This window comes from Centruroides vittatus, unplaced genomic scaffold, assembly GCF_030686945.1.
Source record: "Centruroides vittatus isolate TY-2023 unplaced genomic scaffold, ASM3068694v2 contig_361, whole genome shotgun sequence".
Taxonomy (NCBI): Eukaryota; Metazoa; Arthropoda; class Arachnida; order Scorpiones; family Buthidae; genus Centruroides; species Centruroides vittatus.
Genome location: NW_027122185.1, coordinates 2,065,229 through 2,629,826, shown reverse-complemented (window position 1 = coordinate 2,629,826; position 564,598 = coordinate 2,065,229). Strand labels below are relative to the sequence as shown.

Sequence of the window (564,598 nt, the reverse complement as noted above, 5' to 3'; positions counted from 1 at the left end):
AATAATAATAATTGATATGATAACAATGTATCAATATACAAAGATATGTTAAGTTGTCCAGTATTCCAGACCCATCCGCAAGGTGGAGTTCATCGACTGTAAGTTGGGTTATTTTCAGCTCATGTTTTGCGCGTAATTTCTCTTTGGGTTTAACTGGTTTTGTGGGGTGAGTTGCATCTTTCGCTTCGGGTTGTCCTAAGGATCACTTTGGTGTCACTTTTGTGGGGTGGACCAATTCTTTCGGTGGCTACGGGCACTTGGAGACTTGGGCTTCGGGACCGGCAACCGGACCGTCAGACTTGATTATCTGAGGTTTCTACCGGTTCTAAGTCGGGCTTTGGCGGGCTCTATCGGGCCGCTGGTTTTCCATCCGCCAACTAAAGTGGTGTCGTTGGAAAGCAGACGGCTTCAGCAATCTTGGCTGCAAAATTGGCTACTGGAACCATAATACTTTTTAAATTAGGCCAAGTTGGAAACTTTGGCAAATTTGCTGCTTCTTTCCACTTAACGGACATTCGCTCGGCCGTTACAACGGTTCCAACGGTTTTCGTTTAATTAGTCATCGGATTTAAAATTGGTTTTATTATTTGCTCTGAATTATATTATTTACTGGTGGGGTCAAATGGAAGTCCCAGGAGGCATACAGCCTATGGTGGTCTCAACTCCACTGAAGGTAACACATAAGGAATCACACAAGGAAATGCCTAGGCCAAAAGAAATGGGTTCCTCAATCGAAAATCAGATTATCGTAGAAGCAGCATCTCTGCTTGATAGAATTATGAAGTTATGTCCTCCGCTCAAGTCGGGTCCGAACACCCTTCAAAGGGCTGAAATTAGGGAGAGGGTTACGCAGCTACACGGGTGTGTCCACCAGTTAGTTGGAGTCCTTAAAGAAATAAGGGGGAAGACCCAAGTCACTGACACTGGCATGCAGAAAAGCTTCGCCGATGTTGTAAAGGCTAACATAAACCACAGTGTTACCACAAAAAACAATAAGTAAGGCTATTACCGGGAAGATTAATAGGGAGGGCCCAGGAGGGGGAGTGGCACTACTCTTGTACCCCAAACCGGGCGAAGAAGGCGACGGACAAAATTCGCAAGAGATTTCTAAAACTCTGAGGACCAAGATAGAGCCTCAGAAACTGGGAGTGAACATTAAATCAATCAGAAATGTCAGGGGAAATGGAGTTTGTGTAAGGGTTGGCTCGGATAGAGATGGGGCCAAGCTTCTGAAAGCAGTCCAGGAAGTCCCGGAACTTTCAAATAAACTGAACACCAAACTCTCTCAGAGACGGCAACCTAAATTAATTATGCTAAATGTACCTGAATACATTGGAGACAATGAAGTCCTTCCTACTCTCTACAGCCAAAATAAAATATGGGGGAACTTGGCACAGGAAAACTTTCTAGAGCAGTGCAAAATAACATCCTTCCTAAAGAGAGGAAACGTTAAGGAGAAGTGCAGGCATATTATTGTAACGACCACACCAGAAATTAGGAAAATAATGATCAACGAAAAATATGTCGCGTTATCATGGAGCAACATAAGGGTAGATGATTTCGTGTATATATTGAGGTGCTTCAGATGCTGCGGCTACGGCCACTATGCCAGAGAGTGTGACCAGCTGGTGACTTGCAGTCACTGTGGGGAGGAACATAGGTTCCACGAATGCCCTCACAGGGAGGAGGCGCCCAGGTGTATAAACTGCAACGAAGCTAACGACATGGTTAATAAGGGGAAAAAGATTAACACAGCACACAATGCATTTGACCAGAAATGCCCAACACTGCAGAAAATGAAATCAAGGGCCATCATGCAAACCAACTATGGACAATAATATCATTACAACAGCAAGTACAGCTAGCAATCCTATAACTGCAAACACCTGTATCACCCCTCCCCAGCACAATCTTCACATCCTCCAGGCCAATTTACAGAAAAGTAAGGCCGCAACTTCCCAGCTTGCCTTGGATGTCACTACCCTAAATATTGATGTCGCCCTTCTCCAGGAACCCTACACTTTTAAAAACAGGGTTGCCCTCTTGGGTAAATGCAGGGTTTTCGAGGCCATTTCTCAAGGACCTACCTTGGCTGCGGTGGCTGTTTACAACCCCCACTTAATTGTTCAGTTCCATCCGCAATTAAGCGGTACTTACCATGCCACGATTAGTATTCAGCAAAGCAACCTCAACTGCTACATCATCTCAGCATACTTTCCTCCCTCTGTCCCCATCCTCGGACCCCTTCAGGAAGTCCGAGACACTATACGAGCCTTAGGGACTGACCAGATCCTTTTGGCAGGCGATCTCAACTCTAAATCCCCTCTGTGGTTCGCTAAAAAGGAAGACCCACGGGGGACAATCGTCAGGGAATTTCTGGAGGAGAACCACTTCCACTCTCTCAACACCTCCCCCCTTCCTACTTTCTCTTCGGCCCAGGGTGAGAGTTGGATAGATGTCTGCATAGGGAACAATAGGATACTGGGGTCTGTTCACTCCTGCAAGACTCTGGACTACATGGTCCCTAGTGACCACAACTACATCCTCACAATACTTGCCTGCACCATTCCTCCTGCCATCTGCACCATCAGTAAGCACACAAACTGGGACCTCTACGAAGACTTGGTCAAAACTCTCTGGAAGCCTGACCCTCTTATCAACATCCAAACCACTGGGGAGCTGGACCACGCTATTGAAGAATTAACCCATACCTTACACATGGCATATCGGCTAGCCACTAAGGAGAGACTTCATACCACAAAAACAGCCTGGTGGAACTCGCACCTCCAGGATCTGAGGAAGAAAACAAGAAAAGCAAAAAGAGGCTACAGGAAGGCTAACGGAAACAGTAAGGAGGACCTACGTCAGGAATACTTAAAAATCAAAAAAGTGTACAAACAGGCCATAAATGAGGCGAGAACACAATCTTGGAAACAGTTTTGCAACAGGGTGGGTGAGAAAGGGCCATGGACTATACCGTACTATATAGCCTTTAACAAAACAAAAGCTGCACACACTCCCTGCTCGGTCAAAAAGGAAGACGGGAATTATACCAAAAGCATCGAGGAAACTTACAGTTATGTTCTTAATGCTCTCTTTCCTGACGATAACCCCAGCGAAGACACTCAGTACCACGATCACATCAGGACGTGCAGCATGACAGAGGATAAACAAATCACTGACAAAAATTTTTCAATGACAGAAATTGCCACCCTTTTCAGGAAAATAAACAACAGGAAGGCGCCGGGTCCAGACGAAATTACCGGACAAATGGCGAAAGGGGCTCTTAGGGCAATCCCAGCCCACCTCCTGGTAATTTATAACAAATGCCTACAAATGAAACACTTCCCGGACAGGTGGAAGGTGGCAAAAATTAGGCTGATACCGAAATGCGACAAGCCAAACACCCCGAATGACTACCGACCCATTTCGCTTTTATCGATAATGGGGAAAATTTTGGATTCCCTTATGGCTAGGAGGCTCCAACATCATTCAGAACTCAACAACACCCTTCACCCTCTGCAGTATGGGTTTAGAAAAAAGAAAGGTACAAATTTGGCCCTCCAGGAACTAATCAACAGCATAAAGGAGGCTAAGAAGAAAGACCAACATACTCTGGCTGTAGCCATAGACTTTAAGGGGGCATTTAACCATGCCTGGTGGCCGGCCATCATTCTGGCCTTGAAAAACATAAATTGCCCTTCTAACATCCTTGGGCTTTATAGAAGCTTTCTCACGCACCGGCAAGCACAGTTGGGCCCAACTGGCAAGATGGTCATCAAGCAGATTACTAGGGGATGCCCCCAAGGGTCGAGTTCGGGCCCCCTACTTTGGATAATACTATACAATGGTCTTCTTCACATCCAGGATAAGGCTCACTCCAACTTGAAAGCCAAAATCATAGGGTTTGCAGATGATACCCTTATCCTGATGAACCACAGGAATCAAGAAGTTATTCAAAGCGGAATGAATTCCCTGCTGGACAACATCCAGGACTGGACTGTCAAAAACAAATTAATCATCAACACCAATAAGTGTGCTTGTATCGTATTCCCAAGGAAGAAACCGCTCAATAAAAAGCCATCAATAAAAATTCGGAATGAGAGAATCAGGTGTACAGACATAATCAAATATCTTGGAATACAAGTCGACAGCCAATTGACCTGGTCGCCCCACATGGACTATGTAAAGCAAAAAGCGGTGACCATGTCGCACGCTCTTAGGTCCATTAGCAGGAACCTTTGGGGCCTCAGCCACAAAAGTTCTTCTCTTATTTACCATTGTGCGATCGAGCCGGCTGTCTTGTATGGCGCCGAGGTTTGGGGATATGCTACCCGTAGGCAACAAATCAGTAAAAAACTCCAAACAATTCAACGCTGCTGTCTCATTACTGTGTGTCGGGCCTATCGGACGGCCCCGACCAGTGGGCTGCAAGTGATAGCCAACACCATCCCTCTCGACCTCAAGGCGGCTGGTAGATACTGGTTATTCCAACTCAAGCACTTCCCTTCTCACCTGGTCACCTGCAATACTACTCCGCCTCAGATTAAAACCATAGCTGAAAACATTCTCAAAAATGGTATCGATAAATATAATGATTACAGTCTAGTGCACCCCGCCACCGTGCCCCCAGTGGTGGACATTAACTCTGGGATTCGTGAGAAGACTTGCACCACTATCTACACGGATGGGTCGAAAGGCCCAATGGGTGTAGGGGCTGCCTTTGTGCACCTCAACAACAACAGTAGGGTGATCCATCAGGCGTATTTCAAATTAAGTCCATTCTGTACGATCAATCAAGCCGAGAGCCTGGCAATCTCCAACGCATTGAAATACGTCCAGAGGACAGTTAAACAAGGAGCCAAGGAAAAGATAGCCTTGGTTAGCGACAGTAAGGTGGCGCTCCATCAGATCCAGGCACTAAACACAAATCTAAAACTTATTAAGGACATCACGCTTATGACCAACTTGCTGGAAAAGAAAAACATTAACATCTCTTTCCATTGGACCAAGGGACATTCCGGAGTACTAGGAAACGACAAAGCGGACTTCTTAGCAAAGAAGGCCATCTGTAATATAGCGGAACCTACCTTCTCCTTCGTCCCACTCAGCTGGGTCAAAGCTCAGCTCCACGAATTCACTATCAGTAGGTGGCAAGAAAGGTGGGCCACTGGTTCTACGGGAAGGAGCACTTTTGACTTTTTCCCAACCATCGAAGAGAGGAACAAAGCGAACCACTACACTCCTGACTTCCATACAACGCAGTTCATCACTGGGCATGGCGGCTTTAAACACTACCTTAAACGTTTCTTGAACAAAGGCAACGGAATGTGTGATTGCAAGAAGGGGAAAGAAACACCAGAACATATACTGTTCCACTGCCCAGTGTACTCTACCCACCGTGTCCAGCTGAAAAGTGTCATGTACTCCCAAGGGTTCCATTGGCCCTGTCAGAATAAGGACTTTCTCTTCAACAAGAAAACAACAACTGCCTTCAAGACCTTCATCTACAACACAGGGATCACATCTCCGAACTTTCATCCTAGTACTAACCAGCGCTCCAGTAGGCGTCCCTCCTCTGATCCTGCCACATAGATCTACACGCGGCTTTTTGTAATCCTGTGCCGGTTGTAAGTCCGATATGGCACCCAGGACCTTCCCAAGATGGGAACTTGTCAGCAAAGGTTGTCGCGAATGCTTGCTTTTCGTGTATTGTCGTGGTATTGTTCTGTTATGTCGAGCCCTGGGGCTCTCACCGGGTGTTCGTCTTTGCACCCACGTTCGGCTTCTTAAAGGCTATCTCATTGTGTTCGGTTTATCGGGACCGAGTGTTCTGTCGGGCGCCTCTTCACTATCGGGCTCTGTTCTCCCACTTTGGGGATGTTATGTTCTCATCTGGGGAATGTTCATCACGCGACCTTTCTTGTACCCCTGAACCTGTAGTAAGTCCTACATAGTACTCAGGGTCCCCCAAGACAGTGGTTCGTCAGTTTATGTTCATCTGCCACCTGTGCTTTACTCGGAATTCCATGTAACGGCGTTTGCTTCGTGGTGTTTTTCGTCCATTCCGAGTTGGTGTTTGTGTGCTACCTCTCCTTCGAAGGAGCATTTTGTTCTTGTTTTAGTTAAGTGTACTGTAATTGTCGGGTTTCATCTGTCACCTCCAATTTGGAGCACCCACACTGTTCTCTGTGGGCCTAGGCCCACATTTTGTAAAAGCTTATCTTGGCATTCTTATCTCTGCCCGGTACTTACCGCTCACGGCCCTCTCTTCACACTTTTCTATCGTCCTTGCCCCATCTTCCCCCCCCCTCTTCCTCTTCTCACTTCTCTTCTAAGGCTAAGCCATAGGTACGGCCTTCTAAACTTTTATAGTAGTAGTAGTATTCCAGACCAACAATATGAATGTTCTGCATTATCCTACAAAAACTCCAGAACTAAATATCATGCAAAAGAAGTTACATGTGTGTTATGGTTATAACACACATGTAACTTCTGCCATACAGGTAATATTGTGTTCATTATAACTTTATGCATATTTTTAACTATAACTTAAATTTTGTAATGGTTTAATAACCAGACTGATGACAAAGACATATTGTCTGAAATGCAAAACCTCCAGATTTAATAAAGCATGTATCTTTGTTGTGTGCTCCTATGTAATTCATTCTCTCAAGCAATCTTATACTTACTCCTAAAGAAAGCCAAATATAACTCCTATGGTTCTAGACTGATGGGTCATCTTGTATAATGGTAGCAAAAAATATTATTATGAACAAAAAATAAAAACCATATGACTACTATTTTTAATGTAATTAAAAAAAATAAATAAATGAGAACAAAGATTTGCATATGTTAATTCTAACACTGCAAAATTACTGACATGTAATAACTAGGTAAGATCCAAGAAGTTTAAGAAGTAAGCATAATGAAAGCTAATTTCCTAGACATAAGTTTCTGTATAATGGAGCAGAATATATTACTCAAGAATCTAGTGATCCATTGACATATTTCTGTTTTGTTTAGATACTTGGATATATATAACAACTGCTTCTGTATGACATTTGTTCTTTGTTCACAAATCTGATGACTATAATCATGGAGTAAGTACATATGTAATCAAACGAGTGCACAAAATGAGAATATGCACAATTATGTTTATGTAATGTAGTATAAATGGGTAAACTATTTTAAATTTACATAAAAGTGGTATGCAACCACACACATATGAATTCATGTAAACGTTTGGGAAAACATTGTAGATGACATCAGTCTTCATTTCTTTCCCCTCATATTTGTCACTTTGTCACTATCTATGTAGATTTCTTTAAAAATTAATTGTTTTCTGTCTGTAAGAAAATATGTCAATAAACATTCACCACTAGTTACTATATTAATATAATGATGCACGTTCTCATGCTTTTTCTACAAATGGCACACGGAAAGCATATTCAAGTTTGTACCACTTTCTCGAGAAAATACAGGTACAAATAAGTATCACCTATAAGCCTTTAGATTTTCGGTACAGTTCGAATATAATAGATGAACAAACATTTTCGATTCTTCCTCCAGAATCTGCTTCAGGTTCAAAATCATTCCAAATGTGGAATGTCAAGAATTTCAAACGTTTTTGAATGAAAATTGCTTGAACCAGTAATGAATTGATAATAAAGATTTGAATGAATTTGAAGATTTCATTAAAGGTGATACATATTCAAGTTTGCATTTGTATGAGCATAGATAATCAAACTGCTGATTAACTGTTCAAAGATATATTATGGTTACCTCATTAATCAGCAAAGCACATTATAGCAATTCTTCAGTTTTGGAAATGAAATAAAATGTATTTTGCTCACTATCATGTCCTTGACAACAAACAATCTAATTGCAAGAATTAAGGAACTAAATAGCTTTAGAAGCTATACTTGACTTCCCAACACACTGGGTTGAATATATATCGACTTACTTTAACCAAATAACCAGAGTGTAATGTGCATTTGGTGTCTCGAATCGAATACCTTTCAAATAAAGTTTGAAATTTAACGGCCAGCTTGTAACAAATATACATAGAAGCCTAAGGAAAAGCCCAGAAGGAGCGTCAAAACATTTGCAATAATAGAACATAAACACTCCAGTTATTTGGTTAAAGTAAGTCAATATATATTTAGAAGCTATTTTTCCATATCACATTTCTCATCTTCAATTAGACTGGTTTAACTTATTCCAGATTATATTTAATTTCATCTAAAATCATTTCTGCTATTTTATAAAAAATATAGATATTTGATGAGAAAATTTTATTAAACAGATTCTTCTTTCCATAATTACTATTGAATTTGCGAAAGCAATCTTGAATCTGGTTACATCAGTTTGAATAATCTTACAAGAAGTTCAACATATTTTCAAGTTTTTAAGATATATAATTTTCAAAAACAAATAAAAAAAATACTTTCAATTAGTTGGATATGTCTTACTTTAATGTTGTATAAATATTTTTGAAACTTTTTAGTGTTATACTCAAATGTAACATTCAAGCTTTGAATGAAAACAGTTCTATCAATTTAGGACTGTTTGAATAAAGGTCAAATGATGCAATGGAGACAAAACTAAAAATCTAAAATCTTTACATAATGTGAAATTAAGACAGCTTTAGTTCATTCAGTATTTTTATTTGATTTCAAAAATCAATTAGAAGAAAAATTTTTACACATTACTTCTCCTTTATCAGTATGTAAAATCTTGTTGTCTATGGTTTATTGTCATTTACTGTTACATAACAGAAATTAACAAAAAATTAAAAGTTATTTCAATAAATCAATTCATGTTCCTCAGATAAAAATGAAACAAAACAAGTGTTTTAAAAATTCTTATAAAATTAAAAATTATTGAAGAAATCTTCTGTAACTGTAATTTGTAAGACTTTCTATTATTATATTTGTGCATGCTATTAAATTTAATACAAAAATAATAATTTTTTTAAAATTTTATTTCCAAGATTTTGTATGCATTAATTATTTTTGTTTTTCTTTTTAAAGTTTAAATGGCCAATCTGGAAATAGAGTACAGTATGTTAAAGAACTGATCCTAATTTACCAGGTTGCCCTTAACATCCATATCTGAATGAAATTTGAATGAGTTTGGTATTTGGGTACATATGAGTACTAGTGTCATTTTAGTGTATATCAGTGTTTCCCAATTGGGATATGTATTACTGAATATTTTATGGACCTGTGAAATATTTATAAGATACTCAGTAATGCTAGAAATAAAATATAATGATAGAATTGCAATTTTGTTACAGAACATTATTTTCAGTACAATTAGTATTATATAAATTACTTCCATCAAAGAATTAGCTTCAACACAAATATATATGCAAATATGTATATACAGGGGTGATAATTTAACACTTAAAAATAACATAGTATTTCTTTATTATAAACCTTAATTAATGTGACTATTAAAAGAAAATTCTATCAAAAAAAAGAAAAGTTTCCAGAACTAAGCAGTTATTTATTTGCATGTCATTAAGGTGCAATTTTGTTAATTAAAAAAAAAAAAAGAGTATCATTAGAACAGTAAACATACCACCATTTTCATGTATTTCATATAATGCATATTCAGGAACAGATAACATTCTAATGTCAGGCCTAAATTTTTCAATTAATGTTCCGATGCAATCTTGAGTTGATGCTGAACTGGCAACACGTATACACTTTGTAGCCACTTTTTGCCCAGCATCTTGAAAGTAGAAACGCATAACTCCATGAAATTCTAATTCCTATTTAAAGAAAAAGTTAAAATTTAATTATGGTGTTAAAATATATTAAATTCAAAAAGAACTAAATTAATTTTTCTAATTTTTTTTCTTTGAAGAACAAAAAAAAATCTTGAAAGTTTATCATTAATGTATATTTTCCTTCAAAACTCAATGTCAAGATTTGAGTTTTTGAAGGACACAAGTTCTTATAAACTATAACCAGTTTATAAGAACTTATGAAGTAATAAGTTAAAGAAATAAACAAATAAGAAAAATTATAAATAATAATGCAACTTTATTAACTGGTTAACTGGTAACAATTTTATTAACTTTATCAACTGGTTATTATTTAACTACACTCTTATTTCCATCACATCTCACCAGACACCATTAGAACTGCTGAGGCTATACAGAAGAAACTGCACTCTGATATGTACATTTTTAAAATTTTGGAATTTTTTTTAAGCAAATCATAATTAGCAAAGATTTTTGATTTTTCCTCATACAATACAATGTAATATCTTTAAAACTAAAATAGTTATGTTCCAACTAAAAGTACCTAAAAAAGTCCCTTAAATTAATCAAGATCATTGGAATATGCTGTAGGAATTGCAAGATACAAGCTTTTAACTCAAACTCAAACCACTAGCAAAGCTTCTTTCCATTTAACTCTGATATCCTTATTTCACACTGTCTCCAAAATCAAAATGCTATTCAAGTTTTTATTCTTCTTCTTAGTCTTAGCTTTTTCCCATGTTTATATGGGATCAGCATTCCCATCCTTCTCTCTATGCAGAGCAGCCTCTCTCATCTATCCCCTCTCTCCTAAATCCTCTGCCACCTTGTGTCTCTATCTCACTCTCTTCAGTCTCATGCTTCTTCCACCCTATCACTTCTAACTTTCCAATTCTCTTTCCAATATAGTCTTCACTTCTCTCCACATGTCCAAACCATCTTAAACTTTCTTTCCTGCATCTTATTATTATTATTATTATTACGTTGGGTTAAGCGAGATATACTCGGTTAACACCGGTGGCTGTGTACTATGCCAGACCAAAGTCAAAGCATAGTAACCAAAACAGAAATTAAAGAAGTGTATCAGTGTGTGTGTCTGTATTCAAGAATTTTCTCACAATATGACATGTATTCAATATAGTGGCCTTCTGTAGTGTGATGTATGTGTTTCTATTCAATTGTAATGTGCCCAGGCTTTTGTGTAGTGTGTGTGGTATGACACCTGTAGAGGAGAGAACAACAGGTACAATAAGCACCCTATCCATCCTCCACAGATGCCTTATTTCCTAGACGAGTTCTGTGTACTTGCTAATTTTTTCAGTGCATGCGTTTTGTATATTGTGAGTGTTTGGAATGGATATGTCTATAATGTATGTGATTTTATTGTGTTTGTCAATGAGTGTGATGTCTGGTCTGTTGTGGTAAATTGTTTTATCTGTGATTATGGCTCTGTCGTAGTACATTTTGTGCGTGTTGTTTTCCAATACTGTCTGTGGAATGTATTTGTAATATGGTTCGTGGATGTCTACTAATTTGTGTTTCCTTGCAAGCTCTTGGTGTATTATATTTGCTACTTGATTATGTCTGTGTAAATAATCTGTCTGTGCCAAGAGCTTGCAACCAGAGGTGATGTGTTGTATAGTTCCTGGCATGATGTGACATTTTCTGCATGTGTCATCTCTGAGTGTTGCATCTTTGAGTATGTGTTTTCTGTAGTGGCAATCATACATCCTTCCGTCTTATTATTATTATTATTATCAAAGTTTTAAAAAACTTGAAAAATTAGGTAAATTTTTCAAATTAAAGAAAATAAAGTAAATTTTAAACAAAATAATAGTTGTAAGTAAGAAATAATTAAAGTGACATTAGCAAAAATATTTTTAAAAATCTACACTGTTTAAAACATTTTTGTAAAATATCATGCCATATATAAACAGCTATTTTAATTCAAAATAAATTAATTTGTCAAGAATCATAAATGTCCACTTTCATATTAAAAATGTTATAAACTTCAAGTTGTTATAGGGATTTAAAGTGTTAACATTCTCCAACCACCACATACATATAAGAAACTTGAGATCATATAAACATTACACGTCATCTCATCTCTGCATTTATCAATACAGGTACTCCTCACTTTACAACCAATCTGCTTAACGACCAATCAAGTTTCGACCTGCAATTCGGGAAATCTCCTTTTTCAGCTTGAGTGTCGGTCAGTGGGGAATGGTGACATGTGCACTAAGCGTACTATAATAGTCTTTTTATGAATAAATTTGAACTTTGTTGCATAATTTGTATAATTTTACAACGATCCTATATTCCCGGTGTAAGCTCCTCGCTTATCGACAAATTCGCTTAACGATGTAGTCGTCGGAACGGAACTCGGTCGTAAAGTGAGAGAGTACCCATATCTCTAAAACTTGACTTATTAGTTAAACTAAACAAAGTGCCAAATTATTGGACAATTATGTCTAAGTTAATGTAATTAAACCAACAATAACTTCATCACATAACAGCACAATATTTTGGAACTTTGTTTAGTTCATCTCTGCATTTTATTTATTCCGCCATAAAAGGATGCAAAAAGTATCTTTTAGAAAACCAAGTCCAAATTATATATATTAATAAATAAAACAATAAAGCCAGATTCATTATTTTGATTATTTACAAAGTATCTTTTATTGACAAATTTATTATTATTAAATGTAAAAGAGAAAGCTCTTAAAAACATAAACAAATCATTATTTCAATGAATAGAACAAATTACAAAAAATTATTTAAAAATTAAACAATTTACAAAAATTTAAAAAACTTAAAGTAATATTTTTCAAGTCTGAATAGAATGAAATGAAATGGAAATGGAGTTGTTTAATTATTTAAAAAGCAAGCTAAATAAAAAGCATCATGAAATCATAACAAAACTTAAATTTAATATTAGGATTTGCTTTAATTTTAATCTTCCCCATGTTTAATAAAGTTGAAAAATTATATAATCATTTGTATAGGTAAATCTCATATATTTACAGATAATTTAATTAATTATAATAAATTTGAAAAAATTAATGATTATAAACTTTTATTTATTTACAGTATTTTAAATATTTAAAAATTTTATAAGTTCAGACAAAATTAAAAAAAAGTACCTCAAATATTTTAAAGTAATGAATGTTAAAAAAATACAAAAGAAACCTCTTATCTTATCCATTAAGAGAAATGATCAAATATTACATTTAGCAATCTATATGAATACTAATCAATTATTGCTGATATAATAAATGCAAAAAGCACACACACAGGGATGTCCAATACAAAAAATTCTTTAATTGTATAAATAATGAAATACTGAGCAGTAAATAATAAGTAATTGGCAATCAATATTTTAAAAAATATTGATTATTAATCGGTAAAATTCTACATCAATGACAATTATATCAATTTATTTAAACAGCTTTATTTTATATTGCAATCAGAATTATTTTAATTCCCACTATGTTATAGAGTTGCCAACTTTCAGAGTAACAAATTCTGAACAGAATGTGAAAAAAAAATACCAACGTAAAATATGACGAGCAAAAGAAAACCTACAAACAAACTTGGAAACATTTATTTTTTTCTTTCCTTAATGATTATCATAATGATCGTAATTAGACAGCTGAGGTGGTTAAGGCATTAGCCTACCACTTTGGAAGACCCAACATCCAATCTGGGTGAGCACCCCTAAAATTTTCCACAAGTGGTTTGTCCTAGATAAGTTAGGCTGCATCTCTCACCACCTGGCCACTCCATTGTGAGCTTGGTTGAATGTTTGGAAAAAAGTCCCTCTTACTGTCACAAAGTGGAAAGAGCAGAAAAAAAAACAATGCAAATCAGCAGGGAAAAAATAATTTGGATTACTATTAGAGTTGCCAACTTCTCATGAGGAAGAAGAGATGACTTAAAAAAAAAAAAAAAAAAGAAGAAGAAGAAAAGAAACTCCTAATTTATTTTTCAGAACATTTCCAAACAGTTTTAAAAAAATTTGAATTCTGTATTGTCTGGAAAAATCCAAACAGTTGACGATCCTACTAGGCTGCATTTTTTTCCCATTTTTGTCTCATTCTGGCCTTGTGGTATAAAAAGACCTGTTTTAACCATAGTCATCACAGGTTTAGCCAGATCAAGAAATATAGGGAGTTTTACTAGAAAGAATATTAAAAATAATCGAAATCAAAAATGAAAAATTTTGGGGAGGAGCTGCACGGTGGTGAGGGACAGCGTTAAACATAACCAGAATGAAAACTTCCTGGAAATGCTTGACCAGATTTGATCACAAGTCCCCAGGATAGGTTAGATTATGTTGAGGGAATTAGACAACATGACACATATCAGTCTGCCAAGGAGAGTACCTCCCATAAGACTATTACGGAAAACTTGTCCTTATTTAGGTGTTAGATACATGAAGATACATGAAGAAAACCCAATAAACTCCATAAGGCAAACTCACTGATGAGACAAATTTGCAACTATCAGCATTCAGCTGTGTTACCTACTGTCTTCATCATCATCATGAAACAGAAAAAGAAAAACTGTTCCTAAGTTTGTTTGTAAAGGGGAGATTTTCTTTTCTCTAATCACTTTTTTCAAGTTGATGTTTTTTCTATTCTCTGTTTAGAATTTGTTACTCTAAAAGTTAGCAACCCTATTTTAAATAGTTTATAATTATTAGTTTCAAATATACATTCAAACTGCCATATTATAAACTTCTATATAGCAATGTCTCCATATAACAAATTTTGTTTTGTACACTGCTCTTTCAGCCAAAAATATATGTAAAATGTCTTCTAAATAACAAAGTTAAACTTCTCCATAAAGAATTTTTTTTTAATTTGTAAGGACCATCAATCATTAAAAGTCAATTACTTTATCTAGATCGAGTTCGAATTTAGGTTCGATTTCAGGTATAAATCTGTAAACTCTTTGCAAACCACAGCCCAGGTATGAGAAATACTGGTCATTACCTTTTAAAACCATCATGTAATATCTTCACTTAGCATCATTGAAGATATTTTTGGCTTCTTCTTGACTGAACAAAGTACATTTCTCTCTTCTCTGGGAGTAAGCTTCCATAGGCGATCACATTTTGGTTTATTTTCCAAGCTGTGAGTCAATTTAAAATGCTTAATTACATTTCTTACAGTAAATCTATTCTTTTTAACTATTTCCCCAATTTCTGAATATGATTTCTTAAGACTACACAAATGTGAGATGACTTTTCTTTCTTTTATTGTTGTTTTAGTACCTTTGCTATTTATTTTGGTAATATCAACAACTAGATTGAAATAACAATAATTTTTGTATCTAATTATGTTAAAAGAGACATTGGATTTCACATATCCACTATACTGGACATGGATAAGACTAATTTGCTTAAATATCATCGCCATGCCAATACTTTTATCTGTTCAAATACGTAGATATACTTTCTAAGTTTTCAAATCCAAAAATACATAAATAATATTTTTATTTAGTGTTATTATGTGATGAATAGCATCTAATTATATGAAAATTTCACAGAGCTACAAGTGTTTTTTACTATTAAATTTATACAAGAAAATTTAAGAAGTGGCTATATGCCAATACTATTGTCTGTCACTGTAGATGAAGCAGTTTTAATGCTCTTAATAAGTGTGAAGCATACTACGAAGAAGGAACATTTTTTTTACGAAAATATAGTTAATTTAAGTTATATAGAAGTTTGACTGTAGTTAAATTGTGATGTAAAATAATACGGAATTTCCATAATCGCGGGCTATCTGCAACATCGAACGTCGAAAATTATATTAAACGCTATTAATTTTTTTTCCGATTTCGATATTAGAAAATATCGCATCGATAGTCGATTATTCGATAAGTTCAAAATCAATGTCAACATAAAATTGTCTATATATTTCATTTACACGAAGAAACAAGTTAATTAAAATTATTAATTCGGTGGAATTTCGTTCATACAATGTAAGAATTTAATTCAGACGAAAATGTTTTATTAGTATGAGAATGCGTCATAGTTCTTGATTGCAATAGTAGGGATTGAGAATGACATTTTCCAACAGATTTTTAGACGTCTTTATAAGTAAGAAAAGGTTGAGGTATTCTGCCTATCAAAGTTGCGATTTTGTGAGTCATCGAAGCGACGGGATACAATGTCGGGAATTGTTGCTTCTCCCCGTACATGGCTGCAGTAAGCAGTCGGCTTATCAGAGAGTTACTAAACTAAGCTATTTATTTCCGAATGTGCTACAGATATTTGACTTTTAAACTTCCAATATTTGATTAGTACAAACTTCAAATTTCTACGCAAGCGGCAAATAACAGTTCGACTAGGAGGAAATCATTACATAGTCTGAAGAAAAATTATTATAGATTAATGTAGGGATTTTTGGTTTTTTCCGCGTCAAATCAAATCAAATCTCTACGCGGAAAAAACCAAAAATCCCTACATTTGTAAAATTTTGTCTATTCTATCGACCATGAAAATATATAAAAGAAAAGGAAAACGAGATAAGATTTCAGATCCTAATCAAATCAATCCAACATAATAAAGAACCACTGCACTGATCGATTTATTTCGACGTGTCTTAAATTATATACAAGCTAGCGATATATAACCTACAAATATATCTATCGTTGTCAAATAATTCTAAATTAATTTCTAATTAAGAATTATTTTGTAATAAATGATTATTTTACTACCTAATTAGTTGGTTCGTTGAATGAGACAAGTAAAAACAATTTTCTTAAATCTATTTCAATGTAATCTAATCTAAAAATAAAAATTTTCAAACTAAAATTAATTAATTAATAAAATTAAAACCAAGAGTCATAATGTAGCAATTATAAAATCAAACTGTAAAGTACAAAACTTAAAATCATCATTAAAACACAATGTTTATCGTTATCATCTACTACTATGTATATACATTATATCAGACATGGGCAAGTGAGGCTCTTTTTCAGTTACATGCGGCTCTTGCTGAAAGTGTTAATTTCTGTTTTTTATTATTATTTTTACAATTTTATTTTTATAATTTTGTGAAAATATGTTTATTAAAAAAATTCAATATTTGTTTTATATTATATTTATATTATATACATCTTATCCTTCCCTGACTTACCATACTATCCGCCACGACAGTACAGAACTGCGGCTCCCATGCATTTTGCAAAACCTACATTTCGGCTTCCACTGAACTCTTGCTTGCCCACCCCCTGCATTATATATATTTTTTTCTTTAACAAAATCCTACACAAATATTTCAACTTAAGTTTTATATATATATTAAATCAAGCAATGCTTAGAGTTATGGCTAACTATCAGGAGAAAACACGATCTATTGTTTTTTTTTTTTTTTTAAATTCTTCGCTAATGGTTATTTTTCATTATTATAAACATGTGATAAAATCAATACAATTGTAAGTTAAATATATAAAATATATATTTTTTTTATTAAACATCTCTCTCAGTTTGTAAACGTTTCCTTTATATTAATGATTAAACTTCCGAATGCGGTGATTAAATTTACGATAAAAATTATCCTTATTTTACATCCGTTTTCGTTTATGAATGAAGTTTTAATAAGGATATTATGATTTTGAAAATTTTAAATATTGAAAATTATACATGGCATGACATGATTTCATGGAATTTCTAAATTTTATGAATTCCAAAATAATATAATAAATATAATTACAGTATACGTATATATTTTATTATTATTATTACTATTATTATGACACAAAGTCCAACTAACAATAGAGTTTTGTTAGAAAGACAGCAACCAATCAGAAAATCGTTAACGTAGCAATACAAAATTTACTGGTATTATCATAATTATTTGTATAGCATAGGAAATAAAAAATATTTAATTTAATAAAATAATTTTTCAAACACCTAATTTATCATATAAATTTGAATATTTTTTATTTTCAGAAGAGGAAAAAAAAATGTGTAGAAAATTTTTATTAAATATTATTATTATAATTACTTTATTGTAATAAAGACAAGCCTTATTTTTATTAAATATTATGTAAACAAATATCTACAGCATACTTATTACCTGGCAAAAACAATTATTAAAAAAGCTTCTTAATAAGTTCAGATTTTCCAAGAAAACTTTTCTTCGTTTTCAGAAGCATCTGTCAAATTTGTATTTGAAATATGTTTGAAATGATGAAAAAACATTAAAACTACTCATTTAATGCGTTTTTAATTTCTTCGTTCAACCATGTTTTACAATAAGATTTCATAACAGAACTATATAAAAGGAAAACCAAACAAGAATAAAGTTTCATATACATTTCCTTTTTGTCTATCATGAATGTATTGTGCTATAAAAAGAAATATGTAACGTGTATATGTTAATTTTTAAAAATCTGTAAAATTGATTAAATAACAAAACCTATAATTTGTTATCTAACATTTAATGAAAACTAAATTTAAATTCTAATTTATTGAAAAGACTACCAATTTCTTCCTTAGTTGTGATCATCTTAACACCTAACTATACTTTTTTTTTTAAACCGTACAGGAAACAAATCTAATAGTGTTTCCTAACTGGAAGTGTGCGAAAAAAAATTTTTGTAATTTTGCAATATTTTTTTCAATTTAAAAGAAGTTTATACCTAAGCGATTCAGTTTTCAAGGATATATTAAGTTATTTAGAATGCAGTGCTAATGATATCTGCGGATAAGTATTGTAAACATTTGTCATCATCATAGTTGCATTATTTCTTATAAATCAACTTTTCATTAATTTATCTTAAAAACTTGATTAAGTGTTGGCACCTATTTGAAAACATTCTTTAACTATTCTAAATTTACGAATGTTTAGAACACGAAATTTTTACTTTCTTGAAAGGGGTGGGTGAATTTGAAACGATTAAAATCGCAGATCTATCGTATATGGTAATAGAATATTTAATGTTCATATTACGATCTAATTGATGCAAGTTTTTATTAATATATACCATTTAAAAAAAATTTTGTTGTGAATTTTATCATAGGTGATTTATTTGTTCATTATTGCGACTTAGAAAAGTAAATTCGCGTGCGTTAACAGCGTTATTCTTCAGTATCATGCAATTCTTCAATAATGTATAAAGCATAAGCACGTTATGCATTAAACATTACTGAAGAATTGAACGATTGTACAAACACGTCATTTTTACTCTAAGTTTAGGTGTGTTTTTCACAGAAATTTTTGCTCAAATATAAACATTCAAAATAATTTTCATATTGCACGAGATCAAATTAACTAGCAAGATTGGACAGGGCATGAAATCCAAAAATATTTGATCAAAATCATCAAAAAGACTGATTCATATCTGATTCTTTTAAACATTATATATATATACTAGCTGACCCGGCCACGCGTTGTTGTGGCTCAAAATGTATCTATTATAAATGTGTAACACTTCCCCCGTGGGGGAAATTTCAAAAAATTCCTTCTTAGTGTATATTCTCTTGACGTACCCTATTAAAACGCAATCAAAAACGCATCTAAAATAGTATAATAAAAGCCGAGTTCTTCACAGTAAGCCTTAATCCCGTCACTTTTCCCGCTGGGGAATATCGAAAAATCCCTTTTAAGTGTATATTCTGTTGACGTAACCTATTAAAACGCAATTAAAAACGCAAAAAACGCATGTAAAATAGTATAATAGAAGCCGAGTTCTTCACGGTAAGCCTTAATCCCGTCCATCTCCCCCCACTGGGGGGAATTTCGACATGTATATTATATAAAAACACGTGCGTATTCGAATGCAACGTTGTGTCAAAATTTCAAAGGAATCGGTAGGAACAAACGAACGTTATATTTTATTTATATTAATATTTATATTAAGTAATAATTTTAATAAAATAGGAATAATTAATAGTTATTCTCCTAACCTCACTCAGACTCTATTACACTGTAAGACAACAACACCTTGATGCTGAGAACCTTTAACTTTAATCATAAACAAACGTTTTCGGCCCATTCCATGGCCATCGTCAGGCTAACAACATTCGAATACTGTTCCGAATAACCAATTCCAAATTTAAATAAAATACAAAAGAACTCACGCGCGATGCTAAACAACGTAAACTAAAACTAATATAAACAACATAGAAAAGAACAAACGAACGTTATATATTATTTATATAGATAGATAGAAAATGATCTGCTTCAGTCCATTCTCACAGAAAAGCATAATGCCTGACAGAAAAGCAAACTTAGTTTGTCGGAAGGTAGCGCCATCTGTTGGACATAAAAGCCTTAATTTATATATAAATATATTTTTGAAAGGGGGGAGATGGTGTAGGGGTATGAAAAATAGATAGTAGCCGATTCTCAGACCTACTGAATATGCATATCAAATTTGGTAAAAATCGGTAAAGCCGTTTCGGAGGAGTACGGTAACTAACATTGTGACACGAGAATTTTATATATAAGATATATATATATAGAATATTTTTTGTCAGTATATTATTTTAGATGCTTTCAAATTCAAGTCACGAATATTGACAGAAACTAAATATAAAACTTAAATTCCTGGATTCGTTCCAATATAAAAAATAAAATCTTAAAAAATTCAATATTTGAAATTCTTAGTAGCATTAATTCAGAAGATAAAATGGTTATTATAGATAAATGTATGAATAATACATGATTATCGATCAATCAAAAAAAAATATTTTAAAAAATTTATTGGTATTTCCCTACCGTTCACATACTGCAGCAAATTAAACATTAATAATAAAAAGATAGGATTTATTATTATTAAAATATACAATTTAATCATAATTACTTCTTTATATAAATCAATAAAAAAAAATCCGTCAAACTGTGTTCTCCATGAGGTCTTAAAATTCTGCATAAACATCTTATTTACATATTCAATAAACAAACGTAAAAAATAACGATACGTATGTAAATCTACTTAAATGAATTATTATAGAACTTAGAATGCTTGAACAAATTTAAATTTTGCCTATACCACAGAACAAATATAAAATCTATGGGATGAAAGAAATTTAAGGGATCCAGAAAACTCCCCCCCCCCAAAAAAAAAGATCCTTGCATTATTCAAGTTTTAAAAACATTGCATTAATGAATAATTGAGCTTTTTTGTTTATAATTTAACTCAAACAGTATAAAGTTGTGTCGTATATTCCATACATTTATTAAAAAGAAATGAACCGAATTGAATTTGTAGTTGCTTATATTAAAAAAGAATTTCCTTTTGGAAACTGCATTTTATGCATAAACACGAGCATTATTAAAAATATTTTCTATCGCGGAAGATGTTATAATCTTAATTAATATATGTAAGAACGTTTATCATCATCAATAACTGTTATTTCATATTTTTATCCTATTAAACTCGATTATTGTTGCAATTGTAAGAGTGAGAACTTAGAAACGAAGAAATGACGTTGACACTAAATTTGAGAGAATTTTTAAAATTTAGGATAATCTTTAATTAAATAGAGACGGAAAAGATGTATACGAAGTTAAAATTTATTACGAAACATTTTATCTTTCTTATAATTATAAAAAGTTAGGGATTTGGAAATTGTCATTCTAAACTTCAAAATAGGATTTACTTATTTACTTATTTAAAGCAAAAAATAATCAGATTATTATAAATTCGTTCTGTAAAGAATAAGACATCAACAGTAAAACGATAGTTGAAGGGCCAAAGGGCTATCATAACCGTTTTGTTTACACATTCTTCGTGACTTTGAATTCCAATCTGTCATCGATAATTTTAAAGCAAATATAGTACTTTTTTTTATCGTTATAGAAAATTTGGTTATATATACAAATAAATTATGTATTATAATTTGGTTAAGAAATCCAATAGATACATAAGATACTCAAAACAACGATTAACCCACTGATAAAATATTTCAAATTAAACCCCTATTCCTTTGAAATTATTAAACTTCCAGCTCGTTAGGTAATCTTATTTAAGAATAAAATAATTTTTCTAAAATATTAATTTTGTAGTTAATGATTATAATCATGCAACTGCACTAAAATAGTTGGCTTAATGAGATTGTGCTTCAGTAAGTTCTGAAAAAGAAAAAAAAAACTGAATCTGTCATGCCCCACTGCTTGTTTTTAAATTACGGCCACGCGAAGACAACAGTATTAAATAGTACTTCAACATAAAACAAAATTTCTTGAAAAACTGTTTTGATTGCAGTGAAGTGGTGAATTCAATAGAAATGGTTGATATGTAGGATAAAAGTTATCCATTAGTTCGGAAAGGAATAAACGGCAGACAAAACAAAAGAGCTGTTGTCTTAAGTGCAAGCATTCATAGTTTACCCTACATTATCGTCATGTTCAATAAACTTCTTTCGACGTCCTATAACTAACTTCTCTGAAAATGTTCCATTAAATTTTTCTCAACATTCAGTTCAATCATTTGCTGTTGAATGTATTTATTAATCAAATAATTAAATATTCTTATCCATTAAAATAGGACATATTTAACTATTAATAAAAACAATCTTTTAAAATATAACTATTTATTCAAATAAAACGATTCAACAAAAATAACCTTGTTACATCAATTTTCTTGTTTAACTATCCAGAAACATGAACAAATTTATGATAATCAGCATCCATGTAAATCCAGTTTCCCAGAGATTCTGAAAAACGCATAAATGAACCCTACATCTAAGAGCCATGTGCCAAGTAAAAGTAAAAGTTAGTAATCCAATTAAAGAAATTTCTGCATATAACAATTTTATCATAATACTGTTGGGTCTTCATTCATGTTTTGAAAATCAATAATGTTCACAGAAAGGCTTCTCGTGGTAATTTATCTGGCCTCTCGACCAATGACAGAGATTAAAATTTGAAACTCGAACCGGCGTGTCAAACAATAAGATGATAATTCTAAGCTAATGAATCACTTTCACGAATTTCTCATCACAGAATTATAAACACTACACTACAAAAATTACAGAGAAAAAGTTTCATATTATACGCTGCTTCAGCCAGTATAAACAAATTCATTTCTGATAAATAACCACAAATTTAGCGGCAACTCTCATTGTAACGTTTGATTAAAACCATTGCTATCCTACTTTAACCCCGAACCATTAATCACGACGAAAGAGGATACATATAACAAAAATCGAACGTTATGCTATTAATAGAGATGTGTAGATCGAGTAGGTGGAGATTATTATTAACAAGACCGAAGAGTTTTTACTGTATGCGAAACAATGCACTTTTTAAATTATTCTCTGAAATCAATGTTTACAAAAGTAGTTGACATTTCTCGGGAAACTATATCTGACTCATTCAATAACAGAAACTTGTTCAATGTTAAGAAAAGCAATTAAAAAACTGTCTAGACAGGTATGTGAAGCACTTGGAGTACTTCTTTTCCCCGTCCCGTGGTATGCGGCACCATCCGGACACGTGGCCCAGATACGACGGAAATGCCCTCACCCCCGTTTAGGAGGGTACTTATCTCTCCTCCTACACGACATTCCAAGATCTTTCTCGGGTCACTCAAACAGAGATTACACAAGAAATCATCCAGTTCATAACAATTTTTCTTTTTCTTTCAATCTTTCTTAATTATCGAGAAAGATTTTTCCTAACTTTTACCCCGTTCTACTGAATAAAACTAAAAAAACATTTGCCTCTACCAATTAAATTGAATTCCCATACGACAGACAAATGCTGGCTTGATATCCCCATTGTGACATCGATAATAAGCACTAATAGACAATCAAGTGGAGAAAAAGAGGATGTGTTAGGGACCTCGGTCAAACTCTGGGAGGTGACGTCACGTCCCTGAGTTGTTTAATGTGTCACTTCCTCCGATTGGCAGGGGGCGTTTGGGGGAATAAGAACCAGTCGAGTCGGCGATGGTGCATTACGTTCATATATCGCAGTTTCAAGGTCACTAATTATATTTATTATTTCCAGAAATTAAACTTTCGTAAGCATAAATATCTTATTCAAGATAAAAATATCCTATATTTTCTAATTACATGACATCGCTAAAGCAATTTAAAATAAGTATTTAATTGTTTATAAAAATTACATGCTGTTTTATCATACTGTTAATGAATTTTTTTATACTGAAGTTGCAGAATCAATTCATTTAGAATATACAAAAATAAAATAACAACTTAATTTATCTTTACTGAACTAAAATAACTTATATGTTATACACGAAACCAGTCAACAATTTAGGCAATTTTAAAATGAACTATTTATATTTAAGGAAAATTCGAAAGGATAACTAACCCATTCTGTTGCATAGTTAATTGGAAAGGCGTGTAGAAATTGTTGACGTTTAGAATAACGGATTAAACAATGACGGAATAATGAAGTTACTGTTCCGTGGATAATATCATGTTCTTACTATAAATATCGTCTTGCTAATGAATGTACTCCTGTGTTCTTTCCGATTCAAAGAAAATAGCATTTTGTGTTATATTCAAAGATAAATTAATATGTAATAATAAAACAAATAATTTAATAAATCCTTAATGCTTATCTGTAGTTATATTTTGTGCGCTAAATTTAGAAAATCAAAGTCTAATATCCCATTATATCTTATTTAAACAAACTTATGATCTCTTATTCGTTTAACAGTTTGGCAACATTGTCAGGATATAAAATGGTGAAATATATAAAATAAATGAACACTATTCTTTTCAACAAACATATTTGCAAACTTTATGTTTTACCAATGGTAGACTTAATTTCATATAGTTTATGCTTATATGTATAAAGTATATGAAATTCCACACTAATGAACTTTTCAATTTTCTTTTAATTATTTATTTTGTACCATGTGAAATTATCCACAATCAACTTTACTTCGTTAAATTAAAAGCAAAGCTATAATATATGACAAGAAGGGCCTCAAATGGAATCAACATGACTACAAATAGTTCAACTTTTGATGACTAATTGTACAATTTGTACAAATTCCAGATGATAATTTTAGAAGTAAATAAAAGCAGACTGATAATACTTATAAAAGATACACTTTTAAAATATGGAGATAATTTTTTTCATAAGCATAATAAGTTGTTACATTTTATTTCTTTCAATAGTAATAATGTTAACTCTGACCTCATTCAATACATTCTTCTGCATATCTTATTAAAATCAGTAATATATTTAAATAGTATTTCAATAGTAATCTTTGACCTTGACAATCACTATCAGGATATCAAATGGTGCAGGAAATTGAAAATTTTTTAATACGATTAAAATTAACTTTATAATATCCTTAATCTACATTCTATATATCAAAAATTCTGAATTCTTATGATTATTTTAACAACATTCAGAAACACATTAAGAAATAAAATAAAAAAGCTAAATTTACATAAATTATGTTTCAATCATAATAATTGCATGCTACAATCTTTCGTTAAATTTGTTATAATATTAAACATCACGATGCATCAGCAAATAATTTTTTCTGAACTGTTCAAGCATATACGAAACTCAGGTCAAGAGTAAATTATTAAATATGTACAGTACATTAATTTAAAAAATTAGTTCAATTCCACAGATTCAAATTTTAAGTTAACTAAAAATTATAGCTATGTACGTTTATAATTTTAATAATAGAATTCTTAGCCTATGCATATCTATAATTATTTAACCTAATTTAGCTTCGGAATTTTAATGTTAATATTCTGAAATTAAACTTGGAAAAACTTTAATTATAAATAAAATTATGCTTTGTTTAATTTTTAGTTTTCTTCAATTCATTACCATAATTTGATGTAGTAAAGTCAAAACACTTATATGTTTTCACACATATCTTAATTAATATCTTCAAATTTTTAAAATTACAATCCATTCATGTAAAAATATTTAACATTTGTGAATAAAAAAAAAAATGTAACTTAAAAATATATAAAAAGAAGAAACATTATTCATTTAAGAAATTTGTTTTTACAGCCAATGTTCTAAAATAAGAAGCATAAAAACAATTTTTTCAATTTTCTTTAATATATTTTCTGAATAAAAATTAAACTTTAATTTGTACATTAATATAATAAGTAATTAAAAATGCCTTACTGTTCTTATTTCTAATTTTATCTTTAACTGTCTACTTGGACATTGCTTATTAGTAGGACATTACACTGGTGTTTAATATTTGATACAAAATTGACAGTTAGATCAGAAAAACAAAACTTTTATTAAAATTCACCTGTAGTAGTAATTTTTTCTGTACACATACATATATGTGTTTCAGGTTAACATACCCCTTATCAGCAGTATTACCAAAAACAGCTAAAAATAATTAAATAAACAAATAAGACAATGTGTATAAAAAATTCACAACAATAAGATCATTAAGTAAGTTATATTTCCAAATTTAACAATTGCCAATTCACTTAAATGTATCAACTTGTACCAAATATTAAACACCAGTGTAATGCCCTACTAATAAGCAATGTCCAAGTAAACAGTTAAAGATAAAAATATAATAAATTTAGTAAAAATCTTTTTGTCACAATATATACCGTATTTTACGGACTATAAGACACACCTTAATTTTTAAGCAATTTTTTTAAAAAATACCTATAAGATGCTATGGACTGTAAGACGCACCTGAATTTTGGAGGCAATTTTTCGAAGAAAAAAGTGCGTCTTATAGTCCATAAAATACGGTAATAATATAGTGCTGGAAAATGGTTAAAATATATATATATTTTTTAACCATTTTCCAGCAGTAGAATAATTGCATAAAGTTTATTTTTAATAAATTCTTACATAAACACAAATTCCATAATTTGAGAGCAATCATTTAAATGTTTACAAAATGATGTGTATTATTTTATCATAATTTCATCAAAAAATCACGTCCGTAATAGTAATTTTAAACTTTTAAAAACTCTTTTGTTTATTAAAATGTGGTAAAAGTTTAATTATGCATTATCAATAACACACTTTACACTTCAATTATATTGTGTGGCAAACAAACAAAAACAAGACAAACACACACACACACACACACACACACAATAGTTTCAAATTACAGCAATTATTTTAAAAATAGAAAAATAGAATGTAACAAATTGCATAAATATTTCACCGAATGTCTGCGAAAAACGTGTGGGAAATTGACATAATTTTATGTAATTGACATTGTTTACGTGTGTGACGTTACAACTTATTGACGAATATTATAAAATATAGTAAATTCGCCTTGATTATCTACCTGTTTGTTTTTTTTATTTTTTATTTTTTTTTTATTGGACTCACCTGAGACGCCATGTTGAAATCACCGAAGTTAAGCCTAAGGTTAGTCCTAACTTTAATACAATTTTATAAATATACGACTAGTTCGTACCCCGATTTTAATAACCGTAAACCATATTAAAATAAGTATTTAATATTTTGGTTATTTAAACTTACTTCGTTAGGATCACTGAGAGCAAACAAATCCAAACGATTGGCATTCCATTGGGTTATAATGCTTTTCAGTTTTTCTCTTTCCTGTACTTTCCGATCGCATTCCGTTGTCATCTTTACACGTTTTTTAATCCAAGGGCACAAATTAATAACGAATTCACCACACAAATAAGGCCTATTTAACGAAAGACGCACGAACAGGTTGCTGTATAACCGATCGGACGTACGCCATGTCGACTTGTACTCGACACTTAACGCGCATGCGTAATGCATATTACATCTGTAAAATCCCATTGGACAATTAAGTTCTAGAGTTGTAGAGAATAAGCAAAAATGTAATTCATTCTAGAAGATTTTGTCATTTTGTTAAAAAAGATTTAAAAAATTAAATAAAATAAACTTTCTATTATATCTCAGTTATAAAATTATTACTATTATTACATAAATTTCAAATATTTAAACTTCTTTTACTTGTGTTTACTTAAATCAATTATATTACAATGTTTAATTATTTGTATTTATTGTTTTAAATATATATGTGTGTGTATTTATAGAGTTTTAGCTCATAAAAATGCACATTTTACTATTGAAAGTAATAATACGCAATGGCCTTGTACAGAAAGGTGTTACTGCTTTGCTGTTTTCTTTATACTGTATTTTATTTTCTTGTATGTATGTATGGGTATAGAATATACATGTAGTACATAATCAAAGCATGATATAAATTTTCTTTATTTTCTGCATATACATTAGTAAAAGCTATATTTTTTAAACAAAAATGAATTATTTTTTTTCATTCTGCTTAATATAAACTCGAATAAATTGCCTAAAATTTTAAAAAGTTAATTCGTGAATTTTTTTACAAGAAAAAAAAACAAATAAGAAGTTTCCACGCCTCCAAGAATTCATAATTAAATTATTTTCACGGTTGTATAGACAAAGATTTCGTTTTATTTTTATTCTTTTTAGCCAGAATAATTTTCTCTTTTCTTCAAATTCTTCGCTTAATTTGAGCACTTAAAGTTTCCGAGTCGAGAGACTGTAACTGTAGAAAATTTATAATAATTAAAGAAATAAACATACTTAAAGATCATTAACATCACTATCCTACTTTAACAACTACCATTAAAACAATATTTTAAAAATATACAGTATATCATTCGAGAATTTTGTTAAAACAATAAATTAAGAATTTTATAAAGTTTATAAATAGTAAAGTTATTAATAGTATATTTATAAATAAAGAAAACTTTGTAATTAAAATTAATTATAGTATAAATTTTCATTCTTATAATATATAAATACGGAAACAGATATGTTTATTTTATCATATGTTCAAGGACGATGATTCAGCATCGGATAGAATATGACACGGAGAAAAAAACTGTTCGTCGGTTTGTCTGTACAAAATTATAAACGGAAGTTTATAATTTTGTAAAGAACAAAAGAAACCAAAAAAGAATATATAAATGTATTCATTTATCATTTTATTCTTGTAATTTTCTACCTTTAAAAAAAAATTAAAAAAAAAATATTTTCTATTGTTTAACGTTAAGAAAATGAATAAAATGAATAATTTATTATATACAATTCTATATTTTTACATATTGTAAATGGGAAGTTATAAAAAGAAAACAGCTAATTTTATTATTTTTAAGTTTCATATTATGTAAATACAAAGTTTTAAAACATTTAAATTTACAATACTTGAAACCACATTTAGTGTTTTAACATTTATAAAAAAAAATCATAAAAAAAGTACAAAGTAAGTTAATTTATATAACGAATAACTCATGACATTACAAAATTTTTAAAATATTTATGAATTGCCTTCAATTGAGAAACATATACCTGTAATATAATACCTGATAAAATTCCAGGCATTCTTTTGCGTTATTTTATCTAAAACTTATCTAAACACCATATAAAGTAGCGCTGTATTTTTAAAAAATAATTTAATATTTTGATATTTATAACATTTGATATAAGTTTAAAGCGTAAAATTATATTTTAAACTATGAAATTTGGCATTTTTAAGTACTTAAATGGGCACTCTTCATAAAAAAAAAATAAAGTTAAATATTTCAATAATGAATATGTCAATAATTTTTATACGAAGGAAGATATTTTACATTTTATTTCTTTCAAATTTATAACGGCTACAGAAGCATTACTTCCTGAATTGTTGTAACAATAGGTCGTTCGGCTGTGACGTCCGACACATTCCAGAATATCTCGCCTAAATGATTTCATCGTGATATCACTGTAACGTGACGTCACTTATGATGATAGGTATCAAATTTCGCCATTACAATATGAAAAAAATAATATAGATTTGGAGCGACAGATATAATTTATATCGAAGACATTCAGGTTATGTGGGAAAAAAATAATAATAATCTTTTTAGTTAATAAAATAAAAAGAATTATTTTTATTTTTGGATTTATATCGACAAAATGTATGGTATTCCGTTGCTTATTTATTAACTTAATTTTTTTTTCTGTAACAATTTTATTGTGTAACTTTAATGGTTTCCTAGAATCAATCATTTCAGGAATTATAGTTTTTAAGGTTTCCATTTTAGTTATAGTAACGCCATCTGGTTTCTGTACTGTTTAATATATAATTTTAAACAGAATATAAAAATTAATATATATATATATATGTATAATTTTATTTTTTAATTAGCGAATGAAACAGAAATTTTTCCGTATTTGAAAGGCGTATGGTTATGCACTAATTAATGTTTTTTTGTTTATTTTCATACAGATAAAGAGGGCCGAGGGGATCATTTAACACAGACCACAGCGGTCTTATGGTCACACAAGTCTTATATGTAAAAAACAAAAAAAAAAAAAGAATACGAAAAGTAATATAAACAAAAATCCCTTTTTATTTGTTTTATTGATTTTATCCCAAAGAGGACCGATAGTTGTCAATGTCAAATGCCTCTTGTCGAATCACTAGTATACCTGAAAGAACACAACGGGGTTGTTATAAATTTTAAATATTTCTCGCTGTAGTTGTAAGAATGTATATATGTTAAACTTAATAGATTGTCTGTCTGTCTGTCATTTGTTTTCGGACCAGGTGTCCACAGGAACTTCCAAAATTTACAACTTTTCGGTCCTTGGAAAAATTTCTCTCTTTATTACATTTAATATTACCAAGAAATCGGTCCCTACTGTTTACTCGACTAGGAATTAGTTTAGTTAAGTCTTTGTTGTTTAAGTAAAATTCCGACTCTTACAGAAAGGTTTTATTTATGTCCCTAACTCCCTAATCTCTTAATTATTTAACTACTTCTTAAGTAGAAATAAGTTGAAACAGATCACTTTGTACTTGAATATTTGTAGTCTTGGGAAAGAAGTGGAAAGACAAACTTTTATAACAAAGGGTGCAGAAATCGTAAATGCAACCTAAGAAATCGTGTGAGATTAGAACTTTTGCTGATAAAGAATAAACGAAATGCACTGTTTTCACTTTTTGCTTATTGGGCTGTAATTTGAAAAAATTGCAGATCTATAAATTCCCACTGTCGTCCATCTGTCAGTCTGTTCTTCCTTAATTCTCGAGAACGGAGTTAGATACGTGAAAGTTAAACCATATATATAGAAATCTTAGGGACGGGAGGCTACGATTAACTATATATGAATTTCGGTTTGTACCGAAAATTACGCTATTTCAATTCAAAAGCTTTTCCCCGAAAGGAGTTGATAGATGACAGGCACGACTGTACTGTACATCGCACTTTTCCGTTAGGAAAAGAGTGATGTACAGGGTGACATTACAGTACTAATTTGAAGTGTAGAGCATATATTTTAAGTTAAATAAAAATTGCAGCCCGGCATTGTGACAATGTCACAATAAATAATTGCTTATTTGTTTTAATTTATTGTAAATGAACCTTCGGTATCTACGTTTTAGTCAGGTTTGGATCGTTACAAGAGTTACATATTCGAAAAGTAAAAGAAAAAAAATTGTTTATGTAAGCAAAGTATTATAAGGGCGTTCAGATATGTCAGACAGGAGAATAAAAGGTCTGATGCATTTTATCGCAAGCGGAAGAATGAACATAAGGTAATAATTGTTAAATTGACGGCCGAATGTGGTGTAGATATAGGGAATACTTTTAATTGGACACCAATTATTAACAATCGGTTATTAGATTGGATCTCATCCCTTATCTTAGGCTGTATACACTAATTGTCAAATATAGAAAATATAAATATAATTCGGAATCGCGAAACACTTGCATATTCAGGTGTAATAATAATTTCAGGCACGTAGATAATCTAGACCGGGAGTCTCTAAAGTTTTTATCGACCTCCCTCTTTTTTTCTGCTAATACATTTAATAAAAAAAAATGAATAAATAAATCCGGTAAGCCAGTAGTAAGCCACACGTCACTTTCGCAGAAAATATCTCACAGTGTGCAAATTTACAACATCCTGAACTGCCATATACATAATCTATGGCTATGGAACTAATGATTTTTAACGAACCATATTCAATCGACTCCGGAAAATGCCTTATTGACCACGTTGGAGACATCTGATCTAGACTATTATGCTATTGCCATGCAGACGCGATATGATACACAAACGAAAAATGGCTTCCTCATCAAAAGACGTGTCGCTGTTGCTTTTTGATTGGCAACCGACGACGAAGAAAGATGAAAGGAATAAGATAAGGGATGTCGCTACTCTCTTTACTCATAAATTTGCGCCAGTGTCATCCGAGACGTTCGCCGATTGGTTGTCGGTAGCGACAAGTTGTCGTGTTTTCCAAACTTTCAAACAACCAACGTTGACTAATTTCCTTGTCGAGTGCCACGTTTTGTGACGTCAAAATCAGCCAACACATCACAAAATCGTGTTGTATTCTCCTCGCTTTAGTGAGTCAGCGAATATGATATTGTCGATTACATTCCATTGTTTCTTTTTCGACACTCGAACGAAAGGAAAAAATTTATGCTATTGCGTGGTAATGTTAGCGAATGCAAGAAATGCCATAATCTGAGGTCATCGAATTTGCTCGCTCACGTCTGCAAGGCCGCATGGCTGCGAGTCAATATTTGAAAAATGAAAGTAATTTTTTTATTTATTTATTTTCTAAAATTGCGATATTTCCATATTTCGAATGAAACTTATTCCAGACACGTAATTGGTTTTAAATCAAAAGCATGTTTTTCTTAATAATTATAATATTTTCAGATCTTTTTTACCTGAAAGTGCCAAATGATTGCTCGCATTCACTCGGAGTTTAACTACAGCCACGTCCGAATACACTCGAATTTTAGATTTTGAAACGTAAAATGCTACCTGACAAGTTTTGCAGGAAAATATCAATACTCATGCCATTAAATTTTGCTAAAAATTGTCATTTACGATTTTTATTTTATTTTAAATTAGAATTATAAAACTTCCGCATGAAGACGTGTATTCCTATTTTTGGTCTAGAAGATTTATTTCTGAGTTGGTAAAAGTTTTATTATTATGGTTTTATTAAAGTATAACGAATTTTTAATTATTAGCAATTTTTATGACCCTTCAAAAATGCAGGTTGTCATAATATTTCTTTATTGCGTACAGTTTGTTTGCATTGACCAAAATATGCCTAATTCATTTATTTTATTAAAATAATTATAACCGCTTGGTTTTTTTTACTTTACCCATCCCTCACCTATTTTATGGTCTTTCTTTTCTCCTCTCTCCCCTAAACTTGGACACATGGTTCATAGAGGAATCTTGAAAAGATTCGGACTCGACTGTTTTAATTTACTGATTTGTATTGTATTTCTAATTCGGGCTTTTTCGACGGAATTACTTAATCACCCAAAGAAAAAGATAAAAATGACGATTAAAAGTAAAATTTAAGAGTTTATACAGTTATAAAATTAATTAAAAAATCAAGAAAACGGGAAAAAAAAACTTTAAAAAATCACAATTCTATGATTCTAGATTTTAACTAAATTTGAATTTTTCTTCGAAAGTTGAATCTTCAAGTCGGGGTCATTTCCTCTTGCAGCCTCCATACGTTCATCTATTTGTGACTAATGATTTCAAAAATTGCTGCGAAATTTACGTATTTATCAATATGATAAAATAGTGTCTCGGAAATTCTAATATAATTATTTTCTGTGGCTTGCTTTGTTCTTTACCTTAGGCATATCACCACATTGTGTGGAGATCATGGTGTTTCTGCTTCTTGTCTGCGCTCCAGTACGAATCAGATAGACAGTATTCCTTTCGCTGGGATGACTTCGGTGACATGATTCTATAAACTTGATATTCTAAATGTTTAATAAAGAAATAAAATGTTTTTCTAGATTTTTAAAACTTTATACAATTAACTAAACTAATGGGTAATTAACTAGCGACTTGTTTAAAGGGTACATTTAGAGTTCGGTAAGAAATAGCTTATTTATGTGAAGAGTACATCATTATTTATAACTTTAATTATTTATAAAGACAACCAAGACACTAATCGTTATATATTTTCCCCTCTAATTGCAAAATGAATTGAAAGCAATCAAATCATCACATTAGCCTATATATAACACAATCCTTTTGAATATCAAATCTTGTGTCATTTAAAACCTTTTAAATGGTTTAACGATGAATGTCACAATGCAGTTTGCTGGTATAGTATTGAAGCCTTTTTAATACAATTTAAACAGACCAAACAAATATTTTCAAGTAGCACGCAAACGTATATTTTTTCTATTGTATTTTTACTATTTAAACTTTTTTTTAAAATTTATTACTGTCAGAAGAATGGTAATAAAAAGAAAAAACTGGCCACATACTCCATAAAGCAGATACCAACGCCCCACTTTCACGTAAAATCGTGGAAAATCGAGTCTTTACTCACATTTTCCTCTTTCCCTACCACAAAGCGAAAATATTTTGCATGGTTATCGCCTGGTCGCATTCCAGGATGCTGCTAAGATGGTAATGGTTGATAGAAGGATGTCATTGTAGTCGACATTCTGATCCATGCAGAACAACGTGTGGTCCTCGTTTTTAATTCGTTATGAGCTTCAAATTATAACGAGAAATAAAATCGTTTCTATTAATACAAATGCTCCAATCTGATATACTTTGCCACACAATTTATACAAATGAACTATATACTAAATTTCACTTTTTATTAAACAAATCAATTAAAATTTTAAAACAATTATAGTCATTCAATCAAATCCCTCTGATAAATTTTTACTAATCTTTCTTTTTTAAATTTGTGTAAATTATTTTCAGAATTTTCATTTTTAGAAATATTTTAAATTTTAATCTTATCGCGTTATCCTAACAGGAAAACTGCCATATAATACAATTACGAAAAAACCAGGAAAGGTGAATTATCAGTCAGAGTTTATTCTTCAAAATAATAAATATTGTCGTGGAAAACATTTTTTTCTTCTTTCGTTTTTATTAATATTCTATTTAAAACGCTAGGAATTCATTTACTGGAGTCTAACTCAATTTTTTTCAAGCATTCACACTCACATTTTTAAATAGAAAAAAATAATGACATTCTTAAGTTTTTCATTTGAATTTTTTATAAAAATTCTTTTTAAAAGTCTTGCAAAAAAATAAAAATAAAAAAAATACGCATTTCATTCTCACGCCCTAAAAAATCGTCTTAAGTTTCCTTCAACAAGTATCTGACAAAAAAGCCCCAAATGCCTATTGAATGTAATTTAACATAAACCCACTTTATTATTAATTTTCTAGAAAAACAATATAACATATTGTAGAATGTGGTACACGTTTGCTTAATAAATATATTATTTATTAAAACAATAAAACATAATGGGATATTTATGCACTTTGATCAGCACTTAAGTAAAGAATCGGTTGTTATAAAAATTCATAATATATAGAGAACAGTAAGCAACTAACACATTTATTCTTATTATTAGTTTGTACATAACAGTATTAGCTCTATAATATTTTTATAATTTACATTGAAAATATATTTTGGAATTACAAAAGTACAAACAAATTATGAAATCTGTCTTCTTAACCTAATACTGTTTTTTTATAAGAACTTCTAGTAATGGAAATGATAATTATAAAAAAAAGCTACTCAGTCCAAAATTTAAATTACTTTAAATATATATTAATGTTGTTCATAAGAATTCAAATGCTATAAAATAAAATGTATTTAAGCCATATGTATAAATCTAGATACATTTTTATTCAAAAATAAATATAACAGACAAAAAACACATACTTCTTCAAAAGAAGCTTTCCAAATATAAATTTTAGTTTTAGTTATTAATCATCTGAATCAAATGAGTCCAAATCTGGTATTTGAGATAAAATTGGTGGAGGAGCTTTAATTTTACACGAATTCTTTTGAATTTTTTTCGGTGGTGAAGCGGGAATTTCTTCATTAAATGGAAAAATTTCCTAAGAAAAATAGAAAAATAAATTTAGAAATAAAAAAGAGATAATATACATATACAATCATTTTTTATTTGTTAATTATCACTGAAGTGCTTTTAAACATGAAAGCATTTCAATTCCAGTTTATCAAAATAAATTTTAATTTAAGTACTAGCAGGTATTTTACAATTTTTACATGTAATAATTAAATAACAGGATCTAGCATTACTAAATATGTATTTCAAAAGAAAAATAATTATACTGTGTAAGCATTTCTTTTAAATATATTTATCACATTTTTCATATTTACCATAAACTAGAAGTTTAATATTGATGTTAAAGTTTTTAATTTAAATATCATTAAACAATAATTTAAAACATCCAGCAACCAGCTGGTTAACTTTCTGGGTAACATTTGGTGACGCCATCCGTTATGATATTTTATTTAAAAACATTTTATATTTTTAATTATTATAAAATGGCAAACAGCTTAATTTTGAGGGTAGGGATGGGTTTTATAAAAAATTGTAAATGCTAATAACGAGTGAAACGTCATTAAATCCGACCTTATTTGAGTTATGACACACGACCATCCTTTATCGCCCCACCTGTTTGACCTGTAATCACAAAAACTTAATAGCATCAACCCTCTAATACTGACACACGACTACCCTTTATCTTCCCACCCCCTCAACCTGTAATCACAAAAATTTAATACCATGATCCCCTAATACACAAACCTATTATTTATTCTTCCATGCTATTCTTATCTTTGGACTGAATATTTCCACTTTATAGTTTCAAATAAATAAATAAGATTAATTTTATCTATTTTATTTACTTTTACAAATGAAAGGAAAAGTCCTAAAGGACACTTGATATCTTCTCACTCAAATATTAACAAATGTACATAAAAACAAAGACAAAAATGTACATAATATTAAAAAGATTACGTGATGTTTTTACATTTTAATTTAAAACTGGAAAAATTAAGAAATAATAAATCGTCAAAATTACTTAAATTTCAAAAAATATAATAGAAATGAATCTTTGGGAAACACTGACAAAAATATGGAGTGAATGCACAATATGATAGACATAGGTTGCTCGGTAGTATTTGTAATAAGAGCCAAATTAGAATAACTAAAGCCATTAAAAAATTTAAAATAAAGTAAGCAATCAAAATATTTGATACACTCAAAAAATGAAGGAAAACCCAATCTAATTCTAGCAATGCTAGGATTTTGAATGTAAGGTAAGCTGCATAATTTATTAAAAGATGAATAAATTATCATCAAGAATTCTAGCAATCTTCACCAAAAGGGAAGGCACTACCATTGTCCGAATGAGTAATCCGTAATTAATGCAAGACTGAAAATTAGTAAAAAAATAGTTTTTAATATAATTTTAGATAAGACAACTTTACAAAAATTTCATAGTATTCCACATCTGATAGCCAGAGATTTAACTATTTTACCAATATGATTTTTAAAAGTAGCTAATTATCAAAGATTATTCCCAAATCATTATGGTGTAACATAATTAATAAAAGTAGAATCAATATAAAAAGTAGTAAGGGAGGATTGTGAATTAAAGCAAAACACATAGCCACAGTTTTTTTGTTCATTAATCCTGAGGGTCAGCAGATTTAATCAAATTTTTCAATCCAAAGATCCTACAATCTGATGTTAACTAGATTGTAAGATCTTTGGATTGGAACATATCAATTTAATATCAGCAGCATATGTTACATGGGATTTAAGATGGCAAAGAAGTGTGTTAATATATAATGATGAAAAAAGGTAACTGAGAATAGATCCTTGTTGAACACTGACTGTATAAAGGAATAAAATTGAGAAAATCATTTGTAGAAATCATGAAAATTCATAATCAACTATTTTACTTTTGTATTTTCGTAACAAAAAGCCGAGAAAGGATTGCTGAGTTGAGATCATATTTGTAAAGAAAGTATCTGTTTTATATCTACAATCAAAGATATATTTACTAATTAGGAATTAAAAAGGACTATATTGGAGTCACAAGAAGGAATCTAGCTATTAGACTTAAGGAACACAAATATGACATTAATAAAGGGCATTGCAACACAGTTTTGTCAAGTATGGCACAAGCAGAAGACTCTGTAGTTAAATGGAGTGAAGCAACTATCCTCAAGACCACGCGGTCCCCATCATTAGCTTTGCAAGAAAATAAGATTGAAATCTATAAACGTAAATTAAGAGATGGTTGTGTTAATACAAGGGATGCAGATGGATTAGCTTCTGCGTGGAAATTCTACATAAAAGAAAAATTAAAATATAAAAATTCTTAGTCTGTATCTGCCCTTATATTGTGATGCCTTTTTATTTATTAAGTAATATATTTACTGTTCAATTTTTCTATAAAAAAAAGTCATTTTTTTCTTAAATGTATCTAGCAATTATTTATTGTGACATTGTCACAATGCTGGGCTGCAATTTTTAATTTAAAATATATGCTCTCCACCTCAAATTAGTAGTGGATTGCTCCCATACATCATACTTTTCCTTTAACAACAGAGTCATACGAGTCATCTATCTATCTTTCAGGGGAAAATTTTTGAATTGAAATAATGTCACTTATGGTTTTCATTGGAAGTTCACATATATAGTTAAATGGGGCCTTCTGCCCCTAAGGTTTCCATATCTAGTCTCATCTGTCATCTAACTCTGTTCTTGAGATTAAGGAAAGACAGATAGACAGGCAACAGTGTGAATTTAGATGTGTACAATTTTTTCAAATTGCAGCCCAATAAACATTTTCAGAATCATTATCACACACTTTTTTCTATTATTTTGTCAGCGTAAGTAACTTTAGTTGGCTAAATTTCACCATAAAAAATTTAAGTTCTGAAGAATGCTAAAAATGTTCAAATACTTTTATATTTCTGCTTCAAGAAGTAGAGCTATATGGTTAATCAATTACTGTATATCATTACCATGTACATTATGAATACAGAATAGAATATCACTATTCAGTATATCAATACTGATATTTGATATTTCAGTATTTCATATTTGTTTTTTCAGTATATATTTCAAAATAATCTTGATATCAAGCCTATCATCAATATTGACATCGAAATTTTGGTTTAGCACAGTTCTAGTTCTTAAACTGTGCTCCATTAACCCCAGAGTATTCAAGAACACATTTTCAAAATCATTTTTTTAATATCAACAATAAATAAGTTCATGAAAAAGAAATACACACCTAAGAATTAAAAACACTATGCTTGTTCATGTTAAATAATTTTTTGTTCACTTTGTACTAAATAAAATATATTTATTAGAAAAAATTTTAATGATCACAAGTAGATAAGGTATCATCAATTGGAAATCAGTAAATATAATCAAATGTAATTAAGTTAATTTTGTTTAAAGACCAATCTACCTAGATCAAAACAGCATATGATGATAAAATAAGTCAATATTGTTTAAACTTTCTTAACAATGACTTCATTTAAATATCTGCTAACTGACATTCCAACTGATCTTATTGTACCTGAAGAAGGCCATTCAAAATGGCTGAAAATGTTTGTACTTAGTGATTAAACTGCTAGAAACAAAGTGTGAAAGGTTTTTGTCTTACTTATTTTAAGTAGTTCTAGTTTTGAGTGCAGAGAAGCATATGATGAATAATTAATTTATCTTAATGTACGATTATTCTAATATTCATAAAAGAAAAAAAACGTACACATTAATAATATAGCAGTCTATATGAAATAATAAATATTAGTGTTGAATTTTATACAATTTAGTTATATTTAAAAGTTAACAGAAAAATTCTGTTTATATCTTTGCTACATTTCAAAATATTATTAATATTACAGTGGTGCCTCGAATAACGGACACTGCGAACAACAGACTTTCTGTTTGGCCGTTACGTGACTCGAGCAACGGACTGGCTGCGAACAACGGACTTTCCAGCATAATTGGTGACTGTTTCATCGGTGCGTTATTTAATAGCAGTCGCTTTGCGTCTCCGCTACTACAGGAGTGCGCTGCTGTTTGTAGGCATTTAGGAACGACAGTGAAAGAAAGAAAGATGGTGGCGCCCACACTATTTATAGTATTGTGATGGAGGAATCTATAATTCTAAAATATGAGCTTTAAAAGGCAAAAGAAGAGTCCCAATTATAAAATTCAATCATAAAATGAATTATTTGTTGAAAAAGCATTCAAAATAGCCTCGAAAGAAAAATTCGTAAAGACACTTACATCACTGCGTGCGCTAACTCGCGCTTTCACAATTTCTAAATTCTCATTCATAAAACCACATAATGGACCCAGAAAGGAAACTATCTGAGCCATGGAGGATGCCATGTTGCTTTCCACCGTAAACTACTGCTACAAGGGGCCGTTTTTGCCGTTCGACGGCGTGCACTCCCACCGGAATTTAGGAACGCGTTTCGCAGGAATTTTTAAACTGATGTCGCTCGCACAGAGTTACACAAAGGAATAAAAGAATGCACCCCATGTTCATTTTTTTATGATACAGTACGGATATTTTATGCTGCAGAACGAATTAGATGTTTTAACATGTATTTCTATGGGAAAATGCGTTTCGTATAACAGACGTTTCACTTAACAGACGTGCACCTGGAACGAATTAAGTACGTTATATGAGGCACCACTGTACATACATTCAAACTAACAAAACATATTTATAAAAAATATTTATATTTTTCATTAGTAGATCTGTTTTTTGTTTTAGTATACCTATTCATTTATAGCACCATACTAAATAACTAACAAAAACAGTTATCATTATTAAAAATAAACATGGAAGATAAATCCATTTTAAATTAACAAATAGAAAAAACACAAGTTCATCACATTTATTATTCTAGCACTATAGAATAATAGATGTCACATAAAACTTTTATTTTGAGACTTTCCTGCTTCTAAATGAAAAAATTGTCTAAAATATTCTTATGGTGGCAGTACAGTTTAAAAATTAAATCATTAAGATAAACCTGAATAATATTCATTTAAAATGTGTCATCATTGTGAAGATCTTGTGTTTTTACTTGTAAATTTTAAATACTTTTTAACTTATTACAATATTTTGCACTTCACTGTTCTATTGTAAATTATTTAATACCAAGCAAATCAATTCCAGTTAAACAGGAATTTTTCTTAGTATATATGTTACAGTAAAAACCCGTTTTTAGTTAAAACACATTTTAACTAGTTGAAACTAGTTTTTACTGGATGTCATTGTTATAACTAGAATTTACTGCTAGTCAAAAATGAATTTGAGTTAAAACTAGTTTTAACTAGACAAAACAGGTAACAAAGACATTCAGTAAAAACTAGTTTCAACTAGTTAAAACGGGTTTTTACTGTAACATGTACATACACAAGATGGGGCATAAAGATCTCCCACATTTGGAGTGGGCACCATATGGGCTGTAGTGGTAATAGAAAGGTGGGAAAGGTTTCATTCAGTAGGCTATGCTCTACCATTTTCATTTGGCTGACTTTAGTGTCATCAGCCCGTACAATTTTGAAGAAGGTAACTGTTACCTCTGGCCAGTATGTTGAAATGTTGGAGAAGTTTCTGTGCCCTAAACTGTACGACTTGAATACAGAACATGTATGGTTTCAACAGGATGAGACCACCAGCTCACACAGCACAATGCTCACTTCAAGTGTTGAGGAAAACATTTCTTGGGCATTTGATCTCTTTCAGGGGAGATGTGGGGTGGCTGGCAAGGTCACCAGATTTAAACCCTTGTAACTTTTTCCTTAGGGGATACCTAAAGGAAAAGGTTTACCGACATTGTCCCCAAACTCTTGAGAATTTGAAGGAAAGGATCGAGAGTTTAGAGCACAGAAACCTAACATTTCAACATACTGGCCAGAGCTAACAGTTACTGTTTCATCACCTTCTTCAAAAATATATGGACCGATGATACCATAAAGTTGGCAAAATAAAAATGGTAGCACCTAGCCTACTGAATGAAACCTGTCCCACCTCTCTACTGCCACTACAGTCCATATGGTGCCCACTCCAAATGTAGGAGATCTTTATGTCCCACCCTGTATATATGGATTCGTGCATGCATGCATACTTGTGTGCATTTATATGTAAAAAAATTTCTTAGAGTCAAAGTAAAAACATACACTATAATTTTAATATATTAATATAAAGAGCATTCATAATTAAAGTTCTCATTTAAAAATGATGTAATTCAGAAACTAATCAGCAAAATGATATCATATTCTACATAAAAGACTTCTGTAGTGTTGGAATTTAATTTGAAACAAACAAGAATATTAGTTATAAAAATGTTCACTACAACAGTAAATGTGCTGCTCACTTGCCAAATTGATTAACTCCATAAAACAAAAAGTGTCAAAGTAATATACATTCTTTTTTAAAATATAAATTCAAATAAACATTGTACTGTACAATGTATTATTGTAGATGCAGCTTTTATTTAACGACATAAAATGTATAAGATAGCATAGATATGCTATAATAATAATATTATTATTATTATGATTTTGGTGTGATCGATGGAGTTAATTTGGTAAGTGAAAATGTAGTAACATTCAGTTTGGTCAGATTCAGTCAGTTTTCACATACTTTTTTATTATTGAGAAATGTCGTCATCATACATTTTTTATTAAAGATTTTTTGCAAAAATGAATAATAACTGTTCTGTTACTGTTACAATGGTTGTTGTTATTTTTTTTGTTTAAATTGATTATTCAGCAACATAAATTATGTCTTCTTATCAGTTGTATTTGAGGTCCCATCATGTCGATTTGTTCTTAAATTTTTATACAAATCGTATATAACAGGAGGAATGAAAAGAATTGTTTTTAGTTTCATTCATCTTGATATAATGATATAAGTTTTTTTTTTCTAAAAACAATTGTTTAATATTCCACAAGTATACTTCTGCAGCAGTTGGACTGTAACTAACTAATTTCTTTTACTTACTTTTGTGATGAGATAACATTAAATAATTTACCATTATCCACGAGGTGCACACCATCAGCGCACACTGTGATTGCAATGAGGCAGTGTGTGCTGGAGGATTTATGTTATAGTATGGAGTTAATTAGATTGGCTTCTGAAAAAAATAAAATTTTTTCAATGGCCAATAAAATTTTGTCATTAAGTAGTATTAATTCTTATTATTAGGAAAATTTATTATAAATATAAAAAGTTACAAGTATATCAAGTGCTTTGACACTAAAATTTAAAAAAATTCAAAATGAGGAGTTAATTGATTTGGTTTGTGAATGGCTCAAATGGCACTGCAATACCACAGAGGATAACTTGAAATGTCTCAAAAGTTACACCATGTATGGTACACTGTGTGATTATGCAATGGCATGCTTGATAATGGCCTGCTTGATATGCAGGGTTCATTTTTGACAACTTGATGAAATCACTGACATATGAAACTTGTGTAAACAATTACATTTTCATGTTTTGGAGGCCAGCATATCAAGCATGCTGTCGCGTAACCACACAGTGTGTCATATGTATTGTAACTTTTAAGTTATCCACTATGGTACATCATTTACTGCCTTAGTAGACATATTTATGACTAGTATTCTTTTTTATTTCAAATAAAATTCTATCACTTCAGATTCTAGCCATCATATTCTATATCTCCATATAGAATATGATGTCATTTTGCTGATTAGTTCCGAAGTTATATCATTTTTAATTAAATGTGAACTTTAATTATAAACATCCTACATATTAACTATATACAATAGAATATCCTTGATTTGTCTCTATAGAATTAAGGAAGTTAATTTGATACAATTAAAAACATTAATTATCTATATAAAACAAAATTTGTTTAATTTTAATTAAATCAATTTATATATGTAATTTACCTTATTACAGCTTTCTTTAACTAATTGATCCAACTGATCATAATCTATATTCATCATAAATTCATCATCATCATCATCATATTCAAGTGCTTCTGATACATTTACAATGTTACTACTTTCAGGTTCATTTTCATCAGTTAAATCTATTACAACAAAATTATCACTGTTATAATTAGTGGAAATATTAGATGAGCTAACAGTGTTGACTTGTCTTTCTATCCTTTGAGTAAGTGCTCTACTGTTATTGCTATTTTGATTTTGTTCTGTTAACACATTACTTTCAGTTATAACAATTCCAGAATCGATACTTTGTGTATTAGAATTTTCTTCTCTATTTAATTCATTTACATAACTAGTTTCATCTTGTCCCCTTAAAAAAAATTATTATTATTAAATAACAACAATCATCAATATTAAAAGAAATTAAAATGAAATCAAATATCTAGATATTAATTAATATGAGCAGTCCTTGACTTCTGAGCAACTTAGTCTTTCATATACAATACTTTGATACATTGAATTTAGCACATTAAAAGTAATTTAAACTTTCAAACATTTCCAGCTGTAAATAAAAAAATGAGCTATTTGTCTGGTGCTTTCTACTTGGTTTAGTTTCAGTAATAAAAAATAAAGTCATTTGTCATCAAAAAATTCATTTTTATTGTCTGTTTAATCTTCAGTTTCAACATTTTAAATAATGTTTTATGCACTGAAAAAACAAACTTTTCGATTTTAATAAGGAAATTTTATAATCTTTTTTAGTTTTCTGAGAAAAATCTTTTATAACTTACAACTTTATTGCTGAAGCTTTTAGGTGTCTGACTTTTAATACACATTTTTAGGAACAGATTGCATGTGAAAGTTAAGGACTGCCTGTAATTTATAAAATATATTCTAACATCAATATTAATATTCATAAAATAAATTGCACATAAGTATCTTCAATTATAGTGAATTTCTGTTAGCCCAGCAACCAGTATGTCCGCAAATCTGATAAGCCAGCACATTTAGCTTGTTGTTGGAGTTATCGGTGCATTGCTCTTTATCATTGTCATAGACAACTTCCAATGTAAACGTCATGGAAACAGAGGAAGACAAAGAGGAAATAATAATGTGTTAGGTAAAACCAGTTAGCTTATGAATAATTTTTCCAAAGACTTTTTCAAAGAAATTAGTGCATGGGTTTAATATGAGAAGCAGAAATTTTTAGGAATCAATAATTATCATGAAAACAGCTACAGTCCATTACTGTTCCTATATTCTGATAATTAGAATACATCCATATTTAAATGCAATTTGCAATAAAAGTATACAAAGTACAAAGAATAAAGTGTTCTTGTTTCAAGCCAACTAAGGGTAGAAATAACCTGGAAAAATTAAAATGGCTTGTTAAACAATCATAAAAGGCAGATTTATACAGTTTCACACGTGAAGACGTAAAATTGTGTCCAGAGAATCAAGAAAACCAGAAAAACTTTCACTATCTGATAAAGCATTATATTCAATAAACTGGTACCATGTTGGTCTTGATGATGCCATGTTAACAGAATTTCACTGTGCTCTCAAACTGGTTATGAATAGAAAGTTAAAAATATATATATTCATCAGCAATTAATTTATTATAAAAACAAATGCTTTTGATCATTTAAATTATCATTTTCAGGTTTATATATTGTTTCATTTATGGAATGTATAAAATAGCCATCTTCAGATTTTACAATTAATTGCTGGTGAATGTAGGTTTGTTTTAAAATTTGCTTGTAAATATCTCCAAACAAGGAACATCATTCTTGCTTGTAAATATCAGATTATAAAAATTCCAATTTTGGCACAAAAAAAAAAAATCAAAACATTGTACAGAAATTCACAAAAGAAAAAAAAACATTTCATCTTTATTTATTTATGAATAGAATTTACACCACCAAAAGATATTTTATAAAATCTACTAAAGTTTTTAATTCTTAGTATACAGTGTAGTGCATGCTTACAAGTCTTAGCTAATTATTGTACAGGATTACATATAATTAGTGAGAAAAACCACTAAATTGAGATTCACATCACCTATGCCAGCTGCTTGCACATAAATCTCCGTGGCAGTATATACTTTAGACTGTTCAATTTGATCTAGGGTTAAGAATTTATATTTGTCATTACATGTATGACTTGTTGCACCACTATCTAAATACCACTTTTTCGATCCGTTTGTAAATTCCATGTTGCAAGCAATTGTAGTAAGGGCATTGCTAATAACTTTTTTGTCTGTGCATTTCATTTTCGATTTACAGTTTCCAAAGAGTAATAAGTTCCGTAAAGAGAAAAACCATATTAGCAGAGTTATACATATGTTATATATATATATATATATGTATGTATGTATAAATGTATGTACCATATATATAAAAAATTCAAAAAAGACTTCAAACAAACACATATACAGGGTGGGAAAGAAAGTCACTGAACACCCCTGCTATAGAATATAGAATGTACTCAAAGTTAGTTTGCTCATGTCAGGAACACATTGTTCCTGATATGAGCAACAGACTGATGTGTGTTACACCCATGGACAGCATTGTGATGGCAGCTATATTGAATACATCTCCAAAACCATAAATGGGAAGGGGGTCATGTGACACATCATTTAGGGCAAGAATTTCACAAGGAATTGATTGCTGAAAGATTTTAGTGACCTATCTTGAATGGTTACAGAATTATGCATGTTACATGGTGTGTTAAATGTACATTCTTTTGGTACATTCTATATTCTGTAGCAGGGGTATTAAGTTGACTTTCTTTCCCACCCTGTATTTCAAAAAACTTTTATGCTGTATTTAGTAAATATACTTATATTAAACTTTATAGTACTGTATATATTATTTTTGCAAATTCATCATGCTTTTAAAAAATAATCTATGATTTATTTTATGTCCTTTACAGGTATAAAATAAATCATAGATTATTTTATATGTTAAGGATCATCCTTAATCATATGTTAAGGAAATCCTTTGAGGAATAACTGTGCAGATCTGGCCTTGAGGAATTCTTGTTAGTGTGTGAGGGAAAACAGCACAGTTTCAGCAAACTGTACAGTCTGCCAAAGTAGAAACGAAAAACCATTTGATTTTCCTGCACAGTTTTGGATTGCACAGGCCAACCATAATGTGTGTGTCGTTGTTTCCGTTCAGTTGTGAGACCACTGAGTGAGAACAATGTCCCGTGAATGTTTAGAAGAATTTTTAAAGTAAACCATGCCTTTGGCATGTTAAAAATAAAGATCATCATGACAAAAGCAAAAAAGAAGTTGCCTATTTACGTTTAATTAAAAAATTGAAAGACATTGAGCCAAATGCTAACAAAGAAAGTGTTGTAAAAAAATAACATCGTCAGAAGTGCATATAGGAAGGAAATTAAGAAAATCAAAGCATCAGTGAAGTCAGGATCAGGAACTGATGAAGTATATTAACCAAAGTTGTGGTATTTCAAATTATTAAATTCTGCCTGTTGCCAAATACCTTAAGGTCACCGTGAGCCTCTCATGGGGTGAAATTGCTGCTTGCATTACAGTATTTTGGTTTTTATGATTGGTGTAACCAATGATAACAGATTTAAATACGTTTCTTCATCCATTCTCAAATAGTTGTGCCAATCTTTAGGTACTAACTTCAATTCTGAGATCAGGTATATCAGGTTCACATGGGAATACAATCCTCTTTTTTTTTTTTTAGCCACTGTTTATACCATAGACTTCTACACACGTTTTTTCCTGTAAGTTTTAATGCAATTTATTGCCAATAAAAACATCCAAGAACAGCCAGTATGTCACCATCAGATACCATGGCCAACTGATTGACTGAGAGATTTTCCTCCTTGTGTGTAGGCAATAGGAAATTCTGAATTTCCTCAAGGCCAGGACTGCACAGTTATTCCTCAAAGGATTTCCTTAACGTGTGTAGGCCCCTTAACATTTAGAAGATGAGCAAATTGTTTTGGGTTAAGTGGAATTTGGATTAGCAATAATGCTTGTACTTCTTATTAACATAACTTTATTTATATTAAATAACACATTTTGGAATTTTTGCTTTAAATCAGTGGTTCTGAACCGGTGGTCCATGGACCACTGGTGGTCCCTAAAGCACCCGAAGTGGTCCGTGAAGTCATCCTAAAATTATTAAATAAATGACAACGAGTTGACGACGATGCGCGGTACGTCAAGGTTAGAGCCGATAGCGGACTGGGCCAGGGTTTGGTGTGCAAGTACAGGGATGTGCAGCGAGTGTCTAGCTCGGATCGTTACGTTCGCCTTTGTTTTAGTCTCTAATACGATTACGTGTGCATTGTAATGTAAGTTTTATGATTGTTTATAATCTTCAATTTATCAACTTTTATTTATACGAAAAATTGTTATTTTTATAAATACAGATAATAAAAGTGTGTTGCAAAACATTTAGTATAACAAAAGATATGTTAAGTCGGTTCAACTCAAAAAAGTATACAAGTTATAATGCTGCAACTGTATGTGATAATACTGAGTTTTCTCCCAGCGATGATCTAGACCACGAAGACTACATGAAGTTTATCGAAATCAATGAAGAAAATGAACATTGCCCTGTAATTTCTATTCCAGAAAATACTACAAATTAAAAAAACTCAACAACAATTAATTGTGTATTATATGTAAAAATATTTTTAATAATTTACGATAAATGAAACATTGTAAAGACTTAATAAATAAAAACTTATGTTTAAAAAAAACTATGTTTTTATTGTAAAAATTTATTAAAGAAGCTGAGGGAAAGTTATTGATTTTTAAATTTGGCGGATTTTTGGGAGATTTTTGCTATTCGTCGTGTGGATTTGGGCTGTTTCAACGACCTCAAGCGGCGGAGTGGGTTAAAAGGGATCAGGCAACCCTACAGCCGAGCGGTAGGTCCGCAGCTTATAGCGTGTTTAGTCCAGAAGCTCACACTGTTAAGTGAGCTGCACTACAAAATTTTTCCAGTGTATGTTCGTTGTTAAGAGTGCTTGCTTATTCTCGCTTTGAAAGTTTTACAGCAAAATTTGGGCAAAAATCTTTGGTGACTATACTGACAATACTATATACTGGTATGTAAAGTAACTGTTCCTGATTTTAATACGTAAGTAATATAAAACGTTTTTTGTTTGTTATGTCACACATTAAATCTGTGCTAAGTAGATATTGTAATACCATATTAAACCACGTCAGATGTTACTTTGTCGAACCTGATAGGTTTGCTTTAATTGCACTTTGTACCCAGTTCCAGGGGTTTGTCATTAAAATGCTTGTGTCATCAATTTTATTTATTTTTTATTCAGTTTTATAATTACAGATTTTTTTATGTGACCACTGTCAGAGTTAAAATTATTGTATTAATATTATTATATAAATATTATAAAATTATTCAATTAATATGTAGGTAACTAAGTAGATAGGATATACTATAATAGACTTATTTTAATTTCAGAAAAATGCCACCAAAACAAAAGTATGACGACGATTATATTAAATTGGGTTTTACTTCAATAGAAATAAATGGGGAAATCAGACCTCAATGCGTAATATGCGCAACTGTTCTTGCCAATGATGCTTTGAAGCCGGCAAAGTTGGAACGTCATTTAAAATCCGTACATCCAAATAATTGTGACCGTCCACAAGAATTCTTCGAGGGCAAACTAATAAATCTAAAAAAAAAAATGAAACTTGGACCCAGTGGAACACGTTATGCAATATCTGAAAAAACATTGGTTGCATCGTTTGAAATTTCAAAATTGATTGCCAAATCCAAAAAACCACACACAATCGGCGAATCTCTAATAAAGCCTTGTATACTTAAAGCTGCCGAAGAGCTTTTAGGGGAGGAAGCTCAAAAGAAAATTCATGAAATTCCACTATCAAATGACACAGTGAAGTCGCATATTCAAAAAATGTCAATTGACATTGAAGAACAAATTATTGACAAGATAAAATGTAGTCCATATTTTGTGCTACAATGTGATAAATCTACTGACGTTTCACAATGTTGTCAATTACTTGTATTTGTCCGATTTTTGAATGACAATAAAACGTTTAAATAGGAGTTACTATTTTCTCAAAAACTGGAAACAACGTTGCAAGGTGCAGACGTTATGGACGTAATAAGTCTATATTTGGAGAAACATGGGCTTTTGTGGTAAAAGCTTGCTGGGTTTTGTACAGACGGTGCTCCTGCTATGCTCGGTTCCAACTCTGGTCTTGCAGCTTTGATTAAAAAAAGAATCCATCTGCAATAACGACACACTACATTATTCATCGTCAGGCATTGGCTGCTAAAATGCTCCCGGAATGCTTTGCTATTACGATGAAAACAGCTGTAAAAGTAGTCAACTTTATTAAAAGGAGTGCACTTAATACTCGTCTCTTCAAAAAATTATGCTGTGATATGAACTCTGAACATGAAACGCTGCTTTTTCACACCGAAGTGCGATGGCTTTCCAAAGGAAATATGCCGTCAAGGTTGTACGAACTGAGAGAAGAAGTAAAATTATTCTTAACTAATAAGGAAAACAAAGAGTTGCTGTCTGAGTTCTGCCAGTTCAAATTTCAAATACATTTTGCTTATTTAGTGGATTTTTTTGCACAAGTAAATAAATTGTACCTTCAACTGCAAGGGTCAGGAAATATGAAATTGGAAGGCACTAGCAATATATTTGCATTTGAAGATAAAATCAGTGCATTAATCGCTAAAATCGACCTATGGATCAGCAAAGTCGAAAGAGAGAATTTTTCTGCGTTTGATACATTGAACCCAATTATTGACGGACAGTGTGCTGAAATTAAAGGACAAATACAAAAGAACATTATATTCCATTTGCAAAACATGAAAAATGAATTCAATCGGTATTTTCCTGACTGCAAGGACAAAGGTATTCGGAAACTGATCCGCAATCCTTTCATAGTCAACATTTCTGAGGTGCCGGATGAAATACGAGAAGAGTTAATTGAACTGCAACACGGTAGTAACTGCAAGAATACATTTGAGACAGGAATTAATTTTGAAGATTTTTGGAGCCAAAAAGCTATTGCTTTCCCTAAAATTCGAGAAATTGCTTTACAGTACCTAACTTTATTTTCAACCATATATTTATGCAAGCAAGGATTCTTAGTGCTTTTGATAATTAAAAATAAGCATCGAAATCGGTTGGATGCCAGTGCCAACATGCGTTTGGCTTTGAGTAGCATTGAACCAAGAATCCAGCAGTTGGTAAACAGTACACAGTCACAAAAATCGCACTAAAATAATGTAATTAATGTAACATTTTCGCAAATAATATAATACTCTTGGTTCCGAATAATTTTATATGTGTTTAATTTATAGAACAACCTTATAAGAACTTATATTACTGCCAAACAGCTTGTAGTCCATGGCAAGAGAAAAATTTTGATAAATGGTCCCTCATCACTAAAAGGTTAAGAATCACTGCTTTAAATAAAATGCACAAATTATGGTATATTAACATTTTAATAGTTATAAAAAAAATAATGAATAAAAGTTTATTTTTTTTACCTTAATTATAATTCAAACTTTAGTCAAAAGAAAGAGACCTATGCAACAAAGATCAAGAAATGGTCAAAAGGGTGATAAAACAAGTATTATTAAATAACTTTCCAAGATATAAATAACTCTAATTCTCACTCAGGTACTTTCCCTTAAACTGACTTAAGTGAGAATTAAACTTATTTGTATCTTGAAAATTTTATCACCCTGCCATTATTTTCCAAAAATAAACTTAAGTAATAAATGACAATAAGTAAATTTTTTGTATCAATTTTGATTATATTTCAAAAAAATCAAAAAACTGTAAGAAATCACAGTAGAATCCATTTACTTTATCACTTTGATACTCAGACTGCATTGATAACAGTAACCTATTGATGACATCCTTACCACTTGTCTTACTGATGGTTAATGACGTACAACAATAATCACAATTACAGTAATGGATTCTATTGTATTTATTTCATTTGAAATTTTTTTAACATAAACAGCTACTAAAATATATTCATAAATTAAAAGATTAATTACTTGAAATGATTTATTACTAATATTTTCACGAGTTATTTTAAAATCTTTCAAAACTATCATCATCAGAATATTTATTGGAAGACGATTATTTAGGTTAAAAAGAAAAAGACACTACAGGTAAATTTTAGTGATTTAGACTATAGTAGGAGTAAAAATTAAATTATAAATTTATAATATTTTCTTTCATTTTGCATATATTTCACTTATTATTAGTTTTAAATATTAAGCACTATTCTTATTCTGTATTATTATAATTTAATAATAAATAAGCAGTAATCAAAATAATAATTATTAATTAATTTAATTTTTCTACTAACAATGCTCCCAATAATATTTTTCTTTGGTTATTCTCTTCAATTAACGATTCAACTGCACCTCCAAGAATCTTTATTTTTTCAGCTGATAATATTAAAACACCTAATCTACATTCAATTGGACCAAAGACTGAAATCTGTAAAAATTATATTAAAAAATGCAATAAATAAAAAGATTATCATCTTCACTTTTAAAAGATACACACAAATTTCTAACATCTAATTTAAATCTTTTATCATCTAAATAACATTTTATAAATATAAGTAAAAGTGAAAATTAACTAAGAACAATTTACTGTTTAAACAAAATCTTGATTTATATGTGGAATGTCACAAATAATTTCGATAAAATACAAATTCATAAATAATGTATGTCCGTATAGTAAAATCGATGTAAAAATCCAATTACGACTACCTGGAATCATTTTAAAATAATTTTTTGGAACTCTTAAAGAATTCACTATTTCTTTCATCATTAAAGAAGAGAAAATTTAAAATCCAAGTTAAAAATTACAATAGTTATGCATAAAACAATTTATTTTAAACTTATAAATGTGAAAATATGAATATATGTCTGTCTGTTTTTAACCATCATATTAAAGTGGATGATCTGTCAAGCACATTATTTCTAAATTTATAACTCAAACAGAAATATATTAAATAAAACAAACTTTAATAAAATTATATAAAAACTAATTTGAATATAGTAATCCTATAATAAGTGGTTAATATGCTAACTCACTTACCTTTTTTTCTGATTCAAACCAATATTGTAGCTTTACTTCATAATATACCATTTATTTTTTATATGTATTTTGAGTACTTTTTATTTGTACATCTCTTCAGTCTTACAACTTTTGTATTCACAAACTAAATCAATAATATAAACAAGTTGGTGTCAATCATAATCCCAAAAGACACAATCCTAAACGTTGAAATCCTTAAAAATCACAACCCCAAAAGATTATGAAGAAAATAATATCAACACACAAAAAGCATATTACATGGAGATAATGGACAATTGCACGAAGAGCTGGCCGACTTTTACGATCAACAACTAAACAGTGGGTGATTGGTTAACGAACATAATCCGTTACAAGACTGTTCACTTTCCGAATTGTTCTTTAACCGATTATTGATTTACCATAGGTTTTTATAGAAATCTGATTAATTCGTTCTGGAGACCCCCTAAAAATAAAAAATATATACTTTCTTACTAGGTTTATTTATATCTAATAATAAAAATACATACCATATTTACTTGAATATAAGACGAGGTGTGACTTTAAAGATCAAAATAAAGAAAATTAGATTTATTATCACAATTCTAATTTTATTTTGTTTAATCACAAGTAAAATATCAAACAAACATAAATGCACACATTGTCCTGCAAAAATTACTAGCATTTTAAACTTTAAGGAAAAATCTTGTAAAATTGGTAACATAATTTGTTCATGTAAAGCTGTACAATCAGAAACCTTTTTTTTTTTTGCCAATTCTTAACAGTCGAATCCACTCTCCGTTGATTACATTTAGTTTCTCCGGAATTCTGATTTCTGAATAATCATCTGTTTTCACATGGGAATGGATTAAAACTTATATCGTGCTCCTGTGTGATTTTGGAATTTCAAGCTGGAATTCAATTCAAAAGCTTTGCTTTTGCTATTCATCTTTACTCCTGACAATATACAAGAATGATTCATATGACTCAGATAAAATACTTCTGTTTTTAAATACAAGAGGGTGAGCATCTGATAAAAAATGCAGATTCACAAAAATTATTTGCAAAAACACAAAGAATCTTTTGCTTGTGCGTATAAGATGACCTAGGAATTTGTAGCTGTGATAAATGAATGAAAACCTCATCTTTTATATTCAGTCTTGCATTTTTATTAGTCATTTTTTTTTCTGTTTGTGGGAGTTAAAGAATCTGTCTAATGTCAATTGATTTTCTCTCTTCTTCAGGGTTTTTCAGAAATAATTAATAGCATTGTAATTGTAGAGATTCCTAAGCCTATTAACCTCAACCTGGTTTCGATGCCATTCTAAGACTATTGTTCTGACATCCTCCCACTTCTTCAAAAGAGCTTTAATAGCAGATATCGGCATTAATTCTCTTTTTTCAGAAGAAAACATATCTCGCCGAGTTTCTTGGTGTTCTTCTGTCATCAGATCAGTTTTGTCTCCATTATGAGCTCTTCAATGTTCTTTATTTCTCAGATGTAATTTTTTACTTTAGTACTCCTTTAGCTGCTCAAGTTAGGGATTGCAATTGCTGGATCCCTCATCCAGCAATCCAGCTGGATCCAGCGCATTCTTCGGCCTGCTGGATCCAGCACCCAAGTGCTGGATCCAGCGCTGCGGATCCGCAAATACTCAATTAACTTTCTAAATAATTGCGCAAAAGTCTACGTCGTTGCGTTGCCGCTTTGCTAACTACTAGACTGCTACTAATTACTTACTCACTACTTTACTAACACTAATAATTAAATTACTTATAAATACAGTAAACTATACCTTAATCAATCCAACAAAATTTAATAAAATAATAACGTATTCAATCGCTTTTAACGATCTTCCTCAGTTACAAAAAAATACAACATTAACTATAGAACATAAAATGTGTTTCGAATAAATGTAAAAAGAATAGTGCTTAATTACATTCCATTTTTAAACAAGATACATAGATGTACTGCCAGGTCTGATAATTTTCGTATTGTATACCGACGTAATCCCACTGTTTTCAAACTTTTAAGAAACGATAAAAAGAAAGAGGATTGGAATTCAACAACGAGTATATATTCGGTGCCTTTACACAACCAACGTTTCAATTCCAAGCTTGTTTATGTGGGTGCAACGATGCGCAGTTTAAAACAAAGGCTCGAGAGCACAAATATACAATCAGTAAGAACCTTGACAACACTGCGCTGGCATCATACGCAAGACAGAAGGATGTTAACGTCCAATGGGATCAAGTGGCAATTATAAAAACGACGACGAATAGGCAAACGGTCAAACATCTTGAGAGATTGGAAATCTGCAAGGCGCACATGACAACTGGTTGTATAAACCAGGGGTGGCCAACTTTTGTGTACATAAGATCTACTTTTTATCTTAAAAATGTGTCGCAATTGATTTGTTGTCGTAGGCATAGTCTAAGTGGCAAGGGGGGTGTGAAATACATACTATGTTTATACACTGTGCTTCAGTATGAGGTGCACTCCCGCGAGCTATGGGTAGATAAGGAAAATATATGTTCAAAACTATTTTTTATTTTTTAAATCACTTATTAAATTTTCAAGATATAAGCTCATAAAGAAAATAAATTTCCAGACCCAACTTTTGATATTTGCAGTTACGAGTTCATTCCGTACAGGCGGCACCTAAAAAAAATCGATTTTTCCACACTTTTAAGATAGATTTTTATTAACTTAAAATATAATTTAATTTTTTTTATCAATTACAATGTATAAATTGTGGTACTATTTGTTCGTAAACTTGAAAAAGTTGTTATAAAACTGCACAGTATGGCTGATAATTTGATTATAAGATTTTACTTCCGCGATTTGCTTTTGGGCGAGGAAAATTTATCATGGAAGAATGATATAAGATTTTTAGACTTATTTTTTGCTAATCTACCAATAGCATGCGGGAGTGCTCTTTGTACTGAAACACCCTGTATATCTACCTACGTAAAAAACAACGTAATTATTTAACGGGCCAAAAAACTCACGTCCACGGGAATTAAAACAACACGAGTAATTATTAACAATATTTATTAATTCAAATTAGCTACTGATAAAGACAGATTTAGAATTTATTTTATTACATTACATTAATGGGAGGACTGAGTTTTCACGTCTCTTACCAAGGAAACATAATTAGGTGTATATCCTGACAAAGATAATAATAATGATTCTTCAGTATGGGAATCAGTCAGGACAGAATGTTTAGTCTTCGTTAACTTTAAGTATGAAAATGCCAATTCACACAGGTATGTAGTTCCGAAACAGGAATAAATATATTTGCTACATTTGGTGATACTGAAATATTTTTCTCAATTGACGTATTTCCAAAAATCCAAAAATATAGAGGTCTGTTGCCGAAAACGCTCACTTATCAAGTAAATAGATAGGTAAGAAAAGCCATAATTTAATTTAAAACATAAAGAACAGGTACTTACATTTTAAACAAATGAAAAATTGAAACTCAACGTTGTCACTGTGGATAAATAATATTGATTAATAATAATAATATTGTTAATACTAAAGAAAAGAAGCTACCGCATGACAGTATCAAATATTCAAGCTAAATAGCTGTGTTTTTCTACGAGTCCAGTGATAACTGCATGCATATTGTTGCTTTTGCGCGTTACATTCACAAGTTGCGTTCAGTTACAAGTGTAACACATTAAGTCAAGACATCGCGAGCAATCGACCAAAATTGGCATCGCGATCGACCGGTCGATCGCGATCGACTTGTTGGCCACCCCTGGTATAAACCATAGAGATGCGGACTCATTGTCTACCATGTGGAGATCCTTTTACATTAATTAATGTTATTAACGAACAATGCTGGTTTCGTTGGATCTTACGTACAGGGTGTTTTTTTTTAAACTGACGGTACTCAGAGACATCTGTAGAGCAATCTAACAGCCGAACTGTCGCCAAATTTGGAAGAGTGACTAAGGACAACATGGGAAAGAGATTCCGCAAAGAAAAAAGTAGTACCCAAATTTTCCGGTAGGGGTGGATTTGGCGCTGTTGTAGCAAAACAGCTAAAAATCTGCATAAAATCCAGCTGCAATTAACAAACACACGAATGAATAATCAGACAGAGGTTTCAGTGTAATAACAAAAGTTTAATTAATCAGCAAATAACTTTCTTCTTCAATGTGATCACCATCCTGCTGAAAAAGGCATTGCATCCTGAACACCGTGTTCTCTATGGCCGAACGTAACATGTCCGCAGTAATGTTCATCACAGTTCGAGAAATGTTGTCCTTCAAAGTCATCAAGTTTGGGACAGTACTAAGATAGACCTTGGACTGTAAAGTAGGATGACTTTTTTTTCTAATAACTTATAAATTCTGATCGAAACGCACCTTTATCGCTTAACCAGGATTTTCGCTGCTGGATAACCGGATTTAGTGTTGGCACTAAATGTGGATCGTAATTGTAAATATCATCCCCAAAATTCGCCGAGTTTGGACCATTTTTAACCGAGATATCGCTGCTTATTGGGGCTACTTCCGGTCGGCCATGGAACGCGGTTTTCTCGCTCCCTGCTAAATATTTTTAAATCATACTTGGGTATTTCTTTCTACACCCTTTATGCACCCTCCCTGTAAATCTTCATTAATTTCCACCCATTAGAATTTAAATTATGGCCGTTCTTAAATCGTGTTCTATTTCAACATCTCTGCTGAACTTGGTCGTCATGGCAACGGTCATTGACCTTCTCTTCGCCCATAAATTATTAAACGGCATATATTAGCTTTAGTTTTTAATTAACATTATACATATTATATATCTTTGGAATCGGGAGGACCCAAGGATTCCATTTAGCTGGATTACAATAATATTGGATAATTATATAACCCGTTAATTATAATTAATTGATTATTTTTAGGCGCCTGGAATATTATATTCATACGTACGCATTTTAAATAGTTGAAAGGCCTATTTCTTTTTTTTTTTTTTTTTTTTTTTTTAAATTTATTTAATAATTGTGTATAGTATAATCTATTCATAATTTTGACTTTGTAATATTACTATTGTAATACTAAAGTATATTACTGGTTTACATGGAAACTATGGAATCTGCCAGAGATACATTCCGTGCAAATGCTAAAGAGATTTTAAATAAAATAAAGGCATATGCTACTGCCAACCCAAATGGGACATTCCATGTGACAAAGCACATGAATTTCATACTTGATCAATTTAATACAATAATTGATTCTGCTGAAACTGCCTTTGACACTCTGTGCCATTCAGCGCATTTGAATGCATCCATACTTGGAAAAACGGATATGCAAGACCCTACAATAAGCATTGGGGCTGGTGATTCTGATAACACACAATGTGTTATTCTGAACAGAATTGACAGGGCACAACATGCTATCCAGGACAGGCTGGACAAAATGGAAGGGAATCTTATTCGAATTGCCTCCGATGGAAATCCAGCTGAAATGCATAGGGATATTTCGAAAACACTTAGTGAAATTGGAAATAAATTGAACACAACCATAAACGGACATAATGCAGTGATGAAAAAGTTAACAGAGATGGAGGTTAGGGTAAATACCAGAATTGATGATGGGATCACTCGGATAGCAAGTGACTCGCACATTGACATTGTCCAAGGGGTCACGGACAAAGTTTCAACAAGCTTGGAACATTTACTGACTGCTGGGCCAATGACGGAAATTGTTAACAATCAAAGAAATATACTGAACACAATTGACAAACTGGGCATGCATGCTCACAACACTCCACCTAAAACATATAGTGAAGCACTCCTGACAGGGCTACATAACACTACTAATAAACGCCGTAAAGATAATGGCGCGAACACTGAAGTTCTGCTCTTATACAGCACTGATGAGGAAAGAAGCTGTAACAAACTGCGCCAAACTCTTTATGAAAGAGTTAAACCTGTCCAACTTGGAATAGGAATTGACAAAATCAGAAACATCAGTGGTGGAGGTGTTGCTATCGAGATGAGTAACTCAGAGGAAGTTCATAAGCTAGAGCAGTGCATACGTAAGGAAGTTCCTGAACTATTGCTTAGAAAACCCAAAAAGAGACTCCCACATCTCGCAATCTTTTCCGTCCCTGCTCAGATTACCCGGGAGGAGCTACTTACATTCTTGTACCGGCAAAATGACTACATAAGTGACAATTACAGTATTGAGGAATTTCATGCGTCCTGCACTATTAAGTTTCAAATGGGCAGGAAAAATAAGCACTTTTACAACTGGGTCATACAGGTTGCGCCCGGCCTGCGGAAACTTCTCTTAAGCATGGAAAAGGTCTCGTTGCAATGGTCTAAATGCAAAGTAGCGGACTTTTGTCCCGTATTGCAATGCTTCCGGTGCTGTCGATTTGGACACTCCACGAGATCGTGTAGCCAGGAGATATCTACTTGTAGCCATTGTTCGGGTCAGCATACCTTTAAGGAGTGCAGTCACATAGATAAACTTGCAATTTGTTGCAACTGTAAACATGAAGGATATACATCTACAGCGCACAATGCAAGAGATAACCAATGCCCTGTATTTCTAAGGATTAAGACCAATTTGATTAAGAGAACTGACTATGGCACATAACATTCACGAAATAAGTATTCTGCAATATAACACGGACGAAGAATAGCTGCAACCTCCTTGTTAGCCTCTGTCGTTAATGATCATGACTTTGTTCTTCTTCAAGAACCATATTGTATCAAATTTAAACTAGCCTGTCTTCCCTCCTCATGTGTAATGCTGACTGGTACTGAGGAATACCCTTGGGCTGCCTCTGTTGCCCCACACACAGACCTTTCAATGCTACACCACAGTAATATCAGTAACGAACACGTCTGTTGTACTGAAATTCTTGTTGATGGACACCGGTATATTATTATAAATATATACTGCCCAAATGATAGTGATCTTGACGAATATTTACATAATCTACAGAATATTATGGACGTTTTCTCTAATGTTTTCTTCATATTGGCAGGGGATGTTAACGCACACTCTCCATGTTGGGGTGGTGACCGACTTGATCCTCGTGGGAGATGTTGGGAGGAATTTTTTGCCCGGAATGACATACAAATAATTAACGATCCGTCCTCCCCTCCTACATTTGTGTCCAGCCGCGGGGAAAGCTGGGTTGACATCACTGCATGCTCATTGGGATGTCTCTCGTTTGTGGGCGATTGGAGGATTCTGGACGATTCTCTGGATGATCATGCTATGATCTCGTTTAAGATCAAACACCATAATGCAACTAACTTACGGCAACCCCGCCTCAAATACAACTTAAAAAGAGCAGATTGGGACGGTTTGAAAACACATCTAGATTTACATCTTCAGCTGGGTGATCATACTGACACTGAGATGACTAGACAACAACTGGATAACTCTATTAGGGTTATCGAAGAGGCCTGCAGGAAATTTATCCCTAAATATAGGAATAACAAAACTTCTGTTCCATGGTGGAATAGCGATCTGACATCTTTGAGAGCTACTAATGTTCGGTTAAGGAAAAATTTTCAGAATTGTCATACAGAGCCACTCCGCACTAATCTAAAGAAACAATTTGTAGATCATCTTCAGAAATATAAATTGGCAATAAAACAGGCTAAGCTACGCTCTTGGGACGAGTTTTGTGCTGCAGCAAATTCCAATCCATGGGGATTTATTACACGCTATTGCACTAATAAATTAAAACATCGACAAATCTTACATTCGACACATGCTGGTCAAAATTTTACCGAGGCTGCCAACAAAAAGATGGACACCTTCTGCATCCCGGATCCCGAGTCGCAGGACACTGACAATCAACGGGAAACTAGGGCAAATATTCACAATGAAATACATACACCAAATACTCCTCAGTTTACAACGGAGGAAATTGCCTGGGCTTTTGCTAATCTTAACATCAGGAAAGCAGCAGGACATGATGATATCTCGCCGGAACTGGCTAAATACTTATGGCTAATTATACCACAAAAACTGACAGACATTTATAATAAATGTCTCGATCAAGGTATATTCCCTGACTCTTGGAAACACGCGCGCATTGTGCCTGTACCTAAACCTGCAACTACAGACGAATGCCGGCCAATTTCACTTTTACCGGTACTTGGTAAAATATTAGAACGATTAATAGCCAACAGACTACATTGGCACCTCGAGACCAATCAATACTTACATAGTTGTCAGTTTGGGTTCCGACCACAACGCTCGGCCCCAGCTGCTATTGAGAGTGTAATCAAATGTATTAACTCATTACTTGAAGATAACCGATACGTTTTAGCAATTAGCCTTGATATTGCCAAGGCCTTTGACAGCGCTTGGTGGCCGTCGATACTGAATAGCCTAAGGAGCCGACAATGCCCTAGAAACTTATATCGTTTATTAACTGACTACTTAGATCACAGATACGCAGATCTTTGTTGCGGGGCACACACCATTCAAAGGAAAGTCGAACGTGGATGCCCGCAAGGGTCGGTTTGCGGCCCAATCTTATGGAATGTAGTGTTTGATAACTTTCTGAGACAAGACTTTGGACAACATCATATTATTGCTTATGCGGATGACGCGCTTGTTTTGTATGGGGGACGCTCAAGATCTGCACTTGAACAAAATGGCAATCATATCTTACAAAACATTTTACTCTGGGGGAAAGAGTATAAACTCAGTTTTAACGCCAAGAAAACTAAATGCATAATTTTCAATAAGCCACGACACCAGCACCTATATAGGAGGGTTCCGACTATAAAAATGGGCGGAAACACTGTGAAGGTTGAAAAAACCATCAGATACCTTGGGGTAATACTTGAACACCGACTGCTCTGGCAGGAACATGTGTCATATCTCAATGAACGCACTGGCAGAATCTTCAATACCTTCGCTAGCATGGCGAAAAGAAGATGGGGCTTAGCCTCAGAGGCAGTCAGTACTATATATAAACAGATTTTCATACCTATCGTCACCTACGCATGTGGTAGCTGGGGTCACGACATTCACAAGGTACACATTTACAAAAAACTTATTGCTGCTCAACGGAGAGCTCTTATTCAAATTACAAAAGCGTATCGCACTTCACCGAATGCCTCCATTCAGGTCTTGGCTAGAACACCTCCGATAACGAATGTGGTAGAATATTATACAAAACTTTGGTACATCAGATGGGGACGGAATATTAACATCAACGACCAAATCGTATATGCAGCAGATTTTGAAAGACCCGTTCTGTTCTCTCGCTCTAGTCACCCTGCTATGATAAACAACATCCAATTTGATTCTAACGATAATATGGATATTGAAATATTTACTGATGGATCTAAGTCAGAAGCATTGGTAGGATGCAGCTTCGTGGCTTTCCGGGAAGGCACGGAAATTGAACATCAACAATTCAGATTAGGTGAGAGTTGCTCAAGCTTTCAGGCTGAGCTATATGCAATACGCATGGCTGCATCCTGGTGTAGAGATCATTATTCGCAGCAAAAAATTAACATTATAACTGACTGTGCCTCTGCTATAGCTTCTCTTAAGACAAGAAGCTTTCATCCACTTGTAAATGAAATCCAAAATATCATGAATTCTTCGACCTGCCAATACTTCATAAATTGGATTAGAAGCCATCAGGGTCATTTTGGTAATGAGCGGGCTGATAATCTTGCACGTCTGGCTTCGACTATCACTGATCTTCCAATTGCGTACAAAAACATTAGCATACAAACAATCAAATCTAGTTTATGGATGGAAGTGATCGACAAGTGGCAATTAAAATGGGAGGATAATAATTCAATTACCAATCACTTTATTCCTGATATTCCAAAATTTCTCGCTATTAAATGGTATTACCCAAATCACAATCTGACACAAATGTTAACTAACCATGGTAGATTTTTTACATACCAATCTCGATTTATGGGCACCACCACTACCATGTGCACTATTTGCGAGTGCCTGGATGGAAGCAAACACTACATTCTACAATGCCCCATGCTTGAGCCTGAGAGATTTGTGCTTAAAACTCTTGCTGCAGCGCATAACCTTGTTTGGCCACCCCCTAACTTGGAAAGTTTATTTATCTTTAAAGACACATACGACGCATTTATCCGGCTTGTCAACATGTACTTCAAAAGAACTACTGTCCCAGCCTACATCAGCAGATAACTCAGGAATACACAATTGGATCGTTTTACGATGATTCTTCAATTATTGTTCGATGTATATTCTCAACGATGACCACCTAATTCAGAATACAAGCAAGAAGAAGAAGAAATTTTGGCTTCGCACCTCGTCTGTACCGATCATCTTTGCAAACTCTGCAAGGCAACATCAAGGGACCGAGCTGGCTTGTCTGCACATTAGTGCTGATTCCAACTTCAATACCGCCTCATTGACAGCACTGCAGATTGGTTTGAGTGAACAAGATACACGCTTTACTTTGTTCACGGACTGTACAGATTTCTTGTACAAAGATATTTTTTTTTTTTTTTAACTACTTGGACTGCACAGATTGACATGTGCTGACTCACTCATACAGGAACTCTTCAGACTCCGACAGATGATGATCCATCATTATGCAACTTTAGAACTGTTCAGATCTACGTGAACACAGAACCTACTACTCAATTTGGACGGCGCAGTTGCACACTGGCTGTTCTTTTCTGCTTTACAACCTTCCACAGAATTCTACCTGTGCCGACCCATCTTTACAGAAGAGTGATGGACTGTACAGCTTAACTTGTACAAAAAGTTGTTCACTTGTTACATTTAGGTGTTATTTTAAGTTTTGTTATTTAAATTCAGGTTACTATATTATATATATATGTGTTATTATTTGCTGTTAATATTTTATTTGATGATAGTTAATATGTTTGTTGTTACTTATACATGATATTTATTTTCTCATGCTATATATAATACTTTATATGGTTCATAAATTATTCTATGTGATATATTCACATAGATGACGCTTGCACAAAGATATTACCATATTTGTTAACTTCAATTAATATTTTATTTCTTTATGTTATGATGTTCGATGTCATGAATGTGCTGTTGCTCTAAATGTCTATATAATGCCGAATTGTTAATTTTAAATTGAATAATAAGATATGTGCTGACGATATGCTTCGATATACTGGCACTGGTTGGTATTTTATATTGGCTCATAAGATGTAAATCAATTGCTATATATGTAATAACTCAAATGTACACTACGTGTAATTATGTCGCATACGCGTGTGTTAATGACATCTATGTATGACATTCTACAAAACATTAATCCTTTGTTACCATCTTCTGCAATGCATTATCGAAATATGTTAAACGCGAGCCTTTATTGTCTCGTCCTCAATCTGTGCACCATGTCTTGTGATACTGCTTCATCTTCTTGATGAAGCGTTTTACAATTGTCTTTATTCTTGATGTATTTTATGTATTTTATAATATTTAAACCTATTAATACCACTATAGATAATTCTTGTTCTTCAGAAAACTGCTTAATGTATCTCATGTTCTCACCCGGTTTTGTACTTAATGGCACCGGGCATGTACCTTATGTATATTCATCAACAAATAAATAATAATAATAATAATAATAATAAATAGACCTTGGACCTTGGTCCACAGGAAAAAGTAACACGGGGTTAGATCCGGGGAGCGAGGCGGCCATGCAAGTGGAAAAAAGCGACTGATGACCCTTTCTTCAGTGAAGTGCTGGTAGCTTTTTCGCTACAACAGCGCCAAATCCTCCTCTACCAGCGAATTTAGGTACTACTTTTTTCTTTGCGGAATCTCTTTTCCATGTCATCCTTAGTCACTCTCCCAAATTTGGCGACAGTCCGGCTGCTAGATTGCTCTACAGATGTTTCTGAGTACCGTCAGTTAAAAAAACATCCTGTATATATTTTTTCCGCTATTTATTTTGTTTATTTATCTATATTTTGTCCATTTGGGCGTTTTCCGTTCATTTTCATATTCATTCCGAACACATTTTATGTTCTATATTTAATGTTCTATTTTTTTGTAACCAAGGAAGATCGTTAAAAACGATTAAAAACGTTATTATTTTATTAAATTTTGCTGGATTGATAAAGGTGTAGTTTATTTAACTTATTCCACTTCCAGTACATAGTTTTACATACCTATAAATAACTACAGACTAATATGTAGAGCCTATATATATAAAAACTGGTAAGACTGATAGCCACTTAGCCACTGATTATCCGTCCTTACATTATTATAATATATTAATATAAATTAATCAGTAGAATTATTTTTGCTATTATTTAACTTAAAGATTACATTATAATTATAATCTAACTAAACGTTTAAAGTTAATTATCTCTATCTCAAATGTTAAACCGAACCAAAGTTAATTTTACTACCTAAATGTGTAAGAAGTTTTACTGATTTATAGTGACCAGTCTAAATAATAAAAGCTTTTAAAGTATTTTTTTAAATGTTTTATTTCATTAAAAAAACATAAATTGCAGGATAGATAGATAGATAGATAGATAACACTTTATTGCACCAAAAATACACCCACGCTGGATCCAGCTGGAATGATTTCAATCCAGCAAAAATCCAGCTGGATTCAAAACACTGCTGGATTGCAATCCCTAGCTCGAGTCTTCTTGATTATACTGTATCTTTCTTAGATAAGATGGAACTGCAGCCTACAGCAGACTTGTTCAAGTCATACTGCCCAGCAACATGAGACATCTTCTGCCCACTTTTGCAATTATACTCTCACCTTTCGAAAATAAAGACCGACACAAAACTTAATGAGTGCCTGCTCAACAGTCTCGCAAATACTAGAAAAGAATTGTTTCTGTCAGAAAATAAAAGGCTGGAATTACAAGGGAGAGTTTCAAAGTTTAGAGGAATACTATCCGATTGGTATATACCGGGTTGAGCGTCGATGTCGACATCTCCCACGCTCCAAAAAAATTCGAATTGTTGCCTGAAGACAAGGGAAGACCAATCAGTGTTCATTATTTTATGTCGCTTCTTCTTGTGTTTGTTCTGTGAGGTATTCATAGTCCGATCATAAAATCTTTTGTGAAAGTGTTCGTTATCCGATTTGTTCATTAACCAATCACCCACTGTATTTTGAAGTCTTGTTTTGCAATGATTATCTGCTTTTTTTCTTTTTAAGGCATAGTTTTCTTTGGAGAATACACTCATATTCACTTTCTATGTGATATTGCAAGTTTTGAAATTCTTCAATGATTCAATATATACCAAAGTAAACATTCCCCATTAAATTTTTCCATCTTCTGTGTCATGCTTCTATGTTGTTTTGGGTAGTAGAAATCCATTCTGCATGCACTTATATACAGATTACAAATTCTTCATTAGGAACTGAGGTTTTAGGCATTTTGGGATTTCAACATTTGGGATTATGGCATTTGGAGTTGTGTCTTTCAGGATTATGATCCAAACCAATTTTATAGATTATTTACATAATTAAAAAATAAATTTACATATTAAAATTATTTTATTTATTTATTTTTTTGCATTAAATTTTGATACAATTAAATTTAATTCAAAACATATCTAAAACATCTTAAACAGCATTTGTATATTAAAATTATTTTCTTTTCTTACGTTAAAAAAAAATTTGATGCCATTATATTTATATTAAAAATAATTTTTTTTAAAGAAATAAAATCAATTATAATTGCACTTGCTGTTAAACTTTTTATATTTTTTCAAAATTTAAATATAATGGTATCAAAGTTTAATGTAAGAAAAGAAAATAACTTTAATACACAAATGTTGTTTAAGATGTTTTAGTAAAAGAATGTTTTGAATTAAATTTAAGTGTGTGACCGGAGGGTCGGCACCTCTTTAGTGCCTCATCAGGACTGACACAGAAACCGAGACGGCGTGTTGATTCGGTATTAGAACGTAGGTCATGCGAGTGACTGTTTGTGCGGGCGATCGAATTCGGGATGGAAGAGGGTTGAGAGATAGTGTTCTGGAAGTAAATCACTAGAATGCCAGATTAACTAAACAACAGTTTATTTGTAAAGGAAAATACACTGTATACAATTTATATCATTTACGAGTTGTAATAAATCAAACTAAAATAGGTCTAGATATTTCCATGGTTCAAGAGAGAGTTTACAGATTTTCACAAGTCAATAAATACCTAGAGTAGAAAATGTCCACAAAGTGATGATAGATTTCGTTGAGATTTTTGTTGAGACTATGGAGTTTGTTATTGTTCTCGAAAAGTTCTGGATTGGGAAAGTCTCGGTCAAGATCGTCGGGAAGGTTCATCCTCACTAGCACTGTTGGTTGAGGGTAAAATCGATAGAGTAAAATTTTGTGAAATCCGTGAAATTTTGAGAGAAAAAGATAATGCAAATTTTTTTTGAAAGATTGTAAACATCTGCTGATAGAAAAACTATTGAATAGTTTTGGCTCCCCGATTGTCAGCAATCAGATGAGAAAGTTGACACTTAGGTGTCAGAAAATGCACCGTCATCCTCAACATGGACGATCATGTGACCCCTTTCCCACAACAATTGAATAAAAGTTCAAGCCCCCAGAAGCTCAGGGCAAACCAAAAGAAGTTATACTTGTCAATGTGATACATTTGTCTCCCAGCTCAACAAAAGGGGAAGACTCCGATAGAAGACAGATCACAGCTTTGAACTTCCATACAGCTTGGCATATCGACTAGGACTACGATTCCTACAAACTTATCAAATGCATACCGTTTGTTTCTTCACAGAGGTATTTTTTGTTAGTGATTTGTGAACTCTCTCTCTCTCTAGCAATGGGAATAGGCTTAGCTAAGAGCTGCCCTTTTGTATATATTTAGTATTTAATTGCATTTAACTGAGTTTAGCCTTATAGACCTCCTGCATATTAACTTTAGATATTAATAAATGCTTCGTTTATTTGTTAAACCTGTCTCCTGTCACTCCAAACCATCTGTTGACTTGCTCAACCTCTTCACCACTCGATAAAAAGCCATCCAAAACAACAAAGTGGGCAAGTTTTACCAACTCAATGTGTAAGTGGCAATTAGGGTATTGATCCTGTGCCCTCGTATTCCCACAATTTTGCACAGGAACAAAAATTTTTTTTTGAAGACTTTAGTCCAAGAGGAACGGGCAATGACTGACTCTTTGGCCATCAATTTCAATATCAGCCCGATATCACCTGGCTAAGAGGCCAGCAGATCACGAGAATGCATTGTTTTCGCCGTTGAGAAAGTGTATGTGGAGATTTTCTCGGCTAGTAGATTCGACAACAATTATTGAATAAGTATGATGATATCGACAATATATTGGATTCTCACAAGTGTATCATATTTTAAAGGGAAAAAAATAATTTTAATATGTAAATTTCTTTTGTAATTACGTAAATATGCTGTAAAATTCATTTGTATTATTCATTTAGTTTATAGATATAAAAGTTATAAGACTGAAGAGTGGTACAAATAAAAAAAATTTACCTGAAATGGATATTGAAAATAAAAGTTATATTATGAAGTAAAGCTGTCATCACTTTACAAGATTGGTTTGATAAGTCTGGAAGAAAGGCAAATCAGTTACCAATTATTAACTAATAATATGAAAGCCCAGATAAGAAATGACAATCCTAAAATAGTATTCCTAGACACTTTTATTTAAAATTTTTCAATTTAGGTATGGACTACTTTAGATATCATGTGATAATAGCTTAATTATACAAATAATACAATATGTGTATTAACTTTAATTGATCTATATAGATTATTACAGGGATAGGGATTCTTTTTACTATGGAAGGCCATATGCTGTTTTAGTGATAAATCACAAGGTTGTATAATTTATTACAAGCAGCAAATTTTTTTTTATTACAGTAATAGAGATAGACATTAAGAGATGGCACCTAATGTTTACCTCTATTACCAAATTACTTAATATCTAATTATTATTAAGCAAAATAATAGCCCGATTAATTACGGTGATTGTTTGGTTTAGTATGATATATTATTACTGCATAATCAGCACCAAATTTCTTTTAACATTTAATGAACATATATGCATTTCGTTTAAGTAATAAAAATGATATAAAATGATAAATTTAAAAATGCAATGAAAATTTTGTGCCAATAACTCTTTTGGGATTGAATATCACAAGATAAAAACTGTATATTTGGTTCAAAAATAAAATTGTATGTAGCTTAAGCTAATCCTCCAGGTGAACATCACTCATCTAAGCCCTCATATTTATTTAATAAATAAATTTTAAAAGAAAATAAAATAGGCAAAATATACCATATATAGTGTCTCTTTTAAATAATCAATATATTATTACTACTGGTATAAGAAAAGTAATACTCATTATAACGATATCAGTTGCATTTCAAATTTATTTGCTTTAAAAATCAAACTTTCATAAATAAATATTTAAATATTTTTATTAATAATGGACATCAAATAGGTATGGCATTTGCACAAATAAAATAATGAGTACTCTCAAACAGAGAAAATACAGTCTGAAATAATAGCTATGGCTATTATTCAAATAGGGTCTAGGTCAGGCTAGGTATAATAGTTCTTTCTTAAGCAAATCAATAAATCCTTCATGTTTACTTTGCATCTATACACGTGCTACCAAATTAACAAGATTCGGTCTTGCTTCACAACATTTCATTTATCTTTCTATAGATGTTGATTCTGTCCCCTACTTGTAAAAATGGCAGTTTCTCATAATAAGGGAATTTTTTGGTTACAGCATGAAAAAAATATAAACTGAGTCTGTATTATCAGTGGATTTATCTAAAGCAATTGAAGAATGTAGAATAATATTTTTAGTTTTAATTATTGAATAAAGTTGCTATATCACATTGCAGTATAATTTATACTGCCAATCAGTTCTGGTCTTTTTTAACAGAGACAGTTATTTATACTTGTTTACTTTTCCTGGATCTAAACATGCTATAACCATCCATTCTTTAATGATTTCTATATCACGTAATGCTTTACCTCTTTTATATATGCTACTTTGTAAGTTGTTTCAGTTCTATGATTTAATAGTTTTAAAAATTTCTTGTTAGTGTTACTTTTCATTTTCTGAAAAAAAAACTTTTCTGCAATTCTCCTCTTAGTATGACATATTTTGTGATCTTTGAGTTTCTTAATGCTTATATGTATTGTGTATTGTATGTTTTCATTGTCTGTTGTGCAATACTGTAGTATCACACAGCAAACAAGCGATTTTCTTTCTCACACACAAAATACTGCTGCAGTTTCCAATTATCATTAACTCCTCTATTTTTCATCCTTCAGTGCTCTTTTCAATTTTTTTGGACACAATGAATTAAATTTAAAAAATAAAGCTAGATGCATTCACTGAAAAAAAAACATGTATGCATGTAGCATTCAAACTATCACAGGCTATTATCAAACCCTTAGACCAGTGGTTCCCAACCGATGTTCCGCGGAACACTGGTGTTCTGTAAGCATCTCCCAAGTGTTCCGCAGATTTAGTCGCAAATCGGAAAGTGTACAATCGTATTCGAGCCGCCGAATATCAAAAAATTAAAATCATAAAATTTTCATAAACTTAAATATATATGTACGACTCGTACTTATGGAGTGTACTACTGTTTCGAATAAGATAAAGGCAATGATAAAAACTGAATGAAATATGTAAAAAACATCAGGCACAAGTTTCCCATTAAAGTTATTTAGGTATATTTTTTCCTGTCTTAGAATTGGCGTTAATAATATGAGTAGAGATTTTGAATTATAACTGCTCAATTCTAATAAAATAACTGATGACAAGCTTATGTATTTCATATTAACTTAAGTAAGTGTTCCGCTAAAGAAAATTGCTCACAAAAGTGTTCCGCATCCTAGAAAAGGTTGGGAACCACTGCCTTAGACTAATAATACAGTTTTGTGTTGCTATAATAATCGATATGAAAAATAAATTCAAATCTGGTAGAGCAGCCAGCTACTAAATTTTCTATTTCTAAGTTAAAATTTAATGCACTTTTACTTACAACATTATGAAGACTGACTCAAAGTTTCAATAAAATCTTATCATTGCTACTCACAAGTTCTATTTTTGTATAATCTGGTATGTACATTTACAGAGAATCCCCATTAAGCTATGCAGTAAAAATGGTTAAAGTTGATATTTCTAATCATACATATCTATAGAATTCAGGAAATAGTTATTTTTCTGTAAGGAAGGAAACATTTTCCAAGCAAACATATATGCTTTCAATATTTTCATGTATTCATAGAATATTAAATACCTATCTCACAACAAGTTTAATTGCTCTAAAATAGATATTGAATTAGAAAGGAAAACTTGAAAGCATTAAAGGAGTCAAAATGTTTAATTTGATTAAGCGCTTTTGCTTAATATACTTATTCTGATATACACTCATGAAATCATTGTCCCTATTTCATGTGTTTGAGATATTGAATATTATAGTTGATCTCAAAAGATGAAAATGCTGACAATATCTATTACTGCATGGAAAAATTTTCCCCCTTATGGAATGTTTTATGATTTAACTGTGGAACATTACAGGCATATGCAAATAAATCTTTTGGATTATAACTCTCTGTGATATATAACTTAATAAATACAATATATTTGATAATTTTAAAATAAACATAAATACAGTAGTTAAAATAAATTAACTAAAAAACTATGTAATACTGGATTATGAGCTAACAGAAATAAACTTGCAAATATTAAAAAGTTGTAAATTGCCCTTTGTCACATCCTTAATTATAAGAATTTAAGTAACTTTAAACAACAAATTTACATTTTTATAAAAATGTTCTGAAACTGACAAAAGTTCATAGCAAATCTTTTCTTATAAGCTATTATTAAAGCTTTTAAGAAAAGATGAGCGACGAGCTTATTAAAGGGAGGATTAAAACTTCCTTTAGTTATCTTTTTCTGTCAGAATTTCCATCGTAATCACATTTACACAACAGTAAAAAAACAGAAAGTTGGTCTTTGTCATAACCTAATGAAGGCCAACTTTCTCAAAAAGAAACTTCGTTTAAAGCTAATAGAGAATAAATTATAAAATTAATTTTCAAATTATTTTAAAATGAAAATAAAACCTTTGTTCCTAAAGGTAATTTGGTATGAAGAAATGGTATAGGTTTATATTCCATGCCTTTTAATATTTGTACACCATCTGTTAATGTTAGCATAAGCATACGAGTTGGTTTAATTTCCCGCTGAAAAAATAAAATTAATTATATATAATATATACATATATTTATTCTTAATCTTTCTATTGCAGTATATTGTAGGAATAATATAAATATTCCTACAATATGTTTTATTGTATGAAATATAAAATTATCATCAAAAATTATGACTGAAAGAATATCAAATATTTTAAATAGACATAAAACTTACCTTTTAGTAATAGAATATTTACTTAGTATGTTTAGTTTTTGTATTGTTTATACAAAAGCTAGCATAGCTGATCAAGGTTGATCCCTAAGTACTTAATTAAGACTACATAAATTCAAAACTTAAATTTAACTTAATCATTTTTAACCTTAAATAAATTTTTATAACTAAGCTAATAAATTGTTCTGAATGTATTTAAATTTATTGTTAATTAATTATTAGCAAATTAAAATTATAAAAGAAAAAAATATTTGTTTCAAATTTTATTTAATTCAAAAGTATTACACATTCATGTAATTTTCTCAAACAAAAATACATGAATTTTTTCTGAAGATAGTAAGTTTATAATGAAAGTATTTGAATCATTAGAATTTGTTTAAAATATCTGAACTTCTTATACTATAAATTAAGTTTTGTATATATTTGATAATACAGTGGATGATCAGTTAACAGTTTGGTTAACAAACAAATCGGATAACAAACACTTTTGCGAAAGAATTTTATGTTCGGACAATGAACACCTCACAGAACAAACACAAGAAGTGACGTAAAATAATGAATACTGATTGGTCTTCCCTTGTCTTCAGGCAACAATTTGAAACTTTTCGGAGCGCGGGAGATGTCGACATTGACGCTCAACCCGGTATATACCGATTGGATAGTATTCCTCTAAACTTTGAAACTCTCCCTTGTAATTCCAGCCTTCTATTTTCTGACAGAAACAATTCTTTTCTAGTATTTGCGAGACTGTTGAGCAGGCACTCATTAAGTTTTGTGTCGGTCTTTATTTTCGAAAGGTGAGAGTATAATAGCAAAGGTAGAGAGTGGGCAGAAGATGTCTCATGTTGCTGGGCAGTATGACTTGAACAAGTCTGCAGTAGGCTGCAGTTCAATCTTATCTAAGAAAGACACAGTATAATCAAGAAGACTCAAGCAGTTAAAGGAGTAACAAAAATTACATCTGAGAAATAAAGAACATTGAAAAGCTCATAATGGAGCCCAAAACTGATCTGATGACAGAACAACACCAAGAAACTCAGCGAGATATGTTTTCTTCTGAAAAAAGAGAATTAATGCCGATATCTGCTATTAAAGCTCTTTTGAAGAAGTGGGAGGATGTCAGAACAATAGGCTTAGAATGGCATCGAAACCAGGTTGAAGTTAATAGGCTTAGGAATCTCTACAATTACAATGCTATTAATTATTTCTGAAAAACCCTGAAGAAGAGAGAAAAGCAATTGACATTAGACAGATTCTTTAACTCCCACAAACAGAAAAAAAATGACTAATAAAAATGCAAAACTGTGTATATATGTATTTTTATTATTACATATAAATAAACTTAGTAAGAAAGTATATATTTTTTATTTTGGGGGGTCTCCAGAACAAATTAATCAAATTCCCATAAAAACCTATGGTAAATCAATAATCGGTTAATGAACAATTCAGATGGCAAACAAAATCTTGGAACAGATTATGTTCGTTAACCAATCACCCACTGTACTCATATCTTAAACTATTTAATTGTTTGTTTAATTTATAAAATCAGTAAATAGTTTCAGATATAATTGTTATTAACATATAAATAGACAGATTAATATTAAATGCAATTTCAAAAATGACAATCTGTTCCATTTGCTGCTTGAGTCTCATATACAAAAAGTTCAAAACTGAAGTAGTTTATGAAATCAAAACTGATTTGTACTTGCTATAGCTACTGCTATCACTGCTAAATATATGAAAAGAACTTCAATTGACATTTATATATTAAATATTTTGAGATCTTAATCCAAATTCCTGATGCTATAAATTTAAAATGATATCAATGACAATTATTATCTATATTATCAAAATTTAATTTTTTAAAATCAGTGACATAAAATGTATATATAACAATGTACAGTATATGTTGAAATCATAAATAAATGCAAATGTATAACTTTGTTGTTAATGCCATAAAAAAAAAAAAGAAAATCATGATTGTGTCATATTAACAGATAATTATAAAATAAAACTTTGATTAGTGTCCCTATTTGTTCACCTGTAAAAAATGGCACTAAATTAAACAAAGTGCTAAACTGAAATATATCAAACAATGAGAATTATACATAGTAATAAAAACTAAATGCAAATTTAAGTTTGAAAGTCATATGATTTAAACAGATTGTGTGATATTCATTTAGTAATTCACAGTTATTGAAGTGTTTTCTATTTAACAACTTAGTTACAGTGAAAATCCATTCACAAGTATTTATCTATCTTCTTTACAAATGGAAATGTCATGTATACGACAAAAGATTTCCACCCTCCAATTAACAGTATCACCCAGATACATAAAATATAATATGTAAAAATACAAGTGTAAATAGAAAAGAAAGAAAACATAAAAAAAGTAATGATAAGATAACAATAGGACGAAATTATTAAACTGTAAGTATTATGAAGTATTTGTTTACAAATGCATTTAAAATGACAAATCTTCATACAGTAAATTTTCAAAATCTATCAAATTCAGGGTTCCTACTCAAATTTTTATTTTAAATTCCACAACTTTCCCTGACCAACACTACAAACTCCCTGACCCTTACAGTACAGCACACTGACAAAATAAAACAGCACATGATTTACTATGCAAATATGCTATTGTATCTTTAACTTTTTAATTAGTTATTTTTTTCTAATTAACAGTTACATAATTTTTATAATTACTGAATAAGTATAACTAAAAATAAAATGTTTTATTAAATTAAAATAGTTTATTCTGTTATTAATCCCCAACCATAAATCTATGTGGTCTTGAAAAAAAATAAAAAAATAATTATTTATTACTCACTAACAAATCCTGTATAATACACATACAAAAGTACAGGTAACCCCCATATAACACGGGAGTTACATTCCAAAAAATTGCCGTGTTATGCAAATCCATGTTATACGAAACAAAGAACTAGTGCGAAAAGGGAGGTTAGGTTCCAAGAATTAAAAAACATGCTGTTAAATCGTTCTTTAAATCAGATTTATTATTCACAAGTTGAAAGGCAAATACAAAATTACAAATAAAAATAACAATGTACTGAATATTATACTATAAAAATATAAAATAATTTATATTGTTAATTTAAATTAATTTAAATACGTGCTAGGGGCGTCCCTAGTGGCCATTTTTGGCATACATTGATAGAATCCGGTTTTTCAGCTTTATATAGTAGATTTTTTTCATGGGTAAAATACTTATTTATTATTTTACCAGAGGATTATTCATCCTATATGATGATCTCAGCATGAGTATCATCAACTAGTAACAGTTTTTATTACATTTCATGTTGTACGAGGGTTTTATTCAATTCCCAAAACAGTGTTAGAGCGAATATGTGCTATAGAAATCCCATGTTATATGGGGGTTACCTGTATATATTTATTAAATTTATTTCTTAATAAATTTCCTAAACTTTAGAAAATATTAATAAACTGGGAAAAAAAATTAAATTATTTTGTTACATGATCAAAATTATTAAAATAAAACATGATAAATAATACCATTTAAATTAAAATTATTTATCTTTTTTAACTTTGTGTAATTTTTTTTTTATCAGTTCATTAACATCCACTCTCAAACTGCTATCTGAATTCTCAACCAGGAAAATTTCTATTGTTCAGCACTACATGCTGTGCAAAAATTTTTAGTGTTTTCAGATGATGCGAAATAAAGAAAGCAATTAAGTATTTCAGAACGGATAGATATACAGGAGAAGGCAATGGAACACTTGGAAATCTTGCAAGGAGGGATGCCTCCCAGGAAGACTTTCTATAGAAAACTGACTCTATATAGGTGTTAGATTTGTGGAGAAAACCTGAAAAACTTCATGTGGCCAGCCTATTGGTGAGATGCAAATCTGCAACCAACTATCAGTGTTTTATCCACTAAGACATGATGGGGCTAATCACATAAAGAAGCCAGTATTAATTACCATGGCCCAGATCCAACTTGTGTTATTTTAAAATTTCAAGTAATTTCAAAAAATTATAATGTTTTAATAAAATTATTTAAATTGTAAAGGTATGTAATTTTTCCTATTAACTTTAGTTAAAATAATTTAACTTAAATAATGTAAAAAAGTGTTTTAGAAGTTAGAAAAAATGGCTATTTTGGGAAAATAATTTCAATAATATGAAAATTTTCTTTTTTACAATATTTTTTAGTGTTCATTACTTGAAGTTCATCCTTAACTGAAATTTTTGAGCCTTATAAAAATTCATTCTGTGGTCGTCGTCATAAATAAATTTTGTATTTTTGGATGTCAAAAGATCCATAATTACAGTCTGTGCTAAAAATGAAAATAATCTTTTATGGCACCTTCATTTCTCTCATAAAGTTCAAAATCGTTTTTGAATATAAGTTGTCATGCTCTGTGATAACTTATTCTTAGAGATGATTTTACTTATTTGTCTACAAGTGGAATCTTAATTTTATGTTTTATAAAGGTGAAGTTACATTCTTCATAACCAAAAACCTCTTCCAATTCAGTGTTGGGCAGGTTTCCATCTTATAGTAAGATTTAATATAGAAAAATCACTGCATTCTGAAGAATTTTTCCATTTAGGCAGATTTCCATTGTAGGCAATGTTACTGTATTTCTACAATCATCATCATATAAAGCCATTTATGTTTTGTCGTTTATTGTGTTGTGTTTTGCATTTGTCATACATTTTTTGTGTTTGTCTTACACATTTTCCATTCCATGTGATTCTCTAACAATCATAAACTGCCAATAATTTGTCAACATTGAACTCCATATCATGATTATCTGATTGTGTACAATAATCTTAACAATCTTTTGTCATTGGTTTGTATGATCTTTCTAAAAAGATGTACATTTAGAGTTTGATACAGTATAGAACACTTAAAGGTATTTAATGATTATAATAAAAAATAATTACTGTATATTCTTTACTAAGAGAATCTTGATATTTTATTTAACTTATATGATACTGGTTATTTAATTATTGATTTTTTTCTCATATATTTGTTTTACATAAATAAATATTAACTTCATATATTCTTTACAATAATCATAAAATTTTTTATTTGTAACTTTTAATTAAAAAAAAATTTAAATTATTTTGATACTCACAGTATTCAACGTTGACATTGGAGTTGCTGAGACTGCTATATTTTCATTTTCCTTACCATCAAGTTTAATTAACTGACTGTAGAAAGATTGACTAATATCTTGTATAGTTAAAATCTAAAATAAATTTGTTATATAATAATTTCTTTTACATATAAAAGTTATTAAAAACTGAAATTTTAATTCTACTATAAGTAAAACTTTATGATTGTATCACTTAATTTCTTTGGAGATATCTCCATATTCAGAGATTATTAAATTTCTTCACTAAATAGTTATTTAATCTAACAGATAATGAATGCAATAATTTTTTACTATAGTTAAATATATTCAATTTCTTTTTTAATCAAGACAATAACAATTTTTATAGAAATTAATATAACTTGTCTACTTGCATTTTCTTTTTAACTAGATCTTGTTATATTGAAGGGTGTGAATCTATACAAATTTGTATTTTATTGTATTGTAACTTTGACCTGTAGGTTAAGCTTACAATAAATTTTTTGATACAAATTTGTGTGGATTCACTTCCTTCAAAATAACAAGTCCTAGTTAAAAAGAAAATCCAAGTAGATAAGTTATACTCAACATATAAAATACAGGACAAGAAGCATGTATCTTAACATAAATATAATTTGATGTTTACAGTATTTTCATGCATATAACCCAGAGGTTATGTGTTTAAGACAATTTAAAAAGATTACAGGTTAAACAATGGAGTGAATTATATGTTGATTTTAAATTGTAATCATGAACTTGTGCCTATGGACATGGAGAAATGATGCTCCCATAAGCACGGGGTATATAGTGGGATGAGTTATGAGAAGGTTTTATTTTTGTTCTAGCACTTTTCTGCAAGGTATGTATCATTACAGGTTATGTGCATGAAAATACAGTATATAAATATATTTAAAGACAATCAACAGCATAAAATGATTTTATTAGCAAACTTAAAACTGGAAAAATTAATTTTCATCAGAATTTTACACAAAAACATATACCCCATATTTCTGCACATGCATGCTTTTATATGTAAAAAAAAATCACTTATTTTTACACTTTTGAATTATTCTTGCTTCTTATAAGAGCATATCTTGCATCTAAGAGCATGTTTTATATGTGTCAACCTGTTTTGGCTTATAAGAGCACTGCACTGCTATGACAATGTAAATGTAGTAGAGTAACTATTCAATGACATCTCTGTGGTAACCATTATCAAAAAAGAAATACTTTCAGAGTTCCAATACTATAAAAGTTTTTTAAGAATAGCAAATTCTTTTTATGTACTTTGTGGAATATAATGCTAATTTTGCTCCATCTATAAGAGCATGCTCTTATATGTGCAGAAATACTGTATATTGTCTTAAAATAGCTAAGATGTTTAAGATAAATATTTTTGAATCTATTCTAATCATCACTATTGCAGTACAAAACAGTTAAGTAAAATACCTTAAAGAAAAATCTTTTGACGAGTCTTCTAATTGATACTAAATATTTTAATTTTTATATTTAGTGTCTTAATGTCCAAACGGAAGTCAAAAAGTTTCCATATGAAAGATTTTGGTGATTATAACGAAAAGATTCAGTTATAGTTTAAAGATTCAATTATGATTTTAAATTACCTGAAAGACATAATTTCCTTGAAGAATGTTTTTTTGAATAGAATAAATATTTTGTGGTAATCGTGAACAACCAATATCTCGCAAATCTGCAATTAACCACTGTTTATAAACATTATCTTTTATTTGATCCAAAGTTAATTCTCCTTCCTAAAAATTAGATTAAATTTAATTAATAAGATTAACTTTTTAACATTTAAATTTTATATAAAATTTTAGCAATTAAAATTATGAAATTTAGTTATTAAATATATGTTAAAAATTTTTTTTATAATTCATATATATAAAATACAGGTAGCCCTCAGTTTATGCCGCAGTTCCGTTCCTACAAAAGCCGGCACAAATCAAATTGACGTAAAATGAACCCATATTTACAGTGAGGTATAGGGTTAGGTTCTACATAAGTGAAAAATAAGCAAATAATTTTGTTTATTAATACAATATAATACAAAATACATATATTATAAATTTAATTTTTAAAATGTATTTTATGATAAAATAAAGTAAAATGTTTTTATTACAATATTTTAAGAAAAACAAATGATATTTCAAAGTTTCAAATCTCTTACATTTTTTGGAAAAAAGAATCCATCTTTAATTGTTTAGATTTTTGTTTTCTTTCATTAAGAATTTCGGAACATGGTCAAATGGATGCAATGATGCTCCTTTTTCCATTTGTACTTCGCTCTCAATCATTGTCTAACTCACAAAGTTCATCCGTCAAACCTTCTATAGTTGAAAAGATATGCTAACCCAACATAAAGCTACAGACGAGCAGAGACACTGACTGGTCAACCGCAGGCCGCCATAGCGCATATATACGGTCAGTTTGGGCAGGAAAATTAAAGTTGGTTTCGTCTCGCTAAGGAGAGTTAGATATCATCTGGCTAATAAGAAGGTATCGTATGGCCAATGAGAAGTAGATTTCATCTCACTAACGACAGTTTGTGATTGCCAGAAGTGCTACTGCATCATAACGTGTTTTCCTAAATGAACTAATATAGGATACGAACTATTTGCATTCATTGGTGCTCTGGATTCAAACACCATTTATTGGATCGTTAAGTTTAATAACTTGACTCGTGGGTACCTAAACATTTAGTATTTTAATATTAATTTAATGCAAATGTATACATACCCAATATTATTAAACAGGAAAAAAAATATATTCAATAAAACTTTGTTTTAACAAATATACAATGTCGTGGCTCAGTAAATATGTCAACACTGAAACGAAGATCAGTCTAGAATAGGAAAAGCAGGGGAATTACACAGCAAAACAGGGATTGCGCAGCAGCATTATTGTGAATCAGCGAAAAATTGAGCCGGCGTAAACCAAGGGCTAGGGTAGATGTACCATTTTTGGCCATAAAACAAATTTAACTTAAAAATTTAATCACAAATGAAACAAACTTTTATTATTAACTGTATGAACAGTTAACAATAAAAGTTTGTTTCATTGGACAGATTTGAATATGTGGTGATTATATTTTTAAGTTAAATTTGTTTTCTGGCCAAAACTGGTACATCTACCCTACCTGTATATATTTTTATAAAAACTTTTCAATTAATAATTAATAATATAATTAATTCTTATTACCCATTAGAAAAATCAAAAAATTCAAAAAAATAACAATTAGAATTATTTTTTACATAAATTCCATTCTTTCTCTCTATTATTTCTTAAGAGAAATAACTATTTTAAAAAATTAACACAAAAAGCAATGCACTTAATGAATCTCAAGATTTTTTGATTGAATTAACTGTAATTTTAATAATTAATTCCAAAATTTTCTCAAAATCATTTCTCCATTTATGAAATTAACAAGAAATGAAATAGTTGCAGCATTTATTAACTTATAGTTTGCATACAACCTATTATTACAATATATATATATAATCCTTAGAAAATCTAATGTTTCTATCTACAAAATTTAAAAAAACTTTTTATAATCATCAAAATAAATAAAATACAACACCATTGCCTTATTTAAGACAACTATGAATGGCATTAAGGTGAAGCAAGGTTGGGCTGTTGCCCAATCTTCCACCCATTCTAAAATAATTTATTCAAGTCTATCTATAGTGACTATTATTTAGGGTTTCATTAAATATGAACTGATTGTTTGCCAAGTAATTACATGTAAGTGGAAAAAGTGTAATCAGGATGTCTTACTTAAAATTGATCACTAAATTTTAAAAATTAGTTAGTTTGATGGTAAAATCTGCAGATAACACCCACCCTACCTCCACTCTTCCAAATGAAAATCCTAGTAGCATTACTAATTAGACAACAACCAAAGTTAATCAAAGAAAGGTTTTCAGCTTTTCTGCTGCCATCACTGGCTTTGATCAATGTATGAAGAATAATATTTATAGATATCAATTCTATAAAAAAAAAAATATTCTGTTGATTTACATTTGTTACATACTTTTGTTTACTCTATTTTTCTTTAGACAGATTCAATTCCATATCATTCAAATTTAGAATCAAACATTCACTCATTCACTTTATTAAAAAAAGTGTGACTTCTGTAAATGTAAGTGGATGCTTTGAATATTTTTCAATTTGATTAATGTTGAAATTCCATATTTTCGAAATCCCATTCTGTAAAATACTTTTCTTTATATAGACTGACTGCAAAGGTCTTTGACAAACTTTAAAAATAGGTCAAGAATACAAAAAAAAAAAACCATTTTTACCTAGGAACATACAGGCATAAATGCTACCAGTGTTCTAATAAACATGTATACATTATGTGTATTCTTTTCTAGATGGTAGGTTGAGGACTATATCTCACAAATGTTCACATGTACTTACATTTTATTATAGCATATACCGTATTTACTCATGTATAAGGTTTTCATTTATTTTTCACTGCTTCAAAAACCTAGGTTGTCCTATATGTACAAACAAAGGATTCTTTGCAATTTTTGTGAACCGTGTATTCACATTTTTTACTGGATGCTCACTTCTGGCATTTAAAACAAAACTATTTTATCTGGGTTGTTTGAATCAGGAGTAAAGAGGAATAGAAACAGAAAACACAAAGCTTTTGAATCGAATTCCAAAATCACACAGGAGCCCAATATAAGTTTTAATCCATTCCCACGAAAACAGATGATTATTTGGAAATCAGAATTCAGAGAAACTGCTAAGTGTAATCGACAGAGAGTGGATTCGACCATTAAGAATTGGCAAAAAAGGTTTGCCATCGTCCGGCTTTACACGACCAAATTATGTTGGCGATTTTACAAGACGGGGATACTATAGATTACCACTTATGGAATTTCAAGACCGAGTATATATCTGAACTGAGGGGACAGAGATGAGTTCAACGATACCCTACTTTTGGACCGGAGATGAAAAATAAGAAAGTTATCATAGTTTTTAAGTTATACTTTTTTAATGCTTTCATGCAGATGACACCGTAGTTGCTAGTGCTGCCATCTCGTGGTAAAGTCTGCAAACAAATTTAAAAAAAAGCACTCTGAAAGGCAAAACATTGCACGAACAGTCGAATGCCAGTTTCTTTTTTCTTTTGTTCAAGAACTACTGTGAATCAATAACTAGTGACATTAAACAATTGGCAGCCTGCCGGCGGCTCCCCCCAGGAGGAGTCCATTGGGAGCACGAACAGTCGAACGCCAGTTCCTTTTTTCCTTTTGTTCAAGCATCACGACTCCTGATTGCGATAGCGTGGTCGGCTCATAGTACTAGCCAACCGCAAGCGATAGCGAGACTGAGGAGCTGTAGCCCCCGAGGTCGACGAGCATGAGGGTGTGCAAAAAGGACTTAACTCAAACTGTAGATGATCAGTGTGCTCGTGGATCAACATCTGCCTTTATTGAAGGTATATATAGCCGACTTGCCGATTGCCTGTTAAACACGCGATAGGCTTAGCAGAGAGAGTGATGTGACTCCTAATCATTGCACGATCGCCGAAAAAAGTATAACTTTATTTTTTGCCTCCGGCCCAAAAGTAGGATACCGTTGAACTCATCTCGGTCCTCTGAGTTCAAATATATACTCAAAGTCTTGAAATTCCATAGGTGGTAATCTATAGTACACCCTACAAGACTTTTCCAGAAAGTTTAAAATGCCAGTAATTTTTGCAAGACATTGTGTGCATTTAATAATATTTTATTTGTGATTATATGAAATAAAATTAAAACTGTATTAATAAATCTAATTTTCTTTATTTTGATCTTTAAAGTCACACTTCGTCCTATATACGAAATCGTTTTATATGAGAATAAATACGGTATTATATATACAGTAGCACGTTATAACTTCACAGCGTCCAGGAAAACTTGAATTAAGGGATCACACATACAGTGTTGACTTCAGACATATTTCTTTGGGGGAATGTTTGTGTTGGGTCCCAGGCAATAGTTTTTTTTTGTCCATAGAATAACACACCACTGTATATTATATCACATCCTTTGACTTTTGACTCCTATGGATACAGTCTGTAATTGTAATAAGATCACAGCCACTTCATTTAGAGCTGCAATTTTACCCTAGAAAGTACCTTTTTTAACAAATAATGATAATAATATAAAATTAAAGAAATGTTTTGCTTATTAGTTTCATATTAAGAAAATAATAATGAAAATTCATACTCCATTTAAAATCCATTCTACACAAGCCTGCAACCAATCATCCTCTATTAAAATAGACTGGTTTTTTAGCCAGTTCTTAACTTCTAAAATATCTGTCATCCTCCGAACACATTTCCCGCTCTTTTACAAGTACAGTACGTTCTTACAAAAACATAAAGTGCCCTCTGGAGGACAAAAACTTTGTAAATCAATTTTAACGATTTCCAAAATATTATAATTATTATATTTTTATTAAATTATTAATTTCATCTTAATATAATTAAATATAATAATTAAAGTTTTCTCAACTTTTTAAAATTTAAATCTTTCCGCACCGAAAACCCATTTTGATTTCGGCCAGACCACTCTGGGACCGAACTTATGATGGGCCAGATTAAAGTCTCAAAAATAAAAATAAAAAAAAGAAAAGAAATTTAAATCTTATGCTTTATATTTTACACGTATCGCATCCGCAGAATTAGCATTTATTCCGGCCTTAGTTAATGTCGAAGCAAAGATGTACGCGTGCCATTGCATTAAGCGTTTATCTTTGTTTATTTTTAAATTTTCATTCATTCGCAATAATTTTTGAAACAGAATTTTAACACTTTTATCTGTGAATCTCTTAATGTATAAATGTATAGTCTTTTCTTTACATACTGTATATAGAAACTTATATAACTAAGCTTCCAAATGTCCAGCAGCTGTTTATTTCACTATGAATAGGTTTACCGCAATCTGCCTTGTGGTATAATAAAAATTATTCTGAATTAATATCAAAATTTTATCATCAGCTTTTGTCATATTTTCCGGATTTCAAGGGATTTTGCAAAGAATATCTTTAGTACAATTTAGCAAAGTACTTTTGAAATTGTACTAACATCGACAGCGATCATCTTGTAGAAATCATCTTGTAAAAATAATTTTTGAGTAATTGTTGTATTTTTTGCCCTTCCTAAAGTAAAATAACTCATGACAACAAAACGTATCTCATTGTTTTCCATTTTCTAAAATAAATTACGCGATGATAATGTAAATTAATCAGTTATAACTCTATTGGCCGGATGGCCGAGCGGTCAAGATTACAGTCTACCCGCTCTGGGGAACCCAGGATCGAATCCCTATTCCCAAGAAGATTTTAGGGAATGGTTCGCCCTGATATGTCGGGGTCCGGCCGAACCCATAATTGGCTTGCTAGAAAGAGGCCCTCTTAGTGCCCACAGGGCGGAAAGAGTTAACACACCCAACATTTTAATACAGTTCTTTGAAAATAACTCGAAATTAATTAAAATACTGAATAATAACTAAGTGTATTTCATTTTAAATTAAATAATATAAAAACGAAGAAAAGATTATTATTTATTCATTATTGAATAACAATTATTTATCATATTAATCATTTAGAGTGTTAAATAGGAGCCATAGTTTGTTTTTAAACTACATTTAGAATTGATCATCAATTTTGAATTTGGCTCTTTGGTTTCAATTTAAATTTCTTGTTTACTTTCTTTTAAAATTTAAAAATATACATCTTCAAAATGAATAACAGTGAAGAGAATTTGGTCGATGATTTATTAGTAGAACAATCAAAGAATGAAAGCGAAACTAATTTAATTTCATCATCTGGTCAAATGGTAGAAACGGAACCTTCGAAGGATTATTCATTTACTCCACCAAATTCAATAATAGAAGAAGCGAATACAGAAGCAATATTGGATGAAATAGCATTTCAGGAAGAAGACAATGAAGATGCAATGATTAAGTATGAAGAAATTGACGTGAAAGCCTCCAGTGGTCAAGAACCAGTTGAATCAAAAGATAAATGTAACTTAGAAGAAGAACTAAATGAATTTTTAGCTGAAGAAATTGCTCAAAATATACAAGATGAAATTTGTACGGAAGAAATTGCTCAAAGTATACGAGATGAAATTTGTACGGAAGAAATTGCTCAAAGTATACAAGATGAAATTTGTACGGAAGAAATTGCTCAAAGTATACCAGATGAAATTTGTACGAAAGAAATTGCTCAAAGTGTACAAGATGAAATTTGTACGAAAGAAATTGCTCAAAGTATACGAGATGAAATTTGTACGGAAGAAAAACAGTTGGAAATATCAAAAAGTATTATTACCCCAGAAGAAAGTAAACAAGTTTCATTCGACCAGTCTGAAGAGCAGGAAATAATTGGAGCAGTGGATTTAACAAATGTGTCCATAGTTCAAAAAACTCAAGGGATCGTTCTTAGAAAAGATAGCGTGGTAATGTAATATGATTTTATTTCTTCAATTAAATTAATGATTTTTGCATTGGATTTCTTAACGGGAGATAACAACACGGCATGACAATTTTTCGGAGGGGTCCATTCTGATATTTCAGGCCCCGTCTCTCACCACCGGCCATTCCATTTTGAGCTTAATGGGCATGTTTAAAACTCCTCTTAATGTTTGCAGAGCGAAAAGAGAATGGCATGACATGATACGATATCGAAAATGAATTTTATTGTTGACTACAGACAGTTAACTAATACAGTATAAAATTATATAAATTCTTTACATTCTTTTAGGACTTTATGAATGAATCTTATTGGGTTCCTAAAGAAAGGGATAGAACAACTTTTAGTGAAAAATGTCAGAGAGGAGATTTCCCATTTCAGTTGTCGCACAAACCTGAAGGGTTAACTCTTCAATGGACGGTAAGAAATTCTAAATCAATAAATAATAACATTTATCTTATTTTTTGTAAAATAAAACCATTATTATTTCAGCTTCCAGCAAAAGATTTAGATTTTCGTTATTATCTTCCGGAATTTATTAAAGGTTTAACGGAACCTGATGATCGTTACACCATTGTCGCCAATCTATGTGTCCATGATTTAATAGATTCGGACAAAAATAAAGTTAAAATGACTTTGCCATACTTTATGAATGACTTATACGGTAAAATATAAAATTTTTTAATTTTATGTTTAATTTGTCTGTTGCTTATTATTGGAATTTTTTTTAACGAAGATTTTAATTGCTACTTTAAAAAATGAAATTTAGGATTACAGTTGCCCCTTGATAATCCGATAGATATGAGACCGAAGGGGTGTCGGATTACCAAAAGTGTCCGGATTACCGAAAGTGATTACATATTTGGCATTGTTCTGCTAGCAGTAGCCTACAATATTCCTATATTTTATAAGTAAAATGTTGCATAGGTTAATATGGAAATAAAACACTCATTTCGGTTAACTAAAACATGTTTATTAAAAAAAATATGGAAGCCAATAAATGTACTGTACAAATAGTATGTATAGGCATAAATAATACAGTACGTACAGAACTGCTCACGGAAAACACAAGAATCACGTGCAAGCAAACACGTAACGGGAACGGGGACTACGGTGACCTTGACGGGAGGTGCGTCGGACTACTCAGCATGTCGGATTACAAAACGTCGGACTATCAAGGGACAACTGTATTGTGAATTAAAATTTATAAAATGTTGATCAACTTTTCAGATAGAGGGACTAGTTTGTTTTTATTAAGAGCCATTAAACTTGGGGTTTCTTTAACGGTAGTCACGATCAATTGAATGAAATCTTTGTTTTTGGATTTTTTTATCTCTTAAAGACAATGCTCTCAATTCCTTCATAACATATCATAAAATGTTAATTTGACAATACCAGCAACATTTCACACGTAACTCTGTAAATTACGATGGACAATATTGTTTTTTGATTGCAGAATATTGTTAACAAGAATGAACACAACATTGGCCATATTCTTTCCCTAGACTTTTAGCAGCAATTTAAATTTTACTGAAGTAATAATAAAACTAATAAAAATACCTTCGAAAATAGTTTAAAATAATTGAGGTCGATTATTCTAATGTAAAATGCTCCATTTTTCACTTTACAGCAATTTGTATAATTCTTTTATTTATAAATCTCTTCTCTATCACCTCCTTTTAAAAATTTATTTAATATGAAAGCTTTAAATAATTTTCATTGCAGAAGAATTAAAATTTTATTACATTAAGATTATCGTATACGAGTACATTCATGCTTTTATAATAAAGATATGAAAGCGGGTTGCTTTGACTGTGAAATAATAAAATAAAATCACGAAATTTTCTTCTATTATACATAATGTTTTTAAATTTATAGATAAAATTTATTATCTTGAATACGAAGAAAATTATATGAAATTTTTTTATTTAAGTTAATTTTAATTTTAAAGCGTATTCTTATTTTATAATTAATTTTTATAAATGTCTTCAATCCAGCTGCTCTGTCCAGTCGATATCCCGCAGTTTGCATGAATGCGTGTAAAATTCTGCAAAAATTAGCAAGAACTGTGGGAAAACATCTTGGTTATTACTTCGATCGTCTTTTTGGTGTACTCAATATGATGAGATTGAAAATAGGTTGCAGCAGTTTAATTTTCCATTTTTATTATAAATACATTCATTTGAAGTAATTTAAAATGTTCTCCCCTTTTTCTAGAGTACACTGAAGGGCAGAAGACATTCATCAGAAATAAAGATTTTTCTTTACATCCACTTTATGAAGAGATCCTTAAAACTTGGTGCATATTGCAAGACATATTGATCCAAATTTCAGAAAAACAACTTAAAATAATGATGCGGTGCTGGGTCAGACCTTTGCCTTGGTTGACTTTTTAAATCACTCTGAAAATATCTTAAAGATTAATTATAATAATATTTTAATAAATACCGTTTAAAATTTAATAAAGATATAAAGGAAATAAATTATTTTATTTTATATTTGTAGTCGTTGTTTCAAAGCCTGAAAACTGAGCTGCACTAGATTTATGCTTAATTCTAGAGCTTATTTAGTATATTTCTAAACAATAGCAATGATATCTGTTTTAGTGGCTGATTTTAGAAATTCCAATGTCTTTCAAACTTTGCTTCCGAACGATTTAATTCGTTTGAGTGACTTGTATTTATTTACAAAACCGAACTGCTTTGCGCGCTTTGTAAACATCATAAATCCCAGCTTATTTAAGTTTGTGCCAGAGTTAACCCGTGATATTACTCAAAGACACGATCTAATTAGGATTCCAAATAGCATACGGCATTATCCGACCCGGACTTGATGTCCGTATCAAGTTTGGTCGAGGTCGGGCCAGCGGTTTCGGAGTTTATTTAAATTCAATGATATTTGAGTGTGAAGAATTAGCTTCGTTTGCTCAACTCAAAAATTAATAATTGTAAATATTAGCGGCTTTAAGATTGGTTTACATTTAGTTCCTTCTTTTTCTTTCCAATCAGAACTAATTGAGAATTTTTTCTGTAATTCAAGCCTATAGGTTTCATCATATTTTTAATTTTTTTTTTTTTTGTGTGTTCTGTGTGCTTGCATTGTTTATTACTGGTTCGGCCGGGTGTTGTGGAAAGATCCAACATATCTGGATCAGATTGCCCATGAAAAATTACTGAAGGCACGATCCAAATTTGGACCTAAACTCCAGAGCGCAAAGTCGGCACCTTTACTACCTATGACCGTCTCTAAACCAGCTTTATTTTTGGTGTGCACAACGTAAGAAATCGCTTCTAAATTTTCGAAAGTCTCTAAGTCATTGAAGAAAAAAATTAGTTATTCATAATAAATATGAATTAACATTATTTAATAATGAATATAAGATTCCTCTCTACTCTGAAAACATAGAAAGCACAGTTTCATTTTCAGATTTTATGACTTATTTGAAAAATGTTTTATAAAACTGATCAAAACCGTCTCAACAGAAATATTTAAGTTTATCTTGAATAATTTATAATTTAATTCAACTATTATAAGTTATCAGTTATTGGGCTGCAATTTAAAAAAATTGTAGACCTATAAATTCTCACTGTCGTCCGTCCGTCCGTCTTTCCTTAATATTGAGAACGGAGTTAGATAGATATAAACGGATACCAAATACGGAAATATTAGAAGTAGCAGGCCCCGATTAACTATATACGAACTTCAAATCAAATTTAAACTGGATGTCACGTTATTTCAATTTAAAAATTTTACCCCAAAAGCTGTTAGATAGATGATGGCACGACTCCTTTGTTAAAGGAAAAGTATGATGTACAGGGGCAAGTCACTACAGTACTGATTTGAGGTAGAGAGCATATATTTAAAATTAATACTATAAGCAAAAGTCAACATGCAAAAGCAATTTTTAAAACAACATTGATATGATTTTTAATTTAGTTTGATTTAGTTTTAAACGACTTATAAATATCAAAGTTACCTTATTTGCCAGTGTATAAAACGCATCCCATTTTCAAACAATATTTTTGTAGAAAAAAGTCTGTTTTATACGATTAAAAAAATCATTTTTGAGAAATCAATACACTTATTTGTATTCCAATAAAAAAAATATATAATAAGTTACTGTACACATAAGCACGGCCGGCTCGATAGAAGAGATGATGAAGTGGTTGCCTCAAGCGGCAAAACGAGCGGTTAAAATGTTCAAAAGGAGAATAAAATAAATAAAAATTAAAATTATGAAGCAAATACATTAAATCTACATTAAAGTTGTTTATAAATAGTCCAAACAAGACGTCAGCGCTCGAAATGCAACCGTTCTAGAAGCAGGAACGGTAAAAATCGGTTTTGGTTCAGAAGCAATTGACACTGCATAAGTATTATTTTATAGTTTTCAAAATTTTATTTTTAATTTTTTCAAGAAAGTATTTGATAAAAATTAGTATGAAAGAATATTAAAAAAAATTCTTTATTCATTTCATGAACCAAAGAGATGGGAAAAATTATTTTTTGAAACGAAAAGAAAACTGGTCGATTATGACAAAAATTGGAAAAACTATTTTAAACCAACTCCTTAAAATCGCTTTATGGATATAAAAAAATTATATATATATATATATATATATATAATCTTCACAATTTAAATACAAAAAATCAATTAAATATTTGTATAAGTTGCATAAGTTAAAGTGTACTTGTTCTCATTTGTAGAAGTTATGTATAATCAATAGGACATAATAATTTTTTTCTCCTAGTAGATTCTGCATCTATTAAAAAATTATTTACCGGTAAATGTAATAATTTTTCAAAATTAAAATGTATAGTAAGTTCAAATAAATGAAATAAGATCGAAGTATGTAACTTAACGATTGAATCTCTAAGCTATAAGTTGGATCAGTCAAGTATTACGGAACTATGTAAAAAGAATCCCGATTATCCGAAATTTTCCGACCACACGAACATTAATCTATTGACCGACAAAGTATTTCAAATTTTCTCTTCACGGTTCACGATTTCCAATTATTTCACATTATTTATTTATACCTTTAATAGTATTTGTAGCCATTCAAATAACCAAAAGAACAGACATATAGTAAGAGCCACATTAAGATGAAGCATTATAGATTGAACATTTTCCATTTAAATGTTAAAGAATTATTAATTAAATCAAAATTATTAGAAAAATTTTTATTAAAAATTATAGAATTTGTAAACATTAATATTATAATTAATATTAAGAAACACTATATATGCATACATATTTATATGTGTTGGGCGAGTAGCCTATCCGGCTCGACATTTGGAATATTAATACAACATTAAACTCGAGCACTGTTTAATATTAATTATATTAATGTTTAGAACTTATAACACACCCAAATATCAAAAAATAAGAAATATAACCTTCGCTTTTCCATTTAATCCATTTATATAAAGTAGCATCAGTGTTTATAATAGGGATCTTATCTGATCCCATACATCACCCGTGTCATATGGAGAAATTTTTTACTACCTTCTACTTTATAATTTTGTATTAAATTCAAAAACAGAAACTTTATTAAATTATGTGACGAGAAATTTTCAACTTTTAGTAGTTGCCGAGTAATCTTTCGCATTAACACGTCATTTGAAGCGGCGTATCTATTGTTCGTACGCATATTAAACAAAAGAAAACTTCAAATCACCCACATCATAAAAGTAACTACGATTTCCTCGATGATTGTTTCCTGCCATTGTGTTTTCGAAGGTCGTGAACTTACTTTGACTTCGGGTCATGTTAACATAACCTAACATTTGAATTATTAATATGAAAGAATTTAGAAATTTTAGAGCTAATTTCTATAAAATTACTCGGGTGTGTGAACAGTTTTGGAACAAAGGTATGAATTTCCGTTCCACACACCCAGAGAAACAGGATGTCTTTAACGTACACCTCAGTGCATCGAGAGGACAAAGAAACATTCTTGCGGTTAATAAGGTTATCACTTTGTATAACTTCCTTCCTGCATGACTTGTTTAGTGTCGCCATCTAGAGCCAAAAAATAAAATAAAAATTAAGAGTTTTTTCCCTTGTATTGATAAATATCACTTTCTAACTTTTCAAACGAACTTATACGAAAACGAATTGTTAAAACAAATCATATGTCTATTGCGTCTCGCGTTAAAAAAATAATTTAAAACTTGTTGGACGAAGCTATAAATAGATATATATCAATATTTATTATGCATTAATGATGTTATTGCATGTTCTTTATTTAACCTTAAGTATAGCCAATACATAATAAACCCAAACTTTAATTTGCATTTGAAGTTATTCATACGCTACCGCAGTCAAGCATGGATCTAACAGAAAAGATGGAATAATTTTGCAGGCTATAGCATTCTCATACAGTACAAACACCTTATTTGATATTTTGAATACTCAGTTTACAACTTTTATACTTTCAAGGCTAACTTGTAGATTTATAACCCGCATTTATTACATTTATAATTAATTTCTTTTATTAGAGCCCTTATTAGAATTATATAAGACTAATAATTTTTTTCACCAACAATTGTTTAGAATGAATACAATGAACTGTGAATGAACTTAATTATGCGAAGTATATTAAATCTGTAAAGTCCTAGATCTGTTTTACCTCAATTTTCTTCAATACGTTTTAAAGGTTTTCAAAATATTTTTTTAAATTCATATAGAAAAGTTTCCTTTTGCTTTTCATCTTATTACAGACAATTTCAGACAAGGTTACCTCTTCTAAACACTAAAGACACCGTTACATTTCCATCTATTCAATGATCTCAGCCAGCATGTGTCATAAAAGAGTATTGTGATAGGAAAGGAAGTCCTTGAGGGCAGGAAAAGGGGAAGTTTCAGACTCGTGAAAAAACAACGATTCGGGAGCCAACATATCAGAGCAACTGCCGATTATATAGATAACCAGTTTTTAAAAAAATTGTAATTGTTTTACCACATTTCTTAGCCCGTAATTAATGTGGTTTTCAAGTAATTTCAAATTGTCCGCTGTCAGATATTCTTATTATAGACAAAATTATTCATACAATAGATCCTTTAGTGTACTTTATACGCTTGGTTGTACAATGAACAATTGTAAAAAATTCAATGTAGTCCAACAACTGTTTTCCTGTAACCCACGGTGTTTAATAAGAAAGAATATCATTAGTCGTTTAACTATCTAATGCATTAGACCTCAGAATAAACTGGGGGAAAAAAATCATCCTAGAAATGAATAGAAACAAAACAAAAAAGTTATCGACTCGAAAGTATATTGTGCCAATTTTAAAATAATATATTCTATAAAATTAGAATATCTTTCATTAGATAATTTAGAAAATAAATATGTCTATTAATTTCAGCAATTATTTTAATTGTGAAAGGCGTTTATCTGATCCTGCGTATCACGTTCGTTATCTCGAGAAATATAATTTAGTATAAATTAAAAACACTTTCAAATAGATTGGATAATAAAGATAATACTTATTTAATTTTTATGAATATATAATTTTTCTTCTTTAATCCGTTAATTATTATCTCAATTATTTTCCATGTATAGAGTAATTTATAGACATATTTTTGTTCATTTTACTAATTGAACTTTTTAAAATTACTTACAAAACCGTATAGTTAATTCTTTTATGCTTAAATGTACCCTTATTTATTTCGTATACTGTAAAAAAGGGTGGCAATTGAAACAATCAGTTGCTAAAGTTTTCAATTAGTCTTTCTTCGTTAAACTTTTTAAAAGTAGCGCATACTTCAGAATCTAAAAAAAATCTTTTATAAACTAATCAGATAAGGAGTATCTACTTGAGAAACTCAAGGCCCACTTAACATTTCAAACAACAATTTAAATACAAAGCTTACACTGATGCGAAAAAATTGGTTTAAAAATACTGCTAATCTTATAGTACAGAACACAAAGTTTTATTTTCTAACTTTTAAGATCGAAAGCATTATATAAGCTTGTAAATAAATAATTAAAATTTTCATTTGTTTTCAATTATATATTAAATATAATATATATATATATATATTATATATATATATATATATATTTATTTATTATGAACGACGCTACCTCAAAGGCTAGTATAAAAATAAAAACAATTGTTCGTATATAATAATCGAGCGTGATTATTTCTCCTTACGCCGAACGATGGATATAACTATGGCGTTCTGAACTACTTCATTAACATAATATTGTTTCCGTATTGAACAAATAGACAATTAACGCTTTAGGGTTTAAATGGTTATTTTGCACGCTCGTAGCGCTCGTTACACGAAAATAATTGTTTTTGTAACCAGAGGCTATAACGTACTTGGAGAGAAAATTCTAAGCCATTTTTGTAACTTGCGTGTTAAAAAAATAAAGAATATCTATTTTCTTTTTCGTTTCCCCCTCTTTTTCTTGTGCAAAGAGACGAGATAAAACGATAAAATTAATATTAATTTTCCTATTAAATTTGTTCGAGTGTAACTGAATTCTTGAAGAAGATTATCTGGTACTCAATATTGTTTGGCGATGCTAAGTAGAATCGTGCGAAAATATGCGGAGCATTACAACCATTTACGTATAATAACAATGGCATTTATTTCTTATCTATAGAACAGTCAATATCGCACGCAAAAAATGATAAAAAAAAGAATCTTTTGTAGTGGACATTGACATCATCTCGGTACTCATTAAACTTGTCATTACTACACGGGCACCTGTATGGCTTTTATCTCTACTACTACCTTTTCCTGACAGGAAATACGTCGTAAACAGGTTAACCCACGCGATGTAGAGTGGAGACAGACTCGAGTTCCTTAAGAATGAATGAAATGATAGATAACGACTGTGAAGTACAGTCGGCAGAGTCGGAAAATCATCCTCTTTTTTTATACATCAACCGCCATTCGCCGGTTTGACCTTGGCGAGTGAGAAAAGTCTCTTGCCTTGACTCGGAACCGGTGGAGGGTCCCACTTGGTTCGATGCTACTTCGTGTGTTAGGGAGTAGACGAGAGTTGTGGATTCTACGTAACAGTGTTGGACTCATTATACGACCAACCAAGCAAATCTACAACTAAGTAAGGGAACTATGGCACTTTGCACAGCAACACTTGACACTTAGGAGAACTTTAAGCAACAAGTGGTTCCTTCGTTGGCGGTGCTAAAGGTGGCAAAATGCGAGCATGGCTTATGTCAATGTTGCAGAATGGTCCCCCAGACATGTTGCCGAGTGGCTTCGAGGTAAATTTAATTTATTTTAATTCTTAAAAGTACTCCGATACAATATATGTATAGCCACGAAAGCGTCGGCCCGATGTGTATTGGAATTTGTTTTTTCTTTGTCGGTGCGGTATGCGTTCTTTTCCATTGTCAAAAATTGATCAGTTTCGTTAAAAGTTGTTTATTATTTGTTTAATAGATATAAAGTAGTTTATACTATTAAACTATAATAATTGTCCATATTCGGACGTGAAATAATTTTTTTTCCTTTCCGACCAACTTTCTATTGTTTATTCTTAGAAAACTTTTTTCCTTGTCCGATGTAGTTTCGCATGAGTAACTTCGAAAAATATTTTTCCGTTTGAAATATTGAAATTATAAATTTCCTTGTGTTTTACTCGAAACTGACACAAAATATTCAATCTTTATCAGTTCCTTTAATAAAGCTACTTTTCTTTTTGTCGCTAACAATATATTCCATGCTATAACTAATCATCTTCAGATTTACAATTTATCAGTGCATATTATATTATTGTTCTAACTTAAAAATTACTTTAACCTTTTCAAGTATTATATCCATAAATTATTTTTTTCTACACACTGAAAACTAATTTATATTGAATATATAAATTATTATCATTATCATTTATGCAACTTTTTTATTTTATATGTAATTAAATATATTGTAAATATGTTTAATTATGTAGAACAATATATAACTGCAATATGATAATAAGTAAATATCTGTATATATCTTATTTCAATTAAAACAATGCTATAAAGTATATTTTTCTATGATCCTTTTGAAAATAATTTATATTTATCTATATAAAAACTTTTTATTCTTATTTTCCTGTATGAACAAATATAAATTCTTCTATATCTTTTGACAATGGAGGAAAACTAATATAATTGCCACTGTCATTGAGAACAGCTCAAATTAGCTATGATTTTTTTTTTTAATTTCTTGAGTTTGAAGCAATAATTTGTAAATCTCTGTGTAGATGTTGAGATCTGTTGTAATATTTTCTTGTCATGGAATTAAATACAAATATAAATGAATAAAATTTTAGATAAAAATTTAAATTAATTAAAATATTTATCATTAATCTGTAGCTTGTTCTATGTCTAGTACTATTTTTAAGCTATTAAATACGGGTTAATAACGGTTGTAAATATTATTCACTTATTGACGATACAGAATGTAATCTTTGCACAATATCCTGCATTTGGATGCAGAAATGTTACATAAATGCATGTGTGGAGGCAAGTAGTGATTATGCAGATACAGATATGCAAGCAAATGAAGATCGCGTATATATGAATATTGATAAAGATTGTACGAATGCAGATACTAATTTATTAATTTTTACGGGATTCTAATTATGCCCTCGAACTTCTAGAATTTATCTGTACTGTCGGAATGTTTCACCAATGCTTTTTAAAATTTAGCAATGCAATCTTTTACAAAATTTTCTTAGATGATTTTGTTTTATTTTGAAAATAATGATTATAATGTGAAAATATTTTAAAATATTTCATAATTTCTATGAATTGCCTAGGAAAGATTATTTATTGATAAAAAAGTAAATCAAATAGTTTATGCAATTTTATATTTTTTGTGTTAGTATAGGAGAATATCTACAATTTTAATTTACTTACAGTATATCTTAAGTTAATTTTTATCATATTTTTTTGAATAAATAGTTTTAAATTCAAAGATCTTTTCAATTTTATAATGTTATTCAATTAAATTTATTGATAATAGTATAATTTTATACCATAAAAATTTCACTGATTTGAATGATCAAAATGTATATATGCTTACATTTCAATAAAAATATGAATAAAACCACATTAAAGAATTTAAAAGTAAATTTTTAATGCAAAACATCAGCTTCAATTACAAAAAATACATTTACATTCTATTCTAAAGATTTTTTTGATGTAGTAATGAACAAAAATAATTTTTGATCATAGACAGATTAAAAAAACAATGACAATGTTGTGTAAAATACATTAAGCAACCACTATTCTAACCACTAATAGTTTTTGAATTCATATAAAACTTAATAAAGTAAAACAATGTAAGAAACATTTGAGTAAATAAAATTCAAAGATAACTTAATGATATATTATTGTGTAAAACAATAACTAAAGTCTAGATTAGTCAATAATAAGTGTAAACTGTTGAATTTTAAGATAACATTTACATTAACTTTTAATATGGCAGTTTAGATTAATCATTATTGTATAATAAATAAAATTATTAAATGTTATAGTTTATGTAGATTTAATACATTTTACGGGTATTAATTGATGAAATTCGTTGTATGAAAATAGTAATATATTCTTATCGGTAATGTAATATTGAGACATACCACAACTGCTTGATACAAATATGTTCAATACTAAAACATGTAATACAGTAAAAAATTTTATTTAATTTGCATTAAAGATTTTATTTATTTAACATACCATTTTATAAAATAGAAAATATATTTATAACTTTTATTTCAAATAAATTTAATATTGATATTTTTATAAATTTATTTGATGGTTATAAATCTTTTTTCTATTATAAATGAAGCTTTTTAATTAGATAGAAAATGTAAATTTATATTAAATAGATTTATTAATTCCAATAACTTTATTTAAAGACATAAATAAAAGGAAAATGTATGTTATATCTATCTAATAAACTGAACAGTTGAGTAATTTTTTTTTATCTTGTAATTTTTATCATAAACAGAAATATAAAAGAGATGCTTTGCATTTCTGTTTATGTTAAAAAATTTTTATATATAAGTCATCTACTATATATATTCTTTATTTACTGTAATTTGACCTTTCTCAATGGTATATTTTAATATAATTTTAATTCTTATCAATGCTTTTTAAAAATTTAAAATATATAACTCTATTTTAAATTTATTTAATTTTATTAAATTTCACAATGTTGTATTCAATAGTATTGTTTTACTGTCTATTCATCATTTTAAATTAAATCAAACTTTTGAACACTTGTACATTCTTGTTTTCTTAAGTTTCCTGATAGAATTATTAGCGAGGTTGAGACCGAAGTTTTAAACACGAAAACGTGTACATGGGACGTTCGGCGCCCTTTCCTGTAAGCCTAGAAGTTTGACAGTGGTGTTTGGAAAGTCAATGGAATCATGCTCGACATTCCAAACGCCATTCTCGAACTTCTAGGCTTACAGGAAAGCAGCACTGAACGTCCGACGTACACGTTTTTGCATTTAAAACTTTGGCCTCAACCTCGCTATTATTATAATGTACTGAAAATATTTTGAAACAAAAGCCCTCTGAATCTATTGTTGAAATTAATAATTAAAGTATCAAAATTTGAACTAAAATTAAAAAAGTCTTAAGTTATTTATTAATCTAAAATATTTTCTAAGAGTATTTAATTCTTTGTAAATTTCTGTGTTATAAATAGTTTCCAGATTAAAAAATAAATTACAACTTTTGTAATTTTAGTTGAGTTTTGGCATTTTTGTTAATTTATATGTATCTGTATATATTTAATTATATTTACCTCTAGTTTTGTGCCAAAAATGATTCCATAAGGGCATTATTAATTACAGATAATAATTTTTTTTTTAACTAATTCAGTTGACAAGCAATAATGTATTACCAAATATGATATTTAAATAATAAATAATTTATTATTTTAAATATAATAAATTTACCTCTGTTATATGATCATTATTTTCAATGTAAAAGTATTAAACATATCCTGCTTTACTTCTTGAAGTTTATGTATGTTGAAAGTTATCAAATTATAGGCTTATATTATAGTTTGATAATATAATTTAGACAGTGACTATTTAATGACACAAGTTTACTAAACTGAGAAAATCAAATAGTAATTATTAAAATGTAATTAAAATAAAAGAGTGATATGTTTTTATATTAATTGAGATAATTATTAACAAATGGCAAATAAATAAAGGAACAGTTAAATTTAAATGTTTTATTATTCTTAAATATTTTAGTTTGTTTGTTTACATTAAGGCATTAATTTTATCATATTGGTAATTTTGATATTTCTTTTTGTCTTTTCTTGTTATATCTTCTGAAGAAAAGAAAGAAATGAGGAAAAGTTCATTTATTTTAAAATTTTCTTTAGATAATATTCTATCATAGATTATATTTTATTTTTTAGTAGTTTGTGTAAATGTAAATGTTTGTGTAGTTTTTATAATTTGTGTAAATACTAGATGTTAAATGTTTGATGATTTCTATTAATTAAATTCATAAGTAACTTTTAAATTATTACTTATAACAAATAATTTAAAATTTATACGAGGGCAGTTTTTTTCAAGTTTCAATGGTCCATAAAACAAAGACAAGTGTAAATAACAAAATGAATTTATTACCAAAAGTTAGGTACAAACATGGTTACTTTTTGACATAATTACCATGAAGATTGAAGCATTCGTCATATCTGTGGACGAGCTTTTCCGTCCCCTTGTCATAGAATGTTGCTGCCAATGATTTGAGATGGGCCCTAACATTGTTTTGAAGATTGTCGTTAGTCTCAAACCTCTGCCCTGCTAGCCATGTTTTCAGTTCAGGAAAGAGATGGAAGACTTCACACATTAAAAAGTTCCAAGCTGGGTGGAAGTCTTCACCACCTTTGTATAGCCGAGATTTAGCACCGAGCGACTTCTACCTTTTTCCCGAACAGAAAAAGTGGCAAGAAGGGCAGAGGTTCGAGACTAATGACGATCTTCAAAACAATGTTAGGGCCCATTGGAGGCAACATTCTATGACAAGGGAATAGAAAAGCTCGACCACAGATATGACAAATAACCATGTTTGAGTAGTTGAAAAGTTGAAAAGTAACCATGTTTGTACCTAACTTTTGGTAATAAATTCATTTTGTTATTTACACTTGTCTTTGTTTTATGGACCATCGAAGCTTAAAAAAAAAAAAAAAGAGTCTACATATAAAATATATTCATACCCAAAACCTGTAAAATGATTTAATGATATGAACATTTTTATCTATTTCCCTTGAACATCATCAGGTATATCTTAACGAATATCAAAGTTCTGTTGGTATTTGTTAAGATAAGTTATACCTGATAAGTTATACCTGTTTATGGGAAATGAATGAAAATTTTTATGTCGTTAAATAATTTTATTAGTTTTGGGTATATTTTTTGTATGTTTTTCATTACGTACAATCAGTTTTTGGAGAAGTGAAAGTGTAAAATACATTTATTGTACTTTTTTAGTATTCAAATAATATATAATATGATATATCATGGTCTAATTCTATTGTGAAAATATTAACAATCACTGAGAAATGATCAGCAGAAATTTGTTTAATGTTTTAAATTTATGTTTAATATGATATCAGTCAGACAAAATAATTTAAAAAGCTGCTTAATTTTGGAAATCAAATAAAGTTTATTGAATAAAATTGTCAACCGTATTTCAAGCTCTAGATTTTTGTGGATGGTTTGAAATAGAGCCAAAAATACTACTCAATAAACTTCATTTGATTTTCAGAATTAATTGTTTTTAGTTATTTACTGTAATATGTTGGTGTTGAGTTTTGGCTTTACATGAGATTTAATTCTCTAAAAGTTGCTTCCTGCAGTATTGAATAATTTGAAAAATTGATGAAAATTTAAAATAAAAAAAGTAGAACAGTAATTATCTTGATGACATCAGTTTCACTAAGAAATAACATTGATTCAGTTTCAATTTTTTCTCTACCTTTAAGCATTTCTTAGAAGATTAAAATTAATCTAATGAATTCAGAAATACAATACTGGACAAAATGTCAATTTTTTATATTAATTTTGAAGAAGAATGTAATGTACTAGAATTACTCTTTGCATACACTATATTAGGTAATGATAACAAGAATTAAAAGACTAAATATGAATGTAGAACTTGTGATAATCCATTGCTAGTTTTTAGTTAGCTTTTTATTTGGCTGCTATCTATAATGAGGTTAGCAAGCAGAAAACGTTAATTATTTTCATTTGACACAAGATATAACAGTGTTTTTTATGCTACATATTTTCTGTTATCTGTGTTATGTATAATATACTTCCATATTGCACACATTGTTTCATCGTGGATAAATAATATAAGAATTTTTGTTCAACTGTTTCTGAATAGTTGCCAATAGTTACTGTTCTAATAAAAACTAAGAATGTAGATGAATAAGTTCTTGCTATATCTAATGTAACAAATATACTAATTGTTGAATATTTATATATGATCAAAAATAAGAATGAAAATACTTGTAAGTATTTTGTTTAGAATGTGACATGTTACAGATTTACCAGTTTGAATTTGAAATGTTTCAGAATGATTAATAAAACTATTTATGTTTGTGATTATTAATTAATGGATTATAAATTAGAAGAAGATTAAAAGAAAATTAAAAGAATTAAAAAATAACAAATTAAAAGAAAATAAATAAATCATAAATATAACTATGTAATAGTTTTTAAGAGTTTAGAAATATTACATTTTTCTCTGTCTAACATATATATAATATGATTGATTGCAATGAAGTTTAATGTTCAAAAATACAACTGTAAGGAAACATTTTATTTGATATTATATGTTAGTAATGGGTCATATGTTAAAATTTAAGATATAGCACATTTTCAGAAATACAAGAATTATCTATATTAGCTGAATATAACTTAGTTTCCTGATGATGATAACCTTATAAGCTCTATTTTATCATCATATAAATTTTAAAATCACAATTCTCAGTCTAGATAATATTTATAATAAACATGATGATAAATGCAATACATAGTTTCATTTGCTCATGATTATATTACTATCTTAAAAAACATTACAGTTATAAAATTACAGTCATTTCTATTATAAGGAAATAATGCAAAGTTCAAATCAAGAGAACATAGTTTGTATTTCAAGGTTGAAAAGCTGTAACTTTGATAATGATATGAAAACTACTGTTCTGAGAATTATTTAAGTGGAATATTTTATGGAAAATTAAATGAAATTGTGTTTCATATTTATATTTTAAATAATTCTGAAAATATAAATGGCTTTGTTGAATATTTTTAAAAATTAAATTATAAAGTAAAAAGAAAATTTAGAATTTGTATGGTTACTATGTTATTAAATTAATTATAATTTTTTATTAATTTACAGCTAAAATTTATTAACATAATCACTGTTCAAATGATTTATAATATAGTTTTGATCTTGAATTTGAAATTATTCACTCATACAAAGAATATTGCTCTAGCTCAGGGATGGCAAACCTTTTTGAGTTTGCATGCTATACAGTAAGCATACTTAGCTTTAAAGATGTTTATGCGTGCCAAAGTTTTAGACTTCAAATAACAATATTTAAAGAAATTAAACAAATATGCTTTAATTGGAATAAATGTAAAATAGCTGATTGAAAAAGGATGATCAGGTGATAAACCAAAAGGATGATTGAAAAAGACAGATGATAAATCAAAATCATATGATACATTATGTGCCAGTTTGGGCACACGTGCCATATGTTTGCTACTTGATATAGCTATATAAAAATCTATTGATTATATTTTTTTTGTAAAGGAAACCTGATAATTTAAAAGTTTTTCCTATTTAGTGTTAAGACTGAAATGATTGTCATTCTAAAAAGAATGAGTCATTTCTTGAATTTCATGGCTCTATTAGAATTTTATTAAATTAATATAATTACAATATATGTTTTATATGGCAGTAATGTTCTGCTAATATATTTTAATTTACAGGATGTATATAAAATGTATAGTCAATGTTGGCAGACATACTCTATGCATAAAGGTAAAAGAAAAATGTCTAGTCAATGTGGATTCAAAAATCTCTCATTTGCAAAAAAAAGTCCCTGAACATTGTAGCAAGGTTCTCTTAGAGTCCAAGTATGTTAATTGCATGTTTCCTGGATAATAGGTCTAGTAAGACCAGTTGCATGGTCTCCGTGTTTCCATGCTTAAGTCCTTTAGATTTTTAGATCTAGTATATCAAGTGGTAAATGTTTGAGTAACTACAAGTGTGGGTTGTAGATCATCAGAAACACTTCTGGCATTTTTAATGCATGAGACAGTTTATGCTGCAGTGTTTAAACAGTTGTTTGAGTAGATCACTTCTAACACCTCTTATGAGACAGCTGGTGTTGTAACAGCATGCTGTTTCATAGGATCAACATGCATTTTGTTTTGCTTCTGCTTTTTAAATAGGACAACTTTAACGTACTTTTATCTCAAATAAAATATTTTCAGATCCACATAGACTATAAATTTTATCTTTGTTTTTAAGTGTAGAATATGTTTGTCAACTTTGGCTACTCATTTTACATACATCCTGTAGGCAACTATGAGCTTTCTTATTTTTCAAACAGAGGACAAGTAACAGGTGCATTAAAACCTACTTCATACACATCAGAAGAATTTTTACAGATGGCATGAATGTTTTGTCTACTCTCTAAATACTAATTAGCATTACTGATCAATTTTAAACGGACATAACAAATGAAGACTTGATCTTCAGTTTCCTGGGTCAAAGCTAAAGCTTTAGGCATTGTACCTTCTGAGTTTGTTCCTTTGCACCTATATTATCATTCACTTTCTTTATACTCATTGTTCTTTTCAGCATCAATAGAATCTAAAATATCTTTCAATTCTTCATTTGTGACATTCAAAACTTCTTGTGGCAAAGATGAAAGGTTCAAACCAACCGAAAAATAGCACCTCATATGGAAATCTTTTGATACCTGAATGATAGGTCCTGTTCTTCATTTAATGGAACTGAATAAGTTATATGTTTGATTCTGTTAAATCATTTAAGTTCTCAAATTATTTCCATTTGTAACTGAGTCTAATCTACAAAATGGAGGCTTAAATGTTATTAATTCATTAAATTCATTTGCTGGATACAAAAGTGTGTTTCTGTTTTCCTTTTCTATATCTTGGTTTGCTCTTTTAATGCTTTCTTGGCCTTGACTGTGCACAATTTCCCTGCACAATTTTCAGCTGAGGCCAGTAATCCTTCAAACTTCAGAATATTTTGTTTCCAAACCCTCATTTGTTATCTGACTGAAATATTGACGGCAACCTATGAAGAGTAAATGTAGTAAGTAAATGAAGTGCTACTTCCTCAGTTCTCTTGGATTTAAGAGCTCTCAACACCACAAACTTTGTTAGATAGTGAGTGATTAGATCATAAACTAAGATACACTTAAATTCACTATAAGGATGAACTTGAAAATCTATCAGGTTCACTTGATAATGAGAACTGATTTTATCAGAATTAAGTCATTTCATTACAATACCTTGCAACCTTTTGTCTTCTGTTGACAGGATTCAGCTTCAGAGTTAAGAAAAGTTCTAAATCATGCTGAGTAATATTATCATGCTTAGTAGATAGATCTTTCAGCATCCTATCTTGCCCACCATGACCACTACAAGCATGAATCTCGAAAACTGTATTGAATAACTTACTATCTAAAAAGTAGAATTTGACTAACATTGATACATTGATGTAATCATTTTTTTTTGTTTTTCTTGCACCATCATTATACCATAGTTATTTAATAACCAATAAAGACAAGAGTCTTTTGTTTTTTGTTGTTTTTTTTTTTGCTTAATTTTAGTGTTATTCACTTCTCTTACTAGTTCTTTCTACTTGTCATCTGTTAGACAAGTGTTGTTTTTTGCAGAGATTTTGTATCAGAGCATCCAGCATTTTATAGAATGTCTAAGCAAAGTATATAATTATATTTATTTCATACTTTGCCGACTGCTTTTGGGTGTTTTATAAATTTCTCAGGTATTCTAAACAATGCCTGAATTTCATACTTTTCTGGTAACATATAATGTATATGCCAGACAGGCAAAAATAAATTATCATCAATGGTAGTTCATCAGATTTTCTTGTGTGGAGAGATAGAATAGAATTGTTGTATAATTAATTGAAAGAACTTTATTTAATTTTACATCTTATTTTTTTTTAAGCTTTTAATATAAAACATTGCAAATTTTTATAATTTCTGTAAAACTATGCATAAAAAAATACATGTTTATTTTACTTTAATAAAACAAATTATAAAGATATAATTCAAATCAATTAATATTTTACTTCTTTTACTATTTTATTTGTATATAAAGTCCATTCTCTTTTCTTTAAGAGAGGCAAATTTATCAATTACTTTATCATTGAAGTCAATAATACTGCTTATCATTATTTTTCCAACATTTAGCATGATCAAAACAGAAAGGTAATTTTTATAACATTGCACTCCTCAAAAATGTCTTTTTATTTTTTTCAAAGTACAAAAGCTCCTTTCAGACTCATATATACATTGCTATAATCTTGGAATAGTAATTTAGAATATAGTGTAATTTTTGTATAGGATTCACTAATATATTCAACATCATTTATACATTTTTGTCCTGAGATTCTGAAGAATTGTTAACTTTTGTATAAAATGGTGATCAGTTGTACTTTGGAGAAAAAATGATAATGCTTCAATAATTTCATCAATGTAACAATGTTTACTATCCCTAACATAACTATATCAGTTATGTTCTTTAGGTGCTTTGCAGAATTTTTGTGCTTTTTAACTTTTTCTCCTAAATGTTTATAATCCGTCACTTCAATACTTGTTAAAGCTGAATTGCCTCCAAAGAAAAAAATGTGGAAAGCAAAATAATGCATTTCTTTTACACAACCACTCAGTTGAGAAAATTTAACCTTGCTATATGCTAATTTTTATTTTCTGTTCAAAGATTGTTTTCTGCTTGATGATGACTAAGAAATAATTAAGTCAGGTGTTGCGTGACCTAAATTCTTGATCTCGTTCTTCTTAGCAAAAATTTATTTCAAAACATTGATGTCCTGTAAATACCTCATATTGTTGTTGATTATATTTATCTTAAAACTGCAGATAATAAAAGTTAAACATTTTACAAAGGCTTTTAAAAAGTTAAATAAAATGATTATCAAAATGTCAGCATTTGAAATGTTATAAAATGTAAACAGATGTATATGGAAACTCACTGAAACACACTGGAATGCATTGATTGCAGCTGGCCAGAGACAATCCACTGTCAAACTAAATCCACTCATTATCAATGAAAAGTTATAAATTAAAACAAACATTTTGAATTTGCTTTATGGATCATCCTCAGACTATAATTCGAAATTTTATTTGAAATATGTCATAAAAATTCAAATATATGCATGTATACTAAAATTCTGCACAAATTTCATTAGCATTTTCTGGTAATTTTGAATAATTGCACATGCATATGAAACAGCATACATTCTTTCTAGAATGTTCTTGATTCCATTTATCCAAAAAGTTTATATAAATAATGCTCCATTTTAAAAATGGGAAGATTAAATGAATTTGATCAAAGAAATGTAATTGGCAGATTTTATACTGAAAATCGTGAAAATGAGAAATTTTATACAGTTAAACATATCTCCGCAATGGGAGTTTCATGGTTTACAGTATACAGTACAGTAGTATCATTTAAAAAATAGAGCAAGGGGAACCTGCAGAAAGAATTGGTTGAAAGAGTAGGAAGAAGCCTTGGGAAAAATTGGACAGATATTTATAAAATTGGAAATAAAATTTCACGTGGACATATTTGACAGATTCTAAAAGAATATCAAGTGACTCTCAAGAAACAAAAGTCTGTTTCAAAATACACGACGAAGCAACTTCCTACTCAAAAACACCTTTCTGCAGAAGTTGTATGATGTAGTCTCAAAGGTATCAAACTATCTTGATGTAGTTATGAATGACAAGTCCTATTTCACTTTTGATGAAAGTGAATGTGCTGGTAACAATCACTAATTCACCAAAGAAAAGCTAGGTGTGAATCCTGAAGTCAAATACAAATGACACTCAAAGTTTTCACCGAAACTTCTGGTTTGGCTGGAATCAGTCTAAAGTGCTGATTGCCAGTCAGGTCTTAATTTCTTTGTCACAGCTTTCCATCACCAAAGAAGTGTACCAGAAGCAATCTACATTGCAACAGTGATTGAAGAAAGTTGAAAGAAATAATGAACTTATTCAAAGACTCATTTCAATGTAGAAAAGAAAATCCATTTTGCTACACCTCCTCTGTTTCTAATATACTTGTACCTGATGAGCATAGAGACCCTGATGACCCTGAATACCTTGAAGACACTGCTGACCCTGCTGACTTCTGACATAATCTGAGCTATAGGAACTAAAAAGTATTTTTGGTTTTAGTCTTTATATTACACAAAACAAAGAAATTTTGTTTGGAAGCATTACTAGTTGTATTATTTCTTGAGCTTGGTTCAATCTTTGATATGTCTATAGAATAAGCACATGGTTTATAGCTGGATTTCTTAGGGGTTTTAAAGGTCAATTTCTGTAATCCAACATTTTCTATAGTCCAACAATGGTTAGATCCCAAGGTTGCCAGATTATGGAGATTTAACCTATATTGAAAACACTAAATTAAATGAAACAATAACTTTGAAATCTTTTGTCAAGACATCAAATGCCTTTTTTTAATTCAAACATGAGGGATGTTTGTCTGAAAAATATTTTAATTCAAAGGTTTTCAGCTTGACAAAAGTATGAAAGTTGTTTAATTGAAATATGAAACTATTCTTTCTTCATTTAACATTTAAAATTAAATTGTTTAAATGAACTATTTAAAATTTATTTTTCATATATTGATGGAAAATAACAGTTTCATACAGTCTGTCATATACAGACAACAAATATAAGTCTAGTAAATAAACCAGAATAATACTCAGAACAGTTATTATTTATGCAATTTATCATAATACAGATTTTTAATTGATTGAATTAATATTTTAAAAAAATAACATTATTGAGACAGTTATTTCTTAACAGAAATATGCAGCTAAAATGAGTTAAAAAATCATCAGATATGCAGATTTACATATACGAATTAGATATTAATGCAGTTGAACAGGTTTATTATGTAACTATCTTTTGTTATTAGCATTATTATTAGACACTTAAATATGGTGGAAAAGTTGTATATAATTTATTTTAATATTAATGTGAAATATTTCTGTTATTCACAGAAATTTAAAATTATATTTTTGAGGAAGCTAAAAATTCTATATATTTTAATATTTAAATATACAACTTTTAGCAGTTATTTCTCTGAAATAGAAGAATAAATATTCCTGTTTTTCGAAATAAGTTATAGAATAAAAATGATTATATATATAAATTGTTAAAATTAAAATTGTTCTTTCTAGTTCATTAGAAACTTTGAACATTAAAAAATTAAAAAATTTTTATAAGCCATTTAAAAAATTGTTACTCGTTCTCTGTAAATAGAAAGTATTCATAAAAGATAAATTTTATAGAATCATTTCTACAATTAAATATAATTACATTTGTTTTTTAAATTTAAAGTAAAATATTTGTATTATTTATTATCTTTTCATCAATAATTATTTATTTAAAATATCCATTTTATTTTTACTATGCTGTATGCTTATAGGATTATCATGTGTTATATTCATATTGTCTATGAAATATTCATATTGTCTATGAAAATTAACATGTGTTTTACAATAAATTATATTATGAACCATATAAATGACTTTTTAAATATAAAATTGTTGCTTAAATAATTATTGTGTTTAACATCTGAAAAATTTTAATGATATGCTTGAGTAAATTAGCAGTTATGTAGTGAATGATGCTTTGCAATTAATAGACAAATACAGTATGTTCTATTTAATTTCTGATTAAAAAAAAAATAAATTTTCTTTTAATATAACTCTTTTCTTTCTTTATTTATTTCGGAGATTTTAATGTTACCTTTTGTTATGGATTTTTTCAGATAATATATAATAGATCATTTATTTAGGCTATAATTAATATTTAAATATTTGCATTGGATTTTTAAATTGCAAAGTAAGTCATTTATCATTAAAGTGAAAGTTCAATGCATCAAAAAAATTAATAGATTATTTTTATAATTTGTTATGATGTATTGTTTTTTACAATATAATAATTAAAATATTAGCATTTATAATCATTTGGAAAATAAATTATAGAAATTAAAATAATCTTATTCTTATTAAGTTTTATATGAAAGTACAATTTGGAATTTCTGTTACACTCCATTAGATAATCAAGGTCTTCCTTTTATCCAAGGATATAGTTAATAATTATTATATAATAGAGTAAATAAAATTACAATTTATTACCATAAATAACCATAAATTGACTCTGATATTTTAAAATATGAATAACATCATTTTAAATCTTTTTTTTTTTAATTAATCATAGGTATATGTGGAACGTAAACATCTTCAGAATAAAATTATTGGTTGATTTTTATTTTATACCATTAAAATTAAACTTTTTAAATAAATTTGTCCTTTACTTTAGTTGAAATATAATATTTAAAGCCAGAAAATCACATTTAATAAAATAAATCATTAGAATCATTAAAATTTTATTATTTTAACAATTTATTTTAAATTTCTGTAATATATACAATCTGAAACCAAGGTTTTAGAATGATAGTGTCAACCAAATCTATAATCTATTATAATTAATTAATAAATATTATGTGTTATATAATTTTCAGTTAAAATATTATTAAAAATAAAAATACAAAATCTGTCGGTGTGATTTTTTATTTATATTTTTTTTACATAAATGAAATACACAAATAAACGTAATTAGTAAAATTAAATTATTTAAAATATAAATATTTCAATGCAGAAAAGGTAAAATATTTTAAGAAGGATGAAAAATCAGGAAAAGCTGAGAATCAGACAAATGTTTTAGATATGTAATTGTAAGATTTATAATAGTAATTGATAATATAATATTTTATTTAAATTTTAATATTGTTCAGATATAATAATTTGTTGTTTATTAATTATACAGGATTAGATGATGTAGTTCAGCCATATGTCCAGTTTTTTCTAAACAACAATATAAATGGTTGTCATCTCTTAACACTTGTGTCAGATGATCTGACTCATTTGAATGTTATTAAAATTGGACACCAAGAAACTATCTTGGAAGCTGTGGAATTATTAAGACAATTGGTATGATTATTTTCTTTTTATTTGTGTGGGCTGACATTGTTATGAATTGTTACGAAGTTTAGTTAAGTACATTCACGATCAATTAAAATGAGTCAACAAAGACGATGATTCATTTTTTTATTACCTAATTAACAATTTTTTTATTTTTTGTTTTGAATTTTTTTTAATTATGCTAAAGAAATTACAATGGTAAACAGATATCAAAAACATCTTAGATTAGACCTATTTTTTAAAAATAATTTTTACTTGTAAAATTCCTTTCTCGAAATATATTTACAGTAGATGTATAATGTAAAAAATGTTTAAATATTTTCTAAGAAATTTTCTTTACAATAATCTGTTTTAGCTTAAGTGCTTTTGAAAGAAGTTGATTGGTCAAGTGGAAGCAGAAATATTTTCTTTTTATTTCTTTGTAGATTGCATTCCAAGTTTTTCTGTCTATATATATATATATTATTCTCAGAAATCATTGATATTTTTCAGCTTGGTTGGTGATAATGCATCAAAAATACAATTTTTTTTTATTTTAAAAGTTTATTAACTTTAAAAAAACTTTTTTCTAGAATTTGATTACATTTTTTTGCAATATTCAACATTTTAAAGATTTTTTGTAAGCAGGTTCTGTGAATTATTTTGAAAGTCTTAATTGATGAAATTATTTTTTTTCTTTTTTCTTTTGAATGTACTTTTCATTGCACAGTAAGATTTTTAAGACATTTCTATCTGAACAAATTTATTTTTCATAAGGAATTGAACTGATTATTCTGTTGTGTTACAGCATAATTTTAAATTAGGTTTTTATTACGTAATAATTTAAAAATAAGTTTTTAATGTATAAATAATCATTCAAAACTTAACTATTAAAAATTTGATATTTCATGACATTAATTTTTTTTATGATTTAGCACTAATTATATTGTTTTTTTTTCCTTAAGCACTATAATTTAACTTCAGAAAATCTACAGTCTTTGGCTTTGAAACTTGGATGTAAAGCAAGAAGTTTATGCAATAGTTTGAAACATTTGAATTCAATATTAGCAGAAAAAACCAAACAAGAACTTCTTTCAACAGAAACATTATCTGCAGTTTCTGATATTTTAGGTTTTGTTAAAATTCTCATTTCTTGGTTGGATAGGTGAGATTATTTTATGTATTTTTTTAAGCTTTATTTAATTTCTTAACTTAAAATTAAATCTTTTTCCTATTTAAATAATGCACTTTAAATAAAATCTGAATTTTTTTTTCTCTTAAAGTTAAATTTCACTTAAGTAGAAATTGTCTTTAACAGAGTATGGAAAAAGAAAGTAAAAACTAAATTATCAAATATTAACCAAAATTCTATCACTTTCAAGCTCTAATGCTCATCTTTAGCAACTCATTTGAAAATTATGTTTGTCATGGAAACAAAAAAGTAAAATATCTCCAAGGAAATGTCAACATTGTTGTTTACATTAGACTTGATATTAAAAGAAAATATTTATGTTTTTTCATTCTGCATTAAAAGCAATTTCTACTTTTCCATATTTAGGAGTTATTTCGCATTTTTAAATTTTATTAAATTTTACGTTAAATTAATATTAATTAAAATAATGTCTTTTGAGGCAACATTGAATAGAAGCACTTCAAGTACAATCATTCAATATTTGTTAAATTTATAATTTTTTGTATTCTTTTGTGCATTAAAAAATAATATTTTGATCTTATCAACAAAAACAATTATAACAAAAATCTAATGTTATATTTAATAGCTATATAACACAGAATTCAAACTTTTCTTAGAACAATCCATTAATTACATTTTTCTCTAGTTTTTAACATTGTCATTTGGTAAAGTCAAAAATATTTTTACAAAGTCGTAAGAAAAATAATTGTTTTTACTCATAGTTATCATTTGATAAATTTTAACAGTGTATTGCATTTTGCCATGTATTGAGTGATTGTAATTTAAGTATTCCTATTTAATGCTGTCTAGGAAGATAGATAGCAGTGTAAATGTAACTAAATTTGGTATGATGACTTTTCAGAACATGCAAAAGACATTTCCATTAAAAAAAAATTTACTAAACTGTACCACTGTGGTACTTTGGATTTAGTCCATGTGTTTTTGGTTGTGGAAGCATTTAAAAAGTGTGGTTTATCAAGAGTATGTTGCAAATTTGGCAGCCTTAAAAGACATTATTACACTGTATATGAGAAGCATCACAGAAGATCAATTACAGTTGGCTGTTGAACATACTGTTCTTTTAGAAGGGGACCACATTGAATAGTATCCTATACATTACTGAGATCATGTAGAGTATTAATATCTTGTACAAATAAAATGTTTGTTACTTATAGTGCTAACGATGCCATGGAGATGAGTTCTGTAAAAAAAAATTAGTACCAAAACTGTCTTCATCATTTCCTGAAATGTCACCATACCAAGTTTGGTTGCATTTGGATTGCTAAATAATTCTATAAATAGCTTAGAATAGGAGTATTTTAATTATAATCATCTAGTATTTTAGTTAATTTTAAGCAGAGCCATAGTATCAGAAGTAATTGATTTTCTTTGAATAGGGTGAATTGAAATTTAAAACATATTATATTATTATATATTATAAACTTATATCTTGAATATAACATGGACAAAATTCATCGGCTAATGTGGTGGATAGTATATTTCATGATAAGTTAAATATTCCAATTTTGCCGGTTGGTACACATCCAAATTCAAAGATCAATAAAATTTGAGTAAGTCAGGATTACATTACTGCAACAGAACTTCAGATTTATATATTTCAAACTTTAAACAATAGATCAAATTACTAGGAGACAACATAATCTTAATGAAAATATTGCAATAAAAGAAATTTTGTAATTTGATAAAATATATATTGCTTTAAGTAAAAATTAATTTTTTCATTTCTACTCCCATCATTTTTGATGAAATTTTTCTCATCATTATGTTTTGTAAAAAATCACTGATTTTACCAAATGGCTGACTGGTTATATTTCTTTTCTTGTCATTTTTCATGGGTAGCAACTTTTAAATACAGAAAAAATATATCTATTGCCTTTCTAATCCATAAAATAAACAAAAACTTGTTCTTCCTTTCTTCAAAAAACATACTTATATATAGGGAATTTTCACTTCAATAGAAGTTTTTAAAAACTTCAACATAAAGCAAATAACTAATGTAATAATTTAAAATATTTAAATTCAGCAATAACAGAAGGAAACTTTCAATAGAAATATAATGACCTTTCATTTTATTAAAACTATTTTATGCACTTGTTTTTTATTAAATGATTTTTAATATTAAAGTAAATAATTGATCTTAATTGCTTATTTTAAAATTGGAATTGCTCATAACTTATTTCCAATAATTAAAGCTAAATTTGGTCCTCAGACAATACACTCATTTTAACCTAAGAGGATATGATTCATTTAAAATATTGGAAAAATATATCCTAATTAACCATTATAGTTTATATGTTAATTAACTGTTTATTCAATTAATCATGATTGTGTATATGTTAATTAGCAATTTATTCATTTATTTTGAAATTATCTATAATATATTATGAACTATTTACTAAAAAAGTTTTTGCAGTTGTTTTAAAGAATGTTTCTTTTCTATATTATAAATTATTAAATGAATAAATTAATATTGCCAGAGTAAATAGGAAGAAATATATAGCTTTATGTAGAAACATTTGGTTGGCATTTATCAAATAATCAGGTTATTGATTGTTTATATTTGTATTATGTAGAAACTGAAAATTAGCATTAGTAATTTAGTTATGTAATGTTATTTAAATAACTAAATATTAATATTACAAATTGCTACTATCAGAATTATTTTATTTCTTTGATTATTATAAATTTGCAATTGTAATGCAAACAATTTTTGATGAAGGGTATTTCATAATAAGTCATCTGAACTAAAATAAAAGTTATTTTTCATAAGCACACTTTATTATCATATTTATAAGTAAAAGAAAACTTTATTAGAAAACAAGTTACTATTTGAATTATATTTAAAAAGACAAATAAATAGTGTATATATATATTTGAACTATAATATATGATCATTAATAAATGTAACTAAAGAATATATTTCCTGTTCCACTTTCTGTAGTGTTTTATTTTATATTATGTCTTAAAGAATTCCATTTTATTCTCTTATTACCTTTTTGAACTTTTCCATTGAAACCATATTTAGAGTCTATTAATGAATCTCTTTTAAATAAATTCAATTCAGAATAAATTTAGAACACCATATTTGATTTCAAATTTTTATTAACAATTTAATACAGTAAAATAAAGATTATCATTCTTTTTTATTTATAGTTTTTATTATTTATTTAATTTTTTAAATTAAAACACTATATAAAATTCATTTGATTATAATAATATGAAATAAATGTCTAGTTCAAAAAGCATTATATTTTATTTATATTTTCATATTTATCAGTCATTTTCTGGAATAAAAAAAAATTTTCCAAACCCAAAACTGAATTGTATGTGGCAGACATTTTTATGAATTGTACACATTGGTGCAACAGGAGAACACTGGTCACTTCTTGTAGCAGGAACTTCCAACTGCATTGCTTTCTGAGCATTTAAACATATACAAAATGTTCTTAACTTTAGTCATTGATCAAATGATCAAAAAAGTTGTGAAATTATGTAATAAGATAGAAATTTCAGTTAGTTTAAATAAGATTAAATGAAATGTAAATCTTCTCTTATTTTTAGGTATAAGTTGTAATAATTGAGAAATAAAAATTATTAACAACAAAATGAAAGTACAGTAAGATCCCGCTTAATGTGGGGGATATGTTCCTAGACGACAGAGCACTAAGCGAAACAGTGTTAAACGAGGTCATTTTAACATAGAGTATATAGGGAAAGGGGAACATGCGACCACAAATAAACAAATTTTACTATAATTTTAAATTATTTTTATATTAATTTGCATAATAATATATGTTAAATAACACATAAACATATGCACACAGAAATGTAAAGTTCATTTTTTGTGATGAAAAGCCTTGTTCTTCTGAAAATCTTGGTTTTTGTGATAAAGTCATGTAGTTTCATTTTTTTCTTTCCTTAAGCAAATGTCGGTAGCAAAAGATTGCATCCAAAATGCCTAGTTTTGCTTTTGTACTCCTTTCAAAATCTGGATCATTCATTACAATTTTATCAACGATTTCGGTTATCGTTACCAAATTTTTACTAAGGAAATCTGTATAGAAATTCTTTGGGTTCTTTGTTTTCACAATCTATTTTCCAGTTCTATATGAATTCCTTGTTCTGCCAGTTTTTGAAGGTCATTGTTGGTAAGGCTTTCACCAGAAACCTGCAGTTACTCCTCAATATCCTGCTTGTCTACATCTCTTAGTCCTTCTGAGCAATAGGCTCATCTCGTCGAGAATCCTTGGATACCTCCAACCATAACTTCTTCCATACTTCGTTCATGCATTTATCAGTTAATTCTTGCTAAGCGAAGTCGATATTTCCTATGGCATCCTTGATGTTATATTTTTTCCAAAATTGCACAAAACAAACATAGATTTAAGGGAAGTACAGCACTACAATAAATTGCTGCCTTTTGTTGATTGGTTTATGTTCGTAAATAATCATATTATATATGAATCAATGAAATGACATGATAATTTCAATCGGCGTAAATTTTGATTGTTTTTTTAGGCTCTGAGCAGGCCACATTATATCGAATCAGCATTAATCGAGGCAGCGTTAATGCTGATTCGATATAATGTGTACACTATGTATTTTTTAATTTATAGCTTATTTGTTTTGTGTGTGTGTGTTTTGCATATTATTTCACATTAACACTAAAAACCAGCACTTCATTATTATTAATAGTTAACAATAGTTACAATAAATTCTTTAAGATTTAATCTTCTTCAGAAGGAAACTACATATTTTCATTTATCATAAAATCCATAAAGAGATAATACAGAAAAGATAGAAAATTTGCCAATATTTGAGATTACATACGGGTTTTATATACAACTTTGTGTGCCAAGTGTAGTCTCCTGGAATTGACAGACCCAAAATTCAAAATCCTAACATATATATATATAAATTATATGAAAATGATAATATTATATGATATATTATCATATAATATTAATGAAAATGATTATATTATATGATATGATAATATGATAATATTTAAAAGAAACTGAAATAAATTGTTTTACTTGGTTGTTCTGTTTGATCATATTATATAAAAGTTAAATGGAATGATTTATAACACATTTAAAAAGTAAACAAAATTGTAATTAAGTTATTTATTCAAATAAGTAAATTTTATTTAATATCAATAGAAGTATTTATTTTTTTAATGTTTTTATAAATTATTTCATTTTATTATTTAAATTTAAATTTTAAATTTATTAATTATCTTTATTCTTATAAATTCTTTATTGACTTTGCAGTGATTAATTTCTTCAATATAATTTTTAAAATTTCTGTTCATAAAATATATCATGATTATTAAATTACAGATATCCATTTGAGGGACAAGATCAGTACAAAGCTGTTCGAAAGTCAATTCTCAGGTATAGCATTGAACTTGCATCTACTGCACAAAGAGATCAGTTTGCAGAAAAACCAACTGAAATAATTCAAAACAGTGTATGTTATAATTATATGATTTTTAAAATATTATTTTTATAAAATATACCTTAGGGTTTATAAAATATTACATTAGAGATAAAAATTTTATTATTGTTAGTCTTTTTGTTCATTGTATTTTATATTATTATTATTATTAATGCTATTCTAGCTAATAAATATGATATCAAAAATATCTTAATTTTCTTTTGTGTTTTTATAATCATGTAGAACTTCAACAATATAGTAATAAAGTATACATTTTATCTTTTGTAAAGTTAAAGCTTCCTCAATATAAATACAGACTCAAATTTTTTATTTTTTCAAATAGCACATAAGAATACATCTGTACTCTGTTTAAAGACTGAGGAAGACTATTAAAGATCAACAAGAGAAATATATATAATATACAGTTAAAGCCCATAAAGTGAATAAAGCTAGGATTAACTGGTTAATACTAACTTTATCCAAATCTTTTGGTTAAAGCAAGTAACAATCTATTAATTCTCAATTTTATCCATATAAAACACACTTCATCCAAGTCACATGCAAATAAAGTTGACATCATTTAAAAACAGATGGACAAACCTGGTTAATCCTAGCTTTTATATAAACAACAATCAACTTGATACATTAAAGTCTTCAAATTACCAAATTATTATTGGGCTATTATAGGCATAATTCCTTGCTTCTAGTCTGATTTTATATCTAATTATTAATTAGCTTTATAATTGTCCAATAATAATTTGGCAGTTTGTTTGGAGAGACTAATCCTAGCTTTATTTAATTCGTGGGCTTTAGCTGTAAAATGTATATGTATATGTAAATTTTAGTTTTATATTCTTATTTATTTATTCAAATTTATATTTTTAGTGTTACAATATTGCTGAACAATGTGATACTATTGTACAGAAATTTAATGATTCTTTAATTATTCAACCTGCATCATTAAATGTTGCTACTGTGAAAAAAAGAGCTGATGAAGATTTAGTGAGTATTTCTAGTGATATTTGAATTTTTTTAAATAAAAATAATATAAATAAATAGTTTAATATTATCAAATGTTTACTATTACTATATTTTAAAATAAAATATGATATAATATTTTAAAAAAATTTTTTCAGAAATATTTTTTTTGTGTTATAAGATCAATTGATTTTAATCTGTTTCATTAATATTAAAATTGTAAATTGAACTTTTGAATAAATGAATTTAATTTGATTACAAAACGTGTGAAAAGAAATAAAGTATTAAGTTCTAATTTTTTTAAATCTTATTGTTATTAATTTTTTTCTATTTTATATCACATATTTAAAATATGTGAATATAACGATGATAAAATACAACCTAAAATTTCTATAGGATTACTAATTTTTTAACAAATAATCATCTTATATAAATTTGTTTAGAAAATTATTTACAATAGAAATATTTTTAATATAAAACTTTATTAATGTAATTTTGTAGAAGAGACTTTATAGTCTCTTTTATTTATGTATTATTAATTCATTTATTTATATTTACTGTGTACAAAGAGCATGAACATTGTACTAAATAAAATATAAATAAATGTAAAATTTGCATGCATATTTTTATATGTAACTATGTAATTTAATATATGTCTAATAATTTATTATAATGTAATGATAAAATATTATACTCTAGTTTATATTATTATTGTTATCTGATGACATTCTATCCAAGAAATTCTGTAGAATTAACATTTTTTTATTGTTGATGAAAATCACATCAATTCACGAGTATCAAATATGCAACTGACATCAGTACTGGTTAGAAATTTAAGTAATGTGATATCAAAGATATTAAATTCTTAGCTTTTTCTCCTTGTTTTCATCTGATTTGTCTATAATTATTTATTTAAACTGTGATTTCTCAGCAGAATCATAATGAAAAGATAGCTTAATACATGTTATGCTTAGAGAATTAAAAGCTTGCTAATATAATAAAAAATGTTTTTTTTTGTACAGAATGACTTCATAATACCAATTTAGTTTTTAAAATTTAAATTTACTTTTTAATCAAGACAGCAAATCTACTTGAACTTGTGATTCAGTTTTAGCTGTTATGAATATGCAGTTGATTACATTAAAATAGTTGACTCGTTTAGAATGAATAAGAACAGGCTAAGATTTTTTCTTGTATTTTATATTTTTAAAATTAAAGTAATTTCTGACCCCATTGAATCATTTTTAAACTTTTTTTATTCCATATTCTTTGATCATAACACTTTTTTTCTTTACTTTCTTTTCCATTCCTTTATTCATTTCAGTTGTTCAAGCTGAAGATAAACTTCTGTATGTTTCATGCTTAACTATTATAAAATTTTTTATTGCTATTGCTAAATAAACCTGCTGTTTAGATTCAAACATTATTAAAATTGTGAAACATATGACAATTTCTCTTGAAAGTAACTGGCAATGCAGCTCCTACAGGAGAACTACAAATCCTAACCTACTAAATCTATCCTAATGAGAGAGAGTTTACATAACAAAATTATATTAACTGTGGAAGAAAAGAATTTTCTAAATTAATTATTAAAATATTAATTTAATTATAATTATTTGGCAAGAGATGGAATCTAATGCCTATCTCTAGTTTGGTACTAGAGGTAGACAAGCATCATTTAGCATTTAATTATTAATAGTAGTAGTAATATAGCTGGATATAATCTGGTAGTCATTTGACTTTTCTATAGATAAATACTTTGATTGCTCAAATTTATATTTTATTGCATTCAATCACTTCACAGAATTGCAATTAACAGATGAGATTTAACAAATGAATCTCCATACATGCTAGAAACAGTTTAAGAAGTCAAATTTATTCTGAATAAAATGTTTTATGAGATAGCAACATCTCAGTGTCCTTACAGATCAAGTTGGATTTGATGATGAGATGTTGCTGTTTCAAAAAATGTTTCATCCCAAATAAATCTGACTCCTTGAACTGTTTTTAGTATGTACAGCAATCTGTTTGTTTATCCATGAGATGAGATTTATTTTACCATGTGTTATTTTTAAACAAAATAAATAACACCTTTAACCATTCGGCAATGGAAAATGTTTAACAAGATAAAAAACGTTTTCGACCGTTTTTTAACGGCCATCTTCAGTTGAACCAATATTAAAAAAAACATTAAAATGGAATGTATGAAATACAAATTAAACAGAAACCAAAAACGTGCTTGCTCAGTTCATTCAACTTGCGCCTTCAGATTATCTATAAATAACTTACAAATAATGTAAAAAATAAATAAAGCCGCCACTGGGGGAACAAATGTTGATTACATTGTATTAAACTGCATTATTATAAAAAGATTTCCAGGCATAGGATAGCCCATCTGCATCCCTATGATTAATGCATCCTTTGCTTATGTGAGCCTTGTGTATCTCTATCTTTTCAAGATGCTTTACTGCTTGTTTGGAATTCGTGGTTCTAATAATTGAGACTTGATCCCAATATACCTTGACTTTCTGGTGTTTGGCGAAAGCTGCGAGCACTGTATTATCTATGTTCTTACTCACAGAGTATTTATGTTCATTGAGTCTTTGTTTTAACTGCTGCGTAGTTGCACTAACGTAAACAAGGTCAGAGTTGAAACGCTGATCTTTTATAGGTATAGAATATGCCCCTGGTAAATTATTTCACTTTTCTTTTCCTTATTGTTTCTTAGCATCCTATAGATCATTGGATTACATCGATATACTATTCGTAGATTATCTCTGTTAGCAACTCTCTTAATTATTTTGTTTAAAAAAGGGAAATAATTAAGAACTACTCTTCTTTCCTGGATCATTTTGGGAGGAAGTCGATTCTGATTCTGAAACTTCATAATAAGCTCGTCTACCTCTCTTATTTGGTAACCCTGCTGCATTGCTGTCTTCCTAATGTAATCTAACTCTTTATACGTATCATACACACTCATGCAGTGGGTATATGCCCATTTAATCCATGCATGAAATGCTGCATATTTAATGTGCTTAGGATCGATGGAATTTCTCGGAATAATAATGGGTTTATAAATAGGTTTGCAATAAATATCCATATTTATCCATATTCTCCATATTTCTCCTTCTTTGCACGTGATAGATAGACTGAGGAAGTTAATATTATCAGCACTCTCTTACTCTAAACCCAATGTCAGACCATATGGGTTATTGTTGACTGTGTTTAGAAAACATTGCGCGATGTTATCATTTCTTCACAGAATGAAAATATCATCCACGTATCTGGAGTATAATATTATGTCGTTATGAAAAATGGGTAGGATGCTGCTTTCTAGCCGCCGCAAGACTATTTTGCATAGGACAGCAGACGTCGGGCTACCCATTGGCACCCCTCTTCCTTGTAGGTATGTCCTTCCTTCAAACTCGAAAAATGATGTATAGCAAAACCAAGTCGGCCAGCTCTAAAATGTTTTTGTGGTATTTTCTTGCATTTTTGATGTTATTAAAAAGGAAGTTTCTTAATGCACAAAAACACAGCAGTAATTTTATTGAAGGGTATAATGCCTTATAATCCATCACAGTCATATATTCTTTATCTTTAAGAGAAATGCTACTCAGCTTCTCTACCAATTGTATCGAGCTTTTAATGGAAAAGGGAGATTCCTGCATCTTAGAGCTTATAAACTTGACAAGATGTTTTTCAATGCAGAAAGTAGGAGAATTGCATTTTTCAATAACCGGGCATAACTGGTAGCATGGCTTGTGCATTTTTCCAAAAGCAAAAATTCTGGGGCTCTTGGAGCCTGAATAGTTGCATTCTGCATTCGTAAGAGATGAGCCAATGGGGTTAAGGTGAATTTCTTTACCCTATGCTGCAAAGAATCCAAGTAGTTATTAGGTGCTGTACTACATTCCATGTTTCTGATGTGTTCTTGTAGCTTCCAGTTGTAGGAATCCCGTTTGATAAGTACCACACCTTTGGATTTATCTGCTCTCGTAAGTACTACATCGTTCTCCTGTAGCCACTGCCGTGATTCCCTAATGTAGCTTTGAAACCGTCTTGCATCCAAATTAACTTTTCTTTCACATGCCGTACGGAATCTTGTTTCCCATCATATGTATTTCTGATTAGTGGGGTTAATATCTTTAATAACTAGCTCAATATTAGGAATAATGCTCTCCGGTTTTGCAGCAGGAGCAGGAGCAAAGAGTGGGCCAAATTTTAATGCCTCTACAATACATTGTGGTGGGGTAACATTATCCCATGCTGTTATAAACAAGCCTTCTATTATGCACAGCTTAATGTTCTGGCATTGGAATATCCATTTGAGCTTAACGTATGTACGTTTTAAAGTTCTTTCATACGAGCATGATAAACTAATAACCCTATCGTTGATCTCCCTTAGAAGTGCCGGGCCTCTTTCATAAAGCTCATCCTCAATTTTTATGAGTTTGTGCAATAACTTGTTAAACATTTTTCATTGCTGGATAGTTAAAGGTGTTATTTATTTTGTTTAGATAATTCCAGTATAAGTTCTTGTTTTATTTAGTTATTTTTAAATTTTGGGTTTTATTTGAGCCCTGCTATTCAAATGCTATGAAAGGATGTATTTTCATACTATCAGTGTATTAGTATTTCATCATAAAACTGTTAAAAATGAATGAAATAAAACTAAAAATATACAGATTAAATTTATTTAAAACTTACAGATTATTCTAATAAAATCAGTAATAAAGAACTTTTGAAATAATTTATTATTAATGAAATTATGTATTTTTGTAGGGCATCCATATTCATTCTTCTTATTCTGGAATTCATATTATTGGTGCTATCAAATTTCAGGTAATACTTCTGTTTGTTTATCAGTATTTTCAAAGTACACAATAAGTTAAACAAAACATTCTTAATTTTACAAAAATAATACTTAAAATTATAATTTTATTTTACATTCCTAGAGATTCAATTAAAAATATATTCATAATAGATTTTATTATTTTAAAACTTTCTGAAAATAATTTTTTAGCTTGAAAAAGTCAAAATGATTGAAACTTCCAGTTCTAATAGAATAAGAGAAACCAGAAACACTCAAAAATACCTGTTTTGAATATTTAAGCATTAACTTCAATAAAGCATAGTTTTCATATAGTAAAAAACACTTCAGTCAGAAATAATGATTTTTTCACATTTAAAAACAGAAAATTGTTATCATTTATAGTGAATGTTATTCTAAGTAATGCTTTTTATTATTTTAAAATAAACATATTTTATCAAAAATAACAATTTATTCTTCAAATTTTTCTAGAGTCCAGCATATCGATGTGGAAAAATTTCAGAAGGTGATGAAATTATTCAAGTGAATTACCAAACTGTGGTAAGAATATTGCTTAATTTTAACCATATACAAGCCTAATCAATATAATTTTAAAATAAATCATTAAATTTTAGGTTGGATGGCAATTGAAAAATTTGGTATGTGCAACAAGGGAACACCCGAGTGAAATACATTTGACCATAAAGAAACGACCTCATCATTCTAGTGTCTTAGAGGAAGTAAGTTTATATGTTGTTCAAAATTTTTAAATATTTTTATCATTATTTTTATTTTTACAAAATATTTATAAAACAAGGCATAAGGAAGAATATGTGAAATGCTGTGATATGATGATAACAGAAGAATGACACATATTACACTACTCACAATAAACACAAATTAAGATGAACAAAAACTATCAGTTGAATACAGGTGGCCAGCATTTATACAATTCAGGAATGAAAAATCATACAGATAGAATAATTTACATAGATTTATTAATGCAGAAAAAAAGATGCTTTTTATTTTCAGCAATCAGATGTCCAGAGTCCAACATTCAATGCATCTTGTTTTCTGACACTACAATAAATTTAAGTCTAAAATCTATTCTAACAATAAATAATTGAAAACTGTATGATAAATGTTTTCAATACAGAATACAAAATACCTCATTTTGAGATTGTTTTAAATGCTTTCAAGATGAGATCTGATCTCAAAACATTTATTATGTGATTTTCAACAGACTTATTTATTATAAGAAGATAGAATATCAGATGTTAGAATATCAGTTTGCTATAATATATGTATTTGCAGAATGTTTTATAGTTAACATGATAAAAAATCAAAATATTATTTAAGTTTAAATGTTAAACTTAATGTACACTTTACATAAATCTATTGTTGTCTTCAAAACTACATTACTTAATATAATTATTTTCAGTTTTTATTAGGAAAAATTTTAAAAAGTAATACATGAATATATATATATATATATATATATATATATCTAGTTACTTATTATTCTTCTTATTATTATAACATTTTAGATTAAAACAATATGGCCATGTCGAATTCCTTCAAAGAGAACTGCATTTCGCAGAATGAACAAATGGTCAAAGTTTACTTCTACACAAATACCAATTTCAGAAGTCTATCCTTCTAATCCATCTTCCAAGGAAACGTAAGCTATTACGGAATTATTCGTTTCTTAATTATATACTGTCTGCATAAGCAAAACTATAATTATTTTATTACTAAAAGAGTAATAAAACAATTTTTTTTATAGAGAGATTTTGCAAGAAACAAATACTGATACTTTATATCCACTGGACGGAATAAGTCAGTCCATTGTTCAACATAAAAATTTCAATAGTGCATTTAAACATAGAGTACGAATTAATCGAAGAGCAACTATTGATAGTATACCTTATATCCCTAAACATTCTTCTATTAGTAATATTGAAACAGAAGAAAGTACCAAGACTGAAAAAAATAATCTTAAAGAAAAATATGCAACCTGTAATACAAAAAAGAATGGAACATCAACTAATTCTTTGTGTAATACCCTATTACAATCAGTTGACTGTAAGTTTGGTAGTACAGATAGCGATAAATGGAATAGAAAAAATGATAAAGAATTAATACCTATTAAGACTGACAATAAATCACCAGCAATGAAGTACATAGAAACACATCTTCATCAAAATCCTACAGTGCTCAATTCAGAGAATGGTTATAGTAGTGATAGTAGTAGTTCTGAAGTTTCTTTAGAAACTCAGAATGTGCATAATTCAAAAGCAAATCATCTTTCTTCATTGGAAAATGCACAGAATTCATCAACATCCCAATTTCAATTAAAAGGGCAGCAAAACATTCATAACTGTATTTCCAAAGATCTGGATTTTAAAAATGATGTTTTAATGTCAACTGTAAGAAGTAAGTTGAATTTATTTTTATTCCAATGAAATTTTTAGAATATTTAGGAACATGTATTTCTACAATTGTATATTTTTAGGTTTATTTCATTCTTATATTAAAATAATCTTTAATTAATTTAGAAGCAATAATTAAATTTTTATTTAGAAACTAATATACTGTATACTGCAACAATAAATAACTCTAACGTATTGTCTCGTTTGATAAATTGTTTGAAGATTATTAAAATCAAAATAATTTGTTTAAATCTTGATTGGAAAGTTTGAAATTAACTGGTGATTGCAATTAAAAATTAATTTATCCGATGTCTGCTTATATTAGGGATTTTTAATTGTTTTGCAGAGAATTAAGTTAATATTAGGTAACAGTTTTTATTTTTCATAGTATATTAATATTTTTATTTAATATTGTTATATTTTGATGATCTGGTAAAAAAATTAAAATTTTATCTCTTTAGGAATGTAAATTCATAATCTCGAAGTTATGATTGTCGACAACATAAATATTCAGTAATTATTCCTAAATCATTTTAATATCCATATCTGAAACAACTCTTTGATTTATAAATGAAATTAACCAATACCATTTATAAATCAAGAAGTTGTTTCTGAAAACTGATTTTGCTATATAGTTTAATGGCTACTTTGAATTTCAAAGATTGATTTCTCGATTTCGGAATTACATGAGAAATTTGATTTATATTCAATAGAATGAATTGTAAATGTTTTGTGGATAAGTTAGCATTTATTTTATTATTTTTATTTATTTATTTTTTGTTTTAGAAAACAGTTTTTGTTATATTCAAACAATATTATAGATATAAGCGGTGCTCTTGTTTCTAAAAAAAAAAAATTACTGCTAGTAAATTACTGAGCAACTTCCAGTTCTACATATCAGCTATTAGTTCTTTTCCATGCTATCTGCCAGTATATCATACTGGTGCATTCTGGCTGAAAAATAGCCTTGGATATAAGAGAAAAATGGTTTTTATGTATTATTTAAAATTTTAAACTTTAGTTTATGTTCTTTATTCTGTTTGTGTAAACCACTTAACTTTTTCATTTAATATTAAAAAAATTAGAGGAAAAATTGTATCTTTAAAAATTTTTTCTATGATAAATTTCTGAACTTTCATTATAATAAGACAATTTTATACTTTTTTTAAATTAAAAAGTGATTTTTTTTTTTGAGGTTTTTAAATTATAGACATTTTACTTGTTTATTTGGCTCCACATAAAAGTGAATTAGACTATAAGTTCATTACTATATATCAGGGGTGGGCAAGCAAGAGTTCAGTGGGAGCCAAAATGTAGGTTTTTGCAAAATGCATGGGAGTCACAGTTCTGTACCGCCGTGGTGGATAGTATAGTAACACGTGGGATTTTATTATATAATATAAATATAATATAAAACAAATATTGAATTTTTTTAATAAACATATTTTCACAAAATTATAATAATAAAATTGTAAAAATAATAATAAAAAAACAGAAATTTCACCTTTCAGCAAGAGCCGCACATATCTCAAAAAGAGCCACATTTGTCCGTGTCTGCTATATATATACGTACGTGCATGTTATTTTAAATTTACTTAAAACATTTGATTTTCAGTTAAATTTAAAAGTTCTTTACATTTTAACCATTGGATTTTGAAGCTAATGATGATCCAATTTGGAATAAGTTTATCAAGCATATAACATACTAATTATTTTGATTTGTATGTTTTTACAAATATAAAATGACTCAGTGCCAACAATAGACATTGGAATCAAACTTTAAGCTATCCCAATGTATTAATATATTATCTTTGTTAATTCCTTTTTGAGTTTTAACAGTTTAATATATTTGTTAGATTCTTTTATAGTTGATTAGACATTGTTTCTTCATTATTTGAACAAATTACAAAAATGAAATGTGTTTTTGTAAAGTTCAATTTATTGTAATTATTATATTATTAATTCTATCTTTCTCCTGTTAAGAAGTGATTTATATTCTTCATTTTTCTATTTTTCATTTTCATGAGATTTCTATCAAGTTTCCTATCTAATTGGACATCTATCTTGGTTATCAATGTCCAAATTTTAATTTTAAATAGAATGAATTATTTTGAATTATAAAACTTATTTTAATAATTTTAGTAACAAACTATGATTAATTATTGTGATATTGTTTCATATAAAATAATTATATTAGCAATTGAATTTGATTTTAGCTCACTGGTTGTTAAAATCAGAATTATGGCATTTTAAATTTTTTAAATGCAGTATTTTATTGTTTTAAAAGTGATGAAATAAGTATACTTGTGTTTGTTTGAAAATTTTAACATCTTTTGTATAATAAAAATAAATACAGATCAATTATGAGTAGATCTTATTTTCTCTCTTCTCACAGAATGTATTTATTTAATAGAAATTTTTTAATTCTGTAGATGAAGAAAATAACAAAAATACTGTTGAATTACTTGAGAGTGAAATAAAATCTACTTATCCTGCACCTGTTAAGCAAAATATTAGCAACTCAAATTGTACTGTGGATATACAAGAAGTAAGTATCATTTTAAGTAAAATTTTATTTTAACATTTCTTGAATATTAATAAATAAATAAATGTAAAAAATGGAATGAAATTTGTAATTTGAGTAACTAAAAATATAAAGTTACCTAAGGAAAGTAAAAAATTAATAACTTTATTCAGCAATACTAAAAAATAAACAAATTTTATTTATTTATTTTGGTTACAATGGGATGGCATGATGTTGGGGTCACTGAGTTTGATCAAACTTGTTGAGAATATAGTTCATCCCCAACGACTGACGTGTCAAGCAGTAAGGTGCAATACTCAGAATTAAACAAGAAAATTGAGGGTTGAAAATTGCAAATCATTTAAAACTATTAGAATTTTCAACATTTATAGAGCAACTGATGGCTAGGTGGGGGTGTGCGAGTTTCATAATGATGAGGTTGGTGTTTTAAATCTCATTGGTATCAATTTACTTTTTTTTCCCTAAAACTATAATTTTTATTTTATTCTTGGAATTTTTTAATTTATTATATTTATTTTTGAATATTCATGTACACATGACTATACATCATACTAGCATTTATTTATAATTTATCTGGGAAGACAATAAAATATAAAGATTATCATTATCCAAAGCCAATTTTGTTAATAAAAAAGACATTTTTATTAACATTATTCAATCTGTTTGCTTTCCGGTAGCACAGTTTTGTGGATGACAATTGTTATAGAAGCTTGTGAAACAAACATCTCTGCAGTGTGCACATTGATTAAATTCAGATTTTTCCAAAAAGATTTACATGTCACTGAAAAAACCAACTTGATTAATGTTTAAAATCACTTCTCCATTATGAACTAATTTGGAGGAGAATCATACCATATTACATTTGAAAATATCAGAGTGCTTAATATTTTTTTCTATTGCATTTGCAACTTCCAAAATTGATGATGAACTCTTAGTTGTTATTTAGAAGGATGCTTCCACAATATGTAATTTTTGTAATAGTGTCGTGTAATGATTCTTCTGCAGAATACATTTCTATGCTATTGATGTTTGCATGAGATATCATCTTTTCATTCTTTAGCAAACAAAGATATAATTATAGGCACATTTAGGTTAAACAATAACTTTGTTGCCAGAGTAAGTAGTGTGAGGACCACCATTTCCTCCCTCCAGAAATACCTCAATGTTAACATTTGTAATATATTATTCTATTTCAAATTATTCTATTTAATATTTCTTTTTAAAATTATTCTGTTTCAAAATTATCCATGTCAACATTTGTAATATAATAATACTCACGTAATCATTTATTTTTACCTTTTTTTTATATTCATGTGAATTTTGATTGTATTTCAAACAACAACCGAAGTTGTAAGAGGAAATTCGCCTATTTTACCAATCTAGGGACTCCCCTTTTCTAAATTTTAATATTTAAAACGATTAGAATAAAAAGTTTATTATCCAAATCTCACAACATGCCAAGGGAAGAATGAGAAGCAATCAATGAGTAATGATGAGGACTGCCCCAAAAACAAGATGAGTCACATCGACTCAATGATGACTCTGCAAGGACTAAATGTCATTACCAAAGAAAAACAACAGAAGACAATCATCTCAGAAGACAATCATGCAATGACAAAACCGCAAATATATCGTCACCTGATGATGACACCAGAAATGAATCATCACTGATGACAATTTTTTTCCATGCTGAAAATATTTAAAAGGAGAACTCCAGCCCGACAAAATTCAGAGAGAGAGAGTGTGTAATTCCCATACTCAAGAAGCAGTATAATTCCCATACTCAACACGGGAGTATCACCTTCATTGTCAGAGAGACAGAGATTCTCACCAGTATAGTTTTCGTGCTCAAGACAGAGTATAAGTGAGAGCAGACCCAGGACAACAAAACAGAGAAAATAGACCAAAGACGGTCAAACCGACACAGGACTTAAGCAGCCCAAAAGTTCAGTCCCATCCAGGCAGTAGCAGAACAGTACAAGCAAGAAAGAGCAAGAGAGAAACAGGATCAAGAGATTGACCAACTGTCGAAATAGACGAAAAAGAAGACATCTTGTTTAAATGGTATGTTATGAGTCGCGTAGTTCGAATACCCCCCGTTAGGTACCCCCCTCGTTGTATAGTTAAAGATAGGCGGATTTCCAAAGATAGGATTTGATAACTCTGTTCTGAACTTTCAGTTTTTTTTTGATAATAAATTCCTTTTAATTATTTATATCTGACTCTGTATTCTCCCTCCTGAGAGGCTCATTCCTGGACTCCAGAGTGACTCTTACCCTCGCGCCTTAGTCATTTACTTTATCCCAATCGGTGGTGTGTCCGATAAAACACACCTGGTGGCAGGACCCTATCAAAAATGTACGTAAGAAAACATCTTGACGGCCCGAACCCCACAGTAGGTACTGTATATGAAAATACAGAAAATGTTTTGTTTTTAAATAAATATTGTTAGATAGCATTTGTAAATTGCTTTTGACATCACTTTGTTACTTAAAACAGATTGATTTTATTGTTTTATTACCCTGTTTATTGTACATTTGTAATTTTCTAAAAATTATTTATGTCAGTATGTTTCACTGTGTTTTCTTACTAGATAAATAAAATAATTAATACTGTACTTAATTTTCATATTGGGCAACATCACTTCAATATCACGCAACATCAATTCATAAAACGTCTCTTAAAATGCTGTAGCACTTGGAAAATTTTAAAGTATTTTATAATAACTACGAGGGTCATTCTAAAAGTAAAGAACGTTTGTTTCTCTAGATATTTTTATTTAAGATAATGAAACAATACTTATTTTACAACACATATGATAACTTAGCTATTTTTCTACATAGTCACCATACAAATTTAAACATTTGTCTTAGCGTATCACCAGCTTTTCTATGCCTTCTGCACACTCAGTTACCACCAAGTTCTTGAACCAGTCATTAACGGCCTCTTTCAGTTCGTTGCCACATCCATAGTGATTCCCGGCCAAAAAATCCTTTAATTTTGGAAAAAAGAGGTAATTACTCAGAGCCAAGTCCAGGCTATAAGGAGAAAACTTCCCACTTAAACTGCTGAAACAAGTTTTTCGTCAATGCAACAGCATGCAGACATTCGTTATCTTGAAGAAGCACAATGTCTCTGGACAACAATCCCCACCATTTGCTTTGAATGGTGCGGCGTAGCCGGTGAAAATTTACGGACAGAAAACCTCGGTCATCTGTCTGTAAATTTTGATAGGGCGGTCTTTTTTCGCATTCAAAAAGCGTATTACGCTACGAACCTCACACTTAGCGGAATCTTTAATTTTGTCACACATTTCAAAGTCACACTATAAACAGTAAATGATCATTGCAGCTAGCTGTTAGTGTCAAATTGGTGCGAAAAAATGGAAAGGTCCATGACGCAACAGTGAGGGGGTGATGAGAGAACTGCGCAGCTCGTCAGATCAAAACGTTCTTTTCTTTTAGAATGACCCTCGTATTTATTTTATAAATTTTCCTATTTATAGTGTTTTTAAAATATATGATAAATTTACTTCTGATTATTGTTTTTATTTACTATTACAATTTTTTCAGAACTTTATAATCTGCCCAGAATTGGATGATAAAAGTAATAATGCAAAGTATGTATTGTCTTGAAATATAAAAATGTATTCTAGTTTATTTGTGGTAATATTGCCAACTTCATATTTTTAATATTTTTGTTTTTTGTGTTTTTTGTTATATTTTTTCATTATTTTATTCATTTTCATAAAAAATTTATTTTTCATAAAGTTTACATATCATAATTTTAACAAAATAAAACACTTATTAAATTAATTAAATTTTAAATTGTTTAAATCCATTTTTAAAGCTTCCATATTGAAATATTAAATTCATGAGAGTGAGCAAAAAGTATTTGCACACAGGCATTATTTTGCATAAGTAAACTTGCAAAGCAGCTATAACAAAATAAATTTAACCATTGAATTACTTTTATAATTAATATCCACATACATGTTTTATTTTTGACTTTATCTGAGGAAATATATCTGTAAAAGTAAAATAGCATTTTCCTCATGCCAAAAAAGTATTTGCACACAGAGCTATTTTTACAACAGTTAAATATATTACAATATGCAGATTACCAGCACATAATATGCCTATATGCCCATACTATTTAAGAGATGCGTCCTACAACTGTTGGAGCAGGAATTTGGCTAGTTTCAGTTGTCATTGTGACTGAATTTTCTGTCAGTATGAGAGAGGATTATGGTCCAACTGGATTACAATTTAAGTTATTGGAGAAATGTTAAAATGTTAAAGAAAACAGAATGTGATAGCATAGAAAATAAAGCAGGAGCTGGACATCCCAGGAAGCTATAATAAATGCAAGGCAGGAGGCATGTATTAGGCATGTATCTAGATGTCACTTTTACATCAGGGATCATAGCCAAAACATATATCAACAAAACAGCTAACTTCTGGGAAAATGTTTTATTTTTTGACAAAATCAAGTTTAGTATTTTTGGTTCAGATAGGAAAAAACTAGTGGAAAAAGTCCATGGAAGCTGTGGAGGCACCACTTCCCTTGTATTTTCTAAAATATAAATACATATTGTGCAATTATTTTCATATTCTAATGTACTTTGAATTAATTAAAATTAATATTTTATTATAACTGCATTATGTATTTTATTACAAATTTCTATATGTGTGAAAAACAATGATAAGATTGCTATTGTATACTCTAATATAAATTCATATATGCATATTCCCAATTAAAGCACTGTATTGTTGAATATGGGACAGCTTCTACAGAGAAAATATCTGAATCATGTAAAGCAGCCAGATTACACACATTCGTGCATGCTCTTTACAGAGCATTAACCTCTCGCAGTTTAACTCATGAATGATACATATCAAAATATCGTATAATGCTTCCAATGATTCCATTCATTAGCCACTGGTAGGGAGCTATTTGACTAAGTGGACTGTTCTAAGATTTTGTTATTTTTATGTTTGTTTCTTTACAAAGCTATATTTAATTATAATTATATTATCTTTACAAAGCTATATTTAATTATAATTATATTGACATAAAATATTTAGAATTTTTATCACTTTTATATGTTAATAATTTTAAATATTATGAAAAACAATTTTCCAAATTTCCAATGAGGTTATGATTGCCTTATAACAAAAAACATACTCAGAACTCCCTCAATCATTTGACTTAAACCTTATAGAAAATTTGTGGATTTATCTAAATTACTTAGTGAATTGCAATATTTATATTCATGTCCAGATTACATTGCCAAGTCACTCTTAGACATAAAAAATAATATACCAGTAATTAATGACGATCTGAACAATGATGTATTAAAAAATTTATATTATTTAATATCATTAATTTTCATGGTGCCATCAATGAGTGTGTCTGTTGAGTACAGTTTTTCAACCATGAATTGAAATGATACATTTGAAAGGAACACTCAGTCAGAGGAAAGATTGTTGTCACTAGTGTTTCCTTCAATAGAAAAAGAACTTTTAAATACTTTGGTGGAATCGACAACAAGCAATTTTTATGATAAAGTAATTAACGACTTTGCAGAAAAAAATTTCCAAATAGTTAGTTTACAAAAAACAATAAAAACAAGTTCTTATATGTTTATTTTGTGTCAATTTTGTATTTTAGAATTAAAATAAATGAACTGTTTATATTTGTCATTTCCAATATTTGTTTAAAATTTTTATGGAAACACAACTTTCCTATCATCAAATGTCACGGCACGCCACTGGAAAAAGCACGTATGGCAAAAACCAAACATTTCCCTACAGACAAAAACTTTACAGCCAACTATGAAACATGGATGTGGTCTTGGAATGGTTTGGGGATGCATAGCATCTAATGGAGTTGAAAATTTGGTATTTATTGAAGCTAATATGAATGCTAGACAATACATTGACATATTGCAAGGTGACTTACTGCCCAGTCTGTCAAATTGGGAATTAGAGTCATACTATTTCCAGCAGGACAATGACCCTAAGCATAAGGCTAACATAATGAGGTTGTGGTTGCCTAATAACAAAAAACATATACTCAGAACTCCCCCAATCACTTGACTTAAACCTTATAGAGAATTTGTGGCATTTATTAGACTTGCAAGTGAGGAAAGTTCCTAACAAGTCAGAACTGAATTCAGCAAGGAATGGTTGAAAATCAGTCCAAAAACAATAAAAACATTAGTGCAATCAATTTTCAGGTGATTACAAGCTGTAATCAATGCAAGGGGCACACATATTCAGTACTAGTAAGAATTTTTCTTTGAGGGATTACTGTTACTTATTGATATTATTATTGTTATTTATTTATAAATAAATGTTAAAATTTTTGTGCCAGTGTATTGATATTCTTCACTTATAATGTATTTTGCATTCATTTATAATAAGTTTGAGCAAAAATAACAAGGTGTGCGATTTTTTGATTGTTTTTAAATATTATTTGAGAAATGCAAATTTTCTTTACTTCTCAAATAAATATTACTCACTTATGAAAAACATATACAGATATATCCTGTAGCAGTCCTGTAGTCAGGAATAAATCATTGAGGGGGCTAGACTGGCAAGCTGAAAAAATTATGAATGGTATCTTTTTTCTCATTACTAACCAGCATGTTACAAGACATTATTTTAAAAAATGGGCTATTGGGCCCACTAAAAAGTAAATTTCTTTGTAAGGACATATCATTCTGATGTGTGGAGAAAAAAATTTAGACTGGTGTATTTCTATAGGGCAGAGCTATAGAAATGGAGCTATGGAGGGGCTATAAGGTGGCTAAGCTCCATCACCTTAGTCAGTGGTGCCTGTAGTATATAATATATGTTGAACTGAGTTTTTCAATGAAAACAGTTTTAACCTCTACTAGCAGAAATTTTTGCATTTGAATTAAGTATAGAAAACATAAGTACATACCATATTTTGCAGATTGACCGGTATGACAGTTAAACAGTGACTAAAAAATAAAATTAATCAGATCTAACAATTAGTTGTTAATTAAATGTTAAAGAAAACATTCTTCCAAGTACAGTAAAATAACTACATTGTAATTTGACTGACTTAAAACCAGGAAGAGAGTTTTCATTTACAAGTTCCTGACAGTTTCACAGTTTTAGAATAAAACCTCTGTTTTTACGTGATGTAACTGGTTTGTTTTTTTAATGTGCCTTCTAAAGAGGGATGTATAATCTCACTTAAACCAGTATGCTGGCATTCCCCAGGATAAACCGGCATGCTGGTTTTTACCATATAGAAATACAGTAGAGCATCGATTATCTGACTTAATTGGGGACTGGGGTTGGTCGGATAACCGAAAAGTATGAAAAAATACATTATTAGTATAGTTTATTAGTATATCGCTATTAACCTACCCCATGTTGAAAGTTTTCTCCGTTGTGCGTCGCTTTGCGTTGAATTTTTAACGATGTTAAGCCTAACAAAAAGTTTTTATAAAAATAATAATCGTTGCTATTGTATTGTGAAAAATTATTTCTTTATTTTCCACAAAATAAAAAATTAAGCATGGTTTAAATACTGGCCTCCCTTTCATGGTCGAGCCAGTGCTGCCAGCTAAAACATGCAAAAATTTAACAAAAATAATATTAAAGTAGCCAAGACATAACCAAATATTGTAGCGCCACATCACTAGTGGACATTTGAATTTGCCGACTAGAACGCGGTTGGCTAATCCGGGGTCGGATAATCGATGCTCTACTGTATCTGATTTCGTAGTCTTTCTCGGATAGACCGTATCAGACAATTCACAAAAATATGGTAAAAGTGTCAGATATATGCACTGCAATTTGTAAGTTTAAGTCTGTACATACTTTACTTCTGTTTACTAGCAATTCTTACATCTATTACTTCATACCTTGTGGATGGGAGGCAATAAATGTGTAATAATAGGTAAAATAAGTGACACAACAGATTTGGAAATCATGTCATAAAACATGTATTGCAATTTAGTCAATTACAAAAACTTACATGTTCAATAAAATTTTATAATTTTCTATGCTATTTAACCAATCATTATTGAATTTTTATTTCTATATATACAATTGTTTTACAGGATATTTGAGGATGACTTAGTTAACCTGATTTCTCTGATCCTAAATTTTGTCATTGGTTTAAAAGTGGTTGTGTATTTTCATTTATAGCCCTGTACAAATGATATAAAATGAGTAAATAAGTTAATTAATTAATTATAGATTTAGTGTTGAAGTTGATAATAATGTTTCAACACTTGAAACTGCCTTTTTATCAGGAAATTATTGTAATGTATGCCACTAATCAAGAATGTTTCCATATTTTAAATATCTAGGATCTAAACTCCTGTACATATTTTTTTAGAAATTCAGCATTAGTTTTTTGCTTGTTTATCCATATTGCTGATTGAACCAAGCTCAATTCTATTATATTGAATAATAGAATCTTTTCTGCACTTGCTCCATAAACAGAAGTTTGACTGTTTTACTCATAGGAAATTCTCTCTTACATTTAATTAAACATTGTATTTGCACAGTTTTTTGAAAGATTTTAAAATTGACATTATTGTAAAGGTTATATTTATTAATTTTAATCTAATTAAAGAATTTTGAGAAGCTGAAATATGAGAGATGCCTATGGAAATTCAAAACGTATTTATTTGTGGGATTTTAAAAGAATGAACCATTTAACTCAAAGTAATTCACAAATTTAAAACATTAAAATTTAGTCAGTAAGGCCTTTTTTTTTTACTGTCTTTGGTTTAAAATGTACTTCTAGGCTATAGAAAGGTACAGGAAGAATTTGTGTGTAAACCACAAATTCTTCCTGGTATGCTTGTATATATTGTTAGCTTTTAATACTTAGTAGCTGGATCCCTGGCAATCTTTAGAAGTTTTGCATTATCAATGTGAAAATATTTTCAGATACATGTATATGATGGCTAAGGCAGTTTATGAGAAATATTGGAAAATGTTTCAATTAAATATTTAGTACATCATCATGCTTTCATATATTTTAGATTTGCATTATATGTTATCTTAATGTAAAGAATTTTATCTTAACTATTTATGCTTATATTTTATTTAACTTTATCACTTCTATTCTGAGAACAGTTAATAATCACGTGCAGATGAAAAGCGATTGAATTATTATTTAATATAATCTTCTGACAAATCAAGCTAAAATATGTACTTTGAGCATTGAAAACATCTAAAAATTTTTAATTCCTCTTTTTTAATATGTAAACAGATACTTATTAATGTTATGAGAAAATATTAATGAATTTGAATGTGTTATAATGTGCATACAAAAAGTATAAAAGTAAAATTTATTATAAATTTTTTTCCAGATTTCAAGTTGTCTCTCTTCCTTCTCCAGGTGCCAATACAAGAACATTCACAAGACAGGTTTGATTATTATTATTATCATTATTTTAATCTATTTTTTAAATGTAAAAAAATTTATTATCTAAAACTTGTTAATATTAGAGTTTTGTAAAAAATATTTTTTGTGTGTAATTGAAAGGCAATCTAGAGACCAACTTTTGATGGGGAAAAACTTCCATTGAATCTAAAAGCAAAAAACAGTAATAAAGATGGTAGTTTTTTACATAAAGCCAAATAAAATTTCTATAAAAACTATATGGTATGTTTTACTCATGAGGAATAGCTTCATTTGCCTTTATAGGCAATTGCCTAATTTATGTAAATAAGGATTAATTTAACTCAATACTACAAATAGTAAAAAAAATTGCAATACTAATCTTTTCTACTTGACCTTTCTACTTGAAACAAATGTCATGCAATATGGAATAATTATGTTAAAACAAATCAGTATGGTTTGCAATATTGAAGAATTGGATGGAATAACTTAAGTTATAAATTTTCAGTCCTTATGCCAGGTCACTTTTTCCCTTCAAAGTCATCTTTTTAGATAAACCAACCAACGCCTAAATAATTGGTCTAATAAATGGCTATAATTAAATAATAAATATAAACGAATTTGGTATAGAGGTAAGCGTTAGGCACCATCTCATATCTAAATTAATAATTATAATTTTAATAATTTAATAAATAATTTAGAACATTCTGGAAGAAAATAACTGACCCGGGGCGGGGATTGAACCCGCAGCCTCCGCTTGCCATGCAGTGCGCTACCAATTGCGCCACCTGGACCCCAAGTCAGTCCGGGTGGCACAATTGGTAGCTCATCCAGATCATACTGAAGGGCAGATAATACTGTTCAATTTATTTGTTGAAGTTTTAGGACAAACTTACTAAATAAGTATTTTAGTAAATACATAACTATAAACATTTGTATATTTAATTTTTGTGCCTTTCAAATATTAGTTGGTGCCTCAGTTTTGATTTAACCAGTATTTGCTAATAAAATTATTTTTGGTTAGAATTCACATAATTTCATGGAAGAAATGAAATTAATTAATTTTGACAGGTCAGTTTATTCCTAATAATTGCAAGTGTTCTTATTCTAATAGTAACATTTATTGTTTTCCACTTTTTCTTACAATTTAGAAATATTCAAGAAATAAATAAATTTTATTAACTATGATATAAATTAAATGTGAAAGTTTATTTATTCTCTTTAAAAACAAAGACACACACTTGTGATAGAATTATTTTTAAAAATCATTTATTATTAAAAACTTCTGCAAACCAGAGAAAAACTATTTTAAAAGTTTACATGTTAAATAAGAAGGTAAAACTTTAGAAATGTAACAATGTAATTAATTTTCTGAGCTTTATAGGACTTCACACTATTGAGAAATCACTTACAGACTGATGGTTAATGCTTATATAGATTAAACAGCATAAATTTAAAATTCTTTACATTTTGTGTAACCAAATGGTTAATGAGAAGCTGTTGGCAGAAGATGAAATGGCTGAAGAGGGAAAGTTTGTCTGCCTGAAATGCATACTGTGGTTACAAATAAATAAATAAATAATGTTCTGTGAGGTTTGCCGAACGACTGCGTTAGTCAGAATGTCGCGCGGTCAAGATCCACGTGTGGGAGTGAAAGAAACTCTCAAGAGACAGGTTTTCATTCGTAACCCGTTTATATAACAAAAGGTGCTTACAACTACAATATACTTTTATCAGCGGCGGCGTTCGAGTCTTCTGGGCCTTCTCTCGGAATCGAAAGTCCACAAGAAAAGTCCTCCGATGTTTCGCAGGAGTATGATGGCCTCGGGGCGCACTGTTCAGTTTCTCGAGGGAGAGTTCCGGAAGCAGGGACGATTCAAATTACAGGTGACAAATCCAAGGGAGTGGGTGACCTTCCAAAAGAGATGTAATCCAACTGCCGAAGATCACGGGAAAAAAATCCCGTCGTACAATCGCGAGACAAAGCTCTAAGAGCCAAGAACCGAGAGGACTAATAACCGAGAACGTCACATCCCATTTTCTCAGGGTTTTTATAACTTTCTTTTGAGTCCCAGATCGAACATTCCGATAGGTCGATGTCGATTTGCCTCCGCTCTCTAATTGGTCCCCCCCCTCGTTACGCATCGTAACGAGATCGGAACCCCGGTCGTCGGATGAGTCAACATCGACTGACAATTCGATTCCTACCGAAGATGTTCGATCTAAGTACTCAAATTCATCTATTGTTTCAACCTGAGAAGAATAACTTTCTCAGAAATTTCTACAGACATGTCCTTTTATGGACATGTAATATTCACTTTTCGTTTAACTATTTTTTTCTTGTCTGACGGTTTCTTTTTACAACGTTAATCTATAATAACAACAATTATTATTTGCTTCTATACAAAAATTAGAAAAAAAGATTTTCTTATTTGCACAAATAGTAGGCCCACTTCCGAAGCTTCACAGTTCATCAATGAAATTTGTAGACGGTCTACAAATTTCAATGGAGATTGAGTTGTGCACATTTTTTAAAATCATCTATTATTTTTATATAGTAGTAATGCTGGGGGAAAAAAATTATTCTCATACATTTACTTACTAAATTTATACATGATTAACATTGATAATTTTAAATCTTACTTAATGGATAATCATTTTTCAAACTACCATGTAAGTAAATGACTGATTTTATTGTTTCATAAAGTATTAAGCTTGAAAAATAACATTTGTAATTTCTTTCTGTCCCTTACCACTCTTAAGACATTTTTCTCTAGGTCTATCTATTGTATTCTGGTCACACATTAGTCTTTTGATTGACCCAGGAACCATTGAAGAACTGCACTGATTACCTCATTATCATCTACAAACTATTTTTGGCTGAGATATTCTTTAAAGGTAGTATCAAACAAATGATAATCACTTAGTACTTGATTGCTTGCTATTCTCTCAATTAGTTGTCCTTCAGAACATAGTCCCAGAAAATGTCCTTCAGAACATAGGATAAAGTTGCTATTGAGAACAAATCGCACAGGAACACTCCTTTTGATAGAAAAAGTAGATTTATTTTCTATAATTTAGAACAGATATGCATTTCAGGCTCTATCCCCCTCTTCAGTTCTTATTTTATTATGTATATCGGTGAAAACTAAAATAATTATAGTGACAGCTGGAATAACTAATTATTAAAACTGTGGGGTAAAATAAGTGAAACTGTAAAAATAAATATATTTTGCTTAAAATATATAAAAAATCTGACTAATAAAAATAGTAAAAACATAACATCCTTGTATTATAAGAAACGTCATCCCAAATCAGTATTCTTCAGCAGGTATTAAAGATTCTGATGCAATCTTTAATTACAAGATAAAAGTAAATCAGGAAGTTCATACTTTGTCCAGTTTGTGGCATGAGGCATGCAGGGCATTAGGTTTGATTGAGATACATTGCTGCTTTTATTTAAAATGAAATTACTGTAGCCACCATATTTACTGTACAACCCATGTATTATTTAGTTTTAAATTTAAATTATTTTATTAAACATTCTGAAACAATTACAGCAGAACCCATTCATTATAATCACTTTAGGACTCGGCTATACTAATGATGATGATAAACTTATCAGTTTGTCGTCGTCATCATCATCATCATCAGTATAGCTGCAGTTATTAGTATATCAGTTAACATTAAGCAGGATAATTAAACTAAAATTAGTGTTAAAAGGATCTGTTAATACAATTAAAAATGTATAACTTGAATTTTTTGATTCTGAAGAATTATTATTAGTTAATAGTAATTCATCTAGTTTATTAATCAATGCAAGAAATGCATTGATTAATAAACTAGATGAATTACTGCCCAAGTTAAAGACATAATAATTGTATGTTTTCAATCACAACTTGAGGCTGATAGTGCGAACAAGCTTTAGCTGAAGATAATGATTATTAGGGTCATCACTTCTATGCAAATAACTAAAAAATTGTGAACTTTTTTTTGTTATTCATAACTTAGAAATTATTATTTGTAAATATATTATTAGGGAAACATTATAATTCTGTCAATATTTATTATTGTAAATAAGTTTCTGTAAAAGAATAATCTAGTTTGTTTTCTAATACAATTTCTTATCAGTATGAATATTTGTTATTTGTCTAATATGGCCACCTAAATTTTCTTCTGTGATATTATTTTCTATTGGGTTTTAATATGTTTTTCACAATTGAAATACTTCTTTCAACGTCAATCAGCACCAGAAGACGGCATTGACAATGCCTTTAATGCTGCTTTTTTTCCAACATTTATTCTCTTACTTTTTCAAAAATCTTTAGGATTTTTATCCACTGCTCTTTCTGAAACTGCAGCTTTATATTGTGCTGGCTTCCCAAGTGGAATATCTCTTCAGTAAAATTGAAATGTTTAAGCAATTCAGAATTTTTAATATGTGAAATACATAAAGGCTGTCAAACTAAATTTACTGATTATTTTATATAACTGTAGTAATGTTTATATTTTATTGTATTTTTTTTATCTTACTTTTTTGTTGCTTTTATAACAGTTTTGCTGTTTTGTGGGAGTAATCGTCAGCCATTATGACTTTGCCTTTGTAATATGCACCTGCCCTGAAATGTGGATTTGATGTCTGGTCTAGCTTGTTGTGAAGTGTGAAAGTTTTCATTCGTGTTTTTCCCCCAGGCATCTGATCTAAATAATAAGACTGTACTCCTTTCCAGTTATTAAAAAAAATTGGTTTATAGGTTTAAGAAAAACTCATGTATTTTATGCAAAATAGCATTCCTATTGATTATAATAACTAATAACTGAACTCAAAAGCTGGTCAGCATTTATATTCATTCAAATGATTTGAAACATGTTGATTTTGATAAAAATATCTGATTACAATAAACAGATTCTACTGTATGTTTAAAATAGACAAATATTTATTAAATAGAATAAGTGTTATATTAAATATTATATTATTTTACAGATCACAAATGATAAAAAGTTACATCAAAATTCTACTGGTAAGTGTAAAATTTTATAAAATGTTTTAAATTGATATTTTTATTTTTTATAATGAAGTGACAGAGACTTTTTAATTTTATCCTTGTATATTTTTAATTTAAAATTTGTGACAAATTGTTTTAAATAAATACACTCTCTTTTCAGATTTAATTCCAGAAGAGATGTCAAATGATCAAAATATTAAAAGCCAACATAGCAACAGTACAACTGATATTTCGGGTCAGTCGGATTCATCATTGGATGAGGTAAATGAGCATAATTCCTTACAACAAAGAAATGAAATTACAAACAAATCTCAAAATTCTAAAGTAGAAATAACATTGAAGTATCAAAAAATAAAGCCATTAGAACATACCAATTATAAAAGAGCCAAAAACATACAATTAAGAACTCCAAGAAGATTTACTACAGATCAAGCAATTCTTCCAAAAGATTGGGAAAAGATTGCAAATCCAGAAAGAACATCAGCTTTTAAACCAATATCAGGAAGATCAGTAAGCTGCATTGATGTTTCTGAAACAGTAAACAAATCTCATATTAGTAACATTAACCATATAAAACAAATGTCAAATATTTCTTCTTGTGAAACAAAATTCGTAAAGAAAGAAGTAACAAAGATTGCAGGTTCTGTCCCTCATGTTCAAAATGAACCTAGTAAGGATATTTATTTAAATAAGCCTAATTTGCAATCAGTTAATTATGCTAATTCGCTAGATAGAAAATTCAATCTTCCAAGATATCCAGATAGTTCTAAACTGTATGAAACAGTTCAGAAGAACCAATTGATAAATTCATGCAGAAATAAAGATTTAAAATCACCTGGATATGTAGCAAAAATTGCAGAATCATTTAATGTAATGTCAAAACAGGAACCTTCACATTTTCCTTCGGTTTCTCAAATATATCAACCTGTTTCCTCGTATGCTACTATTACCAAACCAAAGCCTCTTCGAGGTGATCAGATAGCAACTTTTCATAAAGGAGTTGTAAACTCTCATAATAATAATTGTTTTAATCAAATGTTTAACTATTCGTCTTATTCTTCTCACTTAGAAAATAGTCAGACAAAATCTCAAATTTTAATAAATGAAAGAAAAGTAACTCAAGATGGCAAAAAAGATTATGTTGATAATAAACAGATGAATAAGTTTTTAAGAACAGCTACAAGTGAAGAAATACAAAACATGTATACATCTTATGGAAATTCGGGAAGAGGATTTGAATCAAGTCAAAATAATTTTCAACAAAATACAACTACTAAAGAAGAAATTGTTTCTGGTATTAAGGAAGTTGTTTCTAAAAAAGATTATATTCAACCACCAAAAGACATAATGTTGAAAAAAGAAACTCTAGAACGACTTTCACATAAATTGAAATCTATAAAATTAAACAAAATTGAAGACAAACCAAATGTTAACTTGGTAACACCATTTTTTTCTCCAGTTGCCAGATCTAGAATATCTGCAGCTGTACAGACTGATAATAATGACGATATCAGTCTGTGCGATGACGAATTATGTTTAAACACATCGCTTACTTCTCAAGAATCCGATTCTAAAAGTTACGAAGTTTTTTATAACAAACCGTGTCAGAATATGTCCGACGAAAGTATTTTATACAGTAGTAATAGTAGTCTAAATAGTAGTACTTCCTCGGGAAGCCATTATTATTACGTCGAAACACAAATCAGGCCCGAGCTTACAATTAGTTTACCATTGGTTACACAAACACTAACGGAAGAATCTATCGATAATTGTCGTAATTCACACTTGCCAAGAATGGGAGTAGCAGCCATGTTAGGAAAGAAACGAAGTGTTAGCTATGGCAGCAGTGATTCAGGATCTGGAGAAACTAGCAAAAGACTTGAACAAAGTAAAGAATATGTCTTAAAACCAAAAGCATTTTTAGGCCATACAAGTTTGCCAATAGATGTTTAAATAACAAGTGTAATAGGTGAATCTACTTAACTACATTGATATTTTGTTAGAAAATGACACAAAACTATTAAATTTCTTCATTTTTATTTGAAAAAGTTTAATAGTTTTCTTGACTTATATACTTACTATCTTTATAAGTGTAAATATAATTTGTACATTATTGTTATATTAATCATTTTTAATGAGAGTATTATAGGATGATTATTTCTGAAATTTTCTTGATAAATGCTTGAATACGAAATCTTGTTTGTTTGCTTCAACTATATTTAACTATTTACGTCAGAAATATATCATCAAAATTGTAAATAAATATGCCAAATATATTATTTGTAAAATTAATATACATTAATATCTATACGTTATTGTTAATAATTCAAACATTCCATTATTTTTCGAAATGATATATTCTGAAAAATTATATTTCATATATTTTATCCATTTAAAAGCTGTATAATAAAAATATTTTATAAAATCTTTTAGTAAATTTTATTTTTTGCATAATGTTTGCTATATATAGAGAATTGTTCCAAGGGAAAAATTGATGAAACTTTTGAACTTGCATCACTTCTGATGTGTTGTCTCAAAATTAAAGTCTAATTAGCTTTGAGGTGGTATTATTTTAGCCTTATAAAAAAAATAGATATCAGTATCAAGGGATTAGTAGATGTTATAACAAATTTTATACCAAATTCTATCTGCTATTATAACAAAGATTTTAAAAACATTAAGATTATTTAAAAGATTTTGCAAGAAAACTACATTACTCACAAAAAGTATATAATGGGTGTTCAACCCACAGTCCCAGGCCGCATGCTGCCCACATTAGTCTTTTGTGCAGCCCACGTTGCAGAAAATATTTTTAAAAAATATACAATCTGTATGAAACTACCGATATAAATTAATATAAATAACCTCAACTACACATAAATACCAATTAACCAGCAAAAATAAAAGAAATAAAACATAAACAAATGTGTTTCTAATGCTTTAAACGGCCATCCTCGGGTTTGAAGAATGCAGAATTTATTTCGTTTATTTTTGCCGGTTTATTGGTATTTATGTCTGTCTGAGGTTATATATGAAATAAAATTTTTGAAAGTGGTCTCTCTTGGATGTTTTGAGCCTGTTTCTTGTTACTTTACCATCCCCATTGTGGGCATGATTAAAGACTTTCTTAGTGCTCACAGGACAGTCAACTTAATTTTCCTTTTTTTAAATAAAACAGTAGTGGTGGTATGAGTCATACTGATCACAAATCTTAAGTACAGTAGAGCGTCGATAAGTGGAACCAATTGGGGACTGGGGTCCTTCCAGTTAATGATTTGTTCCAGTTTCCGACTTTGTACGAAAAAATACATTAACCTGTCCGATGTTCAAATTTTTCTCCGTCGCGTATCGCTTCCTGTTGAATTTTTCTCCGTTGCGTGTCGCTTCGTGTTGAATTTTCGTCGATTTTAAGCCTAACGAAAATTTTTATAATAATCATCGAGGCTATCGTATCGTTAAAAATTATTTCTGCATTTTGTACAAACAAAATAAATATATTAAAGAATATAAAAAACATAAAAATTATACTTTAGAAGTAAATTTAGTATCAAAAACATTCGATTCAGCACGACACAGTTCGACTGAAAATCGTTTCACTTTCCGGCCATTCCACTTATCGACGTTCCACTTATCGACGCTCTACTGTAAATTATTTTAACAATAAGCCAATTTAGTATATTCTGTTTAATTATCAAATGTGTTTTAAACGAATTATCTTCTCAACGCAGTATCATACATGTCACCAATTATACAATATAAAAAACAGTGATTGTCTGAACATTGTATATTTTACAAACAACGTTTATTAACTAGATATTTTGGAAGAATAATGTTACCACATCCTCCAATTTAATTTTTGTATATTCCCATATGAATTTTTATAAATATAATTTCTGTAAGTATCCACCCAAATCCATATTTTATAAACTCATATATAGTTTAAAATTGTATCAAAGGTATTCATTAATCATATAGGACAAAACATTCAACATCAAAAATTATTATTGAAAATTAGCACAATGTAGATTTATAATAATAAATATGTTAATTAAAAGTAGTATATTAAACTTATTGTTAAAATAAAATTAATATAATTAAAATTTGTGATCGGAAAATTAATTTAGATTTGTGATCAGTATGGCCCATACCGTTACTACTAACAGTAGGCTACATTAAATCTAACTTATTTTATACTCATTCAGTTCCTCCTTAGTCTACTGTATTGTGTTACCTTGTATACATATATTGTAAAAATAAACTACAAGAATTTATTTTGCTCCATGCTTTTAAAAACCTGCACATGAATTAATTATCCTGAAAATCAGCGCTGGCTGATTTTCAGGATTATAATCTGAACATCGCATCTTATTAAAATAAAAATAAGATGAGTTAATCATTGATTTTCTGTAAGTATTACAACCAGTGGCCGTGCGGTTTCGTTCCCCGAACACTAGGAGTTCGGACGGACTGGCCACGTGGAGTTTTCCGGGTTTTCTCCACGTGAATAGGGGCCAGTTTCCATTAAAAGCATTATTTTCCTCGAGTAACACCAATATCTAGAGCAGGCAACGGCAACCACTCTGGTACTAACTTCTCCAAGACACACCATGGCGCAACACTAATCACTAATTAACCTGTGCCAAGTGATCACGACATTTATTTTACAACAATAATACTGTATATTTTTAAAAACGTTTTTCCATTCATTTAAACTGGAACGGTAACGACAAGAAACAATTTTATTGTTTATATACGATTTATTTCATAATATTCGACCAATATTCCGAATAAAATATTGTGTATTATGTTATTCCATCTCTTATTATAATAGTTATAATTTTTGTTATTTCAATATTTTAAATTATTTAAAGCGAGCTATAAAATATTTATTAAAAAATTAATATTTGGTGTTTATTAACCGGCGCCGGTGACATTGTCGTGTTCATATGCAAATCGGTTATCTTACGACAAATGAATACTTGTGAGAAATTATGCAAATTTGTTTGGTGCGGGTGGTAGGTGCGCGAGTCGATAATTCTACTGTTGAGTTTAGTTATTAATTTGTTTTTTTGATAATGGAATTTAAGAATTGGACCATTGTGGATTTTCCGAATTATGTCTCGATGTAAGAATTCCATCAGACGTAAAATTCGCAATTAAACTAGGCCTTCAAACTGCCGAAACTGTGTGTTAAATATAATGGCAAGTGTAAAATTTGTTTCGGAACTGATGCAAATTGTGTTATTTTTCCGTGTCGGAAATGTAACTTTAAAATGTCTGCTTATCAGGGGACATTTAAAGGAAAATGTGGCAATTTCTCTTGGTCAAGTATTCTTTCGTTTATATGGCATTTAATCTGTATCGACTGTTCGTTGAAATCCGCTCGTTTGGCCGTAGGTATAAGTAAAAGAACGGCCGTCGATTGGGCAAATTACATCAGACACGTAATGATGGTTTCGTTGAGGAATTTAAGTAATACGAAAATTGGAGTACCGAGACAGACCGTGGTAAGCAAAAAGGAAATATGAGAAAGGTGCGAAATTGGTTGTAGGTGGTATTTGTAGGGAGGACAAGAAATGTTTCGTGTGTTATGTTAATGATAGATCAGAGGAGAGCTTCAATTGGGTTGTGAGTAGATTTGTACATTCAGCAAATATTATATATACAGACCAGTGGGAGAGGTATAACCACATCGATGATTTGGAAGGAATTGAAATACAACACGAAACAGTGAAACATGCTGAAAAATTTTGTAAATCCTGTTACTGGTGTTCGTACCCAAACTATTGAAAGATTGTGGCGATGTTTGAAAAACAGGAAAAAAAAACCTGTCATTTCATTACACAGAGCAATTGTGCGATTCTTATTTGTACGCTTTTATGTATAAAAAGTTAATGAAGTGGGAACAACTGCGGCCAGGAGAACGATTTGAGATATTTACACAACACGTAAGCAGAATCTATCCAGATACAGGACGTTTGCGATATGGAAGGAACCTGCAACTGTTCCTGCTGCTCCAGAAGCGAAAATCAAGAACAAAGGTTGTAAAAGGAAGAAAGGTGACAATTGCACTGAAGAAAAATTAAAGAAGCAGAACGTCGTAACCAACGTTCGTGAATCTGAAAGTTGTAAAAAGCGGATTACAGTTGATGAATGAAGGATAATAATAGTGAGTAATGTTTAATTGATTCATTTTTATTTATAGGTAGTTCGATTGGTTAGCAGGACACCAGTTAAAAATTACAACTTTTTTCGATTATTGCAAATTTTTATTTCTAGTCTTAATTCTGTAGTTGCACTTGATAGTATATTAGAATGAGTTAGGGGCAAGATTCTAGATGTTTATGAGGGGGTCGGGACCTTGACAAGGGCGTTAGAGCATATTAATAGGAACAAAAAAAGTCTAATAAACCATGGGTGTACGGGCGACCCTTCGCGAGATATAGGCCCCCAAAATGACTATCGACGTCGCAACTGACGCCGCTTTCTCCGCTAAGCCTATCGCGCGTTTAACAGGCAGCAAGCCCTATTGGGTGTACATAGATTACTCCCTATGGAATTTCAGGACTTTGATTATATATTTGAACTCAGGGGACCGAGACGAGTTCAACGGTACCCTATTTTTGGACCGGAGACGAAAAATAAATGTTACTTATGGCAGCGAACATGGCGGCCCGACTGACCTCTCGTACGGGCGCCACTACACGCCGCCATGTGCTAAACTAGTGATCGATTCACGGTAGTTCTTGAACGAAGTAAAAAAAAGGGGGGAAACGTTTTCTAAAGGCAATTTTAACGGCAAGCGACGCGACTCCCGATCGCGATAGCGAGGCCGGAACTGACGTAGGCGCATCTTTCGAGGGCTATATCTCGCGAAGGGTCGCCGAGTTGGGTTAGTTTATCACGTGAACGCGTTAGGCTAGGTAGGCACGTGATCGCGTCTCGCTTCCGACGGACGTAGTTGGGAGCGAGAGTACTCTCAACTGGAAGGGCGGCCATGATGGTCCTAGATAGTAAACTTCAATCGTAAAATGTTTAAGTTTATAATAAATGACTTTTTCTCATAATGATTTCATTATTGTCTCGCGACTCCCAGGTTGAGAAACGCTGCTGTAGAGGCTACGCCTCTGCAAAAAAAAAAAAAAAAAAGCAAAATAGTCTTGGACATGACGAAAAAGCGACGACATTTTTAGTCTGTCACGTTTTATTAAATTCTAAATTCGTCAGCCCTTTTTTACAAAAGAAATTTTATATTTTTAATTGTGTTGGGATTGTCTCCTGCGAACTTTTAGACTTTTGCATATTTTTGCAGAGGCGTAGCCTCTAAAAAATGGTTGCCTCTGCAGTGTGAGATAGTTGTTCCTGGCGATTAAAAATGCCTTCTCTTTTCCGTCATGTCCAGTCTCTGTCACGTTTTCCTTTAATTATATTCGACACTGATTGTTAATGAATATCCACTGTTCATTTGCAAAAGATGTGAAACCACGTCCGTCGAAGGCTTACTATTAACACGTTATTGAGAAATAGTCTAGATTCTCTTATAACAACACAATATGCGATTGATAGGAGGACTAGAATTAAAACAACAGCTGGGATTGTCAGAAACTAAATTGAAAAGACATTCAACTCTAAATTATTTATTTTTGAGAGTTAGGCTATATGATTTTAAAAATGCATTTGATATAAAATCTTGTCAAAAATTTTCATGTATCTCTGTCGAGCACCATTTGCATCTTGCCAAAATTGTTGGTCATCCAAACACGAATATAAACATGTAAAGGATTGCTCCTGGACCTATGGCAAAAACACTCAAAAACTTGCTTCCTGCAATATCGAATGATTAGGACGCTTAAATTTTATCAATGTTTATTAGAAAAACACTAATTTTAAATACTTTATTTCCATAAAAGGGACTAAAAACACACGATGTGAAGTACAGTTTCGAGTTATTCTCTTGTCTGCCTTAACTGAAGTTTTCTGGGCAACCCGAGGGCTTTAGTTAATTCGAATGTTTAGAAGCACTCGAACGAATCATTTTGCATAATGCTGAATCGAATGCGCAACGTATTCACTTGGTTCGTAACAAGTTTTGATCAATAAGATTCGAGTATATCGGTCCTATTCTAGAACCTGAACTCGCTCATTTTTACCACATATCGTTGGTTGACACACTGCCAGTTAACTTTTCTCTTCTCTATTTCTTTTATAAACACCCGCACGTATAACAAATGCAAGTAAGTTATTTTCGATATTATTCGTATTGATAGTTCTCACTTGTCCGATCTCTCTCTTCATTATCAAAATTCGCCAGAGTAGGAATAATCGTTCTTGGAAACTTCTAATCACAGGACAGTTTCTTTTAATGCTGACGTGGTTATTGCTCCAGTGGTAAACTTGAAACACGAAGCGCAAACTACGGGTTACATTTTTTTTGCTTCCTTGAGTTTATACATGAATTTTCCGTGAATTTATACAGTAATTTATAATGGCGATTTAAAAACTTTAGTTAAACAGAAAATGTGTCTATTATTAATAAGGGAAATAATTGTCGAGACAAAGAAATTTATTTAAAAAAAGTCAGTTACAGATTTTTAAAAAAATCAAGAATATGGAAAAATTATTAGTTTTAGAATGACTCTATAGTCTTTTAACGGCTTTCAATATAATTTTTAATTAAATGAGATGATGGTTTTGAGTTGAAAATTTTCATTATTCTCCTTCAAAATGCATACTTTATTTGCTGCAAATAGTTAAGAATTCGTAAATTTAATTATAACAAAATAAAATAGAATTATTTTCTTCTGAATTAAACATTAAAAAGTGATAAGCGAGAAATTCCGCAAATTTGACGAACTCTGGTTGTTCATTCGTCAAATTTGAAGGTTACAGACACCCGATCCGTCATTCCGGTCGAAAAAATTATTTTATGCGTAGTATTTAAAACTCATCACCTAATTAATAATCCCTAATAGAGAAATTATAGTTTTTACTTACATGGCATGCCAGTATCATTTTGATAAGTATAAGCTTCCCACGCTCTATTATATTAAAACTTAGAACTTTATAAATGAAATTTTAAATTTTATTAAAAATATATTTGAAACGTGTAAAAAACAGATTACCTTCTTCGTGGGTCATTAAAGGATTTCGCATGAGGATTGTGTTTAATTTTTAAATTTTTAACCTGTAAGCAAAAAATTATATATAGACCTATATATATATAGTGAATTTTAAAATAGTTTTAATATACGAAGGCTCGGAGTGAAAATCTATATAGACACAATTTGGAGCTGGCAGTAAAGTACATTTTTACTTAATTACTGAAATAAAGATGTGTTTTAATAGTCTCCTCTTCATGTTTTCATCAGTAACACTGAAGCTTATGCATAACCAATGGCGAATTTACGGGGGTATACAAGCTTCACACCTCTTCCCCCGTGCAAAGTTAAATACCTCAGGTAATAAAAAAATAACGTTACTGTGTTCCTTCATGAGTATACTTCAATAAGTATACTGTGTTCTTTCATGCACCCTCCTCTAAAGATATTTCTGGATCCGCCATTGCACACGATAAAGGAGTAAATACTTACGGATTAAGCGACCGTTGAAAAGAAAAGCTTTTCTTCCGTCTCAGTATATTCTTAATTAAATAAACATTTCATTTAATAAATTACAAGCAATAGGCCGAATATGGGAAAACCGGGTGATGAGGAACGGGGTCCAACATATACGGAGGATCTCATTCCTGAGAAAATGTGAAAGCTGTGGCCGTAAGAGCCAAGAGGAGAAACTTACTGACGGGAAGATCAATCAACCTGTTACTTAAGTCCATATACTGTATTTACTTATCAAACACTCTTTATGACAAAATACTTTAATTTCTACAATCGAAATTTTTTCCGATTATAAATCGCTGCAATTGTTTATCATCTCGAAATGTGTCTATTTAGATTTTCACCGATTAGTTTTTTACCTCATCGCTTTGGTATGCAGTAACAGCATAAAATGCAGTAATGGGAAAATCGATAGTAGCTACTGTTCTGTTAGCGCATCCCGGTCGTATTTGGTCTATGACGATTCTTGTCTGATATCGATGAAGGGAATTAAGGACCACTTGAAAATTATAAGACTTTAATAACAATTGCGAATAATTAAGATTTTACGATCGAATAAACGAATAAGATAAATTTCATGTTTGTATAAATTATTAAATGGCAGTAACAATACATGATTTATGTTATCATTCTACAATCATAAATAAAGTGACCAGATCCTGAAATGTTAGAAGTGGGACGCTTCGACGTAACGTCAGACGAGTCACACGATCGATTCCAGTGGACGATCGTCAGTTGTTCTTTCTTTCTACGGTTTTGGCCGTAAGCGGCTTTTCCTCCGACGTGCCGCCTGGTGGCTAGGTGAAGCGGCCGGTTCTGTGGATGTACCGTTCTAAGGATAAAATGTGGTGGCGAGGGTTAATGCCCGCGTTTGGCCAGTAGAGTTGGTCTAGATGTCTGATCAATTGTAGGTCCAAAGAGAGAGCTTGGCCCAATTCTCCACGGGCCTCTTCGTATGCCGGGCATACCAGCCAAAAGTGTTCGGGGGATTCCTCCGAGCCGCAGTGCTGGCAGTCCGGTGACAGGCTTAATTTCCTTGAGTGGAGAAAAGATTGTAATGGCGCCGTGTTCGTCCGCAACCTTGCCAGAAGCGTCTCCGCTCTTAGCGAGGAGGCAAGATGGTAAGGCCAAGGGGAAAACGGGCGGAGATGGTCCCTCCCCTTGAGCCGGAGGGCTGCCGACCAAGTGTCCGTGAGAGTGAGCACTATATCGTCCCGATTGAGCCGTCGTATCTCCGTCGGGGTTAAAGAGTGGCGCCAGGAGCCTGTAAGATGGGCGTGGCTCGCTGCCTTATCGGCCTCATTCATTTATCGGGATGCCCGAATGACCTGGTGTCTAGACGAGGTCCAGGGGGGGCGAGGAACCTACTAACAGCGGACGCGATGTCCGAGATGATAGCCGCAGAGAAGAAAGATACGTTGGCAATGGCCTGTAAAACTGCGCGGCTGTCCGAGAAAATTACAGTCGGACGATTTTGTGGGGAGGCGAGCATTATCGCTCGCTGGATGCCAATCGCTTCGGCCGTGAAAACACTGCAGGCTTCGTGAAGCCGCCAAGTCTCCCGAATGCCTTCGTTTGGGATGGCGATGCCAATCTGAGTCCTGAGGTTAGTTTTAGACGCATCAGTACCGATGCAGAGCCTGTCGTGCCAATGAAAGGCCGTAAGCTCAGAGTAGCGGCTTTTTAACCCCTTGACGTGGGCAGCACCAGCCGTGCCCCACTCGCTTAGGCGAACCTTGGGCCGGACCTGGTCCGCACACGGGGGGTGTAGACGTTGATCGTAAAGGTGGGCAAGAGGAAGACTCCCATTAGCTATGTGGGAGAGGACCAGACTGACGTAGGGGGCCTGGAAACGGCGCCAGTGGTAGAAGGCCAAGCTGGGTGCCGCCTGGAAAATTTGGTAAAGAGAGCTAAATGGGCCCTGAGAGAGGTGGGTCACCGCATGAGCGATCGCCCTGTGGCAAAGGCGGAGCTGGAGTGGAATGTACCCGGTTTCCGTGTATAGAGATAACAGGGGGGTCGATTTAGGCACCCCTAGCGCAGTTCTGAGGGCTTCGTTTAGTGGTCGCTCCATGCGGTGGATGCTAGTGGGCGGGGCCCCCTCGAGGAGCGGGGCACCAAATTCCGCCATTGGATGTAACACAGTGTTGATGAGGCGCAGAAGGGCGGCGGTTCGGGCACCGTTCCGGCGAGACGCAAAGTACTTGAGGTAGGAGCCAGTCCTCGTTAGCTTGGCCCGCAGGAACTGGGCATGGCTATCCCAATTAAACGTGTGTGAGAACTGGAGACCCAAGACGCGAACTGTCCTACACTGTAGCATAGTCCCTGAGCTGAGAGCAAAGGACAGTGGTTTGCGGTGGGTTTTAGCAGAGAAATCAATTGATGCACTCTTATTGGCCGATATGGACATACTCCACACCGACGCCCAGTGCTCTAGGTGGTCCAAAGCACGTTGGGTGCGGGCATAAGCCCTGGTAGGGCTAGAACTTGAGGAGATTAGGTAAATGTCGTCTGCATATACAATCGTTGTGATGTCTGGTGGAAGGGCCTTCCAGATGTCTGCCATGTACAAAGTGAACAAGAGGGGAGCCAGCACACTCCCCTGAGGAATCCCTTGCCGGAAGGGGTGGGGGCGGGAGAGCACGACTCGCCGGCGGATCTGGAATTGACGGCCAAGTAAGAACGCCTTGAGCCAGGAGAGGTACCTGCCCCCGATGTCATATGACTGAATCTTGGCCAGAAGGCCCTGCTGGCAGACCAAGTCATAGGCCCCTTCTAAGTCTAGGGCCAACATAAAAACCCACTTCCGTTGGGCCCGTGCCACAGCGATCTGGTGGTGAAGGAGTAGCAACGCTTCTTCGGCGCCCCTATAGGGCAATAACCCAAAGTGGTGAGGGTGAAAGAAGGTAGAGCTGGTCGCGAAGAGGTGAAAGCGGTACAGGACCATCTGCTCGAAAAGCTTGGCCATATGAGACGTTAAAGAGATTGGCCGATAAGAGGCGCAAGTAGTTGCTGGGCGGCCGGTTTGCGGATTGGAACTATGTGCGCTCATCAGTAGTTTTCTGACATCATCCATTATATGTTACAAACAACCAATGAAACTTACTCTCTTATTTATAGAATAACGACCTATAGTGATAGCCACAATGAACAGTTATACCTAATTGTTTCTTTTAACTGGCTATTTTTAACCCAGATAATTAACAAAATACACCAACTCTCTTTTATAAGTGACCGGCGCAATCACTAACTATACTTGCACGGGTTATACAGGGCCGGTGGAACATGCAAAACATAAGAGCCCTTGATGCCAAGAGCGCACAAGAAACATGAACATTTTTTAATTTTTACAATGTGGTTCTTTTATTTCTACCTTTCTGCGTGTTTCAATTATACCTATTTTTTAATTACAGTTACAAATAATCAATGCTTAAACATTAAAATAATAATTGTATAGTACCATATACTGTCTAGCATATGGTGCCAACATCCTTGTGGTATTCATCAAGATAAACATTTACTGTTCTCCAACTGACGTGTTGAACCATACATGGCCTAAAATTTTAATATACAATTTATAAAAACAGAAGCTCAAATGGCATAAATTGAATATTAAAAACCCGGACTGCCTACCTTTTCGGAAGGTCTGGTCACTTTATTCAGAAGTAAATAAATGATAGAATATAGAAAAATGTAATTAGTACATATGCAAAGTTTATATTTCATTTCCTGGAAATGAACTCCACCCATATTGGTTGATATTTTCTAAACACGCTTTCAAGAAGCCATTGTTCTTACTCGGATGTAAGTTATTCGTTTAAAACAGGAATTGCCAAGATGGATCACTCGATTTATCTCGGGATTAGTGGACAAATGTGTTTATTTTATTTAAAAATTTAGTAAACAAAAGAATTGACATCTAAGTTTTAGTAAACTAACACAATTTCGATTTGTTCAATAAGAAGAATATTAGGTCTACTATTAATTCCTATTTGTAATTTATTCTAGTTCTTATCAGTCTAGTAAGGAGCAGCGAATTAAATTTAATTTTATGGAGGAATTGAAAAGTAAAAATATTGAATAAACCCTGTTTAAAACGGGTGACGTAAATACTTCCTTACGCCATTGGTCTTGTTGCATTTATTCGTTAATTTAACTTTTGCAAAGGAAATATCCTTTGACATCCAATGACTTCCGAAGTTTGGAGATTCTGAATGAATGTACGTCCTCGGGTCGTTCTGCGATGGTTGCGATTCTGCGGATCCCGAAATGAACCAAAATCCGTTCATGAATCTCCATTTGTATTCGTCTATCGGAACAAACACCAATGCTACGTTGTACATGGAATTCGGATGGAGACGCTTAATTTTCAGTCGAACGACCGGAAACATTCTCCTAGGAAGCGAAAAGAAAATAAACAATTAAAATTAGCTTAAAAAGGTTTTTCTGTAGTTCTTTTAAAGTAAAACTTTTCCGATGTGTAAAAACAGTATTTACTTTCTTATTCAATAAACGTTTATTTGTATTTGAATAATCTACCCACTTAATTACATAAATGTTTCATAGGAGAAAACTATTAAAAGCGATAAGTAAACTGTTTTATTTCCGAAGAATAAATTTTTTGGTTTTTTAGAGGGTGAGAAAAGAGATTTTATTGCAAAACGTGCCAAATCCAAAAGGAAGGGGAGAAAATTGAATAATAATAAACTTCATAACTTCCTTGATAAAATGTTCTGTAAAAATCTACATAGCATATAATGTAATTAATGTATTTTATATCTGGTACATTATATATAGCCTATTGTATGCCTTTTATTTGGGGATCATTCAGAACGAATTATTTTTATGTCAAATAAAATAACAACAATAATACAAAATAAATATCAGAGATGAAATTTATCCTTAGAGTGAGCATAACAATTTTCAGAATATTTTAAGTTCAGCAGAACAGAATAATATAAAATCAAAATAATATAAAAATTTTTATAACAAAATCTCATAACAGATAGCGCCACACAATTTTTAAGTTTAGTTTTAGTATTCTTTAAATTTAAATATTCCTTAAAAATAAAGAAATTTCTCATAATTTAACAAATTTACTCCTTTCTGGTTCCTTAGTTTGAAGTATTTTCGAGATAATTGGATTCGGCATCCATTATTCAAATTTCAGTATCGGGCGATTTGATCATGAAACTTAATCTTTCTATTATTATTAAATACCAAACCTACGATAGTTATTATCGATGGTTAAACGCAGGCATATGGCATTGGTCTATTACATAATTGTACTGCGAGTGAGTACACGAAAATTCGAATTTTCCTTTTCTGACTTACGGAAGCCTAAAAACTTCTGAACTCAAGCCATTTACTAAATGAAATAGAATTAGAATTAAAGGTTAAAAAACATACCAGTTTTTCTTATAGAGAAACCTTTTTTTTATTTATTCATATTTATCCCTAAATGCATTTCGCCAGTACACTGGCCTTTTCGGTAGGGCTCCAAAATACACAATATAATTCAATTTGCCAATCACAATAACTATCCATTACAATCTCTTACTCCGTGTTTACAGTTTATATATCCGACAAGGTTTACCCAGCATTCCGCTAGCACCACACCATTATTTAAATTTACGGAGTTACTTTGCGTAACAATTGCAAAATGTTCTTTAAATTTTCGTTTTACAGTATTTATTTCTTTATACGCAATTTTTACTTCATTAACATTAATTTGACAATTATGAATATTACAATGGAAAAATACCGGGGAAGTATTGACCTCTAAATGTACTCCGGCGAGATGTTCCGATAGTCTGACCTTCGACTTCCGTTTAGTCTCTCCAACGTAAAAATTTCGGACTCCGCACGTGCATTGTAATCTGTACACCACTCCTTCCTCCTCCAACGGATCCTTTTTTTTGATGTATCCAATTCTCATCAGTTCAGATAGCCTGTTTTTTTTATTGGAGCTAATTTTATTAAAGTTTCACTAAAAATTTTTTGACATTTCTTGTATAAACCTTTAATATATGGAACGATACGTACTTTTTAATTTCTTGTTTTGTCTTTACTTTATATCTATTTAACACGAAGTCGTCATACCATTTTTTAAACAGATTTCTTGGGTATCCATTTAACAAAAACTTATTATTTGCTGTCTTGACTTTTTTCTTACATTAGATTTTGTTGTTCTGGAAAGAATCTTACTAATTTCCATCAAATATATATTCCGCTTTTGATTTACTGGACAATATGATTTAAAATTTATAACTTTCTTAGCATTACACGTCTTTTCGTACTTACTATATTCAAGATGATTATTAAAACGTCCAGTTGTTATATCTAGATAATTTATTCTATATAATTATTCACAGTTCTTTTGAGACTTTCATTAGACACTAGAGTTTTATATAAACACAGGGGCTTAAGTTATCTACAGACAGAGATTCGGTGTATTTAAAGTAGGAGATCGTCTGTGCCCTCGATTTTGTTATATTCAATATCGATGACTCGTGCTATACTGCAATGATATTCAAACATTTTAACAGTGCTACCCCAAGGTAATTTTCCACGACTCCAAATGGGGTCGCGACCCATAGATTGAATACCACTGCTTTACTGTATTTGATAGAGAACGTTTTCTATTCTACATCAACTATTCAGCCATTTTATATGTTGTTAATCCTATCGGTTACTTCAGTCATTTGTCTCTCAAAGTATTTTTTGAAACGTTGCAATCGAATTTCCCTTAAGTAAAGATCTAATCCTTTTTAACTCGCAAATCAGTTATTAAAAATTTCTAATTGAAAAACAACGTTACTACAAACATTTTGACATTAGAATCCGGTTTTTGTTTTGTTTTATGCTTCAGAAAACAAACAAAAACATTGTCGAACCGCGTATTTTATTAGAACCATAATTTTTCACGAATTTTTAATTTTGAGTGGCAGCTGTTGGTCGGATGAATGGTGGTTAATCCGGTAAGCTTTCAAGGTGCCGAAAGTTGACCTGTACCATAAAATGTTATTCGTTTGACTGATTACAGAAATGAGAAAGGGTTAAAATGTTCTTATCAGGAATTGATAGAACTTGTAAGCAAGCGCAGTTAACTCTTCAGATACTCGAAGAACAAAATTTGAAACTTCAACAGATGACAAATTAGAATATTAGCTAAATGTGAGTTAAATATAGGAAATACAACAAAATAAACTTAATATTTTGTGGCGTCGTTGTTTGTCATAATTAGTGTTAGCAATCTGTCGGGCATGGCGCGGATTAACTCTCTCAAAGCGGACAATCCTTCTCAAGTTTCTCTCATCCCTCGCAGTCATTGCTCATTTACGTCCACATTTCTGGTGTTTATTAGTTAAAACTTGAACACGGTTTTGGTGACTGCCAGCATTTTACATAATTCGCAATTTCTTTTTGTGTTCTTTCTACTTTGCACAAGGCTATGATGATAGTTCTGTCACTGACGCGCCATGTGCTGTTATACTGCTCTGCTCAACAATATGGAAATTTGCATTACAATTTAGTTATTTATAGCTGTTTGTTTAGTTGTTTTTGCTAATAATCTAATTTTTGTCACGGTCAAACTGTTGTTCTAGTTTTTTGTCGTTTCATTTCCATTTGTAACAAAATAACCGTTGAGTTAATTTGTCTGATTAATGGGTATAATAAATATACATAGACATTGTCTATGTTGGATCGAAAAAAGTTTCGTTCTCTGTGTTGTTCATGAGAAAATGTACACTAAACTTTCAGTTGGGTGAATCTTCTAATTTTTTGTCTAGGAGTTGTACTCTCTTCGACATTTTGTAATGAAGTAAATTATAAAATTTAATGAAAAATTTTGAATTAGTATGGACATAACTGAGGTAATTATTTTGATTGTACTGCATGTTTATACTTAATGTTATCATCTTAACACGTCCATGTTTAAATAATCGTAAAATATTTGTTGACTTCTGTAATTAATAACGGATTTGTAAAATTTTCTACTGGGCAGAAATGCGAAATGCCTTTTTTTCATCAAATACATGTATAGGCTATTGTTCTTGTAAATCGTTAACATTCTAACTATTGTTATAGCAAATACCTGTAAATTAATAATTATCATCCGTATTTATCAATCGTCACCATTTCTGTGCTTCTCGTAACCGCGTAAGTTAAAATTTTTTTTACAAATTTTGTAACGGTGCAAACATTTTATGTTAACTTGTATGCATTATTTCCTGAACAGTTACGTGACAAAGAGTTAAGGGACTCGAAGTCCGAAATGCATAATCTAGGAAATAAAAATGTGATTTTCTAAAGATTGTCCTGTTTCTAATTGATGGTGTAATGTCTAGCGCAGTGCTTCTTAAACTTTTTTCATTCATGACCCCATTTTATTATAGGAATTTTTTCACGACCCCCTGATGGGTATTAAATATAAGGCAAAGCAGTGGCGTGCCGTCATTGGAAGCGGTGGAAGCGCTTCCACCTTCCAATGACCTTCCCTTGTATTTTATAAAATATAAATTTTCATATTTTAACGTACTTTGAATTAATTAATGCAGTTATAATAAAATATTAATTTTATGTATCTTATTTCAAATTTCTATACTACGTGTGAAAAAAACGATAAGATTGCTATTGTATATTCGAATATCATTGGCGGAATGGAAGCGCTTAAGAGACAGCTTCCGCTGCGAGAATAACTGAATGGTGTAAAGCAGTCAGAGGGCATTGGCGCATGCGCTTTACAGAGCACCAACCTCACCCGGTTTAGCCGGTGGAAGCTACACACCAAAATATCGTATAACGCTTCCAACGATTCTATCCCTTAGCCACTGGTAGGGAGCTATCTGACCTGGGAAATTCACTTTGGGATGAGACTTGGTATATAGGTAGTACTCCTTTAGGATGTTCAATCCTCAAAACAAGAAAGCGCAATGGCCAGCCAATTTTAAGAAAAAGGCCTTTAAAAATTCGAGCTCAGCTTATGTACTAATAAGTTTCGCTAGGTCAGCAGCTGCTGAGCAGCTCAGTTGACATCGTTCTTGGCTACCGCCAAGTCGTTCAGGGTTCAAATCTCGGTCTCGATTAGTATTTTTTTTTTCTTTCTAAAAATTTTTTAAAATAAGTATTTTGAATATATATAAATATTAAAATTTTATTATAATAAATAATTTCATTTAAAAAAATGTTTAACACATATTACATGTCATTTTAATTATAATAATACAAAATAATTAATAAGTGTATTAATAATCATCATCATCAACTGTTGGTAAACTGATAGTATCTTCATTCACAGACATTTTACTGTAAAATATTGAAACTATTTGTATTATGGTGTGATATATTACGGAACACTATGATCTCTTCGAAATCCAAAAGTAAACTGACACTCCAAATATCAGGTCAGTCCATAAGTCCATGTGCATTTTTATGACCTTGAGAAAAATCTTGTTTTGCTGTTGAAAATGTCAGTCTAATGTGATACTTTTCACACTGAAGTGTTAAATTGGATCTCATTTATATAATACTGTTGGAATTGGAAACATTTTAGTTGTTTATTTTTGTTAAAATGGAAGTAAAGGATGAATATAAAAGACATGTTTTATACTTTTTATTTTTAAGTGGTGAGAATTAATAAGAGTAGTAACCTTCGAAAAATTTGATACAATAGAATAATAAATGAAAACTGTTGTTCCATAACTAATTATTTATAACTATATTATAATTATTTTGTATTATTATAATTAAAATGACATGTAATATGTGTTAAACATTTTTTTAAATGAAATTATTTATTATAATAAAATTTTAATATTTATATATATTCAAAATACTTATTTTAAAAAATTTTTAGAAAGAAAAAAAAAAATACTAATTGAGACCGAGATTTGAACCCTGAACGACTTGGCGGTAGCCAAGAACGATGTCAACTGAGCTGCTCAGCAGCTGCTGACCTAGCGAAACTTATTAGTACATAAGCTGAGCTCGAATTTTTAAAGGCCTTTTTCTTAAAATTGGCTGGCCATTGCGCTTTCTTGTTTTGAGGATTGAACATCCTAAAGGAGTACTACCTATATACCAAGTCTCATCCCAAAGTGAATTTCCCAGGTCGTGCCCTCTCCTTGTAAGTGAATTGTTTAAGATTTAAAAAGTAAAGAGTATTCAATGTTATTTTTATGTACGTTTTTTTGCAAAGTTATATTTAATTATAATTTTCTTTTAATTATACTTTAATTATATTGACAGATTTTCAGACAAAATCTTTACAATTTTTATCACTTTTAGATGTTAATAATTTTAATATTATGAAAAACAATTTTTCCAAGCATATTTTAATTCTTTAAATTAAAAAATTTCTCATAAAATTTACTTGATTTATCTAAATTACGTAGTGAATCGCAATATTTATATTCGTGTCCGGACTATATTGACAAGTAACTCTTAAACATAAAAAGTATCGTAATTAATGACGATCCGAACAAAGACGTACTAAAAGAATTATATAATTTAATATATTAATTTTTACGGTACCATCTACCAGTGGGTCTGTTGAGCGCAGTTTTTCGACCACGAAGCGAATTCATACATTGGCCAGGAACACTCACTCGGTCGGAGGAAAACTTCTGGTCGCTAGCGTGGCTTTCGATAAAAAAAAGCGCTTTTAATAATTAAATACGTTGGAGTCGACGACCGGCGACTTTTATGATAAAGTAATTAACGACTTGGCGGAAAAAATCGGCGAATAGGGTTAGTTTATAAAAAATTAAAAAAAACAAGTTTTTCTATCGTTGTTTGTATCGTATCAATTTGTATTATGCAGTACTGTATCATTTGTATTTTAGAACTAAAATACATAAATTGTTTATTTTTGTCATTTCCAGTATTTGTTTAAAACTTTTATGGAAATGTCATGTGCCGGACGGGTCTGACCCGTCACGAAAGACGCGAAAAACGGTTAATTTAGAGAAAAATTTATTATCACACATTGTCTTATAATTCAAACAGCGAGGCAGAAACCATAAATCGCGGAAGGAAGTCGTCCACTGATCGGTGGAAGATCGAATTCATCTTCGATTTTGTCTTTTCTCGCGCTCCAGGCAAGAGTCTCGTAAATTATAATGTTAGTTTTAAACCTGGAGAATTAGATTATTCGAGATATTATTCAGATTTCTTAGCGGCAGGATTAAATACTAATAGCGCATTCTGGTTGTTTAGTAAGTTATACAAACTATGAAAGACTTTATCCTATAATTCGTTTCGATGTTTCTAATCATCCCTCTTATAATAATGTTGATAATCTGAAAGTTGAATTCTTTTGGCAATTGAAAGAAACACCCACTAAACTGTATAGATTTTATTTCGTTTTAGTTGATAAAAGAAAAGGATCTATGAACATGTGTAATAAGACTTTTGAAACCATTAAAACTTTAAAGTAAATAAATGGCATGGTTTCCTTTTAGTCAATATTACAATGAAGTAAAAGAAGGTCCTCCTGGTCCTCCGGGTAATGGTTTCAAATTAACGTATGATGGAAATTATGATATGCAAAATAAGATCTTAAAATATTGCGGGAATCCAATAAATGAAAATGATACCGCAACTAAGGAATATATGGATAATAAATTAGAAATAATCGGTGAATTACATAAAGGTTTTCAATGCTAATAAATTAAAAGTATTAGAAGATGATCATATAACTGATAAATCTAAATCATTAATATTTTTTTTGTAAACAGTTTTAAGTGTTATTAATTTCGTAACAGAAACTTCAGGAATTAGATAGTAAATGTCTGAAATTATATAATGGTGCTTTCAATGCAAGAAACAAAAGAATTGGTAATGTTGATGATCTAACGGAAGATAAAAATGTTGTGAATAAACGATATTTAGAGAATAATGCTTTAACTATAAAAGACGATGTGTTTGATGCAAAAAATAAAAAATAATAATAAACTTATCAACAACCCTCATCTAACTTTGATGCTGCTACAAATTTTATGTAGATGCTTCGCGTAACTTTTCATTCATGTTAAAGGGTTTTTTTGTATTTGAGTGAAGTTAGAATTTCTCCTTATGGTACAAAGTTTTATTTAACTTTAGGTTATTTTCCTATTAATGATAGTGATAGAATAAATTACATGTTTGAATCTAATGGATTTATTCGTAAAATTTATTTTGCAAGCGATTATGTATTATCTAGTATATCTGCGGGTATATTTATATTATTTACCAATGATAAATTATTATTTTCTTTTATAAAACAGAAAGGAGAAACTTATATAGTCATAAATGAAACTATTTCATTCAATGTAAGAGATAAACAGTAGAGAGTCGTTAATCGAAATCAATTGGGGACTGGGGCTGTTCAGAATTAGTGATTTGTTCCGATTACCGATTATGTACGAAAAAATATATTAATCTGTCCGATGTTCAAATTTTTCTCCGTTGCGTGTCGCTTCGTGTTGAATTTTCGTCGATTTTAAGCCTAACGAAAAATTTTTATAATAATAATCGAGGCTATCGTATCGTTAAAAATTATTTCTGCATTTTGTACAAACAAAATAAATATATTGAAGAATTGAAGAATATAAAAACATGAAAATTATACTTTAGAAGTAAATCTAGTATCAAAAACGTTCGATTCGCACGACACAGTCCGACTGAAAATCGTTCCGATTACCGGCAATTCCGATTAACGACTCTCTACTGTAATTACAATTAAAAATACAGAAAAAAAATCTGTATTACGAGGAAGCAGACGACAATAAAATCTTTAGATATGATATTTCATTATTTATAAATTACAGTATATTGAACAAATAAACTAAAAATGCTATTGGTGTTCCAACTAGACGAAACTGTATACTCTCGAAATCGGATCACTGATATTTTTGTCGTAGTCAATAAACTGAATAAACTAAATGCTATTGATAAACTTCAAAATACTCCCACAAGAAAGTTAAATGAACTTAAAAATTGATAATGATTTCAAATGAAGAATTGAATATTCATAATCTACTGACGATGGCGATAAAATTTTAGTAGTTCTAATGGATTATGATCAAAAAGAATTTCAAGTTTTTCCGCCACAAAGATTCAATAAACAAATAACAGATAAAGTATTAAAGCTTTAAGCAAATTAAAATAATTAAAATTTACATATAGAGGTATGAAAGATTGTGGGAATTCTAATAAAGCACATATTGTTGAATTTGTTAATTCTTTTATTTTTACATGATTTTGATGAAATTTTATTGAATAAAAATGATTCCAACTTTGAGTTTAGAAAATTATTTTTTATTAAATATTCATTTTTTTAAAAGACTGTGTAGAAGAGTCAGAGATTATTTCGCTGTTACGACATTTACGTTCTCCGACTTTAATCATAGGAGCGTTAACAACAATAGAAGAATATTTCCACTATAAAATTCTTCCTTTATAAAAAGTATTTTTCTTTGTTTTTTAAAGTCGGGATGAATTATTTTGACACGTCTCGTGGAAGATTTTTACGTATTGATAGATAATTTTTTTTATTTTTGTTTTTGGGTGGCCCTCCCAAGATATTCATATAATTTTTTTTATTTTTACACGTTTTCTAATTTTGAGTTATAAGCATTTTGAGCATGCGAATGATTTTGAGTTAGAACGTTTTGTGCACGTGAACAATTTTGCAATTGTTTGATTTAAAAATTTTCTGATTTTATGGTGTAAAGTCATTCATATTTTGAGTCGTTCAAACTCGTTCGTATTTAGGTGAGCTAGAATTGGTACATTATCACTAATTTCGTTAATTTTTGACTACAACTAAACTCTATTGCACTTCAGAATAAAATAAAATAAAAACATTTATCTTACAGGATGTGTCAATAAAATTAAAATTACATTTAATATATTAAACGCGGGAGTTATTACATTTAAATCACTTTTAATTTTTTATTGATAATATTAAATATTAATATTAATTTAAGAAGTAATTGTGATCTATTTTATATACTTGAATATATAAGAGTATACATATGAATATTCCCTATCCTAATACAAAGAAAACTACAAACATTATTCGTAGTTCATTAATTAGTGTTATATTCCATGGACACTGTCCATTACATGTATTACAACACTGATTTGAAGTTTTCTCCTAGTTAATAGCGAGGTTGAGGCAGAAGTTTTAAACGCGAAAACGTGTACGTCGGACGTTCAGCGCCGCTTTCCTGTAAGCCTAGAAGTTTGGAAATGCTCGGAAGCACGATTTCACTGACTTTCAAAACGCAATTGTCCAAACTTCTAGGCTTACAGGAAAGCGGCGCCGAACGTCCGACGTACACGTTTTCGCGTTTAAAACTTCGGCCTCAACCTCACTAATAATATATTCAGAATTCTTTATTTTCTGCTGTAAAATGACACCAGCAAGCATGCTGGAAAATTAATCTCGCGCCGCCAGGAGCTCTGTTGACGATAACAATTCGAATAAATTTTCATTATTATAAATTAAAGTAACAAGCTTAAATTCAGTTTGTTTTAATGAATAATTTTAACATTATATAGCAAATCAGGTTGAGCATTTCAGCTACATTACGTTACATTGCGCAAAAAGTCTGTAGCCGGATTGACGAAAGTGTCGTTAGTAACAACGTCGTATTTTCGCGAAGTAGTTAAATACGACAAATTTTGAACAAATCGTATCGGCAATTGACAAAGCTGGTATTGACTATTTAGGACAAAATATCAGTGATCCGATTTCGAGAGTGTGCAGTTTCGTGTAATAGGAATATAATTCGGGAACTTTCAAACGGTGCGAGTTGTCTCAGACTTAAGTCTCCTCGATGAAATGGGTGAGAAATAGAAGGCGTTTTACTTTTTCCGAAATACAGACGTTCATAAATTTAAGTTGTAAACAGAAAAAATAATAATGGATGAAAGAATAGATCCAATTTACTTCTCGTGGAAAAGGTAATTATTGGGGATTAGGTCTAATTTGGCCCACCAGTGGCCGAGCGGTTCCGTCGCTAAACACGGAGAGTTCGGTTGCGGGTTTGCGCCACGCTCGGATGGGCTGGCCACTTGGAATTTTCCTGGTTTTCTCCACGTTTGTAACACCTGAATAGCGGCCAGTTTCCCTTAAAAGTCCTCCCAGAAGGCATTCTTTCCCCTCGCGTAACATCGCGCCCGGAGAAGGCAACGGAAAACCACTCTGGGTTTAACCTTCCCCAGGGTACGCCTGGCTACTACTAACCGCCTTACTAACATTACCTGACGTCGGCGACACCCGGCGTATCTGATATGACACTTTTTTTCTTTTTTTTGTTTATTTTTTTTTAAGCTCTGTTCCGCCCGTGCTGGGCACTAAGAGGGCCTCTTTTTAGTAGGCCCATTATGGGTTCGGCCAGGCCCACAATGGGGCGACCGGGTGGTGAGGGACGGGGCCCGACATATCCGAACGGACCACCCCCCGAAAAATTCCTGGGGATTATTCGACCCGTTCGGATTCGATCCCGGGTCCCCCAGAGCGGTAGGCTGCCACCTTTACCGCTCGGCCATCCGGCCTTCTGATATGACACTGTGAAGAAGAAGGCCTTAATTTACAATGGAGTGAATAATGATAGTAATGTACTGTAGAAACATAGATGAAATTAAATGAGAAATTGAGAGAAATTACAAAAGCATTTCAAAAAGAAAACATTAGTAAATTTTCTATAATTTGTTATAACAATTCTGTTTATAATTTTAACGTAATTACGAAGATAGTACGCCTTTCCAAAGGAGGTTTCAGTTCCTCAATTAAACTAAAAATTGTTTCCCTCGACATTCGATAGGATTAGATTAAGGCCGAGACACTTAGCATAAAAATCTTCGTCATAATTTAGTTCAATCACGTGACCATGATATCTTACGCCGGAGCAGGGCGTCAAACGAGCTTAAAGCGGGTTGAGCAGTGTTCAACTTAATTCCGTTAGCAAAATGTCTTCGATCGACAAACGAAATAAACGATGAGTTTTTCATGAACTGCATAATTCGTCGATCGAAAAAGCTAAATCGGCCGGCTCGATTGCCTCGAGTTACCACAACCCATTCCATGTCGTAATATAACGACGCCTATTTACGATATTTTCGGTTACGACAAGTTTTCCGAATACCAAATTTGAGATACGACGCTTTCGCGAATCCGGCCCTATAATTTTAAGTAGCCAGATTAGACGAAATGTCCACACAGGAAAAAATCAGCAGATATACATTTGAAATATGCATTCATATTGATAACTCAGAATAAAAGTTAAGATTAACATCGAATATTTAGTACTGGTTATTGACAATACGTTGGATAATACACTTATCGAATGAAGATACAATATCTGTATATAATTCTAATTTATTCTACGGAACTGAATTATGGGACTCCACTTCAAAAATGTGAGGATAATAGAAATGTGGAGATAATCCCGTATGAAGTTAAATTTGCCATTCGATTCATCTGCTAATGCCTCCTATATTATACGTACAATTAATACGACAATAACAATATCTAAAAAGTTTTGTTAATTTATTTTTATAAACATTGTCGCCACACAATTTTTTTGTAAGAAATTATATTTATACTATGTTACGAAAATAAAAATATAAAACATCCTTTCGAAGTGTGTACTTTTTCTATTGGCCGCCGAACTGTAATATACCGATCGATTGCTTATTGGAATTTTTGAAATATAAGCGATAAAGCGAAAACATTAAGTTAAAATCTTTAAAGTGAAACAGAAAAATATACGATCTGAATGTGTTATTTCCACAAATTCCTATGGGATTTTATAATTATAATTTTTAGTGTTTAATTGTTAATTGTATCGTTTTATGCACGACTAAAATAAGAAAAACAAATTACTTTGTTTTTTCCCTTTTTCGTTTTCGTTTTTCCGGAGAGTCGTGGAAACAGTGATTCTCATTACCGTCTTATCAGTTGATATAACACTAATATAGCTTTATTTAATAACGTATCATATATAATGTACAATAAGTGCTAAGTTCAGTTAATTGAGTCGTAAATTGTAAGTTTGCTTACGTTTTCACGTAAAGGTCGTGTAATATTTTACGCTTCTAATTCCTCTTAAGACGAGCTCTTGACTACTTTTTGCTTCGATAAAATACTGATTTATCGATAATATTAAACCGCTTTTAATATTTTATTTCAAATGCATTTCATACATACTTTAATAATGCCATTTTTTCATCAATTTTCAATTATATTTTTAATATATAAATTTTTTCATTTTTCACAACTCCTAATCAGACACACATTTCATTTCTCGATGACGGGAATTTTTACTTTATTGGTGTAATGCATACGATTGTTATTAAGGAGGACCTTTTTTTTTAATAACTCTTTCCGCGCCTGCTGGGCACTAAGAGGGCCTCTTTTAGTAGGCCCATTATGGGTTCGGCCAGGCCCACAATGGGGCGACCGGGTGGTGAGGGACGGGGCCCGACATATCCGAACGGACCACCCCCCCGAAAAATTCCTGGGGATTTTTCGACCCGCTCTCGGATTCAGACACAAATTTCATTTCTCGATGACGGGAATTTTTACTTTATTGATGTAATGCATACGATTGTTATTAAGGAGGACCTAAAAAGCAATCTAGATTCTTCCAAACACAAGGTGATTTCCTTCAAAAACTTGCGTTATTAGCATATTTATTTTTAAAATATTTAAATATAATTAAAGTTATGCTTACCATATTGTACGTTCGACGGATTCTTTCGAGCATTTAGAAAATTTATTCTCGTTACCATTTCTTCGACCTCCCATAATGTATCCGTCTGATGATGGACAAGCTTCGTTGTCATTTTCCCCGTCGTGCGGACTTCCGAGTCTAAAATTTCGTTTCAAATTTAAAATATTTCTACATTTAATGTAATGTTTTAAATTACTTACAGATGTCCCGATTCGTGTGCTATTACAAAAGCTCTATCGGGATGATTGATTGGATCGATACTAACGACGCCAACTTTATTACATTCGCAAACACCGGATACGTACGCAATGCCTATAAAACAATTTACTTGAAATTCAAGTACGTAGAAACAATTTTAGGTTAACGTAGAAGTAAGCAGAAAAATATTTACCTAGTGTATTCAAACTAACTGTGTTATCATCATTTAGAAAGCCCATTTTACGACTAACAATAAATATTGAAATTACTCCAACTGTCATTTACAAATATAGATAATATAATACTTACTTGACAATTAGCATAATAATATCAGCATCTATTTCCAAACCAGTAGAATGTAGACAGTAATAGCTTCTCATATTAGAAACTATCTCTGAATCGCCAAGATGCTGTTCGTATCCCGGAATTGCACTCTCTTTTATATAAGATGGATCCGTTTCTGACTGTAATTAAAAACGAAATTAAATAAAGAAATCTAATTGATGGATAAATCACTCGTTTTCCTCAATTACCGTGAATTTTTTAACTCCGAGCACGGAAAGTTTTATTCCCAATTCTAACGTATCAATCATGTTTTGTACCTAAATAATAAAAACATCACAAAAGTATAAATTGTAATCTAATATTTTTTTATTTAATACTATTATTACATTTAAATAAATGTAACAAATGATATCCTACCTCAATAAACTGGCGAGCTATGTATTTTACTAAACTAGCCTCTTTTCTGTAAAATCCGGCAAACCTACTTTCAGCTAAGATCAGATATTCCACCTCTATGCATTGATCGTCTATGGCTATTCTCTCCATTTTCTCTACTGTTTCCTTAACACCCGTAGGCATGACTGGAAAGCAAAGTTAATACGTTACCAAAACGTAAGCTGCGAAGTGTTAAAAATTAAAAATGTTTCTGTGTATAGGCCTCGATACCTCCGTCATGGCCAAAAGAGTTTTTGTCACTTATAACTTCCATAATTTGATGAGGTATTCTTCCATCTTTATTCGTTCTTCCCGATTCGTACGGTTCGATTTTCAAGTTTGAGTTCACAATTCCATGCTAAAAATATGCACAAAAGTACTATAATCTCCTCGATAATATGTAAAATTATTAACAATAATAATAATTACAATTGTGACAGGTCCAGGTCCTTTTTCATCGATCAACAAAGCTGCTCCATTAGTGCTGTTTCTGTACATTTTTCTTTTCAAGTCTTGCACATCGATCTTAAAACATTTAAGTATTTATGTAAACTTTTTATTTTGATCAAAAAATATAATCCTAATACTAATATACAGCCTGTAAATTTAGTAACATTGTGATTAACGAATGTAATAACAACAATCCGAATTGTTTTGTGTAAATGAAATCTATTACTTCTTTAATATAAGACAATTAGTTGCTTTTCGAACACGTGGTAATTCTTTTCTTAACATCATAATTTTGTCTGAATATGTATACAACAGATAATTCTATCACGAAATTTAAGCCTGACCATTTTTGAATTGCCCATCTCCAATTTGGTATAAAATTTAATTGAAAGGAAGTATCTAAAAAGTTGTGTTTCGCAGATTTGCCTTTTACGATATTCCTTTTATCTCTTTACAATAGAAATATAATTTAATTAACTTAGTCTTATCCTAATAGTTACAAAGTTTTAAAATACGAAACAAATACATTGTTGTCGCAAATAATCAATTACTGTCACACTATGCAAACTCAGAAATTCTACGAGCCGTCACTGGAACGAACGGAAGAACACTAGCCATTAAAGTTTTTACGAAGTATCAACAGTGTATTCGATTATGTACACATTGTTGTCAATAATTACGCTTTTGAAATATCCTGCCAAGTTTTACAAATCGAAGTATTCAAAATATCCAAAAATCAGCTATGGATTTCTGGCATAGCTGACTTTTGGAAAATCAACTATGCCAAAAATTTCATGTGTTTAAGAAATACTGTAAAATCAATAATGCGAAAATTTCATTTGATATATTTCTAGTTTTTGCTATTAATTGTGATGCTATGTATGTTTTTGGCTTTCTATGAGACTTGGTGGTAATGAAGGTCTCCAGCAACATTTCGAAAACGGTTTCCTCGTGCGGCTTTCTATAGCTTTTTTCGCGACACAGCGTAATATATATAAAACTGTAAAGTAATAAGTAACTTATGTAGTTTAAAAATAGTTATATTAAAAATAGCAAACTCATTGGTACACAATAGGCCTACTCGCTTTGTGATAAACATTGATTGACTAAAATTTTCTTTCTGGATTTAACTGCAACAAATATATTCAATTTAATAAAGTTCATTTCCTCACTTTGAAATTTCGATATTTCCGCTTGGCCTCTTTTCGTTCATTGAATTCCCGAAATACTTCTCTATAATTTTTACTATTGCAGCTATTGTGAAAAGCCTATTACACCCGTTACTTTGTACCATTGTGATGTTTCACACAGCACAAATGGTAATTAGGCCAATATGGTAAGAACACTAGTTAAATGTTGTAAATAACGCTACTGTATAACCTGATGAATAATAATAATAATTTAGAAAATGACTTACCGAGTGAAGTATTCGATTGTTCTCATCAAGAAGCGCGAAATTTTCCGCCAATATTTCGCCAGCAGGTTCTAATTTCACTTCTATTTCTTCGTTTAGAGCTCGGAATTTGATCGTCTTCACTCCAGATCTCGATGTTTCCACCGACGGAAACACCAGGAGGTCAACTCGACCTGTTTATTTATTTATTTCAGAAAATTAAGAAAATCCCCTCAAAACTGTATATTAAAAACTCTCGATTATTATTATTAATATAATAAAAATATTGTCTTACCAGTTGAAATGGCCGAAACGCCTACAAATAGGAAACAAATCGCAAAATAGAAGATCATGACTAGTTATAGCAATTGCAATGCTTCCACCCTATTTATTGTCGTTTAAATAGTGTGGAAAATGTTGATTAGTATAGTTAACTGCTCATTTATCCTCCGTTAATTGCTATTTGGCATCTGCTCGAAATATTAAAAAAGTTATTAATTGTTGAAGAATCATTAATTTTTTATTATTATTTTTAATATATACATTTTGGCCGTGTAAAAATAATTCAAAGTACCATAAAATATATTTAGTGTTTCTTCACATAAAATAATATAATTTCGCAATTTTTTACTTTACAGCAGTTAGTAAGAAGTTCAACTTTTGATTATTGTAAAATATTATGAATTTTCGCAGTTCCATTTCTAACGTTATTTGAACCTATATGTCGATTTACCGATTAGTAGAATTTTCGTAGTAAAATAAAATTTAAAATATTCGTAATTCAAGTTTATTAAATAAGAAAAATTGATTCAAATACTTCAAAATTTCAATAGCGGTTTCGAAAATGATGGTAAATCTATTCAAACTATTTCTTACCGTACAACTGCAACTCCCGACGGTTGCATTTCGAGTCACGAAAGTGACTCACCGTCAAGTAAAAAAGTCTATGTATATATATATACAGGAACCGGAATTGCCGATATTTGGGGGTGATTTCTCAGTCCCCTAAACACCTATAGTAATTTCCAATATCTCGATTGAAGGAGAATTATTTTCCTACGTAGTGTGCAAAATTTCAAAATTTCGTATAAAGCGGTTGCCGAAATATAAGCAAATTGAAAAGTGCAAAAATCATCAAAAAAAGCTGTATTTTCTTCTCATTTTTCTTTATCTGGCACTGCAAAAATCTTCTAGAATCTAGAAATATAAAATTGTAAATTTAAGCGTTTGGGTCGATAAGGACAGAAATGCGCGCAACACTATTCAGCACTTTTCTGCCTTGTCAGAAGTAAATAAAATACACAAAAAATAATAATGCAAAACAAAGATTAATTAAATATTAAACATTTAAATTATCTGAGATAATAATTTAAATATTTAATATTAATGTTGCCCTGTTATTAAAATACCGGTAATTCGTAAGTCACAGAAGAAATTACATCGTAGAAAGGTCCTATACGATATTTATAATCACAAAACATTTTCAAATTTATAAACTGTAATTAGACGAAAGGGTACAATCAACAAATACGGTTATCGTAAACAATAAATATATAAAGATATTTCTCACACGAAATAGAGAAGTTTTGATTATTATTTTTATTAGGCAAAAACTTTACATATTATAAACGAATATAACTGATGTTTAGCTAGTGTATGCGAAGCTGTCGTATTGATGTGAAAATTATTTGCCGCAATGCACCGATATATCTGATAGAATCATTCACAATGGTAATCAGATAATTATTTTATATTTTAATTAATTTTCCTCTTTTTTTTCTATCGAAAATTTAAAACACTAGAAGTATACATCCGGTAAAACGAACTCGTAATAATCGACATTTATTCATTTCATATCAATTTTGGATAATTCATATTAAATTAACTTTTATTAAAGAAATATTTAAATCATTTTATTATTATTATTTCTCGAAAAGTTGTTAAAATGGTTTGTGCTGTTGTCGTTAATTCGTTTTATATATATGTAATTAGCACGACTCATGACTAAGTTATCCACAATTGTTTTATATTCAAGTAATTTTTTCATTTCTCTTGTACGTTTTTATTTTTATTGATTATACTAAAAAGTAGAAACAATTACCGCAACTGGCTACATGGTGCAAAGTGAATTATGAAGATTAATTGCATCTATTTCGTGTGAGATTTTCCGTGGAACACACAGTTTTATGTGAAATATTTATTGTTTATATTAATTAAAATAATTTTTAAATATATTATTATTTTTTATAAATAAATAAATAAATATAAAAAATAAATAAATTAAATAATATAAAGATAAAAATAAGTTTATGTAAATATATATATTTATTTAATTAATTAAATACTTAAATAGTTATATTTTATTCTATATTACAAAACATCGAATTGGCTCTATAATTATGATAATTATATTATCGTTTTACATTTCTCGCGTGTATGTATAAACCGTTAAATAGGTTAGTAAATTCAACACCAAAAACTCTACTTTGAGGAAAAAAATTTATTTACTGAAATTTTTGTACAAAAATTATCAATTCTTTTCTTTAAAAAGTATATATATATATATATATATATATATATATAGAACTTTAACCTTAAAAGGGATCACGGGACGAGAGAACTTCGAATCGCTCTCTTTATTTGGAAGTAAGACAGTTTTCCATGTTTCAGCAATATTTCATCTAATTTTACGTCCGCTACAAAGTTTCTACAAAATGAGTATTATTGTGAACTTTTACATTACCTTTTAGGTGAAGATATTATGGTATTCGAAATAACCTTTAAGACCGAAATTGTTTGCAGTCAGTATGAAATAAAGTTGACCCGTGTTTGCAGTCAGTATGAAAGTGCACGTTGGGTCAAGATGGGGTACCCCATCTTGCCCAAGGTTGGCCACGAATTCTGCTGCTGGCTAGAGGCACTGCAATATAGTGCAGCGAACTAGTTTTAAATTCGTTGTCATTGATAATTCTATATCACCTTTTCGAATATATAAAATAATAATTTAAAAAATGATCTTTTTATAGAAAATGCAATATTCCACTTTTAAATCATATCTAACCGTAATACATTTATACAGTATATACTGTACTACTTTATTATTTGTTTTTACGTTTTATTTTATTTATGAAAACATCGTTTTAATTTAAATACTATCTTAACAAGAAATAAAATGTGAGATAACGATCGAAATAAAAATTTTTTTCCACGAAAAAAATCTCGTCTGCTTACAAATAGCGAAACTGAGCATGCGCGAAAGTGACAGTATCGTCTGGTAAAGTAAATACGAGTAAGTTCGAACTTTTATATTTATTTATTCGGAAAATAATAATAAATGTAGCCGTTGCGATAAATGTGCGCACTGTTCTTGTGCTAATATTGAAGAAAACCACAGTTTAACCATTTTAGTTTGTCCTTCTTGTATATAAAAATAATATCCCTATCTTACCCCATGTATGGGGCAAGATGGTGCATTTGCATATAATTTTAAAATATTAAATTTTCTTGTTTTTAAAAACGTTTTTCAAAAATTAAATTTTGTATTATATATTACCGAGTGTTGTAGTTACTGAGAATAAAAAAAATTATTGTTCTCATTAAAGTGATTGCCATCTTATGACTTTTCAAACCTTAACGTCCTCATCCTGCTCTACATTCCCCTATATTGTTGTAATATTGTTGTAATATGAAAAAGTTATCATACTTTTCCACTTACCATACTTTTTTAATGCTCTCATGCAGACGGCACCGTAGTTGCTAGTATTGCCATCTTGCGGTAAAGTCTGCAAACCATGACGTCGGACTACGGTCATCTTCCGGAGGGTAAACACGCGATACGAGAGCGGAGAGAGCGACGCGACTTCCGATCATCGCGCGATCGCGAACATGGCGACCGTTCCCACTTGACTTGAAGATAGAGTAAGAAGGCTGTCTGCAGACTTTGCCTTGAATGGAAGAGGAGGGGTTACGAAGTAAGGATTGGGGTGAGGGGAAGAGGTGGGAGGATAGTTGATAGGGATAGAGTGTGAAGGGAAGATAGTGTAGTGGGAACACATTGGCGTCTTGCACCGCAATTATTAAGTAATAAAAACAAATAGAAGATAATACAGCATGCCAATTTGGCGACGATGAGTACAATATACAAGGTGAAAATATACATGAAAGGCAGTGAAATGGAAATACAATAAGCAGTTTACAATAAATAATAACAGAAGCAGAACCCGTGGTTCTGGAGCCTTACGTTGTAAGGCTATTCTTGAGGATGTCACAATTGGACGCAAAAGTCATTAGGTGTTTAAAGCAGTCCTTATTGGAGCAGAACACCTTCCAGTCAGGTGGCCAAGCATGTCCATTAGATAGACAGTAGAGGATCAGTTGCCTGCGTTCTATGTCATAGGTCTTGCAATCCAGTAGAATATGCTGGGCGTTGCCTATAGCAGCGCCATCGCAGTTGCACACATCGTCATTTCGCTTTTTTATTCTGTTCAGGTAACTAGGGAAATTCCCATGGCCGGTGAGCAGTTGCGTAAGATTGAATGAAGGAGTAAGGTAGTTCATTTTTTGGCGTTCGACTATGGATGGTAAGAAAAGGTACGTGAGTCTGCCCGTGGTGGACGAAGACCATTCGGTCTGCCACAGGTTAGTTGCCATGACGTAGGTGAGATTGTGGATGTAGGTGAAGGGAAGTGAGTTGAAAGCCGTTTCAAGATTACTGCCGGCAGCACGTTTGGCTAATTCGTCCGCTCTCTCGTTTCCGCCGACTCCCTGATGACCTGGCACCCAGCAAAACGAGACGGCCTTTCTTTTGCTAAGACTGTTGGCCAGATGAACAACTTTTACACCTGTGGCGGTGCTCTTTCTGCTGCCGCTGATGATCCGGAGAACGTAGCGGCTATCCGTGAAGAAGGTAGCTGACCCTTTGAGTTTCTGATTGTTAGTTGTAAAGTAAACAAGGGCCTTATACATGGCCCATAATTCAGCCTGGTTATTAGTACATTTGGAATTAAGTTTATAGTACTCTTCGTGTACCACAGAATTATCGACACCGTTGTAGACCACCAGGGCCGCACCAGTTCCCTTCTCATTTCTGGCACCATCAGTGTAAATATGCCAGTTTGTGCTTGGATTAGTAGTATCTCTCTCAAATTTGATCAAGACATTGTTCCTTTCAGCTGGGTGGAAGTCCTTAGTCGGGTCATTGTAGTAATTGTCTATATCATAGGATTTGATTTGCTTTAGCGTTTGGATTCCATCTGGAGGATATTTGTTTTCTGCAGCTATAGTCTTCAAATCGTCCTCACTACAGTTTTGCAGGTCGGTTGTTGTAAGATTCCAAGTCCAGACCAGATTTTTAATTTTGATGTGAATAGGCATTAGATTAGCGACTGTCAGAAGAGCATCTGTAGGGGCCGTGCGGTGTTCGTGCTCCCGACTGACCTCTCGTATGAGAGCCACCACACGCCGCCATGTGCTAAACTAGTGATCGATTCACGGTAGTTCTTGAACAAAGTAAAAAAGGGGGAAACGTCTACTAAAGGCAATTTTAACGGCAAGCACGCGATTCCCGATCGCGATAGCGAGGCCACTTAGCGGAGAGCGACGCGACTCCCTATCATCGCGCGATCGCCGGGAAAAAGTATGATAACTTTTTTATTTTTCGTCTCCGGTCCAAAAATAGGGTACCGTTGAACTCGTTTCGGTCCCCTGAGTTCAAATATATAATCAAAGTCCTGAAATTCCATAGGGAGTAATCTATAGTACACCCTATAATGTTATACATATAATACAAATATAGGCCTGTATTTGTATTATTACATCAACTTGATAACTCACTTTTATTAATTAATTTAAAATATTTAAATAGTGATATACAGTGTATATTAGAAGAATATATCACGATATAATAAGCTCTTATTATAATATTATAATAGTTATATATATATATATATATGAGATGGAATATATATAATATTTTTGATCTGAGCTATCAAGTTGATGTAATAATTAATATATAATATTTTTAGATATTTGTGAAAATCATTTAATAGTAAATTTATAATGATATTAATTTTTTAATAAATATTTTATATATTTGGTGTTTATTAAACTATCCAATAAGATTTGATTTTTAATTTTTTAGAGTTATAATTAAGATCTCATTTTGACTTTTTCTTTAATGTTTCTTTGCCATTGTAAAATATTTAAAAAATAGTCAAAGTTAATGTAGTGTTTTAAGTGTATTTTCAGTGTTGATTTCCATAATAATAAGTTTGTGACATTAAATCCGAATCATATGATTTTAAAAATAACTGAAAATAGGCGTATTTTATCACTCTGTTCCCTCTTCCTTACGTAATAGATAATTGTTACAATAATTACCTTTATTTTACATGGAAATTATCCACTAGCAAAGAAATTAAACCCTTTCTTCATAGGAATTCCAATGGTTAACATAATTTATTAGTTTAGAACGAGTTCTTAATGTGTTAATTAAATTACCTGAACGTTGGACCTAGTGACTTTTATGGCTTCCAATTTTCCATCTAATTTTCTCAATATATTAATACAACAAAATTTTCAAATTTCTATACAGCAATAAAACAATTAACACTATACAAATTATGTTTAAATAAATATATCGAGTTTCAAGCTTTACCTCATAAGAGGCTAGAAAAGACTCATGGAACTCGCGATTTCTTTAAATCAAAAACGTATCTATAATTGTCCATATTTCGTTCAAATTACTTTAACTTAGAAACAGCGGGACATAGAGCAGGTTTCTAAAGGCAATGATCGTGTCACTTTTAAATTATCGTGCACTATTTTCATACGGAGTTGCCGTGTTCCCACACACAGGACGGCGCAAAGTGAGAACAGTTGGAAAAATTGACGTCATACAGATTCGCGGTCTATCCGAAAGAGAGAGAAAGAGAGAATCTGCTTGATTTGACCTTGAATTCGGTGTTTTTATAGAATTTCGCGGCACATTGTCGTTTTCTGATTTGTTCTAAATTTCCTATGACACTCCCCGATTGGTCCTTTCACCGTCTCCAGGTGAAAACCGAGACCATTTCGGGTCTCGGGAAAGGTCCGTTTCAGAAAGTTTACCCGATACTATCCTCCGACTCCAACAGGGAGATGTTGACAGAGCTATGAAACCTGCGCTCGTATTTAACCCTTTATTTCCTTCTTTTGATACCTTAGAATTCTAACAATCGTATGCAATGTCAATCCAACCGTCAAACCTCCCCCTTTTGTTCGATTTACCCTAATTTCGGTCTGCTGTTTACGATTCGCCGGTGTCAAGGCTCGATCTTTCGGTTGATGGCGTATCGTCTAACACCTATAAGAGTCGTCCCGGGATGGCCTTTCTCACCTTCGCGTCACATTACTTGGATAGCTACCTCTATAGCTTACACGACTTTGTTCTAACCGTAACAATTGTCTTCTTTTATATAATATACAACTAATTTGATTTCGAATCTTGTCTGGAGCCTCACACACAAAAATCTGTTTTAAACTACATTTGGTGGTATTCATTTCCGAGGCATTTTCTACGCTTCTAAAGTTCGGTTGCTGGGAATCGTCCTTAAAAGCATTTACGACCCTTGCCGGCTCCATCCGGATATGTCGGGTTCCGTCTCTCACCACCCGGCCGCCCCATTGTGTGCCTGGCCGAACCCATAAGGGGCTTGCTAAAAAAGAGGACCTCTTAGTGCCCACAAGGCGGAGAGTCACAAGGTCACCCTAGCTGGCTGCTGGCCTTTACAGCCGGAAACTGGGTACCACATGATCCGATGCTTACGCAAACTTAATCATTTGCATATCTCTGTCACCTCTACCGGCCCTACAATTTGCATGTGGCTACGCGCATTCCTTCGTGGTATTGCGATTTCACTTCTGTCTATATTAATTCGGAGGAAATTATATAACGAATGTCACAAAGATATATTTATAAATAATATGACAAGTAAAATTTTTTGAACAACTTTATTTTGTAAATTCAATCCACAAAAAAAAAAATTTAAATTATAAGTTAATTACAAATACGCATTCACATTTCATATATAATTATAAGGCTAGATATACAATAGTTTTATATAAAAGTTAATTGGGAATCTAACTTCAATGCCATTGACAAGATATTCAAGAACACATTTTTAAAAACAATATAATGTGCATTTAAAGTTAATATTAATACATTAAATTCATATTTTTCTAACTGTTATAAAGATAAATGACAACATTTATGAAGATAAATCAATAGCAAATAAAACAAAAAAATATATGGTATTGGTATATTTGGTAAAATTCCATTAATTTTATTATTCAAAATCATCTTGATGTAAAGGTTTCATCATCCAAACTCCTAAACCTGCATTTTTAAATGCTTCTTTCAAGGTGGTTTTAGCTGGTTGATAATTCAGGGCAAATTGTTTTGCTTCCGAATACAACTTTGGTCTTCTATTCAACTGTCGTTCAGCGGCAATTGCAATGTTGTTGTATAATTTATTAAATCGACGAAAAGATGCTTTCTTGCTTAAACTCGAAATCTTTCCATTTTCTAATTTTCCCGTTGTTGAATTAATAATTTCAGGGCCTTTAAATCCGATCGACCAAGTGACACTGAAATCCGGATGTTCTACAGACTCGCAGTTTTCTTCGGGTTTTCTTACACAGCGTATTTTAGGTTTATTTAAATGATAAGGTTCCGGCGACGTTTGAAGCGATTTTTCAAAACGACCCCACAGAGCTCTAAAGATATATCCAGGATAAACATCCCTTCCAACAACAATACTTTCCAGGTATATTGGTTGTATGAAATAATTAAGAAGCGAACCTTGAATTCCTAAAAGGTTCCACGAGGCAATTTTATCAGAACATGACATTGTCTGCTGTTTTATTGTCGGCCCTATTTTTTGAATTCCATCAATACCTTTAATAAGAAAAGATTCGTTTCTGGATTTATTTTTCGACCTCAAAACTCCACAAGCAGTACGATGTAAAGATTTGCGACTAAATTTTTCGGGCAAATATATTCTTGAATCGCCACAAGGTGGGTCACTAACGTAAAGATGAAATTTTACGTTGGGCTTCAGTTGGTAACCACCCATTTCTTTACATTCGGTAAAGATTGAATCGTTTTTCCGTCCAGTGGCTATCAATTTTAAATGACCATACAGAAAAAGTTTCAAACATCTTCGTACAAGCACTTCGGCATGACAATCGTTTAAAGATGTACCATCCATACTTATATTTTTTCCAACAATACATTTTGTGCCGGTGCTTAAGGCAATAATTTCTATTTTATGCATTTCTGCATCACGTGTCATGGCAATTCCGGCTAGTACTTTCCATTTTCTGTAATCACCATAGCCGACCATTACTTTTTGAAACGTCTCGTGAATACCACTACATATTCCATTCGCTATTGATCGAGGGAGTAAATATTTTTCAGGTAAAGGTACCCGATTCACATTATTTTTCAAAACATTAATACCATACAAAGTGTGCAAAGCCGATCTCGCAGCCGCAGCTTTGGCTAATTTTTTGGTTCGATCACAACCTTCGAATGTAATATCATAAACTTCAACACTCATTGTGAACCTGGCCAAAGGAACTGATTTATCTTCTTTTATTAAATTAAATTTCAAATCCGAATGAAGTTCGTTTAGTAGCATAACGGGGTGTTTTCCTTCTACATCAGTATTCATTAAGTCGTCGTCGTGTATTTTCTCGGAATATTTCATTGCAGCTAATGCATTCTCTGCTGCAATACGTTTCGCCATTTGCTTAGTACGTCCTCGGCCAGTAAATGTTTGATTATCGATTTCAAGAGATACGGTAAATATGGGACAATGCGCTGGTCCTTCACTTATCACTGCACATTGTACATCAATGTTTAATTGGTTTAATATTATTAATGCATTTTTTCCATGGCCGCTCTTCAACATCTTTAACCGTCGATCTGACGAAAAAACGCTTTTTCTCTTTAAAGGTTCGGTTGAATTAATACTTAAACAATCTCCAACTTTCATTTTGTTGTTGACTGTAATTGAAAATCGTGCAAGAAATTGAATTATTTTTATGTTATAAAAATTCTAAAAATGTCGGTTACATACTCACGTTTTCAAAAGAGTTTATCGTGTTGCCAACCAAAAATAAAAATAGTAATTTGCTTGTTTTATTTGCTTTTTGACTTTTTATGATATATTAATATTTAAAATCTATAAAATTATATTTATATAAATAAAATCGCTTAAATATCAATATAGTTTAATTTAAATAGATTGGATTTATATAGCGCATTCACACTGTACAATCGACATCAAGCAGTTTTTTAAGAATAACGGTTTTTTGGATATTTTAAAATTTGATTTGATTTTTTTAATATTCCGTATTTACTATTATTACAAAACCGAGAAATAATTACTTAAGTATCATTATGCTAGTAGCAGGTAATCGTTACTTAAGTATCATTATGCTAGTAGCAGGTAATCGTTACTTAAGTAACGATTACCTGCTACTAGCATAATGATTTCTTGAGAAACTAAGGCCCGGATTCACGAAAGAGTCGTATAATACGACAAAGTTTAGTATTCATAAATTGACCTAACCGAAATACGGTGACAACCTAACGCTCTGGGGGAGCCGGGATCAAAAAATTACCAGGAATATTTCGCAGGAATGGTCCGTCCGGATATGTCGGACCCTGTTCTTCACCATCCGGCCGCATCATTGTGGACCTGGCCGAACCCGTAATGGCCTTGCTAAAAGAGGTCCTCTTAGTGCCCACAGGGCGGAAAGAGTTAAAACAAAAGAAACCGAAATAGTCGTAAATGTCGTTATATACGACATAGAGTCGGTTGTCGTAAGAGAAGATAATTCAAGGTGGTCGATAGTATATAGCTTTCTCGATCGGCCAGTGGCGTGCAAACTGTGGAAGCGACGCTTCTTTTGTATTTTCTAAAATACAAATGCACACTGTGGGATTATTTTCATCGACAATTTCTTCTATCTTTGTCAATATATCTATTTTAAAATTAAAACAAATAAACTGTTTATTTTTGTCATTTCCAGTATTCGTTTATAATTTTTAAGGAAACACAGCTTGCCTATTATCAAATGTCACCGCACGCCACTGCTGTTTGTACAATAATTTTTTGAAGTTAATATTTGATATCATCCTTTTTATTGTTGTAATGGCAGAATCAGTTAAAGTTCAACAGTCTTTGTGGCAAAAGTGGACCTCAAAGGATTATTTACATCATTTAGAATCGGAATTTCCCGAAATTGTTGTCGACAAGAGAATTTCATCAATGTTAAGTTTTCCATACAGATTGGTTTGCAACCTGCAGATTGTTCGAATTGTTATGGTTTTCGTAAGTTAATTTATCGAAAGAATCGTGATTCTGTTTCTTTTCGATGTCATAGACGCAAAGTGAATAATTCGTTATTTGAAGGAAGATTTGAACGTAAATTCGAATTTTTTTTCGTTTATTTAGCATCTAATTTGCATAGAATGTGCGTTGAGCGTAACCTGTTTTTCGGGGGGCGTGAGTAGTCGAACAGCTGTTAAATGGGCAAAATACATACGACACATTATCATGGTTTCATAGTCTAATTTGACCCGAATTTGTGGATTTAAAAAGTATTGTCGACATCGACGAGATTGATGAGAGCAGAAAGAAAACACCAGAAGATTTCGATCGGTTTGTTTAGCAAACGAGTAAGGTTTATCCAGGAGCGGGTCGTGTTTCAATTCGGAAAGAGTCAGAAATCGTACCTTCAGCCCTGAAAGTAAGGACCAATAAATCCGAAAATCTCAAGAAAAAAAATGTAAACGTGTGTTAATAATGCGGAAAAGTTTCTACGGTGGAAAAGGATGAATTTACGAAGAATCATCCGAACCGTGTCAACGGTAAGTGAAAAATTTTATTTAAATGCCGGTGTAGTTAGCAGTTGCACCTGTCGCCATGGGGTTTACCTAGCTACACTTTTACCGTAATGACTTCACTGATTTGAACGAAATTTTAAACGTTAGTAAAACTAATAATGTGACGGAGAATAGGACAAAAATATTTGAGGTGAAAGGTCATCCCATATTAAGTCAATGGGAACATTTTGCATTGTAAAACGTAAACAAACCAGCGCACATTACCTATCGGACATTCGAAATACGCGAAGCTCTTGCCAACAATTTTTTTTAATATCGATCTTTTCTTTTCCCCAATTTTCTCGAAAACTTGTCTATATATATATATATCTTAAACTATAGCCGATAGTTAATAGGGTAAATTCCTTTAAGATGTGATGTCTTAGAAAAGTAAAAAAAATTAGTTGGATAGATAGAAATACCAATGAGGAGGTTATGAATAGATTTGGAATGGAAAAAAACCTGATGATCAGCATCCAGAGAAAAAAACAGCATATGCTGGACCTATAATAAGAGGATCCTCGGGGGAACTGATGAAAATTGCAGTTCAAGGAATGGGGGAGGCCAGACGGCGAAAAGGAAGACCTAGAAAAAATGACAACAAAAAAATGGACTGGCTCAAGCTTGAGAAAAGCCAACAATCGTGAAGAGTGGAGAACTGTCCATCAACTGCAACCCTGTAAAGAGGAATGAATGAATTGAATTGAGCTGGAAACCTCTTCCTGTCCAGAATGCTCATAATCACGATTTTTTAAAATCTGTACTAAGCATTATAAATTTTACATTGTGATTATCAGGCGTGCCTTGTTCAGCAACACTCTAAATATTATTTTTAAAACATAAGTCAATTCTGTTTAATATACAGTTAATTGCCGTTACATTTAGTAGACAATAAATAACAATACCAAAATCATTAGTCATCATGTAAACTAATATTGCAAAGCTAATATCGTAATGATCTCACATTGTTCAAGGTATGATTTTTTTTATTTTGCAAAATTAACATAGGCTATATCAGCAATATCCATTTTTTCCAATTAATATTAATCTTCTCTTGGGCACCTCCATGTTCGTTCAGTTGCCAGAAATTGAGAGTTTAATAGTAAAAAACAATAATCTTTAAAAAATTGTAAATTTTCTAAAAATAAACAAGTTTTAAAAAACAACTCTTTTTTTATCCGATTTCGAAATGAGCGAAGGACTGAGATGGACACTTTAAAAATTAACAAATATTTCTTACTTTATTGTTCATTATCCATACGTTATTATCCAAATGCATTTCACAAAATCGTTTGCCTCTTCAGTGGATATTACACCTTCACAACACTGTTACATTTATATTCTATCAGACTATCCCAGCATGCATCTACAGATAAACCAGTATTCAAATTGATGACATTTGCATAACTTTTGATGCAATAATGTTCAACGATGCGTCTCGTTACAATATTTTCTATTTTATACAATATTTTAATATTATTTCTATTTATGATACAATTCTTATTTTTACAATGTTGATGCCACGGAGATTCGGTTCTTTTTAGTCGAATTGCCGCTTCATGCTCTTTAATACGTTGTTCAAGTTGTCTTCCTGTTTCGCCGACATAGATTTTACCTTCTGGACATGTACATATTAATTTGTAGACGACTCCCGCTATTTTCAAAGGGTCCCTTGAATGTCCTACCATTCCTCTATTCACCACATAAATACTTTTGCTTAGTCTATTTTTCTGTTCACCCACTAAGTTGACAGAACAATTTTTAAAGTTATTTTTATATTTTTCAAAAAATTTTTTAATATATGGAATTTTAATGTATAGATTATTACTTTTCTCTTTTTTTACATTATATCTACTGATGGTATAATAATTGTACCACTTACGTATTAATTGTTGCGGATAATCGTTAAGCAAATATTTTTTAAACAGGTTTTCAGTTTCAAGTTCTATATGCTTCTGCAATGTTGTTCTATTAAGAATTTTTCTTAGTTCCATCAGAAAAACGTTTCTTTTTATACCTAAAGAACAGTACGATTTATAGTTGATTACTTTATCATTATTACAACTCTTTGTATACTTACGAAATAGTAGTGTTTTTTCCTGTCGTGTGATTGTAACATCTAAATAGTTAATTTCATTATTTCTCTCTTCTTCGTAGGTGAATCTAATATCATTGTTTAAACTGTTTGCATAAGTTTCAATGTTTTTGGCTGTAGTAATGTAGGGATCGCAAAAACGCGTAAAAATGGTGAATAATTATAAAGTTCCGAAGTCGGAAAGTTTCGAGAGTCAAATCGTGTCAGGAACATGTGTTGGTGATGTAAACCAGACACGAAAGAAACTCTCCCAAACTTATCCTAAAACAAACGCGACACGATAATGAACGACCGAGGGGATGTCAACCGAGAGAGAGGGAGCTTTGTCCAGGTGCTCGTGTACGAGTGTCGGAAACGGGAAACAGAGGGGGGTAAATGGCCACCGAAGCATCTGGCGGACCGCGTGAGGTCAAAAACGTCAAAGAGAGGGCCATAACGGCCGGAATATACGAGCACGAAACAAAGACTCCGTCAACACCTCTCGGAACTCTCCCGACCCAGATCGGTCTCCAGTTTCGCCTAGAAACAAAAGAAATGACCAATCGGGGTAAGGGAGAGGAAGAATAGAACCAATCAAAACGGTGAAATTCAGGGGGGAAACTCCTATAAAACTCCCGAGTCGCAAGGTCAAGGTGTGGACCCTCCTTCCGTCGTTCTTGGAAAAAGTGCGGCAGTTCTCCTCTGGACCAGTGTTACCTCATAGACGCCAGAACCTACGTCCGCCAGCTGGTGACCCCCGTCCAAGCCACACGTCCAGTGCAATAGACAGTTCGTCATCCCAGCCCCGGGCACGCATCTTCGGAAGACGGACCGCATCCGACTACCGACAACTGGAGATCTCTATCACCACAAGAGTCGATCTAGATCGCAATTTGTACCAATAATATGTAAGTTAACTTAGTAGTTAGAATAAACGGTTTTGTGTAAGACACTTGTCATCTTTGTCTCCTACCGCCACCACCCACATACGTTTTCGATCCTAGGTTTTCCTGACGCGGGATTAACTGTTTTCCCCTGGAAGTCGGCGGCCTTACAGTAATATTGGAATCATACAGGATCAATATGTCGTCTACATACCTGGCATAAAAGGAAATACCATGGGACTGGAAAATCTTTTGATCTAGTGATGTCATGCATATATCTGCAATCTTCGGGCCTATAACGGACCCCATTGCTATCCCATCTTTTTGTTGATAAAAGTCTGTAGAAACTGAAAAATAGTTGTTTTTAAAAGCAAATTGTATAAATTCTAAAATGTAATTAGGTAAACAATAATTACTTAAACATTCTGAAACAAAATTCCACTTAATTGATGGGTACATTGATTTCACATCCAGACTCATAAGTCTAAAGGATTCCTTACTTTGACCATATAACAGATGCGAGATTAGCTGATCTGTATTTTTTATACTGTATCTAGAATCTGGTATACACTGTAAATAATTTTTTATATAATGTTCTAAATTATACAATATAGAATATTTAAAATCCACAAGAGGTCTATAAACATTTCCTACTTTATGAGTTTTAAGTCTAATATTAAGTTGCGGTATACGTATCTTGTTAAAATCCATTATCTTTTTATAATCTTGGCTTGTAAATTCTTTTTTATACGTCTTCATCAACTTTATTAATCCTTTTTTAATATCTTCGGTTGGATTGTTATGTAGCTGTTCATATTCATCAGTAGATACTATTTCTTTTTTCTTTAATTGTAAATCTGAATTCGTAATAATTATGAGTGCGTGAGATTTATCTGCTTTAATGATAGATAATTGTTTATATTTAAAATATTTCATTAATCTATTCATCTTACTAGTTATATTAATTGCTTTTTTGTCTACTATATATTGTCCATACGCACCTTCACCCTTAAACTTATGAAGATCTTTACTTAAGTGTATTCTCAACTGTTTTTTATCTTCTGATTTTCCTGGGATTCGTCGAATAGCACTCTCTATTTCGGCTATAACTTCAATTGACTTTGAAAAAATGGGGAAGTTCATATTATCTCCATACGACAATAACCGTAAGTAATCATTCGGGACATCAACGCTTGTTAAATTTATAATTAATTTATTTAACCATTCTTCTTTATCTGCTATTGAAGGGTAATCAAATTTTTTCGTTAATTTAATACTCTTCTTTACATTATACTGATCATTAGTATTCATATTATTACTATTTTTGTTATTACTATTTCTACTGTTATCAGTTTTCTGCATTAATTTAATTTTTTTAGATAATAATAGTCTGATAGAATATAAATGTAACAGTGTTGTAAAGGTGTAATATCCACTGAAGAGGCAAACGATTTTGTGAAATTAATTTGGATAATAACGTATGGATAATGAACAATAAAGTAAGAAATATTTGTTAATTTTTAAAGTGTCCATCTCAGTCCTTCGCTCATTTCGAAATCGGATAAAAAAGAGTTGTTTTTTAAAACTCGTTTATTTTTAGAAAATTTACAATTTTTTAAAGATTATTGTTTTTAACGTATACAATAACCGATCCCATTGCTTGATATTTGTTTATTATTTAATAAGTTTAATAGTAATACTAAAATTTAATAGTATTAGACTACCATTTATAAGTAGTAAAGAATTATTTAATATATTTAAATAGGAGAATATGAAAATGAATTTTTTCTATTTCTAAGTTTCCTTGAATATGCTGCTTGCTAAATGAGTGAATCGCCTCTTATTACAGTTGTTTAGTCTCTGATGACAACATACCAAGATACAGTATGTTAATTAATTAACGAGTTTAGTTCCCGTTGTCTAATTAATTTCCGCTCGGGAAATTTCTTAATTTATTGGTTTTTTATGTTAAATAATTACTTCCATTTAAAAGCGAATCTGACAAAAAAATTGCCGAGAAATAATTTCTGCGAAATAAATACCCCCAAAACGTATTTTGATAGAAAAACTATATAAAAGTTTAAAATAACCAATAAAAACGCTTTTATTTGATAACTATAGCAGCAGGAATTGTTATTCTTTCATTTGACAACGGGCCAAAATTCATACTTGCAGTCTACATTGTTTACAAACTCGTTGACCTTGAGAACAGCTGGTGACTGCTTTCCCGGGATATTTACGTGTACACCTCAGAAGAAGGGTTTAAGGCAGGAGGAGCACTAATTTACCGCGTACATTCAAATATAACACAAAATTATTGATTTTTATGTTATTAAAATACGGGGGACGTACTGTCCCATACATTTTTTGAAAAGTTATTTCGCCTTACCCGAGATAACTCGGGCGAAGTACTTAAGGGTTTTCTCTAAATTACAGAAAATTTTGTATTCGCTAATATTCATGTGTTTGATTATAATCGTTCCATGATTACGTCTTGAGTAATAGTAAAACTTATAAATACATTTTTAAACCAGACATACGATAGAGCAGAATTTCCAACTGGGGATACGCGTATCCCCAGTGGTATGCGGTTGGTAATTTAGGGGTTCCCAAGAAAAAATTAATAATTGCGGATGTACTATGAGAATATTCGGATTCTGCGTTGAGGCCTTTGACAACGACACTGTACTCGATGCTTACCTTTAAATTAAAATGTAATTATAATTATCTGTGTCCTTCCTCTAACGCTTTTCGATTTAAAAACAAAACTCTTTTACATGTAATTGTACAGTGCTGTATAATTGTATGCGAAATAAAACTCTGAAAAATGGGATGTAAGGGTTACACAAGTCTAAAAGGATTGGGAATCGCTGGTGTAGAGTATCTTTTTGTAGCTAAGAAGATGATGGTGTTTCAGCTATATTGGACTCAGGAGACCTTGAAACGTCGAGAAATGCAAAAAAGGGGTTTTTTTACAGTATGTGTGGGTGTTAGTGTGTGTGAGCAGAATTTTATTCATCCACTTTCAAGCTTAATAACTCATATGCTTTTTGTCGAAAATTTCTGAAATTTTGCAGGGAGGTTTTTGTATTAGAAATTTTGATTCTATTAAATTTTCTATTAAATTCTATTAAATTGGTGAAAGGTCGAGGGGTGGCCACGTTCATATCTCGAGTGGGGTCAGACTTCGTGAAGATTTTACTAACTGTTAACATTTACAGTGTTTTTCTTTTTCCGATAAAACTCATCTCTACTATCAAAATTAAGCATTTTATCATTTTATAATAATGAAAAATATAAAGTTCTTACAAGAAAATCTCATAACAGATGACGCTATGTGATGATAAAATCTCATAATACAATTTTATTTACGATTGTATTTAAAATATAACTTTTATATTATTTGATAACAGCCGAGAAAATTTATGCAACTGGTTGCTAGATATTTTAAATCTATATATAGGCCTATAAACGACTAGCAGATGAGCCCAACGTTGCCCGGGAAAAACACAACAACAAAGATTAAGATTATTTCGTAGTTCTAATCCTTATATTATATTAATCTACTGTTAGTTTTGATTACACTTAAATTGTAGCTGATAGGCCTAGTGCTGGCAGCCATTGGAGAGACAGCATTGGCCCCTGTAAAATCTCTGAGCTTCTTGGCTCCTTCCCTAATGATATTTACACATCTGCCCTGTACCAACAACCCAAGCAGAAGCAACCAATCAAATCCTTTGATTTGGGGGATATAGATAGACAGATGACAGAGGAGACCAGATGTGGAAACCTTTAAGGCAGGAAGCCCCAATTGTAACAAATATGAACTATATACAAACATACGATGCAAACTGGAAGTCATGTTATTTCAATTCAAAAATTTTGCCTTTATGGTGTTAGATGACCGGTACGACTCTATTGTTAAAGGAAAAGTATGATGTACAGGGGCAAGCCGTTACTAATTTGAGGTTGAAATCATATATTTAAGTTAAATAAATTAAAAAACATGATTAAAAATTGCTGTCAATGTCAATAAATAATTGTTCATTCATTATGTATCAGTTCTAATTTTTACATCTTGATTATTATAACAAAACATTTAATTGTGAAGAATTTTCAACACAAGATTTCATTGTGTGTTGATCTTTTTAACATGTTTAATTACATTTAAGTTTTATTTTCTAATTCAAACATTTCTATTGGAGCTAATGTAAAAGTTCATAAAACGAATACATATGAATGAACAAATATTTCTGTTATAATAATAATGAAAAGCTTAAAGCTTGAAAATTTTTGTCATTATTATGGGAAATATTTTCTAATTAATTTAAAATTTTTTTATCGATGTAATTAAAGAAATAATTTCATTGGGCAACTGGTATTTTCATTAATTAATTTCTGTCCTTTTTCTTTTAAATTTCAATTAATAAATCAACTCAACTGATATTTTAAATTATTTCAATTTATCATTTTCACTTTTATCTGCCATACTTGAACTGAGTTTTTCAATGAAAACAGTTTTAACCTCTAGAAGCAGAAATTTTTTCATTTGAATTAAGTATAGAAAACAAGTACATACCATATTTTGTGGATTGACCAGTATGACAGTTAAACTGTGACTAAAAAATAAAATTAATCAGATCTAACAATTAGTTGTTAATTAAATGTTAAAGAAAACATTCTTCCAAGTACAATAAAATAACTACATTGTAATTTGACTGACTTAAAACTAGGAAGACAGTTTTCATTTACAAGTTCCTGACAGTTTCACAGATTTAGAATAAAAACTCCATTTTTACATGATGTAACTGGTTTCTTTTTTTAATGTACTTTTTAGAGAGGGGTGTATAACCTCACTTAAACCAGTATGCTGACATTCCCCAAGGATAAACCGGCATGCTGGTTTTTACCATATAGAAATATCAGATTTTGTGGTCTCCCTCGGATAGACCGACGTGCCGGACAGTTTTCAAAAATATGGTAAAAATGTCAGATATATGCATTGCAATTTGTAAGTTTAAGTCTGTACATACTTTACTTTTGTCTACTAGCAATTCTTACATCTATTACTTCATACCTTGTGGATGGGAGGCAATAAATGTGTAATAAAATAAGCGACACAACAGATTTGGAAATCATGTCATAAAACATGTATTGCAATTTAGTCAATTACAAAAACTTACATGTTCAATTAAATTTTATAATTTTCTATACTATTTAATCAATCATTATTGAATTTTTATTTTTATACATACAATTGTTTTAGTAGAATTTCTTTAGCACAATTTCTTCTTTAGTAGTAGTATTTTGTTGAAAATTATTTGTTTGTAACTTCATTTCTTTGTTGTAAAAAATTATGCTTATTTACCTCATCCAATGATGAATCCGACTGACCTGAAATATCGGTTGTACTGTTGCTATGTTGGCTCTTAATATTTTGGTCATTTGACATCTCTTCTGGAATTAAATCTGAAAAGAGAGTGTATTTATTTAAAACAATTTGTCGAGGGTTTTAAATTAAAAATATACAAGGATAAAATTAAAAATTCTCCATCACTTCATAAAAAGTAGAAATATCAATTTAAAACACTTTAAAATTTTACACTTACCAGTAGAATTCTGCTGTAACTTTTTGTCATTTGTGATCTGTAAAATAATATAATATTTAATATAACACTTATTCTATTTAATAAATATTTGTCTATTTTAAACATACAGTAGAATCTGTTTATTGTAATCAGATATTTTTATCAAAATCAACATGTTTCAAATCATCTGAATTAATATAAATGCTGACCAGCTTTTGAGTTCAGTTATTAGTTATTATAATCAATAGGGATGCTATTTTCCATAAAATGCATAATCACTTTGTGGCTGTTGGTGTGCTATATTAATTGATGATTTATGCTGAGATTATTCAGAAATCAAGAAAAATTAACAATATTAAAATGCATGATTTTTTCTTAAACCTATAAATCATTGTTTTTTAATAACTGGAAAGGAGTACAGTCTTATTATTTAGATCAGATGCCTGGGGGAAAAACACAAATGAAAACTTTGATGCTTTACAACAAGTTAGATCAAACATCAAATCTACATTTCAGGGCAGGTGCATATTACAAAGGCAAAGTCATAATGGCTGACGATTACTCCCACAAAACAGCAAAACTGTTATAAAAGCAACAAAAAAGTAAGATAAAAAAAATACAATAAAATATAAACATTACTACAGTTATATAAAATAATCAGTAAATTTAGTTTGACAGCTTTTGTGTATTTCACATATTAAAAATTCTGAACTGCTTAAACATTTCAATTTTACTGAAGAGATATTCCACTTGGGAATCCAGCATAATATAAGTTGCAGTTTCAGAAATAGCAGTGGATAAAAATCCTAAAGATTTTTGAAAAAGTAAGAAAATAACTGCCGGAAAAAAAGAGCATTAAAGGCATTGTCAATGCTGTCTTCTGGTGCTGATTGACGTTGAAAGAAGTATTTCAATTGTGAAAAACATATTAAGACCCAATAAAAAATAATATCACAGAAGAAAATTTAGATGGCCATATAAGACAAGTAACGGTTAATTTGCACTGAGGTCACCTCGGTGCAAATTAACCTTCATATTTGTTTTGCATAACAGAAATGACAATAAAGTTTTTAGTTTTGAAAGAAAAAAAATGAGTGTTGTGTACACTTGTACAACTTTGTACAAATATTAAAAGCAATTAATTATTAATTAAAAGCAACATATTTCTTTTAAAAATTGCATTAGAATTAAATTCAAAATTTTTATGAAATTTTTTACGTTCTCGTTACGTCAACGAATGACGTAACTTATGTTTTGCAATGGAGCGTTATCACGTTTGACTTGTTTCGCTATTACGAAGGCTCTGAGAGAAATCTGTATAGACACAATTTGGAGCTGACAGTAAAGTACATTTCTACTTAATTACTGAAATAAAGATGCGTTCTAATAGAGTCTTCTATTCGTGTTTTCAACAGTAACACTAAAGCTTATGCATAACCAATGGCGAATTTACGGGGTATACAAGGCACACACCTCTTCCCCTCAGCATAGTCAAATACCTCAGGTAATAAAAATTACATGAAGTATACTGTGTTCCTTCATGCACCCTCCTCTAAAGAGATTTCCGGATCCGCCATTGCGCAAGATAAAAGAGTAAATTCTTACGGTTATTCTTATTAAAGTTTTTTCGATCTCACCTTTCGTTCTTGTAATGTGTTCGGCGTCCATAACGCTGGTTGAGGTACGCTAATTTCTTTTTCCTATTTTCGGTGGTGTCTTGCCGTTTCTAACAGTAGTTTATTGTCAGTCGTAGAGAAACCGTGTTGTGCAATCTAGCACAACACGGTTTCTCTACAACTGACAAATACTTACGGATTAAGCGACCGTTGAAAAAGAAAACTTTTTTTCCGTCACAGTATATTCTTAATTAAATAAACATTTCAATTAGTAAATTAAAAGCAATAGGACGAATATGGGAAAACCGGGTGATGAGAAACGGGGTCCAACATATACAGAGGATCTCATTCCTGAGAAAATGTGAAAGCTGTGGCTGTAAGAGCCGAGAGGAGAAACTTACTGACGGGGAGATCAATCAACCTGTTACTTAAGTCCATATACTGTATTTACTTATCAAACACTCTTTATGACAAAATACTTTAATTTCTACAATCGAAATTCTTTTCGATTATAAATCGCTGCAATTGTTTATCATCTCGAAATGTGTCTATTTAGATTTTCACCGATTAGTTTTTTACCTCATCGCTTTGGTATGCAGTAACAGCATAAAATGCAGTAATGGGAAAATCGATAGTAGCTACTGTTCTGCTAGCGCATTCCGGTCGTATTTCGTCTACGATTCTTGTCTGATATCGATGAAGGGAATTAAGGACCACCTGAAAATTATATAAGACTTTATTAACAATTGCGAATAATTAAACTTTTACGACCGAATAAACGAATCACATAAATTTCATGTTTGTATAAATTATTAAATGGCAGTAACAATACATGATTTATGTTATCATTCTACAATCATAAATAAAGTGACCAGATCCTGAAATGTTAGAAGTGGGACGCTTCGACGTGACGTCAGACGAGTCACACGATCGATTCCAGTGGACGATCTTCAGTAGCTTTCTGACATCATCCATGATATGTTACAAACAACCAATGAAACTTACTCTCCTATTTACAGAATAACGACGTATAGTGATAGCCACAATGAACAGTGACAGTAGACCTAATTGTTTCTTTTAACTGGCTATTTTTAACTCAGATAATTAACAAAATACACCAACTCTCTTTTATAACTGACCGGCACAACCACTAACTATACTTGCACGGGTTATACAGGGCCAGCTGAACGTGCAAAGCATAAGAGCCCTTGATGCCAAGAGCGCACAAGAAACATGAAAATTTTTTAATTTTCACAAAGTGGTTCTTTTATTTCTACCTTTCTGCGTGTTTCAATTATACCTATTTTTAATTACAGTTACAAATAACCGATTCTAAACATAATAATAATAATAATAATAATACAGTTTACATACGGGTGCTAAGCATCCTTGTGGTATTCATCAAGATAAACATTCACTATTCTCCAACTGAACCATACATGGCCAAAAATTTTAGTATACAATTTATAAAAACAGAAGCTGAAATGGCATAAATTGGATATTAAAAAGCCGGACTGTCTGCCTTTTCGGAAGGTCTGGTCACTTTATTCAGAAGTAAATAAATAACTGATAGAATAAAAAGAATATAGAAAATGTAATTAGTAAATATGCAGAGTTTATATTTCATTTCTAGGAAATGAACTCCACCCATATTTGTTGATATTTTCTAAACACGCTTTCAAGAAGCCATTGTTCTTACTCGGATGTAAGTTATTCGTTTAAAACAGGAATTACTGAGATGGATCACTCGATTTATCTCGGGATTAGTGGACAAATGTATTTATTTTATTTAAAAATTTGGTAAACAAAAGAATTGACATATCTAAGTTTTAGTAAAATAACACAATTTCGATTTGTTCAATAAAGAAGAATATTAGGTCTACTATTAATTCCTATTTGTAATTTATTCTAGTTCTTATCAGTCTAGTAAGGAGCAGCGAATTAAATTTAATTTTTGGGAGGAATTGAAAAGTAAAAATATTCGGGAAAAACCCAGTTTAAAACGATAACATTACGTAATTTTTTAAAGTTGCCTTAATGGCGAAGAAATAAAAAATTAAAGTTAAGCTATAACTCATATGTAAAATTATGAAGAAACTGTTAACCGAGTGACGTAAATACTTCCTTACGCCATTGGTCTTGTTGCATTTATTCGTTAATTTAACTCTTGCAAAGGAAATCTCCTTTGACATCCAATGACTTCCGAAGTTTGGAGATTCTGAATGAATGTACGTCCTCGGGTCGTTCTGCGATGGTTGCGATTCTGCGGATCCCGAAATGAACCAAAATCCGTTCATGAATCTCCATTGTATTCCGAATCTCCATTCGTCTATCGGAACAAACACCAATGCTACGTTGTACATGGAATTCGGATGGAGACCCTTAATTTTCAGTCGAACGACCGGAAACATTCTCCTAGGAAGCGAAAAGAAAATAAACAATTAAAATTAGCTTGAAAGGTTTTTCTGTAGTTCTTTTAAAGTAAAACTTTTACGATGTGTAAAAACAGTATTTACTTTCTTATTCGATAAACGTCTATTTGCATTTGAACGATATTTGATTATGTAATTAAGTAGGTAGATTATTTGACAGGAAAAACTATTAAAAGCGATAAATAAACTGTTTTATTTCCGAAAAATAAATTTTTTAATGTCGTTTAGAGGCTGAGAAAACAGATATTTTAATACAAAACGTGCCAAATCCAAAAAGAAGGGGAGAAAATTGAATAATAATAAACTTCATAACTTCCTTGATAAAATATTCTATAAAAATCAACATAGCATATAACGTAATTAATGTACTTTAGACTATATATAATGTACCAGATATATTGTATGCCTTTTATTTTGGGATCATTAAGAACGAATTATTTTTATGTCAAATATGATAGTCTATATAAGTGAAAATGTAAATGTTGGTTTGTTCAAAATGTTAAATCTCGGAAAGTTCTTAACCGATTGCTTTGAAATTTTGACACAACGTTGCATTCGAATACGCGTGTGTTTTTATATTATATAGATGTGGCAATTCATCCTCCGCGGGGGAGAGGGACAGGATTAAGTCTTACTGTGAAGAACTCGGCTTCTATTATACAATTTAGATGCGTTTTTTTTTGCGTTTTTGATTGCGTTTTACTAGGGTACGTCAAGAGAATATACACTAAAAAGGGATTTTTCGAAATCCCCCCACGGGGATTGTTATATATTTATAACAGATACATTTTGAGCCACAGCAAAGCGTGGCCGGTTACAGCTAGTAATAATAATAATACAAAATAAATATCTGAGATGAAATTTATCTTTAGAGTAAGCATAAGAATCTTCAGAATATTTTAAGTTTAGCGGAACTTATGATAATATTGTTATTATAACTAAAAAATAAATAATTTTAATATACTTTAAAAAATTTAAAAACGTTTTTATTGATCAGGTTTTTCGTCAGTGAGAGGCAGGAACAGTCTCGTGTTATTAGGCATAAACATAAACACAAAATGATTAAATCCTATATTTGGAGTTATGTTTATCAAGTTTAGAGATGGGAAGAATGGTAGGGTGCTCCCTAAAACAGCATTAAAATGTACTGTCATCGAACTAAGATGTGTTCTCGAAGTTTCAGCCTTCTATCTTAACCAAAATTGGAGCCTTTCTTCTCTGACGACGATTTCAACGATAAAAAGTTAAAGTCAATTCTAAAAATCCCGAAAAAAGAAAACAAAAGCCTTGATAGAAAAAAGGTTGTCTTCTGGAAAATTATACAGTGTTTCTCAAGCTGGAAGAACGTCTTGAGTCACTTTAAGTGATCATATTGTACAGAAATGCTTTTAATCTGGTGTTATGTTGTCAGAAATTTCACCACAAAAGTGCATAATCTTAACGTTGTACTTAAAATGCTTGCAGTTAAAGTAAACGCGTTTTACTAACCACGTGTGTTAGGTATGAACTGCGGGTGTAAAATTTTGATTCTTTCTGTAAGATTTCACACGATATTAATTTTTGAATTAAGATTATCGATCTTTGATAACTGCATTACTACATCGTATAAAAAATAAAATTAATTAATCAGATCTGACAAGCCTAGTTGTTAAACGTTTGAAGACAACCTTCTTCCGACTACAACGAAACAATATCATCGTAATTTAATGGCCACCCAAGCGGGAAGGAAACATCACAGAACAATAAAACAATTATCGCTGTTTATTTGATGATAGCAGCGTGGATTCCACTAATGGATCTCCTAATCTTCAAATGATCCGCGTCTATTTTAAAAGTGGATAAGTCCAATTTATGTTATTGCTAGATATTTAATGGTTGCACGCACATAATTATATTTCTTAGTTCAGATTTTAAAAGTATTCATGATGCATGGGTGGTACCGAACGCACCTCAACCAATTATACAGTTGGTTACAGTAAAATATAGATAAAATAATTCATAACAAATTAAAATTTAATATCATTATTAAAATTAAAAAGTTTTAAATTAAAATGTAAATTTTATTTCTTATTTTAATCCAGTGTATCCTTAAGTATTCGTCTTTCCACTGAATAATCGGTGGATTGGTATTATAATAATTAAAAAAAAAAAAAAAAAAAAAAAAAAAGGAAATAGTCCTTAGGCAAAGAATAAATACTATTTTAAAATTATATAAAATGTAGTCTTTAGTGAATTCACGTCTATGTAAATTACAAAAATTATGTTTAAATTAGTGGTGGGAGGGCACACGTTCCTCATCCCAAACTAGTATCATACATTAACATAATTTAACAGATTAACCAGCAGATAATAATATTCACATACATTTAACACTGTTTTTTTTTTTTTGGTGAGCTGTACAGAGAACATTGTGTCTATGTTCTCTATTTTTATTTTTATTGCTTGCATTAAATTAAAAATATAAAAATTTTTTATAACAATCTCATAACAGATGGTGCCAAACAATTTTTTTTTTAAAGTTTTATTTTAGTATTTTTCTAAATTTAAATATTCTTCAACAGTTATTATCGATGTTTAAAACGCAGGCATATGATCTTGGTCTGTTTAAGCTTTAGAAAACAAACAGTAACATTGTCAAACCGCGTATTTTATTAGAACCATATGCCCAATTTATTTCAGATATAAACTAATTTAAACTATTCCAATGAAACATATGATATGTTTCATTGAAATAGTTTGAAATTAGAGTTCTAAAAAACTTAAATTAATATTTATTCAATTTAGAAATTCATTAGACACTGGGGAAAGGCATATATACTGGTACAGATATGTTGATGAATTTTTAATTATGAGTGACAGCTGGCGTTTGGTTAATCCGGTAAACTTTCAGGAACAAAGAGTGCCGAATGTCAATTGTGTTCTGTACCGTAAAATGTTATTCGTTTGACTGATTACACGAATTAAGAGGGCTGAAATGTTCTTATAGGATTTGTAATGGAGCACAGTTAAATTCGTCAGCTCTTTCTTACAAAAGAAATTTTACATTTTTAATTGTGCTGGGATTGTCACCCGTGCACTTTTAGACTGTTTTGCATATATCTGGAGAGGCATAATCCCTAAACAACGGTCGCCTCTGCAGTGGAAGATAGTTGTTCCTGGTGACTGGATGTGACGGAAAAGCGAAGACATTTTTAGTCTATCACGTTTTCCTTTAATTATATTCATTACTGATTGCTAATGAATATCCACTGTTCATTTGCAAAAGATGTGAAACCACGTCCGTGGAAGACTTACTATTAACACGTTATTGAGAAATAGTCTAGATTCTCTTATAACAACACAGTATGCGATTGATAGGAAACAACAGCTGGGATTGTCAGAAACTAAATTAAAAAGACATTTAACTCTAAATTATTTATTTTCGAGAGTTAGGCTATATGATTTTAAAAATGCATTTGATATAAAATCTTGTCAAAATTTTCATTTATCTCTATCAAGCACCATTTGTATCTTTCCAAAATTGTTGGTCATCCAAACATATTAAACCTGTGAAGAAATGCTCTTGGATCTACAGCAAGGCACTCAAAAACGTGCTTCCTGCAATACTGAATGATTAGGACGCTTAAATTTTATCAATGTTTGTAAAAAAGTATTTAAAATTAGTGTTTTTCTATTTCCATAAAGGGACTAAAAATAGATGATGTGAAGTACATTGCTGACCTATTATGATGCTGAATTCTAACACAAATACTATTTAATAAATCTACTGTATAGATTATTATCCAGACTATAAAATTTCTCCTAGCAGTTTATCAAAATCTGACAACATAATCAAATTTAGAGCAGTTATCTTGTAAAGTATCAATTCCCGCATGAGTTTTATTTTGTTTTTTGTAAAGGAATGGCCTACAATCCTCTTCAGATGCAATAGTGTCCAACAAAGATTAAATCTTTTCCAAACTTTAAAGATAAAATTCTGATTTTATTACTTAAAATTAAATACATTAAATTAAATAAATATACATAGCAAAATAAAAATAAATAGCATAGTATGCTGAATACAAAAACTTGGTAATTTTCAACAAATGTGTTTTAAAATATATATTTAAAAAAATGAACATTATTTCCAGTATTCTTGAGAATTACTACACGAGTTTTCATATCTCCACATCTCTAACTGATATGGTGTTTGATGTGTCATCTGATAGGTTTCATTTGACCATTGATGTGGTGTTTCATGTGATGTCATATAAGAGGATTGAGTCCCATAACAATAACTTTCATCCGAATTAAATGTGTCTGTAAAGAAATAAATTATTTTATTTTATTAATTTGATAACTGACAAAAGATCTTACTAATGATTTATCGAATTAATAAAATAAAGCAATGCGTCTCTTAAACTACCAATTGATAACCCTGAGAGCAAAATAAGAAAACATCAAGCTATTATACCGACTTCTGTAGGGGTGTATGTAAATAAGGTTACTGCTCATTTTAAATTTCCATACTTTAAATAAATGTGTGAGGTTTTCATGATTTTACTAGTAGACAGGCTCCTCCAGCCTGAGCAGTGTGGCATAGAAATGTTGGTTTTCATTTCCAATACACCTTGAGGTAAGGTTGATGTTGTGAATTCTGATGGACAATAACGTCACTGAAATTTACTTCAACAAGATTTCCATTTATTAAGATCTACCTCATTAATAGATACAAATTTCAGAGTTACCAAATGTTTATGAGTCAGCCAAAGCTGCCAGAATGGAACCACTGAACCAGCCTAGCTTCACATTTGTTTGCATAACAGAAATGACAATAAAGTTTTTAGTTTTGAAAGAAAAAAAATGAGTGTTGTGTACACTTGTACAACTTTGTACAAATATTAAAAGCAATTAATTATTAATTAAAAGCAACATATTTCTTTTAAAAATTGCATTAGAATTAAATTCAAAATTTTTATGAAATTTGTTTAAAAAATGTCAGTTACAGATTAAAAAATCAAGAATATGGAAAAATGATTAGTTTCAGAATTACTCTATAGGCTTTTAACGCCGCTCAATATAATTTTTAATTAAATGAGATGGTGATTTTGAATTGAGCATCCTAGTTGAAAATTTTCATTATTCGTTACATACGTTATTGGCTATAAATAGTTAAGTATTCGTAAATTAAAGTATAAACAAAATAAATTAGAATTATTTTCTTCTGAATTAAACATTAAAAAGTGATAAGCAAGAAATTCCGCAGTTAGTAAAAAACACTTTCTTACAATCAACAAAGCACGAAGTCTTTTTAAATGGAATTAAAACATGGTAAATATATGAAAATATTATTCTAATTATTATAAACTAATAACGGCCCACCACTGGCCAAGCGGTTCCGTTCGCTGAACACTGGAAGTTCGGTCGTGGGTCTGCCCCTGGTCAGGACGGGCTGGCCACGTGGAGTATTCCGGGTTTTCTCCACGTCTGTTACGCCTGAATAGGGGCCGGTTACCCTTAAAAGGCCTCCCGGAAGGCGTTTCTCTTCCGCGTAACATCGCGTATCGAAAGAAGGCAACGGGCAACCAACTGGGACTTACTTCCTCCAGGACATCACTTGGCGCGCAATCTAATCCGTACTAACCTGCGCCGAGTGTTCGCCGACATCAGGCTGACCTGATAAGGCGCATAAGGAAGGGAGGACCCTTAACCCCCATAAAGCAGTAAACTAATAATATTTAAATATCATACCGTTTGAGCATTCGTAATTATTTAAACATGGAGTTTGTCCAAATATATAACTTGGACGAACTTCCGGTTCTTCGTTCGTCAAATTTGAAGGTGAACGCTGGTTACAGACACCCGATCTGTCACTTCGGTCGAAAAAACCTATTTTATGCATAGAATTTAAAACTCATTACTTAATTAATAATCTTTAATATAGAAATTATAGACTTTACTTACATGGCATATCGGTATCATTTTCATGAGTGTAAGCGTCCCATGCTCTATTATATTAAAAATTAGAACTTTATAAATGAAATTTTAAATTTTATTAAAAATATATTTGAAACGTGTAAAAAACAGATTACCTTCTTCGTGGGTCATTAAAGGATTTCGCATGAGGATTGTGTTTAATTTTTAAATTTTTAACCTGTAAGCAAAAAAATTATATATAGGCCTATGTATATCGTGAATTTTAAAATAGTTTTAATATACGAAGGCTCGGAGTGAAAATCTATATAGACACAATTTGGAGCTGGCAGTAAAGTACATTTTTACTTAATTACTGAAATAAAGATGTGTTTTAATAGTCTCCTCTTCATGTTTTCATCAGTAACACTGAAGCTTATGCATAACCAATGGCGAATTTACGGGGGTATACAAGCCACACACCTCTTCCCCCTGTGTAAAGTTAAATACCTCAGGTAATAAAAAAATAACGTTACTGTGTTCCTTCATGAGTATACTTCAATAAGTATACTGTGTTCTTTCATGCACCCTCCTCTAAAGATATTTCTGGATCCGCCATTGCACACGATAAAGGAGTAAATACTTAGGGATTAAGCGACCGTTGAAAAGAAAAGCTTTCTTCCGTCTCAGTATATTCTTAATTAAATAAACATTTCATTTAATAAATTAAAAGCAATAGGATGAATATGGGAAAACCGGGTGATGAGGAACGGGGTCCAACATATACGGAGGATCTCATTCCTGAGAAAATGTGAAAGCTGTGGCCGTAAGAGCCGAGAGGAGAAACTTACTGACGGGGAGATCAATCAACCTGTTACTTAAGTCCATATACTGTATTTACTTATCAAACACTCTTTATGACAAAATACTTTAATTTCTACAATCGAAATTCTTTCCGATTATAAATCGCTGCAATTGTTTATCATCTCGAAATGTGTCTATTTAGATTTTCACCGATTAGTTTTTTACCTCATCGCTTTGGTATGCAGTAACAGCATAAAATGCAGTAACGGGGAAGTCAATAGTAGCTACTGTTCTGTTAGCGCATCCCGGTCGTATTTCGTCTACGACGATTCTTGTCTGATATCGATGAAGGGAATTAAGGACCACCTGAAAATTATAAGACTTTAATAACAATTGCGAATAATTAAAATTTTACGATCGAATAAACGAATAACATAAATTTCATGTTTGTATAAATTATTAAATGGCAGTAACAATACATGACTTATGTTATCATTCTACAATCATAAATAAAGTGAGCAGATCCTGAAATGTTAGAAGTGGGACGCTTCGACGTAACGTCAGACTAGTCACACGATCGATTCCAGTGGATGATCTTCAGTAGCTTTCTGACATCATCCATGATATGTTACAAACAACCAATGAAACTTACTCTCCTATTTACAGAATAACGACGTATATTAATAGCCACAATAAACAGTTACAGTAGACCTAATTGTTTCTTTTAACTGGCTATTTTTAACCCAGATAATTAACAAAATACACCAACTCTCTTTTATAAGTAACCGACACAACCACTAACTATACTTGTACGGGTTATACAGGGCCGGCGGAACATGCAAAGCATAAGAGCCCTTGATGCCAAGAGCGCACAAGAAACATGAAAATTTTTTAATTTTCACAAAGTGGTTCTTTTATTTCTACCTTTCTGCGTGTTTAAATTATACCTATTTTTTAATTACAGTTACAAATAATCAATGCTTAAACATTAAAATAATAATTGTATAGTACCATATACTGTCTAGCATACGGATGCCAATCATCCTTGTGGTATTTATCAAGATAAACATTCGCTATTCTCCAACTGACGAGTTGAACCATACATGGCCTAAAATTTTAGTATACAATTTATAAAAACAGAAGCTGAAATGGCATAAATTGGATATTAAAAAGCCGGACTGTCTACCTTTTCGGAAGGTCTGGTCACTTTTTTCAGAAGTAAATAAATGACAGAATATAGAAAATGTAATTAGTAAATATGCAAAGTTTATATTTCATTTCTAGGAAATGAACTCCACCCATATTTGTTGATATTTTCTAAACACGCTTTCAAGAAGCCGTTGTCCTTACTCGGATGTAAGTTATAAACAGAAGGTCGGTTTAAAACAGGAATTACTGAGATGAATCACTCGATTTATCTCGGGATTAGTGGACAAATGTGTTTATTTTATTTAAAAATTTGGTAAACAAAAGAATTGACATATCTAAGTTTTAGTAAAATAACACAATTTCGATTTGTTCAATAAAAAGAATATTAGGTCTACTATTAATTCCTATTTGTAATTTATTCTAGTTCTTATCAGTCTAGTAAGGAGCAGCGAATTAAATTTAATTTTTGGGAGGAATTGAAAAGTAAAAATATTCGGGAAAAACCCAGTTTAAAACGATAACATTACGTAATTTTTTAAAGTTGCCTTAATGGCGAAGAAATAAAAAATTAAAGTTAAGCTATAACTCATATGTAAAATTATGAAGAAACTGTTAACCGAGTGACGTAAATACTTCCTTACGCCATTGGTCTTGTTGCATTTATTCGTTAATTTAACTTTTGCAAAGGAAATATCCTTTGACATCCAATGACTTCCGAAGTTTGGAGATTCTGAATGAATGTACGTCCTCTGGTCGTCCTGCGATGGTTGCGATTCTGCGGATCCCGAAATGAACCAAAATCCGTTCATGAATCTCCATTTGTATTCGTCTATAGGAACAAACACCAATGCTACGTTGTACATGGAATTGGGATCCAAACCCTTCATTTTCAGTCGAACGACCGGAAACATTCTCCTAGGAAGCGAAAAGAAAATAAACAATTAAAATTAGCTTAAAAGGTTATTCTGTAGTTCTTTTAAAGTAAAACTTTTACGATGTGTAAAAACAGTATTTACTTTCTTATTCAATAAACGTCTATTTGCATTTGAATAATATTTATGTAATTAAGTGGGTAGATTATTTATCGCTTTTAATAGTTTTTCCTATCAAATAAACTGTTTTATTTCCGAAAAATAAATTTTCTATGTTTTTTAGAGGCTGAGAAAAGAGATATTTTAATACAAAACGTGCCAAATCCAAAAAGAAGGGAAGAAAATTGAATAATAATAAACTTCATAACTTCCTAGGTAAAATGTTCTATAAAAATCAACATAACATATAATGTAATTAATGCATTTTTATATCTGGTACATTATATATAGCCTATTGTATGCCTTTTATTTTGGAATCATTATTTCACGTAATGAATACTTTTTCATTCATTCCTCTTCACCGTAAACAGAGTCGAATTGACATTTATTAGAAAATTCTTGGGAAGTTTCTAATTGGAATATACATAAGAATCTTCAAAATATTTTAAGTTTATCAGAACCTAATGATAATGTTGATATTTTAACAAAAAATAAATAATTTTAATATACGTTTTTATTGATCAGTTTTTTCGTGAGTGAGAAGTAGGAGCGGTCTCGTGTTAAAGTGAAGGCGTTTTACTAACCACGTGTGTTAGGTAATGAACTGCGAGTGTAAAATTTTGATTCTTTCTATAAACTTTTGTACGTTACAGTATTAATTTTTGAATTAATATTATCGATTTTTGATAACTGCATTACTACATCGTATAAAAAATAAAATTAATCAGATCTGAGAAGCCTAGTTGTTAAACGTTAAAGACAACCTCCTTCCGACTACAACGAAACAATAGCATTGTAATTTAATGGCCATCAAACCGGGAATGAAACCTCACAGAAGAATAAAACAATTAGCGCTTTTTCTTAACAACATTGTTGACTATAGCAATGTGGGTTCGACTGATAATCTTCTGATCTTCAAATGAGCCGCGCTGATTTTGAAATGGGGGAAATCCTATTTATGTTATTGCTAGATATTTAATGGTTGCATGCACATAATTATATTTCTTAGTTCAGATGGTGCAGATTTTAAAAGTACTCGTGTGTAATAAATCTATCATATCTTTATATTTTTCTTGAGATTGAACTTGCCCCACATACAAAATCAACGGCTCAAATGTTCACTCTTTAACTTTTGTTTTGATTTTAAATGAAATAAAATTAACCCTGCAAACCTATTAATTTATAATAAAAAATAACAATTCATAACAAGTTAAACTTTCAAATCATTTTTAAAATTAAAAAGTTTAAATTAAAATGTAAATTTTATTTCTTATTTTAATCCAGTGTATACTTAAGTATTCTTTCTTCCTACGTGGATTATTATAATACCAATCAGTGGATTGGTATTATAATAATTAAATAAAATAAACAAAGAAAGTAGTCCTTAGGCAAAGAATAAATACTATTCTTAAATTATATAAAATGTATTATTAAAAATGAGAAAAGGAAAATAAAAAAGAATGAAGAATTCACTTAATAGCCAGCAACGAATAGCCAGAACGAAGCTTACAAATTCCTGAAAAGTAATGAATCGGTAACAAGAGCCAGTTACAAAATAAGCCATTTATTAACAAAACATTCAGTCATTCATCGATGGTTGTTTAATCAAGGGGTGTATGATAAAAGGTGCCGAATTCGTCTGTACAGGCATTTCGAGATCTCTCATTATCAAGAAATACGGCGGCAGACAGAATTAAGGAAATGGCAATGACGTCAGTTCACAATTACAAGAAATATCTACCAAACAGTACTTAAAACAAAGACAGTCAGCTTTATTCGATCGAGAGCTTTTAACCATGGCCAATTTACTTGGTTCCTTAAAGATTTAGAATCAGAATTCGAAGATCTTCCTTATTACACAGAAGTTCGTCCTGTCACAAAGTCCCGAAGAGCTTCTATCTGCTTTTGTTGGAAATAATATTTCTTAAAATGAAAGATGAAAACAACCAAATTATATCGTTTATAAAAGATCCATTGTGGATAAAGGATCCCTAACATTTTAAACAGATATTAGACCATCTGAATGATCTTCATATTACATTGCAAGCAAAGATCTATTAATAATCAACATGTACGATGCAATTGCAAGTTTTGTAAAAAAACTGACTTTGTTTAACAGATAAACATCTATCTGCCACAATGCGGATTGTTTGTTCTCGGTCTTTGAATCCAGATATTAGAAAACTGGTAGGAGGAAGAAAGCCCTGGCAAGTTTCCGGTAAAAACAACTAATTTTAATATACATAAATATGTATATTAAATAAAATAAATGTTTAAATAAAACCAATACTATAGCAATTATATATTACTAGCAGATGAGCCCGGCCTTGCTCGGGCAAAAAGTAACAATAGCAAAGATTAAGATTATAGCCGATCTTACTCGTTTTCAACGGGTGCAAGCATTAGCTTCCCCCCTTCCGAGACTAATTAGAGAAACTTTAGATATCTGCTTACCACACCGGGATAATTTAAAAATCTAATTTTATTAAATTAAATTTTTAACAGTTCTTACTAATTTCTCAATATAAATACATGCGTGTCAGATGTTTAAATTAAGTAACTGTAATACATATACTGGAGTTCATTTTATACGTGAAGTTTTTTATATATTATTTAGATAACAAATATAAACATTTCAGATCGAAAAGATCAAGAAGAAAACGTTAAAATTAACGCAAAAAATTCATTTATAACGCATGGTAAATGGTAAACACGACGACATTTTGCAATTTATAAGTAATAATTTTATATTAAACACTTAAAAAGTGCGTTTAATGGTAAACAAAGTGGGAGGGTTGTGTACGGGACACACGCTATAAAGTAGGCAAATCTTTAATTTAAAAACATATTCCACGCTATCAAATATTAATAATTATTAAATTTTAGAATAAATGTAAAATATTAAAATTCAGATAGAAAGATTCCGACTTTTTAAACTATGTATTAATTGTATATCCAGACATGGGCAAGTGAGGCTCTTTTTCAGTTACATGCGGCTATTGCTGAAAGTGTTAATTTCTGTTTTTTATTATTGTTTTTACAATTTTATTTTTATAATTTTTTGAAAATATGTTTATTAAAAAAATTCAATATTTGTTTTATATTATATTATATAATAAAATCGCGCGCCTTACCATACTATCCGCCACGACAGTACGGAACTGCGGCTCCCATGCACTTTGCAAAACCTACATTTCGGCTCCCACTGAACTCATGTATTATTAAGTGCGACGTAAATAAAACGCCCATAGAATTAATATTTATACGAAAGCAAAAGATATATAGGCCTATATTCTATATTAATCATTTCAAAAACTAACGGATCTAAGTTATTCTACCATAATTATACCCTTTTTTTAAAGCTACTATTTTATATTATTATATATTACATTGGCCTTTAATTACAATTAAGAAATCCCTTACCTTCCAGCTTTTGTTACAACCATCTCATTCTTTTCGTAGAAAAATTTTTGCCATAATTCGTAGTCTTGTAATTGAATTTCTATCGAATTATTTTCAATATTCGAGCGGTTCATATTGAATAGTGAACTACAGTTGACATTCAAACCACTCGAGGCCATATTCGAACTGTTTAAAATACAAAACTTAAGACAAATAACTCCTATTTTGTCTTTCTTAAATACCGCTCCAATGGCTTTCGAGCAGAGCCACTTCCTCCAATTCGCGATTGGTCAGTTACCAAAGGGTTTTTCCACAATTATTCAAATTAAGCTTCTCGAGAAGGTGGTTCCCGGATGAATAAGATGAAAAGTTTATTATATTTGATGAAGAATCCTTATCAATTATCAACAGATGGCTTTTATTTTCTCATTTATTTTACTAGTATTCTTCGTATTTAAACATGAAATGGGGTCAGAAAAATAAGACTTATATTATTAATTATTTATAAAAATAAAAGTTTTTATAACAAAATCTCCTAACAGGTTTCTCACGCACGATTTTTATTATAAGTTTAGTTTTAGTATTCTTTAAATTTAAATATTCTTCATTAAAAATAGAGAAATGTCTCATAATTTAAACTAATTTACTCCTAGATTTAATTTTTTTTCGAGATAATTGGATTGGGCATCCATTATTCAGATTTTAGTCTCAGGCGTTGACATATACCATCATGAAAATTAACCTTTCCGTTATTATTAAATATCAAACCTTCGATAGTTATTATCGATGGTTAAAGGCATATGATCTTGGTCTGTTTAAGCTTCAGAAAACAAGTAATAATATTGTCAAACCGCGTATTTTATTAGAACCATATGCCCAATTTATTTCAAATATAAACTAATTTCAAACTATTCCAATGAAACATATCATTAAATAATGATATGTTTCATTGGAATAGCAAGAATGGCAGAACATATAAGACGTATCAAAGATAAAGAAACAAAAGATCATTATTTAGGTTGGAAAATTCGAAATGAGATAATTAATCTGTTGGCAAACAAACTTAAAAATGAAATAATAAAAAAAGTAAATATTATGCAGTACAGTGTAACTGTACTGCATAATATTTACTGTACCGATATGTACCATAATATGTACTGTACCGATAAAAGTCGTATTGAACAATTGACTCTCATTGTTCGAAATGGCTTCCTTGGTTCCTATGGCTATTATATTTTTTAGAACACTTTCAAGACTGTATACACTATTTTCCACGTCTGCTCACAGGCGGGCTATTTTAATGAAACATTTAACAAGTTCGACTCTAAACCATTATCAGATACACGTTGGGAATGCCGAATCAATTCTGCGAAGACAGTTAGATTTGATTTAGACAAAATTATAACGGCATTAGAAAGATTAAATGACGTGACAGAGGATTCTAGTGTGAAAAGTGAAACACATTCTTTACTCGAGCATGCAATTAATTTTGAATTTGTTTTATCTACAGTTATTTGGTAGGAATTATTATTGACGGTCAATACAGTAAGTAAAACTGTAGAAAAACCTTTTCAAATTTTTTGTTCGATCTGTACTAATGATGAAAGTACAGTGCTTGAATATGCTGAGAAATATGCATACTCTAGGAAATAAAAATGTGTGTGTTTCTAAAGATTGTCCTGTTTCTAATTGACGGTGTAATAAGTCTAGCGGAAAAGAAAAGCCGTCTTAGAGCTGGTAAAATTGAATATACAAAAAGGTATACTATTTATAAGTTGTTTATTCTAATAAATATCGATATTTTCGGGGAACATCTTAAAATTTATTCATCTGTCTGATTTCTAGGAACTGGACGAAACTCATTTCTGAAACACGATACGAAATATAAAAGAGCCACAGCTAAACAGGAAAACACCCTGGGCTGTATTCTCTTATAATCTGAATTACTGTTTACTAAATATCACGACATTTATTTTACCAACAATAATATATTTTTAAAACAGTTCTTCCATTCGTTTAAACCGAAACGGTAACAAGAAACAATTTTATTGTTTATATACAATTTATTTCATAATATTCGACCAATATTCCGAATAAAATATCGTGTATTATGTTTCCAACTATGTAGAGTATATATACAGGGTGTCCCAAAAAGATGTACTCACTCTTTGATTGCCAAATATATAAATATTTTTTTTATAAATAGCAGGGCCGGATCATCGCATAGACAAATGAGACAAATGTGTAGGGCCCGGTTTTTTGAAGGGCCCGGTCAAACTGTCTATTTTGAAAAAAATTGTAAATAAGATAGTTTACTTTTCTGTTGGACAACTGTGTATAATAAACAAATAAACAAAAACATATTGCTTTTTATATGGTTATTGTGAATTCTAAAATCGAAAGAAAATGTGTTCTTATGTTTTTTCTTGTGGAAGAGGGAGGGGGCCCGGTAAGAAGAAAATGTCTATGGCCCCCAAAGTGGGTTAATCCGGCCCTGGTAAATAGACGTGTCTTGACAAACACACAGTCCTAAGAAGTTAAATCAAGAAACAAATAAATAAATACACTAATTTAAAACCTATTACTAAATTTTAAAAAACATATTATTAATCGTCTATCAAAGAGTGAGTACTGTACATCTTTTTGGGACACCCTGTATATTGTACATATTTGGAAACATAATATTATATATGTATATTGTTATAATATATTATTATATTGTAATATATAATATATATAATAATATATTATATATATATTTGTATTATTACATCAACTTGATAGCTCAAGTTATTAGTTTAGAGCGAGTTCTTAATTTAATGTGTTAATTAAATTACTTGAACGTTGGACCTAGTGACTTTTATGGCTTCCAATTTTCCATCTAATTTTCTCAATTTATCTTAATACAACAAAATTTTCAAATTTCTATACAGCAATAAAACAATTAACACTATACAAATTCTGTTCATTTAAATATATCGAGTTTCAAGCTTTATTTCATAAGAGGCTAGAAAAGCCTCATGGAACTCGCGATTTTCTTTAAATGAAAAACGTATCTATAATTGTCCATATTTAGTTCAAATTACTTTAACTTAGCAAGATGTATAGAGCAGATTTCTAAAGGCAATTATCGTGCCACTTTTAAATACAAATTAATACTTAATCTCTTAAATGTCTAGAGATTTTCAATTATATTGCATTAAATTAAGATCATTTATTTAATAGTAACGATAATTTTTTTATAAAAATGTGCTGCATTAATGATGAAATAATTATTCGCCATCACAAAGTGGCTGCCTTCTGTATTAAATTTTGGGAATTAAGATCGTCAGATGCGGTCTGAAGTTCTTAATTTCCGAAATATAATGTGAAAAAACAAACGAATTTTTACTTTTCTGGTTGTTTATATATATATTAATTATATAAAAATTAATTATATATATACACAATACTCCGATACCCCTAAATTATTTTTTGTACGCCAAATGCGGACTTTCCTATATTTTCAGCCGACAGACACCAGTACAGTTTATTGGATGTTATCGAAACCAAAACCCTCTGTCAGATTTCGTTTCGGTTGCATAGAAATCGATTTAAAAATCAATTAGTGTTAGTTTTTTTATTTAATTTATAATTTTGACGTTTTAAATAATGGATTATACTTTGGAATATATTCACTACCCTATAAAAAAGAAAACATTCCTATTTCGACTTTTTAACTCTTTGGGGAGGGAATTTCCTTTAAAACATTCAACTCTTTACACACCCGAGAGGCGGCAAATGGCTGTAATTAAATTTTTACACAGATTTCGACTATAGAAATTGCGGTAGTTAAACGCAATTAGGTTCAATAACGTCCGACGCCAGTAAAACAATATTTGTTTTTAGAGGACTTACTATTTTTATGTAAAAGAACACCTGCATGTTGTTTACCAGAAGTCCAATGCAATAAATTAAATAAAAGTCATAAATCGACTGTCTTTTAACATAGTGATGCTAATATCACAGCTGTCACTTAGAAGAACAACGCGGTTTCTATTTAGAAAAATCAGGTGTTCTGACAATTTGGCTACCGCTAATAAAATATACAATAAAAGTTTGTGTGTAGAGAATAACAACGGCGATGTATGGAGGGGTGATCGCGCCATCGCCCATAGCCCCCTTGTTCACTTCTATTACTAAAAATCATTTAATATAAAAAAATTTTTCTACAATTGTTTGAAGTAAAAACGTTCATTACAGTGTGTGTTACTAGATCTAAAAATTTTCTTTATCTTGCTCCTTTATTTGTAAATTATTAGTTAGGCCCATATTAGTTAATCATTTTAATGGTGGTTATTATAATATGATATAATAAAATAACGAATCGTTGAAGTCGTTTGACGATATAAATTTAATTAATTTACTTATATATAAATCACCTAGGTAGAATTTACCAAAATTAATGTTTTAAGAAACTATTGTTGTTATAATATCATAAAACAGATAAAATCGATTTCATTTACAGAGTAGAAAAGCGCATTTTAATTTCAACTTTACGCGTAGAAATTACGAAGATTTGCTCAATATTCCGGATTTTTCTTATTTATAATCCATTTTTATTTATATTTAATTAAGTAAGAATCGTAATTAATAAAATATTAGCGTGTAATTAAAGCTACCAACCTCTGATCGGTAATGTTTTTAGCATAAGAACGTAGTAAGATGTTTCGTTTTCGACTATGAAAGCAACCAATGAGAAACGTTTCTTCTCTGCGAGGCAACCTTATAATATAATAGAGGGTCCATTTATATTTTTGAATTCCTCATCGCAATTAATGGAAAATGGCAGATTATACAACCTTTCAGTTTTCAACAGAAGTCAGGTCATTTCAATTCAAAACTTTTCCCCTGAAAGCAGTTAATAGATGACAGGCACGACTCTATTGTTACGAGAAAAAGTGTGATGTGTAGGGACAAGCCGTTACTAATTTGAGGTGTAGAGCATGCATTTTAAATTAAATAAATTAAAGATACGATTAAAAATTGCAGCCCGGCATTGTGACGATGCCACAATAAATAGCCTAATTGTTCGTTAGCATTCTGCATTACTGAAGACGGCTCTGGTAATGGTTGACGCCACACTAACGGACTGGCCACGTTTCCGGGTATTCGTCTTGTCACCTAATACCTACATAGAGGCTAGTTACTCGTCGTGTATATTACTGTAGACTGTATTTTGTCATTGCGCTGTCAATTTGCATTTAATTAATGTATTATCTGTTTTGTTGATGCATTCCTCACTATCGTCGTACCTTCTTCACCTTGTTTTTTGTAGTCTTATAATACCATTGGCCTTAATTTACGCATTGCACTAGTTAGCATACCTTAAGTTACGCACCATGTAGTCTGATGTTAATTTCTCCTCTACTCCGTTCTGCACCATTCGCCTGTATGTCTCACTGTTTCATACTTATGTCACAATAATTGCTCTGTTTACTCAACTTGTACGTATTACTGTACACTTTCGACTGTTTATATTTATCGCTTTATGTTCATTTTGTGTTAATTTTTATATCTTCTGTAATTACATGTATTAATAGCCTGTATGTGCTTATGCGGAGCCAGGATGCACATTGTGCTAATAAATAATAATAATAAATAAATAAGTCCCACCCTCCTCAGATTGTTGAAATGTTGCTTTGTTTTATTCCATCAACCCAATATTACTCGACATGTCCGAAACAACACCTTTTTCTATAGCACACAGCAATGTGCCAATAGGGAATTTTAGTTATCTCAGCCACCGAATCATTGTAAAAGCCTTCAAAGGTGCGCTATCCTCGTGTTGTACTATTGATTCGAAGTAATGGACAAATCGAACCCCAACCATTTCTGTAAATGCTAGTTCAAGTTAGCCGACAAGCGGTGCAATTATTCCTGGTGGCTACCGGCTAATTCTGTTAATGGTTTTAAGTTTTAATTACAGGTAATAAAATCTTAGAACTATTGCTCTCAGCGAGTGGCATCGCGTCTTCGGGGGGGGGTGTTGCCTATGCCTCTACCTATACGATTAAATACTGTTTTGAATTTATTTTCTTTAGTATGAAACCTGAAAACCGATATAATAGAAAACAAAACTTCTGTAGGAATCACCAATACCCATAGAAGTTTTTTTTATAATAGACACTTTTAAACACAAATAGTTGTAAGTTAATTAATAACTTAATTAATATTTTGAAAATTTTATCATAGTTATTACCATTATTATTATTATTATTATTTAAATATTCTTCTTACAGCGTTATTGATGATTGAGTACTCTTAGGACACGATAAAGTAAAATAATATAACGTGTTTCTTTCCTTTTTTCTTTGGAGGATGATAATGCTTCTCGGCCCTCTCTGGGTGTCCCATTGGTGGACACATACTGGGAGCTGGAAACAAATTTACTCGGAAGCCGAGGAGGCGGTCTTCTGGAAAGGTTTAGTAACAATGAATTTTGGGAACCAATACAAGTGTAAACAACCGGAAACTCTCATTCATCGGTGACCAGCCAGCCACGTAGCATTAGAAAGCGATTTTCTGACCGTTTTTAAGTTGCTATTAATTATATGTACTAAATTAAACTAAAACGTCTCGTTACTGTGCATATAGATAATCAAATTTTACATTAATACTATTGGTATTTACTAGTTCGATTTCATTACATATTTATTTAAAAATAACAATAAATAAATAAATATTTTCATAACTAATAGGCTTAATTTTGCTGTCAGGAATTTTGTAATTTTATACTTTATCAGGCCACAGGTTCTCCACTCCTGTTATAGGTGATAAGATGCACAATGTGTGCAGAAATGAAGTTTTGTCACGATACGTGTTCGGTAGTCTGTGGGAGGAGAAACAAGTGGAATTAAACAATTATTAGTAGCGAAAACGAGGAATATTCCCAGAACTTTTACAAAAAATAATCGAGATTATTTTAGAATGTTCAAAATGGCGAATATTTAATTGCCCGTTTTATAATGTAATGACAGTTAAAGTATAGTTAGGTAAACCTAATGGCGGCACTTCCGGAATCTCGACAACAGCCACAAATCCAGTTAAACATATTGTAACGAACGTCTAGTAATAAATGACATCACACCATCCGATTGAGTGACCTTAAGCTTTGCTCCTACAAAAGAATACAGAGAATATCTTGTCTTATGATATGAATAATAAATATTGTAGGTTTTATACACTGTGTCAAAACCATAAATCAATTTGGAGTGAAGCGTTGTTATACAGTATCTAAAAAGAAATATAGCCAATCAAATTGGCACTATTTTCAATTCTTAAAAATCTCAATTAAAAATAGTATCATCTACTTCAACTGTAAAATTTTTAGTGTTTTACAATTTAAAAATGCTTTATTTATACGTAGTTTTCAGAATTTTATTGACGGTATCAATATAATTATTTTCAGCAAGCATAATTTCAATAACTTCTCCGAGGATCACCTTGTCAAATTAACCTCTCAACGGTAGGCTTATTGTTTGTAGAAAATAATAACATTCTTATTTTGATATTTCGATTCAAAAATTTTCCCCTGAAAGGTGTTAGATAGATGACCGGCACGACTCTATTGTTAAAGGAAAAGTATGATGTACAGGGGCAAGCCACCACTAATATGAAGTGGATAGAATATATTTTAAATTAAATAAATTAAAATTGCAGCCAGGCATTGTGACAATGTCACAATAAATAATTACTCGTTTAAATTAATGTTTGTTACGTGTTATTATGTTGTTTTTTCTTTTTTATCTGATGGAATGGCATTAAGCTGTCATCTTTTCTAGAGCAGTTACATAGTTAGCAATGGTGTGAATTTAATGTTTGATTACAGTGAAGACTTGTTTTCACTGTAACTATTTGCCATTTCTAGAAAATATCATATAGACTGTATTTATTTCAGGAAAATCCACAAAAAGTAATTAGTATTAGAAACATTTAATTCAGAATTATGTACATTAAAAATTACATAATTTATTTTATTTACACATTCAAATGGAATGTTTACATTATTTAATTTTCAGTACATATTCATAAATATAAATTAGCAATAAAGTCCTATTAAAAACTAATTTAATGTTCTGTGGAAGTGACCATTTCAAACCACTGACGTAGAGCTTCGCCTAAAACCACTGGCATTGAATTGATTTCTTGTAAAATTATATAAAACGGAAAAGGAAACATTTCCATGTATGAGAGTATTTCAATCTGAAATGAGAATGGATATATTAATATTTTGAATTAATTTTCTAAATAACCTTAAGATATTTAATGAAGACAATGATTACCTTTTCTGCTTTAAAAATAGGAACTTTAATGTCAAGGATAGAATTCTGAAATTAAAATTATTATATTCAATTAATTATCTACTAAGAAAAGATTATTAAAAACATAATAATTACTATATCTTACTTTATTTGCTGGATTATCTAATATAATAAATACTAAAAATATGTTGTTGTTTCTTGCAAAACGCACAGCTTGTCTGACACATCCTTCTCCCTCGCTAAAAATACCTCGACCGTCAGAAAGAATTATAAGAAGCTGAGCAATTTCTTTTGACATTAATCTGGAGATAGGTCCATGTCGTGAATCTATCATCAAACTGGTTGCATAATTCAAAAGTTCTGCTATTCTTGTTTTGTTCTGTTCAAAAGTAAACCTCTGAAATACTTTAATTCCTGCCTGATCTGTAAAAGGTTCTCCAAATGGATGTAGGAGTTGAACATCTTCACCAAATTTTACTACAGATAACTGACCAACTTCAAGTAAAGAGAGTGATTTTCCTAATAAAGTAACAGATTCCATAGCTAGTTGTCTTGATTTATTATCATCCATACTCGAAGAATCATCTACTGCGAGCATTATCTGATATTCCCTCTTGCTGGGCTTAGTTCGTCTTAACCATATTTTATCTTTCCTAAATTGACTTGCAATGTATGGAATTATCTGCAATAAAATATATATAAATAAACAATTACAAAATTCTACTGTATATGTGCAAAATGTTAAAATAAAATAAAATAGTCCAAGCATCCCTTGATTAATGTGGTTAATTAATTCCTCAATGCTACAGTGTATATCAAAATTGCATTAATCAAATATGATATCTATATTAAGTGTAAAGCTGCATTAACTAAAACTTCTGCTGCGTATGTAAAAGATTGCCACAATTAATTTCACACATTAAGGGATACCTGTAATATAATATATATCATGTTATGAAATTCTAAGTCATCAATCATTTAATCTTCAGAGCTTGAAAATTTCATATAATTCATTAGTCAATGATTTAGTAAATTCAGCTAATTAGATAATTATTCCACATAAACTAAGGGTAAACTAAACCAACCTTTATAATTTTTATAAAGGTTGGTTTCATCAACCTTTATAAAAATAGCACTTAATGCATTTAATTTTTGAATAACTTAGAATTAATGTTTCATTAGTAGATTCCAACATTTCATAAACATTCTTTAACTCAATTTAATGAGCTGTTTCTTAAAATGTTTGACAGCTTTAACTTCAAATATCTTGTGTGAGTAGTTTCACATGTGCAGTGTGACAACTGAAATGTATAATTTAAAGTTCTTAATTTCAAATTGTAGAGAAGAATGCTTTAATTGATTTAACTCAAAATAATTAACATATAATTATATATTGAGTTAAATCAATCAAATGAATCAAAAAATATATGAAATGAGTATTGCAATCAAATATGTGTGTTGTTAAAAGAAACATGAAGCAATCATCATCCAAAAGTTTAAAGCTGCCTTGTCTGAATGCTGAATAGTTTTTATATAATCCTTATTTTTCCAGTCTACTTAATATAAAACAGCTCTATGTTAAACTTATTATAATCTGTCATCTTGATTTTAATTTGAAGAGCTGTCAGAAACCTTTACATTCTAAATTTGGATCTTTAAAATAAGGATAAGTTTAATGTTTATTAGCACTAACAATTGTGTTAAACAGGAAACTGGTCACAAATCTAGTTCAAATTGCATTTCTTTTACAAATCTTTTTCTAAAAATTCACTCAAAGTTTTGAGAAAACCACTTTAAACTAAATATATACTTAAGAACTAGTATTATTTATTTTTCATTTACTTTAATTCATGATGTAAGTTATATTAAAAAAAAAATCATTAACATGTAACTAGTTACTAATTGGATGTTTTTATTAACATCATATCATTCTACTAAAAACAGAAACTATTACTTTATTTAATGGTGTTTATATCTAAAGTTTATATAATAAAAAGTAGAGTTTAATTTTAAGTTTTACAGAATATTAAATTACTCAAACAATATTTTTATAATAATTTTTCATATTTTTTAATTTTAAAACAAATGTCTTAAGACCTAATGTTTAAGCGTAGGATACAATTATAATTGCGTTAAAATATAAAGCCATTAATTGTTAAATATTAATAATTTTAATTAAAAAATTATAATAATAATATGTTACCTTTCTCATATTTAATCTTTTACCAGTTCTGTAATCACCCTTTAACTTTGAAACTTTAGTTGGTTCTAGAACAAGCCTTAACTGTTCACAAAGTTCTTGCACAAAAGGTGAAATAACTTTTATATTCTGTTGCCATAGTTCTTTTGATAAATTATTCTTCTGAATTTCACTATCAGGTATTTCAATCCAAGAACCTATTTTATGTTCTAACTGTAATCTTAATTCTTCTAATTTTCTTTTCTCAGATAAAGAAATCCATAAATCATACTGCGTGTGAAGAGATGAATTTGGACCTCTCGCTACACTGCTAGTTGCAATAATGTCTGTTGATTTCTCTACAGGTAATTCATCCACTTCCATATTGTTATCACTTTTTTGACTCATAATGTTTTGTTTTTCAGACGTAGATGAAATACTTTTTCCATAGATATTTTCTTCTGCATCAATTTTAGTTTCATTTTCATTCTCTTCTAAATTAGTTTCCATTTCTTCTGATGTGTTTATGTCATCGTTATTAATTAGATTTTCTTTATTAATTTGTTGTTCTGAAGCAGTATCAATAACGTCAATATTATGGCCAGAATTGGGATCTTGAATATGCTCATACAGATCTGACTTATAACATTCTTCTAAATCTTCAGCTTCTTGTGATTGAGAACATTCTATTGTTTCGACTTCTAAAAGATTTTCTTTTAGTTGGCCCAAAGTACGTGGATTTTGACTCGGTTTTTTCTTTCTTTTTGAAGACAATTGAATATCTTTTTCCATATTGCTATCTGATGAGATGTTTTTGGTTTCATGACCTAAAGCTAAATAAATAGAATAAATAAATAAATGAATAGCCCTTAAGACAAAAAAATTTATGATATATAAAGAAGGAATACAAAGTGCAAAAAATATATTTTTATATGGAAGAGGGTGATATTTTTTTTTTATATATAAGGATTGTCAATTAAGTCATGGTAACAAAATTTTTTCAGAAAATAGAATTTTATTATACAAATTAGCTACGCATGAATTCCTTCTATGTAGTCTCTTTATTATTTAAACTTTTTGCCAAACACTCTGAAATTACCTTAGCCTAATGGCAGAATTATTTTTCTAGACATATTGTTCTGACTGCTTCATCTCTCTGTAAAAGCAATTCCAAAATAACAATTTATGACTTACTCCATTGATCTTCCAGATTAGCAGTCGAAAATCTTTCTGACCCGCTAAACTCGCAATTTTGAATCCTGCAGACTACTGTATCGTTTAAAAAAATTTATGATAAACATCTATAGAATAATAATCACAAAAGTTCCATTTCACTTTATTAATATGAAATTCACTTGTTTAATTATAATAAATTAGTGCAAAGTTTGCTGCTGCTTGTTTGAAATAAGTTTATGGATTCTTGGCTCTTTCCCACAAAGGATGACAATTGCACTCACATTATTTATTGCTACTTTTTTATTGATTTATGGACATTATTATTTATTGATAACAATCATTTTGAGGTTGGTTTTAGATTCGAATAAAAAACCCTCAATGAGTGAGAAAAAGCAACCTAGCATTTTGCATTTCTTTTGTTATATGTAACCTCGAGTTGATCGATGTCCAAATTACACCACAAACCACCAATTGTGACCGTTGTTCCAGATCACAGTCAATCAGATATGCTATTGTGGGCATTTTGAAACTGTTCCACTTATCTTGCAACAGTTCTGTAAGGCAGTATCTGGTTTCTACATGCCTCCAGCAGTTCCTCAAAACAACTATTGGCATATTTACTATGGGAAACCTGGGCTGTTCTTAGGCTTCTTTGTAAGCATTTTCTTACAGTAAAGAAAAGTCAAGTTTGTTTTCATTGTTTGGAAATATAAAAATTAATAGACATCATTCTTCTAATAACTAGGGTTACAAAGAGTTTGTAATTCTCAATAAAATAATAATGTTGCTATGACTTAATTGACAGTTCTTGTATTTATATATGCTGCTTCTGATGTAACATTATCATTATATTTGGAGGAACGTTTTTATCTGTTTTACTCTATATCTAGAAGTATTTTTAAACAGGTACTGAAAATAATTATTTTGACAACTTTTTACATTTATTGTTTTAATCATTAAATTAATTTAAAAAATGAGTATACTAATTATTGATTTAAGTTTTAATAAAAGTAAAAAGACTGTCAAGTCATTAAATAATGTTGGGACTAGAATATTACATAATACTGATTTAAACGTAAGAAACGTTGACAAAATTCTAAATGTCATCGGTTCTAATATATTTTGAAATTTAATAATAGCTTCAAATTAAAAAATAATTAAAATATTTTAGCAAAATTGAAATATTCTCGCACAAAACTCTCTATTCGTGATTCCTTATTAGATTAGAGATACTTGATCTTTTCGATATCAAATATCTGTATATTTTAAAATATAGAAAGAATGAGACTATGAATTTAGTCAATGAAAATTAAAACACATGCCAGAAATTTTTCAATAATTCATACACTAAATTTTAACAAAATCTATTCTGTAATTATCTTTGTTACCATTTTTTTTTTCATCTATTTACACAGACATTTTTAGCTTACACCTTAAAGTGTATTAAATTGGTTTAAAAATCTAACATTTAGTTTAAATTGTATTTTGGCAAATTAATTTACTTCATGAGAACTACCAATTTATATAATTTTAAAATAAATAAAATATTCCTAACCTTTACTATATTTATCAATATCTGCAAATCCTGCACCGTGTTGTTCTTGTTCGGATACATTTTGATTTCCTTCATTATAGTCACCTCTTGATTCTGGAACTGTTGTAACATTATCACACGAAGTACCTTTATTAATATTTTCAGATGGCAAAGCGGTTTCTGTTGTTGGGTCAGTTTTTGATGGTAATGATTTTTCTTTAAAAAAAAAAAAAATTATTAAATTTAAATTCTATATATTATTTATTACAAAGAAAATTTATAAAATTACCAGACTCTTCGATTTCTTTATCTGGACATTCTTGATCATATTCTATATTTTCTTTATTATCTTCTACAGTTTCAGATTCCATATTTTCTTTATTATCTTCTACAGCTTCAGATTCCATATTTTCTGCTTCACTTTCATTTGTGTTATCATTCTCTTCTTCAATGTTATCTATATTATCTACAAATATTGAAAAGTCACAAGTAATTTTTTAAATATAATATTCTATAAAGACATTAAATAGAATAATCATCATTATTATTTTTTGGATTAAAAATTGGTTTTAATATTACTATAGGATTCTGATGTATAGGTCTATTATTCAAATAATAGTAAAACAAAGAATTTATGGTTTAAATATATTTAATATTTAAAACGTTACATAAATAGAATAAATAGTACTGTATTTTATTTTATGACAGTTTGTTTCACATGATGTTTCTCTGTAATGATGCTTTCTTCATATATGAACAAGATATTAAATATTTACTTCATCAGATTAAAGTTTATATGTCTATTTTTCTGTAGGATTTAAAAGAGCACTGTTTTATAAGATAAAATATGATTTTCTCTGATTAATTCTCAGGATCATTTTCTTGAGATTTATAAATATTACCTATCTAATCTAATGTTAAACCTGTATATTAATGCTAAAAATTTTCTCTGAATTCTTTTTATTTTCATTATAATTTTTCTTTATTTCAAGGTCTTTTAAAATTCTTGGTTAAATACGCATAAAGTGAAAACATCAAACATTTTTATCAAGTTTTATACAATATTTAGTTTTATAGATCTATTTTTATATTTGCTTCAAAAAAGCCCTAGCAGCCAATTTTTTATGTTTCAGCCAATCAGTTGCTACATAATCAAAAAATGATATTTATGCTCAAATCTGGGTATACTTAATAAACATAAAATGACTGAAACCAATTTCCAGCACAAATTTATCAGAAAGCTGCTTTCTGATAAATTTGTGCTGGAAATTGGTTTTAGACATTTTGTGTTTATTAAGTATACCCAGATTTGTGTTTAAAAATGATAACTTCTAAATATATTTAAATATTATATCATAAACAAATCTTTTATACAAAGAAATTACCTATTTCCATTGCTGATTCTTCTTCTTCAATTTCTATATCATCATCAATACGTAAATCATCAGGAATATCAAAGCTTTCTGGAACCTGATAATAAAACTTATTTATAAATAATCTTTTTATTAATAATATCAGCTATTCACAAATAATCAATTCTAATTACAATAGAATTAACTAAATTGTATTGATAATTCAGTAAATCCTATAATTACATTTACCATATATCTCGGTAGATAAGACGAGGAATAAATTTTTGTTAAAGTTCCATAGTTTTAGCTTATATCTGTCCTATAAGACGACCCCCTAACTATCAACGGCCTAGGTCGGCGATCGTCATCTGAATAATAATACTGTATAGCATATACGGAATTATGTCCTATTTGTAATTTTTCAAATGAACAAATTTATTTTCTTGCATCTGTCAGCACTTCCTTGCAATTGTTGCAAGCATTCGCACAGATTCGGCATTCGGGTAATGACCTTGACTATTCACAAAAACGTCGTATGGGCTATTCTATTTTGTGCACATTCCCGACTCTCTACCAGTAAATAATTATGATTTGTCCATATTTTTATAATGGTTTTATTTTATATAAATTTCAATCTAATTTTTTGTATCTGTCATATAAGACGACCTTGGATTTTGGGAGCCTTTTTTTTATGATTCAACTATCATCTTATCTGTCGAGATATATGGTAACTTTTTAAACTACAAAAATATCTATTCTGCATAACAGAGAAAGTGTTTGTTTATATTTGACTGATAAATACTTGATTATTGTATAATTACAAAGTTAGAAAATTATAAAATTATTACTGAATGCAGAGAAAAATGTTCATGACTATGAAAAAGAAAAATAGCATTTTCATTATTGGTACAATTCTATATTTATGTCACCTCGAGATATTACAGGAACAATTCTGATTGTTCCAAACCTTTAGAAATATGTTTTCTTGTTTATTTTTAAGAAAAAAAAAAAACTATTTTTTCTCTTAATGTTGATAATTGCTTTGGAAGAATTTAATACTATGCAACAAACTGCTAATTTTGACATTTCAGTTTTTCCCACAATTTCTGAAGCATAATACCAGAAACAAATTAAAATTAATGATCTTCTGGAAGAAAACTCACTGTGTTCAGCGTTAATAAAGTTCCTTTGGTATTAGCACAAGCACTTCCAACGAATGTATAATCATCGTCGTCAGGTGAAAAGAACGATTTTAACGAAACTAACGTGCAGAATGTTCCAAACAAAGAACAGAATTTTTAAATTCAAACCAGGTGTCCAGTAATTCTGTTAAGAATGTACGAATAATTTTTATCACGTTTGAATCCTTGAAATTATGGAGCAAGCAGCGCATGTGTGGAATTGACATTGTGTTGGCGATGTGATGTTAAGCACGTTTTGTTGTTTAAATGCTGGTACAAAGCTACCCACACCCCGGGTAGATCGAGGGTGAGAACATTTGCATGCTTCTGTAGTAGCTGTGATAAGCACTTCCCTGATGAATACAAGCCCTCGATTGTTACAGCATTTTAGTATTTCCGTTCCAGACCACAGCGGGTTGTAGCCTTGCTCAAGAACTTTTTTAGCGAGCTCTGCAGTATATCTACCCTTGGCTACATTGTCTTGATGCTCTGCTAGGCAGGTGGCAAGCATTCTTGCCATTGCTCCTATATATCTTGTACTAGCTTCCGTTGTTGGATTTTCTAGGTGTATTGCATAATTGATCTACCCAGGGTGTGGGTAGCTTCGTATCAGCATTTAAACAACAAAGCACACCTAACATTGCATCTCCAACGCGGTGTCAATTCCTCACATGCGCCACTCGCTCCGTAATTTCAAGGATTCAAACACTGTAAAGTACTATTTTTAGTATCTTAGGAAACCGACAAATAATTGCGGTCAGCAAAACTTCCGTTAACCTAACGGGTACTTTACGCGGATTCGAGATTAATTTGCCAGGCCTGGGCTTTTAAGCGTGCACCGAAAAATTAGTAATAATAACGATAAATATCAAGTCAGATCAAAAGTTCAAATATATTTAATTAGCAACTAGAATGTACTACGTACAAATGTCAATAATCCAAACAAAATTTATTAACGAAAATCAACAAGTCAACCCGACAATAAACTCAGCTACTTAGCTTAACTTAATAGTAATTCCCCTTTGAAAATTCGACAAATCAAATACTTAGAAACTATGAACAAAATCTCTTACTAATTAAACGTCTATCCGTCACCTCACTATACGAAGAAACTATTTCCTCAATCCTTTCGATATCGTCAAATCGTCAATTGAACTCCTCTTTAACACCTTGGATCGTCCAATTATCAATCTGGACTTCTATCAGAAAATACTTCGCTTTCGAATTTACCTCGCTCTCAAAGTCGCCTCGATTTGGAATTCACCTCTCTCTCCTTCGGTTAACGTACGGGATTTATACTGTGAAGTGACGTCACACTTGAGCTGAGTTACTCCCCTTATTTACATACTTGCTAACATTAATTTTCTTTTCTGGCAGCTTTAAGTTTCCGACAAGGCTTATAAACCGTTTACAAAGTATTTATCATAATTTTCTGGGATGTTAAGACGGTTTATCAAGTATTTCTTTACTAGTGAGTGAGGGGACTCCCCCCTCCATTTTTTTTCTGTGGACTGTTACTTCCGCCGGGCAGCGCAAGTGCGCAAGATTTTCCTACGGCGCTTATTTTTTCTCGTGAGTTGTTTTTTCTTCATTTTTCATTACTAACAAGAGAGTGGTGGGGAACCTTCGTCCTAAATAAACCCCAAACAAAAGATAATAAAACGGAAAAATAATAATAAAATAAAAATAACGCTCGGACTCAGTTCCTTACAACACGATAAAAATTATTCGCACGTTCTTAACAGAATTACTGGACACCTGGTTTGAATTTAAAAATTCTGTTCTTTGTTTGGAACATTCTGCATGTTAGTTTCGTTAAAATCGTTCTTTTCACCTGACAACAATGATTATACATTCGTCGGAAGTGCTTGTGCTAATACCAAAGAAACTTTATTAATGCTGAACACAGTGAGTTTTCTTCCAGAAGATATATAAACCTTGGCGTGAGTCTTTAATTTTATTTTTGCTTAAAAATTAATGATGTAATAATAATATATGAGTATGACAAGATAACAATGCATTAATCAAATAATAGATGAAACTATTACAGTTGTTCTACTAATCATAGCTAATTTCATTTAACAATAACTAAATGTTTTATTAGCACAAAACACTTAAAAAATTGCTTCTATCTGAATAGATGACAGAAAGTTATGTAACTATCTGCTGATATTACAAATAATCTAAAATAGCTATAAATATATTGGTTTAAATTATGTTCTGCTATATCAAACTGTCTTACAATGACTCATGAAACTAAATTTCACCAGCAATAGCTACTGACATTATTGTTAGTAAAACAATGAAATAGTGAAACCAGAGATTTAGTTACAGTTAAACCAAAAGAGCTATTCAAATATTGATGAAATTTATTTGATTTTTAATTATCATTTTTATGCAAAATGTTTCATTGAAATAAAAAGTTTTAATATTTGTTTCAGGTTTTTATTGTTTTATTGTTAATGTGAGGGGGAAATCAATTGTTATAGACATTTCCTATTGCAACTGAAATAAATAAATAAATTTATACCTGTTTTGTTTCTTCATTAACTTCTTTGGCATGTTCACCATCATATTCGTCATCATGATGATCTGTTACTTCAGAATGAGGTTGATTTTCTTTGCTTCCATCATCATTCCTTTCTTCTATATTATCATCTTTTGCAACAATATTTTCTTCTGGAAGAGCTTTTCCTTTTCCACTGTTATCATCCTTTAATTCATCATCTTCATTTTCATTGTCACTTCCCCAAATCTGTTGAAATATTCAGTAAAAGTACACAATTATTATTGTAATAAAAACTTTTACACATTTAATATAGTATTTTATACTTAATTTTAATAAATAAAATTATTACAATTGAAGCAATACATATGACTTTTATAAATGAAATAGTAATCAATATTTGAAAAACATATAGATAGAGTAACATTTTATAGTCAATAATTATGCATTAATCACTGTATCAACCTACATTACATTTCAAGCTATTTGAAATGTAAATTATAAATCTGATAAAAAAAATTTTATTCCCTAGATATTTATTATTCTATAACTTTATGTAAAATAAGATGATATATTAAAACAATTGACTAACATGGTATTTTCTCAACAGAGAGAATTTTTCTTAAACACAATGAAAGAAAATTCAAGATTATGTCAAAATTTCTCACATCTTACTTTTTTACTTTCAATTAGAATTTTACTTAAGATATAAACTATTTTTTGTATAAATGATGATTAATTTACATTGACTTTAAATACAGTGGAACATCGGTAAGTGGAATGGCCGGAAAGTGGAACGATTTTCAGTCGGACTGTGTCGTGCTGAATCGAATGTTTTTGATACTAAATTTACTTCTAAAGTATAATTTTCATGTTTTTTATATTCTTTAATATATTTATTTTGTTTGTACAAAATGCAGAAATAATTTTTAACGATACGATAGCCTCGATGATTATTATAAAAATTTTCGTTAGGCTTAAAATCGACGAAAATTCAACACGAAGCGACACGCAACGGAGAAAAATTTGAACATCGAACAGGTTAATGTATTTTTTCGTACAAAGTCGGAAACTGGAACAAATCATTAACTGGAAGGACCCCAGTCCCCAATTGTGACTGGGGTCCCCAACATCATTCTCACTCTCATTCACAAACGGACTTTATTTAAAAAATAGCCCTCGTATACTTATAATGACAAATAATGTTAAAACAATGCCCCACAAAACTGATAATATGACACTACAATAAAATTTAATAAACTACTTCTGCTTTTTCAAATATCAAGAGCTTCTTTAGTAAATGAAATACTACATTGAAAATTATTTTGAAGACATCTGCATTTTAAGCAAATTTAACTCTTTATATCAAAGTGAAACTAAAAGTATTTTATTGGGCTGCAATTTTCAAAAATTGTAGACCCTTAAATTTCCACTGACATCCATCTGTCAGTCTGTCCTTTCTTAATCTTGAGAACAGAGTTAGATACATAAAAGTTAAACCTTATATAGAAATCTTAGGGGGCAGGAGGCTCGATACATACAATTATATACAAAATTCCGGTTTGGACTGGAAATCGCATTATTTCAATTCAAAAATTTTCTCCCGAATGAAGATAGATAGATGACTGGCATGACTTCATTGCTAACAAGAGAAGTATGATGTTCAGGGGCAAAACACTACTAAAATTCAGAGCATTGTGATGAAAAATTGCAACCAGGCATTGTGACAATGTCATAATAAATAAATCGTTTTATTTCTTATTAATTTTTATAAAGGTTAAAACAAAACAATTTTGAATTTATTAAGTTGCCTGAATTAAAGCTAGTGGAATTTAGTGAACATTTGTTCTAAAAAATAATTTTTGATGACATCAGCATAAAAATTAAGAATAAAAAGCATGCATGCATATAATGACAATTTCAATGTACTATTTAGATCCTTCACATAGCAAAGGAATAAATAAAAAGTTTCATGCAAAAATAAGACAAATAAAACAAATTTATTTTCTATATTAATTTGTATGTGATTAAATGTCATTTCTGTGTGAAATTTTTTTAATTTATAAATAATTTCACAATTTTTGCAGCCATGAAATATTTAGTTAGTTCATATGAACTATGAACAAGTTTCACAACTGCTGATTAATTCTTTTATCCTTAAATTGTTCCTATGATCAACTTTTAACAATTTAAAATTTCTACCTAATGATATGGTCAAAAACACTACTATATCATTTTATAATTTAGGATTTTTATAACACAATAAAAAAAATTATCATCTAAATTTTTTATTGAAGTTATTCAAAATGTTAGAGTCTATCTTTGAATTACATTAGGAGATAGAAAAGAACAGAAGTATAAAATACAATTTTATTAATATGTTATAAATATTTGATATAATTTTATTATTCAAAATATGGCATTTTTTTCTAAACTGATATCAAATGTTGGCAATCTTGTTATGAAAAGAACTGCAATAATAATTTTAAATAAATTCTGATACTGTATTTTATTATACAGATCCATAATAAAACAGAACTAAACCAAAATTTTTTATTATTAGAAATAAATAAACAGATTATATATATTGCATGCTTATCAAAAATTTCATTTAACACCTCACTATAACTGGATGTAGTAATAATATATTATATACCCAAACTTCAGCAAATATCTGTTAGTTTGTATAGAGAGCAAATGATTTCAGTGGTCTAAGTCACCATCATTAGGTTATCATCAGGAGAGCACTGTTAGAAATCCAGCATACAGAAGTTCTATGGCCACAACTGACCGATCAGTAAGCGACATCTAATATGTTGGCATTTCCAATGCACATGATGTTCCAAATTTTGAAAGAAAGAAAACATTCAATCTGAAAAATTGTTCAGAAAGCAAATATAACCCGATGATGGTGGGTTAGACAACAAAAAACATTTGCTCTCTATACAAACTAATACATATTTGCTGGAGTTTAAATATGTAATATATAATTTCAAAAATATTAAAAAAATTAAAATCTGTTTACTGACTTATAATGAGAAAAAGAATGATGTTTAGTCTTATTTATTTCCTTACTAATTTCATAAAATGTAATATAAATTGCAATTCCATATTTTTAATGACACACTGTCAGAATATCAATTTTATGTTAAGTTACTGTAGTATAGATGATGTAATAAAGCTACTATTTTAGAAAAACATAAACATTTTAAAAATTTGATTTGCAATATTGGCACTAAAAATATGATTAATGAAATAAGGTCGCTAAAATATCATATATATTTTTTATAAATTTACCTCATTGTCCAATTTTTCAATGTTTTCCTCTTCGTTAATATCACCCATTTTCTTTTCTAAGTTATCGTCATCATCATTGTCGTCTTCACTATTATTAGAAGTATTTTCAGTTTTACTTGGATCATGGAGTTTACCTTCAAAATCCTCTGACATTTCTATACCATGTTCCTCCTCCTAACAATAAGTTTTAAAAACTGATTTAAATGCTTATCATTTAAAGATAAATTGTAATAAGCCTATTTATATAATTTAATTTCAAGTATATTTGCAAAATAAGATAAATTTAAATACTTTTTGTTAAACTAAAAATATTCAATTTTAAAAAATGAAGAACTTAGATTATGTTTCTCTTGCAAAAAACTTTAATGTATCACTTTAATTTAAGAAACATTTATAAAATTGATGAACTTCCAAAATAAAATAAATCTGTAATCATAGCAGCTTTTCATTGTAATTTCCATGAATTTTTCATGTCATCAAAAAATTAACAGTGCCCTAACAATGTTAGATTCAAACTTGTTCTGTACTTGTGACAAAATTATAAACTTAATAGTGTTTCATAACATAGCAATGATACACAATTCTTTGTACAGTTGATGACAAAAGTATCTCAAATCACCTCAACAAACAAAAATCACTATCTCATGCCAATTGTTGTAAAGATGTCATGCAGTCAAATTTGATGTAATGCATAATCAAGACTACACTCAAACCTGTTTTTGTGCGGTCTATTTTTGTGCGATTTTTTATTTGTGCGATTTTTTGTGTGCAGTATATGAATTTCAATCAAATTGGTATACTGCACAAAACACATTGCATGTATAAAAAATCGCACAAAAAAGACCGCACAAAAACAGGTTTGAGTGTATATAAATATGCTTCAAGTAACTTTAGACCCAATCTACCAATTGTTCATGATCTGGTCATGATCTGCTCACAATCTGGTCAAATATTTATCAATTTACACTGTAAGTAATGCTCAAGTCTTTGTTGGGAACACTGGACATAATTGATAAATATTTCACAGACTGTAAACAGCTTGATAGTGAGGACTGGCCTTAATGGCAAGTGTCAATAGTGAGAGAGTTGACCACCCATGAGACAAAGATAACAAAACACCACCATTAGGACAATCAACAGAAAATAAACCTATCTAACTCTAACTAGAAATGTGCAAACAGATGGATAGAAACCTGAAACATTAATTTCTGTTTAATCTCAATTAAATTTACATATTAGGGAGCATGTGTTCATCTGCAATAGCACACATTATCAAAAATACGTAGTACATAAGTCTGTAAAATAGGAATTATTTTTTAATGGATGTCCACTGAGCCAAAAAATCCATTTGAATAGTGAGCACTCATTTTCCAATAAAACTTGTTTCCAACTCTCCTTTAATTCAATAAAGTTAGATGCCTCAGAAAATTCCTACACATTACACTTAAATGAAAACTTTGCACATCTACTGCATCAATTAATCAATTATTTTAGATAAGAGTATAACATTAATACAGAGCAGCAATTTTTAGGAAAATTCCATGTTAAGGCCAAACAATCTGTTGGATTATATTGGCAATAATATGACTACTATAGTAGTCTATTATAGTCTGATTAAAGCCAAACAATCTGCATATTTTATCAAAAAATTGGGAAAATGGATGTTTATATTTGTATAATTTCATGTTTTCTAAGTGATCCATGAGTGCTGTGAATCCCGATAATTTTCTTATAGAAAGGAAATTAGCCCTAATTTCAAATGAATGCAAACTTTCAAAACATTCTTTTCACATACAGTGAAAATTTCTAGGTTTGAACATTTGATTACTTAATATTAAGCTTTATTAACAATTAAAAAGATACTGACTTCACATTCAGGTTGATCCAATTCATCTTGTTTCTTTTCTCCAGGTTTGTGAGCATCTTCGAGTTGATCTTCACTTTCCAAATTTTCACTCACATCTTTCATTCCTTCACCATCTCCAAAACCACCATCTTCTATTTCCTTAAATTTATCACCTTTTTTTTGAACATTTTCTTCTAATAATTCAGGTGGTAAACAAAATCCCTGGATAAAACAATATATTTTGATTAATTTTAATTTAACTGTCATTATAATTTATATAATAATAATAATAATAATAATAATAATAATAATAATAATACCTGTTTAGCCAAGTCATTAAATATTCCAAGCAAAACATATAAAAGTTTGCATAAAACAGAATGAGATGATGTTTGTTCCACAATGAAAAACTGTGCCAAATTAACATACTGATCCAGAAATGGAAGAAATGCAAATATAACTTTATTGGCTTCTTCGATGTTTACTTCGGAAGAGTCAATCAATTTTAAATGTTTTCCAATTTTTCTAGATAATTTTTTAATTTTTAAAAAATTTAAAATGTTCATAATATCTTTTATTTCCTTTATAACACCATTGGTCAAAACTTTTTCATCTTTTTTGCTATCTTCATCGGTTTTTGAATGATACTGAAATATATTTTGCACGGCAAGCAAAATGTGGTGATTAATTTGTTTTACTGAACTAATTAATTCATCTATTGCTGAAACATTGCCATTGCAAAAATTTGAACATTTCTGCCTGAATTGAAAAATACATTTCTCATAATCTAATTCTAACCTTTTGATTTCATCCAAAATAAAATTTAAACTGGAACTAAAATTGTTTATTTTATCATCAGCCTCAATGTATTTTTTTAAGAGTTTAAAGTTTAAAGAGAGTTCTATAAAGACTTTAAATGCATTAGAAATAAACTCATAATCTTTAAATGTATACAGAGAATTAAGTGATTTATTTGGAAACTGGTTAATAAGATTCTGGATTGTTTTCAAACTTTCATTAGCTTTATCATATATTTGAGTCCAAATATCATCATTTTTATTTGCTAATATCAATGATGGAAGACTATCAGAATTGGAAAGAATATAAGAGTTTTCCACTTTATCGGGACAACATTCTAAAATAATTATAAACTGTCGAAGACTCGTCGTCGTTCGATAAGCAAGATTTTTCATATTTATCTAAAAAGAAACAAAAATATCATTTAATTAGTTTTAAATAATTAAAGCACATTCATATTATTTAAAAATAATCTGATAATTTCATTTATGAACAATAAAAGTAATAGCGTATGTTTCTAAATCAGATAGATACCAAAGAAAATTTTTGCTAGGTTTACTGCAAGATCTGCAACATTATGACTGAAATCACTGTGATATTGTATATGTAACTGTTAATGATTCAATGATCATTATCACTGTGATAATAAATGAGATAACTGCAACAATATTCTGGAAATTGTATGTAAAAATCTTGTAATAATAGATTTTAATCTATAAAATACACTTTATAGTCTTTCAAAAATATGAAATGTAATTTTGGTGATTTTGGCTTGATATGAAATGAAATTTTCATACCATGGAAAACAAATACACAAATATTTACTATGTGTAATTATAATATACATATGCATGTATGCATATTACAAAGTAAAAAAAAAAAAATTCAGATTAAAATTGTTAATATATATATATTACCATCCATTTTTCTAAAATATCTTGGGAAGGAAATAACATTTCATGTACATCTTGAAAATTTTCAGCTTGATTCTTGAGATTATTTAATAAATTTCTAAAAATAAAAAAAAAAGTGTTAAAATTAAAAATTTCTAAAGTTGAAAGAAATTATGCAAAATAAATTTTACCTTATATTAAGAAAAGATTCAACATTTTCTTTAATTTGTTGTTGCTGATTACAGATAAGATATATCAAATGTCCTATAAATCCTTTGCATCTTTCAATATTATCTGGACTCAAATCCTATTAGAAAAAATTTCATTAAATCTCTTTTTAAATAAATTAGAAAGATAAATTAAATATTACTATATTTTTCTAAGATTGTTTCATAATATTAAGTTTTTACAAAATTATTATCTTTTTAAATGAAGTACTGTAATATAACTACAAATGTCATCTTACATAAGGCTTGGTCTCCACTTGCAATTTCTAGTTGTGCAATTTTTCAGTTGCAGAAATAAAACTCGTTGTTTCCAATACGAGTGCATACACTTGCAACTAAACAATTGCAACTGGTCCTATTTTTGCTGCAATGCGACTGTCGCTCTACCCAATGAATCACATAGACAGGCATAGACATTTTTGAAGCAGTCTACAGTCTTGATCTGGTCTGTTTAAAACACTGCTAATACTTGTTTAAAATGTCTGAGAATGAATCTACTGGAGGGGATGATGGACGAGTATTAGCAGTAATTGATACTAAGTTACGTATTAAAGAAATTGAAAACAGACCAGTTCTTTTTTAATAAACAATTAAAGAAATATAGTGACTGTAATTTACAAGTAGTTAGAGTGAACACACAAGTAGTTTCAATGACATCCATTGGAAAACTGTTCTAATTCAATGATTTATCTATCGCAGAGTGCACTTTGTAGATTTTCTGCGGCAGCAATTCATTGGTTGCTGTGACTAGAAATTGCAAATGGAGGCCTAGCCTAAGGGTATCACACCAAGTGACCAATCTAATGCATTTTAAAAATTCTTTAAATTGTATACAGTAGAGGAAGAAAATTTTTTAAATGTGTTAGATTGGTCACTCAGTGTGATAAATCCTTACATAAGATAACCTTCATAGTTGTATAAATCAAATACTATAGTATAACAAATATTAAAACAAAAACCATATAAAGACTTTGGTTAATTCAACCAAATATTGTCATGTTTATCTCAATACTCGAATTGTATGGACTGGAACAATTTCATTGGTCAAATAGACACCAATTGAAAATGTAATATCTTATAAAATTTAGGATATCATATTTTTTCTAATGTTAACTCTAAGAAACTATACCATTCACAGCCGAATATCAAACGGTAATCTGCCAACGATTCAAATTTTGCAAAAAATAGACCGATTATTTAAACTCGGCACCCTTGAACATAACTTAAATCATATTTTGTGCAGGCTGGTAACTGTACAATGCAATTTTCCTATTTGAACACCACCATACCAGTGGGCCCGATAGGAAGAAAGCTGTTGCAGATGGAGGTTGAAGTTAATTTGACCAAAAGTAGTAGTCGTCCTCCTCCTGGTAGAGAAGATGGTCAACGACTACTACTTAGTACTGATCTATTAATATTTGAAAAGTGTGATCCCCGTCGAATAGGTTGTGATAACCCTACACATGTTCAAAGTTGCTAACCTTAATGTCCAAAAGACTTGATATAAGATTTGTTTAAATAAAAAAAATCAATGTAAAAATGTGAGAATAATAGCTTTATCTGATCCTTTAAAGGCAAAACCAGGTTGAAAAAGTAAAGCTTAGCAAAAACATCTGAGTAAAGAAAACTTTTGGCATAAGTATACTGGAAGTAGATTTGACAGTAAGACTCAACATGTGAATAAAGTGTATATTATACAGACTACAACTACAGGAAATTTTGAATGAAGCAATTTTGCCATGATAATAAATGGGAAAAATAAACATTGGCACAGAAAAAGACTTTAAGCTCTAATTTGTGCCTTAATATCATTGCACGTACTGTACAGTACATTAATTTGGCTGAACATTAGAATATCTTAAACAGTATCAGTGAAAGAAATTTGGTGCAACGAGTTTGAGTTACTAAGGGGAAATGAAATCAGGGGAGGGGGTGGGATGTCCGGATGGCATGTCCTCGTAAATATTGCATTTATAGAAAAATGATTAGAATTGGTTTGGTTTATTTGGTTATGGCAACGTGACATGTGAGTAATCTGCCAAGGAGGATGCATCCCGGAAAAACTTTTATGTAAAGCTGGCCTCAATTTAAGTGTTACTAATGCAAAGAAAACTCAGAAAACTCTACATGACCAATCTGTTGACCATGTGCAAATGCACGACTGACTACCAATGTTAAATGGATTCATCCACTTGGTTACTGGAAGGTACTTATTGGGCTGCAATTTGAACTATAAATTTTCACTGTCTGTCTTGTTCTTCTTTAATCTTGATAATAGTGCTAGATAGATAAAAGTTGAGACTAGATATGGAAAGTTTAGAGGCAGGAAGCCCTAATTAACTATATATTATGAATTTCTGGTTAGACTGGATGTCATGTGACTTTAATTCAAAACTTTCCCCAGAACAGAGTTATGAAGTTGATCGGAAAACATTTGAACAGAAACAGTACTAATTTGCATATATTTTAAATTAACTAAATTGAAAATATAATTAAAAATTGCAGCCTGGCATTATGACAATGTCACAATAAATAATTGCTTGCAAATAAACAATATTTTAATATTGTTCCGTAATGTTTTATTGAACTATGTAACTTATTTAATAGAAAATTATGATTTTCTTATTGAAAAATAATACATATCGAATCAAACATGTTTATGTAAACCTTTCTAATTGACTTCATTTATTTACAACCCATAATTTTATCATAAAAGTTAAATAAAAAATATAATAAATATTTGATCATAATTTCATAATAATCAAATTAATTTTGTTTCCATAAAAATAAATTTTTGAGATACAAATTTAAATCAAAATATAAAACTAACTAAAACTTTTTCATTTTGAAAATTTTGTTACATCATCACAATTAATTAATTAATACTGAAAAGTATTTATACTACTCAGAAAATTTCTAGTAAACATTTAAAGTAATGAAATTTATAACTGCTTTATTTCTGTAGATAATTTTTTTTTTTAAATTACTCAAAAATTTAAAAATGAAAATGATAGTGATAAGATGGAATTTACTGCATCTTACTTTGTTTGGTGATTCCAATGCTGTTGATAAGGAGAAAAATTTAAAAATTGATCTATAAAAGTATTTGTGGATTCTTTTTGAATTATGTTTCCAAATCTTGTCTCCTTTCCTATAAACATAAAAATTAAAAAAAATATATCAACATAGAATAATTATCAATCAAATTCATTTAAAAATAAACTATTTATTACTACTATATTTACACTACCTTTCATAAACCTTTGAATTTAATGCTGTTTCAATATCAAAAAATGAAAGTGATAACAAATTTTTTATATTAATTTCCTTCCAGTATACTGTTCCTAATTTGAATGACAATCCTGAAAATGGATTATTTTATTAATTTACATAATTTTAGTCAATTTTAATGCTTACTTAATTTTAAAAAAATAAACTTTTTCATCTTCTACACAGATTACTCTCCACAAACAGTATATACTTTACTAGCTGAATAATAAAGTATATTTACAATTAATTAAGTCATCAATTTTTTTCATAATATTTATACTTATTTTTTCAAATATACTGAGTCATTTTCTAGTTTAATGATTATTGATTTACTAAACACATATTTCTTGTTGAAAAACTTTGTTGTTGTGTGTGAGACTGTTTGTTTATTTAATTTCATATATTATAAATAATACACAACTTTTAGGCACAATATATTATACAAAATAAATACAACAAATTTAGTTTGAAATTATAATGTTCTAATACACAGATATCAAACCTTTTTGAATTGTGTACCATATAGTAAGCATAATTATCTTTAAAAATGTTTATTCATGCCGAAGTTGTATTTAGAATAAATGTAAATATGATTAAGTAAAGCATTATTATATAAACTGTAAATGAAAAACTGAAATGAAGATAAATTGAAATTTAACAGTAAAAAATAAACCAAAACACATACGTTGCATGTCAGATAATTTCTCCCAACTGATGGCAAACATGCCCAAACTGGCATGTTTGCCATCTCCGTTCTAATACGTACCAACTGATGTTAAAGCTTTAAATAAATCAGAAAGTCCTTTCTGTTTTTGAAGACGAATACTACGAACTTCTTTTTTTCTACGTTCTTCATCAGCATCCTAAAATATAAATCAAATTTGTAACTGACATTAAAAACAAGTTTTTATTAATAAAATTCTTTAGTTTAATATCTGGTGCAATGATGAAAAATATTTCATACAAGCTTGCAAATGTAGGTAGTATAGCAAAATATCAGTTTAACAAAATAGTGGGATCCCCAAAACATATTTGCATTCATAACTTTTTTATTTTTTCTTCTCTCCACTCTGTAGACATGAAAAAAGCCTTTTAAATTAATCATACCCATCATGGTTTTGACCAAAACAAGGTGAGCAGCTTATAAGCATGTGGCCTTAAATATAAGGATCAACTTATTCCTGAAAAATGAGCCAACTCAGACTTGGATCTGTTCTTTGAAAATGGCAGGCTTATCTTTAATATTTAATGAAAATAAACTTTTAATTACAAACATAGACTGGTTGTCTATGTTTGTAATTAAAAGTTTATTTTCATTACTGTCTTAAGCTAATAGCTGATGCATAAAATAGCAGCAACACATGATAACCACGTGTTCCTCTCTACAATAACTATAGTATGTTGTTAAAAGAAGTTTGTAATTTTCAATTGTATGATATGTGTAATCAAACTTTCTAATAAATTCATAAACTGGTCACAGTATTCCAATATGCTATCTAGTATATCTTTCTGTTTTACCAGAAAACGGCACATGCTTTGCATCGTGCCGATTACATTCAAAATACACCTTCGTCAGAAAAGTTCTAGGACAAAGCTTGTAAAAAATAGAAAATTGCAATTACCAAGTAATGATCCCAGCTCCTGCTAAAGTAGTCCCTTCGGCTATCTATACACAATTGCCTACATTTTTGGAAGTCTTAGTAGAGAAAGCAAGTAGAGAAAGCCTCAAGTGTGATGCTTGTTAGCTCATTTGTCACAGCCCATTGGATGAATGTCTGCGATATCTTGACAAAATGTCCCTTTCAGTTGCTTTTTCACTCACAGAAACAAGAAAAAATCACACTTTTCTTACAAAGGGTTGCAACCGAAAGGGACATTTCATCACGATATCATAGACATCTAACGAGCTGTGACAAACGAGCTAACAAGCATCACACTCGAAGCTTTCTCCGCTTGCTTCCAAGATCTCGAGAGATGTCGACAATTGCGTATAGATAGTCGAGGGGACTACTTTGACAGGAGCTAGGATCATTACTTGGTAATTGCAATTTTCTATCTTTTATGAGTTTTGTCCTGTGATAATTATGATTAAATTTCATATTACCAGATAAATGTCAAATCAGTACCCATTGACAGCAAAAGAAAACTAATTTATAAATTTCTGTAAAATGATTGAATTGGTATTAACATTGAAATTTGCACTAGAGTTATATACTCATTAAACTAGAATATTTTTAACATTAAAATAAATTTGTTATACCAGTATTCATTATAACAACATTTTACTGTACAGGGTTTATAACTCGAGAAATATTTTCATGTCACGAGAAATATGATACTTAATGACAAAAAATGTTTTCAATTATTACACAAAACTAAGGTATGTTAACCAATATTTAATGTTAATTGTTTATAACAGATAATTTATATGGTATAATTAGTAACATTTACTAATATAGAAATTTATTTTATTATATTGAATGGGTTTGACTAAATGATTTCAGTCCAGACTATGAGTAATTTCATTTTTTATGTGCTGTCTTCTATTATGTTAACTCAAGAATTTTTTCCTATTAGTATAAATTTAAATCTTAAAGTGTAATAAATTGTATGTAATAATATGTAAATAAGTATGAAAAAATAAATAAAACTGGATTTTATTGCTTATTAAGATAATTAAATATAATTTTAAAAACTTTTATGAATTAATATACTTTTTTGATATAAATGATAAATTTTCATCATCAACAATAACATAAAGAAAAAAAAAATGGGGGATTAAAATTAGATAGGTATATTATTCCCAAACATGATGAAATTATGTTTGGGAATAATATATCTATCTAAATTTAAGATGAAATTTATAATTAAAAATCTATATTATAATTCTTTTTATTTGTTTTCCTTTACAATATTAGAAGGACAATTCTGGAGGTGATGGCTCTGTATGGATAAATTGATTAGTTAAATAAACATTTTCTGGCTTTTTGAGAAGTTGAATATCCTTTTTATTAAACAGAAATGACCTTTCATTTAATAAAAGATAAGTTCTTGAGAAGCCAGAAAATATAAATGTTAGTTTAACAAATCAATATTAGAATTTTGTTAAATTGTACATTTTTCATTTTTAAAGTTTTAAGAAATTTTTTTTTTATATAATATATATATATAAAAATAATATAAAACAATAATATATATAAATAAAAATGGCATAGACTTTTTTTTTTACTAAATTCATTAAAATAAAAAAACAATTAGTACCTTTGATACATTCAATAACTGCAAGTCATGAGCAGATGTTATTATTTCTCCTGAAATTAAATAAATTAAAAATTCAAATTAGAATTAATGAAAAGTTTTAAGTTAATACACTTAAAATTTTATTAGTTTATGTGACTTATTTTAACAATATTTTATTACTAAAATGTATTATAATAAAAAAGAAGCATTTAGATACATAAAACTAACCTTCGTTAAATACATAATTGATATTTTACACACATTTAATAATTCATAAATTTTTAAAATTAGAAAAATTAAGATTTTTTTAAATATGCGATAGATATTATTATACACAATTACTACATGTTTGAATAATTTAATACAATTAATACGTTCTCACAAATGTATAATGAGATGCAAATTAGATATAAATGATCAGATCCAATGGTATCTTTATGATAAAAATTTTGAGAAATGTAAACTTGTATTATTTTTTATGTTTATGGATTATTATTATTATTTTCTAATATTTTTAATGATCTATTTTATTATTTTAAACTTCTGAGATATATTTTCCATTAACGTTATTTTAAAAATCAATTATATAAATAACATTCAAACATATCAATAGTTTTTTTCTTATTTCTTACATAATATGTACAAAGTAGAGCAAAAAATAAACTTTTAGTGTAGGTTTTATTCCATAACAAAGAGAAACTTTTATATCACACCACCTTCAAGGTAAGCTACTTCTGTGGTTACATACTTCTGCCAGCACCAATGCCATTTGTCAAAATAGTTCTAGAAACCATTTTTGTGAAATTTTTAAGGGCTCTCATTACTGTAATTTTATATTTCCATTACTGATTGAAAACTGCAATTCTTCAGCTCCCCTTTCATTTTAGGGAAAAGATAAGTCTATGGAGATATCACCAGGAGAGTTCGGAAGTATGATTTTTTGTTTTGAACATTTTCTGTCCTAATAAAAGAGCATTTTTCACATCTATTCTGGGTTTGACAAACCCAGAATGGAACCAAACATATCCAGATCATCTTAGATGATCTAGGATGGAACAGGCTAACAATTTTACTGCCTTGGTCAACCATCTGTTTCAGTAAGAAGGTTAGAGAAATACTGCTATGTCCTTCTTTGTTAGCTATTTGTTAACCAAAAATGACAAATGCATGGGAGCATTATCAAGGCGAAGGATCCAGTTCTCTTCTTTCCACAAACTGGGTTGATTTTGTGTATAATTTCACAAAAGTTGAGAATTTCAACATGCCTTCTCTTCTTCTGGTCTTTAGGAATAAAAATGATACTTTTTAAAATTTTATTCATAAATGTCACTTCTTAAGACTTTTGGACTATCTTGTATTTATAATCATGTACGATAATAGTGTTTTATATCAGTTTTATAAATTCTTTATATTAATTAACCAGTTAAATGTCTAAATTACTCTTTTCAATCATAATGTTTTTGTCTAATATAACATCTATATTTCAATATTTTAATATCACAAACTAAAGAATTGTGAACAACAGTATATTTTACCTGCAAAGTCTTCTAGAAAATTGACGTTCTCAAATATTTTTGATGCTTGATATATTTTTTTACAGAGATTTCTCATTTTTTTATAATAATTTTGACAAAATTCGATTTGAGATGAACTATTTCCAAGGTATTGCTAAAATTAAAATGAACAAAAAAAAAAAAAAAAAAAAAAAAGAAAAAAGTAAATATTATATTAATATATATATATAAGCAAAAATTTAGAAATATAGGTTAAATATAAACTATCGGAAAAGTTTTGGATTCTTGAGAAAGAATATAGTAATTGACAATATATAAAGAAAATCAGTAAATGAGAGTTACACACCTACAGTTTAATGATTTTTTTTACTTTAATTTATATTAAATCTTATTTGTAATAAAATATTATCATTTCTTTAATTGAATGACAAATAAAATATTAAAGAAAAATTTTTCTAAAATATATTTTCAAGTATTATCTTATAACTGTTTTAACTTAAAATAATCATATAAATGAACTGTAAAATTAATAAAGTAAATAAAAAGATGATGATAAAAGTTAATTAAGAAACTTACTTGTAGTGTTAAAGCAGATATAAAATCAGAGCAATTAAGCTCAGACCTTTCCATCTTTATCTCTTCTTCCAAATCAACATTTTTACATAATTCAAAATGCAGTTGTGCAGATTGATTTAAAACTTTCTGCAATAGAAATTATCCCACATATAATAAAAACAGATACAGGAAGTCCTCATTAGTTTGAAATTCCATTAGTTCGTAACTGTACTTTTGTCCTGGCTAAGGATATAGAGATTTACATGTTAAGGAATTTGATTAGTTTGGAATACAGCTACTTTGAAATTCAAAGTGAAAATTCTGTCCAAACTGTCATATGCATATGTTAACTCATTCATTTAGATTGAAGTGTCTCCATATACTATACGAGAACAATAGAACAAGAACAACTCTAATCTGGTCAATATGGTTTTGCTTTCAAAAGAAACATTTTCAAGTGTTACCTTACCCCTTTTTTCTCATATTTCATAAAATATGGTTGGGTTTCAGGATTGCGAGATTGGGTTACAAGTAGTAGCAGATTGAAATATTTGTAGGCTCTAGGCTACTACTTTCTGGGCAACTTTAAAAATAATTTTGACTGCATTTCGAGAAATTCTGCTTTACTTTTTATAAAATCTATCTAGTGACCTGTGAGGTTCTCACCGGACACATGCTGTTTACCTGCAGTTTATTATTATTAATTAACAAAAATAGTGTTCTGTATATGTAGCCATATTCCATTTGCTTAACAAATTACATCAGTTACTGGCATTTGGCATAATGTACAAAAATATGTAAATCTCGGATAATTTGAAGTCGCAAATATTTCATTCCCCGAATTTCAAACTAACAAGGATTTCCTATATATAGAAGTTAATTTTCTAAAAACTTACTTCATATTGTTTCATATGCTTATGAAGTGTCTGATGAGATTTTTCTATTTGTTGTTTCACTGCCCAAAAGTTAATATCACTCCATCTAATTATTTTTATAAACTCCTATATGTTTTAACAAAATAAAATATTTTACTGTTAAGATTATAACATAAATGAAAAGCTATATATATATATATATATTTTTTTTCATATGTGTATGTGTGTATATATATATATATATTATATATACATACACATATGAAAATAATAATGTATATTTTATAGAAGAATTATGTATTGATAATTATTAATACAAAATATTACATAAATGAAGAAAATATATGTAGGAAAAAGAACAATTCAATTCTTTAAAATTTAACTAAAATGAGTTCAATTCCAATATGAACACTTATACACTTTTTATTAATTCAAAGGTATGGAAACTTATTACATATCAAATTGTTTTTCTGTTATATAATATAGCAGTTATATTATATACACATATATACTGGGTGAGTCAAAAGTTCCTTGTATCCTTTTCATTCCAAAAGTAGTGAAGAGATATTAATTTTGTTTTACCTTCTGTCTATAAATTTTCGACTGATGGAGATTATTTTTTTTAATAAAATTGAAAACAAAGTCTGCTCAAAAGGGACCACCATTTATTTTTTCTGTGTTCCAGACAATACACATTCTTGGCGACTGACCTTCCTTTGTAGACTACTTGTCGGCAGAAGTTAAAAAAGTCCTTTTAAAAAACACAAAATTACAAGTAATTTCTAAAAAAGGAACTGGTGACATACAGACGTCTTGCTTGCATCTATCATACTTTCATTGGGGGTATTACTGCTTTTATCTACTAAAAACAGCTTTCTTCAAATCTACATTCCAGTGCTTGTTTTTAGTAGATAAAGGCAGTAATACCCCCAATGAAAGTATGATGGATGCAAGCAAGATGTCTGTATGTCACCAGTTCCTTTTTTAGATATTACTTGTAATTTTAATTGGATATATTTTGTGTTTTTTAAAAGGACTTTTTTAACTTCTGGCGACAAGTAGCCTACAAAGAAAGGTCAGTCGCCAAGAATGTGTATTGTCTGGAACACAGAAAAAATAAATGGTGGGCCCTTTTGGGCAGACTTTGTCTTCAATTTTATTAATCAAAATTACCTTTTGATTCCAACTCCTTAAAACTGAAGTTTAACATAAAATCAAGAAATGCTAAAGTGAAGCCTAAATTGTTTTTATAGATAGTCTAGATGAGACTATTAAACATGAATGTATAGACAAGATAAACAATCAACCAAGAAATGTTAAAATAAAATTTCACTGTATATTAAAATGATACTAATAAACTCAGCAAATTTTCTGCTTTTATTAGAGCTAAATTTATATACAAAATCAAAGTAGTGCAAATAAAAGTAGATAATTTACTGAATATATTGGTCCTAGAGCAAATGTTGTTAATTGAATATCAGTAAAAATTCTTCTAATTTAATGGAAAATTGGTAAAACAGTTTAGAAATGCCTAAAACAAAAATTCAAATGTTTGTCTATAAATCAATTTATAATTCTAAACATTTATATTTATATTTATTCTTATTATTCATATTCAAATATTGATGATTTTCATTGGAATTTGATCAAATACTAGAACTACTGTTTAAATTTTTTATCTATAAATTTCAAGTTTACCTTTCAGTGGTTTACAAGATTTTGGATCACATATACAAATATAGGAAAGAATAGCAGTGCCAAGAATAAACATTACATATCACTTGGAAAAAACAATTGGTCCTGTATTACCATTTGTCAAAAAGCAGGACAATTTCTTAAAAAGCACAGTATTTCCCACTCTTCTACTAAAAGATATGAAAAGTAGAACGTATATGAGGCCTGTACATTTAAAACTTAATTTTACCAAATTATCACCAAATGTCTTAAAATGTACAAAAACCTTTTATTCCCTTTAATGTTTGAAAGTCTACTTTTTTTTGTTTATCTTAAAACATTTCATTAAAAGAATTTTAAAAATGAAATAAAGTAATAAAAGTTTGAACAGTACAAATTTTTGAATTTTAAAACTTCATATCAGCAACTTGGAAGTTACATTTATTTAATGTTAAACACTAAATTAATTTTTTTTTTAAATTAAAATGTAATAAAAACATTATTATCCACGATATTACAATATTGTTTATATTTACCTTAATTTCTTTTTCAATAACTTTTCTATCTGTAGATATCTTCTCGTGAACAGAAATCACAAACTGATGGTAATAATAATAGATATTGGACAAAATATTGCATAAATCATCTAAAAAAAAAATAATTATAATTTTCTTTATTTACTTAAAAGAAATTCTTGCAAGTCAAAAGTTATAAACAACTAAAATATAAAACTGTTAATTATTGAAATAACATTTCTATTAAAAATTCAAATGTTTGTCTATAAATCAATTTATAATTCTAAACATTTATATTTATATTTATTCATATTCAAATATTACTATTTGAAAGTGAGTCCTTCAAAAGTTGAAAACATTATTTTTGAAATAAAACCAACTGTTTACTTTAATAACTAGGATTAACTATCTGATATTATCTATACTAATAAAGAGGAAATGTTTGTAAGTTTGTATGTAACAGGTAATCTCCAAACTACTCGTCCGATTTCAAAAATTCTTTCACCAATATTTAGAATGGACCTTCGGGGTGGACATAGGCTGTACATTATTCCGTTAAACATTCGTATAAATTATATAAATTAAAAGATATCATCTAGAATTAAGGCTTTTATGTCCAACAGATGGCACTAACTCCGACGACCTAAGTTTGCTTTACTGTGAGGATGAACTAAAGCAGATCATCTATCTACCTATATAAATACAAATGTAATGTTCATTTGTTCCTACCGATTCCTTTGAAATTTTGATACAACGTTGCATTCGAATACGCACGTGTTTTTATATAATATAGGTGTTGAAATTCTCCCCACTGGGGGAGATGGATGGAATTAAGGCTTACCGTGAAGAACTCGGTTTCTATTGAACTATTTTAGATGCAGTTTTTTGCGTTTTTGATTGCGTTTTAATAGGGTATGTCAAGATAATGTATACTAAGAAGGGATTTTTTGAAATTCCCCTTCACGGGGGAAGTGTTATACATTTATATTAGTTACACTTTGAGCCACAACAACGCGTGGCTGGGTCTGCTAGTATTATATAAAGGATATTCATGTTGAAAAATTTTCTTGCTTTTAGAAATGAATTATACAAAATATGTGAATCCTGAACACACAAATCGACCAGATAATTTCAGGAAAGTAATAATGATATCTAGTGACAATAATAAAAATGAGGGCAACTGAAGGACATAACAGAAAACAGTGAATTTAACTTGGCTGTAATACAGCAATAAAGTTGTTGAATAATCTGTGTGCAGATAGTCATAAACACTCATTATTGATCTTTTTAACTTTACTTATTTCTATTTAACATGGGGTATTTAAATCTAAAGTTTGATACTTAAAGTCTATTTATCTTAACTTGGCACCAACTGTAAACAAACTAAGACACACCTCCTTAGTTTATTGATTTAAACCCACATCCATCAATTAGTTGCATCTCATTCGTCCACAGAAAATAGTTCTTCCTTATTTATAAAATCATTAATGAAATACTAGTCATTTAGCAATGATTATAAATGTAATTATTTCATATTTGTTAAATTGTTATTTTAATGAATATTTGCACATTCCGAACCACTAAAAATAAACTTTTCCAAAAAGGGAAAACGAATAGTTCTTGTTCATATAGGCAGCAATACAGGTTTTCTTAATGGTGGTCTATATGAATTTGAATCAAAGTCAACAAAAGATTACTATGAAGAAATGGATGGCAATAATTTCAAAAAATGGTTTGAAAAAAATATTATCAAAATTAGAAAGTAATGCTGTTGCTGTCATGGACAATGCTCCATATCACTCAGCTAAAATTGAGAACGTTCCTAATTGTAGTCGGAAAAAAGCTGACATAATTTCTCGGTTGGAAAAAAATAGGGTTTGTCATAACGACAAAATGTTAAAAATAAAACTTTTGGATATTGTTAAAAAAGTTAAACATAAATACATTATTGACGAAATGGCCAAAGAAATAGGTGTTGAGTGTTAAGTTTACCTCCGTATCATTGTACTTTAAATCCTATTGAATTGAAAGGTTACATTATACGTCACAATACAACATTCAAACTGTCGGATGTGCGAATTTTAATGAATAAAGCTATCGAACAAATAACTGAAGAAAGATGGACAAAATGTATTGAACGTACAGAAAAAGAAGAACAACGAATGTGGGAACTTGATGAGATTTCGGAAACTGCCATAGTAAAACTGATTATTCGGTTGAACACAAGTAGTGACGAAAGTGATATAAATGATTACTTTGAGCAACTATCTTCTGATACAGATAATTACAGTGTAAACTTACCTTATTAATCATTTAAAAAAATTTTTAATTATATAAATATCACATAGATAAATTCATACATTACAGTAACGTTTTCCTTTAGAGGTTTGAGTATGATTTTTAAGGATTGCCGGATAATTTGTTTTGTTTTATATCTATTTAATAAAATAGTTGTGTAGATAAAAATTCTGAAGTATGTTCAACTATACAATTATATTTATGTTTTGTGTAAGTCTTAATAATAATTTTTGACAAACTATATTTAAATGATGGAAGTAATTTAAACAGCTACGTAAAAATGTTAAAGTAGGCTATAATAAGTTTTCTAAGTATTATCTCGGTAATTTTTAAATTGTTGTCACCAATCTGGCCTACTTTAACAAGAGCAGAGAAAAGGGCTTAACTGGTCAACACGTGTCTAGCCACTTCCGATTGGGATCTGACCAATGAAAATCTCTGGCAGATTAATATGACAAAATCTTTGTTTACAATAGGTGCCAAGTTACGATAAATAGACTATAGTAGTATAAAAACAAATCTAAAACTTTTCAGCACTGTCAACCACAAATATCACAATTTCCTCATTACTGTCTTTTAGAAATTATTTTGTACCATTTTTCTAAGCTTAGAGTGACTAGCAGTTTAATTTTATTTGTGAAATTCAATAATTAGTAAACATTGCTCCAAGGAAGCATTCAGTTAAACCAATAGTTTTTACCATAGAACCTGCACTAATGAAAATGAAGTCAAGAGAAGTGATGTTTTTGTCACTTTTATGAAAGCTGCACATCATAAATACAACTATAATATCACAAGAAATTGCACATTGAATAATTAATTAATAAAATTGTATTATTATTTTATAAAATTTATTAGAAAAAAAATACCATGCGAATGAGATGGCAAATAATGTTTAACGTGTTCCATAAATGTATATAACAAATCTATCCGTGCTTGAAACTCGCCTACTGTTGAATGTTCCACAAATTGCTGCAGAGTACCAATAAAATTATCTCTTGTCTCAACTGACCATTTTTCTCCATTTAAATTCTGTGTGGAAAATAGAAAATAATAGAATATGAAGAAAATTAGACAAACTTTTAATTTTCTTAAACTTTATGTTCTAATTTAAATATTTTATCAAAAAATGTGTATAGTTGTAACAATTACCAAAAATTCGTTGCAAGAATATTATTTTGATTTTGTAGCAAATTAAACAATATGAAATATAATCTGGAATTCTAAAATTTTAATTCTTTTCATGTCATATTACAATGAAAAGAAAATTTTTCAGTCTATAAAAGATAATTAGAATTTTAGTTAAACCCACAAAGAAATGGCTTTTATATTTTGGAAGCTGAGTTTTATTTAGTATTGATATGTTTTCAGATTTCTCCATTTTGAAATACACCAAACTCCTGATTATCCACGTGCAAATTATACATGCATCGTCAAAATATTATAATTACTGTAAAATGACAAATCGTTGTAAACAACATTCGATTTTTCGCTTCTTTCCTCAACTGTCAATTCTAAGGGATGAAATTGACAGGACAGAAAGTGAGATGAGTCATTAGCCTTGCAATATTATTTTGCAAGGCAAAGTTGGTGCTGTAAACAGCAAATTTGAAAAAATATCCTCTAGTCTTAAAAGCAAAATACATTAATTTGGAAAAATATAATAATTATCCAAAGACACGTAAAATATAAATTTCTACATGATATTTTTAAAAATAAAAGAAATTACATTTCACGTTTATTGACTAAATATACATTTCAGCTTATGAAACTTTGGACTGACAGTTGCATTGCATTGTAATGGAGTTGAACTGTATGTATCAGGGGTGGACAAGCAAGAGTTCAGTGGGAGCCGAAATGTAGGTTTTGCAAAATGCATGGGAGCCGAAATGTAGGTTTTGCAAAATGCATGGGAGCCGCAGTTCTGTACTGTCGTGGCAGATAGTATGGTAAGGCGTGCGATTTTATTATATAATATAAAACAAATATTGAATTTTTTAAATAAACGTATTTTCACAAAATTATAAAAATAAAAATAAAAACCAGAAATTAACACTTTCAGCAAGAGCCGCACGTAACTAAAAAAAGATGCATGCGGCTCTCGGAGCCACATTTGCCCATGTCTGGTATATATACTGAAGTTCATTTAATACAGGTGTTGCCAATCTTTTTCTTCCACTGACCCCATATAAGAAATATTCTTTTCAATTGACCACCTTAAAATTTATATTATGCAAAATCATGGGAAATAAATCAGGTAAATTATTAAATCATTTAATGAATTTTCCACATCACTATTGTTATTAGTTGAAAATTATCTGAATGTAGTGATATCGGACCTCCTTGTCCTCCCTCACTTGCGGTTTTGTCGGAACGGGTGCAACCACCTACATGCGGTAATAAAGGGTTGTAAAAAGGAATAATAAATATAGACAAAGAACCATAAAAAGAAGGGAGAAAAAGGCAGGAAGAGGAATGGAGAGAGAAGTTCGGGACACGGGAGAGAGAGGAAGGGCAAAGTGGTGGTCCCTGAGTGTAGAATAAAGTTTTTTGTGTAGAAGTATTTGACTGTTTTAGTTTTGTGTGACGAACTGACGGGGCAGAATCTACTGATTCAGATCGGGTTCCCTACACTGAAATTTTTGAAAACTACAAAAAGTATCTGATTTTTCCATTGACTGCAGCGGATCTATGTTGACCCTGTTGGGAATCCCTGATTTAATATCTCTAAACAGTTTTTTTTTAGAGTTAAGAGGGCTATGTTGGATCATCCATGTTTTCTATGCATATCCATGCACTAATTAGCACAGATAATTGAAAGTTTGGTGTATATTTAAAATAAATTTTACATCAGAATAAAAAGAAAATAATTTAAATATAATTTAACAATAATGTTTAATTATTGTTAAATTTATTCATCCAACGGAAAATCAAAAATATTTTTAAAAATTCGTCACCGGAGGGATGTCTCGGCCTAATCTACATTAAACAGTGCTAATTCTCAGTGGATAAAAGGAGCCAGAACCCCGGAAGGACAGGATAACTTTAAAATTGGTATGGTAGATCTTACATCTTTTTTAAGATTTTTTAATTTTATTGGTTTTTCTGTTTTTTTTAAAGGAACTTTTTAAAGAGTAGGCAGTTGTGTAGCCTATAAAGGAAGGTCCAGCTGTCTATAGTTTTGTTCCAGAACATCAGAGAAAATGGTGATCGTCTAAATTTTGGAGCAACTTTGTCTTCTATTTGTAAAAAATAAAATAATGTTTAATGTTAATATTAAAAAAAAATTATTTAAAAATATTCAATGAAGATGATGAATCTGTATGCATAATTGAAAATCATGAGAAAGAATTCATTTAATAACTCAGTTATATTGCATGATTGCATGCTTAACATTATCATAAAGAGAAATAACATAAAACAGACTAAAAAATAAAATAAAAATTTGATTTTCTAAAATAAAAAAAGACATTAAAAATCTGTTAAGTAATTACTCACCTCTTCAATTATAGGAGAAATAACAGAATATAAATAGAACCACCATTTTGCACAGTTGCTGTATGCTTTATTATATAAGGAATCCAAGCATCCAGACCAACATCTAAAAAACAAGAATTGCAAGTCAGTAAATACAGTTAAACTATAATCTGTGATATATAAAACTGAAACTAAAATTCTGTTGTCTTACATTTATTAATGGTAATCAATATGTTACTATTAACTAGATACAACAAAATATCAATTTAACAATATGAAAATATAATTAGTTTGTAATTCGTTTGAACTAGATTATTAAATTAAGTGATATAATATAATTAAATCTTGATTTAATAATCAATTATATCATTTATTTATGTATTTTCTTTTATTTTACAAAGAGATTAAAGTCCATATTCTAGATTTATTCAACACTGTTTTTTATCATTACACAAAGCATAAAAATATACTTATTTTCTATATGATTTAATAAGCTGAGTTCATCTTTTAAATTTATAATTAACTCTCAACATAAAGAGAGTAAAAATCAATTGAATCAGTAAATAAAAAAACATAGTTCCAAGTCCAAAAACATACATTCCAAACGGAGAGCCATTTTACTTAAAATATATAAATTTATCTAGTTCAACTTTGATTGATAACCTACTCTAAAAACATATTAAATGAACATCTTGATTGGAAAATAGGTTTATGTTTAGAACTTAAACTGTTCTTACATGCAACGCACATAATGGATATGCTTGTTCACTAGTTTATTCCACGTTTTGTTGTTCTTTCTTCCTAAGTTAACTTTCATAAGCAGAAAAAAAATCAATAAAAAAAATGTACATGAATATGACAAAATGATCCTCTAATATAGAAAACAAACCATACAATCTCAAATTCATTTTTGTAAGAATATAACCGACTATAAGACTAGAGGCCTCAACAGTATAAAAAAAAATGTCATAAATTTGTTCTAAAGGATTCAACTTTCATTATATCTAACTATAGAGAATTTGTCTATGATAATGAAACACTGGTATATCTTATTATATTTGAGACTATAGATGAGACTATTTCTCATTGTTTCAAGTCTGTAAAATCTAATGGGAATCCAGTTCTTTTACAATATATCAAGTCAAGCTTTAGACTGTGTAGGCTTATCTAGAAGCTATTTTAATAAATCACAAGAAAAGACTGAAAAAATCCTACAGTAGATAAACTGAAAACGGAATTGTACTACTAGACACAGTACATTTTCTGTCTGAACACAGACTAAGAATTAAATAGAAGCACTAGAAAGTCAATAATACTGTTTCAGGGGATCTCCAAACAATATTATTTACTTGAATATAAAATAAAAATAAATTTTGAAAAATTGAGTGTGCTCATGCTAGTGGCCTTGGTCATTGTCACTTTGACCCCACTGTATCTCAAAAATAAAACCACGGACTCCTGATTTTTATTAAATTTTTAATTTCCTTATCCCATATTATATAAAATGACAAAGTTTAATCAAAATCGAATAATCAAATTTTGAGAACAAACTCAATTCTATAAGCCTTATAGAAGAGGTTTCGCTAACACTTTGCCTCAATTATACTATATTTCTTGGAAGGAACCAACTATAGTTGAAGATAAATAAAACAGAATTTTTGAATTTTATATTATTTTGTTATTTTCCTAGTAAACCTTTGCAAAACATTTTTCTAATATTAAAAATGGATGCAATAATTAACTGAATGAAACAATGATTCCAATTTAAATCACATTTTTTGTCATATTTTCTCTCTTTTTGTCTTCAAGGCATTTTCGTGATAACCACAATGTTGCTTGGAATCACAGCAACAATTTTTCTGTTGACAGCAAGTCTAAAGTTATTCATTAAAAAACTAAATAGTTATTTTTGTTTTTTTTGAAAAAACAAAAATAACTCAAAGTTTTTGTTTCTGATCAAATTTTTTAATATAAAAATATACAGAATATTGTTATAATTTTCTTGCAAATTCAATACTTTCATAAACTTCATTGGAAACTTCTGATCTTCTTGATAAAAAAAAGGATGATTTCAGACAAATTATTAACATTTAGTATAAAATATTAATTTTCATATTTTGTAATAATTATCTTTTACAAAAAAATTAGTGCTAATATTTAACAGTTTCGTTAAAAGAATGAAAAAAATAAGATATTGCATTATTTTTTTTTTCAAATGATTTACCTGAGTTCCAATTTTCTCCAACTAATAATTTTCTCAGTAATTTCAGATAATTCATTAATTAAGGATACACCTTTATGTGCATTAATTTCCCAATCCTAAAAAGTAAATTTTTAATATTTTAATTTTGAAAAACATTATGTTATATATAAGGAACAATTTAAAAATTAATAATTAAGAATGATGTTACCTGTGAAACAGTTAGAATTAATTCAAAACCAGTTATAAATTTCATTAAAGGACTTGTGACAGGGAAACTAAGAATTCTATCAATGATTTTTAATATCTGTAATTATAAAAAAGTTTAATAATCAAATAAGTAAAATACAAAATAATCTATATATATAAAAACGAATGTATGTCTGTGTGTGTGTGTGTTTGTCCTTCATGCATTACCACACCATTTATCCGATTGCCATGAAACTTTGGGAAGTTGTTTAATACATTCCCGTGAAGGTTTGTGGCATATGTGAAGATCTCCATTTCCCCCCTTTCAAAAATATATTTATATATGGATTAAGGCTTTTATGTCCAACAGATGGCGCTAACTTCAGACGACCTAAGTTTGCTTTTCTGTGAGAATGGATCTAAGCAGATCATTTTCTACCTATCTATATAAATAAAATACAATGTTTGTTTGTTCCTACAGATTCTTTTGAAATTTTGACACAACGTTGCATTCGAATATGCACGTGTTTTTATATAATATACATGTCGAAATTCTCCCTACGGGGAGATGGACGGGATTAAGGCTTACCGTGAAGAACTCGGCTTTCTATTTATACTATTTTACCTGCGGCTTTTTGCGTTTTTAATTGCGTTTTAATAGGTAACGTCAACAGAATATACACTAAAAAGGGATTTTTTGAAATTCCCCCCACAGGGAAGTGTTACACATTTATAATAGATACATTTTGAGCCACAACAACGCGTGGCCGGGTCAGCTAGTAATATATAAAAGATTCATAATAATAATAATATCTTCCGTGGTCACCACCTGGTCAGGGTGGGAGAGCCCAGTAATTTTACTGATCCATAGGGCAATGCAGGCTGGAGAACAAGCTCCTGGTAGGGACACTCATGCCTGTAAGGTCTATGAGGAGAAATGAAGCTAAGAGTGACCACACTTACATTCTGTGGAGATATTTATCATGGTAGTAACCAGATCTAAGTTTGATACTGGCTCAGACGTCTCCCGGGTTAACAAGGTCCGCATGCATGGGTTAGGCAGAGGCTCACGTTCGAAAATTAGGCCACAGTCTCCTTTGGTTACCGGTGGCGAAAGCAGCACCGGCCCAAGCATGGCTACTGCAATGGCCTCAACAGATGTGAGGAACCAATCTAGTCTTAGTGTTTCTGTGACAATGCATCCACAGACCACAAAGGCTGGAAAACCATGCCAACGAATGAAAATGGACAATGGAAATGAACGAGTTTATCATCTGTAATTACTATACCATCACAAAACTCGAAACAAACATGACAGCATACAGACAACAACTACACCACGGATTCATACAACAATATATTGAATATATGTCATATTGTGAGGAAATTCTTGAATACAGACACACACACTGATACACTTCTTTAATTTTTGTTTTGGTTACTATGCCTTGAATTTGGTCTGGCATAGTACGCAGCCACCGGTGTTAACCGAATATATCTCACATAACCCAACATAATAATAATAATAAATAGAAATCAATGCTCAGAATAACAACAGAGAGATAAGTCAATTGCAATTTAATTGTTTTCTTTTTTCTACTGAATTATTCCTGAAACTGTGTATTACAATATATAGATGTTGAACTTATTCAAAACAATTTATATTTGCTAAGAGAAAGCAACAATCTTTAATGATATTTGCTATTTATCTCTGTTATGAACAAATTTTGAAAATAAATATAGAATTTATTATGTACAGAAATATATAAAGTGATCATTTTATTTGAAAAACTGTAAAGTTCACAGTAATTCATTTTAAATTTTTAGCAAAATAATACAATTGTCACGTGAATCATAAATTTATTTTAGCTAAGAGAATAAAGTAAACATATGTTTGATGTAACAATAACATTTATTTAAATAATAATTTTATATTTATTTATTTCAATATTAATTAATTAAATAAAATAGTTCTGATTTTCTAATTTCATTTGATCAAATTGTATACTTGTCTCATTTCTAATATCTTTTATGTCAGGAATCTGTAGTGTCACTACAGAAAAAGTCACATTTTTTGATTCATTCTGTAACCATGAAACTACACTGATTAAAATCAGAAATCTGCAAAACATTTACAAATGCCATTATTAAAAAATTAATAACAATTTCAAATTTATTAATAGAATTGACTGTTGCTTGTTGAAAATTTAGAAGAAAAATATTCTAGTAGAATTTGTGCTGTAGATGAATTGTATATTCATATAACTCTTGCATATTATGTTTCTAATTGCATATGAAATAATATAAATAATCCAAGAGTTCTAGCATGAGATAAACTAATGATTGATAAATAAAATACAGTCAAACCTTGGGTTTCAAATGCCTGCTTTTCACACAAAATTTTGAACATCATATTTTTTCCCAGTTGCTGAACATGCTACACTTCAAGAGCCAGCCACAAATTAGAGAGAGAGACAGACGGTCAACTTCATATACTTCCTGTGTTAAAGAAAGTTGACAACCTGACTAATCAACAATGGAATTACCAATTCATAAGTTAATGGTGCCAAGATTGCCTCGTGTCATTAGACATTAAGACATGAACCACCGATGATATTATTAGATTTCAATGCACATGCAGGTAAGATACTACTTCCATTTTTTAGTATGCATCACAATTGAATTTAAATCAAATTAATTAATACAAACCACATTAATTGACATTCACATAATATAAATGACATCCACAAATCCATGTTTAAAGATGCTTAACTCAAATTAAGTAACAAAAATTTATTAATATAATATTATATATTATAACATTAATATTTATTAATATTAGGTAGCGAGTTAACTAAAACTAAAAACAATAAATATTTAAAACTCTGGCTTTTACATCAAAATTGAAACTGATTTAAACTTTATTTTTAATTTTAAAGTAATTGAAACAATATTTCAGAAAGTGTGGATAAAGTATTTGTTGTCTGTCTTTATTGATTTGGTTATATTTCGTCCAGATAGAGTTGAGTCTCTATAGCACTTTTTTGTAATGTGATGGTTTCAGTTTCAGTTGGCAATGATGAAACATTTTATTTTGCTTTTAATATACAGTATATATACAGTAGAGCATCGATCATCCGACCCCCGATCGACCGTCACATCGGTTAACCGACCGCGTTCTAGTTGGCAAATTCAAATGTCCGCTAGTGATGTGGCGCTACAATATTTGGCTATGTCTTGGCTACTTTAATATTATTTTTGTTAAATTTTTGCGTGTTTTAGCTGGCAACACTGGCTAGACCATGAAAGGGAGGCCAGTATTTAAACGAGGCTTAATTTTATTTAATGACCCTATCAAATTGCTGTTTTTAAAAAGTGTGCGAGATTTAGCAGTAAAAAAATGAGTGTCATCTGTGAAGCAAAAGAAAATTTTGGACTTCTTTTTCTAATGTATAGGCCTACTTTATGTAAAATATGTAACCCGAATATATATATTTTGTTTTATATTTTTCAATATACAGTACAGTACTGTATTTATTTTGTGCAAAATAAAGAAATAATTTTTAACGATACAATATCAACGATTATTATTTTTAAAAAAAATTTTGTTAGGCTTATCATCGATGAAAATTCAATGCGAAGTAGGTTAATAGCGATATACTAATTACATGGGATATACTAATATACTACTCTAATAATGTATTTTTTCATACTTTTCGGTTATCTGTTCTTTCAGTTATCCGACCAACCCCAGTCCCCAATTGAGTTGGATAATCGATGCTCTACTGTATATACACACACACACACACACATATATAATATACTGTATATTAAAGCAAAATATGTCCATATGTATAGACATATATGGAATAGATATATAATATAATATTATATTGCATTTGTAGGTATTTTTATGCATGAAATACAGCTAAAAACATTTAAAAAAAGACTGTTTTGGGGGTTAGGAACAAATTAATCCATATTATATTTTTTTATGAAAAAATTTTTTTTTGTTTGAGAACAAACTGGGTTTTGAACAACTTTTAGGAACAAATTAAGTTTGAAAACCAAGGTTTGATTGTATATTTATGAAATGAGATCTAATTTGATAAAGCATATATAAGTACAAAATAAACAAAACATCAAAGTGAAATAAAAATCTAAGGTAAACTGACTACATCATTATTTTCTATTCAAAATTAAAAAAATAATAATAATAGTGAAATATTTTAGGAAATTTACTTTTTAGCCAAAATCACCTTAATCTGAGACAAAATCAGCTGATGGAAAACTTGTTTGACTAATTTTGTTATAAAAATTCTCCTTGTAATATGAGTGCTAAAACCAATTACAGTAGAGAGTCGTTAATCCGAATCAATTGGGGACTGGGGTTGTTCGAATTAGTGATTTGTTAGGATAACCGATTATGTACGAAAAAATATATTAACCTGTCCAACGTTCAAATTTTTCTCCATTGTGTGTCGCTTCGTGTTGAATTTTCGTCGATTTTAAGCCTAACAAAAATTTTTATAATAATAATCGAGGCTATTGTATCGTTAAAAATTATTTCTTTATTTTGTACAAACAAAATAAATATATTGAAGAATATAAAAATATGAAAATTATACTTTAGAAGTAAATCTAGTATCAAAAACGTTCGATTCGGCACGACATAGTCCGACTGAAAATCGTTCGGATAACCGGCGATTCGGATTACCGGGGTTTGGGTTAACAACTCTCTACTGTACATCTCTAGGTACAGTACATAGACAGAAGAAATTCAAGTGATTTTGCTCTTTTATGATTACATTGTCAACACACATATATTATGGAACCAAATTACATTCTTTGAAAAAACCTGTTTATCACAACATATTAAGTCTCACTTCATATCCTGCAACAAAACCCTCATTATGTAATAAATTTGATATTAGATGATGCTGATTCAAAGGCATGAAAATGATTACAGTTGACTCAGTTTGGGGATCCTTGGACAAAGTAAATAAAACCAATTTCTTGAAAAATTATTTTTTTTTTTTTTAGTTTTAGAAGTAAACTTTTAAGCTAAACTTTTCTTATATTAAGCAAAAAAATTTTAAAAACCTGTTTTAAAGTTGGATGATCTGGAAATTCTTCCAATAAACTGTGAAGTTTTTCAGTTAATTTCTTCAAGATAATCTGGCACTGAATTGATTCTGAAGGATTGCATTTGTGGTAAACATCAAAATCCTTCTGGCACTAAACAATAAAAAAATAAATGATTGTATGATATATCAATACATAACAAAATGGATAAATTATGGAATATAACATTAAGTTTTCATATTATTAGTTTTTCAATTATAAAATTTTTTCTATATTTAATCTATTAATATTTTTTCAGTATAATAGCAATAAGTTCATCATTTTTAACATGCATAATTCATATTTCAGGCATTTTAAACTGCATGTAGCAGTGGAAAATGTGGCATTTTTACATGCATACAAATCTAGCAATTATTTGTTACACTATTGGAAAGAATTGTATGGTATGTAATCAAGCACATAACCTGATGTTAATTCAAAAAAGTTTTACAATCAAAGCTTGGTAATATAACTATATAATATTAATAATTTCTAATAATACATGTTAAAGGTAATCATTGTATTTGTTATCTTACTTGTTAGTTATATAAAAATCTATCTATTTTATACATAGTTTTCAGGTTTTAATAAAAGTAATAAAAATTGTAAGCATTCTTTTAATCATATTTTTGATAATTATTATTCAAATTAATTTATTATTTTCTTCTTTACATATTCTATTTTAAATTATCAGTAGTGTAATAATTTAAATAGATGTGACTATCAAGGTAACAGGGTTCAACTAAAATAAAAATGTTAAACTAAATTTTATTTACATATTCAACCAAGAATGAAAGTCCTGATAAAGAAATAAAACTAAAATTTAAATTTTTTTTTAAATTAAAGTAATTCATTTATATTCTCTGAAACCTTAATTTATATGGAAAATAAACAAATTCACATTAATTTGAATAATTTTTATATTTTCTTGTTTTTCTAAGATTCCAGAAAATATTAAAAATTATTTATAAGAAATGTAATACAACTAACGGGTGGGCCCAGCATTGCTCGGGCAAAATTAACAATAGTGAGGATTAAGATTATTACATTATAGTCAACCTTACCCATTTTCACAGAATGCAAGATTGGGATCCCCTGTTTCCAGACTAATTACAGAATTTTTAGATGGATTGAATATGTTCAAATTCTCACAAAAACGAAATAAACCGCATCTGCGTCTTGGACGTCGCTTTCTCTTAACAATTCCATTGTTACATAACACTTTTATTGTTGACAATTCCATTGTTATGTAACACTTCCATTGTTGATGGAAGTGTTAAACCTTATTCCTGTCCCCTCTCCCATGAGGAGGAATTTCGAAAAATCCCTTCTTAGTGTGCGTTCTCGTGACATACCCTAACTGTGTACCAAATTTTAACTTTAAACTCCTAACCGCTTGGGCTCTGCGCTGACTATCATCATTATTATTATTATTATCAACTCATCTCGATTATATATATAGATAATGCATTAGAAATTAAAATATATAACAACGAATAATAATTATACATTAATTTGCTTTTAGTTTATATGCAAAATATATGGTTTAGCAAAACACTTTAAAAGACATAATGATAACTTTTATGTAATAGGAATTATAAAAGAATTTTAATACTTACTGTGTTATCTAACTGTTTAAAATCATTCTGAATAGCAAAGTTTGTAAGCAAATTACTGTTTATAGTGTAGCCATCGAGCATTGAATCTACAAAAACAAATCATATTTATTTTAAAATTAAATCATCTTTCTACAAATAATCTATTATAGAAATTAGTATTAACTTCATAATTATGAATATTCTTAAAAAAAATTTCAATTTCACATTCCCAAAGAAGCTACAAAGAAAGTTTATTTCAAACAGGGTAACAATCTTTAAAGTTCATAAACCAGGACATACAAAGTTTGCTTTCTTGTGTTCACCAAGAAGCTTTTAACAAGAAGTATTTTTTTAATTGTATTTATTTATTTAATACATGTGTTAAATTGGTTTTGTTGAGTGCTGTTTACAATTATACATTTAAGAGTTGATGTAATGTCATTCTAGACTAATTCATTGAAGAGAACATTGCATTCTGTTATTTTATCATGGTCACATGATAGTTTATATTAGCAACTTCTGTATTAAAAACATATAACAAAAACTAATTCAAAAAATATATGATTTCATATTATAATTTTTCCTTTTATTCCTCAGAGTTGAAATACAGAACTTCTGACATTTAAAATTAATTTTATGTATTCGTTGCCTTAAATAAAAGATATTCTGACAAATCAAAAGTAAACTAGAACAATCGATCATACTAATTTAACAGTACAGAAGGTTTACAATTTGAATTGTAATTTTGAAAGAAATGAATTAAAATAATGCAATAGATATATATATATTCTCCAGAAACCAGAAGATATTTTAATAATATATATAATATAATATAAATTATTTTCATTTTTTATACATTACAAGTTGACATATTGTAATATTTGTTGTGTGAATATTCATCTTGGCTTTTTGCATCTGCGAGTGTAAATGGAGTCAAGCTTTTATACAGAATGTAGCTACAGTATTTACCATTAAGTTAAATAAAGATATAAATATATTATTTTAAATTTCAATGCATGCAATTCTTGCATAAATTAAGAACACAAGAACCCACCATATGTTAAATATATTAAAAAATAATTTTTTGTAAGTTAAATGATGTTTGCTTCAAATTGTACTATCATTTCCTATATTATGTTATATTATATATAATATATCCTATTATTATATTTTTAGGATATTTAAATGAAATTTTAAATGATTAATGAATTACAGGTTTTTAATATAATAGAGGAAGAAAAATTATTGGAAAAATTCATATACTTTTAGACACCAGAAGATCCTCAATCAAGATATTATTTTTTAAATCTAAAAAAAACTGTAAAAAATTATTTAATATTAATCCTGTAGAGTTTTTATTAATTTTATAAAAATTTTTTACATACAGTTATTATATAATATACAAATTTTTGCAATTATTTTCCAATTAAAAATTTTAGAGAAAAATTGTTATATGATCATGCAAAGTACATTTAAAAAAAAATATTTACAGTTGTGTATTTTTCAATATTCTATAACTCTTAATTATTAATCAATTCCATAATTTATTATAATTATTTATTTATTACTGTAATTTCATGTAGATAACTTGCAAAGATGTATAATCTGTGATGGCATATACCAGGGGTGGGCAAGCAAGAGTTCAGTGGGAGCCAAAATGTAGGTTTTGCAAAATGCACGGGAGCCGCAGTTCTGTACTGTCGTGGCGGATAGTATGGTAAGGCGCGCGATTTTAATATATAATATAAAACAAGTATTGAATTTTTTTAATAAACATATTTTCACAAAATTATAAAAATAAAATTGTAAAAATAATAATAAAAAACAGAAATGAACACTTTCAGCAAGAGCTGCATTTGCCCATGCCTGGCATATACTTTGAAGAAAATTGCTAGAACAGGAATCAAAATGCCCACTGTCATTTGATATAATAAAATTTACATTGATGCGTTAAAGCCCTTAGAAAAATGACTGAAGGTTAAGTAGATTCAAATGTCCAAGTTTCTTTTAACAGCATAAAAGTTTTCAATTTTACATTTTTTCATCCTCTTACAACTGTTTTAGAAAACTTCATTAAATCTATGAATTTATACAATGTTACAATTTCTAGATTTTATGGTAAATGCTGCATTTTATCTTATTTCTTAGTTATACAAATTTATAGTGAGATAGCACCGAGAAGATAAAATTTGGATGAAAATGCAAGTTCACTCCAGAATCTGATAAAATAGTTGGATCATAACATGGTAAATTGGTAATACAAATCATTAAAAAAAAATCAAGACTCAATTTTAATTCTACTTTTTAAATGATTAATTGAAAATACATTTAAAAGTAGCACCTACCTAAATTTTGTCCAATATCTTTTACTAAATACTGAACAACTTCATATCTTAACATAAATGGCTGAATATATTCAAGTTTCTTTAAATCATATTTTCCATTTGAATGAAACTGTGAAATGTAAGGAAATTCAGACTTATTTGAGAGAATAGAAACAATTGTAGCATGAATACTCCATATGTCAATCATATCCTGATGTTTCAATGAAAATGTTATATTATTTGGATGACTGTAAGTATTTTGCTCAGGATCATTAGAATTTTTCAAATCTTCATCTTCTTTAACATTAAATTCCTAAACAAAAATAAAAGTATTTTAAAAATGTTTATAAAAATTAAATTGACAACTTAAAATAAAACAAACAAAACAACCACTTAATATATATCTAACATGACAATTATTATAATTTTCTGTATATAACCCACAGTGGTATATAATCTGCAAAAATTACTAAAATGCATAGCTTTCAAACTGACTTTAAAACACAGATTACCACTGGTTATACAATAAACAAATTTTGTGTACCATAATTCTTTAAGTATGCATTATGCATTCAAGACAAACAACTGAACTTGTAATTTCTTTTTAATTGTACTAATTACCATAAATAAAGCTTGAAACACCTAATATTGTTTGTTTGTAAAAGTAATTTTATAGATCCATTATTCAAGTTTTTCAATTAAACTCATGTTAAAGTATAAAATATTAAAAAAAATCTCTAATCTTCAAAAAGAACATAAAATTAATCATTTATAAAATAATTAAACCTATCAATGTATCTTAATACATGGGGATGAAAAGTAGATATACAGATGTACACACAAAGTTCGTTATTTCTTATACATAAATCACAAATAAGGAACGCAAAATAAATAATTTTTTTCTATGTTTTTTCCATAATAAGAACTATATCAACTCTTGCACCCCCACCTTTATCAATAACATATGCTACATAAAAAATTACTATCAGAGATCTTAAATTTCAAGTTTAAAGATTTTATAGAATAAGAATTTTAATTATCATTATTGTATAATTAACAATAACAGTTTTATTTTATATAATCTTAAATTAATTTAGAATTATTAATTCTGTTGTTAGCAAACATTAATTTATTATGTAGTATATAGCAACTACATTAGAATTTTAATGTGACTGTTATATGATTTTCTCCATAATACTGAAATGAACAATTATACATTTTCTATTACAGAGAATAAGATATTTACATTTGAATGAATAAAAATATATTAAAATTTCTAAAACTGATTCAGAAAACTTGTAAACATTTGAAAAATCTTTACAATATCATTATGATAAGCAAAATATTTAATATCTAAATATTAGAAAATAGTTTAACAAATAAAAGTGATGTAATTCACAGTAATAAAATGGTTTTAATTGGTTTTATTTATTTAAATTTTTCTTTCATATAAAAGTACTTTGGTTTATTTTTAAACTGTATTTTCATAATGAAAAACTTTATAAAGGCTCTGTAATCATTAATTTATCTAAGCTTCTATGCAACGTATAAATAATTGGATTTCAAATAAAACACTGTTATAAATGAATAAATTTCTAGAAATATAACTCAAATTTATATTTAAATACAAATAAAAAACCGATAAAGAATGAAAAAATTCTATAAAATTTATTACCTCCTCGTATGAAGGAAACAGTTCTTTTATTTCTAACTTTTGCTGCTGTTCTTCAGACAACGAACCTAATTTTTGAGAAATTCGATATTCATACAGAGCTTGTTCTTCTTCTTCTTTAAGTTTTCGTTCTGTTTCTTGCTGGTGCCACACATTAAATATCACATTCAAAAATTTTGACAATAATTTAAAAACCCTTAATGCATAATGGTCATCTCCTTTAGTTAATAATATTTCATTTTTTAATTCTATGAGACCAGACATAATCAATTTTGTAATGTTTTCTTGCACTTTAAATGAATTTTCCTTAAACACATAATTTAAGAGAGATTCAACAAATGAAATAGTTGATGATTGTGAAAGAAAATAAGCAGGTGATAATTCTTCAGTATAAGATATGCTAACATATGGAAATTCTAACAATTTTATGAAAAATTTCTCTATTGCTATAAGATCCTGCAATTAAAAAAAAAAAAAAAAAAACATACAATTAAAAATATAATTTATTTATTTTTATCTTTTCTTACTTTATTATAATTTTATATTTATGCATTACAAATACTTTACAATGTAATCATAAAATTTTGAACCCCATTATTGCAGTGTATATATATATATATTAGTGAATATTCTGGTTACTACCCGGTATTCGAGCTATTCGGCCTATTTTTCACTATTCAGCCGAATACCGAATATTTAAATCACTATTTGACCGAATACCGAATATTTAATCACTATTCGGCCAAATATCGAATACCTAAAAACAGGAGTAAGAAATAACAAAAACACAGTAAATTAATCATTTTGGTAACTTTTATTAATGCTGAACATTAAACTATAATTATTAAAGTTAATAAGAAATAGCATCTAACTCTAGTATTAAATTATTTCGTAATTAAATAATATTATAACCTTTATCTAGCCCGATATCTTATGGCATTAATGGCATGTAGGTTAGAATGTATTGGGCATTAATGTTATTGTTTAGTTAATTATGTTATGTTCGTATTCGCGTATATTTTAATATTTATACGATATATTTGAACTGTTCCACAACTGGGGAGAAACTAGACCATATTATGTCACCGCAAAAGTATATCCTTAGGGTACTATTCAGTCTACAAATACGTAGTAAAAACAAAATTTTAGTGTTTAATTAAAGAGTTAAAATGATCGATTGCAAATAAAATAACTTATAAGTTATAACTTACATCTAAATACCAACAACTGCCGAATCATAGCGGACTATTTACTGCTATTACATAAATTATAAACCAATTTGGCACTAGAGGTAGACGTTAGGCTCCATCTCATATTAACTTTAATAATTTTAATTAAATTAATTAATTCAAATAATTTAGACCTACTGAAAGAAAAAATCATAATGACAGCGGGCCAATAGAAAGCACGGTGCGCGATCTTTGCCATAATGCGGTTTGCGAGCCAATTTTCGTACATGCGTTAATTAAGCCGAATAGTTTGGCCAAATATTCGGCCATTCGGCAATGCTCCTGGCCGAATATTCGGTATTCGACCACGCTCCTAGCCGAATATTCGGTATTCGGCTGAGGCTGAATATACTATTCGTTACATCACTAATATATATATACACTGCAATAATGGGGTTCAAAATTTTACCTTTGAAAAAACAGGAATATTTATTCACAGTAAATTATACAAAAATTATAGCAATTTATTTTGTAAGTTTTTATTTATTTATTTATATATACAAGAAATAATTCATTAAATGATATATAATGTATATTTGTAGTGTTTATATTTAAAAAATACTATAATAAATTTACAAATATATAAAAATACTAGCAGATAGGCCCGGCGTTGCTCGGACAAAAGTAACAATAGCGAAGATTAAGATTATTATGTTATAGTCACAAAAGAACAAGAGTAATTTTATCAAAGAACTAAGTATTTCTAAAAAAAAGGTCGAATTTGAAAATCGAATTACTAAAGAAGAAAGGTTGAGAAAAACCAAACTAATCTATTTAAATTTGAAAATCAAATATGTTCTAACATATTACCCTTTTTCTTTTTTTTCCCAGCGCCTGTAAATCTTGCACGTCGCCTTCTCTTGTTCTCCATTGTTACTTAACACTTTGGTACTTAAATTTGGTACCCTGACTGTGTACAAAATTTCAACTTTCAACTCCTAACCGTTTTAGTGAATATTAAGATTATTACGTTATAGTCAACCTTACCCGTTTTCACAGAATGCAAGAATTGGGTCCTCCATGTTTCCAGACAAATTACAGAATTTTTAGATAGGTCTAAAAATAGGTTTGATTTCTTGCAAAAATGAAAAAAACTGCATCTGCATCTTGCACATCGTTTTCTCTTAACACTTCCATTGTTACGTAACACGTCCATTGTTGATGGAAGTGTTAAGCCTTAATCCTGTCCATCTCCCCCGTGGGGAGGAATTTAGAAAAATCCCTTCTTAGTGTGCATTCTTGTGACGTAGCCTAACTGTGTACCAAATTTCAACTTTCAATTCCTAACCGCTTTAGCTCTGCGCTGATTTTTATTATTATCAACTCATCTCCGTAATGTATTTAGAAGCTTTAATCCTGTCCCTCTCCTCTGTGGGGAGGAATTTCGAAAAATTTCTTCTTAGTGTGCGTTCTCGTGATGTACCCTAACTGTGTACGAAATTTCAACTTTCAACTCCTAACCGTTTGGGCTCTGCGCTGATTATTATTATTATTATTATCAACTCGTCTCGATTATATATATAGATAACCAAAATTTATTTCATATAGAATAACACTAAAGCAATTTATAAATACAGTAGAGCATCGATTATCCGACTCAATTGGGGACTGGGGTTGGTTGGATAACTGAAAAAACAGATAACCGAAATGTATGAAAAAATACATTATTAGTATATCCCATGTAATTAGTATATTAGTATCTCGCTATTAACCTACTTCGCGTTGAATTTTCATTGATGTTAAGCCTAACAAAATTTTTTTTAAAAATAATAATCATCGTTAAATTATTTCTTTATTTTGCACAAAATAAATACAAAAATAAAGACAAAGTAGAAAATTAAACCTCGTTTAAATACTGGTGTCCCGTTCATGGTCCAGCCAGCGTTGCCAGCTAAAGCACGCAAAAATTTAACAAAAATAATATTAAAGTAGCCAAGACATAGCCAAATATTGTAGTGCCACATCACTAGCGGACATAGAATTTGCCGACTAGAATGCGGTTGGTTAACCGATGTGACGGTTGATCGGGGGTCGGATAATCGATGCTCTACTGTATTACAATAAATTAAAAAGTTGAACTACAGGGAGTCCCATTTAAAATCAGCCCAACTGAAATAATGAAACATTAGTCATGTAAATTTCATGCGGGATATCTAAAAGAAAAAGGCATGAGACTAATCCTAGACCTATAATTAAACTGAATGAACCATTCACTGAAGCAGTGAAGCTATCAATACCAGTATTTTATGTAAGTTCAGTCTAAACTCATGTTTACATAAAATAATTGCAGAAAGATATCTAAACACCTTTCAGCATCTTCCAAGTTTCTGTGTGTTTAAATATAAATGTTAAAATAAAGTTTCTAATGAGTGTCCTTTGTCTAAGTTTGTATTATTTCCAGTAGGGCTAATTTTATATATGACATCTTGTATATCTAATACATAAATTTAAAAAATCATCAATTAATGAATACAAAGTTAATACCTCACATTCATTAATTGATGATTAATTATCATATCTAAAGTAGATGGTCAACTACAATTTTTACATCCATTATAAGTGGTGTGATGAGATTAGTCAGTATGGGTGGGGGAGGAAGAACAATCTTCCATCCCATACTATTCATGATATGTTATGAAGGTATGGTTCCCTCATCCCACTTTACAATGTAACCATCTAATTAATAAACTTAATAATAATTGCTTAAATTAAAATAAATAAATAAATTCTGTAAATACCTGTGAAAACTGTAATTTGAACAATTGAGATGACACACAATTAGCTGCAGTTTGAACTCCAAAAGCCATCTTTAAACAAATATTTAAATGTTACTTTTTAAATTCTATAATGACTTCTATAATAAAGTAACACTTACCTGTTTTAATCCTGCTAAAAATGGTATTATCAAATCTCCATATAATAAATACTTTTCTTGTAATTTATTTGAAAAACTATCTTCTGACTTCTGCCATCTTTCAATTTCTCGCAGAACTTTTTCTAATTTCATAAAATCTTTATCTTTACCACGAGTGCATATTTCTTTAACACGATCCAATTGTTCTAACATAGATACAATTGTATTTGCAGAACCAACAGATGATAAAAAGTGATGAACATCTTGCAACAAATCTTCATACTATATTTGAAATTTAAAGTTAAAATTGATCACAATTTATTTATGAAGATTCAGTTATATATATAAAATATTGTTGAGTACTTGCTCAAAGTTTCTTCAATTTAACTAAGTTTTTGATTATTTGTAAACACAATTTTGCTCATTTTATTTATTTTTTTGTATTTTCAGGACAACACTCCCAAATTTGTTTTGTAGTTTTCATGCATATTTTCTATAAATTCAATGTAGTCGTGAGAATCAAAATATTTTGTGTATATTTGTTTTTGTGTGTGTTAAATCCGTGACAATTGAATAAATAACTAAATAAATAATTAAAATACTAATAAATCTATATTTAAAAATTATAATTTAGAAATCTAAAAATTAACTCACAATAATTTATTCTTTAATTTTAATTCAGTTAGCTTGCATACAATTTAAGAAATAATCATAAAATTTAATTTTCAATACTAGGTTTTATCTAAATCTTTTTGAACCCAATTTCTTTTTATAATCTTATTTAATACTTTACAATTAAAAAAAAAAACTACCTTTTGATAGTTGTATGCTAAAATCATTAGGATATTATTATTAAGAAATTAAAGAAAGACAACAATCTTCTAAATTTTTAAAACTAAGTAAAAAGAAAAAGAGACATTAGAATTGAAATTATGCTTTCTTCAAGTGAGTTATAAAATACTTAAAATCCAACCATTTTCAAGCATTGCTGGCTTTATAAATGGAAAGAATCTCAAGAGCACTTAAATTCTAAAAGTTTTAAGATCTTCACTCAAAAAAAATAGTTTTTTTTTTTTTAAATTTTGAATTTTGACTATTCTGAGTATTCTGAAGATTGAAATTTATAAAATTTCTATTATCAATAGAATAAATGAAATACTCATAACAAACAAAAGTCTTAGTACTAGACTAAAAGATAATGTATTATACAAAAATGCCAATTATATTTCAAAGATTGTGAGTCATAATTAAGATCCGGATTTTTGGATACCACACCCACTGGATTTTTGAAAGGGGCAGAGTGTAAAAAGACAAACTAAACTTACAGTTCGGGTTAGAAGTAAGTTTAATTTACAGTGTGTCTGGAAGTTCTTTTTAAGACAAACTAAGTTGGTTTTAGTGCAGTAGGCCCACTCATTGCCAAATTGTTTAGCACCCAAATCGCAAACCTGCCCCAAAACGGTGACTAGCACCCAAACTAAATATTTTGCGCCCAGCTCCCACCCTTTTTTACATTTTCAAAAAATATGTTGACAATTATCTCTTTTTTCTTTTTGGATAGTTTTTGTTCATTCACTTGAGAGGGGGAAAACAAATTCGTTAAACCAGACTACGTAAGCTAAGGTAAAGAATACGATAATTAGCTTACTCTCTTCTTTTGTTGAGAGAAAAGGGGGTAAAGCAGAATTTTCTGAACTAAACAACCAAGCCTTAGGATTGTTTTAAGAACGTAAACAGATTCACTGAAAATCTGCACCATGTGTTTTCTTTTCTAAGAAAGAAACAATCTAGAATATTCTGTATTGAGGTCACCTTACCCTGACTTGTGAGCACAACGATTCCAATTTCCTTTGTTTGGTGTTGGTGACATTAGAAAATGGCAAAATTGTCTGCATCTAAACTGAACATTTTAGCAAATAAGTTTAAAGATGAAGGCCTATGCACAGACATAAAAGTTCTTTGCTGTTCCATTTGCAATTATGTGATTTCGATTGATGAGAAACACCAAGAAATGAAAATCAGGCGACACAAGTTTGGAAAAGCGTAGAGAAGGCAAACAAAAAAGGAGGAATTTTGAGCAATTTATAGGGGCACTTGGAAGTTGTTGGAGACAATCCTGTAGTGTTTATACTGGAAGAAACAACTAATTCCACAAAACGGTATGTGCTGAACATTCTTGTTGCACCACTGATTAGGTGCTATGTACGACCAATGTTGTTCAAAATGTACCAACTTGAAAATACAAACTCAACGAACTCTAATATCTGGTCATCCGTTGGGAGTCTTGGATAAACAGTGTGGTATTCCACTGCGAGAATTTCAAGAAAATTTATGTGTTTGTCAACAAACTTCCTCCTGGTGATTCTGCGGCCATCAACAGTGTTCAGAAACTGATCGCTGATCCAGTAGTGAGCACAGAGCTCTACTCCATGCATTCGTACAAGTTATTGGTGGATAAAATCAATGAGCTGGAAAGACGTGGAACTGAAATGCGGAATCAGTGGAATGTTGTAAGTCAGGCGCTTGATGTACTGGACAGTTTTGCCCCGGACAAACTCAACTCTAGTTTATCAAAAAGTCCCGATTTGAAAAATATTCTGGATTGCCCTGAACTAGAATTCTGAGTAAAACTGAAACATTAGTCTTGGTCGACATAAAAAAATCTTTTTCCTAATATAAAGACATTCTATCCTTCAAATGAGAAAACTTCACTTTTAAAAACATTGAAATGGTTACTGTTGTAAATTACAATGTTCATCTTTATGTCTAAATTGCAATAAACAATTAAGTAGTTTGTAAATATAGTACATCTTGTTGGTTTTTGTCTTAATAATACAGCATTTAAAAGCACCCAAACTGGCACCCAAAACGGAGAAAAAAAGCACCAAATCCATTCTAAAACTGCACCCAAAAATCCGGACTTTAGTCACAATACAATCAAAATAAAATAAAACGGAACACACCTAATATATTTTAAACAAATTTTAAAGGACAGAGTTTTCTCATACAGTATTTTTAAACAAAAATTAATTTAAAAGACAAAATTACCATAATTATTTTATTTACCATATTTTGACGAGTATAAGTCGCTGTCAAGTATAAGACGCACCTCTATTTTAAGACAAAAAATTTAGATAAAGACTTTTTTAATGGGATTGTCTAAAGGTGCATTTTATTCATCATAGTAGCCAAGAAATTCATCAACTGAATCACTGCTATCTAAATTACCAGTACACCCATTAGGAAACATATCTATGATGTCATTAATGACTGATTCATCATCCCTTTCTTCTTGAATTCCCGAAGTATTGACTGAATCATCATCAGAATCTTCATAGATTGCCTCATCTTCTGTACCATCCAGAGCATTAGATATTCCGGTTTTCTTGAATGACTTGATAATTATCTCCGTTTTAATACCTTCCCAAGCACGCAGCACCCAATAACAGCCTATCAATTTGTTTTTGATTTGCCATTGTTGCTTGTTTTTGCCAACATAACCTCAACTGTCATTGGGCAGCAACCATGTTTAAATGTATGAATCAAGAAAAGACAAATGGTTTCATTTGAAAAATAATCCTTTAGTTGTTAGATGGCACTGATAGCAGGACATTTGGTTGAGGGACCATCTGCTTAATGGACCACTGCACAGGTTGGGGTTGGTCCCTAGAGTGGACCACTACTGTAGATAATTTCACTGTAAAAATGGTTACCTGTCGAGTATAAGATGCACCATGATTTTGAGCCCCAAAAAGTAGTAAAAAAGTGTGACTTATACTTGTCAAAATACGGTAATTGTTTTTCATTCTTTTCTAGTTTTATTGTAAATACTATTTTTTTAATTAAGATTTAATGCTTAATTTTGCTAGAAATTAAAACATTATTTGGATTTAAAAAAAAACAGTAAATTTTCATTTCAAAAATGCTTGAAATAAATAAACAAATTCATAAAACAATTTTATGCTCATTTTATGCAGCAAATATGTAAATGAAAAGTACCTGTGGAGTATTAGGTCTAAAAAGTATTTTCTTCTTTAATTCTTTCTTCTTTTCTTTAAGAAAATCTTTTCTTTCTAATAAATACGAAATAACTGGATGACATTCATTTAAATTCAATTTCATCCCAGTGAGAATTTCTGAATAAATATTTCTCAATTTTAATTCCATGAAAATTTCATTATGCTGAAAAAATAATGAAAGAATAAATGAAAAAATATTATATTATTAAATTTTTATAGTTTAATAAAAAGTTTTTTAAGAGTTCAAAAAAAAAAAAAAAAAAAAATTCAGTGATGATTATACAGGTACTTCTCACTTTACGACCGAGTTCCGTTCCGATGACTACGATAAAAAGACTATTATAGTACGCTTAGTGCGCATTTTACCATTCGCCACTGACCGACACTCAAGCCGAAAAAGGGGATTCCCCGAATTGCAGGTCGAAACTCGATTGGTCGCAAGTGCGAGTGGTCATTAAGCAGGTAGGTCGTAAAGTGAGGAGTACCTGTATATAAATAATGATAAAAAATTTTTTGCCGATTAAAATTGTAGGCTCTATTATCATTGTAATTTCTAGTTTTTCTACTTCTATATTAGGTAAGTTTTGGTACTTAATTCATTATTTGTTATTATCACAATGTTAATAATTGTTATTTTTGCAATGTATTAAAAATATAATAAAAATACTAAGTATTTTATAATGAGAATATTCTTTCATTATATTGATACATACTGATAAATTCACAATATTTCTAAATTAGTTCTATCTATCCACAAACTGGCATATCAGTATAATTTTTTTAATATAAATCACAATAAAATTGAATTCTATAAAAATGTAGAATCTCTTATAAATTAGACACTAATCATATAAATCAACAGCATCTTAAATAATAATTTATTAATTAATACAATTAAATAAAGCACTTCTGGACACTACTAAAGCATCAAAAATTATCCTTTCATTTTCTTCATATTTGGAAACAAACATCATATCCGTTACAACAGTTTTTGAAATCAGCAGACGTTGAAGAATTTAAAAATAAGATAAGCTTTCCAAGAAAAAAATTCACTTAAAGAAGAATCAGAAGAAAATTCATTGTCCTCCTAATATAGTATTTAATAAAATAAGTTTATCCATTCTTATTTCTTTAATTTCTAGACAGTGCCTTCTCAGTAAAATGTATACAGGTATACCTCGAGTTACGTTGTTCTCGATTATACGTCGTTTGTCCAAAAAGTATATGGAAAAATAAATATCAAGTTTAAGTCATTTTATTCGACTTTACATTCATCCGCCACAAATATTGAAGTCGTAATATCACTAGAAAAGCATTAAAAGCACATAAAATCATATTAAAATATGTACATTTACAGTAAATGTTAATACAATCATCATAAATCCTAGAGAAGGAAACATGAAAACATCTGTGTTTCTGTGTTGTCGTCTTATTTAGCGGTCTTTAAGTGCTCATTATTGGCGTTTTCCACCATAGTTTCGACTTACGTTGTAACTACACAAGTAAATTCGACTTACGTCGCCTCTCGTGAAACCAATTACCGACGTAAGGCGAGGTATACCTGTACTAAATCTGTAAGTTCATTCATCTCAATATACCATTATAAATATTGATGATATGCAGCGACAACATAGACCAAAATTGTAACTAAAACTAAAAAATAATTGTTATTTGGTATTTAATTTAATGAGATTTAAAATTTTTTTTTTAAGAATTTGTGTATTCCATTCCTACCTAAAGAAAATAAGTCAACAGAAAATTACAAATAATTTCAATTAGTCATTTTCTATTATTATATTTGTGTATAGACTAAACTTAATGGTATACAAGATTTCAATATATATATATATATATATATATATATATATTTCAAAATCTGTAATGTCAATTTTTACATCTGATCAAAATGAATTTTAACTTAAATAATACATTATTCAGAGATACATTACAAAGTTTTCATGGATTTTAACAAATCTTGCAATTATAACCCAAATAACTTATTTATAACATTAGTGTTTAATTAACATTGTAATAAGTTAAATTAAGATTAAAATTATTACTTACTTCCTTAGTGAAATAATGAAATTTTATTTTCCATTTTTGTATAGGATCAACAATATCTCTAGGAATAAATAATTGAAAGGTGAGAAGACCAACATAAGCCGATGCTTTTCCTAATATCCACTGCAATGAAAATTCTGACACTCCTGTTGGATAAAAAATTTTTTTAAATTCTCAAAATATTTAAATTTATTTATTTTTAATTTAAGAATCATATGAATAAATTTAAAAAATTATATCAAAACTTATTTCTCAGTTGCACAGTATATTCAAGCAAATATAAAAATATTTAAAAACTTTTAACACATTTTGACAATTACACAATTTGTAATAAAACAAAAGATTAAAAAATATAAATGTAAGTTTTTCAAAAACTTAATTATAATTTTATTTTTCTTACTTAAAAGTTAATTACTAAATAATATTTCCCCGTAATTCATTATCAAAACTTATTTTTTTTTTTATGGTTTGAATAAAAAAAACTTTGAAACAAACAATAAAATAGAACTGAAAATATTGTTATTTGAAATTATGTTTATCTAATTTATGAAATAAATTAAAAAGGGATAAATAAGACTTGAAAATTTCAATAATTTTTAAAATTTTAATTAGCCTATTGTAAAATTTATATTTTAATTAATAAAATATCAATAAAAATTTTACATAATATAAATTAAATTTTATTTCATTGATCATTTTTAAAAAAGAAATTTCATTTTCAAAATCAAGCCAACATAAATATGATATAAATTCCATATATATTAATAATATAATTTGAGCTTTTTGTTTACTTAGATTAGATGATTACACAGTAATTTTACATACAGTTTCTTTGCACACATAAATGTAACTGGAGAAATGTATGTTTCTTTTATATGCTTATATAATTTAATTTATTACTGAAATTAATCTTAAACATTTTATATACGCCATCAAGTAGCAAATTAAATCATATATTGAAACAATACCATATTTAAAAAAAAATATTTCCATATATAAAAAACATAATGGATCTATTAATTAATTAATTCCAATTATAATTTTAAAAAGTATAAAACAACATTGCTCACCTTCCATTATGCTCTGATATAACTCTTTTATTGCATATACTGTTTTTTCTACAATATTATAAAAATCTGATGGAAAATCTATCATTAAAAGTAATGAATATAATTCATCCAAACTACTGATATGCTGAACATCTTTCTTTATTTCAGAGAGTAAACACCAAGAAATATAATTAAACCATACTATTACTACAAGTGCATTAACTAATCTGTAAAAAATAAAACATTTTTCTTATTATAGTAAGAATTTACAAGTTTAATATATCAATCAGTAATATAAGACATACTTAAATGATGGTGTGTTATGACAAAAATCAAGTGCATTTTTCCAAAGAAGACTGTTTAACTTTTTTAGTTGTTCTGATTTTGCAAAATAATTTCTAACAGTAAATGAGACAGAATCAAAATCATTTTGTAGCATCAAAAAGATAAAGAACTGGACCGGTTGCATAAATGTTCCCTGTAACGAAACAAATTATTTAACTATATGTTATAATCATAACTTACCCCAATTTATATTTACAAAGTATTACATAGTAATTTTAAAATTATCAGATAAGTGTTAGTATCAGTTTATTACTGTAATGACAATTCATAGAATTTCTATGCCAATCAATTGAAAAAGTATTTTTATTTTGTAAAAACGTGTTTAATATTCTAAAATCTTACTTTAGGTTTAATACATATAAATAATCATCATAATGGTTTAGAGAGATAAGCTATTAGTTCTAATAGGTTTTAGTTTGCAAGTGGTTTCATTTAATGCTACCTGTCCTGAATTTTTAAATCTGCAAACATTTGAATTGAATTGCAGTTTCGTATGTTTGTTTTCTGCTTTTGACTTTGTTTCATTAAAGAGTTAAATCTAAAATATATAATACAAATTTAAAAAAGTGTAAAGAATATATTTAATATCCAAAAATATCTTGTAATACTTGTAATTTAATTAGAAGAATATGAAAAATTACACAAACCTCTCTTTTCCAAACTGATATATTTTCTGTTTTGTCAATGACAAGTGAATCAATTTCTAATAAATCTGTATCACAAATATTCCATGTTAAAAATTCTGATATGAAAGCTGATGTAGGACTTCGTTTAAGATGAGTAAAAAAATTTAATAACAAAGACACAACAGCATTCTATGTAAAAATATAATAATAAGAAATAAAAAATGAATATGAAGCTGTTTTACATAAATTATAATCAAATAAATACGCAATTACAAAATTCTTACATTTTTTTGAAAAATTCCATATTCATTAACGTACTCGATGGGATAAAGAATATTTTCTTTGTTTATTTTACAGAGCAACTCTTCACTGCATCTTGAAACATTCTTATTAAATTTGTTGTTAATCAAAGATAAAAGTTTTTCTGGTAAAACTGTAATATGAATATCACACAACTCATGATACAGCAATTTTTGTTTTCCTATGACATAAATATAATCCATCATTGGTGATAATTGTAAATGAAAGGTCAACTCTTCACAAGAAACTTTAACGTTCTGTGAACTAATTTCACTGAGCTTCATATTTTGATTATTCAGAACTTTTTTATTACTCATATCTATTTCAATCATTTTCAACATATTTTTAGCTATACATATAAAAAAATATATCACATTATTAGACATAAATTTACAAGCACTTTAAATATTTTAAAGTTTTATTTATCTAGTATTTATTTATATATGGTACTTAAATAATGTAATAATAATTATTACCTGTATTAACGTTCTCTGGTAAATCAGAATTTGTAAGCACTGCCAAACAATTCTGTAATTGCTCCATCCATTTTGATCCATAAAGATATACTGATACAAGTTGCTGATTTGAGTTTTTTATATAATTATAAATATTTAATGCTTTTGAGAGTCTAAAAAAAGAAATAAATAAATTGTTATAAAATTGATTACAATGAAAACTATTCATTCACTACATATAAATTCAATTATACGAATAATTTGTCTTTATATTTAGCCTGTAATACATAAAGACATTAATACACAAACTGAATTTTGTATATCATTGTACATATAGTCTATATAATAATTATAATAATAATATATTCTAGCTATAAACTAATGGAAACTGTAAATCAAACTATGCAAACTTTCTAATTTCAGTCTCTTGAAATATTTTGTATCAAATTCATCTTTACACATGATTTTATATATGTACAGTTCACAGATAAAATAAAAATAAAAAATAATGTTTTTAATAAAATTAATTAATATTCATTTTATTTAAATGAAAGCATTTGTTTGCAGTAAAGTTCTTTTTCTTTTGCTAGATATAGTGTCATTATTTTACTTGAGTATTAACCCAGTTCTCATTGTCAAAAATGCTTATAAATGTTCAATTAGAGAAAAACAAGCAAATATAAACAAATATGAATGCTATAAATATATAAGAAAAAATATAGGATGCAAATTATGAATTACATAAGAAGTGTAAGCTAAAACTATTACAAAATGAAAAACTGAACTGTAGAATATACTTTTCTTAAAGCATTTTAAAGAAGTGCTTGTGAATGGTTTTCGGAATGTAAACAAATATTTTGAATCCTTTATTAATGATGTCAGTACATCAGGGCCATTGAGGAGAGGAGGCTGGGGATTTTCCCCTAAATATGGAGAAAACTAACGAGCCATAATGGTTCCCATGTCTATAAAATTAATGTTATTATCACTAACAAAAAACAAAATCTTTAACTACTGTTTAATAATAAAGAAACATTCAACATATTTCATTTGTTCAAAGAAAAAATAATTAAAGAGTGTCATAAAAAAAAAGGGAAGTGCTCTAACCTGGACCCCCATAAAAGCTCTCAATGGCCATTTAGCAAAGAAAAATGCAGCCACAGAATTTCTTCAAGTATCCAAAGGATTCTGCTATATCATAATTTTCTCCAATTTTCTATCCAAATGAGGTGATGAAGCTTTGAATGTGAGCAGTAGTGTGTAACTTAGAATTCTTGTGAAGGAAAATAATGCTGGCACTCAACATCCTGTGCTTTTGTTCAGAATTTTATGGTGCAATTTTTTTCAATGTAGAAACACTAAAGTTGATTATTGTGTCTCAGGGCATGGCATTTACCAACAAAATACCTGTTCCAAAATATGATGCACAAGATCCTCCACGAAACTGTTTGCTTAAACTCTACTTTTCAGTAAGACAGTGCAAAGATTGCTATTTGGATTGAGGTGTTATATGGAACACTAAAGTCTCGTCTATCACAATATGATTCAGTATTTCATTTCTTTCCTCATGGTAATGTGTCAAAAATGTCAAAAAACATGCAGCACATCTAGTTTTCACACACTATGAGCATCTTTGACACATAATATACACACAATTTCCTATAGCCCAAATGATTTCTGACAATGTTATATAACAGAGTCCTTGAAGTATTAGAAAACTACTTGAAGAGGAAAAAAAAATTGTAAATTATCTGTTACTGAACTTTTTGTTGACTTTATATACACCAAGTCATCAGTTACTAAAGATGATCACACAGTTCACACTTCATCATGTATATTCTTTAGTTCTGTATTGAACATCCAAATCCATTTCCTAACCATGCCATCATTCATTACATTGTCACCATAAACTTCTTCATAGGTCTGGCAACAAATTTCTGAATGCCACAAAAATGAAACCAAGGAAAATAAACCGCAGACCACATTTAACAGTTTACAGGCCATTCAATTGTCTTAAACACATAAGAGCAAAATGCTAACTTATGATTTTTACAAAATAGCATATGCAGCTTACCAATGAATACAAGCCACTGCATTGTGCAAAAGAACACTGTCAACAATGCATGAGAGATATTCACTAATGCCACTTTCTTTCTGAATATACTCCATACATTGTTATAATATCTAATTCCATTAATAGATATTAGAGTGTTCCAAACTAGACATATATTTAAGTCAAAAATAATTTGTTTTAATTTTATTTTCAAAATCTGTCTAAAATGATTACACTGAAATATTATGATTTTTGGCAGCATATTAAACTAATTATTCTATCTTAGAACTATAATTGAGATTTAATATTTAACTTTATAAATAGTATTTAGATACAAAAATCCAAATAGCAATAACTGTGAAGCATTTTTCTCTATGTATTAAAACAAGTATTTTGAAAGAAAATACTTATTTTGGTACAAAGAAAAACTATAAATTTTATTTGTTAATTATTTTCTAACTGCTATAGGAATGAAAACTTTATCACAAACCTTTGTATATCTATAAAAACAGAAGCTGCTATTTCATCTTGAATTGGCACACAAAAACTCAAATACTTAGATGATTTCAATTTTAGTTCATGCATTCTTGATATATTAGACTCTAAAGCTTTTTTGATGTCATTAACAATTATTTTCAAGTTGCAATTTCCACTGAAAAATGTTAAAAATTAAATTGAATTGAAAATTTATTGAATACGGAACTTATTGCTAAGCATTTTAATCAAATATTTACCTTTCATTTCTAGAATTTTCATTAAACAAATGGGGAAGAAACCTTTTCTCAATCCATCTCCAATGTAAGATGAAGAGAGATAGTTGATGTTTTATAGATTGTTTTGTACATATTTCATAGCAAACGGCAACAAAATAATGATAATATCTTATTGCTTCCATAATCTAAAAGAAAAAAAAATAAAATTACAAATAAGTTTCTTTATTTTAATTATTATAATTTTGTATCAAAATGATATACTGTGAGAATATCAGAAAAAAACTGATATAGAATGATTTTAACCATTAACATTCTTCCAATTAATATTCACATCATTATTTATCTATTTTTTATTTAATTTCTAATTTAATATATAATGCGTACTATTAATAAACTTATAATTTATTAGCAATTAAACATGACTGTAGCATTAAGCTCTTTATTAATTTTGTTTATTAGCTGGCAATGTTAAGAAAAGCAATTAACAGTTAACAATGTTAGTAATGTTTTTTTAAAATAAAATATTATTTTCCATTTTTAGTATAATCAAAAAGGAATCACAAGTTTTATCTTAGAGAAAACACTTCAAATTTTAATTTAAAAGAATTTTTATAAAAAAAAAGTGATATTACCTTCCACAAATCAGTTGTTTTACATAAATAATTTCTTTGATTAAGCAATAATAATATTTCCTTGTCTATTTCACAAAGAAGAGGTAGTACAAATTGAATAACAGAATGAGATAAATCATTTCTTATAATGCGTCCTTCAATAAATGCTTTAGACAAATTAGCTAAAGAAAAATTTCTGTTTTGTTTTGTCGTACGAATACACGTGTCCTGAATAAACCTGAATAGTTGATAATGCAGAAAAAGCTGAAATCTGTGAATTAAATATATTTAAAATTAATCCCTTTCTTTAGTTTATTAATTAAATAATGATAACGCAAGTACATTAATTTAAACATTAACAAACTATATATTATACCTATTGCCAAAAGAATGAAAACTTGATAATAAATCTTGATTTTCTTTTGATAAAATAAAAATTTTCTTCTGTAATGCAGTATTCCATCTTATATCCAATAACATGTCATCAATCAGCTGATCATTTAACTTATCTTAAATAAAAGAATAATAATAATAATATATTTAACAAATAGACATAAAATAATATCTTTGAATTATAATTATTTTTTAAGCAAACTAATTTCTTTTATAACTTCTTTTTACAATAAAATAAAATTTTAAAGAATTACCTTGTCATTCAAAATTATCAACTTTGAAAACAGAATAAATAATAAAATAAAGCTTTTAAAAAGATTATTCAAAATTCATAAATTATTGTAAATCAAATAAAAATCTATTCTCTCCTAATTGATTCAGACATCTTTTTTCAGAAAAACTACTAATTTTCTCTTCTGTAGATTTATGATAAAATTTTGAAAAAGGAATCAACATTCAATCTGGAGTTATAAAATAAAAATTATTAACTGATGTACAGTAAGACCCCACTTAATGCTCAAAGCCTTAAAAAAAAAACAAAATCAAAATTTACGCCGATTTAAATTATCGCAGCATTTCATCGATTCGTACATAATACAATTATTTACGAACATGAACCAATCAGTAAAATGTGTCAATTCGTCATAGTGCTGTACTTTCCTTAAATCTATGTTTGTTTTGTGCAATTTTGGAAAAAAATATAACATCGTGGATGCCATAGGAAATATCGACTTCACTTGTCAAGAATTAATTGATAAATGTATGAGTGAAATGTGGAAGAAGTTATGGCTGAAGGTATCCAAGAATTCTCAACGAGAAGAGTCTATCGCTGTATCGTTAGGTTGACCAAATTGTCAACCTAATCGATACGGCAGGACTAGGAGATGCAGATGAGCAGGATATTGAGGAGTTACTGCAGGTTTCTGGTCAGAACCTTATCAATGCCCTTAACTGGCAGAACAAGGAATTCATGTAGAACTGGAAAATAGTGATTCTGAAAACAAAGAACCCAAAGAATTTCTCTACAGATTTACTTAGTAAAAATTTGGTAATGATAACCAAAATCATTGATCAAATTGTAGCAAATGATCCAGATTTTGAAAGGAGTGCAAAAGCAAAATGAGGCATTTTGGATGTAATTTCTTGCTACTGACATTTGCTTAAGGAAAAAAACTGACAAATGAAGCTACATGATTTTATTGTAAAAAACAAGAATTTCAGAAAAGTCAGGACCTTCATCACAAAAAATGAACTTTACATTTCTATGTGCATATTTTTAAGTGTTATTTAACATATATTATTATTATGAAAATAAATATGCAAATAACTTAAAATGACCTTGTTTAACGCTGTTTCGTTTAGCACTTTGTCGTCTAAGAACGCATCCCCACATAAAGCGGGGTCTTACTGTATTTATTTGAAACCATTAATTGGAAGATATATCAATGACTGGTGTAGACCGTACTCATATTAATTTGATTAATATTTGTAAAAACAAGTTAATTTTACTTCTGCTGGTGATTTATAGCATATAATCAAATCCTAAACCTTTGCACAGATATTCATCCAAACAAGGTTGATATATAACAACATATCATCAGTCTCACCTACAAAAAGATACATAATCTAATATGAATTAAAAGTTGATAACTAATTTTACAGAAGAAAATCGGTGATCTCTTTAAATCATCAGGTGAGCTAGAAAAATTAAATTCAGTTCATGGCGATCTTGTGAAGAAAATAAAGACATTTCAAAAGCAGATTTATGGCATAATATATTGAATTTAATTAATTTTAGTAATGATAAATTGGCTAACCAAATTTCTTCGATTACAGATGAACTGAGTTATGAGTGATTCAAATTAATATCCAAAAATTTAAAATCAATTTCAGTACATAGCGGATAAAATTAACAAGTTGGAAATAGAAATTCTTTCACTGCAAATTAAGAAAGAATTAATGCAATTTAGAACAGATTCTGTAATAAACACATCTAACCAAAACAAAATAATTTTTATAACTATTCTCATCAAACTAAACACTATTCTGAACAAACTACAGTCGACTCCGCATAAGTCGACACCCGGATAACTCGTCACCCGTAGGTTAATTAGTCAGCTTTCTGTAGTCCTGGCCGACTTACATAAGCAATAATGTTATTAATGTTAAAAAACTCGATTTACTCGACATCGTTTAACTCGTCACCACTGGATAAATCAACATACTTTTTCTGTTTCACACTTTTTTGACGTCCGATAAGTCAACTCCCCCCTGAAAAAATGAGTTCACACCTCACCGTACAATAAGCTGTGCGGTGTGAACTCATTTTTCACGGGTGGAGTCAACTTATCAGAATTCTAAGAGCCGCCGCAAACTAGCACTTTGCGAGAGCAAAATGCTAGCAAACGTGCCCTAGCACAACCGATGACGTCAAAGGCTCCGCCCCTCTCTTCTTGCTCACGTGGTTTTTCCTTTGCTAGAGTACCGATACGAGAGTACTCTCGCTGTTCACAGAATTCAACAACGAGAGCATTACGCTAGCAAGAGAGAGCAGCGGAAAATGGATGACTACATAAACATGCTACATGTCGAAAAAGAAATAATAGAATTTTATCGATGTACGTAAATTACATGATTAATACATTCAGTATTGAAAAGAAAATGGTATAAACGTTGTATATTAAAATAGTTATTTATAAATAGGCTTAAGCCTAGTTAAGCTTAACTAATAGGCATATTTTTCCCATTCTGTTTCAAAGTTCGGAACGAAAACTGACAGATAGTTTTCGTTCCGTCAGTTATTATAACGGAACCTGACAAGTATAGGTTATAATAAAATCTTTGTTCTATAGCCAATCCACATCTGGATTCCACGTCATGTGGACTAGTTACGCGAGCAAACGTTGTGTAGTTTGCGGCTGCTTCGTGCTCGAGTAGCTTACCTAGCAAAAATGGCCCATAGCATCATGGGAAAAAAGGCGGGGCTTAGTAGCGCGACCGAGAGTACGCTAGCTCTCGCTTCCTGTAGTTTGCGGATGCTCTAAAAAGTGTGAAACAGAAAAAGTATGTTGATTTATCCAGTGGTGACGAGTTAAACGATGTCGAGTAAACAGAGTTTTTTAACATTAATAACATTATTGCCTACGTAAGTCAGCCGGGACCACAAAAAATTCACTACGTAACCGACCAGTGACGAGTTATCTGGGTGTCGACTTATGCGGAGTCGACCGTAATTTCAATTTTTTAGTAAATACTTTGAAATGAGAAAATTTGTCCTCGGAAGATGTAAAGACTATATTCCAAATTCTCAATTCAAAAACTTGTAGTACATGTTTGATTATATATTTGGTTTGTTCATAATGTTAATTTTTTTATTTATTTTTTGCCTTCCTTAGAGTAAAACAAAAGAATGAGCTACTAGAATGGTAAAATGCAAGTATATCCACTGATTTAGTGAAATTCTCTTAATAGAAAATCCTGTCTTCCTGACTATAAATATCTTAAAAAATAAGAAATTTATGTGATAATGGTTTTTCAAAATTAACCAATTTAATATATACAGAACTAATTGCCAGAAATACAAAAACTACAAACACTGGAGCCCCCTTTTTTTGTCTAAAAAAAGTTTTTGTATTTCTGTTAATCAGTTCTGTATATGTGAAGTTGGTTCATTTTGAAAAACTGTTATCATCATATGAGCCGTTTTCTTTAAAAGTGGTGTAAGTCCATTTTTGACAAAGAGTTAGTTAATGATAACAATGAATGCAATCTGCTGAGCTTTTTATCTATAAACAGTTTTCAAAAAAATCCTTGAAAATTTTCATCATTTTGTCAATATAAATTTATGTAGTTAATGAAATTACAAATATAATTACTTTGAAAGTGGTGTAAGTCCATTTTCCACAAAAATTTACTGTATATTCCTACAGATTATTATACCATCATACAACAATGCCGAAAACATAAAAAGTTTATTTTACATGAAATGAAACGAGATGATTTTGTTTCGACGAAATCACTAGAAAATGCAATTGTAAGAAGACGAAAAAATACTACTGATGAAGAGGTAAATTGGCTGAAGATATGTTGTATAAGGATTTTAAAAAACAAACCATATACAATGCTGTATAAAACTTCATTTGATGAAAATGCGGAGTTTAAAACAGTAGATTTATCCTCCAGACGAGGAAGACCACAAAAATTTGAAAATATAATACTAGCACCTTTCTATCATCATGCCAGGCCCATCACATCCGAAAAATTCAATGATATGATGGATCTATTACCTTATATTCCTCCAATACATCACGACTATTTTCAAAAACTTCCTCATAATGATAAAAATTAAAAATGGCACATATTAACATAAAGTTGTAATTAAAGTAATTTAAATGGCATTACCTGAAGAAATATTGAAATAAAACCTTTTTATTTTGTTTTTTTGACATATTTAATAAAAATTTCATAAAAAAATTGGTTTCATTCAATTGAAATCCCATATTTAATATTTAATAAATCTATGATTTTCACATTTTGTTGACCTTGAAAGTGGTGTAAGTCCATTTGAGGTCATCAGAAGTATAAATTTCTTTTAACTAATACTTTAAAAATGATCACATTATAAACTTAAATCAATTTAATATTTAAAAAACATAAAATGTGCGTATTAACGTATACGAATATTTTTCAAACCATTCAAATACAAACCCTTAAATATCTCCATATAATATAAAATGGACTTACGCTACTTTCGAAAAAAAAAGAGGCTCATATATTGTGTTTCTTTTGTAATGACATAATTTTGTATTTAAAAAAAAGTTTTGTATTCCTTGTTTGTGCTCATAAAGCAAATTGAAAATATGTTCTATTTTTTGAATTACTGTGTTCTAACTGCCACAGTACCCGAGGATGACAGCTATATACTGTCAAAAGTGCTCATATTTTGTTAGTAATTAAATCTTGTTCTGTTAATGCCAATAGACAACTTGTTCACTTTCATTTATATTTTTTTCTTTTAAATTTAACGTATTGTGATATATAATTATTTCACAATTTGTAATATATTGATTAACATACTAACCTGAATTAGAAAAATTCTGTAAATAGTTATATAATTGCTGCATGATTGGAGATTCAAATACTGTACAAAGATATTTTGGAATTACACTTAGATGATTGGATACATTTTGAAACATTTCGCAGTTATTTTCCAGATGAGAAACTTGCTGCTGAATCCAAAATTCTCGGTAACTAAAATCACATGTTGTAGATGTTTCTATGAACATTTTTGCAACACAGCATATTAAATAAATTTGATCTTCTGTTGATTCAATGGAAAATGGTAATTCTGCTATTAAAGGAGTCTTGTATACTGTGAAATCTTCCATACTTTCATCAATAATTCTTTTCCTAGAGAAATGTACTAAAGTTTAAATTTTCTATTTAAATGTTTTAATTTTTTTTGTGTTTCTAATAATTAATTCTATCTTTTATATAAATTATCAAAAATACAAATTACTGTATATTAATTACATTATAGTATAATTTTAAATACACACCATTATATAGAATATAAGTAAATTATAGGTAGCTAATGTAATTTAACCAGACAAGTTTTTTCAAAATTGTAACGCAACAGATGTATACTGTATTTATATCTGAGCACATAAAATCCATACAATATATCCCTGTGATCAAAAAGTATCAGGAATGTTCAATAAGATACAAGATTTAAATTTATTCGTTAAAATTTATTTTGTCCTCTTCAAAGTAATCCCCTCCCAATGCAATGTACTTATGCCACTTTTTCCAATCCTCGAAACATGCTTTAAAGTCATTTTCATGAAACCGACTTTCATTTCAGGACTTTCAGCAGATTTTGTTTTATGGAATAAACTGATTCAAAACAGTAACCACAAAGTGGAAATTTTAGTTGAAGAAACAGGAAAAAGTCACATAATTCCCTGTCAAGTGAATATGGAGTTTATATATCTGTATTTGTTAAATTTTTGGCCAAATGCTGTTATTGTTTGGGCCAAAAATTCACAAACAACAAGAACATTGTGAGCGATACCTGTTGATCTTAATCTGAAGTATCAGCAACATCTTGATTTTTCTCTATTTTTTCATAAAATCTGATACTTTCATTTGGCTTGTGTTTGTCTAAGAGATCTTCATAAATTTAATCTTTTATGTAGTAACTTTTAATATAATATATAAAAAGAAAACGCAGTGACAGTTCTCTAAATGAAGGTAAAAGACTGTCACCAATGACAACAACATCAGGTTTATACGAATGCTAGAACAGAAAGCTAGGATAAGAAAGACAAAAAATTGTACAATCAATGCTCATTAAAGAAAACCGAGCAAGAGGCACAAAACAACATTGAAAATTTCAACATCCTAAAATCCATGGGCAAGTACAAGACAACACACACTTGTTTGAATAAAAAAGTTGGTGTTTGCACTTAACAGTTGTGATGTTTTGTATGGAGCTCCAATTCTTGAACCACAATAGAGCAAAATCTTGTTGTATGGGCATTTCCCCAATTCTCGAACCATTAGAGCAAAACTCTGTTGTAGGAATGCCATGCTATATGAAAGATAGCTGTCACATCTACTTGATTTAAATACCGGTTAACTTAATACACACTCACTTCGTTTAACCTTAATATCCGGTACTTCTTGATCGTCCAAACGAACGTTTTCGTCCTCTCCGAGGACTGCCTCAGGTTATTCGAACAAAAGAATACATTAGAGCAGGATTCCAATTTTTTGAATTAATTTCTCGAGGAACTTTCAAAATATTCGAATATAATTTGACTATACGCGTGCGCTATGACGCGTTGCCTTTTTCGTATTCGTCACACACGTAACGCCACGCGTGCGACAGAGTGTTGCCGTCTTTGGTGTTTATGCATTTTCCAGTGCGTCCAGCCCTGTATATTTCTAGGGCCTCTAGGGCCCTGATGTCATCCGTTTGCAATGCTGAGTTTATCAATCTGGCGTTGTTCAGGTCAGCGTGTATTTCCGGATCTGTGGCATAGGTTGATAAGGCGGTGGTACACCGTTGATGGCTTATATCATACCTATGTTCTTTGACCCTTTGTTGTATTGATCTTTTCGTGGAGCCGATGTATACCAGTTCTTGCCCTACTCTCTATAGATAGCTGTATGAATAGCCAAGTATATTACAAAGCCTAAGAATATAACTTTGACTATTAGAGTTTATATTTTAAAATTTTGACTCAATTCATAAATGTGTTTAAGTACGTTTGTTGGTGTGAATGTGTACATTATGTTTATCTAACGTTTAGATAACTTCTACAATCTATATTATACAAACAAAATCTATAATTATCAACAGTAACTAAAAATTATTTTGGTCTAAAATATTACATTTATAAACTTATTACAACAACTAATAAACAAAATTTAATGTTTTATAAAGATAATAATTAATAAAATTTCAAAGCTTAGATTTAACGCTTGAAATACTTACATACTGTTGTTATTTTCAACATTATAAAGGAGACAGTTGCATAATATACTCTCTTGTTTCAAGCGAGCCAAAATAGGATCCATATAGAATTCTAATGCTGATGGCATCAGAGATGAAAGGATATTTGTATCAGAGTAATTACGTAATGTAGAAAATCCAGAAATAAATTCTTTAAAACACATTTCAATTTTCTAAAACAATGAAAAAATAATTAAATAAACAACAGTAACTTAACTAAGTGCTATATATTAAACAAAATTATACATTTAAAATCAATTCATATTTGAATACTTTTAGCAAACCAAACTTGAAAATTATTATGCCTTTGTGTCCTTTCTATCGCAATTTAAAATTTATTTTTGTATACTAGTACTTTTTTATATATTAACAGGACTTATTAAGTGAGGAGATTAAATGGAAAAGAATAAACAAAAGAAGAATATGTGTTGAATTATATGGTTGATGCGGATCATGAGTTTATGTGAAATTATAAAGAAGTTCGGAAATACAGAATTTAAAGTGTCGTTTGAAGGGCTGCCGAGGAGGACGAACAAGTCCAAAACACAAGTTTAAAGTGTATGTGTTCGGGTGAACTAAATAAAAAACATTATTTCGATCTGTAAGACTAAATATCTGCATCCATAGTTTCCAGTATAATAATAAGTCCTGTTAATATATAAAAAAGTATTAGTATACAAAAATAAATTTTAAATTACAAACTTGAAAATGTATTCCTACTAAACAGAATAAAATGATTTTAAGAGATAGTAATATTGTTAAATGTAGTTTCAATGTCATTTTAATATAATAAAGACTTTTGGCCATTAATCATTCAGAATTAAATTAACACAAACTCATCTTAATTTGCAGGATATTAAGTGTTAAAATGTTATTTTTTAAAGTTTAAAATAATTTGATGTATACCATAATTTCCTGCAGGTTATCTCCGTTTAAAAGTCATTTTGAAAGTCAGTATAAATTATTTGTTGTTGGGATTATCTCTTGATTTTAAACTACAATTATAAACTCATCCAATTCACTTAGAAAAAGCCGTTGCATTTTTCCTTTTTCTAAACTTACTAGGGGCATCTTTAGATATACAAAAAAATATTTTTTGCATTACACATATTCATCTGCAATCACATTTTTTCCAGGAACCATCAAAAACATGTCTTTGGTGATATATGATTAATCTTTAGTTGTCTCTCATTTTCTATATGACAATCCATATTATAATTGATATTATTAAACATTGTTACTTAAACTTGTACCTTGAAAACTGATATATTTATGGCAATTTCCCTCTTTTTATATAATAACGTTCACAAACAAATTAGAATCTAATACAAATTACTAAATACAAATACAATAACTGTCACAAAACTTGAAGACCTTAGTTTCTATAATTTTCAACAACTTTCATAATGCTGGGTACATAATGTGGTTATGAAATTCTTTCATTTTCGCAGAAAAAATATGCATTTATGAAAAAATTTTGGCATTTATTTTGAGTAACATTTGTAGAATATTAATATTTCAAAATTTTTTAATTTAGTTACTACAAACATGATCATGCTACAAATATGCTACAAATTAAAGTTTTTGTTGTCTTACAAATATCTTACAATCCAAATGAATTCTCAAAATTTTGCTAACATTTTTATTTAAGTATTTGACATTCAGGGCCAAATTTCAACTTATTAATTAACATATTATTCAAATTTTCTATAGCAGAAGAATAAAAGAAAAGCTTTCAAATTTATTTAATTTCCATTATATTTTATATAAAATTCTTCATTTTTTAAAATTTAATATAGAAATATTATAGATAAAAATTACCTGTTTAACAAAATGATTAAGAATACCCTTCACATAAACAGTATTACAACTTTCTATAATTGCATTTTCTGGACGATAACCACATTGAAGAAGCTGGACACACAGAGAAGCTGTTTGTAATAATTCCAAAACTGTTGGCACTTCTATTTGATTACCTAATTAAATCATTTGATTTGCTCATTAATAAATAAAATTGTTTACATAAATTTATTAGTAAAGCTTCTTACCTGAATATTCTTCTAAAATCATTTTGTGTGTACACAACAGATCAGATATTATCAAAGAATCATTTAATCCTTTACATTGGAGTAATGTATACAAATCAAAGTCATCAAAGTTATGACCATCAGCCTATTAATAAATAAAATAATGTTCAATAATTAAAATTATAACAATAACACTACAAAACAAAAACTTTCTATATATATATATGTACACTGGTGTCCAAAATAAAAGCAACAAACAAAACCTATGTAAAATCAACACCTCAAAACGTTAGTAGTTGAAACTTATGTCACTTGTAAATCAGCAAACTGCTATCCTATCATGCAAGTGTCATGCAAATGAGACACAATAACAGTGCACCATGCAGGAAAATGTAATGTTTTATATACAGTAAAATCATTTCTGACAAACAGTTGTCTGTTAGGACCACTAACAATAAGGGATACATCAGTAGCTTATCAGGCATGATTTACAGAAAAGGCATTTGAATGATTCATTGCAATGAAGGGCCATTCATTTCTGCATTTTTGCCATGCACATTTGTATATATTTCTTTAATTTGGACAGGAAAACAGAACTCACAGAGAAACTTTTTATTAAAAAAAAAATAATAATAATAATTAAAATTCAATGGGCACATACAGTAGATAATTGATTTATAATACTTAACAATGAAAATCATGTAATTTATTTTCTCATTGAAATTTCAAGAAAACATATAATGTTTCTACAGGAAATCCTCATTAATTCAAACTTGGATAGTTCAAAATCCTGTTAGTTCGTAACTGTACTATTTGTCCCAGCAGGGGATATAGAGATTTATAAGTTAAGGAATTTGGTTAGTTCGAAATACAGCTACTTCAAAATTTGAAGTGAACATTCTATCTGAACTTTGATATGCATATGTTAACTCATTCATTTAGATTGAAGTTCCTCCATACTATAAAAGAATGATAGACCAAAAACAATCTGGTCAATATGGCTTTGCTTTTACAAGTAACACATTTTCAGTAACACACACCTTACCTATGGACTACCCTTTATTTCATAAAATATGGCTGGTTTTCAAGATTGCAAGATTGGGCTATAAGTAGCAGATTGAGATATTTGTAGAATTCTGTGATACTACTTTTGGGCAACTTACTTTCTGGGCCTCTTTAAAAATAATTAGAGTTACATTTTGAGGAATTCTGCTTTACTTTTTATAAAATCTATCTGGCAACCTGTCAGATTTTGACTGGACATGTGCTGTTTACCTGCAGTTTGTTTATATTGTTACAGGTATACCTCACCTTACGTCGGTATTGGTTCCAGGAGAGGTGACTTAAGTCGAATTTACTTTCACTAGGCTAAACCATAAATAACCATTCCCAGTTCTGTATTTTATTTATAAATGCATTTTTAATGATATATGGTTAATAAGAATCTATTTTACGCTTACAAAAAAATTACTTTTTTTTTCTGTACTATATTAAAAACTAAAATTTATCTAAATTTACGAATATATGTATAGTACCTGTACATCTTTATTTGTTAATGTGATTTGCTCTAAGACATTATAAAATAAAATGATTTTGTAAGGTTAAATAACAAATATAGTCATTAAAATTATTTTGCAATAGTAGAAAATAAAGCAATTTATGTTAAATTTACCAATAAAGACTGCTAAATAAGACGACAACACAGAGTCACAGATGTTTTCATATTTTGTTCTCTAGGATTTATGATGTACAGTATTAACATTTACTGTAAATGTATGTATTTTAATATGATTTTATATACTTTTATTCTTATTTATTGTATAGTAACATGATTTTATGTGCTTCTAACACTTTTCTAGTGATATTATGACTTCAATTTTTGTGGTGGACAGACGTAAAGTCAAATAAAACGACTTAAACTTGATTTTTATTTTTTATTTTTTTTGACAAACGACGTATAATCGAGAATGACTTAACTCGAAACGACGCAACTTGAGGTATACCTGTATTTATTAATTAACGAAAATAATGTTCTGTATACATAGCTGTATTCCGTTTGCTTAACAAATTACATCAGTTACCTGGCATTTGGCATATTGTACAGAAATATGTAAAACTCAACTAATTCAAAACTTCGAAGTCTCAATTATTTTGTCCTTTAAATTTCGAACTAATGAAGATTTTGTGTATTTAGATATGATCATCTTCAAACAGAAAAATTGTTTTCATAAAAATAAATAATTTTAATACTCATATATTTTTAATAATTATACAGCTCTTTGAAAAATAATAGTTTTGACTTGCAGGTTTTAATAAAAAATTTTATGTACGATAATATTACACTTAATCATAAAGTTTAGATTAACAATTATAATTCATTAAAATAAATATTTTTGATTGACATACCTCTCCCGGAATATATATTTCAATCCCACGATTTCTCATAGCAGGAGAAATTTCTCCATTTTTAGGATTCATTGCAAAGATAAGTCTATAATTAAAATAATTAATTATCTTTTAATTAAATAGCCTAATTACATTTATATGTAAATTTTAAAAACTATATATTTATATAAAAACCTAAAATTTGGATGGGGTGTAATAACTGGAACTTCTTCACCTATTACACCTAATTCACTTAGTGTTAAAACTCCATTTGGTTCCAATAATCCATTCAGGCGATCAAGAACAGAAGGACTGAAATTATTCAAAATTCTTAAATTCAAAACCTTTATTATGGTAAAAACAGTTTCATAGTATTGAAAACTTTACTCTCTATTATCTAATTATCTGGAAAATTTGAACAACCAATAGATATAAGTGAAAGTGTAATTCATATTTTAGAAAATAAAACATTGTAATATTTTACAAGATTTTAAATATTTGTTTGTAAATTTCAAAAAAAATGTTTGAAGTTTTTAAAACTTCATATTTGACTTCTTTTTAAATGTAAACAATTTGCCATAATGTTTATTTGGACATTTTAACCATTTCTTGAAAAGTTTATTGTTATATGACAGTGATTCAAAGATAAATTTATCAACCAGGTAATCAAAACATTTAAAAATTTGATTATTTTAATGTTGATTCTGACAGCAAAGCTTTTAATGAACTTATAAACAAGCATACATAAAACAATCTATAAATCAATTAATGGAAATTTCTATAAACTAATTTTGAATTATTATCAAAATAATACAATGTCACTTCACGCCAACATTTATTATATGATTATAACACTTACGTGTTGTGGCGTTACAGGAGTGGAGTCTTGGAGAACGAACTCGTCCGCTAGCACTTTCAGTAGTATACAACTACTGTCTTCAGGCGGTCTATTGAATACAACAGTTTAATATTTTCTGTTGTATTCGATAGACCGCCTGAAGACAGTAGTTGTATACTACTGAAAGTGCTAGCCGGACGAGTTCGTTCTCTAAAGCCGGACGAGTTCGTTCTCCAAGACTCCACTCCAGTAACGCCACAACACGTAAGTGTTATAATCATATATCAAAATAATATTTTCATTTCAATAATATTAACTTGATGTTTCTATAATTTAGTAAATGATAAGAAAATTATTACAGAAAAGAAAACAAAATTATAAATAGTATGTCGATAAAATCTGAATTTTACAATTCCACACTACCCAACACCGGAGGTTCAAAAACATTTGTTGAAATCTAATTTTTCATTTTTTGATGTTAATTTCACACAGGTAACACGCTTTGAGATACGTAATTAAAGTCGGATTTTTTTCCAAACCTAAATATAACCTTCTGGATTATTTTAATTAAATAAATTTGAAAGTTGACCTAAAGATAAGTAACGGTACTGTTATCTTAAATTACCACTAATAATTAGAAATTAATTTTCAGTTTAATTAAACAATACAAAAAATTCTGGAGGAAAGGCTTAATCTGGCAAGAGACTCAAATCTGCAACTCCTGAAAACTGGGCGAGTATATCACCAGTTATGCCACTTGGATTTTTATCTGAACTATACTTCCAGAGATATATTAACTTAATACATAACCATGCTAGTTAATTATTGCCAGATTGACTAAGAACATCCAACATCTATAGAACCTCAACATCACTTAGTCAATGATGACCTACGGGCGTTACATAAAAAGTTAAATTAATATATATCCGAGAATGAAGATCAGTCATTAATAGCAAAACTGATAGTTTATCTACTTAGCTTGCAGAAATTGTCAATTCAAGTCTCATTCTAGACTGATTTCTTCCATAATTTTCTAAAGTATTTAACTATGTTCAAACTTAATTTCTAATTATTAATATTTATACAAGATGGCAGCACTATCACACATCTTTAGTCAAATTTCAATCTTAATTAGTTAAAATTAGCATTAATTTAGCCTGAAAATAAGCTAATAGTTTAAATGTGTTAAAAAAACTTATTATGAAAAAGTGCTTTATAGCTATACATTGCTATTAAATTCAAAAAAAGTTATTCAATAAAACCATTATATAAAGATAATCATAAATAAAATATTCACTAACTTAAAATATATAATAAATAAAAATATTTTTTTTAATTAAATATTAAAAAAATCTTTTTGAAATAATTTTTAAATGTTATTCGTCAGTTGTTTTGAATTTCATGCAATAGCATTAAATTTTTATATTCTTTACAAAGTTAAAATTTTTAAAAAGTATACTCATTGACAAAAAAGTTAAGCATCAAGAAGGAGTTATTGGAGTTAAATGAAACTATCAGTGCAAATGTATTGATAATAGTAATAAGCTGACATTGTCATAGCAAAGAGACAATTTAAAGTGATCTTTAGTAACTTGTAGGACCTGATTTTACCTAGATGTGCTCTCAGTTTGGGCCATTTACAAGTGTGAGGAATCTGGAACAACAGATTTGCTACTGTTGTTCCAGATCCCTCATACTTGTAAATGGCCCAAACTGATATCCCATCTAGTCCATAAATGCTTCATGGATGATAAATCTGGAGACTGGGCAGGCCAAGGAAGTGTGGCAACATAATGGAGGCATTCATGAAAAATCTGAATTGTGTGCAGCTGAACATTATCTTGATGGAAAATTATTGTTTGCAGTCCTGCCATGTAAGGCAACACGAGGGAGCAAGATTTCCTGAATGTACCACTGCACTGTCAATGTCCTCATACCTCTATTAGGAAGTAGCTGCCTGACATACAAGACTGCTCCCCAGACCAGCACACCAACAGTCAGAGCAGCACTACTCAACAGGTAAAGGCAGGATTGAAACACTCACCAATGGTCACCGTACTAACACAGTGGTTGTCTGTTCCCAAACAAAACCAAGATTCATTGCTAAAAATGATCGCTGCAATGGTCAGGAGCCCATGCTTCTCTATTACACCACTGCAAATGAAGCAGACAATTTTGGGGTGGTATTGGTAGGATGCATAACAATCTCTGTAAATGCAATTTTATCTATGATAGTCACCTTGCAAATGGTACAAGAAAAAGTGGGTAGTGAGGCTCCCATGTCTATGGATATTAGAAAAAGATCCCATTGCAGCTGTTTGTGCTTCTCTCATAATCAGATGATAGTAATTATGAGAGAAGTAATCAATTAATTTTATCTGGTTATGTAACTTTCTGTCAATGCGTATATTATCATCCAATTGACCTCATTGCAAAATCCAAATTATTAAAAAACTGATATTCCTTATATTTAATCTTAAATATCTGCAAGGTATAAAACTGAACAAAGTTCTATTAGTCCTTACCTGCAAAAATTTACATCATCAATCAACAACCAATGGCCTTTTTTGATAGCTGTTACAAGTATACTATCTATCCATTCAAATCTTCCTCCACTGCTAACAACACCAGATGACTTTAAGGACTCCTCTACTGTGTTCAAACTATTTTTAATAAAATCCAGCTCTGTAAAAAGCAAAACATCAACAATAAAATTTAATATAAATCACTACTCAGAATGCTCACTGTTTTATATCTTTATTAGAGTAGAACTAATGCAGAGATAACAGATACCCTTCATTCATTTTGATTTCAATTTTTCCCTTTGTGAATGGATTATACAATTGCACATCTTTGATATATTACTATGCTAATATTAAGAACAGTATGTTTTACTTCTGATAATAGAAAAATATCAATAGAGATAAGATATTTGTCATCCATACAACATACACTATATATCAGTTTTGCAAAGTTTACAGTAAAAATTTTTTTTTCTTCATAAGTTGATGTTTTTATAGATTATTATAAACATTTATAACACAATAATTGCTTTTTTATTGTATTGATTACAGCTTTGTTTGAGTTGTTTAATGTAAATAATTTTATTGTATAGATGCTTTATAAAAAAAATTAAGGATTTTATAATTATTCATACTTTTTGTGTGATATTTCTACTCGTACTTATTAATATTGGAGTGGAAGTACAGCAGGATCGTCGTTATTATCTTGATAACGACTAACATTATCAAGATAATAAGCTACTGGAAAATTGTTTAGAAGGCACTACAAAGAAAGTTTGGTATGTGATATTTCATTGCATTTATAATGAAATAGTAGTCAAATAATTTATTTTATTTATTGTTTGAAACAAACAGTTTTACTTGATTCATAGTTAGGCTAAATAAATATTAAAACACACAACACCTAAAATAACTAATAATAAAAATGAAATAGTTTTGACTTTTAATATAGAACCAAATGTATTAAATAATAATAGTTATCAAGGAAGAGAATCAATCTTGGAAAAGTTCTCTTTTATTGTTACATTCGTAATAGGGTACATTCACTGTTACAGTAAATCTGAAGAATCATCTTTACCACAAATGTCATAAAAGTTAATCTTGAAAAAGATGAATTTTACCAAAAAATTTTTTTCAGAAAATGAGCTACTTTTTCATTATTGTTTTTAAAATTTGTTACTATGTTCATATTTCTTTTAGACAGTGGCGGATTTATGCACAGGTGCATGAGGTGCGTCGTGCCTGGGCCTCAAAATAAAAAAAATAATAAATTATTTTATTTAATTACTATTTTTTTTATAATAAAAATAATTAATAATTTAGCAGTATTCCCTAAATTAAATTGACAAATGAATAATGCAAGCTATGACATGTTTTGTGAGCGTCAACCTTAGCGGTCATATTTTGAACCACATGCGCAGATAAGAGAAAGATAAACCAGAATAAGAGAAAGATGAGAATTTTTGTCTTACACGTGTTGTCCTGTAAGTGTGTATTAAACTGTTCTCTCAAATTTGTGTAATTTTCTTGATAAAAGTATTTAATAAAGCATACCAAACATAGATAAGCATCCTCATTATAAAAATCCAGGTACATAGTGAACAAAAAGAAGTTTGAAACAATAATACATTTTACAAGGCTATATAAGATTTGAGAATAACTCAATTTTTCCCATAAGCCATTATTTTTATTGTGAAAAACTTCATAATATGACGGTTTTTAAATAACACACCACATTACATGAGAAACAATTGTAATTTAATTAAAATAGTACTAAAATAAATTTACTTAGATTTCAATATAAGACAGTTATTTCTATTACTTTTATATGTTTACAGATATAAGTACATAAGACGTCCCAAAGCCCAATATATAGATACCAACCAAACAATTGTCTTATACAATTGAGCTGTAAATCTATTATTATTAATTACCTAGTATCTAATCATTAATAATAGCGATTTATAGTCCAATTGTTTAAGGTGATCATTTTAAGTATTTACAGATATTTAAGTAATAAAAACTTGTCCAAATTAAATGCAATAGTACTGGTCACAATTTTTTGTTTTGACAGATTTCCATTTTATAGAGGGTTATGATTTCTATTAATGCATAAAAGCAAAAAGTTGGAAAAATATATATACACTCAAACCTGTTTTTGTGCGGTCTTTTTTTGTGCGATTTTTTATACGTGCAATGTGTTTTGTGCAATTATTTTTGTGCAGTATACCAATTTGATTGAAATTCATATACCGCACACAAAAAATCGCACAAAAACAGGTTTGAGTGTATAATATCATAAGAATCAATTTAATTCTATAGATATGCCAAATGAACTGCAGGATTATGTATTGGAATGTAACAAAATTAGTCTAATGATTAAAAATAAAGTCATTTAGCTATAGATAGTCTATTAGGTCACAATCTAATGATAAATTTAATTTTTAATTTAAATTTAGAATATTTTGAAAGAAAAAATTGGCCCATTATGAGACTCAAATCCATAACTCCTATTTACCATGTATAATTGGCAATGCATATGCATGGTAACAAGAGTTGTAAGTTTGAGTCCCCCTCCAGGCTGCTACCATTAAGTAGTGTACTTTTCTTCCAGACAAATTTAATTTAGAGATGTTTATATGTGTATACATATACCATGCTGGGGTAAAGCGAGAGCCTGCTGAGTGACATGGGGGATTATATGCCTTGGGTGCTGAGTTGTCCCCCAGTCAGTGCTGTGAGTAACTAATGACATTTTTTTGGTTTCAATTATAATTTTGACATTATTATATCTGGAAGCAAGGGATCAAATGGAGGTCTGGCTAGTAAAACTGGCAACACATCCACATTGTAAGCAGCAGTTAAGAGATTTGAGGGTTAATGTTACCTTAGGTTCCGAGATGGCGGCGGTAGGAATTTTTCCCTATCTTGGCGACTGCGGCGGAGGAAAAATTTTTTCTCTAGAGTCGTGACGTTGACGCCATTGAGAATTTTTCCCCGTTCGGTTTCAACCCTGAGTTCGACATTGCCGAGTATCCTGTAACCTCAAAACGGCGACGGTCGTGTGTAAATTTGCAACGGTAGAGGGAGCCTTTTCGTGACGTCGTGCGAGAGTAATATCAGCGGGGAATTCGTAGTGGTGTTACAAACGAATATGCAAATGCTCAATCTGTGACGTGATTTCTGTTCATTTCAATGCAATTTTATGCAAATCGACTAGTTTCCAGTTGGAATCGTTTACTGCAGTGTTGCGACGAATTGCGTATTGGAATAATTGCTGTGTTTTTTTTTCTGGTTACGATATTTCATTTTTTTCCTCACCACCTCCCCGCGTTTAGTTTATTGCCAATTATTCGATAATGAGTAGTTTTGCCGATTTGAGTTTCAACGACGAATTTCGGTCGAGTTGCACCACCCGTGATTTCTACAAGTTAATGGAAGACGACTTTTTGGAGCTTGGTTTGCCTCCCCGTATCGATAACGCATTGAAATTTCCGAAATTTGCTGTAAAATTAGGCATACAGCCGACCGAGTCCGTTTGCATTCCGTGCGATTCTAAATGCAAATTATATCATCGGAGTAATAGAGAAAGCTGTTTCTTGCGATGTAGTAAGTGCGGAACGAAGACTTCTGCCTTTGAAGGAACATTTAAAAGTAAATTTGGCCACATTTCTTGGGGTTGCATTCTGTCGTTTATATGGTCAAGTAGTAATAAATCGAACAGAGGGAAACGCCAATCGACCAATAAAAGAGCAGCCGAATCGAAAAGAACAGGGAAGAAAAGAGCCGCACCAAGAGAAAAGGAAAGTATCCAAGCTGGCAAAACCGAAAAAAGAATGGATCGGAAAGGAAAAAAAAAGTAGGAAGAAGTAGGCAACCACCATCGAAAAGTGAGTAAAAAAAATTCTTTTTTTTTTTTTTTTGGTTATTTCGGTTAACGTCCGCGGAGTCTGCAGAGAAATTTAAGATGGCGGCCGGAAACGCGGCCATCTTGAATCAAGGGAAAAATTTTTTCCCCGTCGCAGTCTCCAACGTAGGGAAAAATTTCCCCGTCGCCATCTCAGAACCTAGGGTAACATTAACCGATTTGAGTCCTGCTCTGGGCTGATTCTTTTCTTCCAGAATTTTCTAAATTATTTAATAAATATTAATTTAATTATTATTAAATTTAATAAGAGATGATGCCCAATGCTTACCTCTAGGCCAAATTACTCAGTATTTAACTGTTAACAGTAGTGGTAATATAGCCCGATTTAATCCCAATCATTTGGCTTTACTATAACTACCAGACTTAGAGATTTTTATATATGTATATTGTCTATAATAATAATTATTCTTAGAAATTAATTTTATTAGTCTTTGTATCTGTAATACAGTATTGAATTTCAGCTAGTTGAAATAATTTTGCCAGGTGAAACTAGTTACTTTTGTCTGATTAATTATTATGGAGAGAGTGAAGACATTTCATCCTAAAATTTTACATCATAATCATTGATAACTTTTACAAAAAATGAAAATACAAATTAATTCTACTTTAGCCTATGCAATATTTTTCCAAAAAATAAATTAAACATTGTTACTACTGTGGAATAAGTTAATTCTGCCAGAGAGTTGGAAAGATGGCTGGATGGCTGAGGGTGTAAAGATGATATCACTCAGAGTGATTTAGATTCAAGTCTGTGGATTAGGAACCCCAGCAATTTTTCAAGATTCATATGCACCTTGCCTATTGCAGGCATGACCAAATCCAAATGGACATGGAAGAAGCTCTCTTAGTGCTTGTAGGAGTCAAAACAAAAAAAAAAGTTTGGGAGAAACAACAGTTACTACTTTTCAGACAATGAAGACACAATCTTAACAAATAAATAGATCATAGACATTAACCATGGTAAACAAGAAGTTAACCATGATGAGCCCACAAGTTACAGCATTACTTGTGATTTAGAATTTAGCTGCTATTTTGTTTAAAAATTTCACCTTACTTGGATCATGTTATACAATAATAGAAGACAAGTAACAACAAATGAAATAACAGAATACAGACTGGTGGTTCAACATTTCATAAAAATATTTAAACAAATATATTCTTAAATAATATAAAACAAGTCGATATATAGAGTTATAAATAAGCTTTCATTTACTATTAATGTCTCAAACTTGTTTTCAAAATTTTTTTTTATTATAAAAATAGTACTCTCATATTTCTGGATATTTTCTTATCATTTCCATGGAAAAATATATCACTTTTAAGTTTTTATATTCATATAGATGTAGCACCTATCTTGACTTAATATATAAGTGCTCTAATTCATCCTATATTTAATTTTGCAATAAGATTAATTATAAACTTATTTTTAATTATGAAATTTTCTTCTTCAATAACATGATTTAAAATTGTATTTTAAAGTATTATAAAAATACTTTAATATATTATTTTTTTTTACTAATATTATTTTAAAATATCAATGAAATGGTAATTATAATCTTTTTACAATATTTAATTTTGATAAAGCTGTTTTCTACATTGTTTACTGTGATATGTCTTCATTCACCAAAGTTGGCTCGAAGAGGCTATCTCTGGTAGTCCCCTCTCAGTATGATGTGTACTATCTATTGCATACAAATGCTAAATATTTGTTTTTTAAACACCCTGTATAAATATAAAAATAACCAATTAATTAAGAATCACCTTAAATTGAACTTAACAGTTTTCCAGAGATATAACTAGATTATGCAGAACACTATAATGCAGCATAAAGCTGCCAGATATCTTTTGTCTCTTACTGCTTGGATGTTTTTAAAACTTTATAGTAATATTTTAAAATTATTCATACTATTATCAAATAAAATATATGAACATCAATTCAACTCAGTTTCTAAGCTTTGTTTTCCATGAAATATGAAAAAAATACTAAGAGGTAAAAAGCTGTCAAGGGCTATTGCTCGACTTTCAAGGGCACTCAAACAAGAGATTAAAAGAACCATTACGAATTTTGATACTTTTCAATTATACTTCAATATAAAATTTAAATAATAATGAAAGCTTAAAAAAAGTAATTTTTGTTGAACTATAATAAATTTCATTTTAAATTTAAATTTAAAAAGAACTAACACACATTAGAACAAAGTTAAATTGTGTGATACCATCTGTTATAAAATGTTAAAAAATAATTTTTATATTATTAATTATTATAAAAAGACAAAATTTTGGGGTGGAAACAAGTTTAAAAAAAATTTCAAATGCCAATAACAACTAAAATTTTCATTAAGCCCGACCCTACTTGAGATGTGACACATGAACCCCTCTATTTCTCCATTCCCTCGACCTTTAACCACCCAAATTTAACAGCTCTATGTATATAGAAATAACCCTGTAAAATTTCAAAATATTTAGTTCATCCAGTCCTGAGATACAATGTAAAATATATGCTGACACACACATATACGAAATGTTTAAGTATTTTCACATTTTCAAGTTTCTTGCATGTAAAAACATGAAGAAATACAAAAATCTGTAGTAGTCAAAATTTAGCCAATCACCATACTTTTTTTCCATTCATTATATTCTATAACAGCTTGGAAAGTAAAAATTATTATTTTCTTAGATTGTCAAAATATGAAAAGGGCCTTAAAATTATAGCTGTACTGTATTACTGTCAGTTTCAATTTATTAAATGTTTATTTTCATTTGTATTTATTTATATACTTTACATAAGTATTATATCCCATATTAAACATATAAAGCATAATATTCATTTAAAGACTGAGTAGAGATTAATTATAAAGTTTTTTTTTTTTTTAAATTTTGAAAACAGTTATTTTACGTAAACTATTTTTGATAGTATTTTTAATCCCACCAGTAAATAATACTAATCACTTTCAAATATAATTATAAGAACATTATAATAATCATTTTCTGATTTAAATCACATTCTAAGCTGATATCTGTACTGAAATTATTTAATGAAATAATGATATTAAAAATTTATCTATATTATCTATTTCTTACCTTCATAAATGGCAGGAGAGATAATATTTGGAATCAAAAATTTATTTAAGCAATTAATGATTTTCCAAAGTGCATCTATTTTGTTTTGAAAAACTTTTATTTCTTCATTGGTCCTAGATGGAGGGAGTTTGAAACATAAATGATGATAGGCATTCCAACTTTCAAATAAATATTTCATTTCATTTTTCAAACAGTTTTCACTTGATAACGTTGACCAAAGTATATTTTTACAGATTTTTTCTAAGTCTTTACTTATTTTATCCAGATGACGTGTTAAATCTCTCTAAATAAAATTTGAAAAATTTAATTATTTATTTAAAATATAAACAATACGATCTTATAACAAATTAAAAATCTAAAAACTTTCATCTACAAAATAACTTAGTCATAAATAATTTCATGTCTTTAAATAGTACTAAATCAGTTCTAAATTCAGTGAGTATAAAGAAACTGTCAAATTTTAAAGAAGCTTGAATTTAGAGCTCTTTTAAATATTATAATCAAAATAGAGGAAATAAGACAAATAATCGAGTTGCCTCATAATTACAGGGTGGCTAATAAATACTTTAAAATAGTTTACATACATTTAATATCACAACCTTGTCATATTAAATATATGTAAAGTAGTTTAAACTATAATCAATTTTCATAATTTAATTTTCTTTCTTTATTATACCACTGTGTCCATTTTATTCAGACTTTTAAATAAAATATTTCCTTTATGCTTAATTTTACGATGTTTGCAAAATAAACCATTTAAATAATATATACATATTAATCACTAACAACTACAGTAATTTAAAAGCAATTGAAACAAATGAATTATGAATAATATATACATATATATTAATACTATAAATTTACTTTGTGTATATACTAGAAAAAGAATACTATCAAAAAACCAAATTTTGTTATTATTTAAATTTGTTTCTGAAATTAAAAACTATGCATATTGTACACATTTAAACTAAAGATGAATGAAAAACACTTTACTCAATTTCAAATATTTGAATACCTGAACACTTAATGAACTTAATTAAATAAGTTATATAAGATAATTAAGAAATCCATTTAATATTCATTATTTAACTTATTTTATTTGTTTCAATATATGAGGTGGTTTGGTTGAATCACGTTTCATACGCTGTAACTTCAAATACACGCTTTTGTTGTCATAGATTACTGCAGTCCCCGAACTTTTGGATCGTACCACGTATAAAATAACTTAGTAAAGTAAAAAGAAAAACAATTCACTGAATTCTAAGAAATAAATCTTCAAACTTTTTATTTTAACTTGAGTTTTACAGTTGTTTTTTTATGCTCTTATCTCAAATACAATAAATTTATCAACAATTGTTCTCAGTTTCATATACTGCAGATTTTTAAGAAAACAAGCATTCGAACACATTCAGTTTACTTCCTTTCTTGTTACAAATTATGGTAAACCAGAGGTACAGATGAGTTGTTGTCTGTACATGTAGTATAATATTGGAGGTAGTTTTAGTATTCAAGGATTCTAGTATTTGCCTATCTCTAATTCAAACTTATTTTTAAATTTCCTGATTGCAAACAATAAACTATTTTTTTATATTAATAGAAAAGTTGCAATAGTTATATAAAATGAAAAACTATGATTTTTAGAAGTAACTGAAATTTTATATAAATAATTCTTCTTGCAGTTATATCTAAAGGAGCAACTAAGCATTTTTTTATTACTAATAAATGGTTTATTGCAAACAGAAAAACATTAAAATAAAATTGTCAATAAGAAATTTAGTTTTATTATGTAATGAATATTTCTAATAAAATTAAAGTTAAAAAAATATCATATAAGGGTATAAAACTATTTTTCGTGGATTATCATAAATCGATCATGAAGACATACGATTCTTATGATTGATTTTAGCTATTTTATAGATTGTAATTATTTTTATATTTAAAAATTTCCTATTTGATATTTCATTTAAAACATTTTATATTTCGTTGTTTAATACTTATTAAATTCAGACAATTCTTCAATGAATTAAAATACTTAAGATCACAGAGAAAAAAGTCTTCAAAAACCTTCATATAATCATCCACAAATTAATGAAATTATATTAACTTAGAACGTAATATTTCTGACATTGTAACATAAAACTTGTACATAAATTGAATAATAATTATTATCAGCAAATGTAAGTTTGTGTTTTCTTTAAAGAAAATTAAAGCAACACAGCTATAAAATACACGAATCATACAGTATGTGTCATCTTAACTGGCATAAACATCCATAATAATCAATAAATGAGTTGACTTCTCTAAAAAGTACTAAAATATTTTTCAATATTAAATTTATTTGCTTATTTCAGTTCATATTAAACTGATAAAATTGTGTATCACATAAATAAATTCTTAAAAATATGGTGTTTTTTAAAATCTTTTTCCTCTACAATATCACATTGAGAACATCATCAGATATGGCAAATTTTTTATGAGCATAAAATTTGAAATGTTAGGACCAGAAGAACAAAGGGAGTTTTATAAAATATCAATTAGAAGAAAGATAAAATACATAAGCTTATGAATGTTTAATGATTCTTGAAAAAGCACTGTATATAATATACTAAAATCATTGCTAGACACCTTTGGCTGTTGAGATACATGTATTTGCTTATACACTAATATTTTCAGCCTAATCTATATGCCATCCTCAAGTGACCTATTTTTGGAATATCAGTTACAAACTGTTCCAAAATTGAACATAATAAATATAGAATATTATAACATCAACTTTTAAATATTTGAACATAAATGTAACATCTATTTCCAATAATTCCAACATAAAAAATAAAACTAGAATTGAAAATTTAAATATAAAAATATATCTTAGTAAATGAGGTTTTTACAATGAACTTCCATGCAGATTGGATATTTATTGTATTCTATAGTTTCTGGATGAAAATTCACTGATGTCAGCATTAATAAAGTTCCTTTAGCATTAACACGAGCACTTTCGACGAGCGTATAATCGTCATCCTCGGGTGAAATGAACAAATTTTTAACAAAACAAATCGAAAGTGCTTGTGTTAATGCTAAAGGAACTTTATTAATGCTGAACTCAGTGAATTTTCATCCAGAAACTATACAAAACTTGGTGTGAGTTTTTGAATTTATTTTTTGCTTATTGTATTCTATTTTGAAACAGTTTGTAACCGATGTTCCAAAAATATATCACCTGAGGATGGCCTATAGATTAGGCTGAAAACATTAGTGTATATGCAAATATGCGTGTCTCAGCAGTCAAATGTGTTTAGTGATGATTTTAGTAATTATTTTTTCTGCTGCGTGCTGTGTGGGGTTTTGACTATATATAATATATAATAAATTTAAGATATCTAAAAACACTTACATAAATGCATGAAAAAAACTGCAGACAACACAATGAAAGATTTTAATAATAATAAAAAAAGAAATAGCATAAAGAAGAAATTCAACAAAGAAGTGTCAAATAAGAATAATGAATTTTTTTTCAAAGAGTTTTGAAAAAGAGATAAAACTCTTCGAAAAAAAAAATAAAATCATATATTAAGATGTTAAATGCTAGTATGTGTATTTATAAAAAGTTAAAGAACATAACATAATTAATTTAAAGAAAAGGAAATTTAAATTATTTACACAAATTTCATTAATAAATAATTAGAAATGTAATTTAAAATAAAATAGACGAAAACAGAGATTTAAAAAAATAAAAAAATAAGTAAAATAAGTATGAATTATATATAATAAATTTATAGTAAAAAAAATATCACATAGCTATATGACATTTGAGAGTAATAAGTATATGGTCCACCAATTTTCAGCTGTCACCAATGGGAAGAAATGATACGGTTAGTAGTATATTAAAGGCTATTGGAAAATCTCCAAGTATTCATTTGAAACATTAAATGAACTTTTGAATCAAATGTAACAAGCATTGAAAAAAAAATCCGACATTTATCAAGATGTACAAATCTGTAACTATTTTGTATTTTTTTTGAAGAGTGCTATATGACCAAAACTAGTTAACTTCCAAATAAACTAAATGGTAATTACTTTAAATTGAATAACTGATAACTATGCAAATGAAACAGTATTTTTACAAAGTATTTTGTTTTTCTAATTGCTTCAAGTGATTAAAAAAACTAATGGTGAAATCAATATTCCTGAAAATAATTTTTTGCAGAAATGATTACATAACTTTTTAATTAAAACTATTGATGAGGTCTATACGTTATTCTTACAAGTTAATGTAACTACTTTGGTTTACAATAGAATTTATAGATTAGTGAAACAAAAAGAAAATATTTCTATTATAAATACAATAAATTAATCATTAATATAATTAACAATATAAACATAATGGATCTTTACTTTCTCTATTTTGTAATTTCCATCTATTTAAAAAACTTAAAATTATTTAATAAAGAATAGAATTGAAATTTCTAATATGACAGGACTTTTACTAAAATATATCAGTGGCTGTAAACAGAATAAAAGAATTTAGTAAATTAACAAGTGTTTAAAAGCTTTTCACAACTTGACCTTACTAATTTATTCCATTTGAAAATCTTTAAAAGTTGTTTACTGTTGTTATTTTTATAATATAACAAAGAATTTATGAAATTACATTTAAATAGAAATTTTTGTTTATAGTAAATCATAAATATTTCAATATCAGTAAAAAGTTTTTGGTTTAACAAATTAATTATTTAGTAGAGTTTACTTTCATAATAAATTAATTTCTTTTCTTTCACACATATATACACATAATTATAAATATAAAAAATAATATATAAAAAAAAGAACAAATGTAGATTTAGCATTAAATGTAAGAAATTACACTATTTTAATTTTTTTTATTTAAAACTGTTATCAATTTCTTTTCATATGGAATGATATAAAATTTAAATAAATCAATAAAAACTTGTTAGACAAATAAAATCTTTTGATCTTTCTGTCTACAAAAATGTATAGTACTTATTCATACTTAGGATAATATTATTTAAATATTTAGTTCACGAATTTTCATTCTTCGTGTATCAATTTTTCTTAGTTCATTCCAATTTTCATTAATTTTTCAACAAACTATTTAACTTACTAGTACCCATATTTCGCTATTTAATATCCAAGACTTAAATGAGTACTAGTAATCATAACTAAAATAAATTATTTTCATATATTAGCTTTGTTTTGTATAAATACAAACTTATTTAAGTTTATTTAAACATTTAATCCATGTAACTTTAATGACAAAATATATTATAACCAATAAATTTTCTTTTAATTAGTACAGAATATTATCTAATGTTCTGCAATATAATTTAACATCTGTTGTGATAAATTGCAACATATTAACTACAGTACACAAATTTCAGACCATAATACTTAGAATTTGTATATAAATGTTGATTACTATTTTTTCTTCCAAAAAACAAAAATAAAATAAAATAAATATAAATGGAACAAGGGAGTAAAAAATCAGTCAATTATTTCATATTTTTGCCTAATTATGAAGATATTAATTGTATTTTTAAAAAATATATAATATTCTTGGATAACTATTTAGAATTAAAAACATTTAAGTTATATATTCATGTTGATATGATAACATATCAACAAGTTCTTAGACATATATTCAATCTATATTAATATATTCTTCGACAATATCAACAGTAAGATATTCTTGTTGATTTATCAACAAGAATGTATATGTCTGAAACTTTCTGCAAATAAATCTATATTACATAAAACCCTTAGAAAAACTATATACATTATCAAGTGATTGTTTTCAGACAGATTATTTTGAGTTTAGAATACTGTATAGAAATTAATAGTTGACTAAAAAAGTAATAATTAAATAAGAGATATAAGTTTTAACATATTTAACTATACACACTATAACTATATACAAACTATACTATATTTAACTATACACAAACTCCGGTCTGGACCGAAAATAAAGTGATTTGACATAGATGACTGGCATGACTGTTATTAGGAAAAGTATGATTTACAGGAACAAGATACTACTAATTTAAAATAGAGAGCATATATTTTAAATTAAATAAATTAAAAATTTCAGCCGGACATTGTGACGACATCGCAATAATTTTGGCTCGTAGAATTAAAAAATCTGTAATTAAATAATATTTTTCAGTCATTCCATCAAGCATCATTCAGTTCCTGTATATTTTTGATGTTATATAATTTATGAAATACTAACCTTTTCTGAATATGTAAGATTTAAGACTTGTTAACAGAACATTAAAGAAAACATTGGCATAATTTTTTAACTTAAAATCTGGTTTGTATTATTTTGAATAAGATCTCAATAGATTTCACTTGGTAAAGAAAGAATGAAGTCTATATATCACTTTATATAAAATTTTAAACTGAATTTCAAACTCCTATTTCTTTTAGCAAGTCAAATAATAATGGAATTCTATTAATTCAAAATTACACACGATAAGTTTAATTAATTAAGTAATTAATAAGTTTCTTTCCTTCTAATCATTGATCCTCTAAATACATTTTTCTTATAATGAAAAATAGATTATTTAATTTTCCGAAACAACGGATGTTAATCTCGAGCGGGAAAAGAAGAATTTTTTCTTTTTTTTTTTTTTCCAAAAAAGTAAAGGATGCAAAAAGTAAAAATTCCGTTAGCAACAAATCAATCGTTAATAAGTACATCTGCCAGACTTATCGCTGGTCAAATGACAAAATCCCATTTTCAAATTGATGTCATTAGTAATTGTTAATTGCCTGTTTTGTTTCTGTAGACGGAAACTTAAATTTCAACAAAAGGAAATCTTATTCGACCAATTTCGTTACCAGTTACGATGAAATAAAAAGTATATTAAACAATCATATTTGGAAAAATAAAAAAAAGAGATCATTTCTTATAAAAGAAGAGAGGCAATCCAATCACGTACTAGTATCGAAATTTCCGGTCTCTTGCGGGGGTAGAAAGAAAGCGTTTCCTAGGTAACCGGCAAGCCATGACGTCACACTGGAGATAATATGTCTATCGAGATGTTTACTCATCCCATCACCTCCACTGTATTCAAAGGCGATTGACAGCATCGACCAATAATAAATATTCAGTTTATTAAATTTAAGCGTTTCTACGAATTAGTGAAAAATTGAACAATTTATTATTCCGCTATAATCACGTGATTATTTCCATACTGAATAATTCAAAACAACGTGCAATTACTTCTTTTATTCACACTTGATTAAAATTTCTATTTTTACTCTCCTCTAAGACGTAAAATCGCTAAGTATTAAAAACAAATATGATAATTCAAATGTATATTTCAAAGTTAACCTTGAATTCTACAAAGTTATGTGAAATATATTCTGAAAATATAAAAAAAGGAAGGAAAAAAAATCCCATCTGTAAAATATCAGATCCATAATAATCTATAAAATTCATATATGTGTAAGATCTTAATTATCTTTTTGTTATTCATCACTCATCTTGAGCTTCCACTAAAGAAAATGCTATTATATATGTAGCACGTACTGTATAGTTAATGTAACCCTTGGTGCCAAGATGGCGGTTCGTCTCTGATTCCAGCAAGGAAACAGTGGGACGCACGTTCTAACCTAACCTAACCTATTCTAATAAATTACAATAATTATTAGCAACCAAATTATTAGAATAGGTTAGGTTAGAACGTGCGTCCCACTGTTTCCTTGCTGGAATCAGAGACGAGCCGCCATCTTGGCACCAAGGGTTACATTAACCCAAAATTAATATAACGTTATAAATAAATGTTTCTTTTATTCAATTTTCTCATACGTCTAGCGTTATTGACGTTAAAAAGTGACCATAAACGATAAATACTTGTATAACAGAAAGCCTACTGTTTACAAAAAGCAACACTAAAGTAAACAACTATAATTAAAAAATATATTTGTTGTTTTATTCTCTGATATTACAATAAAATTATAATTATAAGTTAAAATCTAGTAAAAAAAATAATAGTTTTTTATGGAGATTTATAAAGTATCTCACTAATAATAAAGAAAACTACATACATATATATATATATAATAGGAGCAGGAGTTAATTATAATAAAAATATCAATAAAGAATTGACAATAATTTTGTATAGAACTCCAGGAAAGCTGGAAATCTACTAAACATCGAATAAAATAAAAAGGAATATAAAGTTTTTGTAATCAAATATTTAAAATAATTCTTAAACTATCCCAAGTTCTTGAATAATTTATTCATTTATTCCTAAGTTGTATAATTGCAAAAATTAATTATATATGAAAAGTTACATTTAATATATAGAATCAATACTTAATAATCTCTGCTATGATACAAATTTCAAATTCGTCAGTTCTTCAAAAAAAATAAATAATTTGTCTATTATAACTAAACGACAAATTTTAATTTGTCCCGTTAATACCCAGCTGAGGGCAGTATACAATATGTAAAATGCAAATTAATGCTACGGGCACACAGAAAGTTTAAACTTTTAATTAAACATGTGTAATAAATACATTCGTTCAAGGCAGCCAACCAACAATCGTGTTCTATTAAATGTCAATCTTCATAAAGATATCACATATATATATATATATATATACTCAAAAATATAATTTATAAAAGCGAAATAAAGCTAGTTGCATAATCAAGTAAAACTATAATTAATAACACGGAATTTATGCAGAAACGAAAATGAGAATATCATTAACACAGATATGTAGGAAATACTAAATATGTTTTAATTAATTTTTAATCTGTCTTTTGACTAACAATATTGCATAATTAAATATAACATTTAATACACAGGAAATTGGAAATTATTTCAAATGATTTATTTTCAGACTTAAAATTTAATAATGTTATTTAATTGAAGCGAAATGTAATATGTTTAAGCATCTAAAAGGAATTTTGATGTGTCCACTTTTCTTTACACAAATATGAAAAAAAAGTGTAACAAATTAATTATAAAACACCAATTTTTTAAATATTAAAATTAAACTAATTTAAATATGGATAAATCAAGATAAACTTTATCATTAGAAATCAAATACAGGATTTATAAGGGAAAAAGTGACTGTTGCAAAGTAAATCAGTCCTTTGCAAAATTCTGCAAAAGTTTCAACGCTTTCCTATCAATTCAACGAAATGATTGGATTTATTTTATTACTGATTGACCCTTATAAAATCTGTAGTTAAAGTTGAACAATTGCACAATTACCAGCTTCCGTAGCTGTGAAAATCTTCAAATCACGAAATGGAATTAACAATAAAGGAAATGGATTAGTCTACTTGACAAGCAATATCGGTTGAATTAGCAAATTTATTCGGATATATTTTTACACACAACACTAAATTACTTGACGAATTTATAAAACACCAGAGAGAAGGCAATAAGAAAATGTTGTGCATGTACAGTACAGTACAGTACAAAAGTTGTGTAATATTAAAAAAAAAGAAAAAAATCTTATTTTTTGTATTTCGAAATAATAAATTCATTACTGTAATTATATCTGCATTCACTCTCATTCTATTTTTTTTTTTTTATAACACCGCATTTGTTCACAAAACAAGAATACGAACAACGTGACGTCGCGACGTCACGTTGTGATGTCAAGGCAACTCTCATTTCAATAATATTTTGTTTTAAAATACGTATGAGAATTAACCTTGTACACACAATAGAAAATTTTCTACAAAAGTAATTGCTGAAATATATTAATTATGAAAAACAAAGATTAATTTAAGAGAGATATAGCAAATAATTTAAAAAAAAAAAATTTGATAAAAAAAAGTACAGTACATTTTCCGACAATCTCAATTATTTTTACATAATAAAATCAATAACCGTCATTCTATTTCAGAGTAAAAGATATAGAAAATGTTCTCAGAATATCATCGAACCGAGAAGATTTACAATATTCTTGGCCCATTTCAACCTAATCCATTAAATATCAATTTTTAATCCATGTTTGTCCGTACCATTTTTAAAGGATACTTCAGAAATGAGCTTAACGAGCACACATTAACTACACGTTATATCTAACGATAATTAAATATATAACCTGTTTATCACGAATGAAAAATTATATCAACGGAATTTATTCGTGTAATCATGAAATACTCATAAAATATCACTTGGTATGAAGTATTTCTTTACGTGTAAAAATATTTCATATCAAAACATACGTGTCAAAAAATGCAGCATATAAAATATGTAAAATATCATTTTTGAAATTTTTTAATATGTTACTAAGAAGAAAAAAAAAATTTTTTTTTTAAACTTGTAATAAACCTAAATTACCCCAGGGCTTAACAGATAAACAGTTGACAGAAAGATTACAAGAATTTGTCAAATACTTCAGTTCCTGTCATAATTTTTATATTATAAAATTAAATAAACTCGAGTTTTCTTATTTAAAAATTTAAAGAAAATGGAAATTATAATAGGATTAATAAAAATATTTATAGCTTATTTGATTTGTATGAAAAAAATTCTTTGGATCATCAGGAATAGCCTACTTGTTTTATAATACAAAAGAACTATTTTAATCATTTTATGGAAAAAAATAAGCAGTTATACGTCATCGAAAAATATATTTATCCAACTTAATAAAGCTAATTTATACGCCTAAGAAATTTTTAAATTCGATAAATTTTGAATAAATATATTCTAGAAATTACTCATATGCGTATAGATAAGTAGGGCAAATATTTGTTCTTTAAAAGAATAAAAGTTTTTATCTCGTTCACTAGAGCACAGGCTACACACCTCACGTTTACCTAGCCTCCTACACCTTCCTTTTTTTTATTTTAAAGGGAAGTGCAACGTTTGATTTGTAGCAGAATCGTTTGTCACCACGACAGAAGACAATTTTGTGGTCACATACATCATTTCAACTATTCCGCTTTTTTCTACAGCTCTGAACGTGTTTAAAAAAAAAAATTCTTTCTTTTATTACATTTTGTGACCGTCAAATTAATTTACATTCAATTTTTCTTTCCAGAAATAATACACATATTTTTTTCCCCTTAAAAAAATGATTTGTTTGAATTAAATCTTTAAAAATACTGTATAAATTCGACATTACACAGTTATTTTTCATTACTTCTTTCACCTAACATTGCTTTTTTTTCCTTCTTTCTCTTTTAAATTTGTACACGAAAATTTATTATAAATTTGCTCTTCGACAATAGAATTAAAATTTTTATGAGTCTTCACTTCAAAACTATTTATCATATCAATTTATTGATAGAACTGGGTGTATTTAACTTACTAATTGTGAGATTTTAAAATTTCATAATTTATATATAAAATTAAAAAGGAAAATATTTTCATTAGGAATCATTTTAAAAGTTAAAGCAAAAACAGGAAAATAAATCTAGGAAAGTGCAGTTTAATTAAACATGATAAATTAACCGTTTTAGGAACGTTGTTGATAAATAAACCTACTTATTGATAGAAAAATGTCAATAAGTATATTTTAAATCATAAGTTACGAAAAAAAAATATGTAATAAATTAATCTAAACTTAAAATTTTCAAGGTAAAATTTCGTTTTAGTTCAAACCAAACTATCGAATTCCATTTTTTCTTTAAAGAAATTATTTTGTGTTCATCTATTATAAATTAGCTTTATATATATATATATATATAAAACATTAAATTTATAGCAAAATAACGTTGCCGTTTACTGTTATAATATATTTAAACTTTTACACAAATAAATTTAAAAACTTCTTTAAATAGTACGTAAGTAAAACTGGGAAATTTTCAGAAGAAAGATTCAATTATCTGTAGAAAAAAAGTCAATACATTATAATCACGAACAGAGATGATTTATGTATGTTATTAAGTTCTAGATTTTGAGTAGTTGAACATGAATTCATTAAATTAAAACTAATTAAAATTTGAATAAATTGCAATAAACAGTGAAACAATAGCAATAATTGATTAATAATACTCAAAGACGATTGTACAAAATAGAAGGAAATCATTATACTCAGATGATATGTATTTCAGCTGAAATTATTGAATTAATTACAAATCATTAATTTCAACTGAATTATTTTTTCGTTTATAATCAATAATTTAAACGTACTGTACAAGAACTTCATTCACAAGTGGAGAGAACAAATAAAATTTACATAATGAAACTTGAATATTAGTATATGTAATAAATTTATATGTATTCTGTTCATGTATATTCTTAAACAGAATTAAAGTATAAAGTAAAACTTAATAAAATTATTTTCCCTTTATAGATTCTCGAAAGAAGTGTAAGCAAAACATTAACATGTAATTAATTACATTAAAAGCTACTAGTATGATGACGGAAAAATTGCACAATTGAACTTAATATGGACAGTTTATAAATTTTTAATGCCTTCTAAAATCGGTTTCCTCTTTGATATATGAACCAAGAATAATGTTAAGTGCTATACCCTTAGGATATTCCAATTTGGATAGAGAAGTAATAAGCACACAGCTGTCGTTCATCTCAGAGGAAGGAAGTACTGTAGACGATAAACTTCCTTATCAATGTCGTGACTAGACCAGACACGAAAGATGGAAGATAGAACTCTGCAAACCACTAATATAAGTTTTAAACTCTCGACAAATTAACTCAACTTAATAATATAAACAGTTTTCTGGAAAGAGAAATCTGATCTTAAGTGCATTCACTCACTGCCTTAAAACAATTTTCTCAGAAATGTAATTCCATCCAATTCCATTACAGAACTATCCAACAAACAGTCGTGTAAAAGACGATCAAATTCAAATAATGTAATAAGTACAGCAACAAGCATTAGTAAAGTTTTTTTGAAAAAACCGAAGAGGAATTTCTACGTTGTTTTTTGATGAAAGAACGTACAATTGAAACAGAAATTTGTGATTGAAATTCACAACAACGTTCTCTTTCTTTTATAAAAGTACAAAAAAAGAAGCCTCTTATTTTGCATTCTTACTTGAATATTGCCACATGCACAAGCCAACCTCTCGAGAGCAATTATCTCTAATGAAATCCAGTCGGACCAACAGAACGCTTGGAATAGCTATCATATTAGCGAATACATCAATTCCGCTTTCATGCATTGTTCAAAACTAAATCATTTACTATAATAATGTAATAAAGTCCGTGTTGTTATAAAGAATGCAGAACATACTAATTTCTACAAAAGAAAGAAAAAAAAGGGGGAGATCACGCATATACATACGCACTCGAAATTAAAAATTAAAGTGTCTCATAATCGAATCGTGAGAGAAAAACGATTTAATTCAGCTGGTTTAAGTCCATACCGAGGAAATTTTTATATTTACGAAATATTCTTTAAGAGTTAGCTGGATAAAAACATCTTGTTAGAAAAATAGCACCGTTTATGAGAAGAACAGGTGGACAATAAGTTCATGTTAAAATGAAAATGAAGCTTGTCGTGTTGGAGTAGATTATTTATAACTAATACTAAAACTAGCTTGTAGAGAGGAAGATTATGAAATTTGTTAGTTTGAAAACGAAATTGGAAATTTTTAAAAATATTTAAGAAAACGGGCAAAAAAATTAGATAGAGTGTTGTTAAGGAAAATTTTTCCGGAGCAAGTTTTGGCATTAATCTTAATCAGAGTTTAGATGTAGTTGTACGTTGACTCGATTCAAAAATCGGAGGTAAATATTCTATTTGCATTTAAATTAACCAGATAATCATTTCAATTAAAGGAGTCGGAAAGCATTTCACAGTCAAACCCGGCAATTCTCTTATCGATCCTTTTGCACAATTCTCTTCGAGCAACTTGTTTATTTGATGTTTTCTTTCCCAGGTCTCGGGAAGGTTAACGGTATTGATAAATCAAGAGTAATCTGCCAGGTGTTGGGTAAATGGCATCTCCACCGAGTAATGCAATCGTTCTTCTGATATCAGCATCGAGATGGGCGAGAAAGATTTCACACAGAGCAACATTCATATCAAAGAACGAATTAGGTACTTTACAGCCAATCGATTATTGAAGAATTATTCAAAATTCATTAAAGGTTATGAAAACAATTCAAAACTATTGCATATTTAGGAAGAAAAAAAAATTTTTCAATTTAATAATTCATTAAAATTCTAAAATTTGAAGAAATTAGAAACACCAAATTGTTTTATTCCTGGAAAAATGATGAAGACAAGATGAATTCTGATAGAAGATATAAATTAATATGAAAATAGATGATTCCGTTTTGACATAAAAATGACTTCCAAATTTGATTTCTATCAAATTTGGAAGTCATTCTTAGTGCACAGTGGCATTTCTATGCCACTGTGGACTAAGAATAATAACCCAGTCACGTTAAATAAGCATCTTTCAACAATATAAAACTAGATGATGAAGAATACTAAATTACCCATTTCTCTACTTAAATTACTAAATATAATTTATAAATATAATATATGCTATAATTATCTAATATTAATTTAATAATTATATTTATTAATTATAACTTTTACGCTTTTTGAATTACAAATAATCAACCTAACATATCTTAAAGTTAATCATTAGAATTTAATGTATTCAAATTACATTTCCAAATACAGAAACTTTCGGATTTTACAATATTTAATAAATTAGACATAATCTGAGTTCGAAATCAATTTCTTGACACGGTAAAAAATAGAAATCTGGCCCACTAATTAGAATTTATTTTTAAAAATTGACAAAAAAAGACATGAAACTTTAAAATTTATTACAGGCATTCATCTAAACAATCAAATCTCGAATATAATATTTTAAAACATCAGTCGTAAAAAAATCAATTTTTTTCCCCTCTCTAAAATCTTATGTTTCATCACCCATTTATCTATGTTAATCCAATAGATAAAAGCTTTGCAAAATCAATTAGGATTCACTATAAAATCATGATATTATTTGATATTTTGATTACATTTTAACATATCTTTCATCACATTTGATGTTAGAATCTAACTTATCCTTCATTACTCATATATTTCCGAAAACTGTTATAATTTTTACTAAATCCAATAAATTTAAAGTAACATGCGATTGTTTCAATTTGATTTCTATCAAAGTTTATATATAAATTCAAGTAGTTTCGTATAGGTTCTATATCTTACTCAAATTACGATTTTATGGTTATTTCCTTAATAAAATGTAGTATTTTTTTCTTTTTTTTAAAATAATTGTAATTATTTAATATATTTCCGTAAAAAGTATTATCTTACACTTGTTAAAATTTAATTAAAATTAACATGTCTTTATTTTTAACGGGATAAGATTTGATACCAATCGTTTAACACTTAAAATACAATTTAATAACACTCGAATATGAACGTTATTTATTTGGAAAAGAATTTAAATTAAGGTTTATGTTCGTGCATTTATATTTTATAATTTTAAATCCAAGGAGTTTTCGTTACTGTTAATGAAAATTAAGCGGAGGAAGCGTACGTATTAATATTTGTTACTTGTTAATTTGATTGATGTGCAGCATTAGTTGCTTATTTCTTTTGTTTGTATATGGCAATGCGACACGTGGCGATCTGCTGAGGAAAAATTCCTCTCGAGAGGACTTTCTGCGGAAAACTGGCTCTTATTTAAATGTTACAAACGTGAAGAAAACCTGGGAAAATCGACTTCCAGTGGTTGGAGCAACTAAAAAAAAATTGTATCCTTTACGAAATTTATTGAATTCTAATTAATAATACCGATGAATAATTAAAACTAGCTTTATTCTTCTTATAATAATATTCGTTTCATTGAGTTTACTACATAAATAAATAAATGTAAAAGACCCAAAATTATGTACAGATCTGAAACAGATCTGAGTTGGTACTACATTTGATTATAGCAGCTTGTGATGTTAAACATAAATATTAATATACAAACAAGAAAACATTTGTATGTAAGTGAATTTATAAATGCTAAGCATGTAGACCAATTAAAACAGATGTACTGTTTTAAATAAAACTATTAAACAATTATCAAAGAGGAACGAAATATTTCACGTAAATTAATTATTTAAAGAATTTTGAATGAATATTAAATAATATCTTTACAACTGTTACTAAAATAATATTCAAATTTAATGAAAAAAAGAAAAAAATTCCCATCGATGACGTTCGAAAGAAAACCTTTTCGGTTACTCAAAGGAATGTCGTCATAATTCGTTTAGGTAATACACAAAGAATTGACTGGGTAGACTTTTGGAGAGCATTGAAGTAATTATAGAAGAACTTCAATTAACCGAACTGAATGGGATCGAGATTGACATCAGATAACAAGAGGTTTTTACTTTTTTATTTTTCAGATCTTATTTTTATGAAAAATTAATTTTTGATTTATAGAACATACATTAAATAAATGAAATAAAAATGACATTTATAAGAATAATAAGCACATTTATAAAAATGAATAAGTTGTATTTAATTTCATATTTGACTTAAATATTATTGAAATTTGTGTTATCATCAATTACATTTATTTTTCGTAATTCTAATACAAAATAATAATGTTTTGTGTATCGTAAAATTAAATACTAAATTATGTCATTATCAATATTGTCGTGTGTGTGCAGAGATTATTTAATTTAAATTTTTGATTTTTGTCTTAATTCAAATTCCATTAAGAAGATAATTAAATAACAGTCAATTTTTAAAATGTCAATGTATTAAACATAAGTAAGATCTAATCATTCTTCACATATAAATTTTATATGTAAAGAATGAAGCTATTATTTTCTTTTAATGATAATTTTTTTTGGGAAGATGAAATTTAGAGAGATTACAATACATAAAGAAGTTAAAATGCATGCATTACACTATTTTATTAACAATTTCACCACGCATAATCTAAATTAATAAAGCAATTATATGAGCGAGAAGTGGAAAATTCCAAATAGAATGAATAATATTGTTAGGATGTGTCAATAACGATGGAGATCAACATTAAATATACATTTGAAAATTATTTATATATTAATTACAGATTTATTTCAAAAAAAACTATTTCTATAATTCATATTAATTAAATAAATTGTTAATTAAAAGTAATTAATCGACAATAATCTTCATAAATATTAATACTATAAAGCTAAAGATATTTCGGAAGTTATAATAATGTACAGAAGTGTCACTTTGAAATTCTTAATCTTTAGAAATTCAGCTAATAATAATGGCCGACAATTTTTTTACTTGTTATTCTTCATCTGATGATAATACATAAGAAAAAAGATTAGTTATCTCTACGGCTAGTGGGAAATCATAACGATCAAAGATGCTCCTGAGAGCGGAAAGTTTAATCAATTAAATCTTGAATATCGCTTCAAAATAAAAAAAGTTTGCAAATTAGGCATTATATCTGATTATCTATCTTTCATCTATTCTACTTAACTGGTTATCTTTCATAAAACACAGATAACATCATCAAGTCAGATGAAATTAATCGCGGTTCTTAATGCATTAGTACTACTTTAATAAGAGGAAAAGAAACGACATATTCAACTTATATAAAATATATCAAATTTATTAAAATTTTAATTAAGTAAATACAGCAGTTAAGACAGGAAAATTTTAAATTCTTGTCATAAGTAATCAACAAACTTTCTTTTTAGATATGAATTATTACTTAAAGTTTATTCATTCCAAGAATTTTCAAATTCCTATTTCTCTCTTATAAACCATTAAAAATTGACTTCAACTATTTATTATAATGAATTTATCCATTATACAAATTATATGTGTATGCATGTATTATACGAATTGTTTGAATTGTAAAAATTCTGATTAACGCGAGGCACCAGTACATTGTTAGCTATAAGGCCGATCGCAATTACACCCACTACGGGTGGGCTGACAAGTATTGCTCATTCCTTATCCATGCTGACTGACTAGCATGAATAACGATGGACAACGGTATTGCTCATGAAAAATTATAAGTCTGGACAGCGTTTGAATCCGGATCCCTCAAGGCAGTAGTATAATATTTTACCGCATGGACGACCTTTTCTAAAACGTTATATTCGTCATTACTTTTACTCGAGATTTTTAAGATTCACAAAATATAATATAAGAACAATCGACAATTCTTAATTTTAAGTTACAACGATTGAATTAATAATAATTTTCTTGTAAAGTATCTTAAGTTATATGAAAAACGTCAATTTTAGCTGATTGCCAGAAGTCTTGATTCTCCTCAGATCGAGATATGAAGTCTGACTCGAAGCATTCACAGAATAAACTGGCGAAAGCTGGGAATGGATACGAACCAAGATTCTTTAGTACAAGATTTCTAGCTTACTTTTCTTGCAAGTACTGTACGTACGATCTCAACATAGGCATTTAGCACGTAAACAAGATTACGATAGTGGTAAGCGATTTACGATAAACTAATTTGATAGCATCAAATATTCGATAATATTAAACTGACAATAATTAAAACACGAGATTTATAAATTCTACATTGTTTTTTTCAAACTTCCAATTGAATCAGTACAGGTTTTAATAATTACACTGCAACACGAACAACGTAATGACTATGTATTAAAAATTTTTTCGTAAATATTTAGACAAATTTTATAGATATAAAAACACATTAATATAAAATTTTCGTAAATTTATAATAATGTAAAAATTAACGAAAATTTTATATTAAATTATAATACGTTAACGTGTTTTTTTTTTATATCTATAAAATCATATATACTGAATATATACATGTAAGTTATATCATCACGTTTCAATTATACGCTATAGATTACATTAAAAACGACAACTTATATATCAGTAAAACTATTATTTTACTGTATACATTTATTATTATTTTCAATATTCAAAGGATTTTCTAATTATTTCAAGTGTATGTAATACTATAAATATAATTTTAAAATACATAATTCAATTCTTTCGTGAAGACTAAATATCTTTACGCAATTTAATTCCGAAAAAGTTTCCTGTTGGAGAAAGATTTTTGCCCAATTAAACCTTAACAGCTGACTTTTTCAGGTCAGATTTCGTCCTTGTAATAACCGTATTAGTGTAAGCTTGCCTTCATAGATAAGAGTAATATGAAAGCTGCACATAGAAATCTTAATTCGGTAGTAATGCCAAAGAAGTATTACGGAAAAAAACAAATTTTAATAATTAGCCAATGGAATAAGACGGTAATAGAAAGAATTTCCCTTTTATAAATTATAAATAAGGACAAAAATAAAATCCAAAATTATAAGTAAAACCAATTTGCCAACAAGCTTATAACTTTTAAATATTTTATTCACACATGCAAGTACTTTATAGGAAAAATAAAAAGAAGAGAGAGAAGAAGCCTTCGAGATGGAAAATATGAAAAATAGATACATGTAACAAGTTAGCGTATCTCCAAGGTAAAAAAAAAAAAAATAAATAAAATCATCTCATTTATTTAGCAGTTCTAAAATTGTATTGAATGAAAATTTGGTTATCTTTATGTGTGGTAAAAATCCTTCATTACCGAATCTTTCTCTAAAAATTTCATTCTACTTAATTTTATTCATTTTAATCATTCTACATATATATTTTAAATATGATCACTCTGGCCACATCTGTCTACAATAACCTAATTTATATCCAATAACATATGCATAGAGAAATAAAAATTATCGCTATCACAAAATCAATGACGTTTCTTTAAGAACAAATTTTATGCATTTATAATCTTTCATCTTATTTCTTTTCCATTATAATTATATACAATGGAATTAATTTAATAAAATTTAAACTATAATTTTGCTATTTTGTCATTAAAAAAAAAAAAAAATGGAAATTCGCGGCAGTTAGCTTTTATAAATTCTATTTACACGTAATTATTTCTTATACAGTACTTGTTTTGTTACAAAGAAAGAATTGTTTCTGCTCATAGCGGACACGCATTTCATTTTCTGCGCTATTGACTAATTTCTTGCTTCTTGTAGCTAAGCAATGCAAAAAATATCGATTTTCTCAAAAGCCTAATTTCTGGCTAATCTACATCATTTATAAGACAGCAACCTCGCTAATTTCATCCGAAGATTAACTCTGAGCGCTTTTATACTTCTATAATCCAATTAAGGCATTCCAAAGCGATAAATTTTTCAAAACGGAAAGGAAATAACACTTCGATTTTACAAAGATTTATGTTATGTAATTTATTTATTTATTAAATATGACGTTAAAAGGAAAAGTAAAAGTATAAGACGTGCGCTGTACAGTACATTAATCTTCTTTTAATTTTATTCTCTGCTGTACTTACAGAATTTTCTTGTAAGATTGTTATTATTTATAAGTTAAGTTTTACACTATAATTTCCAAAAAATAAAAAAATAAAAATTATTTTCATATATTCTTAAGATAATAAAAAATATAATTTTAACTCTATTTAAGGGTTCTACATTCAAAACTTTTTACTTTATTTTCGATTAGTACCAATGCATTTATTCAAATTTCATTTGAGTTTTAATTTGGATTCGAAATTAAAAAAATTAAGTGTAATTTTATCACATTTCGCCCATTTTAAAATCGAGCGTTTGAACTGTTTGCTGATGATTTTATATTCTAATTCGTATTCGTTTGTTCGATGCGAATCGATTTCACTCATTCTATCAATATTTCAATTGAAAATGCTTAAAATCATGCCATTAGAATTTAAAATTTAATTTTATTGCTTAGAAGACTATTTGGCATTATCAATAGTCAATAATAATAGCCTCTAAACGAGGCAAATGAAAATGCAGCAAAAAGAAAGAAAGAAAAAAAAATCATTCATTATTTTCCCATTATTGTTTTTCATTAAGTAATTTTCCATACTAATGCATAATTTCGTATTTTACTTGTTCATAGTGTTCTAAGAATAAGAAATACTTTTATGAACTAATTTCTGTATTATTTATTAAACATATATTGAAATACCAAGATTTCTTCTATACAAATTTGAAAATGTTTTTCAAATGAAATTTAGATTAAAAATTTTTAATTAATTTATTAAATTTATTAGGCTTTTTGCAAATATATTTCATTTACAAATCTAGAAAACAAGCAGTTATTTCAAAAATTTGAGAAATTAATGTTACTTTAATTCTTAAATTTCTTTACACTTGCATTATTAATACAGTTCTGCAATTTTTAATAATTTTATTTCTTAAGAATTTTAAATATCACTATTATTAATTTTAAGATATTTTAATAGGGGAAAAAATCATCGAAAAGTTTTTACTTTATAATATAATACTTTTCAATGTCAAAGTTTAAAAAAGAGCACTTTAAAATTATTATATTCTATTGTTCTTATATATTTTAATGTAAGGAATCATTTAAATCCATAAATTATTATAATTTTTTTTTCAGAAAAAATTCAGTTTTAATAAATAGAATAAATTATATAATTTACATTTATTTTATATTTTCTTTAAAAATAAATTACTAATCTGAATAGAAGCAAGTTGAAAACAAATAAGTGCAAAATATATTATTACAAAAAAGCTAGATTATACTTATTAAAAATTACACAAACAAACTTAACTCCTATAAAAACAAATATTATTATTCTATAAAATTATTTTGATATAATTTTATTTATTTATTTTACATAAGAACTTTTACAATGATATTAATCATAAGAATTTTAAAACTTTTCTTTGTTTTTCCAACTGCTGCAATTTTATTATGTTCCAATCAAGAGTTCATTCATTTGTTTTACTTGATATAATCCATTTTCATATAAAATAAACAATAAAAATTCATCTATATTTATGCCAGAAAGATATTTTACTAATTATTTATAACATTTAATTAAAAAATATTACTTTACTGCCATGCCATTCCAATATCACCATAACACAAATACCTGAATGAATGAATTGTGATTGAAACTAGATAATTGTTTTGAAACTTACTGTCACATTTAAATTGCCCAGTGAATTACACCATGATACATTCAACAGAATATCATTGATGGTTGACCAAATCTAATGACTACAGGACAGATTCCTATAGTCATTAGATAGAATTCCATAAGGACAGATAGAAGAATAGGAATAATAGAAACAGATTTTGAATTTTAATAACATAACGTTTGAAATATTCTAGTGAAGTACATCTAGAATTAAGAATAGATTTCAAAAGTAATTTTATATAATAAAACTATCATTTCTTTCATTTATATACTTTTGATAAGTATTATGTAATCCCATAAAAAATATAAAATTCTTTTGAAAGGATTTTACAGACTAGTAAAACAAGAAAGCATTCTCCTCAAAAATTCCCATCATTCCGTATATTTTATAAAAGAAAATAAAGTAAAATGAAAAAAAAAAAAAAATTACAATTGAAAAATCATTTTTCAATAAGAACAAATGTACTTTTTGATGCCAGCTGAAATGTGAAGTGATTTATTAACACATTCAGCATTGATTTGTGAATGAATACTTAAAAATCTTATGTAGACGTCACTTTTTACATAAATTTTAAAACTGATAACTAAATTAAATTAGAAGTTGAGATTGGTATAAACCGTCACAATTCTTTTCTTAGCAATTTATAATTTTGGTAATATTTTTCAAATTGCTAATTGAAACAACCTATACAATGATATATATCCATATAAAAAATTTATAAATTGTTTCAATCTGTGTAAGACACAACTTTGAATTGAAAAATACAAATTATTTACTAAATTTGTTTTCTATTCTAGCCTATTACCAGTACTAATTTATGTATATACAGTAATTCATATTCATACTTTCTATTTCCGATTCACTGAATAAAATAGATAAAATTCTATATTTTTAAAAATATTTAAAAATTAAGAAATGAGAATTTTGGAGTATTTTTCTTAACTTAAAATTTTTTAGGGTCTTTCAGCCCACAGATTTTATGGGTTTTATCTAGTCTGTGTTCATTCCATCATTGAAAAAAAAAATGGCAATATTGAATTCGAATTCTCTAGTATTCAATTCCGGTGTTGCGATCTTTCCTCAATAATTTCTATCCTTCGTGTTGTAATTGAGACGAAAGAAATAATCATTTTATTTACTATCTGCACTTTAATTAGCAGTATTTGGAAAGTCAACGTAAATTTAATTTTTGCTTTCAGACAAAATTTTTTCACCGTTGTACAATGTAAAAACTTTCTTAGCAAAGCTATGTTTTCTGAAATGTATTTAAGTTGATAAAATAAACGTTTTTTAAACGCAGGTTTAAAGTTTTTAATACAAATAATAAAGAAATGCACATAAAAAATAAGTTAGAATAAAAAATAATAATAATTTAAAAAAATACTTATTTGGTCAAACGTATAAACCAATTTGCAAATTAACATGTAAAGCTGCAGCATTAGCTAGTTTTTGATCGTAAAGATAACAAAATACTGATGATAAAAAATTTTAATTATAATAAAATGTTAAAAATTTTAAACAAATGATCGTGCAGACTGAATAATTTTTCTTCGCATTTTAATTTTTGACTTTTAGTAGGAAAGAAGACAATTTAGTAGGAAAGAATAACAATTTAAACAAAATTAAAGCCTATAAAATTCGCAAAGAGACTTTTATTAAATTATTATAGAAGACAATATTACGCCTTCTTCTGATTACAGTTCATTAATAAATTAAATTTTAGCAAGAATTATACATATTAAATTATTTTTAAAAATCATCCAGTAACGTAAATTAGTAGTATATTAAAATTTTAAATGTACTGAAATTTTTGAATTACTAATTTAAATGTTCGTAAAGTTTCTAATTACAACATCAATTTTACTAGAAAAATAGGTTAATGTTACCTTAGGTAGCCAAGATGGCGGCTCGTCTCTAATTCCAGCAAGGAAACAGTGGGATGCACGTTTTAACCTAACCTAACCTATTCTAATAATTTGGTTGCTAATAATTATGGTAATTTATTAGAATAGGTTATGTTAGGTTAGAACGTGCATCCCACTGTTTCCTTGCTAAAATTAGAGACGAGCCGCCATCTTGGCTACCTAAGGTAACATTAACCGAAAAATATTTTCTTCTATACCATCTAAAGAAAGAACATTCCCTTTCTTGAAGAACTAAAATCCAAATCCTATCTGAGCCTTCGTATGCTATGGTTAGTTTGGATCAAGGAATGTTTTCTACCTTTCATTTTGATTAATTCTGCTACAATATTCTCAGAAAAAACGAAATTTGGCTGAAGACTAAGAAATATTAAACACTAAAAATCTCGATAAAGAATTAACCCACTCTTTTTTTTTTTTACCGAAAAGCTTGATATTGACTAACGGAAGCAGCTTTAAAATTATCTTTATATTGTATGTATCATTTATATACATATAATCAATCTACTATGCGATTTGCACTTTGCAACTACCCACTGCTTTCAACTCATATCTATAGTTAATTTGATAATTAATACCTACCTATTTAAAGTCTTAAACTTCGCTTTAAACCTTTGAATATGACAGATAAGGAAACTAATTTAATTATAATACCAAACCAGAAGTTTGAAACAACTTCGAATTTCACTAATTTTACCATAAGAAAACCGCCTTTAAACTCACGCCGAAAACAATATTTGAATGAGATTGGAAAATATAATTTCTAAAATACTAGAAGTATAGTACATTGATTTTTCAAAGAAATTTACAAAATTTATGGTTATAATTAAATACAAGTTTTCTTGGATCTCACTTAAGACTGTATTGATTTTAATTGTGTATAGTTTAAGCATTTGAATTGGCAGTTTAATAAGCAAGAAATGAATATATCAATAACGTACTATCTCACTCTTCAGGTCGTGTGATAAAAACACATTACGAACATTTTATCAAATCGCTTATTAAATACAGTATATTTGATATATTTTCAATATGTTAAAGCAGTCGTATGATAAAACATCAAATTGATCACCTTTTAAAACTGACTAAAACTTGTTTGATGAAATTCGCTACCAAATTAAATCATTAACTTTATTCAATGAGATGATAAACTACATATACGACGTGAAAATAATTAAATCCACTTATTTCAATTAAGATTGTAATAGAAATGCCTGCTATAATACAGAATTTTAAAACTAATAAATTTACATAAAATACATTATATAATATTTATTCAGTTTGTTAAAGAAAATGGTTCGAAAATTTGCAATTTTATCAATATTCTGACCCTACACAGTATGCATTTGAAGTGTTAAAAAATTCGAAAAGAAATTGATGGCGATACCTGAATAAAAATTGAGTAATATGCAGTTATTCAATGTATAACTAAATTTACTTATTCAACATTTTCATAAATTGCAATTTCTTACTTTTAAAGAAACACGAAATCGCCGATTCGTTAAAACTCCGAAAACATGGCCTAAACTATACATAACATATATGATCAGCAAGGTAAATAAATATACACGAAGCGTATACTTTGAATATTATATTAATATATTGCTAAATTGCCATTGCTTCTTGGAAACGTATCACATGATTAATGACAAAATTTCTACAGAACTAAAAAAAATGTATGGCTTATTAAATTTTTGAGCATTTATCTTACTCGAGATCTCCATGTTGAGAAAGATAAACACTCAAAATTCAATCATAATCAGAGAAGAATGTTTCGAGATCATTTCTAATTAGCTATACACGTTTCGTCATTTTTCTCTGTAAGGAATAAGATTTTCTAGAAATAAAACTCGAGACTTTTCATAGATTTCAATAAAATATACTGTAATGAGATTTTCAGAGTTAACTAAATTAATTCTCGCTTTCTATTTAAAAATAAATAAATTTTTATTGAAACTATTAGTAAAACATATTAGCTGAACAATATAAACTGTTTTTAAGATTTAAAAAAAAAAAAAAAAATTAATATAAAAGTAAAATTCCGTAGCATTAATAGATTAAAGATAGAATTTTATTCCTTCTAAAAATCTAAATGCACTTTTGTTCTTGTCTTAATCTATGGCTTATGAGATTAAAATTTATATTTTCAGTATTATATAACTTATAAACAAATGATTTTCTGTACTGTATTTTCTTATTTATTTATTCAACATATATTATTCAAACTTTTAGTAAGATTCAGTAAATATCAAATATAAAAATTATTATTTCAATAATTTATTTGTTTATTAAAACTATTCATTTCATATTTATAAAAGAATATTAAAGTAAGAAAATATGAAAAATGGATTATTATTATTATTATTATTATTATTATTATATAACGAGTTCTATTACAATATTCAGTATAAATGAAATCATCAATAGGTAACTACTGTAATGGAGATTGATTATATCGAATTCTATCTATTGTTTAAGAGAAAAAGCTAAATTATTCGCTTTTATCTTGTGTAGACTTACTCGTGTTATCTGGTTTCCTCTTAGGGTATTATATATACTCTATCTTCCAAATTATATAATATTGTCTTAATTACATCTATACTGTTTTGAACTATTCATTTTTGTGTAAACTACTCTTGTCATTAAAAATCCATTAATATACAGATCATCAGTTAAGCGAATTATTAATTTTAATATGAGCCGATATTAAAATTAATAATTGGCGTAAGTGATGCTTTCCAATTTAATCATTTTAAAGAACATTCATTTATTTTTGCTATTACTTAAATGTTAATCAGTGTTAAAATATATATTTAGTTATTCGAAAGTGAGTCAACTACATTTGACAAATAAATTAATATTTAAAAATTATATATTGAATTTAATGAATTCGTCATTATACTAATAATTATCAATAAAGGAATAAAGGTGAAATGTTAATAAAATACTAAACACCTACCTTTCTTTTCATTTAAACAAGTTATTAATGTATTTGCGTAGGAATAGTCTTATAACAATTTCCATAAATATGTATAAAAATATTAATTTTCTAAATATAGTAGCTATTTTTATGCAATGTTTTATATTCTTATGTTGTATGTATTTATTTATCTACCATACACACACATAATATATATATATTGCATATATTCGTATGTTTACACCTATATAATCTCATACAGTTAGACAATGACTCTAACTCTCAATGTTAAACCTAAATAGCTTTAATTTCAATTCAAAGTCACTTGTGAGAAAAGATTAATTCATTTAGCAGAATTTTAGATTAAAAAATTCATATTTGAAACAGTAAATTTTATCAAAAAGTGAATATATTTTCTTTTTTCGGTTCAAAATTATTAACTTTATTTTCTCCACCAATTTCGACTATTAAAATTTTTTGGCTTACTACCAACAATTTTAATATATGTAAAAAGTCGTTCGAAGAAAAAGCACCTTGCTTAACATTAGCACATTCGTTAATATTTTATATTAAAGGGAAATTTTTGACGTTTGACAAAGATTTGTGACCCTAAAAAAAATTTTTTTTTTCTTTGAGAGAATAATTAGGAATACGAAAATTTCGAGAAAATCGTTTTAAAAATCATCATCGTTATTCGAAAAGAAAGAAAAAAAAATAAATAAAATAAAATAAAATTTATTACATTAAATCCAGCAACACTACATACAAATTTCATTCTGTAACCTTAAAATACGTAAACAAATAAACTTTTTCTGAGATTATATAAATTTACATTAAAGTGTTAAAACGGTGAATTTAAGAAACGGATTTATCTCGCCCGTTCAAAACAAATACAGCATTATATATAAACGTGATTAAAGCGAAAAATATATTACAAAACAAGACTATTTTTATAATAAATGAAACAAAAGCTTTTACATAAATTAAAACTTTTACTTATATTCTTTTTAAATTCTGTAAATACGAAAAATAGGTTTTCGTGATGATGATGATGATGATGATGATGATAAAAACTCTCTCGTTTGAATTAATTTAAAAATTATTAACTAAATAATTTATAGGATGATACATAATTTCGAAACGTTGACATTCATTAAATATTCTATTTGAGCGAGTAAATGTATTTTGTATCGACCAGTTAATATATCCGAAACAAATCTTTGTTTATTACATGTGATTTAAATATGCATCATTTACAAAACAAAACATATTTAAAATGACGTTTTCTCTGCATATTTATGCACTCATTTTTGAAAAATATCTTTTGATTACATTCATAACATTAAAAGAATTTTTTTTAATTAATTAATTAATTTTTAGTTTATTAAATTGTGTACTCAGAAACCGCTTCACTTCGTTAACATAAAAATATTACGAGTACAAAATACTGTAAATCATTCCATAAATTTTTTAATTAAAATCATTTATTAAGGGTTTAAGCTTTTGGGTTCGTTCTTTACAGATTTCTGTGTATATTTTTTAATGTTATCATCATTAATTCTGAATCTTTATTTAGTTTTTTTCATTATTATAAGCTACTTTCATTAAAGTAAAAGTATAAAATGTTACTGGGGGGAAAAAAAACTCGAGCAAAATTATGTGATCAAATAAGAAAAAAAAAATCCATGGAAAAAACTTCATTCGAACGTTCAGCTTATCAAATGACTACCATGGGATCAAAAACCAGAGAAGAAAGAACAAGATTACAGAAAGACATACGAACAGCCAACTCTGGAGTAACCCATAGTTGCTAAATAAGTTATTGCAATGGCTGTTTGATGTAAAGGTAGCGCATCCACAACTGGAACGAACACCCTCCTTACAAAATAATGCGACATTCTCGAATATTTATCAGATCGCAACCTTAAATTAAAAAAAATATATAACATTTTGTGTATCTCACGGCGTTAAAAAGTATTGATTTGTTCACGTTTACTCTCTACTAACAAGTTATCGAAGAATCTTAAGTTCTCTTACTATTTACGATTAATTTTTTGCTAGAAATTTAACACTTTAAATTTCGATTTATATGAATTTTTAAATCACGAGACCATCTACAAATTACGATGAATATCAATCGGGTGATGATGTAAATCGACGTAACATAACACGATCTTTGACCTTTCGGTTTGAATAAAAAGAAAATAATAACGATGATGATAGAATAAGTAACCAATTTTTCGAAAGGTAATTTAAAAAAAAAAAAAATTGGTTATTTTATTCCTTTTTTAAAATCCATATTACATCAAATGAGGAAACATAATTTGAATGCCGTTATTTTAATTAATTAACTGGTGTGTGTAATTAGAAGAAAGTAACAGAAAGTGAGCTAAATATTATACATCAAACATATCTGTGATTATTCTTGTCGAATTTAAACTTTCTGATACCGTTTCACGTCCTGGATAAAAGTGGGATGAACCACAAAGGATTAATGGATGGATAGATAGCAACTGCCTTCTTTCTTAGAAATTTATGGCGGAAACGTAGGTTATAAAAATCACTCTTAAATGGAAACTATAATAAAACTTTTCTGTAAATCGAATTTAACATTTATATATATATATATAATATTGAACTCCTATTTTTATTTTCTATTTTTGGCTTAAAATTATAACGAATTCCTAAACTTTGCAATCGATCCATAATTGGTTGAAAACAGATCAAGTCCGGAAAGCGGCCAATAGCATCAGTTTGGCTAGTCACGTGGAAGTGATAAATGGCAAAGGTCAGACATACTTTTTCGCTTCATATATAGATCAATGTAATCTGGTTGGGCGGTTAGAATTGCACCACTAACCATTTGGGCGTTTAAAGGTCCGATTGAGCGGTAACTACCAACCACCCCCGCGTCCTCTTACGTTAGGACAACTCCGGGAACGGGGATTGGTGGACCTGTTATCCTGGAGCAAGAGATGCGGTGTGTAGCGGCATGCAGTCGATGCACAGCTGAGCTGTCGACTGTAGAAAGACGACCAAGGTTCAACTGTTATGTTGTGCCAAGGAAGCTGGCCTTCTACAAACCATCCCCGCCTCTCGTCGTGACTAGGGGGGCGGATGAGGGGGAGAGGCCGACTTCAAGCGGAATAACTGAACGCTGGTGAGTACAAAATTTTAATAATGATTACCAATATCTTTCGTTTTGCGCAGTACGTAACACCGCAGATACCGCATACCTGTCCAAGAAAGAAGCAGAAGGCCACCAGACACGATTATGTTTGACTAATGTGCGTCGACATTATGTTGTTCAATCGATTAACGTATCACTAGCGATGTGTTTTGCAATAATAATTCCGTCTGTTTTAAATTAGACTTTATTATATATTTTTGTAGGATAGATTACGTTAAGTAGAATCGTTAAAAAGAGATGCTGGTTAATTGCGCCTGGTTAACTGTAAAGCTTTTATCTTCCATGCTTCCAGTTTTAAATTCATTGTTCTTTTCTTAAATAATAAACACTATTTTCAACGTTTATTACACGTTTTTACATATAACTGTATACTTTTTAACACGTTAAATACAGGTATAAAAATAAATTGATTGAATTTAAGCAATTTTTCACGTTAGAAAATCAAATTTTGATCTAACCATATGTTACCTCGGTCGGTAATGAACCATCTACTGTTTTCTGATAATCTCTTAAATGGCCACACTTAAAATGGCCTATTACCGAAATCACGATAAATATTTTTAGAAAACTAATTTACAAAAAATATTTTTTTTAAAAAAGAATCTTATTATATCAATTAGTGCAAGATATGTGAAAGAAATGAACGGATCCTATTAAAATCTTATGCCATACTATAAAAATAAAAACAAGTATCGTCCGGAATGTATGGAATTCCTCCTTCAGTACTGATTATGACAATTAATAGTTATTCACAAAAGTATCTATCCATGTTTAACTTACAATATGCATACAAGTATATTCACATATTCCGAATTACTTACATCAATCCATTTCTTTACTATTCCCGAATAAAATGTAAACGAAAAAATTCTCAACATTTATGTACTTACAATAAATTAATGTAGTGACCACAACAACAACTCAGAATTGTATACGGTACATTCTTACCAACACACTTTTAAGATTCTAAGATATAATCTCATTTATTCATTCCTAAGAAACTACAACATTTTATTAATTAAACACACACAAAAAAGTAATAAAATTTTTAATTATTTCCGAAATTAAAACATTTAGAAAACATTTAAATCAGTGTACACAAAAGTACACTGTAACTAAAGCTTGTAATTATATCCAACAGTTCGATAATAAGAGATAATTTTCGATTGGTAATTTCTCAGTTAATTATTTCAACGAAAAACGTAAAACAATTTCTTATCGTATCATACATGATAAATATCGGGTTATTTCACAATAATTTGCGCAGATATCTTACATTAATAATTATTTCTGTATCCAATCCACTGTAGAAAACAAAAATAAAAATAAAAAGTGCGGCTAATGGCCTATACAAGCATGAAAGAAGTAACGTAATGACTACTTCTTGCTGCTTCTCGATTACACTTGAATTTTAGGATTACAAAAAAAAACTTTTGATATAAATATATCATTTAACGCAATTAGAAAAATAATTGAATATTGAATACTATAATTATTTTCCTTAAAAAATTTCTAATGTTTTCAAATGTTTATTTTTTAGAATGTCTAATATATTCTCCGAAGCTAGGTATTTTAAAATGTCTAGTTTTATCATATGAATTGCATTAAAAAAAATAAAATAAAATAAAATAAAGATCAACAAAATTATACAACAGTTCAAAAATAAAATATTCCAAATAAATACAGTAAAATTTATAAATCAGAAGCACAAACTCTGAACAAAAACAATATATATTTTTAAATTTTCACTTCAATTTTTATAATATATCCAACAATAAAATTTTATACAAAAAGCATGATTCTACATTTTACAATGGCAAGAATATAAATTAATTTTTAAAACTTATAAAAGATTCTATCATTTTTATTGAGAAATAATGTTTTTTTTTTTAATACAAAAACAAATAAAGTATTTCTGAAAATGTTTTAGATTATTTTCAGGCTCCTACAATCTTTATTACTACTTTAATTTTAATGAATAAGAAGATAACAATAGCTAATTACTTATTTTGAGAATTAGTTTTATTGTAGAGTATTAAATTCTGAAGTTATCTGGAAATTTCGAGTTAAGCAAATTTGACGTTAAGAAAATTGGATGAATGAATCGAACTGTTATTTTATTTTTTCTTTATCATCAATATTTTAACTTCGTTTGTTTTACTTCACTATATTACAATAAATGTAAAAATATTTTAGTTGTGGTCAATCATCTAAAATTCATCTATTTTTCTCAATACTTTTTACTATTGTTACAACAATTCTTTCCTGTCTACTTATTTATATTAGCTAAGTCATAAATAACTACTTTATAATAAATATTCTATAGAAACGTAGAAATCTAATTAGAGAAAGAGGAAATTCAAGTATAGATGAAGGCGTGAAAAGTAGAAAGAAAACTAAAATGTTCGTAAGGTAAGATTTAAGGACGAACAGTATCATTACAGAGAAGTAATATAAGACTAGCGGAAGACGTTAATAATGACAGCAGTAATAAAAAAATTCAATTAAGTAGAGGAAAAAAAATTCTACGAGGCTCCAGGCGCCAAATATCTATAAGACTATAATGAATAATTTAGTAAAAGTAATTTTTACCACTGAATATTTTAAAATACAGTATATATATATAATTTTTTTAAAATAATTTTATTATGTTTAAATTCTATTTTTCTTTTACAATCAGTTATTTTGAATTTTTAACATGTTCAATCAATTATAGAAAAATTTTACACCAGGTAATTTTTAATATAGGCCTATTTTTACAGAATCGTACTATTTAATATGCTAAACAAACTACAAGCCATTTAAACATACTTTACACAAGATATTTAATGCATTTATTATATGTTTAAATAAATAAAATATATTAACTTTAGCAATTTGCTTTAATTTAAAATATATATATATAGAAAAATACATTAAAACTAAGCCATTTTCTTAATACATAAAGATTAAAATCAGATTTTAACGTATCAGTTTTGCGTAAAGGTTAAGAAAAGGATCATATTTATAAATGCGAGTAATTAATATCTCGATAATCTACTTGTCTCAATTTCACTATGAATTTTTAATGAATTAATGGTGAATTAGCCAAGTGCGAGTTTAGCGAGGAGAAAAAAAATTAATGTCATAATTAGTAGAAAAAAAAAAAAAAAACGAAACCGAGCGAAGAACGATGAATAATTAAATTTCAGAGTGCGGAAGTTATGTGGGTGGACAACAGAAAAATCAGTAATAAAACGTCCAGGAGAGTGCTTTCCCACGCAGCAGAGACTAAAGGCGAATCGATCGAAATCAAGCTGACCCGGTACAGTTCCAGTTTACGTCTTGGATAAACTAGTGGTTCCCTGATTCGATTTGTTTACTGCGCATCTGACATAACCGGCAGTCTAAAGCACGAGTATAATGAACGGCTGATGTCTTTGGAACAGCCTAAAACTTCTTTCTTTTTTTCTTACCTAAATTACTTACGGGAATATAAAATTAATATCTGCCTGTAATAATCTATTTTTGATTTTCACGCTAACGGATTTAATTTTTCTATCCGCTTCCCCCTCCTCCCTTCTTTCTACTTTAGATAATATATAACTTAAAATAGTCAGGACGTGAGGGTGCATTAAATATGCAAAGAATATAAACACGCTTAGTGATACCTAATAAGACAATTAGTCGAACTTTTCTCGCATCTCTTAAATTAGGTAATTAGGTTTTCAATAAATAATTCTATGAAGACAATGGAAAAGATTGCATCGGAATAGGCAATTCACATTTCTCAGTTTGCTCATCTCATCTGTAACTGGTGGGAGGCAAGTAATACAAGATGGATGACTGCCAGCGATATTTCCCAAAGGATGGGCATCGCAGTATACGATACTCTATAAGCAAAACATTGTGTGTTTCCTTTAAAGAACGGCAAAAAAAATATTTGCCACAATCCGCTCCAAAAATTTATTTCATTAAAATTATATGCTAACACGTTTAGTACTGAAACAACATATTAAGTTACATTAAATGGAGAAAAAAAATTAATAATTTTAAAACGTTTTTCTGTTTTCTTTTTATTGATTTTAATAAAACTAAATAATTTTCAAAAGCATAAAATTACTAAGTGGTTTTAAATAATTTATTGCCGCAAATTTTATTATATTATCCATTTGAAAATTATAAATTTCAACTTTTCAGACGTAGTATTTAATATTATCTTATCTTTATTGATAACAACAGTTCTGACTGTAAGAATCATCTTTCATCCATTCGAATTTTTTTATTATTATTTTTTTTTCTCTCACTTTAAATTCAATATTCTTTTTTCCGTGTAAGAATCGCTATCTCTACTCCACAATCAACCTCTATCTAATTCTGTCTTGTTTTCTCTTCTATAAAAAGATCTGATTTTGTTGTGACATAGCCACATTTCAACTAAAAGTTGTTCCTTTTTTGCTTTTTTTTTGCTCTCCAGACATTACTTCATATAATATAAATCTCAAATATTTCTTAACTTAAAAATCTAGTGTTTTTCTATTGTCAATGAGACAAAAAATAACTATCATTCTTATAAATTTTTAAAGTTAATTAATTCAAAATTTTATATTTACCCCCATAACATAATATTTGAGAATGTAAGCTATTTTAAAATAAATAAAGCATAAAATTAGATACATTTTCTCAATAAAATAATTTTTTAAATAGGGTAATTGTCTCTATTTTCAGAGAATTAAGAGCAATTCATTTGATAAATCCATTAAAATTAACGATACATTTCTCATAAATTTACACATTAACTGTAGATATTATAAATAAAATAAAAGAAATTTTTATTTATAAAAAAATAAAATAATTATTTACTTTCGTTAGCGATGAATAACGCCAGTTATTGTTTACAATTTAAATACGTTTTTGTAATTTCAAATATAAATTTGCGTGATCAAATATTTATAAAAATTTTGCTTTATAGTTTGAATGAATATGAAAACTTTCATCGGTAATTTTGTGTTGTATCTAATTTTCTGTGAATGATGTTTGATATTATTTCGTGTTGGCTACCTTGTTTTGAAATGATTAACCCTTTAGATTCCATCAGCCATGTAACTTATACTTTCGTATGGTCTTTAACATATAATTTTCGGTCGGAATTCGTGTGATGCAAGCTGCTTGTAGAATCTAATAACTCATTTCCGGATATTTAAATATACAATATTTTCTATAATGAAGATATTTAATGTGTTTATGTGGAAACAGCTAAAGAGCGAAATCGTAAAATCAATGTAATTTATGAAATAGATAATTGGCTCTTTTCAGAAAAATAGTGCGGTGTTAATAGTAATTTTAATTAAAAACTTCTTTTAATTTAATAAATAGGAAGTTATAAGAGCAAAAGCATCAAAATTATTATTATTATTACAATATTCCTTTCTCACTTGGAAACATCCTATAGTCAGAATTAAATTTTAGGAGTAAAACTATCTTATAGAAATTTAAGGTATTAAAGAAAATTTGAAAATTTTGCCGTTTTCTTCATTATTACCTACAAGAAATTTAATTATCTAAAAAGATAAGATGAAGATCACGGCATCAAAACCAACTGTTTGTTCCCTAATAATTGGTGCCTTGGGTCAACAAAAAGAAAAACATTTTATTCGTCTCATAAGAGTGTTAATGACTCGAGGCAAAACAAGTTAATTTTGTCAGTAGAGATCGTAAAAAATAAAGTAACCCGTTGTCGTTCATTGTTCTTGTTTTAATGTTAGAACATTACATACTGTTATCGAATTTTATCCATTCTCTGCACGTAATCTTGTTAATGTTTATCTGAAATTTCTCATTAAAATCTATTATTCTATACGACTCGTATTATGAATATCGTTTCACACGAAAAATAGTCTATTTGTACAAATATAAATTCGGATAAATGTAATTCATCATCCACTCCATCTGCGGAACTTGGCGTGGAAATTAATCACATTTTATTTTCTATAAAGAGAATACAACAATACAACCATAGCTTAAATTTTTGAAGGGCCAGAGGAAACTTCATTATTTTTATTTAATAACTATTAAAAAAATATTATTAAAGATATGAATTTTATACGGATAAGAAATCGTTATTTCGATGTAGATAAATAAGAAGTTAAGATTAATCGGAATGTATGTAGTAACGACTGAAACAATCGCTAGCCTAAGAGATCAATAATATCAAAAAATGATATCTGAATACAGAATACAAACACTTCCAGGATAATGCACACATTCAATCTTGAAAATGTTATAAAGAATCTTTCTCTTGAATAGATTTCGCATTGTTTTGCAATAACTTTTGTTAACGGGGCATTCCAATTTTACTCGACTTCAAATAAAAATAATACTTCAACCAGTAAATGCTTTGATTAATACAATTTACCAACTGTTATTCTATTTTCACGTAATCTTCTAAGTAAATAAAATAATCATCTTAGCAACTGAATACTTAATAGTAAAGGAAAGGTTTCGCAAATTAGGAAATTTCACGTTAGAAGGGATTATTAACGATTAGGCTGTGTGACACACACACACACACACACACACACACACACACACACACACACACATATATATATTAACGATCTATTCGTAAAACTCAATTCGATGTCAAGTTTAAATTATGAAGGTCGAAAATTTAAATACGGCAGTCAGTCTTTTTAATATAAGCTTTACATCATATCAGATCTAAAATGAGCGTCATTTGTTAGTGAAAGAGAGTCACGCAATATCACAGTTACCATGCAGAGTAGGAAGTCTAGCATAGAAACAAATGGTTAACGAGGAACTTTTCTCATCTACGCAAAAGAATAAAGCGATGCTACCAATATGGTTCTTCAACTTTGTAAAAATCAATTATTTGATTCAATGATATGCAAGACGAAGGAGAAACTGTTAAACATTGATTTAAGTTTTTAAAATAAATAAATTCTCGCCCTCAAAACTAAAAAAGAAAAAAAAAATCAATGTTTTGTATATGTGTATAAAAATAACCACATTTCTGTACAAAAATATATTTAGATTAATATTATTTAATTTGCATTAAAAATACAATTATTTAGTCAATAGTAGAAAATTAAATTATATATATAATTAGTCTTTAATATTAAATTTGTATTATAATTTTAGAAATTACTAATCGATATTAAGCAAATTTATATACGTCATTTTGTTTTTATAAGAAATAGAAAATATTTTTTATGTTTACATATAAATTTAACAGATATAGAAAGTATTAAAAAAGTCTCAAATATACAAAAGTTCTTGACAAGCAAAGTTTAATATAAGACAAGTCATTCCATAAAAACTGAAATTCTATAGAAGTGGAATAAATTCGATAAAAAGAGAACATATGTATTCAATAAAGAGGAAAACATAGTAAGTGGAACATGTACAGAACCAATTCCAGGACTAAGCTAAAATTCATATATCAATGCATCCCTGTATTTATGGTTAAAGAGGACGAAGGATCACAAACCATTTGTTTCGATCAGTTAAGAAATAAAACCTCTTAATGCTTCAGAAAGATATTTCAATGCCTTTTATTGATTTGTCCTTCGAATGTAGCTGACGTTGGCAAAACCGTAGTCGCTTAAACAACAATAAATTCCACATATTTTAATCTTGAACTATATTTAATAACCGTATTGGAGTTTCCATAATGTTTGATGATGAAAGTTGAAACTCGTTAAATGAATCAAGTTTGAAAATTATTATTTTTTAAAACTGGAAACAATATCAACAGCATATATCAATAATATAATTCAAATTATGTTATTGACGTGTTTATCAATTTAAAGAACGAATTAGTTTTTCGAACAAGTATATTTAAATGAGTTATTTTCGGCAAAGATATTCGGCACTTTCACTACTAATTATTTTATGTTTAAGTTCTATATTTACATAAAAAGATAAATATTATATCACGCACGATTCCAATATTTATTTTTTTAAATGTAAGCTTAAATCTTCAACTTGAGAATCAAACGAAACCTTATTTTAATAGAATACATTATAAATTATAATTAAAAATAATTAAGATAAGGATGTAATATTACCACAAAATCCAGTTTTAATAATGAGCTATGAGAATTTAGCTCTAACGTAAAGATTATTTTAGTTAAATAATAAAAAAAATGTAAGCATTTATGTTAAAAATATCATTCTGAATTGCTTTGGAAATAGTTATAGCAAACTTTTCATATTGGGAAGAAAGTCATTGAAATTCGACAGCGAAAAAGATAAAACCCAATGGAATTTTTTGCATTTGAAACTGTTAAGAATTGGTAAAAAAAAAAAAAAATTCTATAAATTCTCATGCTTTTCGAAAGAACTTGTAACAAGCAATCGACAATCGAAACTGAAAGTACACTCGAATTCTTCCATAAACACATACTACTGTAGTAAAATGTCAACTTTAAACTTGTAAGACAAGGGGGAATAAAAAATATAACGTAAGAGGATTAAACTTTTTCTCTCATAAAACGTTACCTTATTCAATTTTTAAATTATACTTTTTAAATACGTAAAATAATGTAAGAACATTATCATATTATTTTATATTTTTAAAAAAATAAGATTAGAAAAACGGTTTCTTAACTGCTTTCTTTTTCCAGGAAAGGTGGAAGATATGAACGTGCCTCGGGTAGTAAGTGTAGCTAATGCCACTTCAACATTTAACACGTCAGTGGTGAAACCGCAAAGTTGTCATCCCGCACAGACTACTGAAGCTATAGTACTCTTCACTATAGGAGCTCTAGGAATGGGTGCTAATCTCTTCCTCATGCTACTTATCATTCTAAAGCGCCCGCTAAGAAGGTGTGAGTCTCTCATCTCAGATAACAATATATTGTTTTAAATATTAATATATAACGTATAATAAAAAAATTTTGCATGATGAAAAACTATCAACATTCTCGCGTAGATGTCATTAAGCGAGTTGTCCGCTACTTTTATCTCATTTCGATATATTGAAAGTTTTTAATAGTCCTCTTTACGGTCGATTACAATGTAGAAATCGCTCAATTATTACTATTGCAACTGAGAAATAATAATATTGATTCTTGGCCTTGAACTTCTTTCTGATATTTTATAGATCCGAAGGAATTTAATAATCTACCAGTAGTCATGTCTTAATGACTAAGAGAATTATTTTTAGACGTTTATTAAAGTTTTGAATGATTTTTAACAGTAAAAAAAAAAAAATTGTTCGTTATGCTCTTTACGATCAGCTTACTTGCATAAATTATTTCAAGAAACGTGACGAAACTATCATTAAATAATTTATTTTTTATTTCCCCCCCTTGTTTTTCCTTCGGATTTGATTTATTTACTTTAAAAATTTAAAACAAAAATGTAAATAAATTCGATAAATTTTTTATTCCTTGCAGAATTTTTCTACTGTATCAAATTTTGGCTATTATATTATGCATATACATAAAATAATCGATAAACAACTGAAGCTTCTAACAATAAATGTGCACATCATTTACTCAACATTGCTGCATGAAAATTACATTTGTTTCATTTAAGATCTGAATAAATAAGTAAAAAAAATTCAATAAATATTTGTTTATTCTCATGTTCTTAAGTCAATATTCAGAATTTTCTTAATTTATACGCTTGAAATGGCGTAACTTACTTGACGCTTGTTATTTACACATAATTTTCATAAAATAACAAAAGATTCAAAAAATAATAAGACAATAGAAACTAATTTGCTTTCAGATATTTACTTTTGATACGAACTTCTCCAAATATTTGATTCTTGTCACTTTAGAAATAAAGAATTTCAGACCGGATTTGATTTGTTTCTGCCAGGAGGTACCAGCACATAATGGACCAGACAGAAATTAAAAATTTATAATACTCTTAAGTTTAGTACGTGGTTCTTAAAATCATTAATTTTAAAACGAAAATAAAAGTCTATCTTAAATATAGACTATATAATACAAGAGAAATAAAAATAAATTCGGCAGATAGGTGGAATTTTTTGTTTTAAATCCGACGTCCGCACGAATTTTTTGAAACTTATATTTGCACAGTATTCTTAACCTTATCATCATCATCTTATTCTTTATTTGCATACATATTGATGCATAATTAAATCAATAATTAACAATTATGAAATTGAAATAATGATAATATCTTGTAAATGCAAAGAATTCGAAAATGATAAACTGTTATAGTAGTATCTTTCAGTATACTACTATAACAATCAATTATTAATTAATTGATTGTTATAGTACCATACTTTTTACAGTTTAACACAAATAATATAACACGAGAGTCGCAAGAACTAATAATTCTTAAGGATTATTAAGTCTATTATTAAATACTTTTTTTTATTTTAATTATCAAAATCTTTATTAGAAAAAAGGGAGAGTTATTCCCTGTTGCAGGGGGAAATACATATATTAGACGTGAAGTACAGTATTAGAACAATTTTTAGTGAATTTTTACATTTATTTTTACAGTAAAAAACCGTATAGATTTACCCCAAATATATAATAAACAATACGGTTTTATTCTATTATTAAATATTGTCGACAGCTTCATAACAACACTAATGGTCATATAAAACACTATCAAATGTTAAAATTTTAATTATTTAAAGTTCAGTTTAATTACTTAATGTAAATCTTCCAATAACTTAGCATCCATGTCTTAAATTTTTAGTATGCATTATAATATTGTTATTTTAGGCAAAAACAATTTTTCTAACATTCAATATTTCTTAAATAATGTAAAATACTAGATTCATTGTAGAATTAGAAGGTTAAGTATAATTATAACTCGAAGAAAAACACAGATAATTCATTTGAAATTATCAAATTTAGATAGTACCGTCTTCGTTTTTAAGTCAATTATACGGACTTATTACGTTCGATTATAACAAAAAATTATATTAAATTGTATAACTAAAATTAAACTTCGAACACTGACAGAAAAGTATGTAAATGTGATTTATGATTTATAAGGCGACAGTTCCGGCAAGGTGTAGCTGCAGGGAGGATTGAAGTCGTCGGATTCCGACAGTAACTTATCAATACAAAGAAAGGTCAGTTGGAATAAGAGCTACTTCGTCAATGTGCGAACTTTAATTTCAGTTATACAATTTTTATAAATTTTGACCAAGACCAAATTTGCAATTTTTAATTGTTTACTATTATATTTTACAATGTTCGTAGGCTTGTTATAAATGTTATATTTAAGAAAAATATTAAATATTATTTAAATTTTTACGCTCGAATTCAACAAGCAACAGATTACATAACAGTTAAAAAAATTCTATTTAATGTTTAAAAAATTGAAATTAAATAAATAATAGTTAAAATAACCACCCGACGTTATAATTTTTGATTAAAGGCAATCAAGCAAAGGCAAACTTGACAAGTAATGATAACATATGGTGTTAAAATATTAATTTTCTATTTAAATTCTGCTTGACACTTTATTAAAAGTTTTAAGACATTCCTTTCTCTTAGAGTTTGTAATTTATTTATTTATTTTTTCCTCAAAATAAAAACTTTATTATAGATAACAGATTTTCGTATTAATCTCAGATATATTTAAAATTTATTTTTACTAGATATTTAACTATCATTATTTATCATCATATCGTATTTTTTATTTCTTCAGATGGTCGCAAGGACTGTTATTTCATCAGGGTTTAGTGGATTGTGGCAGAGCCAGCCTGTTAGTACCTCTGGGAGTAAGCATCTTGTTATGTCAGAAGCTTCCTAAATGTTCTTACATCGAGATGGCTTTTCTCCTACTAGTCACCGTATCAACAGTAAATATGCTTACTTCAGTTATTAACGATGCATCATTATTACCAGATCAAGATCCATCTGCCCTTCCCCCGGGTACTTTGAGACCCGGCTCCGTATCTGATGCAAATCCACTCTTCCTGGATAGTCCCCAGTGTATCGGTTTTGGTCTGTTCATCATTTGGTTCGCGAGCCTCACCATTAATCTCGGACCGACTTTACTTGGAGGTGCACTCGCAAGTACCAAAGAATTTGGGCACCTAGATGCGTGCCCCATGGTGTATGCACCTGTACGGAACTACGTCCTCAGCGTTCTCTGGGTAACGGTGAACGTTCTGTGCGTAGCTCTGACTGGAATTCATTTAAGGAAGCTATATAGGGATTTAACTCGTTCCAACTTGGAAGCAGTTAGGATAGCTGGTCTTGTAACTACCATGATATCTATCAGATCAGATGTTGACAATTGCGAATCTCAACATATCCAAGGATACATTCATCGTCTGGAACAGGAAGGGGTGAGAAGAGTTAAAAGTTTTGCCATCATCCTTGCCGCCTATATCATATTTTGGGGGCCGTTGTTTACTCTGACTCTCATCCATCCTAAGGTTGATGCATCTTCGATTACTTACGAGGTGACTTTGCATGTCGCTTTCGTTCATGCCTTTGTCAATCCTACTCTACTCTTGGTGCTCCACAGGGACTTGCGTAATACTTCAGGGGAATTCCCATGTTGCCATACGTGGATATCCGAGGATTATGGCACTCCGCCTAATGAAACGGGTCAAGCTTGTAGGATGAACAGAGGATATATGTAAGTATTAAACTCTCTTATTTTAAATTCATTATCAAATTTTCCAATCATATTTAAATTGTATTTTGATTATTGCCAATATATTTGCTTTTTTTACCGTAAAATATAATGTTATTTCCTTATCTGATTTTGTTCATCACTTAATTTATATTAAGTTTACAGAAATTCACAATAATACAATTTTTAAGATCTTTCTATAATAATTCTTGATTTATGTTTGAATGGCACTAATATTAAGAAAACTCATCATATACTCTGAATTTTAGTTACTAAAGTTAAGTGTCTTAGACTTTATAAGTTAATTTATTTATATAAATCAATAGTCAGTTTCTTTTGCTTAATGTATTCAATTTACATTAATAATTCAAAATTATAAAAAAAATCCATTCTCTCAAAAAATAAATTGGATAATCAATAGAAATCAGTTTTCAATAAAATATTAATTTTTTAAAGATTTAACACGACTTTCTTTTAGATTTTAAATTCCTTAGTCCCATCACGATCCCATACGAAAAATTTATTCTATATTTTAAAAAATAAATATAAAAAGTTAACGTTCTTATATGTAAAACTTCACGATTCTATAAGGTATAAAAATAATCATTATGTTTCTTCGTACGGAATTATGAAGTTCTAATTACATTACTTAATAAATTTTTAATTATACCGCTTTCTAAATAAGCAAATAAAGTGAAAACTGGTTTGAAAGTACATTTATTAACTAAACATAATTTGAGGCCTTTTCTAATTATATCTAAATTACAATTTTCGTACGGATTAAGCGATGACAAAGGATAAGTGATAATTAAAAATTTTAATACGATCTGGAATTTTAATGACTGAATTAAGCAAAAGGCAAACACCCACGAATTTGTGGTAATTACATTTTCAATTGAAAAATTGAAAAACTTTAAAATGCTTTATATGCTTTAATGATAATACATAACAAAGAACTGATATGCAAAATAGATACTTTTGGATACATCTCGCATTTCAATGTAAAGTACCAATATATCAATCAACACCTCTGAAACAAGTCACTGGTTTCCTATCAAGGCAATCGATACGACAAACTACGGGACATCTGGCACACTGGCAGATGTCGTAACTCGTGACAGTATCAACAAAGAACGTTCTGATATTATATATACATCAGCTATTAAGGACTGCTAGATAACGTGATATTAATCAATACAATATAAACAATTTTAAGAATTTTTCTTTCTTTAGAGGCCTCAGAATTCTTCGTAAAAATGATTTCAAAATGAATTATCGCATAATTCTGTTTCTCTAAACAAAGACTCAAGGTTAATGATGTCGGAATCTAAGAAAAAGAGATATATCTCATGGACAACACAATCTATTCAAGAGCTTCACCTGGGCAAGGAAACGATGCATAAAATTTAATCAAAAATATCAGCAACGTTTAAAAGCGTAATACATTCATCATTCACGGGCAGTTAGGTTCAGTTTCAGTTACTTGTTAATATTATAATGAAATATTCGCCTTCTTTTGCTCATAGTTAAATGAAATTATGAAAATAGATAAATAAGTAAATCTTTGCTACAAAACTCTTTACCGCATTAGTGCATTATAGTCCAAAATAACGGAACTAATAGCTTCTTGTAATGCCATTCAGAAATCCTCTTTTATTTTCAAGTATCTCTTAGGAAAAATATTTAAGATTATATTTATCAGATTACTCCGTTAGAAAAATGTCGGTTTTTTAATACCGAATTATTTATCTATAACATTGCAATAAGATTTCATATGCTAATTTTAACAAACAAAACATTAAATTTCATATGGTTAAATTAACTGTGAACAGATGGTACACTTCTGTCTTTTTTTATCTTTATTTTTTCTTTATTAAAATTTTCGTGCCAAAGTTTTTCGCTCTTAGAAAACATTAAAAAAAAGCATCTTTACTTATAATAAAACGTAAATATTCTAAAGTACGGTACCAGAAGACTGAAAGTGGGAAGGAAATAGCGGAGAAGGAAGAGTAACCCGGATGTGGGACGAGTTGTGCCTCCACGTGATCGATCGAATTGAACGTTTGCTTATTCATAATGCGGACAATGGCATTCGCGATTTGAACTTTCTTCCAAAAACATGCGAATTATTCTAAGAGTGCAATAAATTACGCGTTCGTTTTTGTTTATACATTTCTAATAACTCCATATTTTTCAATATCTTTTCGTTATTCCTATGCCATAAAGTTGAAAAAATCTCCCGTATTTTTCCAGGGAGACGACAATTTGACCAAGACTACATTCTAAGATTCTGTCTCTAGCTGCTCACAACTGCCACATCAGAAGGTGAGTTCGGATGAAACACCAATATCATATATATCGTCTTAGGCCACATTTTGAATATATATAACATAACTTTCAATATAAAATCCTATCTTGTTTTTAATCGAAAAATACTTCTGTCGCAAATTTATTCTTCAAGCAACAAAATCCTGCTTCTCTTGTGTATATATATATATATTTATTCCGTGCATTAAGCATCCTATGGTACATTAAGCTATGATTAGCATAGAAATATATTTCGTGGGCGAATATTTCATGTTAAAAATTACAAACAACCTGTCAAACTGAAAAACTGATTGAATATTCAATTTAATAAATTTTAAGATAATAATAAATTGTAAATATTGTATAATTATAATAACCATTGGAATAATTTTTAAAAATAAATTTCTTTCTCCATTGCAATATTCTACAACTAATTTTAACATATCAGTAACACTTGACAAATGAACATTTCTACTACACAAAAGATATATTATAGTATACCCAACCTATAAGTTGGTGTTATTAGTAATACATTTTACAGCTTTATAGCCATGACAAACAATTAAAATGCTAAACTAGTATTATCATTAAAATCATTACTTGAAGATGATAAAAGCATGATGAAATTAGTTATCTTTTTGCTTAAATTCTTCAAATTATTCAATTTGTTTCTTTCCTTTTTTTGAATCTAGGTGAAACTACATGAAGACAAAGTGGTTTATATTCGTTTGAAACATTTAACTTTTATCGTCAATTCAAGCATTTATCAACTTTGGGTCAACGACTCCCTAAAATTCCACGAGCGCCAAAGCGCTATGCTCAACTTTTCATCTGTTTACTTGATTTATTAAATAAAGTTAAAAAACTTGTCTAATTTTCTATCTTTCATAAAAAAATAATAATAATAATAATAATTAAGAATTAGAGATCACATTGATAATATGAAATCTAAGGTTAGATTTGTGCAGATTTTATTATTTTAACAACAATAATTATTGAAAATTTTATACTTTTTATAATTACAAAAATCAACAAGATTGTAAATAAAACATCCTAACAAATGAATACACACGGAAATGAAAAAAAATATAGAATATATTTTGTGGGAAAAGTAATATAATATTACCATTACACTGCATTCAGTAGATAAATTACATTGTATAAATAATCATTATTAGGCTATATTAAAGTTAATTAGATTAAAATTAAAATTCTTACAAATATTCCAACATGCAATTTAATATTCAAATTTTCGATAGGTTTACATATGGCAAGTAATTTGCAATGCGCCTTTTTTTTTTTTTTTTTTTTTTTGAAAGTATTCAATTTTTAAAGCTATTTAAAAGTTATTAATATATATAAATTTTTTACTAAAAAGAAATATAGAAATGTAAAGTTAAAAAAGAATATTGTTTTTTATTTTTTTAATAGATGAAAATCCTACTTAATTATACTATTCAAATATATAGTTTTATATAAATATCATTTCTGTTTATACAGTAAAAATGTTTTGTAGAAAAAAAAACTTGAAATCCAAAAGTACCACAATTTTTTAATTACTATTCAAAAATAAATACTGATAATTTAATATTACTAAATTCACAAACGTTAAAAATGATTAAGCTTTCCATTATAATAAGTTCAATTTTTCAAATTCCACTTTTTTAAATTTATTTATTTTTGTTTTTCAAGAACAATAAAATTTATTTAATGCACTTTTTTCATTTTGATTCATCTGTTGTTGAAAGCTACCAAAGCCTACTATTGTTTACTTTCTTTGATGAAAATAAAGTAAACAATAGCAGACCCGGAAATAAATATCGAAATGCAGTGTAATTACCTTCTGCACATTTCCAACTATTTCATAAATATTTATTTAATAATATAAAAACTAGATAATTTTAAAATTATTTATATATACAAAAAATATGTAAATTTCTTCAAATAATATTGAATATTTTTACCGTAAAAAATAATCATTAATTTGCAATGGATTAATAAGAAAAAGATTTTACCGACTTCCTAATTAAATCAAATGAACAGTCAATCACCTTATGTAATGTAGAAGTCAAGTCAATTTAATCTTAAACGTTTTCAGAATTCAACATTCCAGCTTCACATTTTATCAACATCATTCTGAAGATGAAATGTCAAATTCCAGAAATGTTTAACGTTATTTGATTTTTTAAACGTGATTAATTGCTTGTTTGCAACAGAATTAAAATTAATCAAAAATATTTCTGGAATATATTTTAATTCAAAAACTTTCTAATGTTTTTTACAGTAGAATAATGAGAATAATAAATATTTTTATAAGTTTGTAAGAACAAATTTCATTTAAAAAAATCTACTTTTACAATTAAAAAAATATATTTTTTTTATGATAAAAAAATACGAATGACGAACATTTTTAATAACTAGAAACAAAATGTAAACAATTTTTTTTAAATGTGTGTCTGTAGATATATATATATGTTTATTATAAACATTACAGTAAAAATAAATTAATAAAATGCATTTTTAAAATTAAAATATTTTAATTTAAACATGAAAATTATAAGACAGAAATTTGTGTGTGTATATATCACAGACAAGCATTAAAACTAAATTCTCTTTAAATACCAGTATAAATTATCTAATAACTAAACATATTCAATAATGGTTTTTATATGATAATAATTAATAAAATAATAAAACAAAAATCACTTTCATTCATAAAAATAAAAATTTATAAATAACACTAAGAATAAATTAAAAAACAAAATAAATTCTTGAAATCTGAAAAAATTTTTCAAGCATTTTTATTATTAAGTATATTCAATTATATAATAAAATCAATTCATATTTACTCATCTTACAACAATCTTACTTTCTATAATTTTACTGTTCAACATTAATTAATATTTTCATCATTTATTATATAACTAGCTGATGCAGCTGACAATGCTCAGGTTACGTTAAAAAACATCAAAAAGGTTCAAAAACTACACATGGTTTTGTTAGTTGGTGTCTACATACATTGATTAATTGTTTTTGTCACAGTGTCAACAAATTTCATCATTGGCTTTTTCTATCCTCTCTTAATGAAATCATTTTTTTTTTTTTATTTATGTATCTTTGTATAGATTTGTTCCAATGTATTTAATCTTTCCAAAAATATTTGAAAATATTAAAAAATTTCTCTCAAGTAATGAAGAAAGAAATTTTTCATAGAGCAATCCGTAACAAAACAGTTTAAAGTGATATTTCAAAGAAATGCTGAAAGTAAATGATAAATAAATATTTCTAAGATTTTTTAAAATACTTCCAAAATATTCATGCATTATTAGATTTTACATCAGAAATGATATAGTAAATTGCCAGTATTCGGGTGAAGGGACAGTAACCGATTAAATGGTAACAACATTGCTTAGTCAGTTACACATTATTATTTACATTATGTATTCTTAATAATTAAACTATTTTATTAATTTACTTATTTACTACAACGTGGAAATAAACGAATGCAAAGTTAAATGTGCTATAGTGTTTTCAGCAACAGATTGGCCTGTAAGCTGTGATATCACAGATTTGTTTGTTAAAATAAACTTTAATAGACATTTGAAAAAAATTTGTTGACTTTCACAAATTTCTTACAAAATACAATGGAACAGGTTTGTAAGAAAATACGTAACTAAAAAAACAAAGATAAATTTCTAAAAGAGAAGTTGAGAGAAAAACTGACAAAATTCAATAACACTATGAATACAAACAAAAAAAAGTGTCTACAAAGTCTTCTCACAGTTACAACTGTGCTACAAAGAAGAAAATTTTCTCATTTATTTATAAGATGTTTTATTTATTAATTATTAATCCTGATTTATTATCTTATTTTTAGTTCGTATCTACTTCAAAAAATAAATTAGTATTGGATGTATTCAATTAAAAATTTGATGGTATCAATAAATAATAATATTATTTATAGTACTCCAAAAAAATTATGATATACTCTTACTTTGTAATATAAATTAAAAAATAAAAAATCATTGAAAATGCACAATCAGTTTTGATTCAAAAATGTTCTAATTCCAATTTGTATTCTATTCTGTAATGTTCAGTGTACTGATGTTATCAAGTAAAAAAACATTTTGGTAATAAAGAAAAGTATTTGGTCTCCTCAATTTAGCAGTTATTTGAAGCATTTGTTTCATTATATATATATATATACATATATATACATATTATATTATGTAAATGCAAAAAAAAATGAATTTTTACAATAAAGAAATATTCTCTTATTACTAAATATTCGAAATATGTAAAAAAATCTGCCACTATTATGAGTTATCTAACTTTTAAAAATGCAATAGTAGTAGGATATAATAAGGGATTCATAAGAAACTTTAACTCTAAATGATGTGAGCTTCCACTTGATTAGTCTTTATTGACAAAACTATTATCCATTTAAAAAGAGAGACAACAAACTAAAGCAAAGTTTTTCTGCAATTCCACAGAGTAAAAGTGATACAAATGAATACAAAATTTTCAATCTTTATATCAATTTTTATCATTTATTTGTACAACATCAGTTAGTAATAATGATCTATATTATAACAATAACTTTGTTAGAATCAGTTAATTTAATAGAGAATTGAACACAAATTTGGTGGTTTTTTTTTTATTGAGAAATCATTAAGTCAAATTAATGATATCCAAGAGATTAAGCAATAAAACATGTTCAAGTGTTACAACACTTTAAAGAGATGTTTAATTCATATATAATTAAATAAATAAATAAAATATGTGACTAATGTCACTGGATAACATTGTTAACAGCATAGAGCGAGCATGAAATGTAGGCATTTTGCTAGAATATCACTTGATAAATATTATTGTAACAACATGACTCTTATTAATTACGAAACACAATATAGTGCTTTGACGATCACTTGGCTTTCTTTCCCCTTTTATTTAGTTGTTACGTGCATACACAGCTTGTTTCGGGCCTAACACGCCCCTCTTCAGTCAACTACACACCTTGATATCTCGGGTTCGGCAACGTGAACAAAGGTTCACATACATTCGACATGCATGCGATCTACATACATATTCTGGAATGTCTGTACTATGAGCTATGTATGGACGTATCAACTAAATAAAAAAGAAAAGAAAGCCAAGTGATCATCAAAGCACTATATTGTATTTCGTAATTAACAAGAATTAAGCATGACACAGTTTCAAGTCATTAATAACGTTATTGAAATAGAAACGACTAGCTTCAACCCTGAGGAATGTATAAATCCAGACAAAAGAACATGACCTGTGTGGAAAAGATACAAGACATGCCAGAATATGTATGTAGATCGCATGCATGTCGAATGTATGTGAACCTTTGTTCATGTTGCCAAACCCGAGATATCAAGGTGTGTAGTTGACTGAAGAGGGGCGTATTAGGCGCGAAACGAGCTATGTATGCACATATCACCTAAATAAAAGGGAAAAGAAAGCCAAGTGATTGTCAAAGCACTATATTGTGTTTCGTAATTAACAAGAATTAAGCGCAACACAGTTTCAAGTCATTAAACATGACTTTTAATTTATCAATTTGTGCAAATATCTACAATTATACTTAAATTCTATTAATTACACTTATCAAAATAATTTTATAATAATATTTACTTGAAGGTTAAATTGGTTACTTACAATTTAATATATTATTAAACCAAAATCAATCTACTTAAAAACTACAATAAATTTCTTTACTTTCTTCCTTAGCTTTGGGATTACAAAGAATGTGCTGCAAAAGGTGCATTAGCATTGATTGGCATTCAACAAATTTCAAAACTCAGATTTGACCTCAGCTACTTTCATTGCTTATTTAGTTATTTTTTTTCTTTTTAATGAATAAAATTTGCTCAATTCCTAAAATAGCATCTAATTGTCCATTTTGGCTTTTAAACTGCATTTTTACTGTATTATTTCACAGATATTATATAATCATTAGTTGAAATGTCGTTGCAAAATAAATCATTTTCAAGACAACTTTCAAAAATGATAAAATAAATTTGAAACTAATTCAAACACAAAATCAGGATTATGTCATACATTTCAGATTCTTGAATATTCAATCTCTTGTATACAGTATATACTAAAGCAATTTGAAAAACCTGATTAATGATAATCTAAAATATTTTTTATATTAGTATTGTATGAAAGCTAATTGTAACTTACATAGTATTACTCACCTATATTTTAAACTACAATGGCAGAACTAGAATTTATATACCGATTTATAAGAATCAGAAAATATTCCTATACTCCAATTTATATTGCTGATAATCTCCACAATTTCATATCATATTATAAAACTCTATGATATTAATCTCTCTAAACTTTGTGTTTTGATAGTTTTATTATTGATAAGCTATGTAATAAATTGTTAAGTTTTCTAATGATTCAGTTTAAACTTATATATCTACTAGCACGTAAGCCCGGCGTTGCTCGGGCAAAAGTAACGATAACGAAGATTAAGATTATTATGTTATAGTCAATCTTACTTGTTTTCACAGAATGCAAGAATTAGGTCCCCTGTTTTCAGACTAATTCGAGAATTTTTAGATAAGTCTAAAAATATGTTCGATTTCCCGCAAAAATGAAAATAACTGCATCTGCATCTGCTTCTTGCACATCGCTTTCTCTTAACAATTCCATTGTTACTTAACCCTTCCATTGTTACTTAACACTTCCATTGTTACTTAACCCTTCCATTGTTACTTAACATTTCCATTATTGATGAAAGTGTTAAGCCTTAATCCTGTCCCTCTCCCCCATGAAGAGAAATTTCGAAAAGTCCCTTCTTAGTGTGCATTCTCCTGACGTACCCTAACTGTGTACCAAATTTCAACTTTCAACTCCTAACCATTTGGGCTCTGCGCTGATTACTATTATTATTATTATTATCAACTTGTCTCGATTATATATATAGATGAATACATTTTAATAAACTGTTAGTTTTAACTAATAACATGATTGCAAAAATTTCTATTTATTTATTATATAATACAAATATATACCTAAAAAATAAAGATATATAATAAATATTAAAAATATCTTAGAAATTATTAAGTATGATTAAGCTATTTACTATATTACTCACTTTTATTTCTAATATTTCCTGAATAAAAATAATAAGTTGGTCTAATATCATTCCCAAAAAATTAAAACTTTTCACTTAATTCCATAAGTTTTCATATTAATTTTTTGTTTTATCGTCCAAAACACTTCCCTATAAATTTAGTCAAAGTGACCTGTTTTGTAAACATTTTATAAGTATGGAACATATAGACCTTAGACTCAGATGGATTATATCAGAGAAAATATCTTTAATTAAAAATATATCTTAGAATGGCTGCTTAAAGTTCTTTATACTTCCAAACATTTAAAATATATATATTTAAATTAACTAATTTCCACAAAATTGAAATCAATTTTAAAAATATTTGCAAATAAATACAATCATTCAAACAATAACGAAAATAAAAACAGGAATATATACTTTCTCTGTGTTATATAAATATTCAAATAATATAGATGGATTCTTATCTGATTACAATATGGCTAATTAATTAACTACTTATTAGTAAACATAAATATTCATTGATATTATAATAAATATATGTATAAAATTAATATTCTTTTATTTTTTCAAATATATTAAAAATGTGTTATAAAATATTAAGATTGATTTTATTTAGAATTAATTTACGCTTGTAATATTTTCTTATTCCAAAATATATAAAGTTTTTATTTTTCAACTTATTTTACAAACCAACAAATTCAGATAATGATTAGTAAAGATAAGTTTTTTGATCACAGTCTATCTTAGAACAGCAACAAAAGACAAAATCCATCTATGTAACAGCTTTAGTTTATTAATTTGATTTTATTTATTTATTTTTTTGTGAGCATTTTAGGTGAAAATACCTAAAATGCATATCTGTTCCTGTAATCAATAAAGTCCATTTTACTATTGGCCCAAACTTCCTGTGTGATAAGTTCTAAAAAATTTTATGTTTAATTAAAATTTCAAATAGAAGAATATTCAATTTTAGTTAATAAATTATAGGAGCAACAACTGTAACTTACTAATCAGCAAAATTCAATAAATTTATATTACTTACACAAATTTTATTTTATTTTTTCAATTAAACACCAAAGCACCTCTAGCTTTTTATACCAAACAGCATAAAAAAACTATAACTTCAAATTAAAGTTTTTCTGACTGCTTTCATCACAGGGTAAAGCCAGAGTGAAAGACTGAGTAGGTGAGCTATGTGGCAAGCAGCTAAGTAAGCTAACCAATGACATAATCCATTCCAAATGATAGCTAAATAGTTCATTTCATTGTAGGTAAATAAACAAACTAATGACATGTCATTGGTTGCTTACTTAGCTTCTTGTTGCCTTCTGTTGTTGTTACATCTACATATATTCAAATAAGTCACACACACACAAAAAAAAGCCAAAGCTTAAAATTTATTTGACAATGTATAGCAGCCTTAAATGCAAATTCAAAGATTATTTTTAAAAAGAAGTATGACGATTTTTCATAAAATTAAAATATGGCATTATCTTTATAGAGAGACAATGTGCTTCTTAAAGTAATGAAAACTTGTTTAATATTCAAAAAAACTTTTGGTTCTTCTTGAGCCTTTTTCAGTTCACTTTTACAAGAAATGCTTGTTTGAAAAGCTTTTCAAACCTTAGTACTTCAAACAGTTGAGAAGAGAGTTTTACTCTAGCCATATTTGTTTCCTCCTGTAGTAGTGTGGTATAAACATTTTCCAATTGCACCACAACTTCCTGGAGATTCCTCTCTTCCAAACTGTTAGCATATATCAAAATAATGTAAAAACAACATTGGGGTGTATTACATCAAGCTAACAGAAGAGAATTTTGAAAGTGTAAATTTTCTAGATTTTGAATACATACAAAAAAAAAGAAAGGATCTATTAACTAAAGTATTTCATAAATCCTATGATACAACAGATCGCCAATTATTGGTATATAGGACTCTAATTAACAAAGCAATTATCCATTCTTCTATAATAAAAGATAGAAATGAGGAATTTAAGATAATTTAGCAAGCAATCAGTGTCAATGCTATAATCATACACAATATTGTTAAATCTTCCATAAAAGGGTACAAACAGCAAAATAAAGTAGAGAACAAAAAAGAATACTACTAGTTAAGAGCAAAACAGAAAATGCACTAATGACTCCATATATCAGAAAGCAGAGTATTTTCCAGGGGTTAAGAAACCGTACAGTTATGAAAACAACTAGGAATGATAAGTGCAAATTAGATAAATTGTCAAAATCAGGATTACATGTATTAAGATAATCATTAAATAATAAAAATTAATTTTATCCAGGCTCCACATCTAGATTAGTAATGGTTAGAATTAAAGAGTATTACAGATAGGTAGTGAGAGATCTTCAGCATCATGACATTTTTAATGATACGGGCATTGAAAAAATAAAAAAAAAAAAAATTGTTATACTGAGAAACACCTGCTATAATCCATAAATGAAGAGCCAATTTCCTCTGAAAGACTTTAGAGAACAGTATTTTTAAATATATAAAGGTTATAAACTAAAATGTTGCATAGTTGTTGGAAGCCAATTTTAACTAAAATAGATTTCAGTAAGCTTGCTAATAAGTTGATTCACGAAACTAGCTAGAAAATAAAAACAGATATTTTAATACACAATAAATTTTTTACTATAAATATTTTAATACCCCATAAAAACTTTTTAAAAATCAGTTACAGGTACTCCTCACTTTACAACGGAGTTCCATTCCGACGACTACGTCGTTAAGCGAATTGGTCGATAAGCGAGGAACTTGCGCTGAGAATATAGGATCGTTGTAAAATTATACAAATTATGCAACAAACTTCAAATTTATTCATAAAAAGACTATTATAGTATGCTATTAGCCCATTAAGTACTATAAGACTATTATAGTACACTTAGTGCGCATGTCACCATCCGCCACTGACCGACACTCGAGCTGAGAAAGGGGATTCCCCGAATTGCAGGTCGAAACTCGAGTGGTCGTAAGTGCGAGTGGTTGTTAAGCAGATAGGTCGTAAAGTGAGGAGTACCTTTATTTCTAGCAAAATTTTGAAAAATTCTATTTTACAGTAAATTCAATCATCTTGAAAATTTATTTTTAATAACAGCATTTGTTCAGCTTTGAAATTACTGAGGTTAAAAAAGCTGTTCCAACAAGCATTTCTTGTAAAAATGAACTAGAAAAGGCCAAAAACATTTTTTGAAAATTAAAAAGTTTTAGTTATCTTAAAAAGGAGATTATTAAATTAAACACACATTCCCCCCCCATTTCAGTTTCAAAATTATCATATCCTGAGTCTTTTACTATTATTGATAGATTATTATAATTATTACTGTACATTTTACTTGGCATATTTTTAATACAATGTATCAAAACATCTAATTATTTCAGATTAAAGCCTTTTATGACACTTGACAATGTATGCCTATCCAAAATTAATTGTAAGATCTAGGTTAATTTAAATAGTTATATTTTTCATGTTGCATTTAATTGTTATTGTGATATTTATAGTAATTGTGTATTATGCACTTTAATGTGTTTGATAATAACACACCTTAAAAATCTTTAATCACCAGTAAAGGACTCTAATATATTCAATTTTTAGACAATGTTCAAACTCAACACTGACATAACATTTACCACCAATTGACAGCTGTTACTTATCGATGATATTTGAGTGTACACTATATTTCCCTTGTACTTTAAATGATAATTTTTAAATTGTAAGCATATCACAATACTTTTGTACATATTTAAGTTTTGAATTTTTTCCTCTCCTTTTTATGTCATTGTTTGTTTTTACATTCCAATTTTGGTATGTTAAAGATACCTGAAGATAATAGCAGATCAAAAACGTCTGTCTAAAAATTAAGTATATTAAAGTTTTTACAGGTGATGAAAGATTTTTAAGATGTATACTTATCATTTATACATATCCATAATAGTATACAAGTTGAATGTAGTTTAATGTCGTTGTTTGATCATTTAAATATTTGTGAATTTCTTGGACAGATGCACATTGTGTTTAAACTGCTTTTGAATTTACATTGGAACTCAAATGATCGTAAACTGTAAAGATAATCAGTGAAAGTGATCAAAAATGTTTGTTTTTTCATTAATTAGTTTGCTGATAAATATTAATTTTTATTTCATTTTTTATAATACAACACCATCTAAGGCATCTCAAAAAGTACTGTATTATTTGAATGCACACTGAACAAGATGTGCAATTAGAATAAACATTTCAATTTCTATAGGATCTGATGATGGGATGTATAGTCCCAAAAAATGTTTAATTTGAAATATGAACTAAAACTGACTTCTTCAGTGATTCTAACATTCCTTTATACTTTATACTTATCACGGAGTCATGCAACCTGCCTAATTGTTAAAACAAAATTCTTAGGAAACCTCTTAAGAGATTTCTAATTAAAAAATTCAAATCTGAAAAAAAATAGATGAAGAAAACCGTGCTATATTTTTGAATTAAAATTTGTGACAAAGAAAAATATTTTGATGTTGAGAGAAAGTATTATTTATCCAAAGAAAAGGTAATATAAATTTTTAAAAAATAGACATAAATTCTTCCAAAAATAATTAAGAAATATGCATTTTAAATAATGTATTTTCAACAAATAACTAAGAAATATTAAAATAATAAATGATCATATTTTTCATCTTTTTAATTAAATAAAAATCAATTGACTTACTTGTTCAAATCCCCCAAGTAAATCAGTGGTGTCCATTTCTGAGTTCACTGTGAAAATAAATAAACTCTGTCCTGTTAAAGTTGCTAATAAATTAACTATTGATGTCTTTCCAACAGATGATGAACCAACCTGACGATATGAATAAATTTAAAATAGCATAAATTAGTTGGGTTCACTTTATTATTTTTTAGTAGTTTCTATGTTCAGCAAAACTAACAATCAAAATCTTACCAAAATAGCCAACCATTTCATTTCAATGCATTTCATTAATGACTGTAATGGTTTTAATTGGTTATGCAGAGGAAATAAAGGAGTAGAAGATGGAAAATGTCCTAGTCTGGGCAAGAATGAATATCCAACTTGAATAATTTTATCAGTTACTCTTAACTGAAGTGGCTGTGAAATTAAGAGTTTTCCAAATATTTTTTCATACAATTCTAAAACCTACATAAAATTACATATCAATTTATTACTTAATTTCCATTTTATATTAAAATTAAAAAAATAAACATTTTCTGTATGAATTACTGTTATAAGAAAATATAAAAATAAATTATGAAATTTTAAATTATTACAATAAAACAATGACAAATATTTTCAAATAAATACAACAAATGATGCCTCTCTGATATCAATAGTATACACTACAAGTCCGTTGTGGCCACTAAAGCAGCATGCATAGTGTATATTACAACACCAAGAATACTGGAGCACTACATTTTAAATTGAAAATTAGCATCATTATAGCACCATTGCTAGTATACTACCTACCCTATAGAAATGGACCGGACAGCAAGATGTGATGGCATAAGATAAAGAATACATGCTTTAATAGGGGCAGGGTCCCCCATGTGCTGCAATTACACTAGCAACCCTTCTGGGCATACTTTCAACAAGGTTTTGATATACAGCTATGGACATTTGTGTCCATTCGTGCCTCAAGAATATCGCCAGCTCAGCTGTAGATTTCGAACATGGTTACCTGGTCTGTAAGCATCGCTCGTCCCACAAATGTTCTATTGGGTTTAGGTTGTGACTCTGAGCAGGCCAGGGAAGATGGTTGACATCCGTATCTTGATACCACTGCTTGACAGAGGCTGCAAAATGACATGGAGCATTGTCATCTTGGAAGTAACATTCATCCATTCCATAAAATTGCCAGAGCATAGGACGAACCTGATTGTCCAAAATGTTCATGTAGGCCTAGGTGTTCAATTTACCAGAAGCAACATGCAAATGTCCCAGACCATACCACAAAAAACACTCCCAAACAAGAACACCACCAAAACCAAACCTGACAGTTGGAATGATGCACTCAGGTAACAGATGTTTGCCTGGCATTCTCCAAACCCAAAAACTGTTTTATGGAGAGTGTAGCATGACTTGTTGCTCCATAAAACAGTTTTCCAGTAGTCAACAGACCAGTTGCAACGTTGCAAACACCAAGCGAATCTGCTAGCTTTGTTGAATGGTGTGATGTTTGGTTTGTGTGCAACAACACATCACATCCGTGGATATTGAGGGCGTACAGTTCTTTCCACAAAGTATTGGAGTGCACCGTAACCCCTGCTGCCTATTGAAACTCACTGTTGATGATTTGGAGTGTTTTCTTACGGTTCTTACAAACCTCATGCTTCAGGACACGCTGATCTTGTTCAGTCAGTTTACAGGGATGACCAATGTGTGCAGTTTGTGTCCCAACTCCTGTAGTCTTCCACTTCTTCACAACATCACTAGCAGTTGACCATGGCTGTCATAATTCTATTGCAATTGCATGAATAGACTTTCCACTAATGTGACAACCAACTATAACACCTCTTTCAAAGTCACTAAATTCCTTTCGTTTCAACATATTGTCAGAATTTTACACAGAACTAACAATGTTACCACTTTGTGTATCGTATTTAACCTTATCAGATCACGTGCAAGCACTGAATTTGGATAAAATCTGACATGCAGTCGGATTTTATTAAATCCACTGGTGTCCAATCCATTATTGTAGGGTAGTGTATATCACAAGTCTGCTGGTACCATTGTAAGGAACTGAGTCCGAACGTTATTTTTATTTTATTATTATTTCTGTTTTATTATCTTTTGTTTGGGGTTTATGTTTATTTAGGATGAAGGTTCCCCACCACTCTCTTGTTAGTAATGAAAAATGAAGAAAAAAACAACTCACGGAGAAATAAGCACCATAGGAAACATCTTGCGCACTTGCGCTGCCCAGCGGAAGTAACAGTCCGCAGAAAAAAAATGGGGGGGAGTCCCCACAATCACTAGTAGAGAAATACTTGATAAACCGTCTTAAACATCCCAGAAAATTATGATAAATATTTTGTAAACGGTTTATAAGCTTTGTCGGAAACTTAAAGCTGCCAGAACAAAGTTAATGTTAGCAACTAAGTATGTAAATAAGAGGAGTAACCCAGCTCAAGTGTGACGTCACCTCACAGTATAAAACCCGTACGTTAACCGAAGAAGGAGAGGTGATTTCCAAACCGAGGTGATCTCCAAATCGAGGCGACTGTGAGAGCGAGGTTAATTCGAAAGCGAAGTATTTTCTGATAGAAGTCCAGATTGATAATTGGACGATCCAAGGTGCTAAAGAGGAGTTCGATTGACGATTTGACGATATCGAAAGTATTGAGGAAATAGTTTCTTCGTATAGTGAGGTGACGGATAGACGTTTAATTAGTAAGAGATTTTGTTCATAGTTGCTAAGTATTTGATTTGTTGAATTTCAAAGGGAAATTACTATTAAGTTAAGCTAAGTTTATTGTCGGGTTGACTTGTTGATTTTCGTTAATAAATTTGGTTTGGATTATTGATATTTGTACGTAGTACATTCTAGTTGCTAATTAAATATATTTGAACTTTTGATCTGACTTGATATTTATCGTTATTATTACTAATTTTTCGGTGCACGCTTAAAAGCCCAGGCCTGGCAAACTAATCTCGAATCCGCGTAAAGTACCCGTTAGGTTAACGGAAGTTTCACCGACCGTAATTATAGTCGGTTTCCTAAGATACTAAAAAAAAAAAATAGTACTTTACACCATTTTGGCAGCTACATTACAACTATATAAGCATTTTTCTGACAATATTATGTGTAAAATCATGACTGAAAGTCATTACATAATTTTTTCATTCATTAAAAATGGAAAAAAGAAACTTGTGAAGATTTTCAAAAGATTAAAAGTGAAAATGAGTTTGATTTTAAAATATTTATAGAGACAATATGAAGTAATGGTAATATTGGAAAGAAAATAATTGAATAATAACTTTATTATTCTTTATTATATACTCTTAATAACTTTATTAAGAGTAATACTGACCATCAGTATTATTCTTGCAATGAATTTTTATAAAATATTTCCATTTTTAAAATTCCAGATGATAATTTAATAAAAAATAAACTAGCCCAGAAGGTTTGAAGGATCAGGTTGTCATGGAATGTATTCCAGAACATAAAAGTAAATAAAAGGAGACCTTTTTCAATGGACTTTGTGTTCATTTTAATTAAATCACAGTTTAATTAAACTTTAATTTCATTGATTTTTATTACTATATAAATAGTAGCTGTAAATAGTTTAAGATAATTAAGGTTAGATTTTAAAAATAATGAATTATCTGACAACAAGTAAACAAATGAATTGACCATGTGCTAATTTGCAGCACAATAACAATAAAAGTTTATGAATGAATAAAATCAGGATATCATTTGGAACAACTATAGTATCAATTAAATTGTGCATTCATATACTTTTATTATTATTGTATACTGCAATCCATGCATTAGATGTACAGTACATGTGTAAGAGTAAAAATAACAATTGTTGGATATACCAAAACTGAATTATAAATGATTACAATAGCATCAGTTCTAAAACAAAACTCGTATCTTCTTGTGAAAGGATAAAGTGTTTGGAAACTTACAACACGCTTTGAGTTAGAAGTCAGACTCACTGAAAATCCAAAAGATTTCACACACCACAAAGCAAAATGATTAGCCAAAAAAATGCATTTACAGAAACGAAAGACGACCAAAGGCAAGATAATCCCAATATGTTACAGAATTCTGTTGCAATGTCCTCAAGGAAACCCCAAAGACTAAGACAACTACATCTCACTTATGTTAGAACTTTACAGTTATTTGCTGGAAATTGCATGTGTTAGTTTCGTTTGTATAGAAAGATATTTTGTTTTCTCATATTTATGATGTTATTAATGATCCTAAAGCTTTGTGTTGGCTAAAGTGTAATTTTTAATATATCAGTTATTGAAAAAAGCAAAATCATTTGAAAAATTACACCTACTTGATAAGTACAAAGCAGGCAAGTCACTATATTCATTTTTATTAGTCGCTTAAATCATAAATGAAGTTATAAATGCAAGAATACCAAATACATTACCCACCCCTTGAAGTGATAGAAAATTGCCTTTGTAAACTCGACATTCAAGTTCTCACCACCTAAACCGATTTTGTCCATTCTGCTGTTCATAATAATAGTTTCATTCTTTTTCATTACTTTTGCCCACATCAATTTTGATGAGTTAATAATTAATACTCAGCTAGATGCTTCTTAATTCAGAAGATGGCCTGTAGAACAGGTAGAAAATGTTTGTCAAATTTAATAAATAATTCTCAGTGAGATAAGGTATTGTTGTGGAAATTCATAATTAATCAATGTTTACATTTTGTCATAATTTTTATGTTCCATTTAAAGTAACCTGTCCAATCTGTTTGTTAGTTAGAATTCAATTAAAACAAGATTTTTACAGCTGGAAAGATATATAGTATTCTGTATATGCTATAAAATGACTCCTTTAATACCTTAATTCTCCAGTACAAAAACTGAATAACGTTTTCAATGTAATACTAAGAACGTAGTGCGATTTGAAAATTGGTGAATTTTACAGACCCAAAATAAAACAAGACTCAAAAGTGGTATAATAATTAAAAATCATCATCGAAGTTTATTAACGTAATAGGCAATAGCCTGTTACAAGGGGGTTAATTATACAATTTCTTAACTTTACATAGTCTACAATTTTATATGTTTTTTAGCCTTGTATGTCTATCCAATTCAATAATTAACTACAGTAGAGCATCGATTATCCGACTCAATTGGGGACTGGGGTTGTTTGGATAACTGAAAAGTCGGATAACCGAAAAGTATGAAAAAATACATTATTAGTATAGTGTATTAGGCCTGGTTTAAATACTAGCCTCCCTTCATGGTCGAGCTAGTGCTGCCAGCTAAAATATGCAAAAATTTAACAAAAATAATATAAAAGTAGCCAAGACATAACCAAATATTGTAGCGCCACATCACTAGCGGACATTTGAATTTGCCGACTAGAACGCGGTCGGTTAACCAATAAGTCGATTAATCGGAGGTCGGATAATCGATGCTCTACTGTATAAGGCTAATTAACCATTGACATGATGCCATCAAATATTTATTTTAACTATAGTATATAACCTATAAATGTCATTGGATACCTCAGATCATTTTCCAGTACAACTCACGTTATCAATTGAGAAGGATATAAGCAGTAATATTAATAAAGGAAAAAATAGTATTGAAGACCAAGATTATAATCAAAAGATGAAAATTAATATGTGCAGAAAATTGGATAAAGTAAATACCAATAATAATTAAAAATGAGAACATCAAACTTGCAATGATTCCACAATTATCTAACAAAAAATTTACTACTGCAGTCATATATCAAAAACCACAGATTTACATAATAAACACTTATCTCTTCCCAGAGGTAGACAATGACACCTGTGTCAGTGAACTAGAGGAAATTATAAAGAAAATTGACAACAACAATATAATAATAATGGGGGATATAAATGCTAAATCGCATATTTGGTTCCACCCTGAGAGGATAGAAGAGGAAGAATGATCTCTGATATCATGGACGAACACAAGCTGATTTCTGTCAATATGACCCCTATTCCTATCTTTTTCACTGCCTATGCTAAAGGCTGGAACAATTAGTTTTCACCACAGAGGAACTGAAGCATAAAATACAAAATTGTGAAACTCTCCTGCTGCCCTCAGGAAGTGACCACCGCTATCTCCTAACTGAAATAAACAACTTTCATATTGGCACAAAGACCACTGAGAAAAAACCACAAAGAACAACAAACTGGGATCTTTTTAAAGAAACATTTGCCAGCAAGTGGAGACCATTTCAATTCCAACAGATAAACACAAGTATAGACATTGACTATTATGTGACACATATCACCAAAGCACTACAAACAGCTGAGATACAATCAACCAAAATAAAACTTACCAACACCAAGAAAGCAGCCTGGTGGACCAATGACTTAGAGACACAGAAGAAACAAGTCTGAAGACTAAGGAGAAAAATGGTAAGAAACAGCAACAACTAAAGAATGAATATAGATAAGCATTAAAGAGATTTAAAAGACAAATAAACAAGACACAATCTAAGATTTGGCGGTAGTTTTGTGGAAAGAGTCATACAAAAGACCCCTGGGATGTTCCCTTCCAAGTGGCATTCTGGGGAAGAAAGAAAATGCATGTACTAGACATAACCAACAAGAATTTTCATCAAAACAACTTTGATATTACTCAGAATGTAGAGACAATTTTAGACTACCACTTCCCCAGTGACAACCCAGATACTGACACAGACATTCACGGGAAAATCAGAGTCGATCACAATAGCTGTCAAACCCATACAAATCACATTCCCTTCTCCTTTAGAGAAATCCGGAAGGCTATATACACATTAAGGAATAATAAATCACCAGGATCGGATGGAATTTCAGCAGAAATGGTAAAGACTGCATACAGAAAAGTTCTCCCAATTGCCATTGTCCTTCTTTATAATGAATGTCTCAAAATAGGCTACTTCCCTGACAACTGAAGATAGCAAATGTTAAATTTATTCCAAAAACAAGAAATGCAAACAGTCCTGAGCAATTCAGACCCATCAGTTTACTACCAGTACTGGGAAAAATTTTGGATACGCTAATAATAAATAAAATTTACCACCATCTCCAGAAAAATGACAAACTTAACGAACAGCAGTTTGGCTTTAGGGCAGTCAACAATCCAAACCGTAAAACACTTTATAACAAATGCATGGGAGAAGGAAGAACACGCAATGATAATTTCCGTTGATTTTAGAAAAGCATTTGACTATCTGTGGTGGCTGACCGTATTTAAACAACTTAACGAGACAGAATGTCCTGCAAACATGCAGGAAACACTTAGGAATTTACCTAACAGAAAAGCAGGCTACTTCTCTAATAACATCAACATTGTAAAGCAGGTTACCAGAAGATGCCTGCAGGGCTTGAGAAGTGGACCAGGCCTCTGGAACCTGGCATTTGACAGCCTGTTAGAAGAGTACAACTAAACAGCAAGAGCAAAGATACAGGCATTTGTGGATGATGTTGTTCTAATGATAGTGAATAAGAATTGCAACAGGCTAGCAGAGGAAGGAAACACAGCCCTGGAGAAGATAAACAAGTGGAGTCAAACACATAAACTGGAAATAAATTATAAAAAATGTGAGATCCTGGTGTGTTCAAAAAAATTAGGAAGAGGACAACTTAAAAAAAAATTGGCATATATATCAATGGAAACAAAATCAAAAATGTGAACAAGATGAGATACCTGGGTATCATTTTTGACAGGGCACTCAGCTGGAAAGAACACATAAATAAAATCCACCAAAGAATGCTTGAGAAAAGCAACACACTCATGCAAATTTCTAGAAAGGTCTGGGGCTTGAACCACTGGTCAGCAAGATTGATATACAGAGCAGTGATTGAGCCTGCAATCCTATATGGTATACAGGTGTGGGGTGAACCAGCAAACAAAGTTGAAACGAAAAGAAAACTACAATCAATACAAAAGAAATTCATGATAAACATTTGCAAGGCTTACAGAACGGCCCCAACTGATGGACTGCTGGTTCTAGCAAATATCTTACCAATAGACTTCAGAGCCAAACAACTTGTGTGAGAATGATCCCTAATAAAGGAAGACATTAACAGATTAAACAACAAAGAAATAGAAGACAAAATCAAAAAGGGAAAATTACCATCAGACGGTGAACTCATTCAAGAAATAAAGGTTAACCAACTAGAAAAAGCAACGAAAAACATGGACACAATTAGACATCCAGCGGAAGAGAACAGTTAGAAAGCAGACATAGATCAAATACATAACAATCAGGGAGAACAATGGAAAATTTTTACAGATGGATCAAAGAATGCAGAAGGCTCTGGAGCTGAAATAGTCATATACAACCAAAAAAATTTTAAAACATACCAGGTGAGTTTAAAAATGGCTAAGTATTGCACGATTACTCAAGCAGAGCTCTGGGCAATCTTCAAGGCTTTGCAGCACATAGACAATAAACCCCCAGAGTTTTAAGGAACCAATAAAGGTATACACAGATAGCAGAGTCATAATCCACAGACTGAAAAATCAAAACAGAAGGTCACAACTGGCCAAGAAACTTATTGAATTGGCCCAGAAATTAAGCAAAAATAAAATAATAAAATTCCAGTGGATCCTTGGAAACGAGGGGAATGAGATGGCAAATAAGTTGGCAAAGAGGGCCACAATAAAAAATCTCCCAACAACATATAAAAGAATACCACTCACTATTGTCAAGAACAAAATCAAGGAAATAGTCGAACATCAATGACAAGAGGAGTGGGAACACTCCACAACTGGGAGAACTCTACAGATTCATACCAACAACCAACAACAGACAGATATACAGCCATCTGAGACCCAACTATGAGCTCACACAGTGTCTGCTAGGACATGGAAATTTCAATGCATATCTTTTCTGCTTCGGCAAAAAAACAATAATAAGTGCGACACTGATACCAACAAAACAGATGAGATGTCTCTCACTATCTCTATGAATGTAGTAGGTATGACAACCAACAAGAGAAATTCCAAACACAGTGTGTTATAGCTGGATTTAACTGGCCACCAAAAGAGAATGAATTGATTCAAAACAGAACCCTATATGGACATTTTTGCAACTTCATTAAAGCAACCAGAAAGCTATTGTCAACAAAGGAAAGAAGGAACGAAACTCAACAAGAAGATAACCCAATGAACAATGGATTGACACTGACATCTCAAGATGAGACTGGCAGACAGTCGGAATAGCATCTGGATCAATACAACAGAATTGATATTGTGTAAATAATGTAAATACTATCAAATTGTTTAAATGTTTACTTTCATAATTGCATTGTTGGCAAAGTAGCCACAAATGTAAATTTTTATATGTTTTTGTATTGTCATTTTGTTTATGTGTTTTTTTTTATAATGCCTGGTTTAGGCGACTCATGTGATCCCCCTGACTTCACCTTCTATCCTTCCCCTACTCTATGACTTTTATTCTTCATTCCTTTCATTTCCTTAAGGGCTAAGTTTGTCAGTAAGACAACAGCTCTCTTAAACTTTACCCTAAATAAAAAAAATATCCAATACTAATCTCTTTATCAAGTCAATTATCAAGTCAATTAACATTCAAATATTCTGAATGCAAATCACTCAATGACATATTACAAAACTAAGAAGAAAAATATTTAAAAATAAATAATTAATGTAAAATTTCACACCTGAAGGTTTCAGTAAACATATAAGTAAAATTATTTTACATCAATATTTAACAACCATTTTTCTGTTTAGTGATAATGTGATTCAGTGTGGACAATACAACGACATAATACACAAAAGAATGAATTTTAACCAATTAATACCAATTAATACAATGCCACTGTTCAAAAGTTATGTTTATCATACACAAATTAGATTGTATATAAAGACATTCATTAAAAGGGGCAGTCAAGTACAGTATCACATCACATCATACTTGACAATGTGCCATCATAAAATGCTTGCCATGCATATGATACATTCTTTTCCTCCTTGAAGTATTGATGTAAAATAATTTTACTTATAAATTTACTGTAAACTGCAGGCATGAAATTTCACACTAATTATTTATTTTTAAATATTTTTCTTCTTAGTTTTGTAATACACCATTGCTCAATTTGCATTCTGAATATTGGAATGTTATTTTACAGTTTATACATATCCAGTTTTCATCAGTAGAGAACGACATTCTGTATACATATTTTAATTATATATGCTATGTATACTTTTTGATATTTTCACATTCTTAATGCAAATTTGATGTTTTCATAATCCATCGTATTCGTCATTATATGATGACCATATTACCAGGAGGTACAGCCATTAGTACATACCACCTAATAGCAAACACCTCTAAACAGCGAATAGACCTCTTGGTCCCAATAGTGTCTGCTATTCAAAAGTTATACTGTATTTTGACATTTTTGTCAATCAAATTTCTTTAATATAAAAGAAAACAGATTGTTTAGATCTGCTTAGACAAAAACTAATATCAAACATATTACTTATTGAGGGGTAAAAGAAAAATGTTGTAATGTTGTTTCCCAAACTCTGTCTAGTTGAGTTGGTTTCCGTGTGTATCACGATTCGATGTAGTAGATTTAGGTTCGATGGAAGCACACCTCCACACAGGTTGACCTTTGGGAACTATTGGACATTACACTCTGTAGAGGGCTCAGTCGGCTTATAGAGTTGGCTCAACTATACAGTCTATCCAGTCTCCGCACTTACCCGTTATCAGAGGAGTTCACTCTCTCTATGCTCAACAGGCTTTTCAAGTGCCAGAGGCTACTGTATTATCAGTCTCTTGCCCTCCTCTCCTCCCTCTCCTGTTCACTCCACTATTTAAGGGTTTTCTGGATGGAAAACTTCCGACCAATCATAAACCGTTCTTTTGTGAACAGCTTACACTCAGGTCCACTGTTATCCGACAAGAATGGAGCTTACATTAATGTCCGCCACTTGTTTATGTTTAGTAATTTTTTTTTTTTATATGGCAAGCGGCCTATCATCTGACCACAGGTGGGTTCAATTGACAAAGTTGGCACTTCCTTTGTTTTCCCTCTGTTTACAAGTTAACACCTTACAAGTGGTATTTTACCTGACCGCAGTAGGTCCAATTGACAAGATTGTGTTTCTTTTGTTCCCTCTGATAAAAGGCCAATACTTTACAGTTAATTACCTAAATTACTGAGAATAGATTTTATACATATCACTAACATATAACATTTACTATTGCAAAAACCAAACATCTTTAATATATTTATTACTGATAACAAAGTAGAAAATGTTTTGTTCACATTTTCACAACAGTTCTTCTAAACATGAAGTAACCAAAAATACTTTTATTTTGCTTTGAATATGTAATTAATATAATTCTGATGTATCTATATTAAAGGAAGCAGCACAATACCTTTTTCTTATCAGACAGAGTTCTCATCCGGTCACCATAAATAAGATCAACATATTCTCCAGGATTTATATCATTTTTATCCTGTAAAAAATAATGATAATAATATCTCATATAGTTTATAGCAATATCTAAATTTAAAAATAATCTAATTGCATATACAAATATTAAAATAAGAAATTTTTATATATTAATGAGACACCTTAAAAATTTCATAATCATACTACAGGAAATCCTCATTAGTTTGAAATTAAAGGGACAAAATAAACATAACCTTAAAGTATCCGAGATTTACATATTTTTATAAAATATGCTGAATATTGCATCTGTTGTAATTTATTGAGCAAACAGAATATGGCTATGTATACAGAAAGGTATTTTTGTTAATTAATTTAATAATAATAATAATATCTCTCCCACAGTCACCACATGGTTGTGGCGGGAGAGCCCAGTAATTTTACTAAACCACAGAGTAATGCAGGCTGGAGCACAAGTTCCTGGTAAGGACACTCACACCAGTAAGGTCTATGGGGAGAAATGAAGCTAAGAGTGACCACACCCACATTCTGTGGAGATATTTATCATGGTAGTAACAAGATCTAAATATGATACCAGCTCAGACGTCGCCTGGGTTAACAAGGTCCATGTTCGTGGGTTAGGCAAAAACTCACGTTCGAAAAATAGACCACAGTCTCCCTTGGTTGCCAGTGGTGAAAGCAGCATCGGCCCAAGCATGGCTAATGCAATACTTTCCAACAAATGTGAGGAACCAACCTAGCCTTGGTGTTTCTGTGGCAATGCATCCACAGACCACAAAGGCTGGAAAACCACGACAACTAATGAAATGGACAATAGAAATGAATGAGTTTATCATCTGTACTTACTACACCATCACAAAACTCGAAACAAACATGACAGCATACAGACAACAACTACACCATAGATTCACACAACAATATCCTCACCTCACTGTGACCGAACAAAGAGTTGTTGATAAAAAAAAAAACAATTATACACAACAACCTTATCCCACAAAAACAACAGGTTGCTGATCAAATACATCAACACACAGAAACATTTAACATTCATGAAAATCAGTTAACCTGTCAGGATAATCTAGCAACAAGCACTGATTACATGTTTACCAGATTAGAGTTGTTCTTGGTCTATTGTTCTCTTATAGTATAAAGTCATTTCAATCTAAACAAATGATTTGACATATGCATATCACAGTTCAGACAATATTTTCACTTCAAATTTCAAATTAATTGAATTCCTTAACAAGTAAATCTCCATATCCCCAGCTGGGACAAATAGTATGGTTACAAATTAACTGGATTTCAAACTATCTGAGTTTGAATTAACAAGGATTTTCTGTATAATAAATTTCTTTTCACCACTAGAAATAGGATGGAATTTGAAAAAATATCTAAACTTAGTGTAAATTTTCATAATATCACATCAAATTTTCAACATTACATAATATCAATGAATAAACAATATGCAGACTTTTATGCTACACTATTATTTAGTTTTAGTTTCTTATAAAAATAAATTTATTTCACAAATATTTTTAAATTTTATTTATTTATTTTTATTGTAAGAATTACCATAATTACAGAAGTTTTAAGTTATGACTTTATTCGTAGTAATAAAAAGATGAACTAAAGAAAAATATTCTATTACATAAATGTATAGAAAATAATTAATTTAGCTTGAATCTTGCTATAACATAATAAATTAATACAATCACGTTAATGAAATTCTTGATAACCAGAAATAACAATAACAGTAATATTTATAATTGCTAAATTATATTGTAAATGGTAATAAAAAAAATGACAACTATAACATCATAGATTTTAAAAAATTTAGAACAATTACCTGATTAAATAAAAGCACTTCACACCATCGTAAGATATCTCTTAAATTAAATTCCCAAGAAGGCCCTTTCTCGCCCCATAATTTCTGAATTTGTATTTCTTCCACAATCTATAAAATATTTCATTTTTTAATTATATTATAACAATATAATAATAAAAAAATTTCAATATTACAATAGTATAGTATTTATAATTAAAACACGTTAAAAAATTCAAGTATTTTATAATTGTGATTTTAATAATTTCAAAATTAATCCTGAGAAAGTGCACAAATTTTATATTTGTGTATATTCTAAAACAAATTTTGTTTAAAATCTATTAAAGGAAATAATTTATATTAAAGTTAAATCTTTTCAATTATACTTGAAGAAAACATTTAAATTTTATTAAATTTATGATAAAAATCATTATTTTTTGTAGCACTTTAAAATCTAATAATTTGATTACAATCATAAAAATGTTTTTTAATTCACTTACTTTTTCATTAAAATTAATCATATTTAAAAGACTATAATGAGGAATTGTTGGAAACATGGTATGACTTATAAAAAATAAATCGGACGAATTCATTGGCTTTATGTATACCTAATATAAAAATATATATAATTAAACAAACAACAATAACAGATTATATTTAAATAAACTACTTCATACTGTCATTTAATTACAGTAGAGAATCATTTATCCGAACGCTTTCCAGTCGGACTGTGTCGTGCTGAATCAAACTTTTTTGATACTAGATTTACTTCTAAAGTATAATTTTTATGTTTTTATATTTTTCAATATATTTATTTTGTTTGTACAAAATAAAAAAATAATTTTTAATGATACAATAGCCTCGATTATTATTGTAAAAATTTTCATTAGGCTTAAAATCGACGAAAATTCAACACGAAGCCACACTCAACAGAGAAAAATTCAACATGAAGCGACACGCAACAGAGAAATATTTCAACATCGGATAGGTTAATATATTTTTTCGTACATAATCGGTTATCCGAACAAATCACTTATCCGAACAACCGCAGTCTCCAATTGATTCAGATAAATGACTCTCTACTGTAATTGTAAAAGCTTACTGTCCTTAAATTCTAATATTATTGTTAATTGTCTACTTGGACTTTACTTATTAATAAGACTTTATACTGGTGTTTAAAGATTGGTACAGTAATGAGTTAGTTCAGGAGAGAACAAAATTTCTTTATTATATCACCTGTAGTAATAATTTCTGAAATTATTACTACAAGTGATATAATAAGGAAATTTTGTTCTCTCCTGAACTAACTCATTACTGTACCAATCTTTAAACACCAGTATAAAGTCCTATTAATAAGTAAAGTCCAAGTAGACAATTAACAATAATATTAGACTCTCTACTGTATTTGGAAAATTTACTGAATATTTTATAAGCTTTAATTTAATGAAAAATCTGAGTATTCATTTTTTAAATTTTAACACAATGCATAATTTGATTTAAACCATCAATACTATCAAACTATTTTTAAAACATTTAAATTTTGATACAGCTTTGATATAAACAGAAACTGTATAAGAATCTATAAAAAAAATGTATATTACATAAAAATAGCTATAAAGCATTTGAAAGTAATCCAATTTTTTAAAATTAAATTTATATTAAAAATCTTTAGACAAAATAATGAATGTAATATTGTTACTCATAAATTAATAAAATATTTTATGGAAAAAATGATGGAAATTTCTATAAAAATTATTTTAACACTATCCATTACAATATATATTATTTAACTCCAATATATAGTCAAAATTAAATGATGTTAAAATAAAATAATGGTCTCAAGTCTCTTAATATGATAACCCCTAAAATAACTGGAATTTTACAGTAGTTAAGAATTAATTAATGTTGAACATTATACAAGAAAATAATTAATAAAAATAATTATCATGCAGCATCTTTACATATAAATTGTTTCATTATATGGCCAGTAAATCAATAGTGAAAAAGAGATACACGACTTCAGAGGTCGGAGAATGGTTTCCAATCTCGTTAAAAAGTCTTACCACAATAGCATATAACAAATATAGATGAGAGAAGCATTGCTGTATATGAAGACTATATAGAAAAGAATTAATGTTGAAAATTAATTGAAGAAATGTTTTTGACCTTGTGTAAAAGTCATCCTCAGATCAGAACAATTTTTGTTTCATCATTTTCTATCTTTTAAACTATTGCTTTTTTGTTCTAATCTGAAGATGACCTTTATACAAGATCAAAAACATTTGTTCAATTAATAAATTGGTGTTACTTACTGGATTAATTACACAGTGAACATCCAGTAATTCAGTATGTTATTTATGAATTAATGTTGACATTAAACTTTTATTTTTTCATAATCATTATTTCTATGCAAAGGTATAAATTTTATTTTTAACTCTTTGTAGGTCAATTGTTCAATTATTATAAATATTTCACTTTATTATAAATATTTTTTGTAAAACTTTAAAATCTAATAATTTGATTTCAATCATAAAAATGTTTTTTTAATTCACTTACTTTTTCATTAAAATTAATCATATTTAAAAGACTATAATGAGGAACTGTTGGAAACATGGTATGACTTATAAAAAATAAATCAGACGAATTCATTGGCTGTATGTATATCTAAGTTACCTAAGTTACTAAAATTGTTCATATTTGATAATTAAGCTTTTCACACAAAAGTTTAGTTATAAATTATATACCTGTGTAAATCGATTCAAGAAAGATCTAGGAAGTCCTTTACGAGCTCCTCCTTGTTTATAAGGATTCTGACAACCAAATATCCATGATCTTCCTTGCTGAACTTTAAAACTTCTTCCTAATTCTGGAATATATACTTCTCCTCGATGATCCAAACAAGCATTCAATCCCTCTAAAACTGACTGAGATGCTAAATTTAACTGTGAATAATTCATCATATTAAAAATTTACTTTATAATTGTAGTAACAATTAATATTATTCCAAAATTTTATATACCTCATCTAATAAAATCCAGCTTCCAGATTTTAATGCCTGTAATAAAGGGCCATCTCTCCATGCAAATATTCCACATTTACCTTCAACAGGCAAATCAGAGCCAAAAAGGTCTGATATATCCTGTAAATGTTTATAATTTTGAAATATTAACTTATTTTTTAACTGAAACAAAATAATAATTTTATGTAAATTACTTTATTACTTCAAATATAATGCACCTTTTTTTTTTTTTTTGCATATTTCCGTACTTATAGTCGGATATGTCTTAAATTAAATCTTAACATCAAATCTTTAAATTATCACACCCAGTTTTTTCTTTAAAAATTTCCATTTAAAAAATATAGACGAATCTTACATTTGAAATAATATAGTAATAAAAAAAAATTAGTTTTAAGTCAAAATTACAGTTTGCTCTGAAAGGTTAATTCTAATCAATTGATGTCCTGATGCTTTTGCTAATGCACAAACTAAAGACGTTTTTCCAACTCCAGGAATTCCTTCTAAAAGAATTGGCTTTGGAAGATACATTGCTCTAAGTAATCTTATAGCATTCAATTTAGTTGATTCAGATGATAAGGTATATTTTTTTTCTAAGTTACAATCTGTCTTCAGACCTATAAAAAATAAATTATATTTAATTATTATACATTAAACAAAAAATTTTTAAAGTTAAAATATGCTTTGCTATGTAAAATTCTCATTATTTTATATATTAACATATAAAATTATATTATAATTTTTACATTTTTGTTTTTATATAATATACACAAATATTTTGAGCAATTTTATAACTTTTATTATTTATCAAACAACTGCTTATGTTTACATATAAATCCAAATAAAATGTTTAACCATCTAATTTTTAAAAATTTCATTATTTAAATATTAAAATAAAATATATTCTAAATTCATTAAATCCAAATCATATTATAAAATTTTCAGCAAATTGAAGCATTCTTCAGTGAATTATTGTAAAATCTCATAAGCACTCACAAGATATAATCAAAATAATACGAGAAAGAATGGTCTTTGTTTCTTGAACTATGATAACCTCTCTTTGTCCTCTCTCAAACCGCTGAAAAAACAATCGATATGAATGTCCCCATTTTTGTGCTTCCTGGACTATGAAATACCATTTGATAAGATACGGCATGATAAACTACTTGAAATACTTATGTAACCTAGGTCTAGACAAAAATGAAATTAAGATCATTAAAGATGCATATTGGAATCAGAAAACAAAAGTTAGATTGGGAAATGAAGAATCTGAATGGATTGAAGTGAAAAGAGGGGTTAGATAGGGCTGTGTACTTTCACCAATCCTATATAATGTGTATACTGAGTACATAATGCGGGAGGCTCTGGAAGATAGAACAGAAGGTGTAAAGATTAATGGAATAAGCATTAACAATCTCAGATATGCAGATGACACAGTCATTCTTGCTACATCAGAAAAAGAACTACAAACACTGTTAAATGAACTAGTATCAAAAAGTGAAGAAATGGGACTCACAGTAAATACAAAGAAGACTAAGACAATGTGTATAAGTAAAGATAAGCACACAATAAAAATGAAATGCATGGGGGAGAACCTTGAACAAGTAGATAGTTTCTGTTATTTGGGGAAAAGATTCTATTCAGACAATAATGTATCAAAGGAAATCCAAAGCAGAATTGGACAAGCTAAAGACAAGTTTAACCAGATGAAAAACATTCTACATGAAAAGAAACTAAACCTACAATTAAGACTAAAAATGCTGAAATGCTACATTTGGCCCATTTCACTTTATGGATGTGAGGCATGGACACTACGAAAAGATAGGGAGAGGAAAATTGAGGCCTTTGAGATGTGGGCAATCAGAAGAATGTTGAAGATCAAGTGGACAAGCAAGACCACTAATGACAGGGTGTTTCAGATGGCTTCCCTCCCCTAGGAGAAGGCACGAGCAGAAGAAGAACACTATAACACAAGAAAACACTATAAGGAAATAGTGGAAAAGCTGAAAAACCTGAAGTTACAAGTTATTCTGCATCCTCTTTACAGTCCAGAGTTGGTATTATAAGATTTTAGTTGTTTTCAGAATTAAAGATAATATTGAAAGGTCAATATTTTCCACAAGATACTGAAGTTTAAATTGCTCTGTGGAAATGGATGAAAGAAAGTTTCATCCTATTGCATAGTTTTTCCATGCACAGAATCTAAAAATGAATTGAATATTTAGAAAAATATCATTGTAAATAATAATTTTTCAGTAAAAAGATTTTCAGTATTTTTTATAACTAGTCACATTATTCTATCTCTTCTCAAACTAATTCTATAGAAATGGAGACCTTATTTATCAATCAACCAATATACATTTTAGATCCTTCCATTTGTTTTCATTACATAGTCTCTAAATTACAAAATTATTGACACCATATTATAATAATAGAAATCTGCATTGTTTTCTTGAGTAGTCAAGTGTTTCATTTTATGCAAGAATATTTTTTGACCATTTTAGACAAGATTAAGTTACAGAAAATTCTTGAAATGGTGCATTGTTCCAAACATTATAGAATCAAGCAACAGTTTAAATTTAAATTAATATATAAATATTAAAATTAATCTAAATAAAACTTAATTACAAAACAAATCACAAACATTAATTAAAGTTTTACATCAAAAATTTTAAGCTTAAAGTATTAAAACGATAGTGTTCATCACATTTAAAATCTCTAAAATAAACAGTTGTGATAATCCGACTTTTCCCATATTTCGATCGTCAATGTCGTCATACTTGCTCAGTGGTTGTTGTCATCTACTACCTGAGAGAATCTCCTCTTACACTTTTCCTATGGCAAAAACGATACATTCCCATGATCTGCAGACCGCTTGGCCCGAAGATATCGAAACTGGCAGCTGAAGAGTCAGTCATTGCCAGTCCCTTGATAGTGAAAAGTCATCGCCAGCTCTCTGTCCCAAGATCTGCAAGTCACCACCCTTTTCAGATACGTCTGCCCATGAATATTTTATCTACTGGTTACCAGAACTGTTTCTTGATCCAAACCTTTCTTTCGTTCAACCAAGACCCTTCACAAGATCCTCGACAAGATCCTCTAAGATATTTATCACCACACGAATCTTATGTAAACTCTGTCTCTCGCGACAGTGGGAATTATCTAGACATATTTTAAGTTGCTTCATCGTTTAAGTCGTTATGGATATAAAATGTACAAAATGTTTAAAATTCTCCTTTAAAAATAAACGATTATTTAGTTAACCTAGCCTCTGCATGAGTCACTTCCTGCCCACTAACACACGGTGTAAGGAACTGAGTCCGAACCTTATTTTTTATTTTATTATTATTTCCGTTTTATTATCTTTTTGTTTGGGGTTTATGTTTATTTAGGACGAAGGTTCCCCACCACTCTCTTGTTAGTAATGAAAAATGAAGAAAAAACAACTCACGGAGAAATAAGCGCCATAGGAAACATCTTGCGCACTTGTGCTGCCCGGCGGAAGTAACAGTCCGCAGAAAAAAAATGGGGGGGAGTCCCCACAATCACTAGTAGAGAAATACTTGATAAACCGTCTTAAACATCCCAGAAAATTATGATAAATATTTTGTAAACGGTTTATAAGCTTTGTCGGAAACTTAAAGCTGCCAGAACAAAGTTAATGTTAGCAACTAAGTATGTAAATAAGAGGAGTAACCCAGCTCAAGTGTGACGTCACCTCACAGTATAAAACCCGTACGTTAACCGAAGAAGGAGAGGTGATTTCCAAATCGAGGTGACTGTGAGAGCAAGGTAAATTCGAAAGTGAAGTATTTTCTGATAGAAGTCCAGATTGATAATTGGACGATCCAAGGTGCTAAAGAGGAGTTCGATTGACGATTTGACGATATCGAAAGTATTGAGGAAATAGTTTCTTCGTATAGTGAGGTGACGGATAGACGTTTAATTAGTAAGAGATTTTGTTCATAGTTGCTAAGTATTTGATTTGTCGAATTTCAAAGGGAAATTACTATTAAGTTAAGCTAAGTTTATTGTCGGGTTGAATTTCGTTAATAAATTTTGTTTGGAATTATTGATATTTGTACGTAGTACGTTCTAGTTGCTAATTAAATATATTTGAACTTTTGATTTGACTTGATATTTATTGTTGTTATTACTAATTTTTCGGTGCACGCTTAAAAGCCCAGGCCTGGCAAACTAATCTCGAATCCGCGTAAAGTACCCGTTAGGTTAACGGAAGTTTTACCGACCGTAATTATAGTCGGTTTCCTAAGATACTAAAAAAAATAGTACTTTACAACGGTCTCCATCCTGAATCTGATTGCACATTCACATGACCGCTCACGTGACCTATTTCCTATTCCAACTGCCGTCGTGGCTTCTGTGTCAATTGGGACACGGTGGTGTCATTCCCGACAGGGCATCGAAGAGGTGCCGACCCTCCTGTCACACAGTGCTGGCTTCAGTTACAATTTGAAAATTAAATAATCTTCTTGGCTATAGTTCCAAGTTTAGCTACAGCTTTGCTATAGACAAAATTTTAAATTCAGAATTCATAACTTTACATTTAATTTAATACATATTAAATTATTGTCATGGTTTGATATATTTTATCTTTTAATATAGAATAACAAATTCCTATAAAAAACTTCAGACCTTTCTTCATACTTATATATAAAAATCAACACAATAAAGTACTTAAAAACTTTATCAAAAAACATTTTTTTATTGCTGTAACTCATAAAATTTTTTAAAGAAACAAATTAAAAGAGAGACATGTCATAAATCTGTAAGGATGGCATAAACATCAAATTTAAAAATTTGATTTAAAAATAATCAAGTCTTAAATATATCTGAAAACAAAATAAGTTTTGAATATAAAGGGTTACTGAATTTAACAAAGAATTGTATAAAATAACATAATATATAATATAATGGCCTTTTGTAAGCAAATGAAGCCTAGTTTTAGGAGAAGAGATGACACTCATATAGTGTAATGTGAGATTACCACCAGGGTGCAGAAAGTATGAATTTACTCTTTACACCATTTACTGGGCTCCGTTCTAAACGGCCTCTCTTATGTCCAGGATGGCTTCCTTAAGATTTTATATAACAGAAATCTGTGAAGATCTCCTGCAACAGGGACACCTTAGAGCCCCTGTGAATTAGTTTTCTCCTGACACCAGTTAACCTAGGAAATTAGCGGGTTAACACGCTTTAAACCTCGCAAAATAACGAGTGGGAGAGACGATGGGTAAGTTTGGAAAGACTAACTAAAATATGAGTCAGAGAACAGCATTATAAACAATAATAATTATATCTTTTAATCAAACAATAAAAATGAGTACAAAGAATAAATGTAACATATTCGACAGGAATTAGATTAAGATAGATATAGATCCAATCACCGAGAGAGAGAGTTTACAAAATGATCTACAATCATAATACCTCATATATTGATGAATCTAGATGGTTTCTATTGGCACATAAATTTAAGTTTTTATCTTCTACTTATATATTAGGACTCAATTCATAATTAATTTCATGCGGAATTATCGATGAGCTCCTATCTACTCATGGGAGATTTCCTTTCTCGATGTTTCTTACCACGGGAACTTCTCGGGAACTCTTCGATTTGGGTGCAAATTTCGATAATATTCTTGTGCTTTACCCAATCAAAACCTTTCAATCTTACATCATAATAGGGGTAAAACAAAGAGGTAAGACAATTGATGTCAATAAACTTTTTTCATTGATAAGGATCTTAAAATGGAACTCTATTTCCTTTGAAATGAAAAGGGGATGAAATCCTCTCCTTTCTAAAATCGATTACTTCATTTAAAAAATTCTTCAATATTTAATATAATAACATTCTTCAGATAGTACAATAAATTCTACAAACAATAGCATAAAACAAAAGGGTTTTCTAAAGTAACAACTTGGTAGTAATTAAGCTTATCGATGGTGAGGGGGAAAAGATTGGTGGGTGAGAAAGTTCCGTTAACATCTGCAAGGAAGTTCTAAATGGAAACGTCTTCCTTTCACAAATGTTAGTTTTAACATAAATAAAAATTATATTATTTTATTATATTCTTATATGTAATTATAATTAAATTATTAAGTTAATCTTAAGGTATATGGGGGAGAACAAAGGGAGAGACCTGACCCTCACAGTAACTTTACCTCATGTCAAAGAATATTTTCTTCCAAGTAATAAATACATTAAATACTAGATAACATTCAAAAGACCTGCACAACCTTGTTCTTTAACTTAAGGATGATTGCTAAAAGCAATTGAAAATGTCTGTTTTTCTCCATCATTGTGTTTCACAAACTGGATTTTTGATTGTGTAAGTCTTATAAATATTTTTTTCCACAATTAATCTTAAATACAGATCAATATTAGAAAATAAAATGAAAAAATAAATAATACAAAATAATTTTTTGTTTCTTATTAGTGTTATTTGAACAACAAAATTTTGCGATATTTTAAAATTTCAATACCATGTGGCTCTAAGTTCAACTAGAGAAAAAAAATCTCATATATTCAAAAAAATTTAAGCAAATATGTGAGATTTTTATGGAATTAGGTTCTTAAGTAAAAGTACAATAGTCTCTATAGCCCATCCATCACTCAGTTTGAAATGTCCAGTAATCCAACACTCTGCAGGGCAGTGCACATGAAATTTTTGTTACCCCTTGTCAATGTATGTGACAGAGAGAGACTGATGTACATATATAGTGTCAGTCTCCAGTTGTTTATTGCATGTGCAATCAGCAAAATAGTCACAAATGTGATTAATACAATAAACTAACAAGTTTATTGCATTGCACTGTAAACCAAATGCATTTTTTACTGTATAGTACATACATACATACAAAATCCAGTAATCTGACACTTGCTAGTCCAATATATTTCACAGTACAGATACCCTACTGTAGTTACATAGTTAACATCTAAATAATTATCTTAAACTCCAACCAAATGCCGAATCCTATCGGGCTAGATATGGCTAAATACTAAATAAATTATGAAACCAATGATAGAACTCAGCATTTGGTTGGAGTTTCTAGTATATCGGGGCTAGCAATGTTATTTATATAATTATCTTATTTATCCATCTTAATTAATATCTTATATTTTATATAAAATGATATAAATGAACTTACCCATTGGTATATAAAATGGTTCTATTCCAAACCATTTCTGATCAAGTGTTACTTCAGCACTATTTTTAAAATCAAATGATAAGAATTCCGTTTCATTTAAAAATTTCTTCATTTGTTTCTCTAAAAATTTTACACTGATATCATATGCACATTTTATTTGATGAGAATTACTATCACTTGTCATTCCTTAAAAAAAAAAAAAAAATAGGCAAAAAACATTAAAGGATAGAAAAATAGCATAGTATTAATTCTCAGATAATAACATACCAGAACCAAGACTATCCAAAATTACAAGGCAAGCTCCATGAATATAAGCATGTGATAAATTAATTTCAGCTATATTGGAATTTTTACTTGTTGAATAATTGATAAAATTTACCCAAGATAAAATATCACGAATACTCAAAGAATATCTGTAATAAATTTTAAAAAATTTAGTAAAGTTGTAGCAGTCTGAAACATATAGATTTTAAATATTATTCAATAACTCCAGATAAAAAAATATCAAGATTTATTGCTTGAATTATACAAAGTTAGCAATAATTACAAGGGTGGTTCAGCTTCTATCTGGAGTCTCAGTAAAGGCAATGGAACTGTGTGTGTTACATAGAGAAAAAAAACATAAGTTGGGACTAAGTATTCCCTGCTCCATAAACTGACATTTTTCCCATCATTTTAGCAATGTTATGCTTTCAGAATAGAAGTATTTTGACTGGTGTTGGAGCCAATGCATGATAAACTCTCTGACATCAGAGAGTTCTTCTTGTGGTGGCTCTTGTCACCCAAAACATCCTTTAAAGGGTCAAGAAGATGGTAATTCAATGGTGATAGATTTGAACTGTAGGCTGGGTAATCCAGAATTTACTAACAAAAATCTATTGATTGCCTCCACTAAGCACAATGTCATACTCTGACACCAGTCAAAGTAATTCTATTCTGCAAGCATGCCATTGTTGCCAAAATGAAAGAAGTGTCAATATGTGAAAAAAGAGTATCTAGAAAAAAACAAATAAATTGGGGATACATAGTATACATAGCTCCACTGCCATATAATTCATGATAAAAGTTGAACCTCCCTTGTATTTATAATAAGCAAACATCTTCAGCCATCTCATTTAAATGACTAAAAATATTTGTTCATTGTAAGTAATTACTGTTTGATTATAAAATTTTCAAATTCATTAACTAAAAAAATAAAGCATAAAGTTTCAACAGAAAATTTTAATCGTCAAACATTTTTTACCTTATTTAAAGGCCATCTTTAGGCTACATAGAATCAAATAATTGAACCACTTAACAGCTTTTAGTGAAACATAAATAAATATATATGAATATATGTATAAATAAATGTATAATCAACACACTAATCATTCCAGAACATATCAGGGCACTGCCCTGATACTTTATTAAAGCAGCCCATGTACTTTGTAAACATGTATGTTGGTCCAAGGTAGATATCTTTAAAATTATATAACTAACCTGTAACCAAAATCATTATTTCTGAACCATTCCAAAAACTCCATCATTATTTTGCCAAAACATTTCTTTCTTTCATTTGTAATGATTGGATGTTTAATATTATGTTTAATAATATTAATGATGTCTTCTTTCTCAGTTGTATTTGGACACCAAATTTCTGTAAAGCGATTTCTCAATGCAGGAGAGAGCTAGATTCGAAATTCAAAATTATTAAAATTATAAAACTTACATTATGTATTTATATTAAAATAAAATAAAATGCTAATATTTTTAAAAGTTATAAACATATTACATCAGTAGATAAAGTGTATCTGAAAATTAAGTAAGTCTTTCAGAAAAAATATAAATATTTTGTATACTAGAAACAATAGTTTACACAACTTTTGAAACTAATTTATAATTCTAAAGATTTATGAGGGGCAAGTATAATATTGTTTCTATAAGTTCTAACTAATTTTCCAAGTATATTTTTAAATCTGTGAGTATCTTCACTATTTTATTTTATTTGTTTAGTGAAATTGTCTTGCTTATTTTGAATAGTTACAGAATGATATAAGAATAACAAGTAAAACAGCAAAGCTGTATTTGGGACAAGACTATGTTTCGGAGACTCACTACTAAGCAGGATCACTTTGACGCTCGAGGGGGGTCTTGTTCTCATTTTCCAATCTTTTTTGGTATTGCTGGTTTTGAGTGTGATTGTTCAAACTTTGCTGGTCTTGGCCATGACCACAAGGTTGTTCACAATGTATTTTCGGTGAAATTAACCTATCCAATTTCAAAATTTATCTCCATTGCGTGTCACCCCAGGTTGAATTTTTGTCAATGCCTAATGAAAATTTCCCATTTTTGAAAAAATAATCCTGGCTATTGTATCCAGTGGCGTAGCGTAGTGGGGGCGGCAGGGGCAGCACTTTTAGGGGCGGCAAAATTTCACAATAAATAATAATAATATCTTGTAAAAATTTGAACCTGTACAATACACAATAATGATGATTGTTCTTGATGAAAAGTTCTTTAGAATTACTGTATATTTTAGTCTTTTAAATTGAGATACCTAAATAAGGGGGCAGCAAAATTTTCTTCTGCCCCGGGCGGCTGACACCCACGCTACACCACTGATTGTATCATTCAAAATTATTTTTTATTTTGCACAAACAATATATATATATATATAATATATATACTAGCTGACCCGGCCACACGTTGTTGTGGCTCAAAATGTATCTATTATAAATGTATAACACTTCCCCGTGGGGGGAATTTCAAAAAATCCCTTCTTAGTGTACATTCTCTTGACGTACCCTATTAAAACGCAATCAAAAACGCATCTAAAATAGTATAATAAAAGCCGAGTTCTTCACAGTAAGCCTTAATCCCGTCACTTTTCCGCTGGGGAATATCGAAAAATCTCTTTTTAGTGTATATTCTGTTGACGTAATCTATTAAAACACAATTAAAAACGCAAAAAAACGCATGTAAAATAGTATAATAGAAGCCGAGTTCTTCACGGTAAGCCTTAATCCCGTCCATCTCCCCCCCACTGGGGGGAATTTCGACATGTATATTATATAAAAACACGTGCGTATTCGAATGCAACGTTGTGTCAAAATTTCAAAGGAATCGGTAGGAACAAACGAACGTTATATTTTATTTATATTAATATTTATATTAAGTAATAATTTTAATAAAATAGGAATAATTAATAGTTATTCTCCTAACCTCACTCAGACTCTATTACACTGTAAGACAACAACACCTTGATGCTGAGAACCTTTAACTTTAATCATAAACAAACGTTTTCGGCCCATTCCATGGCCATCGTCAGGCTAACAACATTCGAATACTGTTCCGAATAACCAATTTCAAATTTAAATAAAATACAAAAGAACTCACGCGCGATGCTAAACAACGTAAACTAAAACTAATATAAACAACATAGAAAAGAACAAACGAACGTTATATATTATTTATATAGATAGATAGAAAATGATCTGCTTCAGTCCATTCTCACAGAAAAGCATAATGCCTGACAGAAAAGCAAACTTAGTTCGTCGGAAGGTAGCGCCATCTGTTGGACATAAAAGCCTTAATTTATATATAAATATATTTTTGAAAGGGGGGAGATGGTGTAGGGGTATGAAAAATAGATAGTAGCCGATTCTCAGACCTACTGAATATGCATATGAAATTTGGTAAAAATCGGTAAAGCCGTTTCGGAGGAGTTTGGTAACTAACATTGTGACACGAGAATTTTATATATAAGATATTAACAAATATAAAAAGAAAACAAATTATATTTCAGAAGTTAGTTTTAATATAAACTTATAAAATTATAACGACTAACGCCATCTACTTTCGAAAACGTTCCGATGCTGAAACGAGATATCTCGGGTCAACCGGTCAAGGTCAGCACGAGGCGACTAATGATATGTCGGGAATAACACGGGACAGTTAAATGGGTTTTTTCAAGATTCGTTTGTCAAAATTTGATTTAGCAACATTCACATTTCTAACTTCCCAACGAGCAACGCATGAGCAAATCTCTCACTACTGCCTGTTTGTAGAGAGTGTCACCATTTTGTATTTTATTTTGACTTAGTTCTCAGTTCCCTGAGTACCTACAAGTCTGGTTTTTTTATGCATGCATGATTTGGGCACTTAATACTTTGTGCCAAATTGCAACTCTTGACATGTACTCCTTCATACCTCTAAGCTGGTAAACCACCGGCAGTACAATTTCATAAACAAGACATAGTCTTGTCAATACCAGTTGATTTTGCTTAATTGAGACTCAGCATCATTGAGACATTTTACTTTACACGAGCACAGTATTCAAAAGATAAGATCCTCGAGACTAAGCTTCCTCTAAATCCTTTTTATTAACCAGTGAAATAAAAACACACAAGAGCTTAACTACACATGCATACAATCAAACTTTCAGTTAAACAGAGAGAGAAAGATAATTTTAGCAGGTCTATGTATTAGCAGCAAACATCTGAATCACAAAAATATGAAGATAAGTCTTTGGTATTTAAAAGTTTGAAGCACTGCCCAAACTTTACAATGAACAGTACAATGTGCACTATTATCAAAAAGATAACTGAGATCTGAATAAGCTAAGCTTCTTACATTCTTCTGGATCATTCAATGGAATTTGAATAAGAATTCATATTCCATTGAATGATTCAATAAAGACTGATCTCGTTATCTTGAAAATTGGTATAATTTTTTCAATCTCTTTTCAGATTCCTCTATAAGTTTTATTCTTGGTGATAGACATTCAGGCCATGCACTACTTTGATTAAACAAAGAATTGCCATTTTTGGGAATTATCCAGGAGCTGACCTTTTTCCCAGGGATACACTTCTCTTCTATTTCTCATCTCTCTCATGTTACATCTAATGTTTAATTACTTAAGAGTCTAATCATCAAATTCCAAATAAATAACTTGTAAAATTATTCATGCTTTTTACTAACCTTGTGCTTGACAAATTTTAACCAACCAATGTTTTGCTACAGCCAAATTATTTATCTACAAGCCAGATTATTTTCAGGCTATAATTAAACTAATTATTAAATAATCAGCTTATATAATTTTATTATTCAATAAATAGCTTAATTATAGCATGATTGTCTATATATAGATGTTTGCTATTAGAAAATCAGGCTTTAGTTATTTATACACAGCTTTACAAATCAAAAATAAAAACCTAGGCGACTTTACATTCGTAAAAAATATTAGAATTATTATCTTGTAATTTATTTCATATTATTGATTACATTAAGAGAAATTTGGTAAAAAAGTTAAAATATTCCTTAAATAAACATTTCTAAATATTCTAATACCATAGATTTATATGTTTAAAAATCATAATTATTAGTGAGATGTATAATAATTTTTAAACTAAAAACAAATTCATCAAATAAATGTTAAAATTTGGTATAAAATTTAAAAAAAAAAAACTGAAAAAGTTACATGCTTACTTCTTTTTTTCCAAAATCTCCTCCAGGATTCATCGTTGCTAAAAACTGAAAACCATCTTTAGCTGTAACAATTATTTCCTGTAAATTGTTTTCAGAATTTCCTTTTTCAGCTAGTAGGAGAGTACATTCTGGTTCTAAAACACTATTTAATCTTTCTAATACAGAATCATCAGCAAGAGATATTTCATCAGCTAAAAATATATTTCCTGTCTTCATTGATAATGTTAATGGACCATCTACCCATTCAAATAATTTTTGGGAATCCTAATAAATGCAATTGTAAATTTTTTCAAATTAAAATAATTAAATTTTAATTCTAAATTATCCTAAGAAATTAAAAATATTTAATAATAAATACCTCATTTGTTTTTAGGTGTCGAACTGGTCGTAAACCTCCAAGAAAATCTGCACTTTCTGAGTGCATATGACAATTAAGTGAATACAAAGTTCTATTTGTCAAAGATGCAAGTAACTGGCATATTGTTGTTTTTCCACAACTAAAAAATATTTAATATAAACTAAATTTAATACATGTAAATACTTTAATTATATAATATATTAATGACTACAGTTGATTGATACTATCATACAGACATATTCAAATAAGTACCTTTTTTTAAAAAAACATTTACATGAATAATTTTACAATTGGCATTTACTTCTAAAATATTACAGATAATCCTCGTTAATTGAAATCAGATATGTGGTTTTGTATTTATTACTGTCTGAAGTGTTCTTAAAATATTAATAATTTTCTAGTTCAAACATTTTTAATTTCAATTTTGGAAATTAATAGTAATATTTATATAAATAGAAATTCTAACCTCAATATTTAAAATTTGAAATATTTAACATATCTTTTTCTATAATACAGCTAATCCACAGTAGATTAATAGTAAACACACACAACAAACCAATACCAGCAAATATGAAATTAATAAATAAACAAATATTTACTATTGTTTTCATCCATTTAAAACAGACATCGCCCAGTTTTAAGTTTACGTCACTACATTGTGTCTTCGAAAGAAAAGAAAAGAAACTTGTAAATTGTTTTTATAATGTGTTCGATTTTAATGTAGCTGTTTTGTTCTGTGTTATGTGTTTGATGATGTCTGTTTTAAATGGATGAAAACAATAGTAAATATTTATTTATTAATTTCATATTTGCTGGTATTGGTTTGTTGTGTGTGTTTATTCTATCCCAGTATTGGAGAGTTATTGATAGATTAATAGTATATGATTTACAAACAAACCAAAAAATTAAATGCACCAATAGAAAGTATTCATAAAACTTTACAGCTCTATATAAAGTGTCGAGTGAAGTCGAATTAAATTACCAGATATAGTCGACACAATTAGAGTTTGCCCTTGGGTTGGTTCATTTTTGTGTCTTTAAGGGGTAATAGAATTGTTTACAAATGCACATATACTCCTTTTGGCTTCACTGAATCTTGAAAAGGGGTCAAGTGTTTGTGGACAGTCCATGAGTATATTCATAAACAATTCTATCATCCCTTAAAGATGTAAAAATAAACCAACCAAAGGGCCAACTGCAGTTACGTCAACTATATATACAAAGCAGGCTCTTGTATTTAGTGTAATTACAGATGACTAGATGTCAGTATTTTAAATTTTTATTTTATACGGGCTTATATTGTTTTGTAATATTTTGTGTAGTATGGGCCACAGGTTACCCATCCTTGGTCTATAGAATAAGATACACTCAAAAATGAAAATTGATCTTTCTAATTAAGATACCTTTTTATAATTGCATCACATTTATTTACAACTTAATGTCATTAAGGAAAAATAACTTTTCTAATAAAGTTATAATTTATTAATATAATAATGTAAAAAAACTAAAAATAAACTAACAATGAGTGTGAAAAACATACCCAGTTTCTCCAACAAGTAAAACAGGTTCACCAAATTTCATTGCTTGACTGACAAGAATAGCTAATCTTTTCATATTAGAAGTCCATACTATATGACTAAATTCTTCTGGTAAAGTATCACTTTTTAAATCAAACAAAACTTTTGATATTTCATTATCTACACCATTTCCATTTGTAAAAAGTAATTTTGGTTTAATTTTACAATGCATGCATTTTTCAATTACTTCTTGGATAACATCGGCTTCTTCTTGTTTTCGAACACGTCCTGCTAGCAACAAATAACCTAACAACAAAAATACAAATTATCAAAATATTATGAAATTATAATGGATATATATTGTATATTTTAAATAAATAACCAAACATTGGGAAACTGCTTCAATATTCTACAACTGATTTAACCCAAGTAACTTTCACAACTTGGAAACAGAGATTGGTAGTGTGAAAAAACAGTTTAATTAAATGATGATCCCAGCACAGAACATTGAGAGTTTTACAAAAAAATTAGAGAAAGTATAAAGATTATGAAAAGAAAAAACAAAATAAAAATGGAAGAAAGAGTAGAGTAAGAAAAGAATGAAAGAAATGGTAAACTATATGTGTATACATATATAAAATTTGAAGAGATACATTAAAAAAAAGTAAAAAAAAAATTTGATTTTAAAGAATGTACAGTGGTGCCATGTACTTCAAATTTAAATCATTCCAGGAGGCCATTTGAACTCTGAATTGTTGGAAGTCAGAATAAATTTTTTTCATTAAAAATAATGGAAAGTGAATTAATTCATTCCCAGACCCTAAACAATACCCATTTTGATAAACTTAAAACAGCAAATACCCTAATTTAAGATAAAAATAATGTAATTAAAAGCCCTAATAATAAATTTAAATATAAAAGCAATAAATAAAATATGTAAATAGAATATAATAAAATGAAAATTGCATGTGCTGATCACACACAGTCAACCATCTTAAACATGGCTGCCAGATCTGCTACATATGTACTGCTTTCATGCTTTGCCATAAGTTCCTTTTTCATCTCAATTGTCAATATTACCGTATTTTACGGACTATAAGACGCACTTTTTTCTTCAAAAAATTGCTTCCAAAATTCAGGTGCATCTTATAGTCTGTAGCGTCTTATAGGTATTTTTTTTAAAAAAATTGTTTAAAAATTAAGGTGCGTCTTATAGTCCATAGTGTCTTATAGTCCGTAAAATATGGTATAACCTTCCTCTTATTTTTAGATTTCATTGCTTCCACATACTTCTTGTATGCCATGGTTAATAAGTAAAGATGATATTGGGTTGAACAGAAAGTTTTTGCATATTGTTAACAGCTATCCATTACTTAACATAGATGTGTGATTTAATTATAACAGTTGTGAAATTTAATGCAATATTGCTAATTTGAGATTGTATTTTTTGTTCAGAAGCTTGTTTTATGATTTCAATGCATTTTTCACTGAACATGCAGTTTAAACTTTAAAGCATCATTTGAACTCTGAAGCAAATTTTTGTCAAAATTGGCATTTGAACTCTGAAGTATTTGAAGTACAAATAACCAATGTATACATAAAATCTTCACTTAACATCAATAGGAAGCTGCAATGTTAAGCAAAACAACTTATAGTAATATCAAATGATAATAATAAATATGAGAAAAATTTTTGTTAGAATCCACAATTTGAAATTTAGAAAGTAGAAATGAAATACATTGAAAAGATTATGCAAAGGAAGTTAAGTATGAGTTTACTTAGAGAGGCTTATAATAGATATTCAAGTGTTTATTAGAAGAAAACATAATTATATATATAAAGACAAAGGTTCACCAAACTTACAAACAATGAAACAACTATATACATATGAAACAAGTTTGAGTTATAAAGTATTAACTAAGAAAGATAGTTAAATATAGTTAAATTAGATTAAATACAGAAGTTCACAACTGATGAAAGTTGTTAACAAAACTGGTTTCAGTTTTGTTAACAACATTGAACATATTGAACATAAACGTACTCAGCAAAAAACATAAACTCCAATAACCACCACCTTATAAGTTGCTGAGGGAATTTTTAATTAAGAAAACGAACTTTGTTAACAACTTTCATCAGTTGTGAAGTTTACATAATTCATTTTTGTTTGTTCAGACACGAAACAATATTTCAGACAAATAATAGTATTTGTTTCATATATATTCTATTTTAATGTAACATAAAAATATTAATCATGAAAATGTTAATCATATTATTTGAAAAGGCAAATTTTATTCAATAGGTTAAACAAAATTGTAACCTATTAAATAAAATTGTTGTTTCCAACACATGATGCAGTGTAATCCAGCGACCACTTGGCTTCTTTTCATCTTTATTTCAGTTGATACGTGTATACATTCCACGTTTTGGGCCTAATATGCCCTTCTTCAGTCAACTTGTATCTTCTCTGTTTTGGAATGTATATGCATATCGACTGAAATAAAGATGAAAAGAAGCCAAGTGGTCGCTGGATTACACTGCATCGTGTGTTAGAAACAACAATAGAAATACGACACGGTTTCAAATTATCAAACTATTAAATAAAATGTGTATTTTCAAATAAAACATCATTATTTTTTAATGTAAAATATTGTGAATAAACTGCTTTTTTTATAAAAATGTTATATTTTATCATTATTTTTTATATTTATTTATTTTTTTATTTTTGGCTTCTTAAAGAATAGAGCTGTTCTATTTTTTACAGTATTTTTAAAGTTTCAAAAAAATTACTTAAACACTTAGTGCATTATACAAAACTTGTATACTATATATGTCTAGCAGAAATAATAAATGATAATATAACTTTGATATATATATAAAAGTTAATAAAATTCATAATTATCATCATCAGTAAGTGAAATAGCTTTATCATCTTTTTGACTTATTGATTTTTTTTAAACAAAAAACTGATTGAGCTAGTTCAGATTTTATCATATTCTATAAAGCTTTCTGCATTATGTATAAGCAATAATAACATACATAAAAAGTTTTCCTTTCAAATACATTACAAAGAAAGATTAAAATTTATCAATACTACTGTAACAAACATGGAAGAAAAATCTTATTATGATGATATAATCCTTCTGATCCATCCTCTTACATAGTATAATTTGTATCCAATGGAGTTTATTAAACATTGTTTTCTATTTAACATATCACAATCCTTCTTTGGACATGGATATTTGTGTCATTATGTAATTTCAAGAGATAATTTATATTTGTGAAAAACCTGTTTGTAAATTCCTTTAATTATGTATAATAATTTAAATAAATAAAACAAACTATTACTAATCTCTTTGTAATCTCAAACGTTGACTGTATTAAAATATATTTGATTTGATCTATATATTAGTTATCAAATATTTCAAATACATTTTCTAAATTATATTTATTCTCTGAAAAATTATATAATTATATTATTAGACATATTCTAAATACAATATTTCTGTAATTTTTATTCATTTGAATCTTAGTTAATATGTCAAACATACTAAATATGAAAAATATTATCATAAACATACTATCGAAGCATTATGATAATATACAATAAAAGATATTGATAGTATTTAACTATATGCCAAATACTCTAAATATATATTCAAATATATATTAACCTTCATTTGCTAAATGTTCATTCCAATCATAAAACTTTTCAGTTTGTGTAGATAATCTATATCGTTCTCCCCATCTAAATAAATCACGCAATGTAATATATCCTCGTTTTCCAGCAAATATGCCACTCTGACATCGACGAATCTACAAAAAACAACAAAACATTTTAATAATTTTATTTTAAAAACATTCAAAAATAGATTATTAATTTTTCAAATATTATAAATGTTACTATTAAAAGAAATCTATCTTCAAGTATGTACATATATAATATACCTGAAGTTCTTGCATCACATTTACAAGCTTCTTACTATAAGTAGGTGGAAGAGCACATCTTTTTTCTAAAATTGTTTGCAATTCTTCAGGGGGTATTTCATCAAAATGCAATTCGACAAAACGATTTCTGAATGCTCGAGATAAAATCTAAAGTCAAGAAAGAGAATACTATAGAAATAATTCAATAATGTAAAAAAACATCATATTACATATTAGAAAAATCAATAAATACAAAAAACTCGTATAAAATACTTTCATAACTACATGATTTAATTCTAAATCATTACTACACAGTTTCAAATATTTACCACAATAACTACTATATACTGAATCAATAAAAGAAAGGTAAAGAATGTAAAATACTTTTGATTTTATTTACAAGTTAACTGAAGTTGTCTCTATAATTTCATATAATTACAAACTGATTTATAAAAATCTATTAAAATTAAATCTGTAAGAAATTAAAAAAAGAAAATTTTTAGAATAATACAACAACTATTTTACAACAATTAGAATTTCATTCCATATTACACTAGTAATTATTTTTATCTCAATACCTGAAAAGTAAAGAATATAAATCATCGAAAATTAGAAGATTATTAGGTCTATTTTTCTATACAAAAAGATACTTTTAATAATTCTTGTTAAATGTTTTACAAAACATTAAATGCTTATATAACTAAAGAACAATCAGAAAGTTGGTTAGAGATATATTAAAAGAAACAAAGATTTCTTGACTTAATTTATTGACTTTGAAAAACCTATTGATAGAATAAATTAATTTAATTTGGTAAAAACACTAACAAAAAAAGAAACTGATTAGGAAAAAGTAGTTTATCATAGAATCAATTTAGAACATACAAACTGTAGTAATAATCAAGACAGAAGGGAGTAGAAACAAAACTCTGATCACTCAAACAAATAAGAATGCCTTCATTAGCTCTACCTAGACTTTCAGCTTTGTTAAAACACACAAGACAAGCCAACAGTTATGCCCAGTAGTTGAAAAATGTGCATCCCCAACATACTTATTAAAAAATATATATATGTTATCGACAAAGTAATTAATCGAGCATTATGAATAATGACCAAAAAGGGTGTGCAGTGTGATAAATATTGATTAATTCATCAAATTGACCGGTCATTATGAATACTGCTATCACCTAGTCGGGAAAAGTGATAATAAGTTGAGGAGTGATCATTTGACATACGCTAGCCAATCAGCACACTCAGTTGCGTGTGCGTATCGTGTTTAGTATCGAATTTTAAATTTGATTAAAAAAACTCCACTTATTTCGTTTAGAAATATTTATTTTTTTTTGTGAATTGTTTCAAAGTACTATTAACTGATATTCTTCTGGTAACTTAGAAGTAACTTTCATTTTTGACTCTTTCACTTTTTGTATCATTGACAAATACGCTGATTTTGTAAAAATTTGATTGTTCTCACCTTTTTCTGCTATTAAATCGTTTAATCGGTTGTTGAAGCAATTATTCATATAACTTAATGATTCCTCCATGATCGTTACTTTTGTCAAAGAAAAAAGATTAACTACTGGTCACATAAATTTAAAATTCTGTACTAAATGCAATACGCATGAGCAACTAAGATGTACGTTCTGATTGGCTAGTGTAAGTCGGACAATCACTCTTCAACGTATTATTATCACTTTGCCTGACTAGGTGATAGCAGTATTCATAATGACCAGTCAATTTGATAAATTATTGAAATTTATTACAATGCCCGATTTTGTTGGTCATTATTCGGTTAAAGTTTACCTAGGGAACCCCAATGGCCGCGCTTCCGGTAATCTCGACAGCATGTGATATTAGAAATTCATTGTAGGTGGAGCAATTTTCAAATTACACTACGTATGTAAATTTCTTTTTTTTGCATGACAGTAAGACTCCTGCGTGTGTTTTGACTAGTTAAACACTTATGAAGAAAAAGTATTACTTTCTGTTATTTTTAATAGTAAATAAGTAAGTTTCTATTCGTTCTAGTTCTAATGTTGAAATGTGAAGCAAATTTAATAATTTTCTCATAATAATATCTGTTCATAGAAGTATTTTTTTGTGAGATAATGTCTACCGCTGACATTAATTTGAAAAAATTTTGGAATAATCGTACCTCTGGACAATTCTCTCGATTAATGTACTGTACTGTGGATTCGATGATTTAGCGATAGATAAGAAAATACCGAGTGATGTGAAATTTGCAATATTCTTGAATTTGCAACATGTAGAAGAAGAATTATCCAAATTTTATTTGTATTCTTTTATGTATAAAAAATATCACAAATGGCAATTGAAATCTGGAGGGAAACGTTTTCAAACTTGATTAATGTTACCTTGGGTGCCAAGATGGCGGCTCGTCTCTGATTCCAGCAAGGAAACAGTGGGGACGCACGTTCTAACCTAACCTAACCTATTCTAATAATTTGTTTGCTAATAATTATAGTACTTTATTAAAATAGGTTAGGTTAGGTTAGAACGTGCGTCCTCACTGTTTTCTTGCTGGAATCAGAGACAAGCCACCATCTTGGCACCTAAGGTAATATTAACCTCAAACTTTTATAAAACATTTGAGCTTTATTTATCTCGGGTCTGGAATTGAGCCAAAATGGAAAGAACCGGAGTCTGTTCCAGCTGCTCCACAAAGTGATGAGTGTAAGAAGGTAAAACAAAGGTAGATTCATGTCTTTAAATTAAAAAAACGTGTAAAAATATCAAGTAAAAAGAGAAAAACTAGTGATAAGAATTGTAAATCCAATAAAAGTGAGAAAAAATGAAAAGGAAATGTAAAAAGCGTCAAACACGTGAGTAAAGATTTGTTTTATTTTATAGTTAGTGAAACTTGTAAAATAATCATGAAACATTTATTATTTACTAATGTAATAATAATTTTTTTAATAAATTCTAAATACTAACTAATTTGCATAAGTTTTTGAACATAGTAAGCGTGCGTAGTACAGTAAACAAAATGGCGACCGGAAGCACGACCATTGGGGTTCCCTAGGTGAACTTTAACCCATTATTCATAATGCCTGTATTAATCACTTTGTCCATAACATACATATAAACTCTTAAAACCTCAAATAATAAATGCCAGATTTAGGATCAGTAGCACAAGGTAGTTAGCAGAAGAGCTGAAGCAAATAGTCTTAACTGATGATAAAAACATTTCTGTTTTAGACTGCCAAAGTTTATACCCATCCATTAAACTAAAACCATGTCCTAATTATTTACTAAAAAAATTAAGTAGAAACATAAATGGGATGACCACCCATAACAAAACATTGATAGAGATAGCACAATTACTATAGTTGCCTGGTTGCAAGCTGACCTTTTATTTAATTTTTTCATTGTTCAAAAGTCAGAATCAGTATTATTAATATGGTTGGTATGATACCCTTTACTGACATAGTTGAAAGTTTGGAAAATATCGACACAATCTCTACAAAGCTACTGGTACAAATTAATATAAATAACCTCAATTAGATGTAAATACCATACCGGTTGTAAATAAAATTACTAGTTTACTGGAACCAGCAAAAATAAAAGAAATGAAATGAAAACAAACATTCTTCGAAGCTGAGGTTGACCATTTAAAACGAAAGAAAACATTTGTTTTCATTTTATTTCTTTTATTTTTGCTGGTTTATTGATATTTACATTTAGCTGAGATTATTTATAAAATATCGACAGAAGCTGCCACAGATAAGTTTCCACAAATTTTGTATGCATGCATAGAAACATATTTCTAGAGAAGTTGTCACTTGTGCATTTAAAAAGTGTTTGATCTCAAATGCACTTGACAGCACAGATGATGTTCTGTACAAAGACAGCAACAAAGAATCAAGTGACAATGAATCTGAGTCATTTGATGACAGCAACTGAACAATTAAATGACATAAAATTTATTCCATATACTTAATTAATAAATTTTCATTTTTTTATATTTTCGTTTTCAATTTCCTGGGGTTGGCTTACAATCAAATAATTACAGTAATATGCTACTCATCTTTCAAATTTGATGAAGAGGTATACATACAAAACAGAGGAATCCATATAGGAGTTAAACAGGATCAGAAACATAGAAGCCACTCACAGATACAACCAATGCACCATCAATACCTTAGTTAATGCATACAAGTACAGAAAATTCCCCAAGAAGCTAAATCCCCTCCACCCATGACAACACTGGTAACATACAAGTTGCTAGATAACACCTTCAGAAAGGCTATTAGATTGGGGAACAAGTAACTAATGTATAATTTCTAATAAAGCAGTATAATATAAATGATATATATATATATATTTATTTAATATACCTTTGAAAAAATACTAGTATTTGACAGCTTTATTATTTCATTAAACTCTTAACAGTAATATGGCATTATTACAATTTGAGTTAAAATTTTTATTTATTTCAAAATCAGATTATTAGTTGCATAATAAAAACAAATAAATATTATGACAAAACTAAAAACTACTAACTTTTCTTCCACCATATAATCCTGGTGGATTTTGGGTTGCAAATAACATAAACTGTGAATGAGCCTTTATTGTTTGCTGTGTTTCAGGAATAAAAAGTTCTCTGTTGTCATCTAGTACCTAAAATATTAATAAACAATATCAATAATTACAAATTTAATGAGCTTAATTCTGTTTTAAGTACAGAAATCCCTTGCCAACAGACATTTTCCCCAACTGCAGTGTTGAAATAAATTAATTTCTATCAAAAATTAATGATATATTATGAAAAATTTTCATAATATAGCAATAACATTAATATTTTGACTATCAATAAATTATACATTTTAAAACAATAGAAATAAAAATTTTTTTGTAATTAAATGCAAAAAAATTTTATTATTTTTCTTATCTGTTACAACATATGGCATATGACTAATCATTTTATAAGCATTATACTAGCTGCCAAAGAGAAGGTTGAACCTCTTTAATCTGGCATTCTGCAATCTAGCAACTCTCATTGCCTAGTATGTTTTGGATTTGTCACCACTTGTTTGTAGATCTGTTATGTCTGTTTATTTGATTCAAAGAAAATTAATTAAGGGAAAGACAAAGTACCAGAAGCAAGCTACATTGAAACATTGGTTGAAGAAAGTCATCAATAATTGATTCAAAGACTCATTCCAATGTAGAAAATCCACTTTGCTGCATCTTCTCTGTTTCTGTTGTAAACATACACACAATAAGCATAGCAACGCTAATGACTCTGCATACCTTGAAGATACTGCTGACTTCTGGTGCTTCAGGAACAAAGTACTTTTTAGTTTTGGGCTTTATATTACATGAAACAATGAAAAAAAATCTTGTTTGAAAGCATTAATAGTTCTATTATTTCCTGAAATTTAGCTCTACCTTTGATAATAAAGCAATAGGTATACAGAATAAGCATATGGTTATGTAGGTAGGGATCTTTATCCTTAGGGATCTTAAAGGGAAATTTCTATAATACGACATTTTCTGTAGTATTGGCAACGGTTAGATCCCAGAGTTTCCACATTAAGGAGATTCAACTTGTAGTTTGAAAGTATTGCTGATCTCCTATACAGAAATTCAAACAATATGAAAAGTAAAATAAGCTAGATTTCAATTCTTAACTTTTTTAAGAATTATACTTCTCAACCATTTTGAAACAGTTTAAGACTTTTTTTCATTTTTTTCATAATTTAAAAATTTCACTATATAGTATTTTGGTGTAAAATTAATTTTCTTTATTATAAAATGTATATTCAATGTTCATTATTCTTCTAACTTCTTATTACTATAGTATCTAAATTTTGATAATTGTAGTTTGACCAATTGCACTAGTTTTTTTCATCAATAATCCTATTGTTGGCAAAGTATGACTGTATTATTTTAATAATTAAATAAATATGTTTCAAAGTTACCCTGTTTAAGGCTTCAAGGACTTCAGTTGGTGCAAGATTAAGTTCATCTAAAATAATCCAATAACCAAATTTCATAGCTTCTACTAAAATACCTATAATAAGAGAAAATAAGTTAGTTAATAAGCAACTTATATTGTATTTCTTTTTATTTTCATTTTAAGATTACAACAACAATTTTATATAAATATCAGTTAATCGTATAAGCATATATTTCAAATCTGATCATCTTAGACGAATGTAATCGACTCAATTTTATTTTGTTTATAAATTTGCTATAATCATAAATAATTTCTTTTCTATTCCATGTGATAAATATTTTATTTAAAAAATAATATTCTATGAGAAGAAAGATAAATCTATCTAACATATTGCAGCAATTTTTATATAACCAAAACTTTTATAATCTATCTTTTTTATTTTAGGGTATCTTGAAAACTCAAGGCACGTCTACTTCTTGTTTTTTTGGAATTTATGTTTCCTAAAATATAAATTATCAAATACTATGTTCATTTTTCAATATTTAAATTCTTGCTTCTGTGGCAATAATCTAACGTTACAAATAACAATTTATATATTAAAATTATTTTTAGTATATAATTATATTTTGAATATTGAATAAAAACAAAATATATATGTGGGGTTTAGACGAGTAACATTCCTAAACCATTAAGATTTACGAGGGGTTGCGGGAGAGACGAGGAGAACGAGGTATTGGGAACAAGTAAGGGGAGAAGTGGGAAAAAGATGACAGTTGGTGATGGCACAAAAGAAAGGACAAAAAACGTTACAAAGAAAGGTCAAAAGATGTTACGAAGATTATCGTTCTATCAAGATGGTTGCAAGATGCTGGAAGACTGTTGTCAATTCTGATTCTCTCTATTTCTATCTCAATCACTATTCCTACATATATAATCTGCTAAAACTTACATTTTGCATTAATCTGTATGAATATTTATTGAAATACTTGTTTTGTCAAATGTTAAATCAGTTCATATCAAACCTTTATAATTTATATATCTAAAAATTGCACATTTTGCATTTATTAAAATTATATACCTTCTTTGAAAAATAATTTTCCATCATCATCAGAAGTATAATTTCCTACGTATTCTTGTAAATCTGAATTTTCATGATTATTTATTCTTACACATTTGTTACCAGACACTGAGGCAAGCCATTGAATTAAACTTGTTTTTCCGACAGACGTCTCTCCTTGCAATAGAACAGGATGCTTTCTGAGTAGAATATAAAATGTTAAAGTTGAATTTATTGAAAATATAAAAACTTCTTGATATATTAAACTAATTTCCTGAAATTAAATCTTAAAAAAAATTAATAATACTAAGTTATTTTATGTTTATTCTTACCCTGCAGATACAATTCGAGCTAAATCTTTTAAGTTCTGTTTAACTGATGGTGTCAAAATATAATTTGAAGGAGTGACGGGATTATTTTCACCCTTTTGAATCCAATATCCCTCAAAGCATATAAATTTTTCACCAGGTTGTTTAATTGGTTGTTGCAAAATAGACTGCTGGTTTTTCTTCAATATATGTTGCTTTATTTGTTTAATGACTAAAGGATGACTTGATCGATCCAACTGAGTCAAAAAACTTAAACAGAATCCCTGGAATGAAAGCAAAAATGACAAAAATAAATTTTTATTATGGTTATAACTTAAAAATTAAAATAGTTACATTATTAATAATAATATTATTATTAAAAAATACTGTTTGAATTATAATATATATCTCAATGGCATGGCATTAATTACATTTTTGCATATATATAAGAAGAGAAACATAAATTGTCATATATGCTTCATATACTTAAATGTTTGATGATATTAATAATACATTTCTATTTTATATACTTATTATTGTATTGTCTAATATTAAAATAAACTGATACTTTAATTTCAGAAATTAATTTATGATAGAGTCAAATGTAAGTTATTCTCACATTCTATTATACGATTAAAAAAACTTAACTTGTAAATTTATAAATATACATTTTTTTAGCAACAATTTCAAGTTTATACATACCTCAAATAATGAACGTGGAACGCAGTAACAAAGATTTCTAGCAGCATAATCCAAAGCACGACATAATGTTCTCAAACTGAAATATTTAAAAAGGTAAATTAAATACTGGTAGACCTCCTACAACACAGTACCTTTACAACGCATTTTTGCTCCAACGTGGTTGGAAAAACGCAGAAATTTTCTTACAACACGGTACTTTCACAACGCGGTTTAGGGTATTTAGAAACGAATTATCTTTCACATAACAGAAACATCGCAATGGATAACATAAGTGCAGTGTAACTTGATAAAACAAGCTCAGATCTTGAAATAAGGCCAGTCAAACATTCACGAACAACTATAATAAGTGACGATGAGGACTGAGGACTGAATTTGTGAGCATAACATTATGTTTCTTTTTGATTTTGACTTGAAATCATAATCTTTTTAGTTTTTATACGATGTTGAATTTTATTTAAGTTTTTTTATGTACATAAATTTAAAAAATGATGAAAATGTTACACCATAAAAGGCAGTTTGTAGGGTATGGAATCGCCTAGGTGAGCGATTCTCGCCCTGGTTTAGGATAATGAACTTTCGTGACGGAAGAACCGTTAGAAAGGTCCGTTGAAAAGATCTGTTGTGTTTCAAATCGACGATAGACAAGACGATTGGCTGGCGGAAAGTGACCGTTGGCCGGACGTTGTGGAAACATTCGAATTTGATTGGCGGAGGATTCAAACGCCGGCCGCTATATATGCAGTAGTTTCGGCGGGAAAGGGATCGGATCAGATCAGATCGTTGTTATTGAAGTTCTAACTATCTCTCTCGTTGGACGTTACGGAAATCTGCGAAAGTGAACTCCAGTGGTTTATTGCGAACTTGTTCCTGACTCGGAGGTGTTGCTAATTATAAGTCTGTTTGCGGAGATCGTAAGGAGTTTTTCCGACGAACTTGTACGGATATAGTCGGTTGTCGCTTGGATTAGTGTTTGTGCATAATTAATTGTAACGCTATTTTGTATTATTTTGTACATTTGTATTGTAAATATAAACTTTGTGTTTTATTCAACCGACTGGGTGTTATTTTGAACATTACTCAGTTTTTCTCTTTTTAGAACTGAATCCCAGTTTTCGTATTAAGCTGGTGTCTCCTATAACGTGATTTCCCACAATGCGGTATTTTCAAAGAACATAACTACCACGTTGTAGGAGGCCTACCTGTATTTTAACTTTTAAAAAAATTGAGGGGTCAGTGCAAAAGTGGTCTAAACCACATTTAAAATAGAGAAAAACAGCTTGTTAAAGTTTTACATTTATGGTTTTTCTTGGAATTTAAAAAAATCCAGCAACAAGTTGCTTAACTTTCCTGGCAACATTTGGTGGCACCATCTGTTGTAATATTTTATTTAAAAAAACTTTTTGTATTTTTAATTATTATAAAATACAAAAAAACTTAATTTTGAGAATAGGGATGGGTTTTATGAAAAATGGTAAATGCTAATAATGAGTAAAATCGTCATTAAGTCAGACACTACTTGAAATATGACATGATCCCCTTTATTTCCGTACCCCAATGACCTTTAACCACCTAAATTTAATAGCATCAATCCCTTTAATACACAGACCGCCCTGCACAATTTCAGACACACATACAAACACTAACATCCTTAGATACAGGGGGGGGGAAAAAAACCCCAAATTTGTTTGATTTCTGAATGTTTCAAGGTCCCTTAAGTGCAAAAATGTAAAAATCTTGGGTTCTGAGATTTTGATTGATTGCCATACTTTCCCTCTGTTATAACAGAGCCAGGAAAGTAAAACACTATTTTATTGGTAGTGGTGTACTATGTGATGCTTTGTTAACTTAAATACAATGTTATGTAGTGTAATGTTAATTCACATTTGCAAACACATTTGTATGGTGAATCTTATTTATGTTTGCAGATGTTCTTGCCTGTTCTCCTTACATAGTGTTCTCTTGAGTTTCTTTCGATCTTCTTAATGTTTCTAGTCCAAGAATCAATGTTTTTTGTTCTTTTTCTTCCACAATTTTCCAAGACTTTTTGCTCATTTTCCATATTTTTGAGACTTGAAAGTTCACTATTACAATTAACATTAGCCATCTCTATTGTTACATGTGATCTTAATACTAGTTTCTCGTTGGCTGTTGGGGTTGACCAATGTTCCACTGTAGCAAACAAGAAATTCATTTCAGAGAAAAGATTACTGGTTCCAAAATAAAGTATAAAGGTGAATTGATCTAATCCATTTCATAGAATGATAATTCGCATCAAAAGCACAGCAAAAGTTATACATTTTTCAATAGTTTTGACATATCCTTTTAATGTCAGTGTAAAGGATTGCTTTTAACAGAGTAGGGACAAAAATGACATGACCTTGTGAATTGGTCCCACCCGGTGTTGTATTTGTAAACAGGTGGAGAAACAAAAGGAGCACTGTCTTTGTTTATTGGACTTGCATGAGGTGGGGCAATGTGTTTGCCACATATTAGCTTGCTAGAAAAAAAATGTAAACAAGTGACGGACGTTATGGTGAGCTTGTTTCATCAGAAGAACAGCCGACGTTTTGGAAAGCTTCCGATGAAAGGAAGAATCTTGATTGGTCGGAAGTTGTCATCCAAAAACTCTTTAAATAGTAAAACGAGCGAGAGAGAAAGAAAGAAGAACAAGAGACTGGTACACGGTACTCTCAGGCACTTGGGAAGCCCGTTGAACATAAAGAGTGTGTTCTCCTCTGATAAACATCTCAAGGATGGGTTAGTGCAGAGACTGGACTGACCATGCAGTTGAGCCAACTCCACAAGCTGACTGAGGCCTCTCCAGAGTGTAGTAGTTCCCAGAAGCCAATCCAATCGTGAGACACCACACTTTGCTGTCTCATATACAGTATGTTGTCGAACTTGTACATTCTACGTATTTTGTTTTGTAAATAAACTGTAAATATTCTCTGAATTGAGTGTGGAGGTATACTTTTCATCGAACCTGAATCAACTATTGGATTGTGATACACACAGAACCCAACTCAACAAGATGGAGTTTGGGAAACAACATCGCTAGATCATCTCGAGATCTTCACTGTCAGAATTAATTAAACCAGAATTTCCACAAATTGTAGTATTACATACTTACCCCACTTAAAGTTATCAATTGGTTATCAGTACAGAAAATTCTCTAAGTTATTAAAATATGCAAATTCTACCATTTTATTACTAAATAAATATATTATTATTCTTATTTGCCAAAGATCCACAGTATTAAATTTCCATCTGCTTTATACATAACTAAAACAATTACTTTTTTATTTACAAAAACATCATAAAAATAACTCAACCTGTAATGGGGATGATGTCCAGTTCCATCTGAATATTTGCATTCAGCATCTTTTCTAATCTGAATATAAAATTTGACAATATTGTTTACTGTTTCTGATGGAAGTGTTAAACCTTTCAGATAACTGTCAATTAAAATTGCTAAATCTTCCTTGTCTTCTAAATCTTCCATAAAAAATTCTGAAAATCTAAAAAAAAAAAAATTATATTATATAAAATCATAGTGTTATCAAATACAAATAATTATAGATTACAATAACAAATTAAAAGTAATACTAAAAAATAGTAAACTAATAACATGATTAAAAACAAATTTTATAAAATTTATTCGAATAATTTGGAACATTTAACATTCCAAATTAATAATATAAAAAGCATGTAAAATATTTTTTCAATATAATTCTAATAAATTTCTGAATTTCAATACATGAAAAGAATGAAAAAAGTTAATTGTCGTCATAAAATATTTAAAAATGAATATTTGAAAAATGATCGCCTAAATACTCGGGGGCTATAATACGGCTATTTATAGCCGTATTATAGCCCAAGTATTTAGGCAATTGTTGGATTATTATATTAACTCATCAGGCTTTGAGATGTGTTTTATCTGGGAAAAAAAAACACAGAAACTTAATCCAGTAATTATTAAAAAATTTAACACTTTCCTTTCTTGACATATTCACAATAACGTTTTTGAATATATTATGTTTCTTATAAATACAATAAAATCTGCATAAAGTGGAATCCTGCCTAAACATAAAAAACTTTGGAAAAGAGAAATTTTCTATTATATTTTATTATATGCTGGAAACCTGTTTAATGCTGAAACAGAAGAGTGTTTTGAGCACAAGAAACATAATTTAATCTAAATGAGTGACATAATCATAATGCCAGGCTTAAACTTTTAATCATATTTTTAATTTATTTCATTTAAAATATATGCTCTCCACCTCAAATTAGTACTGTAGTGTCTTGTCCATGTACATCATACTTTTCCATTATCAATGGAGTCATGCCAGTCATCTATTAACTGCTTTTATGGGTAAAGTTTTAAACTGAAACAACGTAACTTCTGGTTTGCATTAGAAGTTCATATATAGTTAATTGGGCCTCTTGCACCTATGTTTCCATATCTGGTCTTGGATTTCATCTAACTCCATTCTCGAGATTAAGAAACAACAGACGAACAGATGACAATGGTAATTTATAGGTCAACAATTTTTCAAATTGCAGCCCAATAAAATAAAAAATTAAGATTCCACTTGTGAGCAAATAAGTAAAATTGTCTCCAGGTATAACAGTGACAAAGAGTATAAAAACTGTATTTCAAGAGCAAATTCAAACCTTTTCAGAGAAACAAAGTTAACAAAGTCTTTATTAATACAATTGAACCTGTCTATCTCAAACATGTTTATCTTGAAAACCTCTTTATCTCAAAAATTATTTTTTCCATGTTTATCTCAAATAAATTTATTCCAAAATCTTTATATCTCAAATTATGGACTGAAATGTCAATTACAAATTCAATGCTCAGTGACTACATTTTGATAGCATAAATTGTTGTTGAGAAACATCTCTTGCAATATAATACATAGATGAATTTAATAAACTCCTATTTATTTATAGATGAATTTAATGCTGCTTTCCTTTGATTGGCTTGAATCTTATTGCCTGAAGAAAGGCAAGCATCAGAAACTATTGACAAACTGTTTTTTTAAGGTATGTTTTATTTATACCTAACACAGGTATGTACTGTACTTGCTATTCTAAAATATCAAACTTCTAATAAAACCTATTACTGTATACTGTGTATAAACCTTTATACTGAATTTGTTTTCCTTGTTCCCATGAGTTTTGAAATAAACAGGTTCATATATTAATCTTTGTTGGAATTAATCAAAGATACAATAAAATACTTTTAAAAATTAAGAATTTTCAAGATTATAATGAGTTTTTGAGAACAAGCAACAAATGTAATTCATTGAAAACAATGAGAATAAGATAACAATGCTGCCAATTTTTCTTGTATCAAGTATGGAGTAGTTAGTAAATAACTAGTATCAAATATTCAAAGACAATCAGATTAACATTGCTGATAATTACAAAAATTGAAGTTAACAATTCCTTAAAGTATTAAAATTCCTTTAAAAGTCAGACCAGAGAATAACTTTGTCACTGTAATGTGATTAGAATTTCCTACAGCAGTGAGACAAATTCTCCCTTCTCAAGTTCACTTGTTTGTTGATGTGTGTGAACACAAATTATGCAAACAACGAGAACTTTTTAGAACTGAACAGTCTTCAATCCTTGCATTCAAATACATTTATCTTTACTTGGAATATCTAAATTAATTTTGATTAAAACCAGTAATAAAATTTTTTACATAATGGTTTTACTATAAAAATGAACATGATTGTGGGACATTTATCTAGTATCATTTAAAAATAATGCTAAAATTCAAACCTTCCTCTCAGTTTCCAACAATTCACTAATTAAAAATGAATGTTTTCAACTACTTTCAGTGGCCTGTGTCAGGTCAAGCAAAATTCTATATCAAACATCTATAGCAGGTTCAAAGTTTGGAATAATGCTGTTTTTCTTTCAAATAATTATCTTTGAATTAAAATCTACTATATTTACATAGAAATTAATATAGTTTTAACAAATTAATCAAATAATTAAAATAAAAATATTAAAATGCCTTTAATAAATAATATAACCAAAAAACTAAAAAAAGTAAATTATATGGTGAGATGTAAATTGCTATTATTGAATTATTATTATTTTTTTAATATTTGTTCTTTCTGAGGGGGGCACTCAGATCGTCACTGTGGTTGGTGACTTTTTTTCTCACTTCATCTGACTTTGATATAATTGTTAATAATTGAAAACTGTGTAATATTTTCAACTAAAATGAAGAATCTCAAGCTAATCCTACTACTATTATTAATCTCCGGAATTGAATCAAATCCAGGACCATTGCAAAAAACACTAATGAAGAGAGGTAGACCACCAATAAATTGTTTAAAGCAATAAACTAACAATGCAATATCATCGAAATTAGAGACAAACTTTATCACGGACTATACTGAAATAAGAAGAACAGAGTTACCAACTCAGACAGGTAAGAAATCTAAGCCCTTTGATAGAGCTAACAACTACAGAAACAATTATGGAAATAACAGACATTTCAACTACAGACCTATGGTTAAAAATTGTAGAACTTAATACTATCAGTAATGAAAGAATGGAGAAACAATTTTCATTTATACTAGAGGAAATTAATATAGTTCATAGTGAAATAATTAATTTTAAAAAACAATTGCAATTTATTAATGAAATAAATGAAAAGATTGAAATTAGAACTAACCAAATTACGTAATGATAAAGAACTAATGCAATTTAAGATAGATACTTTGAATAATGCAATAAATAATAATAAATTAATGATATATGATTATGCAAATAAATTAACGGATGTAAATCATAAAGAACTATTGAATTTCTTGATGCATTCTCTAAAGATTACATGCAATAAAAATGAAGACATAAAATCTATCTATAGTATACCTAATTCTAAAATTAATATTAAATGTTTAACTCTGAAATCAGAACAACTGAGAAATAATATTTTAATGTCGTGTAATAGATTGAAACAAAACAAATTACTGGGAGAGTGGCAACGTGTAAATATGGCAGCTGATTTAGTTAAAAACTCGCATAATAGAAGAAAATCACTATTACCACATTATATTGATTTAAAAAAACGAGGAGTTCAACTCAAATTATGAGATGATTATCTGCTAATAAATTAGCAAAAAATTACATACAGTTTTATGCAAAATCAATTAGTATATGCTGATGATTTTTTAGAATATACCTACAAGAAAATTTAATAAATCAGAGACCATAATAAAAACAAAAGAAAATAATGAAACAAATAAGAATTTTAATCAATGAACTGTTGGAAAGTGAGAGGAAGGTGTAAATTTTAGCATTTAGAAGATAGTCCCAGCTTTAGAATTAACATGTTTAAAGATAAAAAAAACAAAAAAAAAAATCTATTCCAGATGTAAACCTGCTAAAAAAAAAATAAATAAAAAGTGCAGTTCAGTGCAATTCTGGTTTACTCAGACTTTACTGTATTTAAATATTGAAAAATTTTTTTGATAAAAAATCATTTAATTCTATTCAAAGAAATACTAAATTACATTAATCTCATCAACAGTATCATTCTAGTAATATAATAGAATTACACTTCTAAATTATAACTAAGAAAAAAGTTTTGCTAAAATTTTAATCAGAATTTATTAACAAAACAGTAAAAGGATTTCATTTATAACATAAATAATAAATTTAATTAGAATTACGTCGTCAAATATTATTTTTAATAGCAATGAAACAAATAATAAATATTATATAAAAATTAAACCAAACAACCACTGTAATTGAGGCTATTTTATGCTACAATTAATTGTAGTGTAAAATAGCCCAATTAATTACAGTAGTTGTTTGATTTAATATTAATACATCAGACTTTGGAATATTTATATATATATATATATATATTTATTATATAAAAAGTTTCATTTTTTATATTTATTTTATAGCATTCAAAATATATAATCACAATACTATTCTAACTATATCTTTTTCAAAATTTAAAATTTCATCTTTTAAAGAAAGCATACTTTTTATTTAAGAAAAATTATAATTAAAAAATTTAATTTTTGAAATTTACTTTTTAATTTTATAAAGTAATATATATGTGATTTACATTCTTTGATATACATTGATAATAAATATTGAAAGTTCAATTAGTTAGTTGTAAAATAAAGAAATATAAAAAATTCTAGATAGGACTAAATAGTCACATTTGGTCATGTCATTTTCTGATGATGTAATTAAATTTTGACTCTAAAATAGAAATAGAATATTCTTTACATTAATATTGATAATATATCTTACCTATTTCTAATGCCAGGAGGAAGATCTTTCCTACCAATATCAGTTGCTGGATTCATGCAGGCAAACAGACAAAACTCGGGATGTCGTTTAATTGCTTCTGTATCCCTAAATTAATTTTATTTTAATAAGTAATTTTCAAATTAAAGATAATCTTTAAAATTAAATTATTAATGGACATTTATGATGCTATTACAATTGATTCTTCTTCATAATATCTTGAAAGAACCACTTGGATTAAGTATAAGTTACAGTTGGAATAAATGAGCAAATATTTATTGTGACATCATCATAATGCAGAGCTGCAATTTTTAGTTATATTTTTAATTTAGTTAATTTAAAATATATGTTCTCTACCTCAAATTAGTAGTGGCTTCCCCATGTACATTATACTTTCCCTTTAACAATAGAGTTGTGCCGGTCATCTATCTGACATCTTACAGGGGAAAACTTTTGAATTGAAATATCATAACTTCTGATTTGCATTGGAAGTTCATAGAGTTAATTGGGGCCTCCTGCACCTAAGGTTTCCATATCTGATCTGTCTTTCATCTATATAAATTCATTCTTGAGATTAAAAAAAGACAAATGGACAACAGTAAAAATTTATAGGTCTAAATTTTTTCAAATTGTAACCTAATTACTATTAAAATTTCTTAATAAGCTTCAAAAACTATAACAATGTAATGAAATTAATTCAAAAATTGTGTCATAAAAGTGTATCATTATTATATTTTATGTTTTGAAAAATAAAGAAGATACATGCCCAAATTTTTATGCATATACATGTGTGATATAATACACATTAAGATATATACGCCTTTAATATCTATACCAGCATTAATAATAATGACTAAATATGTGGGTGTTGCAAATGATATGGCTATGAGTGAAATATTGAAGCTCCTAGTCATTTTTCATTTGAAATACATTTATTTTCCTAACAGTTATTAAACCTGTGCTTTAGTTTTATTATAAGTTACTAATCAGTTCAGACTCATGTTAAGATCTGAAAAAAAGATGACAATTCAGTTTGTATTAAAACTAATAAAACGAAAAAACAATATTTAAAGAAATAAAAAAAAATTCCTCAGAGATAAATTCAAGTAACTATTTTGAAACAAAACATATTTATAAAAATTTACTAAAAAATAAAAACACATTCAAAAATAGAAGATACCTTAATAAAAAAAATTATAAAGGTACATAAAGTTTTGGAGTACAGCAAGTTCAAAATAAATTAATAAAAAAAACCAAGATTCCAACCAAAGTATTAATTATAAGGTATGGTGAACTTACTACAACAGAACTGAACAAATTCATATTACAGAATTAGATAAAAATATCCTTATTGATTTTAATGTATTGTTAGACCCAGATTTTACACTGACAAAAAAAGGAGAATCTATACAGTATCAAACGTTTTTGATACTAGATTAACTTCTAAAGTATAATTTTTTTTGTTTTTATATTTTTCAATATATTTATTTTGTTTGTACAAAATAAAGAAATATTTTTTAACAATACAATAGTCTCAATTATTATAATAAAAATTTTCGTTAGGCTTAAATCGACGAAAATTCAACACAAAGTGACACGCAACGGAGAAAAATTTCAACATCGAATAAGTTAATATATTTTTTCGTACATAATCGGTTATCTGAAAAATCAGTTATCCAAACAACCCCAGTCCCCAACTGATTCGGTTAAACAATGCTCTACTGTATAACATTCTATAAATGCAATAACATTTCTGCATCCTTAGCATTGATGCAATCTCCGAAAATTTTATGTAAAATCTTCAATCATAATCATTAGAAGAAATGCTTAAGTTCTTCACATAATTTTATTAAATTGTTAAACATCCAATTATAATTTTATTTTATTGTTTTAGGATACATTTTAACTTATGTATTTTTATTCTATCATCAATTCTTGTAACCTGAAGAAAACCTTTCACAGGTTGAAAATATTTATTTTTTTGCTCAAATTTTATTGTTACAAATAAAGATATTTTGTTATTTATAAATCTAATTTTAAATATATTTTCTTAAATCGATTATATTTAAATTTATTTACAAATATGTATTGTCTAAATTTTAGTTAATCTCTAATCTCTCAATATTTCATTAAATATAATGAATAGTAATAATTACCCTCTTTCAGTTAAAGTAATTGAACTGGAAACACTTTCTAAAAGACCTCCAAGACATTCCAAAGTTTCAGCTTCAGCAAGATTTATTTCATCTAAAAGAATCCATTCTCCTTCTTTTATTGCTTTGACAAGACTTCCCTAATCAAGAACAAAGAATTTTATAAATAATCTGATACTTAATTTTTGTTTTACAAAATAATTTTTGCATACTAATTATGCAAATTATAATTAGAAATTTATTGAACTTAGTTTTAAATTAACTTTAGTTATTAAAACTAATAAATTATTGATGTTTTGAATTATTTAAATGAATATGATTAACTTAAAATATACAAATGATGAATTACATACTTCAATAAAAGAAAATGCCAGAGTATTTTCCATATGTTTCATTTGAGATTGTAATTGGTGAATTTTATATCCTAATTTTTTCCATCTTTCAATTAAGCATTCTTTATCTTCATTAGATTTACCTATGGTATTAAGCAAAAATAATTAATCAATATTATGTAATAATTTAATAAACTTTAAAAATACAAAATTATGTATTCAATTAATATTTATAAAATATGTTTTACACTTTACTCAATATTATATCAATTTATCTGACAGGAGCAGGAGTAAAGAAAACTGCAATTTATTTGAATGAGATATGTATATATGATATATATATGTCAAGTGTCAATCTGACTGGTACAAACTAGTGTTGCCATTCATATATCAACAATATTAAAATATTAATATATTGTACTTTTTCAATATCATTTTATTAATAAATTTGTGGCATAGTATTTCACAAATATTGATATCAGTCTCAGCAATATTAGGCTTACTCTATTTCTGACTATAAGATGCGTATTTCTTATAATTATAAAAAAGAAAGCAGATTATACTGACGAAAAAATAGTCAACAGAGGTATTGACAAACCTGCTTTCCAGAATTATTGTATTATGTTTGTTTTTTAAGCAAATAATAATAATATTAAGGAAATAAAATGGTTATTTTTTAAATATATAGATGTATTTTATTATTTTTGCCTAACCTTATCTAAAGCAAATAAAATGTTCATAATTTAAAACCCAATTTAGATAAAGCATAAGCAGCAATCATCTGTTGCATGAAATTATCACTCAGCTAAAACTGTAGCCATTCCACTTAAACTTTAAATGATCATGCTTTTATCTAGTAACATACAATAAATCCATATACAAACAACCATGCTGCAGAAAATCAAAAAGATTGAATTTTTTCAGCTGAAAAAGCAAAGTAGACCAGTTAGATTAGAGCAGCATTTCTCAACCTTTTTAAGCCCAAGTAAAATGTCTAAAAAAATTCTATGGACCATTAAGTTATACAGGCAAAAAAGAAAATTAATAATAAAAGATCAAGTTATATTCAAGTCCTAATTTCTTTCAAAAGTAAGGATTCTAAAATTGGGAGCTGACTTGGGTTATATAGCATTTGAAATTTCATACAGTAAGATACTATGGAATATGCATAAGATCAGGTGACGACGAAAAATAAAAGTGAAAATAGACATTTTAAAATAATTTTACATAAAATATAAACTTATTTTAACTAAAACTGATTTTTAAAAAATCTGACAAAATAAAAAAAAACATTTATGATGATTACAGCTTAAAATTTATACATATTCAAAATAAAATTTACACTAAAACCTAATTAATTAGATAGTTGAAAATGCCCACTTGTTTGTTCATATACATAAGCAAGCAAGCGTCACTTTACTTCTATTTGATATTCATATAGAGTAACTGAGATTAAAAAGTCAAATAAGCAAACTACACAATTTTGCATATGAAGTGAAACTTAGATTTAGAGGATACTGTGTTTAGAAACAAAAAATCTAGTCCTGGCAGAGTAATAAGTTTATTAATGTAGTTTTACCTGAATTAAATGGATTTGTCAGAATAAACTTTTTAAAGATGTCTTTGATCATTTTGTATTGTTTCATACAAAATGATAAAGATGTCAAACTTTATAAATGATAAAGGTGTATGTATGTGTATTATACACATTACACAGTAGAAGATTTCACATTACAAATTTGTGATACCAAACCAATGAAATGATGTTTAGTTGCATGATTTTCTTTGTATTTTTAACTGTCTCTAATACTTTAACTATTGCAATTTAAAATTTTTTACCATGATTTTCACATGCCTTTACTGAAATTTGATCAGAACAACTGCTTTATGTTCATAAATATATTTTTTGCAAGTTTCCAATAGTCTATCATGAGCATCCTCATAGGAAATAAAAACAAAATTTTCATTTTAAAAATAATGAAAACACAACATAAAAATGTTTTTCAATCAAATTAAGTAAAAAAAATATTTTCTTTTTGTTATATAATGCAACAACAAATGTTTATTACATATATATCCTACCTGACGTGTATTTCTGAATAGCATTTTTTTGAGTATGCAACATTAATTTAAACATATCTTGCCACCTTTGAGAAGAATAACATTTCTATAATAAAAAAATATATATATTACAAAATATAATTTAAAAATTAGAATCATTATAAATATAATAAATGTCTGTTAAGTGAGTGAATTTACTAATAAAGTAATCAATATTGTTAATTTTTCAATACTTTAAATAAGCTAAAAATTAATTTATTTAATACAGAATTTGATTTACAGGTATACAGAATTGTTATTTTTTATTATTATAGTTTTGTTGATATTTTCATTAGCTTATTGATTTATTTTAAATTATAACAATAATTTAAGAACTGCTCAAACAGTAAATGTTACTATAATAAAATCTTTTTAATAGTTTTTAAAGTTCTAAAAATATAATAATAAATTCATATAATCAAATAATTATGTTAATTCCACTGTAACAATTCTTTGGTAAAAATATTTATTCTAGATGCTCAAAATGAAATAAATTGTTTCATTACAGACAGCTTGATTAATGAACAACCTTCTAATCTGATATCTGCTACTTTGAGACATGCAAAAAGTTTTTGAGGCAGGCTACAGTATTATTAGTATGAATATCTGAGTATATTAATAAGTATCTGTTGAATTGGTTACAACATTATGTTGGAAAATCAGATGCAAGATTGAAAAAAAATCTATTAAAATATTTTTACAGTGATCTTAAAGCTACAAAGCAAAAGAAACAAGACTAATAAGCTAATAAGAAAAACTGCAGAAAAATGCTTAAAAATACAAGATTAGAATGTTTCTTAAAAGATCTTTTTAACAAAAATTATCACTAAATAATCTTATTAGCAAATTCTGTTAAACTTAGTACCACAAATATCTCAACACTTAAAATACTGCGATAATTTTCAGTGTTCCATTTTAAAATATGTAACAGACCGGTTACATATTCTAAAATGGAACTAATTTCAGTAGCAGAGGACAGCTTCAAGAAAGCTGAAAATGTTTCTAGAATAAATATTTTTTGATTGCTCTAATTAAGCATGTGTTGAAATGTTTATAATTGAACAATATGTTTTTTTTCCATAAAAATAAATAAAACCTTAAATATATTAAAATATCAATTATTTTTAATAAAGTACATAGAGACACAAAAATATTATTTTTACAATAAAGTTATAATAAAACAACATTCTGATTCATGAATTTTGTATAATAAAATTTAATACTTCAATAAAAAAAAAATGAATAAATACTTACTGAAATATGACCAAGGAATTTGATATTCTGAATACGAGAAAAGCTTTGACAAAATATTTCTTCATATTCTTTATGCAATGGAGCTATTACGGATTTCAGTTTAACTGGCTTATACCTAAGAGTATAAATAATTAATATTAATTTTAATTTAAATTAAATTATTTATTTTAAATTTTATATCATAGATTTTGAATTCAGAATATAAAAAATATGTTTTTATAACTTTTAAAATTGTGAATTAAATGTCTACATTTTAAAATTATTATTATTTCTTATACAAATCCTATTATTAGCAATGATAAAATATTAGTTATACATAAATATACACACCCTCCTAAAAGATCCACACTATCACTTTGCTGGTTCATATTAATCACAGTAAGTTTATGGCCTGTAATTAAATTACATTATTTCAATTATATAAAAAAGCTTAATAAAAACAATGCAACAATTAATTGAAATAAATAATTATAATCATGTCTTCTTAAATGTATTAAAAAATGAAATGAAAAATATCAATAAAAATATTCATTCAATCTTCAACTTTTTTATCATGTTAACATAATTAATCAGCATGCTTATTAATCCTACATAATTTAATAAAATAAATCATTCTTTAAGTAACTCAATTTACCTATAATAAAATTAAGTATCTAATTTTACCTGTAATCATAACAAAAATTAACAGTGTTTATTAGTCATTTATCACCTAATATCAGCAATTCAAAATGTCATAATGTTTTTCTACTAAATTAAATAAACAATGAAAACCTTACTAATGGATTAATTTTGCTTTTTTTCTCAAAAATAAAAATGTGCAATAAAAAAAAAAACAAAAAATTTTGTTTTAACATGTTTCTATGTTTAAAAAATTAATATTAATTAAAATTATATATTTAATATTAATATTCTATGTTTATAAATTTTCTAATGGCAGTAATATTCTGTTTTTAACTATTTATTTAAATTAAAATAACTCTTTTTTATTCAAATGCCACACATTCTATAGTAAGACAAATATGAAAAAAACATTCCATATGATTTAAATGAAATACAAGTTTAACCTGTCCTGTGTTATTCCCGACAATTCTTGGGGTCATGACCTTGGACCTCAAGTGTTTGACCCGAAACATCTCATTACAGTATCGGTACGTTTTTGGAACTAGATGTCGCTAGGTGTTATAATTTTTATATTAAAACTAACTTCCAAAATATAATTTTTTTGTTTTTATATTTTTTAATATATCTATTTTGTTTATGAAAAATAAAAAAATAATTTCATATGATACAATAGCCACAATTATTTTTTTAAAAACGTAAAATTTAAGGTAGGCTTATCATCAACAAAAATTCAACATGGCAGCCACACTCAACGGAGTAAAATTTCAACATGGGACAGGTTAACGAACTTCATGTTATTTAGATTTTTGTTTTTATTAAAATAATTATTATAAAAAATTTTTAGTAAAGAAACAAATTTTCATATCAATAAACTGATACTAAAAAAACTACAATAGTTATTAAAAATATATAATTAACATTTAAAAAAAATATATTTATATAAAAATGTTAATATATTTATGTTTAGCTCATTAAAAATTTTGTTATTTTAATTAAATTAATTTGTTTTAAAGAAAAAGAACAAAAACGTGTTAATTATTTCAAATCAACATAAGAGCATATCTAAGGACAATTTTTACATATAAATATATGTTTTAGTGTTTTAAAAATGCCTAATTTTGCATTGTGTATGCATTTTGTCGATAAAAAATTCTAAAATGAACAATTATAAATTTACTTGTAAAAATGTATGTAATACCTAATAAATCAGCAAGATATTGAACAACTGATGTTTTTCCAGTACCAGTTTCACCAACAAGAAGAACAGGTTCAGAGTTTTTAACAGCAACTGCAACAGATTCCAAAAGTGCCAATGATTGACGAGTATGAGCATACACTGTTTTTGAACACCTAACAAAAATAACATTAGCAGTTATTTAAATGAAATTAAATTACAGTAGAATCTTGTTTTAACAGATTGCTCGGGCCACTGAATATCATCCATTGTTCCGAGAATCCATTATATCACAAACAATAAATTTTTAAATATTCAAAACTAGTCAGTTTCAAAAATAGATGGTTTTCTGGAAGTCAGATAGTTGGCCCGGTACTGTATATTAAATTAATTTAAAAAAATAATTTTTCAACATTAATTTACATTAATTTGATACAACTGACATTAAATTATATCAAATTTAATGATAAATATGCTACATATTTCAGTAATTTTTGTTTATGAACTTACCTTTTCTCAGAGATAGAATTTTGTTTTCGTTTCATCAAAGTTACCCTTCCTATTTTAACTACATCTGATGAAATAGAGATTTCTGGCTTATATTTTGTACAAAAATACTCAATCTTAAAAAAAGAAAAAAATTTTTAATAGAAATCTGAAAATTAAGTTTCAATTACAAATTTATATTATTTATTTATAAGTTTATTATGAAATATTTACCTTTGCTTCAGTAAGATTTAATTTTGCGCCAATAGATTTTGCTAAATTTATACGTTCATATGTAGATGATATATGTTTACAAAAACAATCTATTGCATCCTGAAAAACTGCTAAAGACGCTTTTGTCGATGTAAGGTCAAAATCTTCAATAATTCGTTGACACCATTTTAATAAATCTCTGTTAATATAAAATTTACTTTTGAAATAAATACAGTATGTTTCGATATTATTTTAAACCATAGTACAGTTCATTACATGCCATGTATTGAACTATACCAGTGGTCAGCAACCTATGGCACACATGCCACTAAGTTTTTTGGTGGCACAGCCTAGACAATGACAATTAATAAAACTTTTTCAGTACTTTAATAAATTATTTATTAAAAATACAGTGATGCTTCGTATAACGTATGCCTCGAATAACGGACGCTGCGAACAACAGACTTTCTGTTTGGCTGTTACGTGACTCGAGCAACGGACTGGCTGCAAACAACAAACTTTCCGGCATAATTGGTGACTGCTCCATGGGTGCGTTTTTAATAGCGGTCGCTCTGCGTCTCCGCTACTACAGGAGTGTGCTGCTGTTTGTAGGCATTTGGGAACGACGGTGAAAGAAAGAAAGATGGCGGCGCCCACACTATCAATAGTATCGTGATGGAGGAATCTATAATTCTAAAATATGAGCTTTAAAAAGCAAAAGAAGGGTCCCAATTGTAAAATTTAACCATAAAATGGATTATTTGTTGAAAGAGCATTCAAAATAGCCTAGAAAAAAAATTCGTAAAGACAGTTACATCACCGCGTGCGCTAACTCGCGCTTTCACAATTTCTAAATTCTCATTCATAAAACCACATAATGGGCCCGGAAACGAAACTATCTAAGCCATGGAGGACGCCATGTTGCTTTCCACCGTAAACTACTGCTACAAGCGGCCATTTTTGCCGTTCGGCGGCGTGCACTCCCACCGGAATTTAGGAACGCGTTCCGCAGGAATTTTAAAACGAATGTCACTCGCGCAGAGTTACGTGGAGGAATAAAAGAACGCACCCCATGTTCATTTTTTTTATGCTGCGGAACAAATTAGATGTTTTAACATGTATTTCTACGGGAAAACACGTTTCGTATAACGGACGTTTCACTTAACGGACGTGCACCTGGAACGGATTAAGTATGTTATATGAGGCACCACTGTATTTTTAATAATAATATAATTTATAAGATATAAATTAAAATTTTTTTAATAATAACTGAAAGGTGGAATGGACTTTCAGACAAATTTTCATGTATGAAGAAAGTCTCGTTTGCTCTTTTAACTGATTTTAGTATAACTTATTACTGTGAACAAACATTCAAAATGATGAAATACATTATAAATCTGTATAGAAATCATTTAACTGAATAAAATTCAGAAATGCGCATAAATTCAATATTTTGTTTATAGTTTAAAATTTTTAACTGTTAGCTTCAAAATTTGAACATCAACAATAATGTTTAAATATTGTAATTTTTAATGATGTTTATATTATAGTGTGTATTATTATAGTCAATAAATGTTTCATAACATAGTTTCACTTGTATGTTTCTTGCAACCGAGCATAAAATTGCTATTGAAAACTTATCAAACAGGAACACACCTCTTCGTGGAAAAAATAAAATTTTATTTTCTGTTTTTTACAAAGGATATGCATTTTGTGTCATATGCTCCTCTTCAGTCCTTATTATGGTAAAATTAAAAATATAACTAATGGTAACTATTGGAAAAACTAATTGTTAAAAATGTGGAGTAAAATGTGGAGTACAACTGTGAAATAAAAATAAAAACTTTTGTTAAAATATAAAAAAATTGACCAATAAAAGGAGTAAAAACATAAAAACTTTAAAACCAAATAAAAGTGGTTAAAACATCTTTGTTTTACAGTTGTACTTGTTTTACCCCACGTTTTAACAATTAGTTATTCCAGTAGTTACCATTAGTTATATTTTTAGTTTTATCATAATAAGGACTGAAGAGGAGCATATGATGCAAAATGAATATCCTTTGTAAAAAACAAAATATAAAAATCTACTTTTTCCATGAAGAGGAGTGTTCCTGTGTGATAAGTTCTCAATAGCAATTTTATGCTTGGTTTCAAGGAGCATACAACCAATTGAGAGAACAGCAAGCAATCAAGTACTAAAATTAGTTTCACTTGTTTGATTTCAGTGACACATAGAGTGCCTAATACAGTAGAACCTCTACTATCCGGACTAATTGGAGATGAAGGTAGTCCGGATAAGGAAAAATTCGGATAATCGAAAAAAATAATAATTGACAGTGAAAGACATGTACTGTACATACAGTATGAATAATTTTTATTTGTCTAGATTTACATATAGCTTCAATATTAAATTACTTTTTATTAAGAAATTCAATTAACGATTTTTGTTTAAAGCTAGCTATTCTTTTTGAAGCTGCTAAATTGCGAATAATTTTAAGACATATACGTTGTCCTGAGTTACACTTTTCTTAGCTCTCAAACCACTTCATGGCGACATCTAAGCACTGAAAAGCTTCAGAATATGTAGGACCAATATCTCTTACTTTGCAAATCTCTTTGTCTTCTCAATCTTATTCATCTGAGGCAGATATTTCTTTAATTATTTCCTCATCATTCAAAATTTGGAATCCAGGATCGTTCGCATCGCAATTTAACCACTCGGTTACATCTTCTTCGTCACATTCAACACATTCGAAATTTGTGCTATTGCTTCCGCAATGTCTCCTATACCACTTTCTACTGTTACTGGAATTTACTAATGGTCTTTTCAAAATTTTGTTCCATGCATTCCATCATGTACGTACATAAATATTGTCGCAATTCGCCAAGTGCAAATCAGCAAATTCGTACAATTTTTGTTTATTTTGAACAATCCGGATAATCGAAAATCCTGATAATAGAGGTCCAAATAATTGAGGTTCTGCTGTACTTGAAAAAAATAAATAATTATATGGCATGCCATTGTATGTAGGTTGCTGACCACTGAATTATACTATCAACTCACACACACTAAGCATCTGAACATATAATGTATAGAATACAAAAAAACATTTGTTGTATTATTGAATTCAAACACTTCATTTACCATTAACATTAGAAAAAGATTAATTTAGCTTTTCAACATTGAATGATTTACATATTATTTTGTGTTTTGTTTTAATTGCTACATTTTTATAAATTTATGCTTTAGCTAATATTCATAATGGTCTTTATTGTAGTAAAAAAAATAATAAAATTAAATTATCAAAATTTGATAAATGTAAATAGGAATATTTCCTATCATTCTAATAATTATTTACTTAAAAGACTAATTTATCATCAAAACAAGGTTTAAATTTTGTTTTAAATTATATTATATATAATTTATTTATTTATTTTAGATACAATATGACTTTATCTTTTTATCTCTTATATATATATATTTCTGTATATTGTGCAGGAAGTAGAAATCTTTAGTCTTAATCAGACTTTTCCTATTGTATGATGCAATGATGTAATTTTTACACAGACAGCTATGAAATTGTTGAAAAGGTTTGTTGCGATCACTAAAATAAACACTCAATTCAGTAGAAAAATTATTTGTATGCAGGGAGAACACATCACGGGTGACGTGAGGGCACGCAAAACATGCGCAGTCAATGCACACAGTGCAAGACTACAATAAGAAGAAGACTTTGATTCTATACTGTGTGCATTCTATTCATTTTTGCAAGAGTGTGCTTTTTTCATCCTTTAAGTACAAAATACTGTCTCTGTATTCTGAATTTCATGTTTTTCAGGTGATGTCTTGCGGAGTAATGACGAAAAAAATCATTGCTTAAGTTTTGCACACCAGTGTATTTAATATAATATAAGTGTTAAAAACCAGTTCTTATGAGATCTTGTGTGTAATAATTATTTTAAAAATAAAGAAAATTAAGTTAGAACTATATGATAGTTAAGTTAGAGTTAAATGTATAGTTATAAAAAAGCAATGCATTTCTGAATATGTAAGTGAATTGCAAAAAACTTGTAAAGTGCATGATGCAAAACAGCAAGCAATCTATCTAGCATATGAGATTAGTAAATCTGAATTATGAATAAAAGCAACTTATTTCTTTATAAAAATTTAAATATTGTTAATTAAATTAAAAATTACAGCTAATATGAAATGGTTATTGAGTTTGCTTTTAGTAATACATTTATTTACTAATTAATCTTCAAATAGCTTAAAATCAGTTCTTTAAAATTCATTTATTAATTAATTCAATCAATTCAAAACATATTCTGCAGTGAAACATCTGCAGCAAATTCAGTTTGATATACCATATTGAATCTAGCATTGTAATGGAGAAAAATAATGCTTCAAGCTAAAGAGTTCAGAAAAATTATTTGCTGCAAAGTAATATGCCTGCCGACCTGGATCAGTTTGTCAGTTCTTGCAACATTGACTTCCATTGTCGAGCAGGTTGGATGTCCACTGAAGCTTTCACCACTCATACTTTCTTGTCAACTTGCAAACTTATCGACATTATTCTGCAATACTTTGACAGGACATGACACTCCTTGTACATCTCAATAGATTTTAGCAGGTGAAACATTTTTGGTCTATGAAAATTGAATAACTACTCAGACTTCTTCACAAGATTACTTTTCTAACCTTGACATCATTTGGAAATGCTATGTTACAACCGCCCTGCATTCACGCCATTCTAATTGTTCAATGTTGCCAATCTGGATCATTACTTACTACGTGCATTTGATTTCAATTACGAATGCTTTCGTTTTTAAACCATAACACTCATAAAGTTACTTTTTGATCACCCCACATATAACAACATAAAAATTAAAAAATTAAAAGCACATAAAATTTAAATTTTTACCTTGTGGATATAAGGCGTCCACTTGATGATTTTGGAATAATGGTTTTATTAATGTCATGATCATGTTCTCCAGAAGAAATCATAAAATATATATCCATAATTTGATTAACAATTGGTTTTAATATTGGCCATTTTGTAATAATTAGCTAAAAGAAAAAAAATGAGAATTTGTAGTTCTATAGTTTTATTATTATTACTATTATTAAGTAATAAACACACATTATACTGGATAAAAAGTATAAAGAACACTCACAGAACCAAAAATCCAGTTTGTAGAACAAAAAATGTGAAAGGAAAATTGTAGCATTTCATTTGTCATTCAGTTTCCAAATCCATTCTTTAATCTGAAAACAGTTGCTAATAGCAATTGATAATTTTCATTTTCCTTTCATTTCTTTGTTCTGCATGCTGAATTTTTGGTTCTGTAAGTGTGACTTTTATTATTATTGCAAAAGAATTAAAAATATATTAAGTACAGATTAAATTTATTCAAATACCATTATTAAAATTACAAACATTATTTAAAAAATACTATAAAAGTGCTTCATTACATTTAATTTTAACATAAATATTTTAAAGAACTATAAAAACGTTCATAATTGATGAAGCATACCACTCACAACACACAATTTGTAGGCTATTGTTGGAGTCAAAGTTTTATCCTCTTGTAGTTTTCTGTTGAAACTGCCCATTAATTTACATAATATAAATATTAAAATTTTATAAATTTCATCTATTATGAATGTTTTTATAGTTCTTTAAAACCCATTTGCTTGAATAGCCCAACCCTAATAACCCCACAGCTAATAAAAGTATCAAATTTAATATCAAACTTCTGACTTTAATATTATTAAATATTTTTTTTGATTATTCATTAAATTATACATGGATTTTTTTTTTATTTAACTATTAATATTTTATATGATATTCAGGCTCTACAATTAACGATTGTTTTATTTACTGATGTATTTGTTATATTTGGATCTATATTTTATAGGTTCAAATATATCAAAATTCATATTTTAACAAGATAAACAGATTAAATATAAGAAATTTTAATTGCAAAATATCAATACATGTATTGACTTAAGATTGTGGAATGACATTAAATTATAAAGTGAAAAATATATATTTAAAATACTGCACTATAAAAGAATTCTGCAGTCATAATACATTAAAGCCAAAATGATTAGCAAAATTAAAAGAAAAAAATAATCATTTCAGACAGAGATAAAACTAATAATGAACAAAAAAATTATATAAAATAATAATTATTAAAGAATATCATAGATGACTTTAAACGGAAGTTGTAATTTAAATGAAATATGATAAAAATATTAAAAATAATTTCCAAAATGTAGACAGTCTTAATTTTAACACTAGATGCACACTCAATCATTTAAAAAAAACAAAGTTTAAACAGATAATTTTAGGATATCAAGTTTATAGAGAAATGTAAAAAAATTGCATGAAGAAATCTTTAAAATAATGTAGAAATTTTGAATTACAATTTTGAAATTTTAAACAGCAAACATTTTATTAGTTATTTCAAATTTTAAATTTTATAAAAATATATATAAAAGCATGTTTTTCTTATATCTGTTCAGTAAAATTTTTATAAAAATCATTAAATTAATTCTTTTTGAAAAAATTTTTAATCTGTTCAGAAATCTTTTATATAACAAAACATTTTAGAAAAAACAAAGATTTATCTTCATTAAATCAATAATTAAGTGTAATACAGATTATGCTAAAACTGAGTATATTTATTATTATAAAAACTTAAAATCATAATTCGCAAAAACTCATTTTACTATCAAATTTTTGTTAATTTAAATAAACAAAACTCCATAAACAATAATAGTTACAAATGGTCCATAAACAGAAATATTTTTAAAATCTAAGAAATACAAAAAGTTTGCATTAAGCAGGATTTGAACTTGAATCAAATAAATTAAGAATACCTTCAGAATGAACTATCATCAGACTAATACATCGCCAACTGCCGTAAATAATCGGGCTAACTTTTGGATATAAACGACTAAAGATTAGGAATAAATTTGGCACTTGAGGTAAGCGTTAGGCGCCATCTCTTATTAAGATTAATACTAATTGTATGGGCGTAATGTTATCGGGTTTAGTACGATGTTTATTTGTATATCATCAGACTGTGAGTCTATAAAAAGGTTTTTCTTATAGTAAAGAAAATAAAGTACTTTATTTCAAAAGTATTTTTCTCAAATGTGACTCTTACGGAAAAAGACAAAATATAATTTTATACAAACAAAAAATTTATATATTCGAAAATTAATGTAATATAGTAAAATATATTTTTTATATTAAATTAATGTATTTATTATTCAGTTAATGATAAAGAAACCTAAAAACATATTTTTTAATTTAAACAAAATTTACTGCTATACATACTTCTTCAAGTTCACTTCTAGACAATGAATCCACTATAATTTTTCGCCATAATTTTGATACCATATCAGATGGACTTCGAAATTCCGAATGCCTTCCTTCGTGATTTCCAATCAATCTTAATATATAAATATAATTTATTAATGAATTACTGAAATAAAAATAAAAAATTAAAAAGCCTATTAATGCAAAAGATAAATTACTTTTAATCCGTGTGTATGATTCTGATAAATAGATGTTTAAAATATTTTTACTGCTAATAAAATTTACTTTCAATAAGTTTATGGTGATTTTATTATACAAAAAATAAGTGATTTTATTTTTAATACCAATTATAGAAAAAATTTTAAATTACATTAGTGTAAAAATATTAATTCAGACAATTCACAAAAAATATAAAAGCTAATACAACCTTTGAAATAATATCAGATTACATTAAGAATATTCATATTCTTTAGTTCATTATTATTATTATAGCTGTTTTGTCAGGTTAAAGTAGTAAAAAATAATATATAATATTCTCAATTCACTTGCACTTTTAAGTAGGGTATAAATGTCAAAAGAAAGTTTTTAAAAACATGATAAAATCAAATAACTTCATCTTGAAATAATTTTCTAGTTTTAAAGCTCCTGAAAATTATTATTTTACAAAATTAATCCAACTTAATTGAAATCTTTAATAACTTTCAAAAAACACTTAAAATACTAACAGAGTGAATATCATCCGGTGAAATCATATTCACATCAATATTCACAAACTTGCAAGCATTTTTGAGCTTATCTTGCAAATTTCTAAAAGTTTAGTTGTTGCAAAATACGCATATCAGTAAAATATACAAAATATACTGGTAACTCATTTTATATACATGTTATGTTATTACCTTTGTGTTGCGAAAAGTTGAAATCCAGATTTAGCTTTTACTAAATCAGCATGACCTGGCAACATAAGACTTTTTGATTGAAGAACTGGAATTATCAGAGACATTATATCCATTGGTGCATAATCTATATCTTCTAGAAGTAACCAAGATCCTGAAATCATTGCTTGCGTAAGAGGACCAGGTTTCCAAATAAATTCTCCGGGTATATCTGTACAACAATGACTTCCTAGTAGAAGCTAAATGCAAAAAGTTAAAATTAATTTATAATAAATATACATACAAAAAATTGTAATTAAAAATATACTATAATTTATATGTATTCTTTTAAATTATAGAAATGAAAAAAAAAGAAAAAAAAGAATAAATTCAGTCAGTTTTATAACCACTTAAAAGGGATTTTTTTTTGGATGAATAAACTGAAATGTTATGTCCTTTGAATCCGTCACTCACCCGAGTTCAAGAATTACTCAGAAGACAATTAATTCTCAGTATTTTATTTAAATGCATTTAAATCAAATATCTGGCAAATCTTGCTAATTTTAGCTTCATATTAAGGAATATATTATTTGTTTTTAGAAGTTAAAAGCTTTTATATTAAAAAATTTTATTTTCAATCTTAACTTTTTTAACACTTAACCCACCTTTTAACACAATCTTAACCCAACTTAATACTTTTCCAACTGATGCAATTTTGCATCTTATGACACTCATCATATATGCTGATGATGCAGTTTTGTGTTATTTTGATGCTGGAAGTTTTTGGTAAATTGCATGTGCATTATCTTTTCAGATGTTATTTATTACTATCTGCAAGTGTAAGAAACATTGTAGAGGTTATGATTTTATTGCTTGGTTTAATTATAATAGTTTCTCATCATTTTATATTCTAGTAGGTCCTGGTCACTCACTTTTGCACCATCACATAAAATTACATAAATATTGCTCAAAATAAAAAGAAAATTTTTTATTTATATATATATATATATAAAACAAATCAGACTATTCAGTTCAACTTTTTGTTTCAATGATGACAATAAAAGTGTTAATGCATAGTTAAGTAAGTATTTTGCATGCCAATTTTAGGTTTTTAAATTATGTTCAATCTTGAATTAAATTTTCAGAACATTTTTCACATTCTATCTATTTTTAGCTGATGTTCTAATTTGGGGTGAAAATGTTTCTTTGTCATATAATTTTGGCTTCCTGATGTAAGCATTGGAAACAGATACTTATATGAATATGGTGCCAAGTGTATGTGAAGTTAATAATATGCAATTTGCTTTTTTATGTAAAATTACTTTCATGTTAGGAAGTTAATTTTATTTATTATTAAGTATATCTAGTTGCCTTTTTACAAAAAATATATTACTTTTATTACAGTCAAAGATATGAAGCCAATTATTAAAGTATAGAACCCATTAAAGCACCACAAAAAGCTGAAAAATAAAATATCAACTCACCTTCCATATTTATTTTAGCAGGTATGTTTTTTCCAATAAATATGCCTACTAGAATAAGTATGGAAGGGGTCTGTGAGTTGGTACAGAACAAAGTACATTTTATTTATACATTACAATAATAAAAATTGAATCATTATTAGTAATAAGATAAGAAACCCATTATAAGGGGAAATATACAAGCTACATATATCAGATTACAAAATGTTAATTTGATGACGATTCACTATCAAAAACAATATAGAATTATCTGTTATAAGTTTACTTAGTATAATTTTTTTGACAAATAAATAGATACTTTAAATTTTATTTTTGATTTGTTCTCTAACAACTTAAAAAAAGTTGCTTAAATTATATATAATTCATCCAACAAAACCTTTGAAACTCCAGCGAAATATGTTTACAAATCAGCAAACGTTTTCGACCCCATCTGAGTCTTCCTCGGGCTACAGTTGTAAGGAATTCAAATACGTGTGAAATGGAACAGCAAAACCGAAGTGAATGTGATTCAGATTTAGAATAAAATGGTTATGATTCAAAATGGAATAATCCGCTCGTGCTGAGATGACGGTTTAGCATGTGTGACATCACTATTGCAAAATGTTGAATAAACATTAAATAAATCCATTATGATGTCAGTTATGGGGGTTCACTCCCTCATAACAAAATTTCCATGCGTGAGAAATGTTGGCTGCATCCTTATAGTTGATGCACGTGTTACATAATCCTGCTTTATAATGTTTGCTGATTTGTAAACATATTTCACTGGAGTTTCAAAGGTTTAGTTGGATGAATTATATTTCCTCCAGTATTCGATAGGACATTCATTTGTTAAATTATATATTTAAGCAACTTTAATAAGTCACTTAATTTCAATGAAAAACCTTGAGATACCATTAAATTAAAATATTTCATAGTTCTACTCCCTAGAGAGTTTTACAGTCTCTCAATAAGTGTATTTCCAAAAATTCTTCAAATTACAATAAATATTGTAGAAAATGCAATGTAAACATTATCTATATATAATATTTATTCAATTTTAAATAGATTGATAATCTCTTCATATTTATTCCAATGTTTATTAGCATATAGTTAGCTTTGAGAGAAAATTTTTTTAATATAAATATACCATGGGTGATAAAAATAATCAATCAAAGTAATAAATTTTGGTCTTTTATAATAGATTCAGAAAATGTTTCCATTAATCAAGTATATTCTTGTTTCCAGTTATCCATCAAGTAATGAAACAACTTATACAAAACTCCAAAGGATTGTTAAACATTAAATTTTGTTTATGAAAGATTTTTGTCTGTTGGTACTTTATTATTTTGTTTCAAACCATAATAAAATCTTATTAGTCTTAAATAACTCCTCAAAACCTTCAAAAACACTAGCACAAAAATATATTTAAAATAAATACGTTGTGACAAACGTTCTTGATCCAATTAGGATCTGCTTCAAATCATTAATGTTTGAAAGAATTAGAATGCAGGACGTTCAAATTTAAATATTTTAAAATCGTGGGAACTGTAAACCTCATAACCAGTATACAGCAAAAATCATATCTAGGTGTTAACGTTAACATTAAAACTAAAATAAAAATTAACACAAAAATTAACAAATACATTTTTAAATCACAGATGAATTAATTGATTTCTTATTTTTTAATGATGCCAAAATTGTCGAAAAAGGATTGTCAGGCATGCGAGATATTTGCCTCCTCCTTAGAATTGATGCATTCCCCCTTTAGGTCAGCTTTAAAAATTTCAGAGCCTCTACAATTTTGATTTGATCCATGTGAAGAGAGTGTCTAATGAGACTGGTTTGAGGTAGTTTAGCTTCTATGTCCATGTCAGAAGCATATATTTTTGTGCTGGTGTTTTTAAAGGTTTAGTGGTGTTATTTGTTTATTGTGTATTAATGGTTTATAACCAGCTTTGTCAAGATTCAGAACTCTTATTAGTCTCTTTAAATAAAAAGAAAAACTCTCAATCTCATACTGAACTTCATAACCAGGTACTAAACTTTCTACACTAACTGATTTACAAAGAAAAATTACATACTATTAGTCTTGATCATATTAAAAAACCTCAAATAACCTCAAATAGGACTAGCATAACACATACAAAATTGATTAATAAGTCATACAACTTCATATGTAATTTTTAATGATGAACATAACTATAATAATTTATTTATTAGTAGATTAACGTTTGAAATATTAATACAATAAAATATTGTGATAAAATATACATTTAAAATCTTCTTCTTAATAAACACATTGTATACTGGATATAAATTATAAATATCACTTATAAACCAAAAATCCAGCTTGTAGAACAAAACATTGAAGGAAAACAAACATTTTCAATTGCCTTGGGGCAACCAGTTCAGCATTTTGTTCTATTAGCTGAATTTTTGATTTTGTAAGTGATTTTTATAATTTTACTCTTATTAGTAATATAGAATTAACAGTTTATATTGAAATACATTATTTTAAAAGATATAGTTTTATTTTCTAATTATGAATAAAACCATTTTCTCAAAGTTTAGTCAATATATTTTATTATATCACTATTTCATTTTGGAACAGTAAAAGAATTTTAAAAATGTCACATTAAATGGTTTTAACCAAAATTAATTAATTATTTATTTAATATTCAGCTTATTAATTTCAATTATGATTACCTTGCTGTCAATCTGATCTCCTAGTTGAACCTTAATTAATTGTCTTCCTGTTATTTGTGCCATGTATTCTATTAATGCTGTTTTACCACAGCCTACAGCACCTTGAAGTAATATACATTCTCCAGCTACAATTCCAAGTGATAAATTTCGAAGTGTCAATTTAACCGAAGGAACTAATACTAAATTTGTGGCGTTATGCTAAAAAAGAATAATGTAAATTTTAAACAGAATTTTTTATTAAAAATTTGTAACTTTAGTATTAATGTTTTTTTTTATTACAAAATAACAACTAAATAAAGTTAACAGATTTACAATATTCTAATTATTTAATGAGAAACAAACAGATTCTGAATACAGTAGAGTCCTGTACGATGCGCAAATAAAGCAAGCAACAACCCTCGAATTTTGTCGATCGGAGGTATACGTTTTTTTTCAACTTATAGGCCAAGGTTTAAACTTTCATAAATCACGTGATAATGCAGGTTTCGATAACGCGATTTCCTATAATGAGTAACGAATCCCCGCGTTGTACGGGACTCTACTGTATTTATCAATTTAATGAATTATTAATAATAAAGAAATAATATTAAGTAAACCTTTTACATTAATATAAAAATATATTTTAGAAATGAAATAGAACAAACCATTTTAAAATTATTCTTTTTTAATAGAATTCCTGAAACAGATATGACATCTGTACAAAATTCAGATGCAAATATATGGCTTTGAGAATTACTATCTTCATTTTCAACATTTACGATTTCTTTTTTATGATGTGCCACTTCCCAAATATTTTGAATTAAATTCTTATATCTGAAACAATTCATAATAAAAGAATAACTATCAAAATATTATAAGAATAATTTATAAATAAATCAATCATTGTTTGAAGGTATCATGGAAAATCATAAATTATTTTGTCAATTCTTCATTTGATTAATCTGCCATATATATTATTCTTGTCAGTAAACTAAACACAAGTAATCTAACTAGCACTAACACTGGCAATATAAAAAAAAATGCCATAACTGAATTAATACGCTTTCATTATCCTTATATGTTTTCATAACAATTGCATATGAATCTTTTCATAAGATATATAAATAAATAATCTTTAATTTCAACAATTATTTTTATTAAATTTACAAAATGAAAGAAAGAACAATTTATATTTTCTTTAAAGCTTAATTTATATACAACAGGAAATGTAACAGATAATGAATTTAAAAAAAATAAAAAATACTCAAAAAATTTTTTATTGTTAAGAAAAAATATATATTTCTTTCTGGACTATATAGACAAATGAGTCCGACTCCTTCTGTCCTTTCACACGCTTTGTAGAAGAAATAACAAATCCATGGTGAAACAGATCTTCTATTTGAGGCTACATGTCCACCGTCCAATGTAAATAAGTTAAAAAACCCTCTAGCAGTAGCTAACACAATTATAAAATAAATTATTACATTAAAAAATTGCCAGGACGAATTCACGTTAAGAAAAAATATATATTTCTTTCTGGACTATACATACAAATGAGTCCAACTCCTTCTGTCCTTTCACATGTAGCCTCAAATAAAAGGTCTGTTTCACCGTGGATTTGTTATTGCCTCTACAAAGCGTGTAAAAGGACAGAAAGAGTTGGACTCATTTGTATGTATAGTCCAGAAAGAAATATATATTTTTTCTTAATGTGAATTCATCCTGGCAATTTTTTAATGTAATAATTAATTTAATTTAATTTTTGATTGTATTTGTGTAAACATTCAACATCTTTTGTTTGATGTTCAAAACACTAATGACATAAAAATATATCTCAAAAATCTTCTGTAATAAATTTCTGGATTGCTTTTACTTAATTTTAGTAAAAGCAAAATTAAGTTTCATGTTTATTTAATTTAAAGAAAAATGCCATAATATAACCATCTTTTAACAGAAAGGAAATACAATTTGTAATCCAAAATTTAAAAGTTATTTGAATTTTTTGGCTACTTACTTACTTAAAAAAAAAAAGGATAAATAAAAATAATTTTTGAAAATATAAATATATAAGATTGAAAATTGACTTACTTTAATTTACATTTTATTATTTCACTTTCAGTAAAATTCTGTTTCAAAAATGCATTTAGATGAACATTACTCATTTCTGTTACTGTTGCTAAACATAGACATGATAACCTAAAAATATAATTTTAATTTAAAATTTTTAGGTTCAAACTTTATAATAATTTAAAAATATAAATCATCAGTAATTACAATTTTTATTTCATATTATTATGCATTTAAAATAAAAATTACACTCTTTGATGTTTTACAATTTACCATAATTTTGCAAACTGACATTGTACTTCATTAATAAGTGTAAAATATAAACAAACATTCTACTAAAATGTATCATAAAAGGTGGTAAAATTAATACTGAATATATTGTTTTTAAATAAGAGAAAGGTGAGTGAAAAATGTGTAGATTGTGTAGAAAAAAACACACATGTAAAAGTTAATGAACAGAGCAACTGAAAGGTAAAAAAATGGATCGTTATTAATGCAAAATAATATGATAAAGTTAATTAAAAAATTACTCTTTTATGTCCAAGATTTATGATTGGTTTATAGTGCAATGAATAAGACAAAATTTCTGGTTGTCAAATAATTTAGAAATTTTAAATTATTTTATTATAAATACAAAATTTTACACCTTCCCCTCAATTCATTCTCACATTCATTGTTTAAAAAAAAACTAACGTTTTTGGCTATATTCAGTATTTTATTATATTCCAGTTAGTTTTGATTTTACAAGTTGAATTGTGAAGAAATATTTATAAAAGTTTTATTTCTTTAGAAGATAAACATTTTGTCAGAAAATAATATAATTTTCTTCTTCATTCTACGTAGCAAAATTTTCAACCTATTTGCTTGAAAAACTTTCATACTAATAAATCTGAAGTAACTTCTCTTTTAATTTTATTCTTTCTTCACATTGAAATTTCAATCAATTTTCTCATATTTTTTTAATAAATATACTATTTATCCCAGAAGAATTTTTCAACTAAATTAAGTTTTGAAACAACCTTATTTCCCTTCCTTAGATAAAACAGTTTCCTCCTCCTATAGCCATTACAATTTTGTCATTTAAAGTAATATGATGTCTCTATCTTGTCCATATAAATATTCAATATAATCTTTCCATTTTAAATTTGACTTCAACTGTTGTGATTATTCCATATTCATCTACAATTCATTAATCTTTCGTAACAAATAATTTTATAAATTTTCAAATGTATATATTTTGCATAACTGCATTAATTTTCTTTAGGTTTGTCTCAATTTCTTCACATACATATATAATTCAATCATTATAAAATATAATAAACATTTTTCAAAAGTTTAAAAGTGTCGGCATGAATAATTTTCTGTCTTTGTTTGATTGATAATTGTTATTAATGTTTTAATTTCCATTACCGATTAGTTTTGCCTGTAATTTAATCAATAGAACTTGATTGAAAACAATAAAGATTTCATGACAGAATGCAAAAGAAAACTTGCAAGTTTGATAAACAAATTATTCAGAATATCAGCAATGTTGTTTATACCTTAGTTATTAATATTAGCATGTAAACAATCACCATAAATATATTTGTATCACTCAATTAATTAGTGTATTATTTCAATTCAACGTGTAAATATATTTTTAAAGTTTTATTCATAATATTTTTGCTAAAACTTCATAAATCTTACTTAAATAATTTTTGTCAATCACTTCAATAATCATTTATTTAGTTAATTTTTTTTATTTTAATATTATATACTAATTTTTGCCTTAAAAATAATCTGAAAATTATTTTTTGTAACATTTAAATATTATTCTTACCATTTAATATCTAAATTCTTGTCCTTAATCATATCTACAAGAATACCAAAATTCCAGATTTTACAAAAAAAGTTAAAATTATGAATAAGAAGGCAAAAAGTTGCTTCAAGCAGTTTTTGTAGGATATCATCATAAATTTCACCATCCTGAAAAAAATATGTCTTAATTATAAAACAATTTAAATTAAAAATTTCTTATTAAAATAATTTAAAAAGTTATTATAAATACCATTTTCTTTCTTTTACAAGCAAATTCTTCATTTTGTTTATATCTTTCCAAAAGAGATGGTTGACCCTCAAAATAATTCAAACAAAATCTAGAAATAAGTTTTAATTATTAGCCATTAAAAATGAATCTAATTAATAAAATTAGTACAGGTACTCCTCACTTTACGACCAAGTTCCATTCCGATGACTATGTCGTTAAGCGAATCGGTCGATAAGTGAGTAGCTTGTGCCGGGAATATAGGATCGTTGTAAAATTATACAAATTATGCAACAACTTCAAATTTATTCATAAAAAGACTATTATAGTATGCTATTTGCCTATTATAGTATGTGCAAGCCTATTATAGTACACTTAGTGTGCATGTCACCATTCGTCACTGATCGACACTTGAGCTGAGAAAGGGGATTCCCCAAATTGCAGGTCGAAACTCGATTGGTCGTAAGTGCGAGTGGTCGTCAAGCAGATAGGTCGTAAAGTGAGGAGTACCTGTTTATTCTTGTATTAGCAATATTACTTATACACAAGAGATTAATGCTACTGTGCATAACAATATCATTAAAATATAAATAACTAAAATGCCTAGAATATTATCTGATCTTTATAAAAACTTATAACAACTTTTATAACATTTAAAATTTAAATTTGAAGACAATCTGTTTAAAAAAGGGGTGACCCTTTATTCACTTTCAATGTTTTAAAATACAATTTTTTTCATGACTGACCTTTCTTTGACAACATCCAGCAATATTCTACTAGTACAATTTTATAACATTTGCTTATTTATGAGCTAAATTGATAACATTTGTAACAAGATATTAGTAAATTCATCAAAATCAAAAGTTAATACATTTGCTTTCAATGAAAAATTGGAATTGTTGCTTAAATATACTTATTATGATCATCTAAACCAGGGGTATCCAACACGCGGCCCAAGGCAAGTTCCAATGCGGCTCAGTAAACATGTAAACAAAACACAATTTTTTTTATTATTTATTTATTTATTTCGATGGCATAAACTCAAAAAAGAAGTTTCACAAAGCCATAAACCTTCATACAAATTTTAGTTTTAGTGGAAAGGAAATATTTTCAAATACTTGGAAATGTGTAAATGAGGAAGGAGTACTAAAGCTGGAGTTGTGACTCAAAGGATTATAGACCCAAATTTGGAGAAAGGAGAGAAAGGCCAAAAAAATAACTAAAATGCCTAGAAGGATAAAAAGTAGCAAGAAAGGTTAAATAGACCTTCCATTATGCAAATATTGGCCCTTAATTTTCCAACCTTCCTCACTTCTTTATCTTTTGTCATTTCTTTACTTTCCCCGCATTTGGGTCTATAATCCTTTGAGTCCCAAATCGAGCTTTAGTTGGTATTCCTTCCAGCCTGTCAAGATTTGGCTACCCTTATTTTTTTAGTTTGGCATAAAAAATATCATTTGGAGCATTGGCTACTTTTTGGGCTACATATTATTTATAAATATATTAGTTGAATAAAATGTACTTTAAAATGGTGTTTAGTCATTTTTTTATTAATTAGAGACCCAAATAAAACAAATATTTGTGTTTTTAAAATAAATTTTTGTTTGTCTCCTTTATAATAAATGAATTTATCTATTTCTAAATAAAAATTGAAATTGTTTGTCTGTAGAAGTAATTTCTTTAAATATCCTTTTTCGTGATAAAGTTTTAACACTTATTACTATAATCTAGACATGGATTGGGCCACAAGTATAGTATATATACTTGTGGCCCAAAACTCCATGACTTCTTCCAACGTGGCCCAGAGAAACAAAAAGGTTAGACACCCCTGATCTAAACTGATTTACAACATATATAAAATCATGGTAATTTGTCAATTAGGACCCTCTTTTTTCAAAACCTTTTCCTTTTATTTAGAAAATAATATTCAGTTTTAATTAAATTTTTCAGTAGTTATGAAAATTCATTTTTAATATCGAAACTGCTTTAACTTCTATGAACTCTGTAACAATATTTATTTATTTTTTATCATCTGTATGTATTATGCAATTATTATTATTATTGTTGTGTTTAGTGGGTTGACACCGGTGGCTGTGTACTATGCAGGACCAGAGTCAAGGCATGGCAACCAAAACAAAACTAAAATTAAATTAGTGTTTCAGTGTGTGTGTCTGTATTTAGAAATTTCCTAACATTATGGCATGTATTCAATATAGTGTCCTTCTGTAGTGTGATGTATGTATTTCTATTCAATTGTAGTGTGCCCAGGCTTTTGTGTAGTGTGTGTGGTATGACACCTGTACAGGAGAGAACAACAGGTACAATAAACACCCTATCCATCCTCCACAGATGCCTTATTTCCTGAGCGAGCTCTGTATACTTGCTAATTTTTTCAGTGAATGTATTTTGTACATTGTGAGTGTTTGGAATGGATATGTCTATAATGTATGTGACTTTATTGTGTTTGTCAATGAGTGTGATATCTGGTCTGTTTGTGGTAAATTGTTTTATCTGTGATTATGGCTCTGTCATAGTACATTTTGTGAGTGTTGTTTTCCAATACTTTCTGTGAAATATATTTGTAGTATGGTTCGTGGATGTCTAATAATTTGTGTTTCTTTGCAAGCTCTTGGTGTATTATATTTGCTACTTGATTATGTCTACAATCTGAATAATCTGTCTGTGCCAAGACATAGACATAATCAAGTAGCAGATATAATACACCAAGAGCTTGAATAAAACAAATTATTAGACATCCACAAACCATACTAAAAATACATTCCACAGACAGTATTAAAAACAACATGCACAAATTGAACTATGACAGAGCCATAATCACAGATAAAACAATTTACCACAACTGACCAGACATCACACTCATTGACAAACACAATAAAACCACATATTATAGACGTCCATTCCAAACACTCACAATGTACAAAATACATTCACTGAAAAAATTAGCAAGTATACAGAACTTGCTCAGGAAATAAGGCATCTGTGGAGGATGGATAGGGTGTTTATTGTACCTGTTGTTCTCTCCTCTATAGGTGTTGTACCACACACACTACACAAAAGCCTGGAAACACTACAATTGAATAGAAATACATACATCACACTACAGAAGACTATCATATTGAATACGTGTCATATTGTTAGGAAATTTCTGAATATAGATGCACACTGACACACTTATTTAATTTTTGTCTTGTTTTGATTGCTATGCCATGACTCTGGTCCAGCATAGTATACAGCAACCAGTGTCAACCAAGTATAGCCAAATAAACCCAACATAATAATAATAATAATAATATAAAAATAAGTTTCTTTTTATACAGCAAAACTTTTTATACAAATAATAAAATATATATTACAAAATTAAATTTTTTTTAAATAACAACATTCCTACTTTCATTTACTTTTTTATCCTTTTTTTGAAATTAATTATAAATGTAAGTATTAAATATGTTAAGCATATTATCAGTATCATAATTTAAGTGAATATTCATTATAACCAAATTAATTTAGTATTAATATTCTATTTTTAGCTTCATTATAGGAGTCAGTTAAATTTTTAAGTAATCACTTTCAAAGTAGTATTCTTCCCATTCTTAAAATCATCTGATTTTGACTCCTACAACAAAGTCTAACAGGATTTAATGGTAAATGAATTTTAAGGAATTATTTTGTTTTACTGTTTGATAAAAAAACATTTGAGGTTAAAATACTTACTCAGAAACAACAGAATATTTTCCAACTAATTTTGCAAGAGTAATTCCAATGATTTCGTATTTACTAAAGCATGTTCTGTAATGTAGATTTTCTGATATTTTACAATGAGTTAATAATTCTAATAATAATGGGCTAAAATAATCAGCAACAAGAAGAGTGTATGATTCCTCTAGAAGTAGAGAAGATACAATATCAAGCATCTGTTGATAATCTAATGAAGATCTTATCTGAAAAACATGTAAATAATTATGTAAGTTAATGAAAAGAAAATGAGTGTTATATATTTTCAAATATATAAAAAATTTACCATAAATGGCACAACAAATGGCAAACATAATCACTCCACCGTGCCACGCATGGAGTAGTGGTTATATGAACTGTAAATCTATAGATTAAAATAAGAGAATTTGTGGCTTAGACTATTGAATGAATGGAGCTGTTTAATATGTTAATTATGAAAGGAAGGAAACAGTCCATTTATGTATAAAAAAAAGGAAACTAAATGGTTATATGAATTCTTTATAGAACACTACTATGTAAATTTATAGTTCTGTCAAAATAATACAGGGAGCAATATTTATATTACAGTGGTTGAATTTATGTATGATGAAATGTATTTCACTAAACAAAAAATTGTTATTGAAACTTCACAATGCAATCAATACGCATTATGCAATATGATGCCTTCATAAATTGAATCTTAGAGTATAAAGCATATTTTTTTGTAATCATTATTAGGTATCAACATGTCAGTTTTTTCCTCATTTGCATTTGTTTGGAGATATCAATATAGTTTCGCCAACTGTTTTGTTAATAGATAAAAATTCATTAATCTACTGGATATAAAATTTCTTATTATTCTTGTGTACTGAACTCTATGCCTGGTTCTATTTTTTTGGCAGATTTATAGAGGTGAGAAGCTATCTATTACTTTTTTTCAGTTATTAGAAAGAATTAATGATCTATTTTATGTCTTTAATAAACCTGTTTACTGAAAACCTATTTACTAATAAAATTTGTAATTTACAATGTTTTGAATTATTTTTCAAAAAGATAAACACTTGACTGAAGATATCTTACTGCACTGATTAAATGTACTTTACAGTGGAACCTCGCTTAACGAGCAAAACAAATTGTAAAAAAATGACTTGCTTAATGAGTGACGAGGAGAGGGGAAGTCCTGGATTGTGCACATGCTCCAACAGTTTGTGTTTAGCACTTGTTCCGCTAGCATCTTAGTGTCACTTGTGATCAAACATTTTCCCAAACTTGTGTTCACACATATTACCTATAAACATCAACAACCATCGCCCGTTATATAATAAACATGCCAAACGATATGTCAAATAATAGGGTTATGTAAAGGCTATAATTAAATATTAGAAATTAATTAATTTGACTAGAGGTTATGAGTTATGCTGCCATCTCATAATAAATTTAATGACCAATTCCAAATTAAATTTTAGAAATGTCTAAATTAAAAATTATTTATTTATAATTATTAAATTTAATATGAGATGGCAGCATAACTTTTTTTTTTTTTTTGTAACTCTTTCCGCCTGTGGGCACTAAGAGGGCCTCTTATAGCAAGCCCATTATGGGTTTGGCCAGGCCCACAATGGGGCGGCCGGGTGGTGAGGGATGGGGACCGACATATCCGGATGCACCACCCCCCAAAAAATTCCTGGGAATGGCAGCATAACTGCCTACCTCTAGTCAAAATAGTTAATTTCTAATAGAGAAGTTGTGACCAAAGTTCACACACCTAAAACATAAACGTTGAGCGTTGCCATCTTGTAAAAGCCCAGAAGTTTGACAATGGCATTCGGAATGTCTTTGGAATCATCCTCAATGTTCCAAACACCATTGTCAAACTTCCAGGCTTACAAGCTGGCACACCATTCAACATTCATGTTTTAGAGATGAAAACTTCGGCTGCAACCTCTAACATTTAATTATAGCCATTACATAGCCCAAGAATTTGGCATATCATTTGGCATGTTTATCAGACATATTATCTGTGACTTTTTTGTTTTCTGCAAGTTGAATTTACATTCCAGGTTGGTTCATTCCATGATAGAAGAAAAGATGAAGATGATTCAGACTCTGTAACAATGTATATTGTATAATTTTCTTTGAATAAACATTATACATAAAATATTTGAGTAATTTTTAGGCATGGAACGCATTATCGTATTTTACATTAATTTATATGTGAAAAACTGTTTCACTTAACGAGTGTTTTGCATTATGAATAAGATTCTGGAACGAATTACGCTCGTTAAGCGAGGTTCCAATGCATTTACAAATTATGCTGATTTTTAAAATTTTTCTATAGTTTAAAATATATAGTCTATAGTTCTAATTATATTGTTCTATATATATAATTCTATAGTTTAAAATAGTAAATTGTTTGGAAAAGGTAATATTGTTTAACTTTATAGAGGTTAAATTACAATCTTTTACTATGGAATAAAGATGTCATAGTTCATAGTCAACATAATTGGTAGACTTATTATCTTTATAAAAATAAAGATAATGAAATTTTTAATTATAATTTACAAAAAGAATTACAGTTCATATAATTTTGGTAGTGATATTTAGATAAATATTTTCATGCATATCTTATGGAAGATAAATTTATTTTATATTTTTCTAATATCTTTGTTTTTAATTTTTTAATATAATATATTGATATAGTAAGTATACTGTGGATAGTATATATATTTGAAGCATGCAATGCCATAACATTGTAAATGCCATTTTTCTCTAAATATGTTTTATTGAAGAATCAAATTCTAAATGGAATGTCTTCTGCTGCAAAAAAAAATACTGTGGCAATAATGGCACTGTAAGTGGCTGTATTTTGAAATTGAATTTATGTAAAGCCATAATGTTTAAAGTGCCAGAGTACAAGTCATGTGACTTGGCACCTATAACATTATGGCTTATATTTACATCATTTTGATATTCCTGAAAATTTGTAACCTAGTGAGTTTTTTACCATTTTATTGTAAAATTGAAATGAATTCATTCACTAGAAAAAGTGTTTTTCTATCTCTCCTGAAAAGTATGTTTTTTGGCATTTACAACATTATGGCATTGCACACTTCACTTGTTGTTTCTTTTTGTTCATTTTTGATTCTTTCTGCTTTATAAATACTAAGAACTTTTTAATCATATCTATCCTAGTTCAGCCAAGCCTACAACGGGGCAGTTGGGTGATAAGGGGGAGGCCTGACATATTCAGGACAGCTCACCCATGAAGAATTCCTGCTCATCCAGATTTGATTTCAGCATTTCCAAATCCCAAAGAAGTAGGTTGATGCCTTATTTTGTCATGTTTTGCAGTGTGTAATCTCTAAATAAGTATCTACATCACATTGGAAAGTTATTCTAACTTGTAAGTAATTTTTTACCTTCAACCTACTCTGCAGAGGATATGTACTGTTAAATAATCAGTAGAAGTTATTGAATCTGCACACAATGAATGTAGCATTGAAGTCATATAGTGCTTGCATCTGTTGATACTTAAAAACATATTTTTGTAAATGATTAAGTTTTTGATCAAATGAATTTATTGAAATCATTTTTATAAAAAAAAATGTAATTAACAGTTTTTTATCAATACAGTAGAGCGTCATTTATCCGAAAGCCGGTCAACCGAAACGTCGGTTAACTGAAAGCTTTCCAGTCGGACTGTGTCATGCTGAATTGAACATTTTTGATAATAGATTAACTTCTAAAGTATAATTTTTTTGTTTTTATATTTTTCAATATATTTATTTTGTTTGTACAAAATAAAGAAATAATTTTTAACGATACAATAGCCTCGATTTTTATTATAAAAATTTTCGTTAGGCTTAAAATCGACGAAAATTCAACACGAAGCAACACGCAACAGAGAAAAATTCAACACGAAGCGACACGTAACGGAGAAAAATTTCAACATCAGATAGGTTAATATATTTTTTCATACATAATCGGTTATCTGAACAACCCCAGTCCCCAATTGATTTGGATAAACGATGCTCTACTATAATTACTTGAGTTACAACAAGTAACTGTGAGCTCCAACTGACTGTTCAACAAGTTTATGGAAATGTTAGTCATGTCACACATTCTGTTTTCCTATATACTCTGGCTTCATTTCTGTGTATAATATTGTATGTCAGTGCACTGTATTATTTGCCTACTGCCCATAAAAAAGAATCAGTACCAAAGGGCAACAGGTCATATAATTCAACCATTGTCCTAAGCAGGCTAGTAATAAAACACTCTCTGTGCAAGAAATTGCCAGATTAGTGAGCATCTACAGTACAAAAATATATCAAACTTTCTCTCTGGTGAGCAGATTATAGCTAAATTAAACACCAAAAACAAAACCAAAAAATCCAGCAGATAAATGTTAATAAAATGACCCTAGTAAAGATTTTCTCCCATGTCAAACAATCATTGTTTGCTAGTGTGATTTATTAATATTTTTCTGCTCAAATTTTTTGATTTTTTTTGTGCTTAATTTTCATATATCTAGTTATTTTGGTTGTTGAATTTATAAAATAGCTATTTCATTCTATACAGTATAATTTTAACACAATAATCAGCTGAAATTAAGATGTTATTGTGTCATTTATCACTGCACAGGTAAAGGTGTGTGCAACAATTTAGTTTGGAATTGTCTTTAAGGTATAAAAAAATAATATATACATTATTACATATAGTGGAGTTATATGTTGTACATATAAATGTATATGCAATAAGTGAAAATAAAATTGCATTTTAAAGATATATTGTAGTTTTAAAATCAAATTTCAAATGCAAAAAATACATTTATAATATGTTTTCTATGTTGTTTCACAATAATGCAGAAGTATGTTTAGTTATATCAACTCTTATAATAATAATAATAATCTTTATTCATAGTAAGGAGACCTTGTTACAGGGGGGAATTAGTTAATGTACAAGAAAAAAAACATAAAGTACAAACATTAAGTTAGTTGCATGAATATTGACAAATAGACAATATAAACATATAATCATTTCGTACAATGGACATTCAATTCGTTAATAATATGAGTAAAGAAATTAACAATTTTGTACATATTCATTTTTGTTAAATTGCCCAGTGTGGATCTATAATTTAGTTCATTATTTGTAGAAAATAGGACTGATGTTTGGAATTTTTGATGATAATTTTTCAAAGCAGAACAATCTCTGAGAAGGTGAAGTGCAGAAAAAGAATTAGAGTTACACCAATAACATGATCTTGAAAAGTCAATATATGAATTGTTTACAATTAAGGAGTGATGGTTGAGTCTCAGTTGAAGTAATAAACGTTTAATATTTAAAGTTGTATCCATTGTGATAATGTTTGATTGAGCAGGTAGGCTTAGAATATGTAAATACCAAGGGTGGTATGTTGAATTAAGTATTGCGTTTTGATCACCAATCATCAAATGAGAGATTGCTGAGTCTATCATCATAGTATAGGCATATTTCCAATTGTCAGTATAGTTGTCAAATAGGGATATAGATACTCCAAATGACTGTAAAACTTTATTAAACTTATAGTTCCATGTCATTTTGTTGATATTGTCGTTATTCATTTGAGTATTCATAATATGAAGTAAAAATTTAATATTATCATCTGTTGTGTTCAATAATTGGTAATAGAATTTGATTAGTCTTTTCATATAGAAGGGGAAAAGTTGACATCTGTTAGTTTCTGCACGTATTGCATATCCTGGGACAGTACGTTAGAGTTTAAATAGTTTACGTAAAAATATGATGTGAAATTTTTCCAAGTCATAGAATATATCTATGGCCCAAATTGGACTGGCATATAAAATAGCTGGCATTATTATTGAGTTAAACAGTCTCATATGAAGTTTTAAATTCATAATTTTTAAACTAGCATTTAAATAGAGAGTATTATTAATTAGTTGATTGATTTTTATATTGAGATATTTCAAGCGAGTCTGAAATTTACCGTTCCAGTTGAAAATCGTACCCAAGTATTTTATATTGTTGACCAGTTCTAAAGGTTGATCATTTATATAAAATGATTTCTCTAGATTTGTAAGTTTGATATTGTTTCTGAAAATAATTATTTTTGATTTAGCAATGTTAATTGACAAGGATATGGAATTCAGATAGTCATTGATTTTATTAAGTTTATGTTGTAAAGTAACTTTGGTTGGGGCCAATAGAACCAGGTCGTCTGCGTGTAGATTGTAATGAAATGTTCTTCCGTATATATAAATGCCTTCTGAATCATTTAAAAATAGCTTATCGATATCGTTAATATAAAAATTAAACAGATAAGGAGACAGAGGCTCACCTTGTAGAATTCCTCAATTTATAGTAATTTCAGGATACCGCTGATTTCCGTAAATAATATTGATTTTATATGAGGAAAAAAGATTCATAATAGTAATTGCAAATTTATTACCCAGTATTTTTAGTTTTTTAGCCAAAGACGGTACGTGTATAGAATCAAAGGCCTTAGTAATATCGATGAATGCAACAAAAATTTTCCTTCGTTTTTTCCTTAAGTATATTTGAATTAGAGAAGTTAACAAGAATATAGCCGATTCGGTTCCTTTAGATTTGATGAAAGCAAATTGAAATTTCAAATTTAGATTTTGGTTTATAGTCCATTTTTGAATACGTGTTGCTAATATGGATGTGAAACATTTTCTTATAGTTGATAAAAGTGCAATGGGTCGATAATTCTCTGGTGCTATTCTATTTCTTTTTTTTTTGTAGATCATAAGTAGATTGGTGGAATTCCATGATGACGGGTAAGTTGAGGAATCGTAAAAATAATTAAAAAGTTCAAGTAATAGTTGCTTTCCTGACGGCAGTAAGAGTTTGATGAATTTATTAGTAATTAAATCTGGTCCTGGCGATGATTTTAGTTTTAATTTTCCAATGGAGTATTCCAGTTCCTCATAGGTAATGGGTGGATCAAAAAATTCATTCGTTAGGGTTCTTTGGTAGTTGTTTGATATATTTTCATTAATCGGAAATCTATTGAAATATTGAGACCATGTTGAAAAGTCTATATCTGGTTGACATTCTGGACGAGTTTTTCGCAATTTTTGAAGTGTTGACCAGAAAAGTAGATTATTCTTGTCTGCTAGGATACATTGTTGTAGGTTTTTAAAATAGTTTGATTTTTTTACTTTTAGAAGATTGAAATATGATGTTTTAAGTTGTTTATAACGATTAAAAGATTCATCAGAATAATTTATTCTAAATTGTTTTAAAGCTTTGTTCTTCTGAGTTTTAAGCTTGTAACAATCTATATCATACCATGGCTTCTTAAATTTATGTGATATATTATATTTTGAATTACGTATTTGTATAAATTCTTTTAATACTAGTTCAAATCTATATATATAAAAACGAATGTATGTCTGTCTGTGTGTCTGTCCTTCATGCATTACCACACTATTTATCCGATTGCCATGAAACTTTGGGAAGTTGTTTAATACACTCCCGCGAAGGTTTGTGGCATATGTGAAGACCACTATTTCCCCCCTTTCAAAAATATATTTATATATGGATTAAGGCTTTCATGTCCAACAGATGGCGCTAACTTCTGACAACCTAAGTTGGCTTTTCTGTGAGGCATTATGCTTTTCTGTTAGAATGGACTAAAGCAGATCATTTTCTATCTATCTATATAAATAAAATATAACGTTTGTTTGTTCCTACCGATTCCTTTTGAATTTTGACACAACGTTGCATTCGAATACGCAAGTGTTTGTATATAATATACACGTCTAAATTCCCCCTACTGGGGGAGATGGACGAGATTAAGGCTTACCGTGAAGAACTCGGCTTCTATTATATTATTTTACATGCGTTTTTGATTGCATTTTAATAGGTTACATCAACAGAATATACACTAAAAAGGGATTTTTCGATATTTCCTTGCGACGGAGAGGGACAGGATTAAGGCTTACTGTGAGAACTCCGACTTTTATTATACTATTTTGCATGCGGTTTTTTGCGTTTTTAATTGCGTTTTAATAGGTTACGTCAACAGAATATACACTAAAAAGGGATTTTTCGATATTCCTCAGCGGGGAAAGAGACAAGATTAAGGCTTACTGTGAAGAACTCGGCTTCTATTTATACTATTTTGCATACGGTTTTTTTGCGTTTTTAATTGCATTTTAATAGGTTACGTCAACAGAATATACACTAAAAAGGGATTTTTCGATATTCCTCAGTGGGGAAAGGGACAAGATTAAGGCTTACTGTGAAGAACTCTGCTTCTATTTATACTATTTTGCATGCGGTTTTTTGCGTTTTTAATTGCGTTTTAATAGGTTACGTCAACAGAATATACACTAAAAAGGGATTTTTCGATATTCCCTTGCGGGGGAGAGGGACAGGATTAAGGCTTACCGTGAAAAACTTGGCTTCTATTATACTATTTTAGATGCGGTTTTTTGCGTTTTTAATTGCGTTTTAATAGGTTACGTCAACAGAATATACACTAAAAAGGGATTTTTCGATATTCCCCAGCGGGGAAGAGGGACAGGATTAAGGCTCACTGTGAAGAACTCGACTTTTATTATACTATTTTAGATGCGTGTTTGATTGCGTTTTAATAGGGTACGTCAAGAGAATGTACACTATGAAGGGATTTTTTGAAATTCCCCCCACAGGGGAGGCGTTATACATTTATAATAGATACATTTTGAGCCACAGCAATGCGTGGCCGGGTCTGCTAGTTGTAAATATTTTTCTATTCCCTCTGTTGAAGCATGGTTCAATAAATATTTAATTCTGTTACTAATTGAAAGTTGGTAATGTTGATAGTTATAGTTGATTATTTGATATGATATTGGTTCAATCTTATATAGTTGACTTTTTGAAATTTGAATGGACATTCTTATGGGAAAATGGTCAGAGAGGTCAATAATTTAATACTTGAATCTGTGTACATAAATCTGTAATTAATTCTGAACATATCATTAAATCTATTGTTGAACAGCCAGTGTTAGTTAGACAAGTAAATTCAGACAGATAATCATTTTTAATTCTGCCATTCAGTATATAAAGTTGTAATTGATCCATATATTCTAGTAGTTGAAGTCCTGTTTTGTTATATTTTTTATCTTTTGATTTACGAGTGTTTTGGATTAATAAATTGGGTCCCTTATATTCCATATCCATTTTTTCTGCAATTCTCGCATTTAAATCGCCTATAATTATAACATAAGGAGTAATGATTTTCCATTGTTCAATGAATTTAAAGACGTCATTTAAAATCTGAAGCTGATCTGGAGGGATATAAACTAGTATAATGGCTATCAATCTGTTTACCAAAAAATGTAAGTCTGGATTGGTAATATGGATTGAGACTGCTATAGTTATCAAATTTCTGTATATTTTTTATTACCCCTATATTTTTCTTAATGAGTAAGCTTAAACCGCCGTACGGACGACCAGGGCCAACTGGTTTATGTGCCATGGTTGATATATCAGTATATTCAATGTATTTATTTTTTAATCCTTCATGTGACGAAGTCAACCAGGTTTCTGTTAGTCCCATTATATCAGTATTATGTAATAAATATTTAAATCCAATACTATCAATTTTTTTCAATAAGCCATTACAGTTTCAATTTATTATGTTTAGGTAAGTTTTTCTTGATTTTTATTATAATCAGTTTCATTATTAAGTATTATTGAAGATTGATGATTATCGGAATTATTCAAGTCATATAGTCTAAAAAAATTCTCTGCATGTACCAGTTGATTTATTGAAAAACTATAAGTTACTTTTTTCTATTTGATTAGGAGAAAATCATCTCGTAATTTAACCTGTGTATTTCCTTTTTTTAAATCAATGTAGTAAGGTAATAAAGCTTTTCTTCTCTTACGAGAATTAACAACCAAATCTACAGACATGTTTAAATTTTGCCATGGTCCCAATGATTTATTTTGTTTTCGTTTATTGAAGGTGATCATAATTTGATTTCGCAATTGATTAAATTTTAAAGTCAAGCATAAGATATTAATTTTTGAGTTAGGAATATTGTGAATTGATTTAATTTCTTCTTCCATTTTGCATGGAATATTTAGCGAATGATTCAAGAAATTCAATATGTCCTCTTCATTCCCGTCAGCAAATGTTTTCGAATAATCATATATTATTAAATTATTATTATTTAATTTATTATGTAGTGCATCAATCTTAAACTGGAGAAACTCATTCTCTTTTCTTAATTTTGTAATTTCAGATTCAAGATTATCATTTCTATCTCTAATAGTCTGAAGTTGACTAGTAAAGTCACTAATTTCATTATGAATAGTAATAATTTCTTTACAGATTAAAGAAAATTGATTTTCTATTTTTTCATTACTAGAAGTAATCAAATCGACTAGCTTCGTCCAAGGAAGTGCAGTTGTAGTGTCCGATAGTTCCATATTTAAAGTTGCACATGAAGGATTCAAAGCAGAGTTTTCACTTACCGGAGCAGTCGATTCCACTCTTCGTGGTTGAGTATACTCGGTAATCAAGTTGCTTTCCCTTTCAGTTGATTTTATATTAAAAGAAGATTGCATAGTTCAGTTTGCTGGTGGTCTACCTCTTTTTGTTGGAGTTTTTTGAAGAGGACCTGGGTTAGGCTCGATACCGGACATTAGTAGTAGCAATTGAGTCAATTTTAAACTAAACATTGTTGAGACATAAACAGAAAAAGTAAAATGGGTAAAATATTTTCCTACGAAACAAGGTGCAATCAAAATCTCACCAGTCGCCATGACGAACGGAGCGCCCCCCCATTATATCAACTTTTATAAAATTCTATTTATTAAATTGAATAACTATAAATTTGTGGAACAATCAATATTCATCTGTTTAAATTACTACTATTAACTAGAAACAATCCAAATACCATATTTTCTGGCGCATAAGACGACTTTTTAACCCAGGAAAATCTTCTCAAAAGTCGGGGGTCGTCTTATACGCCGAGTGTTGTCTAATAGGGCGAGTATATCCCAAACTCTATATTTTAACTGTAAAAGTTGGGGGTCGTCTTACACGCCAGAAAATACGGTATATCAATGTGCATTGTTCATAAATTTATATTCTGATCTTTTATTTTTTTATATAATAATTACTTATATTAATAATATATAAATGTAAATCTTGATTAGTAATTAAATGACATAATAGTTTTATATCATGGTATTGCTTTTTTTTCTCTTTTATGGTGAGAGAGGAAAAAATTTACTGAATTGGTTATTAAGTGATCAATTATCAGCAGATTCATTTATGTCATTCCTAATATTGTGTATTGATAAAAATATCATAAAATCAATTAGTTTTTCATTACTGATTGTATGTATACTTATTAATTATTCTTGATGATTGCATGCATAATACGAAATACATCTGTATTGCATCACTTGTAACTTATAATAAACTTACTTGTTTTGATAGTAAACGTTGTATATTTCGCCGAATCTCTATAGATAATTTATTTACATCGATGTGCGTACAAAGAGAGGTAAATAATGTTGTAACATTAAAATTTTCCATTGTTTCCAGTGACTCCAATTACATACGAACCACATGGAAAACACGTGAATTTTTACTAAGGTTTATTTTCAAATTGTTTAATAAGTGTTGCCAACCAGACTGCCAAATTGATAATTTTTGTATTTAATTTATTTCCAAATTTTCGCCCAACAATTATTAAAAATTTCTTACGTTTTAATGTTTTTAATTGGAATATTTGTTTCGTTTAATAATTTTAATGTAAAAATGAATTGTATTAATTAATTTTTGTTAATTAAAAAGTTTTTTTACTCTGTATAATATGGATATTAATCTTGAAGTTTTTTTAAACTCTTTTCTCCCTGTGGGCACTAAGAGGGCCTCTTTTAGCAAGCTCTTTATGGGTTCGGCCAGGCCCACAATGGGGCGGCCGGGTGGTGAGGGACGGGCCCGACATATCCGGACGGATCAACCCCCGAAAAATTCCTGGGGATTTATCGACCCTTCCGGATTTCCCAGAGCGGTAGGCTGCCACCATAACCGCTCGGCCATCCGACCCCAATAATTTTGAACTGGACTATAATAAAATACAGAAAGAACTAGCCTATTCCAGCATTATGGATTTATTTTATTTTTAAAAACTCCACTTTATTTGGAACAAATCTAGGTACTTATATTATTTTAATATTAGGGAATATTAAACTGTTGTTTTACACTTAAAAATATATACGTAGATCTTCTATTTACACCACGTTATATTTGCTTTTTGACGTCATCATACTACGACACAATACAATTTTAACAATTGAATTCTATTGTTGCGTTAACAATGCTATTCGAAAAAATGAATATTGGATGCGCTTTTCTTAAAGAAATGTTTTCCAAAGTTATAAAGTATATTTTGCACCAAGTTCGACCTTTTCGACTTTAGTTAGGTAAATAATTCACTTTTATTTATAATTTACTATAAAATTTAATAAAATTCTCACTCGAGATGGTTTAGATTATTTCACTTATATTGCTTACAATACGTACAACTGTGCAATTTGAAATTATAAAAATGTTAATTTTTTCTATATTAAATTATAATATGTTTTTGAAAGATGTTTTCGCGATATTTCTTGTGACGAATGAAACAACAAAATGTTTCATTTATATAAACTTTCATATCTCGGTCCCTATCCCTCACCATACGGCCGCCCCATTCTGGGCCTGGCCGAACCCATAGTGGGCTTGCTATAAGAGGTCCCTGAGTGCCCACAGGGCGAAAATAGCAAAAAAATAATAAATAAATATAAATACAAGCTTTCAAGTGAAATATTTTTCAAGTTCTTCATCTCTGTTACAAAGACATCTTAATCTAAATCAACCTCAACAGAACAATTCAAAATAAATCTATAAACACCTTTTTGACTACTGGAAGCCGCTTTTATTTGGCAAACGTTTTCAACCTATTCTAATAGGCTATCCTCAGGCTACATTTTTCTTAGAACATCTTTACCGTTAAATATCGTTCCAAAATAGAATATGATAAAAGAATAACAACGTTTAAATATTTGAATATAAAGCAAAAATAACTAAAAATTAATATAAATAATGAATAACAGTAAAATGTAAATAAATAACTCAAAAATATACAAAAATATATAGTAGAAATGAGGTAATTATAATCTTCTAAAAAAACTTATTTTGTACAATGTATTTTCATGCCGTTGCCAAGCTGTCCGCATTTCTTGTATTAATGCGCTTTCAACCTGCTTTTGTATATTTAAAGTTTTTCAGCGTTCTATGATAATGTTGGGAAGTGTACAGACTTAATGATGTTTCCCTCTTCCTATGTTATCACCGAGTCCTCAGTCTGCGCCATCCTGGAGAGTACCGTGTTATTGGATTCCTTTCTTACATTATATTGATGTTCTTTAAGTCTAATTTTCAAGTTTCTTGTTGTGACACCAATGTAATTTTTGTCTATTTCCAACTGCATGTTTTCATATGGTACCCTGTACACACCTGTCATTTCTTCTGTTTCTACTCTATTTTTATCGTTTCTTAAAATTCGATACATAGTTGGGACTCTTTTTACAACATATTAGATTTTTAACGTTCTGCGATTTCGTTCATAATGTTAGTTTTGTCTCTGTTAAAAGTGGATTTCTTGATTCCACTAGGTTTGCTGTTTTTTGTCTTAGGTTTGTCATCTTCTAACTTTCTAATCAAACCTATCGTGCTAGTTCCATATCTTAGTGTTGTGATTATCTGTCTAATTCTGTCCAACTCTTTCATTTTGTCTATTACATAAATTACCGCAATATAAAAAAGCTTTTCTAATGAGTGCCCGGAATGCCGCTAGTTTGTATTGATAAGGTTCGTTTGAATTGGAAGGGATGTACTGTGAGCTGTGTGTTGGCTTGATTTACACACTTGAGTGTATCTTTCCGTTTTTAAATTCTATATTTATGTCCAAAAATGCAGTTGTAGTAAGGGTTTTTCTTTTATTTTTAATTTAATAACAAAAGCATCGCTGAATTTGTTGATAATGTTAACAGTAACAAAAATGGGCTAAAATTGAAATAATTTAAGATATAAGCCCGAACACATGTGCTTTTTAATTATGAATAACACGTAACTATAAATAATGTAATAAAGTTAGGTGATGAAATTATATCGATATTTATGTTTTTTTTCAGAAATTATATGAGAGATTGGCATTAACACTGTATAATGTGTTTCTGCCGTTATTAATACAAATAAAATACTATGTACAGTACAAGACTACAGAAACTACATGGAGTATGTAGATACAGTACCTAATAATTTAAAAAGAGAGAGAGAAATATAAATCTTAATTTGAAAAATAAAATATAATTGGAACAAAGTTCTTGCCAAATAATTCACCGCGAAATACCAGGTACAGAATATTTGAATTAGTAAAAATATATGAATTGAATAAAAATCATTTATTTAATCTATCTTATAAAATGTGAAGAATTTTTATTAATAAATTATAATAACTATTACATTATATTTTATTAAATATAATTAAATATAAAAACTCTAGCAACGACTTGCGTAACTTTTCCGGCTGCTATTTCCCCTTAAGTGCCAAGCCCGTGTAGTCTCCGCAAGCACGTGGTTTGCGGGTATGAAAGGAAGTGGAAATGAATAGTCGGTAGAAGCGTATAGATAAACAAACAAAGGTTTATTAATTACACACACAAAAAGGGGGAAATGATCGCCTGATTTAAACAGGCAAACAGCGTTCTTAACAAAATTAAGGATGACAATAACACTAGGATTACAACAGTAATTAATCGCGAGAATAAAACTAATACGCGATTAAACCTTAAAAAACTATACAAACATTTACAAGATGGTAGATACCGTCGCCGTATTTCGTGGGACACGTAGTTACGAAATGAGATTCTTCTCGCTGGTTCTTGTCCTTTTTTTTTTCTTCCTGATCGGCTGCTCTGCTTCGAATCCTTTCTCTCGTATCTTCACCGCTCCAGATCCCCGATCCACGAAACAGAAGAATGAAAAATGCCTCGACACGTGGAAGTCATCCCTTTATATCTCCCACCATCCGGGAGCTTTTTCTTTTCCTCCCACGTGACCCTCCAAATAGCCAATCAAAAACCACGGCACAGCAATGACGACAACAGACGGTACGGTACACAACAAAATGGCCGTGCGTTACATCTAAAACCCGATACAACAACATATACGCGACGCGACATAAACGAAAAAACAAACATATAAATAGAACAATCGAACAAAAAAAAAATACATAAATATATACATATAATTAATAGCGGCGAAGCGCTACATATCTCCCCTCGGAGACGATTAACTACCGTAGTGTAGCCTACGGAAGTCAATCTCACGATGCCTTAGGTTGTACGGTCGCTTGCTTATGCCTTCGTCAGCGCTATTCCCCTGCGGAACGTCGTTACCAACACCCTTTACCCTAACATCACTGCTCCTCAATCTCCTGTTCCATCTCCCATCTTGACCCTCCTCTTCATCCTCTATTTCATGATCGCTAGGTTGCCTTTTTCCTCCCCTTTTTCTCTCCCCACGCCTAGTTTTTTCTACCGGTTCACCGTAGCACATCTTTATACGGTCAACATGGACAGTCTCCCTGTCTTTGAAGTTACACCCTTCTACGCAATACGTAGTCGGGTTCACGACTCTAATGATGCGGAAGGGTCCTTTGTATTTATCCGCGAATTTATTTTTCTTCCCCCCCTTCTTTCTCACCCAGACCTTTTGTCCTACTAAAAACTTCTCCAATTTTCGCCCCTTACTCCCGTATTCTCTTCTTTTCTCGTTAAATTTGGTAGCGCGTTTCCCTGCCGACTCCCTTAGAGCACGAAGTTTTGTGATGAGAAACGTCCTACGCTCGTCAGTCGTGCTTTCATCGACGTGTTGTTCGAAATTTGGAATGCGGGGATCTATTCCATATAACAGGAATGCAGGCGACTCGCCAATTGCCAAGTGGTGCGAATTATTATAAGCGAAGCAGGCCGGATAAATCATCTCATCCCATTCCGCCCCTCCTCTCTCCGAGGACTTTGATATCATCTCTATTAGCGACTTGTTAACTCTTTCACATAACCCGTTTGAACACGGTCTGTAGGCTGTAGTAATGTTTCTCTTGATCCCAAGCCACTTACAACAATCGGAGAACAGGGACGAAAGAAAATTCGTCCCCCTATCCGAGATAATAGTTTCGGGTGCACCATAACGACAGATTATTGAGTTAAAGATAGCATTGCTAACCGACCACGCAGTTTGATCTCTTAAGGGGTGAATCTCTACAAATCTCGTGAAAATATCGATCATCACAAGGATAAAGCTATTCCCTTGACTCGTCGTATTAAGGGGACCTATGATGTCGACGGCGATCTTCTGAAAAGGGGCATTAGCCACCTCATTCTCCTGAAATGGGGCCTTTCCCTTATGAATATTGTGCCTCTGACACTTTTCACAGGTCCTAACCACTTCCTCTACTTTATCCTTTAGGTTTCTGACATAATAATGCTTTTCGATGCTCATCATCGTCTTCCGTACTCCCCAATGCCCCGACAGATTATTATTATGAATAGCCTTGATTAACTCCTTGGAAATGTCTTCCCCCACGCAGACCTGGTTGTGATACTGATCGCGCGCCCTGAAATAACTTTGCCTATATAGGCATTCGTCCACTACTATATACTGTGGCATCTTACTCCTTATGCCGTTACCATCAGGAGTTCTCATTAAATCCCGTTTAATAGGTCCAAAAAATTCGTCTCTGTCTTGCGACAAACGTATATCGTACCTATCAGGGATAACAAATTTCGTGGCCCCTACCTCAACGTGATATACCCCATTAACGTTCCTTGACAAAAAGTCCGCCACATTATTATTCACGCCCTTAACGTGCTGCACCTCGATGTCATAATCCATGAGCTCCATCACCCATCTGATTAAGCGATTGCTTCCGTTTTTGATGTTACTAAGAAAGACCAACGGCTTGTGATCGGAGAGAATTATTGTCCTTTGCCCCAAGATTAAAAACTTAAAATGCCTCAGGGCCATGATTATGGCCAAACACTCCTTTTCTATGGTCGAGTAATTAAGTTCAGCCCCCTGAAACCTCTTACTGAAGTAGCCGATCGGTACTAAGCCCCCTTCTCTGCGTTGCTCTAGCACTGCAGCAGCCGCTATCTTAGAAGCATCGGTGTGTAAGAAAAAGGGTTCATTAAAATTAGGGTGTGCTAATAATGGCGGTGTGGCGATGGCTTCCTTCAACTTTTCGAACCCTTGCTGGCACTCCAGACCCCACACAAATTTTTTTCCCTTCTTTGTTAACTCGGTAAGCGGTGCGGCCAGGTCAGCAAAGGACGGTATAAAATTTCGAAAAAACCCTACCGCGCCAAGGAAACTGCGGACACCTTTCACGCTCTGGGGCGCCCTCACCATTCTTATGGATTCGATGTTACTCGGGTCCGGACGTACTCCCTCCCTACTAATTATGTGCCCTAGATAACTAACTTCTTCCGCTAATATCTGGCATTTTTTTGGGTTAAGTTTAAGGCCTTCGCTATTCAGGGTGCTGATGACGCGATCGAACAAATCAAGGTGGTCCTCTAATGTTTGGGAAAACAAAACGATGTCGTCTTGAAAGACGAAGCAAGAGTTCCCTACGAACTTAGCCAAGATTTTCGTCATGACATATTGAAAAAATCTCCCACTGTTCTTACCCCCTTGAGGCATCCGGCAAAGTTGGTATTTGCCCCAAGGTGTGGAGAACGCGAAAACATGCCTTACCCTGGGATCCAAGGGGATCTGAAAATAACCCGCCTTAAGGTCTAGAACCGAAAAATATTTATTCCCATTAAGCTGAGACAATATGTCATCGATCCTAGCCATCGGAAAAACCTGCGTTTTCGTTATTTCGTTTACCTTCCTCAGATCCAGAGTGACGCGGAGCTCGCCAGAGTCCTTCGGAACGACGTGTATCGGGGAGTTCCACTCTGACGTGCTCTCCTCGCAAATTCCCGCCTTCAGGAGATCATTAATTTGTCTTTTGAGGGCAGGCAAGTAGCTGTATGGGATACGGTATTGCTTAACTTTTATCGGACACTCAGACGTCAATTCAAGGGAGTGCACGTGATCTTTGGTCCCCGATAACTCTGAAACTTCGTTAGCCACAGCGTTTGGATACCTTTTTAACACATCAATCACCCTTTCCTTAACCTTCTCCTCAAGGTGATCCAACTTCCATAACTCCGTCTTATCACCTAGCTCAGTGTTTATATTAATGGAGAAATCCCCACTTCCCCTCAGGTTCGTACTATTCACAACTACTCTGATGCCAGTCAGCAGCTCTGGGTGTTGGCAAATAACATCCATGCCGAAAATTAAGTCATAGTCCGTCCCCTTTGGAAAACTCAAACTAGGAGCCTTAACACATACCCTACACCCGTTCTCGAATCTACAATCGATAATTACAGCCTCATCACTTCTCAGGAGAGCACCTGACATTCCGCTTATACAGGAATCATTAAACACAACCCAGTTTCTATTCTGTTTTCTTATATTTTCAGCTAGCTCGTCTCTAATAACGGTCCTTTCCGCGCCCGTGTCGACTAGGCAAGTAACCATGGTACCTAATATTAGACCTTCGATTGTCGGTAACCCGCGTCTGGATAATTGGATCCTCGTGGTCAGTTCCAATCTCACGCTCTGGCCATCTGTCTGACCTCCCAAATGGCCCTCCATTAGTTTAAATGCCTACGCTTATTGCACTGTCTAGCCAGGTGCCCCTTCTCCCCGCAAGCATAGCATCTTCTCTCATTGCTCCACTTTCTATCGGGATTCCCATTTCCCTTCATACATTCTGTTAACGATGCGACCGACTCCGTCAATGCCCGTATTTGACCCTCGAGCTCTGCAATACGGCTGTTCACGCCATCCTCTTTCTCAGAGGACGAAACCTTATGTTCTGAATTCGTGCACACCTCGCTCATTATTTTCCCTTTTCCGCAAGCCGCCTCAATCTCCTCCTCTTCCTCTGCCCTACATATCGCTTGGTCCAAGGTGTCCGGATGTTTTTGCATTACCTGCCTCCGGATGTCAGTGGCCAAACCTCTCAAAAAACACTCTTTCACAGCGTTATCCCGGAGCGTGGCCAAGTTGCTGTTATGAGCCACGGCGCGCGAGAACAAAGACCTTATGCGGATTCCGTACTCACAGACTTTCTCTCCTCTCTTTTGGGCTATTTTTAGGACTTGACTGAAAGGATCTTGTTCTTTGTCCCTCCGATCGAAGCATTTAATGAGACCCCTCTTTATTTCGTCGTAACTCGTGATGCCTTGGTCCCTTAGGTCAAAAAACACCGACAGCGGTTCACCCTTAAGCCTGGCCTGAACCACGGTTACTTTGACTTGCTCCTCCCAACCTGCGAGAGACGCCACGTTTTCCACCGTTTGAAAGAAGCGACATATATCCAAAACATCGCCTGGCGAATTCGTAAAGCATGGGATCATCCCCATGAACCCGGTAACAATAGGGACATTACTGATCCCCTCCATTGCCAATCCGGATGATACTACAGTATGGCTTTCCATAAGGAAAAGAAAAAATTTTCAAACCCGAAGATGTGCAGCGCAGCGACGAATACGTTACACAAATAGTAGGGCCTGGAATGTGCGACGGACTGAACGAAAATGAAATGAGGGGATGTACGCTAAACCGACTATTCACTATCCTGTCGCGGACGCCAATGTAGTCTCCGCAAGCACGTGGTTTGCGGGTATGAAAGGAAGTGGAAATGAATAGTCGGTAGAAGCGTATAGATAAACAAACAAAGGTTTATTAATTACACACACAAAAAGGGGGAAATGATCGCCTGATTTAAACAGGCAAACAGCGTTCTTAACAAAATTAAGGATGACAATAACACTAGGATTACAACAGTAATTAATCGCGAGACTAAAACTAATACGCGATTAAACCTTAAAAAAACTATACAAACATTTACAAGATGGTAGATACCGTCGCCGTATTTCGTGGGACACGTAGTTACGAAATGAGATTCTTCTCGCTGGTTCTTGTCCTTTTTTTTTTCTTCCTGATCGGCTGCTCTGCTTCGAATCCTTTCTCTCGTATCTTCACCGCTCCAGATCCCCGATCCACGAAACAGAAGAATGAAAAATGCCTCGACACGTGGAAGTCATCCCTTTATATCTCCCACCATCCGGGAGCTTTTTCTTTTCCTCCCACGTGACCCTCCAAATAGCCAATCAAAAACCACGGCACAGCAATGACGACAACAGACGGTACGGTACACAACAAAATGGCCGTGCGTTACATCTAAAACCCGATACAACAACATATACGCGACGCGACATAAACGAAAAAACAAACATATAAATAGAACAATCGAACAAAAAAAAAATACATAAATATATACATATAATTAATAGCGGCGAAGCGCTACACCCGTATTCACCCCATCCTGAGATATTAAGTGGAATAGACGCCCACACACAAATACCAGTGGCGTGCCGTAACATTTGACGATAGGAAAGCTGTGTTTCTGTAAGAAGCCGACTTCCAGGAACAATCAGTTAATTGCGTGTCAGTGATGGTCTAGAGCAGTGTTCCGTAACCTTTTTCTACTTGCGGCACACCCACAACTCGACATGTCTCAACACGGCACACCAAAATGTTATTCCCCTCAAAAGCGTATGATATGATACTATTAATAAAATTACGTAATGCTACTAACCTACTATTATTATTAAACAGACAACAACATCCGTGAGCAAACTTATTCTACATTTAATTTCTTAAAATACATAAAAATGCGTGGCTTGTAATAAAGAATAAACAAACATACAAACATCATAAGTGCTGCGGTACTTATGAAATAACACTTGAAATACAAGCAGAAGTAACACAGCAACTATGATAAAAATATATAAATAAAACTTGAAATTAATAGAATATGTAAAAGTTCACATCACACCTTTCACCTAGTGAGAGAACATCAGTGCGCCGCGGCACACCGGTTAAGGAACAGTAGTCTAGGATTCATTCATATGTGAGTAGTAGTGGAGGAGACAAAGATGACGAGTATCTAACAAAAACCGTTTATTTTAACATAAAATAAACGGTTTTTGTTAAACATAAAATAATAATAATAAACGCAGAGCCCAAACGGTTAGGAGTTGAAAGATGAAATTTGGTACACAGTTATGGTACGCCATGCCAATGCACCCTAAGAAGGGATTTTTCGAAGTTCCCCGCGGGGGAAAGAAGAGGGTTAAAAATTACCCTGAAGAACTTAACTTCTACTGTACTATTTTAGATGCGGTATTTCGCGTTTTTGCGAGAAATCGAGCATGTTTTTAGACCCATCTAAAAACTCTCTAATTAGTCTGGGAAGAGGTGGACCTAATTCTTGCACTCAGTGAAAACAAGTAAGATCGCCTATAATCTAATAATCTTAATCTTTGCTATCGTTACTTTCTGCTCGAGCAACGCCGGGCACATCTGCTAGTACAATTATAAATATAATAATAAAACAAAATATAATTTTTAAGTCCGGTATACCTAATAATATTTACTACATATTATATAAACTGTATTGACAAAATGTAAGCAAGTTTAATTTCATAACAAATACATAATAATACATAAAAAAAACTTAAAAATTATTTTATCGCTTTTTAGTTTGCAAATCGGTCAATCACTTTCTTCAAATCAAGTTGACAAGCTATTGTTTTTTCAATTGATATAGTCAGGGGCGGATCTAGGTTTTTCGGGGCTTGGGCTTATTGAAGTCCAATGGAGATCAATTTTTTGTTATTACAAATAATACTATAAATTATCATTATTATATTATTATTAATATTAGCTATTTTTTACTCTACGATAAATGCTCATTGTTAATGAAAAAGTATTAAAAATTTATGATGATGATTCAATTTTTGTTGGTCCTTGACATTTGGGGGCCCAGAGCTTAAGATAAAAAAAAAAGTTCAAAAAAGATGCGCATTAGAATCGAGAAAATAAATACTAACACGTATTTTATTAGAAATTATTTTTTATTATGTGCCATCTACGTGATTATATTATGTTTATTTGAATAAATTTTCTTTTTAACGAAGTTTTACATTTAAGAAATATTTTGCCAAATTCGAGATAAAAAAAATCTGTTGAAAAGAAAGTTTTCTTTAGAAAATGCAATTAAAATCCTCGAAATATCACATCTATGACGTAGAATGCGTGACGTAACGCGTGACGCATCGCAACGTTCGACGGATTCGAATTCGTTCCATTTCGTATTCTCCGGCGCCATCTTGAAACAGAAAGTTTTCCGGAATTTGCGAGTTATTTTTCCCTCCATTTTGACATTTTTCTTACGAATTTTAATAATGAAAGCTAGCGTAACGAAAGTAACTTATTTTTCGATTAATAATTTATCTAAATTGAATAACTTAATTTAAATTAGATACGCTTTAAACCTAGATTTGCTGCCAGTAAAAATACGGAATACGATTTTATAATTTTATTTCTTACAAATTTCTTAGCCATATTTTAGAAAAAAAGGACTACTTTAGCATTTTGAACAAAACATGTGAAATTAGTTAATATTCTGACGTAGAACTTATGACGTAACGAGTGACGCATTAATTGTAACGTTCCGCGGATTCGAATTCGTTCCATTTCGTATTCTCCGGCGCCATCTTGAAATAAAAAGTTTCCTGGAAATTGCGAGTTATTTTTCTGGTTTTAGATTTAAATTTTCATTAAAAATATTTAAGGTTATTTCCATTTAGCATCGAATTAAATTAATTTATCAGATTATAAATAATATTCGCTTGGATATTGTCTTATATTCTTTTCAATGAGACAATAAATGCTCTGTATTAGAAAATTATTTTAATATTTAATTAATTAATCAATCATCTGGATTGTTAATAATTAAATTCTTAAATTATTCTAGGAAGAAGTATCATTCTCAAATGTTATAATCCATTTTCCAAAGAGATTTTGAAAACTTCTTGTGCTCAAAACAATTAACAAGGGCCGTCCATAAATTACGTAAGGTATTTTGGGGTAGGTGGGGGTCAAGGATTTCTTACGATTTCTTACTCAGGGGTAGGGGGTAATAGATCTCGTCTTACGTAATATTCTTATTTTTATTTTTTGATCTCGTTGAGTGGTGGCGTTTTGAATTTGACTTCAATTTGGCGGTTTCTATTAAGAACGCTCGTTAAATGCCATCTCGTGTGACGTGATAGAATAATAACGCTCTATACATTTTTTATCATGGGAGAAAGGCAGTGTAGTGGTTTCTCTCTCTTGTTTTGTATGACGTTTCTGTTTACACGTGTAGTAGCTAGTCGATCTGTCAGAGTTTTTTGCGTCCTTTTGTGAAAATTAAAATTAATATAAAAATGAATATTATGACGTTGATTTGATGATAATAACGAAAAGATTGTTGATAATTAAAAAATAAAGTTCTTAAAATAAATTGTTCATTCGAATTCATTAAATTTTTATATTTTTAAATTTGTTCACATAAAGTCTTTATAAATAATAGTACATATTAATTAAGTAATTAATAATTATATATTTTGGACCTAAGATTTTTAGGGTTTCGTAAAAAAATTTGTTTCGTTAAAATCTTTTTTTTAAGCCTAAATATTACGTAAGATAGGAAAAGGGAAGGGAATCAAAGAAAATATTACGGTTTCTTACACAGGGGTGGGTGGGGGTCTAAAATGGCCGAAATAGCCCTTACGTAATATATGGACGGCAAAACAACAGACAGGTAAGGCGCTTTCATTCTACTATGTTATGATACATTGATGCAGTAAAAAAATGGTATATAAAAGTTAGAATCTTTATTGCTCAGTCTATGAGTTTATTATTGTAGAATGATACTTGAAATTTATGTTATTCTCTCACTCATTTCGCTATTCGGGTGAGAGACAATCTTCTAGAGTCCAATGAACATACGATTGTAGATGAAAGATTCATATTAGTCTAATAACATGATCTGTACAACTATCAGTTATACTTCTACGGCCCGCGAGGGCACGCGTATAATTCAGTAGGACAGAAATTCCATATACTGTACTTATCGAAAGTTCTCTTTAGGGGTACTTTTCAGGTTATCTCGTCTTTCGTTTAGGGATATTATGGCAGTTAATCGCCTAATTAATCCGGTTGCAATTTTACATAATTGAGATAAATTCAACCGACAAAATGCATTTTATTCTGTTGGTAGACTGGAGATCTCGGGTTCATTTCGTAGATTTGCTGCCTCCACTTTACACATTATCCTTAGAATTGCAATAAATGTTTCCAAATCAATTACAAATGTTTCTTTGTATAAAGAGCAATATTTACTTTCATTTAAATAAATTTATATAATTAAAGAAAAAATTTTAACCAAAATCATACATTACAGTACACTACATTCTCTAATAATAAATCATCAATACACCAATTATACGCAAATTTAAACTGTCTCCAGATAAGACAGAAACAGACTCAGTCTTCCGTAGAAGAATTTTAATTATTCTCCTTCTGTTTCTGTTCGGAGCACTAGAAGACGATAGGTGAATTATAGAAAGTGACTTTCGTTTAATTTTCTGTTATTAAGGCCCAGAGAAAACAAGAGGGCCTTCTTTTCTCCGATCGTATAAGACAAGGCCGGGCCGACAATAAGAGGAAATAATCGGCGACACACCAGACTCATCATATTCGAAAAAGACCGACCAAAAAACATATTCCAAATTTACTCGCCCACATTAGATTCTGGGACTGTCAGCAATTGATCGCACTCATATATAATTAAACCGTTAGGCAATAACCTACAATATACGCATATACTTAAATTCAATATTCAATTTATAATTAATATATTTTATCTATAACAAATCTGAAAACAGTTTAAACAAACACATTAAATATATACGTGGTACGATCCAAAAGTTCGGGGACTGCAGCAATCTATGACAACAAAAGCATGTATTTGAAGTTACAGCGTATGAAATAGACTCTACCAAACCACCTCCACGTGTTCAGGTTAATTTCACCCATGTCATGTGATTAAACCGCGAGCGCTACTGTTTTTTTCCGGATATGGTTACCTTTGTTCTGCGACGTAATAAAAGTGGAGTTTCAAGAACAACCTCCAACATTTCGACTTCACCATGGTAGAATCACCGTACACCTTTCTTAGCAATTTTAAAGTCTCCGTAGGTGTTTTAACTAAACGCTGACAAAATTTAATGTTGGAGATTGTTCTTGAAACTCCACTTTTATTACGTCGCAGAACAAAGTAACTATCTCCGGAAAAAAACAGCAGCGCTCACGGTTTAATCACATGACATGGGTGAAATTAACTTAAACACGTAGAGGTGGTTTGGTAGAATCCGTCTCATACGCTGTAACTTCAAATACATGCTTTTGTTGTCATAGATTACTGCAGTCCTCGAACTTTTGGATCGTACCATTTAAAACATTCAAATTTAATTACAATTACAGCGAAACATTAACATAATTTCAAGTAAGTGTTAATTTAGTTTTCGAATTAAATTTAATATAAAAAATTCACAAGTAATAAGTATATATGATATATACGTATTATCTGATATTCGATAATATTATTTTAATTGTATTACTTAAAATAAATGAAATGATAATGTTTGATATTTTATAACGATAATGAGTACACATTCTTCGTAGGCAGCACCATAGACAAGTGCTGTCATACGTAAAAAAAAAAAAAAGCCCATTGTGCCAAAAGGGCCAAAAATATAAATACAAACAAACTTCAATACTACGAAAGATATATACAAAGAGTATAATTAAACAATTCAAAAAATATACAGTACAAATATAAATAATAAAAGATAACACGCCAATTAAAACAACATAATTCTCATAAATAATTCTGCAAAAACCGAAACAAACATATCAGTGAAAAGTGAAAACAAACAAGACTATTTACAAACCGATTACAACGAAAATTTGGAGTGCCGGAGCGCTATTATGCGGTCTGGCGGGAAAGTGGTGGGTTCAAACAACCGGACAGGACTAGTTACACCGGATTTGACGAAAATTTGGAGTGACGGAGCGCTATTATGCGGTCTGGCGGGAAAGTGGTGGGTTCAAACAACCGGACAGGACTAGGTACATTGGATTTGACGAAAATTTGGAGTGCCGGAGCGCTATTATGCGGTGCTGGCGGGAAAGTGGTGGGTTCAAACAACAGGACAGGACTAGTTACACCGGATTTGACGAAAATTTGAAGTGACGGAGCGCTATTATGCGGTCTGGCGGGAAAGTGGTGGGTGTGCTAATTCTGGTCGCTTTACACCATTTCAATGTTTTCGCTTTGGAAGCTCTGTTGTATTCGACAATACAGCGCTTTTTATTGGGAATGTGCGTTTCAGTGGCGTAGCGTGGGGGTCAGCCGCCCGGGGCGGAAGAAAATTTCGCTGCCCCATAATTTAGGTATTTTTACAAGATATTATTATTTATTGTGAAATTTTGCCGCTCCTTATAAGTGCCGCTCGCGGCGGGCCGCTTTTGCTGCCTCCACTACGCTACGCCACTGGTGCGTTTACGAATTTAGATTCGAATATACAATAACTGTTTTATTTAACATGTAGTATAGAAATTTGTAATAAGATACATTATACGGTTATAATAAAATATTATTTTTAATTAATTCAAAGTCCGTTAATGTATGAAAATATTCGCGCAGTATGTATTTATATTTTATAAAATTCGAGGAAAACGGCGCTTTTACCGCTTCCAAGGACGACACGCCACTGACAAATACAGAATATTTTATTGTTTTTTTTACTTTTTTTGGTTCATGGGGATCTTAAAATGTGGAGATTTGCAAAAAACTCGAGGATCAAATTTGTCTTTCCCTTTTTATGTATACGTAACAACCGGGAAAATAAAAGTAAATTAAGAATGAAAATTGTATTGGTAAAAGAATGAATTTATTTGAAAAAACAGTACCATGAAGAATTTGTTTTTTATTTGTTTGCAATTTGATTGCTTAACGCATAATATTAAGGCATAGATGCAAAATTGTAATTTAAAATTTTTACAAAATATGCTTTTTCCAACGAGGAAGAACATAAAAATATCTCATTTACACCCTCCAGTAAAATTGCGATTTATCGGTAGAAAGTAAACTTTACACTCTTCTTTTAATTGTTTACATTTAATTTAAAATTTTAATCTTTAAAACACATTGTTTTTTATTTACGAAATTACTTTTTAAACTAATATATTGACATATTTTTTTCGGAGCGGTTTTATGAGATACATCCGACCAACTGTCATCGTCTTTAATGATGAATTATTATCGAAATGTTTAAAAAATAAAACTGAAAATTTTCAAGACGAACCAACAATTGCGAAACAAGTAAAAAATCTGCATTAATGTAATGTCGTTTATTTCAAATTTAAATTAATTAAGATACCTTTATAACAAACTTATTTTTTTGTCACCAATAGATCCTCGGAGAACAATATTACAACATTCAACAGAATTTTGGGATCGTGGTATCTGTTTCGCACAGATTATACCAACCCATTTCGATGTTATTTATACGACAGTTTGAGACTTGACACTTTAAAATGAACTGAAGAATTTACAGATTCTAAAAATTTAATAATTGGTTTAAAATGTATTAATTTAACTATTTATTAATCATTAGAAATATTTACTGTATGACAAAATTAATAAAACGTTTCGTTCTTTTAATGTTTTCGTTGTCGTAATTACAGTTATCGGTTTTCTAATCAAGTTCTACGTCATCCCATAAATACAAGTAAACTTTTCACTTGTAATTTGGAAGATTAAAATTCTTGGCGAAAAAAATACAATAATACTTTTAATCCTACAAATTGTTTTTCACCAATGAAAAATATCTCACAATATCAAATTTTTAAAATTTTTTCAAACATTTTAGAATTATATTTTTAAATACCGGATTCTTCTCGACCTGAAACGATATCGAGAACTAAAAATTGGCATAACATCATACCGGATAGAATGCTTCTAATTTATTTCTTATGTTACTTTCTGTTCCAACAAATAACATAACACACAAAAGCTGGAATTTCCAATTGGATCCGGAATTTTGTTGAGATGCCACTAAGCAGTATTGTTGATGCAGTATTGAGGATTTTGAGAACAAACGAGGACACCAAGTTGTTTCTGTATCACCTAAACTGTCACCAATTTGGTTCATCTCTATAACAAACCTTGGATAAAATTCAACAAAATACAGGATTACCAAATACACGAAGTCCGTAACGCGATCGTTACAAATCTAATCGAACTACATACGCAATTTACTATCTCCGCATTCAAGTTATTGGAAACAAAATCTTTCTTATATTTTAATGGACGAAATAATATGATAACTTCTAAATATTTGAACGGCAAGTTGTATGCACACACTTAAATTTTTGATGAAAGTTTTGATCATTTATTCAAATGCTTAATAAAACTTTTTGCCATTTCTCTACCATTGTACAGAGTTATATAATGTAAATTTTGATGAATAATATTGAAGATCTAGTATAACAATCATTTTCAGATAATTTAATAACAACATATGTATACAATACACAATAAAATTTTATCGACTTATATGCTATTGTCTTCAAATTATATCCAGTTTAAATAAAATTAACTGAGAATGCAGTGTTTTGACAAAAATACAGATGTTCGTTCTTTCCCGCAAACCATATTGCGCCCGCATGTATTAGTTTCGTTGGTTGACCGGCCTTTGCCCCTCCAGTTATTTATAGTTCTACGGTTACTTTACCGCTATTGATGGTTTTTATTAGTGCAATATCGTATTATAAACACAAGCGTCCATTTTGCTTTACACGTGTAGGGACATAAAAACTACTTTATCTTTGCTGCCGCGATCTCTTGCAGTAAACGTTTAGAAACGGTTAGCTACATTATAACGCTTCATTTAAAAATTTTTTGCTGTGTAGCGATCGAGCAGCGCTGATAGAGAAACACGGCCGTAATTCGAGCTAGACGCCATGATCAAGCGGCCGGATGGCCGAGCGGTAAAGGTGGCAGACTACCGCTCTGGGGGACCCGGGATCGAATCCGAACGGGTCGAGAAATTTTTCGGGGGTGGTCCGTTCGGATATGTCGGGCCCCGTCCCTCACCACCCGGTCGCCCCATTGTGGGCCTGGCCGAACCCATAATGGGCCTACTAAAAGAGGCCCTCTTAGTGCTCACAGGGTGGAAAGAGTTAAAAAAAAAAAAAAAAAAAAGACGCCATGATCGGACTTGTGTCGAAACAAGTTCTGACCTCAAATAATTTTTTATGAATTTTTAATTTTAAAAGAATTATTATTGTTAAAAATAACTTATGCAGATTAAGAAATTAAAATTTTAAATTTGTAATTTTTATAAACTTTTTTTTGTCATTATAAAATTAAAAATTTCGAAACAAAGTTACTAAATTTTATGTAGTCAGAGGGCGCTACGTTACGTAAACATGGCTTCGCTTACTGGACGTGCTGTTCGAACTCATATATTAAAATATAATCGTTGCGTTTTATATTCATATAATGTAATCCACTATTCTACTTTAAAACACTTGAGAGATGCGAGATTGTTAATCTGTAAGCATAAATATTCAATAAACCAGCAGGTTTGTTAAATTTTAAGTATTTTGTCACATTATATGTAATATTAGTACTATATTATGAAATATATGAAATTAGTAAGCTTATCTGCATTTGATGTTTGCTAAATTAGCAAATTTTTATTTTTTTCCCTCTTGAGGAAAGGAAAAGTATACTAAAATCAAATTTTAATTCTTATTTATTAAATAATTTTCAAGGTAATATGATTTTCACGTGACTAAATATATTTTTAGAAATTATTCAATGTTATTAAATAGAGATTTTTAGATTCAGGTTATGTGGTGTGTGACAAACTTCAGTAACGTATTATGGAAAAAAGGAATGGAAAAGTAAAGTATATTTGAGCATTTATTTGATGGTTTGCAAAGAAAAAAATATCCAGCATGAGTTGCATAACTTTCCCAGCAATTTCCTAATAAAGCTTCCTTGTTAATAGACAGTTAAGTTATTTTCACTTTAAGTTACTTGCTGTAGTGCTAGTGCACCAGGTCTACAAGCACTGAAGATAGAAGTTAAGATGGTTGTCACTGTAAATTGTACTCATATTATGTATTATCTATTTTAAACTGGTTATTGAAAAAATTAGAAATGCAGTTTTCCTCATGATATATTCTGACATAAACACTTTCAGATTTATTAGTAATGGTGAATGCACACATTGTATTGCTGTTGTTTACCACATAGGTAATTACATTTTTATGCAATATCAAATTTTTTTGATTGACTTTGTCTCTGATATTTTATAGTATTGGTGATGATTCTACATTGTTTCTGACTAAACATTTTTATTTGTACAAAACAACATATGTAAAGAGCCAAACAACAAAGCTGAGTAGCTGAGGTGTAGAAGTGTTTCCTAAAACAGTGGAAGTTGCTTAAACTGTCCTCCAGTTGCTTAAGTAAAGCAGCTTTATTAGGAAACTTGCCCAAAGTTAAAATTACAGTAGATCGTCGATTATCCGAACCAGTGGGGACTAGGGTTGTTCGGAAAATCGATTTTTCGGATAACTGATTATGTACAAAAAAATACATTATTCATATAGTATATTAGTTTATCCCAATAATAGTATATTAATATATCCCGTGTTGAAATTTTTCTCCATTGTGTGTTGCTTTGCGTTGATTTTCGTCGATGTTAAGCCTAATGAAAATTTTTATAATAATCGTTAAAAATTATTTCTTTATTTTGTACAAACAAAATAAATATATTGAAAAATATAAAAACAAAAAAATTATACTTTAGAAGTTAATCCAGTATAAAAAATGTTCGATTCAGCACGACACAGTTTGACTGGAACGCTTTCGGTTAACCGACGTTTTGGTTGATCGGATAATCGACGCTCTACTGTATTATGAAATTTTATTAAAAAACTTTTTGTTAATTATTATAAAATACCAAAAGGTTCAATTTTGAGGGTAGAGATGTGTTTTATAAAATGTCTTAAATAAATTCTTCGAACCTGTTAACCGGAGTCGATCTATTTTTAGATCGACTGGTTTTTATTTCACCGGTGTGTAGAGAGATTGTAATGTCTTAAATGCTAATGAGTAAAATCTTCATCAAGTCTGATCCCACTAGATATATGACACAACTGACCTCTATCTCTCCACCCCCTTGACCTTTAACCACTAACATTTAATAGTATCAATTCTCTTAATACACAAACCTCTCTGCACAATTTCAGAAATTTTTGTACAAAATGGACAGAAGTTATTAAATTTCAAAGTTGATGAACAAAATCATGCCACATGTTAACATCCATACATACAGAAAGAAACCCCAAATTTTTATGCATTTTTTGACATTTCAAGGTCCATGTCCAACAATGTAAAAATCTTGGAGAGGTTATTTTTGACCACTTGTCATATTGTCCTTTTGTTATATGTAACAGCTAGAAAAGCAATAGAAAAAGGGCTTGCTGTATATTATTAATGAAGAAAAAAATTAATTTTAAAAAATTATGAAAAATGGTATAAATACTTTTAAGCTTTCTTAGGTATAAAAGTTTCTAAACATAAGATTATTCAAATAGAATACAATTATTAACAAGTTGTTATTATTTTAAATGATTATTTCTTAAATCAAGAATTTTGCATGATGAATTTTTTCATAATAAAGAAAAACAAGAATATCATAGATTCGAATTAATTATAATACTCTAACTACCATAGAAAACTCTAACTACCATATATCTAGATAAATTAATGATAATTGTAAAATGCATAAGTACATTTCTTTTTGTAAATAAAAAATTTATTTATAAATTGTTAGTATATTTTATTGTAAGGACATATATATTATTAAAATCTTTGGATATATAAATTTTTATATACATATGATTTATTTAATATTGGATTACTGAATTTTCATTGATGGAATTGTTTTTATTTTTCAGGTAAAATTGTACAATTATGGTTGGAAATCCATTTTATCAAAGAGTAGAAATTTTAAAGTAAGTTACATTAGTTATTTGTTTTATTTCAAGGATGTGGATACTTCATTCAAACCAGAAATCAGGTTTTAATATTGATAAATCTGCCAATTCTTTGTAAATTTATTAAAACTAAATATTGTATTTATTTTCAATGTAAACAGCCAACACTTCTTCTGAATGACAGAGACCAGGCAGATGAGGATGTTACCAATTTTATTAAAATCCTTAATTAATATATATATGCATTTCAAGTCTTAGTCCTTCTTCAGTACATGCTACAATGATGCAATAAACCAAATCATCAACTACATAAAATAGAATCAAAACATCCAAAACTGCTACATACCTTCACATAACATATTTTGCAGAATTTTTTATTATAAACTGGTAACAGACTTGATTAAAGTTTACAAAGTTACTCCTTTCACTACACTACTATTCCAATTAGCCAAGTTATAGGATGATGTCACCCTAATTTATAACATATTATACCATTATTTAAATTATGTTATTTTTATTTGAAAGTATTTGATAAATTTTCTTTTATAATTGTGTGTTTCTCTGTATAATATTTTAACATTCTATTTATATGACAATCATTTTCTTCAACATGCAAATATAAGGTTGAATTTCCATACTGTAGCCTTATTACTGCTTCATGCTCTTTTAAACTATATTCAATCATTCTTCTTGTTTCCTCCCATATGCTTTCTTATTTTTACATGAATAAGGAATATTGTATACCATACCGTGTCATTTTATTTATATTTTATTGTTAAGGCTAGGAGCTGCAATGACATCTTTTGGAAGGCTATTCTTTAAAAAGTTAAACACATTTTTAATATATGGAAATGATACATAATTTTTTCTCCTTTTTTTATTCTTTACTTTATATTTGCTATTAAGAAAGTTCTGAAACCAAATCCTATCAAAAAATCTTATCAATTTTCTTGGATAATTATTTAATAAATATTTCTTTTTCACCCTACCTGTCTTCTACTGTTATTTCCATAATTCTGTCACTTTTTCCCATATTTTTTGCATTCCCATCACAAAACCATTCTTTTTAATACTCATTAGACAATAATTTATGACTCATTATTGCATGGTTTTTCATGTTTAATGAAAACAAACCCCAATTTATCTCGAATTACTATAATATCTAACTAATTAATTTTACTAATAAGTTTCTTTTCACTTTCAAAATTTAATATCTGTATTAAATTTATTTACTTCACAAAGTATATAAGATTCCTCTACTGTATCTTTATTAAAAACCAAAAACAAGTTATCCACATACCTTGTAATTAATTTAACACCTTTGATTTTATTTTCTGATCAATCTTAATCATAGCTATTTCTGACAACTTAGGACCTATTACTGTATAAATATTAATGCCATCTTTTTGTCTATAAAATTTTATATCATTCACCAAAAAATAATTATCATCAAATCAGTTATTGGCTGTCAGGAATAGATAAATACAATGTTTAGTTTTATTTATGAAGTATTGGTGAATTAATCAATATAAATACTTGAATCTTATATATCAAATTAAATATGAACATAAAGTTTGTGTGTAATTTGATATATAAGAAATTGCAGCAATTATCTCATTTTATACAAAATTTAAACATTCTTATACCAGTTAAACAAAAATTTGTTTTATTATTTCTTAGTCAAATGTTTTTCAAATATCAAACAAATGTTGGAAAATGTACTTCACACACAAACATTAAAGTGCTTTTGGACAACTTCAGTCTATCTTCAGGAACTAAGGGTCAGAATTTAAAAATTGTTTTTTTCTTTTTTAAGAACATAAAAATTAAAAAGAAAAAATATTCTAAAGTTTTACTTTGACTTAGGATTAAGATTTTGGAATATTAATGGGTTTTTCAAATACTACTTCATAAAATAATTAATAGATATATCGTGCATTTCTTATAAAAACTTTGAAGATGAAGAGATATTCCAAAAATACTTGGCTAATAAATATATCAAAGAAAGTCCATACAGTGACTTTTGCATTTTGTATCATAGTGGAAATGAGTTCAGCTTGCATTTAGTTCATATCTGTAGTATGAGTTTTCATAAGAAATTTGAATAAGAATTCTCATATTAGAAACTTACAGTTTATAAAATTATCAATATTTTGCTATAATTTTAAGTACACTTTCTGTTTTATTGAAATATATTTTGATTTTAAACAGAATTTTTAACTTTGATTTGAAATCTGTTAATATTAGTTATAACATTAATTATAATTTCCATTGCATCTTGTGATTTAAACAACATATTTTTCATTATTTATTTTAGATATTGCAAAGTAAAAAACCACCTGGAAATAGAGATTGTTTTCATCCAGGTGCTTCAAATATTTTACCTGCTCAGATAGGGCTGCAAAGTAAAGAAGTAAGTGGATTTGTGATTTTAAAAAAGATGTTTACATATCTTTGGCCTAAAGATAACAAAGGAATTCGTGCTAGAGTAGTGATTGCTGTAGGACTTCTAATAACAGCAAAGGTAAGATAACACTTACTATAATGTTCTTCATTCTAATGATTTCCAAGGTACAGTTAAATCTTTTTGAAAAAATATTTTATTCAGATATGAATTTAAATTGATTTTTCTATATGCAATATATAGTTAATTAATCAATATAATAATTACTTAAAATTTTTTGGACATTGTTAGAAAATGAATAGTAGGGCTTCTGTAATGTTTATAAACATTACAGAAGCTCTATTATTCACAGTTTTACTTTCCATCATTTCAGTTAGCTACAGTCAATCATGATACCAAAATATAAAAAAGAAAATTCCAGAAATAAACAATTTATTGGTGTAAAATTTAACTGCTCTGACAAGGAAACATTCAGATATTTGGTTCTCCAGTTCAAATGAAACTTGATGAGCATATGGCCCTAAACACAAATAGTTTCTTGTCCAAATAATAGGACCCACTTCTCAAGCATTTCTGATAAACAAGCCTTTGAAAATTGAGTGTTTAGCTTATAAGTCTAGAAGTTCTACCTAACCTAGGAATGGCAGTAGCCAAGTGGATAAGGTTCTATATGCTGGTGCTACACGATATCAGTTTGATCCTTTCCACCTTTAGTTTTTGCTTGTTTTTTTTTTCTAATGTGTAACATAGTTATTTATTATTTTACCATATGATTAACATTATTATTACTATTCTTATTCCTCATATTTAAAGCTTATAAAACAAGAATAAAATTTGTGATATCATTTTCTATTTAGCAAAAATGAAGTTTTTATAGATTTAACTCTTATGTTGTTAAATAAAATTTTTATTTCTTCATATTTATTTTCTGATATGATAGTAATGTTTTATTTGAAGTGTAACAAACATGGGTACATGAGGGAATTGTCTGTAACATTAACAATTAAAAGAAAAACGTTACAACTATGCTATCCTAGTTTCATATCAGACTTGTCTTTTTCATTCATGTGCAGTAACGTCTGAAGCTTATTCACTTTTAATGACCTAGTAACCATGAGCAAAAATATCTGAAAATAAATGTGAAGAAATAAAAGTTTTATTTAATGACATAATAGAGTTAAATCTACAGAAACTTTGGTTTCACTAAACAGGAAATGACGTTACAATTTTTAATCTCATTTTATAAGCTTAAACATGAGGAATAAGAATAGTAACAATAATGCTAATGATATGATAAAATAAAAATAACTGTTACACATTAAAATAAAAACTAAAGACACAAAGGATCAAACCCATCATGTAGTGCCAGCATCTTAAACTTTAAGTAATAAGGAAAGAAAAATGCATGTGATGAGATCATATTTCATACCTTTTATTACAGTATATTGTTAAAATTATTTTTTTTTATTACAACTTATTGTTGTTAATTTCTTACTGTGTGTAATTTATAAATTAAACTTTATTATAGGTTTGTCTTTTAAAAAAATAGTAATAATATTAATATAATTATTATTGTTATTTTGGGTTTAGTGGGTTATACTCGGTTGACACTGGTGGCTGTGTACTATGCCAGACCAGAGTCAAGGCATAGCAACCAAAACAAAACTAAAATTAAATAAGTGTATCAGTGTCAGTGTCTGTATTCAGAAATTTCCTAACAGTTATTAAAGACACTAAATTACAGGCAGCAAAATCTTACAAAATTCTAATAATTGGGTTATGATCAGTCTAGTTTTGTTTTATAATTTTAAAGTTTCATTCTAGAAATGTGCTTTAGAATGAATAATTGTCATGCCTTGATCAAAAAGAGTTAATTCCTGATAAATAAATTGTTCAATCTTAAATGGCAACTTTCCTTTTAGATATTAATGCTATTGTGTACTATATTGTTACTCTGTTAAAATAATAAGATGGGATTGAGCTGCTTTGGCAATGTATTTTTTTTCATTAGTATTAATATTTAGCTTCAATAATTAGCTTAATGTTGTAATCCATTTAAAATGTTATGATTTACAGTTTATTGGCAAAATAGTTTTATTATTGTGCTAATAAACTTTGAAATACTTTATTTTGTTAATAAAATTATATATGTATATTTAGAAGTTTATAATAAATAGAAAAAAAATTAAGTTAATTGTTTTAAAAGAAAATCTTAAATATTTATTGACTATTATTTACATTGATATCCCAAGAAATTTATGAATTTTATGTAATTTTTTAGCTCGTAAATGTGGAAGTGCCATTTATATTTAAATACACTGTTGACTATTTAAATTCTATTGTTGGAAATGTAAACATATCTGACCCGAGTCAAGTAGGTGCTGCAATGTGTATCTCCTTATTATTAGGATGTAAGATTATATTTAATTTTTATTTTAAAATTATTTTATATTTAAGTTCACTCAAATTTATGAGTATTTAATTAAATGTTTAGATTTATGTTTCTTGATTTTTATTTAATTAACAACTGATTTTTAATATATTAGATGTTGTTCTTGAATTTAATATGCAATTTCAGAAATGATAAATCTATAATTTGATAGACATTGGTTTAAATAAAAAATTTTCTAGAATTTTTAAAAAGTTTAAGATATATTGAATTATTAATTTTTGAAAGATTTACTATATAATTTTAAAAATTTTAAATTATAATGTAAAAATATTGTTAGATAATAATTAATACAGATTAGATAAATTCTAAATAGATTACAATATCTTTTCACTAGGATTTTGTTATCTATTTTCAAAATAATAATAGCGTTGTTTATACAAGTATATGAAAAATCTACATACATCAAGGAACACTGGGGATGTAAACAACATTTTCTGGAACCTTTTACCGGTGTTAGACGCAAAACGAAAAATTTCCGTTAACGTTTTCGAACTTTGTAGTTCTTCTTCAGACGGTAAAAAACGAGGAACACAGATCGAATAAAAGAACGAGTTATTTTTAAACCGAAATCGAATGCTTCATGATGCAGCTGGTCAGACATGCGCATACGGTGCAAGTAGATGGCGATTAAAGGCCCGTGTCGATGAGGGTCTGCCAGGCGGTGGACAAATTGAGTTCCTCTTTATAATTAATGCAGGTGGCGGTGCGGCTGTGTTTGTAAATGGAGATAGCCTCCAACCACCTCAGATGTTCAGGGTGAGGCGATGCGATGATAAGCCTGGCTTGGTTGAGGGCCGCTTCGATGTCCGGATCGGTGGCGTAAGTTGAGAGTGCCGTAGAATTTCTCTCATGCAGAATATCAGCATTGTGCTCACGTAATCTGATCCCCAAAGATCTCTTGGTTGAGCCGATGTAAACAAGGTTTCTGTCAAACCTGTGATCCTTAAGAGGAATGGAATAAACGCCCGGAAGTCTGTTGGGGTCGGGGGGGTCCTTCCCGTTATGGAGTATGTCCAAAATGGTGGGACGTCTTCTGTATGCGATCTTAATACGGCGCTTGCGGGTAATCTTCTTATATAACGTCGCCACATACGGATTATACGTGACGGGGATCCGTGACTCATCTTCAGGTTGATTGGCGAGACGCGATCGGATGTCGGAGATACGTGCTGTGCGACGGTGACGGTTAACTAATCTATTAACGAGCTTGTGGTATCCGTGGATGGTCGCTACGCGTCTGACATGCTCCAATTCGGTGGCCAGTGCTGCTGGAGTGGACGAATGCGAAAACGCCCTCTTAATTAACGTGTTGAAAGCGGCGGACTTGTATTGGAATGGGTCACATGACCCAACAGGGATGTAGAGAGAGGGCGTACCAGGTTTACGGTAGACCGAAGTGAGTATATATGGGCCTTCAATGCTGATGTTTAGATCTAAGAAATGGACCCCAGTGCTGTTAGCTTGTTCCAATTCCACGGTCAAGCCATAAGGGTTGTCATTAACCGCTTCCACGAATGCCGACACATCAGGTATATTTCTCCATAATATGATGATGTCGTCGATATACCTTTTGTATAACATGATGTCAGGAAGATAGTGCGGCAGGACCTTTTGCTCCAATTGTCTGATGACCATCTCGCACAAGTCTCCAGCTACCGGGCTCCCCATAGGGACCCCTCTTTTCTGTGTGTAAACAGCTCCATTGAACATGAAGAACGAGTTATAGCACAGCATATGGGCCATCTCCAGTACTTGTTTGTGCAAAGTGCGGTCTCCAACAATACCGAGGAGGAGGTCCCTAAGAGCGCAAAACGCTGGGGGGAGCTCCAGTGATGGATATAAAGATTTAAAATCCAAAACGGTGATGAATCTTGGGGGAGAGGGAAGATCCTTAAGGATAGAAATGAGGTCCACAGAGTTAGCGATGTTGAACGAGTAGCCCTCCATTAGGGGGGCTATCAATGAGTGTGCGGCCCTTTCGAGTTTACGAGTAGGGGCTCTAGCTTTATCTACCACCGGTCATAATTGCCGACCTTGTTTATGTGTCTTGGCGAGTGCAAAGAGCCTCGGCGTGTCGGGGGAGTCAACAACAATGTTGCCCAATTCCAGGTGTTTAATTAGCTTCGAACGGGCTAGTCTCTTGACCTTAGATTGCACCCTGTCTACCATATCATCTGCCACCTTGTCGTACTGTGTGAGATTAAGGTATTCGGTTAGATTTCGTTCATAAGTGGAACGCTTCATAAGCACCAATGACTTAGACTTATCCGCTCTGACCACCGTTACATTGTTAATTCGCATCCACCTGGTTGTGTGCCGTAGTTTGTTTCTCAACTCTGCAACTTCAGAGGGTTCCTTAGCCCCTTTGATTCTGGGTGTTGCCATCCACCTATAATATTCCTTTTGCTTGTCGGGCAGGCCTTTAATTAGGTTTTCTAAGTCAGGAATGAGGCTCCATGATCCGGTTTTAGGGGGTGGAGGTGCGAAGGACGGTCCGTACCTCAGGATGTCCACCACAAAATCGGGAGGATGTAGGTCGTCCCACACGATAAACGGAAATGTCGGGTGCTCATGATACCTGGGCACTTGGAAGCGTAATATCCATCGTAGTTTCTTGGCGTACTTTCTCCTGAGGTTGGCATTTAATCGGTCTTGTATGGACACCAGATCTATGTTCTCCCATGCTAACTGCTCAGGGTCCCGTAGGAACAACAAATCCTCAATCTCCATGAGATGTGTTAATTTAGAAGTGTTTTCTAAAATTAACAAGTGTTTTCTAAATTAACACATCTCGTGGAGATTGAGGATTTGTTGTTCCTATGGGACCCTGAGCAGTTAGCACGAGAGAACATAGATCTGGTGTCCATACAAGACCGATTAAATGCCAACCTCAGGAGAAAGTACGCCAAGAAACTACGATGGATATTATGCTTCCAAGTGCCCAGGTATCATGAGCACCCGACATTTCCGTTTAGGACCCCCCCGACCCCAACAGACTTCCGGGCGTTTATTCCATTCCTCTTAAGGATCACAGGTTTGACAGAAACCTTGTTTACATCGGCTCAACCAAGAGATCTTTGGGGATCAGATTACGTGAGCACAATGCTGATATTCTGCATGAGAGAAATTCTACGGCACTCTCAACTTACGCCACCGATCCGGACATCGAAGCGGCCCTCAACCAAGCCAGGCTTATCATCGCATCGCCTCACCCTGAACATCTGAGGTGGTTGGAGGCTATCTCCATTTACAAACACAGCCGCACCGCCACCTGCATTAATTATAAAGAGGAACTCAATTTGTCCACCGCCTGGCAGACCCTCATCGACACGGGCCTTTAATCGCCATCTACTTGCACCGTATGCGCATGTCTGACCAGCTGCATCATGAAGCATTCGATTTCGGTTTAAAAATAACTCGTTCTTTTATTCGATCTGTGTTCCTCGTTTTTTACCGTCTGAAGAAGAACTACAAAGTTCGAAAACGTTAACGGAAATTTTTCGTTTTGCGTCTAACACCGGTAAAAGGTTCCAGAAAGTGTTGTTTACAAGTATATGTAATATGCTAGTATTGAAATTTCAATACTTTTTATATAATATAACATATGACAATCAAAAAAACTTTGAGTATTATTACTGAAATTTAATATTTCATAAATAAATTTTGGGGACTTAAATGTTAGCATATTCATTTATGGAATTTAAGTAAAAAGTCTAATTTATTACAATAAATTTAAATTTGTTTTCATTGAAATTTATTAAATAAATAAATAATATAATCTATTAACATATAAATAGACATGGGTTTGATTTTTCTGTTTACTTCAAAATAGTAATATTTCTTGAAAAAGATACTTCTTAATAGTATAGTTTTATAAAAAATATTGTTTGTGTTATATAAATAGATGCTGAGACATATTACAATGTGAAACTATTTCAATAGTGTTTCAATAAGACAGTAGTTTTATATCATTATTTTTATATTTTTGACATAAAGTAGTAATAATGTAAACTGTTGTCTTAATAATATAATTAATGATGGTAATGTTTTAGTTAAATCTGTGTACTGATCTAAAAAACAATTAAAGGCAAATCAGATTTACAAAGATTAATTATGATAAAACATATCTAGTTTTGATAATTTGATTTGCTTTTATTAATTTATTGGATTAATATATGACTTTAATCAAATTATAAGTTTAATATTTTATATAGTCTATGGATAAACTTTAAGCTTTGGATAACTTTATTACTATATCTATAAGCAAGATTATATTCAGGCTAAAGTCTAATATGCTGTTCACGCCAAGTTTACTATAAATATGAAATATAACTCACTGTGTATGGCGTTATCAAATATTTTTCATTTCTTTCGAGCGCTTTTGATGAATGTATTTCCATCGTCGTCAGGCTAATGAATGATTTTTTATATATATTGAACATGAATGTTTGAAACAAAGGAGAACACACACAAAAATTTAAATATAACGTTTTTTGGTGACATTCGATACGAATCTACGATTTTTGAATACGTACGTTGTTGCGAACATGCTGTAATGCGGGGCATGCGTGGTACTGTTTCTCGTCAATAGTGTGAGATGTGACATAACTCGCCGTTTAATCGCTTGTATAGGACGATCCATATGTTGGGCAGTTCCAGCATAGGTGCATTGCTCGTTTCCAACGTTGTTATGTATAGCGATTCCCATATGAAGAGGAGCTTTCGGTCATTGCAGATCCCGAGTATAGAAGATTGAGCCCATAATGGGTTATAATTCATGTCATGCACCCGTTTTGCGAGTTCAGTGTTGTATCTTCCTTTTGCCACATCGTCTTGGTGTTCAGTCAAGCGGGTAGCCAGCATTCTTGCTGTGGCCCCAATGTATCTCGTAATGGGATTTTCTAATGGAATTGCATAAACTCCTGACCTCTCAAAGATGGAGAACTTGTCTCGGTCATTGCAGAGGAGTCTGCATAAGCTAGGTAATGGAGAAAGAGGCAGGAGCAGATCATGCTGCTGAAACATGCGGCAGATGTGTAGCGAAAGTGGACTGGGGTATGGTAACGCTGGTTGCACAAGCGTAACTTCCCTCCTGTTCATGTGCAATTTATATAAAAATTCGTTCATTCGCCTGACAACGATGAAAATACATTCGTCGAAAGCGCTCAAAAGAAATGAAAAATATTTGATAATGCCGTACACAGTGAGTTATATTTCATATTTATATTCAGGCTATAATTCAGTTTTGATTTTGAAAAACTTAATACTTTATTTTCAATGATAATGATAATAATAATTTAATGCTCATATTTTAAACAAAATTATTTGAGATGTTATTTATAAATTTAAATAGTAAATGTAATTTGTCGAGTTCAAAAAAAAAAAATTAGACTTATTAGAATTAAAGTTTGATGCATATGAAACTACTTTCTGTTTAATATTTTTGCTCTGTGAGTTTGCTCATTGCTATACAACAATAAGAAATACTTTTGATTGTATGAACTGTTCAATATGTCTTTGCTTGTATTTATCATTATCTCCTAATGCATGAATTAATATATATAGTTTTTTCACTTCAAAACTATTCATTAAAGCTAGATAAAAAGAAGTAGGACATTATAATAAATTACTGTATTTAGTTAGATGTAAAATGCATTTTTCAGGTTTTAGTATTTTCTGAAAATAAGGCACATCTCAGATTCAATGTAATATGTCATAATTAACAATTTTTACTGTAATATATCTTATTTCTCATTATAAGTCTTATGTGTCACTATAAGTCACTAATTCATATAAACATAAATGATCCTGTCTTTCAATGTTAAGATTCTTTTATTGATAACAAAATTAGTAAGTAGTTTCAACATCACATTGCTGTCTTCTTCAGGCAATATAGAACATATTTAAAAATATCATTAACATGTCCATTTAAAATAAGATGACATACATATTTAAACTTACAAACATTAAAATTAGAACAGACCAAATGGAATATACTGACATAGATAAAAGGTTATTTTATGCATCGATGAAAAGAAAAAATCACTAATTCCAGTGCATTATTTTTTGTAAATAATTTTATTAGACCAATAATCACAATAGAATACATTTAAGAAGCCAACTTAGCTCAATCTTGTTAGTCTATTACAGTAATGTTGTAAGTACTTGGATGAAAATTCTAGAAAAACTTGTGCAGTACTTTTCAAGAAATGAAGAAATGTTATATTTCTGATGCTTTAAATAGCACTTAGTATGATTCCATGCAGAAAGATGTGAACATTGAATGCAATATTGAATTTTTGGTTTAGTTTTAATTTACTAAAATTAAACCTAAAATTACACCTATATAAAAAATAAAACTCAGGAATGTAACCAAAACAATGTTAGAGAAGGGTTTAATGCAGAAAATGAAGGTTCTGACTTCAATACCATGGAAGACAGTAATATATAACTTTACTTACAATAAATTTGTATATAAACATCATCTTGGAAATCCAATTTATAGTTAAAGACAAATGAACTGCCAAATAGTCATATATCTCAATAATTTGGCAGTTCAGTTGGCTTTGACATAAATTTGTCTCAAGTTCTCTATTTTTTGAAAAAAAGAAGATACAGAAATTAAAGTGTGTCTTAGATATAAGTAAATGCAGTTTTTATATCTAGATTAAGAAAATAAAACTTTTAAGACAGTTAATTAAAATTTGATGATAAAACAATTTACAGTTTAACTTTAGATTAAGTACCAAAAAAATAATAATACTGCATTGTATAAAACAAGAAGTTTTTATTGAGAAATTTGAAAAATAAATTATGGAATCAAACTTTCTAAACAAATCATATCTATCATGATTGCAAACTTTGTAAAAGATATATCATATATATTAGAGATTAAAATGCTTAAACAATTAGAATATATTCTAATTTTTAAAAATATATTAGTATTTTTATCAGCTTATATTAAATTTTATTTTATAAATGCCTATAATTGTTATAAAGAAAGTAATATGTTGACAAAATATTTATCACCAATGCTGTATTCATTTTTTTGAAAGATGGAGCAGCTCGAGCAGGAGCATCACTTTTCAATGAGTTAAGAAATGCTGTATTTGCAAAAGTTGCACAAAATTCTATTCGTAGAGTTGCAAGAAATATATTTCTTCATTTACATAATTTGGATCTTAGTTTTCACTTATCTCGCCAGACTGGTGCATTATCAAAAGCCATTGATAGAGGTACAAGGTAAGATAAATAGTCTTATTTATTTAAAAAAATTATTCATTAATTTAACATTAATTATACTATCATCAATACAAAAACATTTTAATGCCCAATTTTAATGGAAATCTGTCTTAGATACTAGGTATATAAGACAGATATCCATTAAAATATTGCTGTGTATTTTACAGCACTGACAGTGTTTTACATAATCAATACTTTGTTTTGTTTTATAAGAGATGTGATAAAAGCAGAATTTAGAAATACCTAAAAAATTTCTGAAATTATAGAGCTATTTTTATATGATAATTAAGATAATTTGACACTAGAAACATTAAGTGCCATTTTGTATTAAATTTAATGATTAGAAATTAATGATTAATTAATTTAGAGAAATCTAGAAGAGGGAATCTAGTTTGAAATAAGATCCAAAACTGCAACTATTGCAAGCTAGACAGATAATATTACCAATTATGCTATCTAGGCTTTCCAAGCAGGATATTTACTAATTTTTCCAACACACAATTCATTTGCTTCCTTCTGCTTCTGCTGTTCTTTTCTTCAAAAGACTGAGTTTCTTAATGCTTTCCTTCCATTATACAAGGAAAAATACTGTCTTCATTCTACCAATGTTTAATGTTGAGAATATTAGTGTGTCTAAAAATGACAATACTCTGACATTCTTAAACTTGACAAGTGAGATCCATAAAGATCTCAGTTGACAAGTGACAAAGATCTAAATAAATTTTATGTAAGAATGGTATTGAAGATAATCATGGTATTTTTTAAGTGATATTCAAAAGAAACATAATTTATTGTACTGCCGACTTAGAGATTTTCAGGGAATAGGAAGGAGAGAAAATTTTTTCAGTTATCTGCAGAAGACAGTATCCATTTAATTCAAGTAAAACTATAATAATAATCTTATTATTTTGTCAGGAGTGGATATTTTATCTCCTAAACCCCAGTATCTAGTAAGTTTTGCTACATATGCAAAATTGTATAATTTGCTTGTCTGATTTTTTAATTTCAGTGATTCTTTATGAATATCAAATAAAAGTAATTCTTGCTTGCTTACATATATGAACAAATAAATGGGATTTTTCAACTGTTTAATTAATCTGATTTTAGTGAAAATTTTGTTTTTATATGTATGAATTTGTAGCTATAATCTATTTGAATAACTCATAGAATTTTTGAGTTAATAATAATAATAATAAAATAATTGTTTTTTGACAAGACTATGTCTTGTTTATAAAATTGTACATCCTGCTATCTTATCAGCTTAGAGGTATGAAGGAGTACATGTCAGGAGTTGAAATTTGGCACAGAGTATTAGGTGCCCAAATCATGCATGTATTAAAAAAAAACCAAAGTTGTAGGTAGTCAGGGGACCGAGAACTGAAACACAATAAAATACAAAATGGCGACACTCTCTACAAACAGACAGTAGTGCGAGATTTGCGCATGCGTTGCTGGTTGGGAAGTTGGAAATACAAATATTGTGAAATTGAATTTTGACAAACATGTGCATTGGGAAGTTCGAAAAGCGAATGTTGCTAAATCAAATTTTGACAAACGAATCTTAGATGGCGCATTGTTATAATTTTATATTAAAACTAGCTTTTGAAATAGAATTATTTTTTTTTTACATTTATTAATATATATATATATATATATATATATATATATATATATATCATTATTTCATTTGTGCAAAATAAAAAAATAATTGCGAACGATACAATAGCCACCATTATTTTTTTTAAAAACGGGAAATTTTCGCATTGACAAAAATTCAACCTGGGGTGTCATGCAATGGAGAGAAATTTCAACATTCAATAGGTTAATTTCAATGAAAATGCATTGTGGAAGACCTTGTGGTTGTGGCTGTGGCCGGCAAAGTTTGAACAATTGCACTCAAAACCAGCGATACCAAAGATGATTGGAGAATGAGAACAAGACCCGCGATGAGCGTCGAAGTGATCCCACTTAGTAGTGAGTCTCTGAGACATAGTCTTGTCCCAAATACAGCCTTGCCATTTTACTTGTTTCATTTATTACTATAAGACATTTTCTTCTAATAGTCTTTCTTCATTAAGTCTTACTTGAGTTGACAAACATTTGGGAGTTTTGGAAAATCATTATTACCTTGTATTGCTCAGAGGAAATGTGAAATTTATAATTAGTTAAATAAATACATATTTTCTAAAATCACCATAATTTATGCATAGTTTATCTATTAACTTTTAACTGTAATAATACATTTTAATGTAAATGATTATTTATTTAAAAATTTTAATGTAAAAAATTTTGTAGAATATATAATCTTATTATTTAATTATATTAATCTTTTACAGAGGAATAAATTTTGTTCTGTCAGCTCTTGTATTTAATGCTGTACCAACTATATTTGAAGTATCACTAGTCAGTAGTATTTTGGTAAGAAATTATTTTTATAATATAATAATAAAAACAATAATTAATTTAATAAATAAATAATAATAGGTAATAATTAATGGAAATAATAATAATTTATATAATAAAATTGCTAGAATTAATATAAGAATTGAAACCAAAATAAATATGAACACCTGTAAAATTAATGACAACAACACCAAAAATCCAGCAATTAAACATAAAAGCTAACATTTTCTACTATTTACAACAGCCATCTTCAGGTTTAAGAGAATTCCACAAAAAGAAAAAATGGGAATTTACATTGAGTTGCTGGATTTTTGAGGATTATGTCATTAATTTTACAGAAGCTTATCCAGTTACATGATTTTAATATGAACATCATTTATTTTTATAACACTCAAATTTCTAAAACTCTTTTTAGTGTTTAAAATCAAATTATTTTCTTGTTAATTCAACATTAAGAAAGTGTTGTCTTCAATTAATGTAGTGCATAACCTTCATACTTATTTTAACACACATTTTATTATTTTATTAACAGTAATACTTAAAACTATCCATTAAGAAAAACCATTTTATATCCTTTTGAATAAATGATTGTAATTTTGTATTTGGTAATTTAATTTATTGGTATTTTTTGACAAACAATAGTAATTAAATTACAATAAAACTTCTTCATAATACTAGAAATAAAGTGAATGTATGTCTGTAAAATCTTTTTCATGAAAATATCATGGAAAGTTGTAATTGGAAGAAGCAAAAAAGAAAAAAAAGTGTTATTTTTAAAAAAAATTATGTAAAAATTTTGATTACAAAATATTGAAAATATAAATTTAAAGTGACGATTATACTTCTTTGGAGTTACAGATTATCTTTTATAAATAAGATAATTTTTATTCATGTCTTTTAAACAGGAAAAAAAGAAATACAATAATACAAATAAATGACTAATTCCATTCTTATTAACAAAGATATTGAATCTAGCAGAAATTTATTTTTCTAGTGAAATTAAATCTTTTTAAGTTACTTTCTATATTTAAAGCATAATAATAATTAAATACATCGTTTTTATATTATATTTGTTTTGTTATATATATATATGAATAGATTCTTTTTCTTAAAAATAAATATTTTTTTAACAATGCTTATTTTGCTCATAACATATAATCTGCTTTTGTAACAATTTAAGCAACTAGTAAAATGTAAAAAGATGTATAAAACTAGAAGCTGTTTTGATGTAAAAAGAAAAAAATAGAAAACTGCCTTTTGATTGATTGACTTAGATTCACTAACTACTTGTTATTAACAATTTGATCTTTGAAAAAATAAAGAATATAATTTACAAAAATATCAGTTATTTATGTACTTTTAATGTATATAAAATGAAATGCTTTTTAAATAGTTCAAAATCAAATAATTTTAATATATTATATAAAAAATATTAGTGATATCCAAATTCAATTATAAATTTTTAATTTTTTCTATTTTATTTTAGTACTACAAATTTGGAGGAAAATTTGCATTAGTAACTTTAGGATGTATAGCATCATACAGTATATTTACTCTTTTGATTACACAATGGCGGTAAGGTATAAAAATTTCTTAAAATTTAAAAAAATATTTTAAGTAACTTGTTATTTTAAACATGATGGTATTTTTTTTTTGAATTTCATGTAGATAAAACATATTTTAAAATTTTCTTTACTGATATTTACTGAAAAAGTAACTTGTTAATGAAAAAAATATATATATTTTTAAATCTGTTTTAATTTTCAAATGATTTGGTTTTTCTAAAGTTACCTTAGAGTCAACTTGAATATAATTTAAATATCATATAGTCAAATATTGAACATTGTTAAGATTATTTGTTTTATAATTTTTATTCAATGTGTCATAATAAAATTATATTTGTAAAATTTATTAAATACAATAGATGCCAATGAATTTTAAATCATAGTACAGTTGAGAGTAAAAAGTTTTACAATGCTGTATTTTATTCATAAAACATAAATATATATTTCATTAAGGAAAAGTATATAAACATAAATCTAATATGAAATATATATTTGATAAGAAAAAATCAGAAATAATATATTTTTGTTATAATCTCTCACAAAAGTGTAAAACCTTGATTTATGAATCCTAGATTATAATAATGTACTTATTTCAAAGTCAAACAATTGTCAAATTATATCAGGCTGTATTACTTCTACTACTATTATTAATTAAATGTCAAGTAATTTGGTGCTAGAGGCAAGCATTAGATGCCATCTCTTGTAAAATTTAATAATTACAATTAAATTACTTGGCATTTTATTAATAATAATAGTAATAATATTGCCTGATATAATTTGGCAATCATTTGGCTTTAATTTATAACTAACAGGTTTAGATGTTTATATTTGTATGCAATTATTTCTATGTAAATTTCTTTTATATTTTTTGGCTCATGCAATTATTATATTTTTCTATGTATTTCATCAAAAATGGATTATTTTAGTGGTATAAAATTTATTTCATTTAGGTTTTCATTCAGTAATATTAACTGAAACTGCTATTTTTATCATTTATTACACTTATCATTTTGACAATTTTTTATTTTACGTAAATATTTTCTATACTTTGGTATTATTACTTTATTTCTATCAAAAATTCTTTTTGCTATCTTTTGCTACAAATTTATTTAATCAATGATTGTCTGTAGATGAAAGTTTTTGCTAAATCGGAATTGTTTCTTATAATTTTTCTTTTTAACTGTTGTATAAATTTTACTTTTGAAATAGTTTTATATATGAAAATGTGAATCAGGTCTAATATCTATTAGTAATATTAAAGTTTGTATTGGTTCAGCTTTATAGATGAGTGATTCTTCTTCATTGGCCTAAGTAATTTGAAGTTAATGATATAAGTTTTTAACTTCTTATGTTATTTTTTATTTTTGTATGAAAATGTCATTGATTTTTATATCATGCCAAATACACTAAAGGTTTGAATATGTGTGTTTCTTTTTGAAGTATATATTTATTTCTTTATAAATAAATGATTTAGAAATCTTGTTTTCAGTTTTGATGTGATCTAACTCTGTTAGAATAAGACATTATGACATAATTACAGACTGTGTAATTGTTATTACATTTGTAATAAAGCATTATCAATAATAATATGTTTTTTTCACTTTTTCTTATAATTTTTGAATATTGTATCCATTTATTTATTTTTTAAGATGGATGCACACAAGTAGAATATCAAGAAACATGCAAGTTTGCAGCAACAATTATCTATCATCTGTTGCAGCACCATTCAATGGTTCACAAAAGTAGACTTTGATCTAACTTTTATGGCATTAGAAGTATTTATAAGTGCAGTGTATTACTGCACTTCTGAAGCCACTAGTAATGTCAATTCATTGCACAATATGTAGCATTTTGAATTGATACCATATAATTTTTTTAACATGATGAAAAATTCAAAAGTAAATCTTGATATAGAAAACTAAAAATAATTCATAAACATCTATCATTTGCTTAAATTAGTTTATTTTCTTATTGAAATAATAAAGAATACGGCATTTAAACAAACATGGAAATTATCTTCATTCATTTTGGATACATATATCACTTCAAACTCTTGTCATAGAAAATCAACAAGCAGCTTGCTGCATGTATGGCTGCTCTTCTGCAAGCTGTATTGGGATTCTGTTGCTGCTTTTTAGTTCAGCTCCACGTGTGCATCTTTTTTTAATTTCAGTTTTGCTTGTTTTTAACATGTTTCTTGTAATATAGATTTTCTGCATTATTTGTTTGAAGTATTTTTATTTTTATTATGTAAAATCAATACCATTTCAATAAAGATATTGAATCATTAAACAATTCTTAAGAATTTAATATCTTTAAAAAATTTATTATTAAAATGTTATCATATTCTATTTAGAAGATTATAAATAAATAAATTTTAAGAATTCGTTTTAGTATTAAAACTGGTATACCTTAATGTTTTTGAGCATAAATATATCTTTAGAGATTCTTTTATAAATAAAGTTATTTTCAAATTTTACAAATTTTTAACAAAGGACACTCAGGATAAAAGTAAGTGATATATTATGTTTGCATTGCTATAATAACACATTGACTTTATAAACAATAAAATAACAACAAAAACAAATAAATAAATAATGAACACATAGGAAGTATATTTACTAATAATGAATGCAACTTTTATATTATCATTAGAGCTAATGATTACTACCAGTACTATTAAATCAAAAAATCAAAATAGATACAGTAAAAATATAAATAATTACAAAAGAAAAAGAATGTTTTTCAGTTATTAGTTTTAATTAATTTAAAAATGAAAAATAAAATTCAAAGTTTTATATATATGTTTTCTTACCTTATTAAAATTTTAAAAAATAATAAATTTTATAGATTTTTAAGAATGGATCAATGTTTATTATTAATATTTTTAACAATTTAAAAAAATATTTTGTAATTTTTATTGAAAATTTTTTAAACAGAACAAAATTTCGGATTGACATGAATAGAGCTGAAAATGAAGCAGGAAATCTTGCTGTTGATTCTCTAATTAATTATGAAACTGTAAAGGTAAATTAATTTATATTTTTATTAAATGTTTATAGCAGGAGTGTCCAACCTGCGGCCCGCAGGCCGTATACGGCCTAATAAACGTGTAATCAAAACCGACAAATTGTTTTATTATTTTTACTTACTTATTTCAACAGCATAAAACCCAAAACAAGAAGTTTCACAAAGCTGTAAACCTTAATACATATTTTAGTTTTAGTGGAAAGGAAATATTTTAAAATACTTGGAAATGTGTGAATGAGGAAGGAATAAAGCCGAAGTTGTGACTCAAAGGATTATAAACACAAATTTGGGGCGAGGAGAGAAAGGCCAAAAGATAAAAAGTAGTGAGGAAGGTTAAATAGTAGTGATGTAACGAATATTCGGTTACTACCCAGTATTTGGCCTATTCAGCCAAATACCAAATATTTAAATCACTATTCGGCTGAATACTGAATATTTAATCACTATTTGGCCAAATACTGAATACCTAAAAACAGGAATAAGAAATAACAAAAACACAGTAAATTAATCCTTTTGGAAACTTTTATTAATGCTGAACATTAAATTATAATTATTAAAGTTAATAAGAAATAGCGTCTAACTCTAGTAAATTATTTCATAATTAAACTAATATTATGGCCTTTATCTAGCCTGATATCTTATGGCATTGATGGCATGTAGGTTAGAATGTATTGGGCATTAATGTTATTGTTTAGTTAATTATGTTATGTTCGTATTCTTGTATATTTTAATATTTTTTACGATATTTTAAAATGATTTACGAAACGTTTTATTGAAACTTATTGTATTTAATGAAAGAATTATTTATCTATTTCTAGAAGATGAGTAACTAATATATAATTTATTTTATATATAAAGCAAAGAATGAGCATTTCTCATTATATACAAAAGATAACATTTGAAATCATGTTAATTTTAAAAATATTGACAAAAACAATAGCAACAAATTATCACAAAACTTTACAAATAGAAACCCCCCAATAATATATTTGAACTGTTCCACATCTGGGAAGAAACTAGACCATATGTCCCCACTAAAGTATATATCCTTAGGGTACTATTCAGTCTACAAATACATAGTAAAAATAAAATTTTACTGCTTAATTAAAGAGTTAAAAAGATCGATTGCAAATAAAATAACTTATAAGTTATAACTTCAATCTAAATACCAACAACTGCCAAATCATATCGGGCTATTTACGGCTATTACATAAATTATAAACCAATTTGGCACTAGAGGTAGACGTTAGGCTCCATCTCATATTAACTTTAATAATTATAATTTAATTAATTAATTTAAATAATTTAGACCTACTGGAAGAAAAAATCGTAGTGACATCGAGCCAATAGAGAGCAGGGTGCGTGATCCTTGCATAATGAGGTTTGCGTGCTAATTTTTATATGTGCGTTAATCAAGCCGAATAGTTTGGCCGAATATTCGGCCATTTGGCCACCCTCCTGGTTGAATATTCGGTATTTGGCCATGCTCCTGGCCAAATATTCGGTATTCGACTGAGGCCGAATATACTATTCGTTATATCACTATTAAATAGACCTTCCGTTATGCAAATATCGACCCTTAATTTTCCAACCTATGCATTATTTTTGACAACTGATTTTCAACTTTTGGCATTTTTTAAAATTAATTTATATAATTTTTAATATTTATTTGTGATATTTCAAAAGTTGTGTGCTAAATATTTATAAACTTGATGGTTTCATTTAGTTATTTTTTTAATACAACACATTAAAACTTTTAAATATTTTTTAATGTATTCTTTATTATTCTATAATTAAATAATTATTTTTCTAAGTTTTTGATATTCATTTCTTTTCTGTTTTAGTACTTCAACAATGAATTGCATGAAGCCCAACATTATGATAAATCACTTATAAAATATGAACATGCATCATTAAAGACAACAACAAGCTTGGCATTTTTAAATTTTGGACAAAATTTTATTTTCACCATAGCTCTTTCTGGAATCATGATTATGACAAGCCAAGGAATTCTTGAAGGTTTGATAAAATTATTTTCTTGAAGAAAACCTAAATCTTTTAACAGTAGAAATAGAATATATTTATAAATAAATTAAGATTATATATAAATTATGTTTTGAGATACCATGAAGTGTTGACACTAGACACTAGACTTTTCCAGATTCACTTTATTTTCCTATGTACTTTACAGTCTTTAAAGCATTGAAATTATAAGATCTAATAATAAACTTAATAAAAATTTAAGTATTAAAAAACGATAATTGGGTAAAATTATTGTAAAATGAAATAAATAAATATGCCAATTATAGATGTGTAAATGCATATATACAAATGATTTAATATGTAAGTGCAGTTTGTGAGATGATTTGCAGAGTGCTAAGCTTATGTTAAGCAGTATATAACTGTTGTCCGATGGTATGTGCAATATTATTGGTACTGTGTCCAATGTAGAAAATGAAACACTGCAAGTAATTCTTTAAATAAAAAGTTACATCAAGGTATGCAAGACTTTTCAATAAAACTTTAGTGTTGTATAGTTTTAAGAAATTTTAAATAATTTACAGTGGTGTTTTGTTTTATGTATGTTGACAATAGAATAAAAATTGCTGTAAAGAATGTGTATCAGACATATCTAAAAAGGGAAAAAATTTTGTAAAGAGATATTTTGCTAATATTTTGTATTGATAAATATTGTTAGCCAACAGATTAGGGGCACCAGCCTGAAACACATATTGGTACTTGGAATAATTAGTTTAAAGACTCTAAAGTGCATAGGAAAATAAAGTGGATGTGGAAAAGTTCAGTGTCTAGTGCCAACACTTCATGGTGTCTCAAACCATAACTTAAAAAAAAGGCACAGTTTCAACACAAAGAAGATTATATATAAATAATAATTGTCAGATTTATATAGTATTATTTTCATGCTGATATAGAAAGTTTCAATTATTTATTTTCATATCAATATAAAAATATTAGTAATAACATCAATTAATTGTTTATTATTTGAATATCTTCAATATATAAGAATTTAGAGCAAATTTTATTCTTTAATAAATGCAAAAAAATTAATATATTTATATCAAGTTCAAGATATAAATTATATAGTAATAGATATTTAATAAATGTTTAGATACCTTTAATTTACTTACTTTAAAATCTTATAAAATGTTTTAAAAATATGTAAAATATTATAATTGACAGTTTATAGAAAACCAAGAAGCATATATTAATATTTCATAATCAGATTATAGTCTAGTGCTATTTTCATTTAGTTAATACAAAATGTTTTGAATTACATTCTCAATTGCTTAAATTGTTCATTAAACAGAATATCATATTGAAAAGACACCAAGACCCCTCTGTTCAACTCTTTTATTATCTTTATTTATGTAGCAATGCATTTTGGATCAAAAGCAAAAGAATTGTTATCAATTCCTCTTTAAGCTAAAAATTTAAAAAAGGTATACATTAATCTCTTTAACATATAACTAACCATTTTACAAAGATAAAACCTCATGATACATGAATCTGAGTAATTTCTGTATCTTACTATCCTGCTTCATATCTATAACACTTTTTATAGTTTGTTATGACATTGTAAAGAGGTTTTTTTTATATCTTTGTAAAATAGTCACTTTATGTGAAATCTGGAAGTTAAGAACCTAAAATTTCTAAATTATTTCACTCCAGTTATAAACGACTTAATCAACAACATTCCATACCCGGGAAATTGTTGACCCTCGAATGGCAACGATTGTCCCCTAACTATCAACAAACCGTTATTCCTTCGGAGCAGGTAGATCATCTTGCACGATGGTTTATAGTTAGCGTCCGAACAAGTCGTTTATTTAATATCCCGGGAACACCTATGGCCCTAATAGTGATTCGTTTTCGATCACGTGACAAGTTTTCCCATCAAAAACTTATAAAAGACGCTTCCTTCCCCCCAAAAGGGGTCGGATCGTCTCTCCACTAAGAAGTGCACTACGCCGTCGACCGAACCCGAAAGTTTCAAGGTGTCTATGTTTTAAGTGCCATTGTCCAGTCTACGAATTCTCTGTCATCCCGAACATCATCGTCACCTCTGAGAGAATATTCGTCCATTACGAACTCCGTCTATTACGGACTTGTTAAGAGGTATGAAAAATAATTGTAAACTCTTTCTCTCCGGCCCCTTTTTGTATACGAGGGTAGAAGTGTACTTTAGTTTGTTTAGCTTTTATTAAATCTTGTTTTGTTATAAAATGGTGTCTTTCTTGACTGTCGGCTTCGCCTTATCGTCGACCCCATCCTTCCTCCTCCTCCACTCGCGTAACGCGTAACGCGCCGTCGACGTAACAGCCATCCTTGACCCGTGAGTCGCCGGAAAAGGAGGTACGACAAACTCTTATCTCCCCGGGATCACACCCATTGGTGACAATCGAGAGGGGTTCGTCTTTTCCGGCACCCCCCGATTTCACACTTTATTAATGCATACCTTTTTAAAATTTGTAGTCTGAGGAGGGATTGATAACACATTTTTTGTTTTTGATCTGAAATGCATTGCTAAATAAATTGCCTTGGTAATAAAAGAGTTGATTATATATAAAAAGAGATATTATAAATAACATGGATACCTATTATTATTTATATTTTTTATTCATGAGAAAGTTTTTTATTATTATTGTTATTTTCAATTATATTTAGTTATTACCTTTCCAGATTCTGTATTTGTGTTCTCTCTTTTGAAACAAACCTTAAATATATATCACATACAAATCTGAAGTTTGTCAGAAGAGAGAATTTTTCACTGAGAAAGCTGTTGATTTGATAATTTGTTATCTTGACCTTGGTAATTGTTCAATCTTATAAAGTCAAGAAAATATTGGTTGCTAATAATCTCAGGATATTTCTTTTCATATTAATGTTATTGATAAGTTTAAACACACATGATAACAATACATTTATTAAATAATGTTTTTTATTTCTATTATACATTGACTTATATATATATATGGCACATTATATTGCATAATGCTCTTAAACAATGCAAATACCACATAATTTTCACTTATGTAGTAAAAGAATTTATTAATGACATACATTTATAATTGAAAGTATTAATGTATGATTTTTGATTTATCTATTAAAATTTAATATTTTTATAAATTAGGTACTTTAACTGTTGGAGATCTGGTTATGGTAAACGGATTACTGTTTCAGTTATCATTGCCACTTAATTTCTTGGGTTCTGTATATCGAGAAGTTAGACAGTCATTGATTGACATGCAAACAATGTTTAGTCTTATGACATTGGAACCAGCTGTAAAGGTAAATTTCTAAAATTTTATCATGTTAACACAAAGTATTGTTTATATAACTTTTTTAAAATAATTAAGGGTAAAATTGGTGCTCCCTTGTTACAAATAACACCTCCAGAAGCTACAATAAAATTTGAAGATGTCTATTTTGAATATGTGAAAGGACAAACTATTTTAAATAACTTAAGTTTTGAAGTACCTGCTGGGAAAAAAATTGCTCTTGTTGGAGGAAGTGGATCTGGGTATTTGAATTTTTTTATTTAATATCAGTTTAGATTTTGATATTTTATCATAATACTTTTTGTTAAATATTTTCAATATTTTTATTAAAAATAATGAAATGTGTACTTATAGAATAATTTTTTGTAATTAGTCTAACTCGTTTATAACGTCATCGGATGTAACGACAACCCTAATATAACGTCAAATTTTTATCAGTCCCATGATTTTACTATACTAGATAATGTTAAAAAACCCACTTGTAACGACATAAAACCCTGTTTTAACGTCATATTTGAAGCACTTCCAAATTTACAAAATTAGATTACAAATTTTATTTAAGAAAGAAAAACTACTTGTTCAGTCCTAGGGTCAGAGTCCACTTCCTAGAACAACTGTGGGTGAGGCTCTCTCCACCTGACTTCGGTGGGTTGAAATTCTCCACTTTTAAACGACGTGGCAATTGGTTATTACGTACTCATTTTTAAATTACTTTATGCTAAATTGTTAAATATTCTATCATTTTTAATATAACATATTATATCAAATAGTTTATAAAGAAATAATTGAATTACTTTTAATTGGCCTACATTAATTTAACCTTTTGTTGCCTTTCAATTCAACATTATTCTCAAAACCGGAAGTTCCGCCATTATTGAAACTTAAGACAAATAGAAATTTTTTATAAAAGGTAATTTTTCACATTTTTAATTACAAAGATGTAAACTTAGACATAATAACATAAATAAAGTTTATTTAAACATGTAGTTTGCATTTTTATACATACGATAATATGAGGGTTAATAAATTATTACTATCATAATAGATACAGTATACTGTATTACCATTAAGAAATAATTTTACGGTAATACATACAATGTTAAATTAGAATGGAGTTTACAATAGATTCTTAAACACACTTGGTACTTTTTATGAGACTGAAATTATGACCTCGCAGATAACAACACTTGGTTATAACGTCAAAAAGTTTCCGGTCCCATGGATGACGTTATAAATGAGTTAGAAATTTTGTATAGAAATTTGTATTCCAGAACAAATGCCACTCTACATGAATAATTTTTCAGTTTATGGAAACAAATAAATCTGACATTATTTATTAGTTATTAATGACAAGTGTTAAAAAAGAAATATCAAAATATTATAATTCTTGAATTTAGTTGTTTTTTTTTTTTTAAACATTAATATTTCTTGATTTATATTTGTATGGAAAATACTCTTGGAGACATAAGTATTATAAATAACTGCACTTATAATAACAACTTATATGTCAGCAAGAAGGCATTTTATCATATAAAATAATGCAAATAATGCTCTCTTGTTGATAAAATGTCAAAAATTAGATATAAGAGAGAGAGCGAGATTATAAACAGTGAGAAATATGATTGTTCTTAAATTGAACCAGCAAAAAATAAAAAATAAAAAAACATTTATAATATTTCCAAAAACAAATGTGCTACTGGATTATCTAAGGAATTATTTAAGATGGGAAAATATAAATAAATATTTTCATTGCAACTTCAGTTGTAAACAGGTTTTTTACTTTAATTTAATTAGAAAGTGTTAGGACAATGATGAGGCAGCTCTTTAACTTTGAACTGAACTTTATTTTAATCTAAGACTATATACGCTTGTTGATATGTCCATAACTTTTGGCGCCAACAGAACAACAGGTTTCTTCCTGCCTTGTGCTATCTTTGCAAAGTGTTACCAGTCCATATACAGTTTATGATATCGATATGCGCTTCATTTTTGCATTCCCAACAGAAAGAAATGTTCGTTGTTAATGAATAAATTTTTTAAAATGTTATTCTTCCAGATTAAATCAAACAATAATACTTTTATTTAATAACCATTTTTATTACAATTAAAACAAAGTGAATTATAAGTCTGTTGCCTGTCATGAACTGTTTCTCTAAATTTTGTAAAGAAACAATTTTACAGTTTATAATTAAAGTATAATAATAAAAGTTTTTATAATCGAAATTACTGTACATTGATAAACTTTCATACATTTTTTTCCCTGACTGACATATAACTCTATAGACCAGGCATGGCCAAATGCGGCTCCAAGAGCCACATGTGGCTCTTTTTGAGTTACACGTGGCTCTTGCTGAAAGTGTTAATTTCTGTTTTTTATTATTATTTTTACAATTTTATTTTTATAATTTTGTGAAAATATGTTTATTAAAAAATTCAATATTTGCTTTATATTATATTTATATTATATAATAAAATCGCACGCCTTACCATACTATCCGCTACAACAGTACAGAACTGCGGCTCCCATGAATTTTGCAAAACCTACATTTCGGCTCCCACTGAACTCTTGCTTGCCCACCCCTGCTATAGACCAATCTGAGAGTACACCAAAACAACAGTAGACTTAATAAAAATAAGAATTTTCTATTGATAAATTGGTTAAAAATATTTTTATTAACAATAAACATAAAATATTTTATTAAATCATTAAAAAGTTATAAGATATAACTTGTAAACTTTTTAAAAATCCTCAGTTGTTTATTATGTTGAACCAAAAGTTTGTTCAGTTTTTAGAAAGAAATACAATATACTATTTTGAAATAAATAAAAACGTTTAATCCACAATGTATTCACCCTTCTGTTTAATAACCTTGATGTACATTTACAATAACCACCCTGTTCAATAACCAATTATGAGTGGTGTACACTCATAATTCCATCTGTGTAGAATTGGGTGGGTTTCTATTGAAGAAATTATCAATGTGATTTTGATACCTTCTAAAGATTGAAATTCTATGCCATTTTAATTATTCTGCAATGAATGAAAAAGATGACAGTCTGAGGGAGCAATATCTGGAGAATATGCAGGGTGACTCAAAACATCCCAGTTAGAGTCTAGAAGTTTTTGGTGCATGTTTAACAATATGTGCGGTCTTGCATTATCATGATGGAATACCACTCCTTGTCAATTTCATGTTCTGGATGTTTTTGATGCATTGCAGCCTTTAGTTCATCCAGTTGGAGACAATATTTATTGGAATTAATTGTTTGGTTGTTGGGTAAAAGCTCATAATAAAAGAACCCCTTTCCAGTCTCACCAAACTGAAATCATTACTTTTCTGGGATGCAAAGCAGCTTTAGGTTGCGGCACTGGAGGATTACCTGGCTTACTCCAAGATCTCTTGCATTGAATATTGTTGTAAACGATCCATTTTTCATCACCTGTTATTAATCACTTTAAAAAGGGATTGTCTTCATTGCGCTTTAAAAGTGAATCACATACAGAAACACTCTCAATAAGGTTTTATTCACTTAATTGATGGGGGAACCCAAACATCATAACGGGAAGGGTATCCAAGGCTAGCCAAATGTCTGATAACAGATGTTTGGGATATTTTTAAGATGTCGGCTATCTCTCGTGTTGTTTTATGCCAATCGTTTTGAATTAAAGCTGTTATGGACCCACCTTCTATGCTTGAAGGCCATCCTGACTGAGGTGCATCTTCGAAAGAAAAATCTACCTCCCTGAATTTTGAAAACCATTTCTGGCATGTTCGATCAGTAACTGCATCTTCTCCATATACAGCACATATTTTTTTTTGAGTTTTTCTCACATGTTTTCCTTTTTGGAAATAATAGAGCATGAGATGTTGAAAATGCACTTTCTTATCTTCCATTTTAATGTTTTTTTTTTTCTTTCTTAAAAGATGATAAAATTTTAAAAAGTAGCTGTAATTATGTAATAGATATGCAAATATTCATAATGTCAACCTAAACACCCTAAAACTTGATAAGCACGACAGAGGTACTACAGATGAGCAATTACGTAAATACCCGAATAAACTTTTGGTTTAACCCAATATATAAAAAGTAAATTGGTTTTTGTTGATTATTGTTTTATGTTCATTTTTGCAAAATTGTTTTTTCTTGGATAAACAATCAGTAAAGAAGTTTTGGAAAACATATTTTGGTTTTTAACATCTAACTACCTTTTTAGATATTTATATAGGCTAAAATATTTTCTTAGAATTTTTTTTCTTACATCTTGTTATATTGACATGTCAAGAAATAAATACTAATTTCTAGAAACAATAAGGCTTTTTAAAAATACATTTTAGTCATTTATTTTTGTTATTTAAGTATAAATTAAACTTAAATTACAAAAGAAAAATAGCAGAAAAAAGTTATTGTATTGCATTAAAATAATACAATACAATAACTTTTTCCTGCTGTTAAAATTCAACTTATATTTAATTTATGGTATACCAGCTGTTACCCGCAGCTTTGCCAGCAAGGATTTTGCAATTTGATAGAAATAGCCCTCATTTGGTACTTCACTAAGATTCTTGATCATTATTTGTTGCTAATTTGGTAAAATTACAGATTTTTGTTTGTTTCAAACTATGGACTGCTAATGCACCTAAATTCAAGTTTCAAATATTATGGGATTGTGAGATACGATAAATCTGAGTTTAATTTTTTTCAAAACATAAATGACATTATCTGAAAATTTCTAAATTTAAATAAATTTATAAATACTTACAGTAAAATAGAGTTTCAGTTACCCCATTACCTCTTTGTAAATCATGTTTGTGGTATAGCCTTTTGGGGCTAAGATGACCAGACTACTCGCAGAGCTTACTCTGGAACATGCGATATAGAACTGTCCATGAGAAAAACAGTCTTCACTGAAGTTGATGCTGGCCATTTTCAGTGACTGTCCTTGTGATTTATTAATAGTCATGGCAAAACACACTTTGAGAGGGAACTGTGTTCTCTTAAATTCGAATGGATATTCTGATGGTTAATTGTATTCCTGGGATAAAAACTATCTCTCCCCGAGCACATCCAGTGATCACTGTAGCTTCTACAATGTTCTTATGCCAAGCTTTTACTTGTAGTCTCATACCATTGCATAATTTAGGCGGATTAAGATTTCTTAATAACATTACAGGTGCTCGGACTTTAACAATGAGTTTATGTGATGGCAGACCAGGAGAATTCAGAGTATTAAGAAATTCTGTTGGATAGTGGACGGCGTCGTCCATTTGGATCACTGAATCAAAAGACCTGTATTCAAGATCTTGAGCTTCGAAGGCTTTTAATAGAATATCATTAATTGTGGCTGCTTTATCGTTTCTTGGAGTTAAGATAGCACTTTCGCACAACCATTCTGTGGGCTTCTTTTTGATGTTACTTATATCAGGATATATTTTAGAAGTTAGCTCTGATAAGGAGGTAACTACTATACCCAAATCTGAAGGGATTGTGATTTTTACCTTCCAGTGAAGGGTAGTTTCCATCGCCTATTTTTAGTAGCACCTCAGCGAAAAGCCCAGCAGATGTATCACCACTTAAATGGACTCTCATATTGTTATGGAGTGCAAGTTTCCAGATATGTGGCCACAAATATGAAGTCTTTAAGCATGCTTTTACTTCATCTGCCCGTGTACCCCTAGGCATGATGGGTAATGTTTGCCGAAAATCTCCAGCTAACAGCACAGTGACCTCTTTCATCAAGCTATTGTTTTCTCCCTCTCCCCCCACGGAGGAATTTTGAAAAATCTTTTCTTAGTGTGCATTTTCATGGTGTACACTACTAAAACACAGTTAAAAACAAAAAATTGCATCTAAAATAGTACAGTAGAAGCCATTTTTCAGGTTAAGCCTTAATGCTCTCCCTCTTCCCCATGGGGGAATTTCGAAAAAATCCTTTCTTAGTGTGCATTTTCATGACGTACCCTAACTGTGTACCAAATTTCACCTCTTTAGGTTCAGCGGTTTGCTCTGGGCGATGATGAATCAATCAGTGACTCAGTCAGTCCAAGTAATTTTATATATATAGATTCTACATTTTATTAATAAATTTATTGATTTGGCACAGACTAATTCACTGTAATAAACACTATATCAGTCTTACTGATTTCTGAAACGTTTTTCCATTTAGTTTGTGAAGTGATATAATTTTACATAGGATAGTATAAGTTTAAAAATTTCAGGAGAATGAGTGTCATGTCATGGATTGCTCATTAAGGTCAATATGTATAAGTGGCAGAATAAATGTGACACCAAATGTCATTAACTGATATTTGCCATATTCGATTATTATTACTGTAACAATTTTCATTATAACATATTATTTTCAGGTGAAAACCAATTGCTGATGGTTCAACAAGAGAAAGCTTGGGAGGAGATTTTGATTAATTTTACCTCTTATAAATTAAAACAAAATAATGTGTACAAAAGTTCTTTTTCTGACATCTTTAATTAATATTTCCTTGAATATCCTTTATATTTTCTACTTTATGAACATAATGAGACACCCTACTGTCATATGATTGATTGTCAATATATATCTCACTGCTGTTGAAGTACAGCACTGCCATACTTATGCAACTCAAACAAAGCTGGAGGTTTTCACATGGTTGGGACAGCAATTGACAAAATTTGTTTTTGAGACTAACTGTCCTGTTAGTTTTGTTGTTCTTGGGCATTGGCCTTTAAACTAAAGAAAAACTAAGTCAAAGTAGTTTTTACTTGTTTTAGAACTAAGAATAATCTTTGTTTTTAGTATTTTATTAAGAATTCTTAAGTTTCAAAACTATTTGTTTTTTAATAAAAATTTCTAAATTATAAAATACCAAAGTTTTAAAACCTTTCTTTTAAATCTTAATTTTTGAAGTTTTATGATTCTGTGTTAAATAAAGATATTCTTTTATCAAATTTTATTTTCCACCTTCTACCATATCATTATATTCATCAAAAATAATCTAATAGTCAAATAATAATCATAATAATAAGATCTAACAATGATTCTAAACTTTGGTTAATGTGAGAGAAATACAATTAATAATCTTAATTATTTATATTTGTTTAGTTTTTCATTTGCAAAGTAACAACAAATAACCTCTGTTTGTACCTCTGGTATGGGTAAATCTTTGAAAAACAGCCACTGAGGGAAGCAGAAAAAGAGCTGTTTTTTGGGAACTATTCTGTATGCATTTTTGTTAAAAAACAAAATAATAACAATTTCTTGAAAAAATGACCATTGCTTAGAAATAGCTGTTATTGGGAAGTGACAGTTACAGTATTGGAGGTTCAACTGTAACTAAATTGCCATTTTCAAATTAATTTTATTGTGAGATCCGAAAATTCCCCTGAACGTAAATTCGTAAAAACGTAACAATTTTTAATAATTGTTCCCTTTATTATATTGAAGAATTTTCCTATTAAAAACATCCTGCCTAAAAACTGTCCTGGACGAGAAAATATGTGTCCCCGGCCATATAACTATCAACTATCTATTGTTCTTAAGCTTTCTACAGATCATCTTGCAACCTAAGTTTATAGTTAATGTTCGAATTCGTCATATATTTTTAGTCCCGGGAACAACTATGACCCAGATCACCATCAACACTCGAGCACGTGACCACTTTTCCCAGCCTAAAGCTATAAAAGCCACTCCTTTCCCCCCTCAGGGGAGTCTCTTATCATCTGCCGGACGAACACCCTTGCAGGTCTTCACTGCTCTGGACCTACCGTCCCAACGTCTCCGCGCTCAGTTGCGACTTTTTAAAACTGTGCCAATTTCGGATATTTATCTCCACCGCTGGGATATCAAAGAGCTAACTCTATAAGGAACTATTTGTGAGGTATGAACTGAACTGTGAGCTCTCTCTCTCGAACCCTACACGAATTAGGGAATTAATCAGATTTTGTATTTGTGTCCTTTGTTAATTCTAATAAACCTTGTTTTAATTGTTAAATGGTGTCCTCTTTGACTCGAATATCACTTTTGCCTTATCGTCGACCCCATCTCCCCTCCTATCCACTCGCCTGACAAAAAGAGTCCCTACTCGCGGGACGGAAATCGAAACTTTAGCCATCTTGACAAGTGAAAGGTCAACGACCTGTTACCAAAAAGGAGAGAAACGACTTCCTCCTATCTCCCTCGATCTCACATTATTATTGAAAAATTTGTATTCATTTTTACTATTACAGAAATATACAGAAGATTATAGGAATATTTATCTTAATTATGATTAGTTTAGTTTTTCAGATGTTTCCAAAAAATTGCACCAAAATTATATATTAAAAACCTTAACAACGGATTTACCAATAAAATTCATGTGAGTAAATGAAGATAAAGTACAATATAGAAAAGCTTTTCTAATATGTATTTATAATTTCTCCTGAGAGCTTTATAATTTTTCAATCCATTATAAGCAGTTTATTTAATATATTTTTACCTAAGGTATTAAAAGGATTTAATTAATTAATTTCTTAATTAAAAACATTGCATTTTATATTATTTTTCTTTGTTAAATTTAACATATTTGCCGAGGTTTGAAAATTTAATAAATGTTGTTAGTTTTCAGAAGATATTCATTGAAACAATTTATTTGAATGTAAATATTTTTAGAAATTAATGCAGTGGTTCCCAACTAGTTAGTATGCTGTGAAGCCATTCTAAGTGTGCCACAAGATGAATTAAAAAAATTAAAACAAAATTTACTTCTATGTGTTATCAACTGTATTTCAGAAATTTCTACCAGTAAACTGTTGTAGAAAAAATATTAGAAAGTGCTCTATGATTGATCTGTTGGCCACTCCGGTAATATTTAATACAGTAATAAAGTGTGCCCCAATTTTTCACACAATTTTTTAAGTGTGCTCTGGACCCATGAAGGTTGGGAACCCCTGAATTAATATAATATAATGATGTGAATAAAAAATATTCATAAAATATCTTTATTTTTTCTAGGAAAACAACAATTGTTAGATTATTATATCGTTTTTTCGAGCCTCAAAACGGTCAGATTCTTATAGCAGGTAGAAATATCAAGGATGTTGATATTGAAAGTCTGAGAAGAAATATTTCTGTAGTACCTCAGGTAAATGCAATTTAAAGTATATATTTAAATATTAATATCTATTTAATATAAAGTTACATTGACATTACTTAATAACATGACATAAAGTGCTTGAATAGAAAGCAGACCTCTTAGAGAAAAATAATGTAGTGGTTTTGAATAATATAGAGAATATTGTGAATATATTACTGTGAAAAATCTGAAATCTCAAAAATGTCAAATTATTTAACCCATACAAGACAATAAAGTTCAACTTTTAGGCTTCATAGAATATAATGATGCCCATTGGGTGATTAGTTTAAGCATTGTTAGTTTAAAATGTTTCTTCATTAATTTGTTCTGCATTTATTTTAAATAAATAATAGTTTATTTAGTTTTAGTGTTTATTATTCCCTATTAGATTTTTAAATTGCTATATTTACTTGAATGTAAAATGCACTTTTTTCAGGTTTTAGTATCTCTGAAAATAGAGTGCATCTTATATTTCATGTAATACAACACCATTAGCTGTTCATGCTGCAAGAATTATGCATTGCTTTAATGAGAAAAACATCCCAATCAAAACATAATTGAGAATGTTTGGGATTTAATATTTTCTAAAATTTATGCCAACAATAAATATGACAAGCTTGATGACCTAGAGAAATCTATTAAACAATGTACTGACACATTCCCAGCAAAAATTATTGTTGATCTTTATAAATCAATCCCCAAACGATTAGTTTCTGTTATAGAAACTAAAAGTGGTACTACGAATTACTAATAAGTTAATAAAAGTTTTTAAAATTGTTTAAAATGAATAAAATTTGTAAATAATTCTAATTTTTGTTATGTTTTGATCAATAAATAAAATGTAACAAAACCCTTTAGTCACTACATTATTAGAAAAATTAGTTTCTAAAATATTTTTATATATTTCAAACTAAAATTTTATTAATTAGCTAAACTTAAGGAATAGAAAAAAGTGGAAAAAATTCAACTTAAAACCTTTGATAGATTTTTTCAATCTCATTGTAATGAAACTTCTGGTCACCAGCTTATGTCAAGCATCTTTTTGTTCAATTATCAAGTTTGTACAAACATTATACATAAATAATGACCTTCATCAATTTTCCATTATGTAAAAAAGATATTTTAGCACCTTTTTCTTTATGTTCATTTTCAAACATTTAACAACTTCTTTAACTTCTCTAGATATGGGGATTATCATCAAAAACAAAACTTCTTACAGCTTTTAATTCTTAGTTTCTCTGTAAAACCAAAAGTCTACAAATGGTAAGCTGTCCTTTCCTCTAGGATACAGCAACCTAATCTATAATATTTATCTAATTCCACATTATTAATTCCTATCTTATTAGAAAAAAAAATTGTAACACAATTTTGTCATCTTCGTTATTCATTTCAACATGACCTGAAAGAATTACTTTGTTACATGTTAAGAAACATTTAAATCTTTCTTGAGTTTGAGTTCTGTAATATGATGTTGAACATTCTCCCATTTTGATGGCAAAACACCACAGCTGCCTTTACCTTTTGACAAACTTTTCTGTAAACATTTGACTTTGGCTTCTAAATTAATGGTGTCTTCATCTAGGTTCTGCATCCAAGAGGAAATTGTCTATTTTATCAATCATTCCCTCAAGCTTAGAGTCAGGCCTGCAAGGCGTGCACCACACGCAGGCGGCACATCCAGGGGACGGCAAATTGGTATTGCTGGCAAGCTCAGCGTAGGTAGTCGTAGTTAAACAGGGGCGGCATAATCGGTATTGTACATGGGCGCTCAAACGGCTAGCCCATGTGCAATACCTATATACTAGCGGCGCTGCTGCTTAGAGTTCTGTTTTCGATTCAGTTGGATAAACAGCAAGATGCCTTTTTTAATATCAAAATCACTGTGCAGTAAATACAAAATTTTCATTTCTAGCACATCTGAAAGAAACAATTTTGCTCTGCTCTAGGACAAACTCACCAGGAATAGGTTTTTCTTTCAGACATAATAAGAAAAGAAATCTACCTGGAAAATAAAAACCAAAAAATTTCATGGGATGTTGCCATGGTTCAATGCCAAAATTTATTAAATGAATATTATTTACTATTTAAATGAATTTTAATTTTTATGTAAGCATTATGTAAAGTAATTGTATAATATAATAATTGTTATTTAATAGGATGCAGTTTTATTTCATAATACTATATTATACAATTTACATTATGGAGATTTCAAGAAAACATTAAGTGATGTTTTTGAAGCTGCACGTATGGCTGAAATTCATGACAGCATTCAAAAATGGCCTTTACAATATGAAACCCAAGTAGGAGAAAGAGGTTTGAAATTATCAGGTATGTGAGATATTTTAAAATATAATATACAAAATCAATAATTTTTTGACAGGCATTAAGTGTACTATTTGTTGTCAGTGTCATAATAAAAATTGAGATTTAATAGAATCAAAATCTTTGAATAAAAAAATTAAAACATCAAAAAATTCTTTAACATTTGTGTATAGTTTGATCCTGATTTACAAATAACTGATATGAGAATTCAATACATTGAGCTATTTGCTTTTATCTTTCTTTCCTATTTACAAGAATAAATATTTGATACAATGAATACCTACCAATGTTTACAAAAACAAAATATTTTAATCAAAAGTGCAATAAAATTGAAATTCCTGTACATTCCAAATAGAATGTTCATAACTTCACTTTCCATTTTGTTTCATTTACAATGTAGGTTCATTTAAAAGTTTATTAAACTGCATGGTTGTGCAGTTTAATACACTTTTTCTCCACATTAGAAACCTTTCTATTGATGATTACAATACCATTAATTAAAAACAAGTTTATTTTACTCTATTTTACTTGTTTTCTGCTTACTGATTATTACCAATAAATGAAAGAATGTCTAACAAGTTACTTGATTTTTGTGTCCTATTATTTTTAACATTTTATAATTTATTCCTTTTATATTGGTGAGTAAACTAATTATTTCATTATATTTTTTTGTTATTTTATTTCATGTGAATTATTCATTGATAAGTAAATATATATTTTATAACATTTTAATATTATTTGAAGAGTGTGGATAAGGTGACAGGGTTATGCTAGAACAAAGTATGAATTTTGATCATAAAAAGATAATTGCTAAACTTGTCTCTATTTATGAGATTTTGACAAGAATGTTTCAGGAACGAGGTAAATTTGTAAATTTGCATATATATGTAACTTGCAAAATTCTTTTTCATTCATAGCTTTTTATTATTGCAAATATCAATATCAATTTTATTAGTAAATAATATCAAAGGAATGCACTTAAAAAGAATACTATTTATAGTATAAACATTTTTAAAAAGACAAAATTAAACTAAATTTATTTATTTGCTTTTTTTAAATAAAATATTATGTAATTCTTTAATAGAACTTCCTTAGAACTTTTATTTAATAAATGCAATAAGTTGACAAAAATTTTGTTTTTTAGTAGTTAGTTTTTATTATAAAAAGTCTTAAGACTTTAATAATATCCATAAAGTATTTTTCAATGATTTATTCATTCATGAAAACTTTTTATGAATGCCATTAATTATTGGTTTTCTCAAAATGACATACAATAAAGGAATTCTTGTTGTTTGACTGTAAAATAGTACTTTAATACTCATATTAATTGTCTTATTATAAATGATTTATTTCCTCATAAAGCATTATAAATCATTTATAGGATTTTTGCAGTTTCCATCTTGTAACAGAATATAGTTTGATCTTCATGCCAAATATCAGATAAGAGGAAGTAAAGATACACTGAGTGCGGCATTAAGTTTTTTATTTTCACTAGCACTTTCAATGAACTTATGTTCATCATCATCATGCAAACGATACTTTAAAAATAGAATACAATGTTCTAATGTAAGTCGAACACATATTATTTAAAATTAGAAAACCGTAATGAACATGCTACAAAATTTGATTTCACTAGATGTTGTGATGTCTTGCAGCACATGTGTAGATATAGACCCATATTAAAGGTGTGATAGCAGACATAGATCATCATTTATATAGGGCAACCCACGTGCTGGGCAGGTCAAATGTGAGAGTATTGCATGGCTTCTAGATTTTTGTGAGAAGAGATTCCTATATGAACATGAGTTTCTGATCATTGTAGCATCTGAATAGCATTGTTTGAGCCCGTAATGGGTTGTAGTTCTGTTTGAGCACCTTTTTTGCGAGCTCTCTTGTACATTTTCCTTTCACCACGTCATCCTGGTGCTCAGCTAGACAGTTGGCAAGCATTTGTGTTGTGGCCCCAATGTACTGTACCTCATGTTCACCCCCATAATGGGATTCTCCAATGGTATAGCATAGACTCCTGATTTTTCAAAGGTGGAGAATTTATCCCAATCATTGCAGATGAATCTGTGCAAATTCAGTAGCGGATATAGGGTCAGGAGAAAGTTATGTTGCTTGAATATCAAGCAAATGTGTGTGGAAAGAGATCCGAGGTACAATAATGTCAATTGAACTACTGAACCTCTCTCTTGTTGTGTAGTGTTGTGCTTGGAAATAGAGATTTCCTAACCATGTTACACACATGCACGTTAAAGGTGTGATACCTTTAACATGGGTCTATATCTATGCATGCACTGCAAACATCATAACATCTAGTGAAATCAAACTTTGTAGCACATTCATAAGTTTTTAAATTTTTTTTTGTTTTTTAATTTTAAATAATATGTGTTCCACTTACAATAGAACATTGTATTTTATTTATAAAATTTCATTTGCATGATGATGATGAACGTAAGTTTGTTGAAAGTGCTAGTGAAAATAAAAAACTGTAACACTGCACTCTGTGTAGACAAATATTTATTTAAATAATTTAGTATTTTATTATTTCAAATTTTTTTTTTGTTTCTTAAACACTATGTAGTGTAATTAATCGATCACTTGGCATTCCTTCATCTCTTTATTTTCACTTCAGTTTATTTTGATTTGTTATTTTTTTTAAGCAGCAGCACAGCAGCATTTTATTTATAAATACAAGGTGCATCTGAAAAGTTCGGTGAATGGTCCCATAGTTGAATAACCGTGCTGGTAAGGACGTTGTGCTCACGCAGACATAGTGAGAGACTTGCCAACTAGTGCCCCCTAGCGTCGAAATCACGACAGTTAAACAGAAGTGCACGCAGCAAACAATGCAACGCAGTCAGTGTGAGAAGGAGTGTCACTGAGAAATGGAGCAACGCCTGAACATTATGGCACTTCCTCGCTACACGCCAGGTGACAGTTCTTCAACATACTCCATATTCTCCAGATCTGGCACCTGCAGATTTCATCTTGTTCCCCGCCTGAAAGGCCTACGCTTTTCCGACATTGCACAGATCCAACAACGTGTGATAACAGTGCTTTGTGCAATACCGAAAGAAGTGTTTGCTCACAGCTTCCAGCAGCTGTACAACTGATGTCAAATGTGTGTTGTTGCTAATGGAGATTACTTTGAATGCCAGTAAAGGTATTTTGTTTGTATCTCTTGTTTCCTTTATTTTATGAGACCATTCACTGAACTTTTCAGACACACCTTGTAAAATTTAATTTTATATGAAAAAAGAACTATTTAGAGCTTTGCTATTTATACTACTTTTGTCTACATATCTTTTATCTTTAAGAAATTTTTTATTCAATTTAATTTAGATGTAATAAATTAGTGAAACAATAAACTTTTGTACAATGCAGGGATACATTCTGAATTGTAGAAAATCATGTTATATGAACCATGTGTTATGTATGAATTGTGAGTTTAAGAAACATATCTCCCATGTTGTACAGGGGTTCACTGTATTTTTAAATGAAATACTTATTATATTTTTAAAAGTATGAATATATTTTTTAGGTGGCGAGAAGCAGCGAGTAGCTATTGCTCGTGCAATTTTAAAAAATTCACCAATTTTTATTTTTGATGAAGCTACATCATCATTAGATTCAATAACTGAAAAGGTAATGTATTTAACTAATTTAACTATATAATATAATTTAAAAATAAATATTGAAGATTATATTTGGTTTTACAGAAAATCATGGCTGCATTACATAGAGCATCATTAGGAAGAACATCAGTATGCATTGCACACAGACTTTCTACAGTAGTGGATGCAGATGAAATTCTTGTCTTAGATAAAGGTGAAGTTAAAGAAAGGGGAAACCATCAGACTTTATTATCTGATACCAATTCACTTTATGCGCAATTATGGTATACTCAGCATCAACCTGATCATCCTATGTTTGTCAAACAAAGTGGAAATAATAACAGTGATGCATCCTCTACTAAGTAGTAAAAGAAAAATAATGTGGTCATGAAAATAAGTAAGAATAGTGATAAATATAATAGATTTTATTTAAAACTTTTTATTAAGTAATAAAGCAAAATGGTCAGTCATCATCTAATATATTATAAACATAGCAAGATTTAAACTTGAAATAGTTTTTCTGTGAACAGTATTTTGATATCTAATAATTTTATCTAGAGTAAAGAAATAAGAATGAAGTACAGATTGTGGTTAATATTTTAAAATAAGATTATTTAAGAAATAATGTATAAAATGTATCATTAATAAAAGAAAATAATTAAATATATTTAAAATTTTATTCTAATTTACTGTTGAATTGAATAAAATTGAATGAACATGTATTGAAAATAATTCAATGGAAATTTTAATGTATTTATCAATAATTCAGATAATGTTAAAAATGTGTACAGAATTGACACTGCCAATTTAATAAATATTTATTACATAAGGTTTCTGAAATATTATTTTATTTACAGATTATTTGTAAAATATGAATTAAATAGGAAAAAAAAACTATTAAACATGTTAAGGCATAAAAAAATATACTATTGAATTATCCATTTTATTTCATTTTATATAGTAATGCACATATATAATAATAATTTTCACACGCATTAGTTCAGTGGTTCCCGACCGGTGTTCCGTTAGCATCTCCCAAGTGTTCCGCAGATTTAGTCGCAAATCGGAAAGTGTACAATCGTATTCGAGCCGCCGAATATCAAAAAATTAAAATCATAAAATTTTCATAAACTTAAATATATATGTACGACTCGTACTTATGGAGTGTACTACTGTTTCGAATAAGATAAAGGCAATAATAAAAACTGAATAAAATATGTAAAAAACATCAGGCACAAGTTTCCCATTAAAGTTATTTAGGTATATTTTTTCCTGTCTTAGAATTGGCGTTAATAATATGAGTAGAGATTTTGAATTATAACTGCTCAATTCTAATAAAATAACTGATGACAAGCTTATGTATTTTATATTAAGTTAAGTAAGTGTTCCGCTAAAGAAAATTGCTCACAAAAGTGTTCCGCATCCTAGAAAAGGTTGGGAACCACTGCATTAGTTGGTTTTTAAACAGAACTATTTCTGTTTAATAGATTTTCAATAAAAATTATTAAAAATAAATTTAAATGCTGCTTAATAACTACATTGATTATCATTATTTTATGAAACACTGTTTTTCAGAACTTAGTTTTAATACTTTTCTCTTCTTTTAAATTAGAATAAAGATTAGAAATTTTGAAGACTGCCTTATAAATCTTGAAATTAAACAATAAATACTTTTTAACTTCATTTAAAAAAATTTTTTTTTGTAATTCAAAATGTATTGTCACATGATTTTTTATTTTAATAAAAAGCATAATTTGGTATCCATATTCTAGTATTTTATTATACTGTATTTAGAGAATATCCTATTTTTCCTTCTAAGTGAATTCAAGTTTGAAAAGTGCTTATACTTACATTTTATATAGTACAGTACTTACTAACTGCATCTGCCTGGCATTGCTTGGGCTAATTTATTCTATAAACAGTATTTTACAATGAATTTGTGAATTTCCGTATACATTATAAACTTTTTATACTTTAGTTCTCTGCAAACTTCAATAAAGGAACATTTTACATTAAATAAGACCAAGAAAAGTTAAATTCTATTAATGAAGTAATAAGTTCTTTGATCGTAGTTTTGACTTAGACAATTTTTATCTACCTTTAATCATAGATTTCTAATTATTATTCTCTGTTCTTTATGTTACCAAAATTTTTGATATTTTTTATTACTGCATGGAAGCATATACATCCTGTTTTGGGATTGATTTAGGTTTATACGTGAGGTTTCATACACTATAGACTGTTCAATCAATCTTTTATTCTTTGAAGGCAGGTCTAACTAATAGTATATTGAAATATGGTGATAAGAGTAGTACATTGTTTTAAAATGATTAAAAATCTTTCAAACCTATTTTTTTCAGATTTCGTTTAAATTTAATTCTAAACTTCTAATTACTATACCTTGCTATTTATGCAAACGAACGTACAGCAGATTGTATGAACGAAATATTACCTTCAAATTCATCTAAAATAAATTTATAAGAAATGACCTAATTCTGTGGGTTTGTTGAAATTAGGTATAGTGAAGAATTTCTTTCAAAGAACATTCTAACCATTTTTGTATGCTATCCAACACAATTTTTCTACAAACATTTGGCATACAAGTGGGAAGATGATCAATATAAATTGTATGTTATCTTTCTGGAGATCTGAGTGTGAATCTGATTATGTTCATGTGTGGCTTGTCCCGGATATGTTAAACCTTGTCCGTCGGTACGGTCGTCCATAGTGGGTGTAGTCAAACTCGTGGATGGGGCATGCAAAAAGTCCTTTTGGTGCTGGTAAGAGTTTAAAAAACACCGTAACATGCAAAATATTTTCTACTGGGCATATACTGAATTGTTTAAACTGTAGATCTAGGGTTCTTAATATATTTCAGGAATTTAAAGTTTTTCATGTCCTTTTACAAAAAAAAACTTTTTTCATTGGCCTTCTTAAATTAAATACACACAGAAAAATTTATTGAAAACGAGCAATTATTTATTGCGACATCCCCACAGTACTCTGAATTTTAACAGTGTCTTACCCCTGTACATCATACTTTTCCTGTTAACAATGAGTCATGCCGGTCGTTATCTAACTCCTTTCTGGAGATTAAGGAAGAAATTAAGTCTACAATTTTTGAAAATTGCATTACCGTAATGTATATATTTGGAAAGTGTTGAAAATAACGAAGATTGAATTGAAGTTAACTTGGAAATTTTAACATATCTTTCTTTAGTCGTTTTACTGATACAGTGGCACGTTATCCTATGGGCAAAAAGAGCGATTGCCTGTGACCTCCTCTAAGAGGGGATTCCAAACCAATCTTTTATAAGAAAAAATTTCCCGAAGAAAACTGAAGGATCAGACATGGATTTTGGGACCCCTAATTCAAATTTGTCCGGGCCTTTTGGAGCTATAACGCACCACTATACTGATAACATCTAAAATGAAATTTAAATGTATAGGTTATCTACCTCTTTTGATTACATTTCTCACAAAAATGCTTGTGGGGTTTATTTTTATGTAAAAATTGATTAAATTATTGGATCTGTTAAAAATTTTTTTTTTAATGACGCTTTGAACTAAGTGAATGATAAAATAAACTGCTTTCATTGTAAAATGATGTAAATAATTGAAAAAATTTAATCAATATATATTATAGGTGTAAATGTACAATGTACAATGTGCGTGCCGCTAAAACTCAAAAACGAGTCCCGGTACGATCAAGGGAGTTATATGGTGTGGTAGCCCTCTATTCGCCATCCATGAAGATGGTTCCCGTTTTTACTTGAAGGGCGAGCTGTTGAAGATATATGGGCTGGAAGTTTCGCCCTCTAGAAATTTCTGGAACAGTCGAAAGCATTCCACAACATCCCATATCATTGTGGAACATTCCAAAACACTCTCGAGTGTTCTAGAAATTTCTAAAGGGAGAAACTTCCAGCCCTTATATCTTCAACAGCATTCCCTTCCACGGAACTTCCTTTATAACAAACGTGCAGCTCAACTTTGGTACAATTTTATGAACACATTACGTCTGGAAGTCTGGTGCTGCACTATTTTTTTTTCTTAAAACTCTGCTCTGTGGGCACTAAGAGGACCTTTCTAGCAAGCCCATAATGGATTCGGCCATATTAGGCTTGCTAAAGTCCATCAGAAGTATCTTCTTCATCCACAGGGCCGGCTAGCAAGTTTTGCGGATCCTCGGGAAACGTTATTACAGCTCCAAATTATTTGCAAAAACGAATTTATTTTAATCGAAAACTCGTGTAATTTTATTAAACATAATCTACAAACGTTAAATGTACTCGGCAAAGAATCAAAAAAGAAAATATTAAATTTTCTTAGAAAGTTGAAAGTGCGGTGCTTCGATATGAGGCCGAAAAACCGACATTTGATCCAGCTTTGAATCCTCCTGCATTCAATTGTATGTCAAATTCAATTGTAAACTGCGAAATTAATTCCATCCACCAAATTAATACTATATAAATCATTTCGGATTATAAGAATAATGAATTAAATTGAGGAATTATTAATTTAATATCGACGAGCAATCGCTCAAGCGTAGCAATTTTTGATAGATAGAAATACTGTGATATTTGAATATTTTTATTTTTATAAAATAAAAAAATTAAAAACTTTTCGAATTTTAAAATATAAAACTAATTTTAGTTGATGAATATTTTGAAAAATTACTTTAAATTTACATTATATACGATTAAAAAAAATCGATTCGGGATTATATAAATTTTTTGAAAATTAATTTCACTCGCCAGAGGGTGCTGATAATAGCTGTTCAACATGGTTTTAATGCACGTACCATTCAAAAATATTTTACTTCCAAGTAATTTATAATCTATATTTACTGTTAGTGAAACGGCTCAAAAGATGATAACTTTAATTAATCAAGGTAGAAACAACGGCGCCTTTGTTTATAAATTAATACATTCTAAACCAACTACTTAACTATATTATTAGGCCTAATTTAAAATGTCATTATTCGTTCATTTCGAGAGGAATACGAATAATTGTACCGATTGCACCGTCCTTTCGTTAACATGGATGGGAAGAGTATGCGAGGAGCTATGCCGAAAAGCCGATTGGTGGTTGCTGAAGAGGCCGGCGTATTTCGAAGATGGATGGTTGGCAACTGGCAACGTGCGAGGTGTCGTTGGCATTACTTTAACCACCTGCCGGTGCCAGAGAAAGTCTGATGAATTGCCCACGAGAGCTAATTACAATTTAAGAGGTCATAGATCGCACGTACGTATACGTTATGTATGTTTTAGAAGTAATATAATTTGGGTTGACGGATGTCCTGGTTTTCCGGGATTGTCCCGGGAAGAATCTGCTAAGAAAAAGGTCAAAAGGAACTATACTTCTAGGTTTGAGCAAGATGTAGCCCCTCGGAATCGGGATGCACGTGATTGCCAGTCGCACCGTGAACTCCACTCAGACTGTTGTCGGCTGTACTAGATTACCACTTATGGAATTTTGGGACAGTATATTTCTGAACTGAGGGGGACCGAGATGAGTTCAATGATGCCCACTTTCTGACCGGAGATCAAAAATAAGAAAGTTACAATATTTACGATTTCTTGCCTTTCACAGTGCATTCCATGCCATTTCAGATTTTTCTGCCGCCTAGCGGTGATGGTCATCTCCTGGAGGGGTAGGTGAGGTTTGTTGGACAAGCCACAACTGCAACTGATCAGTGTGCTCGTGGATCAACATCTGCCTCTGTTGAAAGGTATATACGGCCGACTTGCCGGACTGCCTGTTAAACACACGATAGGCTTAGCAGAGAGAGCCACACGACTCATTGTGTGATCACCAGAAAAAAGTATGGTAACTTTCTTATTTTTCGTCTTCGGTCCAAAAGTAGGGCATCGTTGAACTCGTCTCAGTCCCCTCAGTTCAGAAATATACTCAAAGTCCCAAAATTCCATAGATGGTAATCTATAGTATCCCCCTGTTGTCTAACTATTTAGTCCAAGTGACTAAACTGGCATTAAGTGCTTCGTGAACAATTGACTGTTCGTTGAATACTTGATGTCGTATAGTTTTAGGGGTGTGGGGGGCTCACCCCAGATGGGTACCGAGGTGCTTGCTTTTGCTTGCACTGAACTGAAAAACTATTATTACATGCTGATTTTGGGCAGCTATATCTTATAAAGAGTCACATGTACAGGTGTGGTTCCATTGACTTTTTTGCTCATACCAGGGAGTTTACAATTCTGGAGAGGGCAAATTTCACATCTTATCTTTTTTCCTGACTGCCATCTAGTGACAGGCAGATTTTATTCTAAAAACCATACCTATATCAAAGTTTCTTTTTCCACATTTTAAAAATGTATTTCTGTCACTGATAGAGTAAAAAATACACATCTTGCAAATCCTGGAAATGAAGCATCCTGGTATTTTGGGAAGAAGGCATTTTGTCCCAGGTTTTATTTCCAAGTACCTAAATATAATAGAATAGATTAAATGTGATTATTCACTTTAATGTCTAACATTCTCTCTTTGATTGTCAGAAGTTTGTGTTACCGTTTTGATAAAGATCTTCCTATTGGCAAAGCATTATTTTTGTTGCTCTCAACTTTATTATACACACATCACTCACTCTAACAGTGCTACTCATCTATTGTCCTAATGCAGTTGACATGCCAGAAAAAGAAAACTATAGACAAATATGATGAATGTGACAAAATATGGAGAAATGAGGAGTAACTACTAAAATATGAAAAAATTTACATAAAATTGTATAATTAGCTTCAGAAATTGATGAGACTATCAAATATTGAAATTTGACTCTCTTATATATTGGAACAAACAACATATAAATTCAAGGGTTAGCAATGAATTTCAATTCTGTTTGAGAATAGATCACCACCATGTTAACAGTGTGAGAACTGCTAGTGAGTGCTTCAATTCTATCTGTACTGCTGAGTGGCATACTGTCCCTACTGCTAGAATGCTGATCTGGGAAATCATCTGATACAACAGTATGTCACTCTAGTAGTAGTGTAAGGAACATTGATGGCACAGTAGTATGTTCAGGAAAATCTTGCTCCCTCATGTTGTAATGTCTAATTTTTCAATACTCAGAAATAACCTAATGTTTTTGGTGTTACATTAATAGTTGGTACCAGGCCTGGACTTTTGAACAGGCAAAATGAAACAAAAATTTTTTCAAAAGAAATAATTGATTTCTTTTTTGAATTTTTCTAACACCAAAAAATAGTAATAATACTTATTAACTATTTGTCAAAAAAATAATTAGATTTATTATTATTCTAAGAATGACTATGTAATACAAAGTATGAAGAGTGAGAAAACAAGAACTAGACAAATTATAAAAATTCAATAAAAATTTATCTAATTCAAAAGTAAAACTAAAACAACAGTTCACAAAAACTTTCCTGACACTTTGGAACTTACATATGGAAATGTTAAAATAGTTAAGACTATTTGTATATTTCCACAAAATTCTACAAATAACATGAAACTAGAGTATTTACAAAATTGCAAAAAGAATCTTATGATCTACATCTGCCTAATCATTACACCAAAGAAAAAAACATCTGGAAATCCTGTGCCAATCATACTCACTCACTGTAGCTTCACCTCCTTTTCTTCAGTCTTGTCAGGGTTTTTATACTCCCTGGTGTGATGTAACAACAGCTGTGCCACTCCCAACTCATTTACATACTTAGTCTAACATAATTGTTATTTCACAATCTTTTGAATATATTTGTCTTTACCTATCTTTTCAATAAAATAATTTGATTTTTAGAGTCAGTTACAATTGGCATTAGGGACATTCCTTAATTCCAATTTGGAAATCACTCAGTCTTAGATGCTGTGGTAGATTGGCAACATAGGCAGTACAGGTGTCAGTCATGATAAGAGTTTATTTTTAGAATTTAGGCATCTCTCTGTGTTCAGTATGGGGCTTTTGTCCTTTAAAAAAAAAAAATTGTCTCCAAAATAAATATTAATTAGAACTAAATAAAAACCCTGAAAATAAAGGTAAAATTGAGACTAAACTTCCTTATAATGTTTGCTGTAAACAACAATTTTTCAGCAGGATAATACTAGAGTTTCTCAGGAATGTCTGTTGTGTTGCCAAGCTTTGTTGGTCTGTCTGGTCTCCATTTTTCAAGCCTTTCAAGAACCAGATGAAATACCAGCTTTAGCCACCTACTGGTGTGAGGGAATGTATTTGCAATATCTGGAGGCAATTTTTCACAGTATATCATTTGGTGTCTCCTTGTCTGATTCTGTTGCTGTCTGTATCCAGGAAAGAGGTCTGTCCTACAAGGTATTAAACATTGCTTTAAATTGTATTGTTGCTCTGTAGAAAATTATTCCTTTGCTATGATACAATTACCTATTTTCATTATTATTGAATTCACACAAATAAAGTTTTATTTGATTCAAATTCCTCCTCCTTGGTGTGTAACTTTTTTGTCAATGAGTACTTTATAATAGCAAGAATTGCCTGACAACATAATAAAATGATTTTCTATAGAAAAATATTTGATTAGTATTGGTATCAAAGTATATAATAGGAATATGAGTGTAGTTGGTGCTTTAGTTATTCCTTAGAAATTATTTTTAGATCATTGATTCTCAATCTATTTTAACACAAAATTCTAAAAAAGCAACAGAACATATTAAGGAACCCCCTACTTGTCCATATCTCATCCATATTAAAGTTCAGTTAAATTTCTGGTGCTGTAATTTAAAAATATATATATTTCATTAATAGATAAAAAAAATTAATCAAAAATAGAATGAAATAACAATTATTTGCCTTTTAAAAAACTGCTGGAGTAAATCAGCAATGGATTGTATATGTATTAGGTACAGTACAGTACCGTCAGTGACTGAATAATTAATATTAAATTTCATATGCACAAATTTAGAACTCCAATAAATTTTTATGCTATTATGCATTTTCATCTCAGAACCCCTAAAATTTCTTCACAGAACCCAGTTTGAGAAAGTTTGCCTTAGGTTCTAAGAATTTATGCTTTACTAATGGCATCTCAAGCTGTAAGGAATAAAATTTCTGTATTCTCATGCATAGTCAATGCTTGAGAAACAGCATGAATTGTTCAAGTAAAGATTTTTTTCTAATAAATATAAAATAATGACAATATCAACCAATGGAAAGGATATTGAATAATCTGGTATTTTAATAACGACTCTTTATGGTGTTCCAAAAAGCATAATAAATAATCCATTACTATATGGTACATATTAGTTTTATGTAAAAAAAATAGTCAAGCAATGTGTATGTAACTTTAAGAAAATACTCTATGTTCTTACTTGCAAACAAATTAAGTGGAAGCCATTCAAATTACCATATACCTGTTGAAAGCTTCCAGTAGCAAAGAATTGTACGATAATTAATAATTTCTAGATATAAAGGAAACGCTCATATACTCAAGTGAATCAGATTTTTTAAAATCAAAACAACACTTTCATGAAGTCTATTGAAAATCTCTAGCAACTTCAAAACTCATTTTGCATATGTTTTCAGAGCATTATTTTAATTTCTCAGGATCCCATAGAAATGAAATTGTATATCTTTATTGATTCGTTCTATTAATTATATCTAATTTACAGAAAACATTTATACTACAATACTGAAAAACTGATTCAAAAATATGACATTTTTTGACTGTGCAAACTACATTTCTTCTAAACTAAATAAATTATTGCACAGGTTTAGGATTCATCACTGAATACAGATTTGTAATACAAAGTCTCTATAGATTTACAATGAAAAAAAGAAAAAAAATAGTAAATTAATCATCATTGCAGTTTGTTTGTATATTTCATTTTGAGAAAAATTGAATATCATGGTGTTTTCTTAATCCTTTGAATGGGTTTACTCAGTGGCTCCCTCTTTGCTCAGAATAAGTTCATTATTAAAAAATGTAACATTTATGAAAAAAATTAATATCTTGTCTTTTAATTCATATTTTTTTAATAAACTAGGCAAAATTTTCTTCTTCCAATTTGATTATGTTGAAAAACTCCAATTATTCAGAAGGAGACACCAAGTGTGAATGACTGGAAGCCAGGTTTATCTTTAAGCTAGAAAATTCTATGTTAATTTTTGCAACGCTTACAAAAATCACACGGAAAAAGTTTTCTAGACTTATCAATAGATGTTCCTAGCTGTCTGTAATGTTTTGCTTTTTTCCATAAATATACGAGCGTACCATAATGAGACAAACTTGAAAAATGTACAGTATATATACATGCTTATTCTATAGAGCCCACCACAAGTATCACATATATTTATGAAAGTACTCATCAAAGGATTAATTAATAAATTGGAAAATTTGTAATATTATTCTTATTTTTTACTAATCAGTTTTCAGATTATTACATCATATAAAATTATTATTTTATATAACATGAATATTTCAAAAAATATTCTTTATAACCTGCTATACAATTAATGGTTTATTCTTATAGCTATTTTTTTATAATTTAGGAGCAGTATGAAATAATAGGATGTGAATTCACACAATAAAATATTAAATACATAATAACAGATTAAAATTTTTGTATTAACTATTTTATATAATTAAATTAAGTAGAATTAATTACACAAAATATCATATACCTTACTTGAATGCCGACACCATCAAATCTAAGATGCACTTTTATGTGCTTATCCCTGAATTTTTTTTTTTTTTTTTTTTTGGAAATGGGAATGCAAGACAAATCTATGTCAGCAGAATCAGTTCTGTTGACATAAATTTGTTTGGTATACTGTATATTGCTGTCTTCCATGATATTAAAGTCTGAAACATCTTCACTTTTTGTGTTAGGTTCTTCTGGATGAATAGTGGATTTGATGCTCACATCTTCCTACATACAATTATTCTCAATGACATTTAAAGCATCGAAAATGCAACAATTCTTCAGTGAGTCATCTTTTCCTGGGATTTTCATTCAAATACCTATGATGTTGCTGTATTAGACTAACAAGATTGAGCTAAGTTGATCTCTTAAATATTTACTATTACAAATGTTGGTCTAATAAACTCAGAAACATGATGCTAGAGAGGATTAATTATGATGCATTACATCAAACCTATGGCATTCTATTTCTGTAGATATTAAAACCTGAAAAAAGTGAATCTTAAATTTGAGTAAATACTGTATATTACTTGGGGTATTTTAACAGTAATTTTACAAAAATTATTATATTAGTTTGTGACTAAATACTAAAACATCATACATATGAATATGGCATGAATTGTTAATTAATTAACGATACTAAATACATACGCTGTCAAATGGCATTAAAACTTTTTATAATACAAGTATTTTCAATGATACAAATTGTCATCATCAGGCTAGTGAACATTTTGAGTTTGGAACAGAATGTCACTATGTGCAGTATAACATTCTAAATATTTAAACATTTAAATTCACAATGGAATTCGAGGCTTGCCAGTACAAGAAAGAACAAAAATTTGAAACTTATAAGTTTTGGTAATGTATGAGTTGATCGTTAACATAATGCCACTGATCAAATATAAAGGATATATTTTATCTTTAAAATAATGTTATTTAATTGTTTTAAGCTAAATAAAATTATTTTAGAGAGAGAGAGAGAGAGAGAGAGTAACTGTAGAATTGTTTTATATATATATTCATAAAACTTTATTTTATTTTTATGGCAGGTGACAATAGTAAAATGGAATGAACCGTTTCAGAAATTAGCATCTTGTGATAGTAGTGGTACTATATTTGTGTGGATACAACATGAAGGAAGATGGGCTATTGAATTAATGAATGATAGAAAGACACCAGTTACAGATTTCTCTTGGAGTCATCATGGTCAATTAGCACTAATATGTTATCAAGACGGTTTTGTTTTAGTTGGTTCTGTTAGTGGTCAGCGTTATTGGTCATCAATGCTTCATTTAGATTCTCTTATAACATGTGGTATATGGACTCCTGATGATCAACAGGTAAATATTTACATAAATATGTTATTAAAGATTTATTTGTTTGCATATATTTTACATAGTAAGTCAGTTTTTCTTCATGCTATATCTAATGAGTAAAAGAAAAATTTTGTTTGTTTGTTTTGTGGTGCATTGTTCCATCTGTGTGGAGCCAATGTTTGTGTTTAGATTGGTGATGTTGAAAATCCCACAAATTTCTTTCGAATTATCATAAAAGTACATTTTAGCAAATGAATAATTTTTGTTTATTGTTACCAATGTAAAACTTAATGATGAATGAATATTTTGAAAGTATTTAGAAAAAACATCTTATTAATATTATTTCCCAATGATGTTTCTTTAAAATATAATTATTGTTTCTTGAAATAAATCATTTGATATTGTTTTATTGACAGTTACTCTACTAAGAATTACTTTCTTCATTGTTTGAGTTAATATTTTAACCTTTGTGGATATTTCTGTAAGATACAATGGAACAACAATATGAAAATAAAATGATATTTATTTTATTAAGAGAGGATGAAAGGAAAAATAACGAAATTCCTAATTCTGTGTAAATAAAATCAATGTAGTCTCTTATAGTTGTCAACTATCATGTGTACCAATATTTAACAAAATCATGTGTAGTTTTCAAACCTGTTTAATGTTTCATTAAGATAACTTGAGCATTGCCAGGTACAGTACATTAGCTAGTTATTCATAAACATAAATACAATATATCATTTTAAATAATAATCCAGGATATTAAAGTTAATTAAAATCACAAACATAGACTGTCTAAAACAATGTCTTCACTTGTTCTTTTTCACACCAGGAACTCATCTAGAACACACTGAAGTTTAACCTTTTATTTGAGGGATCTGTATTAGGTTCTTCTGGATGAATAGTGGATTTGATGCTCTCATCTTTTCATATACAATTATCCTCAATGACATTTAAAGCATTCTTCGGTAATTTACATAAAAGACAAAAATGTCCACTGGTGATTGGATAGTGATAATTTTGTGTTTTATGTGATTTACTAAGATTGCAGCCTCAAATAAAAGGGTCAAACCTCAGTGTGTTTAGATGAGTTCCTGGCATTAAAAAGGACAAATAAAGATACCATTTTGGATAATATGTTCATGATTTTAACAATATATCATTATTTGTTCAACTAATAAAAGTTGTTAGTGAAGCAAAATTATTGTTTTTTTTATTTACCATATATTATCAGTATGAAAATTTTATTTAAATTTTATTATAAAAGATCTTTATTTTTAAATTTACTTTTCTAAAAAATATCAAATTATTAAAAGAATATTAATTTACAAGATCTATTTGTAAAGACTGTTCATGTAACAATAGATCTTATTTCATTTAATAAAAACACTAAATTTAATCTTCATATAATAAATTTTACTACATGTTATATACTCAGATTTCATATAGTTTATACTCAATATACTGAAATTAGGAGCAATTAAAATCATTTAACTGTAACATTTAAACAATTAATCCAATTAATTTTTTCTTTTGACATCAAATCATGTAAAATTAATCCTTACATTACACTAATTAGCAATATTGTAAGCAGTAAGATTAAATAAACTATTTGTTTGATGAAACCGTGTCTCGTTCTATAATTTAGGCTTAGTAAACACTAGTGTTGTGTGTTTTCCAAAGACACTTGGCAAGTTTTCCATCAAATATCTTTATTTACTTTAGTTGATACGGTACGTTGTCTTGTACACGTCTCTCCTCAGTCAACTGTTGATTACACTTTTTATAATTTAAAATCTTGTAAAACTGTATACATTATGATTTAAAAATTCTTCGACTGTAAAAATACATTATAACTGTAAAAGTTCACCACATCTAAAACCTAAAAATATGTTGCAACTGTAAAAAATTTTTTGAACTGTTTTTGCTAAGTGTCTTTGGAACACACACAACACTAGTGTTTACTAAGCTTAAATAAACTATGTTAAATTGGTCAAACTTTATTAAATTCATTTTGACATGTAGTCTGTCTGCAACCATCAACACAAGTTCATATGTTGTAGTTGGCTGAATCCAATGGCAAAATTGGGGTAATTGCTGTAAAGTTGAGAGGGGATGTTCATGGGCCGAGCTGAGTAACTTCCCCTGTTAACTGAGTAGGTATAAGAGGGAAGTTACAAGTAGTTTTGGAATCAAATAAACGTGATAAAAATGTCGGCAAGATGGTTAATGTTTTACATTAAAAGAAAATTAATATGTATTACTGATTGAAAATTAAAGAATACATTGAAATTAAACAAATATTAATACTAAATATAATTATTAGTGTTATATTGTTTGTTTCAATATTGAAAATTATTGATATAGCTCAAAATAACAATAGTAAAGAGTAGTTTGAAGCATACACTTTTTCCTTAAACATTACAGAAACAGATGAAATCTTGAACACTGCTCATCATTCTATTGTTCACATTTGGATACATTCTAGGTAGATAGGCTTGTCTTTTGCAGTCCACTTATATTACGGGATGACTGAATATATTGTGAAAAACAAAAACTTCATAAATTATATGATATTTATTGTAATACTTTGCATATATATAAGTAAAAGATTATTTTTGAAATAATTGTAAAACTTGGGGATCATTTGTTATTTGAATCTGGCATTTTGTTCCTTTGTTTTTAGTTTAATTACATAATGGAAAGTTAAATCTATTTCTACATTAATTGTAGATTATAATTAAGTTTTTATTCAGAGATATTCTAAAAAATTTGTCCATATTGTAATCTAAATGTCATTTATTTAAAAAAAACAAAATTTAATAATTAACCTCATAACTGGAATATTTATAATAAATAATAATCCTTTAATTTTCCAGCATATTGGGAATTAGTGCTTTCAATTCTTTTAGAAGAATAATTTATACAAAGAAATTCTAATTCTAATGAATATTTTAACATTTGAATGTTTTCTTGTAGATTTATTCATTTGTTCAAAAGAACATATTTACACTCAAACTTGTTTTTGTGTGGTCTTTTTTTGTGTGATTTTTTGTGTGCAGTATATGAATTTCAATCAAATTGGTATACTGCACAAAAATAATTGCACAAAACACATTGCACATATAAAAAATCACACAAAAAAAGACCGCACAAAAACAGGTTTGAGTGTATAACACCACGGTGGCCAAACTGTGGCCCTTGAGCCACATGCGGCTCTTTTCTAGTATACTTGTGGCTCACTGCAAGATACTTAAATTTATACCAAATTTGTTTTTATTTTTTTTAATTTTGCTTTTATTATTTTTTATGTATGATTCCTGGATAATATAAAATAAATAATATATTGTTTGAAATAAAAAAGTCAAAATATGGTAGCGTTATACATTATTTATTAAAAAATAAATGTAATATTTATTAAATAACATAATATGTAAAAACATTAATAGAAAAAATAATTATAATTATGGTCATTTAAAAAATGCAGCATGTCGACTGTTATCATTATTTGGGTCAATGTATGAAGTTGAATCTTTATATTCTAATATGAAATTTATTAAATTGAAATTTCGTTCACAGCTTACCAATTCCCATTTAAATGAATTGCTCAGAAGTGCCATTACAAATTACACACCAAATTATCCAAACTCAGTTTCCAATTTACAAATTCATCCTTCAACTAGTAAAGACTAAATATTAAATGATTTCGTTTTGTATTTTTTTTTTTTTTTTTGCGTTAGTCAGTCGATTTATTGTTATTATTTTTAATAGTGGTGCAATCTTTTAAAGCTTTATGTATCAATGTGATTTTTTTTTATTTTCATGCAAGTTAATTAATAAATGTGATTTTTTTCAAAATTGTGTTAGTACTGTTTATTTTACTATATAAAAACTGACCAAATTTGTCTTTAGCTGTGGAAAAATATGTATATATGTATATGCGGCTCTTCAATGAATTCTGTTTTTAATATATGGCTCAAGTTCTAAAAAGTCTGGCCACCCCTGGTATAACACAATAAACATCTTCTACTATTAACACTGTAGTGGGTAGCACAAAGTCACAAACGAAAACCTTTAACAGTGTTGTATTCTACACATATTTATATATTAAAACATTAATTACAATTAGAATTTCTTGCATAAATTATGATATATGTTAAACCTGAATGAGCAATTATTCATTGTAACATTGTCACAATGCCAGGCTGCAATTTTTAATTTTTTTTAATTTAAAATATATGCTTCCATCTCAAATTAGTAGTGGCTTGCCCCTGTACATTATACTTTTCCATTAGCAACAGAGTCATCCAATCATCTATTAACTGCCTTCAGGGGAAAGTTTTAAATTTAAATAACATGACTTTTAGTTTGCATCAGAAGTTTGTATATACTTAATCAGGGCCTCCTGCCCATATGGCTTCCATATCTGATCTCAGATTTCATCTATCTAACTTTGTTCTTGAGATTAAGGAAAGACAGACAGATGGACGGACAACAGTGGGAATTTATAGGTCTACAGTTTTTTCAAATTGCAGCCTAAAAATCATCTTTCTAAGCATTATGTGACAATGTGTGAAGTGCCCCCTATGCTTTTGCACCACTTGACCAAAGGGTCAACATTGCTTCTGCGATGACTACGTCAGGATGGAAGATACTGCACAGCAACTAGGACTAGTTTTTAATGTTGTTGTTGTTGTTGTTGTTGTGAGGCCATGTGAGTGTTTTCATGCACAGGTGATTGGATTTGGGATGGAGGAGACTTGAGAGATGGCAAGTCACATTGAGGAGGTCGGAGAGATGGCACTACAGAAGTGAATCACTTATAGGCCAGGTTAACAACTAATAACCATTTATTTGTAAAGGAGAATGCATAGTATACATTTTTGTTAACAGGTTATAATATAATGAACTAAATTAGGTATAGATACTGTTGCTTTTTGCAAGAGAGAGAGTTCACATGAGATTTGTATGGAGATAAATACCTGTGGGTTGAAAGATCTGTTTGTAGACCTGATGCAGGAGAAGATTTGGTTTGTCCCTTAGGAAGGTTGAATAAACGAGGAGGCTGACACTTTAGAAGAGTTCTGGGTAATGTTCCAGGTAGAGTTGATCATATATCCGTTTTGGCGACACATAGTTAATGGTATCGGTCAAAGAATTGGCGACAACTTCCATTATAAGCTATACAAGCTGAAGGAATTATTTTTATGAGGGCAGAACATTCGCTGTCATCATTGATGCAAATCACCTCACATGTTTAATTTTGGCACTTAATTTCTCATTAAATAAGTCCCATTGGCACAAACATTCAGATACATGTCTTCTTATTTTTTTATGAAAATTAACTATATATATATTAATCTTACATAAGTTTATATATGTTTCATTAAAATTAGTGATCTGAATTTTGTGGTGGAATTTTGTAATCTTGGATTAAATTCTATTATGAATTTAAGTTCTACCTTTAGTGAACCCTCTTTCAACATCTCATGAGAATTTGACATATTTGAATTCCATTAGCTTGACTTTTTTTTTTTGTATAAACTATACTCTAAGTTGAACCTGAAGATGATTTTTCAAAAGGATTGAAAGTACTAGTTCACAATATAGAATGAATGCTGGAAAATTAAAGGTATATTATTTAGCCTCTGTGAAGTAAGTCAAAAAATTTGGCAAAAGTTTATAATGACAATAGGCCATTTGCGTGCAACTGTTGGAAATTGATTTGCTCATTTCAGGTCTGGAGACTACAGCACCAAAAACAAGCCTTGCTCTGGATGATCACGGATACCTGCTGAGGTATCCGTGGTCATCCAGACAGATTGATCTGGCAAGACAGCTAGTCGTCAAGAATATCTGGGTCACATAGAAAGAGATATTTTATGAGTTGGTCTTTGCTCAGTCAATAGCTTGTTAGGCACTGAAGTGGCTAGACATTAAGTACACAAGCAAAAAGTGAGTGCCACACATCCTGACTGAATAGAATAAGCATGAATTCATTTCCAAGTGCACATCCCTCTAAATTGATACCAGAATTGCCAAAACTCACCCATCATTAGCCAATGGAAGAGGGTTTTGTTCCATTAGGATAACACCAGCAATATTCCAGTAAGGAGATGATTTAACAGCTGAGCTAGAAACTCATTAATTACCATCATATATGTCAGACCTTTCCCCATCAGATTTTTACCTGTTAGAGACATCAAAACACAATGTCTGCAAAATCATCTTGGTCAAATGCTGCCTGGATTGGAATCTGCAAAAAATGATGGACAACTTCTTTGCTTTAAAGTAGCCATCAGTATTTGAGTTGGGCATTCAAAAACTAGTTGAACTCTAGTCTAGATCTTAGCTAATGATGAGAGTACGATTCTGATTAATGTTTTTTATTATCTATGAATAAAATTACTTTTTCTGAACCTAAATTTTTCACAATGAGTCTCTGATTTTCACAATATAAATAACAAACATAAAGGAAATCTTATTGAATGTATTTTTATTGAAAACTTTATTGGGCTACAATTTGAAAAAAATTGTAGACCTATAAATTCCCACTGTCATCTATCTGGCTATTTGTCCTTCCTCAAGAATGGTGTTAGATAGATGAAAGTCAAGACCAGATATGGAAAGTTTAGGGTCAGGAGGCCCTAATTATGAACTTCTGATCTGTGGTTTTAATTCAAAAATTTTCCCCAGAACAGAATTACATAGATGATCAGCATGACACTGTTGTTACCAGGAAAAGTATGTTGCGTAGAGGCAAGACACTAGTAATTTGAAGTGGAGAGCTTATATTTTAAATTAAATAAATTTAGAATATGATTAAAAATTGCAACTTGGTATTGTGATGTCACAATAATTTTTTGCTTGTTATTATTATTATACATTATCATCATGAAGAAATTTAAAACTGATTCATTAACAGAAAAAAAAAATGCAAAATTTTTCTGTTGAAAATTACAATGAATGAAAGTTATAACAGAAATCATTGACAAATTATGAAATTTCTATTATAAAATATGTAATTATTTTTAAAAAATGTTATTTTATATAATTACAGGTATTGTTAGGCACTTCAAATGGACAAATATTAGTCATTGATGTTAGTGGACATATTGAATGTGAAGTTACTATTAAAGAAAATGTTGCCATTACTTCTATGGCATGGTCATGCCATAAATTTAGTTGTGAAGAAAAAAATGATTTTACATCTAGTATTCAGGCAGAAGGTAGTATTTAAAGAACTAAAATTGTTTTTATTGAAAATTTTATTTTTTTTTAATGTTTTTAATATTATTTTATTTTACTAGTTGTTCTATATACTGAAATTAGTATTACTTATATAATATTGGAAAATTATTTTTTTAATTAATGTTAATTTTATGATAATTTTTGTTCTAATGTATGTTTTTCTATTTAATAAAATTTTCTAATTCTGTTATATTTCTTTCATTTCTCTGTTATATATTTTGTTTAATTTGCATAAAATATTTTATTATTTTTAGATATGAAATCATTATTAGCAGTTTGTCTTGAGAATGGTGCTGTTTATTTGATGAAATCATATGATGATATTTCACCAATTAAAATTAAAACACAGTTAAATGGTAAGAGAAGTGTTTTTTTTTTTTAAATTCAATTTTATAAATATAGTTAAATGGATCTTAGCATTTTGAAGCATGATTTATGCATTTTGTAGAAAATGTAAGTCGTGTTTATAAAAATTTTAAATCAAACAAATTTTTACACAGAGCATTATTATTTTTTTAAACTTTAGATGTAAGAGTGTATATCAATTAAGAAAAAGTACTAAGTGAAATTAAGTGACAGTACCAGTTTAAAAATACTAATTCCACATTTTAACTAAATATTTAATAATAATTTTTTAATGGATTTTTTACTTAATAGAAAAACGTTAAGGGAAATACTGTAATTTTATTGAAAAACCTGTAGCTTTTTTTTGTTTTAAAGTTGATTTCAAAGTGAGTGCAAGTTTGAGCTGCAGCAGTGGAAAAAGTTGGAAAAGTTGTTTAAAATCAACAGATTTTAAATTACAGTTTCAAACTTGCCAAACAGCTTTTTCTTTATCTAAACTTACGAAGAGAATCTTTAAAAGTAAAAAAAAAAAAAAAAAAAATTTATTACATTCCATACATGTTCACCTGCCATTGTGATTTTTCCAGAAACCACTAAAGATATGTAGTACTCTTTTATTTAAAAGAGTACTAAAGTTGAATCATACATATTTTTAGTGGTTTCTGGAAAAATCACAATGGCAGGTGAATCAATCCATATTTTAACTCCATATCTGGGTTTATCATGAATTCTGAGAACTCAGGTTAACAATGGGGATGTAATGTCTTTGTCTGAGGGTAGAAGAGAAAAAGGGACTCGCTTTCACCTTAGATGTGGTGCTGAACAGATGTAAGTTCACTGCTCCTGTGGTTATCCTTCTTTTAGTTTGAATATTGTACTTAATAACCTTTGGTTATATTACAACTTAAACTTTTATCTTGAAAGCTAATAAAGTTGTGATCATTTTTCCTTTCTATATAACCACTTTCATAGGACTATTGAGAAGTTGCCTGTTCATTTTAGCAAATTATAGTTCTCTACAAATGAATAAGAACTAAACAGTCTAACTCTTGAATTTATGCTGTTGGATATTGTTGAGTCTATGCGCAACTTTTCAGTAAATTCAACAACAATGATATTAATGGGAATTATTTTATTTATCATTTACTTATATTTGGTTTGGCAGTCATTTCTGCCAAGAATCACATAGACATGTTGCCATTTGAACTTTTCTTAGCTCTTCAAATGTCAAATATATTGCAGATATTATTTAAATTTTTTGAGATTATTTTAGCATTTATTATAATTGTTGTTATATATTTATAGTTGCCTGATGAAGGATGAACTTTTCAAAAATCATTTTTAATGAGCAGTCGTGTGTCTTAATTGTCAGTCTCATTGACAATTCAGACATATAATTTGATAATTATAATACCAGTAGTTCAAAAAAATTAAATTACTTACAAATATATGCTTTCTTTAATGTAAATTTAAGAAATAGTATTTTTCAAGTTTTTTGATTTTAGGATAGATAAAACATGTTAAATCAAAATCAGTTTGCTGAACTGAAACATTTGAACTTTGGCAAATGATATTTAATGAATTATTATACATAGATACTTCAAAGTTGTACATAACATATAAATTTAGATTCAAATAAAAAATAAGTTTTTGTTTTTACAATTTACTAACATATAGTTGCAGTTTTGTTTTTATTATATATAGCCAATTCAAAACAAATCGTTTTTTTTATTATGTATTAAAAGTGCATATAAAATTGCATATTAAAAGTGTACAGTGCAATAGTAATAAAACTAAAAGTCAAGATTCATACATTTTTTGTTAGTGTGTAAAGACCAGCTCTGTAATTAAAAAAAAAAAAGATGTTTTGAAGTAAATCAAAGTTATTTTATTTTGTCATTTTCCAAAACTATTTATATATATTAGCCTTTAAGAGAACTGAAAATCTGATAATTTCAAATCTAAACTGATGATCTAAATTAAGAACATTCTATAATTTTTGCAATAGCTTTTCTTCTGTTCAGATATTTTTGAGATTGTACATTTTTTTCAGGTTTTAGCAGTTTTGGAAACCTAAGGTAGCTGTGCTAAACTTGATTTGCTGACTATAAACATTTCTCAAACAATCATTGCTTTTACAGGAAGTATTTTTTGGCAACAAAGAATTTAATTACACTTTTCTTGATAGATATTTATAAAAACTGTCATTTAATTTATTATTCTTTGCATTCACTTGATTTATCACAATACTATTTAATAGAATAAATAAAGATTTTAATGTCACTAAACTAATAAGCAATGTTTCAATGAAGATTTTAGATTAATACTGATTCTTGTAATTATTAATTTTGTGTTTTTATGATTTGTATGAAAAATTTTTCATTTTAATTAGTTCTAATGGTTTTTTATTAATTTTAGGAATTAAAATGGATTGGTCTCATAATGGCGAATTATTAGCGATAGCTGGAGTATTATCTGAAATAAATGGAGTTTTTTCAAATTGGGTATATTTTTACACAGAAACAGGAACTGTGCAATCTTCTATTCAGATACCATATTATCAGGTAAAAATACATTATTAAAGCTTATTGTTAGCATTATGTATTAACCCTTTTTCCCCCGACATCTTGTTTATGTTTATTTTGTGATCTTTCCTAAAGCAATATAGGTCAGTCAGTTGATATTATTTTAAAAATTCACCACAAAGCAAATTATCATTATATCTATATGAAAAAAATCAAGTACATTTATTAATATCTTTAGTTTTAAATACGATATTTTTCAATACATTTTATTAAAAAAAATTTATAAGAAAAATATATATATATATATATATCAGAACTGACACATAAACTTGATAGTTTGTAACGTTTTGTGAAAATTAACATTGTCTAGTTACCTAGTTGTTTGCTGGGACTGAGCCAGGAAGACATAGAATATGGTTTTATACAATTCCATATAAAACTTATGCATGTACGTTTATTCGTTGTGAAATTATCGCGCATTATATCAAACGTGTGTTTGAAATCATAATTTTATTTTGCTATGAACTAATATAATGAACTAATATACTTTATTCACTTCATATCGAACAAGATTATATATTTTTGTAATAAACATATGATTACCAGTAGCAATACATGTAACATTTGCAGATATTTTCGATTAAAATAAAAAATAAAAAAAATATATAAAATATCAGAACTGAAAACCACAACTTGAATATTTATAACACGTTGACTTATTATAGCTAAATAAACTTATTATAGCATAAATGAACTTATTATAGTAATATTATTGCATGAATATGCTAAAAATTAAATAAAAAAATTACCAGAAAACAATAAATTAAGAAAAAAAAGCATTAATTAAAATTTTTTAAGTCAACAAAACACCACCTGGACAAAAATATGTAAAACAGACGATAGACGATGCCGTCAAGTGCTGACATCTGTTGTTGATAAATTTTACAAAAATCGATATTTATCAAAGTAACGATGAATCGGTACCCTGGAAGTTTTGCTTAACAAGCCAGAGTACTGATCGATTGGTACCTTTGGGGGCAAAGGGTTAAAATAAAACTGCATCATAAAATTAAACTTTATAGAAGTCAATTATAAATTAAGTTGATCAATAAACTTAGATAAATATTTTTGGCCAATTATTTTATTTTCAGATCTCTGCAATATATCCATAGAGTTAAATTATTATAAAATTATCATTACATTTAAAGATAAATAGTATAAAATCATGTAGAATTATCCCAAACTATATTGCTATAGTGCATTCTTGCTAATCTGATTTCTGCTTAATCTGTATTAATTTTTTCCCCAGTTAACCATAAATACATACAATTTTGAATTGTGCTTAATTATAATGAATTAATATGAATAATGTATTCAGTATCATAAATTAAATAGCAGCAATTTCTTGAAAAATATCATATTAAATTTGTTACATTTTATATGACTTTTAATTTTTAATGAAACAATAGATTAAAAAGAATGAAAACTATTCATTAGATAGATGGTAAAGATGAGAAAGAATTTGAAATTTAATAGATTCAGAAATTATACATTACAGAACATTGTTTTACAATAGACAATGCTGACAAAGTTAATGCCAAAAAAAAAAAAAAAAAACTGATCTGTGAAACAAGCATTTTAAGTAGTTTTAACATTTTCACTCAATGAAATTCTGAAACAGGATATCTTCTCAACCAATCCTGTTGTTACAATGTCATGGAAAAAGATTTTCTGTTAAATGTTTCAGTCAAAAAACAAGACTAAATTATAGATTATTTAAAATAGATAAATTTTTAAAACTAATAAGTAATTGTCTGTAGGTTTTTTTTACTACTTTTCTTTATATATACTTGTTGTTTGAATTAATGAAAAGTTTAAATTAACTCCATGCAATAGTTAATTCAGATTAAACTACAGTGCACTGCATAAACAATTTGAGATGATTTATTATGCATTTATACAATATAAAATATTATTTAGAATTAATTGATTTGAATTTCTGATTTGATAGCTAAATTATTATCCAATTTGAAATTTTGTGTAAATTAAATTTTAAACTAGACTATAAACTGACATAAACTTTAAAATAATTCTGTAATGCTTTTATTATGATTATTGCATTTCATTAGTTTAAACAGTATAATTATTATATTCAATTAATATTGAAGTAGAATTCAAATTTCTCTTGCAGTTTTTAGTTTCTCATTATTTATTATAATTTTCCAGTGTTTTCTCAAATGTCTGCATTTAGAAAACTGTGATGTAATGTATTTTGAAATTATATTTTAGAAAATATTGGTTATACATTATTTCTCAACTAGTTCAAAGTTTGTGGAATAATATCTGCTGTTTCTGATATAGAATAAAACAATTATACAAGAAAATATATTAAATTTTAATCATAAAATTAAATTAAAAATTATTTTTATACAAATCAAACAAAATTTTAGAGATGAGATGAAATAATATTAATAAACATTTATATTCTTTGTATAGTCTACAAAATATTAATTAATTATTTAAAGAATATAAAACAAAAATTATTCATAATTTTAATAATATTTGATTGATCATTATATGTAAAAATGTAATGATTTAATGCTTGCATTTTATTAACATAAATGATGGCGGAAATAGTGAAAACTGAAATCATATTCCCTGCACTATGAATTTTTTATAGTGTACTTATAAATAACATTATTTGCTAATTAAGCATCTCCAGTTCTTAATTAATACATAATGTTATTTGTAAACCAAATATCCTACTCAACTCTTTAAATATTAAAATAATCCATAAAGACCTAATACTGAGAAACGTTTATTAAATGAACATTAACGTTTTTGACCTAATACTATAGGAGTGTTTGAACGTTCTGTCATTTAAATATTAAGTTAAAATATGTTCAAATTTTATTGCATCTGAAGATGGCCTATAGTATTAGGTCGAAAACGTTAATGTTTGTTTAATAAATGTTTCTCAGTCTCAGGTGTTTAAGGATTCTTTTAATAGTTGTTATTTGTTATTTTAATTAAATAAAGTAATTACTATGCTAATTACTTTACAATATTTTGGATGAATAATTTTATCTTATAGATTATTATTTGATATTTAATTATATGCAGAGAAACTTAATGAAAATAACAGCGTAATAACTAGTTAGTTAATTGTAAATGATGAAATGAAAGAAACTCATTATCTCAGAAACAAAAAGGAAATGTGTTAGCATGCAGTTTTGTTGATATTAAATATTTTGGAAATACTTTTAAAATTTTGCTTTTAATACAGTTATAGATCAACATATTTCTTATTAATTTATGTTGAAATAATCTAAATTTTCCAAATAGCTGCAAATTAAATGAAGTTTAAAAGATATATATAGTTATTTTTTTATTTATTTGAAATCAGTTATTAAAATTAGATATGAATAGAATAAATAATAATAATAATAAAAGCATTAGCAAAGAGTAAAATGCAAAAGATAATTGATAAATGATTATCTTAAAACATGGTATTATAATCATATTATTTTTATTAAAATTCTGTAATGATAACAAAGAGCTATTTTAGTGCTAATTATTAAATTTACCTTTATTTTGCTTTATTATGGATTTCATATTGCAATTCTGTCAGTTTGGGATTTCACAAATTCTGTCATTAGCACTTTTAAGCTTTTCTTAGCTTATCACAGGAATACTTTAAAAATTTAACTTTTCAAACTCAAAATTCATTCAAAACCAGTCATCAGCTTTAAATCGGACCGAAGGTCTGGGTAGCATAATTGGCAACGCATCTGCACAGTAAGCAGGAATTACGGGTTCGAGTCCCGCTTCGGGCCGATTCTTTTCTTTCAGTTTAATCTAAATTAATTAATTAAATATTATAATAATTAATTTTAATAAGAAATGGCACCTAACGTCTAACTCTGGTGCCAAATTTATTCCTAATCTATAATCATATATCTAAAATTTAGCCCAATCATTTACAGCAGTTGGTGTTGGTGTATTTGTAGATGAAAATTGTTATTTTGTGTAAATATTAAGTATATTTTAATGATACATTAGTGATAAAATTAAAAAATAAAAAATTTTAATTATTTTTTGTAATATAAATGAAAATATTTGTAGATTTTTACTTTTATAAATTTACTTAAATTTTGTTTTTGCACTTAATTATACTAAATTTTTTGTAGTTTCTTTGTACTAATCTTTTTGAGATAGGTTACATTATGTTAAACCACACACAAATATTATTTATATTAATGGTATATTTATTTTATATAGTATAAATTTGGTTAAAATTCTTATAAAAATGAAATTTTTTTAGTATTTTAGAAAATTAATTTCAAAATGCATAATTTGTAAAAAAAATGCTTGTGATTCAAATTACATTTAATGATGATAAATGTTATTTATATAATAAAAGTTTTAAACAGTAGTTAATATTAAAACATAAATGTTTTCAAGGAACCAGTTACTGCTATAACCTGGGGTCATCTGGACAAACGAATTTTTATTGCTACAGGTTGCTATGTTAATGTAGCCTGGATATCTTATAAACTTGCTTCTTTACAACTTCTTTCTGCCATGGCCGTCCAGAAGTGCCTGATGAATGAGCATTCTGTAGAATTACTTCCTGTTGTTCAATGTTTACAATCACTTGTTTCTAGTTTGTTTGGACGAACTATTAAGGTATGAATTGGTTCAATTTACAATATATTAAATTATTATAGTAAAAATACTATAGTTAGTGTTTAATGTTAAAACAAAATTGTTTTATTAAAACACTAATTTATATATTTTACATTTATTAACATTTTACATGCTTTTATATTTGAGTATAAGAGCATACTCTTATAGATAGAACAAAATTGACACTATATTCTTCAAAGTCCCTAAATAAACTTTTATAGTAACAGAAGCATTTTCTAATTTGGCTTTTTACTTTTAATAATGGTTACCACAGAGATGTCACTGTATAGTTACAGTATAGGTACATTTACATTTAATTTATGTTGAAACAATAGTGCAGTGCTCATATAAGCCAAAACAAGCTGGTACACATAAGAGAAAGATGCTCTTGTATGCAAAAGTATGCTTTTATAAGTGAGGTAGGACATGTTTCAGAAATTAAAACAAGTAATTTTCACATGTAAGAGCATGTTCTTACTTGTACAGATATACAGTAAATATTTTTGTAAGATTTTTAGACTTTAAATCTTCAACTGCTTTTTTAATCAATCTATAAGCTGTAGATTCCTTTAGGTAAAAAAAATTCTTTGAAATATTTCATCTAAAAAACATTTTTTTTATGCTATTTTATTTTACTAGCTAGCATCTACAACATGTAACCAGTTCTTATATATTAAATATTAGTGTGGGAGATGTAGAATAATAATATCTAATGCATATTAATTAAACATTACAGAAAAATCAGATTTTTAATAAAGCCTGTTGTCACTTACACATTATGCAAGTATTTGTATTCATAGGTTGAATGTCTCATGTCATTTATTAACTAGTAGCTATAAATAATACTTTAGTTATCTTGAGAGACAATGCTATAAATGTTGGCATGAGATTTTATCTCATTTACCTCAGTGCTAACGTTGGGTTAAAACTTTTACAATTAAATTAGTTGCTCCATTTACATAAGTTTCTTTATTTTGATATGTAGAACTTACACTCTTATTACTTGATCCATTTTATTGGTAGCTTACATAAAGTGTGCTTTTTCAAGATTGAAAATAGATAGATTATTAGTTGTGAAATCCAGAGCAAATGAGAAATGATCTATTCATCTCATGTTTGCCAACAGAATTTTTCCAGCAAGTTCTAATGTGTCTTATTGTGACATATTGTGCACAATAATATCATCAGACATTATTGTGGAATAGAATCATATTACTGCTACAAAGAATATAGTGTATGTCAACAATCACTACATCTAGGAAGTTTATCAGCAAAATACCTGATAAAATTCTAGATGATAATAGCCTGCATTTTGCTTGCAACATATATCACTTTTAACCTCTTCCTAATCTGGGTATTTTCATTCCATGTTTGACTTGTTGGGAATGAAACACTATATCCATGTCACATCACTGATTAAAATTTGACACAAAAAATTACTTCTCTCTACTGCATTATACAGTTTTTCATTCTTATTTATGATGATGTCTGTAAATCTGTAAAGTTTCTGTCTGACACAGACTTTATGATACTGTAACACATTCATTATGATATGCTCCCATATGGCTTAATAATAGACTTTTATCCTCAAAAAATTTGTTCTCTTGTCATCTGTCAAATTTCTCTTACCAGATACAAATACTTGGCACCATTTGGCAATTTGTTACCAGGAAATTTTTTCATACATGCATATTTGATGAATGAAGTCATACATAAATACATGTATATTATTTTATATATTATACTAATTATAATAAGTATAACAATTGTTATAATTTTATTTTATAGTGCCATTTGCCAGATATTTATCATATGCGAGAATATGTCTCCACACCACCACCAAATAATAACCGTTTACATTGTACTATGATTCATCATGTGGATGATGACATTTCAGGCAGTGTCACTTATACATTATTTTTGGAAAACCTCGGCGGTCTAATACCGATATTAAAAGGAAAACGTGTTAGCATGTTAAGACCAGAATTTGTAATTTTTGATCCTGTTTCAATTGGTAAGTAAAAAAACATTTTAAAATAATATTTCTCTCTTCCAGTTCGGTTAATATTTTCAGAATCATGGTTTTGGAGTATGATATAATATTTAATACAATAATTTGACTATAATGTTTTAAGCAATAAAATTAAATACTAAAAAGAAAATATACAGTATATTGAATGCAAATGAAATAAACTGACTGTGTTTATGATGATTATTTTCCTCTCTTTCTCTCTGTAAATGTAACACTGAAAATTATAGTAACACTTTCCTTTACTAGAATATTATTTGAAAATATAAATTTATATTCTTATTGTTAAGACTAAAAATGCACCATAATCTAGACTAGGGGTGGGCAATTATTTTTTCCATAGGGCCACTTGAGAAACCTGAATTGTGTTAGAGGGCCAAACTAACAATAACCTGAACTTAACTATATTCAATATTAATTTTCTCCAATTGTAAAGAGCAGTAAATTATATAATTTTGATTATGCTACTGGTAGTCAAAAGACAGGATATATTATTTCAATAAAGATATAAAACTGTGGAATAAGTCAAAAATACAAGTCATAAACAGGAAAACAATAATTGTATCAATATTTCATTATTTTCAACACATAACTCTGAAATACAGCATAGTTGTTTTTCAAATGTAAGCAATTGATTAACGTAATACAAAAAGCAATAATTGTTTTAGATGTCTTTCAGTTCATTTTTCTCATTCAGTGAGAAAAATCAAGTCTGTTTTGGACTTCAACAAGTGCACTGAAATCAGGCTGAAGTTCTGACATGGATATGCAGAGTACAGCTGAGAGGTACAGTACACATCAGTGATAGAGGATCTATGTTTGGATTTGTTGCTGTGGCTTCCTTCAGTATTGGCAAGTGGGTGAGAAAGTTGCAGCTTTCTCATAAAAGCCTTTACCAAGCTGTACATTTCATGCACGAAAAGGCCCTTTCATTGCAATTTGACATTTAGTTCATTCATTAGTGCAATCACATCAACAGTAAAATTAAGCTCTGTAATCCAGCCATCATCTGACAGCTATGGGATGTCATTTCCTTTCTCCACACAGAAGGCTTGAACCCGAGACTTTTGTATAAACCCCATTTTACATTCAGGATGTAAATGTAGAAAGAAAGATCAAAGAAATCTTTCTTTAAGAGCCTGAGCGTAGCTAGGATAAATTTAACCATGTTCTATCTAACTTGCGATATTGACTTTCCGAGTGGAAAAAGTTATGTTAAGAATTAGCCAGAATTTTTAGGAGGGTTTAAGTTAAATCATTGATAACATGAGAATCGTGGGTTGACGATGGAGTTAGGTACTAATTGAATCAAACAATAATAATTAAAGGATAAATTTATTAATAAGGGATAAACAAAACTATTAAACAAATGAGATCAAATGTTAATTATGCAAGAATATCATATCAGAAATAAACCACTAAACATAACTGATTCTAAAAAAGAAATAAGATGAACGACAATCTATTTCCTAATGCTTTTCTGAGAGAGAGTTTACAAAACTTATACTACCTATAATACAACTATATTAATTGTGGAACATTGAAAGTTTTTGGGAAAGAGTAAAAGTAGAGAACTGGGGGAGAGGGACAAGAATGTTGGCTAATCATAATGGCAAGAATGCTGATGAAAAGCATGTTTGAAGATGACCTCACATTGTTTATATAAAAATTCCATCCCATTGGTTTGTTAGAAATAAACCTTCCACATTTCCAACACATGATGGAAGTGAGACATCTCTCACAAATTATCACATTTGGAAGAACTAAGTTGTTTTCCTCCAGTTGAAAAGGAAGTTCCTTTTTCAACTTTACTAAATTTTATGATAGATAAATTTCTATCAAAAATTTGTTATTTAACCCCCAGATTCTCACACTAGAATCTCTTGTCACAGGTCCCATACTTTTTTAGCATTTTGCTCAGGCTAACCCACCTGACAGCTGTATGGTAGCCTCTGTTATGATGTTTTGTCTCATTTTTTTTTCAGAAGTGTGACAAACTGTATGGTTCAAAGTTCTTGCCCTGATGAAGTTAACTATTTTGGTTGCAATATTAACATGGTTAACTTTTAGCACTAACTTACACAACACTTCCTGGCGTATAATACAATGTAAAAATACCAATTTTTGTTCAGAGTACATTTATGTCACTTTATGTTCTGCATTCTCTTCAAAAATCCAACATTTTTTCCCATTAGATTTGGACAGCCATTTGTTGTTAGACCTGCCAGTTTGTCCCATTTGAGTCCCAATTTGTCCAAACATTCACTCATTTCCATGAACAAATCGCTCCTAGTTGTAGTCTCATTCATTGACTGCATGGCTGCCAATTTCTCTGTAATTTTGAAGTCCACAGTTATCTGACATAAAAGATAAGCAGCTGAGCAGTGTCACAAACATCACAGCTCTCATTTAGAGCCAAGGGAAAAAAGTCAAAGTTGACTGCTTTGTGCTGCAGCTGAAGTACTAGATTTCCTGTGTTGTCCTCAATCCTTGCTCATTGCAGTGTGTAGGGAGAGGGGAATGTTCTTAAAAGCCTCCTTTTTATCTGGACATAGAACTGCAGAGTCTACCAAGCACTCTTTAATAAACTTTCCATCAGAAAACAGTTTACTGTTTTGAGCAATTTTGTGGGATACAAGTATGACATAACTTGCCTTGGCAGCTGCATCCCTGGATGTTTGAAGTTTCATAAAAAATCCTTGTTGGTTCTGCAGTTCAGCTAGCAAAGCATCTGACTCTTTGACCCACTCTTCATCAAACAAGTTCTTGTATTTTTTCTGCATGTTTAGTTATGTAGTGCAGATTTAAATTGTAGTCTTTGAATATAGTGACCTGCACCACAAACTAAACACACAGCTTTTCCTTTGACATCTGTAAATAAATATTTTGAGGTCCATGCATTGTTAAAAACGATATCAGTTGCAGCCATTTAGTGACTAATGCTTGCCTATAGATCAACAAAAGCTTTGATTGGATGTTATATCAGAATAACATGGTATCAATGATCTTAGCACAATGTAACATTTCAGTATAGTGTATGAAATGCAATATTAGTACAATGTAATGTCTCAATTTACATCAAGGATTTCAAATTGCTTCACAATCAGAAATCATATAAAGCTGTAACATTACTTGTATTCTCGATCACAGCCAATCAATTACCCTTTCATTAAAATACTATTTGGCTTGCATTGTATAAGTAAGGTAAGTAATGATGGTCCTGCATTAAAACTGTGAATATTAGAATTTTTGCTGGTACAATATATCGGTTATAAACAGGGTCTGTACAGACCTGGAAAGTCGGGAAATATGATTTTTAGCAGAGAAAGTCAGGGAATCCGCAAATTTCACGGAATCTGTCTGTTGCTCTCACTCCTGTTTGTTCCAAACACATCTTTAAATTCAGTTCAGTATAGGGAGGTCTACCAAAACTGGAGCAACCAAATAAATGACAAGATTTGTCACATTTACATCTCTTAAATTATAAATGATAATCTAATGATTTTAATTTTGTTGGATAGAAGTCCATGTCCTTAATTAAAATGGATGTGCAGCTGTGTGGGGGAAGGGTAGTGATAGCGCATGAACACCATAAATGGTGACATGGTGCGGCGTTTGGGCAGTGAAACTTTGGATTGCAAAGAGATAGAACATCAAAATTGGTGTTGATTGTACAGAATAACAGGATCTACAATATTGTTTAGCAATAATAATCGATAAAATAGAATTTGTAAAGTTATAAGCTGATAAGTGTACAAGTCAAAGAAAATTTTCATAATGTCAAAGAAATTGAAAAGAAAATATGAACAGAATGTAAGAAATGTATATCATTAGAAAGAAAAATTGAAAAGAAATCAGAAAAATCCAAAATGACTAATCTGAATGATGCAGATTGTATAAAGAGTGTAAGAAAACCATGAGCATCAACTCTGACGCAAATATTTTGAGTGTGCTGCCACCCAAACTAATAGGTATTGACTTGGAATGTGATAACCACCAAGACTTTATTCATTTACATCTTATCCTTCCTCTGATAACACAAAGACAAATTCACACGTTAAACAACTGTGATTGTGTCCTGTATACAACCCTCCCAACTTTTTCTTACCTGACATCTGTTAACCCTTTGCAGTTAGTTGATGTCGTGGGGAGGCAAAGAATCATCAGTTGGCTTTAACAATATTGTATACAGGACATTTTTTGGATCGCATAGCAGATCTCACACAATTTATGTATTTTTATTTGTTGTATTCTTCGCTGCTGGCCACATACAGTATGCAGAGATGATCAATCTGTCAAAATTGGCAGGATGATTATTTGTAATACTGTATATCTTCTCTCTAACTGCAAATTTCCATCTTCAGATAGCCCATGGAATTTCAGAGGTATACCAAAATATTGCCATAGAGTTAAAATTAGGTTTTCAAAAACACCATCAACAATTACCCACTTTCCCACCAAAACTCTGCCACTCCCACTATAAGTTTCGGGAGGGGGAGAAATGTAATGACCTTGAATAGGTCCATGCTGTACCAAAAATAGCCGCAGTAAGTGATTTCTCCAGTTTAATTATTTTGAATTTACCACCTCCTCGCTTTAAGAAAATTCGATTTAACAATGCAACACAAGTCTTTTTCTTATTTAAATAAAGTTTACAAGTTAATTAAAAATTAAATCATGAAATTTTTTATATGCCATAGAAATGATGTAGCTAATTAAGTAATCAATTTTATGCCAAGTTTTTTGTTTTTTGTAAGTGAATAAAGTGTTTTTTTTTAATAAAAAATTTATATAATTGTGTACAAAATGGGCTTAAATAGAATTGGCCGAATATTACATAAAGGAAAGCAGAAATACAGGGACTTTAATAAGTCAGGAAATAATGTTATAATTGGTCAGGGAATGTCATGAATTCACAGATGGAATTACTTGTACAGACCCTGTATAAAGATGATAAGCAAAGATTGATATTTATCATTTGAGACAGAGCATGTTGCAAGTCTCCTATGTAGAAATGTAGATTTATTTCAGAAGGAAAAAAATATATATAATTTGGATTGGTATTATATTTCAGTGAGTGAAATATTTTGTAATGTAAGGCTTTCAAAGATCCTATGCAATAGTTGTGGATATTAATAATGTTGCTCTAATTTAGTCTTATTACCTCAAAACATATTACATGATCATTTGTTATTGGCTTTCGTTAGCTTCAGGAATTCAAATGTGGAAACCATTGTTTTTTTGTGGCTCTATCAGTTTAATCTATTGCGGTTTATGAATTTTTTAGAATATAACAGCAGTAATTCATTAAATATCTGAAATCAAGAAAAATTTACTGTGAAAATAGAAAAAAGATAAAAACCAAACCATAGAAGTGGGGGAAAAACATGTATTTAACATGTTTTTTCTTTGTTAAAAACATGTTTTCTGCCTGTTTAATGGATCATCTTTGAGTTAAAATTTTAATTTATATTTATGAAATGCATTTATAAATATTTGAATAATTTGAACTATTTGACAAAACTATCATTTTAAAGTTGATCACTATTGATGTAGACAATGCAAGAAACTTTTATAAATAGTTAATTATTAAAATATGGAAAATATATGAACGTAAATTTGTAATAAAGTCATTTATAAGTTTTATTACATGTAAACTGTGTTCAGTATAACAAATATAAGTATAATATAAACAATTTGGTTTTTTATCAAGATTACTTCATTTGACTCTTGTAATTGTATTTGATTAGAATTTAGTTCTTAATAGAGTTCTTTTGTGTGGAATGGACTGTAGTAATTATTCACTCAAAATTTTATAAATAGCAAAACAAATTTTGATTCATCTGTACAGAAATTTTAGATTATAATAGAAGTTTTGGTATATCTAAATAATTTGAATATGGAATTTATTCATTCCTATTGTGGACATAATGATTCTCAAATAAGTTGTTAATTTCTTGATCTAAGCTAATTTTCCATTTGTATTATTTATATTACATTAAAAAAATTTTAATTTTTTAATTTTTTTTCAGATGAGAAAGGTAAAATTCTTCACAGAAGATATAAACAGTTTCATTCTGTTTCTTGTAATGATCAAACAGATAATCATTCTTTAAACTCTAGTCCTGTGTTTATTTCTACCTCTTCATCAGAAAGTGAATTGGATGAAGGATGTGTATCACCCCACGTTCAGCGTCGAAGACAACGTTTGAAAAGACTGGGAAGGGAGCATAGAATGCTTCGTAAAATCTTAACTTCACAGAAATATGTATATGTTGATGAATTACCAGAGGTCAGTAAAAATAATTTATTTGTTTTTAGAGTGAGTAGCTGATGTTTTTACATAAAATTAATGTATTTTTATTATTTTTTTTCTTTTTGTACAGAATGAGAAGATAGTAAGTATTACATCAAATATTTGGGGTACAAAATTTAAATTATTGGGTCTAGTACCTTGGCTTCCATCTTCTCTTGGTACAGTCACGTATCGAACGAGTCTTCTTCATTTACAGCCTCGCCAACTTAAAATTGTAATAAAAGAGTTGTGTGGTCCACAGATTAATTTTTCAAAATCAAATAATTCGTCTGAAAATAGAGGACTAGAAAATTGTACAACAGATTTTTCAGATGACGAGGATGAAGTTGGAGCATGTAAGTATTATTTTGTTATATAGATACTGTAATTCAAATATAGTGAAACCTCAATTTAATGAACTAATTTGGGCAAGGGCATGTCCATTAAAACCAAAGTCTGATATATAATAAAGCAGGTTTTCTAAAAGTGTGTGTTAAAAAATTGACAAATTAGTTAGTTTATCAGTTTTTACTTATATAGTGTAATTAAAATTTAGTATGGATGAGAAGTTTAATTTTACAGAGAAATTTCTATTTGTGTTATTGCTTATGTACTCACCATAGTTCCAAGACTGTAATAAACAAGTATATGATCTAAATCAAATTCATAAACAAACTTTTTTTGGAAAATACATTTTAATTGTATTTAATTGAACAAAATGGTCTTAAAAAGAAAACAAAATTTAAATTGAGAAAAACAGAAAATTTCCTATTTATTCATTTTTGAATAATGAAATATTGAGGCATTTCTGTCGTGGCATAAAGTCAAGAGTGGCGACTCTTGGATTTGGAAAAAAAATCTATTAATTTAATCATATATATAAACTATTTTGAAATTAACAGGATATTAATTTTCACATATGACATATGGACCAGAAATTTTGTTCATTAAATCAAGGTTTTACTGTATACATTTTTATGAAATTAATTAAATTTTATATTAAGATATTGGAATATTAAAAACAAAACTGTTGTAAATATACTTGTTTCTTTAGATGCTAAATATCTTTGTTTTAGTAAAAATTTCAGATCATGATAAGAGAAACTGTTTTATATAGTGTCATGTAACATATTTTTCTATAAATGGTACACATTGAAAATGCAGCTTGAAACAGTTGGAATATGTATCTATATTTATTTTTTTTGAAGTTAAAAAATGAATGCATTAATTGTTGAAAAACAACTGACAAATAGAAGAATGTCTTATTGTATATATATGTTACCGTCAAAACCCGTTTTTAGTTAGAGCATGTTTTAACTAGTTGAAACTAGTTTATACTGGATGTCTTTGTTAAAACCCATTTTGTCTAGTTAAAACTAGTTTTAACTCAAATTTATTGAATTCGATTCAAATTATGAATCATTGGGCCAATATTGAGTGCAGAAAGCTGTAGTTGGTTACCATTACCTCATTTTCTACATCCGAGAAGGATAAAAGCAAGATAAGAACAAAGTTTTTGTTGCGAAATGTTTCTAGAATCATTTTAAAACTGAAAGTTAAAATAGAATTTATTAAAAATTGCAGAATTAATGTGATGTAGTTAATGTTCTAAAGTTTCCATTGTGAGCTATTGCCAATCCCGATCAGACATACTACAACACATACAATGTAGGCATCTTACCCTGACAAATGGAAAAGATGCCACATGAAGTAATGATTAACCAAAAGATTTTCATGGAGTAACATGCCTATATTTTGTTAATAGAATTCCAATATGCCTATTTTTAATAAATTTTTGTTTTCTCGTTTTATTGCAGGATATGCATAGAAATTATATAAGGACTTCTCAAAAAGGTTTTTGCACTGAAAAAAGCTTTCAGCTAGCTATAGAGCACGTTAGAACGGGCAGAAACTTAGCAATACTTATACTGTTCTGTTATAGTTACTACAAAGTAGTTTGTACTACATATGCAATAAATTAAATTTGGTTAAGATATTCGAAAATTAATTTTATGCAACTATATTTGTTGTCTTACCCTAATGGCATTTGGCATCTCACCCTGATACTTAGGGTGAGATGCCTAAAATGCCAGACAGTAAAAAAGTCGTCATTGCAAACACAATATACAATTATTTTTCATATACTCCAAAGTTTTATTTGAAAAACGTGCTCAAGAATATGATATTTTTGTTAGAGGCCTCCAAAACCCAAAATATTGCTATAATTTCCTTTATAAGCATAATGTTAGGCATCTTCCCCCGAATCACTAGACATAACTTTATTTCCCCCAAACATATTTATGTAGCTAAAATTAGTTTTAACTAACATTAAAAGTTAAAACTAGTTTTAACAAACATTAAAAGTTAAAACTAGTTTTATCTAAAATCAAAACATGTACAGCAGTAAATTAACTAGACAAAACCCATTTTGTCTAGTTAATTTACTGCTAAACCCATTTTGTCTAGTTAAAACTAGAATTTACTGCTAGTCAAAAATGAATTTCAGTTAAAACGGGTTTTAACAAAGACATCCAGTATAAACTAGTTTCAACTAGATAAAACACGTTCTAACTAAAAACGGGTTTTGACTGTAACATATATATTTACAATGAAATTATAATTATGTTAATTGATGTGTTCATTGTAATAAAAATCTTTTATTAAAAAAAAAGTGTAGACATTAATATAATAAAGAGTATTGTTTACAAATAGGAGTAGATATGATAAGAAAATACTCTCTTAAATTTTTTTTATAAATTTCTGTTGTTATTCATATTGAATTCTCTAAAAATACAATACCAATTTTATTATAAAAAATTCAAACATTTATTTTATTGATGACTCAAAACAATTTTTGAAGAGTAACTATTAAACATAAGAAAATATCAAATTACAAAGGAATATTAACTAAGATTAGAATTTAATTTTAATTTGCTCAAACCAGAAATGTGTAAAAAAGTAAAATTATATTATTATTAATTCATGCTTTAATTAAGTATCATTTAATTGTTGAAAAATGAATATTTTTATGAATTACACTATTAGTTTTGATATTTGGAATATATTACAGATCAATACGAAATATAATTTTTTCTTTTATTTTTCAGTAGGGATATCACCAGCATTTAATGAAGGTGCTCCAGTTGCTCCAATGACCCCTCAGAAACAAAAGAAAGATTTACTCTCTACATATAGTTCTAATGCAGAATCATTTCAAAATGAAGAATATCCAGATTCTGATTACATTAAGTTTTTATCATCAGATGAATTTGTTTTAGTTCCTGAGTCTTCTTTTGGACAAACACCTGCTATAGATAAAAGCAATAATAATCATAATAATATGAAAAATAATTTCAAAGATATAAATTCAAAAGTTCCTAAAATTCCATGCACAGAAAGTAAAACAGAAAAGAATGATAATAAAGAAGGCACAGTTGAAAAAGATATTTTAATTAATATTAATAAAGAACAACAAAAGCAGTATTTGTCTTGTAAATCAGAAAAATTAATTAATAAAGATAATGGATCATTTGGAAACAGCATTATCACTATAGAAACATGTAAAATTAATCAAAAAAAATTAACTAATAAAACAAAATTATATAGTAAAGATGATAACATTTTGGATATATTAAAATCTAAAAAATTAAATAATTTTATATGTGATAAATGCATTCAACATCCAAGCTTAATTACCCATCAAAATGATATTATAAAACATCTTGTTGCAATGGATTTAGCAGTCGGTAATCAAAATAATTTATCAAAATGGGAACCTAATTGTGTAATTAATCATCAATTTGAAGAAAATGCTTCTCATTCTGTGCATCAAAATATGTCATTAAGCCAAATTTACTTGAATTCATTATTTTGGATGGATAAAACAAAACATTGTGGCTTTCTAAGAAAGTGTAATGGTGATATTTGTAAAAGATGCATTAAAGATTGTTCATATAGTAATGCAGTTGTGAAAATTGGTCATAAAAGCAACAGTATTAGCCATTTGTATACAACAGAAAGTACAAATAATGGATCATCATGTAAGGAAAATAAAAAATGGACACATTTAAAATCAAAATTGTATTCAAAGAGTTCAAATTTAAATACTAATCAAGAAACATCTAAAACTCAAAAAGATGAGAGCAGATATTGTGAAATTAATCCAAGAAAACAAAATGATCAATTAAAAATAGAAATTTCAGAGTTTAATCAAGTGTTGAATACAAAATCAAAACACTCTAAAATACATTCCTCTCTAAATTTGGAAAAAAATATTTTGTCTTTAGAGAATGCAAAGTTTTGTTCTAAAAAAGAAGAGAATAAATATGATATTGAAGAAACTAAACATTTTAAGGGACAAATTTTAAATAATACTCCAAAAATTAATAACAAAGAATCTCAACATTTCCAATTAAATATTGAGAACTGGCAAAATAAAGATGTTTCAAAAACTTTCATACAAGAAAACAAAATAAACAATTCTCATATATGTGAAGATTTAGATGATAGTTCTGAACCTTCTTCACCAAGAATTAGCAGAAGCATACCATCTTCACCAATTACTAAAAGAAAAAAGGATCGTTCTTTAAAAAATCTTCTGTATAGTCCTTTGTTATTGAGGAAATTAAAATGGCAACGATTAGTTGACAGTTCTGACGAAGAAAGCGCATTTAGTGGAGATGAAGTACTTAATAAAAATGGAAAGAATTTGGAAAAATCTCATGCAAATTTTAAGAAAAAGGTAAGTTGCATTAATTTAAAATGTTAATTTTATATGTATATAACATTATTTAATATTTGTTTTAGCGTAAAAAAAGAAATTTAAGTAAAATTGTGTTGGTGGAAAATGAACAGAATCCACCACTACGTGAACATATTTTGGAAAATAAAATGCCATTGTGGAATGAAACTCATCAAGTTTATCAATTGGATTTTGGTGGCAGAGTTACACAAGAATCTGCCAAAAATTTTCAGGTAGAAGATCATGGAAAGCAGGTATTAAATATTCTTATTTTACAGAAACTTTTTTTATAATCTTGAAAATACAAATTTTATTACAGATGTAAAATCAACTTTCAATTTTAGTATTATATTTAAAATGTTCTATCGACACAATAAAGCTATTGTATTAGTCAATACTTTTTCATTGTTAAATGTTAATTCTTTTTATTGAGTTTTATGTAAATTTACTTTGTAAACTTTCTTTTATTTTTTTTGTATTGAAGTATGTATGTATATATGTGTGTAAAAATTCTTATATATGTTAAGTTCAAAGATAAAAAATGTTCAATTTGTGAAAAAATGATCAGACCATGTGGCTTTACAGAGACAGCCACAAGAAATTTCATGTCCTAACTGCTCGTAAAGAACTGTGATGCATTCTAGCAATTAAAAAAATGCTATAATGCAAAATTTGTGTTGTGACAGTTAAAAATATGACCATAATGCATTCCTGCATTATCAGTATACTCAACACATTGTTTCAGAAACAATATGGAGGCATATAGATACAATAATTGTCCATCTTAGCCTTACTGAGAAAAAGCAATGCTCAGTTCATAGTCAAGTCAGTCTGCTCTGTTATGATGACAAATCAGTGAACATGAGCAGTAGCTTGTGAGTGAATGTGTATCAATGTTACCAACCAAGTGTTCTGCCATACTTGACAGAAAATGCTAATACATTTGGTCTTGGTTGTGGAAACAATTTACTCCTTAGGCAAATCTGAAGTAAAAGTGTAATATGAATTGTTTTAAGAGAAAAATGCAAATTTTTGGAAATTATACTTAACCAAAAAAATAAACTTTTAAGTTTTTAAGTTTACAATTTGCTTGTATGCAACTACTAGCACAGTTTCATGCATCATCCAAAAAAAAAAAAAAAAATTAAGGGTACAGCATCAGTCTGTAACCTGGAGGATTCTGGTTCAATCCTGGTATATCTCCAGATTTTTTTATGGGTGGTCTGTCTGGAAACTTTGTTCTTCATCATTTCAACCATTACTGGATTGGCCAGACCATTCCCATTGAAGGCCTGTTTGAACCAGTAATGAGTAGAAAATATATCTCCTTAGCTCTCAACAGAGTTGAAAAGGTACAAAAAAGAAACTTGAACAACTCTATGCAAGCAATGAGTTTACAACTGCTGATGATAACTTCATCGAAATAAATGATGTACAGTACTTCAAGTTTGTTGTTTTGTCAGTCAGCTTCAAATATATCATCTGAAAGTAAGCGGAGCTTTGTAAACTACAATTGGGAGAGATACTGCATCAATAAAAATTGCAAATGTTCAGAAGATATCAACTGTAATTCTAAATGTCATTGAAACAATTCCTGTAAAAATAAATGAACATTTCTGTTGTTCTTAATTATTATACATATTTAGTCACGAATCCTAAACTCCTTATTTGCTACTACAGACTAAACAGAAAATGACCATGATGCATTGTAGTCTTATTTTTAACTGTCACAACAAGAATTTTTTAAAATGCCAGAATGCTCTTGGCTCTTTATAAGCAGCCAGGATGTGAATTATCTTATTGTGGCTGTTTCTATAAAGTTGCAATGCATTCTGGTAGTTTTTTTGCTCATTGATCATTTTTGATCTTTGAGTCTAATGTATATATTTCTTACAAAATTTAATTTTACTAAATTTAAAATATATAACTATCTTATTAATGTCCTCAAAAATACCAAGATAAATATTGTAAAATTTGAATTTTGTGCTTTAATAACCATTTTATTAATCGTAACTCAAGTAAATTTATTTGTTGATAACAATTATTGTAAAACAAACATAGTTATTTTACAATCTGTAAGTTGTCCTGCCCCTACAACAGGGTAACAACTGTGTTGTAGGGGCAGGACAATAAATTTGTTTATGAATGAAAAAATCCTTATATAAGTTATACTTTAATATAAAAAAATTTAATAAGACTAAATTATAAATTAAATTAATAAAGAATTTGTGCATTGTTTTTAATCTAAATTTACAAATAATTTTGTTCAACTGAAAATTAATTTTTTTAATCCACCAAAAACTTTTAATTTCAGGTGTTACAATTTGGAAGGATTAATATGAATGCATATACTCTGGACTTCCAGCAGCCATTTTGTGCCCTCCAGGCCTTTGCCATTGCCCTTGCTAATATCACACAACGATTAAAGTGATTTTGGCAAAAAATTCTGCTCAAGAAAATATTTATATGTGCAGTGAATGTTCTGTGAAAATGTTTGAAATTTTCATTTATCATATTTTGTTTATAATTATAAAATTTATTTTCAGAAATTAATGCTATTTTTTAGTTTTGTTTACAAATTTTAAATAATTTATGATTTTATATAAAAAATCTTATTGGATAAAGAGACTATTTATAAAACCACTATATTGTACTCTATTATTATTAATTTATTACTAGACAGAAATTTTTAGATTTAGTTATTATTAATAATAATAATTAAATTATTAAATTATTTTATTCCTCCTGTTAATTTAATTTAATTTTTTTTTATTTTCAAAGTCTTTATAAGATCATTAAAAGTCTAATACATATTTTTGCACCTATACATAGATGAATAATATAATTCTCGATTAATCTTTTTGAAGCACTTAGGGCCTTAATATTTGGGGACAGCAAAGAATTTCAAATAGATCATTGAAAACACTGCCTTTTTGTGATATGGTTTAAATGCCAGTCATAACATAATGGTTTTAGATATATTTTAATAGTACAAAATAATTTCTATATCTAGTGCAATATCTAAAGTAGAATATCAGAATTACCTCTTTTTAAAAGCACCGTTTAAACTAAATTTTAATCATTTATTATTAATATTAGAGATTTTAAATGTTATAAAGCCCATTTTCATTTGCTTTTAATTACTGTTATTTAATATATATATATTATTAATAATTAATGAGAAATTACATACAAACTTAGAGGATTATTTGAAAATTATTAATACCATTAAAAATAAGAATTTTATTGTATAAATATTACTTTTAAAATTCAGAAACATTTGTTTAACTTTAAAAAATATTTTATATTGGTAGAAATTACAAAAAAGTGTTCGAGAAAAATATATTTTTACATATTATCTCAACAAGTTTTTTAAGTGCAGAAATCAAGATTAGATACGATCAATCGAGTGATACTGTTTAACATTATCAAAATTTTAAGGATGGTTATAACAAAATATCAAGTGACTGTAAGATAAAATTTTAAATTAAATGAAATCTGGTTTTTAAAGTCATTTTTAATATCAAAAATATGCTTTATTTATTAATATGGAGTAAACATTTTATTGTTTGAAATTTTTTCACGTAGGGAAAACTTGTTGAGATAACTTTACAGTGTGCAGTGGAACTTGACTGATAAATTAATAGAGAATGCACACAAAGTGATCATTAATATATATAATAAGTTTGAGAAATGTTAGAAAAGACTAAATAAAAAAAAAAATTATATTAACATGACTCCTGTAACTGAATAAAAGGAAATTATTAGTGTCTAAAGTATAACTAAAACTGTATACTTCATAATAATGATTCGTTAAAAGAGAAAACAGTTGATAAGAATAGAAATAACAGTATGAACAACAGAAGTTAGCATAGATGTAGTTGTTATTATGATTGATTAAATTTCAAATAAGAAATTACATTATAATTAATCAGATAAGGATCAAATATAATTTGTATATTTTACAATTATTCTTAGCATCTTTGAATAATTACATCTATGAAATTATTATGAAATATAAGTTTAGTCATATTATAGATGCTCATATTTCTCACAAATATGAAAGTATAGTATTTTTATATTAGAAATGATATCTAGGAGATAACAGGTGTACAGCTACACCCGTTTACAGCCATTGGCATAAAAAAAAAGGAGTTGGTGTGAATGGAAATGCTTTTGGATTCATTTTTACACCTAGATATTGATTTGGAAAGAATTTGGATAAATCCCAGAGCTGAACAAAGATTGAAATATATATGTCAATCATCAAGAAGTAATCTGCAACATCTTACAACAATAAAACTATGTTTTCTAATATATTTTGTCTCCATATTTATACAGTTTATTGTTATGTATTTATATTTGATAAATGCATGTTTATATGAATATTTTTCTTATATTTGGTTTTTTTTATTATTTCTCAAATTTATTGTATACAAAATGGATTCGTAATGCATACAAATTAAATAAATGAAAAGTAATGTGTCTGCGATAAACACAAAATGATAATTTAAGAATTTTGATAAGGAAGGTTTTGGTTATAAGCCATAGATGGATATAATAGAAAATGATCTTGATTAAAAAGGAATACTGTAATTTATGAATGTGTGATTAGAAAAAGCAAAAAAACAAAAAAGTGAATATATAAGTGTGGTAAATTATCATCAATATGAAAAACTACAACTTTGATGATGATGATGATGATGATGATAATACATATAGCAAATTGTCTGTCATTTAGAAGATATTGGAATTTGGATTATCACTGACTCTTCTAGAAATTATTTAAGTAATTTTAAAGTTTCATAAATATAATTTTATATTGAGTACAATATACTTTAATCCTTGCTCTTCATATTTTATCACCTTTCTGAATGGAATAATATTTCCATAATGAAATATTACATTATTATAATTCATAATATTTTAGTAAATAACATAAGTATCTTTGGCATAAGAATGGTATTAATGGTTGTTTCCAGAAATATTCCTGTTATTTTGTCAGTCAAATACTATTACACATGAATATAAAAATGTATTTTCTGTAATCATTTTTAATGCACTGTAGAATATACTGGCAAAAATGTCTACCAGTTCTGAATTTTTGTAATTTCTCATCATCTGGAAAGAGTAATTTGCAGCAGCATTCTCATTACTATATACTTCCTAAATATTTTAACAAAATATAGTACCTATATTAGTCAATGCTACATTAGAAAGAAAAATCATACTGTATATTTATAATACAATGTTCTTATTTGATACTTTATTATATGAAATATTCTGTAATTTTATTTATAATTTTCCAATTAAGTTAATTTTATATTCTTTATTTATTTTTTAAATTCATATTACTGTTAGAAGAGGCCATATTTTTAATATTTATGCACCGATTCATTTGGTACACATTCCAAATTTATTCTATAACAGTTATTTTAATTTATTTTGAATGATTTTTACATTTAATTTTATTATTACAATTATATTTTGCAGTGTTTGTTTCATAAATATGTCTTTATAATTTATTTTTGATAATTTTTTTTTTCATTTCATATGCTACTATAAAGGTAAAGGAGACACATTTACTAATAGATTGATAAACAACTATAATAAAAATTTATCTAATAATTTTTTTCAAATTTTCATAAATTAAAATAATGCTAGAGAAAGAATAGAATTTATTTATAAATTATTAATATATTGCGGAATAGAATTTTATATTAAAATGTTTCGTCGGAAAATTTTTAAAAAATCTAGCTAATTGTTATATTTAAAAATAAATTTGTGTAGAATTCAAATTTTGATTAAGATTTAGATTAGGAAAATGAAAACTATACTTAAAACCATGTTCCTTTTTTCAAACACCCTAATTAAAAAACAATTAAATAAATCAATTATTAATATAAAGTAGTGAAATTATATTCCTATATGGAAAATTGTTTCAATGTAAGTGTGTAAATTTGTTGGTTTATAGTAAATTAGAATATGAGAAAAGTTTGTTAGTAAGATTCACGAAAGAAAATGTTGCATGATTGTCTTGTTGGAAGTGAAGTCAGAATGATTTTATTCTGTTTTTAGTCAACTTTAATATTAAATCTGTACAGTAAAACCTGTTTAAAAACAGAACTCAACAAAGCAGTAGTGTTCTATTGTTGCAGCTACTTTCCATGCAATGAAAGTACTATTTTAAAAAAGAAAAAAGCGACGGAATGTAACTCTCGTTACTAAGAAGTCCACCGTGATTCGATCCGGCAAGTTAAGGCATTAATTACAATTTAAAATTTAAAAGCTGTTATGCCAAAACATTCCACTTAGGTTACATCATACAATCTCCTGTTTCCACGTTAGACAGGTCATCTGGCTTATGATAATATTTTACATAGAAAATCATTTATTTCCAAGATATAGTTTCCATTAAGGCAGATTTCTGTTTTATGGGGAATTAAATTGTAAGCAGGTTTTACTGTAATATATTTTTAATTATTAATGTAAAATTGGTGTTATTTAATTGTATATTTGAGTAATCAAATAACGGTGATATATATATATATATATATATATATCATATTTACGTAATGTTTCATTACTTGTTGTGGTCAATAAAAATTTATTTTATAAGGTTACATTGATCATTTTTATTTAAACAAAATTAAGTTATTAATTATTGTGTTTTTGTATCCTTATCACAGAATTTTATCTTATTGTTTTTAAATATTTGCTTAGAAAAATTATGTATAATGTAAATAGTTAAATATATACAATAAGGATATTAGTTTCCTCTGTAATGTTATGATATTATTCATGTTTTTGTAGAAATATGTTCAAGTTTGTGATTATATAGACGAAATTCCATTTTTAATTGTAAATTTTGTATAGTCATAAATTGTAAACATTGTGAGTTACATATATATAATGTAAATTGTAAATTGATATATTTCTTTTTTAATGTTTTTAATTATAAAATACTATTTGTTAATTGTTAAATGATTTTTTTATTACATTTTATCAATTGATTTTTAACTATTGATTGAGTAATGTTAGAAATGAATCTCTTGTTATATATACATTTTTTTTTCTTAGAAGACATGGACTAGAGAATGGAGACATTATAGAGCAACAATTCAATTCTCTATTTAATTGTTTAATTGTAGTAAAGGCAAAGTATATTATTTAAACGAAATTAAATCCAACTATACATATCTATAATGCAATTTCATTGACAAACTGGCTTTTTCAGAATGCGAATATATATATATATATATTTTAGATATTATTTTGTAAATTACTTTAAAATATTGTATTTTATATATATACTTATGTTGAAAATTTTATATTTTTTATAGTTTATTATTGAGTTGACATTTTCAAAGTACTGTATATATCATGTTCTTTTTTATAGAGATTTTTATATAGAGAAATTAATTAGTTTCCAAAATATATATATATTAAATGAAAATTATAAATTATCAAAATAATGCGTTTTTAAAAAACTTCAATCCATGTACAAAATGTAACTGTATTATTACTGCGACTGAAGTTTTTGAACTTATAATTGAAATAGATGGATTAAATTTTTACTTCTGTAGCGAAATTAAAGACATATTCATGAAATAAAAATTTACAATCCACCTTGAACTTTGTTTTTATTCTTAAATGATTTTTATTAAAACTTATGTAATTTCGTAATGTCGAAACCTCGAAAATCCTTAATGAATTACATTTGTGCCCAAGCCTTATCTCCCGAACCAATGGTCAGATTTTTCTGAAAATTACTAGAAACATTTCCCCCTGACACACAAACCTCCCTGCAAACTTTCAGATGTTTTCAAGAAAAGGCACCTGAGTTATTAAGCTTCAAAACGAGTGAAAAAAATCGTTCCCCTCATACACACTAACATGTTAGTGTGTATGAGGGGAACGATTTTTTTCACTCGTTATACATACAGAAAAAATACCTAACTTTTTTTTACAAGTGTCGACGTTTGAAGGTTTCTGAATATAAAAATGTAATACTATAATAAATAATTTGCTTTATTACTTATATATTTGGCATCTAACAATTAGAGCTTTGGTGACAAATCTTGTGGAATTGAAACATGCATATTTAATATTAAAAATAATATTTATACTTCAAATATCTGAAAATAAAAAAATTAAATATTAAAATTATTAGCATAAATAATAGTGTGATAAATAGGTATTTGCTTATAGTGATGATTTCATAAGGTTTTTACTAAGAAAGAACATTTTATGCGTAGGAAAAAAGTGAAATGTAAGACATATTTAAATCTAAACAACATTGCACAGCATTTAATGAAAAGAATGTTGCAGAAAAATGTATAAAGGCAAATGAAGTTATCCTGAAATTTTTATTGCTCCCTGGAATATCAATAGAATTGAAATAATTAAGAGGATTTAGTAAAACTATAAAGTGTTTGCAATGTTTTTTCAAACTACGAATCACATATACTCAGAACTTTTACGGAAATATATATTTAATGGTATAGTTTGAATAAATTATTGAGAAATAGTGGAAGAAATTCCATTATACGCGACAACAGTGGCGTGCCGTCATTGGAAGCGATGGAAGCGCCGATTCCACCTTCCAATGACCTTCCCTCGTATTTTATAAAATATAAATTTTCATATTTTAACGTACTTCGCATTAATTAAAATTAATATTTTATTATAACCGCATTATGTATCTTTTACAAATTTCTATACTACATGTGAAAAAAACGATAAGATTGCTATTGTATATTCGAATAATTCGGTGGCGGAATGAGTGTCGAAACCGGGCCAGTTTCCAATCAGCCAGATTATAGGCATTGGCACATGCGGTTTACAGAGCACCAACCTCACCCGGTTTAGCTGATAGTTATTTTTCCAATTCTTTGTAATTTTCGAAAACGATAAGAGAAATAAATGTAGTAATTAACTTTTTATTTATTTATTTCATATTTGCAGACTAAAAAAATTACGAGTCACAAGAAGGCGTCGATTAACTACTACGGCCCGCGGAAAAAACGTAAAATTTATTCTGGCCCACGTTATAAAAAAGGTTGCCCACCCTAGACTAGATTTATGACTTAACCCAACCGATAGGAGTTTACTGGCACGTTTTTACGATAGTTCTGTATAGTTGACAGGAGTTTAAAAAAACTCCATTAAAATATTTGATATATTTATTCTGCGTTTATTCTGTTTTCCCATCTTATATTACTTACGGATTTCAATGTTAAACCGGTGATATTACGATTTAGTGTGGCCCATCTGTAAGGGGATGCAGAAAAAACGTGTACAATTCTAGTACAGTGTTAAAAAATTAACCGTTACTTTGGCAGCGTCACTTACAACCAAATTTAATGAATGAGACGTACAATGGTACAAAAAAAGCTCTAGAATTTATTTTCCTTAAATTTACGATTTATGTATCCGTTGTCATAAAAATTTCTTTCCACTTCTTCCCCAAGACTACAGATATTCGAGTACAAAGTAACTGGTTTCGATTTATTTCTACTTAAGAAGTAGTTAAATAATTAAGCGATTAGGGAATTAGAAACATAAATAAAACCCCGATGAAAGAGCCGAAATTTTACTTAAACGGAAGCTTAACCGAACAAATCTCTTGCCGAGTACAGTGGGGTCTGTTCTCTTCGTAATATTAGATGTAATAAAGACAGAAATTTTTCCAGTTCAACGAGAGTGACCGAAAAGTTGTAAATTTTGGAAATTTCCGCGAACACTCGGTCCTAAAACGAACGACGGACAATCTGTTAAGTTTAACGTATTTAGATTTTTACAGCTACGGTGAGAAACGTTTAAAATCTACAACAACCCCGTCGCGTCCTTTGATATATACTAGTGACGCGACAAAAGAGGCATTCGACATTGACCGGTATCGGCACCCTCGGGATTTGGCACGCACACACCTACCTGGATCGTCTCCGATTCCATTCATTAGCCACTCGTAGGGAGCTACAGTATTTCACTAAGTGGATTGTTTTAAGATTTAAAAAGTAAAGAATATTTTGTTATTTTATGTACGTTTCTTCATAAAAGTTATATTTAATTATAAGTTTCTTTAAAAGTATATTCGTACAATTGAAGAATTTTTTGTACTAGGTAGGTATATTCATCACATATTTTGTTTTACCAAGTAAGTTTTTCTGATAATTTTAATTTTAGCCCTTATATCGTGGCTAGTGATTCAAAAATTTATTTTAAAAAAGTTTTGGCTCGAGACCATATAATGAAAAAGAAAACGTTATTAAAAGAGAAAGACCGATGCCTAAATTAAATATAAATACGTGGACAAAAAAATTTTTCGACATTTTGACTATAAAATTTGTGACGAATGACGATTCTTTCGTAAAATTGAAGCAATTTGGAATTCAAAGCGGAATAGAATTTAACATTTGTAGACGATATAAAATAAATATTGAAAATTATAACGAGATAATTACGATCAATAGATATATCTAAATTAATAGATGTTACGTGTTTTTTCTCAAAGCGAGAATTGGCATTTAGAGGGCGTAGGGAATTTATTGAATCTAATAACGGAGGTAATTATATTGAACTTTCTTATTTATTAAGTACGTCGGATAATCTATTAAAAATACATTTAAAGAAGTATACAATTTTTACTGGCTTATCGAACGAACGAATACGAACTGGCCCCGACGCGCAATTAATTGATTGCCCCTGTAAGTCGGCTTCTTACAGAAACACAGCTTCCCTATCATCAAATGTCACGGCACGCCACTGCGCGACAGGAATTACATAAATTTGTAACAAAGCAATTAAAAATTCCTTGAGACCAAGATTTTAAAATTGTTACTATATGTTTTAAGACAAAAATAGTGCTATTAAATAAGGGGGAAAACTTGTGAAAACTTACGCGACATGAAAAAGGATATTTACGCATATATATTTTTGAGGCTCTGAGCTGCCTGCTGCATTTGTGTGCCCTGATGTATCCACTACCCCAATACTTTTTCACAGTCAGGTACGAACAGCATTTTGGCAAAACAACCATTTTACCATTTTACTTTTCTCGACACAGATACAACTTTTGTCAAAATCATTTACATCAACTGTGCAAATGTCTTTGACTGCACGGTACACAGTGACTGGTGATCGAAGACCTCCAAACAACAGGTATACCGAACGTTTTGAACATAGTAAGCCTCCGCGAGTCTTTCTACATGATTGCAATACTTTTCCGGCTGTTATAAAATAACCCGGGAAAGTGTTGTATTCGTTGGAAATTGGGTTCGGGTCTCTCAAAACATGGAGATTTGCAAAAAAATCCGGAGTATCAAATTTGAAACGATTAGAGTTAAAAATCTTGAGCGACTCGTGAGTACACTTCGATGAGGATTCCGTGGCTCGGTAGCATCGTACCTGATTGCATCTTTGAGTAAATTTTTAGTCTTTGAGTAAACATTTTTACATACAGTATCTGTAAATTACATCTGTTTATTCTATTATTTCCTCTTTAAAAATTCGCTTCGGAATTGCTGTCTGTTAAAAATAAACGAAATGTTTTTAATTTGTGAATGTTAAAATGCCAAATTATTCACAGTATTCTAAGTAAAGCATGGCCATAATGAAAGTACGGGTGTTTCCAGCTTATACAAAAATATGTTTGGCCGAACTCAATCAAATTTGGTGTACATACCCACACAATCAAAGGTCATTGGAGTGAAGTCAGGCGAACGGGTTGGCCACTTAGGGAATGCTCGACTAATTATTCGGTCTTCAGTGAATTGCTGAAGACCGAATTACTGCACATCAATCCTATGTAAGGGGTATCCCATCCTGCATAAATACGATCGTGTCGAGACATCCATGCTGTTGGAGCTGTGAAATAACAAAGTTGAGCAGCATTTGTAAACATCTCACTGCAGTGACAGAGGAGTCATTCAACAATCATTGAATATTAAATGTATTAAACACGGAAACTTGTGACAATTGTTGTATTACAGGGTACGTCAGATGTTAATAAAATAATTGTTGTTAATAATAATAATAATAATGTACAGAAATTAATCCTACAGATATGATTACAGTCACGTTTTATAAATATTTGCATAAATTATCATCGATAGTTTACAAAGAACACAAATTCAGTATAGATTTTGATAATTCTCTCAAAAAGCATTACATTGACTGATAGCACTAAAGACAATGGTTCTCTTATTATTATATTATATAAACTTCCACTGTCGTCTGCCTGTCAGTCCGTCTGTTCTTTGTTAATCTCGAGAACGGAGTTAGATAACCGGCATGACTCTCGTGTTAACAGGAAAAGTGTGATGTACAGGGGCAAGATACTACTAAAATTGAGGGCATTGTGACGATGTCACAATAAATAATTACTCGTTATATAATATTTTCTGTTATTTTAATAACGAATTTTACAAAAATAAATATTTGAAGGTATGGATTATCATCTCCATCGTTAAAACTTCTAAATATTAAAATCTTTTTAAATCGAGTTCTCATATCGGATTAATTTATATGTTAATTTGTGATTATAAGTAAATTTAGGACTAATTACCTTATAAAAAGAGATTAGAATTGTTTATCACAATTTGAATTTGTGGAAAGTTTACTGTCTGAGATATTTGCAAGTAAAATATTGTAACAATCGATTGGTTAGAAAAGTAAATATAAACAGTCCTTCGGAGGAAAGCAATTCCTAAAAACTATGAAAGGACGGCGAGGAAAATGCATGTGAAGAATTAGAATTTCAAAATTATTACGGATATAATTTTAAAACTTATTACGGAGTTTTTAAATTTAACTTTAAGCTTAGTTTAGTTATTTTATCTTTATTAATTTCATCTCTTAATTTAGTAGAATTAGTAAATAAATTTAACTGGATTTCAGGAAGAGATTTATTAGTTAATAACCTCAACTATTCTTTAATCGTGCTTAACGAAATAGAAATTCAATCCACGGTTTTCGATCGAAGTCTGACAAATTTGCTTCTCTTTTCGAAAGGAATTTCATTTGCTAACGTTAAGCAACACACACTACAGGTTCGATTATATCCATTAAGGTACTGTTCATAATGGACATAATTGAAACCGGCTGTGTTTGAACGATCGAACTCTCACTTTTGAAAAGTCGAAATGTACAGTACCTTGTACTTACCAATATGGATGAAGAGTTGATAGAACGTTCTGTACTTTTAGGAAAAATCTCGAAATTTCGGATAGAATTCGAACCCGGATTCCTCCTCCTCGAAAGCGGAATATTGACAGAACCTTCACGTTTCTTGTGTCTTAAATATAATACACACTTATCTCACCCAAGAAATTTAAAAACAAATTAGAATTTTTCTACGATTAGAAGCTTTATTATAGTAATTTTCTATTGATTTATAATAAAGTGTTAAAATGAACAATGATTCACACAGAT

General features: G+C 29.2%; 12 protein-coding genes across 16 annotated transcripts; 5 read left to right on the top strand and 7 right to left on the bottom strand.

The window, feature by feature from the left end:
* Window positions 1-35,406: 35,406 nt before the first annotated feature.
* LOC136975060 (recQ-mediated genome instability protein 1-like) lies at window positions 35,407-83,548 on the bottom strand. Its single transcript, XM_067270054.1, has 7 exons — window positions 83,425-83,548; window positions 78,802-78,948; window positions 77,183-77,296; window positions 71,750-71,869; window positions 51,916-52,049; window positions 43,521-43,890; window positions 35,407-35,640 (listed from the first exon to the last, which is right to left on the bottom strand). The coding sequence occupies exons 1-7, from the start codon at window positions 83,521-83,523 to the stop codon at window positions 35,506-35,508; spliced, it is 1,119 nt and encodes a 372-aa protein (XP_067126155.1). The 5' UTR covers window positions 83,524-83,548; the 3' UTR covers window positions 35,407-35,505.
* A 1,294-nt stretch (window positions 83,549-84,842) lies between these two features.
* On the top strand, window positions 84,843-88,111 carry LOC136975025 (uncharacterized). Of its 2 annotated transcripts, XM_067270017.1 has the most exons (6): window positions 84,843-85,389; window positions 85,507-85,661; window positions 85,967-86,095; window positions 86,168-86,339; window positions 87,673-87,813; window positions 87,893-88,111. In XM_067270017.1, the coding sequence occupies exons 1-6, from the start codon at window positions 84,942-84,944 to the stop codon at window positions 88,069-88,071; spliced, it is 1,224 nt and encodes a 407-aa protein (XP_067126118.1). In that variant the 5' UTR covers window positions 84,843-84,941; the 3' UTR covers window positions 88,072-88,111. The 2 variants fall into 2 exon arrangements, with proteins under 2 accessions (XP_067126118.1, XP_067126117.1); XM_067270016.1 differs by having other exon boundaries at window positions 84,844-85,661.
* Window positions 88,112-94,457: 6,346 nt separating this feature from the next.
* Window positions 94,458-144,199, top strand: LOC136975024 (uncharacterized). Its single transcript, XM_067270015.1, has 15 exons — window positions 94,458-94,924; window positions 109,842-110,005; window positions 110,941-111,140; window positions 116,531-116,660; window positions 117,513-117,629; window positions 122,391-122,450; window positions 122,911-122,979; window positions 123,054-123,158; window positions 123,966-124,099; window positions 124,205-124,854; window positions 127,283-127,398; window positions 130,968-131,014; window positions 136,766-136,823; window positions 141,782-141,818; window positions 141,964-144,199. The coding sequence occupies exons 1-15, from the start codon at window positions 94,867-94,869 to the stop codon at window positions 143,754-143,756; spliced, it is 3,738 nt and encodes a 1,245-aa protein (XP_067126116.1). The 5' UTR covers window positions 94,458-94,866; the 3' UTR covers window positions 143,757-144,199.
* A 24,770-nt stretch (window positions 144,200-168,969) lies between these two features.
* On the bottom strand, window positions 168,970-172,295 carry LOC136975059 (venom metalloproteinase antarease TserMP_A-like). The gene is made up of 11 exons (XM_067270053.1): window positions 172,203-172,295; window positions 171,932-172,101; window positions 170,494-170,589; window positions 170,296-170,422; window positions 170,047-170,210; window positions 169,878-169,946; window positions 169,654-169,808; window positions 169,538-169,590; window positions 169,347-169,458; window positions 169,147-169,284; window positions 168,970-169,078 (listed from the first exon to the last, which is right to left on the bottom strand). Exons 1-11 carry the CDS (start codon window positions 172,258-172,260, stop codon window positions 169,027-169,029), a joined length of 1,194 nt encoding a protein of 397 aa, XP_067126154.1. The 5' UTR covers window positions 172,261-172,295; the 3' UTR covers window positions 168,970-169,026.
* A 3,848-nt stretch (window positions 172,296-176,143) lies between these two features.
* On the bottom strand, window positions 176,144-177,280 carry LOC136975043 (uncharacterized). The gene has a single exon (XM_067270034.1). It carries the CDS (start codon window positions 177,278-177,280, stop codon window positions 176,144-176,146), a length of 1,137 nt encoding a protein of 378 aa, XP_067126135.1.
* A 2,951-nt stretch (window positions 177,281-180,231) lies between these two features.
* On the bottom strand, window positions 180,232-185,530 carry LOC136975042 (double-stranded RNA-specific editase Adar-like). Its single transcript, XM_067270033.1, has 2 exons — window positions 185,353-185,530; window positions 180,232-181,955 (listed from the first exon to the last, which is right to left on the bottom strand). The coding sequence occupies exons 1-2, from the start codon at window positions 185,528-185,530 to the stop codon at window positions 180,232-180,234; spliced, it is 1,902 nt and encodes a 633-aa protein (XP_067126134.1).
* Window positions 185,531-192,641: 7,111 nt separating this feature from the next.
* Window positions 192,642-196,415, bottom strand: LOC136975041 (T-box transcription factor T homolog). Its single transcript, XM_067270031.1, has 3 exons — window positions 196,134-196,415; window positions 194,584-194,721; window positions 192,642-192,707 (listed from the first exon to the last, which is right to left on the bottom strand). The coding sequence occupies exons 1-3, from the start codon at window positions 196,413-196,415 to the stop codon at window positions 192,642-192,644; spliced, it is 486 nt and encodes a 161-aa protein (XP_067126132.1).
* Window positions 196,416-200,556: 4,141 nt separating this feature from the next.
* LOC136975040 (T-related protein-like) lies at window positions 200,557-208,848 on the bottom strand. The gene is made up of 7 exons (XM_067270030.1): window positions 208,736-208,848; window positions 204,923-205,196; window positions 203,358-203,498; window positions 202,508-202,569; window positions 202,380-202,423; window positions 202,167-202,304; window positions 200,557-200,735 (listed from the first exon to the last, which is right to left on the bottom strand). The coding sequence occupies exons 1-7, from the start codon at window positions 208,846-208,848 to the stop codon at window positions 200,557-200,559; spliced, it is 951 nt and encodes a 316-aa protein (XP_067126131.1).
* Window positions 208,849-216,672: 7,824 nt separating this feature from the next.
* Window positions 216,673-451,344, bottom strand: LOC136975022 (midasin). Its single transcript, XM_067270012.1, has 91 exons — window positions 451,149-451,344; window positions 439,691-439,917; window positions 435,983-436,070; window positions 435,755-435,900; window positions 433,957-434,064; window positions 432,534-432,702; window positions 431,890-432,087; window positions 427,745-427,980; window positions 426,867-426,981; window positions 424,440-424,585; window positions 419,539-419,716; window positions 419,329-419,441; window positions 418,843-418,994; window positions 417,354-417,414; window positions 417,024-417,138; window positions 415,752-415,836; window positions 413,691-413,812; window positions 413,341-413,477; window positions 411,188-411,292; window positions 406,222-406,407; window positions 402,890-402,965; window positions 402,212-402,471; window positions 401,901-402,079; window positions 400,845-400,936; window positions 399,424-399,540; window positions 394,924-395,070; window positions 394,650-394,791; window positions 391,002-391,284; window positions 389,462-389,600; window positions 389,104-389,367; window positions 385,117-385,304; window positions 383,905-384,050; window positions 383,638-383,823; window positions 376,876-377,084; window positions 376,471-376,590; window positions 376,196-376,393; window positions 376,008-376,115; window positions 373,476-373,583; window positions 371,595-371,675; window positions 360,447-360,659; window positions 360,216-360,344; window positions 303,540-303,822; window positions 296,534-296,693; window positions 293,366-293,482; window positions 293,192-293,276; window positions 290,807-290,930; window positions 290,580-290,734; window positions 288,741-288,931; window positions 286,320-286,648; window positions 281,223-281,355; window positions 280,868-281,117; window positions 280,257-280,420; window positions 280,013-280,174; window positions 277,491-277,642; window positions 276,999-277,363; window positions 276,736-276,903; window positions 276,049-276,221; window positions 275,765-275,970; window positions 274,698-274,840; window positions 272,614-272,796; window positions 268,636-268,896; window positions 268,499-268,567; window positions 264,535-264,987; window positions 262,881-263,172; window positions 260,557-260,642; window positions 258,917-259,051; window positions 253,836-253,931; window positions 253,649-253,743; window positions 251,446-251,548; window positions 248,817-248,979; window positions 245,671-245,780; window positions 243,482-243,586; window positions 242,607-242,732; window positions 242,052-242,184; window positions 240,538-240,587; window positions 238,043-238,139; window positions 237,257-237,368; window positions 237,049-237,157; window positions 233,971-234,086; window positions 233,804-233,897; window positions 232,409-233,287; window positions 232,110-232,310; window positions 230,243-230,416; window positions 226,970-227,194; window positions 223,292-223,376; window positions 222,196-222,372; window positions 221,928-222,122; window positions 219,221-220,029; window positions 217,163-217,699; window positions 217,039-217,083; window positions 216,673-216,958 (listed from the first exon to the last, which is right to left on the bottom strand). The coding sequence occupies exons 1-91, from the start codon at window positions 451,257-451,259 to the stop codon at window positions 216,824-216,826; spliced, it is 15,993 nt and encodes a 5,330-aa protein (XP_067126113.1). The 5' UTR covers window positions 451,260-451,344; the 3' UTR covers window positions 216,673-216,823.
* Window positions 333,122-349,256, top strand: LOC136975023 (uncharacterized). 3 transcript variants are annotated; one of them, XR_010880740.1, is made up of 5 exons: window positions 333,122-333,458; window positions 342,121-342,317; window positions 345,141-346,082; window positions 348,333-348,404; window positions 349,079-349,256. XR_010880740.1 is itself a non-coding variant. In XM_067270013.1 (4 exons), the coding sequence occupies exons 2-4, from the start codon at window positions 342,130-342,132 to the stop codon at window positions 349,080-349,082; spliced, it is 1,134 nt and encodes a 377-aa protein (XP_067126114.1). In that variant the 5' UTR covers window positions 333,122-333,458; window positions 342,116-342,129; the 3' UTR covers window positions 349,083-349,256. The 3 variants fall into 3 exon arrangements, 1 of the variants encoding a protein (XP_067126114.1); XR_010880739.1 differs by having other exon boundaries at window positions 342,116-342,317; XM_067270013.1 differs by lacking the exon at window positions 348,333-348,404 and having other exon boundaries at window positions 342,116-342,317.
* A 17,934-nt stretch (window positions 451,345-469,278) lies between the features above and the next one.
* LOC136975016 (iron-sulfur clusters transporter ABCB7, mitochondrial-like) lies at window positions 469,279-512,136 on the top strand. The gene is made up of 15 exons (XM_067270005.1): window positions 469,279-469,445; window positions 471,837-471,893; window positions 474,193-474,399; window positions 476,561-476,690; window positions 483,787-483,973; window positions 486,310-486,391; window positions 487,863-487,951; window positions 490,881-490,968; window positions 492,816-492,990; window positions 496,124-496,281; window positions 496,350-496,513; window positions 505,255-505,384; window positions 507,532-507,703; window positions 511,245-511,348; window positions 511,423-512,136. The coding sequence occupies exons 1-15, from the start codon at window positions 469,290-469,292 to the stop codon at window positions 511,681-511,683; spliced, it is 2,160 nt and encodes a 719-aa protein (XP_067126106.1). The 5' UTR covers window positions 469,279-469,289; the 3' UTR covers window positions 511,684-512,136.
* Window positions 512,137-516,089: 3,953 nt separating this feature from the next.
* On the top strand, window positions 516,090-555,155 carry LOC136975015 (tubby-related protein 4-like). 2 transcript variants are annotated; one of them, XM_067270002.1, is made up of 13 exons: window positions 516,090-516,211; window positions 516,280-516,564; window positions 523,020-523,310; window positions 530,350-530,518; window positions 530,795-530,896; window positions 533,304-533,449; window positions 537,875-538,099; window positions 539,888-540,113; window positions 546,161-546,420; window positions 546,515-546,779; window positions 549,531-551,164; window positions 551,230-551,418; window positions 553,479-555,155. In XM_067270002.1, the coding sequence occupies exons 2-13, from the start codon at window positions 516,292-516,294 to the stop codon at window positions 553,593-553,595; spliced, it is 3,897 nt and encodes a 1,298-aa protein (XP_067126103.1). In that variant the 5' UTR covers window positions 516,090-516,211; window positions 516,280-516,291; the 3' UTR covers window positions 553,596-555,155. The 2 variants fall into 2 exon arrangements, with proteins under 2 accessions (XP_067126103.1, XP_067126105.1); XM_067270004.1 differs by lacking the exons at window positions 516,090-516,211; window positions 516,280-516,564 and adding an exon at window positions 522,153-522,254.
* Window positions 555,156-564,598: the final 9,443 nt, after the last annotated feature.

Excerpts from the sequence above, each read along its gene's own strand:
- LOC136975060 (XM_067270054.1), bottom strand. The coding sequence starts at position 83,523 with ATGACAGATATTTTAGAAGTTAAGAACTGGCTAAAAAACCAGTCTATT. Across the intron at positions 78,949-83,424 it reads TAGAATGGATTTTAAATGGA|GAAGGAGAATTAACTTTGGA; the intron begins GTATGAATTTTC and ends TCTAATTTTTAG. Across the intron at positions 52,050-71,749 it reads AATTACCTTTAGGAACAAAG|ATTTCAGTCTTTGGTCCAAT; the intron begins GTTTTATTTTCA and ends TAATTTTTACAG.
- LOC136975025 (XM_067270016.1), top strand. The coding sequence starts at position 84,942 with ATGAATAACAGTGAAGAGAATTTGGTCGATGATTTATTAGTAGAACAA. Across the intron at positions 86,096-86,167 it reads GGTTAACTCTTCAATGGACG|CTTCCAGCAAAAGATTTAGA; the intron begins GTAAGAAATTCT and ends TTATTATTTCAG. Across the intron at positions 87,814-87,892 it reads TATGATGAGATTGAAAATAG|AGTACACTGAAGGGCAGAAG; the intron begins GTTGCAGCAGTT and ends CCCTTTTTCTAG.
- LOC136975024 (XM_067270015.1), top strand. The coding sequence starts at position 94,867 with ATGGCTTATGTCAATGTTGCAGAATGGTCCCCCAGACATGTTGCCGAG. Across the intron at positions 123,159-123,965 it reads ATTCTAGTGTCTTAGAGGAA|ATTAAAACAATATGGCCATG; the intron begins GTAAGTTTATAT and ends ATAACATTTTAG. Across the intron at positions 136,824-141,781 it reads CAAGAACATTCACAAGACAG|ATCACAAATGATAAAAAGTT; the intron begins GTTTGATTATTA and ends ATTATTTTACAG.
- LOC136975059 (XM_067270053.1), bottom strand. The coding sequence starts at position 172,260 with ATGATCTTCTATTTTGCGATTTGTTTCCTATTTGTAGGCGTTTCGGCC. Across the intron at positions 169,459-169,537 it reads AGTTAGTTTGAATACACTAG|GCATTGCGTACGTATCCGGT; the intron begins GTAAATATTTTT and ends ATTGTTTTATAG. Across the intron at positions 169,079-169,146 it reads TCCGTCGAACGTACAATATG|GAAATCACCTTGTGTTTGGA; the intron begins GTAAGCATAACT and ends AAGTTTTTGAAG.
- LOC136975043 (XM_067270034.1), bottom strand. The coding sequence starts at position 177,280 with ATGCCTATTCACATCAAAATTAAAAATCTGGTCTGGACTTGGAATCTT.
- LOC136975042 (XM_067270033.1), bottom strand. The coding sequence starts at position 185,530 with ATGGTAGGACATTCAAGGGACCCTTTGAAAATAGCGGGAGTCGTCTAC. Across the intron at positions 181,956-185,352 it reads ATCTCCGTGGCATCAACATT|TCAACAACAAAATGAAAGTT; the intron begins GTAAAAATAAGA and ends TTTCAATTACAG.
- LOC136975041 (XM_067270031.1), bottom strand. The coding sequence starts at position 196,415 with ATGTTTCCGGTCGTTCGACTGAAAATTAAGGGTCTCCATCCGAATTCC. Across the intron at positions 194,722-196,133 it reads AATGCAACAAGACCAATGGC|GTGGTCCTTAATTCCCTTCA; the intron begins GTAAGGAAGTAT and ends TATAATTTTCAG. Across the intron at positions 192,708-194,583 it reads CTGCATACCAAAGCGATGAG|CATAAATCATCAATTAATAT; the intron begins GTAAAAAACTAA and ends GAATAATCTCAG.
- LOC136975040 (XM_067270030.1), bottom strand. The coding sequence starts at position 208,848 with ATGAACCGCTCGAATATTGAAAATAATTCGATAGAAATTCAATTACAA. Across the intron at positions 202,570-203,357 it reads CTGCATACCAAAGCGATGAG|GTTAAAAATTTAAAAATTAA; the intron begins GTAAAAAACTAA and ends TTTTGCTTACAG. Across the intron at positions 202,424-202,507 it reads TTTAATGACCCACGAAGAAG|AGCATGGGACGCTTACACTC; the intron begins GTAATCTGTTTT and ends TTAATATAATAG.
- LOC136975023 (XM_067270013.1), top strand. The coding sequence starts at position 342,130 with ATGAACGTGCCTCGGGTAGTAAGTGTAGCTAATGCCACTTCAACATTT. Across the intron at positions 342,318-345,140 it reads CTAAAGCGCCCGCTAAGAAG|ATGGTCGCAAGGACTGTTAT; the intron begins GTGTGAGTCTCT and ends TTATTTCTTCAG.
- LOC136975022 (XM_067270012.1), bottom strand. The coding sequence starts at position 451,259 with ATGGAAAATTTTAATGTTACAACATTATTTACCTCTCTTTGTACGCAC. Across the intron at positions 417,415-418,842 it reads ATATCTTGCTGATTTATTAG|GCCATAAACTTACTGTGATT; the intron begins GTATTACATACA and ends ATTTAATTACAG. Across the intron at positions 234,087-237,048 it reads CATTGGAATCACCAAACAAA|GATTTGAGTCCAGATAATAT; the intron begins GTAAGATGCAGT and ends TTTTTCTAATAG.
- LOC136975016 (XM_067270005.1), top strand. The coding sequence starts at position 469,290 with ATGGCTTCGCTTACTGGACGTGCTGTTCGAACTCATATATTAAAATAT. Across the intron at positions 487,952-490,880 it reads CTTTTGATTACACAATGGCG|AACAAAATTTCGGATTGACA; the intron begins GTAAGGTATAAA and ends TTTTTTAAACAG. Across the intron at positions 507,704-511,244 it reads AAGAGGTTTGAAATTATCAG|GTGGCGAGAAGCAGCGAGTA; the intron begins GTATGTGAGATA and ends TATATTTTTTAG.
- LOC136975015 (XM_067270002.1), top strand. The coding sequence starts at position 516,292 with ATGTCATTATTCGTTCATTTCGAGAGGAATACGAATAATTGTACCGAT. Across the intron at positions 516,565-523,019 it reads TAAGAGGTCATAGATCGCAC|GTGACAATAGTAAAATGGAA; the intron begins GTACGTATACGT and ends TTTTTATGGCAG. Across the intron at positions 530,897-533,303 it reads AATTAAAACACAGTTAAATG|GAATTAAAATGGATTGGTCT; the intron begins GTAAGAGAAGTG and ends TATTAATTTTAG.